We start from the raw sequence: 576,716 nt of genomic DNA, 5'->3' as shown, positions 1-576,716 counted from the left end.
CTTCCAAGTTTCCCCATGGGAATAAATAAACCTATATTTTTTATTCAAAATATATGCAAAACACTTGTCTATGCTTGTGCTTTAATTTATGTAGATTCATTTAATCCACTTGTGCATGAATCCAGTGTATGTTTGCTTGGAGATACCTAATAGACCTGGTGCCCATAGTAACATGAGGTTTGTTTGTGTCATCTGTTTAAGCAGCGATGAAGTGTTTCAGCTCTTTGGGCCCTGGTGAAACTTGTAAATGGTGCTGATGCAACAAAAGGAGACACAAGCAAAAAATATATAACATATTTGAGATTTGAGGGGAAGTGATAAGAGAAGAGAACAGGTATGAGGGGAGAAACAGAAAAGGGGAAGAAACGGAAGAGGAGAGAGATAGAAATTTGTGGAATAAGCTCACTATTAGTGATAACAAAAAAACCAACCAAACCTTTATGCCATCTTTTAATTTGTCAAAGATAACCAACTTCAAATGTCAAGTTTTGAGATTAATTAAGCAGTTTTGCTCCAAAAATCTAATATACTTAATTCATATAGACAAAGGGGAGTGGAAAATAGAGAATAGAAGAGATGAAGCGATGGCATGAAATAATGGCAGATGAAGTGGAGAGGAGGAGGCAGATGGGAATAAATGGGTCGCACAAAAGCCATTCCATCAACAGCCCTGAGTGGGAAGAAATGAAAATAGGAGAAATAGAGAAGGAGGATGAAATATATGTTTGGTTTGGGTCCACTCATAACTGGAATAGACTTGTTCTGCTGCAGCTGGGATAAGGAATGTACCCATCTAAGAGAAGGGTATTAAGGCTAAGGCCAATAAAAAGTGAAAGCACCACCAATGGGAGTTTTCTGGGATTGCCTGGAGTTTCCCTTTAGTTTTCTATAAGACACAGCATCAAAGCATTATCTCTATTTGCTTTGATAAGTAGAGTTACATTCAGAAGAGTGCACCTCCAGTTGAATCTAATAACATCCAGTAGCTATTTATAAGCAAACATACCAGCCAAATGAACAGGACATATATCATCACTACAAGACAAGTCAAACTAAAATGACACAAATCAATCTTGGAAAAAGAATGAGTTTGGCCCATGTCCCATCTGCTAACATGGAGGGGGCAGAGCCTACACTGCAGTCAGACACCAGGGGCGGTAGAGATGTTTTGGCTTCATTTTAGTGGAGCTGTTATGTTACGTCCATCTTGATGTTCAGTCCATGGTCCCCTCCTGTCAATGTCACTTACATGTGATTGGCCAACAAGCCTCCCCCTCTCTTCAGACAGTAGATCAGAGGTTATAATGGGAGAGGATGAAATCACTTTGACTGACCAAGCCTGTGTATTGAGGCACTTGGTGCGACAGTGATAAATGTCCCCAGTGAAACGCAGAGGCTAAGTGTGTAAACACACAGAGAGCAGGTCTGTTCCTATTATTTGGGCTGTCACTTTCGTTAGCCTCACTTTCTCACATCAATTAGAGGTGGTGTCTTCCTGAAAGTGAAAATCCCCAGCTCTTTCATTGTCATGTTTATTCCATTTTTGACTTTCTCTGTTACCTTTTTCTGCTGCTCCCGTTCTTCTCTTTTCTATTTGGACTAGGACGTCAGATAAATAGAAAATCATGTCAAATTACTTTATAGATATTTTTACATATTTAATTTTGTCTACCAAATAACCCATCGGACCTCGGAATTCCCTACATGCCACCAAAGATTCAGTTATGGATATGGAGACAAAATCAGTTCAAGACAAATCACGCTTCAAGTAAAATATAGAATAATCTTGCTCAGAGTGCACTGTCAGCCTTGTTCTCTGTTTTTCTCCCTTCTTTCCCATCATCCATTTCCGCTGTAAGTCTCTTATCCTGTCTTCTCCAACATCTTAGCGACATTCTCAGCTCCTCAGTGAAGCTTTGAGGTTTGTGTTGAGTCACCCTTTTCTCCCCACACACACACACACACACACACAAACGTACTTCAGTCTTAGTCAGGACACTAATAGACATAATACATTCCCTAGCCCCTTACCCTAACCTTGACCATTCAAAATAGATGCCTATCCCTAAAACAAAGTCGTAACCCCCAAACAGCCGATTGCAAAAGGGAGGACTGGTCGAAATATCATCCCTTTCCAAAAATGTCTTCTCTCTGTAGGGTCTATGCTTAATTTAGGTCCCCACAATGTGAGTAACCTGGACCACACACACATACGCACACTATATGCACACAATTGATGCACACAATTGATGCACGGCTGTGTTGATCTGTAACTGTGTACATTTGTGATGAAGGATGTGGTCTCTTGTAAGAGAAAATGATGTCATATACAGACTGACATCCCTCTGCCTGACAAACATAACTGAGGGTTCACTAGAGCCAATGCAAATGGTTGCTGCGTGCATTTCATCCAAAATGACTGTCTCACTGCTGAGTGACATTTTGAAAACACCATTCATCAATGTAAATCCAGAGTTTGTGAGGGTCTTATGCAGTTTTACACAGTCTGATTTTGACCTGCAAAGTTCCTGAATTGCAAAAGTGTGAACGTTGATGTTTTATCACTGTTCAGAACTCACAAGGACTTGTCTTTAACTGGGGGACTTGGTGTATGAATAGGAAACAGGGTTGCTTAAGGTTCACTTGGCTTCTGAAAGTCGAAATAAAAATGTCCAAAAAGAAGAGACTCGACAAAGGAAAAGAAAAACCATCAGGGGAGCGAGGCCATGGCCAGTGCTTTCTGAAAAGATAATAGAGGAGGAGGCAGAGGGCAATGAAGAGAGGAGGGCCTGAACAAAAACAGGAGTAAACTTGAAGAAAAATTGAGTGAAATACTGAAAATAAGAATGATAAATTAAAAAGAAAAAATAGTCAGAGACATAAAGGAAGAGACAGGCAGGGATTTCTTCAAGACCAAATTGTCCATAGGAAGAAAAAGTATTCAATAAATGAAACCACAATCAATCCAATAGAATAGTATATAAACGTGACTGTCAGCCCCAGAAAAATATATAGTATTATAATATATATATTATGTCACCTTTGACACTCACTCAAAGTGGATTTGCATGTGTGTGACTGTTATATCCCACTTTAATTTGTTGATGCTGGTGTGTACTAAGGTCCTTCCACAGCTCTCAGCAGCTCACTGTGAGAACATCAGTAATTATTTTGTTGGTTTTAATGATGTTTCTGCTGCTGCGTCTCTGCCACTGAGGAGGTAATTTAATTTGTTAGAATACTGTGAAAATTACCAGGCTGAGTTCTCCAAGATATTTATATACGTTTTGGCAATAACCAACACTTCTCATTCAATTAATTCTGCCACAGCAGTAGAAATAAAATTAGCAATTTCAAAATTGCATTCAGTAATTAAGTTGTCATATGAACTTGAATGAACACTGAAGCAATCTGGGATTATTGTAGTTTGGGGTATTCATTACCATTTGGTCCCTTTGGTTGGGTGGGTGGTGGGGTTGTTGGGTTGTTGGTTGGGGGGGTGGTTGCGTAAAAGGCAAGGGAATAACAAAACATGATTGAGTAGTAAGGTGTGATGCACAGTTACTAACGCCCTACACTATTTGGAATTCAACATCTCATTTGATTGTAATTTCTCCATTTTTGCTTCATCCCTCTCTTTCAGGGGTCCGATGGGTAGCCCCAAGACTGGCATGCAACAAGGAGGCCATGGAGGAGGAATGGTTGGAATGGGTGGAATGGGAGGAGGAGGAATAGGTGGAGGAGGAATGGGTGGAGGAGGAATGGGAGGAGGAGGAATGGGTAGAGGTGGAGGAATGGGTGGAGGAGGAATGGGTGGGGGAGGAGGAATGGGAGGTGGAGGAATGGTTGGAATGGGAGGAGGAGGAATGGGGGGTGGAGGAGGAATGGGCGGAGGAGGTATAGGGGGGATGAGAGGAGGAGGGATGGGGGGAATGGGTGGAGGAGGAATGGGAGGTGGAATGGGTGGAGGAGGAATGGTTGGAGGAGGTATAGGAGCAGGTATGGGTACTGGTGGAGGCATAGGGTCCAGAGGTGGCGAGCCCTACCGCCTGGCCACTCACGAGACTCCAACTTCCCCCCGACACATGCAGTCCAGCCAGGGGTCTGGTCATGGGATGGGTCACAGTCCTGCCGCGTCCGGTATGGGAGGCCATGGAGGTCAGAGTCCTGGTCAGCACGCATCCCGTCGAAACCTTCAGGTCGACTTCAGTGGCTCCAGGACTGGCCGGTCTCCATCGGTGTCTCCTGACCGCAGTGTGACGCCCACCTCACCTTACTCGGTGCCACAGATCGCACCTATGCCGAGCAGCAAACTGTGCCCAGTGTGCACCAGCACAGAGCTGTCCAACCCACCGGCTGTACCCAACTACAACACCTGCACCCAGTGTAAGGCCACCGTCTGTAACCAGTGTGGATTCAACCCCAACCCACACCTCACTGAGGTAAGTCAGGATTGACAAGGAGCTGAGTGTGTTCATCTACGTCTCTGTGTGTATTTGCCTCGTTTTTGTCTCATGTCTGTCTTTACTTTTCCACAGTAAATACATGCAACAGGGTAAAATTGCAATCAGTAATCTCATTGTGCTGATTTATAGTGAGAGACAAGCATTTGAATATGCATGTAAGCTAATCCAATGGGTGGACAGAGGTCAATGTCAGTTCATGTTTCAGTATTTGATGATAAACAACAGGAAAACTGAATAGTTGGAGTCTAGAAAAAAGGTTTTGTTGAAACAAACAGGATAAAGATTTTGTCTGGCCTATTGTGAGAGTGTGCGAGGGAGAGGAGAGAGATGTTTTGCTCGGGCATTTTTATTTTTTATGACTTGATACTGAATTGCATATATTTTCCTATGTCTTTTAATTTAAACAGGGAATCATTTATATAAAAGAAAATACATGAATGAGCAAAATAATGAAAGCATACAGGCTGTGCGTGTGTGTGTGTGTGAGAGACTTTGTACTGCAGTGTGTATTTGTGATAGACAGGAAGTGTAAAGACTCAGCAAGTGGCAGTAATTTCTTCCAGATGCACTGACAGAATTCCCATTAATATGCCAAGGCAAGACACACTGGTCTGGACTGTGTGTGTATGTGTGTATTAAAAAACAAAAGAACCTGGAATTCAAAGAGAGATGGAGAATAAAAGAGACTGAGGAGTGTAACTGTAAAGTTATTCAGAGTTGGATGGAGGGATGAGAAGGAGAGAGAAGGTTAAGAGACTCTCTGATTGAGAGGAGGTCGACACTCCCCTTTGTTGATGAGTTCAAACTATCAGTCGGGTGTCAGGGTCTGGTGACAAATGTCAAGTCCCGGCTTCCCTGTGCAGGCAGGAAAGACAGGTACACAACCACACGACACACAGAGGCACAAGATATACGAGTGATACATTAGCCATGCACACACTGATTCTCGCTCATGTCAGGTTCAGGGGCTTTTCTTTGGCAGGCGGCAGGATAAACACTTGGTTCTGGTAAACAAACAGCTGTGCCTGTGTTGTTGTGTCTCATTTTCATTTGCTCTTGTGGTGGAGAACATTGGCCGCAGTGTCATCCGTGTGTACCTGGTACAGTCGATGTGTACACACACACACACACACACACACACACACACACACACACACACACACACACACACACACACACACACACACACACACACACACACCAGTGTGCACAAGTCAGTGTGCAAGCAGTATAGTTTAAATTAAATAGACTAACATGGTGACGGACCAATAGTGCGTAAATATTAATTTAAAAAGTCAATGTTGTATTAAGACGGACTCAGCGGTGGATGAGTATAATTGTTGCGAGTACCTGCCTTTTGCTAATGTTGTGTTTGGAGTTTGACATCAGGCTAAAACACTTGTAGGGTTAATATCATACAAGTATCAGATCTTAATGAGCTACAACATGGTACCTTCTATAGCTTGATACTGTCAAAATAATCTGAATTTTACCATCAACATGGAACCGAAATATTGATTCTTATGACATTTGGTATTCACAGTATGACAGATTCTGTCTAAACTCATCATCTTTAAGATGCAGTTTTTTTATCTCTGCTCATGTTCCTGCACATGTGGTTGTGTCTGTGTGAGTGTGAGAGAGAGAGACAGTGAGGGAGAATCTACAGTGTTTAATAATGGTGGATAATGCTAATGATGAGGAGGGAGGACTTGATAAACCTCTGAGGCAATCACAAGTTCCGATATGTAGACACCCACACAAACACAGTGACCCCCAACTTGTGGCTTAATATAATTGATGCAAGAAGCTTTTACAATAAATTGTGATGTCGATTAAATGAATGAACCCACAGGAAAATGAAAAACATATAATGGACTGCAACAAATCAGCATAACATTTAATCACTGTAGTTAAAAAAAAGAAAAAATATTAATTCATTATTTTCCCAGAACAAACATTAAATCATAAAATTGGAGGTTTTGCTTTCAGACTCCTCCATCTTGTACAGATTTATAAGACGGTCCTGCAGTTGTTTGGTTTTGTATAAATTATGGATTAGCCGTTTTTTCCAATTAACATTTACTATCCTCTCAATTTCTGTCCTTGCTAATCAATGCTCTCTCAATCCTGGTTGCCTAATAAACAGTGCCTACCTGTAAACACTGTTCCCCTGGTGTATTCAGCTGACTATTATTATTATTATAAGTGTATTAGCTCAACAGCTGTAAAAGGAGTAAATCGCTCTACCATGTTACATATGTTTTTTTTACTCTACTAAGTTTGCTATAATATTGAAATAAACCTAAAAAGCTTGCACATTTTGGGGAATTTCTTTTAAATCTACCCAGACAATTTAATGGAAGCTTCCTTTGTGTTTACACTTGTGAATTCAAATATAGTAGAAATAAGAATATACATTGTTAGTGATGTTTTGCACTTTTTAAGATAATTTACACTAACACATAAATATGAAAACATTGCAATATCCTCTGAGCAAACGCCCTCAGTTGTGTGTGACAGAGCTCCAGCCTTGTTGTGTTAATAGTTAAATTGAACATTATCCCATATGATCACAGTTAATCAATGTTTTGTGTGCCCAGATAATTGAATAAGCAGCGGCAGGCTCTATATCCATTATACTGTGATCACATTCCATTTGCATCTGATAACAGTTAGCAGACTTAGCCAGACAGGATAAAGAGATTATTTTATATTAACAGGTCTGAGATGTTTATTAACGACACAGAGCACAGAGTTACATGAAGTCCTGGCATACTTCATGTTTAAATGATAATGACCTAAAGGAAAATTCTCTCTTGATGTCAAATGATGATAAAATTTCTCCAGCTTCTTTAAAGCTGACCACCTGGCGCCTTATAGAATCATAGAATAATATCTCAACTCAGCTTCCTCATTATTACTAAAACCCCTCCATCTTGGTTTTTTATTAACACGGACATATCTTGTTATAATCCTGACGCCTTTTTCATCAGATAACCTTAAGCAGGCTGAGGAGGGTGACACCAATTATCAGGCCAAAAAGTAGGATCAGAGACAGATTATAGTCGATGTGTTTGATTCAGGAAGGGTGGTATTTAGGTAACATGGCTTTCATGTTGTTAATTTAGCTGTGAGTGTGATTAGTGGAATGTCAGGCACTGAAATATACACATATTATTTATAGGTTTTGGCTCTCATGTTGAATTTGGACACCACAGTTGCCTGCATGCAACAGTGGCACTGGCAGCACGGTGGTGAGGTAGTCAGCGGTGTCAATGTATGAATCTTGGTTCAGCCATGATAGCTTTGTCTGCGTGAATTTTCCAAAGACGTGTAGATTTGGGTGAGGTTAATTGAAGACTCTAACCTGACCATTGATGTGAATGTGAGAGTGAGTGGTTGTTTGTCTCTATGATATGCTGCAATATCGCCCAATGTCAGCTGGGATTGGTTCCATCTCACCCTGCGAGCCTCAATAGAAAGGCTGTACAGATAATGGATGGATAGAGTTCCTGGGGTCTTAGGAAGCTTGGGAGCTAATGGTGAGATTGTACATTGGTGATGCTTGGAAACCTTATTTTAACACACAATTTCAGAAATGTGTTGCAAAGCCTCTAAACATCAGTGCGACAAATCAAATGGAGGTACGACTTTAATCCACAGATTTATATACATTCTTTTCCTGCAGACATTTTAACAAAGTAGGAAAAGGACAGGTGTTACTGAAATGGTTTGTTCAGATCAAGCATCCCAGTAAGAAATGACCGTATGCCAGCATAAACAATGCGACCCTGAGGCTGAAGCAGCAACATTTAATTCATCTGTGAAAAACTTTTTTCTCTTAGCCCTGTATTTTGACAAAAAAGGGAAAAGTGTTCCAAAATGTCTGATGTGAAAAAGGCTGATTCAAGTCGTTCAAAGTCAGTGCCTGTGGGATCTTTATCAACCTCTAAACAAGTAATTTTTACTGATAGAATATTCTTTAAACAAACCTTGTGAAATCTAGACAACCATTTGGCATATAGTCACTTGAAGGGTGTTTTGGCCGTGAACCAGATGGAAGCTTTTTTATTTGATGTGTTTTGTGGGTAAGATGTGTTGGTTTTGTCACTTTCACACCTTAAAAGGATAAGACCCTGAGTGTTACAGCTCTCATTAATATGGATGAGGGGTGCTGAAACTCCCACACACCATGTTTTTGCAATTCATTTATATGAGTTATTCATTCCTTAAAATAATACACCTGGGGAACGTGCCACAAAGTCTCAGTGTGGAAGTTCAATCTAAACGGTGGACGTGTTCCTGATGCTCCGCAGTTGAGATAAAACTTTGTTTTCCTAATTAACCATGGCCTTTAAATGTTTTGTGCATGGCAGTTGCTCAATAATACCACCCACTCTACACACTCACAGCTGGAATTTTAACCAGCAACCATTTTATCAAATTCCCTAATTTGCATTGCATTGTTAATCCACTGGGGTTTTTTGTTGAACAGATTTCTAAGCAGGGAGACAGACTTGAGGTCATTGGTTGATGTTGGGCTCATATTCTGTTTTGGTGGCAAAAGCTGTTAAGGCAAAGCTGGGTTGTTTAAAACATGAATGAATCCATATATTGATATCTACCTTTGTTACGGAGGCATTTAAGAAAGTGGAAGATAAACAGGTTAACTACATAACTAGATCACATGATTTCAGTTAATAGCAGAGCACTATTATCCTTTTACCTCTCTTTGTAAAATGTTATGTGACAACTTAATAACTGATATTACAACAAAGAAGTGTTCTGTGTTGCTTTTGTTGTTCTGGTTTTGGGCGAACTGCAGACATGATCGTGACAACACTATAGCACAAGTAAACAAATAAATGAATCACAGTGTGCACATGAGTGCAGCTGCAGGCTGTTATTGATGACTGTATTATTGATGCTATTTAGTTTTGTTGTTGTTCACACTTACTTGATCTTGGCCCACGTGTCTCTTATCCATTTGCCATCTAAGCCCTTTGACAGCATGTCTTCCTCCATAGCCTGTTTGTTGTTCAACAGACTGCGTACTAATTTTAGACTCAGCTTGCACAAAGAGCCATCACTGAAAATGTGTGTGTGAGGTGGATGAATTAGTTTCCATAGAAATCTGCAGATTGTGCTTCTCTGTTCCCTTCTCTCACATCTTAGTATCTGCCTACACTCCGTTTTCAGACTCTGGAAAATGTCTGCATGAGTGGGTCTGGAAATTTTTCCGGACTTTGCCTTTCACATATGATAAATGCAACAGGTAATTGTTCAGGTGAGACGTGTTGACAACATTCAAATGTCTGAACAATTCAAGCTAGGAGTGTTCTGGGTAGAGCACACAGGATGTGTAACATGGCGTAAAAATTCTGGTGTGGAAATCATGTACTTTTGTTTACAGCACATCACCACCAGCATTGGTTCTTGTCTTTTCAAATTCTTCTTCTGCGCCCTCTACATGTATGCTTCCTCTTTTTCATCCTGAGATATTTGTATTCTTTTTCATTGTTGTGGCCTTTGCATAGAAACATTATCAACATAAGGAAAACTCGAGAGAATGGCTGAAGTAACTTTGAGGTTTGTGTTCTCGCCTCCACCCCCACACTTGGTATAGGATTTCTTTATTTCTTACTAGATAAGATGAGTCTTGGAACACGAATATTTATCTCTTAGGTGTTTTTCTGTCATGTAATCATAATTTACTGTCTGCATCTAATACAATAGTACAAACCCACAACATAACCAGCACTTGCACCCACCTCAGTAAGTGTGTGGGTCTGTCCCATTCCTCATAGCACTGCTGCTGCTGGTGCTGATGATGACAATAATGATAATGCTGCTGATACAAGTAACAGGAATGACACTCTGGTAATTACCTCCTACATTTCTTTCTAATGACATGATATTTTTATCACCGGGACGGGAGTCTCGCCTCAGAGGATCGGAGCGAGTCGCTCATAAGGACTGAAAACAGTGACTGTTCTCTCTTTGATGATGGACATGACTGTGGTGGCCTAAATGAGAGGAGGTATTTTCATCATTGCAGATGGAGCATAATGATTATAATTCAGACGACACCTACAACTGAAATAAATATAGTGGCTGGTGAGAGAGTTCTTTATATAATGTTTCAGAACAAAGTTCTCATTATGTAAAAGTTTCTTAACTACACTGTGTTCAGTTTTTCAGTATTTAAACAAACCACAGTCTAGCCTTTATATAACCATGGCTAGGGTGGTGTGATGGTAAGCTCTGTCGCCTCACAGATTCTAGTTCAAATCTCGGTTCAGTTGGGGGTCTTGCCATTGATAGTGGCTCCAGTTTCAGTCTGCACCTCACAATCTGAACTGACGGAGAGTTTCCCATAAATAACAGTAATCCTGAGTTGTAGAAACACTTGCTCAGGTGAAATCATAGAGCAAAAAGGCTAATTTTATAAGTCATTACCGAGCTGCCAGTGAGAGTTTAAAGCGATTGCCTAAATCCTTACAAGCAATTCAGTTTCTAAGTGTGGAAAATAATCATGACTCTAACTCCGACTTTCAACTTTACTGAAATGTATGTAAAGCATTGCCCACACAGCGTTGCAAATTTCCTTTCCCCCTATTTTCCAAATTTGCTAGAGCAGAGACCTTTCTTTTCAGCCTCCATCCACTTTTCTTCTTGGCATTTAAGGTCTGCAGTTCTTTCTTTCTTTTTACTGTTCTACTGCAGCCTTTATCCACCTCTCTCCTTGCTTCCTCCCTATGTACATCTCCAGTCTCTCCCTCTCTCCTTCTCTGCGGTACTAGGAAGCAGTCCGTCACGCATGGCTGTCCTTGAGTGAGTGGCGAATCAAAAGCCCCAGCGTCGGCATAAACATCCACCAAGCAGCAGAAATCCTGTTTGAAAGTCTCCAGTTGCACTGACAGCTCAATGGATATGCACATAAACACACTCACGCTGGCATATGGATTCAACACACACACACACACACACACACACACACACACACGCACACACACACAGTACATTCATGAACAAATCTAGTTCAGTGGAGAAATGTGTGCATGTGTTTTCCCTGAGGGTTCGTTACCACAACTGCAATCTATATGTCCCTGTTGTGCACTGACAGAGAATGACTCGGTGACGAAGGTAGTTGCATTAATACAGGAATAGTTGAAAGTGATTAAATTGGTAAAATACCATCCCAGTGAAGTACCTTGGAGTTACTCCAGAAGCAATACATCCACATCCACCCTGAACATTCCACAACAGTGTTCTGCTCCTTTACCAGTATTTTTTTTAAAGGACCTGTTGTTTAAACTAGATCTTATTTACTACAGTTTATTGTACTTTGCTCTCTGTTGTAGTCCTCCACAGTGGCTGTTTTGACTGTCGGAGAAAAATCCAAGTCAGTTGATATAATTCACTGTTTCTGTAGCTGTGCTAGCTAGTTAGGTACATTAAGTTATCTAGCATTACAATTATGTTCCTGTCCAAAACTATCTAAATTTTCAATTTGGTGAATTGTTTGTAAAATACCTTGTGGGTAACCATATTTTATCATGAGTAAGCTTACTCAGCTAGTTGAAGCATGAGACTGTATATAAAGATAGATGACTTATCTCCTCTTCCTCCCACTACCCAAAAATGACGCCAAAATATCTCGGATACGAACTCTGCCATCTTGTGCCGATGATGTCATTTTGAGCCAGAGTCTGCGCAGTAGCGATCGGGGGATGGGGCTGTGGTGGCGAGCTCCCTCCAATACAACTGTCAGTCAAGATGTTTGACACTGATTTTATAACATTAAATAACTAACTAATAAAAACAAAACATAAAAAAATAAGCACTTGAACAAACATCAGTGTGATCTGAATCACAGCAGATCTACTGCTCACCTCAGAAAAGTGCATGAAGAAGTCAATGAAAAAAGTTTCATGACCTCCCAATAGACTGAATTAACAGGCTTTTCTGCCACAACAGTGACTGACAGAATCACAAATAAATGTAATGGATGAAGGTGTGAAATATTCTTTACACAGTTTGTAGGTCACGTTCATTTTTACAAGACTCTTCCTGACTGTGAGTGGCCCCAGTGGGAGTGACACCTCTAACCCTGTCTGTGTTACAACCCTGTTCTTCCCAATTAGTCTCACAGGAGCCCATTTTCTTACTCTCTTTTCTTTTTTCAATCACTACTCTGCACTTTTATTTCCCCTTTGTCCTCCTCTGTCCACTCTGTCCTCTCACCTGTCTTTCTTTCCTCTTCTTTTGTTTTTCTATTTTCTGGTTTCCTGTTATTCTTTCTTCAAGCTCATTTTTGCCCCTCTATTCGTCTCCTTAGTAGATTTACCACCTTGAAAGACAAACACAACAGTCACCACAGAAATCATGTCAGGCACAGTGAAGGTCACTGTATCTGTGTGTATATGCTGAGATACCAGGCAATTCGCCCATATGTGAAGCTCTGTGGGCGTGTCGCAACATCGAGGCGCAGAAATCTGCTGGGAGAGACTGTGATGGCAACAGCTTTACTGGGGCCACCAGGGCACATGTACTTGTACACAGAAACAAACATGTGTACAGCAACACAAAATCAAGAATGAAAAAATACTGGAAACATAATTGTTAAACTAAATCAGGACACATAAACTTAATAAGAAGAGCATCACCCTGCTGTGTCCTCTATGTGTCATTGATATTTTCTTTTTCTCTCATCATGGAGCTCAATCATAGCTGCCATGTTCGATTGTTTACTCCTGCGCAGCCATTCAATCTGTTGTCAAGGTATTATGAACCACAATTCCTGGAAATTATTATATTCTGTTCCAATTTTCAGGGGAGAAGAAGCTGCAGGCACAATTATATTTAAATCCAAACCTAAAAATGAGAGGCTGTATTTTTCCTCTCTCCATGTTCAAATTTTATTCATTAATGTTATGTTTACACACAAAAAATGCTGGTATCTGTGCAACACTATAATGGCTTTAGTATACAGGAGATCACAATCCTGCCCACAGATTCATTTTCATGAGATGCTGGTAGTTTGTCACCTAACAGCTTATTTCTACAACTCAGCAAGTAATCAACATCATCAACAAATCTGTGGTGGTTTCCAACAGTCCAGTAAATCCCATGCCTACTTTCAGTTATGTTTAAAAAAAAGATATGCTCCTTTTTATCAACTTTTGCCAATCATAACATCAATCGCTTAATTGCTGAAATTATTTTGTCTTGTTGAACAGATTTATCTCTCAGTTCCCTCCTGCACTGAAGCTTTTGTGTTGTCCCTGAGCTGTGAGTGGCTTTCGATCAAAGTGTCTGCCAAATGACTAAATGCGAAATACATTCATATTATCTACTGTTTTATTGTGCCACTGCTCCATGCTGAATCTCCTGCCACTTCCTTTGCTGCTCCACCACTGTCACGAATCAAAATGAAATCCCTTCAGTATACTTACAGGGGGTTATAATCTCTCTTCAATACCAATCACCACCACACATATGCAACAATCTGCTTTTAAATCCTGCAGTCATGTAAGAGCATTCTTACATGTGTTCCTCAGACCCTGCACTGCTGTGAGCTCACTGGTTGCATCACCGTAAGAGATAATGATGGCAGAAACGAGAAATGAATTCAACACCTCCTGCTGGAACCTGTTGATTGGAAAGTGACGCTTTTGAGAGAATAGCTGCCAAATGGCAGGATAGTGAGGCCAGTTTAGGATTATCTGCTAATTTAGCAGAGCATCATAGTGATAGCTGCCCAGTGTGTGTGTGTGTGTGTGTGTGTGCTGTCCTGCCTCTCTAACCTGGCACTGCTTAAAGCTGAGCCTTTTGGCAGAGGAAGCTGCTGAAGGTACAGAAATAGAGCAAGAATGTGTGCCAGGCCGATACATTTGGTCCATCCATTTCTGGGATTACAAGACACCCCTGATTTTACATCTTCTGGTATCACATATATACAACGTGGAAAAAATTAAATGATCACACAATATTATTATTATTTATTACTCAAACATATTGTGGTGTTGTGTGAGTGATTACGCCCCAAATTAGTGTGAGACACAACAAGGGATTTGAAATAATTGAGAATATACAGTATATATTATATAATAATAGAATATTTTGGTTTTAATAATGACACAATTTAATTTAACAAAATGTAACAACATACATCCTTTGTCCCTGTAGAATCAGTAGGATGATATTATTTATCTTTAATGTAGCTGCAAAACAAACTTGCCAGTTGTGTTTATTGTGAAGCACTAGTTCCCTGTACACAATCAACACAAGTGAAACCAGGGTCTCTGCAGTTGTAGGAGAGGTTTTTGTCCCTTCATAGACAATTTGTTTCTCTTTCTTACTGGCTGATTTTCCACATCTTGTATTCATGCCTTTGTGAGGAATCAATTTGTAATTTCAGTGTTTGTCGTCGTAATGATTGTTCAGATATCTTTCCATGCACACATACTGTTCTCAGATACAGGGGCGGATCAGGGGGTTTCTCTCTGGTCTTTTTTGAGGAGGGCTTTTCTCCCTGTGTTGTACCTCCTTTAACTCCTTCTACTCACCTTACCTTTAATATATCCCCTCATGTCTTCTTATTACCCCCTCCTCCCTCTTTTTCCTACCTCTTATCTCTCTGCCCTTTCTCTCTCTCTCTCTCCTTATCACTCCACCTCTGCTTTCCTCTCTCATTCTCCGAGGTGTGCACTAGAAATGGGGAAGGAAAGGAAGTTATCTTTTTCTGTATATGGGGAAGATCAAGACTATTCTGGCAAAGTAGGGTGGGGATAGGGGGAGGAAGAAGGGGAGAGAACTGGAGGGATGAGGACTCTCTCTCCGTATGCATAAACCATGAGAGCAGAGGCTCCAGCCGGGTGAGGGAGGGAGAGAGCGAGAGAGAGAGAGAGAGAACATACACCTGGACCCACATATTCACACATCTGCACACACACACTTAGCTTTTGTCAGCTCACACATGCACATGCACGCACGCACGCACGCACGCACGCACGCACGCACGCACGCACACACACACACACACACACACACACACGTCATTAGAGCAGTTGCAAGCCAAGGAGTTGAAGAGCAGGAATTTATAATGATTTGCTTTAAATGATTAATGTGTTTTGCTAGCACTCTCAGATACCTGCAGACAGGCAGAACAAACCTACTTTAACAGAGACTAACTGAACAAAAACAAATTTGGAGAAAAGATAGATGTGGCCTTGTTGGACTACATGCATTCTACTATGTTATCGTTTGTAAATGGCATTTACAAACTATAATAATCTCTCTAACATGGTGATGGATACATTTAGCTTTTAAGGTCAAGGCGGAAGTTTCTCTTTGCTGCTTAACTTCACTGGTGACAAAGTGCCTTTATTTTCATTGCACATTTCATTGAGATTTTTATTAGACCATGCAGATTAATCTCTTTTTCATTGTCTATAATGGAAGAAGCCTCTTGCGAAGCAGTAAGCGTCTGTGACGGGAAATAACCCAACAGTAAAAGTTAACAAGCGATAGGCTTGTTTACTCACCATTTAATGTGAAATGCATGACGTGCATGTCCGCAATGACCTCACCTTGTTCCCTCCTTGATTTTGTTGTCACCAAGATTAAACAACAAAATATATCATTTGTTGATGTTCTTACAACTTGACATTGAAGCATTTTCTGATCTGGTGTTTCTATTGACAGGATATGTTTTCTGTGTCTTCCAACAATCACTGACTGCGTTTAGATGGACAGCACAGCAATAATCCAATTTTCACCAGATTCACCAAATAGTCTGAATAAGAGGCTGACATGTTAACATCATTTTGAGATTACCTAACCTGAATAAGGTCACAGTCTGAATAAGCAATAATTTAATAAAGACATCATGTCATCATCAAGTTGACACGTATATGTATATGTCGCATCGACATATGACAGTTACAAACTGCTTGATTACATATACCCTGGGAGTCAAGATGGAAACAAAAGTTACAGTTTTTGCAAAATTGGAAAGAAATCACCCAAAATAGTGTATGATAGGAGGGGTTATTAAACAATTTCAGATTGTGGTTTTAAAACTGACCGTCAGACGTAAGGACGTAGTGGACGAAATTAGGTGAGTAATAATGACATGTGAATGGAAAAATAAGTGAAATATTCTATTAGCAACTCATGTAAAAATCATAATCAAAATAATTTTGAAGAGGTCAATAGTCAGGATGGTGGTGTCCATGTAAACGTCACTGTTGAGAAATACATTTCTTGTATGGTGTGATGCTGTTAGGACAGATAAATGTTAGGGGTAAAATTATAGCTTTTATAAAACACTTAAAAAAAAGCTTTTGTTGCTGTTGCATGATACCTGAGAAAGTTGCAACTGTTTTGCTGAAGCTGAAGATGAAACATTGAAAAAATAAATAAATTCTGTAGTAATTTCTGCTTCAGGTGAGACAATATCTCTGTAGTCTGATAAAGGAACATTAGGGGACAGTCTTTGTCACGGTTTAATATCTCTGTGGTAAAGGTTACAGATTAATTGTAGTCATGCTTTTAGAAAACAACAGTGTCGACTGTTGGTAAAAAGAAGAAGAAGTGTTCTCCTGTGCTGAGGTGCAGTATTTTTCCCTGTCAAACATGGCTCTTCATTCGTCAACGGAGGTACAAGTCTTTGTCACTAGAACCTAAACATATGTCATCTTTTGGGTAATTGCCTGAAACAGGTGCTGGTGTTATTTGTCTCGGGAGGACAGCCACGTTGAGTCAGTCCATCAAGTACGTGTCGGTTGAGAGAAGTTGTTTAAGGACACAGCTGTGGCTCTCGCATACGTCCGCTCTGTTCTGTGTCACTGATGTTTTACACATATATTTGCGCATGTTCACAAATTTTGATCGTCATCCCTGCCCGAAACACATATACACAGACACCACTGACGTCCACTCTTATCACACAGGCACACACACACCGAAGGGGAGCAGAGAGGGAGGGAGAGCGGTGGTGGATGGAAACGGAGAGACTGGCCGTAGGATGTTTTTAAAAAGCTGACTGGGTGCTGTCCCTGCGTGATAAGGCTGTCTGAAGTGGAGGTGATGCGGCTCATTCACACTCCCATACCTCTGCTAACAGGTCGGCACTGTGTGGCTGTCTGGCTGGCTTCCTGGGTGGATAGATGACTTATCAGTTTCGTTCTCACCCTTTTGGTGCAATGTCGTCAATATCATGTCTGTCTCGCGGGGGTTGTTCAAGTCATTACAGGAATCTAATCAAAGCAGAAAATTAAAATGTTAAATCAATTAATCAAACTCTGTTAGCTGCTCATTCCTTCCCTCTGAGGAGAGTGTGGAAGAACAAAGCGTGTCTAATTCATCACATTTCTTTTCATTTCCACTCCAACCAACCTCCATTGGGGAGATATGCATGGCTACGGTGGTGGTGTATGCCTCATGTGCATCCTCCAGATTGTGCTGGCTGTTCACGCCATAAACTGTAAAGATGGATAATGCGTCTCCACTTCCTCCCCCTATCCAGATATTAAGCCATCTTTTACATTTGGTATCAGAGATTGTGTAGTAGCGACTGGGGATGGAGATGGAGCCGTGATATCGAGGTCCTGATGAACAATTGCAAATCAGTCTCAGGTGTCAATCATGAAGTTTGACTGTGTTTATCCTGTGTTTAACTGTGTATTTTATGATTTGTAAATAACATTTTAGTTTGGTTCACCATCCATTCACTAGCATGGGGAGTTGGAATTTATGACCTATATTGCGGGCGATCAAGATTCTTTGACATCACTTTTTAGGAGCAGTGATGTTGTCCATCTCTATGGTTCACACAGAGACATGTCAAACAGACTAGGGTGCAACCTGTGTGTTACGTTTTGTGGGGAGCGGGTAATGGAGCTGGTGGACCCAAAAAGGCAGAACAAAAGGTTTCAACTGAAAGTGTCCTTTAATTCTTGAGGCAGGGTATAAATCCAAAAAACAACAAAGAACTCAAAAATGCTCTTAGGCAAAAACAGGGGAGACACAAGGAAACACTAGAGACTTAGTGGAAACAAGTGGTGAAACAACACAGGGACATGGAACAGCATCTCATATCAACAAACTGACAAAGACACAGGGAAGCCCAAAGACTTAAATACACACTGAACTAATGAGAAACTAGAGACAGGTGGCACAGGACAAACAGGTGAGCCTGACAAGGGCAGGAGGTCCAGGGGGAAAACACACAAGGAGCAGAGACTACAAAATAAAACAGGAAACAGATGAACACAGAGGAACACAGAGAGGAACACTGAGAGGGACACAGGAGAGGGACACAGGGGAGGGACACTGAGAGGGACACAGGGAGCAAAACTTGAATGAATCCAAAGTAAGAAAACACAATCCATACTTGAAATTGAAACTCTCTTTTATAAAAGAGGACCAAAAACACAGGAGACATCACAAGCTTTTCAGGGGGAGTAGTATAGATCCTCTGTCCGCAAACAGTCAACAAGTGAAAACAATTTATTATTATTCACTAAAACAAAAATATGTGACCATTGTGTATTATCACTCCTTATTTGTAGATAGTTACTTAGAAAGTCAAAGATCATGGATATCTGATCCATCTTGACCTTCTAACATCTCTATGTTTGGAGATACATTAAAAAATGTGTGTTAGAGGTGATTATTCAACAAAAGCTTTGTAGAGCTGGTCACCTTTCTCTGAAAATATAACAACAACTGAGAGAGCACAAGTTACTTTGTGGCATGGAAATTGTTATTGATAGATATAAATGTATATGTAAAAAGCAAATTGACCTCTATGCTCATAGTTTGACATTTGAGAAAGTTACCTTTACTGAAATAGAGTGAAATGTGGTTGAATGCTCCAGATAGAGAGCTTGTAAACTGGTTCAAAGGCATTGGTTGGTCTTAATTTGTTTTAATACAAAAATGTGTTGTCTTTCACAAGCATTTTCTTCTTGATATTGATATAAATGATTGTGTTGCCATAGTTCTTTAAGCCTTGCAGAATTAAACATGTATATGACAGGCAAGTATTATACTGTTCACAGGCACACTCACATGCAGGGATGTTATCCTTTGTGTACTCTATGTACTGCCAACAAACCAGAAACATGACTTTCTTCGCCATCTCATAAAAAATGCATCCATGCTGCTTCTCCCTTCTTCAACTACCGTTTATTTTGCCAGCTCCCCTTTTTCCCTTCCTTTATCTGTGTTTCATCTTTTCCTTGTTGATTTCTTTTCAATCTAATCCCCCTCCCTTCTTCTCCTACTTAACATCCTACTTTGCTCACTCTTTCTATTTTGCGTTTATCTATTCCAAAGTTCTCTCTTTCTTCCCTCCGTCCCTTGCAATGCCCCATGGGATTGTTTTTCAGTCTGTCTCAAATCTACTATTGATTTACCAGCACAGCCTCGACCCAGATCTTTAATCACAAGTTGTACGCATGCACGCTCACAAACCTATCTATCTATCTATCTATCTATCTATCTATCTATCTATCTATCTATCTATCTATCTATCTATCTATCTATCTATCTCTGCATTAAAGTGGACACGCTCACAGTTCACCCAGAGGCTGTGATCATACTGGATGGGACCCGAAGTGCTGAGGCAGATTTTAATTAAGAAACGTGCAAGTGGTCAATACAATCGACCACTCTGGGTTATTCAGTGACGGGTGGCATTGGATGAATGGCATAGGTGGTGTGTGTATGTGTGTGCAGGACGGAGTGAGTATAGATAACAGGGAAAATAGACTGAGTGATGTTTGTTTCTGTTTGAGACTGTGGCAACAGACTATGGACTGAGATGGCACGATAAGAGCAGGATTTATAAAATTGGAATTTTTGTTAGTGTGTGTGTGGGTGGGTGTTGATGTGCAGCCGTAGAAGTGAGGGCTGTGTGTTTTATGACTTTCTCCTCCTGGCTTGCTGATGGTAATCACACTGAGATGTAGACAGTTGTGTCTGTGGGTGTCTGTGTACGCGTATGTGTTGTCCATTCGTCAGGACCGAGCAGAGAATGAACTGTCAGCTGCAGCGCTATACGGTCTTAAATGGATGAGGAGTCTTTCTCTTGGTCATCAGATGTTACATTTAAAGGTTTTTGTCTCTTCTTGTTCCAATGGGCAGGTCCTGGTTGTGATGGTTAGGGTAAGAAGCTAGGAAATACATTATGGCAAAGTGTGCCATTAGTATAGTGAAACAACTTTGTGTGTGCATGTAAAAGTGTACGTGAGAGTGCATGTGTGCATGCGTGTTTCTATAATTAGATGTAGAATGTCAGGGCTACATCATGGGAATATTTCCTGGAACGTCCTCTCTCTGTGCGGAATATTGATCAGTACATTAGCCTGCTGCCATGATGGCGAGTGACCAGACAAACTGCAGTCAGTCTGCATAAGAGCTTCCACTCAGAGACTACAAGTAAAGATAGATGAGGGACATGCAATGAACACATCAGGCCCTGCAAATCTTCTAATGTTACATTTCACATGTCGATCTTTCTCATACACAGTGTAACATTCCCTGTCAAAGCAAATTGAGTGTTTTAGTTGTATTAAGTTACTTTAATGTAGTAACTCTTCATGCACGTGTCCCATACTGTCAGCATATACTCAGTTAACACTATATACTGCACAATCTGCAGCTGCTGCGTTTTTCACATCCTGTTAATGCTGGCGTGCAGTCATACATTAACACATGGTCCTGTGTGAACTGCTCCATAGCACTATTGAATGATTGATTAGGGGCAAACAAAACATTACACCAATACCTCCCAACAAATTAATCGGGCTGGCATAAACATAATGCCAGGCTGAATGAAAGTCAATGTGTTTATCAGGCTTTGCCACTTATTATCCTGCCTGTGTGTCCTCTACATTTGAAAATAATGTAAAATCACTTAAAATTTAAATTGTCCCATGCTGGCATGCAGGGATGTGAGTGAGATGTCAATCAAAGAGTCAGTCTGTTCACACCCCCAGAAGTCCAAGTCCAGGCAACGTCTAATCACCTGAAATAAGTCAAAAAGCTTGTGGGTTGACCTTCGGTGTCTCATAGCTGTAACATAACAAACAAGCTGTTCTCATATTAGCATTATATGTTAAACACACACACACACACACACACACATTTTATATTTACATTAAATTACCCCCTAGATACATACGACTCAACCTAAAAAGCACTTGTTCTCTCTTCTCTTGTTCTGTTAGTCTCCATCACTCATTAATCTTACCTCCACCCTTGCCCTGCATTTCTAAACACCCCCACTGTTGTGTTTGTTCTCCCTCCCTTCCTCCACTCCTGCCCTGAAATGCTGCACACCATGTGTTGATGGACAGGTCTATTAAAAGCTGTGTGCATTGTCCCTACCTGGACGTGCTGAGCCTATGGATTCTGCAGCAGCATGTGAGGCTGTTAAATGCACCGCATGCAGTCATTAGTGTGTGTGTCTGTGTGTATGTTGATGTGTGTGTGCAATCAGGTTCAGTGACACTGAGTGTGCAGACCATAACACTAAACCACAAGCAGCAGGCTTCATTTACTTTACATTACATGTGACATTTCCAGCCACTCTTGGCCAATTACAGCTCATGGAAAATTAATCTAAGCTCACTTTCATGTCATAAAGTCACCTGCAACCACATTTTACATTACTCACTAATGACAAGGAATAATTCTGCTTATTATGACTGATGCAAATGTTTGTTAAGATTTAACATTTTCTAAGTCTATTCTCTCTACAGTATCTGGGATGGAGATGTTCAATTGAAAAAATGATGCAATAAGAGAAGAAAACAAGCACAATGGGATTCAATCCTGCAAAATCTCAGTATCTGCCTTACTAACTAAAATATTTATTGTTATCTACAATTCCACCAAAGATAATACTGATTATTTTCTCTTGGGCTTTGTTGTATACTCAGTATTTCAAAATATAACATATATGCTATAGTTAATCAAACATCACGTAATAGATGCTATTTAATAAAGGTGCAATAACATCACCTGCAGTTCAAAGTACACCGTAAAATATGATTTTGCAGTGCTAATTTTACAAGGCTTTGCTAAGTTCGTCAAATGAAAGGACTAAGTCTACATGTATGTCATTAAATCTGCTGAGGTGCCCTTGAACGAGGTATTAATCATCCAAATGCTCATGGAGCCGCCAGCAGTACAGGACTGTGCCTAGTCACAATGGAATGTTTCTGGGTTGTTTGTGGCTATGCAGTATTAGGGACTAGAAACACTGCCACGAACACTGCACCACTCCACGAAACTACATGTCCCAAATATAGAGGCATTTTCAAAATAAAATAGTCAGAGTGTTATTGGGAGGGAAGTAGTTTGAAGTTATTTTATCTGTGTTGAGTTAATTGAAAAGGTGAAATGTCTGCTGATGTTTCTGCAGACGATGCTGTGAATCGCACCTCGAGGTTTCTTCACAAAACAGCATCGACACCTGCTCAGTGTTCGAGATCTGTGACGTTTTTTCATGTTGACAGCTGGCTGCCGTGTGTCTGTGTGTGTGTGTATGACTCGGTATGTATCCATGTAACACTTTACGTGCAACAGCCACAGATACTAGCTTATATCTATCATTGAGGCCCAAAGTGTCAGACCTCCTTTTTTTCGTTGCCTGATGAGAACGATGGCTTCTTTAAAAAAATAAGTGAGTGTGTGTCAGGTGTTTACAGAGAGTGTGTATGAGTGAGTGAGATAAAGCCATCAATCAAAAGAGAGTATATATGGATTAGGGTATGAACAATTTTTATAATGTATTATACACCTTACAATCATATTGGACGACATCAGAGGATGGCGACAAATTTAGTTTCTTAATATTATTTCAACTTTTTCTTTTTTATTAAAATTGAGAGGTTTTGTAAGTGCAGTTTACTGGGTATTTTAACTTTCATCTCAACTCTGCCGGCAGTGTGTAAATGGTCTGTGTGATAAGAAAAAAGCACAGCATGTAGCACTGTATGAATGTGAGTGTGAATGGGCTAATGTGGCTTGTCCTCTAAAGTGCTTTGTCGTTAAGACTAGAAAAGTGTGATCCAAATCTAGTTCCCTGGTAGTGTTGTCAATCATGTTGTTACTTTTAAACCCTTATAACAACTTTCTTTATCATTAGTGAATACAAATTAGTAGAACAGGAGAAAAACCCTTACAGATTTCTTCATCTGTGCTGTTTTAGCTCTGTGATTGAACCTTCATCCTCTAATACTCCTCTCATCTCCTAATTCTGTCTCCAAGCTAATTAATGACAAATGATATCAGAGTTTAAGTGAACTCCACTCGATGAAACGTCCATTTGCACTAAACCAGTGCTGCATGATATGGGCTAATTATCATAAAAAGAGTTGACTGATTTCAGTTGGCATACAGTTTTATCCATTTCTTTATTTCACTCTGCTAATCTGTAATGCCACTTGAAGAAAGAGGGCATTGATTAAAACAATAGGCAGTTATTTAAATCTCTGTTATTTGCTTTCTGCGTCTGGCTGCTCTTCTGATGCCTTCAAGACAGACGAATTGTTTTATGCTTTCAGGTTGAATTTGCTTCCCCCCAAAAAATAGAACAGGTGCTTAGCATGCGGGTTAAAAAACTTAGAAAGTGTCCTGCCCACAGTGCTGCACCAAAGATGGAAAAACAAGACGCTGTAGATAAGATAAGATAGATAAATTTTATACCTGAATATTCTGAAAATGTATCTTCACATTGTTTCTTGTAACTGTACACTAAGTTTACACTGAGTTACAAGCAGAGGTTGTATGAGTAGCTACAGTATGTTTTCATTATTAAACTTAAAATTGGCAAGTTTCAACCATTCTGCTCAATGTCAAATCTTAATTTACTGATGATGAAACACATTCAAACATTTTAATAGTGTAATGTGATACCAGCTGCAACATCTGTTTCAAATGTATTTCACATTCTGAGTTTCAACATCTGTTCAGTTGTTGAACACCTGGAAAATGGTGAAATTGAATACAAAACCAAGCTTCTTCTTAGTGTGTGTGTGCGTGATAGAGACAAGATAGTGACAGAATTCAGCCTCTTGAATAACCCAACCTTTAGCCTTCACCTTTATAATTATGTTTAAAAATGAATGTCCCTAAAAATAGAAAAATTAAATAGTTTAGAGCTGCAACTGTTATCAATTGATTATGGTTGACCAAAAATACTATTTAGGTCTCGTGTCAAGCAAAAATGCATCAAGATTTTGGATTTTTTGGTGTACATGCATATTAAACATTTTATTTATATAGACTTAAAAAACTTGCTACCAAAGAGATCATTATAAAACACATTTTGTTGTTTTAATTATTGTTAAATCTAATAATTCCAGTGAAGATATATGTTTTTGCAAGTGTCTCTTTCCATTTAAGCTATCAGCCATGAGTCTGTGATGTATATTGAAAGAGTTTTAAAGCCTGAAATACAATTATACAAGAACAGGCAGAATATTTACTTTTACATTTCCTCCTGCTTGTGTGTGCAGAGTCAGGAGATTGTCTGGGCTCTTCTTCCTCCTTTCAGAGAGCCATTTATTTTTTGTGATAACTTACATAGGCCTGAAAATTGCCTGAGCCTTTCCGACATGCAAAACTGACTGGGAGAAACGTGAAAGGTCCACAGACGGGAGCAAATGGGCTATGACTTGAGGAGATGCCTGTACTCTAACGATTTGAGGCACATAAGACACCTATCAGAGCTGTCCTGTGACAGCCTTATCAGTGTGTGTCATAGCCAAAGTTTCGTCACTAGGGCCAGGACTCTTCAGTGGGCCGGAGGGGCAGTTTTGGAGGGTCAGATGACGGCTACTGGTCATAAACAAAGTTGGATGATGTCTGTCTGCATTTTGTTTCGGGCTGCAGGCTAATGTTTTATTAGAGACGACAGGGGTGTCCTGTCATCACTGACCTCCATCTGCAAATAGATGTACTGTAATTGTAGGTTTTCACTGTTTCACTGTATGGAAGAAATTAATGCTTTGGAGGACAAAATAATAAGAGTACAAATTCGTAATGTTAAATTAATAAGTTTACACTTGCAGTTGACTGCACACCATGTCTTTCATGGTGTAGTTATTGCATAAACTGTTAGATTTATTTTCAGTAGCTTCAAGCTGCCTAATGTCCAACAATGTCTTTGAAAAGACATTTTTAAAGGTATGGTAAAATTCTGTCAAAGATTATAAATCTTTATAATTATAAGCCCTGATTGTGCTTTACATTTACTCTATACACACTTTATGACTTTTCTGAGGGCCACATAGACACAGGATCTTTTTCTCTTTTTTTCATGCTACACTCACACTACTTCATTTTTGTTTTATTAATGCATCAACTCTGCAATGGGTTTGCCTGGAGCAGCTAAAAGCAAACGGAGACCGCAGTTGCCGGACTACTTTTAGTTTGAAAACTCTGGGGCCGCGTCTAGACTGGCAGAAACGGAAATGTTTGGAAATAATGAAGTAGTCACTCACAACAGATTGCTGATTGGGTCTTTTCATTCATGTAGCCTTCACTGATTTGTCAGGCTCCTATCCCACGACCCTCTTCCAAAAAGAAGGACAACAACGGGCACCAGTCTTGGCAACCTGTGTAGAACACAACATGGATTATCAATTACAAACATTGCAGAACCTGTTGTCTTCACGCTCAGCTGCTGTGCAGTTAAATTCTGCATTTTACATTGATGCAATTGTTTTCACACATAAGAGGCGAGCTATTATTCAAGCAATTTGCGACAATCCCAGTGTCAAGCGAGACGCACATGCCTTCCTCTTCACACTGGCATGTGCAGACCCAATAGTTGAGTCGTCATGTGATACATGTTTTCAACTGATCTGGAGCCCAAATGCTTGTGTGGACAGAGATTGTTGCAAATTTTGTTTTCAGTTGAAAAAGTAGTATTATGGATGTAGCCTCAGAGAACTTTATTTATTGAGGGCTAGGTATGCTAAAGTAGCCTCGAAGCGATGAGGAGCCTACTGAGATCTAGTAAGGTCTTTTTCTAACTCCACACTCACTTTTCTAAATGTTCAAACCTGCACTTTTAAGACCTATGTTGATTTAAATTGATCCGACTTTCTTCGACATCCTGTCCATTCTCTTTTTGCACTAATACTCCCCAAACCCATTAAGGTGACATTGATGTGTAACATAAGTGGAAAAAAACGGCACAAATCATGCTAATGACAAAAATCCAGCGAAGGTTCTCTGCATAGTGTGACCTACTTTTTCATTGCCATCAATTTTCTAATTTAAATGTCCTTTGCTTCCATCTTCTATGCTGAACAACTGTATGGTACTGATACAAACAATATGATAATTCATTATCAACTTAGTCAAACTAGTCAAACCTGCCTATAAGGGCTGTAACACAACCCATATCAACAACCTTGGTCATTTTGTATTATAGGTAGACAATGACTAGAAATAGGGAGATGATAGTGGTTAAGATCAAGGGTTAGAAAACTCTACCCAATGCTCATTTAGCCTCAGCTGATTATGTATGTTTTTGCTGATGCCCAAGTACTGTGAATCCCACTATTTTTATCTGAACAAATATAAAAGAAGCATATAAACTGTTGGGATGGGGTCAAGCAATTGGTATGATTTTGGTGACTTTCTCAAACATAGTGTGTCTACGATAAAAAGCAAGACCAGCTGCAAGACTATATAGCACTGACTTAAGTAAAATGTTTTTGAACATTCGTTGAAACAACCCTTTAACCCCACAGACCATCCTCACCTGTTAGTAACCATACTCCCATGAAAGGATTCACTGGTTTGAACCACAGTGAAGCAGAAGTGAATATTCTGCTGCTGTGCCGTTGATTAAGCTTGACATGATGAGAGCTGAAGAGCTGCCTGGATTAAAAAACTGCTGACTTCTTTCCTGCCGCTGTTCGCTCTCTCTCTGTCTCCTCTTTACTCGTTCCCATCTCTCCATCCCTTGCTCTATCCGTCATTTCTTCAAGTTTCCCTCATGATGCTGGTTATAGAGGGAGCAAGTAAGACGTGCAGGGACTCATTAAAATCAGGTCCCTCTCTTTCTCTTTCTCCCTATCTACCTCTCCTCATCATCATCAGATGTAATTATGGCAGGACAACGTAGGAGGAGCCTGCACAGCAAAATTATACCTTCAAATATCTTTCCACCTCAGCCATTCAGGAAACAAGCCTACATTTTCAACCCTGATCAGAGAGAGAACAGAAAAATGAAAAATTATGAAAGATGGGATGGGAAAGAGGGCGAGGATAGGCAGGGAGGAGACAGCTACAAAGAGAATATGTTAAGGAGGAAAAGGATGTTGTGAGGCTGTAGCAGTGAGCTGTAGCCGCTGAGTTAACAGAACATGGGATCAGTGATGCTGTCAGGCTAGAAAATGCTAGACAGCAAAGCAGGCTGGGAAAGCTCAGTGGGAGGAACTGCTTAGTTAGACTGTGTGACTGATGCACGCTTATGTTACCCCTGTGCTTTCCACATCTTCCATTAAATTCAAGGGGCAAACTTGTCCCAGAGCACCTTGCCAAAAAAATTGAAGAGGGTGGGAGGGGGGTTAGTGGATTGCTGGATTCAGGACAGCTGCGCATTGCATTGTGGGAAGGAGAGGGATGGGAAGAAACGCTTGAAACGTGCAGCGATTTACTAGCTTGCTACAGAGGAGCTAACATAGCACTCTTAATGGCAGCTGGGACGCAGCAGTGGATGCAAAGCTACAGTAGGGCAGACAAGACGAGAGCAGGCTGACACAGCTCGGAGAGAAGCTGTGGGATTTTGTTTTGCAGCCGGGAGAAATTAGAGAGCAAAGCAAGGTCTGGGCACAAGGGAGTATCAGCTCTCATCTGGAGGAAGAAGAGAAGGAAAGAGGAAGACAGGAGGAGAGGAATAGGAGGAGGTGTGATGTTTTATGTTTATTTTCAGATGCTGAAGGGTGTTGTCTCTTCATTTCATTTCTCTTTGATCGTCTTGTGCCTTGCTTGTGCCAGCAGTTGATTCCTGTATTTTATGTGTGTATATCTTGTGTGTGCCCATGTGGATTTATGTGTTTGTGTGTATCTGAAGGATGTAATGCTTTTCATTCAGGTTGCGGTTTCGGCTCGACAATCACTCAGTGCTGCAGTCAATTTGTGGTTGATTTACCACTCTCCTCCTCTATTTCTGGTTGATTACTACTATTCTCTCTGCACTTCTGTTTTCCACGGCAAGAAAGATGGACCATGTTTGATGTGTCACCATCCAAATGTGTTGTCTCTCATGCATAATCTCCAACTTTTAACTTTGATGAATGAATACAGAGTTTATGTGGTCTGGATGATTAGAGACACTGGTTTATACTCTCTGAGTCAGCAGTGATACTCAAAGTAATCAATAGCAATCAGCTTTAAAAGGGGAACTGGGTGACTTATAGACAATGTTTTATATTAATACTGACCTCTGTTGTTACTGACGTTAATTTACTCTCTTTATTTTGCTCATTTACCTCCTTTCATTTTTCTCCTCTGATGCTCTTTTATTATCTGGTAATAACCACCGTTCAAACCTGCAGAGCCTCCACTGGAGATCCCAAAGACACTTGATATGTGCAAGGAATCTGGAATATTTAGAATTCAGCTAGTTGGTACGGTCAAAAAACTGTCAAATGGTTTCTTCAATATGCCATAAACTGTGTAACTTCGACTGTTGGAACAATATCATACAGAATGTATAAGTGACATTGTCATGCAGACAAGACAAAAATTCCAGTTGAGAGAAAGGAATTTTTAGTTGGTTAAAATAACATCAGAACTGTCTGTTTTTTGTCTACAGGTCCAGGAGTGGTTGTGTCTGAACTGTCAGATGCAGAGAGCTCTTGGCATTGATATGACCACGCCTCGCTCTAAGAGCCAACAGCAGATTCACTCTCCGTCCCACCAAGCCAAACCCATTGTCCAGCCTCAGCAGCCCGCACCTCAGCCAACACAGCCGGCAGCAGCAGCACAGCCCAAACCTCTGGCACAGAGTCAGCCCACCCAGCGACAGCAGCAGCAGCAACAGCAGCAGCATCCTCAGTCTCAGCCCTACAGCCAGACTCAGGCCTATTCCCAGTCACAGCCATACTCCCAGTCCCAGCAGTATCCCCAGTCTCAATCGCAGACTTACCCATCATCCCAGCCAGGGCCGCAGACTCAGCCTCACGTCTCCCCAGGCTTACAGAGACACTCAGGCCCTGGCGGCCCCCAGAATCAGACAGGGCCCTCACAGCAGGGTATGAGGTCTGACCCCTACTCCCACAGAGGTCCTGGAGCTCCAGGGGCTGTTGGAGGTCCTACAGGAGGCCCCAATCAGCCTGGGGGTCCAAGGATTCCCCACCCTGGTGCTGTGCCCCTGCCTGGTTTGACAAAAGCACCCTCCCAGCCAGATTTGGGTCGTGGTTCTCCAATGCATCAACCAATGGCTCGACACCACGACCAGACCAGAAGTGCCGGCTCCTCGCCGGCCCACAGACCTCAAAGTCAGGCACCCCCTCCTGCCCAGGACGGCCTGACCAAACTTTTTGGCTTTGGAGCATCGCTGCTCAATCAGGCGAGTACCCTGATCAACGTTGACCCTCTGCCCACCGCCTCCACCCAGCCAAGCCCTGCACGAGGCAAGGTGGTGTTCAGCAATGCAACTCCTGAAAACAGGCAGCAGCAACAACAAGGGACAGCTGGCACAAAAGCATTCGGGATGGGGGGCCCTCATGCTCCAACTCAAATGGGTGGCCCTCATGCTCCAACTCAAATGGGAGGCTCTCATGCTCCAACTCAAATGGGAGGCCCTCATCCACCTAGCCAAATGGGGGCTGCTCATGCACCCAGCCAAATGGGGGGTCCTCATGCCCCGAGCCAAATGGGGGGTCCTCATGCACCGAGCCAAATGGGGGGTCCTCATGCACTGAGCCAAATTGGAGGTCCTCGTGCCCCAAGCCAAATGGGAGGTCCTCAAATGGGTGGACCACATGGGCCAACTCAGAAGCAACAACAGCAGACCATGCCCTATCAACAAGGAATGGCGCAACAGCAGTCACCCGCCCATCATCAAAAGGGGCAGCAGGGACAACCACAAGGACTACATCAGCAAACACCCACTCATCTTCAGAAAGCTCAGCAGAAGCAGGAGCCTGTCGCAGCCCCTGTGCCAGCTCCAGAACCTGTGAAGCCGAAAGTGAACTGTCCTCTTTGCAAAACAGAGCTGAACATTGGCAGCTCTGACCCACCCAACTACAACACCTGTACACAGTGTCAAAGCCAAGTGTGTAACCTGTGTGGCTTCAACCCTACACCACATCTGGTGGAGGTAAGAGGAATGATGCACATACATATAATACAGTACACATGTATACAAGTGCAAAATACACATGAAGCATGTCAGTTAGCAAAGGTGTTTCACAGCATGTTGTAGTAAAGACTTGTAATCAGGCGCGCACACACACACACACACACACACACACACACACACACACACACACACACACACACACACACACACACACACACACACACACACACACACACGGCAGCTTGGATCATGTGTGAAGGACCAGCCAAAATGTCCTCACTTTCCAAAAATGTCTATTCTTAAAATGGTTCTCACTGAGATATGAGTACAGGAGCACACACATCCAGACTCATCTCTTCTCACACAGTCAATACTATTCAGCACAAATAGAAAATTCTATTCATTCCACTGTCCACGATGCAGTTAGGCCCGAACCTCTCATCTTTCTCTTTCCTCTGAGAAATCCACTCTCTTTCCTCCATCTTTACTCTTTCATTATCATCATCAGTGTTTCTAAGCCTATGTTTAATTTCTGATTGCCTCTTTATTTCTTTTTTACCAACTCATTTTTTTCTTTCTGTCTCTATGATAGCTATAAGTTTGTTTTTTTCACTCTCAAGATCTCCCTCTAACAATGTCTCTCATTTTCTCTAAACTTCTGTCTATAAATCTGGCTTTTATTCACAACTTCTTACTTCTGCCATTAGCACTTCTATTGCTCTATTGAACTCCTCGCTTTCTTGTGATTTTGTCTGTGGGCATTATGCTATATAGGTAAGTAACTGAGTTTGCTTTGGTCCTTTTGGTAATTGAAATTTTTCTCAAAATCATTTTTAACCAGTTTGATCTCATCAACAGATATATTCATATATTTTAAAAGAAAACTAACAAGGCTTAAAGAGAGAGAAAAAGTAAAGTTAAACACTAAAATTGAGTCAGACTGCTAATGGCCTGTGAACAAGTTGGGAATAAAGTTACTAAAAATACCAAAAATTATAAATACAAATTCGATAAATGCATTAAGTCATGTCATTCATGTCAAATATTTTTTTAATGCTTGGTTAGTAAGACAGTAGAGATTTAAGAACACACATGAAAGATGGAGGGCTGCAAATGGAATGAGTGAGAAAGAGAGATCGGTAGGTTTTAAGGGGGTGGGGGGTTATTAAAGAGTAGATGCTTAAGACAGGGTACCAGACGGAGGGAAGAGAGATAGACAAATAAAGATAAAGAATAGAGACATAGCAAGAGAGGGAGAGAATCGATGAATAACAAGCTTCCCGTTGGTAAGAGAGAAAACAACAGAAATGCAAAGAAAGGAAGAAATGAGGAAAGAAGTATGTAGGAATGAAGCTAGGAAAAGGACATAAGGAGTGAAGGCCAAAAGACAGGAGGCCAGGAAAAAAAGATATATAAGAGTGCAGAGAAGTAGATGACTGTGCAAGGAAAAGAGGCAGTCATTGAGGAAATTAAAAAGGAAGAAAGGGGGGAAGGAAAGGAAGTAAAGAAGTAGCAGTAGTAAATCAAAAGGAAAAAGAATAGAGGGAAGAAACTGATGACAAAAAAGACTGAAAGAAGCAAGGATGTGTGTAAGTCAGTCATGCAAATTGAGGATGACTCGTGTTGTATTTACTTTGAGCAAGCGTGATGCCTTCAGGGTCTCTGGGGAGTACGATAGTTCAGAGTGCTCTACTGTAATGTTCTGATAATGCCACAATACAGACCTAGAGATAATAAAAGACAGCGTTATATAACTACTACTACCAGTGTCTAAGGACAGTGGTAAATATACTCATACACACAGAAGAGAGAAAGAATGTTATTTAGACCGTGAGAAATTGACACCATTAAAACCATCACACACATTCAGATCAAAAGGAGTGTGTATGTGTGTGTGTGTATGTGTATGTGTGTGTGTTTGTGATATGGGTGAAGTCCTGCAGTTTCTCTTTGATCAAGCGAATGAAACAGAATGAGAACATAGACAGAAGGTAGAGAGGAGAGGATAAATATTGTATTACATTATTATTGTTAAATTAAGGAATAAAAAATGAATATCATGAACACCAGATTAAATCATTTCTTTCAGTAAATACTGTAAAATACTTTTTTTTTTTTACTTCTTTCAACCAGACTCCAGTGGTCAAGCCAGAAAATAAATGTTTAGGACTGAAATGGAGAGATGTATTTGAGAAAGATGTTTAATGAGAACTCTTCAGTAGATATTTAAAAAAGGGAGTGGGAATAGAAATGCAAAATGAGGTTAAGAAAGAAAAAAAAACTCTTATAAAGCGTTGAAGAGGAACCTAATGAAGTAAAGATGATGAGACATTCAGAGAAAAACAGAAATTATAGTAAAAAGTAAAAATTTACTGTCAGATTGAGAGAGTGAAGGAGCAGCGGGAGAAGTTAGAAAAAGAACTGGATAGAGGCAGTGGGAGAAACCAGACATGGAGCTGAATCACGTGCAGCCTCCAGTCCAGAGGGAAGAACCGCTAACACACACACACAGTAAGACAGTAAGTAGAACAGTAGGGAAAAGAAGGGGGGAAATGACGCTAGCGAAGCAAAGAGGGGAGAAGGAGAGATGACGTCAAAGAACCAAAGGGATCACAGAAGGTTTTTGCTGAGGTGTTTTTTCAACAAACTAAATCCGAATGAAAATATTTGTGTGTGCAGTACTTTTATCATACTTCATAGCACTTTTTATACAGAGCTGTAAATATCCAAGTTTCATTGAGTCCTCAGAAAGTTATACTTCCACCCAATTACTTTGCTTATTGTATATGCAGGCTTTTCAGTGTTTTATCATTGACGAGAACTGCAGGTGTGAATGCAGATACCCATAGATATCCAGATTATAAACATTTAGATACAAATCAAATGTCAAAATGGCCAACATAGTGAACACATAGGGTTTTTTGTCAGAGTCGACTACTTTCACCATTTCTTCTTACAGGTCACTCTCTTGTGTCTTTACTGAAAAATGCATGTGTCTGACAGTGTGGTGCAGATGAGCTTTAGTGTTTGAAAAAAGACAAGAACGCTGTGTGATAGAGACACATGGAGGGTAGGACTGGCTTGGTTTATCTATAATTCAGCCAAGGTTTTTTATATATAGCCAGAGAGATGAAATATGTAAGAAGTGGGCAGTGTCTGGTGGAACAGAAAAGTAAAAAGTCACACAGTTTATCCTTCCCCCGCTTGCCTCCCTGCTTCTTTACCTAATTCCTGCTTCCATCTTATTATTCCACCCTAGTTTTTTGCTGTCCACTTTCAATGTTTGCAACTTTAAGAGACAGAGAAAAACAATGCAATGATATTTATCCAAATAAACCAAATAGAGCTTTAAATGGGACTTAATATCCAGTGTTGGATTGGCTGAGGTATGCTTTGTGTATATGTTTCAAATGTGTCCATGTATCTTTATGCAACCGTCTGATCTCAACATGGAAACATATGACACAGAATAAGTCAGTGTCTGGTGATGAGAACAAGCTCCACATGAATGACTGAATGATCACACACGCACAGTGGACGTGGTGTTAGTGAATGAGTGAATGAGGCCATTTCTCTGTCCGGTCTGTCATTCAGGATTTCACAGCTGTCATCACTGCTGTCGCAACAATTATCAGGATTGTTACAGCCAGTCCACCTGGATGTGTGTCAACATGTGTGTGGAGGTATATGTGAAACTTTTGGTTTCTATTCTGACCAGGTTTGTTTTTTTGTGTGAGGTAGCTGTGGACCAGAGAGCTACTATTTATCGTTATGCATGTGTCAAAAATAAAATTCCACCAAATTTGACATGACACACACACACACACACACACACACACACACACACACACACACACACACACACACACACAAAATCAACAAATAGCCTTATCTGTTGTTGGGTATCATCACCTTGCCTTGTGGTGTAGAAACCAAAATTTTGATTTAACAGTGACAGCTCTAAGACTCACTGTGTCATCTGACTGATACATGTGCTTGACCAATTTCATGTCACTCTCAGTTCTGCCATGATGTTTTCAGCATCAGATAATTAGCTAATTAAAACTAATGTCACAAATATGGACACTTGAACAACAACAAGAACTAAAAAAACAGAAACCATCTTTGAGAAACATTTATTCAATATATACTTTGATTTTTTGATATTACTGTAATGGTTAATGACCTATACTGCAGCCAGCCACCGGGGGAAATCAAGATATGTAAGCTTCACATTTGGGGAGCCGTCATGTTGGCCAGGTTCTCAAACATCCAGAGCAGATTATCATTAATATGGATATTGCTATGCATTTTATATAAGACAATGATTTGCTGCTATAGTAACCATTTTTTTCCAATGTCCTCACACTCACTCAGGCTCATGCAGACACATCACTCTGCCGCAGGCAAATGCCACAACGGCCAAATGGTTAACACTGGTAATTTAATGAGTTTCTCTGTGTGACTTTGATTATGAGTGTATGCAAGTGTGAGTGATTTCCACAGAGCTGATTGGTCATTTCAAAGGTTGCTCTTAGCACTGTAGGGGTCATCAGGGCTAACAGAGTGGCTTTAGTTATTGTATCTTTGATGAAGCACGTTCATTATTATCATCTATTCCTCATCTGTCCCTTTACCTTTTTCTGTCTTCTTATTTCTCTCAGTTATCTTCACTCCTCATTTGTCACTCCTCTTCCAACTCGGGGGGGAAATAACAATCTTTAAATTGATGTGCAGAGAGCAGACACCCAGAGAGGCACAAGGTAATGGAGCGAGGAAACAGCCAGAAGAAAATTCCAACAAAACACACAAGCTGCATAATGTTCCATAAAGTGTTTGACATTTAGTCAACACCAGACAAATAAATGCTACAAACTAACAGCAGCTGTGATGACCCAGTCTGATTTAGATTTACATGTTCAGAGACAGAGTTCATGCACACACCCACGTGCACACACAAACATGCAGACAGGGCAGGAATCAGCAATGCACATGTAAAAACATCACTTGCACTCTATACTTATGCACATACACGCTCGCACACACACAATGAATACACACCAGGCTTACAAACACATACGGCAACCAGATTATATGCATTATGTTCACACATGTACATCACTACGCTTACAATAAGGTGATGTCACCTAATGGGTATAATTACAGTGAGCATTACACACACTGTATCTTTATAAATGCTCATAAACATACACACTGGTTGACCGCACATCTAAAAATAGTACATACAGAAAGGAGCAGATGTTGTCTCCTGCTGGGTTCAAATATACGTTGAATCTGTTTTGCACTTGCAGTTTTAAACATGTGAAGATTATTGTTAAACTCTCAATCTGCAAAAGTTATCAAACCACTGATCCATGGGAAACACGTTCTCTGTCAAACTTGTGCAGCTGGTCCAATACGCTAAGTATAAAGAACCAGAGTTCTGGCCTTTAAGGAGCCACACTAGTTTACAACAAGCTAAAAGCATGAAAGGGACTAAAAGGGAGAGTTGACTTAGGGCTAGAAAAAAGGAGAGATGAGAAGGAAAAGGCAGCTAAGGGAAGGTAATAAGGATGGAGTGAGTCATGCTTCTCTATTTAGAAAAGAGCTGGAACAGAAATAGAGGATGAGAGCAGCAGCAGGAACGACTGGGCTTCTAATGGACGAACAGTTCGCTCCTACACTTGAGGATATCTCACAACAATTAATAATACAACAGCTCGCCATCCTCTCCGCTCCTCCTTCTTCTTCTCTCCTTGCCGCTGTCCAGCCGCTACTTCCATCTGTTCCTTTCATCTTGTCCTCTCTGCCTCCTTTATTCATCGTCTCCCATCCACATTTTATCAGGTGGGATTCATAGCAACATTCTGATTACTGTTCTGCTTTGAGTGTAAATAAAGCATTTTAAATCTCTTCTTCATTTTATTCTCTCTACATTCTTTATTACATTCCTTCCCTTGTCCTCTTTTGTTCTCACATCTGCAAGAAACAAACTTTTCCACCTTCAGCCTCTTTCTCTCTTTACTTATTCAGTAGACCTAACTCCACTCACTTTTTTAAGAATTCATACAAAATGCATTAAGAAACCTGCAAGGCAACTAACTTCTTCTGTTTTCTGTGTTGTTGGCCTTTTTTTCACAGACTTATGAGTTTAGTCACTGAAATATGATAACCATGAAAAACAGAACCACTAAATAGGATGCATTGGAGGGCGTTGAACCTGTGAAGGTTTTATTGTAATGTATTCATAAATTAATATTATTTATCCATTTGCAAAGAGTGTCACTTTGTTTTAACTTAAGCTTGGTGACACCTTGTCAGAGACCAAGCAGTCAAATGGACAAATGAGCAGGGGACTACTTTTCAAAAGATGGGATTTATTTCACCCAAAAATGTCAAAATACAACAGATTGTAAATGAAGTAGAAAACTGGGCCCATTAGAAGAGCTGAACCAAACAGAACTCTCCTCAAAAATACTGTTCACAAAATGATGCAGCACTCTGTCTTGTCTATTTACTGGGTCTCTGTATTTAAACTAGCTCCACCCTCGGCCACATCTTTTGGCCAAAATCCGGGCGGACTGGTGTAGCAGACACAGGCTTTTGGAGGCAGCATTTGAACACTTGTGTCACAGTGGCATGACTAAGATGTACCATTTTGAAAGCTCCTTCAAATTGGGCAGACAGATGGGTTCTTTTATGCCTGACAAAGCAATGCTCCATCGGGTGGATCCTGCCTTCCCCAACCAATCCCTGGATTTATTGCAGTTCATTGACATTGATTGTTTTTCAAAGAGATAATGCCGCCAGCAAGCGACAATGCTGTAGCATCATACCTAAACTAAAACTACACAATCTAAAAAAACCAAGGGGCATTAAAACTTTCTTGTCTTGTTAAACTACAGCTCTGTTGCTAGGCACCACCAAACAGATCATGGAAAGCCTCTGTAGACCAGACTGTCTCAGTTCGGTTGGGTCTTCACAGTCTACGCAGCCCAGGAGATGTTCTTGGCAGGATAGCTAGACTGCATCTGGATGTGTGGACGCAAAAGGAAGGAGACAGCCCCTGAATTGAGACACAGTGTCTCAAATACAAACCAAAATTAATTTCTGCAACTAATAAGGACAAAACAGTGAAAACCAAATGTGCGTGACTCATTAAAAATACAATGTAGTATATTTATTTGTGTTTGTTGTCCATGTTTTAACATTTATTTCAAATATGTGCCTGTGGATACGGCCATCACACACCTCAATGACACAACAGCATTGTCCAGCAGCTAGTTAACATGGCCAGCATTGTTAGCATTGCTGTGCGGTGTAGTGTGTAGCCCATTGATTGACTGTATAAACAAGGTGTAGCTGTAGTGTTCCTGTTTTCCTGCACTGTAGTGGACAGGTGTAGTGTAGTGGACATGTTGGAGGTTTGTTTCGAGTGTTTCATGGTGTTAAAGATGTCACAGTGTGGAAAAAGGTTGAGAATGATCGTGTCCATCCAGGTTTCATTTTAACATCACTGCATCAACGGATTTACAGAGAGGGAATCACAACATAAATGCACGACTGGACTATGTACCATAACAAAAAGTATGAGAGTGACTTCATTCCTGGCTCAGCATACCATCCCTCCACATATATTTACATAGGAAATAGTTCTTGGCTGTTATATTGAGGATTTAAATAATGTATATTGCTTTTAAACATCTCAAATAGGCAGTTTTTATAATTTATCTGAAACCGTTTGCAGCCTCTTCACCATTTGTCCCTTTTCACCCGCCCATTTCCTTCCAAAGTTTAGTCCAGTGTTTTTTTTTCCCCTCTAGAGTGACGTCAGTACCCAGCGTGCGTGATAACTAGTCGTCACAGTCGGTTCTTTAAATACCTGCAGATGATGTTTACTGAGGCGGTGTGCTTGGATTAGTCAGGCGGGAGCAGCAAGAGTCAATTTGAGATGTTTTTGTTTTTCACAAACTCAACAACCTTTAAGTCACTTAGATATTTTTCTGTTCTTTTTTTGTCATTGCTGAAATATGTGCAGAAAAAAGACTGTACAGGTGTAAGATGAATCTTCAGCCCTGATTGTGCTGTACTCTCCTGGGCTGATGGCACGTTGGGTCGTCTGCGGTCACTTCATTTATGCACCCTCATGAATCTCCTCTCTCTTTCAAGCACACCCACTCTCCAGTCTTTGTATCTGAAGGACTTGTGTGTTTTCCTCTTCAACTTACCTTCCACTGGTTCTCCCCCTGTCATCTGTCTCCACCTCCATTCTGTCCACCTCTAGTGTCAACCCTCACTCTCAACTGTTCACTCAGTCCTTCCTCCTGTCTGTCCAAGCTGTTGTTTTACCCTAATCTTCTCCTGTCCTGCAGGTCAACGCTGCATTTTTCTCCATACACTGCATCTTTCCCTTTCTTCTTCTACCCTCATCCATCTGTCCACTTTTCCCCATTTGCTCTGTCTCCACCCCTCCATCTGACGTCTTTCCCTCTCCACTTTTCATTCGCTCACCTTCACGCTCTCTGTCACCTGCTTCTCACAGTCATCTTTCACTCTATTTTTTTTGGTCCCGCTGTCTTGGGCAGTTTCAGTGAACATAAAAATCTGATTTCTCTATAAAACACACACAAACACAAACACAGTCATATAATCTCACACACACATCTCAGGTTTTACCCCCTGTGAACACAGGAGTCCTTGATCAGAGGCTGAGAGGAAGTGAGTGAAAGTATTTCCAAACTGAGAGACTAAAGACATATTTTGGTGACTAAGATGAAAGTGAAGGACAGGGCAGGCTGTTTCTTTTCACATTTCCTTTTTTCCTTTTACAATTTACTCAATTAACAAACTACAAATCATGGACAGTAAACCAACTCTACCCACCTCACCATCTTTTTTGTTTGTGGATTTATTCTGTGCCACTTCGGTCCTGTATAGAGAATCTATCTTAAATATAATTCAAAGACTGGTCAGACTGCTAGATTGTTTTTTTTCCATTCATTTGTAAACAATGTGTTTGTTGCAATATGTTATTATTGCCACAATCTTAAGTGCCTGCAAATAAGTCTTTAGTACAAACAATTGTAAGGGCCTTGTTTGTCATATAAGATAAATGTTTAACTCTTTTCGTCAAACTTTAGACAGATGAGACTTTGAGTGAGACTTTGTGTAAATATTAAAGGGTTAATAGATTTCAATATACCAAAAACAAAGACAAGAATAGACTTAAAGGAATAAGATACAAAAAACACTTTAAAATTGGTGGCAATGAGAGGTGTACCCTTGATTTATAGCTAATGTGTTGCAGCAAGACCTGAGTCCAGCTGTATTGACTTACTTCATCAGAGTTACATTTACATGCCCTCTTCTATTCCACAGAGCATAGAGTGTAACTCATATAGAAAGATAACTGTGTAGGTGAAGTGGATGAGAAGGAGGACAGTGAGTTCATTTGCTCTTTAAAACCACAGAGGAGCGACCAGAGATGCTCGCAAAGAAACATCCTGTTCTAAAATGTGTGTTGCTGAAAAATTCAGCAGTGCAGGTGAGGACATTCTCTATAAATACTTCTAGATATAAATGTACCCCAACAAAATAATCCTTCATTGCCAGCAATCATTTTGTTGTCTGATTCTTCTTTTCTGAAGAGTGGAAATTTCATTTTGGCTAAAACATATGTTGTGTTTTAGTTGCAGTCTGTGAAACTTATGTCTGTGTTGTACCCAAGTGGCAACCCACTGTAGCTTCACTCATTGGTTTATGAACTGCAATTTCATAGTTTGGCATTTAAGCCAGCACCTGTGAACTGCACCCATTCGGCGGTAGCAGCTGTCAATCGCATTGGTATTCACGCTCCAATCAATACTGTGATGTATCGTCAATTTTACTCTAAAATTAACATCATGCTGTGTTGAAACAGAGTTCCAACTAGCAAACAGGACAATAATGTGCTTAAGAAAACATGAGGTTGTTTTCTTATACAGTAGACTTCTATAGAAACAGACTTCTTTTCGTAACTAGTTGCCCTCTGTTGGTCATTCAAGATACTACACATTTCTACATACATTTGTATATACAGTAAATCTGCACATTTCAGATGGGTTACTGCGCCCCCTGCAGTCAACAGTGGTGTTATTTTGAGATGATGCTCTATGAGTGGAGGAATGGTCCGCCACAATGGTGACATTTAGGAATAGGATTACTTCTTCACAAGAGAAATGTGAGCAGTAATAATGTCTTGAGGTCAGTAATGCACGAATGTGAAGATGTGTTTGAAATAAAGTTATAAAGTGCAGAGGAGGAGACAGCGAGAATCAGAGCTATGGTGCAGAAACAGCAGATCTCGAGGGAGGTAAGAAGAGATTTTTGCGTGCAGTACCTTAAAGTTTTGTATTTTTCTTGCCCTACTTTCCCTACTCTCTCTACCACACTGCCTTTAAATGGGTCAGTGAGGAGAGCTGTTCCCTCCCCTGGGCTACACACTGATTAACAGCACCCCTCACACACTCAAAAACAGACTCCCACAGAACCACAACGTGTGATTTTGAGTTAAAGGTCCAAAAAGTGCAGGGAGGATGCAGCTGAAGAGAAAATGGGAATTCCCCCAACAGACCAAACGAGTGAAAGAACAAGCTACTGGCAACCACTCTCTAAAAATAAAAGTCTATAGTTGAGCGGTGATGGAGATTTAAAAATGTATTTTGATATTTCATGAAGTATTGGTATGGGGATAATTAGTACATCACAAGCCGCACATTTGATCAAGCCTGAACATCCTGAGCCACAGTAGCAGAGCAGAAGAAGAAATATCCCTCTCTAGGGTTTCACACGTGCATAACATTACTACTGACAGGCAAGAAGAAACAAAATGGAGGACTCTGGAGGAGGTGTCTGCATCCTATAGGTCGAGAGCTGTGATAGTCAATGAGGCAGATTTCTCTGTGAGGATCAGAGCTGTTTTTATGTAAACTATATTCAGCTGGTGAGTCAGAATGGAATCAGCACACGTCAAAACCCAATGCATAATGGACAACCTGAGCAGTGTTCAGATTCAGAATCTCAGTATCAGCTTTGCCAAGTGCTAGTGATGGAAAACAAGATGAGCAGTTTTACCATGGAGGCGCCCGAGGCCACGGATGAGATAAGGAAGAAAAATACTATTTCTGAAGCTGAATCAGCTGCTGAGAGTTAATGAAGGATTCTCTTTGAGCAATATGCCGAGTACAGAGGCTTGGTCTTTTGAGTCATTATGGATGACTGGAGTACTATATCTTAAAGTGACACAGAGCTTGTTATCACCAGAGGTTGCAGCAGAGCCTGAGTGGAGGGTTTGCTGTGAGAAATATGTGGGACTCATACTTTATATTCTCAATTGAGTGGCTGCTTTATGATTACCAATGCAACATAAACCAGGGTACATGCTTGGCTCATGTGCCAATTAGCACAGGTAGTTGAGACACTCACAGTGGAAGGAGAGAACTAGTCTGTAAAATTAAAGTGGGTAAAACTAAAGCAAAATTCCTCAGAAAAAGGAGGATTTCAGATATAGTGCTTGATTTTCTCTTCTTTTGAGGAGTTAAACATGATCCTGTTGCCTGTTTACATTTTTTCCATGACACAAAGGCAGAATATCTGGATTCCCAGGATATTTGAACACAGCATTAATGTTACTAAGGAACATACAAGCTCTGACAGCAGGAAACCTGGAAGCTGCTGTAGCTTAGACTGTGTGAATATATGGGCTGTAGTCTGCCCCCACAAACATTTGTTTCTGTCCACGATTCGGATGTTTCATATCAAAGACAAACACGTTGATCTGCTTTTCTTTTACGTGTTATCTCTCTCACACACACTGGTTTTAATTCTGCAAAATGAGTGACTCATGAGCCCAAATCCGCATCAATGTGTGTCTGTTTTTGTGATCATACAGTAACACACGTACTACTAAAGGAAACCCAACACACACACACACACACCCATACAGTCATGACTCACATCGATTATTCAGTGAAAGGGGTGAATGACTCAGACTCGCTCATCTCATCTGTCTTTTTTATCTTTCTTTTCTTGTTTCCTTTCATGGTGCCATCACTCGGTTTTGTCCAGTCGATGCCCACAATGTGTGTGTGTGTGTGTGTGTGTGTGTCTGTGTGTGTGTGTGTGTGTCTGTGAGAATGGGATGTGTAGGTGTGTTGTGGGGTCGTGACAGACAGAAAGAACATTGATTTGCAAATTTTTCAGTCCCTCGCTCCTGTACTTCACTCTCCACTTAGCTGTGTTCACAAGTTTTGTTGTTTTCCATTTCATTTCATGTGTTTTATCCAAGCAAATAAAATTAAGAAATATCACAATATTAGACTCACAAAATGAAACGCATCACCACCGCACAGAATCCAGAGTAATGAGAAAGATTAACTGTCACTGAATCCAAAATCAGTCAGTTCTACAGACGTCCTGTTTCCAGTCTTACTTTCTATCCTTATCAAACATGTCTTCTAATGCAGCAGCAGACAGTGGCTTTAGCTGTAAGAACAGATGTCAAATGGTACTATTACAACTGTATTCATATAATGACACATTATGCACCTCAAGTGAAGACATGAGAACAGTTTCAAGTCTGTAAGTACTTATTGAACAATGTTAAATTACTTTTAAATGCTATGAGAGCGTGTTACCACAAGTTATGGAGCCATTTGTCACAAGATGGGTTGAGATCAAGGAGCTGGAGGCGCTGAATGATTAAATGGATCCTCCACAGGTTACTGTTGGGAAATTGTTCCTATCATTTTAGAACTCCCTCATGATGTACTACTGAAATGTAATCTAATATGAAAATCAGACAAAATTACTGCTGGCCGACAGTACAATGTTAATCCTGACACACACACACACACACAAATACATATATTCACAGTAGAATTAATATCTGTAATATTTCAGGAAAACAACAAAATAAACCCACTCCAGTTTTCATGTAACTCATATAAATCACTGACATCTTCTTTTGTAAATTATTCCTCCATCAGTCCGCTGTCGTGTCATGTGAGTTCACATAATGAAAAGTGAAGTTTAAACCCCTAATAACACCAGTATTTTGAATAAACTCCCTCTGACGGTCTGACAATGTCCTCTGTGGTTGCCTTGACGAATGTTGGAGCTCCATCTGCCAATCAGCTGTCAGATCCTGATCCTGCATGTGCCCATCTCACACACACACACACACACACACACACACACACACACACACACACACACACACACACACACACACACACACACACACACACACACACACACACACACACACACACACACACACACACACACACACACACTTAGCTGCAACGTTTACACCAGTTCGTTTTGAAAGAGCAATGGCCTATAGGGAAAATCAGTCAGTCAATCAGGAAAGACTTTGGCTTTTATAGCGCAGACCCCACTGCTGTAGTGAATAAAAACGAAAGAGTGACGATGGGCTGTCCTTTTGAACGTCTCTCTGAAATAAACTGAGCCATGAGCCCCGGCTCCTTTCAAAGAGCTGTAACGCCTTTCACTAAATTAAAGGCTATGCCCAGCCAGATCCATTTACTGTATTTTCCTCCAGCTCCCTTGTGCTGCTCACTGAATGGATGATTCCCAAGCAGGTCATACCATTCTGTTGGTGCTCATGGGGTGTTTTTTTTTTTTTCTGCTCTTGCCTCCAAGACTAAAGCTTGATGTGTTTCTGCTCCATTATCTCCTCCATTCATCCTTCCTCTCTCTTTCCTTCCTTCCAGCTGTTCTCTTCTACTCTTAAACTTTCTCTCCTTTTACAAAAAACAAACACTAAAGATTAGTTAAACAATGAATAGAAAAAGATTAAAACATCTATTTACATACAGCTGTTCAAGAAAGCTAATAGAGCACATTTTCAAAATGTCAGACTTCGTGGGAAGTACGTTCCCATCCTACGGTTAACTCTGACTTTTCAACGTTGAAGTCGATGCAACAAATGATAAAAGAAAAGCTTGGATATAACATTTATTACAGTAAATCCACATTCACAGCACAAACATCAGTGTTGGAAACTTCTCTGTACACATACACCTCTTATACACCAAGAGTAGACAGGTTATTTTAAACGTGGGGGGAAAGGCGATTGACTCCTTTCCCTTTGGCAGTAGAGGAGTTTGCCTTCGTTTTTTTGTCCCCATGTTCTATGTCACGAACAAACCACAAACTGAGGTGCTCTCTCACCTCGCTGTCTTGCCAAATTAGCGCATTCACACGGGTGTCATGTTTCCAACACTGCAGATCAGAGCTGGAGCCGATTAAAACCTGTGTCTGCTGCAGAATCACTTGACCTGAGAATGTCGATGTATCCGCTCCCATTGCAGACAAATACCATGAGAAGAATTTGACAGGTAGTTTCAAATTAATGACAGAGGACAGTTGTAATTAAGAATAGATTGCATACAGTTAAAGAAGAAAAGATGTATTAAAAAACATATCAGTGTTTGTTTGTTTCCAGAAGAAAAAAAGGTAAGAAGAGTAGGTAAGAAAGGTAAGAAGCAAATCGAGAGTTGTTTCACAAGTAGCCATCACAGCCCTGTTTGTTCTCACTGCATCATATTTCAAACACTGCTCAGGGAAAAAACACTCACACATGCTCAGATAAATGATGTGCCTGTGTAATTTAGGCGTGGGCTGTTGAATTAGCTCTGTCACTAGCATGTTGTTCATCTGCTCAGCTCAGCAGGAGACATAATGACTAATGGCGATGTGAAAAGACCTCTGTGAGTGTTTTCGTGTATGTATCCCCATGTATGCACGCCATGTCTCATCTCGCAATAATAGCTCTCGCAAAAACAGAGAGCGAAAGAGAGCAGGGTTTCAAGGCAAAAAGAGAGAGAGAGAGGGAGAGAGAGAGAGAGAAGCCAGTTAGCACACATGCAAAGTACATACACTTTCTAGCATACACAAACACACACACGCCTACACATGGTGACAAATAATGGTCCTCACGAATGCCATGAGAGAATGAGCCAGAAACACATGGAGAAGGGAAAAGAGAGAGAAAGTGATGGATGGCTAAGGAAGGGTGATTGGAGCGAGTATAAAGGCTAGGATTGGACCATACCATGATGCAGGCAGGGGGGTAGAGATTTTGTGTGTGTGTGTGTAACTAGAAAAATCCAGCTGCAACCAGAAGCTCAGTGGTTTGTATTCCACTGTTGCTCTCTCCCGCTCTACAGTATCCATCTCTCCCTCTGCCTCCTCTTATCCTGGATGTCACTCTCTCCCTCCTCTTCCTCTTTCTCTCACTGTATCACTTTTATTGAGATTTTCGATACTCTTCCCTGCTCTCTCTGACACACTAAGTAGTATCACATTACTCTGTGTAGTATGCTCTATTATGTGAGACTACAGTGAAGCAGAAGCACAGCTCTTTCACATCAGCAGGAGCTGTTTGTCCCCCTGCTGGTGAGTTGTGGTAATTGCACTTGGATATTGCCTCTGTCCAAGGTGCTGATTTCAGCTGTTTTGTTGCAGCTGCCAGGATTGATATCTGGTGTCATGATCCTAATGGATTCATTTAATGAGATGCCTTATTTTGAGTTGTGGAGTAAATTACCATCCGTAATAATCCATATATGTACGTCCTGTCATCATCACCTACGTGGCCTGTGTCTATACACTAGACAGCGATTGGTTTGTAGACAGACTTGCGTGTTGTCAATCTTTTTTCCACTTTTGTTTCTACTTCTATTGTTTAATTCTGTCTCAACTACCTGCAATTGATCAGGGAGTCTGAACTATCCCAAACAGAAAATTCCAAAGGTCCAGACCAAACATAGTAGGTGCTTCAAAACCCCTTACACCACCACTACCTTGTCTTCTTCCAACAAAGCACCATCTCAGTCACAATCAGAGCCTTGTTTATTTAGTTTGCTAACTGCTGGCCAAATAACAATTGGAGAAATACGGCTACATGGTCTATTATTAGTTTGTTAATGAGACCCTAAGTGAATTTTTCTGTGAATTAGACAGGATGACAGTAATGGTGAAATTAAAGGGATCAGGTGAAGCTGCAGAAAGAGGAGAAAAAGATAGTAGAAGTAAAAGTGTGTCTGGTCACAATAGTGTCAGCTCCACTTCTCTCCTTGTCCACATGCACTTTCCTCCATTTCATTATATTAAAAATGTCACTAACCAGGGGCTGATATAATATATAATATATATGTCAAATAATAAGACTCTGGATGTAAGCAGGGATGAACAGGGATGTGTAACCCTATTATACGTTTTATGGGGTAATTTAACTGTTATTTATTTCACTGTCTACATTACTTACTAATTTTCTGCAGTGATAAGTGTATACAACCAATGCTATTGTATTTTAATGAAGATAGATTTCTAATCAAACATAGGAGAGCATGGAAATAAAGCAGCAGGGTGACAGACAGAGTTTTATGGCAAACAGAAAATGAGGGAAAGAGAAGAGCAGGTATACTATCTCTGTAGCTCCCTTGGGAGAGGAGGAGGGTAAATTGATGTAGCCTCCCTAGCAAACACACATACTGTACATACGAACACACAAATACACACACTCCTGTGCGCGCAAGTATAAAACAATTAGAAACCCCCCCTGGAGCACTCTGGGGAATCAAATTACAGCCAGGGCTTCTCTTGGTCCAGCTGGAGTAGATTCTGCCCTGAAATTGACCAATCAGCTCTCTCAGGTACTAATCAATACAATTTTATGTACTAAGGTGTGTGTGTGTGTGTGTGTGTGTGTGTGTGTGTGTGTGTGTGTGTGTGTGTTGAAAGTGTTGAAAGGCAGTAAATTTCTCATTGGGTTTAGCTTTAACTCTAAATTGTCCCAAGGGAAGTGGAGAAGTAGCAGTGTAGTGTAATGCAGTGCGTGTGTGTGTGTGTGTGTGTATAGTGTTTGTGCAGTGGCATGTGACTGTATGTTCTCAATTACAGTAAAACACAGGGGCATGCGATCTTCCACCAGCTGCTGTGCAGTGTTTTTACAGCGATCCATTTCCTCTCTGTTGTTGTTTTGGCCAGTGAAGCCTCATGGTCACTGCAGCGCTGCAGATTATGGAACTAATTCTTTTCCACTGATTGACTCAGTCTGAACTGCCAGTATATGATTTGTGTGTTTGTGTCCTTTTACTTCTATCTTTGTGAGGACCGGTTATAGACCTTTAGAGACAGGACTTCTGATTTCACATCTTCAAATAGCTGTTTGGTTTGACTGTTAAAATTTGACGTGTTTAGGTTCAGTTTTTTGGGATCCTGGGTTACATTAATAACTGTCGTCAATCAGTCACAGCACACTGCTTCTTTTTGTGGCCACAAGATCATACAACTTAGCGATGTAGAATCTGAGCACAGTCTGAAATGTTTCCCATTAATTATCTAGACTGTGGTGACCAGCCATATTCTGATTTGTCCTGCCACAGTTTTTATAATGAACCAAAAAATAGTTTTACACTTCTCATAATAATATAAAAGAGATTGGGTGCTCACTCGCGCTTTCGACAATAACATCAGACCTCATTGTTTCGGCTTTAAGAGGCATATTGTTCATAATAATTTCATCCACCCATCCCCTACCTTTTCCCATACATCCCCCATTTCTGTTTTAAGGCAATTATAGAAAGCCTGGCTTCTGTTAACTTATTTTTTCACCAGATAATAGAGAATCACAATAACATGGAAACAAATAATAAATTATCAATGTGCAAATAATGATTGTCAGGGAAATTTACACCTACTACATTATCATTTGAAAATGCATTAACTTTGCTGTGGATACACCTGACGTCCACACTACTCTGGAGCCACTAAAAAGAAGAAGTTGGAAAATGCTGCTGACCCCGGTTTAATTGGAAAACTTTGGGGCTGTGTTTTAGTTTGGAGGGGAAGAAACTGAGAAACATTACATCGATCCTCACAACCGCTTGCTGATTGGGCCAGCAGAGACTTCCAGTAGTTGTGCTCAACCAAGCTAAACACATCCTGGAGCAGTAGAACACAATATGTCTCCAAATAGCTGAAGGAAATATGCTAAAATCATGCTCAGACTCCATGTTTGTTTTTCTTCACTGTGTAATTTCAGATGGTCACTGCCTCCCTGTATTCTTCCGTGTGTCCCTTTCCATTTTCTCTCTATCGATTGTCCTGTTGGGGGTCATGTGTGGATTAATGGATATGGTCATTGATCTGTGAACAGCCGCTTCTCCTCTACTTAAGTAATTTAGATCAAGGCAAAAAAACGAATAGGCTAAATGTAAGAGAAACACACCTTTACACAAAGGAGCTTCGTCAATAAAATCTTTCCATAAACCTTGATTTGCTGAAAATAGATCATTGGAATCGATTAGAATAACTATCTATCTATATTGTTGTCAGTGTTACCAAGACTACAAAAATCAGATTACAGTTGACATATACAAGAATTTTCATTTTAAGACTCCCTCCACCATTTCTCTCTATCCCTTCATCTTCCCTTCTTCTTCCAACGCTGGCTGCCCTCTCACCAGTGGGACATCAGATTCTGATCTAGTCCTCTCTGTCCTATTCGATGAACAAATGATGGGGGAAGAGCATCCTCACTGACACCTAATCAATGCCAATCTGAGCTGCAGTGACAGGCATCATGTCATCTCTGCCCAGAGATGACAAATAATCAGCATGTAGTGGCTGTGTTGTCCCTGCAGCTATACTGATGATATTCCAACAACCAGGCATAGTGTGCGCGCGCGCACACACACACACTTAACAATGTGAATTAATCACATACAAAACATATCTGGTGAGCAAAGGTATTTAAAATTAAGAAATCCAAAACAATGAACCAAAATGTATAAAGTATATTTATCAAAATAGCATTAATATGACTATAATATTACCACATATATTACCATCATTAGCCAACAATCATGTTTTTGTTTTTTCTGTCTGCAGCTTCTCTACCTAACCTTTACTCTATATACAACTTATATTTACTTGATGTCTCCTCTCTCACATTTTATACGTATTTATTTACTTTATTTTTAAAATATTCATATATGAACACAATAAAAAACGACTATACCTATTTTTTAAACACTATACCTTTTAAAAGTTAAACGATAGTGACACATTTTTATAGGAGCATTTAAAAGGAAAAACTTTTTTTTTTAAGTCCACATCCCTTTCAGCTGATCATGATGGAGGCCAATCATATATATGGAAAATGATATCTTTAGAGATTTAAAACTTTACTGTTGATGGAAACATTGTTAGGGACAGGACCAGAGGAGTTGAGGTTGAGAGGCAAGAAGCAATTCAAGAGGAACTAAATGTAAATGAGGAGGAAAAGAAAAGAGGAGAAAATAGAAAACAGCTGCAGCAGTGTGATTCATCTGGAGCCCTCGTCTTTCAGAGCAGGTGGATAATTCCCCTGCACAGTGTGAACACGTTCCTACAGGGAGATCTGGTTGGACGAGAGGGTAAAGGTCTCTGCTTTGTGAGTGTGTACCCTCTGTGTGCAAGACTCTGTGTTCACTGGTGTCTGAATACAGCAACATATTTATATGGAGGCATCTCTTTTTAGGTCAGGTACGTATCTATATGCGCTAGTGATGGAGGTGTGTGTTCTTTGTGCTGTATTTTATTGGGGGCATTGGGTCAAATGCTGCACAAACGTCACCCTGCAGCTACACACACACACACACACACACACACACACACACACACACACACACACACACACACACACACACACACACACACACACACACACACACACACACACACACACACACACACACACACACACACACACACACACACTGCTGGATTGTGGTCTTTTAGGTGGATTAGCAGGCTTTAATGACGACTGAGGCCAGGAAAGTCCTGCAACTCAGCATCTGATTAAACACGAACACTGTTATGATCTTGTGCTGTACACAGATCTGTAGTGAGCTCTTTGCTAAAATCTCTAAGACATAATCTTATAGCTAAGCATGTGGCTAAAAACAAATGAGCAGCCTTCCACATGTCACCCACCACTTTAACCAATAACAGGGGTTGCTGCAATATGGATGAGGCTTCTCCTGTTGAAGTGCTCATGAGCAAAACACTGGAGCTCATAAATGGCAGAGTGCAGGCTGACCTAGATATTGTGTGGCTGCACAGTATGCAAAAAAGTGTGTGATTTTTATAGAGTGTGACTCAGCACACTGTAAGTCAGGGTCAACACAGACACACAAACACACACATGCATAAAGCCACATGTATTGGGGGGGAATCAGAGGAGCTGGGGGTGGAGGGGGTGAGTCACACTTTGAAGGACAGATGACACTGACCTTAGCAAACAATATGTGTGTGTGTGTGTGTGTGTGTGTGTGTGTGTTTGTGTGTGTGTGTGTGTGTGTGTGTGGACCTCTGCAATTTTTGTGGAAAAACCAACAGACAGGTGGAAACATTGTAAGAGGTAACAAATTGATTATAGCATTTACAGTTTGTGTACGTTCTTCCAAGTTGGATTTTGGTTTTCATGAATGCATGGATATTTTATGGTTTATTAGCTCACATGAAGTCTCACCAAAACCCTTTTGTACCTCAGTTCGTATGAAACTGCATCTGAAACATCCTCAGAGCTCTCTTTCAAGTGGCTGCTTTTTGAAAGAGAGCGTTTGAATTGCCAAGATGTCAGGTACTATTGCATCAGTAAAGCAAACATTTATTTTTGAAACTTCTTAGTTGCCGATGGTGAGGAGGAGCTGTAAAGCAAATTAGTCACAACTGATTTGGGAGAGTCATTATTTTGTTCTCATGCTTCAATTCATCATGTGGGGTTAAATTTGTGTGAGTCCACACCAGAAATGATCCACAGCTTCTGATTTTAGGCCAGTGTGTGTGTGGCTGTGCCTGAGGAGCTTTGAGAGGGTTGAAAACAAAAACACACGTCACAGGTACAGTTTATGTTTTTTTTCTTTTTTTGTTGTGTTCTCAGCAGCAGCAGCAGTCATGTCTGACCCTGTCACCTCTCTGCGAGCTTCACTCTCAGAGTTGCTCTTTCAAAAGACGGAGCTTGTGTTTTCGTCTAAATGTCAACACGACGTCAGCTCTGTTCTGGGGAGGCAGTGATGCTCTTTACAAACAAACACGTGCACACTCACGCACACACACAAACACAAGCAGGCAAGACTGTGCACACACATCCCAGCACCCAGGCACCAGGACACAACATACACACACTGAATGGAAATGCACACACACACACAGAAATCCTAGCCGCAAAACATTTCTCCGCCAGTTTCATGAGGCAGAACTAATTCACTGTACATTTTTGGAATCCGCCTCTCTGTTCTCTCCTCCTCCTCCTCCTCCTCTCCTCTCTTCCCTCATCCTCCTCTCATCTCTCTTTCTAATTCACTAATATCCTTATCGTCTGCCTCTGCCTCTCTCTTTCACTCTGACATTTTGCATGTGCCTCTGCTGGCTCTCTGATTACTTCTTGTTCCCTAGTTCTCTCCTTTTCTCTTTAAATAATATATTCTATGAAGAATTTTCATCATGATTTGCAGAAAACATAGACACATTTCCCAAGAATTTTAACACAGGGTATATTTACAGAGAAGCGCACAAGCCAACCACTATGGGTTTTGTTGCTGCTCAGGTTCAGTATAATTTGAAGCAGAAATGGCTGCCATAAATGTGTGATATAGCAGAAAGCTCAGTATACCAGACCTTAAACTGAGGCACAGAATCTATCTTGCACGAGACACTGTTCTGTTGCATGGGAAGGGAAAATCCAATCATCAGAAACTACATTCTGCTTTCTTTCTGTCCTCCTACATTTTTCCTGTCACCTCATATCTCTTCGTATTTAATTTAATCCTTTCTTTCTTTCAATCCTGTTCTGTGCCTTTTACCCACTTTACTATCCGTTATACCCAGTTTCCTCCTTCACATGTAAGAGTTAGTGATTTTTAACAGCAGGCCAACCTGGCACCGAAATTAAATAAACAGACCAGCCACGGAAATGATGAAACCATAGAGTGTAAATAAAGAAATAAAGATGCAGACAGCATGACTACTCCCCTAAAGTGAAGCCAAAGCATCTTGATCTCCTCCTAGTGGCTGGATGTAGCACAGATCATAAACCCTGCTTCTTAGAAAGTCTCATTATAGGTTTAATGCGGTTCAAATTATTTTCAGTTTGTTTTTAATTATTTATTTGTTGTTTTAAAAGTGGAGTGAAATGTCATGATTGACAGCTCAGACTGGCTCTTGACGTCAGGCTCCATCTGGTCGGGCTACATCCCTGATTGCTACTGTGCAGACTCTGGCTCCAATAGTGCAAGATGGCAGCATCTCTATGATATTTTGGCTTCATTTTGCATTGAGATTAGTGGAGACATATCTTCTGTTATTAGTCTGATCTAGAAAGATATTTGGGTTGTGTTTAAAAAGGGAAAATGGCAGTTACATGGCAACACTCTAGTAGCTGCGTACACAGAGCTATAGCCAAGTGACTAGTATTATGTACTCAGATTAAATAAATATAGAGCCAACATGTTGTGGTGGATAACTGGAAGAAAACCTCTTCTCTCCTCTCGTCACCCACTCCTTGGCCAAACTTTTCTTTACCCTACCCTCCTCCCTAGCATCTGTCTGATCACGTCTTTTTTTCTTTACCCCGCGGGATGAGCGAGCTCCATACCACCACCGCCACCCCACCCACCCATAATGCTCCTGTCCAAGTGAGCGCTGCCTCCTGCACTTCAAAGTACACACTTCAGCACTTCAAAGGCTGCAGTCTCTCTCATCCTGAAACCAAGGCCAGATAAATTAAATCCTAATACTACCCAGCACCCCTCCCTCCACCACTGAGAATGAGGTTCAAAACTGTGTGCACACACAGCGAGACAAGAACTTCAACATGATAAACTTTTGTGTCCCGAAAGACATAATTTGTGTTGCAGCTCTACAGATGAAAACAAGAAAATGGGAGTAAGAAGTCTAAGAATAGAAGTGCAGAAGTCACATTATGAAGCACGAGCACAGCAAGCACGTTTTCAAACTTAGCTAATAGAAGGTTTTTAAAAAGCATATCATTTATATTTAAGTTTGTCAACAGCAAAGAAACAGTGTTTGGATATAGTAACTAAAATGTTCAATTTCTTTTTATTGAATATCAAAGAAAACAACTATGCAAATGTTATTTTAATGTTGCGTTCCAGACAAGGCCTATTTCTGCAGTGGAAGTAAATATGGTCTTAAATGCTTGAATGTCATAGCTTATTTGTTAGCAAACAACTACCCACTTCATTGATAAGAGGCAGAGCAACATTTACAGCCATTTTGCATGATTTCCATCAACAAGCCATTGTGCTGCATGGGCCTATAGCACACAATGGATTTATCAGAGTGTTTTCACTGGAAACAGCTGCCTGCTGCTGTCAGAAACATGGCTGATGATGCATGAGACTGAACTGGAACACAGTTACTGTGCTGTAAAAACAAGACAACAGGCTGAAAGAGGATTAAAAAGCTCTGTAATTCTGCACGCTTGGTGATGACTCCCAGCAACACCATTCTTTGCAAGGCACAGTACTTTCATTCACTGATAAATCAAATAGTAAATTGATTTCAATTAAGTTCTAGTGAATTATTTATGTTTAAATCTGGTTATTTTGTATGAGGGACAAAAAATGACATAAGTAGAAATAGATAAAATAAATGCAGGAATAAATAAATAAATGGTGATTTAAAAAAAGTAAATATATATATACTTTTTATATATATGTGTTTAGCTGCTTGCGAGCCTCGTTCATAATTCTGCAGGAATCAAAATCCTAACACACACACACACACACATACACACGCGCACACACACACACTTGCACAAAGATGGTACTCTCTCTCTTTGTGTGTGTGTGTGTGTGTGTGTGTGTGTGTGTGTCTGTGAGAGAGAGAGAGAAGGCCTGTTTAAAGATATGTGGGTCAGATTCTAAACAAACCTTGGCTTCCTTTGTTCATTTTCTTTTTCCATCCAGTCAGGTCACTGGTTCAAATCCCAGGTTTGTTGTGGCAGAAAAACTCTTTTATCAGTGTTGCAAATTCATATGACATAAGATTATACTTCTACCCTACTTATCTCTCTGCATATAAACAAGTCCTGACCCTTCAGCATTAAACATAGCATCAGTGGCAGCAGTCCCTCTGTGTCCTAGCCATTCTTCTCCTTCCTTCAGACAAGAGTCATAATTCTTGTGGCTCTAGAAGTCTTTTCAGGTAAATGCTCACACGGGTCGTTTCAGGCCTGTGACCAAATGACAATTGCTGTCGTTTTATTGTGAGACAAGTCTCTTCAAACTTAACTTCCTGTTAAAGTAAAGGTCTTCAGGCAGTCATCATTTAAGATCAGATTAATCCCACACCAACCAAATGCATATGTCTTTGCTAAGACATCTAAGAATCAACTTTCTGAATCCACTTCATTTAGTCTCCTTCAACTTGTCAGACCAAATGATACTTTTTTCTGAATAACGTTATAGATAGTTTTGGGTGCAAGGCAACTTTGATTAAGGCAACTTAAATTAGCTTTAACTGTTTAAATTATTGCCATGTATCTGTGTTCCCTGGGTCTTATGTGAATTATTCTGTTAACCGTGCTGTTGTATTTTGTTGGAGCTAGAAGGTGGATACATGGCTCAAGCAGACAAAAATCTGGAAGTGATGTTCAGGTGGGGTCAGGTGGGGTCACGTTGGCTGGGGTATCTACTTGATTCTTTATGCTGCATGTGCTTGTAATTGGTGAAAACAGAATGCCTGGTGATTCAGGTGAAGTCTCAGATAGTTTTCTCTCTGGCTCATTCAGGTTTTGGATGAAGGATAAAGCTAGGATAAGCGATATAGATAATGGTGCAATGGAGACCCTAATAATAAGCATTGCTAAGGAACACAGAACCCTTTTAATGAGCTCAACAGCACGACATATTACGTGAACATCTGTTACAGGTTCTCAATTTGTTGGAGAACATACAATCCTGGCAACCTAGGAGTCATACGTCATTATGTTCCATATAAATAGATGAGAGGTGCCCCCTGGTCTGAAGGGTTAATCAAATTATAACAGTCATGATCGGTCACACTTTTGGTCGGAATCCATCGTCCTGGCAGCGATGAAATGACAACATATGCTAATAAGTTCCTCCCACACACGGTATCAGCTGAGGAAGGAGCTGGGCAGATAAAGCTCATCTGGGTTTTACATCGGCACGGTGAAGAGAGAAAGACAGAAAGTAGTGGAAGAGGTATAATGTGGGCAATAAAACAAAATGTATATACATTAGCACAAACACACATATAAAACCTTATGCCCACTTCTCTGCCTCTCACAACTAGTAAATTTCCCCATTGTGGGATAAATAAAGTATATCTAATCTGAACTATAGAGTTACATAATTACACAGGATCCACTGTGATGATAGAATAAAAAGATGTATGTTTTTAGTTACAAAACGCAGCATAAAGAAACTGATTATCCTCTTGTCAATAGACTCTACTCTCCATCCATACTTGCTGTCCACTCCTCCACTTCCTCCTCTCTATTTCTATCATTTGTTCTCCCCTCTACCTCCACTTCTAATTTATCTCTTGCCTTTTCTCTCCTTCACTGGTTTTCACACCTATAATTCATCCCCTCCTATCTTTCCTCCCCCAGCATCTACCCTCCTCCTCCTCTATACTTCCCCAGCCCTCTAATTTATTCCTCTATTTCCTTCCCCCTTCTTCTTTTTCTCCTCCTCCACCTTTAATTCATACCTTCCATCCTCTCCCCAACTCCCTCTCCTGCTTGTGTCACTCTCTTCTAAACTCTTATCTCTTGCTTTTATGGCTTTTCATCCTCCATTTTCTTTCGCTCTCCTTCTGTTGTTCTCTCCCTCCCTGCCTTTCTTGCTTCTTACAGTGCGAAGGGAGTGTTGGATAAAATCCTCCACTGTTAATCCGGCCAGTGTGTGTCTATGTGTGCACATATGTGTATGCTTATGTACAGATCCCTCCAATGTAACTGCCTCCTCACAATAACATCCCTGGTGTGTGATCCCATAGGACACGTGTGTGTGTGTGTGTGTGTGTGTGTGTGTGTGTGTGTGTGATGTACAAGTTTGCATGCACAAGCCAGGATTAATACTCCAAAACTGTTTAATTAGCGCTGGCGTTAAGAGTATGTAATTAACAAAGCCTTATAACAGAGTTTAATAGAACAAACATGTATAATGTTGTTTATTCAGAGATTTATCTAATTTCAGTTTGGTAGATTTTAAATGAGTTCCCTGTACTGTGTTGGCCTCACAACAGAAAGTCTAAAAGACATCTTACTAGTTTCAATCAAACAATGCTCAGTAACTGACTTTGCTGTTGGCAAAATTTTGTTTAATAGTAAATGGAAACATATTTAAACATACTGCAACTGATTCATATATACTACATCAAACAAGAGTGTGTGTGTAAGGGCTCGTGTGAAATAACTAATCTGATCCTCTGCTTTAGTTAAGGTACAGCATTGGAACAACTCCATTTACAATATATAAATCCCACCTCCTCCATGTTAGTGGGTGGGACATGGACCAAACTAAAAAGGCCAGGTACACATCAAGTAATTTTTTCTCAAAGATAGTTTCTGTCATTTTGGGTAGTGCTCATCATGTGGACTGACACCACATTGCTACTCTGGCTCATTTTTTCTGAATTACTGAATATTATCTTTTACAGTTATATAATTTGAATCATAACCTCAAGCAACTCAAAGGCACTCGAAATATAATTAGAGGTCCCAAGAAACCTCTTAAAGCTTAATCTAGTGACTTCATTGGTCAGATAAATTTAGTTCAGTTCATGTCAGTTTACTTTATTTTCAGTCCACAAAACATATCAAACAAAGGATTTTCAACCAAAAAATAAGTAAATGTTTATTATTAGGCATTTACTTACTCCATGAGTAATTCACACAAACATATGATGGAAAATTCTGATAAATATTTGTCTTTTCTTACATCTACTGTAACTTCAGTGCAGTATTTGCAATACACAAATACAGTATTTCTCATATTGATGGATACTGGACAGGGAGTGAAGAAGAAGAAGAGAAGGATGAGTTTTTTAAGGAAAGGTGAAAGAGGAAGAAGAAAGTAATCAAAGAAAAATCTAAACATTTCTCAGTGGACTAAAGTAAAGAGAAGAAATAAAACTGTTCAGAGGAGACAGATCTCTGGAGGCAGGGATTAAGATGGAGATATAGAACAAGAGTAAGTTGTTCTGAAAATAGGAGGAGGAGGACGTGTTGATGTGGGAGGGCTCCAGTGAAATATGTTCTTTGTTGTCACATAAAAGTGTGACTCGTCACATACTGATGTAAGCTGTGCAGCGAGTGGTGAAACCTGCCTCAGAACAGACATGGTGTCACTGGGTTCAAGAGTGTTAAATAATTAGACAGTCAGGGAATCAGGAGGTATCCATCGAAGGAGGGCAGAAGATTGTTCTGACATGTTCAAATGAATAATAGAATATACAAAAAAATTGAAAAGTTTTATAGTAATTGAATTGTAATTGAAAGACAAAAGGGGTGAAGTTTTGGAAGTTATTCCTTTGTGTTTTATTACACGCTGTTACAGGAGACAGTTGCTGCTGTGTAGGAAACACCAGTTAACATTACACATACTTTCATGTGTGTGTCCTCCTGTACTTTGACTGTTGGCTATATCTCAGAGAATGTGCACAGCTCAGCAGATGCTGCAGCTACATTTAGAGTGAATTGATAGGTCTAATCAACCATCAATCATAAACTGTCTGTGCCCTTATTGGCATCAATGTTTGGCCAGGGGTTGCTGCTGTATTGCTGCAGGAAATGTTCATATAAAGTTCACTGTCAGTCTGTGATTGCGGATGATCGTCATCATAATGCAGTAGGCAGAGGCAGGACGTAATGTATGAATTCTGCTGAGGAGATCACGTGATTTTGTTTCCAGGACATCGATAAACAGCGTTGGCTGTTATCACCACAAATATTTCTCACATTTTTTTTTGCGTCTGTCATGTGTTAAAATCGTAATCAACAACTAAATCAATCTCTGGTGCTTTCACCACCACCATCATCATTGTCGTCTCTCTGTTGTCCACTTCAAACGGCTGCCACCTCTCCCCACATTTCCTCCTTATTCCACTCTCTCTCTCTCTCTCTATCTTATAACTAGGGGCTAAGTTGAATTGCTGTGCATGTGCATGCACTTGTGCATGGTTGGTGTCACTCACTTTCTCCTCTTCTTATTCTTTCTCCATCTGCATGTCATTTTATTCTGGTTTGCCTTAAGCTGCACAGGCCTCCTCCATTTTGCATTGATGTGAACCGTGTGTCTACGTGTGTGTGTGTCTGTAAGTATGAGTGTATGTGTGCACTGCAGTAGAGTGCAGCCTGAAGCAGCAGCCAGTGCCAGGGAAGGGTGCGCTCGAGCAGAACAATGGCACTCTGGGTAAAAATAGCCCTCTCTCTGTTGGGGGGAGAGAAAAGGAGACGGACCAGGGAGAGAGAGAAGAGAGCTAAGAGGAAAGGGAAGATGTTTAGCGATCATGTAGTGAAGAGATAAAAGAGAGAGGAACTGCAGGAGCTAATGTGTGAAAAGTAAAGAAAATGGATGAGAATGAAACCGAGAAGAGAAGTATTCTACTCCATATCTTCAATGAAGGGAGGCAGTATTTACACAATAGTATTTGATTATGTTAAGTATGTTAATAATTAATGAAAAAATTACATTAATGAGAATATTTTTCTGAAATAAATATTCATGAATAAATAAATATGGCAAGTTTGTGTACAATTGCGTGTAAAATACACAAATTGCAATAAAACCATGTTTTTCCGTTATGCATCAGATAAAGGGAAAGAAGGCAACACCAAATCCCCTTAAGACGATGCATTTTTCCTCTGGGCCAATTTGTGACAAGTACATAACACTCATTGATGAGTAATAGTGAGGCCTCCCTGCGGCTGAGGGGTAACATGGGGGTTGAGCACAGAGATGAGTTATTTCTATACTTCTGTCAGGAATCCAATCCAGTACTAGAAGAGATATGATGCGCAGTAGATCCGTATGAATTAAAGACAGATCCATTACTTTTCCTTTTATTGAACAGAAAAGAAAGGAAGCCTGTAAAAAGGGAGAAGGTAGGAAATGTAAAGGAAATACAGGGGGCAGGACGGTGACCAAAATACAATCCCCCAACAGATTTCAAAAGGACTTTTAGAAAGAAAGAGGAGAAAGGGGAGAGAGTCTGAAGGCATAACATGCTTCAGAGTCACAGCCGCGGAAGAAAAGAAAACAGCAGCGCTTCTCAAAGAGAGTTAGTACTGATGGAGCATTTTAGTGAGCGTTATTGACAGGAGGAGAAAGGCTCAGATTGTTGGTGCTATGTAGGTTAAGTGGTGCAGCGATGGAGCACTCTGCAAGACAACACACACACACACACGTTATGTGATATGTCTGACTTTAGGGTCTAAAACTGATTCAACAGTCTCAGACACTACTGTACAGTTGGCTGCTCACACACACACAAACACACTTTAATGTGTGTCTTTTTCACTTTTTGAAAAATCAGTCAGTTAATACTAATAGTTGCTCTCTGAGTTATTCACTTACTGGTTTCAGCTTCTTTTTCTCTCATACCCTTCATGCTCAGACAGCTGAACACAGCCTGATGAAGTCTGGTCGGGTTCTCCGATTGCTTAAGTGTTTTGACACTTGCACTATTCATTTCTTCCACTTTTGAAAATGCTCCTCTGCATTTTGGATGCTGGAATCTTTTCAGTGGAAGAAAGACATTTTGAAGAATGTGTGGGTTTGACAATTGCTTTAAAGAGAGTAGCAGAAAAATGGCCCTGAGATTGTTCACATTTTCAGAGCAACTCAAGATGACTAAATTGTGATCCTCAGGGAGAGCTGGGTTGGGAGAGCCAGATAGATCCATTGTCTCTGCTCAACTTCTTTTGGCTCTATGTGTTTTGCTGTTGCCTACCAGATTTGCGACAACAAAAACAAAAGCTCAGAGAGGTTGAGCTTTTTGGAGCTGCTGGACACATGATCAAGGCTTTAGCAGAACAAACAAACAAACTAGCAACAGTTTCTGCCAAATATCTGTCTAACCTTTGCTGGCAGTAAAAAGGCAATGAGAGATCATCTGTAGATCGACTGTAATACTGAGTGATGGATGTTTTTTTTTGGTGTGAGAAAAATAAAATTTAGGGCTTTGCTAGTTTTCAATTTTTTTTTATCTTCTTCCGTTTTTGTTGACCTACTAATAACTCAATGTATCAAAGGTTGTCATGGTTTTAAACTTTGTGGTCTGTAATTAACACTACAGTAGTGTCCACTACTCGAACCTGAAAAGCATTAGTCACTTACATTAGTCGATGGGACGGAGGGAGATGGAGTCTTTTGTTTGGCACCTAATCAGAGATAAACTCTCAAAAGGGATTCTGATAAAGAGAAAGCTGGAGCGAGATAAAGTGAGGAGAGATAAAAAGAAGAGAAAAAGACAAAATGAGAAATAGTGTAAGGAAGAGGCTTGCTGAGTTTGTTGCAAAGAGAGAAAACAGAAAGGATTCAATGAGTGGGTGGAAAAGAGCAGAGATGGAAGATAAGTGTCGAGGAGGAAGGGGCTGCGTCTATCAATAATTCATGACATGAGTTATACAGCTGCTCTCCAGCCCCAAACAACAGCTACTGCCCTGGTAGAGACAGAAATAATAAACATGTGGTGAGGAGATACTGGAGGGAGAAAGAACCTTTAAAATTATGTAAATTGGATAAACAAAGTAGCAGTTGATTCTCAATGGATTCTTATAATTAAGCATGAATATAAGTAAATGTAAATGTATAACCCTCTACTGCATCAACTTTCATGCTCCGCCCCAAAGACTGTGGAAAGATTGACAACCAGCTACACTTCTATCTATCCAGAAATTAAGCTAAAATATATAGCCCGCCATCCTGCGTATTTGGAGCCAGAGTCTGCATAGTATAGTGATTGGGGGAGGAGCCCAGGTTGCAAAGTCCTGCTGATGCACATGCTCAACAAATCGAGAGCCATTCTCAACTGGTGTCAACTAAAGTTTATATAGCATTAAATAGATAATTAATACCAAAATTACCAGAAAAATGTATCTGGCGAGTACTTTGACTTTTTAGTTTGGTGCATGTCCCATCCACAAACATGGATGAGTCATGATTCAGAGTCTATACTGCAGACACCCCAACATTAACTAAGAGGCTTTGGCTTTTTGGGAGATGTCATGTGATCCATCTTTATATACAGCCTTCAGTAGGCATCCAGAGAAATGGTAGGGATTGGTAAGAGATTGAATATATGAAAACTATGAATAAACAACTATTTGCTGAGAGTTCACAAACAAAAACATAAAAAAAAAGTGATGAGTCAATACTATGCTTGTGCATAGTGTGTGGCAGGATATTTTATGTGTGTGTGCAGTTTTTGTCAATCTGCCTCACAGTGTGAGTTGAGTTGATGTGATGAAAATAGCATGCAGGACTTGCAGCCTTCAGAGTGACATGGCCATTTAGAAGTGTGCGTAAGCCAACTTCATAATGTTTCTGCCATGTCTGGAAATAAGATTTGCTGGGTGTATGCAGCATGTGTGTGTTTGTCTCTTTAGCTCTGTAATTGGAATTGACACAATTAATGTTAAGAATTTGAAATTGTGTTAAAGGGTCAATCTTATTTAACCCGAGAAGTTGAACTGAACACATCATTCATAAGTGTGACCCCGGAAGAGAAGTTGAACAGCAGAGAGGATGAAATGCCTTTTTGCACACACGCGCACACACACACACACGCGCAGTAATAACAGAGTTTTTAAAAAGGCTTTTTATAAACCAATCAGTATTACATTCCAAAGCTCAATCTGATAGCACCTTTAATAAAATCAGGTCTTGTGACGTCAAATAACTTTTATTGACCATATTATAGTTATGATTTAATAACAAAGTATTACCATGGGGTGATTGTCATTAACTACTGTTTTTTGTTCTCACTCTGTTTCAGAAAAAGGAGTGGTTATGTCTCAACTGTCAGACCCAGCGGCTGATGTCTGGAGGCAGTCTTGACGATCCTCCCCTACCCGTTTCTCATCCGTCTCCAAAGCACCAGCCAATGGGCTCGCCCCGTCACCAGGTGCCAGCCAGCCAGCAGAGCCCACTCCACAAACCTATCAATCAGCAGGGGCTCAAGACAGGCCAGGCCCAGAAATCGCAGACAGGAACTAGCATTGGCGGACCGTTCGCACCCACTGCCGCCAAACAACCGACCGACACCAAGACCACGATGCCAGCTGTGGCACCGGTACCAACGAAGGACACCCAGCAACAACCTAAAGCCACAGAGACAAAGCCCAAGTCAGAGTCTGAGAACCAAACTCTCAAAGAGAACAAAACCTCCCAGAAGAAAGGAGAGCAGATTGCACCAATCAAGGAAATAAAGAAGTCCAGGCATTATGATGTAAGTCAGATTTTTAAATAACATTAGTCCAGTGTTTGTATGTTGAACTATCGTGAGAAACCAAAAGGTGATGCTAATGATAAAATGGTTTGACCAGTGTCACTTGTGAAAGGTGAACCAAACAAATAATGTACTAACCGAGGCACTAATGTTGTGACGGCTGTTCAGATTTTTTTCAACTGCTCTTTGAACAAAGGGAGCCTAGTCTTACTTGTCTAAGAGCCATTCTTGTGAACAGTGTGCCCAAATTTCATCCACTGCCAGCCCTAAATTAGTAAAACCATGACAGTGACACTACTCCCCTTTACGTAAACAGTAGGAACATTCAAGAAGGGCAAAGGGTAGGGAGACTTCTCACCCTTCATGCACTATATTGGTATCAGAGTAAGCTCTTGCCCAATAATAATGTCCTATTGTTTCTCTCAGGATTGTTTATTGTATGCGAAGCCATTTTAAATAATCAGCAAGTGGTTGTGATCACTTTTAAACCCACTTTTATATGTTAGTGGATTTTTTTGAGAAATTTAACTTGTCTTAAGGTTATGTGTCAGTGTGGAGTGGTTGCCTGCTATAAGGAAACTTTAAAGGAAACACTTAGAGGCACAATTTAAGTGCTGCAACATTTTTACTACCTCTAAACCATAGTGTCACAGTCAGGCTTATGGACGAAACATTGCTATTGTTGTGTGAATATTTTACTTTGACAGAATCTATCCAGGTTGCGTGACTATGCATAGCTGTTTCCACATGGCTCTGCTTCACATTCATGCAGTTTTTCCATCACTTAGATGAGTTTAAGCCAAAACTGTAATCTTGACATCAGGGCAATCAAACAGGTAGGGTGTAATACATTTCCCAGTCCATGGTTCAATTGATTCCTCTTTTATTTTTTTTAATGCAACTTGTTAATTCCCCCACCCTGCTGACTTGAATGTGCCCAGGGGCTCTGCAATCTCAGGGTTAACATCCTTCTTCCTGAGCTAATTAAACTAGCCTAACTAGCCAGATTTAATCAGGGATCCGATTACTTGATCATCGGGCCCAAATAATTACACAGCTGGAAGACAATAGGTGTAGCCTAATGTGTGACAATATACAGAAATCCTCAATACCTAACCACATCCCAACTCCTCTGATCCTACAGACTCACATAATAGCATGGTTGAGTTGTTTGTGTACATGTTGCTCCATAGTGCCGTGTTTTCACGGAAATTGTGTGAAACAAAGGAAGCAAAAAGTGCCCCAGTGGCCTAATGGATAAGGCACTGGCCTCCTAAGCCAGGGATTGTGGGTTCAAGTCCCATCTGGGGTGTCTGACAGCAGAGTGCAGCGAGATCGCACTGGGCCCAGATCCCAGAGTTTGATAGAGTGAAACTATCCTCTGCTATCCCACTTTTAATAGGACATTATTGTCTGTAGATGTTTCACAAAGACTAACTAAAGCTGCTTAATATAGTACCTCCTTAAGTTGACATACAGCGTCATCTGATACATGACATTTCCCAGTTACCCATATTGACTAAGTTAGTTATTTGCAAAACTAGTGGAAAAAAGACAACAGAGAGCAGGATGATGTCATGGCTTTTCATGTTGAACTGCTAGTAACTGTCAACTCTGCTAACAGATGTAATGCACTGGCTACTGTGAAATACCTATTGAAATACACCTTGTTAATTTACTGCACACACAATGTAAGGAGGAAAAAACCTGGAGTAATAGAAAATGATATCTTTATTATGTAATTCATACAGCCAAAGCTTTGAACACAGGGACAATCGATCACAGTCTGAGTCCCATACTCCCTCCCCTGCAGTGCCTCTGCATGGGCAGAAAACTAGTGTAAGGGCCCTGCCAATCTAATTCACACCACAAGAGAGTTACACACTGTTAAGACACGGCAACTTAATACAGCAATGCAACTCACACAGAAACTACACCCCCTCAGCGCACAACACACAATATTGCACCACAATAAACAATGCACTAGTGCTATCCGGGCACATGCAACAGTACCTGAGGATCTAATCAAGGTCCCTCAGCTTGTTTTCCCCAGCCCCAGTACTAGGCTTTAAGCAGGCTCTTAAAATCAATAACATGTAATGTTACACACAAGATGTGACACACATTATTTCCAAAAGAATGAGTCGATTAAAACCACTTAACTCTCCCGGGGTTTGAGACCCTCCTCCGGGGTCTGAGCTTTGGCGCTGGTCCGGCTTCAGTCAAAGTCTGTTGTGGGGAACACCGCTGGTCCAGTGCAGCGAAGCATCTCCAATTGTGCTGCAGGAGAGCCTCTTCCTACCGGCTGGAGAGTTGACAAAAGCACTCCAACTTTCCCCACTACCTCTGTCTCACCTCTACCTGACGCCAGAACCTCACCCTACAACCCGCTGTCTATCTTCACCGCTGGCAGTCCTAAACAGCATGCAAACTGCACCTGCCCTCAGATAAAGCGTGCCACACGACCGCTTACTCGGTTAGGGTTCAGCCCTGCAGCGTTCACTGAGCTCTGCTCTCCACCAAAGCTGCGTGTCCACTCACTGTGCTCTTTTCAACTTGCTCTCTGAAACCTCCTCCAACCACAGGTGCAATCACTTACCCTCATCTCAGGTGCAATCACTCGCTCTCCTCTCGTCCCCTCTCCCCATACACAGTGACATTCACTACACTATCAATATCTGTAAAGATTGAAGACTTTTCGTCTGCAACCCAAAAGGCCTATGGGAGGTTTCAAGCTTTTCACCTCTGTCAGTCATCTACTTACAATTCAGTCCTGAGTTCTCTTCCCCCAGACACCTCAATACCCAACCACACCCCCCCAACTCCTGTGACCCCAAAGGCTAACATAATAGCAGGGTTGAGTTGCTTGTGTACATGTTGCTCCATAGTGTCGTGTTGTCAGGGAAATTGTGTGAAACAAAGAAAGCAAAAAGTGCCCCAGTGGCCTAATGGATAAGGCACTGGCCTCCTAAGCCAGGGATTGTGGGTTCAAGTCCCATCTGGGGTGTCTGTCAGCAGAAGGGGGGGTCCTATAACCCACAGGTTGATAGATTGAAACTATCCTCTGCTGTCCAACTTTTGATAGGAGGTTATTGTCTATAAGCAGAAGCTACAGCAGCTTAATTCAGTACCTCCTTAAGTTGGTAGACAATGAACAACATGGAACACATACAGCATCTTCTGATACATGATTTCTCCCAATTACCTATGTTGACTGAGTTAGTTAAATCCACAGGCATTTTCAAAAGTGGAGGAAAGAACAAGCTGATGTCAACTCTGCTAATAAACTCAGCAAAAAAAGAAACATCCCTTTTTCAGGACTGTGTATTTCAACAATAATGTTGTAAAAACCCAAATAACTTTACAGATCTTCATTGTAAAGGGTTCAAACAATGTTTTCCATGCATGTTCAATTAACCATAATCAATTAATTAACATGCACCTGTGGAATGGTCGTTAAGACCTTAACAGCTTACAGAGAGTAGGGATTTAAGGTCACAGTTCTAAAAACGCAGGACACTAAAGAGACTTGTCTACCGACTGTGAAAAACACCCAGGGAAAGATGCCCAGGGTCCCTGCTCATCTGCGTGAACGTGCATTAGGCATGCTGCAGGGAGGCATGAGGACTGCTGATTTGGCCAGGGCAATAAATTGCCATGTCCGCACTGTGAGACGTCTAAGACAGCGCTACAGGGAGACAGGAAGGACAGCTGATCATCCTCGCAGTGGAAGACCACGTGTAACAACACCTGCACAGGATCGGTACATCCGAATATCACACCTGCGTGACAGGTACAGGATGGCCACAACAACTGCACGAGTCACACCAGGAACACACAATCCCTCCATCAGTGCTCAGACTGTCCGCAATAGGCTGAGAGAGGCTGGACTGAGGGCTTGTAGGCCTGTTGTAAGGCAGGTCCTTACCAGACATCACCAGCAACAACACCGCCTATGGGCACAAACCCACCTTAGCTGGACCAGACAGGAGTGGCAAAAAATTGCTCTTCACTGATGAGTCACAGTTTTGTCTCACCAGGGGTGATGGACGGATTCGTGTTTATTGTCGAAGGAATGAGCGTTACACCGAGGCCTGTAACCTGGAGCGGGATCAATTTGGAGGTGGGGGGTCCGTCATGGTCCGGGGCGGTATATCACATCACCATCGGACTGAGCTTGTTGTCATTGCAGGCAATCTCAATGCCTTGCGGTACAGGGAAGACATCCTCCTCCCTCATCCTCCACCCTTTATGCATGCTCATCCGGACATGATCCTCCAGCAGGACAATGCCACCAGCCATACTGCTCGTTCTGTGCGTGAGTTTCTGCATGACAGCAATGTCAGTGTTCTGCCATGGCCAGCGAAGAACCCGGATCTCAATCCCATTGAGCACGTCTGGGACCTGTTGGATTGCAGGGTGAGGGCTAGGGCCATTCCCCCCAGAAATGTCCAGGAACTTGCAAGTGCCTCGGTGGAAGAGTGGGGTAACATCTCACAGCAAGAACTGACAAATCTTGTCCAGTCCATGAGGAGGAGATGCACTGCAGTACTTCAAGCAGCTGGTGGCCACACCAGATACTGACTGGTACTTTTGATTTTGAGCCTCCCTTCATTCAGGGACACATTATTCTATTTCTGTTAGTCACATGTCTGTGAAACATTTTTAGTTTATGTCTTAAGGTGTTGAGTCTTTTAGTGTTCATACAAATATTTACACACATTAAGTTTACTGAAAGTAAAAACAGTTGAAAGTCAGAGGACGTTTCTTTTTTTGCTGAGTATAGATGTAATGCACTGGCTACTGTATAATACCTATCAATATCTGTTAAGATCTTCAGTTGTGTCTACTGCAGTTTAACAACTGTACATAGTTGACAGACTTTTCGTCTGCAGCCCAACAACCGTACATAGGAAACTGATCTAGGTTGTGTTTCTTGAAGACTTTTTTCATCTGCAACCCAAAAGGCCTCTTTAGTTCTAACTGACTATGGGAGACTCACATAATAGCATGGTTGAGTTGTTTGTGTACATGTTGCTCCATAGTGCCGTGTTTTCACCGAAATTGTGTGAAACAAAGGAAGCAAAAAGTGCCCCAGTGGCCTAATGGATAAGGCACTGGCCTCCTAAGCCAGGGATTGTGGGTTCGAGTCCCATCTGGGGTGTCTGACAGCAGAGCGGCACAGCTGAAGAGTGCTGGGCTCAGAACCCAGAGCTTGATAGACTGAACCAATCATCTGCTACCCTACTTTTAATAGGAAATTATTGTACAGCTTAATACAGTACCTCCTTAAGTTGGTAGATAATGAACAGCATGGAACACATACATGACACATACAGTCATCTGATACATGACATTTCCCAATTAGTCAATTTAATCCACAGCATTTGCAAAAGTGGTGGAAAGACAACAACAGAGAGAAGGCTGATGTCATCACTGTCAACTCTGCTAATAGATGTAATGCACTATCTGTGAAGATCTTCAGTGGTATCTACTGCACTTTAACAATTGTGAATAGTTCACAGACTTTTCGTCTGCAACCCAACAGACGTTGGGTAATTTTGTTTGGGTTTGTGTTGTCTGACCCTTGAGAAGCTGATCAACCAGCTATTGTCAAATTCAATCACATCGATGTTATTTTCAAGGATTTGAAAGTTGTGTTTATACAATGTTAAAAGACAAATGAACAATTGTGGTCATGCAATTGTGATTACAGCGTATATTACATATTTGTTTTGTTTTTTCTCACAGATAATCCCAGTATTAATGCTATTTTTCTAAAGACAAAAAACAAGGAGTAAATTCAACAAAATCATTCTTTTAACAATTAAATATTTTTTCTGAATTTCCCTTTTTTGGTAAAGAATGTAATTTCTGTGTTCATTCACATTCATATATTAAATCTCTTTTGTTTGAACCACTGTACATAGGAAACTGGATTCGCTTGTGTTTCTTGAAGACTTTTTGTCTGCAACCCAAAAGGCTTGTGGGAGGTTTCAAGCTTTTCATTCTGTCAGTCCTCTACTTACAATTCAGTCCTGAGTTCTCTGCCCAGACACCTCAATACCCAACCACACCCCCCCCAACTCCTGTGACCCTAAAGACTCACATTATAGCAGGGTTGAGTTGCTTGTGTACATGTCGCTCCATAGTGCCGTGTTTTCAGCGAAATTGTGTGAAACAAATGGAGCAAAAAGTGCCCCAGTGGCCTAATGGATAAGGCACTGGCCTCCTAAGCCAGGGATTGTGGGTTTGAGTCCCATCTGGGGTGTTTGACGGCAGAGTGGCGCAGTGGAAGGGTGCTGGGCTGATAACCCAGAGCTCGATAGACTGAACAGATCCTCTGCTATCCCACTTTTAATAGGAGATTATTGTACAGCTTAATACAGTACCTCCTTAAGTTGGTAGATAATGAACAGCATGGAACACATTCATGACACATACAGTCATCTGATACATGACATTTCCCAATTAGTCAATTTAATCCACAGCAACCCAACAACTGTACATAGGAAACTGGACTTGGTTGTGTTTCTTGAAGACTCTATATTCACAACCCTAAAAGGCCTCTTTAGTTCTAACTGACTATGGGAGGTTTCAAGCTTTTCACCTCTGTCAGTCATCTACTTACAATTCAGTCCTGAGTTCTCTACCCAGACACCTCAATACCCACCACACCCCCCTGTGACCCCAAAGGCTAACATAATAGCAGGGTTGAGTTGCTTGTGTACATGTTGCTCCATAGTGCCGTGTTTTCAGCAAAATTGTGTGAAACAAAGGAAGCAAAAAGTGCCCCAGTGGCCTAATGGATAAGGCACTGGCCTCCTAAGCCAGGGATTGTGGGTTCAAGTCCCATCTGGGGTGTCTGACAGCAGAAGTGGGGGTCCCATAACCCACAGGTTGATAGATTGACACTATCCTCTGCTGTCCAACTTTTAAGAGGAGGTTATTGTCTGTAAACAGAAACTACAGCAGCTTAATTCAGTACCTCAACATGAAACACATACAGGGTCATCTGTTACATGATTTCTCCCAATTACCCATGTTGACTGAATTATTTAAATCCACAGGCATTTGCAAAAGTGGAGGAAAGAACAAGCTGATGTCATAACTGTCAACTCTGATAACAGATGTAATGCACTGGCTACTGTAAAATACCTATTAATATTTGTAAAGATTCTCAGTTATCCAGATCGTGGTATCCAGTTGAACAACTGTACGTAGTTGGCAGACTTTTCGTCTGCAGCCCAACAACCGTACATAGGAAAATGGACTTGGTTGTGTTTCTTGAAGACTTTTTTCGTCTGCAACCCAAAAGGCCTCTTTAGTTCTAACTGACTATTGGAGGTTTCAAGCTTTTCACCTCTGTCAGTCATCTACCTACAATTCAATCCTAAATTCTCTACCCAGACACCTCAATACCCAATCACACCCCAACTCCTGTGACCCTAAAGACTCATATAATAGCAGGGTCATTCCAATGCTTACAGGTGATAACAGCCATTCAGACCTTGACTCAGGGGAAAAAATGATCAGCGAGCCTGTTTAACCCAACGATTCTCCACATAAAGAGGTAGAATACCTGAAACCTCCCAGTTAGAACTGAAAAAGCCTTTTGGATTAGAGGCAGAACATCTCGAAACATAAGCAGATCGAGTTGTTTGTGTACATGTTGCTCCATAGTGCCATGGCCAATGAATAAGCCACTGGCCTCTTAAACAAGGGTTTGTTGGCTCGACTCTGACAGCAGAGTAGTGCAGCGGAAGAATGCAGGGCCTATAACCCAGAGATCTATAGACTAACTGACTATGGGCGGTTTCAGGTATTAAAAGGTTAAAAGATCAAAACTCTGCTTTTATTATCCTACCAGAAGGCGGTGGGCTGTTAAGATATTGCAAAGAGGCTCTACAGCTTTTGTTTTTTACAGTACCTCCTTAAGTTGGAAGATACTGGACATCTCAGCTATAAGCATTTTCCAGTACCAAAGTGGGTAATTTTGTTTGGGTTTGTGTTGTGACCAGTTGGGTCATTAGATTTCCTCCTGTCTTCCTAAAGCCCATGATTTACTTTACTTCATCAAGTTGAAACTAAATTCTATATACAAATCACTGGGCACTTTACATAACACACTGAGATGATGCCTGATTATTTAGAATTTAAAGCTGAACCACTTACTTTCTCCTTTAGCACTGTTGTCCATGGCTGTTTGGAAAGCAGGTCATTGATTCCTTCCTTACAGAATGCTGAGACTGAAAGTGGCAGCAAGGCATTCATGGATTACCTTGGGGTGAAAGAGAGAAAGAAACAAACACAGAGGGAGAATCAGTGGAATAGTGCCTTCTCTTAGTTATGCCTGCTGAAATATGATCGGCATGCCATGAATATGCAAACCACTGAGCCCTCAGCTGAAGTAATACTGCTGCAGACCTTTTCGAAGGCTACGCAGACCTCCTTTCGGGGGCTGCTTGGAATTTTTAGTACAGAGAGCTCAAAAAAAAGTCTCATCTCAAGTATTGTAGCCGTCATAGAGTTTCTAGAAAACATTTACATAATTCCTATATATTTTGTATTTTTCCTCCTACCCCTTTCCTTACCAGGTTAGTCCCTTTGAGTTTATGATTTGGCATGTTATCAACCAACATCCAAGATTGAGCCATTGATGAATGAGTTTTGTGTAGTTTTTCCAGTCATACTAATTCCATGAATTTACTTTGGGCTCATCTTTAAAAAATCTTATTTTCAATCCATATTAAAAAAACAAATTTTAACAACCTCTTTCCATCAATGGCTCAAAAACTGTGGAAAATAAAAGCCTATTTCTTGTAAGCTATGTAGCTTTGATTAATGTTTAATTATATAATTTGTCATCATGGTGCCATTTATTTTATTTTTTAAGATTTACTTTAATAATCGAATAAAGAAAACCATACTTTGAATCTTTTATAATTGCCTAGTACTTAATCTTTTCTCTATAACTTGCCTTAACTTGACATAACTTCTCCATAACTACATTGTAATTAAATCAAAGTATGTATTTATGGCTTTGTTCAAGGGGCAGACGTAGCTGCTAGTCATGATAAAGGATATATAATACTATTTATTCAGTTTTGGAAATAGGAAGGGCGACTCTGCATTTTGTAATTTTGTGCAATATATCTAATTGTTCAGTCTTTATTCTCTGTAACTCACATTTATTGTGTACTCTGTGAATTCAGTGTTGTCACTTTGTCTTTGTTCAGTTTAACTACTAAACATTCAGTTTTGGCCCACATATCCAATGAGCTCATGAATAACAGATGGAAAAACTTATAACTTAAATTATGAGTAATTTCTTTGATGGGAATTTAGGGTTCATATGATTCAAATCAGATGTTACTGCTCAGTAGTCAAGTTAATATCTTGGTAGAATTCCCTAAAGAGAGATTTTCAAATAATATAGCAAGAATTGTTTTTATTGACCTCCACATCTTAAAAAAAGAGGCCAATTTGAATGTGTTCTTGTTTAAAATGAAGTATATTCATAGCACCTGGGAGCAGATGTTCCAAAAATAATGAATAATTCACATTAATCATGTGCCATTAAAAAACAATTTGATTATCAAATATGCATTAACCTCTTGCTTCAACAATATTCACTGTAGTTCTTTAGATTTTTCAACAAAACCTTTGCTGTCATTGCTAAAGCTTATCTTCAGTTTTAATTTTTTTATGGCACAAGTGATGATGAGATATATCACTGATACTCTTTTTCCTACGTAATTTTTAAAGTAAATTTTTTTTGAACAAATGCATTAAAGAAAAATGGTTTCCAAGGATCCAAATACAGTATATGTGGGCTTAAACTGTATGCACACTAATGTACTTGTTCAGCAGTTTATTCAACACATTCTCACATTTTGCATAAACTGACCATATCTTCCCTAAAGCTGATGTTTTTTTTCTGTTGCTTCTTCTCTCTTTAGGATACAAAAAGCAACAGTACCCAGGACTTGTCACGCAGCCCCCAGAGCCTCAGTGACACTGGCTACTCCTCTGATGGCATCTCCAGCTCCCACAGTGAAATTACAGGTCTAATCCAAGAAGAGGAGATGAAGCTCAGCGAAAGGGGAATCAGTGTGCGGGGCTCACCGCCAAGTCCCTCTGAAATTACCAAGCTAGAGAGTTCCATGAGGCCATTGCTGGAGAAGAGTCTCTCTGAAGAGAAGGCAGACAGAAGGGGAAGAAAGCACAGAGACAGAGATTTGGATGACAGAGGAAAGCAGCGCCCACGCTCCCTGTCGATCCCACCAGATGCATATGACTCTGACGAGGAGTTAAAGGACATAATGGAGGAAGAAGAAGATGGAGGAGACTGGGAGAGTAAACGGAAGGAAGGAAAGGAGGAGAAGAGGGAGAAGAAAAAGAAGGAAAAAGAGGCTGAACCCACAGAAATGACTGATGAGGAGTTCATGCGGAGACAAATAATGGAGATGAGTGCTGATGAAGAAAATGAGGAAGAGGAAGAGATGGAGGAAGAGGAGGATGAGGAGGATGAAGGATATGGCTACCAGAAACCCAAGAAAGGCCACCACAAGCACATCATCTCTGACTCAGGGAAAGAGAAGAGACGCCTTCAGCACCACTCCAGCAGTTTTGAGGAAGAAACTAAGAGCTCTACTGATGTTTATAAAGGCTCAGTGGAGGAGGGTGAGGAAGATGTGATGGCATCACAAGGAGGCCTAAGGCGCTTTAAAACCATTGAACTCAATAACACCAATAGCTACAGCAGAGACATGGACCTGAGCAGTGAAAATGATCTGAGTCTTGATCGGGAACCAGAGCTAGAGATGGAGAGCCTTACTGGATCTCCTGAAGAGCGTTCTCGTGGTGACTACTCATCCACCCTGCCACCCACTTCATCCTCATATGGCTCTGGCCAGTCTCCTACTTCCATCTCATCAATGGAGGAGGACAGTGACAGTAGCCCCAGTCGGAGACAAAGACTAGAAGAGGCTAAGCAGCAAAGGAAAGCACGCCACCGCTCCCATGGCCCTCTCCTTCCCACTATTGAAGATTCTTCAGAAGAGGATGAACTGAGAGAGGAGGAAGAACTTCTTAGAGAGCAGGAGAAGATGAGGGAGGTAGAACAACAGAGAATAAGGAGCACAGCACGAAAGACCAAGAGGGATAAGGAGGAGCTGAGGGCTCAGAGGCGCAGAGAGAGGTCCAAGACACCACCTAGCAATCTCTCACCCATTGAAGATGCTTCTCCAACAGAAGAACTGAGACAAGCTGCAGAAATGGAGGAGCTCCATCGCTCCTCTGCTTCTGAGTATTCCCCTCAGAGTTTGGACTCAGAGGCTGAAGGATATGAGTCCAAACTTTACAAATCAGGCAGTGAGTACAACCTCCCCACCTTTATGTCTCTCTACTCACCAATAGAGAAATCATCATCAACAACAACTACCATGGCACCATCCTCAACTTCCAAACCACTAAAGAGTGCTGAAGAAGTTTATGAGGAGATGATGAGAAAGGCAGAGATGCTTCAAAAACAACAGAAACAACAACAGCAACAGCAGCAACAACATGGTCGGCATGGGCAGTACTATGAGGAGGATATAAATGGACAAGGTTTTGATGATGAGTATGAATATGAACAAGAACAAACAGGATATGACAATGAAGCAGCAGAGACAGAAACAGATATTTATGAGGAGATCCGGCAAACATCGCAGAATATCACCAAGATGCAGCAGGCCACTGATGAGCAAGTAGAGACTGAAATTGAGAGCTCCTACCCAGACAAACAACTCCTAGACACAGGCTCAGCCTTTGCTAAGCTGCTTGAGCAGAGCAATGCTCTATTGACCCCAGGCACCAGCCCAACCCAGATTTCAGCTCCTGTCTCCTTTGCTGAAAGTGGAGGACGAATCCCAGATGTTCGAGTAACACAGCACTTTTCTGCAAAAGATGGACACAAAGATAGGATCAAAACCCAAGCAGGAAAGAATGGAATAACCCCCGCAGTGGCTGCCACAACTATTGCAGCTTATGGAGTTTATGCCAGAGATGCAGTAACTATTTCGCAGACTAGTTCAAGCCAGACTATGACATCTACTCAGTCTGGAATATATGGTCGACACACTGGAGGTCCTGCCACATCCTCAGCTACAGTTTCAAGCGTATGCAGCAAAATTGCAGAGATTACCCAAGCCTACAGTCAAAGAGAGGTGATCACAAGGAGGGTAGGGGAGACAAGGGGTGTCCAGGTGCGAGACAGCTCAACATCCTCCACTGAGAGAATTATTGAACCACGATCTCCCAAGTATACAACTTATTACAGAAGCACCAGTCCCCCTCTGTCTCCCTCACCACCAACACAGAGTCCCACTCGGTCACCTTCCAGAAGAGCTACAGCTGAGTTTTCCACACAGACATTCAGTTCAGAAATGCGAATGGATTCAGCTGGATCTGGGCCAACATCTCCAGTGATGGCTCAGGGCACCCAAACATCACATCGATCAGTTTCACCACGGCTGTATCGACAGCAGTCTTCCCAAGATGCCCCATATTCTCCACCTCCAAGCCCTGCTAGACCAATGACAGTCAACACTGCTACTTCTCCTCTGTCTTCACCCACTCGATTTAGCCGCCAATCAACATTTGACACTTACTCCCCATCTGGCAGCCCCCCAGACACGCCACCTTACCAACAGTCTCCCACACGCAGCTTCTACCGAACACAAAGAGTGGAGAAGGTAAATGTGGGAACAAGTATGGTCACCACAACCAGCACTTACACCAGAGGATCAGTGTCAATGGATAACATCTCTCTCTGTCGAATATCTACTGTCCCCGGCACTTCTAGAGTAGAGCAGGGCCATATGATACAAGGTGGAAGTGTTGTGGACCTCAGAACAGCCACCAAACCGGCCCCTATTATCATGACTGACCAAGGAATGGATCTTACCTCATTAGCCACTGAATGCAGGAAATACCATGGTGGATCAGAGGGTAGCAGACATTCATCAATTGTCCAGCCCCTGATAATGAACCTGAACACCCAGGAGACCACCACACCAACCACTGTGAGTGTCACTGTGGCTGCTTCAATGTTCATGATCCAGCCTAAACAGCCAGCAGTCTATGGTGACCCACATCAAAATCGAGTGGATCTGGGCCAGGGCATGGGTCCAGCTGTGTGTCTTTCACAGAGCAAACCACAAATTTCACCTCCAACTGACCCATCAATACCAAAAATTGATGCTAAACTGGAAGACCTCAGTATCCAACAGAGAGAGCTACAACTACAACAAGAGAAGCTCCAGAAGCAACAAGAGCTCCTTGAGCAGCAGTTGCATCAGCACCATCAGATGCAACAGCAGCAGCAACAAGCATCGGCTTTAGCCAGGTACAACATTACTGGCCAGATCTCACCATTGCTTAAAAAAGACATACTAGTCAGCCAGACAAGCACAACCTCAGCTGTGGTCAGTGCTGTATCACCAGCCATTAATCCTGAACTGTATGGCACTGGTCCCATTGAGCTGAAAGGGAAGCCCAGTCCTCCTGGTATGATGTCAGGTGGTAAATCACCACATAGCATGGTAGTTCAGATGGATGGAGGACCAGAGCAGGTCAGGGCAGTAACTCAGCTAGTGCAAATAGAAGAAGGACAGGATGCGCTGGAGCAGACTGGTGGCCAAATTAAACCTGACAACCAACCAGCTTGCTGTGATGTTGTTTACCGACTTCCATTTGGTGGAAGCTGTGTTGGTGTTTCTGAGAAAGAGGGCATAAGGCCTCCATCTGCCCCACCTCTCACCTATGAGTCTGACCAAGAAAGACAACCTGTAAGGTATGATGAGTATCCAATGGATGGACGTAAAGCTTACACATTACCTTTCCCTGGTAAGCTCCAGCCTTCAATGTCTGATACAAATCTAGCTGAAGCTGGGCTACAGTCTTACCACCCCAAACTAGACCCACAGCTCCAAAGCACAGGAGAACTTGCCATGGATTTAACTGCCATGAAACACGGTTATGGAGGGTATATAGGGATGCAGTATGGCTCCTACACAGATTTACGTCATGGAGGAGACATAACAGCCCAAACACTGCCTATAAGGAGATATAACTCATTGTCTAACATTAGTTCAGACTATGGTTACTCTGCTCGTGACATTGCTAACTTCCAAGAAGCAAACTTGGCTCAGTACAGTGCTACCACTGCCAGGGAGATTAGCCGGATGTGTGCAGCACTCAATTCCATTGATCGGTATGGAAGCAACCCAGACTTGATGCAGTTTGGCACTTTGGGTAGAGGAACTGGGCCTGGGTCCTCCAGACTTGTAGCAGGTCTTGGCTTGAGACAAAATCTGCTATTTGGACTTGATGGAAAGCCAATATCCCACAGTCAAGCACTAACCAACCTTATCAATGCCAGGCAGGCCAGTCTCAGAGCCATGTACCCTGCTGCTATTAGGTCTTCTGACGGTATGATCTACTCCACCATTCAAACCCCCATTGCTTCTACACTTCCAATTACAACCCAACCTGCATCTGTTCTTCACCCACTTCTGCGCGGGGTCTACAGGCCATACCCCTCTGCCAATATGACACCTGTGCCCCTATCTAGTCTTAGCAGACTCCCTATGAGCCCAAGAATTCCTGTATCTGGACAAGCTCTAGTCCGTTACCCAGCACCAGGTCTTCTCCAAACAACATCAGCCACTGCCACTACTGATGCTGCTGCAACAACCTCAGCACCAGTAGGTGCCCCAGTGTCTGTTTCTATGACAATTAGTAGCTCTACAGTCCAGGATGAACCAGTTTACCTTGGTAAAGGTGCAACAGTGACCTCTTCATCAGCAGAAATCACTTCAATAGGAGGAACAGTTGTAATACCAACACAACCACAGCAGCAGCAGCAGCCAATGAACCTGTCACAGGCACACCTAAACAGTCAGCAGCAGCAACAACAACAACAACAACAACAACAACAAGTAACAACTGCTCAGCAGCAGCAACCTCCTCCTCCAGCAGCCCATGCCTATCCTCCCTCAGGTCCTTCACACACCAACGGCTACACTCAACCTCCAGTAGGCCCCTCTGCCCCTTCTGGTGGTTTACCAATTCCAGGGGGTCTTCCTCCCTTTCCTCCACCAGGTGCCATACATAAGGAGGGTGAAACAGAGGCAGAGAGGCTGCATAGGCAGCAGGAGCAGCTCCTGCAGATGGAGAGGGAGCGCGTAGAGCTGGAGAAACTCCGGCAACTGCGCTTGCAGGAGGAGCTGGAACGGGAAAGGATTGAGCTAAAGCTGCACAGGGAGAAGGAGCAGATGCTGGTGCAGAGAGAGTTACAGGATCTGCAGTCCATCAAGGAACAGGTAGAGGGAGAAACAGGCCAAATCAAAAGTTTGAAGTTGGTGTCTTGTTGTTTTGTGGTTGTTTTATTTTGCATTGTTACATGTGGCACTGTTTTTCTGTTAATGTCGTAGTATTACTTGTCTTGTATTTAGTTTTTCATCATTTTATGTAAATTAAAATTGCTTTGTTTATTGTTCCAGTACATACTTGAAAACAAATGCTTTGTACAGTATATAATATATGCACGTCTTTCAATGCATGTCTACAAGCAGTTCCTCAAAAAAATACATGTAAGGAAGTGTAACAGTTTTATTGGAGGCTTTTTGCCAGTTAAACTATTGAATATCTCCTTAGAGGATTATGTCATGAGAGAAAATGCTAATGACTTTTTGGTTTTAATACATTTGCATCCAGCCTGCATTACAAGTATAATTCTACTATTTGCATGCTATGTTGTGTATTTCAATGGACGTTTCCTGTTATAAAAGTGTGCATGAACATGCCTGTAGTATTTATGTGTGATAGAAACTCATGATGCTCAGATTTAGTTTGTAAAGTGGTTTCATGTTACATTTGTTGGTATGATTTATTTGCAAAAAGAAAATTGATCACACTATGTTGTAAACACTTAATCTATATTAAGTTAAGATTTTAATTTAATGCTAAACTGAGCTCCTAATAGATTCATGCAGACGTTGTAACAGATGACAGAAGGGCTAACATGACAATTGTCTTCTTTTTTGATAGAACAAGCAGTTGAAAATCTTTCAAGTTAACTCTGTTAAACAGGTGTGGAAGCCTTTCTTAATGAGAATGAACTAGAGATGGAATGTCTAATGTGCATCTCATAACAGTATAGGCCAAACCCCCCTACCTCCTTACTTGCACCAGCCTGTCATTTAAGCAACACAGAAAATGCATTCAATATTTTTGAATGAGCATTATATGACTGGCAACCGCAATTACCGGTACATGCTGCTCTTCATATTATGTTGCGCTTCCATTCTTGATTTTTGCAATATATAAGACTTCAACTAACTTGGAACCATTTTCAAAACTAATCCATCAGAAGAAGGATAACTTCATGTCACATTCAGTTTCAGGAGTCTTGCAATTGAGTTTGCATTTTTGAAATCTGATCATCTTGCATCCAACCAGATGTCCACAGGTCAACAACTTTGTCTTCACTGTCTCTTTTCTTTCTTTTTTTCCTCATCATTTCTTTCTTCTTTCTTGATCTTCTCCTCTCTTGCTGGTTACTTCTCAATCCTCTCTTGTACCATTCTTCTCCATGCTCTTCTGTCTTGCGCTTTCGCTCTCTGTTTTTGCCCATGTATGCTTCTTCCTTTTCCTCTTTCCTCCAACACTTCTTTAGGTTCTGCAGCAGCAGCAACAAGAACGTGAGAAACAACTTGTTCTCCAAAGAGTGCAGCTGGCTCAGCAGAAGTCCCAGCTTGACCAGATTCAGTCATTACAACATCAGCTCCAGCAACAGCTCGAAGAGCAAAAGAGACAGAAAACTGCTGCTGTAGCTCAGGGCATACAGGTGAGCAGAGTAAAAGACTGGCTTTTACACTAAGTACTGTTACGTCCTTTAGCATTGATGTTGAAGCGTTCAGCTCTCAGGCAGCAGCGGCACATAATGTTAGGGTACAGGAAGTGTGAAAATACAGTAGATGCTACAAGGAGCTCACAGTAATGCTATTTGCCTCCACTACACCTTCTGTACCTACACCCGTGTGACCCCTTCGCATGCCTTTATCATGGTAGAATTTTCCTTTGTGACACTTTTTCAGCAGCATACTATCTAAAGCAAAACCAATGTCAGTCGGTGTGTTCGTTAGATCACCAGCACATATTCTGAAAACTCATGAATGAGCTAGCAAATAAAATTTGGTGCCTGTAAAATCATTCATGCCTAATCTATCAAATTGAATGCACAAAATAATTATTTGTGTACCTCCTCAAAACCTTTTTCAGCTATTGACTGAACTGCAGTTTGACTCTAAATAGGCCACAGGTATATTAATATACGTTCATAATTTATGTCTATGTCGACCTGCTTTAAACCTAAATAAGACATGGAGATCTCACTTTATAATATTGGACCATTAACTAAATTGGCTTTTTATTGATATGATATTTGTCTGCACTGTTGTTTTATGTTGGTACTAAAATGTATTAAATGGTTGATAGGTGATATAAGGTGCAATCATAGCTTTTCAGTCTCAAATGAATCTGTAAAGGTTGAGTGGGTGAAAACACCTGACAACCTTAAAACTACCCCCCTTTTTTTCTAAAGCTGGACGTAAATGGACAGCCCCTGCACCCCTACAATGACTCTCAGATAGGCTCCCGGTCCCTCCCCAACTCCTCATCAGAGATGTGTCTGAGGAGCCAGGAGGAGCACATGGAGACCAGGAGTAACATGAGGAAGCACAGCTCCATGACCAGGCTGAGCAGGGACAGCCTGGATGGTGATGGCGTGGTCTTCTATGGCTCCCCCCGCAGGATTGTGGACAGCTGTGTGCAGACAGATGATGAGGATGGAGAGGAGAGGTAAAGATGTGTGTACTATTGAGGGTAGTGAGAGAGTGTTTCCAGCATATAAGTGAATGGGTGTGTGTGTAAGTGAACGTGTGTGGGTATTATTGTTATGATAACATGCAATTACTCATTATGTTTTTATTTTAGGTGATTGCATTTATACCTACAGTGTTCAGTATTAGCAAATACCTAAATAAATATTTCTACTTAGTATATAATTTGTCTGTGAAAAGTTTAAGCAGCACTATGTGGCATAATTGCTTAATTTATACTTTTTATCCTCTTCTCTTCTCTCCATTACTAGGTACATGATGCGTCATCGCACCAGGAGGCGCGGTCGCAGTGTTGACTGCTCCGTCCAGACAGACGATGACGAGGATAAAGCTGAGACGGAACACCCGGTCCGCCGAAGACGTTCCCGTTTCTCCCGGCACTCAGAGTCCAATGCTGCTGGCAGTAGCACTGCTGCCTCAAACAGCACATCCAGTACAACCGACACACCCAAGATGGTGTCCTCTAGCATCGCTGTCCAGACCATCAGGGAAATGTCTTGCCAGACAGAAGTGGAGCACCTAGGGAGAGTCTCCCCAGCGATCCATGTGACAGTACCAGACCCAAATAAAGTAGAGATTGTGCACTACATCTCTGGACCTGAGCGAACCCAAAAAGGACAGTCTCTAGCATGCCAAACTGACCCAGAAGCCCAGTCCCAAGGTGTTGTAGCTCCACAGCTCAGTGTACCAACCACAGTCAGTCCATATTCTTCCTCTACCAGTACAGGAACACAACAATCCAGTTCTGTGGACCTTCTGACCCAGCAGCGCCAGCAGCAGCACATTGCAGCAAACGCAGCCAAGTTTGAGCGACGTCGCCCTGACCCACTTGACATCAACTACCAGCCTCACAACCACCTCCACAACGAATCCATCTCCAGCATCATCCGGCAGCAGCAGACAGCCCCCAAATCTCCACAAGTCCTCTACTCTCCTGTGTCCCCGGTGTCCCCTCACCGCCTGCTGGAGACTTCTCTCTCCAGTGAGCGGCTGAACAAGGCCCATGTCACACCACAGCAGAAGTCCTACACAGCCGAATCTCCCCAGCGCCACCCATCTGTGCCCCGACCCATCAAGAGCACCCAAAGGTCCATGTCAGACCCTAAGCCCCTCAGCCCCACCACAGACGAACACACCAAGGTCAGGCTGAACCTGTATCAACAACAAGCACTCCAGAGCCAGGTAAAGTCACTCAAGCCGTGCTGATATTAGCTCACATTGAAAGGTAAAATTAGAAAAATAGATGCTATTAAGGTGTTTTCAGAGCAAAAGTTTAGAAGATAGTTAAACAGTGGAGCTAGGCTTTCATAAGGAAGAAAATTATATGAAACATAATGCATGTTATCAGCTTCATTTATCAGCTAGTCTGTTTTTTGTTGTATCGGCTGTTTGCTGCCAAGAAACACAACCCACACGTATCTTAAACCTTTCACAAAGAAACACAAAGTGCAATCCAAATGTTTTGCCAGTTTCAGACAGTCACAGTTGACATTTTATCCACCCAGCGTCCATGTTGTTTGAATAGCTGATGCACCTCTCACTTCCCTTGGTTGGTCTCAAAATGAGTTGGGGTCTGGGGAACTGTCAGCTGTCTTGAGGCAGTGTATAATGATTGCACTGTTGGCCAACAAACTCTCAGTCTAAAGTCAGTGGTGCAGTATTTCACTGGCACATTATCAAGATAGTAATATGCAGGTGCATATTACTATTGCACCTACTGTCTGCTTTTTACACACACAGATGCCCTCCTTGTGCCTTTTAACTTTGCACATGACCAGATCCATTTCCTCTTCAGGGAAGCGTACTATTTTACTACCTGGCAAATCTGCCCTTAGAATAGCACTGTCAAGGTGCAAACGAACCTGGCTTTTAAAGGGAATGTGCGATGACATTATGATATATTACAAATTACACTCAAAACCCATCTATGATTAATTAAGAAACGACGTACATGTCTTGCTGCACCCATTTTTTCCTCCATGAAACTCGCAAAGTTTGATTTGGACACCTTAAAATGCACTTTACATCATTTGCTTAGATTGTGGTCTGGTAAATCATCTAGAAGCTGTCTTCAGAGTAAAATTGCAGGCCTTAATGATTTGTTAAAATGTCTGTATCTGATAAGTTTGGTAGATTTGTGATACTGTGTCTATTATTTTAACCCTTACTAAAACCGAAAAAAAACAGTAAAAAACTCTAAAAACTCATCATCACAATTACAACTGATATTGAGCACATTTGTCATGTGCTTTGGAGTTTTGAGGGAACCGAGGCATCTCTCCAAATACAGATCAGGTTGGATGTTTTGCTTTCTTTACATATCTTCTATCCAGAGCGGTAACTCATCTTCAGGTCTCAAAATCACACATGTACATTCGATATTAGAAATATATGAAACACAAATATTGAAATTCTGAGTAATAAGATGTACATTTGACAGAGGGGGCTCAGCTTACATTCACACAGTCATTGTATTTGCTCTAGACAATAGCAGGAGTCACTTTTATGTTGTTCAGTGGAGTCAAAATTTGCCAAAGGCATAAATACCGAACAGCTTCTATGTGACTATGATTGAAACAATTCCTTTCATTGCACATTTCCTTTGTTTTTTTATTTTTCGGGGTTGATGAATGCTTTACTTGAATCCTATGATGACTGATTCCCTTTGTTATGGAATTTAAATTTTTTATGATTTTGTTTTCTTAGTCATTTAGTGCAAACACTGTTGAAGTACACCCCATTCCAATTTGAAAGAAATGCAATCCAACAAGCTAAAACAAGAGCTCTGTTGAAAAACAAATACAAAGTAGAATCTACTATTAAGCTTTGAGTCTAAATTGTAGAAATGTCTCTCCCACAAAATAACTACATTTCATAACTGAACTAGGTAGACAGCGAATGTTTCTGCCTGTTAATGTTACTTGCTGTAGCTTCAGGATGGTTCAGTCTGATGCTCTCTCAGGTTTTTAATTTGCCTAATTAATGTCCCCTTAATTGTGTTCTGGTCGTTAAAACATTACTTATTTTGGATTAAGGCACAAGAAACAAAACTGAAGTGACTCTATGATTTAAAAATTTATTCAGTGTCATTAATTGGTCCAAACAATAAATCTTTAAAAGGACAACTGTATGATTTATTCTTATCACAGGAAACATGGCAGGATGGTAAATTGCTTTCAAGGTCAGGAGTAGAAGAAGATAATTCCAATTAATCTCCTAAAAAATGTCATTATTGTTTAAAGAAATTAATACATTATAATTCTTATCATTTTATCTGACCCTTAGTGCAAAACTGAGGTTAAAAAGCACATTGCACAAGGCAGCTAATTATTACTTTAAAAATGTTATAATCAAGTGTAAAAAATGTTAAAGTGAGTATTTAAATGTGGCAAAGCATATTCACTTGATTGGAATCATTATATAGAGCAAACACCATCAATATTAGAAATCTGTGTCTATAATAAAACAAATGAAGAGACCATTCAAGTTAAACCGAGTGTGAAAAGTCTTTCCAATAAGAATGTTTTATAAATAGATTTAAAAGGTGCTATTGACTCACGACAGCCTCATTTCCTCCAGTGTGCAACACTTTTGTTCTCTGCAGTCAGTTCTGTCAAAAAACACTATTCTGTAATTAACCAGATTTTTTAAAGACAAGGGTTCCCAGTGCTTGTAGGATGAATTGCCAATGCATGGAATTTGAGTCACCCAAATGATTATTGTCATGGTAAACCTTCTCTCATCAATATTGAGTCATAGCAGTTATATGAATGCTGTGATAAATAGCCCCTTTGATAGTATAGATTCTACAGTATTTTCTCCTCTAAAGCTGTGAAGCATCAGGGGTATGTTTTCACTACCCACATGCTCGGATTATATGATTAATAAGTTCCTTAGGGGATTTTTTTTAACATGTCACCGCCTCCACACACACACAGAATAAAATGATAAACAACACACATTGTGCGATCTATTTACAAATTCCAAATGCTGCAACATTGGTAGAGGAATGAAAGTTATGGTATTTAGACATTAAAAAAAGAGGAAATCTCATTCATTCTGATGTACATGTCAGCGCTTGGCTGGATTCAAGAGTATTGAACCAAACTGGCCTTCATAGATAGGCATTCGCATACACACTCATATTCCATTAGAAAAAGACAAGAAAATGAATTAACATAAATTCAACAAGAGTCAGAGTCAACCACCTCTCCGTATCAGTACATATGGGTTGAGGTCAAGCACTAAACTCAGACTATCCATGTACCAGCTATATACTGTATTTGCCATAAGTTCATGCCTACAACCTCCAACCGAAAAGAAATTAATTCCTTGACATATGTCATGGCATTTTAGTTCCTTCATTTGTTTGGCTAAACTATTCTATTTATATAAATGTCACACATCACAATTGTTATGTTTTTCAATGACAAATGGTAACTACTTTGCATCCTTCTAATCATAAATCGAATTTACTGAATATATAAAACAGTTTTCATTGTAAGTTAATTTGTTTAAATAATATATTAACTACTTCATATTATGGGACCAAGAGCCATGTTTAAAAAACTGAGTAAGAAAATACACATTATTTAAAAGTACAATAAAATAAAAAGAATTCTAAATAATTTAAATATTTTAGATAAACTAAATGCATTAAAGGGATAGTTCACCCAGAAATGAAAATTCACTCATTATCGACTTACCACTACACCGATGGAGCAGCCAATTCCAATACAATTGAAGAAATTAGTCACCTATCTTCAGATCTTCAAAAACATAACATGCCTTCCTACTGCTCATGTGGTGTCAGCCATATTCAACTTTAAACTAGATAATTTACACCATTTCTGATGGACCTTTAGACTTAAAACATAGTGTAAATGACCTCGTTTCGAATTGAACATCAATGTTGGGACACTCGGATGACACCACACAAGCAATATGTAGGCATGTCATGTTTTTCTTCACTAATGGGGCAGGTCATTAATGTCTTCAATTGTATTGGATTTGGCTACAACCCATGAAACTCCAAAAGTGTTTTGTGGACTCAAACACTTCACCCACCCCTCCATTGGCATAGGGGTGAGTAGATACTGAGAGAATTGACCTTTTTGGGTGAACTATCCCTTTAGCTGCACCACAGCTGTCACTAATTTTAACATTTTTGAATATTCTAACACAAATTCCACCTTTGTTTCCTGTCGTCCTTGTCTCTATGTCTATGTGTGTCTTATTTGTCTCCCTTGTATATCCCTGTCATTGCATCCTGTCTTTGTCTCTTATGTTTCTTGACCTTTTCCTCTTTTTGAGTTTTCCTCTCTCCTCTTCCTCCTGTTCTGTTCATCTCATCGTCCTCACTGCTATCCATTTCATGATTCTCCCTCTCTAATATTTTCATTTCTTTACCCCTTTTATTTCCTCTTTTACCTTATACATTGCCTGTATCCCTCTTCATGCCTTTCTGCTCTATTTTCCTTCCTCCCCTCCTGTTCCTCTCTATATTCCCTATGCTTTGTTCCCTTTTTCTCTTTTCATATTTCATTCTCTTTAATCATGTCCTTCTACCCTCCAATGATGCCTGTCCATATATCTTATCTCTCTGCACCTTTCCTCACCCTACCCTCTATCATTTTCCCATCTCTCATCCCTCTCCATTCAACTTGTTCACTGCCATCACATTATCACTCTTATGTTCTTCGGTTTTACCTCTCCAATCCTTTTCTTTCCATGCTTCTTTGTCTGCTCTCCCATTGCTCCCTTCCTGTCTCTCTCTCTCTCTCTCTCTCCAGCTGGCAGCCCTACAGCAGAGCTCACTACTCCGAAAGGTCAAGCGAACCCTGCCCAGTCCTCCTCCGGAGGAGACTACTGCAGCCGCTCATCTGCCCATGATGACACCCGCCCTTCAACAGGTCTACCTGCCCTCCGTGCCCAGCCTCAAGCCCAGCTCCCGGTCTGGTCTGGCAGCTAAAGCCAGCCTCCTCAAAGACCTCACCCACGAGCTGAAGGCCGTGGAACAAGAGTCAACCAAGCTGAGAAAGCAGCAAGCTGAACTGGAGGAAGAAGAGAAGGAGATTGATGCTAAACTGAGATACCTTGAGCTGGGGATCCACCATAGGAAAGAGACACTGGTCAAAGAGAGGGAGAGGAGAGATATTGCTTATCTTAGGTGTATGGGGGACACAAGGGACTATATGTCTGATAGTGAGTTGAATAACCTACGTTTAGCAGCTGCAGCTGCATCACATGAGTCCAATGGACTACTGACAACAAGGCCAAGCACTGCTCCACTCAGCCAGTTCACCAGCGATCTGAACACAGCAGCCCAGTACCCACCCACCTCATCCTTCCTCTCCTGTCAGTACCCCCAGAGCCAACCTGCAGTACCATCTGCACAACCAAGTGTGCCATACCAGCCCTCAACATTCAGCCAGCCTCCCTATCCAACAGTGTCCCAGTCCCAGGCACTGCCACAGCCCACACCCCTCCAGAGCCACATTCCCCCTCTAGGACCTTCATACCAATCTCAAACCTCCTATTCTTCCCACACCTATCCCCAAACTCAGCCCCCTTACCCCCAGACAGACATGGGGATACCAGCTGCACCTCAGCCACAGCCTGGGCAGACAGGTTTTGGGCCTGCACCACCTGGTCAGCCTCCATACCCCACCCACAGCTCACCTTATCCCAGCGCTGTGTCCTACCCCAGCCAGACCACCCCATACCCTGGTCAGCCCCAAGTGGATATCCTGACAGTCCATCCTGGAAGACCCAGGCAGACTTCACTTGCCGATTTGGAGCATAAGATGCCCACCAACTACGAGACGATCAGCAACCCCACGGTCGTGGTCACCACTACGGCCCAGGATGCAACCTATTCTAGTGCAGCCCCCTCTTATGGTCAGTACACTGGAACAACAACCATGGCCAGCTCCTATGGGCCCTATGGTTCAGCACCAGTGTCCAGCAGCTACGGTGGGTACTCTACCATGCCACCTAGCACTTATGGGCAATATACTTCAACATCAGCTAGTTCATATGGCCAGTACACCACAACCACTGCTAATACTTATGGCTACACTACCACCACAGCCAGTTCATATGGACAGTACACTTCTACAGTTTCCAATGCTTATGGGCACTCTGTAGATAGTCCCTCAACCTACAGCACAGCAGAGGGGATGTACGGGGCTCCTGGCTTAGAACAAAACATTCCAAGAAACTACATGATGATTGATGATGTTAGCGAGCTGACGGCAAAAGATGGGCTGGGCACGACGACAGTGGACATGATTCATCATGGCGGAAGTGGGCGTTATCCGGGCGACATCCACAGCCACAGCAGCACCATTGGCAGCACGACGCGTGGGGGAACTAGCAGCTCCTCGTACGGCAGGGCACCCGAGGAGGAAGCAACGATGCAGGAAGAGCTGTACGACCACCACGGCAGGGGTAAGAGCAGCTACAGGCACGGACCTCTAGGGGGCAGCAGCAGCAGCGTGAGCGCTAGCATGGGTGGGGGATCGCCCTATTACTATGACTACGACTACAAACATGGCAGCATCCGCTCCGGGGTACAGAAACCGTCACCATCCTCTAGAAGCCTTCTGGCTCCTGCTGTCATGTCCTCCAAGCGCAGCAAGCACAGAAAGCTGGGAAGTATGGAGCAAAAAATCTCCAAGTTTTCCCCCATTGAGGAGGCGCGGGATGTGGAGGCAGACCTGGCCTCCTATTCCTCAACAACAGGTGGGGCTTACCCCTCTTCCCACATTCGAGGGCGCCAGCTGATCGAGGATTACGGCTTTAAGAAGAATGCTTATGAGGCCGGCAGTGGCACCAGTCATGGTAGTCGGTACTATGGTTCTATGGCGGAGGAGGACGATCGGATTTACTACACCTCCACTGGCCGATCCCGTTCCACCGGCTATGGCATGGACAAGATCTCAGCCAGGGACTACTCTGGGTATCGCAGCCGATCCTATGAGAGGGACGATCGCTCCTACCGATCCAGCTACAGCCAGGGGCGCCAACCAACCCGGCAGTACTCTGAAGAGGAGAGTCCACTCAGTCCCCTGGGGAGGTTCATGAGTTCTGGTCGATCATCAAGCTTAGGTCCCGACCCGTACGACAGTCGCAGCAGTAGATATCATTACTATTATGGTCAATATGGTTCCAGCCACTCGCTGCCAGATGTACAAGACCACATACGGGACCTGCCTCGGACACATGTCTACAAATCGGATGATACGTACATTATAGACGATTATCATTGCGCTGTGTCAGACAGCGAAGGTAATTGTGGGAGCTGAATGCCCACGCAGTCTCACTACCTACTGCCCCCACCGTTTATCTAAACGTCCCCCACCCACCCAGAGGCTAGGCTTAGTAAAGAGAAAGAAAGAAAAAGAGAGACAGAGATAGCCGTTGCATGCTGATGTGTTCTTCTTCCTGAGTCACTTGGATCTCTCTTATCAGTGGACTGCTGTCTGTCTGTCTGCCTGCCTGTCCTATACTTCCGCCTGTTCGTCCAGTCGTCTGTCTGTCCAATACTCGCATGGTTCTTCGACGTGGTCGTTTTCTTCATTCGCTACACTCTGATTCACTTGAAAGGTCTTCTTTGCACGACACAGATGCATTGTGTTTTCTTTACAGGGTTTTGTATTAGTTATGTCTATGATATTTATATTTTCTTTACATGTGTTTTCATTTATGCATTCTTTGTGTACACTGCAAAACAGTCCCTCACAATCAATAGCATGTTTGAGTTTTGTTTGCAAAGTGGGACAGTATTATTGCCTCACTATAATAATTCAAACATACTCATACCACCAAAAATATATAAGAAAAGGAAGATTGTTATGTTGCAGGGCAGTTGTGTGTTTGTGCAGCATATGATGAAATTGAAGCATTTTCAGCACAAACAGCTGCTACAGGGACAGTTTTGCAGTGTTTGTTTTATCCTGTTTATATTGTCTTGTAATGTGTGAAGGCAATGTGAAGTGTATTCTGCATGGATGTCAGTTTTTTATTTTTATTTTCTGCCTTTCTTTCTGTGTCTTCTCTCTCCTATTCTTTTCTTTTGCATGCGGTTGGTCTTCTTCTTCCTGCCTCCTTCCTTCTCACAGTCTGCATGCCGCTGTCTCCAAACGACATGGAGATTGACTGTGATCTGCTCTCGGTTTCCAAAGCCTACCATCTGGGACAGGAAGAAACCGACTGGTTTGAGAAGCCACGCTCCAGTTCTCGACACTACGGCAGCAGCCACTCGTCTGGGAGAAGCCGGCACAATGTCAAACACACCTACCATGATTATGATGAGCCTCCCGAGGAGGACCTGTGGCCCCAGGATGAGTATGGCCACGGCGGGCGACAGTCTACATCTCGTGACCACCGCCACCATGGCAGTTCAAGTCGACACTCCTCCTCATCACGTCATTCAGATGAGCCAAGGGCTTCAAGGTCATCTAAGGGGCACCCCAAAGACCCGTCAATGAGACATGACCCTTCAGGACGATCGTCATCTACAGGAAGGCGTGGCGAGTCAAGGTCCGGGGGGTACCACTCTTCAGACTACTCGCGGGATCCCTCTGGACACCATCACGGCCAACGGTCCTCCAGACAGGGAGACCCACACAGATCCTCACGCAGCAAGTCCCAGCCGCCAGTGGACATGCAGGGCCAACCACAAGGTTCATATATGGCACCTTCACACCTGACATACAGTAGCATTATGTTAGGATTAATTTAAATTTCAGTGTAGACATGACTTAAATTCAATTTTAAGTCAATCTCAAAACATTCTTTAATACAGAAAGATATTATGCAACTAATTGTTTGCTGATTGATTGACTGATTATTATTATATACTATAATGTCATTTTGGTGTTTAGAAGAAGTAAAAGATTCATTCCCCTCGAAATCATTTGCTCACTCAGTTTTATGAACAGTATTGGATCTCATTCAAATTCTTCCAAGAGTAGGTGGTCTGGCATCGGTCCAGAATGAGGATTGGGGCCAAACTGTGTTCATTTAAAACAAATTACATCTGTGACCTGGCATATAACAGACATATTTCTAATTTACATTTCTCTTCTAATAAACCGTTTGTTAGTTATGAAACGACAATTCTAAAAATTTATCCCACAGACTTACACTGTGTTTTCTCATGGTAAGGTCTCAAATTTAACTGCAGCGATAATAAGTTGTGATCCTTGAATAAGATCCCTGTTAATTCCTTATTTAGGTCTGAGGCAGAAATACTTAATATCGCTTTCTGTTCAGACCGAGTTTGACGCTCTTTTACAATCAGTTGTCCCCTCAGGGATCAACAGTTTTTAATTAACTATACCAAGCGTAACTTTTCAAAGGAAATGTTTTCTCCCGGGGCAACACTGTGGCTGTGTTTTTGGGATTGAGCTCATTAAATCGCTGGTTTGATCTTTGCCTGTGACATTTGTTGCATGTCATTCTGTTTTTCAGTCTTACTTCTCCTATCAATGCTATTGTACATAATCTAACAAAATGTAAATGTCGTCAAAATTACAAGAAACTAGTTGTGTGCATCATCTACTTTTTGTAATAATACACTCTAGTACAATGAGTGGAAATGTTTTCATTAAGTGTAAAACATTCTATTTTCCCCTCCTCCACTCAGGCTCCTCCAGGTCTGGCAGCAGCTCTGCCCGGGCTCAGGGCCCTGCAGGCGGACCTTCGGGATCAGGGCGACAGGGCGGTCCTGGCTCCCAGACAGATGGGGGACCAGGACAGAGGGCCCAGCTCCAACAACAAGCCCAGACATCAGCGGCCAGGCCAGGGCAGCCCGGTTCCGCAGCAACCACCGGCCCTCTGCAACAGACCCCAACACAGGGTCAAGGCATGGGCATGGGGCAGGGCCAGGTCAAGCCAGGGCAGATGGGTCCAGCAGGTGGACCCATGGGGCAGGCCAGGCAGACGGGTCCAGCAGGAACCACGCCAGTTACCATGGTGAGTATATAGAGGGAAGTCTTTTCAGCAGTTTCTCCTGTTTGATGTAATAAAAAGATGTATAAAAAGAAGTGAAGAAGATGTATGATAATCATGCAAGTGATGAAGTTGTTTTTTATAAAATATAACTATTGGCATAGCTTAATGCAGTTTACTAGCATATCTGCAAATATTGAGCTGCAATTAGTAAAGTGTTATCCTGAAGATCTTATGTGCCACATATGACAGTTACAGTACTCTCACACACACCTATTCATCTCTATGGAGGCTAAGAGAAGGCTTTTTATGTTTGGTTTATTTATTTTTTGTTTATAAAACCTTGCTTTCTAATCTTGAGATAACAAAATAAGTATGTCATGATAGTCAAATTATAATATTTTGTTATCTTGATGTAAAAATATCAATCATCAATCATCTTGTCTTAGAAAACCAAGGTTTCAGCCATCTTTACCCTCAGCACTCCTTCAATGATCCTAAATATATAGGAGCCGGTCCATCGCCTCCCAGTTCAGTTGGTTGATTTGAATTCTGCTCTGCCACTGTCGGCTCTGCAGCTCTTATCTAACACAGTGATTAACACAGAGGCAGCTGATAACTCAATGTATCTTATTCACCGTCTGCTTGACAACTCAAGAAACTGGCTCCCAAAATTTCTCCCTGCAAAAATCTATTCCATCCTGCATTTACTCCATAATCATTAATCCATGGAAATATTTTTTGCTATTTCAATCTAAACATTCATGCAGTTTCAATGATTCTCTTGCTGAATTCATTCTGGCTCCAGAAAACATGACTGCTTTGCCAATGAAGTTCACACAAAGCCGCTGTCACCATGTCAATTATGAATATCCCAAAAATTATTCATAATATGCTTCCACTGCTGAAAGGCATCAGTGATTTCCATATAGCTGCATTGTTGCTCTATCAGTGGGAAAGCAAATTGAAATAATTATTATGGTCTGATATCAATTTATGGAGAAACTTGAAATTATGCTGAAAGCTCGGCTGTGGAGCGGCCCAGACGGGAAGCCATAAACACTAAATGCAATTTATCACATGATTATCATTCAGTCTGCAAACTCATTCACTTACACCCTTGTGTTGGGTCCATTGTGAAATTAAAAGCATTGATTAAGTGGCTGTAAATAATGAAATGCTGCATATGCTGTACTGTGCATCATAATGCATCACTGCTGTTTTCCTGCAGCTAAACTACAGTCAGTAGGAAACAAATAAAGAATTATACTGTATGTGATTAATTGGCAGCAGTCCATCGTCTGTCAAGTAAGGCTTCTTTTTAGGACAGTAGTGACGCACAGAGCTTTACAGAAAACAGAAGACAAGTAAAAACATAGGACTGAGCGAAATGGGCCATATTTCCTGTGTCGGTGGAAATAACTGTTGTACTGATGGGTATCAGAAAAGGTCTGGTTTCTTTTCTAAAGCTTTTCTCTGTTAGTGCCGCAGCCACTGTAGTTTAGTCTCAAATGTTTATAGATCTCATATTAAGTGTGTGCTGCACTTGTTTAATGGACCATTTGATGAACTAACTGGCTGACAGTTTTTGGGACAATATAACAGTAGTGATGAAAGAAAGAAAGAAAGAAAGAAAGAGACCAGAGTAGCAGCATCAAAAACAAAACTAAAAAATGTATATACATACTGTATATGCACCAGAACATTTCTTGATTTCATATGATATATATATTTTTAACAACTTTAAGGCAACAGAGAGAGAATCTGATTAATTCTTAATTCACACAACCTCAGAGATGATACGACCAACTTCAAGAAAATGTTACACTACAGGGGCACTTCAGTGGTCAATCTGGGTTCAGCTGGGGCAAGTGCCCCCTGGCCTTGTCCCTGGATCCACCCCTGCTTCAGCAGCTGTAAGGATGTGTCTCTTTAATCTCTTTAATTTCTTTAATTACTGTAAAAACAGGGTAAACAGTATGATGTTTGTGTAAATGCTGAGCACACAAACACATGTACAACTTTTTATGTTCCTGCTGTTTCATTCAATACTTTCTCTGTATCTCTCTCGCTCTCCCTCTCTCTGCAGGCAAAGATCGACACGCCTCCGGCAACAGCTATTGGAGCAAAGGCAGCGCCCGTCATGGCTTCAAAAGCAGCCCAGCCCCCACTCACAGGCATAGGTACAGTACATTCATTACACACACACACACACACACGCACACGCACACGCACACACACACACACACACACACACACACACACACCATTCCCACGTCTTGCCAGCTGCAGCCCAGTCTGTATTATGTAACCAGTGTGTGCTGTCTCATCTAATCTGAGATTAATCTGCAGATTATCCCACAGTGGAAAACACACAGGAAGGGTTTCACTTCATGGCACCCACTCAGCCTGAATGTCACTTGGTCAGTTAGTTAAATTAGTATCTAGTGATTTAATTCATTTATTGAGTCGGCAAGAAGTCAGCTAGTATTTAGATAGGTGGAGAAGCACAAAGACACTTATTCATTTCAACTGGTCACATGTAATATAATATATGTGGTTAATATTTGCTGGATTCTTTCCTTATTAACTGGATATCTATAGTTTTGGAGCCTTTAGACAAAATAAGCAGTTGAAGAAATTGTGTTTGGTGTTTTTCCTTCTTTTCTGACATTTCAATGACATTTCTATTTCATTTCAAGTACTTTTGAGATTATTTGATAATGAAGATAATTGATTCCAGCCCTAGATCTCTCCACGAATTGAAGTGTTTTTATTAGCTTAGCTACTTTGTAGTTGGTGATTATGGGGTGGGTTATTGGAGGTTGAGCTGGAGGGGCACATAAACTGTATCAAGCTAAATGAAATATTAATAGCATTAATATGCAGGGACAGTGTGCTGAATTTTAGGATTTTATGAATATAATCTGAGGTTTTGCAGAATTGATCATATATCAGTTTATTTTGGCGAGTGGGTAGCACAGTGAGAAACATCACAAGGTGCTCAGTCCTGCAGTGAAATCCCTTAGTCAGTTGTTAAGGTCAGGCTCATTGGTTGTAAGTAGTCCATCTGCCACTAAGGACTTAAAGTTAGTATGTTTTTTACTTGTACAGCAAAAGAGCAGGAGCCCATATGAGTCTTATGTCAGAAGGTTACAACAGAACATCTGTGCACACAATGTGGCAACTAAGCAAAGGAACCTCAGGAAGATCTAAGAGGAGGGGCCCTTGTGAGTAAATACTTAAATACTGGAACAGGCAGACGCAACTGACAAGACCTTGTTACTACTTCCCACATTGTTTTATTTACAAGCAGTTTTTGGAAAGGATACATGAGCACTTGATACGACAGATGTCTTCATAGAAACTCTATGCCAGTTAGTGACACCATCATAGATACTGACCCCCCCCCTCTTCCCTTCTCTATGTCTCTGTCTAGGCTCCAAGGCAGCTCCTAGACCAGGAGGTATTGGCAGTGCAGCAGCAGGTCAGCCTGGCATGGAGGGAGACAGCATGTTGTCCAAGATCCTGCCAGGAGGAGCCGCTGAGCAGGCTGGCAAACTGGGAGACGGTACAACAAACTCTAAATACTCTCAAAATACTCTAAACAGCTGGTTTGGTCTTGATAGAATTAAAGAGCTCAGTGTTGTTGAACAGGCAGCAACTATTGTAATAAATCATCATCATGTTATTTGTATAATATTAGTTGTTAATTGTACATCTCTAACTATATATTTACCTTATGTCAGTACTTAATAATAACCCATTGATGGACAATTGAATTAGCTTACAAGGCACAGATCTAGGAGCCACACAGCTCATGGACCTTTGTTTGTAGTATTTTGTGTAGGAAACTTAATCAAATGACCAGAAAGAGATGAAAAATGACCACATAGACACACAATCTGGGCCAATGACTCGAGTCCCAGATTCCCAGTTCAACTACCAGCTGAGTCATTCCCCTACTCTCTCTCAACCGATGTCCAGTCTCTCATTCACAATACTGTTGATATAAAGGCTTGAAATGCTAAAAACAAACACAATTACTTGTCTGGACGCTGTCAGTGTCACACTTCAAGTCCTCAGAGCTACTGTAATAACTGAATTTGAGCTTCTGTTCTCTAAAGATCCTGTAACGTTATGTTTTGCATCATAGAGTACAACTCATTAAAATATAGTACTAACATACCACTCCACTCATCTATGCAACAGCTTATATTGATTTGTGGGTTGTTGTTTTTTCTGTTATTGTTGAGAAGTTTACTCACTTGACATCTTTGTAGATGATAAAACCTCAACAAACTTCTTGAGTTTAATTAAAGGTTTGAAGGAATGAATGAGAAACTACAAAGGGACTCAAATGACTACTGTAAGATGCAAACCAACTAACTGAGAGAGGAGAGTGATGCTACACAGAGACACAAAGCAGCTACAAAGAGATGCAAATGGAGATGCACAACTACAAAGAATTTAAAAATGATTTCCGTGCACATGTGATAGTTATGAAACCAAATGTATTAATAGTGCCTCTTATGTGACTATCAGCCTGCAAACATGACACATCCTACAATTTAATTTAAGCAGTATAAATTCAACTCAACATGAAAACACAGAGTTTTTCTACACTCCTCTTCCATCTGATCACCTTTTCTTGTCCCCTTTCCTCCAGCTATCTCCGGTTTTGGCAAGAAGTTCACCTCTCTCTTCTGAGGTGCCAACATTAAGGTATGTAACCTATTCTCTTTGTGTGTGATGTGTGCTCATTATTCTTAAACTTAATGTAGAGTGATTGCATTGATCTCTTGAATAAAAGTCCTAATAGAGTTAAAGAGATGTACTCGCAGCATGACTGTACGTCTGAAAAGACACAAAGGCAAAGACCACCTATAGAGGCAGCCATCAGCATCACAGCAGGAGTATTTTGGTCTGTGTTTCTTGTACAGAGAGAATCTGGAAACATGTTGCCTTCACCTCAGAGAACAAGTGCATCTCAAACCTAAGGTATAACAATAAATCTGAGATGCTGCTAGTTCAAAGTATACCAGGACACAGATAGATTGGCAGATAGCTGTAGCGTGTTGTCGGCAGCAGTGTGTGGGAAGCTCAAAGTGGTAAAACACAGAACAGGCAGTGTTCAGAAAGCAGTGTGTCTGTGTGTCTGTGTGTTTTCTTCTCTTTGTTTCACGTGCATGAGAAGAATTTAACAGCAATTACAACATATTCCTACTATGATACACAATGGAATAAGATGTGTGTTCACATCTCACTGCTGAACACACACTGCAATGATGTCAAGTTGAGGGTAAATAAAGTAAGATGTTCATGCTGCCAGAGCTGCGGACTTGACATTGTTGATTGCATTTTGATGTGATTTGCTTGAGACTGAATTACTCAAATATAAAATCATGAAAGTCTCTAAAAACAATGTGCAAAACAAGTCTTCATTCATGTTTGATTGATTCTTGTTGTTCTGGGTTTGTTCCCTCATGGTAGATGCACTTATTGTAAGTCGCTTTGGATAAAAGTGTCACTTAAATGAAATGTAATGTAATGTTGTCAGCTCTGTTTGTCTGTACAGTGACACAGAGTCAGGGCTTTACTGAAATACTACTAAGCATTTAGTGTGTAAGCAAGCAAATGAACAAACTGCAGCTCCTAATGGGGGTATCATTAGTTATGGAGGTAATAATGCTGCGTTCCATTAAACCTCGGAGCTCAGAGTTACCGACCCCCAAAAAGAAAGTCGGCACTGAAACACCCCCTCAACTGGGAATTTCAACTGAGAAGGTCAGAGTAAACCTCACCACCCTCTATTTCGAAATCCAAGATGGCCACTCTGTGTATCAACTGTATTAAAAGTTGTTGTTAGTACATTTTATCAGCACTTCTGTCATTAAATGTGTCATACACACAGTCCAATTACTGCCTGTGGATGTTATACTATTGTTTTAGTTTGCGTGAAATGCAGCATAATGCGTTATTGTGAACTGGTTTTGCTAACAATAACTAGCTGGGATACATAAACATTGTTCCTGTGCAACTGGAATGCTATAAACTCAGGTTATTCAGGTGGGAAGTCATTCCGAGGGCCAAGCTCTGAGGTATGGAATATGCCATTAGTCATAATTACAAGTTTTGAGAAATTATAATGAAAAGGAAATGAAAGGATGATCACCAGGGGGATCACAGTTCATCCTGAATGGAATGATGCCAAATGTTTTGTAGCAAACCATCCAAAACCACTCAACTGCTATTTAATCCGACCATGAGAGAAAATCAGGGAATCACCGATGAGGATTCATTCTGTGGGCACGATGAATGTGTGGAATAGAATTCAAGTCAGTGCATCGAATAGTTATTTTGTGAAGTTATGTTGACCTGCTGGTGGCACTAAAAGAGAAGTAAAAGGCTTACCACAGTTGTTAGTTGTCAGGATGTTTCCACAAAGGTCCATGGAAACCCATCTGAAGGTTGTTGAGATACTTCAGGTACCACCTCTAGAGCCCGGCAGGTAACGTGTCTAAAAATACATAAAGAGAGTGACAGGGCTGGATGTTCAATTGACTCAGGACAATACTGTACTTAATACATCCTGGAGTGTTACTGTGAATAAAAGTGACAACACTATGTAGTGTTGTTGCAGAAAACAAACTGACTGAATTCTCTCATTTATTCTCAGGACTATGTAAATGTCAACTGATGAAGTCATGAGGCCTCGTACCAGAAAAACCTGTGACGTTCCCCCTGCTTTTGTTTTACTAAAAGAGAGATAGAGAGAGACATGGAGGAGAGAGGGGTGTTGGGGGAACAGAGAGGAGAGCTGAGAAAACTGGTGAGTTTACGATTTTAACCTATAAACCTACAAACCATCAGTCTCAGTGGGTCCAGGTTTATGTGGATGGTCCACTGCCTGTAGGTCAGATCACTGAACTTAACTTGCAACAGAAACTTTCACCCACTGTGATATCAGACAGAAGTTGACATGAGGCCACCATGTTTGTTTAGCTTTCAGACATTATTGTATCATTACTCATGGTTATCGTATCAGAAATCTATTTGACCAATATATTATAGTATAATTTGAAGTATTGGTATGTATCACGGTATGAGGCTAAGTCATACCAGTATACTTTAAATTCCATTTATATCATCCATTTCTAATGTGATATGACCACAGAGAACAGATTAATGGTGAGTAGTAGTGACCCTCATCAACTCATTGAGGAAAGCGTTTTTTAAATAGCTCATTAAAATAATGGTAAAGATATCCATATTAATTCATGCAGTGCTCTGTGATTACGCACCATATCCAGCTGCCCCATCGGGACACAGTGGAGTCTATGTCTACTCCAATAATGTCAGACTAGCCGAGGATGGATGTCTCCATTAAGAAAAACATGTTGTCTGAGATGCTGCTGCTTCCTTTTTCAGCCAACACGGACTGGGATCCTCCAGATACTTCATGTCTCAGGCCTGAGCAGAGGCTGACAGAGAGAATCCGCTGCTCTCTCTGACGGGCCAGACAGTAAGTTACTTTTAAATCTGCCTCACTCATCCACATCTCTTTACCCGTTAAAAATCATGCTGTCTAACTTCCCCATGCACATTTTTAAGAATCTGGTTTGTGGATTGTGTTTATCTCATAGACTGTAAATAAAGATGGATGACGCATCATTTCCTCCCACTGTACAGACTTAAAGAGAACATTTTCTGATGCAGGTGCTGTCATCTTAAGCTGGTGATGTCATTCAGTCACCATGGTGAAGCTGCAATATTGAGGTTGATACACGCATGTGACCAACAGTTAGTCTCAACTGTCAATCATGATGTTTTTACAACATAAAAAAACGAAATAAAACCAAAGTTACTATGTAAAGATTAACACGAACAAACAAAAACCACCTGTCAGAAAATGTTTTAAACTTTGACTTAGTTTGGTCCATTCTTCATCTGCTAATATAGGGAGGAGGCTGGGTTATGACCTATACTGCACCAGGAGGCCTTCCAGACTCTTTGTTTGTTTGTTGTTTGTTGTCTTCACTGAGTTTCACTGAGTTTTGAGTCCATCTCTAAATACGATCTATGGTTCACCTGATAGTTATGATTTCATGCTTTGATTCATCACAAGTAAAAGTTAGAAGAATTCAACTTCGGTAAAGTTTGTGATGCTAAGTGAAGCAGATATAGAAAGTTAAAGAAATAACTTTTAACTTTCTATTTCTTTAGATGTATTTGTATTTATTATCATTTATTTATTCAGTATTTTATGGTTGAAAATGTAGACCCACAATAATGACTACTGCTGACGTTATCTAATATTTTATATGAAAGTAGAGAATCAGAAGACTAATCTTATCTTCAGGGGAAAAACTATTTTACTTTACTCATCACCTCAGGACATTTTGACATCTGTAATGCTCCATCTCGGTATCTCTGGTTTTTTAATGTGGAGTCAGGTTGCCTGTGTGGTGTGTTTCTGCGGTGCTGTCCAGAGCCGGTTCTCTTTCTGCCTCTGTGTTTTTTGCAGCTGTTGTATTTGTGGCCTGCTCTTGAAAATCCCCGGCATCTGGGTTGTGTGAGTTTAAAAGGCAGCATTAGCTCGGCCAGAATGAAATCAGCAGAAAAAAAACGTTTTTGCCAATTCAAATTAGCTGATAATTCTGTAATTCTGAGGAGACAGAATTGAACAGTGACGTCGACTCATTTCATGGCATGTGGCTCTGAATAGGGTGCAGATGTGTGAGCCGGGGCAATGACACAAGGAAATTCTCTCACATGCTTCTTCTATTCGCATTTGACAATATCTCTTTGCCGCTGTGCCGTGGGCATTGCTCCTTTAATGCACTATGGGGGGGATGAACAGGCTCTAATGCTGCAGTTCAGAGTGTGCACGGTGTTTCATGTGTGCCATAAGAGACAACATGCTGAGTGTGAACAGTGTGTGTTTGTGTGCAGCCATGCGCTGACTAACTGCCTCATGTGACTGCTGCAGAGAGGTTCTCTCTCTTCTCCCACACTCTGGTCCTGCTGTCAAACATCTCTGGTTTTTTTCTCTTCTTCTTTCGCTCTCGCTTTCTCACTTTCCTGCTGTCTCCCCTCACACTCCTCCCTGTCAAGCATCTCCCTTTCTCATTCACTTGCTCTCTCTGCATGTCTTGTTTTTGTTTTTTTCCAGCTGTAACTGTAACAACCCCTGTTTTGTTCTGTCTCTTCCAGTCCTGCTTTAGCACTACCTACTACAAATCTCTTGCAGTCTCAACTCTGTCGTCCTTTCAGGGGCGGTTTGTACACCATGTGGACAAACAAATTGTGTGCACACCCCATTAGTGATGGTCGAACATTTCATTCCACCAAGGCAGTTCGAGGGCCGCTTAGGAGCCAGTGTTTAATCTCGAACCAGATATTTGTTTGGACAGTCAATGACCTGGCACCAACATCTACGTTAGGGGCTGGACGCGGGATTATCGCTCACAGTCAGCCTGCCAGCTCAGCCCAAAGGTGTTGAATGGGGCTGAGCTCTGGGCTGTTTGCTGAGAAGTCACATTCTTTAACATCAATTCTTTGCATGTTAACACAGGAGAGGGCCTTCACACAAACTGTTCCCCACACTGCATTAAAACAGGAAACACATGCAGGGCCTCATCTAAACCCAGAGTAACAACCCCACACATAAAGTTTTATGATAATGTGTTTTTCCCACACTCTCCTTCGCCTATCGATCTGTTTCTTGTCTAAATATGTTTATTTCCATACATCCTTGCGTGTGTGTGTGTGTGTGTGTGTTCACTAAAACAAACGTTTGCTGCTGCGTGACGTATTTACTGTAAATATTAAGTATATTCAAAGCAGCTAATGTGGGTCAGGTGCAGCGAGAAAAGAAAACCAGAAAAGTAGATGCATGTCTCCATTGGGCAAACATGTTACTGTCTATCAGGAAACAGGAGTGCATGCTGGTTAAGTATGCCTTGAAATTTGAATAAATCAGTGTCACTAGCAAAGCACCCCCACACCATCACACCTCCTCCTCCATGCTTCAAGGTGGGAACCATACACAGAGATCATCCGCTCACCTTTTCTGCGTCTTACAAAGACATGGCGGGTGGAAAGATGTAATGAACTTATCCTCGGCAGCAGAGGTAACTCGTGGTCTTCCTGTCCTGGGGCGGTCCTCATGAGAGCCAGTTTCATCATAGCGTTTGATGGTTTTTGATGGACTGCACTTGAGGATACATTCAAAGTTCTTGAAATTTGTCTTAAAGTAATGATGGACTGTCGTTTCTGTTGACATATTTGAGTGGTTCTAGCCATAATATGGATTAGAACTGTAGTCAAACAGGCCTATTCACAGTGTAGAACTGTGCACCTGCCTCTGCACAACACAACTGAGGGTCTCAAACATCAAGAAGGCAAGAAATTCCACAAATGAACTCTTGACAAGGCCCACCTGTTAACTGAAAACCATTCCAGGTGACTACCTCATGAAGCTGATTGATGCCAAGAGTGTGCAAAGCTGTTATCAAAGCAAAAGGTGGTTTACCACATTATTCCATATGTGTTCCTTTATAGTTTTGATGTCTTCAATATTAATCTGCAATGTAGACAAAAAGAATAATAAAGAAAAACCATTGAATGAGAGGGTGTGTCCAAACTTTTGACTGGTGCTGTACATATTGAAGAAAACCTAGAATTCAAACTAATACCACAATGATTATAGACCAAAGCTTCAAAAGTCTGATATCTTATTAGTCCAATGCTGAATCAACAGCATGTCTATGGTCAATATTTTTTTCTTGTATGATTATTTATTGCCTATACAGATCCTCTAGGCACAAAAAGGGTTTTTATTATTTCTATGCTTGTATTTGCTTGCATTTTAATGACAGAATATTATAATATAAATGTAAATTGTTAAAAAACATTGTAGAGTCACTGGACACTATGAATGCCGCTGGGTGTTACTGCAGAGTCTATATAGACACTCTACATCCAGTCTATCTGCCCTGTTAGCCTGAAGCAGGGAGGAGGTGAGTGACCCAACATATCAATGAAAAGAGGTCGTACAGGTTGCAGAAGTACAGTCAATCGTTGTTGACTCATGCAAGAAGATTGAACGCTACATGTCCGCCTCCGCCTCGGAGCTGTGAAGCAAATGTGAGGCGGCAGGTCATAGCAGAGACTTTGTCCCTGTGTTATTTAACATGCCATTATGCTGACAGGTGCTGTGTCAGCTGACAGTGGTCAGGAATATCTACGGCCTCATTCTCCTGCTTCCAGCTGGCTCGTGCTGGAACTGTAAAAAAAACCATGTGAACCAAACCACCTTATAAGAACAAACATTTGGCCTGACTATGATTCATTTTAGGATCCATTTTGTGAATCTCTGCCACAGGATTTTCAGTTTTCTCCTCAGGAAAAGCTTTTTTCATTGTGACGTCTGCTTCCACCGTCAGGATTATTCTTTGCACTGAGACGTAGGAAGATCTGAGGGCAGAATTTTCCTGTCATGAATAAATGAAATACATTGACCAGATGCTGACGCACAGAGACGTGCTACATGGATCATGGCGACCAGCATGATGTGGAGTTTCCAAACACAGACAAATGATGAAGGTCTATTATTTCAAAACAGATCTTTGTCCACTCTCCTCTTGACAATGTCCTTTGTTCAGCAAAAAGCTTTCACTGCACGTACATGCTGTGCAGTGATGGTAAATACAACTATTACATCCTACTGAACAATTCAGTTATGTAGCTCTTTTTAAAATGAACCATGGTTCAAATAAAATGAGTAAAAACCGATCAACGCAGAAATAACTCCCTGTCTATTTAAGAGAGAAATAAAAAGAAAACAAATGTTCTTCTTCGCTAATATTTCAATTATTTTGGCAGGAGCAAAGGTTCAGTGTCTCTAATGCCCAGACGGTGTATATCACCTTTGTAGCATATATAGCTACTTCTATCTGTTGATCTGGAGGACTGGGAGCCTGTCGGAGTGCATTTCCGGGGCTGAACCACCATCTAGTGGCCAGCTTTATTTTTACATCATCACAACTCCATCACCTTCATGTAAACAGAGCGGCTTCTTGTTCAGTTTTGTAATTAGAAGATTTACAAATTTTACAGAATTTTAAAGTTTTGAAAGTTGGTAAAATAAAAGTTCACCAGCTTCCTTAATAACTTGATTAACTCATATTGAGTCTTGTCAAACAAACATATACTTAAACATCATTTAAACATGCAAGTTCAGTTTACTTTAATACTAATCATACTAATGTCATTTCAAGTGTATTCATATTTTCCAATACATTTTCTAACAATGCAAGATTGCCAATTACCTTAAATTCGACACCACAAGTGTTTCCTGGAGCAAGAATTTTGGTAGAGTTCATCTTGTGAGATTGTGTCTGTTTATCAGAAGGACAGATGGATGAACTTAGAGCTTACAGACATGAGTTAAATTAATGTTGACAAAATTCACAATTTGTCAAAACAATGGATAACTGTAACTGTCATATTAACTTTTGAAAACATATTCATTTGAGTTTAATATCCAAAACCTGTCATGATAAGTGGTGTCGAAGAGAAGAAATGTGTTTACGTTATCGGGCTTTCATGTTTTACAGTGTGGAGGGTGAACCGAATAAACCTTTCAGGCAGGGCTTCTATTGTTGAATGAGCACAAACATGCAGAGATCATATCAAATTAGTTTTTGTTAAATATTTTTCACTTAATTGCCCTTTTTTGTTTTTTGCAGATCATTCCAAGATCCAATGTCCATCCTCAGAAGGGCAACCCTCAGTCATCCAGCAGCCCCCCCCCCCCCCCCCCCCAGCCAAAGACACCACAGCGGAGCCCCTCTAACCCTCCTGCAGCGGCTGGACACATCTGCGCCTTTTTACTTAAAGAGAGAAACCAGTGGCCACACATTGGCAGCAAAATCCAAAGAAGCTGGTTTTCCTTTTTGCTGCTCTATCTCCAGACAAGAAGAGGGATCTGTACTTACATCAGTGGAGACCCACGCAGAACCACTTGAGTCCAAGCACCTACTTCTACATGGATTTAGCTCCGCAGTTACAATGAAGGAAGTTAGATGGGCGATCCTATTCTGCTACAATATACGACTCCACCGTTTAAGAGCTGCTTTTTTCTGCTAACAGCAAACAGGAAATGGCAGCTTTGCAGGCGCGATGGCACGTTAGGATCCATTGATTCACAGTCCTGTGCTCAAACGAGGAATAACAGCAACCAACAAGCCTCTCTCCTCTTTTCTATCTCATCTCAAAGAAAAAAGTCAAAGAATAAAAAGTGTGGGAATGGAATAAAAAAATCCTGCAGGTTTTTCTGGTACTAAAGACCTCACCTTTCGAGAAGGAAGCTGAGTAAATGGAAATGTCACATTGAATGAATTGGACAGCGATAACGATGTAGCCGACACAGAGAGCGAGCGTGTCGGCGTGCGTTTCTTCTCACAGTTCGCTCTGTTTCTATTTACATTCCAGATTGGAACTGTGAAAACCTTTCGCTCCCCCCTCTTCCTCACCTCCCTGCGTTTTCTTGAATGCTGATTCTTCTTCTTCCTTTGTAAACGCCGCCCAACAACCCTCAACCTGCCATGTCTTTAAAAAGAAGTGTATAGTGGATTTACAAAAAAAAGAAAATATGTAGGAATTTGGAATGCATGGAACTTTATATCTAAGACCTTACACTGTTCATCATTACTTAACCGAGGCCATAAAGACACGGGGGAAAGGAATCCGAGCTAGACGACGTAAATAATAACGACGAGGAGAGATTACTGAAGCAATGGGAACATGGCCACAGGAAAAAGAAGAGCCTTTCGTTTTGTTGTTGTTGTTTTTTTCTTCATTCTGATGGAGTGAAGCCGTACGTGGTCGGGTTGTTTTTCAGCCATTACAAAGCCATTAAAACCACATTTACCTGCAGCGCTTGTGGCGACGGGGTTTCTCCAACTGCTCCACAACATGTGGCTCTCAGACATCTCTCGTGTTGTCAACATTTGTTCTCTTTATTCATTCTCATTTAGTTTTCTTATCGGCCGGTTGTTTATGTTGCAGGTTACCAATATCGCCTTAATCATTTCTAAAGTTTTATTTTGAATTAAGTCTTTTTTTATCACATCCTGTAAACACATATTTTCATCATACTATTTATTTTTTATGTAGTAGTGTCAGCTGGAACACTGACCACAGTGAGATTAATTTATACTTTTTAAATGAACTTGTTTTTGATAGTTGTTTGTGATATTATTTTTGATTTATTTATGTTTTATAATGTTTTGTTTGCTTCATAGAGCCCCCCTGTCTATTTCCTGACTCTTATTTATGATCAATAATTATAAAAGCAATAGAGTAAGAGGTGGGAAAGTGAAGAGCACAATCTTGTGTCATTTAAGAGTCGCTGGAACAGAAATGTGTTGCCTCCGTCTGTCTAATTCACCACAGATGTACCACTCAAGTTTGACTTTCAGCATATGACAACACGTACGCCAACATTGTACTAATACTGCTGTACTAATACATCAGAGAGCAGGAGCTTGTCTATAACCCACGAGTTTGGAACCGCCCACATCTTCTCCTCCAACCAACAGTGAGACACTGATGTTGTCCATCAGCCAGTTGGATTGGATAAGATGTTTGTTCTGGAGCCTAATCTGAACGCACTGCAGGGCAGCAGAGAGGCACTGAAAAGCAGACCAGTCACACACCCCGGCAGAACTGGACTCGACATCGTCACGTGACGGGGGTTTGGGTTTTTACGTGATATGACCCCCAGTATGGACGTTTATCAGGAGTCTGCAAAAAAAGCCCCACCAAGCTCCTTGCACATCAGAGTGTATCAGCATGTGTGTGTTCAGTCTGTCAATTGTGCACAGCGCACGGGAAAGCACACTCAATAATGGTGTCAAAAAAAAAAGAAAATGAAAAAAAAGTAAGCACTCATGTGACTGAGGAACCAAAAAACAACACACTTGGTTGTGTCACAAAGTCACTCGCCTTTTTTTAACTTTTCATTTTCTATCGTGGTGGCGTCCAGACCTGAAACCCAACCCCAGAAAACCTCTCTCTCAGACTGTCAGTTGTCATGGAAACTTCTCAGGTCAGTGTTCTCCCTGCTGTCGATCCTGCAGTGCATTGTGGGATCTGCGGTTCAGTACTCAAAAACGTACTCTCTGCCGGGCCAATCGTTGCAAGGCCTTCAGCAAAACCAACGAACCAACCGACTTCTGCTGTATATTGTCTGTGTGAACGCTCGCTGGGAACCTTCGCATGCCACCCGGCGCAGAAAACCTCAAAGTCACCTCGATATTGTTCTGTTCCTACTGTTTGTATGTATGTGTGTGGGGGTCTGTGTGTGTGTTATTTAACCACCATCATCCGATGTGGAAAAGAAAAGAAAACAAGACAAACACAAGCTCAAACACAACAAATATGGTGGGCAGAAGAGGCGACCTCTCATCTCCAGTCGTTCTATGCAATCGATCATATTTGGAAAAACAGAAGCATGAGGAGGGCGAAGGAAAGTTTAACACACGAATGGAAAAAAAGTCCCACAAATCATTGTTTATAACACCAGAGTTATTTTGGCTCGTAGATGAAAATAGGGAGATTCTGTGAATTTGTTTGTGTGTAACATAAGTCACCTGTAAATTAGGAAATAATAAGAGAGGTCAATGTGTTGTGTTTACCTGGCATGTTCAGGGTCCCCTCTCCTTTTCAAGTGGGTGTGTCAATGACCAAAATGGCCTCTCACTAAAGGTGAGTTCATGACAGTTTGGAAACCAGAGTTTTACGGTCTGAAAACTCACTTTGTTATTCCCCTTGAAAATGATCCGTCGTACAAAAGGTGCAATATAATATGCAGTTGCCACATTTACTGTTTTTATATCTGATTCGTTGTGCAGAAAAAAATTGTTCACAGGAGCAGTTGGTCATTTGTTTAAAGCAGAAAAGTACTCACACAGAAATTTGTTCAAAGAATTATATAGATTAAAATATAAATATATGAATATTTAATATATATAAAAACAGATTTGAATATATTCCCTGATATGGTTGGTGTCTGCTCAGAGAAAAGCTCCACTTTTTTTCATCCCACGGCCCAGAATTCATAGTAGTCATTTTTTTCAAAGAAAGAAGATAATACAAATATATAGATAATGATAATACACACATATATATATATATATATATATATATTATATTTGACTAAAAGTACTACTGTATGATGCATGTGAAGCAGTTTATGAGGCATTCCTAATCACAGTGAACTGATGTGAGAGTGAGTTTGTGTTTGAGTGTTTAAAGGTGCACTGCCACGACACGCTAACAGATTTATTAAGTACATTGTGTAAAGTTAAAGTTCTGTACCTCATAAAATTTAAATCTTTTCTTCGTTTGGTAGCAGCACACTATGAAAAGGGAATTATAAAGAAGTTATTTATGAAAATTCAGATTCAAATAAAGGTTTATGCAGTATGAAAACATCCCATAATTCCTCTAAAATAATTTTATTTGAGCACAGCTTAACAAGCCAGCGGAACAGTGTCAAAGAGGTTTAGTATATGAATATATTTTTTGTGAAACATTTATCAGATGATTTTATCTATGTGAGAATTTATTTTATCATACTGAGAGGGAGATTGAAGGCAGCTGGGATTTCAGAGAGATTTAGGTTTGAAATCTATAGACCTATAGAGGAAGTGAGTATTTATACAGATGTTATCTAGAGCTGGATTCATGCATGACCAAAATAATCAGATTGTTAAAAATAAGAAGCTGAGATTATGTTTTTAAGTCTTGATTAACAGAAACGTGTTAGTTTTACCTCTGAAACTCGGATTGGTAGATGTAAAAATGTATTTTCTGGTTTTTGTTTCCCAGAGGAAATGCTAGTGTGCTCTCAATTCACTGGTTATTTCTATGCTTAAAATTATACCAATAATAATAATAACTGTCTTCAATAAGAATACAGATCATGATGTTTGCTCGCATTAACCTTGTTTCAGAGCCTCTGTAGAGTTACGTTCAGGTGCAGCATTAAGAGTCTGATTATTCTGGTTCTGTTTAGTTTGGGTGGTGCCTCTACAGTCTACTGTTAGGTTGCGCATGACGTGAACGTGGCCCTATCAACATCACTGCACAGGTACACACTGCCACCAGATGAGTACTGACTTCACCACGGTGGATTTAAAATAGACATTTTCGACATTTTCAAAGTAGAACCAATAGAATGAGCGAGAGTTTAAAGTTGCCCAAACGAATAACCAACTTCCTCGATTGTTTGTAAAAACTAAAATGTTTCATAAAATGTTCCTCAATCACTTTTGCCTCAGGAAAGCACACCACTAAATGCAGCATTGCAAAGAGGACGTTTAAAAGACAAGAGAAAATAATGGTTGGGATTTACGCTGGAGGAATAACTTGGATTTTCAACACTTTGCGGCACAGTTGTGATCTTCCTCTGGCTGCTGTGAAACAAGAGACTCTTAAGGTTTGGATGACACAGCCAGGAACACATGAATAATAAGATCTGTGTCAAAGCGTGTTCAAAATGTCACTTTTGAATTTTCACTCCAGTGTAAATGCAGCCGCTGAAGGTGATTTAAATATGCATAGCAGCAAGGGCTTTTATACAACAATACTGGTCAGTGAAGAAAGCCATCCTGTTACTGCCCTCAAGCCAGTCGTGGTCTCTGTCTATACTGTGCAAGGTGTCTGTCTATACCCAGGAAAACAACGCCACAAGAGTTAAAAAGCAACGTCTTTGTCGACTGATTTAAATACGGCTCAGAATGCTTTTGGACAAATCCAGATTGTGTGTGTGTTCGCAACCAAATAGCAAACAGAGCTTGTGCAGTACGGGGTTTAATAACAGTCACTGTGCTCTCGCTGTTACAGACAAGTCAACATATAGCAGGACGGGAGAAAGATTTTAAAAGTGAAATATAAATGTATATTTATATATACATACAATTATACATAAATATATAAAAAGTGAGTGTTTTATAGGTAAGAGGTTGTTTAAAAAAAGAGCAAGAATGCTGACACAAACAAAACCATGAGAGAAAAGCCACCAGGCCCATCCCTCACTGTAAAACCATCAGGGAGCGTTTATTTCATCTTTCACCTGTAACCAATCATCAGAGTAAGAATTACAAGTGCATGAGCTGGACACCTCCCTCCTCCCCGCTCGCCCTCCCCCACTCACACCTTAACCGTCCAAAACCTTCTCTCTGACCTCCCACCTCACGGGCTGCCGTCTTTTTTTCCAGTGTAAATACCAGACGAGAGCCGACCGCGAGTCTGCTCCAACAAAGAAATTAACGCGTAAATGCCATGAGGGACATGTTCCGAGCAACATGTTTAAATCTCAATACACGCCAACACACTGCAACAGACACACACACATGCACAGGGACACGAGAGAGCGCGAGGCCTTTGCACACCACACGCCGACTCAAGCTGGAGCGTATGCAAGCCTGAAACCTCCCGGCCCGAATATGTGCTTTTTGTGTATAAAAAAAGATCACAAAAACCTACATAACAAACAAGAGCAGTTGTCGATTTGATTAATAAATTACAAAAATCGCATTGTGTACGTATGTGGCTGGCTCGTGCGGACTGTTTAAAACTCATTAAATAAAGTTGTATTCGGATATTAAAAAAAAAAAAAACATTGGTCTGTGTAGAGTTTCTATACATGTTGTGTTTGTAAAATGAGATGATATCAAAAACAAAAAAAAAGGGGAAATATTCTGGCTTCCATGTAATTTTTGGGGGTTGGACAGATAATTTTATGGGGAAAGAGTGATTGGGCAATGGAGATGTGTGATAAAAAAAAACTAACCCAAGTGAATGATGAAAAGGGTGAAAATATAAAAGAGAAGAAGCTCGAGAGCCTGACAATGACTACAAAGTGTTCCATTCACTGTTGTAAGTGCAATGAGCTAAATTTCCTGTTTCCCCATTGTAAAACCTTGTGTATGTTTCCGTGTATTCCTCCTGTAAATGGGTGTAGTAGACCTGGTGCATCATGCCATGTAATGTGATGAATGACAAATTATGACCTTACAATACATTTCAATCAGGAAAAATAATAAAAGAAAAATACAGAAAAAAAAACAAGTGGTTGTGTAAGCTCTTATTGCAGATCACATGATGATCACATGACTTTTAGTTTTGACAACTATTGAACTGCAGTGGAAAACAATCATGTTCTCACTTGTAGATACAATCTGTATTCTGTAATTATGTATGTGTGTATAAACATGCATGTGCGTGTATATGTGTGTGTGTATGATCTCTTAAAGTTCTGCTTTCCTTTCTCATTTCATAACTGGGATCTTTTAATATGCTAATATGACCCCGCCCCTGATCCCTGTCTCCCCTGCCTCACAGCACCTCCTGTGTGTTGAGGAGCTTTTCCAGCTACTGAGTCCCACCCACAAGTTAACAGGATTGGTTACTTAGGTTTGTGACATCACAAACTCAGGCTGTTTGAATCCATGTTTTATAGAGTAGTGTTTGTTTATTGCAGTGTTAAGGTGGAAATTCTTATTTAGATCAAAATGCCATTTATCATATCAAGGGGAAATGTTTAAATGTTTAGAAAGTTGATTTTCACCAGAGGGGGACTTAAACTTTTCATCCTGCACCATCATATGGTATGAATGCTAACACAGTACAACACGGAGGTGAGCGTCTGTTAAATATCAGCTTGCCGGTGCCGTCACAGAACTCTGTACTGTGTCGCTGGTGCAACCTAAAGTCTTAATTTCAGCACATTAGTCTTTAAGAACATCACTTTCAGCTCTGATCTCTTGTCCATGAATTTAATATGAAGTCTACAGGAGTCCAGTGGGATGAAAGACTCGGTTTAGACTGTTATTGTATTAATATATTTTCAATATTCATAAAAAAAAGAAAAAAGAATGAAACATGGTCAAAAACTGAAATTAGGATTTTATTAGTCGACATTTCCCCTGTTCATTAATCTAGCAAGTTGTCCACAGTATGGATACGCCCCCTTACAGTCCCACACCTCAAAATAAAACATCTGGTGGAATGTTCTCACCAAATAAAACTGCTTAAATACTATAAAAATAAATCAAATGCACTAAATAATATGCCATTTTGCTTGTGATTACCTCTGTGCAACACTTACATTGAAAACCACGTCATACAGTCCAAGAGGAGGATCAAAGTCAACAGGAGACATTTTCATAGACAGAAGCAACTCAAAGCAACATAAAAACTAGACCTAATGACTGAGCTTTAGTTTAGTGACCGGTGGAGTCTGAATCAGCACTGACCAATGGAACAGCTTCGTGTCATTTAACCAGTGGCAGTTAGATTACAGTCAAAACTACTGTTTGACAAAGACTCTTGTTCCTGTTGCATTTGACCAGTGCTGATTTCACTGAGTAGTGTTTGTAGAATGGACTTTCAATGACACACAAAAGAAATCATCAATGAAATAATTTGATTGTGGATTTTTACTGTGAATGTAGGAGTGTCCACCAGTCTGGCTACATTCAAACAGCACTGGCTCGTATATCTGACAGATGTTACCTCCACAGTCAAATGTACAAGTGTTACATTGGTAAATGTCCTAATGGCCTGACTACACACTGTGCTCCTCTATATAACAAATCAGTTTTGTGTTTAAGTGAAAGAGAAAAAAAAAAACATTAGAACCATTGGGATTAGCAACATAGGCAAAGGAAGAACAAAAAAGTCTGACGACAAAGATTTTTTCATAAAACCTCAAATATCAAAATACACATGAAAAAGAATAAGAAGAGAAGTGTAAACAAAAAAAGTCCAGGCACATGGAAACATGGACGTGACAAAGAAATGCAAAGTTAACTTGACCCAAGATGTGATGGAAGGAAGAGTCAAGTAGTTCAAGACGCTGTAATCATCTTATTATCTGATATATGATATATTAAGATTAACCAAGGATTGGGCGAGGCTGTCTGTCTGTCTGTCTGTCTGTCTGTCTGTGTGTGTGTCTGTGTGTGTGTGTGTGTGTGTGTGTGTGTGTGTGTGTGAGAGTGTGAGTGTGTGAGTGTGTGAGTGTGTGTGTGTGTGTGTGGGGGGGGACAGATCAGACCCATTGTTCACTTTAAGCTGCATCAGTTGCATAGAGCTGAGTTGAGAAATACATGTATATATGCATAACATCTGGTATTTAAATCACAGGGGACAAAATGCACGACAATAGCGAGAAATTTTCAAAAATAAATATCTCTGAAGATCTCATTGGGCGTCTTGGTTGGTCAGCTGATACAGGGCAGGTAGGAGAGAGGAATTAAATTCACATCATTAGATGTGGGTCACATTCTCAATCCTGTGAGATGATCATTTAAAAAACCAAAGCTATAAACTATTTGTTTCACCAGGCCAGCAGGTTATGTAAAGAATGTGTGTATTAGGTGAGTTAACAGTAGTGAAGCAGGGTTTTACATGAACAGATTCTGCTTTAACGAGAGTATTTATTATTCATGATTTGACCTGTAAATGTTATCTGAAGCTAAGGATCAGGTGTCTCCAATAACAATGTCACACTGACAGGAATGTTTGAAAACTTTTTGTTTGTCAAGTTTATATAAGTTCAGAATAAATATTAAATCAACCTCGATATTTGATTAAAATGAAAGTCATCAAGATGAAGCAACACAGCAGCTTAAATCCAAATATTGGCTGGGAGCAACATGGAGTCATGATGGTGTATCGTGTTTCTGGTGTTTAATGAGTTTTATGAGACACTGCACACAGGATGACTTTCTGTACATTGAGCTAAATATCCATTCTGCCCAGGCATGTTGTGTCCCTGTTGACTGTCCATTTTTTGTTCCAACATTCGCTGGAGGAGCCGTAGTTTCTATTCTGGTCCTGTTCAAGCTGCACATTCCACCAGGCTGTCGAGGAAACATCCATTCTCTGATCGCCATCTTGGTTTATTTCAGACATAAACCTTAAGTAGAAGGTTAACGGGAAAATGAGTGGTTACAAGAATGTTATAGGGATATAATGCATGGACAATAATAACCTCATGCTTGACCAATTTAACAAATAGAGTTTCTGTATAAGTCATTTATACATGTCATTTATATATTTAGAATTTTTGAGTGTTTGAGTCTTTAAAAGTTTCCACAAAAAAAAGGAAAAGCATCCTCAAAATCCATCTTCAGTCTAAAGAGCATTCACATCCCTGATTTCTCCGTTGACTGAGCGTCCATCCTTGTCCATTAATCCATCACTGTGGTTATTCTGCCTCACTTCATGTTACTGTTACTCATTAATGACACGTTACTAAAGGGTTTCTCAGAGGATTGTGACTCTGCCGCTGGGATTAGTCGGGAGTAAAAACTGGTTTTCTGCTCCATGCGTTGTTGGGGGGCAGAGAGGGAAAAGTTTGCTGGTCGTTGGGCAACAATAGAAACAATCTGTGGTGAAGTTAATGAAAAAAGAAAAACACCTGAAGACTCAGCAGACGTCGAGCAGGCCACAGTTTGACAGAAGTGAAGGCATTAGACTTCCAATTGGTGTCATGACGATGATGAAGGCAGTGAGATGAAGAGTAAAGGTTGGTTTGAGAAATCTTAACACTTCTATCCAACAGGCAGATGATTGCAGGTTAGTGAGGAAGAAGATGAAGGCTCTCAGTAGATGTTGGGCAGGCCTTGGTAGTTCCTACTGAAGTAGCCACCAGAATAGATCCAGTCCTGGCAGGCGGTGTACGGGTTGGTGCCCAACTGGAACCATCTGAAAGATAAACACACACAGATTAAATGTCTGCAGGGATTTACCAAGACTTTTATTTAACATTCATCTTATTGTTATTATTGCTATTAGCTTTTATCTAAAGCTTTATTCTGTTTTGTATTGTTTTCTCTTCTGTAATCACTCCAGCTACTTTGTGTTTTTCTATCTTTGTTTTTGGTTGCACCTCTTAAATGGATACATACAAATGTAATTTATTAAAAGTTGCTGATAAGTAAATTGTGTTACAATAGCTACATATTGATAGAACAGTGTTGAGTTTTTCTCATGACAAATAAACAGGAAAGCAAAAATGTTCATTCATTCATATTTCTAAAAGGTGCAGCAGCATTGCTTTCAGAGAGCATGCAAGGTCAGTTAACGTATCCCGTTTAAATAAAGGTTAATGAAGAATCATCACTTTGAAGAGACTGTCTCTTCAGCCCATGAAAACACAGTAAAAGCTTGAGCTAATCCTAAAATTACATTTCAGTTGTTCTCTGCTTATTCTTGCCTTCATCATATTCTTTTTCACATCAAACACTGACACTGTTCTCCAATGATGAAGGTTTGTATTGTTACATTAAACAACAGTGTCTGGGTGTTTCTGTAAGATGATTATTTCAATCGTACATTCGATCCTATTTTAATGAACACTGGCGAGCATAGCGTGCAAGCATATGTTCCTTACTGTGTAGACCACTCCTCTTCATTCTTGGCTCTCTCCTTCCTGGCGGATCTTTGTTTCTCCTCCAGTCTCTCCTTCTCATTACTCGCTTCATCTGTACAAACACAACCAGTCACAACCTCTCACGATCGGACCACGTAGTTTGTGGGTCAAGTAAAAGAGACACGCTAGAATATATTTATATTGTTACGGCTGTATGTGTTTCCTGTCCTGTGTCCCTGTTTTTCTCTTGTCTCTCTAGCTCCACCCTGATTAAACCAGTCATCAATGAGGTGCACCTCACCAGTGGATTGAGGTTCTTTAAAAACTCCTGTGTCAGGATCAGAAGGGAGGCTTCCAGTCTGGGGACTGCTGGGCCTCAGTCTGGGATTTTAACATTGTGTGTATTGTGTTTTTAGATGATAATAAATCCCGGGGTTCTGCTGTTTTAAAGTCAGTGGTGGTTAGTGATTTTACATGTTGTTCGCCACATAACCACATAACCGTGGGGCGTAACAATGTATATATACACACACACAAAGGTTAATTATGTTAAAGTTTATATAAAAAGGCTGTGACACTGACATCCAACAGGTGGCAGCATTGTCTTGTTATTTTTTTCTGGCTGTCTCATTGGCGTAACTTTGATACAGCAACAACACTGGAGCATTAAATTCACACTGTACTTGAACTTATGTTCATTTGTTGAAGAGAAAATCAGGTTTCTGCAGACCACAGCTGGCTGATCAAATTACCCATGTTGCCATTCTCCATAGCTCTGATGTCAGGCCTGAAGCGGCAGTCGGTGGTGGCCAAGACGGCCTCCATGCCAGGATCCAGCTCATTTAGGGACATCGCAAAGTTGGTGAAATTGTACATCTGGGGCAATAAGAGAAGGGTGATGAGTTTGTGATTATAAATGTGTATTCTGGTCATTCAGGCACATTTATCTCGTATTGATTAAATCAAAATCAAGTATTAACTTTACACAGTTAAGCAAATGTATTGACAACAACAGCTTATCAGTTAGGGAAGAAACTGAAGATTTTGTAATGACAGTTACCAATATTATTGCAGTATAGTTAACACATGCTTTAAAAGGTCAAACCTTAAGTTAAATTAATTAATAATGAGAAATATAAAAGATTTGCATCATATAAAATCATATTAAATGCAAAACTCTACTATTGAATTCCCCCTGACAGCAAAGTAGACAAACTGCTGCAAGTCTAGACTACAACGACAAATATAAACAATGATGTCAAATAATTACACTGGAAAATCCAACAGAAGGAAATAAACAGCTGTGTTTTCTCTAACATTTCTGTTTCCCTTTTTTCATTTTAACTCATTGTGAGTTTCTACTGCATTTTGTTGTCATTCACAGTGGAGTTACAGATTCTCAGATGACACACAAAGAAGTGGCGCTGGAGTGGAGGAGACATGTCAACAACTCAACCCTAAACGCCTGAAAGTCAAGTCAAAATACCATTGTTTGTTAAAAGCAGAGAGTATGGTGACAGTGGATTCTAACAGTTGTCAACTATGGCCAGAGCACTAGCAGCTCTTCTGCTGTTACAGCCCCTCCTGGAGGGCATCAATGAAATCGCCATGGTTATTAAACACTGAAGGACAGTATATCGTGAAACCATTTCATCCCTAGTTTCAGTCAGTGTGTGCTTGTGTGTGTTTATATTTCTACCGTGGCAGAGTGTGCTGGTCTGGAGTCTATCCTCCACAGCAGAGTGCTTCCCGGTACGACACACACCGTCTCCTGGACTTCTGGCATGTCATCTGCGTCATCGTTCTCCACTCCCTCCTGCGCCTCCTGGAGATAATGTACTTCATTGTAAACTGATATAATGTGATGAAACAGCAAAGTTCAGGGGCAAATGTTCAGAACACATCATTCTTTCTGTTTATCCATATACAGTTATCAGGCTATCAGGACAGCGACGCACTTTTTACAATGTTTCATTACAAATAACCAAGCAGACTAAAAGCTGGACAACTAATGGCATGAACAGTGACCTACACAAGTCTGCTGCTTCATCTGGATATGACCACACAGAACGCTATGGACATCAACAAGGAATTCAGAGAAAAAGAAAACAAATACATGGAACTAACATCAATATTGTCTTTTAATTTGTTTATATAACAACAGACACAGAAATTCAAATCTTAAGACAATAATAAATAAAGTAAACCGTTTTAGGTTAAAGTGACAAAAAGTGTAAATCCACACGTTTGGACTAGTTCTCACATTTTTCAACTTCTTGTTGTCTCCTTTCTTTTCTGACTTCTTGTGGGTCTCGTAGGCCTGAGGGTCGACACTCCACATGCACTCGGTCCACTTCCCATAGATGACACAGTGCTTCTTTTTACTGGACATAGAAGAGGATAGAGAAGATGTGAAGAAAAAAAAGAGATACAGTGAGGAAACATGAAGAGGAAAAGAGCAGGAAAAAGAAAACAATTTAGAAAATAGAGGAAGCAGTATGGGAAAGAAGAATAAAGGAGGGGAGAACAAGGAGAAGCAAGACAGATGAAACAATTAGAGAAGAAAATGAAGATGAGAAAATGTGCCCAAGCCGATGGACATAATAAGGGCAAGGAAGAGTATGACAACTTTTTGAAACTTAATACTGTTGAAATTCTTTTTGAAACTTTAGTTGATGTACCTCTTGTCCTGGATGTATCCCTCCACTTTGTGCAGCTCTTTGCCAAACATCCCACATGGCTTGAAATTCAGTACACACTTGTCTCCAGTGCTGCGGAAGATAACGGGAGAGGAGAAGAAATAGTTAATGTCTGTTACTGAGCTTTTCTGACTTATGATGATCACAATAACTGAAAACAAGATTCACTATCGTACTATTATTTTCACAATTACACTCACGATTACATATTATAACCTATTGAAAGCAAAAATGCACTCAACTCCGAATGTGACTAATCAGTGTGAAATTATTCTTTGTGCCAATTACCAGAACTAAAACTTACAGACATCATGCATGTATCATTTACATACCGGTGGTTGACTATTTCCACTGTGCCATACTGTTCTAACCAAAGTTTGCCGAGGACGACGTTGTGTACACAGCAGTGAGGATTACTCCATGTGTATGCTTCGTTGTGCCTGAGAGAAAGAAGCAGACGAGAGGAATGGTGGGAAATGTAACAATAGTAACTAAAGAAAACAAAACAAAGGTAAGAAAAGAGCCTCTCTTTCAGACTCACTTGAGTAGCTCTAGTGTGATAGTCCCTTTAGGCTCTGCCTCAACACTCTTGCCCCAGAATTTCAGTTTAGGGTAGATGGAGCCATGGAAGACAAAGTCCCCAGCCAGACTCTCTGCATGGAAGGCACTGACTGGAGGATGATGGGATACCTGCTCCGATACCAGCCGGAAACCCTGCTCCTCTCTGGACAGGATAAATGTGATGTTTAAACCAGAGACCTTTAAAAACTCAAAAAAAAATTTGAAAAAACACTTAAATTGGGCATGTGACCATACCTGGTGAGTTCATATGTCTCTCCCAGCAGAGGGTTAAAGGGTTTTCCAGTTCTGTCCCACTGTGACGCAACTGCTGACACAGCAAAAGCAGCTACTGCCTGAAGATAAACAATTACAGACCTTGTTAGTCTCTAGTGTGTGTGTCTGACATGGGCGACCTTTGAGGACAAATTCCAGACTTAAAGGGATAGTTCACCAAAAATGAAATTTCACTCATTATCTACTCACCACAATGCCGATTGAGGGGTGGGTGAAGTGTTTGAGTCCACGAAACACTTCTGGAGTCTCAGGGGTAAACAGTGTTGTAGTCAAATCCAATACAATTAAAGTAAATGGAAACCCTTCTTCATATGTAAAAAAAAAAGAAAAAAGACACAACATGCAATCCTTCTCAGAGGCACGTTCACGCTCTCGTGGACACAGGAAAATCAAACACACTCTAGTCCCAAGGGCACAGGCCGGGTGGACATTCGCATTGCTACGTCCGCTAGCATTGCCTCTTCCGGTAGTGGACTTTATGGTTAAAGCACGGTGTAAATGGCTTTGTTTCAAGTCGAATCTGAATGTGCCGGCTTGCAGACACTTTGACGACACAACACGAGCAGTATGGAGGCATGTTGTGTTTTTTTTCTGTTGCTTTATTACGTCTGATGAAGAGGTCACCTCGGTTGCAACACTGAGACAAAAGTGTTTTGTGGACTCAAACCCTTCACCAACCCCTCCATCGGCAAAGTGGTGAGTAGATAATGAGTGCATTTTCATTTTTCGGTGAACTATCCCTTTAAACCAGCCAATTGAGGACACCTTGTCAGATTGGGAAATAGTAGATTTTTGAATAAGTGGTAATGGAGGTAAAGAGCTGGGGAATGTATGAAGAGTGTGTGTGAGTGTGTGTGAGTGTGTGTGAGTGTGTGTGAGTGTGTGTGCGTGTGTGTGCGTGTGTGTGCGTGTGTGTGCGTGAGTGTGCGTGAGTGTGCGTGAGTGTGCGTGAGTGTCTGTGAGTGTGCGTGAGTGTGTGTGAGTGTGTGTGAGACGTCTGACCTGCATGCGCTCTATGGAGTCGGACAGCGAGCAGGCTCTGTTGATGAGGTAAGTGTGTTCCATGTATTCTGTGATTCTCTGTAGGAAGCTCAGAGGCTCGTTGAACACAATGGGCATCGTGATCTTGGACAGTTCCTGTGAAATGTACAGCAAAGTGTTTTAGAATAAGTTGTTAGAATTATTTTTTCTTGTCCTGCTGAATCTGGCCAATGCAAGAGAGATCTACTGCTGTCATAAACAGGACAGTGTGATAATACTATCTACAAACGGATAATTAAAAAACTGCTGACCAATTCATTTTGACATTTAACAGCTCAAAAGAAAAAGTCCATTTGTTTTATGCATGTATCGCATAATTCCAAAATGTTTATTTTTCAGCATTACATAGAGGGTCTATGTAATGCTGCAGGGTGCAGCTAAAGAAAAACCTGTTCAAATTGTTTTACTCCACTTACAAAATCCCCAAATCACACTGAGCTCAACACATGACAATAATATTCATTAGCCATGATCTAATAGATTTGTGAAAAAAGTTTCCCTGTCAAGGATACTTATTACTATTAAATCATCATGTGAAGAAAAGCAGCATTTGATCTGCTGGCCTTTACCAGTCCAATGCATTTTCTCAGGATACTCCAGATGCTAATAGTGTTTCTTGAAAACATTGGTGCAGGTAACGACGTTCTGAAATGAAAGAAAGAAAGAATGACTGGACATGAATGAAGCGCAAGCACCGCTTCCCCAATATTTGACAGTTAGTACTTGGTGTTTTCTACAATCAGATTTGACATCTAATGATGAACTAATGACCTAAAAGTAATAGCCACAAAAATCAACAACTTTCTTTCAGTGAAAACACATGGTATTGTTTTCATCTGAAAAACAAATGCCATTCCATTGCTTCATGTCTGCTGTCAGTGTCGGTGTAATGGATCAGTACAAACAGTATCTGATCAAGTATAAGGATCGGAATGAAAACCACAAAAGCTACATCTAGATTAGGAAGAAATGGTAAATGCTTGAATCAGGAAGAGGAAAACAGTTCCACCCAAGTCTGACATGTTGTTTTGATGATTGTGAGCAGATCTGTCCACAAAAACAAAAGCCAGATCTCTTTTTCACTGCTGCAATGAAATTAAAGTAATTTGGCAGCAAAAAGCCAAATCTTTTTGGCATGAGTCAACAAAGTCAGGCCCTCACTTAGACATGAAAATAACTCCTACCTTATTCTCTTTCTCGATAACTTTTAAAGACATATTATTATAATGATTTTAGCACAACCAGGTCACAATACCTAAAAACACAAACAACCTTCCTTTTTTTGCATAATGGGCCTTTTTATGTGCTACTGTAAAAGAGCTTTCCTCTAAACCTTATTATGCAACCACAACTTCAGTGAATACTTAACATGCCTTTGATATGCAGTTGTTATGGTGATACAGTGAGCTCAAGTTTTCCTTCTGCAGCCATGTTTTCATCTTATTTTTCATGTTAACAGTGCAGAGTACAGTTCAGATGTGTGCCAAAACTTCTGTACATGTAAATGAAAGATCAAATACAGAGTTATCAAGCTATCAAGCTATCAAGCTAGCAGCCTTCAAGCCTTGTCAGTAAATCTTATGACCCAGCCCAGTACTGGTTTTAGCAGGAGGCATCAAATAATCTCTGGACAAGACATGAAGCAACTACGAACACAAATATTCACACAGTGCAGGTGTAAGCGGTGCAGGAATGCAGCAGTACCTGTGTTTCTTAATGCCATTCTCCTGTGGCACAGATCCATTGTTCTTCTGACTGCTGCTGTCAGACACCAGTGCATCTTTGAAACTGGCCTCTGACACCCCTTCATATGACTCATCCGAATCCAGGCCTATGGGAGATCAAATGTGACATGAGATTACACCAGCTCACTCATCACTGTATTAAAAAGTAACAGCTAATTGTTAGAAAAAAAGAGTCTTCTGGTGAAATACAGACACATGGAGTTGGGCGATCTTGCTGGCAGTTGATTTTGTGTCACTTATTTGTTTTGTGTTCCACATTGGACAGTCACAGACAATGATTAGCATTTGCGTACTGCTTTTTATCAGGAAATTATTGCATGGGTTTGACTGGCAAATTATGTTGATTGCCTGAATGAAAAGGTTTTACATTGAACAGTTAACCTCTTCACTGACACAACAGAGGGTGTCTTTAACAACTCTTTAAACTTTCTAATTCATGGTCATGAGTCCCAAGATACGACACATACATACATTCTCTTATAACAGTTATATGAAACCATGGCATCTTTTTTTCATCTTTTTCACTTGGAATGGCTCTAAGTTTAAAGTAATATGAAGGGTAACAAGATACACAGTGTGTGACGTTTGAATACTTATTTGTGTTGATACCAGTCTACTTTTCATTTGATGACAATAAACCTGTATTAATGGGCCTGACAACAACAGCAAACCTGCATGTGACTGAGTAGGATTCAGAAGTAATTCTGGGAGGACACGCTGGTGTTGATCCATGCCTGGGTGATATTCAGAATTTGAAAGTGGCAGGTGAGCACTTAGTGTCCTGCAGGTTGGTGAACTCAAGGTGGGGCCTTAACAACAGCTTAAAAGAGACCAAATGGATTGTTATCGTTCAGCAAACACACCTTCTCAGCTGTCAGTACTATGTCAAAAGGTGCCAGGTGTGTATTCTTACGATATAAGGTCAGTCATATTACAATAGTTTGTAGGACATGGTCAGAAATTTTGGCAGAAATAGAATTTTATATTCATATTTATGTTTTCATTAGTGTATGATCACCTGAAATTTACCATTGCTGTGTTTTTATGAGTTTTGACTGAGCCCTGCATATCCTCTTCCACAGAGTGCACCATGTTTCTATAGAAACCCAGGGCAAACAAACCCAACACTGGCTCTGCATTGGGCCTTTTGTGTTTTTATGTGACCTGAAGGCATCATAGGTTCACCTACCAGCTGAAAAGTGGGGGAGATTAAGGGGATTCAGTTGGTTGATGTCTGCAATTTCACCACTAGCTGCCACTAAATCCTTCACTGGTTTTTGATGTAAGAAGAGAATATCAGATGAGATGAGAAATTTGCTCTGGCAAGCTGGATGCCACCTGATGCTGATCAGAGCTGACCCTGTGCATGCTTACTAATGAATAATATATATGACTTGGTCTGCATCTGTCTCAGATTAGTAAAGTGAACAGAATAACGACGCAAAGACAAACTCATCCACACACACTTCAACTATTTGTTCACATGGAAAAAAACACAGCCAAAGAAATAATAATAGAGACACAATAGTGACTGAACATTATAAGTGTTGCTCTCTTTTGACACAGAGCTCCACCCTGCTCTGCCCTGCCCTTCAACCCTGGAACAAATACTAATATTTAAGCTCTTAAATGAACACAATAGGGCAGGTAAGTGTAATCTCTGTGTTTGAGAAACCTGTTCATCACCATAGAAATTCATCTTCTACATCCTCTTTATTTCTCAGAGGAGGAAACATCTTCAGGATGTTTCAGGAAGTTCCAAAAGCCACATATGGATACCACACTCTCAAGACAATTTATTAAAAATCAGTCCTGTTCAAAGTTTGTCTAATTACTCTACATCCCCAACCTTTTAGACTCTTCATGCCTAATGAAACATGAGCATACATGGCATCCAATGGGTGCAGACTTAAAATTTATAAATAAAAAACATTTGGGGGATTGAGTAAATTTTAAAAAGGGAAATAAAACAAAGTATTTTCACTGCAATTTAGGTGTGAATATAACCATGAACTCACACAACTCAGGGTGATGTTGACACTGCTGTAATGACCTGAGCTCTAAATTATTGAAGTAATAATGAGACTATACGGGTAAGGTTTCATCAGACGGTATTATGCTTCCTCAGTATGATGGAGGCAAAACAGTCCATTAATTAGAAATGACAAGCAGTAAAAACACAGGCACAAGCCCTGATAGAAAAATGAGTCCAAATATAAGATACTGTCAAGAATCCAACTTATGGACATAAAACATCAAGAAATGGTGTTAAAATCCGTAGTGAGGAGATTTCTGGCATCATGTGGAGCATTTTGGTGGACAAACAGCATTGCTGATTAATGTACTGAAATAACAAGTAGATTAATTGTTGTTAATATTTATTTTCAGTCATAAATATTATGAGCAAACACTTGATTTTTAAGATTGTTGGTCAAACAAAAAAAGGAATTTGATTACATTGACTTGGGCATCTTTTTACAAACTAAACTATAATTGACAAGCTTAATAGAAAACGAAATAATCATCAATTACTTTGTGTTCAGTACCTATCCATTTTTTAACTAGCTCTAAAACCGCTATTCCCAAAATACTAAATGTATCATGTAATCAAAATGTAAATTTAAGAAAATAGATGTATTTGGACTGACATGAAAACACACACACACTCTCCCACTGAGTACCAACCTGTGACGGCGTCGTAGAACTCATCCTCATTGCTCATCTTCTAGAGTCAAAGCTGACCAGTCGTTTAAGAAAGATTGCTCAACTTCTAGCACATGTTCCTTTTGGTGGCGAACCTTCTCAGTTCCACCAGAGGGACACCTGTTGGTGGAGGTCCCTCTTAGATGTCACCACAGCAACAGCACGATATCCAGAGTTCAATATCCAGAGAAGGTCCCAAACAGTCTGATGATGATTATGGTGGACAGTTGAACCACAGAGGGGATGTTAGTGCAAATCAGTTCCTTAGTTAACTTCAGAGTTCAATTTGGATTTTTGTTCGGTGCGTGAATCAAATCAGCAACCTGTAGAGAAAACAAAACAACACATGAGGCTTGAGCTCAAACATTAAGGGTTCTACAAAACCACAGCATTGACAGAAGCTAAAGTCAGGACTGACAATAAAACTCAGAGAAAACATCATCATTTGACCAATAATATGAGTTAAATATGATTGTGAGTTATGAGTGTTATTCTATATTCTGACATTAAATCCTCAAACTTTAATTTATTACAGAAACACTTTGAGGAATTTATGTGCCAATGCTTAATTGAAATGTCTTTAAAGATAAAACATTACTACGAGTTAATTTTGTATGTCTTTGTTGTAAACATCTAGATACTGGCACCTTTATGAAGCAGCAGTTTTCAGATGATACAAAATGCTGAGGCTCATTCCAGGCCATCTAGGCTACAAGCTGAAAATCTGCTTCGTCTGTCTGAGCAACAAGCTTGTCTGTCATGGCCCACTGAGTGCAAACAGAGAGTTTTCTAGTCCAGTAGCTAAATAATTAGGGCACCACTGTCACAGGCATTCTGGGTCTTTGTTGCCTTCTGTTTGGTACATTGGCTTTTCAAAGTTTTAAACTCGTCACCCTGAATCACCTCTGATTCATCAATTCCTAAAATAGCAAGTTCAAATTTCAACATACCTATATTTGTTTTTTTAAAAGCTCAATCAACATAATGAAAAATCATTCTGAAATTCAACAAGATCACTGATTTGAAAATGTTTTAAGTTCAATGAACATGAATTAACTTTTAAGCCTCGACAGGTGAAGAAAACAGAATTGACTATCTTGCTTCCAGCTGTGATATTAACAAGTTAATGGGTCATCATTAAAACTCAAACAGCTTTTGGAAATTTACATTAAACTGTGTTGGTTGCAGATCATATTATTCACTGCTATGAGACGCTTTACTTACAGTATTATTTGGCTCAGTAACAGAGACCACTTCACCACACTCAAACAATACATTACATGATGATGCATAATGTATGCAAGCTCCTCTCACCACTGTATTTCTGCAGGCCTGACCTTAGTAGCACTACAAAGAGGCATGTAACATTTTCATCACAGTGACAAAGCCCACATGTAATTATATGAAAAAATGACTTGCACGGTGAATCATCATTTGTGGCAGAAGCTCTCAGCATGAGGCTGGACACTGTTACACAGCAGGGGTTTGCTCCCTTTCTCCCACACAGCAAGTCTAAATACAGTTTCCATCTTGAGTAACTCTGCACACCCACAATTTATGACAGAGACAAGAATTAACTTGATTTACGAATCAAGCGTGTGTCCTTATTACATATATGAAAACTTCATTCCCATTCTCAATTGTCTCCCTACCTATCACAGCTTCTGTTAGGCAGTAAGTTGCTTTACATACTGAGCATTGCATGTATATTCATGCAAATCTAAGATATGGAGAGATACCATGAATCAAATACTTGAACGTTAATATTTTGACTTAAATGTCACTGAACATCTTTAGAGTCTATATCTATTTACCATGATTCCATATCAACCATTAAATATTCGTGTCCCCATTTTCAAAATGTTTTTAGTCCTTATGAACAGTAGCTGGTTTATGGGCAATTCACAGAGTAAACTCTTTAAAAAAAACAAAAACAATGATTTACTAATTTCTAAGGTTGCACATATATTTTTTACCGGCAGTTTGAATAAATGCAGAAGACACAATTAACTAACATGCTCAATTCTGAAAATGAGGTTAAATATCTCTGGTTCCTTTCCCTCATTCTGTCTTTTTCCTAAGCACAGGTAGGGTTTTACCTTTGCCAGAGATACTGTAGGTAACACCTTCAGCACACAAATGTACTTTGTCCACAGCATCCACAAGCTGTTATTTAACAGTTAATTCAATATTCAACTCACATTTTTTCCCATCTATCTATAATTAAGTGCTTTACATAGACAAATAAAATAATAGTTAAACAATACATTTCTGAATATGTCACAAGCTCTTATACCAACCCATTTAAACAGTGATCACACAGAGTGAAGAGATCCCATTCAAAACGGGAGTCTAATGCTTATCAGGAAAGAATATCCAGCAGAGGGATCTGCACGACAAAGCTTGATATTTCCTGTAGCCTCATAATCACATAAACCAGGGCACTCCAAACAATTCATAACATTCAGAAGTGAATTTTTAAATCCAGATGGGAGGAAATGACAATTCAGAATTTTAAGCACAAAATTGGTCTCTGTAGCGGCCCGGGTTCGATTCCAGCTTGCAGCCCTTTGCTGCGTGTCGTCCCCCGCTCTGTCTCTACTTTCACCACTAACACTCTGTCCTGTCTAATAAAGCCCAAATATATAAAGAATACATATTAAAAAGATAATAGAATTAAATTGGTCTCCTTAGTCTGAGAATAAAAACACAGTGTTTCCGAACTACTAATTGCTCCCTCATAGTGTGTCTGTTGCTTGTGAGCCAAAACATGACCAAGCAATAACTGCAATTACCATTATCACGCATATCTGTGCTTCAGGACTCGATGTTACACCAATGTTCTGTGAACAATTCAATAATTTACATAAAACCAGAGGTCACTGCAACAAATACTCACTTACACAACTTGTAAATATATAACAAAGGTCCCTGACTTTAACACTGTTGTATCATATCAGGGAAGGTAAAAAAAAAAAAAAAAAAGGTGGGTCAAGGCAGAGCTATTTTATTTGTGCTTAGTTAATCATGAAAATCTTTAGGTGTTTTTTAGGTCATCGTGCAGCAGATAGTGAGATTACATTTGACTCAATTGCATCTTCTGAACAGATATGGCAGGAAGGTGTGCTGATTGCTATTCACATAGGACAATATAATATTTCGGTTGAACATTGCATCTAGGAAACAACATCAGCAGCTCTGTGTGACAGGAAGCAAGGAATGCCTACCTTAATGTCTGTGAACACAGGAAACATGGCTGAAAATCTGATTTGCATGGCCTATTACAGGCTCACCATTTTACTAATCTCTTAGGCCACACTTTACAATCGTGTTACTGTAGAACTGTAGGAGCCAAGAATAATAATGATTTACTAAACTTTCTATGTCATTTAACATCTGATACAGGCAGCATGAGCATCTGTCTAGCTGCATTCTCACAGTGAAAAGCTTTACTGAGGGGGTAAAAAGACTGAGACATTAATACTATTATTCCATTATTCATTTGATTGAATGAACACACATACTCCTTACACTGATTATTGTATGTCATCAAAAAGACAAGAAATGTGGCCTTACATGTCCTCCAGTGCAGCTCTCGTACAACCAGAAGGTATGACCCTTAATACACACAACTATGAAAGTCATATCAAGCCTCAAATAAAATGAATTTATACTGTGAAATACATTTCCCTGTAGGGAAGTCTGCCTCCGTTGTAAAGCAGCACCTATGACTGGTATAAAATCTCGCAACATAAGGCTTCCGGCAGCTATCAGCTAAAACCAAGTCCTGGAATCACCAGAAAATGTTGTATTAAACAGCATGATGCATCAAGCTACCCAGAAAGTCCCAACAGCACTGATTCAAACTCCACACTCATGTCTTCCACTGCTCTTAGTTTACAAGCCATTAAAAGGGGACCCATTGTTCAAGAGCACACAGGAGATTCCTTAGATTATGTGATGCCACAGTATGAGAGCCCCTGGTTTAACTTCATCCCCCTTTAGGTTGTCGCTGACGTTTCTAATGTTAAATAGAATCTTCTTCTTTGTGTGTCTGAAGTTGCGGAGGCACTGTTTGAAAGAAAAATGAACTATAAGAATCAGTACAGAATCTGTGTTTAGGGTTAAGAACTGAATTAGGGAGTACAGAATGAAACAGCCTTTGGAACATTAATCCAATGGTTTGTGAGATTTTTTTAACCTGTATTTTGCACAGGTACTTTTACCCCCAGTTTCCATTTTGTGCAAACGGCAAATATTGAGGGAGGGTGTTTATTCCCATAAACTTAAGGAGCAGAGCAGACCTACACTAAAGCTGCAGGGATTCAGTAGTTAAACTGAACCCAGAGCCTTGTCAGAGTATTAATATTTGTCACAAAATCACATTATTAGGAGCAAGAGGGAAAAAATGGGGATTAACTGAAACACAATTGGAATGACCAAAGCTGGCAAAGGTGGTGTTTTTTCAATGCCTCATTAAGAAATAGATTCCATCAAAACCTGCCCATGCCCTAGGTGAGTCCAGGATGGAGCAGTTACAGACAGACACACAAAAACACACACTGCTCTCCAGTTATGGTAGAAGGAAAAGTAGAAGGCTGCAGTCCTGATAATTACATTAAGTTGTTACCCTATTAAATTGAAATGTTTCTTCTCTTATGAATCTTAGAGGAATGTTTATTTGCATTCCTCTCTTAAAGTTAAACCAAACCCTTCTCCATGATGTATTACACACATTAGTATTTGTACAAACTTAAAACTGTTTCGCACTGTTTGAATTGAGAGAGAGAGAGAGAGAGAGAGAGAGAGAGAGAGAGACTTCTGATTGGCTGCAGGCTCTCAGATCATATTGCTCTCTCTCTCTCAGACGCCTGTGAGCTGTTACGTAGCCATGACATAGATGGCACCATAAACACACCACAGACACACTCCTCCAAATGATAGCTTATGGCAAATCACCCCAATCTATCACTTTATATTCCATAAGAGACATGCATATACATGTTTGTGGCATGTCAGCTGTAAAGATAAAGAAGATGAGAGTAAGAAAGAAAGGGTGACTGCATGCACTAGTGATATTGATACTATAACTAAACACACTATACTAAACACACTATACACTATAACTAAATTTTATAGAGCTAATCTACTCTACTCTTTTTTCACCAGAAATATTAAGGGCACGACTCATCAACTGAAGCTGTGATACTACAAAAAAGGTTCAGCAAAGAACAAAAGATACCTAAAATGATGTTGCTGCTTTTATAAAATATATTTTATCTTCATAAACTACAATGAAATAACACATTTTGAATAAAATTGGTAACCAATAGTTAAGATCAGTTTGCAAAATACAAAATAATAATTTTCCATTTTTTTCAAACCTTGCAAAAGAGAAAGAGAATTTCTTTTTAGATAGCTGACAATGATATGACAAGAATCAACACAAAACCAAAGTCAACTTTAACACACAGAACATGATTGATTTTTTTTTTTTTAATGAAATTTGTACATTTTAACAAATTTAAATAACTTCCAAATATTTAATCAGCAATAATAAATGCCTCCAAACTACCAAACTCTTACGGATCTCACTTTTTCATTCTGCTTCCTGAAAACAGGTTATACTAAACCAATTCTAATTGTCTTTCAGTCAAAACCTCAAAGACAAACCTGCCGATTTGAGTGTTCCATTCATAAGTCCAGTGTAGAGAGGTCTCTCTGCGCAGTCCTCTGAGGGCTGACAAAAACATCCAAAGCCACAGGGACACAGAAAGAGAGCACACGACACAGACAGAGAGAGACAAGAAGGAAATTAAGAGACAAGAACTGTTGCCATGTAAGACGGCGCATACACACGCATGCACATGTAGGCATGCACACACAAACACACACACCTCTTTCTTTCTCAGACACACCTATCTCGATCGGAGGCACACCTCTGCAGACTGTGAAAGACATACCACACGTCAATTTCACAGACAAACTGGAGGAAGCCGTGAAACAGACCAGCCTTTGATGTTACTAACAATGAACAACTTTAGAGTTAAGTGGGAAAACAATGTCATTTTCATTGCTTTAAACAAATGTAGAACTGGTAGAGTTCAGAAACCAGCTAGTGTCTCTTAAATTAGTGTCTCATGAATTCCTGCCTGGCCAGAACAACGGATCCTTTTCAACAGCAGGACTTATTTCAGGGGCCCCGTAACCTTTTAAAAGTGAAAAACCTTTTGTGCCTTTTGAATAAGGATGTAACCGTTTCCAGTTTCACAATAAACCATGGCAAAATACCCAAAACTTAATATTACCATTTCAACTCTTTTCTTAAAAAACAAGTTGGATTACAGTGCTTTGGAAAATTCAAATTAAATACTGTCCAGCTTTCACCAAAGTGAGAAACACAGGCACAACATGCAACATTGGTTAGATTGACATTAATGGAAAGATGGTGGAAAACATGGACGAGGCACACTCTTCTAACAGGACTAAGTCTTGGTGTGGTTATATTTTGGTTTCAGAGAGCTGAGGGAAACTAAATCAAAGCCGGACATATCACCATTAATTTCTATATATATATATATATATATATATATATATATATATAAAATATCCATCAATGGATTCAAAATGTATTAAAATAATATATAAAGTAAATTTAGCTCTACCTCTTTTCATGAGTTGCTCCTTTAAAACAGCATCACATCACTGTATATACTTAATCTGTAATAGGACACAGCATTACTGCCTGAAGGTATGGAAATAGAAGTACAGTACATATCACAAGTTCATTACCAAGGGAGGGTTTAAATGTCAAAAGCCCACAATTGACTTTTTATTAGAGATGTATGAAATCAAATTCACTTGACCTCCATCACAAGACTAACCTTGTACATCCATTGACTGCTGCGATCTGGAAAAAATAAGTGCTAAGATCTGCAACGTCTATTCTGGTCTGCAGTCAGAGAGACGACTTGCACCAGTGGCTACATTAACAATTGGTCAGCAAACAGAGGTACACCCAATCAAATCACAAACTGGTTGATAAATGAAGAAATTACACAACTCTCCTTATAAGAAGCACAAAAGGGTTTCAAGTTGAATTACTCGACAAAGGTTGAAAACTATGCACCATAATTGATGATTCGTTAATTGAGCAGAAAATCTAATTTTGCCTCTCTTCATCGAGTCTTGAAAAGAGACAGAATAGGAGGCAAAAAACAAGGGGCACAATTGAGATCGCACAAATATTTTCACCATTCATCAGTGAAAGAGCGACTCATGCAACATTACTTCTGTCAGCATTGGACAAGGACATCAGCCAAATCAAAGATAACACTGTCTCAGCCAAACACACAAAGACAAATTATAGTAACAGTTCAGCATCACTTGGCTCTGCCCTGCCCAGAAATCTAAGACTTATGACTATCAGCAGTAACCACTTCAGGGATTTCACCATCTCTGTGCTCAAAACTGACTTAACAAGAATCGTCATCAGATATAAATAAAAGAAAAAGACCAAGTTGCCCAAGTTAAATCTATGAATTGATTATGTATTTCTATATTTTTACAATTTCTATTTTTTCAAAGCTAAATCCATGCAGAGAGAATAATCCTTAAGACTTCATTTGCTTTGTGTTCCTGCTTATCTCTGACTGAAGTGATGATGAGCCTTTCCTCCTGCAGGAGCACAGCGAGCGCAAACCAACTGGGAATAAAAGTTTGTCTCGTTCGGGACAAGGATGCTGAGCAGCACAGTCTCACACATAACTGCTATTCAGTGTTGTGTGAGTCAGCATGTTCCTACCTGCTAGGATGATTCTTCACACAGTTTTATATATAGAAACCCGGCAAAGCATGTTGCCTCGAAACTTCTTTAATACATGTCCACCCTGCAACACAAACACCGGGACACTCCTGACTAAATGCATATCAACCACAAGCACACAAACACAAAGGAGCAAGTTCATCAACATTGTTTGTTACTAGTTCAGCTGTGAAAATCTGGTTTAGCTGGATGTTTGCAACTGTGTTGTGTTGTGGTTTGTTCTTCTGAGGATGACTAGTGTGTAAAAATATATTTAGGACTTTTTGGGGGAGTTTACCTGCTAACTGGGTTCAGCAGATAATCAAGACATCATACCTTTATTTTAAAATGATATGTATCAAACTGTTTTCACATTAAAAACATATTGTAGGTCTTTAGGCAGTGCAACTTGCCAAATGACAAAAAAGTGCTACTGAAAAGGACAATGCTGAGCCTTTCCTCAGCTCACTGACTGACCAGTGTTTGCTAATCTGCAAGTAAACGCGACTGGAACAACACAAATGGGAGAGAAATCAAGATCCACTTCTTGAAGTCTCAGTGTGGTCCTACCATAGTCCTGACCCGGAAGCTGCTTTCAGACATGCACTGAACTCCAGATAGTATACTAACGTTCTCAGGAGGCCCTGTATGTGAGAACACAAATGTCCGACTGAGTTGCTCCAGAGTCTTTTCTGCCACCTCCCTAGCAAAAACTCTGGATAATGTCGAGTGACATTGGAATCCAGCAGGAGATTCTCCACCAGTGAGTGGATGTGTTGATGACGTTGCTAACATGTGACCGATGCAAAACTGAATAAAAAAATAAAAAGAATACAAATATCTCAGGAGGAGCAATACACGAATAAGAGACACTGGTGAATATGTCAACTTGGAGAGAACAAGATTTGACAGCTTATGGTGATGTGGGCCGATGCTGTAAATGAAAATGTGATCTCTACAGCAGAATTAATACGTTACATCCTGTCTCTGCCTGCTACACCACCACTCACCTCAATAACACAGAGGTTTCTGTGAACGCATTCGACCAGAGAATCTCCTGCTGCGTTGTTCAATTGGGAAGGACAAACTCTGGAGAAAGTCCAGACCCCATTTTGTGGACATTTTCTGTGGTAAACTTTGTTGTAAAGGAAGAGCCCTTGACATGCAGACATGCACTCCCCTCACATAAACCCCCCTTTAGTGGGGAGCAGACAGGAGTTACACAGAATTATGCCGACCAACTATGAACTTTTATCCGCATTAAACAAAACACACAAGCAGGACTCAATCTATATCAGGCTCCAGAGCTGCCCGGGATAATTCAAACATTTTCTTTAGAGAATCGTGTTTTGGAATTAGCACAGCATTTTATCATACACTTATGACCACTCAATCTGACAAATACCAACAGGAAAACATCAATATTTTCATGACTTACTTTTTATCACCAATACTGACCAGAAATGAGGGCATTCTGATGTAATGGTGCATCTGTAGGAGGCTTGTTCTCAGTGTGTCCCTATTGACCAACTGCTAGCGGCCATGAGGTAATAAAAGCAGAACACAATGTCTGTGCATCAGACAGGCTCATGATTGGCTACCTGCTCTCTATTATAAATAATACATACAGTATTGTTTCTCTGTTGCCTGGATGGTTGCCTAGACTAGCTCAAACTTTGCCTTATCCCCACGTGGCAACCAACACACAGCAGATACGAGGCTCGCATAGAGATAGTCAGTGACAAAAAGTGAGTGACAAACCTATTAGCATCATTTTAATTAGATGCTTCACGACTGTGCAGTATAGACAAGATAGTAGCAAGACCCATTTAAGGTGGTACTGATTCTTCCTTATTGTAGAAATTGCATGAGGAAAAATTAGGTTTACATGTGTTACATTTCCTTGAGTGTGTCTGTGCTTCCACTACTGTGACATTCATCTCAGTTGTGTTGAAACCTGGCTTTTAGGATACGCCTTGCAAAATCTCTTTCCTGTTCCCTAAAATCTAACCACAGAACTCAAAATATATACATTGCATAATTGAAACACACCAATCTACCACTGCATGAAAACCCAGTCGGTTTGTGGCTGACTGGAGTGAACATTAAGGTCTTCCACCAAGTGGGTGATTAAAGCACCTTAGGGAGGAAGAGATGCAACAAAGTGACGTCGCACATGATGTCTCTCGTGTAATTGAGAAATACAATCTGTATATTCCTTTAATAGCCTGTTTTATAACATCAAACTATAATTTGAAATACTACTTGTAATATATTTCGGAATGGAAAAAATGAACTGTCTCATTATTCTTCAAATCTTGAAATTATGTTTTGTATGAGATATAAAATAGCTTTGATCAAACAATATTTAAAGCAAATACAGCATCCTGTACATTATAGAATCAAGGTCTGCACTTTTTTAAATGCTTTATAATTGCTGAGAACATTTAGCTCATACAATATCTAAAATAATGACAAATTAATAAGAAAAACAACCAAAAGTTGCCAAAAAATTTCTTAAAATTAAGAAAACAAGTAAATTGTCTGATCAGTCAATCCAATGTTTGGATAAGAACTGATTTGATGTGATCTGATCTGTGATTTATTTCATAATGTTGAAAGAATATAAAACATTAAGTGTTAAGGTAAATTGTTAAATCCTGAATCCTTAAAGAGGATTAATTGTCTATGTCAGTTCCGAAGACATGTCTCAATAACTTGTCTGCATTGCTGTCTATTAATATTTGAATGATCCTAAGTGGCAGTCAAAACATTTTCAAAACACTAAACAAGATAATAGTCGGTGTCTAAACAGACCCTCGACCTTAGTGTAAGCACTTTATTCAGGCATCATCAGCATGAGGGGTCAGGAGTGCACTGTCAGCCTACATCTGTCAGGAGAACCCAATAACCAATTATTTGACTTTGTCAGTGTAACACCTCCAGGTCACGAAACCTTGAAAAGACAACGCTTTGCTTAGTCCCTTCTGTGAACTGGGTGTAGATGAGGATGGAGGCAAACAGCCAGAAGAACATTTCCCTTGTTTGCCTAAGCAGTTTTACGCAATAGGAGGTGACTGACCTCCACCCTGCTCCACGAAGTTTCACACACTTCTCTCCTTACTTATGTGTGTTTTTCTTTTTTGCTCTTTAGTCGTCTCCCTTTCATTTCTCACATTTGTAGTCAGAGTAGTAATAACAGTCGTACCGCTGTCATACCAGGCAACTTGTGGGGATCGCTCACTTATTCACTGGAAAAAGCCTCAAGATGAACGGTAGTAAAAGACGAATATATCACTCTAATGTGGAGCTGTGTGGTGTCACTGACTCTCCGCTAAACTTAGCTAAGTGCCAAAGACAAGGCTAACGTCCACTGTGTGATGGCTAACGTTAGCGCGCACAATCTAGCTTAGCAACTTATAACTCGAGTCCCCTCAGCTTCAGTCTACACGAGAGGAGGAGGCTGAATAGAACCAAGCAGGAGGTGTTTGTCCGGACACACCGAGCCGACAGGGCTAACTGGCAGCGGGGAGCTCTTTGACAGCTGGCATCAACGTTAACGGGCGGGCTACAGAAAAAGGTGGCTAACCAGCACAGCTAACAACCTTGTTAGTTTAAAAAGAACAGCAAAGCAACACCTGCTGGTGGAGAAAGCACAAGAGGGGCGCGCGGACAGAGCAGTAGAAGGAGCCTGGTCCTACCTGAGCGGGGTGTCTGCTGCCTGGACGTTTAAACGTCAACAGACGTGGGCAGGGATCCACTGGGCAGCTTTGGACTGACACAGAGGCGGAAGTGGCTGGTAGAGGGGGCGTGATGAAGGACATGGTCTGCAGCCAATCAGGTGTCACACAGGGAACTCCTGACCAATAACAATAGAGGTTGTAAAGTATGGCTAATGTCAACTAACATGCAGAACTGCCTTTGTTTTTGACTTTGTTGTTTTAAATTATGCTCCACATCTTTTAAACCAATTTATAATAAATCACACCCTTTTTTTATTGTCATTATTAATTGCTTCTTTTATTAAGATATATATATAATCATATAGATCAGTTCTATTTATTTGCCCTCTCTTGTATTTCAAAACTTTTGTTTGTGCCCCAGGTACAAATATAAACTCAGATGGATTTTGTAACATACCTGTAAAGTATCCACTAAAAACCACGCCCTGATGGTTTCGATGTCCAGACGTCGCCTCATTATCTCCTTAAGAAGATTAACTGAACATGATAAGAATGACTGGAATTCATGTCTGTGCCCCGGAGGGCTATGTTTATGTATCACGAAGAATCAGCCATTTATTCTAATTATGTAGTTAGTTAGTAAGGAAATTCACATGCTGGACAGTAACTTAGAGACAGAAAATGTAACAGTTTTCAGCATCACTGCTCTTATTTGGCCTTTTGATAGTTGGTGTTCATTCATGCGACATCAACTAGACTGGAGTGTATTATCTCTCTAATCAATAATGTAGCCTGTGAGTCATTGATATGTGTGACACACCTCACTGCTTGCTCAGGGAGGAGAACAGGCATGACAAAGAATGAGGAATACGGTCTACATCGACAGTGAGCCATCACCAATACATTCTTAGTCTTCTATGTGTATGTCCTTGTGTTTGTGGGTTACTAACTTAGGACTGTGTGTATTGGTTTGTCATGTTTAAGATCCCTGCATGAATACATTTTAATTTGATTACATTTTGACACAAAATAACAGCTTTGGCTTATAATCTTTTTTATAGAACTTTGGATAGGTCTCTCCTGAGAAAATGTATTAGACCCACAAGAAGTGACCAGTTTCTGTTTTCAAAAAATGTAAGAGTAAAGTGTGGTTACATGGTGGAAAGTCAGAGTCATTTCATTTGAGTCTCTGCATGTAAGTCCTGCAATATGCTGGCGACCTGTTCAGGGTGTACCCCTCCTGTCGCTTATGTAATGTCAGCTGGGATTGGCTCTAACCCCAGGACCCTCAAAGCAAAAGCAGTATAGACAATAGATGGATGGAAGAAAACGAATGTGGTAATTATGCACAAATGACAGGATTAATTTTGGCTAAGGGGAAAAGAGAAAGAACAATTTACAGAAAACACAAAAGTCATCCACAGTTTTACAGTTGATCCCAAAGAAGCAAAATAAGAGCACAGCGATACAGAACAAACACTTTAGCTTCCTGCCATTTAAATGTAAACCACACAGGAAAGTATAATCTCCAGTAATGACTTGCTATCTCTGTAGGCTGTGTCAAACAGACACGTTGTGTGCTTCATTTTCCCACCATTACATAACAGCTGGGATGGTGTGATGAGAAGAGAGAACAGGGGGAACGATGAGAGAGAGGTGAAGAGGAGGGGAGAACAGACAGAGAACAGAGGAGCAGAAGATAAAATGGGCTCTATTCATTCTCACAGTGGGACACAGAGTGCTGTTTATACAACCACACACACACACACACACACACACACACACACACGCACACAGCCACGGACTGTACATACATATGCTCACAGCAGCATGCATAATACTCAAACATGCAAACTAAGAATGTGTTAATAGTGCTGCTGTACTTCTGAAAAGTTTGGGCTCAACAATGCTGCTATTGTGTGTTCACGAACTCTTTTCTGAGTAAAAAAGAAATATAACTGACACGTCTCGTTCTTGTTCTCGTATTTTTGATGCTTCAAAATTTCTAAAATTAATAAAACTGAAAAAATAAAATACTTCTACATGGAATCAATTCAAAAGGAGAATCATCAGTGGAAGTTGGCTGAACACATGAACTTCCCTTTACCATCAACATTAAATCTCTGCACAGAAATCATTTGAATAGATCACTTCACTAACCCAGGCTAGCGGTTTGATCGTTGTCATACAAATACAAACAGCAGGTCTTCTTCTTCCTTGTTTGTTGTCGTTCTTTATTTCACTTTGTTGCTTATTGGAGGCTCCACTACTCACCACTAGATGGAAGCAAAATATAGATAATCTTTGTCATTTATTTATTTTATTTAATCTTTATTTAATCGGATGCAAAATAGATTTAGCAACTACTTTATGGCTAATGTGCAGATAATGTAGTGACTGTAAGGTTTCTGTTACAGTCCTTGTTGTTGAAGGGGAGGTATTCACAACTAGAAAATTAATAAAACCTAACAAGAGTTGATTATTAAAGGCAACACAACAAGGACTTAATCAAAACAATTACAAGAATCATGCAAAACATCAGATAAGACAATTTTTGAATCAGTAACGGAAATGTAAAACAGCAGCTGTGGGATGAATTGGAGCTGATTCATTTAATAAAAGGTGCATAATAAACCCAGGTCTGCCAACATTAGTACGAGTGGAGGGGATAACTGAGGTGATGCAGTTACTGGATCGAGTTGTGACTAGTTTTAAATGAAAGACGAGAGGTGAAGCAGATTGGAAGTTTCATCAGTAGAGTTTTAGATATGAATAACATGGGATGAATGTTCATCCACTCAAGTGACACAGAGAATGATGATGGTTGAGTCTCTTTGCCATGTGAAGCTGAAACTGCTGAAGCTGCTTCCCGTGCATTGGTTTGAAAATGAAGCTGTCCCCATGTTAGCAGGTTCCCTTTGTAAGTTCATGAGGTTTTTATTACTTTTTAACATTATAAAAAGAGTGAATCCTATTGGAGGTTTTGTTTACCCAGGTGGTTGCAGGTGCTTTACCCACAACGCCACATATTGGCTGAGTGTGTGAATGTGAATATTGTCCTTTAAATGACTCTGACTACCCCTTTTATTTGATTTATCTTCTACCTTTAGTTTGCTGATCGTATTCATCGTAATCATTTGAGTCTACCATATTTTTTTTTTTATAGTCCCAAAGCTGCTTATTTATATTAATCATCTAAGCTACCTCCAATTTCAATGTATCGTCATTAAACCATTTACAAACTAAATACTTACTTCTATTATTTCATCATTCTTTAATAATCATAAATCAAATTTGAATATCAGTATTATATGAATGTATTTACTTACACATAGGTGTTTTTGTCGTTTGTCATAAACTCTCCAGATGTGTTTGTACTTGTCTTTGACGAAGAGAGGGGAAACTCTGACACCTGCTGGACAGACAATGCAGTTTCTCTTGTGTGCGTGCGTGCGTGCGTGCGTGTGTGTGTGTGTGTGTGTGTGTGTGTGTGTGTGCGTGTGTGTGTGTGTGTGTGTGTGTGTGTGTGTGTGTGTGTGTGCATTTGGTCTCAAGGGAAGAGCATTAGTTCCTCCTTCTGCATCTAGTTTTAAATACTGGAGACTCATTGACTATATCCTGTGATTGTACCTGTGTGTGTGTGTGTGTGTGTCTGTGTGTGTGTGTGTGTGTGTCTGTGTGTGTGTGTGTGTGTGTCTGTGTGTGTGTGTGTGTGTGTGTCTTTGCCTCTATTATAAAACTTTGACCTCGTGAGGACATTTTCTAACTAATGATGAAAGCATGAGTACATTTCTATTATCATTGTAACGTCTAATAATGAATCAATTTTATCTACTTGTATTTATCCTGAATGCTGAAGCATTTTGCGCTCCATACAGCATTCACATTTTCATAGATATGACTACCTATGAAATAAATATTTCATGTAATGCAGAGAAATGTTGTGATTGCATCAACAGCTTTTGGACGACAGCAGAGGTCTATAAATTAGTTTTCTCACAGTCATCACAGTGTTTGCTGGTTGTGGGAACTGTTGGGTTTCTCTGTGAGGTATCGACGATGCAATGTGCTTTGAGATAACGTAAGTTGTGATTTGGTGCTGTGCAAATTAAAATCGAATTGAATTTCAATAAATTTAGGGTCGGCCATTGATGGGTTTGATTTTATTTATGTGATTTGTTGATGGCAAGAATAATACAGAATATCAAGCCTCCCTTTTATGAAACAGCTTTTAAAGTGATCAAAAATAATTAAATGAAAATGTGCCATGTCTTATGGAGGATTCTTATGTATTCTGCTGACCTTCAGTTTTTTGCCATGCTCCCTTCATCTTACACCACCAGTCGATTCTTAGAGAAACGGCAGTTGTGCAGATACAGAAAAATACAGCTGAGTCTTCAGTGGCTGCTGTGAGATAACATTGACCCATTTTAGTTTTGCTTTACACACTGATCTGTATCTTCAACCTCTGCGCCTCCTGAGTCTCAGTCTGCTGAAGCCATAATGTCCTGTGCTCCTACACTTTATTTAAACCATCATTAGTTTAGAAGAAACTTTGCTTTGGGATTTATTTCAAAAAATTCTTCCAAGTGAAATAATCTGTATCCCCTCTGTTAGGAGAAGAGCATCCATCTTTGAGCAGGGTTAGGTTGTCAGGCAGAGGTCTATAGAGGAGATGTGGATGGGTTAAGACAAAGCGAGGGATGGGTCAGGGGTTAAACGAAAGTCTGTCTGCCTCCTGTAAATTCCACATCCAAGCTGGCTGAATAAATGGGAATCAAATAGCCCTTCTGTTAAATCTATACCTTAGTTTAGCTCCTGCAGGGATTTGAGTTCAGTTAAATTGCCTACACAGGAAAATCTATGGAATTAACTGAGAAGTTGAGAAACAAGTCGATCTATATGTGTTGAAATATTAATGTGCTCTGATTGAGTTTTTCTCTCTCAGTTTGATGGGTAGACACTGGAGATGCAGTTCAGAATTTAATTGTTCGAGGAGGATCTACAATAGACTTTCTGTCCCAGGACCCATCGCATGAATTGATTGATTGAAATTGATTTTAAAGCCATATATTGCACATACTGGTAAACAGTAAACAGTACCTCCATTTAAAAACCTTCTCAAGGTCAAAACATCCTTGGGCAGTCAGTGGCCGCAGCAGACCTGCATGTCTCTCCCCAACTCTCACCTTCACTTTCTCTATCGAAACAAAAATAACAAAAATATATCATTTAAAATCAAATCATCTGTTCAAATGAAAGAAAAAGGCAGACTATGACCCTTCGTCCTCTGATGTGTTCTTTAAGTCAAAACAAAAAGAGTTCAAACTGGAAAATTATTTTGTAATTTTACTCCTCTGGGTGTGTTTTTTCTTTCCTTCTTTCTTTGGAGTACATTTTCTTCTGTATTTTCTGTAAATTTCATTCTGTTCAACTTCACCTTATTTCTTTTTTCATTCCTCCCCACCCAGATTTACAAAGCACGTCCATTCTGTTGCCTCTTGGAGCCATATGGACACCTCACAGAACATGATAATCAAATACAGATTTTGCTAAGTGTGCATTAAAACAGCTTTACAGAGAACAGGGCATTAACTGCTGCCTAATTACTTTCTCTGTATAATTCCAACTTTCATAGTGTGTGTTCACCAAATGCTGAATCTCAACAAAATACCATCTGTCCAGTCTCTTTAATGGGTCAGGACTCTTCTCCAATATCCCCACAGATAATAAGCACTTTCACAGTCAGAGCCATTTAAGGAACATCTTTTCATTCTCATTTGTTGGGCCAAATATATGTCATGGTCAACATTTCTCTGCAGTTGTGGACATGGCAGAAAGTCAAAGTGACTGTAGCTAAATGGTCATTAATAATGAAGTGAAGTCTTTGTGGACTACACCATGAAATAAAGGTAAACAAAGGAGCTCTTACTCAAAAAGAAATCAATTCAAATCTCAGGGACTAATAATCATGTGGGAGGTTTCTCATTTCCAACTGAATTATATAATTACATCAGTTTGCACTCCTCATTCATTAGTGTATAGATTTAGGGACTATGTTGAAAAGGACATTTTGACAAAAGTGATCTCCTGAGGGTAAATTGGCATTAAACATAAATACATAAGTAGTGTGTTTGTACTTGGAAAGATCAGGGTGGAAGATTGTGTTTGTCAAGTGTTTAAAACCAAAGGCTGGAGTTCACTATCATCTACGACCTGTATTGTTTTTATGATCACAATTTTTCCTAAACCTCAGGAGAATAGAAGGTGGCAAATCAGAAAATGCTAATATTGAAAATGAATATTTGTAACAAATTAACTATTTTATTGTTAAGGACTTTTCAAACATACCATAATCTACTCATTATTTCTGTCTTCTTACACTGTCTTCAGAGGAGAGGATAGAGAAAAAAGAGGACAATAACCATTTATCCCAAGTGTAATATGCAAAAACAAACTATAATACCTCTCCATATCAAATTCCCTTCATTATTTCTGTCACTGTCCTTACCTCTACTTCATCTCCTAAAACCTACATGTTCAACATTTTATATAAGGAAGTCAAAAAGAGACAAAAAGAGGAAAAGAAACCATATTAAATTTCAACAAACATTTATTTGTGAATTCTATGACAAACAGGAGGCATTTATAATATTGTGTTTTGCAAGCTACATTGGTTGCAAAAAAGAAGAAAAAAAAATCCCCCCCAACCCGTTTAAAAATCCACTTGGATCGAAAGTTCTCATTGAACGTCTTCAACATGTCCTGCCATATTTCATCCGTTTCTTAATGCACCTATGTACAGAGGAAATGCTTTAGTGTGGTGTGTAAAATCAGAGAGCTACATACTTCCACAGCGACCTGCTGTTGATATTCAGCTTTTCTCAACGAAACAAAAAGGACAGAGAGTAGAAGCCCCTCCTCTCTTCTCACGTGGTGATGCAGGGGGACACATTTCCTTACTGTGTATTTCATAGCTTTCACTGCATTCTCATTTTACTAAAGAGTGAAGCATTTTCTTTAAAAAGGACAAGAGTACGTTATATAAAGCGAATATACAGGCTGTCTCTAGGTAATAGTTTAGCTAACATTTTGAACAGTAAGGAATTCATGTACATATGAACGGTGATGGAAACATGTTAAAAAGGCTGGAGAGGTTCATGTCACAGACACAAGGGAATAAAGAGACGCTTGTAAGAGCTCATCTGTCATTGGCTGGTGATGCTGAGTGACCTGTTCATCTGTCTGCGGTGACTTTATAATCTGAGGGGGAGGAGCAAGCGTGACACCTGGCAGGCAGGTGGAAAAGCTGGAAAGGCGGAGACACGACTGACCAATGACATCAGAGACGGAAAGAGTCTCATGCTCACTGCGCCATTTTAGATTCTTATAGAAAATGTGTCCAGGTTTCAGTAGATCTGAGATACAATACAAATCAAACATTGAGGAAAACATACGAAACACATTACTGTTTAAAGTCATAAATCCCAATAATTTGATGTTCAAATCAGTTAAAAACTTGGAACTTCATTCTGTATTTTTTTGTGTCCTCCATATAAGACAATGGCAGTTTTTGTCCCACAACCTGGAAATGTGCTGGAATCGTCTTTCGTCTCATATCTTCATATTCACATCATAACAAAATAAGATGAAGCTTGACTCAATATTTAAAAAAACAAGTCGATAGTGGTCAAATTTGAACCTATTCTGAGGTCTGGTCACACAGAAGTGAAGCAAAACTAGTCTCTTAGGCAAACTGTACTTTTGAGATCCCATAGTCACTTGCAACACAGATTATCTGTCACAATGAGAATAGTAGAACAACCTCCAACTGTTTATGTAAACACAAAACAGTCTGCACCTACTACAAGACCACAAATAGAGACAGTCTTGTTTTAGTTCATCTGTTTGGCATTGTGTCATACAGAAGAGTAAAGGCACTAAGTGACCTTCTAATTAACTGGACGAAATGACAATAAGACCAAAGCTCTGGTATATACAGGCAACAGATGGTCAGATGATTCATCGTATTTACAATTTACATGAGTCTGTGTTGTTCAATGACGCATCTCCGGGTATATTCATAAGTGTACGAGGTAGAACAGAATCTGGTTAACTTCATCTACGTCAGTGAGGTGGAATCATCAGACACTTACTTTACATTAAATCATTAAATATAAAATATCAAATGTTTTTTGTCCTCAAACTGTGGACTATTAAAATGTCAAAAACACAATTTACTTTATTAGAGCACATGATGCCAAAGTGTCTGCACGTAAAAAGTTTGTAAAGTACAATTAGTTTCTGGTTTATGCTTTTCTTTTAAGGTTGAATTAATTTAAAATGTAAAGTAAATATTTTGAGCCCAAGATGTTTGGTTTTATCGTGACAGATTCTGTTGTAAATTTAGCAGTATTATTTTGTAGAATTTGCAGAAGTGTTGTCAAACTTAATATTAGGGTATGATAAAGGTTCCTTTGTGGTTTCTGATGACTGATTCCGGTGTGTGGTGGCAGAGACTGTGGGACGACTGAGTCATCAGTGGACTGTGGTCACTGCAGACTGAACTGGTGCCAGACTGGAGTTAACTGCACTGTTAACTGTAGGATCCTTTTAGCAAAGATGTCAGCAGCAGTAATGGAGGCCCCCAGCTAAAGGGCCACAGTGAATGGAAAATAAATTAAGTAGTTTCTTCATTTCTCACTCCAAAAGTCACAAGTAATGTGTCTGAACTATTCTGAGCAGAGAAAATAACATGTTGGCGAGCTACTGAGTTCTGTGTTTTGGTAATGTGCAGCAAAATAGCATTATGTTAGCAAACTTCTTGGCTTAGGTTTCTCGTTGGCTAATTTTGCATCTTTTCATTGTGCTGATCAAATGAAAATGGTCATGGATAAACTATTCGGTTTGATAAACTGTGCCAGACCTCTGGATTCAGAACATCACTGTAAACCTTTTGTCTTTTTAAATATGCTTCCATATGAAGCTGTGTGAAACAAAGGCTAACTGCTAACCAGGCCAGCATCAACAAGAGGCCGAATATTTTGCCATGATTGCAAAATGAGAATTCTTGAAGCTGTTCTTTGCTGACGATATAGCTACATTGAAACAAACAACAAAACTACCGGTGGTAGTTGCATATTTAAAAAAACATAGATCCTGATGGAAAATCATTTGTTTGAAGGAGAGAAAACACGTTCTGTTGGTCGCTGTAGCTGCCCAGCTGAGGGAACCAGCCAACTTGTTAGCAATCCTATATTCTTCAGATCAAATGAGCTGTATTTAAGCTGAAACTCGAGACTAGAAACATAATTTACCATGTCTTTGTATCCTTGAAACACACATCGACAGAATCATCTACTTTCAGCATTTCCGCACTTTCTATTGTTGATGTCAAATACACGTTATGTGCTCAACATCAACAGATGTGGTTTTTAATTGTGTGACACTACGACAAAGTGATGACAGATGGAAATATCATGGAAAGTAGAGTAGTGAATGTGGACGCAACTGTATTAGCTGTGCTTTTTAAGGGACATACGAAAACATTTGAATGAGGTTACATTATTCCTGGGGTCTCAGGTTTCTTGGCAAAAACTACCTGTTGTACAAATGTGGTCAGGAATAAGACAAAACTATTCCTGTGGCATTCAGGCCAGCAGCTCCTGGAGCAGAGACTGGTTTCATACAGTTGGTTGTGAACCAGCAGTGAGGGCTGGACCGGAGACAGACAGTAGCTTTTAGACTGTGGCTTTTCCTCAGTGTGTTATTTTAGATACATGCACTGTTACGGTAATGCCCTATTTTAATTTGCTGAGTCATCAAAGGGTGCACAGAGACACTTGATTGCTGCTCCGACACAAACTGTGGAGGAGACACATTGAAATAGATGAAAGGATTGATTGGTGGATGCCTTGTTAAAAGCAGCGAGCCCACAGCAGACTTTATACTGAGTAGCACCATGAGAACTCAATAGAAAGAATAGTAACAACTGGCTAATAATCCGTAAAAACATCTGTATAAAAAACTAAGGAACCAAAAATAATTTACCTTCCAGAATTACAATAACCCTTGGTATACAACAAAAACCTCACATACCCTTCTATACCTGTAAACCATTTTGTCCTTCCTCCACTGTGGTGCAGTGCTTAAATGTAGCTTTAGTACATGTGCGCAGTTATGCTATAAAAACAATCTTACCCATTTAAAGAAAAAAAGGCCTGCTGTGTTTTTATCATATGGAGTCCAGTTTTGGTGTGAGCTAACAGGCAGTCTGACAGGCACTTTGATTATTGGTAGATTGATTAGAAAAAGAATCGCAAAAAAAATGATGGGAGAAAATACCTTTATAAAAATGCTCTTAGTTTACTGTATTTTTTGTACACAAATAATAAGTGTGCAGACACCCTACTGACTTATGGAGACACAATTTCAATTTAGTAAAACAACTTGTTTGACTAAAGTTTGAAAAGATAAATAAGTAAATTAAGAATTTAGTACAACAATTACTTAAAACTGTCAGTCCTCCGTGTGAATGCAGTGGGACATTCACGGCTCTAAGCATCTTTTGATGCTGTTACATATTCAGACAGGAGCTCCACCATCTGTGTAGCACTAAAAAACAATGACAGTTGTGTGCCGGAGAAGAGAGAAAAGACGAAGTAAAGGACCTGGGAATGATGTAGTGGTACAAGAGGAAGCTGAGAACGGGTAAATACAAATGTGGATGTTTTCCGTTAAAAAAGGAATGCATTGACTTTAACATCTCCTTTCTGCTTGATGGTGGACACAAGTTTAAACACACTCAGAATCTGTGTTTGTTTCCTCACATCTGATCCTATGAAGCACAAAGGATAGAGATGTATTGATAAAGCAGGTCAGTATCATTATTTCTTTATCATTATGTGACACAGATTCCAAAAGTCACAATATCATGATTCAGTGGAGACGAACAGGATCTTCTCTGCTTTTCACACAGAATTGAGATGAATGGGATACATTTGTTGTGTTGGTCTGGGTTTTGGTAGCATGTAGAAAAACCAGTACAAGAGGGAAACATCTGCAGATAGGCTTTGAGGTTATCATTGCAATCGATGAGGAATGGTTCCCAAACAGTGCTGCAGGACTGTACACCACATGTCTTTGTCAGATGGTGGGTGAATCTTGACATCAGTGAGGAAACATCTCAAAAATATGAACCAGACAGGCACTTCTTCCACCTGCTGCACATACAGACTCTGGAGGGTAACAATGCCACAAAGTGTCCCTGTCTAAACGAGCCGGGAGGGATTTTTGTTGTTGCTACTGAACAACAATAGTAGGAGGTCCAGTCTGAGATGAGCTTTATGGTCACATTTGTAAAGTTGACATGTCCGGACATCCATTAATGGAGTCCAAGTCTGGTCATGGTGGAATACTAAGTCTGACAGTGCTGCCGAGTTTTTCCTTTTGCGAGCTTACAAGAGGCAACTGAATCAATTGTATCATCAGGACGAGTTGTAGAAGACACTCCCAGGGATTTTATTGTGCTAATCAATCTAATTGGTACCACTGCGTTTCCCGAGCACAGCAGGCGTGCACGTGACGTGGTTCTCAGAGGGATCATCAGATTTCCTCCACATTACATCTCAGACTGATGCTTGCAGAGTTGCTAACGAGACATAAAATATGTTTTCAGCTGTGACAAATGTCTCCTCTTCTGTTTTATGTATATATATATATATATATATATATTCCCATAGCAACACATTGGAACTGCACCCTATCCTTCTGCTCTAACATGGCGTCATCATTGTGGAGGGGCGGTGGTGAGAGTAGGTCCAGTCCTGACATCATAGTTTAACGTGTTAGACTCTCATCAGTTGAGAGTAGATTGTGTTGAATTAATAGTGTAAGATGATGTGTGTGTCTATGTTTTGTGTCCTGCTGGTACTTTTGTGTTGTTCTGAACTGTTCGCTTCAGTCCTAGTTATCCTTGTCCAATGTTACCTAGGTTATGTGTATGTATACATGTGTGTGGTCTGCATGGGTGTGTGTGTGTGTGGCAGTGGGTTTGTGGGGCAGTCTGTGGCAGCTGTGTATGTTGTGTCTGGCAGTGTGCCTGTGTGGCAGGTTGTAGGTGTGTATGTACATTTGGTGAAGTTGTGTGTTTTTATGGCAGTGGTGTTCAGTGTTTGTGAAGAATCAGTATTGTTTTGTGTGTGTGTCTTCCTGTGTGTTGCGTGTCTTTGCATGTGGCAGCTGAAGTGGCGTCACTCGCTGCAGGCGTCCTTCTTCTCCTCTGTTGCCACCGGAGACTCTTGTGGGCGGTGCTTGCACTGCCCCAGCGAATGGCGAGCTGTTGCTCTGGAAGGTCGGGCAAAGCAGGACGACTGGGCGGCGCAGTCACAGGGTGCCTCCTGGGAAAGAAAGGGTGTTGTTCAACAAGGCGTGGAAAATATTTATACTGTGTTTGAAACTTTCTTTAAGTATTTTAAGAATTAGTGTAATGACTAACAAGGTTATGACGAGGATGAAACCAGCAACCGGTTTCACCAGTTACACCAAAAATATGCAGATAGCTTCTCCGTGCAGTCTCTGCCAGTTGTTCTCATTGGAATTTATATTTTTTAGATCTTTGATATTTGATTGGTACACTGGGGTTAAAAATATAAGCAGGCTTAATAATAATAAAAACGAAAATTAGCTGAGAACTGTGGGTAAATGGCAGATTAGTGCAGTTTCTCTGTGCTGGTTTGTTTTGTACAGGAACACATGAAGGAATTTCTTTTGCCTCACAACACTGTAACCACAGTCTGCCTGCAGCCAAGAGTGTTACCTCAATATTAACTGGGTTGGTCAGAACATGCTCCTGCGTAACTTAAAAAATAAATATGTGAATGTTGGTAGAATTATTCAAAACTTGTGATTAGTCCAGTCTTTGCAGGTTTCAATTAGTTTTTTCTTCCAGTCTGCAGCTTGAGTTTGTGTAATCCATCACAGTGTGTAATCCATCACAGTGAACACTAAATCTTCACTATTAAGATAATGCAGTGACTGATCTGCAAACAGTTTCACAGTGATGCATTTGTTCATTTAATCAGTGCTAGTTTCAAAAGTTTGCTCAGAACTTTTCTAATAGTTCTGAAGAAGGAACGTTTGCAATTTGCAAACGTGAAGTTAAAAGTTTTAAAAGTTAAGATTTAAACTACCAAGAATCTTACCTCTGTCCCTGCAACTGCAGCCGCGGCATTGCTCGTTGTTTCCTTCCCTCCTCCCATGATATTGACCATCTCTTCCCCGGTCGTTTGTCTCATAAACCTCTTATTAACTATCCGGGTGACACTGTCATTACCGAGAACTCCGACCCCAGCTGAAACGCACTCTGGCTTGGGCTCATCGATGGTGCCAAAACCCCCATGGACACCCAGACCTCTGAGACTGCCCAGGGGCGCTTTCTCCACAAGCAGGTTGACTCCTCCCTGGTCATGGCTGCTGCAGACATTCCTGAAGAACTCCTGGACCAGGCCACCGCAACGCTGGGAGCTGGGGTCAGATCCAGAGGCTGCCCCTCCAGAGGGTTTTCCTGCAGCAGGAGACAGTCGTGCTGGACTGGCACACTGGCTGGTACCTAATGGTAAACAGGGATCAGAAATGGGCTATTGTTATGTTCTCAATTAACTGTGATTTTCAGTGTGACTCAGTGTTCACAGAAATAATTCAATAAATGAGGAATGGTCCCCAATCAGTCCTGCATGTCTTTATCAGATGGTGGGGAAACCTTGAAGAAATATTTAAAAAAAATATGAAACAGGCACTTTTTCCATCTGCTGCACAAACAGACTCTGGAGGGTAAAATAAGGTTTAGTACGTGGCTACAATGCCACACATGACTTCAAATCATGATTATTTCAAACTTTCACCTAGATTATGATTAATGAATGAATGCACGATTATTTTATGCCACCCCCCCAACCCCCACGCATGAGACTCAGCACCAGTCAACAAGCGACTCTGCAACTCTGCTCTAATCACTCACATGTAGAACTGATCTTTATAAAAACCTGCTGGTTTCATGTTTATGTTCCTGGATAAATGGGGCGTCTAAATGTTTGTTTTCGATCCGTTTGCCCAGCCCTACTTTGGCCTATTTCTTACTGACTGTAAACAAGGGTCAGATCAGTATCTTACCTCCGTCTCCCCTCCACAGCGACTCTGTGCTTCCAGAGTGTTCCACCACACTGAAGAGGCTGGAGAGGCCATCGGTGAGGCCGTTGAGGACGGGGCTGTCCCTGGTGGTTGTGGAGCGAGCCCAGGCTGAGCCTCCGCCTCCACTCAAGGGTCTCTGCTGGAGGCTCCACAGGCTGCGGTCCCTGGAGGAGGAAGTCACATCCAGCCTGGATGTGGAGCCTAAGACACAACAGTTGGATATCTCAGTATTAATTTTAAAAAAAAGATGGTACATGGTGAGAATTCATGTAGCAGACAAGCGGAGCCATGATACCATGAGGGCTTGATAAAAAAACAAACATCTAATTACCAGAGGAGACTCTGCGTTGTAGTTTGGGTGATCCGTACTTGGGCGAACAGCACGGCCTCTCGATGCGGCTGTGAACTTTATCTAGTGATGTTGATATCTGCCGGGTTCTGGCTGACACCAACGAGGATGTAGCCGTTGATGAGGGTCGAGGAGACCAGGCTTTGGAGTGTAAGCTCGCCCCTCTGCTGCTAGGAAGGATGTCGGTTTGAAGCCCAATACTGACGTACTGGGCAGAGGTTTGCGTGGACCTGGTGGAAATGCCGATCGTCTGGTGGAAAGAGGAATGTGAAGTTTAGTGCCTCAGGGGAGAGAGGATTCTGAAGGATTTTACTTGAAACCGGCAGGGATTAAAGCTGTAAGTAGTTTGTATTCTGCACAAATCTTCTTAACAAGTTATATGATAGTCCTGATCGTTTTATTCACCGAGTGTAGTCCCATTATATTAGTTCCAGTAAAAAGATTCAGGAATTTGGATTAAAAAATAGACTTATTTGAAAGGATGAAGAATTCAAATAACATGTATTAAGATTTCATTATTATTACACACCATCTGTTCTACTGGCAAAAACATCCGTTTTTTATTTTAAATAAAGCTAGATTATCAACAGAGCAAATACTGGGCCCTCTTTTGTTCATGAAAATTATCAAAGACCAACAGTTGTGGAAGGAGAAATCACACCTGACTTCCAGGTTCCTTGCTGGATTTCCTCTCCAGAGACGAGGAGCGTATGGCCTGACGGACACAGTTGGTCATCTCCTTCATGTCATCACTTAGGTTAGCTGAAATCTCCCCAATTTCCAGGCCATGGAAAGCTGAAGAGGATGTGATCCCATCGACCACACTGTGACCAGGGCTGCCAATGCCGTTGTTGATGACGCTGGGAATCGACCCGGCGACACAGCCGCTCCTGCTCTCCAGCAGCTCCCTGTGCTGCTTGGACAGCGAGCTCAGCCACTGCTCGTACGAGGATGAAAAGGAGGAGGATGACGGCTGTTGTTGCTGAACCTCAAGAGTTTCCACAGCAGGTACGACACCATCCCAGCCACACGGCTGAAGGGACGAGCTCCCATTCTGCGTCCGCTGAGGCCCCTGGTTATTTCTCCGCTGCTCTATGCGTCGCACAGCAGGAGGGCTGTAGTAGATCCGGATGCCGGTGCGGTCTGGAGCAGTGTAGCTTCTCTGGACGCACTCCAGATCCAGCTCTGATCCAACCAGACTGCTGCAGGAGCCGCTGGGACCATCCCAGGTTTTACAGGTGTCCCCGACTTCTGGAGTCTAATACGTGAGAAAACAAGATAATTACTAAGAATGTTTCTACCATCCTCATTAACACCATCTAGAAATAAATCCAGCTTGTGTCTCACTAGTTCCTCAACAATCAATTATATTATACAGCAAGACAGATGACAGTTAAGTGCAATCATAAACTTATCACATACATTTTAAACCAGTAAATGTAAAGCAATGTGTATAACCTCATTGGTCAAGTAGGTCCAGTTCTTCCTGGGGAGGTCACCTAGCTCTGGGCCAATCAAAAGATGCGGAGCATGAAACTGGGTTTTCTCCTCTCGGTTGGCTGCTCCATTGACTTCTGGTCCGTCCAGCTCAGATGTGGATTTAGTCCTTTTCATTTAAACCACAATGAGAGGATCGATGAGAAAACATGTTGCCAATCAAATAACTTTGATTAACTTTGAAAATAAATGTTCAAAACTTTCCATTCAAGTATTAACTTTAAACTAAATACACTTAAGGTGATGCTTTTCAACTGTTACCTCAGCGATCCTGTTCCGTTGGCAATGACCACGTCTGCAGAGGAGTCACCACCTGATGACTTTGACTGTGGGCGACAGAAGAAGGACCAGATTGTCAGATAAAACCAAAAATCCCTGAATCTACCTTTTATAGCTTATTAGCATTAAAACGAGCTGCTCCATCTGCACAAACAGCTCCTGTCGCATTTTTCATTTCTACAATTTCAACACCACATTCCTGTCTGTGCAATCTATTTCCTCTGGAGCGCTTTTCTGACAGGAGGAAGTGGAGAATCTCTAATTTATCTGTGGTGCGCGCACACACACACACATGGTGATGCTGAGTCGGTTTCACACTTGAGGGGTGATCTGACACACTGAGGCCACTTCCTCTCAGAGAAAAAAGAAAGAATGAGCGAGTTAAGAAGGAGGGCAAAGGACAGAACTCTGTAGATAATGTGCTCAGTTGAGCAGAAACACAATGATTAACTTTCATTTTCAACTGCAACTCACTAAAACTTACAAATGGTTTGTTCTTGTCTTCTTTCAGTCAATGTTCCTTATTATTAGTAGTAAACATTTATGAAACCTAAACCTGAATTATGTATTTCAGAATTTAATGAAGTAATGGACATCCTATAGTTAATGGGAATTAAAGCATTGCCCTCCATAATTACTAAAACCCTATAATTTATGTTTGATAACAAAATCATTACTTGGATAATATCAACAATATTTAACAGCAAAATATAGCAATTTTTCAGGTATATTTTTTAAAACCTGATTAAAAACACTGTATTGGAAATTTAAAAAAAATCGAAAAAGAACGACATAAATTCCTTCCAATCAAGTTGAACTGTTTTGTTCAAAAAAGCAGTTCTGCCATGAAGTCACCCCTTTACAATGATAATACTGTTATTATATTATACATTATCAAAACTGTGAGAATACAATTATATATGTCTGACTTTTATTTATAGACATTTGGGTCCAAATGTCAATTGAAACTGAATGTTGTTTTGGACCCCACTGTATACGTGGATGGCACAATATTAAAACTCATCTGAATATACTGCATTACGCTTCTACACCATGAATACCTGTATTTTTATTACCATCTCTGAAACAGTGTCTGCTATAATTTATCACCATCTGCTGGTTAACCAAACAAAAACATCCCATTTCTACTTGATTCTACTGGATAGCCTTAAAAAATGATAAATAAACATCAGAATAGCGACTCTGACCCCAAGCAACCCTTAAACTATCTGGCCTGGAGAGGGCACTATAATCAAACATTACAGGAAGGGTTTGAGAGGCCCAACAGTTTAATTTACTGTAAGTGGAGTAGATACAAGACAGGATTCATTGGTGACAGAGGATGACACAGACAGACTGACATGGAGACAAGAGTGAATAGAAATATGACAAGCTCCTGCCAAGTTTCCGATACAGGACTCAGCCACTTCTTAGAAGAAGTGAGATGGGATCGCACTCAACAGACAGAGCAGGGAGACGGAGGAGAGAGGAAGGAGTGATTGGCAAAGGAAAGAGGTTAAAAAAGGGACGGCAGACACTGAAAACCTCAAAAGAAGCAGTCACAGACGTCAGAGGAGACACACTGACCCACCAGCTGTGAGTGTCTGGCTCTTCATTTCTTTGTGTGTGTTTATGGAAACCACCCTAAACTAAAGAGCACTTTAAACACTGATGCAATCCCACTACATCCCTCCTCCCTGACATGTTGCAGCAGCTTGGCGGTGACAGGCAGCAGTGTGTAATCAGCAGTTCAGACTGACCATGTTTTCCTGGTGAGCTCATCGTAACATTAAAACGGTGCAACCACGGAGGGGAAACAAGCAGAGGGACGGCTTCTCCTCACTTACACATTATAGCATTAACGTCTGTTACAAAAGTAACCTAAGATAAAAACACAGGAGCCGCTCGCATGAACTTTTGGGTCTCTTTTCCAGTGTTGACTGAGTGAAGTCTTGACTACACAGAAATGTGCAGCCACATAAAACCTCCAAACTAAACATGGTTGGTTGATTCAGTGTCCTTCCCTCAGAATGAAAGGGTAAGTTGTTTCTATTCTTGAGCTGCAATTCTGCTAAACAATCTTCCCCTGTATATAAAAGATTTAGAAAATGGGATGTGATACTTTGTCTAAGTTTGAAAAACTCAGTGTTTTGCTCTCAAGCTGTGTGGAGACTAAAAACAGAACTGCACTGAAAATTCATTTATTTTCTCACAGTGGACGAAGCCTACAGTGCCAGTTGTTAACACCCCCCTCTTAAACTGTTTTCTACTGAAATAAATAGTCTTTATTGTAGATATTCAAGTATTTCTAATTTGATTATATAATTCAACTGTAAAAACAGAACAGTCTTTTTTATTTGACTGAGGTTTGTTACTCTTGTGGTGTGTGTGTGTGTGTGTTTACATTTCCTGTTACATGGTGATCTACCAGTAGACATGCATATAAAGTATTTGTGCTTCACTGGATGATGCTGATTTATGTTTCGATAAAAATGGGTCTTCGTTCTCAAACTGAAATGAATGAATGAAGAAGCTGCATTTTTCACTGCTCTGCTGATGTCAGTCTGAACTCATTATGAAAAAGCTTTGAATCTCTAACCTTGACAATATATAACTTTTTATTACATTTCAGAGAAACCTGTGAAATCATCAGCTGAGAGTAAATCTGCTGGTTGAAGTGAAGGTGATGCATATCTGATCCACTGAATTGATAGAGCTCCTTATCTCATACATACACCCTCTCAGGTTGCATCCATCAAGCAACACGCATGCACACACACACACACACACACACACACACTCGTACCTTCCCCTGCTGAGCAGTGGCCTCCCTCAGTCTCTGCTCCCACTGAGCTCTCTCCTGGCTGAACCTCTCCAGCAGCTCCAGCTTCTCTCTGCCCCAGTTCCTCTCTCCGATCTGAAGCTGATTGGTCCACAGCAGGGAGAGACAAGAGGAGGGGGAGGAGGTCAACACCAGAGGTGGAAGAGAAAAGATGGATGCAGATGCACACCACAAAATGATGATGATAAAATAAACTTTATTTTTTGCTTTATAACTTGAAATTGAGCAAATTAATAAACAAGTTGCTGCAGAGTCAGTAGACTGTAAATTAAATATCCAAACCTTTCCAATGCTGCATATAAAAAAGTCACTGCTTTTGGCAGCTTGGTGCACATCCACGGCATTCACCTGTTTAGTTAGATCCATCACAGCTGCATAGGACTCAGCCAGCAGGTGCTGGTGTTCTTCACGCTCCCTCTTCAGTGCCACCTTCAGGTCTGGAGGATCCATTGAATCACTGGAGGACAGAGCAGCTGTGGATTTACCTGCTTTGGTCTCAAGCTAGAAGAGGGAAGACAGAGAGATCACGGTCATTATCCACATAACAGTAATTCCTGCACACTGACTCCAAATCCAAATCATTTTGAGTAAAAATATAAGTTACAAAATGAAAACAAGCCACTTTATACTACAACTTGTAATATACCAATCAAACTTGTGTAGTGCAAGAAAAATAACAAACATTTTGAGTTAATACAAATTAGATTTGAATTTGAAAACATATAAACATAACTCCTGATGAGAGCGTTAGGGCTGGGCAATAAAGCAATGTCAATAATGAGCACGATATAATTTGAATTTATAGGAATATAATTCTACTCCTCTGCTTGAGTCTTTGTAAATATGACACACCGCTCAAAGCCCCTTTCTCCAGATCTCTCTTGCTCTCTTTATCATGTCCTCATTTGCCTGCTGCTTTTGTCTTTGCTGCAGTGTATTATAACATGTATCACTTTTTAATCTCTCTTTTTCTCTAAAGATCCTTCCTCTCCTATCTCTGCCCATCCTTCACACTCTCTCTCTCTGCAGTGTTCTCACCCTCTATTTCAGGCTCTCTCGCCCCTTTTCTCACTCTCCATAAATCTGGCCTCTTGTCACAAAGCTTCTAGGTGGGATTGCTTGAAATTTTTATGAGCAGCTCTGCTTTCACTTTTCCTCTGTCTGAGGCTCATAGTTCACACACAGCCGGCACTGCAGGGACCATCAATTTGACAAACAAGCGCACACAGGCACATACACACACCACACCCCAGACCCATCAATCCTCTGTCTGCCTCTCTCAGTCTGGCTCTGTGGGCACTGAAATTCATAGAAGGCACTAATGGACCTGTGGCAGCCAATCACAGCCCGACAAACGCACACTTAGCCCGGCCCTTGTCTCCTATGGCAACAGAGTGTTTCTGGTTAATGATAAACGTGGCTTAATGAGCCCCACGTTTTAATGAGGTTTATTGCTGAGGCGTTAAGAGGCAAGCGATTTTATTGGCTGAGCGGTGTTTATTGGTGGATGAGAGACGTCTGGTTCACGACTCACTACTCGCCATTTTGCAAGTTCAATTACATCTATCTGGTTTTCCTGGAATCATCAGGAGACTTCAGGTCCTGCTTAGTAAATGATGTTTCTTATGAAAAAAATACATACAATACAAAATCAGGTCTTGATGAAATGTTTGTCTGCAGTAGCAACTGCTTATACATCAATATGTTATGTGTAACCTAAACCAGCCATTAGCTGCTAATCCAGGCCAAACAGCAACCACATAACTCCACTTCCGAACCCTGTAAAGTTGCCATGGATACCTTGATATAATCTAAGATATCATTACTCTGTGGCAGATCAGAAAAAACTTCAACAAGTCGTTTTCTGGAAAGTGACACTGGTAAATTTGGGAAAACAGTGCAGAAAGTGTATTATTACCAGTGAGGGAATATTGAGTTGCACATTCATTTGATTTACACTCTGATGCCTCAGTTGCCTGTTAAACTTCATCCTGGAGCCTCCAGCTGCTTGCTCTGTATCATCACAGAGACGGCAGGTGTTCGTAACATGTCTGACACTCACAATATCAATGACTGATTACAGGGGGAGCCAGTGCTCTCCTGCATACTTTCAGGGATCTGGATATTGTTTCTTCTTCAGTGACCGTATTTGTTTATCAGGCTGAACGGCGAAGATAATTTCCTGTCGAGCTGTTTGACAGGTAGGACACTGTTTGAAACGGAGCTGACCTGTTCAGCAAAGTAGCAGCTGGAGGAATCGCTGCACTGCCAGGAACGCTTTGGCACTGATGTGGTTGTCTGGTTAGGCAATGTCTACACACACACACACACACACACACACACACACACACACACACACACACACACACACACATACCACTAGGGTAAACTGATGGCACATTTTACAGTGTGCATTGTTGGCAGAGGAGAGATTGGTTCCAGCTGTGGCATCTAGGCCAGGGTAACACACACACACACACACACACACACACACACACACACACACACACACACACACACACACACACACACACACACACACACACTTGGGTAGGCCAAGTAAAGAGAATAATGGAATTTAAGTGTTGCAGAGATGTGTGAGTTTGAGTTTGATGAAATTAGTAAAGAAGTGTAATACACTCAAATAAAATAAAACATAAATCTCATATTTGTTCGTGTTGGTCGTCCAGCGTGCTGACACAGCTCTACATGATGAATTGGCTTTGGCCAAAGTGAATCACAGCCTGGCCATTCCATCTTTGATTACAATGGTGTGACTGTAAATGTATTCTCATAGAAACCTGCAGCCAAATCACATTTAGGAAAAGGGGGGTGTTTTATGTTTGTAATGCTGCTCATCTCCTATTGGCTGTTGAGTGAACTGCCAAACCAATCAGAAGATAAATGATCTCACGCCAGAATCTCTCTTATTATAATGATTAATGACTCCGTCTGTGTGTGTGTGTGTGTGTGTAGTCTTGTGTTTTGACTTATTGTACTTTATTGTTTTTTGTTGTACTATGACCACATGTCGGTGCTGCAAGGCATTGTGGTCAATTTTCTGGTATTGTTGATGATTGTTGAGCTGTGTTTGATATTTGTGTGTGAATTCTTCTTCTTCTTATAGTTTGGAATAAGGCTTATGGGCTCCATGGCTTTGTAGTTGCATTGTATCCATGTGGTTTTACAGGTTTACATTCATAACCTAGACAAAAAGAATAATAAATACAAACTGTGTTAATGCTGCTTGTGCTGTTTATTTTGAGGACAAAGTTTTGACCTTTTCATTTCCTATCTGTCCATATGCTCCTGAGAACAAGGTTCATCTGCACAGATTTTAAACTTTATGAAAAGGTTACATCATCTAAAAGACATTGTTGATATTCATTTGTCATATGATGCTAGATAGAGGAAGAATATGTGCTCAGAGACATGAGATAAGAAGACATGAAAAAAAATGTAATTGCCAGATTTTACCAGGCCTCTATCTCATCCTTTTTCTCTCTCTTTCTTTTATATCTCAATTACCAGGCGGTAACAAATGGGCTGTGTTCTATCTCAGAGGCCATTAATTAGCACTTTGCTGCTGTTATGAGAGAGACAGAGAGACAGTGAGGGAAGAGAAGAGGAGAGAGCATTAAAACCATTACGCAACGCCTGTAGACAAGACAGATGGAAAGACAGACAGAGGATGAAATGGTTGGATGTACAAATAACTCACTTGACAGACTGAGATGTACAAATTGAGCAAATGGGGGTCATCATTTTTAAAAAAGTACTTGTCAAAATGAACACTGGCCACTTCAGAGCAGCTTCTTCTTCAGTCTGTTGCCCAAAATGTGAAGCATTAACTCTCAAATTACATGCAAGCATAATTCCACTGGATTCATTTATTTTAAAACTAATTTTCATGCATAGGGCTGCCTTGAAAACGTGATGCCGTCCACATCACCTTTCACAGGTACAAGCACCAAGTCAGTTCAAGGAAAGAAAAAAGACCTGTCACCACATGCAGAGAGCATCTAACGAATCATTGTTCACCGACATCAGGCTTAAAGTGTGTTTAACAAAATAATAACCTAACAATAAATATATTTCAGGCAATAAAGGTTGATAAGTTAAAATATATTTTGTATTATTGTACTTGTTGGCCATGGGTCTAGCAACCACAGCCCGGGGTTAACATTACAGAAACAACAGGAAAGCAGCTCCACCAAATCTTCCTCTCCACTACCTGTGTGATGAGGCTCTGCAGTTCTGTCCTCTCCACTTCCCATGATGCCTTGGCCTTTGCGAACTGCTGGGTGAGTTCCTGGGAGCCTTGCATCTCCTGTCGCAGCTCACCACTCAGATCCTGCAACGCCACCCTCAGGTCTGCCAAAGTACTGCTCACGGCACTTGACTACAGGTAAACAACAGGAAATGCATGTGAGAGTGTGTGAGTATGTGTGTGTGTGTGTGTGTGTGTGTGTGTGTGTGTGTGTGTCACTCTGCCTACCTTGATAGTTGGGCTGAGAGGATGTTCGTCAGCAGCAGATCTTTTGTCAGTCTGGTGGGCGGGACTTGTGAGGTTGTCCTCCTCCAACAGCAGGTAGAGATCTTTCAGGCTGTTCATCTAAACAACCAATCAAAGAGCAGGATCACCTGTCAATCCTTCACCTTTAACATTTACATATAACAGTGTTTTGTATGCATGGACAACAATTGTTTTAATACATCATGTACATTTTTCCCATTTACATTTAAATTAAATCACTTTTACCAGAGACAACTGTGGCCTGTGTGAGAATTTAAACCATTAGAACATATGACCATTTGTCAACTATAAATAAGTAAAGCCAGATGCCACTGTCCTGTCCATTCCCTCATACCTCCAAGATGTCTTTCCATTCTGTGTCCTTCTTGCAGCCCAGCCGCCACTGTTTGAGGAAGCAGCGTAGTTTGAGGCTGAGCAGTAGCAGGGCCTGTTTGAGATGCTGAGACTCCTGGACCAGCAGCGTCCTCTCCTGGCTCCATAGCTTCTGCTGCAGCCGAGCCTGGAGACCCAAACTCTGCAGCTGGAAGTCCCGACGGAGCAGAGCCTTCTGGTGCTCCTCCTGGAGCTGAGAGAGGGAGAAACGAACAATCAGCGAGGCCATGAGCCGAAAGGGTTCATTTGTTGAATGTCTCTTCACCTCTAATGCAAATCAATCACAAATCTATCAAACAGGAGGTTTAGTGTGTGCAATCTTAATTACCCATGTTTAATGGACAATTGATTGTCTCAGGATTTAAACTTATGTTCATGAAAGAAGGAAAGTTAAATAAATAACCTCCCAGGAGCCCATTCCCTCACTAAACTAAATTATTTTTGTATTTCAATGTGAATTCTTCTGTGCACTTCTGTATAAAGTGATTGTATACCTCTTTTACACTAAAATTAACGTCTGTACAATGCTAAACCTTGTGAACCTGCAAGAAAAGGCAATTGGCTCCTTTCCGATTGCCAGTAGAGCAGCTTGCCATTCTGTTTTCCGCCCTGGTGCGTCATTTTCAATCTCACAAATGTGCTGAAAACAGAGGCACTCTTGATGTCTGCCAAATTTGCGGGTTCACTGTGATGTCCCGCTTCCAACACTGTCGATCAGAGCTGATTAAATGCTGTGTCTACTGCAAAGTCATTTGACCTGGGAGAGAATGCTAATTGTCTCTGTTCCCATCGCAGACAAAAGCCATGTGTTAGTGGGTTTTTTGACCAGTGGAAAAGAGGCTTACGTGTGAGTTGGAGATCATTTTAAAGTTTAGTTTATCCATGTGTGTGTCTCGAGTTCTTGATGCTGAACACAAACCTGTGTGAATTTGAGAACAGTTTCTATCTGAGTCGGTTTCTCCTTCTCTAGCTCCTCCTGAGCTCCCTCAGCGGACTCCTCTGCTTCAGACAGGGCCTGGAGGTCACTGGACTCGGAGGGCTGGAGGAGAAATAAGGAACATGAGGTAATGTGTAAGTATGTGTGTGTAAGGGGGGATAAGGAGGAGGGGAAAGAATGCTAGAAAAGTGAGAGAGCAGTACATAAGGAAACATGTGTGGGTAGGAAGAAAACAAAGAAGGAGGCCGAGAAGTAAATAGGCGAGAGATGAATGAGAAAAAGAATGGAAGCAGTAATGGGAGGTGAAATAGCGAGGGCTGAGAGAGTTAGAAAGAAATGAAAAAAGGAAAACAGTCAAGTGCAAGAAGCAAATAACATGACAGTTTTGTGCTACAACACACTTTACATCACACCTCACTACTGTACGTCCGCTCCCACAAACCTGGTCTCACGCACTCTGCCATGCCTCATTTGGCTGCTGAGTGAGTGCGATCCATCGACGAACCACCGCACCATTAATGTCCACTTTCACTCTCCACTGGGCTCAGCCTCTCTAACCTCCACCCCGGCTGCACACAGCTTCCACACTACTCCCACCTCTGTTCCAAAGTGAATGTGAATAACATGGAGGCTGCCCATGGATACTGAGCAACTAGAGATTTTGAACACACTCCAATAACTCCATTGCCCCCTGGTAGTTGGCTGCCTCCTCCATGTTAGTGGATGGGGTATGGGCCACAATGAAAAGTGATAGTAACCTGAGATAAATATTTCTCAGCAATTGTTTCTGTCATTGTAGGTAGTTCTTATCAAGCTGATGTTTCTTCAAGTGCAATTTTTTTTCTGTACATTATGTTTTAATATTTGATCAGACGAAAATCATCCCTGATTGCTGCTGTGTAGACTCTAGCTCCTACAATAACAACTCTACCACTGAGTATTGCAGCGTATATTTAGCAGTACGATGAACAGTGAGTTCGTGTATACACTGGTGTCTCCTGTGTCACTGCTCTGCTACAGACAACTACCTGCATCAATAATATCAAACTACTTGTTATCTCTCCCACATTCTATTTTCGTCACCTCCCATTCACCCTCTCATTTGTGGATAAAGATGTAGACACACAAAGCCCTGGTTACCATGGAGACACACCAGTAAAATGTCAACCAAACAAAGATCTCTTCTTCCTGTCAGTCCCACAGCTGACAATGAAGTCACTGTTTTGTTAGTTAACAGCAACTGTGTTGCTGAGTTTGCTACAGCTGTACCACATCCCTGACGGCAAGCTACAGATTGTGTTTCTTGTGTACAAATGTGTGTGTAAGTGAGCCCTTATTGACCTTTGCAAGGCTGCCAGATGTGTGTTTGCTTCAGAACAAGTGATGTGATGGATATAAGAGGCCTGTTTTCAGAGTTATAATTAGAGTTTGTATCAGTACTTTGTTAAAGGTCCAGTGTGTAAGATTTAGGTGAAAGGGATCTATTGGCTGAAATTGAATGTAAAATAATTCTTGTGATGTTTTCACTAGTGTGTTGCATCAACAGTTCTTAGATAAATTGTTGTTTTCTTTACCCTAGAATGGGTCTTATATTGAAATACTTCATATTTACATCAAGGTGGTCATGTCTATGGAGGCTGCCATTAAAACCAGGAGAGAGACTATAGCAGTATCTCCATTCAGGGTCTGTAACCTTCAGAGGATGCATTTAAGGACCAATTGCGTCAGAGCAGCCCGAATAGGCTGTCCCATTTTGAAGGCTCCTTCAAATGCACCTAACAAGTGCATCCTTCTATCCCCGAGACACAAAGGCCCCAATGGGTGGACCAACCTATCCCAGGATTCAGTGCACTTCAATGACAAACTTGCAAGTGACAAGATGTCCAACGCTGAGTATCACTCAACTGAACAGCTAACGAGGCACATGTTACAAAAACAAGGGGCATTAAAAGTTTCTCATCGGGTCCAACTGCAGCTCTGTTGCTAGGCAACAGCAATAAGGACAAGATGAGCTGGTGACACAGATCACAGAAATCCTCTCTAGACCAGACCGTCTCATTTCCTTCCTTTGGCCCATGAAGGCTGCCTCCTTTGTGTGCTGGGTACACTGCGTGGCCCCTGAATTGGGACACAGCTAATGAGACAGGATTTAGGACCTATGACTGATGATCTGTGCCTAAGTCACATGATGACTGATAAAGTTGAAAACTTTGAAAAAGCTGGTAAATGGACCTTGAGTTATGGTATTTTTGTCTGGATGCAGAGTTGAGATGTCCAACATCACTAAGACTAACCTATATGGTTGGAGCAGTGGTAGCCAACACGATGTCCACTAGCACCCGGTCGCCCCAAGGCAGCCAATGAGTTTCCTGCATGGTAATTCTAAATTTAGCATGACCGCTCTGAGACTTTACGCCACATGTCCAGGGCTTTATAACAGCGACAAGCTGTTGGCCAAATAGCTGACTGTTCATTGAAGTTCAGCTAGTTACTTTTATAAGCCTTGTTGTGGTCTTAATTTATAATTCCCTTTTGAATCTGTATTGTCTGCTACATATGCACATGTGAAGAGACACACACAGAGCGATCAGAGCAGAAATGCTGCAGTGTCACAGTGGACCATGTGAGGGGATGTTAAGAAAACAACGCCCATTAGTTTTCATGCAGGAGCAAAAGGCCAATTGAGAAAGACATACAACCGCTTCTCCAAGTAGAAAAGTGAGTCTGCTGGAGACACGTTTTACACAACAACAGCACGCTGGTTACGTTAATAGTTAATATTCTGAGATATTATACCAAACAAGTTGTGCTTCATATTATTCTCCACCCTTCAGGTAACTCAGTCTCAAGAATGTTGGTTAATAGTATTAATTTGACCAATTGTTTATGTAAATGGTCTCAATGGTCTGTATTTATAGAGCTTTTCTAGTCTTGATGACCAGTTTACAGTAAAACATTTTGCAGTTCCGTATCTTGCCCACAGACATCTCGGCATGCAGATTGGGAAGACTGGGAACGATCTGCCGACCTTGTGGTTGGAGACCGACCGCTCTACCCCTCAGCCACAGCCACCTGATATTGTAAAATATTCCTCAACCTTTACTTAGTTACTTTCCTTAGTTACTTCCTCATTCTAGACTGTGACCAGCCAAATCCATATTGTCAATGTCTGTCTTGTGTATGTATACATGTGTGTATGTATGTGAAAAATGTTGACGTGAACCTTCAGGCTCATGGTTCTGCCTCCAGATTTTTGTTAGCTGTAAGCACTGAGAGAGACTGGGGCTGAAACTCCCTCTTGTGTGTCTCGATGAGAGTGATTTGATAGTTTTAATGTGACTTACCAGTTCATCATCGGTCTCCTTCTCTTCCTGCTCCAGCTGGCTGATTTCCTGCTTTTGTGCCTCGTTAATCTCTGATTGGCTGTTTTCTCCAGTTTGACCTTTAACGTCTGTCTCTGATTGGCCCCTGTAATCAGGCTGCTGCATGCATGCATGGGCAAGTTAATGAAGAAAAAAAAAACACACAAACACAAAAAACAGAGGGAAGAGGGAGAGATGGGGGAGGAAGAGAAGTTGTGGAACAAAGAAAATGGAGAAAATGATGGAAAACAAAGACAAACAAACAAACACAATAAGAAAAAACAATACAACCACGATGATGTGTACATCCATGTGTCGACGTTCAGGAAAATTAAAAATTAAAGACATAACAGACATGATTTATGGCACTCACAAGACAAAGAAAAGGATGTAGAGGAAGAAAAGCTTGGTCAGAGAGGAGAAGGAGAGAGTGGAGAAAAGAAAGAAGAGGAGGATGGAGGGTAGAATGAATGGCTGAGGAGAGGAAAAGAGAGATGGGAAGAGTGGAACAAAGAGGGAGAGATGAGGGCAACAGCGATGGGAGAGAGGGAGGGGAAGGAAGAGAGATAAGACGAACAAAGGCAAGAGAAGGAGTACGGTGGTTAAGATGAAATGTCCAGGGAGAGTAGAGTAGCAACGGAGGAAGAATCAGGGAATAAGAGGAAGAGAGGAGAAGCAGTGAGGGAGGTGGTGGAGATGAGGAGGCGTTGGGAGTAGGATAAAGGAGGTTTAAAATCGAGGGGAAAAGTGAGATGAAAGTGACATGCAGAAACCGACGATTATGGTGCCCGTGCAGAGGGAAGGAGGGAAGGAGGGAGAGGAAGGAGAAGGAGGAGAGATCGGAGGGGTGTTGGGTCTCAGAAGTGGCCTCTAATGGAGTCTAAACTTTGTAATTTACTCAGTCAAAACTATGTATAATCACAGCTTTCTCCAAACAGGTAAATTAGATTGGATCAGAATAGGAAACACAGATTTAATATGAAAAAAGTTTCACTTGTTGTAAAGTCAAAACACAAAATACCAAAAATATCAAATTTGGTTTATTCATTCTACTTTTTTTAACAAAAAAGTCCTGGATCTTTAAGTACTGTAGAAAAATAAGCCAGTCCTGTAAATTTAAAGCTTTGGCAGATTCAAATATTATATATTATACATTTTATTTGTGGACCATTATAAACTTGCAAATACAGTAGATGCTTAGAGTAATTCATAAATCATTGACAATTAACTATAGCATGATACTATAACATAGCAATGAACTATTTCAGAGTTAAGCTCAAAGCTTGCTTTCTTGTGTGAAGCCTTCAGAAGTTTGAATCAATTATAATACCACTTGAGATTTTTGGCAGGTAAACAATGGATATGGAAAACTTGGACTATTTGCTTTTGCTTTCAGACTCTATTGAAGGTAATATTTTTATATTCTCATAGGGTTTTTTGGGGTTTCTACCAGTCTGGATTCAGGAATGATTAAAAGGTACGGTTGGAAAGTCCTCTTCACATCCCGGTACCATCATGTCATTCTCATGATTGGATGGTATACCTGTCTGTCACTAACTGACCCGTCTGACTGCGTGCACCCTGTCCATTGTCTGGAAAAATTGACTTCCATCAGCTGTCAGGAAACGGGCGTTCATGTGTTTTAACGGCAAAGCTTTGACAAAAGAGTCGTGGGGACGAATCGATTGCTAGCTTTAACAGTAGCCTTAAAATAAGGACAGGTCAGTTATTACCTTTATCAATTTTATGCTAAGATTTTAATCAAAAAATAAAACCAAAGTAGCGTCACCCTTTGTGTATTGTTCATTATTTGTTAGGTGACTACTGCAACAGAATCCAGCACAATGAATCTTAATAGAGATCAATGCGATAAGTCATGATATGATGATTTCAACTGAAAATAGTTGTGATCAATATTGCTCATCTCAGCCTGGGTGCTGAATTGATTTTTATCATCCACTGGTGAGAATACATATAAATGGTGCTTTATGGGCTCTCAGTAACCTCACTATGTCCATGCACCAAACAGGCTCCATTTGAGGCCTAAAGCTAGAACTCAATATCAAGTCAGGAGGAAATTCCAAGAGCATGCAAAGGACATGAATGGTGTTGTGTTAAGAGGTTCACACAGGCAGCTCAAACCTTCAACAGCTTAGGTCCAAACACTTGAGAGATGAAAAGCTTTTGTTTTCTTACAAACAGATCGTAAACAATTGATATTTCAGCTGAATTCAGCCAGAACGATGCCTGATCATCTCACTTCACCTCATTTAATCTTGTGGTTTTTTGTCTGTTACTTCAGGGCATTGGTGGCGGTGCAACAGATTTGAGCGTGCTGTGTGAATCCACTCTTCACTGTGAGAAGAAGCTAAAGCAGCATGTTTAAATGGCACTGGGAGTGTTAGTCAGCCAAAGTAATGGTTAGTGGACCAAACACAAATCTATAGAATAGCAAAAGAAACTAGTGAAAACAGAAAATAGAGCTCAACAAAATAAAAAGCTTAAAAAAAGACTGACGGTAAATGAAAGAGGTGTGAAGGAGTGAAGAAGAGGAGTGTGATGTCTTGTCTTTTTACCTTCTCCTCAGGAGTATTAATTCTATCCAGGTCATCCCCAGAGCAAACGAGGGAGGCCAGGGGAGGGGCTCCTTCCACCTGAGGGTCCCGCCCACTTGCTGAGGGTTTACCCAGGCTGTCGACCCGCTCCACAAAGGCTTGTAGCTGGTTGTGCAGAGCCTGGAGCCTGCTGGTCAGAGCGCCAACCAGAGGCCGGTCCGCCAGGTCAGACAGCTCAGAAATCTGGTGAACGAAGATAAGACAGAAATGATCAAACAGCCACAGTCATTATTGGCTCAATGAGGGAATGCTGTCGGACGATAAATGTTGTTGCTGAAGATGCAGTTTGCTCTTTGGTTTTGAACAAATAAAAAAAAAGAAAAGATCAACCATGCTTTTGTTGAAATTAAGTGAATATTTTCATGGACTGAACTATGGATAATCTCCTGAAATGAACCAAAGGAGCTGCATGTGAGAACGCAAATGTCTGAGTCAGTTGCTGTGGACATTCTCTGGAGATTCTACTTCCAGACCCTCATAAATTCTATGAATAACGTCTGAGAGAGCCAGTGTGAGAAAATAGCAGGAGATTATCTGGAGGATTCACTGCAAAAAAAGAATAGAAATATCTCAGGTGATAAGGGCGAACGCTAGTGTTGATGTGTTATAAACAAAAACAAGTGCTTTCTGCAGCCTAATTTATATGTATTGTCCTTCCTCTTGAATGCTGCACCCCCCCCCTCCCCTGAACACTGGAGATTTTCAGTTGCTTTGAACGCATCTGACCAGAAAATCTCCAGATGTGTTGCTCATATGTAAACCTCTGCACCCAATAGTGAGGACATCCTCTGGAGCTCATGGCTGAAAATAGCTTTGGACTCACTCATTCTTTAGAAGACTTTGGGGATCTGTTATTCAGCACTGACAGATAATCTAAACAATTTATTCTGGTGCAGCAAGGACAGATACTCATATTATACTTTATTATACTGAGAGCACAAGTAGTTGATCTGATACTAATAATGATCAGATAAAACCAAAAGAATGACACGTCCAGTTCTTTCTGCAGAGAAACGTTAAGGAAGTAAAGGACAAATTTGGTTGATTTATTGAGCTTATGAATTAATCTAAAAGTCATATATCTATGTCCCATAATACTCGCAGCTATTATAGCAGCAGCTGCTGTCATCGTATAGTCATTAATGAAATGTAGCATTAAATCTATTGTTGACATCTATCACTGTAGAGGAAATACAGATAATTACAAACAATTCCTTGCAAACTCATTAGTCAGCAGGGAGTAGTCTGCATCTCGAGGGTACAGTGGACTGAGGCTGAAAAATATAAAACCCAATTATTTTACATTGCCAGTGGTTCCGTTCAAGCGGATTTTACTGCAGTTTTTAATGAATACACTAAAATGTTTAATTAGGGGGCCCACATCTTTGGGCTTCCAAAAGATTTCATGAAAAATACGATTAAATTCAATGGCCACAAGTGTTTGAAACTGAAACGGTTTCATTAGATAGCATTGCGGGGAATCTGCACACCAAACAGAGGACATGTACCTGACTGTGAGGCTGAGGTTTCTCGAGGTCACACGGCTCCGCTGCATCGTTGCTGCAGACCTTGTGGTAGATGGATGGCGAGGAGGAGAGGCAGTTGGACTCAGGGGAGGTCAGGAGCTGTATCGCCGTGGAAACTAAGCGAGCCTGGTCCCTCATGGCCAGCAAAGCATCGTGGTCCTTCTGCCCCAGGCACCCGGGAAGCGAGGCCGTCGCGTCAGCGCTGTCCTCGAACTTCTTTTTCCGCTCCTTGAGCTCAAGGGCGTCATTCTCGCCCCCTACTGGCTCTTTGCGGTGGGGCGGGCTGATGGGAAAACACAGAGAGCACTTAAACGACTCTCACTGAAGACTCCCACACTGTAAAACCACAACTTCATCCAGCAACATTGTTAAGGAAATGGACACATTATAAATGTGTTACTACCTGGTGGGGAGGCACTCAGCTGAGTCTCCGGCCTCTGCGTCAGTCTCCAGAGCCAGTCGTAACGAAGACGAGGAGGATGAGGAGGAAGGAGCATTGTAGGAGGCCAGATCACAGCGCTGCAGGTTGGAGAGAAGCACTCGGTTTTCGTACTGTAGCTTCTTCACCTTCCCGCTCAACTCTCCAATCTGAAGCCTCGCCAGACTGAGCTCCTCCTCCTGAGCAGGGGCGTCCGTGCTGATGAACACCGCCCCTTCCTGTATGGTGTGAACCGGGCTGTCGTTGAGCAGCCCGTCCGCCAGCGACGTCAGCGAGTTAGACGACAGCGTGGACATCAGCGGCGGGAGTTCGGATTTGTAGCGGTTGATCTCGTTCATCAGGAGCTTGTTCTGTTCCTCCATCTCGATCAAAGACCTCCTCAGCAGCTCCGCCTCCTCCTCCACAAACTGGAGGTGTCTCTGGAGCTCCATGACGTTTTCAGATGCAGCCCCTCCTCCGAGCACCATGGTTCCTCCAGAGAGACCAAGACCCACACCTAGACCACAGCTGACACCAGAGAGTTCTTGAGGTCCATCTAGGAGAAAACCCACAGCATAAGGAATAAATTGTAACACAGAGTATAAGGATTGTACTGTTTATTTGGTACACACAGATAAAACTAATGTAGTCTGCAACAAACCCTCATTCCCAAGAGTCATGATGTTTCCATTAAACTGAGGTGTTAATTAAACTTCATGATCATTTTAAACAAGTCTACTGCTCAGACTCTGCATTCAAATTTTGTCAAAAGTGCTAGATGGCGGAACATGTATCTGGGATATGTTAGCATGGTTTTGTACAAAGGGAGGGGGCGGAGATGCGTTGTCAATCTTGATATACAGTCTATGATTCAAACTGGTCATATATGAGTCTCCCATGAAAATAATAGTCAAATCAGAGAAAAAAGCCAGTATCATCCACATTTAACAATAACATCCTCATTTAAATTAGCTGGCACTATCCATTAATTCAAAATCTCTTGCATCTCCACAGAGCTGACTAATGACAGAAAGGTAGAACTGTCAGATGAGACGAGTTTCTAAAACTACCTTGAGGCCCCTTCATGTCATCCATCTCTGCTCGGAGCCCCCGGTTCTCCACCTCCAGCTCCACGATGCGTCGACTCAGCAGGTTGGCCTCCTCCTCCACCAGCCTCAGGTGGACTCTTACCTCTGCCTCACGGGTGTGGGGGGAGTCAGCAACCTGGGGGGGTGTCAAATAAAAGAGACATGAGGTGAGTGGAACATTTTCCTTCTTCTTCTCCCACGTCTTCACTCACACACTTTTAATCAGCATTTGACTTTTATGACTGCTATGATGAATCATCATCATCAACTGCTTCTACCCAACTACTCAGCTCATGTTTGGGAAGAGCAAACTGTCATATTAATTTTTAGCATTACCAGTCTTGGCTATTGACGACTGCTGATCAATAACATGTACGACTGAAAGCAGTTTCTACTAGTTGAAATATTTGTTGATGTTTAGTTTTCAGCATTAGTCACTGAAATGGTTCAAAAGTAAGTCTGATTTGATGAGCACAACTCTCATTAAATCTAATTGGAGTGTTTTGGCTGTTTGTTAAACAATACAAATGCTCCTCATAACGTTTTACCAGGCATTTTTGGTAGTGGGGGGAATGTGAAGGGGTTGGGTTTAAAGAGCTACAATGTTCTGATAGACTTAAGAAAACATTACATTACTAAATTATTCATCCACCCATCCATCCAATTATCAATCCATCCATTCATCCATCTACCCATCCATCAATCATACCATTTGCTGGTGAGAGGCGGGTACACAGGTCTCCAGTCTATCACAGGGTTGAGACATTGAGACAAATAACCATTTACACTCATACTCACAATTTGGAGTCACCAATTAACCTTCATGTGAATGGACTGTGGTTTGAGTTGTACATGTGTACGTAGGTAACTGGACTTGCTTGCGTTTCCCTGAACCAGTCCTGGACCTAGAACCCTGTAACTGTGAAGTGAAGGGGCCGCCTGTTCCCTCACCACTTATTTGTCTGTGCTAATTTGCACATGAATCTTTATGTTACATTGACACAGTAAGATCTGAATTACTTCTTCCTCTAATATAAAATAGCTCAACAGTAAAAAGTCCAGATCTTTCTCTGCTCCTCATCCACCCCTCACCTCTTCCACGGTCAGCGAGGCGTCCACGTCTCCGTACAGCGACCTGTACTTTGCCAGCTCCTCCTTCATGGCCTCGCTGTCCTTCACCAGCTTGGTCAACTTCTTGCACATCAGGGCTGATTCCTCTTTGGCAAAGTGGAGCTGACACTTAAGGTCTGAACTGTCCTCCTGCAGTGACGGGACAGAGAGAGCGCTGATGGGACATTGATACAAGAACTACTGTACCACAGAGAGGCTGAGGTACTGAGGTGTCATGGAAATGTCTGTAACTCCTGTTTAAAGGATTGGTCAGTTAATCAACAAGAATTTCAAAATCTGATTTGACATATGACCTTTCATTACTTTTCATTACATGAGAAAGTCATTATGTTTTGAGAACAAAGTCATAATCTTAGGCTATGTGTAATTTTACAGCAGGAAAATCAGACGATCAGCCTTTTAAATTGAGGAATATGAAGCATCTAAGTGTAGGTCTAACAAATAATATAACAGTTAATATTTATTATCACATTATCATAAATATCAGGAGTTTGAAACGATTCTGTAATAACCTGAGTCTATTCTGAAGAAAGACCCACACGGTCTGGGAGGAAATTGCCTGTTTTGTGGAGGAGGAAATGTTTGGTAGTGGGCAATATAATGTTGGTCACATCTGCATGGTATTCAAAGAGGTTTCACAGTTTTACAATGAGACTGCTTGGTCCAAGACTTTAGATTAAGACAGAGTAGAACTCCGGCGAGAGTTCTCCTTGCTTAATCATAAAAAAAAAGGATATATATTCTCTTAATAGTACAACTATTTTTCGCAGAACCCGGAATGTCATCAGACTAATTTGGAATCTCAGCATGGTCAAACAGGGAGCTGACGATGTTTTGTTCTGGTGTATTCTCTAAATCACAGTGATGTTTTGACATCATCCCTGGTAATTACAAGACATAAAAAAACTCTTTGCTTGCGGTCAGTTGAAAACGAGCCACAACTCCAAACAGTACTGCAACTCAACAGGGAAGAATTGGCTTTTTATTCTATTTAAAATCGCCTGGAACTTAAAAGAAAAAATGACAAAGACCTAATTGAATAACTTGTGGCTTTCAGCAACCAAATGGTGAGGTCAGAGTCATGTTGTTTTACACATTATTGAAAACAAAGAGAGAGAAACTTCAGCAAAGTCAGTCATTTGTGCTTTGCCCCAGAAGTTATATTTATATTGCATATTTCTATATTTAGCAGCTAAATAGCATGTTATTCTTCCAGGAGTTGGTCGTGGAGACTAAATAAGAGATACAACAAGATTGATACTGGGCTTGAATTCAACAGCAGCTCTTTGCTATTAGTTTAGCTGAAACAACGTGGATCATACATGGTATTAAATCATAGCTGTGTTTCTGTCAGGGTGTTGTTATGTTTTCATGTCCCACTGATTCAGCTGTAAACTCAACCATTAAGGAGGAAACAAGGAGTGTTGTAAAGTTTTTTATTTTAAGAAAGTGAAGACTAATGGTATTCATGTGTGTATGTGCATTTCTCACTGAAACACATCCCAAACTCAGCTATAACTACTGCTGAGCTGAGGTGACCCCGTGCACCCACTCCTCAGAAGCTCGATCTGTGTTTGTTTCATGGGCTGTGGAGTATTTCCAAGCACATTAAGAGAAGCTAGGCTAAACGCATTTACAACCATTTATGGTATGTGGCTCAGGGAGGAAGAGGAGGGCTGGTGTGAGAAGCTGCAGGGAGAGGGTAGTGAGAAAATTAACCTTCGCTGAAAACAGCTTCTGTGGAGAATTGTTTCAAATCCATACCTCTGTGAACATGGTCGTTCTTTAAAACCTGAGCCCATGTACTTCAAACTCCATTTTTTACAAAGGCGAAAGAGTTTATCACTATTGTTTAAGGTTTTTTGTATCTTGACAACTAAAGAAGAGATGGGGAGTTTGAAAAAGCGAAGCTGAGGAAAAAGTTGTTCACTTTTTTTGTTAGAATAGAAACAGAAAGAACATGTCTAGATATAGAGTGGGATTGTTGGGACCTGATCTTTAATCCAAAAGAAATAAAATAACCCGGGACACATGACTAACACAGGACCAGATGAAGGCCAGACAAGAGGAAGGGATGAAGTGAAAATGAGATGGAACAGGAACTGCTGATTTATCTGCTTCAAACTCCACACAGCTTGTTTGGACAGATAGAGTGAGAGTGTCATCCCCCAGAGGAAATAGGTCAGAGACAACAGATCGAGACACAAACAGCAGAGTCAAGAGCTGAGAGGCAACAAACACGCACTAGAGGGATCAAACATGCAACATTTTACATGACAGTTTTGGTCGGTGGCACCAGCAAAGTTTGACACCTTAATTCTGTTTACAATTTGTGATTAAAGGAGGAAATTTAAGAATAAAACAACTGATTTTAGGAGGATGTGAAAAAAGAGGTGTTAATCAAGTGTCTGTGTAGTTTAATTAGAGAGTCACACCACAGGAGCAGCAGGGTTGCACCAGTGTTAACATATACGTCAATAATGTTTTCATCCTGCTGCCTGCCCCACATAAATGTTTTCCCACAATGAAAAACAAAAGATTTCATTCATTGTTTAGTTTCTATTTAATCTGATTCTCTTTATTGAATCCAGATCATATCGAAGCATGATTCTAATTCTTTATAGCCCCTAATAAATTGCATGGCATCAAACTGCATCAAAAGCAAAAGCTATCTTTTCGTTCAGCAGATTTATGTGTAAACCATACTCCATAAACAGACATGAATTATTGGTCATAAATGCTGAGCTACCTCGTGATATCTCTCGGCTAAAAGATTGAAAAAAATATGTATATTGCCACGAATAAATGAGATGCTAACTGTTTGATATTTCATATTTGACTGCATATTTTAGTGCTGTGCCTCATTTTTAATACCACGCTGTAGGAAATGCTTTATCGTATTAGATGAAGGTTCTATACAGAATATAATGAGCTGCTTAATGTTGAAACGTTTGAGGAAATAATAGCAGCTACTGCAGTCACCTGTCTGAAGAGATGCCTCGGGCAACGCTCACTGAATATCTGACATTAATTTTTATCTACACTTTATTTGTATTATTTGTTTCAGCTGAGTGAATCTGCTGGTATGACTGTGAAGAAAGGATCCTGAAAAACTGGTTTACTGTTTTATATATCTAAATAACCTTTGGCAGAAAAGAAATGAACAGTGGATTTAACGCTAATTGACACAGAGACACCTTGGTATTGACTATAATATTGATGTCACCTGTTTTCTCACGCTCTTTATCCTTTCTCTTCCACTGTCCACTCCTTCAATCTTACACATCTTCTCTTATTAAAAATATCATTTTCTATGTTTCTCTCCCAGTCCTCTGTCTAGCCAAAGGCTGTGGGTGGTCATGGTTACTGTCAAGAAAAGAACATGACACTTTTCAAGAGAAACAGACACATGATAATTTTTTGTTAAAGTAAAGGACAAGCCAGTGTGTCTAGATTTCAAGGACACAAAAAAAAGCAAATTTTCTGTGTTTTACAGACAAACGCAGGTAAACCTGATGAGTTGCAAGGACAGATGTGATAGACTTTAGGGGGGGGGCTGGAGTGTCACAGTCGTGATGGGGAGGAGAACTTTGTCCAAAGTAAGGACAATATTGGACTTTCCGTCACACCCTCTCCATAATGTCTTGATTAGCCTCTGCAGCTCGTTCAGTGGCAGACTCATCCACCCACGCTGCTCTACAGAACGCCACAGGAAATCATTCCTGCCTGTGGCTGTCAAATTGTGTAATGACAACTGTAATTTATAAAGCTTAATACTGTATACTATGTGTACTTTAACTTACATTCATGTACAAATGGAAATATATACATACCCAGTTTTTATTTCTGTGTATATCTTTTATTTCATTTTAGTCTTACTTTATTTTTATATTACTATGTTTATACCTGCTTTTGCTCTTTCACCTCTTTCTCAGGAGCTCGGTGACATTTGAATTTCCCTACAGGGATTAATAAAGTACTTCTGATCTGATCTGATCTGAATTAAGTTTACCCTCTTCAGTGGAGGTTGGTGCCCAACAAGCAGCTTTCACAAGACCTCACTCTGACAGAGACAATGTAATACATGCAAGTTTGTGGTGAGTGAAAAGATCAAACCTCATTGTGAAGGAGCCTTGTTACGTCTGCAGAGCTACAAGAACCAGACAAAGTGAGTTGTTTTTCTCTGAGAAATCTGACAGGGCAGATTTATGATACACCACCTCAAGATATTGAAAAAACACTGAAGGGCATCACAAGAACTTAAAAGTGTTTCTTTCTGGTGTGGCGTGGGATCACTGCAGAGTTTGATACAAGAGAGGAATTACTGTCTTTGCAGCCTTCTCTAGGGAGTGCCACTGGAGTTGCTCCAGCCAATTCTCTTCATCTTTTCTGTTTTGCTCTCTTCTCCTTCTGTCCATCACATCCTGCAGGTGTTTCAACTCAACACACAGTTACTCATCCTATCACTATGTAGCCCTTTATTTTTGTGTGGTGGTGGTGGTGTGTGTGTGTTGTTGCTGAAAAAGCCCTCTGTATATCTTAGTGATTCGCTGGACTGTGTGTGAGCTGTGTGTGAGCTGTGTGTGTGTGTGTGTGTGTGTGTGTGTGTGTGTGTGTTACCTGTGGACCGAGCTTCTTGTCAGGTTTGTTGTTGGGTCGCGCTCCTCTTTTCTTCTGGGAGTTCTGCAACAAACACACAAACAGTCTCATTAGTGGACAGGACATGACAGCACATTGACAATGAACTGCCCTCAATGAGATGGACAAGGAGTTCAGTCTGGAAAAAAACCGAGCGAGTGAGGAGATTACTTAAAAATAAAACCGATGATACTTTTCAATTAATTATTTTACTGATTAACAATTGAATAAGTTTGCAAGTGCAATGTATTTTTAAAGTGTGTAAAGTAGTATATCTTTGACCACACATTTGAAACAACTTCTAAAATGAATAAGCAGGCATTAAATAGCCTTCACCAGACAGTTATTCATCTCATTTATGATTTCACCTTCATCGCTCATCTGTCAGGCTGAACTCCCAGCCACTGCTCAGACGTACAATAGAATCAACTGAGTTTTTTAAATCTTTTTCTTTATGACTATCCATCTGTCAAGCCAGTCAGCATTTTGAACTTTCAAAAACTTGCATTAAAGGTGTAACCAAAAACTGCAGCTACTCCAGGACGCACGGGATTGTTGACAGTTGCGTTTTTTGGTTGAAACAGTTTCTTGAATGGTAGCAATGACTTTTAGATCATCGAAGTTCTGACACCACCAGACACTCTATGAGCTGAGCTAGTTGTCTCTTAACTAGCTTAACTACACTTAAACACTATAAAAAAATGCAACTGGTATATCCAATCCCTTCCCATCTTCCCCCTCGTCAAAGGTACGCCCCCCCAACTTGCTCGCCTACTTCCTCTCTGCTTCCGTAGTGTATGCTGACATGTAGGTTGGCAGGTACGCCGACCAACCATTTCATTCTTTTTTATTTATTGATGCAAATGATACATGAAGAGGATTTCGAGAGATACAATAAAAAGTGTGTCAGAGACAATATACCAACCCTACATTAAGGCACATTTCAATTTCAGACTATTTAAATCATGAGGCTGTCACTTATAGCCAAAGTGAGTAACTGCATTATTTTATTCAGCAGTGTTTGTGTATCTGAGAAAAAAACACAAACACTGCTGAATAAAATAAAGCAGTTACTGACTTTGGCTATAAGTGACAGCCTCATGATTTAAATAGTGTGTTGTGTCAATCATTCTGATGCAAACCTGAAAACCTCTATCACACATCTGTGGTTGTATTAATGCTATTTTTTTAATCTAAACCTCAACCACACTTAGTAGAAACAATGAAATGTCAGATTGGCAGAGAATAAAATGTGACCTTCCATCCTCCACTGAAACTCCAAGTTGTGAACCAAGTTCTATAAACAAGGACAGAGTTACAACACACACAAACACACGCAGCCACGTGCACGCACACAAACATCTAGGATATTGTCTGACACGGTTCCTCTCTCTCTTGTGCTGAGATGACCCAGATGCCATTGCTATGGCGATGGTGATCATTCCCGTGGTGATTTTAATTACCACATCGACACTGATAAGAGTGTGGAACTACAGCTGTGAGGTGAAGAGAAAGAGAACGAGAGGAAGGCTTAAAGGGAAATATGAAAACAAAGACAGAGGTGAGGTAGGGACAAAAAGAGACAAACAAAAGCGTGGATCATGGACATAACATAGGAGCTAATGATGAACAACTAATCCACGCACATCATCCTCTGCTCATCCAAGTGTCTGCCAAGTGCATTGGACTCTCATAAATCATCATCGTTCCTTCTCTTTAGAGCCAAGACCAATCTCTCTCTCTCTCACACACACACACACACAGAGTTACGCTGCAGTGCAAGTATAGCGAAGCTCATCTGGCTCAGTCCGTTTCCATGGAAACAAGCTACTCTCTCTGCAAAGAACCACCAGCAAAAAAGAAAGAAATGGAGGGAGGAAAGAGGGCAGAGAAATATATAAATAAATAATACTTGGGTCCTTTTTTCTAACATTGTCTTCCCAAAATATAAAGTGCAAGTTTGAAGTTCAGACTGTTCAATCACTGCAGCGTTCAAACACTGAGGGTAACACATTCTCTAGCGTCCAGGTGGAGTTGCAGTGCAGCATCAACTGGAAGAGTATTTGCTTATCTGTGTGATTTTTCCTTTCCACAACTCTGTCACTCTTTTTACCCCCACCTCCTACCCCTCTCTCTCATCTCTTTCATCCCCTCTGCCCTCCCTTTTCCTCCTCCCTCACCCTTTCATCCCTTCATCACTCTTTGGGATATTTCCTGACCTTTTAATTTTTCATCTCCCGCTGTCCTTCTCCTCCTCCTTGTCCCTCCCTTCTCTCCTCCCTCCATCTCTCGGTCTCCTAGTTTTTTAGGGGGCAAACAGTCTATAAATGGATGTAAACTGACTGATGAATAAGCCTTGAAACAGATTTCAGACCTAGTGGATGAGGCTTTTAACTGAGCAGTGTTGAGCTGCAGAGAAGGGCTTGGACAGAAAATGATGGAAATTAATTTGTGCTAGACTCTTGAGAGGGAGCTCATGACGCTGAATATCACACCGAGCATCACTTGTGTGAGTAACTGCTGAATTACCAGCAACAAATACTGATGTAGAAACTAGAGCCCGACCAATGGAAGCTGATGCCAATAGATGTAAAAAACATCAGATACCGACATATCTGCTGATACATATATTTAATACCATGATTCCAGAGATGTACCTGAATAAGTATAAATATAAAGCAAATACTTTAGATACAACAAAACATGCTACTTTTGAAAGTACTTAAAATTAAAGATAAAAATTGGAGTTTGTATATTTGTGCATGTTAGCAAACATTAAGACCAATACCAATATGTCATTTGAGACATGCCCTGACTGTGACATTACTCACTGTAAAATACAAAATAGCAGCATCTGACAAGTACATACCTGAGCAGCCTGAGCCACAAAATGCTGACTCACAATGTTGCCTAAGCCTGAAATGTGTCAGAGTTCCCACCAATTACAAGTTGCATCAGCTCGGAAACCGCCTGAACTATCATTTTACAGTCAACTGGGGAACCAGTGCCTTGAGCAGAATATATGATGATGCCAAAGTTTAAATTGGTGAATACTGTTCATTTCTAAAAATGTTTTTCAACATATCAAGTGTCGTGGTGCCTTTTTAACCTTCTAATGCTCTTACTTTGAAAGGATGAAATATTATGAGAAGCACCTGACACTGACACCAACAAACAATAAAATGTGTCACTTTGTTGAACAGTGTCTGTGGGTCACTTCAATTTCTAAGAGGCTACTTTATCACCTCCATCAAGGAGGTTATGTTTCTGTCTGCGTTTGATTATGCAAAAACGAAGGGACGGATTACCATTAAACAGAATCATATAACACAATTATATAAAAGCAATATGAACACACACACACACACACACACACTCACACACACACACACACACACACACACACACTCACACACACACAGGGCCTGCACCTTATGTTTCTGAGTCCACATGTCTACAGTTACACGCAGATGAGATGGCAGGTTGACTTCCATGTTATCTGATAACATATTTAACAGCTCCTGGCTGTGCTTTGCAGCAGCTGCATTGAAGCTTTTTTTTTCAGGCAACATTTCACTGACAAAAACCACACTGTTGATTCCACACAGGAGAAGTGCTGATGGGAGGGGACATGGAGAGGTTTGAGAAAACACTGGGAGAAAGGATGAAAAGACAAATGGAGAAGTAGATAGATTTTTAAAGACAGTAATGCACCACAGGTAGTCCTTTGTCCGACTGCGCTGGTGGATGGACGGAAACTGATCCGGACAGGAGAGGGAATGAGGGATACTGACGGTAACTGACAGCGAAAAAAAGAAAGAGAGATTACAATTGTGATGGTAGAGTGAGGAAAAAAAACGATGAGTGAAAGAAAGTGAAAGATGTTGTCATTCCTGCATCATGGATGAGGAGGCACAGCGGTGAGAACTGTCCTCCTCCCCGTCCAATCTGATCTGCTGCCCAACCAGCCGTGACAGCAGGGCGGGATCAAACACACTGACAGACCTGCTCAAACACCCCGAGGAGAGTCAGCACAGTCTGGAAGAGCACAGTGAAAAATGCTGAAACTAAACTAACTGATGTTGAAACTCTGGATAAGACCTATGTGAGGTTATGATTAGGGGTGAGACAAAATATCTATAGAGCAATATATCATTGTCCTGACTTGAGAAATATGCTAATATGCTGTCACCAATATCGATATTTATTTATTATTCGTTTTTATAGTTCTATATTTCTGTGAATTGAATTGTGACAGTTTGGATCTTTGTCAATTTATGGTTATTTTGCATTGGAATGATGACACATTAGGTTACAATGTGTTTGTTAAAGATTAAAGAGGCACTGAGATAATACTTTATGCACTTTATTGTACATTGTTTCATCTCATCAAAAAACAAAACAAATCCCTTACAGACTGACTCAGCAGCAGAGCATTAAATATATTGAAATAAAATCCAAAATGCAATGTCATGAAGTTTATTCAAATGGAAGAACATTGACACAGGGGAATAAAAATAGTATGTACAGCCTTATCAGACGGAAAAGAAGAGCTGCAAATGCACCTACAAAAAAAATTCAAAGCTGCTGAACTAAGATGTGAGTCCTGCTGTCTGGGTGACACAAGCATCACCTGTTTTTTTACAGTGTGCTGATGTGGTTTCCAAACAGACATGGTTTTAACAGCCTCCTCAGGTTACGGCCTGTCACACAGGTTAAATGACAAAAGATGGGATTGCTCTCTGACAATGGGAGAGGAAGCAGCTGAGAGATCCGATTTGCTTTTAGTGCAGAGACTCACCTCAACAGACTTTAACTCCTGAGAGCCACACGGCAAAGAAGAGAGGACCAGGGTGTTCACATGGATCATAAGGGTACATGTCCATTTAACTGGTGTTTTTCTTTTATTGTTCTCTTTTCCTGCTGTGCAGAAGTCTGTGGTGCTTTCTACAAACGGCCTTAATGCTTATTACAGCAACAATAGCTAATATACCTAACTGAGCAGCAGCATCAAAATATTTTAGGGTAATGGTGTAGGCGTACCCCTGGAAGGTGATGGCTCATGTACAGAAAACAAAGAATCCTCTTCTTATGACAAGTCAGCATTCGGCTAATCTGACTGACTGAGGCTACATAGGCAAACAGTGTTTTCAGACTAAAACGATCTCTGCCCACACAAGCATTTTGGCTCTGTATCAGTTTTAATCCCTGTCCATACTCACAGGCCTGAAAATGCAGATCAAGTGATCATTCACCTACAATAGGCATGTGCACGTGCCAGTGTCAACGGGATGTTGTTGTATGACATGAGTCAGCAACACTTGTGATTGATTATCCGTGTTGTGTTCTACACTTATAGCCAAGGGTACGCTGGTTGTTTTCTTCTGGAAGAGGGTCATGTGATAGGAGCCTGACGAATCAGCAAAGGTTACATCATGACCAAAAAGACCCAATCAGAAAGCGCTTGTGAGTGTCTACGTTATGGTTTCCAAACACCTCTCCGTTTCAGCCTGTCCAGACTAACACGCAGACCGGGAGTTTTCAAACTAAAAGGGATCATTTCCAAGCTTCTTCGTTATAGTGGCTCTGAGACTTCAGAGTGGTGTGACTGAAACAACACGAGCCCACAGCATTTGTCTGAAAAAATGTAGACACTAAGAGCTGACTGAGTGAATACCAAACAGGAAGGGATAGCAGTGACTCTGTTACACCAAGGTCAAAACCAGCATCATCTTTACACACCGCAGTCGTGGGCGACATAGCGCTGTAAAGCCTTAAGCACATCTAGTAGAAGATCGTACCCATTCAACACAGCTTGTGGGCGTCATTCCTCCTTCGATGAATGATCGAAATGATTATGAAGCCAGTATTTTAAAGGTTCAGTGTGCAGGATTTAGTGGCATCTAGTGGTGGGTTTGTAAATTGCCACCAACAGAGCACCCTAATGTACAATTTTGAATCTCTACGTGATCAGAAAGGCAAAAGTTTCCCCAGATGCAGTAACATAGTTTACTGTATTTGTTTAACTACATCCATGTGTTTTGGACACAGCTCTGATCTTTGGCCTTGACACCACTGTGTATTTCCACTCTTTGTTACACACATCATTTTAAGCTGCAGGTTTATTGTGAAAAGCCAAAAAAGAAACCACTGTCGCTGGTGATGTTACAGTTTCATTTCTCAACTACTGGCTTCCTTGTCTGTTAGTGGCACAAGAAAACTCCTCCCCGCTGCAAAGTCACAAAGAAATTAGATCAGATATGCTAGAATACTGAGGGAAGGTGTGTGTTTGTGTGTGTGCAGAAAGAGAGTGTGGGTTTCTGGAATGGAAATTGATTTATTTGAAGTGCATACAGCAACACACACACACACACACACACACACACACACACACACACACACACACAATGGTAGGTGAGGGGCCAGTCTCAGCCTGAAAGAACAGGACACTCTGGGTGTGTCTATGGAGGGGAACAGAGGAGTGACTGTGGGGACTGAGGGAGATAATTAAACAGCACCAGGCCCCAGCTAAGCAACAAATCAGAGTAAGCTTTAACAAATATTTAATTCAGCTCATTAATGAGGACAGGAAACCTATGCATGCTGTTTTTTAATCTCTCTGGGTTTATTTTAAAATGTAGCTAAATGAATGGAAAGAATATCCTGCCGTTAGGCAAGGTAAAGCAATCCAATCAAATTCACACAAAAACACAAATAATGGACTTTTGTTACAGTGTGAGTCGACATCTAACATCATATTTATTCTTAGTCACACTTGATAACAGCTTTTACTGAATTCCTTGGATGCAAATGCAGCATTAAGCAGCTCTGGCTCCAGTCGGAGGAAAGCAGCTCAGAGTACAACGGAGAAGAGCAGATAAGCACATCTCCTGTCTGCTCAGCCCATTAATATACACTCACGCTGTTTCTTCACACTCTGCAGTCTTGTACTTTAACACACATGTTGTGAAAACATTTCAACAGCCCCACTGGTGCTGAATTAGGAAATAAACAGCTCATTTACTGACAGAGCTTCAAGCATGAAGCATCTTTGTGTGCTGCAATGTTGCCGATAAGTTTTAAATGAATTCAATTTATCTTTTCCAGTTGCTCATAAAGCTCTGTACTAATCATTTCCCATGTTTTAGCCTCAGAATAGATTTATTTTTTCCAAAACCATCAAACTGTTTGACCAGAAATACAGATGAACTCCAAAGGTCCATGAAGTTAAACAAGCTGTTCATTAAATGTGTGAATATCAGTGTCATTCCAGTGCATGCAGTCATAAAAACTACCTTATTCAGAAAACGGGTCAAGGAAAAACCTGAAAGGATTATGTAGAACACTGAAGCATTTTCCCTCCTGAGTTTAGAAATTAGCTGATGTCAGCTTGAACTTTCTAGTCAAATGCACCGGCCTCTCTGCTCGTGTCCTCAGGGAGAGATGAACAGGGTGACAGGAAGGAGACAGAAATGAAGAGATAACAGCGGAGCGTGTTCGCAGGTGACGTAGGCGGACAGGTCCAACATTGCCCGAAAGGGTTTGTGACATTATTCTAGGAGCTATGGAAAGGCAGTTTGAAGCGGATACAGTACATGAAGAGATGGAGAATTACTTGAGTGAAAAATATTAATCTGTTTCTCTTCATTTGCTCTGGTTGTCAGGGAGATGAAAACAGGACCCCTCAGACTGTGGCTGAAACAAATCAGGTGTTGTTGTTTTTGATTTCTCCCCTGGTGCCTACAGCCAAGGAAGTGGAACAATACAAACTATCCCACACTGCGGCTCAGACTGACTCAGAAGGAAAACCATCTTGTCTGTATCGATTATGTTCGGTTTGGATCAATACTCTCTTGTAACCAAGTACAGTACTTCCAGTGTCGTTTCATGTTGGTGCTATGAGGTATTTTTGAGCTACATACATTTAACTATTATGATTTTTTTTAGATTTGATCTTATCTATTATTATTCCCGATTACTGGTAAGTAATGTCTTGCCTTTAATATTTAAAATGCCTTATTAAAAATGTATTTTGTGATTTGGCAAATAAATTTTAATTAAATACAATTTCAAGAAATCAACCTTAAACGCAGTGTGCTGATGTAAGAATTTGTATTGATCAATCTGCCGCAGGCTGGATGAAAATGTGCAGATGATCCTGCAGTGATTCAGCCACCGTTTCCCAGTAAATCACCTGAAGCTATAACCTGATGTTCTACCTGCAGCGAATGTGTTTCAGTCCTGCTGCTGCTGTCTGACACAAAGAGCTAATTCTGTTTGAAGGTTTGTGTCACAAACATTATCTGAGCCCGGCATGTTTTCATCATGTCTGTTTCTGTGTTTTCAGCTGTACAAAATGAATGCTGGCACGATGTAACACAACAGTGATTCAGCTCGCACCCGTTTGCTTGTGCAGCTAAAGCTAAGAGAGTGAATGGTCAATTACCATATCATTAGCATATCATTAGCACATCATCAAAGCTGCGCATGACTGATTGGAGAAGGATATGATTCTCTACATGTGAAGAAGCTATGCTATCCCTCTTTGCCCTATCTCCATGTTTTCTAACTCCTCTCCATCAGCACAACAACAGGCTTTAACGAAACAAAAACAGTCTCCTCCTCCTCTTCTGTTTACTTTGGCTCTTCACACACACATGCACAAACACACACTGCAAACACACAAAGAGAGACGACAATCAACAATGGAAGGAGGAGAGGAGAGGAGAGGAGAGGAGAGGAGGAACATGTGAAGATGGAAGGAGGGACCAGAGGAGGGAGGATTTCCAGTTCTTTGTTAGCAGACCACTGTTCACTTCCAGCCACTTCAGAATAGGCTTGTGTGTATATCCACTAGTGTTAGTCTGTGTGTGTGTGTGTGTGTGTGTGTGCATGCTTCTCCAGACACTCTTGCTTATTAAGGCAGTGTGTTAGTAGGTGACCTAGCACAAATGAGCACCCCCTCAAGTACAACCTGAATGGTGTGTATTGATCTGAATTATTCATGGTGAGTGTGTGGTTAATTTATTCATAAAATGTAGTGTGTGTGTCTGTGTGTGTGGCAGACATCAAACCTCTCGTCCTTCCTCCCCCCAGTCCTTCCTCCCCCCAGTCCTTCCTCTGGGTCCTTATTGTCCCTAAATGTTTATTAAAGGGCTAATTATTATAATAATAATAATAACACAATTTAATTTAACACAAGGTCCTCAAACTTAAAAAGAGGAAACCTTTGTGTCTTGAACGTATAAATTACTATGAGAGTTAAAAATACATTTTTCATTAAACTGGCTGATTAGTTAAAGAAAGAGAAAAATTTGCTTCTGCAAGTTTGATTGCAGCAGTTTAAAAAAACTCAACAGAAATATGTTTCTTCTACCAAAAGTGCAGTGAGAAGTGAAGAAATTAAAGAGAAATACCTGGTCACACCTGAACCTTGGAAAATCAAGGTTTGTAGGCTCTATATAACGGCAGCACTGCTCAACAAAAGGACTAAATGTTACATTTAATAATTTTGTTAGCTGTTGTTAAAGTCATGTATATACACAATTTTATTTTGGTTTTGAGGCATTTATTAATTGACTTGTGTTTCCCACTAACAAAAACCTAATAGGAGAAATAGCATTATGAAATTTGACATGGGAATAAAAAAAAGGGGGGAGATGAGGTTGGACAAATTGAAAATAGGGTTTCATGGAACGAGAAGGAGCTGCTCATAATCTGGAGAATTTAATATTTGGTTGTCTGACCTGCACCAATCTGAGCAGCAGCATCCAGTTACACCCCCTCCTGACCCTCCCAACTAAACGCCTCTACAGCTGTAGAATAATACGTTGCCGTAGCGACGGCTTTTGCAGCCTGTCGCCAAGGCACCCTGTTGGCAACACATTAATGAAATGACAGAAGGAGGAAGAAGAGGAAGGAAGGGAGGGAGGGGAAATAAAAGGGGGGGACGTGGGGTACGGTGAATGATAAGAGGGTCTGAGATGGAGAGGGGGAGAGAGAGATGGACGGAGATTAGAGGATGAGGAGGAGCGGAAGGAAGGTGGTTGGACTGTGTGAGAAGCGAATCAAGAACAAAGAAACTAATGCAGACTCTTAAATCGCTGTCGACACGAGGCAGCCTCACGTCTGAAAACACAAATCATGACTCATGAAAACCGCTCATACAGCTCTCATCCTCCACTTTACCTGCTGTTATTCAGAAAGCTCTTTGTTAATGAGACTGAAACGAAACAATTAGCAAACCACCATTGAGAAGAAGGGGCTGAAATCACATCACAAAGCTTAATTTATTTAAATAAAATATCTCAATATGAAAACTATTCACGGTGGACTGTAAGAGGCTCTATTATAAGTATTATAGTAGCTTCCTTTAAATTATGATTTTAACTTATTCTAGTTTTTATTATTGTTTAGGAGGTCATGCTCAAATTCCTGTTTAGTGTTTTTATTGTTTTATCTACATTGAGTTTTTCTTAGTTTTAAAATAAATGATTATGTGTTTGAATGTGTGTTTTTTTGGGTGAAGCACTATTATATTATTATAAAGAAAAATCAATCTATTGTAATAAATCTTAATTAAAACTGAAGGATTAAATGACATGATTAGGTTTGACATTTCTTGCTAAAAATGCACCTCTGCAGTTTATGTTCTAACAGTGCAACAACTAACACAACAGAGGGGAAATAACACAAAATTGTGAGGTTCTTATTTCAGCCGTTGTGTTCCAGCTCTTCTGTGTAATCTCCTGCACAAGAAAACCATAATATCATTCTGCATATATTAGAAAATAATAGTATGTATACATTTTCAAAGCAGTGTGAGTCTGTCCAGAACATGATGTATTATTTAATATCTCTGTGTGTGTTGTAAACATGGAAAAACTCCTCTAACCCGCGGGGCTGCTCCATATTATCATTTCTGGATGTGAGGATGATTCATGGGTTTGAGTCTCATTATGTTTTCCCAGAGACTAGGATGGAAATTACTTCCAAAATATGTTTTTTCTTCCCTGGAAGCAAGAATAAAAGCTTTGTGGTTTAGTTTTTGTGCTGAATAATGTTAGTTGTAGTGTTTTTGCAGAATATTATGTTTTTGCTTTCCAGTTTGATCTTTGGTGTATAAAATGTCATTACTTCGTCATTTGATGTTTGTGTGAATTCTTAGCATGTGAATTTGTGCTGAATTTATAGTTTTTTAATATACCTTGTATCCCTGCCTTTACTGCTCAGTCCCTGATGGACTCCCTCCTGGCTGATATATCATGAAAATGGAATGAATGGTCAACCTGAAAACAAAATGCCTCCTGCCATACACTGCTCCATTGGTCTAACTAAATGATGATGGTATAATAAGTGTCATGATTGGTGGTTGCTATGCTGCTGTTATGTTGCATGACCTGACACCACCAGTGGCACTGACGTCCATGTGAGAAAAGATCATTTGTGGGTCCATGAGTCAAGCAATCTTTTAGTATCTAATATAAGATGAAAATTATTATGAGTAACACCCTGGCCACAGATGCATGAGCAGTGTGACGCTGAATGTCTTGCTTTTCATTTCAGCTCCCCTGTTATCAGGTTAGAGCAGCCACTCTGCCTGTGCCCCTTGTGAGCTGTGCTACTCTTCGAGAGAATCGGGGCAACTCCTATTTTCTCCACTTTCTGCATGTGGTTCACAGCAAAATACACACTGACATCGTACACCACAGTTTCAATGTTTATCTGTTGAATATGGCATAGACATAAATATCTGAAAACTATCCTGTACCTGTTTCAAAGTAAAAGCACTCTAGTCTTAGATAGATAGATAGATAGATAGATAGATAGATAGATAGATAGATAGATAGATAGATAGATAGATAGATAGATAGATAGATAGATAGAAAGTCTGTAATTTGGAATTCATCAGCCTGACTTCTCAGAATCCCTTGTCCCCTTTCCCTAAACCTTCTGACCAAATGCTTTCTCATCAAGTCTCAATTACGTTGGCCTGACATTGGATCTAAACTTCACTCAGAGCGAGTCCACAACATCTCATCCATCTAATTCCCACCCTCACTATCGATCCCAACCGCAGTGTAATGACACAGCCGACCCTGCTGCCTTCTTACCGGCAACCTGCTGCTGATAAAGGTTCAAAGCTGCATGTGGAATTAAGCTGTGACTGTAGGCTGCAATTCCTTTAAGATTAGAGACTACGGAGAAATCAGGTCCTTTGAAGGAGCAGAAAAAGAAGAACACTACCACTACTAAGTAAGCAAAAGTAAAATAAGCCATATCCTCATATTATGACTTCATTCTTGAAACCTCAAAACTTTTACCCTTTAATTGGCCCTAAGCACCTTGAATCTACCTTTGTGTATGAAATGTGCTTTATAAATAAAATTGCCTTGCCTCTGCTAATACTAACACTAAGGTCATTGTTGTTAAAATGCTGGTATTAATTAGAGGTGAGCGTGCAGCTTAAACCTAACATTTTCTTTCCTTGTACAAGTTTACTTGTGTTGGAGTTGGATTAGTGTACTTACATTCGTTTACATTTGTGTCCAGTGATTGTGATCAGCAGTGATTAAATGAAGAGTAATCAAAGCTGTATCAGATTCAGACGTCTTCAAGCCAAAGTTGCTGTGAATAGTATTTTTTCTATGCTATACATGCTATGTTAATGTATTTATTTGTCATATTATCAGGTTAAACAAGGTTCTGTTGCACTCCCTCCCTCTTTTCCCACTTGCAGGCACCTGACCTGCCAGCAACCATTCTCAACAGAGTCACAGAGAGACACCATATGTGTCTGAATACACACACACACACACACACACACACACACACAACAGATGGAGTGTGTGTGTGTGTGTGTGTGTGTGTGTGTGTGTGTGTGTGTGTGTGTGTGTGTGAGAGAGACTGAGAGAAACAGAGGGTGTCCAAGCCAACCACAACACAGCGACCACCCTGCTATCATCCTATAAATAGAGAGCATCATCTGTGGTATCACCTCCCTGCTCTCTTGCACGATCTCACTATACACAAGTTGCTTTGATTGAGGTGAAACCTTAAATCATCCCACAGTTCAAAATCCCCAGGATCAGGATTAGTCAGAGGGAAGCAACCACCAACCAGGCAGTTAGGGAAGTTCATATTAAAAACCGAAGAGAACAGATTTATTTGTATTTTCTGCTGCTGCTGGTGGTGAAGGTGATAAAACTTAAATCAGCAAGAAATAAACATACCAGAGCTTTTAACTCACTTTATGTAGCAATGAGATTATATGTTCTTCTTTCTCATTTATCAAAAACTAATTCTGCTTGGCATTTCCATGTTCTTTTTATTACTGCACCCTGGGGGTTTTAAGGCAAAGACACTAACTTGTATTAACACATGAAAAAAATTTTTTTTTTAAATATTCATATAAAGAAAACATAAAGCAAAGGAGGGGTATCAAACAAGTGACATAGACAAAATCACAAACATTCACACATATGCTGTGTTACTCATCGTCGACTTGTTCCATATTTCCATATGACCTGCATATGGTGAGTGGTTTCTTGATGAGCATTTTAATTAGTCTGGATCTTGTGTTATGTGGTTTCACACCAGGAAAATACAAACAAGTCAGCAGTGATTGTTAGCAGAATATCACAGAGGGTGTATGTGTGTGTGTCAGATAGAGAGAGAGTGAAGTGGAGCGTGTTTGACAGGTTGACTCGGTTTTCCAGTAATTGGCAACGTGAACTACATCAAATATGCCAAGTGTGTGTGTGTGTGTGAGGAATAAATGATATCTGCAAATACATTAATATAACAACACAAATGATTCTCTATAATAAGTGTCAAAGTGTCTGTGTGTGTGGCAGCATAGCATTAATTCAGTATCTAAAAAAATATCCTTCCATCCATTATTAAAACTCCTTTTGAGGGACACGGGGAGCTCGAGCCAATCCTGACATAGAGCAAGAGCTGGGGTATACCACAGACAGGTCGGCTTTAGAAACATGATACATAATCATGATAATAATAATAATATCGGGCTACATAACAGTGGGTCCTTTGTACATAATTTCCAGTAGAGAACCACATTAAAGTCCACGTTCCACTTTGATAAGTGGACTATGTGTCCTTTGTGCTTTGAATAATAACAGGCGGTCTGATCTCACTGACAGGAGAACAAAGCTCAACTCTGATGGACATGTCAGGGCTCTGGTGACCTTTAGGTGTGTCTGACACTTCAAACACACCGACAATCTGCTCAAACACCAGCACCACACACGCTTACAGGTGGAAAGATAACCACTTAACATAAGTGACATTAGTATTACCAAAAAGACCACCTACTGCATTTTTATGGCTTATTGTGTTATTATTGAATTTTATTAATTTTGAAAGGGCTTTTTGATAAGTCTGCATTCTTGTTGAGCGTTAGATGAGAGGATTGATAGCACTCTCACAGCTGTGTCTCAGTTAGCTTAGCATAAAGTCTACACCGTTAAAACAGGATCCTTTAGGGAGCCTTTAGAGGTTCTTCAATTTTAAACTGTGAGAAACCTTCAAGACAAGGTTCTTACAAGAACCAGCAATTTAACTCACTTTTTAAGGAAACTTTCAAAGCTCTGCATTGTTATTAAATGTCATGAAATTAATGACGATGTCTTAATAATCAAATCAAAAACACGAGTGGAAACTGAGCAAAACAAATATCCTCCACATGGGACAGTTTGACCTGATTTGACCCAGTTTCAGGCTGTGGCCTGATTACGGACACCGATGCTAATGCAGCCACACAACCACACACAAGTAAATGCAGCCATGCACTCGTATATTAGCTTTGAGTTACGGGATGAGCCTAATGTGCTTTTAACAGGCTGGTTTATCGACCCGCTGCCTGGCTGAAGTTATTAAGGGAGGAGAGGGCTGAGAACACACATCATCCCTGATCAAAGATAAACAACTATAATGAACAAGAAGATCAAGCCATGCTCTTGTGTTTTTATTGTGTGGCTGATGGCGTCTGAAAACCAGATTTTCTCCATGGGACAACAAAGAAATTACAAGAGGAGGAGGAGGAGACATGAGAGGAGAGAAAAGGAAAGAATGAAGGTATAAAGGACAGACTAGGAGAAACCATGGAGGAGGAGATTAATCTTTAAAAATAAAACAACTCAACCTGAGAGACCACAGGGGTCATTCTGTGTCAGATCGTACCATCAAATATATTAATGCTATTTTTTCATGCAGATTTGGTCACATTAGAAATCCATGGAACTGACATTTCCATGCATTTCAAATTGCAATTAAGGGAGATATGTCCATTCAAAGTCAGAGTCCTCCATAAAAAGTTCAGCCCACTTCTCATTTTATCAAGATCTGAGATGTATGAAATGTCAGCACATCAGCATATAGGGATATTAACAGTGTGGTTCTTCTAACTCTGGAGGATAAGTATGTTTGACCAGGACCTCCTGTAATAATGAGGTGAGAGAGACAGCCGGATTTTTTTTCTAGCTATAAGTGAACACAGGTTCAATCTTGCAGCAGTGATAACACTACAAACCTCCACTCACTTGTTATATTCAAAGGCCAGGGGTCTCCCTGTGTCTCTTTTGCAATAAATTACTCTGGAGAAGCCTCTGGCGCAGATATAGACCCTCGAAAGGAAAACACACACACTCCCACACTCTATAGACCACTTCTCTCTGCTCCACTGCTCTGACCAAATCAGTGTTGGGACCAACTAGGAGGCAGCCATTAATTTTTGACCTCAGTTTGACAGAGTAACAGGAACTTGCTTGAGCACGCCCTCTGGGAAGTGAAGGGGGAATCACCAGCCTGCTACGAGCACATACAGATAACAGGGAAGGAAAGCAACACAGAAAGCTTGTAAACCCTGACTCCAGCCGAACAGGCAGCCAGCTGTCATTCTGACATCCTATTCTGTTAAAATAATAATAATAATAATAAATCAATAAACCCCTATTGGCTTGTGACGATATGAACGTATCTGGATTGGGCGATTCACCACAGCAAAATAATTTTTTCCTCCTCTAATGCTTGAGCCACATCATGACATCCATTTTTTAAAGCAAATGAAAATAATAATTTAAAACTTTTGAGTTTTCTTCTTTTTTTTTATATTCATGTCCTATTTTCCTGAGACACACTTTTGTTGCTTGTATGTTGAGCAGATGTAAATCCCCAATGACGCAGACGTTACCTTTGGTGGGTTTGATAGTAGAGTGATTTTTTTTCCTAGTTGTGATCACACATGGTTCAAGTCCAGGCACGCTTTGTTTTCATGGGAAATGTTTAATAATTGTTTGCTAATTACTATACAGTTTATTCTAAAGTTATTATAAAGAAGCCTTTTTTGGAAGAACTTCACCTTTCGGGACACTCATAATTACTCTGAGATAATTAATAGTTTTGAGACTTAATAATGAATTAACTCATCCTCGATTTTCCAATACGTTTCAGCCTGTTTTTGTGTGCACACAGCTGCCTCCTCGGACTCTCAGCATCTTACACAGTAATTGAATTTTTCTGCAGGGGAGTCAGAACATGTGCAGGTTAATGATCTGTATCAGGTTAGATATTGACCATTTAACCAGTGATGCTCCGGCCTTGTGCACTGCTGTGATGTCCTAATTCCCTCCAATACCTTCTCTAACCGCTAACCTCTATGACTTTGCACTGAGAGTGCAGAACATTTGAGCGAACGGTGGCTGAATGCTGGTTTCCATGAAGGACAGATGTACTGTCCTGCAGCTGGAGAGGACAAACATTCAGTGAAGAAAAGACCTTGACCAAAGGACACATTCAAAGGATTCTTTTTTACATTAAAAGCTGCTGCAGGCACTTTCACATGCTGACAAACTGAATGTCTTTGAGAGGAAACAGTTTGAAACTCTTTTTGAAGTTCAGGCCACAAATCTTATGCAGTGGCATCAGTAAAGTGCCTCTCAATGAGATCCTGTTTGCCAAGCAGTCCTGCTTTAGTCTGGACTTAAAAGAAGCAGATGGTGTAACATTGGCCAACATTTCCTCTCAGTTTTCAGTCAAGTTTCCATGTAATCTATATTTACTATATTTCAGGCAGTTAGTGGTTGCTAAGCTTTTAAAAATATATATCACTAACTTTTAATTAACTAGAGTTAGTGTCATTATATTATTACTTTAAAGTCTTGAGTCAATATTAAATTGTCAGTTCCTTCTTCAGAACATAAAAATAACCAAATTCACATTCAACATTTTGTTGTTGTTTCTCTTCTGGTTTGGATTTTCTTACAGCTAAATTTGCATTTTTGTGGATAAAAAGCAGCTCGGTGAACAGCTCAAAGAGACACTGACATGACACTGCTGTGTAGGGACAAGATGAAAAGAAGGGAATCTTTTGAGTTCAGAACTCAATGTGCCTATTGAATCAAAGACTGTATATAAAGATGGATGACACGTCTTCAATTCACCCTACCATCCAGAAATTAGGCTTTAATATGCCACATATGAATGTCGCCATCTTGTGCAATTAGAGCCAAGAGTCTGTTCAGCAGCGACAGAGTAATCGTGCCTCGGTATCAAGCTGCGATCGCTACACGCGCTCGTCCAATCACTTGGCCGTCAATCACTTCTATAGCATCGAATATCTAATCAAAACGTGCAAACTTGAACAAACATCAGTGAAATAAGAACAATGGAAAAAGACAGAAACCATCTATGAGGAAAATGTATTCGATGTGTACGTTAACTGATATGGAGGAGGCGGGGTTTATGACCTTTTCTGCAGCCAGGGTCATGTGATGTATCTTTATGTCTCGAATGTCTTGAACTCATTGAGAAGACTGATGCGGTGATTCCATCTGTAGAAACCACAAGCCATCTAATGTTTAAAGAAGCTTTCCTATATTTAGTTTTGGAAGGTTTGATAAAATGTTATCAATGTGGCTCAATGAGAGAGGCCAAGTCCTTGTATCAAAAATATCAAAGTCTCTTTACCTGTGAATAGATTCTTTTATCAGCTAAAGCCTACAGTGTGGTTGTGGTCTCATGAAGCTGTGCTCTCTATAACCAGTGTCCTCTGCCTTCGTACAAAAGGACAGAGATAAATCTCTCTTACTGTAGGATTACAGCGTCATCCAGTCCACTGAGCGTGTCCGTCCCCACCTCACGCCCCTCTCTCTTCCTTCTTATCCCATCACATCTCACTTTATTTTCTTTCTGTCTTCATTCTACTTTACCCAGTGTCTCACAATTTTGTTTAATTCAGTTCAAATATTGGCACAAGGAGAGAGAGATCAATTCTGGGAAAGCATTTAAGTGCCTCAGCTGATTCAACATAATAGGTTTAAATGGAAATGGAATTAAAGCTGCTGGAAGCATCAATGTCGCAGATTTATTACTGTGATAAGAAAAGATGTCAATTCTCTGTCACATATCAAATGGTACTGTTAGAGTGTTTCGTGTTTCAAATCATGTAATGTCTCATTTACAATACATTTGGTTCATTTGAGAAACTGATTGTCTGGGTCTCAGATCAGTCAATTAATACATAAGTATGTTTTTTCCCCATTTCTAGTTTTAAAAAGTTCTGAATTATTTACCCATAGACTGTATATAGAGATGGATGCCATGAAAGCTCCCCATAAGTGAAGCCAAATCACCCTGACCCCTCCCTGGTGGAGGGCTTCGGTATAGGTCATAAACCTTGCCTCATCCATGTCAGAAGATGGGACGTGGACTATACGAAAAATCAAAGTTGATGTGAAAATATTTTTCTCAAAGATGGTTTCTGTCATGTAAGGTAGTTTCTCTGTCCTCACTTCCCCTCCTGTCCTCCACAGTTGTTTTTACAGGCACCCTTGAAGACAGTTTTCTCTTTGGGTGGTCTGACAATGAGTCCTTCCACCACTACCACCACCACAGACATCACATTATAGTTCTTCTCTTTCAGTCAGCCAGTGTGTGATTACATTAGAGCCTCTCTTCTCTGCTCAGTCAAGCTCCAGATACCCACAGCTCCATTCGGACCCAATAAACACGACTGAGTTATTCTCACTTCCGTGCTAAAGTGCATTTTCACCACCTCTGACAGCAACTCCAGAAGGATTGGTTTCAGGAAACAGATAAAACTGCTTTCAATTCATACACCTTTGACATGGTGACATGGCGCCATGCTAAAAGGATGCGAGAAAGTATTTTCCTTAAGGAAACCTTTCATCATGTAGGAGTCAGTTGAGTGACAGTGAAAAGTGTGTAATGTAACACAGCATTATTATGTTGTTAAAAAGAAAAACTCACAAGATCAGTTTGAGTCTTCATATATATGGATTATCTGGGCTACTCTGACACCATTCGTGAACTAAACACCATAGATAAGTTTTTTCAGCAGCAGTACTCAAGCACAATTAAAGTACGATTAAAATACTTCAAACTCTACGAAGACGTTTTAGATGATGATAAAGGTCACTTGATTCAATCAGTATCGAAGGAGGCTCTTCACACACGTAAACACAATTCAATTTAAACTCATATTTTAAACCAAACATGGCAAATAAAAAAGTCTTGAACCTGATCCAAAGAGAAAAGATTGTCACAACCGCTCAGCATCTTTTACATAACCTGCACATCAGAGTGATCAGAAAGAGAGAGAGCAGGGCCGAGAGGTAATGTGCTTTTGTTCCTGTCTATTCATCCCAGTTACATCATTCAACAGATAGGAAAACAGGCGCAGACTAAATATAGAGAATATAAACGCTGTTTTGAATTGAGAAAATAAGGGGTTGAGGCTGCTTTCAGGTTAAACTGTTTGCATGAGCACTTAATACCCTATGATCAGGTCTGTATTTAATAAGGGAGGGATCACTTATAATAATAATATTAAAAGACTAAAAAAGTTCAGCATGTTGCAGAGGAAATCAATATTTCCTATTTAAAAATAAGATCATTTCCATGTTTTGTTTTTACTGTTTTGGCAGCTGAGCAGCAGAAATTATATTAAGCAGATGTGTCTGTGACACAGTAACCCGGTTAAATATGGCAGTAGGCCAAGAACGTTTTTGCTAAATCAGATTTTAAGGTCAACTAGATTTCTGGTTGTGACTTTTATGTGGGATGACCATGAGGCAGATTATTCTTGTGATTGATTTAAGGATATAACTTTCGGCACACAGGAGAATTTGTAATAAATAAAGAAAGCAAGACGAAATGTGCCTCCTTTTCTTGTTGTTCATTACAGAGTTATCTAAGATTCTTGAAGATTGCAACTAGTCAGGTGAAAAGCTTTGGACAACAAAGACAGACAGAGACAAACGAGACTATGAGCAGTCTGTGGCTGAAGCCTGCACAGACTGTGAAACTGTGGTTCGAATTTTTTTATGATATCTGGTTAAAAGATAACATGAAGAAGAAACTAGCAGATAGTGAAAGAAGAAAAGATTGAAAGAGAGAAAGAGGACAGACAGCATGAGGGACGTTGACGTTGCCCCCACCGCTCTGTCAAAACACCACAGAGCACTGATCCATCCTAATGAGCGCTGCACAATGGAAGTATGGGACTGTGAATTATGCAACACAGGCTCACAACTATGAAACAGCCACAATGAAATGCTATGAACAAGCACGTTAGGAGATCATCACCGTCGTCATGTAACTCTTCCTTTCACAACAGGCCTGAGGCACCAGCTGGAGTTTCCCACTGCTGATAACATGAAAGAGCTCAGAGAGGTCTTTGGAGCCAGAGAGGCTGTTGGGTAATCACGTGATTTAATGCACTACATTAATAGTGCACATTTACAGCACTGTTGAATCCATCTGACTATTATTCCATCCTAATTAGAATATGCACTTTTTTACAGTTAGACACATTTTGAATGGACAATTTCTTGAAAAGTATTTTTTAAATGATTTTGCTTACTTACTTCTGGGTAGAAATAGTTTCAATCCAAAAATTAAAAAACTAAGAAACTGGTAGGATAATCTATTCTCAAACATTCCTGTGATCACACAATCAATAAACTGAAACTTAATATTTAAGACCAAACTCAATCAAAAACTTGTCAACATGCTAAAATGTTAAAAAGCATTTAAATATATAAGAAACGATCATTAATTTTCATCAACCATAAAAAAAACATTTCTTCAATCAATCAGTTTGTAAGTGGGAAGAATGAGATCTGGTAAAATACCTGCATTTCTACATTAAACAGCACAGAGCTTGACTCTATGTCTCCGCCAGGCTTACTGCTGTGGAACATCACAGTAGCAGCGTAGCCACAGCAACACAACGACACAGGCAATGTAGCCATGGCAACCGTGGTGCAGCCAGACTATAGCATCCGCTGGAGGTGCCAGCTACTCATTTTCCACGTCTCCACTTCCACATCACAACAAGAGCCGGCAGCGCGGTGATGATGTCAGACGGCCTCACTCTGGGTCCAGGGAGGGGGCGATGGAAAGGAGGAAAAGGCAGGAGGAGGAGTAGAAAAAGAGGGTGGGAGAAGAGAGATGAGGAGAGAGAAGAGGTGGGAAAAGGGGCAGGGAGAATGTGAGGGATATTTGGAACAGAAAAGAGAAACACACACATACACTCTTGTGATCCTACCTACATGTGTGTTTTACAAATGACCTGCTGCTTCAGCCCACGTTAATCTCCTCACTGTGGTTTCCTGCAGTCGAGTGTTCCCACTGCAGAGCAACATCAATACACAGCAGAGCTTGCATTCATCATCCATTGGCTGTAAAGCTCCACATCCATCACGCCGTCGTTAGCATGTAAACCTCTCATCCACTGACGATACACACTCACACTCAAAGTTGGACTGCTAAAGACTAATCTTACAAAAGTTGAATGAAACGATGCTCCTTACTTATCGTTCATTACTCACGTCACTGCATTTACCAGCTGACAATCAAACAGTGTGGGTGGGACTGTGAAGCCAGTTGCTCCCTGGATTCCATCCAATTGAGTTTGCATCTCAGGCAACATTCATACAACTGTGTTTTAAACTGAAAACACAGTTTCTCTGTCCACACAAGCATCTTGGCTCTGAATCAGTTTGAATCCCCATCCATACTAATGAGCCTGAAAACGCATATCCTTAACCTGACCACTCACGTACACTGAGGATGCGTGTGCTGGTGTAAACAGGTAGAAATTTGGTTGTTACAGACAGAGAGGGCTGGCTATTAACAAGTTTGCTCCACCAGCTCATCTCCTACACATGGAAACATTGTAAAATACAGAATTTAACTCCAAATGGTCAGTAATGCTTGTAATTGATTATCCGTGTTGTGTCCTACACTGGTAGCCGAGACCAGTGCCGGTTGTTTTCCTCCAGAAGGAGATCATGAGATAGGAGCCTGACGAATCAGCGAATACGTGAGTGTCTACGTCATTGTTTCCAAACATCTCAGTTGCTGCCTGTCAAGACTCAAATGCATCCCTGACGTTTTAAACAACAATAAGACCAGCAGTGTTTCCAAACTTCTTTTTTAGTTTTAGCATCTCTAAAACTCCAGATTAGTTTGGACCGATCAAATGATCAAGTGGATTTTTCAACAGTAAAATGTCCGATCTTAGCTAAGGGTTCCATTTAAACATTTTTGTTTATTTCTTAAGTTCATACGTTTCTAAAGGTATTTCACACAACCAGGAGTTGAATTTTTCCCCTCATTTAAATCCTCCTGAAAGGCATATTCAAGGTTTTCAAACCAGTGAAATTAGATCGGAGAGGTTGGGAAACATTAGGGTTCTGCACACTGCTCATGTCCACAGTTTATTACCTCACATCTGTAATATAGTTAGCACTGCCAGCATCGCGAGGGAAAACAAACAACCTGCCACATCCAGTTTACTCCATCCATCATCCACACAGCATTAAAATGTCTGCATCGTAAATCAATGCAATATCTGCACTTTGTCTGGTTTAAATTCAGAGAGTTCAGCAGCATGGAAATAAAAACCAGTCGCCAGAAATAAAATGACCTGCTGCACCTTTCAACCAGAAAATTGAGAATACCAACTCATATCTGAGTCTGATACTGTTTAAGACAGATTCAAATGCCTTTATTGATTTGGTCCTGGGCGAGCTCTGTCCGCCTCCAGCCTCCTCGCTTTTCTGCTCGACACTGAGAAACCATCAGCAGAGCAACTGCAGACGGGCCCTTAACACCGATCTGAGAGGATTCATACACGTGACGCTGAATGAATGGGCTCAAATCGATCACTGCACATAAATATCTCAAGAGAATAATCATCTGCCTGCGTTTTCGAGTGATGAAAACGTGAATGAGAGCAGACAGAATGCAAGTGAACTTTACTGGTTTTAAAGTGTAACTTCATCCCCAAGTCTGAGCCCAACTCCACCACTAAAAACTGGGCAGAGAACTGAAGGGGCAAGGCAGGCGGGGCTGGATGTCAGTGCACCTGTCAATGAAGTCCTCGGGCCATTAAGAAATAGAGAGCAAAACAGAATTACGAAGCACCAATGCCACAGAGGGATCTTTAAATATGAAGGGCTTTTCCCCTCCAGAATCCCCTGAAGTGGGCATTAGTGTGGTGGAGGGTTGGAATGATTCATTTGATTGATTTGATTTTCAAATTTGAAATAGCAGTTTTACTCCTCTCCCACATCCGTACAGTAGGTGACGTTGGTTTGTACACGGGGAGTGGGCGGTTAGGGATATAAGCTGCCTCCGGATCAGCCAATAGCTAAATTCCATTGCTACACAGTAGAGGGCACGCACTATGAATATATACCATGCTAAATGTCAAATTCACTTTGCCCCGAAAGGTCAAGATTTGGACCAAAATCAATAAACGACAAAAAAAGTAATTTTTACTCTTCATCATTTGTCATGCAACCAGGACAGTCACTCAGTCATCCAGTCAGTGTGTGTTATTTTGGAGACACTTTGGCCTTTTCACTTTGTGCTACAACAAAACACAAAACAGCCATGACAGTGTGACAGTGACTCTTGAAACTGTGACATGTCAAAATGTGTCCTGTGAAAAAAAAAGTGCGTGAAAAATACTGGTTCTTTCTGCAACTACTGTCTTTTTTTAGTTCAAGTTGAATTAACATGGAACATTTAATGAAATGCCTATTGAGCCACAGCTCTTCACGAGATACAGACAGAGCCAGCAAAGAACACAGACCTCACTCCTACTGTGTAATGCAGATTCCCACTGACATCACTGACATTTCATTCATTTATAATTCATGAGCTGGGAGCTGCTCTGCATTACAGACTGAAGCAACACACACACACACTTATAGATATATAGATCCATATTTGATCCCCTGCAGTTGCATAATGCCCTTTTCTCTTCTTTGTGTGTTCTAATGTGTGTGTGTGTGTGTGTGTGTGTGTGTGTGTGTGTGTGTGTGTGTGTCCCATCAGAGGAAACTTTTCAGTTTGTCCCCAACAGGTGAGATAGTCTACTCTCCAGCGTTTAACAGCTGTGAAGCTTTTAAATCTGTGTGTGAGGGCGAAAACATCCATCTGCTCTAAGACGTCCCTCCCTCCACCTGCTGGGTCATTTTTCTCCATTCGCTCACCCACTGCTTTCCCCCTATCCTGCACTGACATACCGTTATACTGGATTCACACATATACATGTATGTAGGAGGCTTACACTGAAAAGCACTGCTCATTCAAAACAGGGACACCTTCAATCCACCTGCTGCAGAAACGATTATATTTGACATTTTCTAATGAATCACAGTAGCTCATACTAATGTTCTTAAAGACTGCATGATTATCGGGCTACGGATCATTCTACTTGACCCAAAGCACAACTTTAGTTCCAGTAAATTCTCATGTAGACAAATTTCCCCAAATAAATGTAGTTAAATGTAAAAATATGAAGACATGCAGTTCTCTTAATGACATGACATTTCAGAAAAAATAGGTTTGCATCCGTCAAGAATGAACTTCAAAGACTGATTTTGTGATAACGTATTAGCACTCGCGTAAAGTGTTCTGCAGTCAAAGGTGAGCATTTATCTGGCATTTTAAATCAGCTGAGAAGTTCAGGTCAGAAAACTGCTTTTTATGACTGTTTCTTTTTTCTCTGCTTATCACTGAGCAGAAAATCCCCAACTGAAAACACATCTTTCCATTCACCTCTACCATGACCTCCCCATTCTTCAAACATTTATAAAAAATGCAAAAGATTCTTTGGTTGCACCTCCTCAAAAGTGAAGATTTGCTTCTTTCTGTGTGCAAACACATGATCCTGGGTTCTGTACTATGTCTCAATGAATCCACTTTAAATGTCAGACACAGTGAGCGATGTGCTGTTCTCCTGCTGGATCTCCTCCCTGCAGCAGAGTTTCTATCCCTCTCTCAACTCTTCTATTTACCCATCCTCCCTCCCCCTTCCTTTCTTTCTGCCCCCTGATCCCCAGGTCCTGCCCTTCCCTCTCATGTCTTAACAGTGTTATTACTCCCCAGTCACCTCCCAGTGTCTCCATCAGTGACACCAGCACTCTGCTCTTCAGTACGGAGGACATCTCAGACAGACTCATGTTGCCTCTGCTGAGGCATGAAATTACCTCCTCACCCCCTCCGGCGCCTGTAGAAGATGTTTCACTGTTGTTGTGAGGCAGAGACAAACACAACGCTAATGATCTGTGTGTAAAAGCACCATCATGGTGAAGAGGCGTCCTGTACGCTCCGTTCTTCCACTGAGCTAGAGAGAGTAGAGAGGTTCACAGATTTAATGGGAGGGAGATGATGTGAGATGTTAGTCTGAATACAGCAGAGTGCTGCAGTAAACAGTGTGACACTGTTATAAACACAGGGCACAGAGGTCAGAGTGGTGGATGTGAATACAAAGTGTGTGACTTCTACCTGCAGTTAATACTGGTTCATTTTGATGGCGATGTTTCTGTGTCTTTAACCACAAACTGTGAGCTGATTAAGCCATTAAAACTCAAGCACAAGGACAGAACAAGACTTTACAAGCTACCACAGTTCAGCATCAATAATAATAATAATAATTCATAATCTTTCTTATCATTATAGATAGTTTCTGTTTGGGAAGCAATGAATTTAAAATTCTAAGTTTCCTTTTTACTGTCACAATATAAAATGTCTTCATTCCTCAGGCAGTGTACTGGGATTGGCCTTTCACTGCTCACTCTCTCTGTGTAAGTGTGTGTGTGTGTGTGTGTTTGTGTGTGTGTGTGTCAGTGTGTGTACGTGTGTATCCTCTGTCTGTCCCACTGGTACCTGTGAAGCTCCCTTCGACTCACAAACGCTGCTGGCAAAATTCCCTTTGTCCTCCCTCTCTTTTCCTTCTATCTTTCATTTCTCTCCTGACATTTTTTACATCTTCTATTCTTTTTTTCACTCCTCTATCTCTCATACATTAACGTCACTTTTTCCTCTTTGCCAATTTCTTTTTGGAATAGCCTTCCCTTCATTATCTTTCCAGTCTTATGTTCATCACAATTTATTTTTCTTTAAACTAAATTATTCTTCACTATAAATATATATATATATATATATACTGTATGTTTATGTACAAATGCCTCTCAAATTCTAAATCTAATCTCAACTTCTTGTTTTCTTCCTCCACTTTAGCCGAGCTTATCCTCCGTCTAGATTTTATCTCCTTCCTCCCAGTGACCCCTGTTCTCTCACTCTGGTAGTCATCATCACTACTCTCTCTTTATTGTTCACCAATATTCACTGCTTCCCGCTCCTTCTTCCTCTCAAACCACAAAACATAAAGAACTTTTGTTCATCTCTGTGTTGTCTCTGATACACACAACCTCCTGTCTCTGGTGTGGAGTGATGGTGGTGGTGGTGGTGGAGGAGTGGAGAGTTCTGTGGCTGATTTCTCTCTCCGTTCATCTAAGACCATCTTCTCTCTAATCAATCACTGTGACCCAGATAAAGCTGGGTTTAAACCCAGGCTGCTTTGAAGCTCTGACCCATTTAACTCGTGTCCCTGCAGAAAACGTACAGCTTTCACTGCGTCCTGTCGATCTTCAGATGGGCCGCGGGGAAATAACACAAGTGTCGTGACCTGCGTGTTGCAGAACAGTAGATATGGGAGGAAAAAAGGGGACTGGCCAGTGAATGATTGCTGTGCTGCTGTTTGTCTGAATTAAATCACTGAGATAAGATGAAATAAGTTATAACTCATCTCATCGGCTCAGAGTCTAATACAGTGTCTGGGGACTCGGTAGCATTTGGGGCAAGAATCTGGTACTGCATCTCTTCAGAGGCAGAGCAACATTTCCACAATACCTGTCCATGTTTCAGGTCATTGTTTCCAAAGGGTGAAGCTTAAATCTCTTTATCTCTTTTTCTTTGATCAATCGCATTTTTTAAAGTGTAGCCTGCTCTTCTTCAGCTTTTCCAACCTGAGCTTTAAATGTGTCAGTCATTTTTCAAGCAAAACACTGAATGTTTGCTGGCTTCAACTTCTCAAATGAGAGGATTTGGAATTCATTTTCAGCTACAGTCCATGATGTCATCTCCAACACTATATAAACTGGATTCAAGACATTTTTAAGCTTTAAATCTGAATGATGAAAGTTAAATAGCCTAAACCTATCCTGACATTAACAATATATAGAATTACAAGCCAAGATATTAGGTGACAGTACCATAATAAATAAAGGGAGTGAAAACCTAGCTAAAAGAGCCAAAGGCTTAAAGGATTAATCAGGGCCTTAAATATGAACTGGTGGTTTTACCCTTTAATTGTCACAATAACTTTACAGCTCAACTGACCTTCCATTAACCCTGAATGCCTCTCACTCTCTCTTTCACTTTCCTCTACTCTGATGTGCTGAAGGACGTCATACTTGCATGACACACAATACACTCAACAGTGTGCATGTGTGCAAAGTTTGCACACATGCAACAATAATTAAAAATAAAAGGTCAATATAGCCTGAACAAGAGCAAACTGCAAGCTAACGCCCTGTCTTTGCTTTGGCACACACACACACACACACACACACACACACACACACACACACCAAACACAGTCTCCAGCTACCCTTTCCTCACATCCCTCAACTCAGTCCAAACAATGGGCAGCACTTCCTGAAAGTCAGAAATAACAGGGAACAGTTTCCTTCAGCAGCGACTGCTGTAATAAGAAGACAGACAGACAGACACACAAAGGATGCCTGAGCTAAATTTCATTTTCTCATTCACTATTCTCTTAATAGGTGTTTACTCGATAGTGAGCTATATATTCAAATTTGGAACACTCATATACCACAGACATTTGGTTCACATTTTGGTGGAATTGTAATTTGAAACAGAAAATGGTAGGACAGGAAGTAGAGAACAACACATAATACTGAATGTATAAGAAGAACTGAATGTGGACTAATCTGACACTTACACAGAGAAACATCACTCAGAGCTGGTATTGTTTTCTTCTTGTCACGTTGAGATCAAAATAAAGGCAGGGTTCGAAGACTGGTGGGGTCCGACCCATGAGTACTAAGCACTCAAACAATGTAGTAATGGTAACTGATTACTTATATAATAATGTAGTAATAATTACTGATTACTTTTATAGTGATAGTGATAGTAAGTTAAGTTTTGTCCCTGTGGGATATTTGCCTTGGACATCACAGTGTCTGCAGTATAAACACAATTATCCACATTTATCCCTCACACATGAATTTACATAGATAAAATGTAGGTATAGTACAATATAAAATCGTGTTTAGTGGAAAATGTACACATATTTCAGCTCGGTGGTGTCAAGGGCTTTGATGGACAGGGGGACAATGTTTAAAACGATGGTGCCTGCAGAGGGGCAACAATCTCCTTAATGTTGACCATATCATCTCCGTGTGCACGTACAGTGCTGCACAGAAAGTCAAGTGTGTTGTTCACAGCCGCTTAACAGCAAGATTGAAAGAGGGAGAAAGAACGTTAAAGTGTCAATTTTATATACGTATATGTGCCCAAGTCGACAGAGTGACCTTATCACAGAGAGAGAGAGAGAAAGAGGGGGACTTCTTGAATGACCTTCAAGAGAAACAAGAGATTTAAACACATGCTGAGAGGAAAGAGAGAGGGAGAGAGCGAGAAAAGGGAGGGGGAGAGAGAAAGAGGGGGGGAGAGAGAGAGAGAGAGAGAGAGAATCTCCCAGTCAGAGGGAAGAGCACAGCCGGTGAAAGAAAAAGGACAGAATGACAGAAAGCATACGTGAATAACATGCTGCATTTTTCTCTTCAGCCTGCAGTCACTCTGGATTTTTATTCCAATTAAACCCTTTTTTCCTCATCTGCTCTAGCCCTCCTACCAAGACCCCACATGGTACAGTCCCCCTCTTCACTATCTCTCTTTTCTCTCTCTCTACCTCTCTTGGTCCTACACTGCATAACTCACCTCTTTCTCTTTCCAGTCTCTCCCTTCTTTGTTCCCCTTTGTTTAATCTCTTTGTTTTCATCCTGCATTTACCTTCCTCCTCCTCGGTGGAATTATTCTAATTCAACCAACCGACCAACCATCCCTTGTTCAGTATTTCTCCATTTCACCCCCTCCATCTGTCTACCTTTGCCTCTTTTTAACCATCTCGCCATTGCTCCTTTGTGTTTAGTCACCTTGAGGCAGTGAGGCCACAGCTGGAGGAAAAGCTTCTCTGGTCAACTTCTGCTGCTGATCAATGAACAAAGCCACAGCAGCTCCAGCTGGAAACACAGCAGGAGAAAACAAAGGATCTTCTGCTTGACACAGTTCGAGCAGCGAAAAGCGATGGTGTGATTCTTTTTCCCTAATGTGACAATCACAGTGATTTGAAGAAAAGTGAAGGATGTGGTTTATTCCACCGCTGATAAAGTGGATCTCACTGTGTTCTGTTGTCCTTCATAGAGAAGGATTATCACGATGATTATCAGGCTTTGTCTGACTGAAGAATAGAAAAAGAAAAATACCTGTCTGCAAAACATCATGAAGATTTTATTCATCAACCTCCTGTTCTGTTCTCTCTCACACTATCACAGAAATAAATCGTTCCCTATAGTCCTCACCTTCACATGACAAAACACCTGGGAAAGATACACCCTATCCATCCTCCCCTCATAAACCTCCAGAGACCCTGTTCCTGTATTTCCCTCCATCTATATCCCTAACCTATATCCTTCAGTAACTCTAATCCGCTCCTGCCTTCATCAAATCTGACCTTGTCTCCTTCAAAGGTCAAACAGCTGTAACGTAGCAATGGCTGTAGAGAGGGATGGGAGGATGGAAGCAGAGGTGTAGAGAAGGAGGAGGGGAGAGAGACAAAAATGGAGAGGTATGAGTGGGAGAGGGAGTTCAGGCTTTGGCATGGAGGAGGGAGAAAGGGGGAGGACAGGAGAAGGGAGCTGGAGGAGGAGGAGACGATGGACAGGGGGAGAGATATTGCAAGAGAGGAGGGAGAGATGGGATAAAGGGAAAAAAAATCCCCACATCAGCATTCCTCTTCGTCTCTATGGGGGAGAAGCGGGAGAGAAGAGAGGGAGGGGGGAAAGAATGAAAGGTGATAATAAATGGGCAGAATCAGACGGAGGGAACGAGGGAGGGGAGGAGAATGGGGAGGTGGTGTTAGTCTGTCAGGGAGGAATGGGAGAAAAAGGACAGAAAACATGAAGGGGAGGGAACGTCTCTTCTCCTTATTCAAAGTAATTGTGCTGATTGTTTCTTGACTCGCGACGTTGGTAAACAATAGAGGCATGTGTGTGTGTGGGTCTGAGAGTGTGATAAATATAGATACAGAACACCCCCGTATGGCTCCAGAGATAACACTGCACACATGCCAAACAAACAACAATAGTACTATACTAGTACTATCCAAATAACAGGAATTGTTTAGATCCCATTAGCCACTCTATTGCAAAAGGGGCTACTCTTCCTGGGGTCCCTGCAAATTTTCTATACAGTACTTCAATAACAGAGAAATGTTAACACACATCAATATTATAAAAGACTCGCAACATATATTGTAATGACTACGACACACAACAACAAACACTAAATAAAACCCTCTCTAACAAATGATTCATCAATTTAAATAAAGAAACCTCCCCATCACGTCTTCAAGATCAACAAAATGTGTTTTGTTGTGCTCTGCACTATTTCTCGTATGAACAAATACAGTCTTATTTTCTAAAATTTCAAACCTTGAGGATAAAGGTCAAATGTGTCACAACACACATTTATAAATGACGTGATGTTAAAGCGGTGCAGAGGAAGTTATGTTTTTGTTTCTCAATGAATATCTTATGTAATCTTTCTGAATATAAAACTGTTTTTGAGATTGGTCTGTCTCCAGTCCCCAGTAAAACATGAGAGCCTGCAGCAGCACAGTTAAGGCTTTAGCCAGTGCACAGCATAGCTCTGCTTTTTAAAGAACATCGATATCAGTACAGACTGGAGGCTGCAGCCACCACCGCACAATCAATAATTCACAAACCTCCTTTATACGTGTGAATCACCAAAGGCTTCATTGTCTGTGTGGTTAAAGGTCTTTGTGTCCAGTCTGTTGATCGGCTTCACACTCACTTTAACTGTCCGTGTGTCTTTTAGTAGTTTGATCTCTGTCTATATTCAGTTTCTCATTCATTCTCTCATACTTGAATTCTCCTGTTTATACTGTATTATTATCAAAAGGTAGGAACACAGATGAGTGAGACATTCCTGTGTGGAGGGGCAGACACACAAACACAGCTCCCTGAATCATATCAGCTATGTGAAGAATTCCCCTCTCTGCAGGTTTAGCGTAACTCAACACAACAGACCCAAACACAGCTTATGAAACCATGTTACTCAGACTATCAGCAAACACACTCAGCGTGGAAGTCATCCGGTCCCTCAACGGGCTAAATACATCTACTCATAGAGGTCACATTTGTACACACACGCAGTACTTTTTACTTCAATGCATCTGGTTTGTTGGCGGAGTGGAAATTCTTAGAAGTTGTTCGGACAATAGGTAACTTGAGGTTGGAGTTAGTTTGGATTGATGCAGAATCATAAGTACAACAAAAGAGGAATAGTGTTAAAAATATCTTGTTCCTTTGATTCAAAGTCCAAACAACCCTGTATATGTAGAAACACGGAGAGAGGCCAACTGCATGTTCCATGGAGCTTCTGTTGTTGAAACATCAAAACACCAAGCTTAACATTCTGTTGCTGCTAACAGCAAGCAAACTCCAATAAAGATACAGAAAACCAAAACCTAGACAACATTGCACTTTGAATATGCCTCTTTGACTGTTTGGTAGCTTTTAGCATCCATGTTAGAGGGTATAACACTTCCACAACAACACAGACGCAAAACATATGATACAATCAACTATAGAAATATGATAATATGAATAAACAGAGCATTTCTTCAGTATTAAAAATCCTTTTAGCACTTTCACATAAGTTAGGAGTTAACTCTCATTAAAAAGATTCTTGGCAATGAGTATGATATAAGAAAATAAAGACAACATAGTTAAAGGAGTATTTGAATTTTCTGATAGTATCAACAATCTCATTCGTTTCACTTCCCAAAGCTCATGACCACAGGTTATGGTTGGAATGAAACATTGAATGGTGAATTCATCAAGATAGTCAGGTGCAAGAACTATGTCATTGTGAAGTAGCACCTGCCAAACACCCATTTCACACCCACTGATTAACAAGAAAGGCAACAAAGCAATTTTCTTTCACCTCTCCACTCATCCACTTTGCTTAGGCAAAGCAGCTGCCTGTCTACTGCTGTAAAGTCAGCATCCCAGTCAGCCACAGCCATCAATCTGTCTATTATCTATCCGGCTTGTCCTGTGAGGATTGCAGGGACCAGTACACAACCACAAACGGCAAACTTGCAGTTGTACCGAGGGGAAAACACAGTCGGGTCAGGCTGGAGAAGACAGACCAAGATCCCCTACCAGATACCCAGCCATCCATCCAAGCCTGACCCACAACAGGGGCCAAGGCCTGGGCCACAGCCATGACAATCAGACATAAGGGAAAAACTATAATGAGCAGAAGCAAGAGAGAGAAAGAGATAGAGAAGGGGAAGGATGGAAAGACCTCAATTTCCGCTTTTTTCTCAGGCTTGACTGCTGAGACAGCGGCCTTCAGGACACAGTGGCGAGGTCATTTTCACTTTGTTCAGAGCGAAGATCAATTTGTTCTTTATTTATTTCATTTCCAGAAAGAGCGCAACGCCAACTCTTTTTTGTTTATTTTCACTTCAGCTGGCACTCACATCAAGTTTGAGTCTTTCATTGCAGTGCTTCTGACTGCTTCCTGGCTATGCTTCCTGGAACACAAAAATGTCCCTGGAGTGGCAGCAGAGAGGCAGAAACAAAGTCAACATGAGATGAGGACAGAGAAGGGCTCTCTGGAGGCTCCCACACAAAGTGAGCACATAAACACTGTTTTCTTCAAAGGGCCAAAGGGACAGCGGCTCTAAACAGGGATCTGGCTGGACCTCTGTGGTAAGCGGAAATTTCCACTTAGCTCAAAACTAGACACTATACAACTTAACTTGTATAAGTCATCTGCTTCAACAAGACGGGTTTACTAAAGAGCCTCCACAGTGGATGACCTCTGGGGGTTAGAAGACACAAGTAAACGCTGACGAACAGCATTTTCACAGGCCAGAGTTTGGATAATTTAATCCTACCTTGTCTATCTCCTGCTGCAGGACCTGTTTGGCGACCTCCAGATCCTGCAGTCGGACCCTCAGCTCCTCGTTCTCCTTATCCAGACGACTCCTCTTCTTCTCCACGCTGTCCAACTGACTGTGGAGACAGATGGACACATCCTTGGCCACCTGAGAGGATTAACAAGGGAGGAATGGAGGAAAAGGAGTTAAGTTCAATGTCTGTAACAAAACATTTTCCTCCAAAATCAGTTCTCTGAATAACAACGGGCAGTTTTCTAAAGATCATAAAGCTTGTGAATGTCCTGCAAAAAGGTTTATAGATTATCTATTGCCAGAGTAAACGTTCAGAATATTAGAGATGTGAATATTATCATTAATGCCATTGATGAAGGAGCATGGAGATTCTCAGGTGGCTCCTAGAGGAAGATTACAGAGACAGTTCTACAATTTGTCATGTTAATAAAGTTTGCACAAGCCGGTGCTTTTGTTTTGCTTTGCTTTTTTTCCGGTGGTTTTGTATTTTTCTCAGCGGTGACACCAGAGGGGAAACGCACTGAGTGTGCATGCCTCAAACACGAGGGAGGTTAAAATGGTCACGGTAACACACAGACATTTAAAAAAAGCGTTTGAATTACATCATCACGATCGATGAATCGTTACACCCGTATTAGAGGCAGTGGAAGTTTTCTTTATCAGTTTATCAAGGTTGAAGACCATTTGAAGAGAAAATAAATGTGAAAAAGACAAACATTTCCATTAAAAAAGTGATTTACATCATATTGTTTACATCTCTTTCCAAACTTCATGCATGTTTTAGAATTCAGGTTTTATGAAAATCTTGAAAAACAACTGTATTGACTGTGTTCTTGTGTTTTCATGATCCCCTTTGTTCATTCCTAGGAAAGCAGTTTTGGCACACTCTTCCAAGTCAGCAATGCCCTTCTACACTTTTTATTTCAGCTTCACATTACTAACAAAATCCAAAACTAGGAGTGGCCCAGTATTTTCTACTGTGCAAGTATCATTTATATTCTAAATGATGTATGTGCATGACTCAGATTTTCTAAAACTAAAAACACAAGCTTGTGCTATGAGTAAATCTTGTAGTAAGCAGTCCTTAATTCACCAGCGATGACAACAGTAGCCTTTAAACAGTCATCGTGGCATATTGCTGCTCGGGAGATTTCTCTTCATGCTGCTGATCTCTGTTCAGGTGAAACAGAATCCGGGCTCGGTTTCAAATCACTTCGAGGCATCAGAATCCTGCCAGAGCACACGGCACCAGTTAAAAGCCGTTTGTTTCAGCTGAGTCTGTGAAGTGAGTCAGTGTCTGTATCAGGAGCAGCTTTCTGCATGTGCACCTCAGTGTGCATGGGACTGATATTCTTTATCTAATAAAGCCAAGAAGATAATTAATAGCACTCTGGCTGATCTTTCATACATAATGTGATCTAAGGAAAGCCTGATTATTCCTCCTAACACCCCACCCCCACCCCACCCCGAGGGCATTCATTCATTAAAAGTTTTCAATGTCAGAAGTCAAACAAAAGTCACACCTCTGATGACTGATATGAATACTGCAGCAAAAAAAGAAACATTGTCTCATATGTTGTTAAAATGCTCGAAAAGGCTATTTTTTAAAAATGTTTCACTATTTATAATAAGTATTATTATCTACTATCTATTATCTAAAAAAAAATTAAAACTTGAATTTTCTTCCAGATCTATCTATCTATCTATCTATCTATTGCTTTTTGCTACATTATAGGAGCTGTGTTTCCGAGCAGAACCAATGGTCCATGAAGAAAGTGGTTGTGCCACATAAACATAGTTCTGCAATGTTCTGTGAATCCAGGTTTAATGTCTTGATGGCAAATCATTTAAACCATTCCAACCAGTTTTCTGCCGTGTTTTGGTTAAACCAAATATTAAACCAGGGTGATTATCTTTGTAACTTGTGTTGTTCTGGACAGTGGACATATATATCTACAGACTTTAAGGCACAAGGCAGCAATGAAAAGGGCATAAAACCTAATATTCAGAGCCATAATCTTTGGTCCCTGGTACTGTTGCTGTTTATGCTGCTTCACAACCAGCATCAATTGTTCCTTTTCCGTGATGTGAGCCTCTTTTTTATGTCATATACAGTTTACATCTAGATTTAAATTAAGGCTGAAAGACACCCAAAAAATATCTTTTAATATTGTTTTTAAGAAAACATAAATACTGGATTTGATGCAGTAATCAAAATAAACAATTTTAGGGCTGTACCTAAAATCAGCATTATTTTCTAGCTACAAGCTAAACCCTGTAATTTCCAGCACTTTTTACATCACAAATGACTGGAATTATTATCATACTAATGGAAGATTAATTTTCTGTCAATTGACTTAACAATTTATCAGCAATTTACATCATTGATCATTTCAGCTACAGTACATACAATTTATTGGAATAACGTTTTTTAAAGTAATCAATTAAACTGTGTGTTAATGAAAAAACATCTGCACCGACAGAAACAGAAACTGAACCATCTGAAAACAAACAAAAAAAGAACTGGACAGATGTTCAGCAGCTGTATCACACACGATCTGAGCCTTTTCGTTGTTAGAAAAGATAAAGTACAGATTAAAGAGCTCATTTGCTGTAATAGAACAATCTATTTTCACTTAAAACTGATTGCTTTGGCTGAATTGAAATTAAAAAACATGGGTTTTTGTTCTAATTAGATGAGATGAAAGAAACTTTAATGATTCTAAATGGATATAGTTGCTTTTGGAGAAAAACACTTGTGTTAAATCACTCTGTAGCTCATAAAGGTACTAGACCCTGTTAACCTCTACTGATTTAATCTAGTGGGAGGGCAGAGATGTCATCTGATGATTTCAGTCTTGATATTGTTAGATTTTACTGTAATGTTAACAATTAGTGAATGTGGGCTTTATTATTCACAATAATATTGGTCAAACTGTATTATTCGTTAACACACATTATATATTGTAATTTGTTTACAATAAACTATTCTCTTATGTTAATGTTTATGTTATTCCTAACAGTATATGGAGCAAACTGAATAGTAACGGCAGCTCTGGCATAATCACCATAATTAACACTTTTACAACTTATAATTACATGTGACTGGTCGTTGTAATTCTGTGTATTTATTGTGTGCCAGTGTTTGTGTGTGTATTTGAACGATTGCCACTGTGCAGCTGCGTCCCACAATGCCTCTCTGTCCTTCCCTTTCTCATTCTTTTCAATCGCTCTCTCAGCTCCACCACGCTCCAATTCATGTTTTAGCATGTATGTGTGTGTGTGTGTGTTTCCTCTTCACTATCTGTACACCTCCTGTGCTTCTCTCCGTCAGATCCTCTCTTGTTCCTGAACCGTTCCCCTTGTACTTATTTCTGTGACAGTCCTCCATCTCTTTCTCCATTTGTTGGTCTTTCTGCTCATCCTCTTTTCATTTCTTCTTTGTTTCATCTAACAGCCACTCTCTTCCCACTCATACTCTAATCAATGTAAGTATGCACCTCATTGTTTTGGTAACAATCCTCTGAATACTATGTTGTTTTGATACCTTCTGTCATTAGCAGTCCAAGCTCATTACAAAGCTTTTCTATTTGCTGATATAAACCCTAATATAAACAATTCCATAATATATATGCTAGAATATAGAAATGTTGAAAGTGCAGGCAAGCAGCATTGAGAAAATAAACGAATTATAAACTATGTTCCTTTTGATATCAATGAATCTGTATATAATCTGCTGATATTTTCAATGTCATTGGCACAGGGTCCTCAAAACACAAAAATTGTTGGTCCTTGTTTTTCATAAATATAAAAAAAAATTCTTAAATCAACATATTTTCTTCAATCTATTTCTTTGCTGAATCACAGCAGCTAGCAAACAAAACCCAATGAAACAATGCAAAATTGGCAGCATGTACAGTTTTGCACACCAGTGATTGGTTAGGACAAAAGAAAACAACTTCTTGATCTTGACTGCTGCATGTGTTTCAATGAAATGAGACCGTGCACATTTGCTGCATTCTCTGCACACGTGTATTGTACAACTCTCTAATGCAGTGCACATGCCTAAACCTAAATTTTGACTGCGGCCTCTACACTAAACTGACAGCTGTGTGTTGTGGTTCATGTGGGATTAAACATGTGATATGACGTACATTTTATCCACAGAGTTGTCAACCCTCCCACCCAAAATTTTGGATTTCCAGATGATCTCTGTGAGAAAGGATGCAGAAAAAAGGCAAACATTTTTGAGACATTTGTGCACAACAATTTTCTCCCTCAGCCTCAAGCAGATCACAATCAGGACACATCAGCCTGTGGTCACCAAAGAGCAGTGCACAGCCTTAATGTGTCCACTGAAAGCACCCAGAGCTTTATGTGGATTGAATCGGACGGAAACTGTGATGGATTAACACTGTGCGATCAATTTTGATCGCTGCATCAATACTGTAGAAAGAAAACAGCTTTCGTTAATGGTGTTTTCACCATGGCTGGTTTATGGGCTTCTGTTTCTCCTCATTTATCTTCCTCTTCTCCTCATTCTCCCTCTTTTCATCCCCCTCAACTCTATAATGTTCTCCTCTTCAGCCATTAAGTCCTATTAAACGCTGTATTGTTCCTCTATGTTGAAGGGAAACGTGAAGGAATTTGACACCATTGAAGCTATGCTGTTTTACCCAGCAACAGATCTATAGGATGTAATTAAGATTCAGTCAGTGTGCTGGGTGAGAGTGTGTGTGTGTGTGTATGTAGCTGCTTTCAGATATGCACTGGATTCCACACTTGCTCTGTATTTTCTCTAGAGTGTGAACGCAAATATCCGAGTGAGAAGCTCCGCAGTTTCTACAGACTTTCTTCACCTTGCCAGGAGAAGTGTGAACAGAGGGGAGCCCGCTGGATTCACCAAGAGCAAGTGGGGGGGGGGGGGGGGGGGGGGGAGATTGATGACACTACTAACACACAACAGACACAAAAAAAAGGAAACAAATATCTCCTTGTGAAAAAGCGGCGTCAGAAACAGATGAAGATGTCAACAGAGTTTGTGATGAGAAAAACGGACGACAGTGTTTTAAAAAAAATCACGTGATCTCCGCAGCGGAGTTAATATGTTACTTCCTGCCTCTGTCTGCTGCATCCGGTTGCTCCACCCCTCGCTTACGGAGGATTTGATGCTGTTTGGAACATGTCTGTGTAGGAAACCTCCCAATGTGTTGTGCATGTGTGAGAGACAGACTCTGGGAAAACTCTGAAGCCAATTCTCCAGATCTTACCCAGAGGTAAGGTCTGAAAATGGCCTGTGTGTGTATTTGATAAAGAGAGTTTATATGAGTGAGACAGAGGGAGTCCCTTTACACACACACACACACACACACACACACACACACACACACACAGAGGCCACAGGGCAAACAGCAATATCATTCAACAAGTGGCAGTTAGTCATCAAAAGGATCTTTTCCATTTGCACTCTGTGTGGTTGTGTGTTTGACTGCATTTAACAAACAGAGTCTTGTTCCTCCTGTTATTCAGTCTGTCTGAACTTCAGCTGAACACACACACACACACACACACACACAGCTGTTTTTTGTGTTCACATAACGGTCATCCCTCTAACGACTTCTCTTCTTGAAGATTTTATCAGAGAGATTTAACATGCAGCCAGTGTGTGTGTGTCTGTGTGTGTGTGTGTGTGTGTGTGTGTGTGTGTCTGTCTTTAAAACTTACTTTGAGGCATATTCATCAAACGTTTGAATGTTTTTATCAGATTATACTGGTCACTCTTTTCATGCAGTTTATATTCCCAGTGACAATTCAGAGTAGTTGCTGCTCTTTCTATCTCTCCATTCATTTAAATAGAACCTTGGTCGTGTTAGCTGGAAATAAGTACCAGGGAGCTTTGCCAACGTGGCTGCCAAGTGGCCGGACTTGCCAGTGTGAACTTCAGTTCCTGTAGTTGCACAAAATATGTGCTGTCTGAAAGTTGAAAGAGTTCCTCCATTAACAACTCAAGTAGCAACAGCAAATAATCTTGTGCATTGAGGAGCAGGCTTCCAAGCTCTGCGGTATTATGTATATTTGAAAGATTGGAGTCGAGCGTTAGCTTCAACCTCTAGCCCAGTTTATGCCACATGTCTTGGTGGCTAACTTGCAAGCTTAACAACCTGAGCCCCTTTTCCACTGTTCAAAATAACAGCAACACCCACTAACAACAGGCTTTTTTCCTCAATGGTAAAGGATAAAATTGCTATTCATTTACCCACGTGTAAGAAACCTGCTTATACCAGCTAATTGTGGTCTAAGAGATGTATTCAAAGACCAATGGTGAGATCTCTTTAATGGAGGCTAGCAGTTTTCTCCTTGCTTCCAGTCTTTGTGACAAGTTGGGCTTAACACATCCTGAACCAATCTCTCTACTGAATGCACAGAGATGCAACAGAATTATGTCAATATCTAAAACTAGGAAAGAAGCATAATTCCGAAAGAGCATTCCTTCAATATGAACTAATCCAATAATCTATGTCTTATAATATATCCTCTAGATTTAACTCTTTCCTGTTTAGGGGCAGTGGGTGGCAACAGTACGAGCCTGCACAGGGACAACTCCAGTCTTGCCCCGGAGCAATGACAGAAGTTCTCCTAACACCCACTAAAACATTCATGTCTTTTAGTGTGGGAGGAAACATGGCAACCTGAGAAGGGCTTCAGTCAGTTCTGCTGGGGTGTGAAAGCAGCGAATTCTTGCTGAGAGGCGAGAATACCAAACACAGAGCCACATAGCTTGATATTAACTTATTATTACTGCAACCACTTCAAAGGCACCGCAGCAGACGAGGGTTTCGTCGTTTTAAAATCCAATTTGCGGCTGAAAGCATTTCTAGTGATGTCGCCATAATATTATTTTCTAATTTATCAAGAACATTTAGATTTTTATTGTTGCAACCACAATCTTATTAATGGGTGCTCTTTCACTTTGCTTTTTGTCTATCTTAAAGTTTTTCAGCCTCCTGCAGTGGCTTAAGCCATTCTCTCATCGAGCTAAATAAAAAACGGAACCATTTAAACTCCTGCAAAATCTGACAGAAACACTCATTCAATCCGTAGTTTTATTTTCCTCAGTACTCAAAAGTGGTTCTGTTTCTTTGGGGGGGGTTTGCATCTGAGGTCTAACGAGCCTCAACCTTGGAGGAGACTATTTATTTTTTTGATGAGCTATGAAATGTGCTTACAAAGATTGTTTCTGCAGAATCATTGACCGCCTACTGTTTAGCTGAACCCCTCAGTTTATCATAAAGCAGATAATCTGCAGAATCAGCCCGTAGCTGCACAGAGAGATAATAAGCGTCTTTGAAATTATTTCACAGTAACATCGAAGATTCTCGAACAGCTGACGAACCTGCGTCAACTGCTGCTCTGTCTGCATCTGGTTTCATTTCAAATCCAACTGTTTCTGTAACGGCACATTCTTTTTGATCAATAGTTAATGAATAAAAAAGTCATAACTCACAAGATAAAGAAACATTTCTTTCTGTAGAAGTGGTGAAGTATTTGTATCTTTTATCCAGACTCCAATACATCATAATTTTGCTATGCTTGTTTTGCATGTAAAGAGCAATGTACAGAGTAACTCTGTGCATCCAATAATGCAGTGGACTGAATAAAGTATAAGCATTTTAAATGTCCATAGTTATTTTCTGCCTTTCTAATGTAACAGCCTCCATGATTCTGAATACCAGAGGGTGTTAAACTCCTGGAAACCATCATCTCCTGCGCATGCAAAGCAGAAAGTCATGGTAATAAGCTGAAGGGATCATTTGATTAGATAAACAGACAAAACAACTTAATCTATAGATAATAGAGTCAAACACAGCTTTGGTTCTCTACTTATTTCTCTCTCATTGTGTATATCCTGTGAAAGCCTCATGTGGCATCAGTTCACCACTCTGTATGAGTGCTGTCACTGTTCCATAACAAGAAACTACTTGGCCGCCCTGTAACCTGTAAATAAACAACCAGGTAAAATGGTCAAAAGAGAGAACATCTGCTCAGATAGTCCTGGTGTTGTTGATGGTTGTTAACGCCGTCAACTTTTTGACATTAGTTCAACATTCTGGCCTCTCGACACCCATTTAGTGGACGTTACATCACAAGTAATCTGCTTCGTGTCTATATATAAAGCCATTATGTGTGAAAGAGAGAGAGAGCCACTGGCGTGACAGCTGTTCCAGTACAGGCTGTGATCCATCTATCTTTGGATAGAGGGAGGGAGGGAGAGAGAGAGGGAGAGACGGAGGGAGGTAAGTGACAGCGGTGATGGAATGTGATGAATTCCCACAATCCTTGGCATGTTGTTCGGCAGTTGGGAAAGTGTGATCTCACCGCCACTATCACCAAACATTGTTCCATCCATCCATCTATTCATACATACACACATCTATCAAGTGTGTGTATATATATATATATATCGACACTCTCAAAGTTTGCTTAATTACAGCTTTTCTTGGGAGTGAGAGATAGTCAATCAATCAATCAAATGTATTTATATAGCACAGTATCACAACAAACTGTTGTCTCAGGGTGCTGCAAAAAAAGTCCAAGATCTTAAAAAAGTCAAAATCCAACTTTTTCCATAGTGTATCTTGTTAATTCAGAAAAACAGAGCAGATTTTCTCTTAGGAATGCAATACGCCTACGTAATGTGTTGGTAGTCAAAGTGTGTTTTACTGCACTAACCTTCAAAACCATCTAAGAGTTATGTTCGCAAAAATAACAATGTAATTCTATTTGAGAAAATAATGACAGGAGTCATTCATACTTGTGGCAAATGTAGTAACAATGACTAAAAATGGGGGGACCCTCTGCCAGAGCTTGCAGAGAAAATGCACCCCCCCCCCCCCCCCCCCACACACACACACACACACACACACACACACACACACAAAGAAAAACGGAAACCACAGTTCCTACTATCAGCAGGGATGTACAGTGTGATACTTGCATGGAGTCAGTACTTCCAACAGTGTGCTTGACACGTGGTGCATGAGTGGGGGCTGGGATGTGTGTGTATGAAGTGTGTATTAAAAGAGGCTACCATACAGTACAACTACACACACACACAGTACATAACATATGGAGATCAGACTGAGAACTGGCCCCGCTCAGATCAGATGAATGTACCGGATACTGCTCTCATCAAATGATTATATGTGTGTGTGTGTGTGTGTGTGTGTGTGTGTGTGTGTGTGTGTTTTAAATGTTAAGACCTGAGGTTACACATGGAGTATTATCTCAGCATTATCTCAGTTTGGTCTTGACAGCACTATCCATTATGTGTCCCAATGATTTAAAGTATATATAATGTTTACATTACTAAAAGCAGTGTGTACATGACACATGTAGTATAAATATTATACATAGCATTGTGAAGCTGTCAGCAGTGGTCAGTGGTCTCCCCTTATATGGGCAACCAGGGACCAGAATGAAACACTATTCCATTCTGTGCTACTCTATGTTAAACACCTCCCAACTAACTCTGTGCTGAATCAATCTTTTCAACTTACACCTGACAGCAAACAGCATCATTTCCAAGAGGTTTGAACATGTCAGATCACGTCACTCAAATTACAATCAAACATTTTTCCCACTTGATTTTCCCACAGATGGTTTCGGTTTATGTCCTGAGAATTTGTGACCTTCTACTGAAAATCTCACCACATCACAAAAAAGAATATATGTAAGAACAACAACAAGCTCACTCAATAAGCTCACTCAATAAGTTAACTCAATAAGTTAACTGAGCATGCTCATAATTCTATTCTCTGGTAATGATCATCAAGGTAGACTGGCTCAGCATGCTTGTTTGAGCATTAGTCATTTTTGTGTTCTCATCTGGACAGAGATCTTTTTTAAAACAGAGGATGATATCCGTTCAAAAAATATGATCTCCAGTAGTATAGACAAGGCATCAATCAAAGAGAGCAACATGACTTATTAATAAAAAGAAACATTACATGTTTTTCCAAATCATACTTGTTCCAGTTATTAGGATATTTACCTGACCCCATATTTACACAATAATGAAAGATGAGATCAGGATGGAAAGACCGTGTAATGAACAGAAGTGTTTCTAGTCAGTCCCTTAAGGCAAACACAATACTGCTGTGCTGATATCATGAGAATGATCCTAACAACTAGTTCCTGTGTGTGTGTGTGTGTCCAGATGTCTTTAGCCTGTGGGAATGAGAGCAGTGTGTGAGTGGGACAGGAAATGATGTCAGGAATTCTCATGGACATTCTGCTGGATATACACCCCCTGACCTCCCATAAACACACACACACACACACACACACACACACACACACACACACACACACACACTCACACACACACTCACACACTCACTCACACTCACTCACACTCACTCACACTCACACTCACACCAGGTCACCCCACAAGATTTCTAAAACAACACCAAGAAGAGCATGTGATGTATGAAAGGAGAGGTTTTTGTCACTAAATATTTGCCGGACAAACACAGAAAGACACAATCTTTTCTGTCTCACTATTTTCCTTCAGGTTCCATTCTGTCTTTTCTTTTTCTGTCTATACTGTCTATACACACTTATATACACAAGAAGAGTGAGGCAGAAAGACAGGAGATCAGACACCCGTCAGCACTAACGCGTGTGCGTTTGCTGATTTGTGTGTATTTGCATGTGAGTGAGTCATTAAATCAGAGCCTTAAAGCATCAACAGTGGTTAAGCCTGTTACTGTTGTAAAGCTGCTCAGTGGAGAGAAGCTCAGCAAGACAAGGTCAAGTTGGACTCACGCTGGGCATGTCCTACAGCGACACGTCCAACACTAGGTTCAAGGTTTCTTTATTAGTAACTGAAGGTAAATTAGTTAAGTAAATATAAATGTTCCCTCCTTACTCTCCAGTTGACATCTGCTAACTTTACACGTTCACAAGAAACACCACCATAACAACTACGGGTTACGCAGATAGCACGCAAAAAATGATTTGAGTTGTCTTTAGATATTTTAATAAAGAATTGTTATGTATTATATATTTAACAGCTGTTACACAAGTATTAGTACTTGAGTTTACAGACTGCTGCTCAACTGCTAATCTGCATTGCCTTTTTTAACTGCTGTTATAGTGATTTTCCAGTAGAGCTGAATCAGTGTTGAGTCAGAGGCAGGAGTGAGTGTCTGTTTTAATAAGGCTAAATAATAAGCTACCAGAATAAACACAAGAGTGACAGAGGGAGGCTGGCAAAAGAGAAGCTTAGTGTAAGCTTAATCTGCACGCGCGCGAGCGCGCACACACACGCACGCACACACACGCACACACACACACACACACACACACACACACACACACACACACACACACACACACACACACACACACACACAGCATGGTGTAACTTGAACTGCCATCTGAGTGTTTGACCCTGTCTGTGAGAAGGCACAATAAGCCATGTGTTGAGGGAGGCAGAGAGGTTCAGGTCTCTCTCTCAGTGTATATTTTTTCAGTTTCCTGTTTTAATGATCTCTCTGTGCTAATGTGGCTAACAGATGCTGACTTAACTCAATTTTTCCTCAAGCTGTCTTCTTGTTTTCTCTGTTATCTCTGACCTCGCTCCTCAACTCTTTGTCCCAATGCTACTTACTGGCTAATTTGGATTTAAATTCAATTCAGACCTCCATTCAAATCAACTCCATTAAATTCAGCTAATCCTTCTTGAATACTTCCTCCTCCCCACTCCTCTGTTGTATTTGGTTCGTTCTTATTTCCATTTCTGTCCTGTTTTCTGTTATCCTCCCCACCTCATCCACCCACACTGATTGGCTTCTTTTGAATTTTCAAACAGTGGCCACACCCACTTTTTTCCTTTCAGTCTCAACACACACGTTCTCTCTAGACACAGGATGTACGCTCATCCTTTTCCCTCCCTCCTTCCGTCCTTCCATCCTTTCTCCCCTTCCTTCCAAAACAACCAGATGGTGAGACAGCGGCCGAGAGAGACAGACAGCGACAGCAGGCGGAGAGCCCTCAGAGAGTGACATCACGGCCTCTCTCTCGCACACACTCTTTCTCTGAGAGGGTATAAAGGACTCATTGTATCCTCCATCACATGGAAAATGTTGGAGGAGCTCAGTGAATTTGACGGAGTGCATCCACAGTCCAGGGTCAGTGTGACAAAAAACTAAAAAGAAACACACAGAACTTTACCCTGAACTCAGTGTGTTCGTGCATAAATGGTCTTTATCAAGGATTCCCGAGGGGACTGGAATGACTTGTGTGTTTATATACACTGTGAGAAACATTGAGAGTGTGTGATTGTATAAGTGTATTTGCTGTATCTGAGTAAACGTGAAGGAATGAAGGAGTGATCCTCAAGTGATGTGGCGTTCAGTGTTTCTAACTTACTCTGATAATTAGACCATATATACCTTATCTTTTAAAGAGGGAAATTCTTTCAACAAATTATAGGAAGCCTGACCTCTCCACTGTCTCATGACTCCAACGTGGTGGAGAAAATGGGTCATGTCAAGAGACAAAACACCATCCAAAACAGAAACAAAAGAAAGAGCGATGGTCCATTTTAAGGTCCTTAAATCTTGGAAAAGAGGAGTTTTGTTTTTCTCTGCTGTGTCTTAAGTCCGGTCACATCCCCAACAACCCATTACATTGGTTTTACTGTTAACTGTCTTTCCAATGTCTAGCTATATAGTCATTAACTATCTACCTTGCTAGCTTGACCATTAGCAATATAACAAGGCAATAAGTCACCAGAGAGAAACAAAAATTCAGGGTTCATTGGTTTCAGATAGGATGAAGAGTATGTCTTTATCATCAACATAAAATAAAAATGTCATATCTCTTCTAGAAAGATAAAGAACAAATATCTACATTTAAACATTCCTTGACAAAAAAGATTTGTATTTCTCAGAGCTGCTTTTGTCGGCTGATAATCATCTACATATTTCACACAGAGGACACTTACTTTGACGTCTTGTTCCAGTGTTCGTATCAGTTCTCCATCCACTTGCCCTGTTTGGGCCACGCGGAGAGAGCGCCGCTCTGCTTTCCTGAGCCGGTACTGCAGGATGCGGCAGGTCTTATTTGCCTGAAAAACAAAACATGGAGAGAGTTGCTGACGTTATCTGCCATCTGTCTAAACTAACTTTGTTACTTTGCTTCATTTTATTGTTTGCCTTGCAGCAGCCATTAATATAGGACAGAACACACATTAAGCAGCACTAGCTTTTTATTCCAGCCTATGTGTTAAATAAAAAACCAAAACTCTTCCATTAAAGTCATTTTGAAGATTCAGAGTGTACCAGACTTTGTGTAGCACCTCCTGCTCAAAGATGTTATGATGATTGAGTAGAAACCATCTCACCTGCCTGTTTAAATTTTTTGCATGTAGCCTCTTTCCTTTTTATAGATTTAAACATCTGAATCAAGAAAGAAGATTCAAGACAGATTCAACAAAGGATTGTGCTCTCATGTAGTCAGGCTCTCACACGTACCTGCTCCAGCTGTTGACGTAGCTCCTGCAGTTGATAGACGTCTTCTTCCATGTACATGTCCCTCATCTCCAGCATCTCGGACCTCAACTCCTCCATCTCATCCTGGACACAGAAAGAAAAAGACAATGTATTAGTTCATCTGTCATTTTTACGTGAAACATTGAGTCAGGAACTCCTCCAATATCAAACTGTAGAGAGAGAGAGAGAGAGAGAGCTTTTGCGTGTTAGAAATTGTAACTCAAAGTGTTGACTGCATATATTCAAGTCCGGCAAAAAAGGATCTTTAAATGTTTGATAGAGGTCGTTGTCACTCGTTAATGCATCCCATCAATCACTGCACACTGTCATTAACCATCTACCACATCTTCAGAATAACCATTACAACAATTAGTGTCCTCTTAAAATTACATGCTATGTGATATTTTCTCAAGTCAGATACAAAAGGTCATCAGAAATGGAGATCTACAAGCTGTAAGGAGCAGAGTGGTACCTCAGAGTAATAGGATACGACACTGTATTGATTCATCTTTCTCTCTCCCACCCAAGAGGTAGTGCAAAGGAGGTCAAAGGTCAGCGTCAGATGATTAGATTAGATTAGATTACCTCAGAGGAAGATAACAGCCCCTGCAGGGAAATTCAGTCCTACAAGCATTAAGAGGAAAGGAAATTCCTTTAGTGAGGGTGGCATTAAAATACTCAAAAACAAGCCAAGCGATAATGCATAATGTACAGGAGAGTTTTTATCTACCTCTATTATACATATGGAGATAAATTATTAACTTTAGCTTGGCGGCATGAATTTTCTCATCCCTCTGGATCCTATTAGGTGCAGCTCTTTCATTCACGCGTAGGTCCGCTATGAAATTAACATTACTCCAAGAGAAGTTTGGGACACTGGGCTTTATGTTACACAATGGAATGCTTCCACCCGCGTGTTGGTCAAAATCTATGTGCATGTGTAGTTTAAGAAGTACAAGCGGCTGTAGTGGTAGTGCTCTCATAATTTACTACAGTAGAAAATGTGGGTCAGCCTCTGCAGTCACTATGGACGACGACAACAACAAGGCTCTGTGTGTGTGTGTGTGTATGTGTGTGTGAGTGAGTGAGTAGGAGTACTAGGAAAGTGAGACAGGGTACAACAATGGGTTAGGGTGTGTCCTTGTCTCCACCACCTTCAGAATAAACAGCTTGTGTATAAGTATACTTCATAAACATGGTGGTGATAGAGGTGAGTTGTGGGTTTAGCATGCAAAGTGTGTGTGTGTGTGTGTGTGTGTGTGTGTGTGTGTGTGTGTGTGTGTGTGTGTGTGTGTGTGAGTGTGTGTGGGTGTGTGTGTTGATTAAGCTAAAAAAAGACTGCAGCATCGTATGCAAATGGTGGGAAGAAGGAAGAAGGAAAGAAAGAAAGAAAGGAATTGTAGACGATGGAAAAACATGACATCAGAGAGATGTGAATGTGAGGACACAGAACCAGGGAATCACAAGTTAACGTGGCGAGAGGCAGAAAGGCGCTCCACTGACCCGCTTTTCACAGCTATCTAAAGAAGAACAGGAAAGATTCTACCATGTGATCAAGCAGCCAGTCAGGAGATGGAATCAAGCAGATGTCAGATTTTAGTGAGCCAGATGAGATAATGTTTGAAATGAGAGCTCTCGCACATCTGCTGCAGTAACAGTCCACGGCAGAGTGGGTGAGTTACTAACATTTTTTTATTTTTACATCATGTTTTTAAAGCTATGAGGCCAAATCATATACAGTCAGATCCCTGCACTAGGCCTACTATCAACATGACTGTGCATTTTGCTGTATAAAGAAATATGTCTTTTTCAATGTGTTCTGTTTATAATGAGTGAAAGAATAATAAAGAAAAATGCTGTTAATGTTTTAGAGGTAATAAACGTATCCCTGTTCAGACCTGGTATGAATATCCCTCCAGGGAGATCTGATCACACGTGGACAGCTCTAAACTCGGATAATTTCAGGTCTGAACAGGCTCAAGGAAACAAAAACTTGCCAGATGTGTTCATAGTTATGATCAGCCCATTAGAAACATGTTTGATGATGATGATTTCATTGTTGGTCACTTGCAGAACAGGATGTGGCAGTGCTCCTGCAGCTTTTTTAGCCACAGCCTGTATAATTTGATGGTAAAATCAAGTTTTATATAGTATCTCATATATAATTAATTTATCTTCCCCAATCTTATATTTTTGATATTTAGCATTTCAGTTAAGGACAAACACCCATGAGGTCATGATTATAAGGCATTTTGTAAGGTAAGCTTATTAAATGTTTTCTGTATCATCATAATGGAGGTTGTTGTATTGTAAACTGTTAAATTGTTCAACCAAAGAACTCATCTGAGTATGAAAGTAAAGTAGTGGCCGAGCAAAAAACATCACCTATCTATACAGACGGCACAGATGCTTAACTGTGATCTGAAATTGTAGTCACAGGACAGACATTCCAGACAAATCGAGTCCTGAAAGACGCATGAGCCTCTGTCTGGTTTAGCTCTAATATCAGCTCTGTAGTAAAGGCCTACATGTTGGTAACTGCAGACCCTCATCATAATTTGATCATCTTCTCAATTTCATGCTGGGTGAAAGCTGCTTCAACGTGTGTGTGATTGGCAGGAGTGACCAATGTGTTTGACAAAATACAAATTGTATGTCACCTAATGATAAGTACAGCCGAAGTTAAACTACAAGTTTGGTTCAAAAGAACCCAGAACTTTTAGCCAAGAATCTTTTTCAATAAACTAAAAGGTTCCTGGCATCAAAAACGTCTGGGGACCATTGTTCACCAGCGTTCCTACTGCATAAACCTCGGGAGCAAATTAACCACTACTGGTGTCCAATTAGCCTCTTGACATATAAACAACTAGCAACTACAACAAGCTGCTCCACAATAGTCCACCGGGACTATACAACAATAATGATGCTATATAAACCAAGCACCGCTGCAACATCGGTAAACATCGAGGAGATTCAGATATTGATGCTGTTGTGTTTTATTGCCTAGCAACACTGGATAAGAGAGGAGCGCTAGTAACAGAATTAGAAAAACTGTGAATGCAGCTACAGGTTTTTAAAAATGGTGGCGGATATAGAATGCTGGAATTCTCAACCAATCAGGTATGTTTATCACTGCAAGCCACACCTAAAGCTACTTTTTTTTTACTTTTTAAAGTATTACACCCCAGCAGAGACTTTTTGAAGGTAAAGAATATTTCCCTGGAACTTAATTAATACCCATGTTCCTACGGCAGACACACAAGCACTTGTAAAGGTTCCTAGTTCCGGGGTAAAGTTCCTGCAGTTAAAACGAGGCTGACTACTTTAGGAAGGTAAGTGCGAGAGAGGGCAGTTACTGAAAGTATAGTCGGTAGGACAGTATGATTGTTAACCCCATATTATCTCTACTGGCTCCAACAGATCTTGACAGAAACATTACATACTGTGATGAGATCTAGTCATTTTAATGAGGTTTCAACAGCTGCACCAGCAAAGAGTCAACACATCAAAATGCAATGCATGAGCCTATAGTGGAAGATGGAAAAGCCAAGAGGATTACAGCTTGCACAGAAAGACAAACACGGTGGATGCGCACAGGGTTAGAAACAAAGAGATGGAATTGGAAAGTGAGAATTACATCGTGCATCTGTAGGAAATCTGAGGGAGAGATTGAGAGAGTCTGGCATCTCGGCAGCCTGTTGTTTTGATCTTCTGATAACTAACCAGGTGTTCCTCACAGCTGCAACAACACACACAACCAGACTCACTCACTTCACTGCAGGGCCTCCCATGAGGCTTTGGGGTGGTCTAATAAGCACTGCAGCACTGATGCATGCTGTCCTACAGTATAGTCAGTCAACAGCACTGGCCCGCCACACACATACACACAAGTCCATCTACTCCGCCTGAAAACACAAGAAAGGAGCAGCTCTGTCCATCACTGAAGACAGGTATGAGGACATAAGGTTTTTGTTCTACTTATAAAGAGTTCAGTTTTTAGCTAACAAGGAAAGACAACCATCAATGAAGTCCGATTTTAGGGGGCCACCGAATGCAATAAGGATTAGGGATCCCAATGACTTATTTATCATCGAATAATCTGCTCATTATTTTCTTATTCAAACAATCGTTGTTTTTAAACACCCGAAAACACTGATAACAACCACCATCACAGTTTCCTACAGCACAGTACTGAATCACCAAATGTCTTATTTTGTCAGCTTAATCACTTCATTTGAAAATGAGTCATTGAAACAAAGTTCATTCTCACACTTAAAGGTACAGTGTGTAGAATTTAGTGACATCTAGAGGTGAGCTTTCATGTTGCAGCTGAATACTCCTCATCTCACCCTCCCCTTCCAAACATGAAATGGAACCTGTGGTGAACTTCAGTTGTCATGAAAACTCAAAAGGTTTTAGTTTGTCCAGTCTGGACGACAGTAAAAAACATGGCGGCCCCCACAGAGAGGACCCCCCCCTCCATGTAAAATATAACATTTTTAAATATAAAGAGCCCATTCTATGGTTAAGAAAACTACAATTCATACAATTGAGATGAAACACACAAGTGAAAACATCACTAGGATTATTTTATATTCAATTTCTGCCAAAAATCCCTTTCACCTAAATCTTACAAATTAAACTCAAAGAGTCTGAAACATCAAATCTTTGGCATTTTTACTTGAAAGGGAAACAATAGCAGTAGTATAATTAGCAGTAAATTCTCCAACACTGTTGCAGAGCCCCCTGAGAAAAGAGCTGGTGGTCCCGCTGCGAAGACAAGTGCCGTTAATAAATCAGCTTCCCCAATCAATCTCTGACAATTATTGGCTTGTCTGGTCACTGCCAGTTAGTGCTTAGGTACATGCTAATGTTATTGATCACCCTTCTAATCAATCACTCTCAAGGCAGAATGGATCTGCTCGAGTGGTGGACTCACGTATATTACATGTCACCACCTACAGACATGAGGACGCTGAGAAAAAAATGCCTTTAGTATCAAAGTCTGCTGACAGACCATACCTTCAGTTACTGTTAACAAATAAACAGGGATCGAAAGTTCAGAATCCATGTTTTACTGAGTATTGTACTCATCCAGACAATCACATGACACTGCAGGCAGCATGGTGAATTAGCAGCATGGCAGAATGAGACACATTTCACTGCATTCTCCAGACTGACCACCCCTCAGGCTGCTGAGTGAGGTCACATCCTCTGCTCCATCATGTGAGCAGGTGGAAAACAAGAACAGGGCCAATCATGTTGGAGAGCCACTGTCTGTCCAGAGCTGCTCCATCCACGATATAAACTGTTTACAGTGTGTCTGCTGACAGCCATAAAGCGTGGCCTGTCTGTGGCTGCAGGGCTGCATCTTTGTGCTGCTGGGGCTGCAGACTCACTATTCATAATATTTTCCTTGTAGTGAGTAGTATTGGATGGGATCCAAAGGATTCTCTACACATGGGAGATAAGACAGAGTGAAGTAGTACATACAAATAACTGGATCACAAAGCGCAGCACCAAGATAGTGACACCTGACCCCATAGAAAACAATGCATATCTAATGCTTTGGGAAACACTGGAAAACCACTTGCATGGAATCCTTGGTTGACACTTGACTTACTTTGAGGTAATCGTTCTCCGACCTCAGCTCCTCTATCTCCCTCACAAACTCCTCCTGCATGCCGTCCATGAACTCCTCTGTCAGGTCAGAGAAAGCCAGGGACGTGCTCGCTGGCACCCTGCTGTCAAACGAGGTGACCGAGCGCTCCTCGCCGGGGGATATGCTCCCTTCCCCGGTCTCCACGCCAAGGGTGAGCCGGTCCTTGTCGTCCCTCTCCCCCGCTGAGCAGGTGGTCTTATTGGCGGCGGCATGCTGTCCAACTCTATCCGACAACGCGCCATTCCGTAGCGGCCTGTCTCCGTCCGGCCCGCCGCCCCGGCTGCTCCTCGACTCGGCGTCGCTGCTCACTGCGTCCGCGGAGAGCTTGTTTTCCTCGGAGGCGCAGTCCGAGAGCTCGGAGCTGCTGTCGGTCGGGGAGAGCTTCCCCGGGGCGCAGCCGGAGTCCTTGGATAAATCGTCGGATCCTATGCTGGCGTCCGACACCTTCCTCCGCCCCCCGGTGCTTTTGGTCGCCTTGGACGCCGAGCTCTTGGACAACGCGGCGGCGGAGAAGGAGGATTTTCCGGGCGTTTTGCCGCCACCACTCTTCTCCGCTCTGCCGTCCTTCCCTGCGAGACTCCCCACGGGGCTGCGCCTGGAAATGCGGCTCCCCAGGTGGATGGCTCCGGGCTTAACGCTCAGGGTAGGTGCCCCAATCCCGCCGCGGATCTTCGTGAGCGACCACCCGGGTACATCCTTCGGTCTGGCCGGCGACGGAGCCCGGTTTATCTTCTTCTTCTTACCACCGGAAGGCTGAGCGGACGGCACGGCAGGGAGCTCCGTGGTCTCCTCCCGGGGATTCTGCTCCCCCGGCACCGCGTGTGGCGTGTGCCCGCTGTCGCAGCCCTCCGTCCCGCCTCCGCTTTCCATCTTCTGCCGGAGATGGAGTCTCCGTTCCTTGGGCGAGGCGAAGAAGAGGTGAGTCGGGGTGTTATGGACATCAACCTCCTTTGTTTTTGTCATTCATTCCGGTTAGGCCGAAACAAGAAAAGCAGAAATGAAACCTCCTGCTTCAGGGGGAGAAGAGGGGAGGCAGAAGTTGTGGAGCGGAGGAGTGTGAGTAAACAACCGCAGAGCAACACAAAGGGAGGAGATCCTCTTCTGCAGCCACAGCCTGAGCCCCCGGAGCGCAACAGGACCAGGAAGCAGCAGGAGTCCAGTAAAACCACAACGTGTTGTCCTGTTGTCCAGCGTGTGACTCTGGTAGATGTGTTAATAATCCCGCTTTGTTCCGAGGTGTCCTCCTCTCCGCGCTTCACTGTCTCGGGGACGTTCACCGGCCGGTTCCTGCTCATGGAGCTGAGACTGAGGACAGAGGGAGAGTGGGGGTAAGGGTTGTCTCGCTGTCTCTCTCTCTCTCTCTCTCTCTCTCCGCCCAGATAACGGGATGCAGCTCTGGAGCAGAGAGAGAGAGAGAGAGTCGTTTCTGCAGCTCTCTATCGCCACCACTGCACGACAATAAGAAAAACACGAGGAGCAGGCAAATCAAATAAGATGTAAGGATGTTAAAGGAGCAACATACACAGTGGCTTCATGTTAAATGATTAAATTAAACACTATGTATTTTATGTAGTTCAGGGTATGAAAAGCAACAGTGTGAGGCTGTCAGTACCACACCATACAGCCCCCCCCCCACATTACTATGTTTACTGGTTGTGCTAATGGATCCCTCTGCACCCTGTCAGCATGTATTATTTATGTTTATTTGTATAGATAGACATTTACAGCATCTGTAGGCATCACAGCATCTCTAGTTCTTCTAATCTACCACCAAAGTCCTCAGCAGGGCTTTTCTACAAGTTTACAACCTTTTTTTCTTTTCTTTTAAAGGTTTCGTTTCCATTTCTTCCTTGACATTGTGTTCAGTACAACTTCATGTATGTGAAATCCAGTTATATGCCTTGACAAACCAGTGTAGTTTCAGTCTACAGACATAAAATCCCCAGATACTTGAGGTCAACATGACCTTGACCTTTGACCACCAAAATCCAATCAGTCCGTCTTTGAGTCCAACTGAACGCTTGAACCAAATTTGAAGAAATGCCCTTAAGGTGATCCTGAGATGTTGTGTTCACAAGAGCAAAGACTTGTTTTGTTAGCTAACAGTGACCGTAACCTTTGACCACCAAAATCCAATCAGTTCATCCTTGTGTCAAACAAAATGTTTGTACCAAACTTGAATCAATTATCTCAAAGTGATCTTATCATTTTCATCAGGACAAAGGATGGACGTACGTTGTACATGGATGGAAGAGAATCCCGAAAATCTAATGGCATTGGTTGCCAGTCCAGAGTTATTAAAGAAATCGCAGGCTTATACTCTATATATGAGATTGGTAATCAGTACAAACAACAATTACAAGTAACCCAAGCAAAAAAACAAAAACATATTATTACATTTCCAGAGCGATCATCCATATAGCAAAAGTGAATATTTAATTTGATTTGGCAAATTTCTCTGGCAAATTTGGCACATTTTCCCTGATTTAACACAACAGTTGAGTCTTTTCTGTCTTTGCTGTGAAACACTCCATCGGGACACTTGTAGGAAGGAATGAAGTTCTCTATAAAGAAAAAAAACATCTGGAAACATATTTACTTTGTCTGAAGCACTTTGAAATTAAATTAAAATAAGCCGGGTACCACTAAATGATGGAGTGCAGAATTCGAACGGACCAAAAAAATGTAAATGCCCCACACAAATAACTAAGTGAATAAAATAATGTCTAATTGTTATAATTCACAATGAAACAGTATTTCATCAGAATCTAATATCCAACTTGTTTTCTGAATTTGTATCCAGAACATCTGTATGCAGACAAAAACAAAGCCATTCTATCCTGTCATGATTAATTCACCTTCATCTGCACATGGTAACTGGGCAGTGGGTCTCATGTTTCATCTATGTCTCTGTCACACACAGAGCGTGATCAGATATCAGCTAAAAAGAGAAGAAAACCCCTGATTCCTCAGACAGCAGGTTAATACATTCGACACAGTCAAACCATTTGATTCCTTGTTATAATAAACGCGTGTTCTGCTGTTCTCAAACACAAAAGTCACAATTAGCCGCAGCCACTAAGTTATTCTGGATGTATATAAAATGGTGATGTCATTGTATGCGATACTGAGACATGTCATTTTCATCCCTTCATAATCCAAAATCTGTAATTGAAGCTCTGTATCTTATGTCATCTTTGAAATCTCCTGTTGTCTTTTGTCTTCTACACTCTTACATTCATTCGTTACAGCCTCTTCATCGTGCTATTACTCTGCCACCTTTCATCCAGACAAAGAGTTAACGGGTTATCATTAAATCATAAGTAGCTTTTAATATCCTTGAATGATCTTTTACAAATGCAAGAGCAGGCTGAAGCTTTTGTCCACAGATATCTATTGTCTGATGCATAGGTCTAATTTCAAAAAAGACTTTGTGTGCACCATTTGTGCAGTAATGTTGAGTTGCATGCTGGTTAAGCGAGAATGAACAAATTCTAATTTTATAGAGTTTGTGTTTTGTGGACTCAAACACTTCACCCACCCCTCCATCGGCATAGTGGTGAGTAGATGATGAGTGCATTTTCATTTTTTCAGTGAACTATCCTTTAAGCTCTTCCAAATTTGGGTACTTCTGTTTAAAACAACGAAAAACAAAGATGGCGCTGGATAAAATGTGAAACTCAAGGCTTTAACACACCAGCTCACAAAGCAATGGATGACATCCCGGCCGGTTGCCTCTTGGCTGAAGCTGATACTTAACGATAAATGTAAGTACTGGACAAATTGAAATTCAGACTAGATGGTGGCGCTGGATGAGAAATTAATGGATCACAAAAGAGACTTCAACTGAACCACATGTGGGCATGAATGCCAAGAGACAAGATATTCTCTAAAACTGCAGATTTTGACCTCACGACGGCACTAGAGGGAAAGTCAGGGGGTCAATGAAGTCAGTAGCTTTATCATCTGGGCACAGTGAATGTCTGTATGCAATTTAAAGGCAATGCATTCAGCAGCTGTCAAGACTTTAAATATGGAAATTAATTCCTGATCATATACTGTCACAGAATGTTCTGTAATTTCATTCCCTTCAGCTGAAAATGTCTTGGTCATTACAGAGCATGTACACTAGTAAAATGTGTTTCTGCTGCATTTTCTATATGTGACAGGAAGGTTATGTCATCTCCATTAACAGATGATTTGTTTCATTATTAAAGCTAAAACGTAGAGTGGGTCCTCATTCCCTATACTCCCACGTAACTCATCTCTAATAATAACCATATTCAAGTTTCCTCAACAGCATGCGCCCTCGCTTACGCTCGACAATGTTCCTTTATAAGTTCCAACGTTAATGCTGCAGCATTTCTATTGTCAGATCCTGACCTTTTCATGGCTGTTTGTAAAACTGTGACCATCGTCGGATTAAAGTCTTCTCACACGGTCAATGCAAGATGTCGATTCACTCCGTGGTGGCAGAATCACACTCTGTGAATGATTTATGAGCAGAAACTCTAGAACAGCAAACACAGAATTAGAGCAGTTAGAAAAGATTTTATCATTCAGGGATCTGCACATTTCTAATGTCACAGAGGGATTGCCATAATTACACTTGCTCTAATAACAGGACTGTTGTATCAATAATAGGTAACAATTAGAAAATAAGATATTTTGTGCACTTCCGCTCTTGACCAGCCGCCATGTAACACTGCAAGGTTTCACTGTTTATTTCAAGCTTTTTACTAGAAAGTGTTTTATTGTCCTGAAAGGTAATTTTAAACACACTAGAGCCACTCAAAATAAATAACATTTTTTCAAAGTGAATGATTTAATCAGAATAATAAATTCCCTAAAATAAAACCCATGTCCCTGGTTGGTATTTCACTCTAAACTGTTCAAACAGAAATATATTATGTATTATCCCAAAAAATCCCATTCCCTTGACCTTTGCTCACTTCTTTGGAAAATTTTATAAAATCATCCAGCAGTGACCCTACACTTATAGAGAGATACTCCCCATGTGCAGGAGGGACCATGCATTTAAAAGCATGGAGTCTTTAAATCATTCATGGCCAATGATCCTGCAGGGGCAGCCACAGAATTACATCCAGTAGACAGTACATCTTCATTCATGTCAATGCTCACAGTGTGTTTCATCCAAGCCACATATTAGGTATACTCCACAACTCAAATCGTTCTGTTATCACCACTAATATAATTTAACTAATAACAAGCTGGGTGAGGTTTTTACATGTGTTGTTTTAAATTCAAGAGCCTCAAAGCTGTTTTATGTGGAAAATCCTTTTGTGCAGGGGATGTGACGTATTCTATACATCTGGTTTCTTTTTGACAATAAAAAAAGAATAAGAGGCTTTGTGCGGCAACCATACAAGCAGCTCGGCTGAACTGTGACAGAATCAAACTGACAAATTATAAACCTGACTGCTGCCGACAGTAACCCTGAGAATGACAACACCGGGACCTCGGTGACCACCTCTCCATACCCGCCTCTGAAATAACACAGCAGACAGTTTGATTTGCTATAATAAGAAAAGTACAGGATTTTAACTATGATGCCTCTGTTCCATTCATGTGTCACATTGAGCCATGACTGTGACGATGATTGAGCAATCACCACACCAACCCCCTCAAACTTAAACAGCTAAATGGAACTCAGCCATTAATAATGTCATTATTTGCGTCTTTGTTTTTTCCACTGTGGCAAATGTAAATATCTGATGAGGAAAAGGCCCATTTATGCAGAAGTATTCCAGCAGCCAGACCATTTTTGTTGCTGTTGCAGCACATTGGAATCTTCAATTACACACTTAACAAGGATCCTATTCATGTCCTACTACAATTTATCGTAGTACAATGGATCCTTGAATCATTAATGAACAGGCCATCCATTGTGGCAAGTGCTTCACCAACAGCACCAACAATGTTGGCCCTCACAAAGCTGTGCACCAAGTGGCCTCATAAAAACCCTTGTGGAATAAAACAAATTGAAATGATATTTAGGTTTGAGTTGGGTTTGGTCAGGTCGGCTGGGATATCTACTCGATATCTTACACTTCACAAGCCTGTATTAGGGGAAATCATCGGGTTCGGGTCAGGCCCAGTTTGCTTTGAGGCTCAGATGGGCTGCGACAGAAAATTGCGAAACAAAATGCATAAACCTCGCCCTCCTCCATGTAAGCAGATGGGATATGGGCCGAACTAAAAAGTCAGTTTGGTTTCGATTAGATTTTTGATTCTATAAATGTGGTGATTGACAGCTAAGACTGACTTGTGATAAGTTGGTCATGTGTATTGGTGGGACCATGATACCGTGGCTCCATCTGCTGATCACGACTACACAGACTCTGGCTCATCGGCACGAGTTGTTAGCATTGTACAGTGTACAGGATATGTTGGCTTTGTTTCTGGATAGTGGGAGGAAACAAAGATGTGTTGTTCATCTTTGTACACAGTGTATGATGCTTACATGTGCAGAATACATAATAATATTCCAATAAGCATATAGAGGGACTGGGAGACCCCCAGACTGTATCATGGATTTGATATATAGCACAAACAAACAATATGCTAAAGAAAATGTGTTGGGGTTTTTGTCACAGAAATATGTAATTAATCTATCCATGCTGACCTGTATGAGAGCTTTCAGGACTGATTTCTTAATTGTGGTGAAGTTCTTCATTGATGACAGTCATTGAAACAATCAGTTGTCCAAGCTCTCATCAGGAATGTGAGTGTAAATGAGGTGAGGAAGCCCCCACCACGACACACACCAGGCCTCAATGGAGGACTGGAGGGAGGAAACCCAGTGGACCAACCAGCATATTCTCCTTAACAGTGAGCATATTTGACTAATTATCTGTGAATAAAAAACACCCTGATGTGCTTTTCATTGCTGTCCAGTCTGGATAATAGAGAGCATGGTTTTCAGTCTGCTTTGCTGAGAGGAAAGAAGACAATAATAGAAACATGCTGTGCTTGCAAGTTATCCTTAGTCCAGTAATTGGGAAGGCGGCGGTGTGCGTTGGTGAATGTGAAGGCGAGCTGCAGCCGCAGTGCCACTTGTATGGAGCCAGAGACATTCCTTTATATCTGCTCTCCTTTAATGTTGCAGTGTGTTTTGCACTTTTTGTAGAAACATCCTCGGCTTGAAATTAGATTTCCTACCATCTGTCATGAAATTAAATTCGCAAAACATGTCTCCTCTGGTCGAAACGGGGGATGCTAAGCAGATGATAGAATACTGTGATAAGACAACAGGCAACGGCATCATAGCATTCCCAGCCTATTCACTTTTTGTTTACACTATTTGTTTCAGCATCATGAGAAATCCTCTGTTTCTTAAAGGTAGTTCAACTTTTTTGGGAAAAAGTTTGCAGTCCTGACATTAAATTAAGTTCAACAGTTTCCTGTGGTACAGCTTTATCTTAAGTGCACAGACCCGAGAATAGAATTGATCTTCTAATCTAATTTAATATGTCCCAAAACACAGAAATCTCCCTGAGGTGTTTCTTTGGTTCCTCTTTAAATCCCTCGCACAGTCATTTTTGTAGCATCCAAAACAAAACCCTTCATCTCTGCTGCATTCATTATCACTGCATATTATTCATCATGTTTTATCACGATGCAGTTGGAGGGGACTGAAGCTCTGTGGGTTTTCTCTCAGGAATTGAAACCGGGCGTTCTGCATCAGTGTTGTCATCCTCAACTGATTTGTCTCCTGGAAGTAAAATGAGTCTCATGTGGCCTTCTTCATCTGGAATAACAAGTTTTTCTCCCAAACTCTCCCTGCTGGTTAAAGTAGATGGCCTATATATAATGATACCAAATCCCAGACCTGCTGCTGACACTGCTGGAGCTCGCCTGAAGCTTCCTCAACAGTCTGTGAGTGTGTGAGTGTGTGTGTGTGTGTGCGTGTGTGCATGTGTGTGTGTGTGAAACAGAATAATAGTATAATGATTAATTGGTATTCAGCAGTTTTACTTGCAGATCTCATCACAACTGAAATAACATATTGTACTGTGAGGAAGATTAAATTGTCTCTTAACGACAACACAGTAGACTATCAGGGGATGGACCCGTGGGTTAGGGTTACACACACACACTCGACCAATTGCGAGTGAGTCTCAGCTGTCAACATTTTACCTCATTTTTATAGCATCAATTAACTAATAAAGTCAACGCTTGAGGACATGTCATACTTAAAATGACAGAAAACATCTTTTAGGACAAAATTTATTCAACGTGTGTGTGTGACTTTTTAAGGTTGATCCATGTCACACCCACTAACATGGAGGAGGTGGGATTTATGACCTTTACTGCAGCCAGCCACCAGTGGGCGATCGAGACGCTTTGGCCTCACTTTTGGTTGCCGTCAGTCCCTGGACCACAGTCACTCGACCACATGTGGGAACAAAGTCTATCTATCTTCTGGCTCCATCTAGTGGTGAAAAGAATAACGAGGGCGGGTGAGGAAGAAAAGTTTGCTGTTTGTATTGTATGGTGATGATAAAACCACTGGCTTGATTACAACTGATTTTATGATGACAAGCAATTTTCCAAAACTAATAGGAAGTTAACTATAGAAGTGAAATGTGTAAAGCTTGATGTTGAGAGCTGTGGTGTCATACAAGTCAATAGGGAGGCACAATTAAAGCAGGAGCTATGAGGGGTCCTTCCTCAGAACAGAAAGGAATTCATGAATGTTCTCCCATTTGACGCAACAGTTAAAGAATTTGAGATCTGATTATTTCAACACTTTACTCAATCAGGTTTTGAAGCTCAGAAACTCTATATTAACAAACTTGTTTTAGGTATTACAAGCATATTTATTTAGAGATGAGGAACCACACAACATGTTGGTTATTTAAAGATAAACCACAGGGACAGAGGGGGGGTTGGTTATTTGACCATTAATACAACACAATTAGAATACGTAAAAAATAGGTACATATCTAGTCATTATCGATTTAGTGGGACACTTTACAGTCCTCCCAAATATAGATGTCAATATTAAACATAAGTCTTTAATGAAATAACTACAATGACTGTACATAAAGAGAGACAACAAGACGTCTCGATCGCCACCTGGAGACTTTCTGCAGTATCGGGCCATTACTCCCACCTCCTCCATGTTGGTAGATGGGACATGGACCAAACTAAAAAATAAAAGTGCACATTAAACATTTTTTTTCTCAAAGATGGGTTCTTCCAATTTAGGCACTTCTTATAACACTGATGTTAATTCAAGTGTTCATGTTGCCAGTGAGTTTGGTTTGAATTAGTTATTTGATGCTATAAAATCATCTACTCGTGATTGGTGGGACGTCAATACACACGCTCGACCAATCACAAGTGGAGGAGCGCTAATATCTGGGAGATTTTGGCTTCATTCAAGTAAACTGATCACATTATAGATAAGAAATTCACATTTTAACAGAAGACACATTTGTCTTGATTTATCATCTTCTGTTAGCACAAGAGTTACAGTAATCATTTCTGTTTTGTTGGTTGCGTCTCCTCTCTGTGACAGATACAAAGAGCACGTTCTTACTTATTAAATACCGAATGACCAGGCTGTTGCTAAATGAGCTGGTAAGAAAGAAAAAACATACAATTTTAAACTTTAATTAACAAACATAAAGCATTTTATTACAACCAACAAGAGGATTAACAGACTACTGAAGACCAACTGATACATCTTGACAATGGTGGATATTTTGTTTACTAATTTGTAAAAGAAAATCTTCAAGAAAAAAAAGATTCGTTTTTATAAATCCATGTAAAACAATAACTTTATAGTCTAGTCCTCTATATAACATGAAGAATGTATATTACATGTATATAACATTGTACCAACAAAATTATAGTACCTTTTTACACTTAACGTGGACAAAACAAATGAATAAGTCAAGCAAGCAAACAGTAACCTTCTTGTGTTTGTCTACATAATTCAAGGTGATGTGATGATACTGTGTCACTCAATCAAAGGAACATTTGGAAAACATTCAAGACATGAAATAATAGTCTGTATCATGTTTGCTACATATAGCTACTGGCTAAATAAGACTGCTAAATAATTCTTGTTTTTTGTACAGAAGAACATTTTAAACCACAGCCTGACAGATTTCATGTGACCAAATTACAGTTTACTTTCTTCTCCATGAAAAACCTTGAGGTCCTGATAAAAAGGCATTGTCATTACAGAAGGACACTATATTGCATGAGCAAATCAGCATTCAGGGGGAAAACGTGGGCAGATATGTATAAAAAGGCAAAGATATTTCATTTTAGAGACATGCATCTCTATTCACAGTTTTCATCAATCAAGACTAAGGTATTTAACCTGCCTCCTGCAGTCAAAGGTCATGTAGGCAGGAGAGGACATGTGGCCACAGTGATTTAGTTTTCTGTTCGCAAGGCTGTTGCAGCAGCAGTATTTGTCTGATTAAAATAAGACTACCAGTAGTTGAGAACAGCATGCGATGAGTGTCAGAGGTGTATGCGAATAGACCTGTCCCACAGCAGTTGCACTAAAGCCAAGTTTGTAATATTTTACCTAATTTCAAAGACCTGTTTAACTATAAATATCTCAAGTGCAAAAAAGGCCGATCAAGCCTTACTTCAGCAGAAGACAAGGTGAACCTTTTCTGTGCGACAGTAAATAAACACCAAGTGCTTCACATCGTCCCTCCCTCTATTTACAGGGGGTGATCTTGTCCAGTCCAGGCCAGGCTGTGATATAGTAGCGTGGCAAAGTGCCTTCCATGAGCCTCTCCATCCACAACCCCAGGCGGTCCAGTTTGTGGTGGATATGCAGGGTGGATATGCTGCGGGATCTGTTGGATTTGCGCGGCGGGTGGTCATCACGGGAACTGGACCTCGATCTCGAAGCACCGCCTTCATCCTCAGATGACTTACTGTCGAGGTCTTCACCGGTGTAGACTGGTTTAAACAGGCAAAGGTACTTTTTGTGGCCGTTGAGCGCCAGCACATAGCCGGTGTAGTCCATCTTGTGGTGTCCACCGTCGTCCTCATCCGCGTCCATCTGCATGGCGTTGTGGGCGTATTCCAACAGCATGTTCATCCACTCGCTGTGCTTGTCAATATTGAGGAAGGAGAAATGCAGCGTCAGGCTCCTAGGAGAGAGTTGAGAGAACGAATGTGATAAAGTATCTGCAGTTGAACAAAAAATATTAATCTATCTAATAATTCCACTAACATCAAACATCTGTCTGACTGCCTCACATATCTCCAGCATCATTCCTTTTATCAGCTTCACACTGGGCGTGTATTTATTGTGCGTATGTTTTGTTAAGGGCTCAAGAAAGTGTTGAACTTGAGCAACTCAAATATCAATAAAATCTGAATAAACAGGCAATCATCAATGTAAGTAACAATGATGATAAGCTTTATTTCTACAGGACTTTTGAAAACACAGATGCTTTACAAGTTAAAAATGAGAAAATAAAGGCAATCAATAAGAAACAGATAAAAGAAACTAAAACAGACAGATCTCCTCAGGAAGCTTGTTCCAAAGAGTGGGAGCTGACAGAAAAGGTCAGATCACCTGGTCCTCAAACAGGACTGTGGAATGGCTCTTGGGGCTTTCACTGAGGACCTCAGGTTACAGAAGGGCACATATGGTGTCAAAAGATATGCAATTTATCTAATTCCAATCCCAGAACAGGCCTTAGAAGTCAGCAATTCAATCTTTAATTTATTCTAAAATCTACAGGAAGCCAATGAAAAGAAGCTAAAATTGGAGTAGTACAGTACAAGTGACACTGATACTCTAGTGCGGTCTCCTTCATAGTGAGTCAAGCTTCACTAAACTTAGAATAAACAGGTGAACAGCTCTTTGTGCAGCAGTGGGGGTGCAGCATCAGGGTTCTGTGGACAGAGTTCATCAGCCAGTCTTTACTTGCTCAATTATTGCAGGTCATGTTTACAATTTCAGAAAGAAAAGCTACAACCAGCATTAACCACAAGCCTAACAAACCTCCCATTCCAAACACGCATGTTTAGAATGGGCCCTGCACGAGTCTGTTCACAGAAAAGAAAGTTGAGCTCACCCGGTGAAGGAGTAGACCTCTTTGGCAAACTTGCTGAGAAGGATATTCTTGGAGGCGTCGGTGAGCACCAGCACGATGTTCATGTGTCCTGGTCTCAGCTTCACCAGGTTGCTCATGTAAGTGATGTCTGTCAGCTCCGTCACCTCCACAAAATTCTTCTTAGGGGGCCGACTAAAATCAACAGCAAAAATAACAAACTTAAAAACCCTGCAACCTAAATAAAAGTGTGAAAATCCTAAATGTATTCTTGCCTTGAAGTGGCAGTCTCTGGTGACCCATTTTCTGCTTTTGTTCCATCTTTTGCCTTCGGTTTGGTCTGTTTATCTTCACTGGAGTCACTGAAAATACACACACAAAACAGTTCTTCCTGAGGGGCATGCGTGGGCGTAGCAGGGTAAAATTAATAGCATAATTTGCTTGCTTTGTCTTGAATCCCAGGAGAAGATGATGTTCCTGTACTTACAGTTCTGGAAGTCCAGTGAAACTTGTGTGGTGCATGAACAAACCTGAAGGCCTGGATGACCACAGTTCCAAACAAGATGAACAAGGCAGAGAAGATGAGGGACAGGAGAGGCATCATCTCACGCCTGCAAGTCATCACAGATGTCAACGCACACTTTTATCTATATAATATATGTGGATTTATTTCTGTTCTTCCATAACATTTAAATACTGATGTAGTGCCATGGGACATTTTTTAATATCATATTGGCCTTGTTGAGCTTCATGAAACTCTGTGTAGAAGATGAGTATACACTGTGCAACTTTAGAAATGTCATTGCTGACATGTCAGCAATTCATTGAACTGTTTGACAGGGGGTCAGGAGCATCTGATCACTCAGAATCGGGTTTTATTGCCCAGCAGGTTTACACATACAAGGAATTTGCTGTGGTGTATTTGTGCAAGTATAAATAGCAAAAATATAAAAATAGCAAACAAAATAAAAGTTACAGTGTGTAGAATTGTGTGATATCTAGTGTTGAAATTGCATGTTGCAGCTGAACACCCCTCACCTCACCCTCCCCGTCCAATCATGAAAAAGAACCTGTGGTAACTTCAGTTGTCATAAAAACTCAAAAGGTGTTTAGTTTGTCCAGTCTGACCTAATGCAAAAAACATGGCGGCCTCCATAGAGAGGACCCCCTCAATGTAAATATTAAGTATTTGAATATAAAGGGCCTTTTCTGGGGTAAAGAAAACTACAATTCATACAATTTAGATGAAATGAACTAGTGAAAACATCATGAAGATTATTCTACATTAAATGTCTGCCATTAGTTCCCTTCCACCTAAATTTTATACACTGGACCTTTAAATACAACAGAATACCACAAGGGAGGGATTGTGAAATATGTTGTCAGTAAACACTAGAGACTGGACTGTGCAAAGTATGGTTAGCCCGTTATTTGCCACGGGAAGTTCAAAGCCACACACACCACCCTGACAAAATGACATACGACAAGCAGAAATTTAGTCAGACTCTAAAATAAGTCAGGCAACTCAGACATTTGGTCAAAAACTGTCTCTACTGGCACAGTGTATGTCCACCTTAAAAAGATTTCTACCCACCAGTTGTTATGCAGAATGTCATCGATGACCTCAGACAGGTAATCGTAAGATGCGTAGATCCATCGGATTACAAACATCTATAGAGTGAGAGAATAACATTTAGTAACGGCACTGGTGGAGGCTGATATTTGGCAAACAGAGCTTGCTGCACAGTCAAGCATCGTTCAGACTCAAAGAGAACGTACAGAGGCAAACTCGTTGTTGAGCTCAGGCAGTATGGCGTCGTGGATGAGGATGGACGGGTCCTTCTGAAGTCGCTCAAGCTCTTCCAAAAGACACTTCTTATCTTCTTCACTGCCGTTCCAGGCGGTCACGGGCTTAAAGTAGGCCTTCCCCGCAGCATTACGCCTCTCCAGGATCACCACCTGCACACACACCAACACACACAAACAAACCTTTAAGATACAACACATGACATTTCAAAGTCACGCTATGAACAGTGAATGGTTCACAGCTGTTCTGTGTCCTGCCCTGTGAGGAATAACCCTTCAAATCATCCCTCAAAGCTGAGCACTAATGCTTTATTCTGCTGCATGTTGAAGCAACACTATGTAACTCTTACTGAGCAACAGCGCCCTCTGCAGCCACACGTGGTGATTAATTCTGTTGTAACTAATACACCAAAGTCTTTTTAGAATTCCAGATATTTAGAATTTCCTCACTTAATATGGGAGCTAAACGCTGTTTTTTAATCAGTTCTAAGTCTTTTTATCTGATCCGCAATTCGGCAATACTCTTAGACTTACTGGGCTTGATTCTGGAAAGTGAAGTTGCGACACAGTTCTCACAGATCGTCCCCACTAATCAAGTTACATAGAGCAAGAACAGATGTTCAGGGTGAGTCGTGGGAATGAAAGCACCACCAATCTCCCTATTCGAAATCAGTGAACCATCAAATTCACTTTGGAGCAGCTATTTTAAGGTTAAAAGTTGCATGGTGTTGCTTTAAATATTATACTTTTTATATTCTAAACTTTCAAATATAGATTTACAGTGAAACTGATGTTTTTACATGTGTGGGTATACCTGCGGTGGTGACTGTGCACTGTCCTTGTTCTGCATTAGGATTTCACACAGTGGCTGTTGTAGCTGCTGGTACACGTATGCAAACCTCACAACTTCCTTAGTGTTGGTCGAGGCAAATAAGAGGAACGCCTGGTTCCCGAAAGTAAAGGTCTCTTCATCACGTGTGATCAGCAGGACACAGTATCTGAGGAGAGGACAGATAAAGGTAAAGACAAACTGCATAGCTTGAAATCACTAAAATGACATGTAGGAATTACGACAAAAAATAAATTACTCTGGTTTAATTAATTTTACACCAAAATTAGCAGGTGTAAGCAGCTATTTTAAATGCAGGTAAACCCATTGTGGCGACTGACTTCTTTCATATGATCAGTAGAGGAGTTTGCCTTTCTGTTTTTTTTCTCCAGTGCATCAGGTTCGAAGTCAGGAATGAACCGAAGAGTGTGTAATGCTCTGTCACTGACTGTCGAGCCAATTTAGCATGTTCACCCGGGTGTCTCATTTCCACCACTGCCGATCAAAGCCTGAGCTGACTGAATGTTTGTGTCAAGCCGATTGAGTCCATTCCCATTGAAGACAAAAGCTAGAAGTTAGTGGGGTTTTTAGGATTTAGGATAGGGCTTTAGGACGTTGAAGAATAAATGTTACGTTCTCTTACTTCCTGCGTCTGTGGAACTGTTTGACAGGACAGAGCTCATTGAACAGCTTCTGATTGACCAGCCTTGGCGCGAGGAGGAATTTGTTGTTGGACATGAACTCGTCAATAATTTGCTTTTTCATTCCTTTGGCCTGCGGAGAGAAATATACAAAATACACATAAAACAGAGTGAGGTGGCATTTTGTTGAAAACAAGTAAAAGTATTTAACAGTACAAATGACTAAATGATCGAAGCAAAAGAAAGGTGGAGCTACTTTACTTCTTCAGGCTACATGTTGCTGTGATTTACCTGTATAATGTCAGCAGGCTTCTCAGTGCTCTCCTTGAAGACCAGCATGGTTGGAGCGTAAGTGTTGATGTTGAACTGCTTCTGCAGATTGGCAGTCTCTGAAAGGCCCTGGTCCACATAACCAAACTGCAAGTAGTCCTTATAAGCAAAAGCTGTCAGCTGCGGAGATAAATTACCAACATGATGGTTTCAGTAAAGCAGTAACTAAGTCAGTGGCACCTGAGGTACATTTCACGTAAAAAAAAAAGAAAACTGCAAGACAAGAGCCTACTTTGTATAGTAAAGGAACTGCAGGCACTTGGTCAAACAGAAGCACGTGAGGCTTGTTGAGTTGGTGCCAGCTGTTCAAGAACTGCAGGTCGTTCTTGTCAGTGACCTGAAATATAAAAAAAGAAACGTGTTTAATTAATTTTGATATGTAATATCAAAGAGAATATAACCCTCTGTATAGACTGCAAATAAAGCAGTCTCCTCCATTCTGTGATATGCAGATAGTGGAAAATGTTAATAACAATCATAGAATGTGTAGAAAGAGGGACGATGCATCTCCACTTTCTCCCTGTACCCAGAAATTAAGCCACAATATCCCAGATAGCCAGAGTCTACGTAGGAGCAATCAGGGGATGGAGTCGCAGTATTCAGGTCTTGCCAATCAATGCACTAAGACAATCTCAGCTGTCAATCAGTTGTTATAGCATCAAATCACTTATTCTAACCAAACTAACTGAAAATTATCACTCGGTCATACATCAGTGAGATACAAACTTCCTGAAAGCACAGAAATCACCTTTGAGAAAAATGTATTTGACATCAACTCTGACTTTTTTGTTTGGTCCATGTCCCATCGGTTAACATAGCAGAGAGGTTTACGATTTATACTGCAGCCAGCCACTAGGGGGCAATGGAGACAATTTGGCTTCACTTTTAGAGAGCAGTCATGTCAACCATCTGTATATAAAGTCTATGGTTCATCTGTAACGATCATTTTGATCAGTGTGCACTTTGACAGTTTTAAATACGACGACTATGGAGCAACAGTCATCATATGCAAAGGTTAGAAGAATTAAACTTTGATAAACTTTGTAATGCTGAGTGAAGCAGAAAGATAGCAAAGTGATTATCATTATCATGGCTGATAATGAAGGCCTGCAATAATGACTATTGGCAATTTTATACAACCAGTCTTGTCACATCAAACACCAACACTGACAAAATGAAAAGTGATCGTTCATCTTACCCTCAGTGAAGAAAAAAAAACTATTTTACCCGTTCAACAAGTCTCTGAGGAAGAAGGTCCTCTACAAACTGCCTCAGATGCTCCTTTGCAACAGCGTAATGGAAAAACGTAACTTTTCCATTGATGACTCCGAGTATTGACGGGGTGCGATGAGCACCGAGGTGATTGGCCAACCGCCTTTCATAGCCAACATCCACCACACCGATTCCAACACCTGCAAAGACAGCATATCGACAAACGAGCGCAATGTCAAAAGAGCGCAGGGCTGCTGGGTAATTTTTGCACATTGTATGTTTATTGCAAACCTAGAGTCTCCATCTCCTGCACCACCTCTTTCCACACCGGCTCGATGTGGATGCAGCTGAAGCACCAGTCAGAGGTGATCTTTATCAGGTACGGTCTCTTGTAGCTGTCGGGTACCACGTCGTTGATGTACTGGTTAAAGTTCAGCGTGTACTTGCTGTCGGCAAAGTCTCTGTGGTTCTTGCTGTTGAAGGGGAAGTTGAAGAAGGACTCGTCAAAGTAAAAGTTGTCATGGCGATGGCTGTAGCGACCGCTGCCATATGGCTGGGTGTCATCGGTCTGCCCGTAACGGTCATAATTTGCCCGTTTTTCTTCGCTGGATAAGATCTAAATGTTGGGCACAAAAAACATGGATATGAAACAACATCCTGGAGTCAAACTGTGGCTGTGTCTCAATTCAAGGGCTGCATTCTTAGAAGGATGCAGTCTATTCGGCCCACAAAGACCATAGATGTAGACTGCGAGAGCCAAACCAAAATGAGATGTCTGGTCTACTGAGGCTTTCATTAGCTCGTCCTGTCCTTGTTGCTGCTGCAAAGCGACAGAGCTTAACTAGGACATGAAGAGAAAACTTCTGTTCAGTTGAGTCAAAGCACGATACTCAAGCGTTGGTTGTCTGGTTGGTACCTCTTTGAAAAATGGTTCGGCACTGAAGTGCAATGACTCCTTGGATAGGTTGGGCCGGAAGGATCCACCCGTTGCAGCCTTCGTTTCTCCGGATGGAAGAACACATTTTTGCAGGAGCCTTCGAAATGGGATTGTCTCGCCGCACCGCTGTCTGTTCTCAGATGCAGCCTCCGCAGGATGCAGCCCTCTCGTTGAGGCACAGCTTGTGTGTTACTATCTTTTATCATAGCAAACATGCACATACAGTCGACAGATCGCTTTTTAAAACTGTGACTAACCTCATAAGATTTAGTAATCTTGATGAACATGTCCTCAGCACCTGGGTTTTTGTTCTTGTCAGGATGCCTTGAGAGGGAGACGTTTAGATTAAACTCTGAGAGTGGTTTAATGAGAACAGGTGAGCCTCCTGTGAATATATATATAGTTACCATTCTTTAGCCAGACGCTTGTAAACCTTCTTGATCTCAGCCTGGCTCGCAGTGCGGGTCACTCCCAGGATTTTGTAGGGGTCCATCTCAGGGGTGGCCCCTGTCAGCAGCAGCACTGACAGGAGCAGCAGCACAGCCAGCAGCAGAGACATCTTTGACCCCGGCATCACAGATTACCTGTAACACGTGAGAAGATGTGTCACCGTCACAAACACACGACACAGAAACCACCATGTTCACCGTCTGTCAAGCAAAATGATGCCAGATCACGAAGACGAGACTAGCTGAAGATGCTGAGATTTTAAGGGGTAGCATGCTAACCAGAAGCTAGGCAGGCTAAGTGATACCAGCCAGCTAGCTGCAGACATCACGACATGTTACTGAGGCATTAGTATTATTATTATCCCCCGAGGGTAAATACGCCCCCGCCGTTTTCTGCCTTTTCTCCATCGGGGCTAGTTGCCTTGCTTCACCGTTGTTGTCTCAACAATGCAACAGCTTCGTATTCACAGTCACCTCAGCGATCAGCCGCTGCTTCGCCACATATTTGGTGAAGGTTCGATCCCCGGTTGTTAATAACGCTGATGTGACGGTGGACAACGACAGGGTGTGTTCGTTCCGCCCGACCACCACAACCTGCTGCTGCAGCTGCGGAGCTCGAGCGAGGAGGAGGAGGCGCCACAGCCTCCTCACTCATTCTGGGGAAAGTCAGTGTTTCTGGCTTCAGTCGTGTGTTTTCGGTTTGACGATCGTCGAGCCGCGTTTGGTTCAGTGTGAGTAAATATGTGCAGGTTACTCGTGTGGCAGTTCGGTGTAGTGTCTAAAATCAAACGCACCCTTTTTTATTTTGCTCTCCTTAATTTTGGTGCGTTCACGTGCTCCTCGAAGGGTCGCTGTTATGATTTGGATGTGTTCATTTAATTCTCCAGCCCCCTCCACAATATATTAACTCTCCCCTCCAAACTGAGACCTGTCCTCAACAACACTTACTGCAGAACCATCAAATCACCAAACAGCTCCTCAATCCTGGTTTGTGTATATTTGTATTTAACTGTGTTTTAAGCATCCTATTCTATTTCTATTTCTATTACCACTTACAATGTCTAGATCACTTACAATGTACAATATTATTTATATCATCATGGATACACTTACTAATACTAACATAGTATTTATATCATGGTCACTTTACATTACAATACTTTTTATATCATGCCACTCTTTTATCCTCAGTACTTTTTTGCACATTGTCTGTTTGCAGGTTGATTGTTTTCTTTTTTATTGTGTAGGTTACAGATACTTCTGTCTGTTTTTTTGTGTTTTTGCCTTTTCCACTTTAATTTCTGTAGTGTGTTCATACGTGTATAAATACATTTAAAATATTCACGTTCATCATACTGGACATCTGTATTGGCTAAAAAGTATATGGTTAGCTGCTTGGGAGAGATAGACAGATGCAACAGTTTGTAAGGGACAAGAGACTAAGAAGAGCTACTGTTTAAACCTCATTGTAAAAATATATCTAGTGTTTTATCAGTGATGACATTGTCAACTCATGTTTTCGTCGTTCCAACTTGAGATGACGTTCATGTTTATATATTTAATCATTCACTAGGTATTTATTTAGTTATTTAATGTGCAAAACAAACAGAATATGGAAACAATCAGCCATGAATAGATTTTTACAATTCAAAATAAACATAATTGATTTCGAAATCAAATTATATTAAACATCGGTCAAATAACAAATTAATAATAATTAAATACAGTCGAGGATTTGTTTTTCCGATTATTCCCAACAACACGCGAATCGCACAGTCGGTCAGTGGACCAATCACACGCAGCAATGATGTAAACAAGGAAGTAGCGAAAGCAACCGAGCACAGGAAGAGAAACAACATCTAACATTTGTACACGAATAACACACACACACATATATATATATACATATGAAATATATATATATATGTGTGTGTGTATTTAACTTGACTAAAGAATTCGGTGAACGCCTTTACTCTAAGACACTGACTGACTCCGCTGCAGTCCCTCTATCGGCTGTGGCAGCTGGTCGGTTTCCATTCACTCAGGTGCTGTGTTGTTGTTGTTGTTGTCGTCGGATTCAGGATGGAAGAAAAACACAAGAAGATCCTTCAGCGCAACAGGGTCAGTCTGGTGAGTGTGCTGGACCCATCCACGCTGTACGATGGCCTTCTTCAAAGAGGAGTTTTCACGCAAGACATGATCGATGAGATTAAGGTAGTGTAAATGAATATATGTGTTTATGTTCATTTACGCCAACGTGTTTAAAAGGTTTACAGTTAAGTCCTTTTCATATTTATGTTTACACGTTGTTTATTTACTGATTGACACATTTGAACATTTCATAAGAACAGGAGGAATGACGTGTTCAATCTACCTCTGAACCTCTTTCACATTCACCTTAGTCTGAGGCCCTTCTGGATTCTTATTGGTTAGTCGAGTCACCCGAGAGGGAGAAGCGGGAAGTGTGTGTTGGTGATGACCTGTGTGGAGAAGAGTGAAGTCCGGCACAGGAAGTGATCCGTCTCCATCCTGTTGTTCCTTTACATTAAGAGTGATCCAAGTAGAAAGAAAACAACAAGGTGTTTCTGTCCACAGAGGAGCTGCTGCTCACTGGACGCGTTTTTCAGCAGGTTCAGAAATACTCGGGTCAGCCCGACTGACACCAACAATCCTGTCACAGTCGCTGCAGGACTTTCTGCATCGCTCTGCTGCCATATTGCTTGGCTGATTGGATAATGACATGAATAAGTGGGTGTGCAGGTGTTCCTAATAAAGTGCTCAGTGAGTGTAGAGAATACAGGTATACAGAATACAACTAAATGCACAAAGACATTGATGGCAACTAGCAGAAAAAAATATATTGCGATATGTCATTGAAAGTAAAACAATTAAACAGCATTTTACTCTTTACATACTATCATGATATATTGTCTGACTGTTTTTGTTACATGTTAAGCCCATATTCACAAATCATAGTTTGCCTCATAGAGCTTAACAAGGTGTGACATCCTCTGCGCTTCACCCTCAGCAAGAATGAAAAAAATCTGCTTTTTGATCCTTCGATGTCGGCTCTTCCTATCATTGTGAAGCAGAATTCACCAAGCGTTGGATTGTTCACCCACTAATAGGGAACGTGAGCTGGGTTTAGACCGTCGTGAGACAGGTTAGTTTTACCCTACTGATGATGTGTCGCAACAAGGAACAAAAGTAGAAGCCTCAGAGAGTCCCAAGTGAGGGATCCCTCTCCCTGGACTCTCTGGGAGTAGCACAGCACATCAACAAAACAATAATATTTACGACATTCATGGTTTAAAGTATTTATACAAAATACAATGTCTGACAGATCGCGGGAGCAATAATGACATTTGTAAGGATAGCAGTATTGCCACTAGAAGTAGTTCTGTGTGAGAAGATATACTGTATATCTAAGCAATCTAGTTATAATCATTATCCACTATCAGCTGCCACCAAGATGTGGCTGAAGCCGTGATCCTGGATCTACGACTATATAGCACAAGGACTCTGGGGAAGAAGACAAGTCAGAAACATGTATTTATGAGATATTAAGAGCACATACCCCTGCCAAGGTTGATTTCCCACTTTATCACCACATTGCATAGGTGATAACTCAAAACTTGATAATTTAATACAGTGCTGCCACTGACACAGTGTTCTTCTTCCAGAGCTCTGGGACCAGACGTGACCAGGCCAGGCAGTTAGTCCGGGACTTAGAGACCCGCGGGAGTCAAGCCTTTCCATTATTCCTGCAGTGTCTTCAGGAGACGGGTCAGCAGAGTCTGTCAGAGCTCCTGCAGAATGGAGTCCCACCAGTTCATGTACAACCTGCTACACCCACTGAGGTTGTCCGTCCTGTGATCCAACCTCTCCCAATCAGTAAGTGAACCTGCTCTCACAGTATTCATGTCATGGCTACAGTGAGCATTAGGGAGGAAGATTTAATTTTCCATTTGGTACTCCTACAATAAATTTAAAATGTAAATAAGTCAAATAAGTTACTTTTAAGAATATATCTAATTACCATAATTAGCACATAGGACTGCGTCATTGTGGTCATTGTGGTCATTAATATCGGGACTTTGTGAGAAAGTGTTGAAAACGTTCCATGAGAAGGAGAAACCACACACGCTTTGAAAGAGGAACAGTGACAGGTCACATGTCCGTCAGTCGCTCCTCTAACTGGAACTGATTGACCAGAAGAGTTTACTTTACTCTCAACATTTCAACTTTATTCTTGACATTTCTATTTTATTTCTGTCATTCCGACTTCTTTTGCATAATACAAAAAATACCTTCCTCTTTTCTTGACTTTTGGACTTTTTTCTCGGCATTTACACTTTATTCTTGTAATGCAAAAGGAAAAAAAGTTCTTCCTACTAATTTTTTCCCCTTGAGTGGCTTTAAGCTTGTCTGATTACAGTAACTCCAGTAACACTTGCATTCCCTCATGTTGCTCATACGTGTTTTCTTTGTTAAGCCCCCCCAATGGATGTTGATAAGCAGAGAAAAGACGATGTCCCTGTCAATCCTTTACCTCGACCAAGTACCACTCCCAGTCCGTGTAAGATTTGATATGTATTTACATAACACATTGTTAACAATCTGAGTTCCTTCATGTTTAACACGTGTCAATGCTCATGTCACAGCACCTGAAAGGGAGAGTATAAGACCAAGGCCACTGGGCAGAACACGACGGGACAGTATTCAGGTAAGCAGCAACAGAAAAACAACCACTGAATCTGGAGAAACTTCCCTTTTCCTGTTAGATAGAGATAGAACTTTATTGAAATTAAAACATTTTACACCCATGCCAGAGCTACAAAATGGACGCCAGCCCATGTGGACACTGCCTCATCATAAACAACGTGGAGTTCAGCCCTCAGAGCGGGCAGACCAATCGTAGAGGCTCCAACGTCGACTGCGGCAAGCTGGAGAGAAGATTCAGGAAGCTCAACTTCATTGTGGAAGTCAAGACCAACATGAAACAAAGAGTGAGAATTATTTTCCTGTGCCTCTGTGTATGAAACTACAAGAGAAACATTGGGGTTGTGTTTGTGTCGCTAACAGTCCTCTTCACATTTCAGCAAATCAAGCATGAGCTGTCAACTTTGTCCAAAAAGGACCACTCAAGCTTTGACTGCTGTGTGGTTATCATGCTGTCCCATGGGACTGAGGTAAGACCTGTGTAGTGTTTTACCACCAGAGTAATCTATGTTGATTATAATAAAGAGCAATTTATGATAAAAGTTGTTGCATCACCTTCAGATTACTCTAGAAACAGCCGGCATGTGATTTGTTGGGGGACCAGGTGGGAAGTTATCCTTGTGTGAAGCTGGACATCCTATATTCAGAGCTGGTAACTAAATTCCTATGGAATTGAAAACGGAGGACAGTGCTCTTTACTCTCCCCCCTCTCTCCAACTCAGCAGCAGTTCCGGGAGAAATCCTACCCTTGTCGGTATCCGTTAAAACATCCATAATGATTTTATTGACTTCCACAGTTAGGCAGGATTCAGCCTCAACTCGGTAGATACCACTTTCGATGTACACGTTCACACAAATAGAGTATTCGACTGCAGCGATGTAGTCCCCCACACCCCGAGTCAGCTCCAAAAGTGAATCATCTGGAGATACCATCCAAAGTAATATTCACACCAAGTTTGGGACCTGATGTGTGCTCATACTTATACTTCTAGGTGAGTCACAACCGCTTCCCTGGTGCTGTGTATGGTGTGGACGGAGAGTATGTCCCAGTTCAACATATCACAAACTACCTCAACGGCAAGCATTGCCCTTCTTTACAAGGCAAACCCAAACTGTTCTTCATCCAGGCGTGTGGAGGAGGTAGCTAACACTCAATAAACTGTTGAAGGAATCAGTCATAAGTCATGTGTAAGATGTATTGTCATAATTAGAGTATGAACATGCTCTTTGAAAATGCTTTTGTCTATGAGGTGAAAAAGACATGGGCTATGAGGTGTCCCCCGACGAATTTGAGCCACACGTCGGTGGAGCAGATGACCAGACAGACGCCATTCCAATGTCGTCCAGCAGCGACTCCCTGAGCATGTCTGATGAACCAGATGCCAGAGTCACTCTGCCCACACCATGTGACATCCTGGTGTCCTACTCAACGTTTCCTGGTGTGTCTTTGTCTCAATTTGTGTCAGAGATACAGATACACTTTTTATTTTCTATGTATGTCCTCCCTAATGCCATTTTGACCATGTGACATTCAAAGGTTACGTTTCTTGGAGAGACCCCGAGGCAGGATCGTGGTATGTTGAGACAATGGACCGTGTTCTAGAGGAAAATGCTGCTACTGATGACCTGGTTACAATGTTGATGATGGTGAGCTCCTCTTGGTTCTGCAAAATCAACTACAGCTCAACATAAACACAACTGATTGGTAACTGTTGCTTATTTCCAGGTGAACCACGAAGTCTCTCAAAACTCTGCAAAAGGGCTCTACAAGCAAATGCCTGGTTCCTTTAACTTCCTCCGAAAACTTCTCTACTTTCAAACCCAAACATAGACCAAGAAAAGTTTCAGCTGGACACACTTCTAATAAGTCTCAGATTCAGCTTCAACGTCTATTTCAGTGTCATAAATCGTGACTGGAATGTTTTTAGATTATGTCTCAGCAGAGTTGTCAGATGTATGAATTTGATAAATTGTGCTTTTACTGAAATGCCTTAGTGTGTATTTGATTTTATTGATTGGCAACTTTTCTAAATGAAACTGTCAGGCATAGGTGTGATCTTGGGAAGAAAATATTTCTGTACTACGAAAAAGTTTTTATTTTACATCTGTGACGTATTGACACATAACAGCCGTCAGTTTGTTAAGAGCAGTCATTCAACATGATGATCGGTTTGTGCTCTGTCTCTTTTATACGAATCTTGTTAACAAATTGGATTGTGTGTCTTTTGTAATTCTTTTGTAATGTTCTGAAAATACAGGCTGAAAATGACCCTGCTGTGGAAGTGTTTGATATTCTTTGATTGTTGTGTTGCTCATTTATACACATATTTTTTTCGACAGCTGCATTTTCCATAATCCAACGCACACTGAGCTACAGATACATATAATGTAGCACATACAGCTGATCAGGGGCAGAATGAGTCATCTGACATTTTCACCAGCATACCTCTTGTCTGAGTCTGGTCATTTACACAAACAGTGAGCACAGAAACAAAAGTAGGAAACAATCTGAGTAAGACGAGACAGTGTGTAAGATTAAGGTCAAAGGGATCTAATGGCAGAAAATGAATATAAAATAATCCTAGTGATGTTTCATTACTGTGTAATGGTCTAAATTGTATGAATTGCTGTTTTCTTTACCCTAGAATGAACCATTTATATTCAGATACTTTATAATTACATCAGGAGCGGGTCCTCTCTACGGAGGCTGCTATGTTTTTTACAGTCGTCCAAACTGGACAAACGAAACACCTTTTGAGTTTTATGACAACTGACGACTACCACAGGTTCTCTTTTGTGTTTGGAAGGGGAGGGTGAGGTGAGGGGTATTCAGCTGTAACATGAAACTTCACCACTTAATGTCACTAAAGTCTACACACCGGACCTTTAAAACAACAGTCCGTTGCTGGTGTTGTCATTCTGAATGGGCACAATGGTTCATTCTACTCTCAGGTTCTCAGGTAGAGTGTTCCAGCAGCTTGGTGCATAAAAGCTCTCATTGACTCATTTATCCCAAAGGTTACATGTTTAACGCTGATTTAAGACTTCCTTATGGCCTGAGTTTATAAAAAACACACAAAGCAGTATCATCATATTCTCTCATATTAAAGTCTGTTTTTAAATGTATACATTGGTGACAGGGGATTGGCCGAATAAGGCAACAGATGGTAAGGGATGGAAAGTTACAAGTACAAAGAAGCACTATAGATGTGTTTCAAATCAGACTCTCACAGATGTTGCTGCAGTAAATGAAAAACCTCAAGGTAAAAATAACATAAGTCTCATACATTACTTTCAACTAATCTATTATTCCGTTTAAATTGTTATATTGAAATCTTTGGTGATAATTTGTTTAATAAAGTAATTGAACCTGATGTTTTACAGTATCAGGGATTAGTTATTGAATCTTTACTTTATATGTTTATTTTATTATTTATTATTATTATGGTGTTCTCATAACGTGGCCGTGAAATTCCCAATCGGACTAGTTCTATTGAAAACAGTCAGTCTCTGTGAAGTCCCCCTGCATTGACTGTCAGTCTCTGCTATTTATAAATACTCCAGGAAGTCAAGAGAGAATAAAGAGGTGCTGCAGAGTATTGCCGGAACATCTCCATTAACTGAATGTTTATTTCCTCATACCTAGAACTAGAGCATGTTGTTGGAAATTAGAGAAATCTGTTTATTCGCAGAGATATTTCTTCTGTTCCTCTGAACAGTGAGAATCTGATTAATTCCTATAAACAGTTTATTAAATAGTCACAAAAAGACATCTAACTCCATAAAATAAGACTCTGCAGTCTGCGTAAATCTCAAAGAGAAGGGCACTCCTTCAATGAACAAAGCCTCAGAAATAGGATGCCTGTATAGGGAAGTACTGCAGAGACATCAATGACTTCCTTTCTTGTCTGGCTGGAAAAAACATCTCCAACCAGAAAGATGAGTCCAGGCATCATCTTGAAAATGGGCAGTTGCATAAGGTCAAGCAAGTATTATGCACGTAGTGGCAGAACCAGTTCTCCACCAAGCACAATAAATACAGGTGAGACTGTCCCAGCCACCATCATCACTTGGACGGGATCTTCTGAAACCATGCTCCACTTCAGACTCAGCACCACACTGTGTGAGTACACACCTGACAGAGAAATAGAAGAAGAAGAATGTGGGGTTTGTTTCTGCTGTTTATTAAGAGGCTTGGAACGTTATTATTTCTGAGAGGAGTCGTTTCTCCTGAAGGAACTTTTGATCCACACAAAAAACCCTGATGGAGTGTTACAATATATTTCATACTTTCTGAAATAATCAACATTTTGTCAAAAAGTTTTCCCATTGAAATGAATGAATGAATTTTCTTTTACAACTAAACCTTTTTTGACTTTATAATGGTGGTCTATGGTGACGGGTTATGGAGGTTATTGGTAACTAGCCTGCTACCAGTTGGTTGTAAGCTGACTTCCCTTATTGACCTACTGCTGAAGAAAATGTTTTTCATCCATGTGCTTGCTGTTGCACCAGGGTTGTTAATGTGTTTTTGGCACAAATGATTAGTGTGTTCCATTTTTCCTCTTATTTATCTCGGAGTAGATTGTCTTTTTAAAAAATAAATCCAAACCTAATAATCTTTGAGATTTGAAGTAAATCACTTTGTAATTCACACTTATGTTTTTTTTCTGAGACATTTTGACACTTTGTTTCTTTTCCAGTGCTGGCAACAATATATTTGCTCCAGACAACAGGTAAACACATGAGAGAATGTGCTATGTGCTAATGTATGAATTTATTTTCTTTATGTGCCTTGGACACATTTCAATTTGTACTTTCATATCTGTTTTTCAATAGTCTCCACAGAGACTGTCATCACCTGTGACAATGGCGGCGATGTCCAATACTTGAGCTGTGGTATGAATTTTCTATATCCTAGTTTCCACAATGAATATTACACTTAATCTTGGAGGCCGCAATAAACTGACTCAGCTAGTGTCCAGGCATTGAAACAATGTGGATGGTGCACATTAACAATGGCCATTTATCTGCAAAGTTACTCAATGTCTATCACGAATGTCACAACCCTAATTTTTTTTTTCAATGCAAACGTCATCATAATAAAACATCTTATAACCTCATAAAATTATGACTTTTAAATTTTCTGCATGTTTGAACAATGTTTGAGAAACAATTTGGATTAATAGTTTATAGGTGACTATGTTTAAAAAAAGCTGAGAGGGTCTGTCTGTGTACAATAAGCATAAACTGATCTCTTTATAAGAACTCTCTGAATTCCTCCCCTGGTGTGTTAACAGATTTAGGAGTGATCCATGTGAAGGCAGCCCTGTACGGACGTTCAAACAAGAAGACCTGCAGTGAGGGCAGACCTCCGCAACAACTTGCAAATACAAATTGTTCTCAAAAGGGCGCTCTGAATGTCATCAAGGAGAGGTACATTTAAAACAACTAAATTAAACAGTTTTTCCCATGATGCAAAAATATATTTACATGTTCATCCTTATAAAGGACGAAGCACATCTGCTTCGGAATATAATAGTGTAACCAAGTGCTTTTATAAGAGTTGATAAACAGAGAGGTACTGTAGGAATGAGCAAAGTGAACAATTCCATTATGCGAATACGTACTCATGGTGGAAAGGCCCTTAAGCACCATACAGGCTGAAATAATGATGTGTATCGACTGCTTAGGGCGGGTCACAGGGGAGTTATGGTGGGAGACTACTTACACTTAAGCCCACAAAAGGAGTGAGTGAGTAATGATATGAATGTTGACGCACAATTTAAATGGTTCTGCTCATTGTGGTGGAGAATCTGAAGTCATCAATCTTCCAGGAAGTCAAGAGAGAATAAAGAGGTGCTGCAGAGTATTGCAGCAACATCTCCATTAACTGAATGTTTATTTCCTCATACCTAGAACTAGAGCATGTTGTTGCAAAATAAGAGAAATCTGTTTATTCGCAGAGATATTTCTTCTGTTCCTCTGAACAGTGAGAATCTGATTAATTCCTATAAACAGTTTATTAAATAGTCACAAAAAGACATCTAACTCCATAAGATAAGACTCTGCAGTCTGCATACATCTCAAAGAGAAGGGCACTCCTTCAATGAAGAAAGCCTCAGAAATAGGATGCCTGTATGGGGAAAGACTGCAGAGACATCAATGAGTTCCTTTCTTGTCTGGCTGGAAAAAACATCTCCAACCAGAAAGATGAGTCCAGGCATCATCTTGAAAATGGGCAGTTGCATAAGGTCAAGCAAGTATTATGCACGTAGTGGCAGAACCAGTTCTCCACCAAGCACAATAAATACAGGTGAGACTGTCCCAGCCACCAATTGATGCCCTTTGGGTTGTTAAAAAGGTGTGTTTGGGCTCATTGCCTACTGGCACCATTATCTCTTGATGAAATGCTTCATCACCAAAGCGCAGTGAATCCTGGGTAGGTTGGGCAGAGAAGGATCCACCTGCCTGAGTGGTATCTGTCATCTCACACCCTCCTGTGCTTTTGCTTTGTGCTGAAAACATGCTCTTCTCCTAAAGGTGTGATGGCAAGAAGACATGTGAGATAAAACCAAACCGTGCCTCTGATCCCTGCCAAGGAATCTACAAATATCTGGAGACCAACTACACCTGCGACCCAGCAAGTCAGTCTCACATCTGCATGAGAACCTATCAAAGCTGTAAATACGTTTGGGAGTGTGATGTCTAATGGGATTTGTGTTGCTTTAACAGTTCACATTGTTGCATGTGAGGGGTCTACGGCACAATTGTTCTGTGGTAAGACTAAAACCGGTTTTCTATTTTGCATTAATTATGGTCCATGGATGAGCTTTTTCTTTACTACTTTCTTTTTTGTCAGATCCAGGGCAGGTTATATTTGTGATTGGAGCTGACTACGGACGCCGTGACCAGACTACCTGCTCCTATATGCGGCCTGCATCTCAGCTTAGACGTGTTGACTGCTTCGGCTCCACTAAGAAAGTTGCTGACAGGTACAGTTGTTCAGCTTTCACTAAATAGAATATAATAATTTGCAGATGGAGAGACTTTTACAACAGATATGAAAATTCATCACCTCCAAAACACATCTGTTCCTCTGCATCCACAGCTGTAACGGGAAAAACAGCTGTTCTGTCTTTGCAAGAAACAAAGTGCTTGGAGACCCCTGTGGAGGCATTTACAAGTACCTGGAGGTGGCTTACCGGTGTGAATGTAAGTAGCTGTGTCTAGAGAGACTATAATACAACTGTGTGGTGAGGAAAAAAAAGTGGTTCAATAGCTGAATGATTGTTCTTCATTTAATATTTTTTTTCTTTTGCAGATCCTGTGGTCACTCCTCAGTAGTAAACTGTAAAAAAATTACATCATCACAATAAACATATGCTGAATAAAATAAATGTGCCACCGTCTGAGTATACTACAATACCAACATGGTTGTAAGAGGTTATTGCAATACATTTAATTTAGCACTTTGATCAACTCTGGTTGTTAATTGTGCTTTATAAATAAATTTGACACGAACAGGACATAAAGCCCTGAACAAGAAAAAATCTGAACTAGTCTTTTAAGTGGGATGCAAAACAAGTATTCATATTAGTAGGCAGGTTTACATGTAGACACTTTAATATGCTTAAAATGCCCACTAATAAAGAAATAAATGTCTTTAGAAATGTAGAACAGAAGACTATTCGATCAGAAGCACACAAATCTGCTGCTCAGGAAGCGATGCAGTTTATGACTGTTTGGAAGAAGTGTGTGGTTACAATGGAAGGGACAAAACTAAAATCACGCTCCGTATACAGCACATAGCTCCTCCAAGGACAAACAATCCTAAATCTGCACCAAAGATTTAATGGATCCAGCTGTTTGTGCCTAATCCTGTTGACAAAACACATTTGAAATATTGTATAATGAGTGAAAACAGAAGAAGAGTTTATTAAGCCTCATACAGACATGAACTGCTGCTGCTTAGAGGGAAAATACCAGGTGTTGATAAACAGCTTTACAAATCCTTTAGTAATGTGAATATCAATGCTCGGTATACAGTAAGTTGTTGTCAGTTTGTCAATAATACAAAAATAAGAGTATTCAGACAATGTCTGAACTAATCAAGCTTTATGTTAGAGGCAAAAGGACTTTGTCTGTAATTATAATGCATGTGGTTCAAAAAGCTGTACATTAATCATACATGTTTAAATTCAAGAGGTGATGCTTCCAGGATTTCCTGAGCTCCCTGAAGTTAAAGCATGTAGGGTGAATTCAGGTAATCTGGGATATTGGGTAGTGTGGGACATCTAAACTTCAATCTGATTATTATTACTTTTACTAAAAGTTAGCATGGAAATAACATGACTTCATGGGGGTGGTGTTACAGACAGGGGAGGGTTAAATGTCAATTATAAGCCCCAATCAGCAAATTACTGAATGAATAATTTTTTTTTTTCAAGCTGTAGAATGAATTTTAATTGATTTGATAAAAAATGTGATACAGCTTTAACAGAATGTTTTTAATTATTGTAAAGTTTATTTATTTAGGCTTGGGAAAATTGACTTTTATATTTTAATATAAATTAATGATATTTCTAGGAAGACATATGTTCAGCTTTTTTATAATGCTTTTTAAAATGTCATTTTCCAAGATCATCAAATTCAGGCAGCTAACACTAATAGCACCAATAGCTGTGTTACGTCTCCTTTGAGTATGATATCACCATTCTTTCTTCTGGTGTGGTTAGAAAACAATTGCAATCAAAGTTGTCAAAAAACAAAAAACAAATTCACCCTACATTTTTTTCATGTTGTAAATGTGCCTCTGTGTGTAATCAGATTTGTGAATGTGAAAAAGAATCTCTTACATGTGTACATGGATCTACACATTTGTACTTTGAATGTGTGTAAACAGATTTCCAAATGTGTAGTAAAAAAAAAAACTTCAAATCTGTTTTTAAAATCTGTGTGTGTATAATCGAATTTGGAAATATGTACAAAAACCGTGGGTGTGCGCTATTGGATTTGTACACAAATAAATATATGCAAATACAAATTAAGGATCCATGTGTTTAATCAGATTGGAAAATGTGTAAAGAAAATATCCTGAAATATGTATCCAGATTTGCAAGTGTATTTATATCTGTAAATCTGATCTGTGAAAACATAAACAGAGATTAATGGCTACCGCAGCTTAGTGGTATTAAGGCTTTAGCTGCTGAAAAGACAAATGTCGACACGTCTTTTGCGGATTGCTGCGCATTTGCGGCTCTGCCACAGCAGATGTGTAGCAAATTTCGCGTGTAAAAAAACATATTGAGCAGAAACTGATGACTTGTCAGTATTTTCAGCTCTTGAGGCAAAATACTAAGCCATTAATCTCTCTATATTTTTACAGATATTAATACACTTGCAAATCTGAATACTTATTTGAATATATTTTCTTTACACATTTTCAAACGATGACACACAAACAAATTCTGAATATGTATTTGCAGATATTTATTTACAAATGTACAAATCCAATAACACACATGGATTCTGAATAAATATTTTCAAATTTTCCTTTGTATAGATTTGCAAATCCGATTACACTCACACACATTTTAAATACAGACATCGCAGGTTATCAACAGCACGACTACCAGACGACGGTCAAATTGCTGATGTCGTTGAAGGAGAGGTCAGTCTTCGACGGGTAGACGACCTTCAGGTTCCCGTCTTGGTCGACGGTTCGGACCTGCTGGACGATCAGTTCGCTGGAGGCCTTGTCGCTGGCCTCCGCCGGCTCGGTGGGGCCTTCCCCTTCCACGTCTGACCCCGCCTCCTCCCGATGATCTGCTGTGAACTTGTTTAACTCTGCCATTTTCTGAGATGAAACAGAAAACAGTCTTTAAACGCCCGTGTGAGGTTTGGGTTTTCTTGCCTCTATAAGACTGTAACACTAATTTTCTCCGTGTTCTGGATACATTGCATTTGATTTCATTGCATTTCTGAGATCTAGGTCCAAAATAGTGAACAGTGTGAATGAATTAGTATGGACATGTATATCTAGTTATATTGATTGGAATGAATTTAGTTTTTTCTGTGCACCCCCATGTCAATTAAGCATTTAGGACAAAAATGCTTTGTAGTGTGAGCAGTACTGCAGAACTCTAACACTGTGTATTCTGCTTATAAGGTTGCGTATGTGGGGAACTCACTTCTTCTCATCAGTTCACTCTAAATCTTTTCTCTTTATACTTGTCAGTGTGGGAAGGCAATGAAACTATACTCAGCACATAAATAGAGGAATATCAGTGTCATTAGAGAAACTGCAACACATCCACTAATGAGCTTTTAGATGACATCTGCTCTTGCTCTAACTGCAGCAGAGTATCAACATCTTAGGGTAAGTCCTGCTTTTCATAAGCTTCTTTCCATTTCCTTAAAATGATGCACGAAGCCCTGTTCAGACAGGTAATAACATCCGTCATGAGAAATCCAATCACAAGTGGACAGCATTAAGTTCGTCTGTGTCTCCTGCTCTATATGAAAATGAAGAATGTGGCCACATGTGTCCCATTCCGCCCCCACAATGTGGTCTGAGTGATCAGATCTCAAGACGACAAACACATTTTCTTCTGGAAGCTGCAATGAAAACCAAAATTTCCTCTTGTGGTTTCTTTACTGAACACCAGACGTTCCTCTAGCACCACCCTCTGTCAAAAGACTACACTGCAAATCTGATGAGCTCAGATTCACTTCCACACTTTGTACCGATGTTGCCTTTGTCCAAGTTGTACCAAGGTGTTTATGTCAAACTCAGTCTTTAATGAGGAGAGGAAGGAGAGAGAGAGCGAGAGAGTAAAGGAGAAGCTTACTACGATCAGAGCGTCCATAATGTCTTTACAGGTCTGAAGGCTGGTTGAACTTGTCACTTCCAAAAACAACTCTTTGGTAGTCTTCTTGATCTGTAAAGTACAATCACATGATCCTGTTATTCATTTTATTATATCATGAAAAGACACTGACAGGTTTGGGGCAACACTAAAAATATGTGGCACATAAGGCAAGCATATACATGCATATGTATGTATATAATAAAATATTGTCAGTTTTCCCTCTGTATGAACGTATTAAACTTGAAACCCTCTTTAAGGGGGAGGCCCTCTTATGATAGACAGGAAGAAAACACACACACACACCTTGGTGTTCTCACTGTTGGTAATAGGTGGGAATGAGATGACGTGTCCCTCTGCGTCAACTAGGCAGGGATAGAATGGTTTTCCTTGCAAAAGCTGCAGGTATCTGTAAAAAAAAGACATAGCTGACAGACTGGCTGACAGAGACAAGAGCATAAAAAGAAATACTCCCCAGCTCTGGCAGGCCTGGAAGCCGTCACACACAGTTAAGATTCATTGATTTGGCAGGTTTCAAGCCGTTTTCAGACATGTCCTGAGGAGGACTTCTGGAGAATTGGGTCTGGACAGAATCCGCAGTTTGCTTATCACAGTGGGAGGTCTCTGCTCAGTCGTGCAGCAGGCAGAGGCAGGATGTAACATATTAATTCCACTGCAGAGATCACGTGATTTTGTTTATGGCACGTTGACACCGGCATCAGCTCTTATCACCACAAAGTGTCTTCTACGTGTGTGACACTGCTTTTTCACCCAGAGATAATTGTTTCCTTTTTTTTTTGCGTCTGTTGCGTGTTAGAAGCGTCACCAACTCCCCCACTTGATCTCAGAGAATCCAGCAGTGGATCCCCTGGCGTGTCCGCACATCGACTCCTCCAGGACGTTCTGTGGACTTTATACGAGGGATCCAAGTAGAGAAAGTCTCCAACATCTCCAGAGGCTCTCACTCCAACATTTGCGTTCACATAAACACGTCCTCCGCATAAACTACCGAGGATCTCTGAAGTTCAGTGCATGTCTGAAAGTAGCTTTAGTGTTTAAAGCACTGAAGTGAAGATGATTTCATGAGTCATGTCAAATATCACTGGCAACTACTTTAATACCACTGACAGATCAATAATGTTAAATAGGTTTCTATTAAATACATAGTGATTAGATATACCTGCAGAATAAATATGCTTGATTAATAAGCTTGTGATTCCTTACAGTGCGTTTAGGTTATTGGGTTTATAACTACTGCTGAGAAACATTGTGTGTCATACTGTCGGTTGTACTTACTTGTGGAGGCCAGTTACATTCTGTCGTTTCTTCTGCTTCCTCAGTTCCTCTGCTTCGAGGTGAAGGTGTCTCATCAGCTCGACCGCCGTCATCTCCTTCCGGCCCAGTGATACAATCTAACAGACATTATCTTCTTGAGTGACAATCACAATGCACCACGCTGCAACTTAAACACAGGAACCAGCAGACATTTCTTTCTGTCACTAAAATTCTTTGTTTATTTGATTTGATTTCTCGAAACTGGATTGAACACTTAAAATAATGAACTAGTATTTCTGCATCTGCGTACCTTTAGCTGGGTGGGGGGTTTGACGTCATATGTCAGTGGACCTTTGAGAAGCTGCACATCATGAGTTGCAATGGTTGCCGTGGTCCGTTTACCACACAAATCGTCGTGAAGCTTTGTCTAGAAAAACAACAGGGAAGTCTTTTTGGTTTACGTTATTGTCAACATGGTCTGCTCTCCCACTGTGTGAAGGTCTTGACCTTACCTGAGCCACGAGGAACCGTTTGAGAGAATTCCCAGACTTTAGGTTCATGCCTCGGACCACGCAGCACACCAAGTAGGGCCGAACATCCTTAACTTCCGCCATCACTTTAACCGTCAGTGCTGTGGGCGCGTCCGAAACATGGAGAACCCTCACCACCATCTTGTTCAGTTCTTCCACCTCATCAGGTTCCTCTGCCACCTTTTCCTTTTTCTTCCTCTGCTGCTGCTGCTTTTTCTTTTTATCTGCGTTGCGTCCGCCCTCCGCATCACCTGCATCCTCTCCCTGTCTCCCTTTTCCTCTGAGGTAGTCGAGGATCGACTTGGTCTGGCAACCATTGACCATCTTTTCAAGGCGTTTGTCGTTCAGCTTGTTGCCTTTGAAGTTGATCTCCTTCAGCTTGGGGCAGTCGCTCAGATCAAACGGGATTTCCTTCAGCTTGTTTCCAGAGAGATCCAGAACCTGGGAAGACAGGCAAGAAGAGGGCAAGACCTAAGTACCAACCGCACATTGGGTTTAGCACCATGTGAGGATAAACAACAGCAGACCAGAGAATATTTCTTTTAAGCGTGCCTGGATACATTACTTTCCAGCAGGGGTGTGTCAAAGGAACTTTGGGGGGCCCAGGCAAAAAAATTAGGGGGGCCCTATACAATTGTTGCTGTTAACAAAGGTAAGCTAGGGCTTTCGCTTTTTTCCAAAAATCAAGGTCGAACGGTATCTGACTTACTTTACTGATAGGTCAAGAGGGCATGCAATGGGTCAAGCTGATGGTGAGCACCCTCTGCTGGATCACACGGCAAACTATTTCAGACGGTCTGATGCACTTCAGGATGGTATATTTTGAATTTGGTCATTACAGTTTCAGGGCTGTACAGTACGATGTACTTTTCGCACATCCTTTCCAGTTTGCACTGAATTAATGTATCACTGTATCACCCTGTGATACAGTTAAATGTGTGTGCGTGTGTGATGCCAGGGTTTGTGTACTTGCTTGTGTCTGCATCGATGACACATTGCTATTCTACTTGGTAGCTTTAGTGTCTAATGTGAGTAAAACCATGTCTCCACCTGCGTAGACTCAATACATCAAACACCAACAAGGTGGTTCTCCCTGAAAGGGCCAGTAGGTGGTATGCACAATCAGACATTCCCATGTTTGTTTTCAATTCTCGTATTAGTGATTTTAACCAGTATTAATAATCACCCCTCCCAGGTTTGAATAAATGCTGAGATTTAGAATAAAAAGTGACAGCCCTACAGGGGCCTCCTCTCAGATTGGGGCCCAATGTAACACCCTGCATTGCCTGCCCTGCTTTCCAGTCACTGGTGTGGGCTTACCCACCAAACTGTGTTTAAAGATCTTACAGTTTATGGAATACATTGTATATTACCACATGTAAATCATCGTCAGCTACAATTAAAGCTATTCAACAAAACCAGAGACAGCTCCTCTTGGATTCGGCGTCACACTGATGCACCCAGGAAAGAGTGGGGATGTGATCTTTGGCCCACCTTCAGAGCAGACAGCTTGTGGACATCTCCGCTCAGCTCCTCGATGGAGTTGTCGGAGGCCACCAGGGAGCTGAGGAGGTCCAGCCGCTCCGAGTAGAGGTCCGCGGGGAAGCGGGTGATGCGGTTCTTGGAGACGTTGATGGTGGAGAGCTTGGTGCAGCGGCTCAGGCCGGCGGGCAGGACCTCCAGGCTGTTGCAGCTCACGTTGAGGGTGTTCAGCTCGCTCAGCTGGGTGATGCCCTCCGGTAGAACCTGCAGGTTGTTGACCGACAGGTCCAGGACCTTCAGGGACCCGAGGAGGCCGATGGCATCCGGGCAGGAGGCGAGTTTGTTCCTGCACAGGATGAGGCTCTGTAGGTGGGTCAGCCTCCGGATCTCCTCGTGGATCTCTGTCAGACTCGGACACTGGCTCACCTCCAGGTAGTTGAGCAGGGTGAGGGAGTAGATGGACGAGGTGAGTCCGCCATGAGAGGAAATCCTCGTGTCCACACCGGGACCCTGTAAAACCAGCTCACGCCTCTTCTCTGTCGCAGCTTTCTGTATCTCTGGCCAGGTCTCCATGTCATCCATGCTGCCTCACTCCAGTGACTCTGGTGAACACTGAGGGCTACGAGACTTCCGCTTTCCATTTTCAAAATAAAAAACGATCCCTTCAGTAAGTGTGATGAGAATGACTATCACCCGGAGAATCCTTTAATTACAGCATTATTGGCTTTTGAAAGTCCCTTTGTAACTTTACTTTTAGTATGTTTTTAGTATGAAAGGAAAATTATACATTAAATTGTTTATTTACAAATGTGCATGTTCAAATTTTCATGTAGATAAATAAATATTAGAAAAACGTTATGTTAGAATTATATTCAACATAAATATAGAGAGAAAAGAGAAGAAAAAGGGCTGAACAGTTTCTTATTGCTAATTGAAAGGTTTATTGTACATTTGATAACAGTTTTGATACTTTTTACTTGTTTGTTAAATTCATATAGAAATCCTGTGGAATCATAGTATTGTTTGTCGTTCTCCCCTTATGGTGTGAAATGTACCATGCAGAGTCAATGAGTTTAGAATGAAGTCAATGACACAAACAACACAAACAGTAAACTAAAGGGATTTGAGAGCACCGTTATACGTTTTACCTTTATTTTGGTAACCAGTTTTTTTACTTCCTGTGCTATCATCGCCTGATTGGTAGTTAAGGTGTCGCTGACACAGAGGAACAGGAAGTAGTGGTGAAAACGTATAAAACAACGTGTCCTGAGAGTTGATCTCTATCACCACGGAGGTAAAGTGCAGCTACAAGCAAAGGTAACCAGAGGTGTGAGTGACTCCAAGAAAAATAAGCAATTATGTCCAAAACCACCAATAAAACTACATCACCCACAACCCCCCGCGACAGGTGAAACACCCTCCACTGCGCGTGTCCGCAGGAGTTGTTGTCAGCGGTGGTTATGGAGATGAGACGGGACCACGAGCTGACAACTGCTCGGTGATGTCCGCGGACAGATTTCTGTCAAACACACGCAAGGACGCGTCTCTCTAGTCCAAAGTGTTGATCGACAACAGGTAGGACGAGGTGTGTGCGAGCTGTCAGGACGTGCACTGGATTTACATCGGTTCAGAACAGCTGATAAAGACAGCTGCTGTAAGACTAGCTGTGTTAGCAGCAGTGAAGTGTTAGTAGCTGTTAGCTAATGTCCGCTCATGTAAACAAGGATGGAAACTATGTTTTAGTGAAGGAGCTGGTGTTTGTCACCTTTGTGGACAGTTTATATTCTCTACAGAGAACCATACACCACACTGTCCTGTTCACTGAACATATTCTCTGTCTTATGTGCATTTTGATGGTAAACTAACAAATAAATGACATACATTCACTACACTAATAATAATGACTAACGTTAATAATAACAATGATAATAATAAACTCTATTTTTATAGCACCTTTGTAAAGTGCTTTACAAGTTCAAGCTGAAACATTTAAATCAAACTATAAGAAACAATAAAAAGGAATTTGAAGATCAGGCAACATTACAGTACAGATGCAGAAATAAAAAATGGTAAAGATGAGTCAAGAGTAAAAGCAAGATAAAATATTAAACTAGTTGATGATGACACAAAGTGGAAAGAGGACACCTACATGAATGAGTCTCAAAGAGAGATTATAAAAGAGGATAAGGAGTTTGCCAGACGGATCTCCTCAGGGAGAGTGTTCCACAGAGTGGGAGCTCTGACAGAAAAGACCCGGTCACCTCTGGTCCTCAGCCAGGACTGTGGAATAGTGAGCAGGGCCCTCTCTGAGGATCCTCAGGTCAAGACCAGGGACATAAGGCCTCAAAAGATCAGAATTGCAATCATCCAAATGAGAGGAAATAAAGACGTGAATCTGGTTTCTTCTGGATAAAAGCATGCCATCTTCCTGAGCTTACAGTCATTGGTTATTTGATCAGAATCAGTAGGGGTTCAATCAGTTGGTTTAAACTGACTCTGTATTCTGCAGACGTCCATGAAAATATGGACGTTCCCAGCACCTTAAAAAGAGGAGACCTGCATCTCAGCATCATCTTTGTGTTCATCGCTGTGACTAATTGAATTTCTTTGCATCTTCAGAAATTTAATATAAGATATGAAAATAAAAACATTTCTTGTTTGTTGCTTCAGAGGGATGCCCAGGAAAATAGGATTCATTGTGGTCAACTCATCAAGTCATGAGGACAACTTCACTGCCAAGGAGCTCATGGTCCACGCTCCCACAGCCACTGGCTGGAGATCCAGCAGGTAAATACAGCGCTTCACTTTCAAAAGCAGGTTACACTCATTCATGGCAACTTTATGTCTTTGTAATCTTTTCTTAGATTACTCCTGAATAAAGAAAATGACTAAACTCAACTTTATGTGAATCAAATATTCTGCAGGCTGTGTTCTTACCCTCAACACGTCACCCTCCAGCTGGTGGAGAGAAGTCGGGTGAGGAAGCTGCAGCTTCTCGCCCACCAGTACCTGATCCCAGCTAAGGTGGAGTTCCACATTGGAGACTCCCTCCCTAAAACCAGCTCTCCAGGGTTCCCACGGCAGCTTCGCAGACTTGGGTGGGTCAGCAGACTGAGTCCTGCTCAGTTTTCTCTTGTTTCCTCCATTGCATTTTTTAACTAGAAGTGTGAGGCTAGATGTGGAGGGGATTGGAATTTTGCTGTTGTTGTAGTTCAAATGATCAAATGACCTGTGTAGTCTGCTGTCTCTTTCTGGAAACGACTTTAAATGATGAAAAATAATGTAGTGCTTTAGTTTTGTACCACAGCAGATGAGTTGAACTGAGAGCAACACTTCACTCTCACCACAGGTATGTGCCTCTGTCAGACAATGAGAAGACAGGCTTCATAGCTCGGGAGCTGAAGTCAGTCTACGTAGATGCGGTTGGAACTTTCCTGAGAATAACCTTTCATAAGAACCACGTCAACAGTAACAATCAACACAACCAGGTACTATGATAAACTGTGGCAATGAACCTACACCACAGTCACTGCCTGTAACTTAAGCTTGGTACGGAAGATGGATGCAAACTATGAACAGCTCTGATTATTGTGGGTCGTGAAAAATAAACGTGTTTTCACTGCTTTATTAGATGCTCATGAGAATGAATTACCTGAAACCATATTGCCACACTTCACAAGTTGTATTTGCAGCAGTGCTGAAATAATGAGTCATAATCATTCATTAGAAAACTAATTCATATTTTGTATTCACCATAAGGCTGGTTTTAATCTGTTTTCTCACCACTGTAAACAATTCCCATGAATAGACCTACAGTAAAACAACATTACATTACATTATAACATCAGTATGTCCCACAGCCTACATTGTCTGTTCCGAGTCCCATTTGTTCATGCTTAAGATTTAAATATTTAAAAACAGGTCACAAATATATTGAGTAATGTTTAAACCAGACTCAATATATTCCCTGAAACAGTTTAAATTAAACTACTGTGCCCTTATTCATTGTAATTTAGGATCACTGCAATGATGTGGCTCCGTGTTTTTAATAGTTTTGACTAACAACTAAGGTTTATAGCAAAGATGATTATGTTTTTGACAATACTTGTGAGATGGATCAGTTCATTGATGATTTTGATCTTTTCATCGGATTTGTTGATAGTGACAAAAACCATGAGAACCATTTTCAGTGAAATGACTCCACCGTGAACCTCCCAGTACTCACCCATTAATCACACACATTGATTTTGGATTTTCTCTCTGTTTTCTTCAACCACCCCACCAACATCTTGTTTATGATTTCAGGTTGCTTTGGTTGCCATTAATGTGCTGGGAGATTCTTTGGATGGCAATGCTTTTGACACAATTGTAAGTGAGCACAAACACTACTCTCCTCACCTGTCAACCACCACTGAATGCACATCTGCACAAAGGCAGTAGGTGGTGCTGTTGCATTGGGATTTTTGTGAAACCTTGCTTTTTCATCTGTCACTCAGAAACTGCTGGATTGAAGTTTCATCATCCTTTCACTGACACCACAGAACGTGTCAAATGTGCACTTTTCTTTAGGTTATTTTTCATAAAACCTGTTTTTCTGCTCTGGTGCATTTTCTTTCACAATCATACTGCTGGGGAGGGACAAACTTGTTTGAATACTTTCCCACTTTTTTGTCAATATAATTGACAACCCATTGCAATACCCCTTAATTATGTGAAATGTGAAATTCGTTAGAGAGTTGTTGACTCAGTGTAAGTGTAGATTAGATAGCACCATAGAGAGAATGTATTGATCACGTTATATTCTTTAGATGTCTTTGGAGAGACCTATATAAAGTAAGTGTAAACATATGTACACTATATGAATACATGTTTACCTGAATGGTGTGTGTGTGTGTTTGTGTGTGTGTGTGTGTGTGTGTGTGTGTGTGTGTGTGTGTGTGTGTGTGTGTGTGTGTGTGTGTGTATATGTGTCAGGAATGTGGTAATGAGACAGAAAGGGACGGCAGTATGTAATCACACAGGAGGCCTTTAGTTAGCCAGTGTAATCAGATAGTTCTGCAGACGGACAGCTCCTGGAGGAGAGAGAGCACCTTAAAACAGACAGACACACACATGCACACACTTATACACACAGAAATAGAGATACAGGAAGACAGGGACACACACTCACAGATTCCAGTGAACAAGCTGTGCTTTGTTGCCCCACGAATCCGACTCTGAGCACCTCCACCGGTGCTCTTGCGTGGAGGTTCCGCTCCATCTCCTATATCTGCGTCATGGGTGGATACAGAGAGCGTAAATATTTTCTGCATTAAAGGTTCAGTTCGTAGAATTCAGTGACATCTAGTGGTGAAGTTTCATTTTGCAGCTGAACACCCCTCACCTCACCCTCCCCCTCCCCCTCCCCCTCCCCCTCCAAACATGAAAGAGAACCTGTGGTAGCCTTCAGTTGTCATAAAAACTCAAAAGGTTTTTAGTCTGGATGACTATAAAACATGGTGGCCTCCGTAGAGAGGACCAGCTCCTAAATTAAAGTAAAGTAAATCTATCGGTCTTTGGGAATTCTTCAGCCTTAAAAAATATGATAGTTGATGGAAAGCAGAGGCATTCTAGTTGACACAAGAGTGTGACATGGCAGAGTAATAAGCCCAATGTTTTGACTTGGCGACGTAGGAAAAAGCCCAAGTGTCTATGTAATGCTTGACAGTGTGGCAGTGGACCAGCATACACATTATCTAAATGGAATGCAGCCATCACTGATTGTATTGTTTTCACCAGTGCTTTTGATCAAAACTCCATCTAGTGAAATGCTCAAACCTCGACTGTCATAAGAGTCTCTTTCTTCCCCCCCCCCCCCCCCCCCCCCCCCCCCCTTCTCCAGCTATCATTCAAGAAGTGATTCACTGACCATTTAACAAACCTGCTGGCTGAAAGTTACTTGAAAGATTAGATTCGATTAGATTCGAACTTTATTGTCATTGCACATTTCACAAGTACAAAGCAACGAAATGCAAGGTTAACACACAGTTAAAGCGAATATTATATTACCCCATAGCTACGCACTTTTTTTCAACATTAAAACCTTTGAGAGGTGGCTCATCACATGTTTACACTCTGGTGTACTGGCCAATGGGAATGCAGGGAAAAATCCTGTTGGGCCTCTTCATTGGTTGTTATGTTTACCGACCCATAGCTACCCTCTGTGTGCCTCTCATTTGGCATGCTCATGAGATCGCACTGTGTGCATGTTCCAGGAAATGACTCATAACCAAGACAATGCACATTAACAGTGTAGACTAATTCACTAAGTAGTGTATCAACATGTGGTTAGCCCACATGGACATAACCTGAGCCCCACTCCTCCTTCAGTCAGTAGTTTAAACCTTTTATTCGCTTGCTTTTTCTCCTCTATATTTCAGTTTGTAATTCCAGGAAGGATAAATACACACTGTAAGATAGGATTCCTTTACCAGCTTGCTCCAAGATTACAGTACCAGTACCATATACAATAGAATAAAACAATAAAGTATTAAAGAATCTAAGGGAAAATACAATATCAAATACATACAGAGTGACTGCTGAATCTTTGCCTAATAGGAAGTAGTCATGACAATGATAATAGCCCTAATATGTATTTCAGTGTAGTAAGTAATTGCTATGAATGTAATACGATGCTAAACATGGTAATATTGCACATGAATAGTAATAGTGCACATGAAAAAAAGGTAACATTGCACACAAGTTTATAGTATTGCTTTTGTTTCTACTTATTACTTAATGATTGGGTTTTGACTGAGTGAATATAGTTGGCTTACTGCCACCATAAGGTCCAGGGATATTTTTGGTGAAGTCTTTCCAGCTGATACTCATATATGCAAAAGCGTTATGATCAGTTTTAGGTGAAGGTAAAGTTAATTGTCATCTTAAAATAAATGGGATTAGACATCAGTGGCCAGGTCTATTAGAGCACAGCATTACAAGAGTACTGTATATGTGCACGTGTGAGTAATTTGTCCATCTGTTTACCCCCAGCCAAGCAGAGAGCAGCTGATCGAACACTACCTCAATTCTACTCAGCAGGAAGCTGCCTTGGAGACAACCTTCATGGGGTGAGGCCAGGCCATTGAACCCTGGTTTCTTTGTCTTGTGACAATAACATTGTTCAACAAAGCCATTTAGTGTGGAAGCCAACCAAGCCATTCAAGGTCACTTGCATTCGAAGACAATGCAGGTGGCCGCCCGTGCAAAGAGGAAAACACATTTCGAAATAAGCTTTTTTGGCTTTAATGTATCAACCCCCTTGGGACGCTTCACCTCAGGGTCTCTCTCCCTGGGGGGTCAGTCCATGTTTTTCTCCTTTGATCAGGAATTGCACAACAAAAGCCCATTCGAATGATAAGGACATTTATTTGACGCTGGCATTTTCTAAAATGAATTTATCCACTAAGTCAGCGACTCTGTTTTCAACATTCAACATGTTTTACCATAAACACAACAGAACAGTGTCCTTTTTGCTTAATGCTTTTAATCTTTAATGTTTTTCTATATCTTTGAGTTCAGTCTCACAACCAGCAAATATGAGTCATTCTCCCCCTTTGACGACCTGGCCTTCGAAATGTACCAGGACCCCGAAGTTGCTCAACTCATCCGTCTCATGGACCAACAGAAGCAGGACATGGTGCAGCAGGAGAAATACGAGCAGGCCAAATATCTGAGACAGGCCATCGCTGACCTGCAAAAGGTACCGTAGCTGCTGGGCGACTCTGACACCAAATATTTACTTACATGCCTGAGCAAAATACCCCAGGAAGGATGTGTTCTTACTCCAGTGACGGTATTTCACCGTCTTTGTGCATTTCTAATGGACCGAAAAAATCTTCAACAGATAAAAAAGTACTTCACATTTCTCACTTGTGCACAAATTAAACAAACAAGATACGACCTGTTAATGAATGAGCTTGAGAAGTTTAATTTTTAACATTTGACAAAGTGAAGGTAGTTCCCTCCCAGCTCTACGGCTCCCTGCTGTCCAAATGAAGAGCTGCAGCCATTGAGTTGATCCAGCTATTTGAACAGCAGCATTTTAAGGACAGGGTGGTGGTATTTATCTACGGCAGTTACATTGTATTGTTAATGGGGTTTAGAGAATGTGTCTGTTTGAGGACAAACAAGTACACGCCAAACACACACACACACACACACACACACACACACACACACACACAGACACACACACACACATTACATTGAATTATATATTGATTTCCTGGAGACTTAAACCCTAGTTACTATTTGCCTCACCCTAACTCTTACCCTAATCTAACCTAACCTTGACCTAAATCTTAATGTTAACCCCAAAACTAGTTTTCTAAATAACATTTAATGATTTACGTTATGGAGACTTGCTTTTTGTCCCTATAAAGAAGACAAGTCCACATAATGTTACTCTGAAAACAGATTTAGGTCTACACAATTTTTACAGATAAAAAAGGTACTTCACATTTCTCACTTTGCTCGAATTAAACAAACAAAATACGACCTGTCAATGAATGAGCTTGAGAACTTTAATTTCAACATTTGGCAAAGTGAAGGTAGTTCCCTCCCAGCTCTGCAGCTCCCTGCTGTCCAAATGAAGAGCTGCAGCCATTGAGTTGATCAAGCTATTTGAAAACAGCAGCATTTTAAGGTCAAGGCGTTAATATTTATTGAGCCAAAACCAGATGATGATATCAGGTCCTGATATCGTCATCTGGTTTTTCTCTTGCAAATCTTAACTTTGTTAATCTTATTTTCTTTCTCCTTTTCTAAAATCATCCTGTTTAATTTCACCTCTGTTTGTAACAGTAGTTGTTAAACATTGTTCAGATTCCTGTTACCAACCCTCTTTGTATACCGTGTTTCCATGGTGATCATGAATTCTTAATAAGCTCGACAGCTGACGGTCCTTGGGTAGCGTCTTTCCCACACCCAACTACTGGCCTTTCTGTAACCAGATAACACACACACACCAGCACCTTGTTAGCATGGCATATTAGCATTGTAGACAAAGCAGTTGCCAAGGTGGTCATGCTGAAAATCCCTTGTCATCGCCCCCTCAGGATATCAGGGGATGGTTCATAGTGATGATACGTGATATCTCCAAACAAAGAGAGGTGACAGGACAGAGGGCCAGGTATTGGTCAGCTGTGTTTCTTCCACCTCATTCAGTCCACCCTCATCGAGTAGGGATTCAGAAATCAGAGAGGGATCCTTGCTGGAAATCCAGCTGCCATGGACGTTGCCCCAACAGTTCTGTGCAGAAGAGAGGAATCACAAGGCACTGCAGCTGAGACTGTGTCGCTTGGCACCTGGTTAGCAACTTAATTCAGCTAAATGGAATTTCCTCACAAAGAAATTACGAGTTTGAGTTACTGGAAGTTACTGTCAAATTTCCACTCAGTAAAGCTCGATGATTCACCATGTGGCACACTCACTTTTATTTCCCTCCAGGGATAAATGATTGTGTGTGAAACAGAAATGCCCATGTCATGTTCAAGTCGTTGCCAGAAAGCAGCTCCTCTGTGATTTAAAGGTTAAATCTGGTTTATTTCATCTTGAATTATCTTGGATATTATACTGGTACAATAACATTGTGATCACCAAAGAAGTTGGTGAGATTTGAGAACAAGGTGACAACAGTACACTGAAGTCAAAGGTGGAAAACTGTGAGGGTTCAGACAATCAGGTCGTGAACAAGCTCTCGATTTAGCCTGAATATCTAAGTGACTTTATTTTAAAGCAAAATAAAGGCTGAAAATGAGTACACCTTAAATAATTATCTCTCATTGAATAGGAAAACTATGCAGGACTACAGACAGTATAAAAGGTCTAAAAAGAACCAGATGAGGACCTGTAAAAAGTGATTAATGGTAACAACTCAGCGTGTGAGTAGTGTTGTTACTTTACCTCTTGTTTCTCTCTAAAATACATACAATCCTTAAACTTGAGACAGCACTGTGGGACGAACCTCATTTACATTGACATCGAGTTTGACTCCAAGCTCAGAAAAAGAGGATGGAAAAAGCAAAAACAATAACATTGGTGCATACTAATAAACAGTTTCACAACCTACCTGAATAAAAGCAATTTAAGAAAACTAGTTAAAAACACAGTTATATGAGACATTACAGTTGAAATAATGTGGCTCAAAAATGACAAAAATTCCGTTATGTAAAAGAATTACAACTGGAATGTTTAACATCAAATTCTTTTCTTTACCTGAGTCGGCACACAAGATTATCAATGTGAGATTTGAGTTTAAGTTTACTATCAATTCAGATGCCGAAAACATTTGTATACTGCAATTCTCCCAATCATAAAAATGTTTGAGGTTTACATTTCTAAATAATTGTAGTTTATAGATCTGGCTCTAAGATCATGTATTTTGTTTTGTCTGCATTCTATAATTGTCTTAAATCTTTAAGAGCAGCTTCCTGAATGTTAGATGTTTTTGTTATTTCTTTATTAATTTTCAACTTTTTCAACTTTTTCAACTAAAAAAGACAATCAACACTTTTGAAAGAAAAGGAGAGGAGAGAACAGAACAGTCAAAAAAACTGACAAGACAAATATGGTCATTATACATTTATACACATATTTTCTGTATGGAAGCAAAGCAAAGTTCAGTAGCCCGAGCAGGCAGTCAGAGTTTCATAAAGGCTTCCATTGCTCTTAGAAAGACAACACCCTTATTTTTGCATAGGAGGTCTGTGCTGTTTCCTGTTCAGTAGGATGCATTTCTTTGCTATGCATGATATTATAGAAAACCTTTTGTAGCTGGAGGGTCTATTGTTCTGATGCTTGAGGGCCTGTCTGATTGTCTGACTGCTCGTGTCTCTTACGCCATTAGACTTTTTCTCAGCAATATCCCCTTGGAAAAAAATCAAATATGATATGAAAGGGTATAATCTTAAAACAAAACACATTCTGTTAAAACTGTTAAAACCAAGCAGGCTAATGAACAGTGTTAATACTGTATTTTTCTAATTGTAAAAATAATAGTTCTCAATGCAGTTGATCTATGAGCAGGAGCTCTACTCACTCCTCCAAGATATTTAGAGAAAATAAACATACAGTGAAAGCCTATAGGGTCACTGCAGAGCTGCATTAACCTTTACATGTCCTGGGCTCTTCCAGGTGGGGGAGCGCTTGGCTCGATATGATGTGGAGAAGCAATGTGCCATAGATAAGGAAGACTATGACCTGGCCAAGAAGAAGAAGGAGCTGATGGAGGAGTACAGGAGGAGTGTCTATCAGCAGCTGGAGGAATACAACCTGTTGGACAAGACAATGGTCCGTTACCAGCTGGTGAAATGGGATGAATCTTTTGGATTATGTATAATGTGCAGTTCAATGCAGGTCTGATTGTGAGGTTTTCTGCCTAAATGAGCTGTTCTGTCCACTCTTTCACCAGATCGCAATGGCAATGGATCCACCCTCTCTTCACGATCCTCCCTCTCTGCTGCCTTCTCCAGGTCACTCTTCAGTCCCGGCCAAGCCCCTTGTGTCCACAGACACATTTAAGAAGGAGAAAAAAGCGAATACACCTCAGAAACAGCAGTCAGCCACAAAGGCTGCTGTCCTCAAAACAAGCTGCCAACATGACAACCCCAGCACCCCCTCTGCTATACCCAAGTTAGATGTAAGTGTAAATCTCTACGCTGCATTTAAACATATCCAACACCAGAAGACACGTAAAACACTTGTCCATGGTCGGTGTTGCAAACCCCGTCTTTGCCAACGAATGATCCAGTTGTTGACAGCTGGACTTGTAGCTTGATCTGCTTGAATGAACTTGTTTATAGTGAGTTATAATCTAACCCACTGTAGCAGTTTGGGAACACGTGTCCAGCGTTAAGCCTCTGTAGTGTTGGAACACAGCATACAGGGATATTGTGACCAGAGGGGCCTTTTATGCGTTACTCACCACCTATTTAGACCGGCCCTACCACAGGTTTAGGTTTCACTATTTAATTAAAGTGCAACAGTCGGCTGACTCCGGCGGCTGACAACCTGGCGTCATAGCAGGGCTTTGAGCCTTCCACGAGGCAACAGGGTGCCAGTTGGCCCGGGGGCACAGGAGACAGTGCTGGCTGGATAGAACTTGGTATTGCATAGAGGGGAGTCTACATTAATTTTAATCACGATGTTGCACAATTGGCCTGTTCGCTGATCTCATGCTAGTGAGAGTTAGTGAAAAGATCAGGGATAAAGGTGATGAATTTTTCAAAAGGATGGACAGGCTTGAAAGTGTAGATCAGTTTTCTCTGAGCTTTCTGGCTTCCTCCCAAAGTGCAAGGTCATGTAGACTGGGATTAGGTTAATTTGAGACTCTTAATTGTTTGTTTCTATATATTGACCCTGTGATATATTGGCGATCTGTCCAAAGCGTAGCCCACCTCTCGCCCAGTCAGCTGGGATTGGCTCCAGTTCCCCCAGCGAACCTCAAAAGGATAAGAGGAGTAGATAATGAATGGATGAATGGAAAAGTAAAGTTTACATGATCATATGCATAAAACTTATATTCCAAGCTTCAAATACTAATGGTGTTGTCTTGTTATGACAGTCGACCAGTTCGCCTTATGATGAGAGGCCACTGCCAACCCATCAGAGGAAAGAGCAGCCAGTGGAGACCATCCGGAGTCCCGCGGAGCAGCAACCCCCCGAACCTCACACTCAAAGGAGCCCACTGAACTCTGAGATGAGCGCAGAGCTTGAGCCCCAGAGAGAGGCTGGCCTTTCAATAGATGTTTATGGAGAAAGTGTGGTAAGAAAAAGAAAGGGGGGAAAACATGGCAAGTTATGCCACCTCAGGTTTTCCTCTGAGGTTCTGTAAGTTGAATTAGCTCTTCTGTGTCCATGTCTTTATTCTTCTCTATCTCTTTCTAAAAAAGCAATTTTCTGTGCACTGACTATTTCATGCACCTGTAATCTTGTGGCACTTGTCAGGTGGATGGTGGAACTCTGTGCCAAGGTATTTATTTTTAAAAGCATAGCCTGCCAGTGGTTTTATCAGAGGTTCTTTGCTGAAAACAGTTCCCTGCAGCTGCTGGAAACTGTGTTGCTGAGAGTGGAATTTGTGGCCGTAAAACCGAAGCAATCAACTAACAAAAGGATGAATGTCGTGCAGAGCTGAGGGGACCTGCAGAGTCAGATGATCATCCTATCTTTGCCACACTGCACACGAGTCATTTGTTATATTGATAATATTTAAAATGCAGATCTCTATCTGTAAAAGGCCGGTCAACAGGATAACAGCTGTGAAAACTGCTTTGTAAGAACGTAGATAAATACTGCATGATTAAAATGATCAGAGTGCTTCGAGGTAAGTAATACAGGCGTAAATTATGTAAAGTTGAGGTGAATTAAAACTAAATTTACAGGACTAGGTAGCAGCAGATGGATAAAAACTGTAGTGTATGAATAAATATATATGCAGCAGATAAATATATACACAAATTATGTTAACAGTTAAGGTGAAGGAACTGTGATATCTTTTGTCCTCCATTTTCTTCCAGGTGGCTTTGGCATATTCCAAAAGCTGGCTCCACAGAGAAAATGCTCTGCTGGCTGTGCACAAGAGGCTTTTGGAGGTATCACCCACCACCCCCAAGGAGGAGCTGAGAAAGATGATAAGAGCTGCAGTCTTCCTGGCGAAGAAGGCCCTCCAGGATAAAGTATCATCGGTGAATCATTCTTTAAAGATAATTGTGAAAGCTGTGAAAGCTCCAGTTAATTATTAATTATTAAGTGCTTTTTTGTTGATATTCAGAGTTTTGGAACAATTTAGGGCGAAGACAGGAAGACATACACCCAAAATAGGGAAAACCAAACAAACCCTGACAAAAACAAAATAAACAAAACACAACATGGAGGCCGAAAAGGAACAAGTGACAGTGTATCTTCAAGGGTCATCATAGATATTATCAGAAACAGCCAACTAACAGTGACTGTACCTTGAGCTTTCCGACCATGCTAGACAAGACAGACCCCTCAGAAGGACCTGGGCACCGTCATCCCTAATGTAGTCCCAGAAGGGGTTCCAGATAATGAAAAACTTGAATTGTTTGTCCCTCAGTGAGAAGCTTAAGTTCCGTAACTTTTCAGATCAAATGGGAAATTTGGGTGCCAATGTCCAGTATCTAAGGATCTAATCTGATATCCCTGCTGGTGCCAAACAATATCACCTTAATTGGCTTCAGTGAGTAGGGGACAAGGTTCCCTGCTGTGAACTCTCAGGATGCAGAAAACAGGTCCGAGTGGCAGTGTTTAAGAAAAATAACATAAATTTCCTGAAATACCAGAAATCATGTATAAGCGAACAATCAATAATATAGTGAAAATATGAACCCTCAACAATTCTCCACTTACTACATATTTTGAAAGCAAAGGCTTATCCCTAACTCCTATCAAGGAGCAGTGGATATATTTGCTTGGCCACTATCAACATTCTCCATAAATCATGTTCTCTGGATTCCTGTTACAGAACAGAACTAACATTCAAGTTTTTAAAATATAAGCACACAATCACACATGCAAACGCGTAACAATGTTCCCCCTGTACCATGTGCAAGCCCAGCTCCCTCTCCCAGAGCTGGCTTCCTTAAACAAACAGTTTTGACAAGGATGGCCTTGTAACCTCCCTGGAAGTCATCTGCAGCTTGTATGAAATGGGTAGTGCCGCAATAATTCTCCTGATTTATTTCCTTTGCCACACCGATAAATAGAATGATCCAGTAAGTAGTTAACTGTTTTGTGTCTTCACAAAAGTGCTTCAGTTCTAGTTCATGTTTAACACAACTCTTCTCTGGCTTCTTCAGGCTGCATGTCACACAGTTACATCCTGGGTCCAAATGTAGTCCAGGGTGTTTTATTTCTTTGCACTTCTGAATTTACCCAGTAAACTGAAATGTATACATACACTGATAATATGCTGGTAATAGAAACAAGTTATCGTCCACTGTCAGGTTTAAATGTCTCATTAGCTTGTAACTAAGTCAAAAAACCTGCTCCAACAGGTTCCATTGTCCATCAGCATTCTCCAACCAACTTGAATTGAACATTGCTTAGTCCTGCTAGCTGACACCACCCTGGTGCAAGCTGTTTCTTAGAAAGTCTTCTAAGTTTTGAGTTATATGTCCACTGCCTGTCTCTTCAGGTTCTCCAGGCCTCCTTCAAGCTGCTGCGGCTAATACTGAGCCAGCTGATCCCAGGTCTGGGCTTAGGCCAGTCTGAGGTGATCTACTGCATTGAGCAGACCTGGCCCAACCTGCTGGCCAGAACTGGAGACTCTGCCAGCCGCCTCCGGGCCATGGTCACTGCCTTCATACAGGTAGTGTAACAATCTGGAATTGAATTGTTTATTTGGCACCATGTTCAGTTCAGTTAATGCTAAGCTTCATGTCAGTCTGACCTCTGCCTCTGACGGTTGGGAAAGCAATTGATGTTTCCATCCATCCTCTCTTGTATTCATGAAGCTGATAATGTTAAGAAGTCTTTTTTTCTGTTTTACAGCTTAGTGGAGGCCCCTGATGTATTTGGTCATGGTCTAATTTCTTGAATCTGAAACAGAAATTTGTGTTAGTGAATTGTTGATATTAATTTCTACTTAATAAAACACATACATACCATACAGTGTTTACAAAATTTAACTGAGTGAGACAATGGTGCATGGACACGTCCTTCTCTGAAAGTTCCATTCCCCATTCATTTCGTACATGGAAAGAAGGATAATGTAAAAATAATAATACGACCCTATGACTGCACTGATGCATATACCTTCACTTCTGGTCCAGAAAATTTAAAAATGATGTACTATCTTTGTTAATATTGTTATTAAGCTAACATTTAGCTACCCTTAAAGAACACAGTTTCCCCCATGGGCACAGTATTTTAGTCATTAGAGATTTTATCTTAAAAGTGGATAATAAACACTGGAGAATAATGTGAAAGGATGTCCCTCACCTGAGGCTGAGTTCCTGTTCTGAGCCATTCCACAAACAACCACAAAAGTCAGCAAACTTCAGTAAAGTGGTTATATAAGTGACATCAGGATGAATAATATTGACAGAGGATACAAACACTTGAAAGTGGAGCAAAGCAGTTGACACAATGGAAGTGTTATTATTATTATTAGGAGAAATACATTATTTGGCTGAACATGTATGAATTCTGTATTTCTACTGAGCATCTAAACACAGATTATGGCCATGGTTTTATGGACGAGGTTTGATGGTGTTTAGAAATTATTTTATTGTGATTATCGGAAACAATCTGTCCTCCCTCCCCCATTCTCTTGAATGGTATATTTAAGGAATTTTTTGAGGGAAAAAAATCAAATTGATCAAATATTCATTAGGACTCAAGGTCAACATAATCTCACAACACACATTATTGGCTGTAACACAAAAATGTACACAGGTGTAGTTGTATAAAATGATTCTTTTTACTTAAAAGGTTAGCTTAGATGATATGTGGAATTATTACATTATGCAATGTTGGCTGCTATTCAGTGCTCTAAGATAGTGACTGTATCTTTTGCAACTTAACCGGTTGGTTGAGGCCGGTTTTATTTTAGGTTAGTTGTTGAACAGGATTGTTACATGCAAATAAAAATGTTCCCACACTGTTTAAATAACCGTGTTGTTTTGTTTATTTAAAAAAGTGACTTTCGCTTACGTTGTTCCTCGGAACATGAAATGGTTTATGGACTCCTCACTGCCTGCATTGTGCTTTAGTGTAGCTTCACAGACTACTGTCCCTCCCGTTTGGCTTTACAACATGATGTGCCCCTGGCTTAAAACAAGCTCCGTGTTGTTGCCATGACTGCTGCCTTGTAGCTTGGTGATAGTCATTTGTGCACTTTCCTGTGCGTGTGTGTCTTTGTCTGTGTGCAGAGCTTGCACTGTAAGTGCTGTAAGTGTCTAACTGTGTAAATATGTATTTGAGTTGAGTTAAATGTAAATTTCTAACTCTCTTTGCTCAGCCTTTTGGAATCTGCACTGACCTCAATTAGAGCAACGATTGAAACACTGAACGTCTCATTTTATTTCAAGAACAAATGTTTCATGTGTGTGTGACACCAATTCTAGATATTCTTTGTATTACATTGTATGTACTGTAGGTTGGTGGGTAGTTTATTGTTGGTCCATCTGTGGAGGTGATATGTTTTGCTCTGCGTTTTCTTGTTTTTTTCCCCTGTCCCTGTGCAGGGACTACAAAGTGTCTTCTCTCTTCGTTTAAGCCATATCGATCTATGTATTTTTGCCATTTATAATGTTTTTCTGAATTATATTCTATAAAAGTACTTATATGTATACTCAGTAATGGAAGAAAAGAGAACTGTCCTCCCGTTCTTTTCGATCTCATTCTGTTTCAATCCAGGGGTCATTATGCTCTAAAGAGGATGGCATCCCTTCTCATCCCCTCATACAATCCGCTGAATGATACACTGGATGGTGTAAAGTGTGTGGTGTGCCACTCACCTGATGAAAGTACAATATCCAGCAACTAAGGGAGCTTTCTTCTGTCATACTTTTATTGTGGTCTCCATCATAACTTGTCTCTCTGCCAGATGTTTGTGTTGAAAGACAAATCATTGTGTGTAGTACAATTATACGGATATATTTCGTCTGTTATCATTTAATTCAATGATGCGTTTTTGCAGTCAATTTTAAAGTCAGCATCCTCTCTCTCTCGTGTCCCTCTTTTAGGAGATTGCGGTTTTGAAGGATGTACGGGCCCTGCAGGTAATCCCCACTGACCTAGTGAAGGCCATCAAATTCAAATCCCCCCCTCGTATTGCTCAGAGTCGGGTGGAGCTGCTCGAGAAGCTACTCGCTGAACTGGGCACAGAGAAATCTGGCTTCACCCTGGACAACGTCATGACGGTAAAAAAAATCTAAATGCATGAATCCATTCTTTTAGTATAGATGTTGGCATCAAATCATCATTAGTTAAAATAATTTTGATTCTTTGATATTCAAGGAAATGATCAATAATACAATGATCTTTTATACTTGTTAGCTCAATATTGCAGTCTACATAACTCAAGAGCTGCATAGGTTTTTATTTTATATTTCTTTTTTTTTTAGCTTGAGATAATTACTAATTAGATAATTGTTCCATTAAAAATCCATGAAAGTCATCTGCTTTTTCTTAGACTGTTGGGGTCACATTGTCTAAGTTTGGCCTTTGAGGCATTTCTAACACACCAGAAATAAACATGCTGAACATTTTAGGTAATTCTATGGCTCTAAAATCTCAAAAATAAACAAAAATCTTCCATTCTAGGGACCAAAGGGTCACAATTAACAAGGTGTCCACTAAAGCTTTAAAATAAATTTTTTGGGCGTGTCATCTCCCTTCGTCACAATGTTTCCAATATGGAAATAACAAAGTTGAATTAGATGCAAACAGTATAACGGCTGTAAGTAGATAATTAGGTAGGTAGGTAGGAAGGTGGGTACTTTACTGATCCCGAAGGAAATTAAAATATCCAGCAGCTTAAAATACACATACAGGGCAAGAAAAGCACTTAAGAGTGGCCCGAGTAAAAGTAAGCGGGTGTGGAAATACTAAACTAAAATGAAGGAAAACGTAACCTGAAACCAAATCATGCTGTGCATTGAATAACGGAGGTAAAAGTATAGTTAAAAGTATGTGTCTGTGTCTATGTATTATTTCAGTTCAGCAGCAGGCAACCATCAAGTTGATTTTCCATTACATTTGTCTTGGTAATGATGATGTGAGTAACTGAAAGAAGAGCGATCCCCTGCTGACACACTGTGACCAACAGGCTGTCAGGATAAGCTCTAGTTAGCTGAGTCAATGTTGTCACCATTGGCATCCAGTCCATGCCCATTTCCCTTCTCCTCTGGTTCCCAGCAGTGATCTAATATTTACATGCAAACTATCCAACTGTTGACATGCTGGGCAGGACAACAATCAGCCCTGTCCCTCGTGCTCGGCTTTACAACCGGCCCTCCGCCCATCCCCCGCCATTCAGTGCTCCTCCTTACTCTGCGTGGCTTTTGTCAGTGAGAGCAAATTGTTAGGTTTGTCCTCTGGGTTTCTCTACCTTCTGAAGCCAAACCACACAGGTGACACTGGGAGTCCTGTTTGTGCATGCTTGCTCTGCACCCCTCCTCCCCTCCTTTTGTGTTGGCTGCCTCCCATGTTTGCTTGGGAAACATAGAGTCTCGATGGAGATGTGACAGGGTGGCTGCACTCTATTCAGCAGCTCACCTTCTCCCGTGTCCCGACTATTCCTGAAACATTTTGATGAGAAACATGTAAGAAACACCTGGTTTAAAGTGAAACTCAGCTCCAGTGGGGACAACTTGTAAAATATACTCCCTGACCATTTTATCAGGAACCCCCACACATCTGCTTATTCATGCATTAAAGGTACAGTGTGTAGAATTTAGTGGTATCTAGTGGTGAAATTTGCATGTTGCAGCTGAACACCCCCCACCTAACCCTCCCCTTCCAAACATGAAAGAGAACCTGTGGCAGCCTTCAGTTGTCATAAAACTCAATAGGTGTTAAGTTTGTCCAGACGGCCTCCTTAGAGAGGACCCCCTTGATGTAAATATCAAGTATTTAAATATAAAGGGCCTGTTCTAAGGTAAAGAAAACAACCAACTACAAAAGTAGCGTGATTTTTGGTATCAGGTGGAGTTTGTGAAACTGCTGATCTCCACGGATTTAAATGCACAACAGTTTCTAGAGTTTATCTCAGAATGGTGACATCACAAAAAAACATCCAGTGAGCAGCGGTTCTGAGTACGGAAATGCTTTGTTGATGAGAGAGGTCAGAGGAGCATGGCCAGACTGGCTGGAGTTGAGAGCTGTGGTGAGGGTCGATAGGCTACAACAGTAGAGGACCACATCATGTTCCACTCCTGTCGGCCAATAACAGCAATCTGAGGCTGTGGCATACACAGGCTCAACAACTCTGGACACCTGGAGACTGGAGTCACGTAGCCTGGTCTGAAGAGTCTGCTGAGGTTGCAGATTTTAGTTTGGCATCAGCAGCATAAATCCATGGACTCATCCTGCTATGTGTCAACAGTCTAGGCTGGTGGTGATGGTGGTGGTGTAAAGGTGTTGAGAAAGGTTTTCCTGGCACTTTGGGAGCCTTAATACTAACAAATCATTGTAGAAATGTCACAGAAATGATGTAATAAAGTCATGCCAACATGGACCAGACTCAAAAACGAATGATTCCAACATCTTGTGAAGACCATGACCTGAAGAATTGAGGCTGTTCTTCATTCTCTAAGCACTCAGGCTTTATCAGCCACTCGAGTGAGAAAGATCAAGGATCTAAAACATTATTAGAACCTTGGGGATATTTGTCCACAGTGTGATGGCTGAGAATGGCAATACAAAGTGCCTGAAGTTAAACTGTCAGGCAAACTTGAACCTAATCTGATCCACATGCAGGTTTATCAGGTATCTCTTAAAGATAAAGCAGGGACCTCTTTTATAAAAGAGAGTTTTCATTTCTATTATGGACAATGTTTTGTTATGTTTGGAATTGTGTTTTAAGTTTTGCTCCCTGTGTCCCACTCTGTTCCTTTGTGTGTCCCACTCTGTGTCACTCTCAGTGTCCCACTCTGTGTCACTCTCTTTGTCACTCTCTGTGTCTCTTTGTCACTCTCTGTGTTTCTGTGTCCCTCTCCTGTGTTCCTCTGTGCTTCACCCTGTGTCCCTCTCAGTGTTCCTCCGTGTTCATCTGTTTCCTGTTTTATTTTGTAGTCTCTGCTCCTTGTGTGTTTCCCCCCTGGACTTCCTGCCCTCATCAGGCTCACCTGTTTGTCCTGTGCCATGTTTTACCAGTTTAAATGTGTGTGTCAGTATGTGCCATTGAAGGTTAAAGCTAAACATTAAGGGAAATGTGAACCAGTGTAAGTTTCTACCCTTTTAGCTCATGACTAGCCCCTTTGACTGCTTCATAGTTTTAACCCTGCTATGGCTCAAGCATTTTTCCTTTTTTCCCTCTGCTGTTACCTGGGTGATCTGCTCTGAGGCAGGGACCCACAGTGAAACAAAAGGGGACAATTGAATTTCTTGTAATTAAAATGAAAAGTGCTCTGCAAAGAATAGAGAATAATAGAAAGCTGTCCCTGCGACTGCGAAGTGAGGGATGGGTTGCCTTTGTACACACTTCACCTCTGGATGTCAATGCCTTCCACTTGTGAGATTCCCATTGTGTTGTGACAATCTTCACAGCGATTATGTGGGATGATGGGCCCTTTTTATATCCTGATGTGCGCTAGCCCTAAAGGTCTTCCTCAGTTGTGTTGCTGTTTGACATGTGGAACCAGTATGCAGATATACACATATATAAAATATTCTTGTGTACCCATCATTATAGTTAAAACTAGGCAAGTTTATTGATATGACAGCCTTGTAAGACAATTTAAACTGCTGTTCACAAGGGTAAGAATCCCATTAAAACATCTGTTAACAAAATAAAGATGAGTTAAAAGCAGGTAAAACGACACAGCTTGATTGCAGTAATAGTCTACCGACAAGTTGCCTGAAACAGTAAAAGAGGAAGACTGTAGAAAACTAATCATAGATACAGGTAAATATACTGCTATTTAGTAAACAGTGACACTACCCATTTATATATACATATATAGCACATACTGTTTTTATTCTCATATTCGTATACCATATCTGCCTACATGCTTATAACAGTCCATATTTGCATATATACAGTGGCAGCTGGTGATAAAATGTATTGGGGGGTTGGGTGGGCGCAGTGCTGGGGATGACAAACAAACTGAAGCCACACTCAACAAAAACACACAATATGTTAGTCCCATAGCCTTCATTGAGCTACTGAGCAATTCTAAGCCTGTCGCAAAAATGTATTCTCATTGTGTCTAAGTGACTGTGGGAACTTACTATAATTGTGGTGGTTTTGGTGTTTTAATTGACATGTCAGGGCAAGTACGGAATAGAGTGCTGTTATACCGCCAATGTGTCTGTCTGGATATGTGCACAATAACGCGGTCTAGGGGGCAAACTGTCTTGCCTTTCCCTCCCTCGGATTTGCACAAGCCATCATCAGGAAAAGAAACAATAGTCAGCGCAGTCTTATAACCTTGACAGACCAAACACGATGAGCTAAGTGACGTGCGAACAGTTTAATTTATGTGTTGAAACCATAAGTCCCTGTCTATCCATGACGGGGCCCAAGTAGCACCGTACGGGTCAAAGTGTCCTGAATAACTTCTCTTGTGTCTAGTCAAGTGTGTGTGTCTGGTGTAATTTTGTCCTGTAGGGAAAGAGGAGTTCATTAGATCATCTGAGACTTCAACAGGGATACGTCTTAGCAGAATAATGGGCAAAACAACTATCAAGGAAATCACAAATATCATGTAAAGTGAGACCCTGATGCCACAAAGCCCTGGATATCGAAACGCCATGGACGTGGTCTGTCCATGGTTTCAGTTGTCAGGCGGATTTCTTCCTGCTATTGGAGTTGGGTGAGAGCAGTGTAACGGCGTACATTCTGTTGTGGCAGAATGCTCATGTGCTAATCACACGGCTCTCTCGGTGATTTTCAACCTGTGGGAGTATCAGTGTGTGTCATTTCAGCTGGAGGCGTAGGCTGTTCAGATGGAGCCAGTACATGTTTGCAGTGGTTAGCGTGGATCCAGGTGGCTCTCTCAGCAATTTTCACTGCAGTGTGGGTTGTGAGCAGCACCTGGTAGGGGCCTTGCCACCTGCGTGAGCGCCAGTTCTTTCTCCGAAAGTCTTTGACCACCACGAAGTCGCCTGGATGGAGGTTGTGAAGTGGTTCAGTCGCTGGATGAGGAAGGGAAGATGTCACCTGTTTCCTAATGTCTGAAAGAGCATCAGTCAGGTTAGAACAATAGGACAACATATCATGATCACACAAGTCTGTGGATGGAAGTGGAGAGGGTGAAGGACCCACACCAATGTGGGGAGGAGTTGCAAAAAGAATCTCATAAGGTGAAAGGTTAGACTGGTTTGTTTTCTCATCCTCATATACATCAGCACCAGAGGCAGGACCTTTGTGCATGTTAGACCTGTGTCTTCACAGCACTTTGCAAGCTTAGTTTTGAGTGTGCCATTCTCTCGTTCCACCGCTCCACCACTGGCTGGATGATACGCACAATTCCCCATCGTGGAATGATGTCTCGTAACAGTGCTTTGTCGACTACACTTGCAGTTTGTTTTGAGGCAGGAAAGGTTTCAAACCATTTTGACCGCATGTCGACCATCACTAAGCAGTGAGATTTACCTTCTGATGGTGATAGCTCTATGAAGTCCATCATCAGATGTTCAAAAGGCTGAGTTGGTGGCGGGTGTGCCGCTTGGCTGGTTACAGCCACTGGTCTGCAGATGTTGTGTGTGGCACAGATAACACATGCATGTTTTTGAGCATAGGTGGAGAAACCTTTTGTAAACCAATGTTCCATGATCATAGCTAACATCCCCCTTTTGACACATAGTCTTTACCATGAGTCAACCTAGCATTATGAGGGAAGAAATGTTTAGGCAAACAGGGTTTGTTGTCAGGACCATACCACACACCAGTTCGAAACGTAGCACCGGAAGCCTTCCACAGGGAAATCTCAGGAGGAGTGGCAGTGGATTGAACTGCAGAAAGTGTGGAGGACATGTCATATGTGAGTGCAACAGCCTGTGTACTTGAAGGAGGAAGTGGTAGGTGGCTGCAGCTTTAGCCGCAGCATCAGTTGTGGCATATCCTCTAGACACCACATCTATAGCACGTGTGTGTGCGCAGCACATTTGCATACAGCAACAGCTCGAGGGAGCAGAATGGCTGACAGGAGATAACATGACCCAGAAAAGTGACAGTTTGTTGAACAAACTGCAGTTTACTGAGGCTGACTTTATGGGCCCAGATGTGTCAGCAAAGCGATCGTATCTGTTTCACACTGCTCCTGTGTGGGACTGGCAATGAGTAGATCATCAACATACTACAAGAGAGCTGAACCTGGAATGAGGAGGAGAGGTTCAAGACTGTTCCTGAGAGCCTGATTATATAATGATGGAGACTCACAGTAGCCTTGACAAAGGCGTGTGAATGTGTAGGCCTTGTTTTCAAAGTTAAAAGCAAACCAGGACTGGCTGTCCTTGTGAACAGGAACGCTAAAAAAGCATTGGATAAATCTACAACTGAAAACCACTCTGCATCAGGCGGAATTTGGGAAAGCAACGTGTACGGGTTGGGAACAATAGGTGATTGAGCAATTACAGCATCATTCACAGCCTTCAAATCCTGCACAAATCACCACTCAGTAGGTTGACCTTTATCTCTGATTTTATTAACTGGAAACAGTGGAGTACGGACAGGCGAATCAGGTCAGGGGATAATTACACCAGCCTGCAACAGAGATTCAAAAACAGGGCGTATCCCATCAACAGCTTCCTGTCTGATTGGGTAATTAACTGGGTAAAGGTTTCTGATGAGACACACATCCTTTGCCCACAGCGTTTCTGGCAGGTCTGCAAGCAGAGGAGAAACATCTGAGGGGTTTGACAACATGATGTGAGAATGGAGATAGTCATCAACCACATACAATGATCGTGTGGCAGGAAAACACTGATCTGGAGAAAATTTGAAACTGAAAGCATTGTTAACTGCCAGTCACTGACTGTCTGAGATGATCTGACAAATGGTCCAAGGTCCCTCCGCTGGTCACGTGATTTGGAGAGCGAGATGTGAGGGCTGGAATTCGGAATGCAGAACAGTGACTTCTGTTGGTCAGTGAGTGAGACAGCAGCTGCACTCCTGGAACCAGACCAGAAGATGTTAGACACAACCAGAGAGTCCTCAGGAGAGGAGAAAAACACAGTTTCATAAGAATGATCGGATGCATCTGTCACATGTGAAGTACAATGCAATGCCTCTTTGTGCATAAACTCAGAAGAAGAAGTGACAAGAGAGTGTGACATGGAAAGCAGATCAGTAGAAACATTCATCGGGAGATGCCACTGAACAGCGGCTCATGTGTGGTCTGTGACATGAGGAAAGGAGGTGAGGAGGAATCATGTGTAACCCTCACGCCTTCATGGGAGGATACCAGATTGAGACCTAGCAAAATCATCAAATCTCTTCCCAGGAGGTTGATGGGACAACAGGGAGAAAATAAAAACTCATGATTGAAACTTATTTGATGTGTGTCCAACTGAGCAGCGCATTGGAGAGATAAAATAAAGCGAACACTCATTTCAGGAAGTGTGGGCAAATCAGACATCCTAACCACAGAATAACCTGGACCAGAGTCAACCATAAAAAATTAAGTTTGTGACCATTAACACACAGTTCAAGTTGAGGCATTTTCTTGAAAGCATCGCTATTGTATTTAACATAAGATCCAACAGGTTCGGATGTGGAGGCTCTTGCAGCACCGTCCACTCGCTGCTGGGGGCAGTCTACTGCCCAGTGTCCCTTCTGCCTGCAGATGTAAGACTCATCTCTGGCAACTGGGGCCTTTCGATAGTACCCACGTCCACGTCCCCTCCCTTCTCTTGCTGGAGCCGTGAAGTTGTCTCTGCTGGTGCCGCCACCATGGTTAAAGATCAGTTGGACCTAATTTTTTCATCAGGAGTCGTCTGATTTCAGGCATCGTTGGCATGAATTAATGGCAAAATACCTCAAACTGGGTGGCAAAAGCTGTGCCTAAGTTACGTGGATCAGGGAGATGAGTCAGTGCTTCAGTCATGTCAGTGTCAGTCCATGGACGGTAGACAAGGGCTGGGCCTGTTGGTCCCATGATGTTGATTATAGGGGTGGAGAAAACATCTCCTTGCTGTTGATTGTGACGAGTATGGCCCGCAATGGGCAAGAAGGAAAGTCTCCGCAAATCCGTTTCTTTCTATGGCAAAACAGGAAAATGCCCCCAACTGGACCACCAGTTGTATTGGGTAGTGATAATAACAGGTTAGATCAACATTAGTACTGACAATAATCAAGAGACAGTGACTAATCCCCTTTTAGCAAATAAAACCATAAATGTGTTATTTCCTATATCTGTTTGATTTTCTTTTTGAGATATCATCTAAACAGTCACGAAAAAAATCAGAATTTCAACATCTTACCAAATATAAGATGACCAAAGAGAGGTCTTTGGATCCCTGTGAAGAAGGTCCGGAACCCCATCATCAAGAAAGGACATGAACTCTGAGGTTACATCTGCCAAGTGCATAGCAACAGTCATGGCATTGGATAGTTAAGGGTCAAAATGTAAAAGGTGTCGGTCTAGTTTCGAATCGTCCGTCTGCACATACGCCAGACAGTTCCTCTTATGCAAGCACAATTGTGTTTCTATATGAGTTATTGTTGAACACAGCACACGAGTATTGATCTGACATAGGAAAGAGTTCAAGCAAAGTTCATATGCAAGTTTTCCATTACAAGCGGGAGAGGCCCCAGTGTAAGCTCGTCCTCAATCTCTAGCTGGCTGCTAAATCTGTAAATCGGACCAAGCTGCTTTATCATAATTTTTTATTTTGAAAGGATGTTTTTGTAAAGAAATTACAGGATTTGCCATACTTCCCCTTGAAGTAGCTATACAGTATGTGTGCAGGTCAGTGATAGCGGATCATTTCGTCATTGATTTGTAATTTTGTAATTACAGTCCTGCAACTGACATAGTAAAAGAGGTGGACATTGATCTTTTCTTGTGTATAAACCTTATATAAATCTTTATATACAGTCTATGGTATAAACACTACGTATTTGATCAAACAGTTAATTGTAGACATACTATTGCACTTAAGCAAACACTCCTCGTGGAGCTTAATGCTGATTCAAGATACTTTAACTGAACCCACTGAGCACGTTCAGATAAAACCGTTAGATTGAAACATTTCCATTACAATGAACCCATTGAGTGCTGGATCTAAAATCATACCAAAATCAAAGAAACTTGCGTGACATTTATCACAGCAACTCATAATGTTACTCAGTACTATGTATGGCCCCTACGTGTATGCGCACCTGCCAACGTCTGGGCATGCTCCTGATGATTTGGCAGATGGTTTTGATTGATTTAATTTATTATCCCCAAGGGGCAATTTATTTAACAGCCAGCAATAAATAAAGGACAGTAGACAACATGAAAAAACTATTTACATAGAGCTATTTAAAAGGCCAATTGCAGTAGAGACAAATGAGTTGTTAAGTCTTTTGGTCCTGCATCTTGGCAGAGAATATCTGTGGCCAGAGGGAAACAACATGAACTCTTTACACAGTGGGTGACTAGCATCAGACAGGACTGAGCGAGACTTTGTAGAGGCTGGGCAGGTCAGTCAAGGTTAACTGCAATCTTGCTTGGCAGCGTCTGATGCACGGATACATAATGTCCCATAGGTGCTTAATTGGATTTAGGTCAGGGGAATGAGAGGGCCAGTCAATGGCATCAATGCCTTTGTCATCAAGGAACTGCCTGCGCACTCTGGCCACATGAGGCTGGACATTGTCCTGCACCAGGAGGAACCCGGGGCCCACTGCACCAGCGTAAGGTCTTGCAATCTCTCTGAGGATTTCATCCCAGTACCTAACAACGATCAAGGTGCCATTTGCTATGACATGGAGGTCTGTGCAACCCTCCAAGGATATGCCTCGTCAGACCATCACTGACCCAACACCAAACTGGTCATGCTGGATGATATTATAGGCAGCATTCACCACAGCTTCTCCAGACTCTTTCACGCCTGTCGCATGTACTCCTGTTGTGAACCTGCTCCCATCTGTGAAGAGAATGGGGCGCCATTGGCGGACCTGCCAATTCTGGTATTCTCTGGCAAATGCCAATCAAGCTGCATGGTGCTGGGCTGTGAGCACAGGTTTGTTCAGAAAACATGCACACCTGTAGCCTGCTGGAGGTCATTTTGTAGGGCTCTGGCAGTGTTCCCCAGGTCTCTTGGTATCTCCTCCATGCTCTTTAGATTGTGCTGGGAGAAACAGCAAACCTTCTTGTGACCGCACGTATGAATTTGCCTTCCTGGAGGAGCTGGACTACCTGTGCAACCTGATCTGGCTGCAGATACTGCCTTGTGCTACCAGAAGGGACAAGGATGCTAGCAGAACACAAAACTAGAGAAGAAAAGGGTCAGGAGGGACAAAGAGAGAGCAGCTGTCTGTGGCTAGCAAATGCAAAACCATTCCCTTTTTGGGGGTTGTCTTGGTATTGCTTGAGTGATATCCCTGACTTGCTGTTATACTGTGATGATTAAGTGTTCCTTTAATTGTTTTAGGCAATGTATAGCAGTGTATCTTAAGTGAAATGTGTATATTACGTACATATTCCCTGTAGTTTATTTTTATTTTATTTTTATACTTTACTGTGTTCCTTTTTTCTTACATTCTGACTGCTGCTGTAGCTGAGTGAATTTCCTTGGCAAGGGATCAATCAAGTTTATGTTTTGAAAGTGACTAAAATCACATATTTTTTTGTTGTCTCTGTTTAATAGCTCAGACCAGAGGGGATATTGCATTGAATTACAGTCAATCTTGGCTTAATGTTCACATGTTTCAGTTCTGTGCAGTGTTGTTGAAGCACACTGCACCAGCAGTTCGAGAGGTGACGCAGCGCATCGTCTTATCCATGTACCAGCAGCACAGGAGTGCCATTCTCAGCTACCTTCCACCCAGCGATGATCCTGAACGCAACGAATTTCTCTACAAAACCCTCTTTGATGGGTTTGCCAAAATTGATGGAAAGCTGGTAAGATTTATTTTTTCAAATGAAATGAATCTTTTATTGATACTCAACATGTGCCTCACTTGAAGAGGGGATATTATAATATATCTCAAATTTACTGGGAGCCAATGAAATGAAGCTAAAATCTGAATAATGTGCTCTCTTTTAGCAGATTTGCAGAGGAGTCTAGCCACTGCGTTTTGGACGAGCTGTAATTTATGTAGACTCTGCTCTGGCAGGTGATGAGTGAATTGCAATAATCCAAACGAGAAAATAAATGAAAGCATGAATGACAATCTCTAAGTTTTTCTGGATCTTCCTGAACTGCAAAAAACATGACTGGAATAACTATGTTGCTTATTGAAGGTGAGGTCATTATCAGAAAGGTTTATTTTACAGTATAGATGGTGCAGCATTTTTTCAAAACTACCAAGGGACAAACACATTTTTCACATTTTCAACACAAAGGTTCTTGGTTCAAATCCCAGTTTGCATATTCCCCTGTGTCTCCATACATTTTCTCCGGGTACCCTGGCTTCCTCCCACAGTCCAAAGACATGCAGACTGGGATCAATTTATGTGAGAGTGGATGGTTATTGGTCTCTGTATTTTGGCCTTGTGATAGGCTGATGACCTGTCCAGGGTGTACCTAGCCTCTCACCCAATTTCAGCTGGAATTGGCTCCAGCTCCCCCATGACCCTTAACGGATGAGTGGTATAGATAATGGATGGATGGAAGGGTTGGATTTGTTGCTGTATACTCGTGTCATCACAATGCAAGCAGTAATGAAGACAGCCTGTGGTCCAAAGCTGGCATTGTGCAATTTTGTTTTCCATGTGACTGAGCTTAATTTCTCGTGGTGTTATTAGAGACCTTGTGTTCCCGTTACGTAGTGAAAGCTGTTGCCATCACAACAACACCGGATCACTGCAGCTCCGAGAGTCCACAGAGATTTACGCTGTGCAGCTTTAAAAGCAAATGACAACAATGAATTGAAAGCTGGTGTGATCTGCGCCGAAATGGTAGAGATAGAGTGATGGTTGTCATAAAGTCATAGTAAAATGATTCTGACTAAGCAGCTGATGGTCACTTTTCCTTTCAGACGTTGAAGAAGGGAGGTGGTCAGCAGGAGGGGCAAAAGGAAAAGGAGGAGATCCACTCTCTTCAGGAGCAGCTGGCTGCCTTGAAAGAGATCACAGTAGGTGGAGTTGCCATCATACTGCCATTACATCACCTCTCGTAATGGCTGCTAATTTGTATTTATTGCTCCACACAGACCCGAGTCTTGGGAGTTCCACCATTTCTCAAAAACGTCTTTGTCTGAAGTCACTGTTTAAAGTTTTTTAGAGTTTTCCTTTTGTGACAGCATCTCTGTTTGGAGCTTTGTTCCCATAACGTCTCTGTTTGCTTGTGAAGGAGAGAGGCAATGAAGGGACCAAAGGACAAAAGGCCAAGAAGGAAATCCCTAGAGTTGAGAAAGAGTCCCAAAAAGCTGCCAAAGCAAGTATGTGTACATTTAAATGAAATAAAATAAAGTAGGCAGAAGCACTAATACTTTATATATATACTGTACACCATACTGTCTGGATTGTGTTAAAGCACAAAGGGATATTGTTTCAATAGAGCAATGTGATACAAGCACATTAGCCTTTAATTGTCACCTGTTCAGATGAAAGTCACACTGTTGCAGGTCCTTGTCACAAAATAATTTTCCATTTACAAAAACAGACAAGAAACCTCGCAGCATCTGCTTCTGTTGTCAACTCACCAAGCCACAGAATGCTCCAAGATTTTGTTCATGCATGTTAATACCAGACACAATTAAATCGTAGGCATGGGTTGAGCTGTGCCTTTTTCTTTTTCCAGCTGCCAGTAAAGTGCAACAGAACAAGATAACAGACCAATCAGAAGTCCAACAATCTACTAACTATCTGGACAAGTAAGTAACACAATGGAGACTTTAAAAATATATGGTTCTCTGGGCTTTAGCATATTATCCCAGTCAAATTTTAGTGTTTACATTGTAATTTTCGCATTGTCTGCTCGTTCTCCAGTGTTATTTTAATTGAGATCTGATTCGATGTGATCTGTTTCAGCTTGTGTATATTCTGTGGTAAAAAGGACAAGTCATTCACAGAAGATGGATTGGACCTTCATTACTGGAAACACTGTCCTATGCTGCAACGCTGCAGTGAATGTAGACAGGTAGACTTACATTTGCAGAAGGTTTATCACGTTTTGTAATCCTCTTGAACAAAATGGGTTTAACCACCACCACCTCAGTAATAAAGCATGAAGACATTGTGTGTATCTCTGCTGTGCGTTCACAGGTAGTGGAGATAGCCAGCCTCATAGAGCACCTACTGGGTGAATGTGAAAGCAATTCCAAGTTCAGCCAATGTCCGCGCTGCTCTGAGGCCGTGGCTTCTGAAGATTTAACTCGACACGTCCAGGGTCCTTCCTGCAACCGTGAGTTCTGTCATTGTTTTATCAGTGTGAAGGATTTAGTTGGTCTAATGGTGAGCTTGCAGATTGCAACCAACTGACTACCCCTGCCCGCACCCGTTCCTTTCCAAGCTATTATGAAAACCATATGGTGGCCTTCAGGTAACATAAGAACGCGAAAGGTCGTCTCTCGAGCCACTGTTTGGTTTGTCTGTTCTGGGTTACTGTAGAAACATGGCGGTGCAACATAGCAGCCTCCTTGGAAGAGTACCCTTGACGAAGATATAAAGCGCTCATTCTAAATTTGTGAAAATACTAGGATTCTTAACAATAAAAAGGACGCACTTAAGAATTGCAGTTTAGTCTTCATTCAGGTCAAGTGTCCGAGTAAGACATGTCCATGTGACAGATGTGACAGCCACAATGCAAAATTTCATGTCCCCGAAGCTGTAGCAAATGGAATTTAGCCATAATTTTTTTTTATTATTTACACACACACACAAAAACACGATGAAACAACAGAAGATATGCTCTACATTCATTCAAGTACTTTTCCAAGGTGTTGGTTTCAGCAGAGTTTGGGTAAAATGCTAAAACCTGTTACCACTATTTAGTGTCTGAAAGGTGAGGTCAGCTTCTCTTCCAGCATCTGCTGTTTGTTTTTAATCAGAGAAATGGCCATTTAATGTTGATGTTCCCACTAACCTGAGGGTGAAGCTCACTTCATCAGTGCTATTTGTTTTGAGAACCAGCTGCTTTGAATATTTTTACAATACAAGGTTTACACTACATCAGCCATATGTTTCCATAAATAATTAACAGCTGCAATGAGCCTTTTGTTTTACCAAAACTTCAAGTCTGTCTCCGCTCTCTTGATAAGTTTGATTATTAGTATTTAGAAATGTGAATTGTAAGTCTAGATAGATAGTTTACCATTCTCCCATTTAAACTGTGGGTGGTATGGTTTCATCATTATCTCTAGAGTCTTAAGGGGACCTTTGCTGTAATTGTATAATGAGCTGCTTAAAGGTTTCATGTTTCTGTTTCAGCTCCCATCTCCGGTAAAGGCTCCAACCACTGTCCTTTGTGTCACAGCAACTTCATGCCTGGGGAGGAGGTAAGACGTATAGGACACATATAGGAGATCCAGATGTAACAGTTTTGTCAACATCATCTGAGTTACTGTTGTGTAACTATGGCTGGATTTCGGAAAATAAGGGTTCCCTCAACTTAACTCTAAACTGATGGTATGCTACATAAGCAACTAGAAGGGCACTCAGTAGAGCACATACAGTACCTCCACCAAGGCACAACAGTCCCTTTGTGAAACCACATTTAAATTCACTATATCCAGTTGTTTATGTGGATCTGCACCACATTTGTTTGTCTGAGAAATCAAGGAAAATGAAGAAAAATGTCCTATATCTAGCTATTTGAAAGAAAGTTAAAATTTGCAGATTTGCTGCCTGATCCTGACACCAAAATGGTTTTCCTTGGGTCATGCCCTATCCGTCCACAATATTTCAAATTGGTTGGGTTGTTTTTGTGTAATCCTGCTAACTATCAAACAAGCCAACAAACAACAACATGATCTCCATGGCGGAGGTAAAAAAATTTTTTTTTTAGTATAATCAACTTTGAGGTACAGGTATGTGAAACTGCTTTTTATTTAGTGGTTGTTCTGTTTTGTGTGAGAAAGGTTTAGTTGCTTCCCAGGTAATAAAATAGTCAAATTAATGAGAAAAAAAAAAGCTGGATGTGCTCAAGGTGAAGTTCGATAAAAGGTTTCACTGACTTTGTGATTGAATTTCACTCAGTGTGCTTTTCTATTTCCCCTCTTTTATATCAACACAGGCACTAGAAAGCCTCTAATATGAGGCCTGAGCAGCAAACAGGTGTTGAGGTAAAACACCACCATTGTTGGCCTTTTAAAGACTTCAAAAGAGGGAGAAGCCTTTCTTCTTACTGGGCTGTTTCATTTGTCTCACGATCAAGTAGATGCCATCGCATTCTCCACATTCCTATAGAACTCAGCAGCGTGGCTCCGGAAGTTAAAAATCCCATTCATTTACTGAAGAGATTTTCACTATCAGTCATAATATTGTAACCACTATATACATAAATAAAAGATACAAACTGCAATGTATTGCAACACTTTATCAATTACAAGGTTAGATTCAACAAGACGAACACTGGAAGGTGTATGGAAAGGGATCATTCGCAATGGTTTCTGGGAGGTGTAGTTCCTTCACTCTCGAAATAATTATGACCACAGTCCGGCACCTTTGCCTTTTTTCTGTCTTCCAATATTTTTTTTGCTCTGAATCAAATTTTTTATGGTCTCGCCTGTCGACCTGGTTTCATGTTAAAAATCTTTTTGATACGGAAAATTAATGGGAATTTTACTTCTGGAACCAGAGCCGATTTAAAAGTAAGCGGTCTCTGTTACCCTCTGTTTGTTTAAACTGAGGAATAAAGATAATAATATTCCAATTTTCTTTTGACACAAATAATAAACACTGGACAAAAACAAATCACTCTCTTGTTGTCAAAGGTTCTTTTATTTCCAGCAGTAGAAGCAGTTTTCCTCAGACCTGTAACAGGTCAGACAAGGTTGCAGATAAAGATTTTCTGCTGTTGGTCGTTTTATTCTTCAACAGGTTGAACTTATGAATGAGGAAATGCCATCATGGTGGGTAACCCCAAAATGTCACTTTCATGTTTTATATTATACATGTATACATACAATCTAACCACAGAGACAATCGTTTATTCTTGTCCTGCATACTTTACCCATGCTCATATTTCAGCTCTCCTGAGGCCGCTCATCCATCACTAATCCTTTGTGTCTGTCCACTTTTGTGTGACTGAGAATTGTAAAATGGATGTGGACTGCACCGCTAAAAGATGTAACAACCGTGTCTCCTCTCATTTGTCTTTTCCTCTGTGTCTGTCATTGCGGAGTCTAATGAATCATGCAACTCATCTTTAGAGGAGCTACTCTTCCTACTGGTACCTCAGATTGGAACTTTATTGTTGCTTGATAGGCTGTGTGTTGCCTCTGATGTTGAGGGTGTAAGTAAGTGTGCTGGTAAAGTTTGATAATGTCAGTCCTGTTTTCTGATTTGCCGGATTTGAAAGAAAACAACTTGATAGAAGAAAAGATAGTAGTCACAAAGTAACAATCATTCTCTCAAGCTAAGTTCAGACTACACGTCTTTCAAGGTCGTGAAGTAGCTCTAACACTCTGTATATTTTGCTTGTGAGAAATCTATTCGCAGTAGTTGAGCCTCTTGAGTTCGCACATAACAATTGGCGACTGAATCAGGTAGTGTGAACCTGGTATACATGTTTGACTTGCAAACAGTTCATGAGAAGAAGTATTAATTCAAGTGGTGACAGCAGACCTCTTGGAAAAACATACAAATGCAGAAGGATGACAAGAAGTAGGGGCCTATCTTTACCAGCAGACATTCTGACGTACAGCAGTAACAGAGAAGGTGCACCTGACTTACACAAGACTGAATCTAACCGGGTTCAAGCACAAGATAATTATCTCTTGTGAGACACTGCCACTGTGCTAATCATAGACATACAAAGGAAATCATTGATAATTAAACATTTAGTGGTTTCCTTTTCAGCCACTTACCCCTGATGTGTACATGTACATGTACATGTCAGAGATTAAGAGAGCAAGAAATACTGTAAATTATACTTCATCTGCGCTCTCATTCAGAAACAGAATCACAACATGCAGTCTGTCACCTCACACATCCTTAAAAGTTTAGTGATGAAGAAGAAACTAACGGAAAAGTCACACTCTCGCTGCCAGAGCTCCGAGCGCAGACCCAATGAAAGACAGCAGTGTTAGTGGGAGGGAGGGCGGCCATTCGGGCATTGACTGGGCCTACAGTCACCCGTGGTCGTCCCAGTCGAGAGGGTACCGGCGTGAGCACGGACTCACTGAGCTACTTTTGTCTCTGTTCCAGGCCTGGAAGGCTCACCTCATGGGCAGGGAGGGCTGTAAACAAAACTCACGCAGGACTGCGGTGTCCCAGAGAACCCAGCCAGCACAAGGTAAAGCATTCATACGCCCCCCGCTCACACCTACATCCCCAATGCTGAGTGCGAGAGCTATAGAAAGTGCCTATGCTTGTTGGTGAAATTTTGTGTCGCTGCTTTTCCACTATGGCTTCCTGCCTCACAGCAGAGGAGGAGTTGTACAATGATGGTGCCAGATTAAGTGGGCGTTCGTGTTTCCATTTTTAGTGATATTTCACAGAATGTTAATAACTTTCTCAACAAAATATCACAGTAACTGTTCAAAATGATCACATATATACAAAATACTCGGAAACCAATGCTGACAACGTTTAAGTCATAATTCTAAGATTTTATGATATGACACGATTGACTGTTTTCAGGAACAGTGTATTCACGTTATGTAATTACCTCTGTATATAGCAGCTTTCATTGTAACTGGAAGACTCTTGTCTTTATAATATAATCCGTCTGCTGAAGTGCACAGATAGCTATGCATACACACGTGCTAGCAGGAGACAAAAGCTGTTCCATGTGCACTTCAGCTGTCTCAGATAAGAAGGCTTGGCCTGATGAATCCTGGCAGTACATAGTGTGATTGTCTGACTGTCTTAATCAGACATAGGCAGAGTACTGCCCCCGGGCACACCAACCACTATGACAGCGTTGCAGCCAAATCCAATACAATGGAAGAAACTGGTTACCACTTCTTCAAACATAAAACAACAACAACAAAACATGAAATGCCTCCAGATGTTTGGATGACGCCAGAGGAGCAGTGTGGAACACAACGCTGTTTAACCCCTGTGTTTTGTGGACTCCAACACTACACCCACAACTCTATGAGCATAGTGGTGATTAGATAACGAGTGAATCTTTTCTGTGAAATATCCCTTTAAGGATCATAACTGTGAGTGAATGTGACAATAGGCACATCACAGATGGGGATACTTAAACAGAAACTATCAAAATCTGAATTAACCATCATCTCTCCGGAGCTTCACTTAAATGCTACTGCTAACATATTAGATACTAAAGGTTTGGTACTCAAATGGGCCACTTGCAACATTTCAACAGTTACAGTTAGAGGAGGGTTGGATTAAGGTTGACTGAGTCATCAAGTCCAAAAAACTCAATAACTGTGGCCATGTAAGCCCTTACATTTTATTGTGATGACCAGGTGCACACAGTGATATAAATGTGAGCTTGCTTTGACATTTTTCACTTTGGTCATGGTTCAAGTGTTTTACCACCCTTCTCAACGGCCAGTTTCTCTCTCTTCTTATCCTTAAGGGCACATTTTCATTCAACCTTCCTCTTTCCTTTTCTTGGCTGGTTTTACACTCACCACCACTTTACAAACGACTTTTGTTGTCAGACAAAATGTGGCTACGAGCCTGAAAGATGACCAGTGAGATGACTTCGTTGCAGGATGCGATAAAACCGTATTTCTGTCTGGATGGGGAATAGAGTGGGTCTGTTGTGTTTCTAAAGGGACAATGGCTCTGCAGTGAAGGTGTTTACTTATCGGTATTTCCCCCAGGAATGGTTAACTAAAGGATGATCCACATAGAAGGGAAAATTATGTCTGAAAGGTTAATAATTATTCAATAAGATTTAATTAAATTGATAAATCTTTGCAAATAATAAATAAAAATCATACTTGAATATAAATGGAGTATTGAACAAAGAATCCTGATCTGTTTACTGTTCCGTCTGTGATTCTGACGGTTTCCTGATTCTACTCACAGGCTGACAGAACCCACTCATTATCTTACTGTACTGCATATTTCAGTGAGCTCTGTGATAGAGTGACTGACCTCACAGTACATGATCTCTGAGTGTGCTGCTGCAATCTCCTCATGTCGTGAAAGCTGCATGTTTATAGTCACAGCACAGATAATTCAGACTGTTTTGTTCGATGGTGAACAGTGTGTCAGGACACAGGGGTTCTTCAGTGTTCTTGTAAAGGTTTAATGGATGTGTGTGTGTGTGTGTGTGTGTGTGTACAGGCAGGGCTGTCGGTGGAGCCAAGCTGAAGCAGTCCTGGTCGGTCGGGGCCAGAGGCAGACCTATTGGCAGAGGCAGTCGGATCCCAGCCCTGGCTTCTCTGGCCAGAGGACATTCGCAAGGGAAGCAGTGAAGCTGGTTCCACAACAGCACCTCTGGGGACATCCCAGCATCTCCACCCCACTTCCATGCTGTTCTGTTCCCATGTTCCTGAAGCACTTTGAGAAAAGATATAGAATGGATTTCAAATGTATTCACTGACATATGCAATAAGATTTTAAAGGCCAAGCCAGGCTTTTGTTTGAAGCCATCAATATGCTTTAACTTTTTAAGTCTACCAAAAAAAGGAGTACATCTGTTTTATCAGCTAATGTTCAGACTGGCATTACAACATGGTATTGCTTTCACTTATTTAGACACATGTACTCTTTCTAAATTCTCATCTTGTATTAGTCAGTGACAGAGAATCCACACAGAGAAGACATGACTGGAAACTTTCATCGTCAAATCTGTCGTGTTTAGTAAATGTGCTGACATCACTGTACCACCATGTCCCCCTGTAACAGTATGTGGGTGTGTAGTTACCAAAACACGACCAGTAGCATCTCCTCATTACACCAGTCTGTTTGGTAAATATTCACCTCTTTCAAGCTCCACACCCTCATTTCACAGAACAGGCTTCTGCTTATAAACACGTTGTCTCCGAGCTGAGATCATCTCATTGACGCCACCGTGACTTCATCAGGGTTACTTTCTCAGTCTCAAGACGGAGACACCCAAGACATTTGTTTTCACCAGCTTGCAAACCATCATGTTTTCCTATTTACAGCTGGATACAGGCAGTTAAATGTTGTTTTGAATGTGAACTTTTTATTGCATGGTAAACAAGGTACTTATCATCAATAGTGGTGTCTGAGCATGTTGGTCAAAAATCTCCAGTCCAATCCAGGATTTAAAGAAAACTAAAATTTATGTTCATGATCACTGTTGTACAATCTTTCCCAAGCTTTTAAGTTGGTTATTCAGTGATGATGTCATCAATCATTGAATCTCAGCCACAGACGATGACGCTGTCTGATGCGTAGAATCGCTCCTCTGCTTGTTGAAGGGTTAGTGAGAGGAGAGGAGGAACGAGGTTCAGTTACAAGCACGAGACTGAGACATTCTAGCAGACAGTGCTTTGGTCCTAAAGCCATTGTAGACGTGGTGTAGCTTTACCGTCAACTTAACATTTTCATATCTGTTTACATTTTTCTTTTTGAGTCATTTCATCCAGGAACAAAGCAGCACTTTGCCAAAGGGACGGTTCTTAAAAGCAGTTTAGATGTAATCTATTCTTCCTCATAATGCCTGTACTGGCAATCCTGAGAAGATGGCAGGTTTCTGTGCTTTACTACTATTTACTAGTGAGACACAGAGTAGACCTTTGCAACATTTTTAAAAAGATGGAGATAAATGTCAGATTTAAAGCAGCATGTATATACACAGAACTGTGATCATGTTGATTGTAATGTGTCTGTGGTTCATCAACAGTTCACGCAGAAATAACAAACGTCTGTGGGTCTCTGAACTAACGGAAACATCCTTTAAAAATAGTTTGAGGGAAGGTCAGATTTTTTCATACATGATACGAGAATGTAAAATTCTTTGTTAATGTTCATTATAGCATCAACTGTTGTATTACTTCACAAACAACTCAAATATTCTAATATAGCTGATAGTATATATTTGGTCTCTAATTTGCCAATCAATTATATTGGCTCTAACGTGCTTCTGTATTATAGTCTGTTGCAACAGTGGATACTGATAATGTTTTCTGAATACATTTAGGAATTAAATGACTATTTTTCTGCAAATGTGAGTGTATTTGTTTAAATAAAGCATCATAAAGCTGCACTGCAGATGTGATTTCACACGACTGAAGGTTTCTGTCACTATTTCTACCAAAGTGTTAAAATGATTTGAGATGAAGCTCTGTCAGCCATTAGAAATCTGGAAACACCCTCTGATACACAAAGAATATACAAACACCCTCTTGTTGAAGTAATATCCACTCGTCTGAGGTGATGTCATTTCCCGGTGATATGTTGTTCTCCAGCTGTTGGCCACTAATCACACACTCATTCATTCTGTATTTATACATTTGACAGAGAGATTTATTTACACTATCATATAGAAATCCACAGTTTTACAGACCAGTTTCTTTGGGGTTTTCTTTTGGCCTGAAAATCAAACGCAAGTGAATCAACACTTGACAAATAACAGGTGACATAAAACAATATATTAAGTTAAATTCAGATCATTTCGATTTTTTACAATTTCAATACCCTGCAAGATAATCACTCAGCTAAGAATGCGCTTGTTTGAACCATTGTGAGTCCCAGTAGTTCATGTTACACATCCTGAAATCTCAATATAACAATAAACTCAAGTGTTTCTCTTGAGTCAGGACTTTCTGTGAGGACACTGGATGTCAGGTTTAAGACACTGGAGCCAGGAGACTCCACTTTGAGATGGCACAGAGAATCAGAAACCTGCCTGTACTGTTCGGACACTGTGTGGTAGTGGTTTCACAACATGGAAAATCCCAGTAGCAAGACATGGAGTGGTAGAGAGGAAATCCATCCTGCACCACCACTCTATTCATTTTATACTGATGCAGTTGTTTGCCTGGTGACAACCCCCAATTCCATTCATTGAAATGTGAAAGGATCATCATGTGTGAAGACCACATGATGCAACATATATGGAACAAATTCAGTTCAGCTTTGGTCATTGTCTATGCTTGATTTAACCTGACAATCATACGGAGGTCCTTTGCGCGCACACCAGGTCCTCATTGTGCACCACGCTCCACATCTTGAGCAGATCCACTGCGCTCAGTTTGTGCACCACTATGAGGTTTTTGTAAAAGCAGGGCTCGGTGTTCATGGGGCTCACCCTGCGCCGGGTGATGCCGAAGGTCCTGAAGCCCGGGTGCATCTGCGGCGCCAAGCGGAGCTTCTGCAGGCACATGCCCAAAAACACATCATCGATGGGGTACAACTCCTGGCTCTCCGAGACCACGAAGAGCCTCCTGGCCAGCGCGGAGGACATCAGGAACCCCCCGCCGCCCACATAAGGCGGGTACGGCTTGTCGTACAGCTCTTTGGGGATGTAGTACTTGCTCTGCCTGTTCCGGATGGGGATCGCCTTGGAGATGGTGTCCCCGACGAACAGGTCGGCTTCTTTGCGCTCATCCACCCTGAAGGCGATCAGCTCCAGCAGGTTGTGCGTGTTCACAAAGACATCATCATCCCCCTTGAATATGAACTGGACGTCGGAGCAGTAGATTCCGAACCATTTGAGGAAGTTGACCTCCTTCAGGGTCAGGTTGAAGAAGGTGTCCATGAAATCCCACTGCAGGATGTCCCCGTAGATCCGGTCCTCGTACTCGATCAGTTTCTGGAGATTCTTGGTGTCCTTGCCGGTCGTCGGACTCCCCAAAAGAAACAAAGTTTTGATTCTCTTCCCGTCGATGGTGTGCTCCCCTCCCCAGGTTTTACGCACGGCCTCTCGCCGGTCGTGCTGCTCGATTACAGACTTGACCACCATGAGGAGGTGCACGTCTCCGTCCGCGCATTTCTCCGGATGGTTGATGAGCATGGGGAAGTACCTGCAGTGTCTGTGCAGCACAAACTGGTGGAATCTAGAGTCCAGGCGCCGGAACCAGTCCTGGTTCTTCACGGACGCGTTCTCGCTGCAGTTGAGAACCTGCGCGTCCCAGGACGCAGGGGTCCCGTTTGAAACCCGCGGCGCGTCCAGCTCCTTGTGGAGCACCGGGGAGTCCGAGCTCCCCACAGCCCGTTTCACGTCTCCCTTCTTGAATGAGAAGCAACCGGGTCCGCACCAATCTGCGTCCCTTGTGTGTTTAACCCCCAGTCCGTCCTTCTCCGCCAGCTTCAGCCTGTGGATCATCAGAAAAGACGCAAAGACCAGAGAGAGGCTCAGCAGCGGCTTCAGCAGACCGAGTCGCTTCCTCCGGAAAAGGTGATCCATGGCTGTCAGCGCTGCGCCCCGCAGAGACCTTCACAAGCTGGACCCGTCATAGTGTTTCTCAGCAGCGTGTCCGAGGGTAGTCCACCACCGCCGCTGTCCCTTCTCAGGTGGACACCGCAGGCTAGGTGAGAGCGCTGACAGTGGAGTGGCCCCGGGGCCCCTGCTGCACATGTCCCCGCTCCGTAAAGTCACACATCACCTCTCCTCCTGGTGCGTGTTTCTGTTTGACTGACTGAAGAGAGCTGCAGGACAGACCCACGTCTTTCTCACTCCCCCCCACTGCCACATATCTCCTCCCCCATCATCAGTACACTCATCTGCATTTAGCATAGACCTTTCTTTCTGTCTTCTTTCTTTATTTCTTTAAAACAATACAAAAACTATATATGTCTTTCTTTCTTAAAAAACGATACAAATTATGTATGCCCTTTCTTTCTTTCTTTCTTTCTTTCTTTCTTTAAACAACACAATAAAAACTATAGTATTCTTTAATTCTTTCTTTCTTTCTCACAATATCAGCCTAGGCCAAAGATAATATAATAGATATGATAATAATCATAGTCTATTAGGCTACAAATACAATTCAATACAAATGAAACAATGATACAATGAAATAATTCACATTTATTAGAACTTTCTAATACTACCACTACTATAGACAAAATCCAATACAACACAAAGCATGATACATATTGCCATTCACCAAAACTAGTGAATAAGAGCACATGTCTTCACGCTTCAACATTTTGGAAAACAAGTTATATTCATTTTCAGATGAAAAAAATGTAACTGTCTATTTTTTAAATGTATATATTTATGGAATATATAGAATTTGACCGAAGAATAGAATCAATCAATAACTAATAATCATAGATATTTGCTGTGATTTCATGAGATGAAACCATCATTAGGAACTACAGGAACACATATCCTAAAAGAATAGGGCCGTACACAAAGGGAACGTATGTTGGTGTTATTTAGAAAATGAACAATTGTAACTGCTCATATGATTAACCATGGGGTGTATGTTCGGACCCATTGTTAGATCACTGATCACTTGGTTCCATATTCTGCCCCCAGGTCACACAGGTCACCCACACAACAACTTCTTTCAAGCTTTAGTCTCCTGTTCAGTCCAACTGTCTAATCCCAAATTAAACCTAATTTAAACTGCTTCCTTTTTAACCGTACTTTGATTTCACCCTGATTATGTCTTATGATTCTGTTAATATCATTATTTGATTTCCAGTTCATCTTCTTATTATCTCTTTTATAGATTTAGATGATATCACTGCACTCCATATCCTTTCTTTTAATCTCTACTTTGCTCTAATTATAAAGCACTTTGGATCAGCCCCTTTTGTTTTTAACATTCTATAGAAATAAATCTGACTTGAGTGGACTGCAGTGTTGGAACAGGCCTTCTACCACCAGTTTGTAAACCATATACGATTCTCAAATTACTATATATTTGAACTAGTAGTGTTGTTTTTTCTCAGCCGTATTTGTAAATAGCCTGTTTATATGTAACAGGACAATGTCAAACATGTTGTTCATATGGGCGGCATTGTAAAAGGCACTCAGCGCCATCTTGTGGATATTTCTTGTAATTACATTTGGCTATCGCCCTCTTGCTCAACTGTTCTGTCAACTCACACAACTTAGTTAAACCTAAACCACAAATTTACATCGATCTAACCATGGACCTGTCAATCGCTGCGTGTGACTGGAGCAACAGAACAAGTCATCAGAGAAAATGAAAAAGATGAGTGCCCCTTAAAATACTGTTATAATGTTGGTTGGTAACAGTTGTTAGTGGATATTGTCACTGTTATAATGTTGGTTGGTAACAGTTGTTAGTGGATATTGTTTGTCACTGTTATAATGTTGGTTGGTAACAGTTGTTAGTGATATTGTTTGTCACTGTTATAATAGTGAATGAGTGGTGAGTGGTATCCTAATTCCTAGGGGAGATAACTACCCCCTGTGGCTTCTTGTTTGGAGGAAACCCTTCATATTAAGTGTTAGGGCCTTTTTTTTAATCTCCAGTCCATGGTCAGGACAAAGGGAGAGGACCTGGGACAGGGCCCACAGCAGAGTTTAAGGTGGAGGAGTGTGAACACTTTGACCCTGAACTGAACCTCAGCAGCAGGAAACACGACACACAGCGAGGCGGCTCCACACACACACACACACACACACACACACACACACACACACACACACACACACACACACACACACACACACACACATTTAGAGGTAGCTGCGCCACACAGCCGTGTAGCGTTAGCTAAACACAGCTGCTAGTTTACGCTAATACCGATCGAGGAGCTGGACCCTTTCATATCGAGTCGGTAGACGAACAGAAGGAAAACACTGGCGGACGATGCACGAGGTGAGTGTTAAGCCGAGCTAACTGAGACGCTGCTAATAAATGAGTTGCTGTTAGCTTGTTGCTATCTCGTTCGCTTCTTAGCTTGTCTTTAGTTGACGTGTGAGTTGATTATCGGACAGTTTAGCTAGCTCCATTGAGATAACAGCTTTGAGTCGTTGTGTCCACTCACACAGTTGGAGGCTAATTGTCGCTCCACGTGACTCCTGCTTATTTATGCTTCATATGCCTCTCAGCGCCATGACGTAGGTGACGAGACTTTGTAGGGAATTCGGTTTTTAAACGCTCAGCCACCGTGCGGGACACATGGCATTCTCTAAATAAATTAAGTGCTAACTATATTTTGTTAACTTCAATTCGGCTGAACACGAGAACGCCTGAGAGGGTTAAATGAAACGTACGAAGGGACTGAAGCCCAGTGTTTAATGGAGGTTCTGAGTCATGGCTGATGAGTAAAAATGCCAACTTTGTGGTAGGAGTTTGGTCAGCAGATTGTAAGGGCGTTGTTGGAAGAGGAAAAAATCATGGATGGGATTAAATGCATTATTGTTGTTGTCTCATTATTATTACTAATAATAATAATCATATATTCAGTGTGTCCGTTTAAAGTTTCTGTCCAAGGCAATGAATGGAAGCAGTTGTTTCTGGTTGACAGGTTCATGTATGTGGATGATATGACCAACAATTATAACAAGATACAAATGTTCAGATCAGCCCACATTGAGAATTATCACGATCGATGTCACATTATTATTTCTGTTAAGTTTAAAGACCAATTGTTGCTCCTGAGTGTTTGAAACTCAAGACATTCTACAAATCTGAGGTAGATCAACAATGAGTGAATCCTCCTCACTGTGTCACAAGATGTATAGTCATTATATCGATATAGATTTTTTAGAACAAGATGGTGAATATCCCTTGATGTGAAGTTGCCAAACACCAGCAGATATCAGGGATCACCTGCAGATATTAGTGACCAGCAGCGTTTGTCAGGGACATATCTTCTGTTGTGCTCCTTAGTGTCATCGGGTGTTTTGGTCTTTTAATCACAAGACCCTTCTGCTAATGAAGGCCCACCACAGCCTGAAAACAACATTTCAAACACATTGGAAACATTTAAAAAAATAACACTTGATTATGTTACTGACAGGGAAACCTGACCATGAAGAACACTCCTTGATGTTGGAATTGTATGTGTGAAGGTTTGCATGCGAACGTCCATGTGTTCAGTCATGCTCCACAGCATGTCGCTCACTGGGCCACCATGACTTCAGGCAGCAATGAATCACTGCTTCATCTTTATCCGATATTTCTCTTCTCCAAAAGTGAAGATTTATACGTCCCTTCACTTCTTCGACGTATTTTCCTGGGAACATCTTAGCTGACTAAAGCCATGCGTGACATCACTAATATGCTAAACTCAAACTACATGACAATGATTACCTGAGGCAGCCACTTTAGGTATGTGTTTGCCAGAGTTGGTACACAGCAGTAAAATTTTTCCAACATGTTGATGCTCTTAAAGCTGGATCACAGAACCAGAATGAGCAGTAAATGGCAGTTAACGCTCTCTTTAACAGGCCTGTGTGGAAAGTGATATCAGTCCATCGAAATGCCTCCCTTCATTATATACAGTTGTTTTCATGAAGTGGTTGATGTGAGCATTGCTTCTTTGGATTAAAACAAACCACATTATGTTGCTTTGCAGATGCCGGGTCAACATGGCAGCTTGAAGTCCAGAAAGAGGAAGAGCAGCTCTGAGGTCAAAAGCTCCAGAAAGGTTTGTGTCACATAGTTACAGGTGTACAGGAGCGAACAGCCTTTACAAAGAGCAAGTGAAGACAGCAGTCATGTGCTGCGGATTCTAAGTCAGCATATCTCGAGTTAAATTATGTCTGTATAATAAAAATCTGATGTCTTTTCCTGAACGGGATCGTTCTAACTTGCTTTACTTAGCAACTGCATTTGAGAGGAGGGGCTCTATGTGAGAACACTTGTCCAAGTCAGTCGCTCAGGAAAGTTTTTCCAGAACTTTACCGTCCAGCGCCCTTGTAAAATTAAAACATTCGCCATGAGCCAGTGGACGTGTTTATGTTTCCAACATGAGATGGACACAAAACTAATAAAACAAACAAAAAGAATACAAATATTCAGGATGAAAAGAGGAGCCATACATGAAAAAGATGTATATGAAGGTGTCAACTTAGAAAGACAAGGAGATTCAGCACATGTAAGCAGCAGAATTAATACATCATATCCTGCCTCCTGCATGCTTTACTTGCTTTACTCAGGCCTTAACATTCAGGACATTTTCCTGTTGACATGAAGACGTTTGACCCAGAAGACCTCCTGCTCCGTTCTTCATATGTGAAGGACATTTTCCAGAGTTCATGTCTGAAAATGTCTAGAGTAAAGTACATGGCCTCATCCTATTGCTGGTTTTCATCTTTATGTCACAGGTATCTGCTGCCAGGAGATATATGAAAAGCTCAAAGACACACTCAGCAACAGCGAGCAGTTCATCAGTCAGTGGTGACAGCAAAGCAGCCGCCACTCTGAGTAGTCACTCTCGCATCAGCTGTGAGTGCCACCAGGCCACTAGCAGGAGGAGATGCTCAGCGTCACCAGAGCTCGAGGGACCTGAAGGCAAAGAGAACGAAATGAGGACGGGGCTGGCTTTGGACAGCTGCAGACTGAACAGCACCCAGGAGAAACAGGAGCATGAGGAGATGCATTATGAAGAAACCAGCAAAGACGTCTTCCCAGATGACGACAGCAACCAGATTCTGCCTGTAGAGCAGTTCTTTGGAAACCTGGATATTGTACAGGTGAGGCATTTGTTTACCTCAGTGACTGGGACAACCTGCAGCTGAAATGGAATGTTGCTCGAAATCAGTTTAAGTAGAAGCCTTTCCCACTGACGAGCTGTGTAGAAGTGGCTGTGTCAAAGATACCAACGAGCACTGAGGTCTGTTTTAAATCTTCCACAGTTTGATTCGCTGACATTCAGATATTAGTTAATGCTCAGTCAGATGACGAGATCTGTGTGATATGACCAAAAGCTCCAGAACCAGTGTATAAGATGACCTTGAGATTGTTTTGTCTGTTGCATTAACACTTTACGGCACATTTTAACAAGCAATGTAAATGTCAAGATGATCTGAAATCACCTTTCAAAAAAAACACTACATGTTATCTAACCAATAATCCATTGAATAATTCCAGAAATCTCTGTCTGTCTATTTGTCTTAATGTGGAACACATATCTCGAGGACCATTCATCTTATCGCCAACTGTTTACTACATTCATGCTGTCAATTTTTATAGATTTTTTTATTTGAAATATATGTTTGAAATGTTCATTTTATTCATAACAAGGATTTTAATGTGGACTATTTCCTCTCCATTAAATCTAGTTTGATTTGTGTTTCGTAAATGATGCTGAATTAACTCCAAACTTGACTCTTTTCTACAGGACTTTCCTGAAGGATCGTCAGCCACTTCTGCCTCTGTCCAGAGGAAGCACAGGAGACGACATTACTACGCACGAGAGGACAGTGATGAAGAGGAGGTGGACCTCATCAGTACGCAGCAAGATGACACAGGAAGCATTTAGTGATGAGTAACAGCCCTGCTGAATGAAGCGATGTCTGACGAGGGACATTAAACCTCTCAGCACTTAAGAAAAAGACACCAAATGACACTAAATGTGGGAGGATTCATCCCCAGCCTGCCTCTGTCACCGTGCTGAAGTGATGCGCAACAGCTCAAAAAGTCACAGAACCAGTAATGACTCCAAAAGTTTCAAAGCACTAATGGTAAATTTGGAAATGTCCGTCCACACGCACAAGAAATGCCAAGTTTTTCTAACCAGAACATTTGGGCCGATTCCTGAACATTGAATTAACAGCACAACAAAACAGTAGCACTTATTAATAAATTGGTGCTCACACAACCCCTGGTTCAGTCGTATGGGGACTTTATCTGGAGGATGTGTTGACATCACTTTATTTATATAAATCTGTCCGCACACTGTCATTTAAGATGATGTTTTTGTTTGAGTTTATCTTTGAGAAACAAAATATTGCGCTGAATTTAAAAAAAACGAATTTCTTCACAAATCTTAAAATGACAAGGTTTAAAATAAAAAATGCAGATGTTACATTCTGCTAAAAGCAGCACAAGGAAAGAGTTCAGACTGTATGTATGTGATGAGGAAAGAAGGAACACGCAAAAGTACAGTTTCAAAATTATATCATTTAATATCATAAATTCACTTTTGACGTTGAAGTCAGTACTTTTCTGCAGAAAGCTCATTATTCACCAAGTGTCTCATGATCCTCCTTAATTCATCATGTGCTCAGTTATTTGTGGCAGCTTATTAACACAATGCACCCGTCTGTATAAATGCATATCAATGCAGCTAATTTAAACTGACATCGTTTCTGTTTGGTTCATATTTGCAAAAATAACAATTACATATGAAATGTTTAAAAAAATATGATTTTAAATGTTTGAGGTTTCTGATACAAAAGTTGTCAGTTTTGTATCATTACTGAAACTGCACCTTGAAACTGCCATGTAGTCCTTTAAATTAGAGGTTTATAGTAAATGCAAGAGTTGTCTGTTATAAATTTTGTATATAGCTGATTGTTCTGACTGCCCAAGAAAATGTATATATATTTTTACAGCCCTATTTATGCAAAATGCTTTTCATATTCTTCTATGCAACCTTTTTGACTTAGCGAATGCCTTGTACAGTAGAGTGTGGATACCCCAATGGGTTCTGACAAAACCTTTGAAATGATGTTTGGGTTTTTGGTTGGTTCACGTCGGGCTGTCTTGATTTTTTTAACATCGGGCTCGGGTCAGGTTCAGACAAAACAGGGTCAAGACAGAATATCAGCACTCTACTGTACAGTGAGCTGTCATTGTAATCAGTTCATGCATTGTGCCAACACAAAGATCAAATAAATGTTTTTCATGATTTCAAATGAAGTGTAATTATTGCTCACGTCTAACTAACCTCTGTTAGTCTGTGTTAAAGCTCTGCAGGGTGCACTGGTTCAGAAAGAAGATGATCATGATAGTGAGGTAAAAAAGGTAAAGTCACCTTGTTGTTGATGTGATCCTGCTACATGGACCTAAGAGAATTATTCACAGCACTCATCACAGCTCATCAACATAAATTATAAACAACTTTTTCAGTGTATTTTAAGTTAACGGCCTCTTCTTGCCTTTGGCTCTCAGATTTCTCTTGTCTGTGTTCCTGGCGGCTCTATAAATCTTCTTGGCGTCACACAGCAGGTTGTGAGCTCCTTTCTTGTGGCACACGATGTGAACCAGCTTCAGGTTTTCCCTGGTGAACAGCAGGTGGTAGAAGTAGGTCAGGTTGACGTCGGCGGTCTTGTGATTTTGGAGAGCTTCCAGCAGAGAGGGAATGATCGTCCTCTTCTTCTCTATCCTGGGCAACGGACGAAGGAGGAATGGTAAGTTTGTCCATAAACCAGCCGACATAATGAGAGGAAGCAGCGATTCTGTGCCTGACGACAGGTCATTAACTATCATGGCTGGTTTATGTGTTATTAGAACAGTGATTAGTTTAAACATTAAGTCATTGTGCACATCATGAAATTCACATTATAAAAGCACATTGTGATAACTAAAATCCATTGCCCATACAAATATAACACTTTAAAACATTAAAGATTGTGCATTAAATTCTGTTCTGTATGAAATGTCAGCTGAGCAATGAAAAAGAGAAATTAGTTTCTGTTTTACACTAGTTGAGGAAAATCTTGGCTATCAGTGTATTTTTTAGACTTTAACACATAAAACAATATATTGTGTGTGCATAATGTGACTGAACTATAAATAGATGTTTGCAGCTCAAAATTCACTCCACAGAAATGTGATCGAGTTGGCACAGACTGACTGTTAACCGACAGGTAGAAAAAAAGTCTGAAATCCTAAATGTTCTTAACGCACGAAGCTTAAGTTGCCCTTTTGACTCAGCGCAAAGTGTCCAACCTGTGGTCCAGATTCCACGTGCTGAATATGATCCTGCTCTCTCGGCTGCCGTAGGGATTGATGGAGTGGAGAGACTGACACACGTCCTGGTCAAATGAGCCCTGAGGACGTAACAGAGCGCAGGACATGTAGATATCAGTCCCACACTAAAAGACATATTTTAAGCTAAATAAGCAGGCAACACCACATTTCCACCGTAGCACTGCTGCAAACAGACGCCAAACTAACAATTTGTGATGTCACAAACTTAAGGAACCAATCCTGTCGTGCTGTGATGGTGCGGAGACGAGTTACATTCAAGCCATTTTAAGGCCATGAGGATAATTTCTTTCCTGACAAACATTTTGAATATGTAATTTTTGAGGGAGGAGTTTCCGGGGGGGGTCTAAATCTACAGGAGTGGGAATTTAAAAGATCTTTCAAAATCATTTGGCAGTTTGGTCACATGTTGTTGTTCACTGCATGTTCATCCAGGTCTGGTAAACGTGTGTTTTTATTCCTCTCTTACCTGGCAGGTAAACCACCCCTCCTGAGTGCAGAGGCGATCTGGCTCCTTTCCAGTCCTGTCAAAGTAACAGCCGTTGTATTTCCCTTCTTTCAGCTTTTCTGCCAGACATGTGGATGCTTTCAAGAACTCCGCCCTGTCTTTGGCCTTCTGAATGGTTTTGGTGGCATCATCCACCTAAGGACAGAGACCAAAACAAGCTGTCAGACGTTACGTCAGACCACTGAGGAGGATTCATTGTTCGTGGTCCTACCTCCTTCATGTAACCTCGTATCCTGCTTTCACAGTTAAATTTCATGTAGGCAGACTTTGTCTTGAATCGAGTGTCGACACCTGAAAATCAAACCCAACTCATCAACAAGCTCAAGTGCAGATACATTTGTTGGAAGTGTGTTTCTGTTTGATTGGAGAATTTGTGCAGCACATGCTCATTTATATTTCCCCATGGTTTCATTAGTTGCATCACCTTCCTTCACATTGTACTAACTCAAATATACATGATAAATAACTTTAAGAATAATGTTACCAACACCTCACAGCTGTGAGTCCTACTTGTGATAATATTTGAGTCCTGTCCAAATCTTTTTAGTCGTCACTCAATCCAAGAATTCTTTTTAATATGAGAAGGGTTTTAATGAGACTTTGTGAAGGTTTCAAGTTATCAAATTTCACGTTGGAAGTTAATTCTTTTAAAATCCTACAGTATGTATCACTGTGTTTTTAAGTCACCATTTGATTCAAGAGGGTCTGTATCCAGTAGCCATCCTGGCATTTGTTGGAATATTTCAGCACTGCAATACGACATGAATCATGGACGATTAAAAGCTCCAGAGCAGTAACTGGTCACTGAATACTGTCGTAAACCTCCAGACTCTACTGGCAGACTGACAAGATCAGATAATAACTGGAAGTCGAACGGTGTCATGAAATAAGTTAACAAAGGAAAATAACGACTATCAGGCTTCTTTTTTTTTTTTACTTTATCAGACTTATCTGGACTGTTGACATTTTGTTAAAGTAGCTTAGATACTCCTGCTAGAGGAGATATTATATCTCAATGGGACCTTCCACATTAAATAAAAGATAAATAAAAATACAATAATTAAATGCTTAATAACATTTCTGCACTTCCTCATTTCCCTGATAATATTCTGTTTAGTTTTCATAAGCCTTTATTCAACCTGGCGGGTGCATGTGATTACAGCTGTAAACAGCTTCTTAGTTCTCAAGAGCTAATCTCCAAAGCTGTTGGGTGCAATGTCCAATACACACAAGCGCCTGAGATTTTAGATTTTTATTATTTCTTAGAGCCTTTTGTAATATAGCAAAAAAAAGCTTGTCTTAAATTTGGCAGTCAAAAACATTGGTCTCTTGTGTGTGAGTGTCTACATCTTTTTTTTTATCTTCCTTTCTAATTTTGCACAGTATAGATAGAACTACACAAGGCAACAAATCTAATCCGTTAATTTGTTTTCTCTAAATCTTTTGACAACGTTGTCGTTTGTTCAGAATCTGCTGGTTAAAGTCGATTTGAACAAACGAGTGTTCTTGTTATTAAAACTGAGCGAGTACTGTTGCTGCCGTATCTGAGCGGCAGGGATCACTCACCTTTGAACCACTCTTCATCCTCCTCTCTGCTCTCCAGCTCAGATCTGTCCTTCAGGTTCTGCAGCAGGTCGGTCAGGATTTTACGTCTCTTGGGAGACTGCTCGTCAGACAGGAGGACCTTTGCTGCTTCGATGAGTCCATCTGCGTGTCGGTCTGAGTTCAGTAAATGGCCGATGTCACACACAACTGAAATTAAAAAACCCGGAGGTTATAAGGTCCACAGTTTGTCTGGTCAGGACAACACAGTTTGGGGTTGAAGCATTCGTCTTGATTTTTATGAATTTTCGTAAGGTGTCTTGACAGTGTTGTGATGTTTCACCTACCCCCGCTCCACGTCTGCCCTTTGGAAAGAAGAACAAGTTCAGTGTGGTCAGGGAGAGTCAGGAAAAACTCCTCCGTCACTTTGGTCCCATCAGAATACAAACAAACGTGAGCACCAACCAGTGGCACCTGGAACGTGGAAGAAATTAGAATCAAATAATAACAATGAGTGAGGGTATTTCATGTTACCTCACAGACATATGTTAAGTGTCCTTGGGTCTCTTGAAAGGCGCTATATAAATGCAAGCTGTACTTTACATAATGTGCAGACAATCTGGATGCATGTGAGGACAGTGATGATCTGCATAGCTTGTCTTTGTTAGATTAAATGTTGCCTGTGATGCAGTCTCCTTTGATTAAATGGATATCTTTATCTTACGGACCATATTGGATAAACTCACTATGAAACGTCCTCTTCTAGGAACAGTGAGTTCATTCAGCATGTGCTGGTGGACAGATGATTATTGCTGGGCCATATGACCGAACATTAGGTTTTTTTCCTTTTAAGTTTAAAGACTGATTTCTGTGAAGGTTGTGGTTTTAAAAGGGAGGGAACGTTGACCTGGTGAGGCTTCTTGTGTGTGTGTGTGTGTATGTATATATATGTGTGTGTGTATATGTATGTATGTATGTGTGTGTGTGTATATGTATGTATGTCTGTGTGTGTGTGTATAAAAGTATGTATGTCTCTCTCTCTCTGTGTGTGTGTGTATAAAAGTATGTATATATGTCTCTCTGTGTGTGTATATAAAAGTATGTATGTCTCTCTGTGTGTGTGTGTATATAAAAGTATTTATGTCTGTGTGTGTGTGTGTGTATGTCTCTCTCTCTCTGTGTGTGTGTGTGTGTGTATATAAAAGTATGTATGTCTCTCTCTCTCTGTGTGTGTATGTGTGTATATATAAAAGTATTTATGTCTGTGTGTGTGTGTGTGTGTGTGTGTATAAAAGTATGTATGTCTCTCTCTCTCTGTGTGTGTGTGTGTGTGTGTGTGTGTGTGTGTGTGTGTGTTCCCTCTCTGTTGTTTCCTGCTCTCCTCTCTTTGACCTGCTCTCGTGCTGCTGTAACGTTCAGGTTCCCTCCTGTGTGTGAGTAAAGCTGGGTGTCATCATGTATGCAGAGCACTAAGATGCATTACGATGCTGACCCTGAACTGGACCAACACAAACCAGGCCTGTGTGTTTGTCCTGCAGCTGAAACTCCACCAGAGAAACACACATGCTCCAGCACTGCGAACACGCTGAGTCACTGAGTGGACACGAAACGAAACAACAGTGTTTCCTGTTGTTTGGAATGTCTCTCCTTATCTCACCGAGCAGACACAGGACCGGGCGGTGCGGGTGTTAAAAACAAACGAACTCACCTGTAATGTCTTGCAGGCCTTTTTCATTAGCTCCTTCAGATCTTTGGCTGCAACTCCATACTTTGTGTTTAAACTACAACTCCGTATTTTCACCGGCTTACTTTTCCTGAACAACCCAAACATGTCCCCCGGTCAGTGTTTGTACCTACCGCTCCCTCTTCCTCTTCCTCCTCACGCGGAACACATGCGGCGGTCGTGTGCTACTGCCCTCTAGTGGCTGTCTCCTCTGTTGGCTTGTGTTTCTTTCAGTGTGGATGCTGATGGAGACACAGAATGTGTTTTTACACAGCTACAACTTTCTGCAGCATGATTACATTATGTCGAAACACAACATATTATTTCTGGTCAAAGCTATAAGAGAAAATCCATGCTTCACCATTACTATTTGTGGTTTACAGTTTTTTTCCAGCTATGAGTTTCATGTATGTTGAATCCATCTGTGAAATACTTGTTTAATAGTTATTAAATTGTTTACTGACAAGCTTGAGTTGTTAAGAATGGACAGTTTCACATTTACATTGCAGCCTGTGCTTGTTTTTGTTGTTGTTGTTGAAGCTACAGAGCGGAGAGCACACTCGTCTTCGACTCTGCTCATATTCCCATCCACGGTCTTTGAGTAGCTAACTGAACATATTGTTTCTGTCGCCACCATGAGAAAGGAGATGGTCAGTGACGTTTTGCTGAAAGTCACCCCAGACTGCACCAGTGAACATCCAGGGCTTGGACATTGAGAGATGTGGGGGGTTGTAGGTACCCGAGTGTTCACCTGTACATGAGAGGCCAGACTCCATCATCTGCTGAGGAGACTGAGGACTGGGCAGGGCACTGTTAAGGGCTTTTCATGACACTGTGGTGGCTTCCGTAGTGTTTACATCAGGGTACTGTATCTTGGGAGTGTGGATGCACTGAGAGGGACAAAAAAGACTGAACTAACTGGTTAGCAGAGCCAGCTCGTTTCTGGACTGCCCTTTGGATTTCACTGAGGAAGTGGTTGAGAGGAGGACGTGGGCGAAGTTGAACTCCATCATGGACAACACCTCTCACCTCCTACACAGCACTGTGGAGACCCTCAGCAGCTCTGTCAGCAGCAGCCTGCTGCACCCAGAGTGTAAGAAGGAACACTTCCACAGGTCCTTTATTCCCACAGCAGTCAGACTCTGAACTACTGAATCCACAACATTAAATGAATACTGGCAGTTTTTTTCAACCAATGCATGTGTGGCCTGTGAAAGCCAAATGAAATAGACTAATGGGACTGATTGCAAACACAATCATTTATAGTACTATTTATATTATAGTTAATAGTTCTGTCTCAGGCCCTGAAATAAAACTGTATGTGTATAGTTAAAAGATGAGGCTGAGAGCAGGGGAATCAGAGGATGACTCCTGTGAATGTTCCAATAGGATGATGTAGTGTTTCCTCTGAGACTCTTCTTGTTTCACAACATCGAGGTCATAAATACACCACTGACAAATATAAAGTTTATGTTTTCCTCCTGTAAGTTCTGATCGTGTACCGGTTTTGTTTCGTCTTATTTATGAAGGAGCGTCACTGAGGAGGCAACGTGAACATTACCATAGCAACTGATGCAGCACGATAGGATGTACCAAATGAAAGGATAAGAGGGTCAAAGACGACCTTTGTGAAATACTGTTCACGTGTTTTTTTTACAAGGTAAATTCATTCTTCGGATGATTAAATATCTCACATACTCAAATGATACGTTTCCTATTATGTATTACTCTCAAACACTCAGGTGAAACTACGGATTTCCTCGAGTAACCCCTCTGCACGGAATAGTAGCGTCTGATTTCAATATGGCGCCCGCTGGTTTGAAAATCTAGACGCTTGACAAAGATAATATTCTCTGGAACCACTCGACAGGACCATGTTCGACTCGCGTCTTTAACCAGCCAGAGAGAATGGTCCAGACAGAAGACACGTCCACCATGGAGGAGGGCTGGAGAGAAGTGTTCGAGAGGAGCCGGCTGGTTCCCCCACCCAGCCACACGGTCCGCCTGGCTGCGGAGAGCCACCTCGCCCAGTCCCACGGCTTCCAGCTCAGCCTCAGCCGGCTCACTGCAGCTCAGCCCCCGCAGGTGACAGCTCTCACACACCGCTGAATGCTCGCTAGTGCCCCGGGGAGTGTAACAGTTCTGCGGGAATTCAGTGATGGTTAAACACGCAAACATTTGGTGCAGGTCTGAAGTTGTCACGTAGTTAAGATCTCGCCCAGATAGTTCGTGATTCGTCACTGTGAATGAAGAGGTCAGGCAGAAGTCCGTCTGAAGAGTGTTTACATTTTAAATGACTCTACATTCTATCAAACGTTGACTTGACTCGTGCAGAGTGTGAGCATGTTAGATGTCCTCTTTTAAAGGTTCAGCGTGTAGACTTTAGTGACATCTACTGGTGAAGTTGCATGTTGCAGCTGATTACCCCCTCACCTCACCCAAACATGAAATCAGAATCAGAAATACTTAATTGATCCCAGGAGGAAATTGTGTTTGTTACAATTGCTCCATGCAAGAGTAGAAATAAGCAAATAAAGATTTAAAAATACATATAAAATAAAATCTGAAGAAAGATAACCTGTGGTGGCCTTCAGCTGTCATAAGAACTCAAAAGGTGTTTAGTTTGTCCAGTCTGGGTTACTGGAAAAAAACATGGTGGCCTCCGTAGAGAGGACCATCGCCTGATGTAAATATAAAGTATTTGAATATAAAGTATTTAAATATAAAAGGCCCATTCTAGGGTAAAGAAAACAACAATTTGTTTGATTTAGATTAAACACACTAGTGAACATCACTCCAATTTTTTATATTAAATTTCTTCCAATAGATCCTTTTCACCATTACACTAAATCTTACAGACTGATACTTTAAATTCTGTTGAGAGATCATCCTTCACAGTTACTCCAAACATGTGCGACACCCACTGATACCTGTCTCTAAATAAACTCAAAATAACTTGGACGTTACAGAAAGAGGTAATAGATGTATTGTATGTATGCATAAAATGTATGTCGTGTATTGGATGTCAAAAGATCTTGACATAAACTAAAATCAGGATATTTGTTGGGAGGTTGGTAATGTTAAGGCTTTTGGGACTGGTATTAACCTGTGACTTTGATCTATTATTGTTATTAAGTTGATTTCACGCACCATAGATACAAAATACATCAATGAAAGAAACCAGTAATGGCTTACATGAAAACCAGAAGGGCACTTAGTAGAGCACATACCTCCGCCAAGGCCCAATATACAAATTAAATCAAGCTGCACCACATTTTGCAGATGTGATACCAGTTCCTTTAATGTGGAAAATATTTTCCTGGATCTGCCCTCTGATCCAGATTCCCATCAAAGTTTTACTGAATTCGTCCCTCACCCCATCCTCCCACCAAGATCCGTGGTACTCCAAGGAGTTGTTTTTGTGTAATCTTGCATACACTCACACAAACAAACTAATGGACAGGGGTGAAAACATATCCTCCTTGAAGGAGTTAAAGACTACATTCAAAACATACATAATTAGCAATGCAGGTTCTAATATTCTCTATATTGATATCTTCCCCTTTTAGTCACCAGAGATGCCAGAGGTGGAAGAAGACCTGACCTACCAGCTGCGGGTGACCCTGTTTGATGAAAATCACCAGCACTTCTTTGGGAAAACATGGAAGAGTCCGACCCAGAAGATGAAAAATGGCAAGATCTCCTTCAATGAGGTAGCCTTACTATGACAGGCATTCCACTGAAACAAGGCTATTTATTTTAAATGGCACACTGCTTTAATTTACAGCATTCTTTATGTAGACTTTGTATGAAACTCCTCTAATGCTGATTTTAAGCAGTGAGACTTTAAATAGTAGCAATAACAAAGTTCAACAAAATGAAAGTTGAGAAATATAACCCTAACCACCTGGACTTTGCGGATCGGCGGATACCGAGTACAGACCAGATATAATGTACCTTAGACATTGCTGTTTTACTTGTGGAACTTTCTGAGTGAACTATTGCCAAATTGCTGACAATTGCTAGCTCTTGCTAACGCTACACTACTGGAAAACACCTCCTTCACCACTCTGAAAACAGTACTTGCTAGTGGCAGTATAGCACATCTGCAGTTTTGTTGCAGCAAAGAAGAATAAAGTATACCAGATGTGATATCAGATTGAATACAGTAGATTCGTGCTTGTACTTGATCCAACATTTTAAGCAGTATTTTCGATAAAGGGATCAGTGTGATAAAATCCAAAGGTATTATTTATTTCAAGTTTAATAATCAAACTCCCCCTCTCTCCTTCACCTGGGCTGTTCTCCTTCAACAGTATGTTTTGATTAGATTTAGTTGACCGTGATCTGTCATCATAAGCAAACAGCCCCACGGGGGCAATGCAATAATGGCAAAATTCCTCTATTATGATATATGTAACTTCATTCAGTAGTATCAGGGGGATTCAGGTTCAGGAGGATTACAATAGATAAAACAGCCATAAAGGAGTCCTGCTCACTGATTTGCAACACTGCCCACAATGAAACTAATATGTTCCAGTATATTAAGCGGAGAGCTGTCATGGTGCAAATTGTATAGAAAAACCTCTCACAGTGGCAAATTTAAAAAACACATCAATGGGAAAACAGAGTTTGACACAACCGGGAAATTACATTCTGCAAAGGTTCACAGAGGCCAGAATCAAATCAAAGTTGCAGTTTGTGATGATTATCACAGCTGAGTCACCACAATTCTCCAAAACTCCTCAGACTTTGAAAGAAAACAATACGTTCATGTCATTCATGATCGCTCATCAGAAGAAACTAATAGTACAAAAACAGATTTCATAAAGGCCCTACAAACCCACAAGTTTCACTTACTTGACCCAATCAGACCTCTGCTCGGGTTAGAGGTAGATGGAGTAATGTGCCTGGGCTATGTGATGTTACTTGAAAGATGTAACTGCTGGAACCCTAACAGGTGCAACAAAACTAACAGGAGGGTCAGACAAACCTCATTCAAACTGTCTGTGTACGCTCAGTCCCAGTTGCACAGTCAGACCAACAGCCGCCTGCAAAATTTCTACCCGTGGTTTGGCCAAAAGTAAACATGCACTTGGAGTTGGTAGCATGGCCCCTGGGGAATTAGACTGTGCTTTTTCAAACATTTCTATCATCAACTTCTTTCACTGTCCTTGCACTCACCATAGCCAAACAGCATCCTTACTTCTCTGGAGGTTTCCCTGGTTTTATTTTGCGTACCAAAGTCCATACAGTTTGAACTCTGCATGACTGAAAGTGACTGTGTCTGCCTTGGTTCTGTATATAAATGAAACGGCAGTATGATTTGGTCTGATTGAAATACTACATCAACATTAGCTGGTGTACGCAGGTTTTTTAAAAGCGGGTAAACCCTGTAAAAAAGTTACCAGCAGAGGAGTTTGCCTCTCTGTTTCTTTCTCTGATGTGTAATGTTCAATGTGATGAACGCCCTGAAAACTGAGATGCTCTCTCCTCGCTGTCTAGCCAAATTAGTTAGCGTTCACCTGGGTGTCACGTTTCCCTCCCTGCCGATCTGAGCTGGAGCTGATTCAAACTCTTGTCTACTGCAGAATCATTTAACTAGTAGTCGATGCCCATTGCATCAATTCCCACTGCAGACAAATTCCATATGTCAGCAGGTGTAAGAGCGTTTTTTGATCATTGGAAAAAGAGGCTTTAGATGTGGTGTTGCAGCTCAAATAAATGGAAGCATGGCTTGGCCAAGGTTGTCGATCCATTAATATGTCATTTTGTAACTGTGAACTTGGCTTTCCATTTCTGTACGTTTTGAACCAGATAAAACCATGGCAGCATCTTGCTCATGCATTTTTTGACCAGTCATGATACACAGTGTCACAGTGTCCAGACCCTAACCCAGAGTATCTTCTATTTTATCTCAGCTTTCTCAGATTTCACATGCTTACTGAACACATATAATTGATAAGCTGTCATTTTTTTCTTAATATTGTTATTGAAAAGATGGCACAGCGGATACATATGAAAGACATTTTAACAGAGAGAATCATCGTTAAGGCCTCCGGAAACAATGATGGTGCAATCAGAGGTACAGCAAGTCTCACTGGGTCCATTGAAAAATATGCCATAGTTTCTACGTTTACTTGTTTTTTTGTAATTGATTTTTAACCAACCAGCATGAAGTTGGTATGGGAATCTAACATTTAATGGGTTCCATTCTTATAATTCAGCCTCTCTTAATGTGTTCACAGTTGTTAGTCATCAGCATGTTACAAGTGGACAATAACAAACAGCTTGTTGTCGCCTCTGTCGCTGCCATTCTTGCAGGTTTTAAACTTTAACAGTCAACAGGTTCAGAAGCCCTGTTAAGAACCAGTGGCAGCTTGTTTGCAGCAGATGCACAAAACCTGTGAGAAGCCCAGTGAATCTGAAATGGACCATTTGGTTTAACTGCATCCATCAATCACCTCAGACTTCACAACTGAGTCGTGTGGAGCCCTCAGCCACAGCCACATTCTGCTTTGAACTAAGCTACACTGCAGCTCACTGAGGCAGAGTCTGGCATCCCAACCAAAACATTATCATTCATCCATTTTACAAGACATGCTGCCTTCAACTTTATTGTAGGTTGAGCTCAGTGTGTGCTGCTGGTACTGGTCAGTCTCAGTAACATTTAATGCTGCGCTAAAGACTTTGAGAATCAGGCTGCTTAGCTTTTGGACACAGTGTATGACAGTTTAAATTTTTTAATTAGATTTAATTTTCATTATGATTTGATTAGATCGAGTCAGTAGAGGGGCAGCACAGCGATGCAGTGGTTAGCTCTGTCACTCTACAGCAAGAAGGTTCTCAGTTCAGACCCCTTTGACTTTCTGTGTGGGATTTGTGCTGCTTTTCTCCACTTCTTCTTCCTCCCACAATCCAAAAACTTGCAGATTGGTTAACTGGGGACTGTAAATTGAATGTATAAGTGTGAATGTGAAGGATTGTTTGTCTATGTATATAGATATATATATTATATAATGACTGTATGGAGAAAAAAAGAAATGGGACAGGTACTCACATTTTATGACATGTGGCTGCTCCATCTTCATTTTCAAGTGATATAAACTGTGTTAGGCAGACTAAGTTTTTCAATGTTCACATTCGCTTTTAATATTATAAAGTAACTACTACCGCTCTAACATGATCAACCAGGAAACTCCAACTTAAAAGGACAGAAAATTGACAGATAACTATTTAGGTATTTGATTAATAATCACTTAAATGAGTAAATTAGCTTTTGCTTTTGGACTGTCGATCAGCTTAAACTGTTTGAAGACAGCACATTACCCTAATTTGTGACAGGCATCATCCATAATTCGTTTATAGCAAAAATGTTCATCGATCAATTGAAAAAGCAACTGACGAATATGTAAGAAGATAATCTTCAGTAGCAGCAGTAAATGCGTCTTTGTAGAAAGTTGTATTCTGACAAAAATCACAGTGGAGTTAAACTGCTTATTGTGAGCTGTGTTATTGTTTGTGTTTGACCTGTGCTCAGGATTGCATTGCTGAGAGCAGTGTTTGTTGGCTACATTAAAATGAAACACAGGAAACCATTAGGACGTCGGTTGTTTATGGTTTGCAGGAAGATTTGGTGCAATTATGTCCTCACTGATATTTCTTGTAATTTCACACCCTTTCTTGCAAGTGGTTATATCATGAACATTTCTGCTACGGCTGAGCTTCCCTGAACATACAACAGTAAAGACTTACTTGTTGCTTGACTTGGGATTTGAATTGTAATATTCTTCATTGAGTTAGTGTGGATGAAGTTGCCCTGCAGTAACATTCAAATGTGGTGTTCGCAAAATCTTCATTCTCACTTTACTTTACTTTTTTATCTACTTCCCTAGCTTTCCCGACCATTGTTCTTTGATTCTTTTCTCCTCTGTAATCATCATTAAACAACGGGAACAAAGATTTTTTTGATGTCCAAATATGTGATGTACTCTTTGAAATATGTGCTTTGATGATGAAATTTCATATTACTTCTGGAAAATCAAAAGAGAATGTCGCAACAACAGGTCTTGTGTCACAGAAGACAAATATACAACACTGATATTGAAATGTGCCAGAAGTCAGATTATCCTCATTGTATCCATTCATCTTGAAAGGATTTCTTTTGTTTAGTGAAGCACCCTCTGGTCTTGTGTGTCTCTCCTGACTTGTTTCTTGTACAGTTAGTAAAGCTGAAGTTCAAACAGCTTCACTGTGGGGTCCAGAGCTTTTCTAGTCAGATATGAGATCTAACAGGGTAAACCTGTGGCACAACACTGCACACACATCACATCTTTTCTGCATTGTTTTTTCTGTAAAGTAAAAGTTTTCATTTTGGCAAACAATTGCAGATACCAATATGACTGAGAAATGTAAACGTGTACACAAAACCTCTTTTCAATTAGGCAAAATATGCCAAAGCTCTCAGATATTGTATGTTGTCTAAACACAAGCATGCACATTAGAAGTTTGCTTTAATAAAACACTCACATATTAAACTGACAGAGCTTTTATTGGTTTCAGGAATTGTCTGGTCAGAGAATTAGACCAAAAAGTTATGAGCCTGATCAGATATTCACCAGGCCATAATGAAGTTTTGGAAAATGCACTGGACACGTGATAAATGGTGCTGTACTGTATTAATCAACTAGTAAGCCCCTGTGGTCCTGAGGAAACAAGGGCACAAAGTCAATTAAGGTTGCAGCCACAAGGTAAACTGATGTGTTACCAGGTCTCTTTTCTCTGAATTAGAGGTGGATTTCATTCTGGAGGGTAGAAAATAAAATAAGCAAGAACTTTCTGCCCTTTAGTCCAGATAATTATCTTCATTTGCCAGCTGTCCTTCATTCAGGCTCAGGTTTTTGTGATAATCAAAAGCCAGAGGTTGAAATCAAATAGAAACAAACAGAAAGGCAGTCCTTTGGCAGCATGGTCTTGGCATCAATTTGCTCAGGATCAACACTTCAGGAGGCATTCCTGCCATTACATGACTTTTAACATCGATCCTCCAGTGGACAGATGCAGTCTCAGTTGTGAACTACAAAATGATTCCCAGTGTGGTCTTATGACTTGAAAACCCATCAGCCAGCATCGAGTTTACCAAGTCTTCCAAATCCTTTTGCTATTTTTGAGCAAATAAGGGGGAACAGCTGGATGCCTGTGTTCTCTCTCAATCAAACATCTGAAGTTCTGTGCACATGGTGGGTGGAGGCCAGTCACCCACTGCTTTATGATCGCATCAGAGCCCTGCCGAACCGTCCTCTGTAGCTTCCAATGTCAGACGATGCCTGATCTGCTCACAGTGTCAGCTGTTGTACAAGGTGTTTTGAGAAAACTCTTTTTTAATGGGAAGAATAGCCTGAGCTGTGGCTGGCTGTTAAATGCAGAGTGTTGCATAAGTCTTTTTTACAGCGACACCAATGAGTCACAGCTATGGCACATCCTGATTTCCAGTTCTGTCACCATCTGCTTTCTCTCCTTTTCCTCCACTTGATGTTATTTTGATCGAACAATCTCTCAGAGTGTATGGCTGTACTTTGATCTGCCATTATAGTCATAGCCTGTATTCAAACCCACTTGGTTTCCCAATAAGCATCCAAATCCCATTATCCATCCAGGGTAATAATATAAACCACATCATATCCTATCAGGATGATAAAGTGGGCCTGGCCCTCTCTGTGTCGTGCTGTGAGAGCTGCACCAGCTTTTTTTATTGGATTTGGCCCGATGCACTCGCATTTATGCTGGTGTTTATGAGTTGCAAATTGCTGTTTGATATCCAAATAATGTGTGTGTGTGTGGGGGGGTTGGGGGGGAAGGTGTGTGTGTTAATATCTGGTGTGCAGTAATTAAAGAGAGAAAGAGAGAGTGCATGTCGAATGTGTTTTCTCGCTTTGTGTCTGTGTTCTCTCTCTTCCCGGCGTGGCAAAAACGCGAGACGTCTTGACAATGTCAATGTCTGTTGCATTCTGTGACTGGCGCTTTACTCTGTTGTTTATGACTCGTCAAGTCTGACTTTCTAAACTTTTATTTTGAAAGTAGGGCACGCTGTATTATGACAATTTGATGTGTTTGTCAATGCTTCAGTGGTTGTCTTGTCTATTTGAAAGCTGCTTTTATGTATGGAATGCTGCAACCCAATAGTGACAAATCCACAGTGAAAATTTAGGCCTTTAGTTTTCTTTTTGTTTGATGCACAAAGAGAAATTTGGAGTATTGTAAATTCCCTTTGACTGGTTTCTGATACTGTTGTAATACTAGGCCAGTTTGTCATACCATAGGCTTTATACTTCAAGCAGTCAGTCTACAGCCTGTTGACTAATGTCAATTATTTGATCCTGGTACAAATTCCTTTAGGTCTTAAATCACCCAGACCACACATACTCTTTCTCATCCGTTTCTCTCTATTCTCACATGTTGTCTCTGACTGTTTGTTCCAATATTTACCTCGGACTAACCCTCTTTGCTTCATTCGCTCTCAGTGAAAGCTATAAGCAGCAGAGGGCAATGTTGTGCTGCTCACAGTGCAGATGGAGGAGTTGAGAGACTGGAGGGGGCAGAGAGAAATATGCATCCTTCTGCATTGTCTCTCACTGTGATCACTCCATTTGAACTCGCTGCCTTCGCATGGAGCCAGTGGTTTCTTCTCATATGTGCAACATTATCAGGCCGACAGCTGGGCTTTGGAGAAAAGGCCAAATTTTGTTCCTGTCCACGCAACCTCTGTTTTTTATAGGTCTCCAAATGCTGTTTGGTATGACGTAGGTAGCATTACATGAAATAAAGTGGGAGCAACATGTAGACATGAATGTTTTATCTTTATTTCCCTAACCCTAACCCCATCCTTACTCTTACATGCACCCTTTAACCTTAACCTAAATTAAAGCACCTCCTAGGAGTGGTAATAGATCCCCACAATGTGATATCCACTCCACACCACACACACACACACACACACACCCTTATTACATGACTTCAAAGCAGTGAAAAGCAGAGGACGACTGTGCTTCGCCGATGGGAAAACATTTGAACATCAGTCGTGTGATTCCTCTGCTTTTGTTTCTTGAATAGTTGTTCTCTAAAGAGCACACTGGTTTCAAAGTAAAGAATCCCATATGGCTCGGAGTAATGAATGACAGTACTCAAATCCTTTAAAGGTTCTCCTTAAAGTGCAGAATAGTTTGCCAAATTTGAGCAGTCAGTACTGTAACGAAGCCACGGTTTAAGTCTTCACCCCTCCCATTTTATTCTTTGCTCTCTCAAGGAGACACATGCTCCAGAAAGGCTGGCTCAGCTGAAGAAAAACTCCTCTTTGGAGTCTGGTATATTTGCTGTGCTGTGCTGTGTTGTGTTTTGCAGTCTACCACGTATGAGTGCACGCGTGATTCACATTCATTCAAGCGTGCCCATTCAGCTGTCACATAGGAGGAAGCTCTGCCCTTTTCTTCAGTGTTTAGGGAAAAGGTGAAATTTCGTAACTCTCTTGTCAACTCTTTATTTCACTCCACGGGAAAAGAGTAAACAATTGGGAAACAGATTTTGGTCCTCCCTGTAGGTTTGTAGGTGTTCTGTGCTAAAATACAAGCACACATTTGTGATGGAGGGAGCGAAGTGACTCAACCTGTAACCTTTAGTGAAGCTCATTTGTGAGTGATGCTGCTTCTTGCCCTGTTAATTATTGACAGCAGAGTTTGATGTGTTGAAAATGAAATGGAATTAAAGTCATCAGTCTCGGGGCTGTATAGTGCTGATAACATGCCAATGAATAGACACAGACAGAGAGACAGACACACAGACAGATATGGAAGTTTTAAAACTACACCATATGACATATCATTTCAAAGACATTTATCGACAAAAAAATGATGTTTCTTTAGTATTTGCTGTTTTTTTTAATCCCACAGTTTAACCAATTCACTGTTACTACCACGTCCACACAATGTAAACAGAGCAACTGTGTTAAAAAAGTTAACTTAATATTAGGCAAACTGTAAAAAAAACTACAAATGAATGATCGGATGGTGTTCAAGATTGGATAGAGGTATACTGACTTGACTGGAGCTGTATTTAATTTCTGACAAATCAGCAACTGGCACTAATTATATTCTAATTATTTCTATTAAAAATCACATTAGAAAATAAATAAATAATAAAATAAATTCAAGGTTATAAGTGTCTTTGTTCAACCTATTATAAAGGTTTTCTTTTATAATTCCCTACATGCACATTCTCGTCTGTTCCTTGAATATAGAAAGAAAAACAGAGTAATGTACTTTTGTGCTTGAGTGCTCTGTAGAATAGGTAGTAGACTGTCAAACTCACAGCATAAACACATGCGCAACACCACAGAGATTATTGAAGGCCATCTGTGTTGCCTCACTGTGAACATGTGCTCAGACTCAGATTAATTTGAAGATTTATGCATCAAACCTGGTTTAGAAATGTTTGTTGGAAGACTGTAAATATGTCTTTAAAGTGTCGAAGCATAATGCTTTAAAACTCTTTGTATGAAACAGCTCATGGAAGAGTTAATATGAATGGAAAGGTGTGTTATGGGAATCACAGTGTGTACCATGCACAGCTGTATTTGCTGTATTGGCCTTATTTAGTTTTTCATAACTGTGTGATTGGCTGTGTAGATAGTCCAGTCAGTCAAACCACAATCAACATTCAGCTTCTTCCAGCATTTCATTAGAATGTGCATTTGGATCTTTGTGGTGTAGATTTGATATTTGTCCTTATTTCTCGGTCATTCATTCATATTTACAACTTTGTAAAATAGGAACACTAGTGTTGTTATCAGTGTAAGACCTTCAAGATGTAGAGTGGGAAATATTCTCCATTTTTGTCAAGTAGTTTAACCCCTGTCCATCTGGTTTGTTTATTTGATTTTCACAAGAATAACGCAAAAACTACATAATGGATTTCCATGAAACTTGGCAGAAGGACAGGAGATGGGTCAAGAAAGAACTGATTACATTTTAGCTTCTATCCAGCCAAAAAAGCATTCAGGAAGGGTGTTTATTGACATTTGCATCAATGTCTCTGAAAATAATTCCTGCATCTTGATGGAAATGATCAGCCACATTTAGGGGACTGATATCTATGAATGTGTGAAATTTGGTGTGGTTTGATTGAAATTACGGAGATTGTTGGGCCTTGGCATGCTTGATATCCATCCACAGACAGCTGACAATTGCATGTTCTTCACATAAGTCTTGAGTTGGTCTTGTAAATGTACTGCCACAGACCTCAATTGTTGTCTAGAAACAATTAAAAACCTTGCGTCACATGTTCCTTCCTTACCTTGAACATGTATGCTGTATTTCTTTTTTGGTCAATCCAGCATTAACATTTTCTGCTGCTGTAAATGTTAACCAACTATGTATTAATCCATGTAATATATCTATTTGAAAACCATGTACTACTAGTTCCCAGCTGAAATGACACAGCCTTAAAAAATAAAACTATATTTCCATGACCTGTTTCTAAAGAAACTTTTTCAGAGGAAATAAATGATCTTGTAGCTGCGTGACACAGACAGCAAAGAAAAGTCAAAGCATCGGGACAAAGGCAATGTTGCTTTCGATCTTTAGATCAAAGTGGAATAGGAAATATACAGAATGACACCAACCTATCCTTTACCATATTAAATAGTGCTCTGTTTTAATACATTTATTCTCACTGACACAAAGTGGCCCAAAAGAGTCTCGTAAACCCACTTTGAACTCCTCCACACATAAATGGGCAGCAGTAAAACATGAACCTAAATTGAGTCTTGTTATGTTCTGTCTCACAGTCTCTATTTTCTTTTACAAGGTTTGGCACTTCCTACATTAAATGTTGCAAGCCTTTGAAACCTGCCTTTGTGAAACACCATATGATTGATGGACAAAGGAGCTGCTATGGCAGCATAGACAGGCCTTCAGCTTACCTTGGTGCCTAATTCCTTCTCCTAACTGGCACGACACATGCACTAAGAGATATACTCTTCAATTATACATGGGCATGGCAGCGCAGTCCACACCGCGGCCATGCCAGCGCAGTCCACACCGCGGCCATGCCAGAGATCTGATCAATATTTCAGCTCCAAGGAGACCAAACATCTAGCGGAGCAGCTGCTGCTTAACAGCTTTACACACTGGAGTGGTACACCTTGTAATACACAGGCATATACAGAAGGTGTGTGTTTGTGTGTGTGTGTGTGTGTGTGTGTGTGTGTGTGTGTGTGTGCATGCAAGATCGAGGGAATTCACGGGCCACAGGAGCTACTGCTGAGGTGACAGTAGGGAGAGATGAGAGCCTTGAGGAGGTTTTAGATGTGTGAGGTATGTGTTGACTTGATTCTTACTTGACTCTTCCTCCTCCATCCCCACATATCTCATCTCATCACTCCCTCTTCCCTACACACACGCACGCATGCACGCGCGCACGCACACGCACACGCACACACACACACACACACACACACACGCCCTATACTACTAGTATCAGCTCTTCCTGGGCTAGGTACTTGGTGTGTTTGTGTTCGTGAGGGAATGCAGGTGTGGTGGGACACTGAGACAGACAGAAAGAAAGATATATTCTATCTGTCTTGCTCTTTGTTGTTCCAGGCTTTGACATGTCAATTGCAACTTTACCTTCTTGAATCTGGCAGTGCTCCTCCAATCCTTTCATGGTTGTATATTCCCTGCATTCCTCCCATATTGTGATGCATCTCTAACATTCACAGTCAGTGCCTACAATTTGTCTGTGAGGCATTTCAGAAAGGATTTACAAAATGTCAGGAGAGCAAAACCTGGGTGACAAACTAAGACTTCACCCAACAAGCGCTGAGGTCTGCCGATGGAAAGGCAGAGGATGTTGTAGAATGCAAAATCTTTGGATTTTGTTGAAGTCAGGGACAAGGCAATGAATACCAGAGGCACTGAAGCTAAAATCGAGGGATGGGGACTTGGGGAAAAGGTTATGGTGAGTTGTGCTGATTAGGAGGTTTTCTTTTTGTGCAGGCATGTATTATGGAAACAGTAAACAGTGCTGCTGCTGACTGTAGGTTTGAACTGTTAATGTAACTATTAACTTTGAGGAAAACATCAGAGTTAGTGCATCATTCTTCCATCTTGTTAATTTCTCATCTGCTTCACACCAGCCTTGTGTGATCCAGAGCATACAGCCAGTCAACACTCTGTTTCCAGGGGTTGGTTTTCAGCTTCATCTTTTATCTCCAAGTCAGCTTGCAGCCGTAATCCATCTTTGTCTTCCCCGCATTGTGTCCAGACAGAAAAGAGTTTCTTTCACTTAATCACAATGTGTTTCCAGTTAAGCATAATTTAGATTCAAATATACAAAACTAATTCTTCATATTAATCAATAAGGAAAAGGACACCTTTTTCCTGCTTGACCTTGGTGCTTATAGTTTGACATTGGCAGAAATTATGCATGAGACAAAGGGACAGAGTGTCCTACTATTTACATTTTGGGAGAGAAAATGAGAGCAAAAGACTCACCAGGAAACTGCACGTTGCTGTTTGGCATCAATGTGTAACTGATGCTGCTACATGCAGCAAAATAGTCTGCCATGGTATTAGTAGATCCAGAGATTCATTGAGCCACATGATTGACTTCCGACTTCATTCAGTCAGAATCAGTGGTAATTAGAGAGTAGAGGAATTTAGTGCTGCATGTTATACAAATGGGCATGCACCTGGAAGTCTGAACAGTGAAAGAAAATTTGGATTGTTTTAATTTTCATGATGTGATTGGGAGAAGCTTTTATTTACATGCTCAACAACCCTATTCCCTTCCCCCTATCGCCTCTATTAACAATTATTATGATTTCAATAACGTCTTTCTGTAACTGTGTAAAACAGTTTCATCTGTAAAGATGCTGTCATGACTGGACTGGACAGCAGCATTCCCCCACAGATCCACGCACTTGATCCAAAGCCACCCTGTGGCTTTCTCTGCAGCTTTAGTAGCTGATCTGATGGCCCTCCTCTTTGCCTGCCCAGTGATGCCCTGCAGGATAAATGCTTGGCAGAGTGAATGACCTGCAAAGCTTCTGAAACCTGCAGCCCACCTTCACCTTCACCTTCCAGGTTTGCCAGCAGGTTTGCCGGCCTTGCCTCTGACACTCATCCACAAGCTGCTGTTATTTGGCACGCCTCCTCCTTGGCCTCGTCCATATGTTTTTCCCAGGTCAATGTGCGTTCCAGCATGATCAGCTGCTTTGTGTATTCTGACATCATGTCTGGCAGCGTCCGTAATGGTGTTATCTGGACTGCGAACTTAAGCCGCTTGCCCAGGTCCACTTCCATTCTCCTGACATTTGCAGTGGTGAGGAGGCCAGCCATTGCCTCAGTTTGAATGTAAGGTTTGTCTCTAGCTCTTAGAAAGGCGATGTTGTTTGTCTGGTGGGGGCCCTTGGTGTTATAGATGGCCGTGGCTACACTGTCAGCAGTTGCCTTAAGGACCTTGTCACAGCGCCAACGATAGTGCCCAAACCCCTTCATATAAAGCTGCGCCACACACGTAGAAAACACAGACAAAAATGTCAAGAGAGTTGGTGATAAGAGCCGACACCAATGTCACTCTGCTGTAAACAAAATCACGTAATCTCCATAGTGGAATTAATACATTACTTCCTGCCTGTACCTGCTGCACCACCCCTCACCTGAATGCTGCAGAAAACATGTTGCTGCTGTAGACTGGGGCTGGGAAATTAACTGAAAATGTATTGAAACCGACATTTACAACCTCTAACCGACTTAATCTTGCTCATGTTCGTTAATTGAGTGCATTCCTGACCTGTCACGCTCTAGATCTGATGTGTGTGGGGGGGCATAAACTGATCGTGATATTGATTTGAAGTCATATCGCCCAGCCCTACTGTGAACACATCTGTCTTGTGTGAAAGGAAAAACTGCAGAGAAAGTCTGGACCCAATTCTCCTGAGTTCCTCTGCAGGACATGTCTGAAAACAGCTTTAGAGTGCTGCCCATGTTTTATGGTGACATTTTTCTAAAGCAATTTCTTGGACACATGGGGGCATTTTGGTTGTTACCAGAAAAATATTGAGGCTCAGTAGTAATTGCGCAGACCAAGCATCCCCAGCTACAATGAAAGTCAAAGGTGGTTCATTTGTGAAAAGCTTCACTGGACATTTGAAATTGTCTGTTGTCTTAAATGGCCTCAGATTGAGCTTTTTGAAAAATGGGACTTACTGCTCTGTGAATGTCGTTGCCGGATAAAAATCACATCACTTTCACCCTCATTCCTTGGAGGGATACCACATAATTGGGCTGTTTCTGCAGTAATTGCTGCAGTCATCTCATCTTTGTCTGATAGATCAGTTTTCCCTCTACCTGTTCTTCTGTTTCCATCCCTCTCTGGTTTGTCTTTATGACAAACTATATCAAGCCACTTTTTTATTTTAAATTGAGCCACATTGCACACCCCAAGGGACATAGCATCCACTTCCTCTGTGGCTCGAGGGTATATTGAAGTGATGGCAGTTAATTTAACATTTCTTAATGTCATTCACAGGAAGATTGTTACTTTGGTCCACTGACTTCCACTTTTGCTGAGTTGATCTTTTCATATTTATTACCCCTTTCCATTTTTTTCAGCAATTCTCAGAGGTGTGGAACAAGGCCGAGATTGGGGTTGGGCTAGGTCCAAATTGTATTTAGACTAACTGGGATTTATTTTTTGAATCGGTTTCAATGAATTGGGTCTGATTATCCTCCAGACTTATTCAGACTGCCTTTGACTGTCCAGGGGTCTTTTCATATCAGGGCTCTCTTGGGTCGATTTTCTATAGCTTCATGCTGGGTCTGAATATTTGGACCTGTGAGGACCTCTTGGAAGTCTTTTTCAACTGTCACACACACACATGCATACTCAATCCTATCTGCACCAGCTGCTATCCACTGGCCACAAGAGAGCCTGAATCCTCCATTCCTGTCCTTTTCTCTGCCTCTATCATCTGCGCTGACATGTCTCATCTCTTCTATGCTGGTGACAGTCATAGAGTTTCACACCGAGAGGATCTGTGATGCTGATACCCGCTGATTCTGTGACTGTCAAATGACTTATCTCTCTCTCCTCCACCCCAAAGGCATTTGGTGATGCTGCCAAAAAAATAGTATGAAAGTATTACAGCCAAGAATCTTCCTTCATCCTTATGACTCCATGAGATCAGCTGTTGCCTTGAGTTTTTGGAGTGATTAAGGTTGTATATAGAAATGTATGTTTTATACCATATACAACAAACGGTAGTTATACAGTAGGAGCTCAGTTACAGAATGTATTTTATTCATAAATTGATTGTGTATTCATATGCTTTTCTCTATGCTGACAGCTTTTATTTATTTATCTTTGACAGCTACAGGTACATGTATAACACATGGACTGTAAAAATGGATGACATGACAACTCCTCAGTAGTGAAGCCAATTTGTCTCGTTTGCCACCTGGTTTCTGGTCATAAACCTGGCCTCCTCCATATTAATGGATGGGACATGGACCAAACTAAAAAGTGTCAAATGTTTTTCTTCTCCAAGTTGGATTCTGTCATAAAGGTAAATCTTATCAAACTGATGTATGTTCAAGTGTGTGTATTGGCTGGATCTTGCTCCTGCGGCTCCATCTCAAGAGCGCTACTGCGCAGACTCTGGCACAACATGGCAGCATTTGTATAAGCAATATTTTAGCTTCATTTCTGAATAGTGAGAGGAAGTGGAGACGTGTCCATCTTTATATACAGTATATGGTATAACATTTGAATAACCAAAAGAATCACCCAGGCATTCATGCATTTCTATTATCTATGTCCCTGACATCTTTTCTTCCAGCTTCCCAGCCAAGAGCATTTGCAAGATGGAAATGCAGTGTTCGCTTTTCTTTTGGGAAGCCTCCAGGGGCCTAACAACAGGGCCCTGTCAATTACACTCCTGGTTCTCTGGATCTCTCTATGCATAACCAATGTTCATTTACAGCATCTTTGTTTTGTGCAATGCCTGTGATTCCCCCTTCAGTGCTTGCCCAGTTGCCCACATGTTGAGTATTTGAATAACCACCTCTAGAGGGCAAGAAGAATTAGCTTCAGCTTTTACACTCTGATAGATCTACGAGAGGCTCATAATTGTGTGTTTAGCACCAGCTGCCAGTAATGGAACTCTATGAATCCATCACACAATTCTTTGTTGATATTTTCCAAAAGGAAGTTCCATGTATACATTAGAAATCATTGGTTGTTCTGTGGTAAAGTTTTTGTTATCATCTTTGAATAAGGGATCACAGCAAAATCCGAAAAGCTGTAGACAACGACAGTGACTTCAAGCTATATGCCTCTGTGATGATGTTTAAATGTCCCACTGCTACCATGGTGGGAGCAAGAGATCATGACGTGTTGAATTGGGGCATATTTTGAGCTTTTCTGTGCCAATTTAGGTACATTTCTGTGCTGAATATTGGAGTGAGAGGAATTAATCTCCATGATTACTTTAAATCATTATTTTCTCAAAATGTCTTCATTGCAACACTTGCTAGGTTATCTAAAACTAACCAAAACTCGGCGTTAAACATTCACTCAATTCATTGTTTTATTTGTGGTACCACCTCCCCTATCAGTATGCAATGAAGATTAGTAAATGTACTATACTATAGATATTCCAGTGGGAAAAAACAGCAGCAGAAATGGTATTACTTATCTCAGTGATGAGCTGTTAGTAGCTCTTGTATTTATACCTTCTATATGGGATTATATTGAATCACATTTTCTGTGTTATAGCCTACACATAATGATACATAAAGTAAAACTAAATGGAATCTAACCAAGCCTGAAGAAAGACATGATACAGGAGATGCTGCTGTAGATTATTTCCCAGTGCCCTGTGTTTTATTTCATACAAACAAATGTTTAAAATCCTCAACATTGCTTTGAATTTGGGGGTTGGAGTATTTTTTTGGTATAGTTATTTCTTTGAAAAAGGGTAAAGCATTGATTTAGAGCTATAACCCAATATTAGAATTGATAGTGCAATAAAGTAATTCTAAAAGTTCATTTAGGGGGGCTCCACTGGCTTAGGGGAAAAGATATAGATCATTAAACACAATGCTCCAGGCTAGAATTTGGCACCATCATGCTTTTGTCCTGCTGCAAAGAAGCATCCAAAAAACACATCAGCTAGGAAATCTAAAAGTTGGAAAAAGGTGCTCTGATGACAGAAACATGATGCAGCTATACCATCATGTAATATGCTTTCAAATCAGCTCATTATATAAAATGCTGAAGTAAAAATTTTTTTTCTTAACACTATTTTATTTATGACAATATTATCAGCTTGTCTATTCAAAATATATTTATAATTAGTTGTGGCTGATCTGAAATCTGAATTATTGCACATCGAGGAAAGGAGATACATATTTAGTCCATGGGTACAGTGTGTGTGTGTCTTTGCAGTAGATTGGACCAGAATCAATTTGGAGGTGTATCAAAGCTGTGAGGCAGATGAAAAAGGAATTCTACCTTTGAATTGGAAATCCATCATGAACAATGTCCACATTTGAATTGCTCTCAGACTAGGGAATACATCTTTGACCACAATAGAACCTCTACATTATTATGGGGGAAGAAAATTTGGGCGAACATAATGGAAAATATATAGAAAATATGGACCCACCCCTCCCTCTTATGCTTGAGATAGGTTCGAGAGAAGTTCAGTCAAAGAGGAGGCTTTGATTTAGGAGTTTAGGTTGGATGGTTATAAATAAATAAATGAAGTGAGTGAAAGTAAAGTTTTCAGTCTATGAATACTGAATGACATGCATCTTGGGATCGGGGATACTTACTTTCTCAGCTCAGCCAGTGTTTGGTGCTACTAGAATATTTGTCTGAGTTCTAGCTCAGCAAACACGCAGTACTTGCTCAGTGCCAGAGAAATTGTGAATGAGCTTTTATTAAGAAATTGAGCCAGATGTCAGATTAGGACAGATGAATTGTGTCAAGATTTCATAAACAGATTACACTGAAAGCGCAGTGATGAAAATGTCCCTGCAAATTCAGAGCCTCTGTGTTCGACTCTCAGACATTGTTATTCATCTCATTCTGTCTCATTGGTCCATGTTGACAAAGCCTTGAACAAAAAATGTGTTACTGCTGAATCATGTTCAGCAGGATACTTTCATCCCAGCAGACAAACCAGTTTGTGAGCCATAGTGTTTTGTGAATCCTTGTCAGTGAGGTTAAGTACAATGGACATATAAAAACAAGCAAGCAGACAAATAAATAAATCAAACTGTGAAACTTGACAGCCATCTTTGCCTCCCACGTTTTCTATTTGTATTCAGCAGTGTTTGTATTTGGAGAAGTAGTCGTTCAAACTCACCATGCCCAGAGATAAAAGACTGATGTGGCCAACATAGGAATGCCTCACAGGTTTTGAATTTGAATATATGGCTCTGTTTTGGCTGATAGCTCGTTCTCAAGACGAGCAGGCCAAGCCGAGAGAAATTGGCTCTGTATTTCAAGGTAGCTCATGTCAACTTATGTAATATTTTTCCTAGTCGACTCTGTCATGTTCTGTTTTATGTTTTTTTTTTAAAAATAACAGGCTTTACTGTGCTCAGGGACCAATGGATCACAAAGAATCCATGAATTTGTAGGTCAGCCCTTTGTGCATGTAAATCTGTGTGGCTCTGCTGTAGGTAGGGTATTATTTTCAATTTGAATGGCAGATCAGAGTCTGTAAACAATAGAACCTACCTGGCACGGACTACAAACAAGCTCCCAAAAGGCTCGACTGTCTACCTCTGAACTCAAAAAAACCCCGGTGAGGTCAGACCTCCCACGTAATCCTCAGCGGGGGGTCATACCCACCTCTTTGTGTTTGATTTTTGATGTCACATCCTCACCGATCAGGTATTCTTCTCAACCCCAGATGTTTGGCTCATTCTTTAGAGAGATCAAATGTAGCATAGCAACCAGATGAAACAGCTTGTTTTGCTTTCTTTCTAAGTTAGGTACGATACCCAACAAGGTGAATGCTTCCTGTGCCTAATGATAGGAAATTTGCCTTCATCTTGTTCATCTGAAGTCATTTCTTTTTGGTAGACAGACATTTTATTTTGGGAAGTGTGCTGTTGTAGTGGTTCTGAGGAGTCTTTCTTGACAAAGAAATATGCTCATTGAAATTGTAAATTGAGTTACAACAACAACCTGTTTATCGGGCCATGCTGATCACATTCATGCTTGTTGCCATTTTCCTATCACTCTTTTCCAGGGGTGCAGCTTTATAGGATAATATCCACTCTTAATCCCACCTAAATTGGTTGATTGCTGCTTCTTTATCTTAAATGGATGGTTAAACACTTAAGAGTCACGCATATGTACAATATACTGTAACTCTTACTATATGATATGGCCATCATGAGAGTTACCTGTCGTATTTTTACCCCCGCCATTACCAATACCCTTGTCTGTTTGTTTGACTGTCAGTTGGATTAGACAAAAAGTGCTCAATCGATTAGCACCAAATGTGGTAGAGGATTGGGGCATGGGCCAGGAAAGAACCTGATCAATTTTGGTCAATCGGCATAGTGGCGAGTAGACTCGTTCACTTGGGCTCAAAGATGAACCAATTAACTTTTGGAGCCTGAAGCTCAAAGGCCAAGGCAACAGTGACCTTATGCTCCTGTAAATATGATTCACAAGGACTCTCTGTTGGAAATTTAATGGCATCTGGCTCAATTCACATGACCTGATTAGACTTCAGTGGTCCAAGTTCACTCTGACCTCTCAAACACATCTTTTGCCTTGTGAATGTAATATCTCAGAATCATTTCGATGAAATTCTTTCAAATTTGGCACATATTCACTTGGACTCACTGATTTACTGATTAGATTTCAGTTCCCATTTTGACTCAGAGATTAAGTGGTTACATTTCAGTGGTAAAGTTCATAGTGACCTTATATGGATCTGTAAAAAAAAAAAAAGTAGCAAATGGAATCTGTACTGGTTGTTGGAGGCATACAACCACAATGATGTTATTGTAGTTCATTGTAAGAGCAAGACAGATAGATGTCATATTATTTTTCCTCAGTGGAGGTATGCACTCTGCAGAGCACCAATATTGTCTTTTCTTTGATATGTTTATATATATTTATAGATTCAATTTCAAGCTGCCATGGATTTAGACCTTAGGAATCTTGTGTTTCTCACTGCAGAGACTGTAGATCTCATTGAATGGCACCAACTGCATTCTGAAATTTGTGGGTTTTTTTTCTTCATGCCATGTTTATGTCTCCCCAGGTCATATACTTCCATACCTCTCTGCGGTTGCCCAGCACAGTGGTGGTTTTGGAGCTGGTGTCTTTGTCACCCAGACCAGACAGTTCCCAGCAGGCCCTGGGCAGAGGCTTCACTGTACTGGAGCTTTTTACCAACAGGCCAGAGGCTCAGGCTGCTGATGGCAACAGAAGGTGATTAGTCCATTCCTAATTACACCAATTAGGGATTAATGATGTTTTGCATGAGGAGATGGGTGTAGACAGGTGTATTTTTAGTGTAAGGATTCCGCTTTAGATATCATCTAGGGACTGCCGTCTTATTTAGCCTTATACACTGTAGTTTAATCACAACTGGCACACCTGAAAGTCATTATAAGTGCCCATCACATTAGTATATGTGTGTGGAAATACTTTCGTATGTGAGGATTGTGATAAAACCAGAGAATACCTTGATGTCAGTATCAGGATTTAGAGTGGATTTTGGGTAAGAAATACTAGTTTTAAACAAAATTACATTGTATTCATCAGAACAGTAGACACACATTTTTGTTGTCTGGAGAGATATTCATGCATTAATTCAGTCATTCACATTGATTCCACTTCATCTTAGGCTGAATCTACACCATGGATCACCAAGAATCCTGCTACATCCCCAACTGCAGGACACAACTGACTGTAAGGACCCTTCTAATACACAATATTCTTGAAATATTTATTAGGTCCAGTTGTTCTTTTGTTTCTGAAGCAATGCAACAGGAAAGCTCAGAGGGCCACAATACATGTGGGGGTTAGTGATGTTTGTTCCTGACCAGTGAGGCTATGGTTGTTTTCAGAGGTGATAACCTTGACAACCACAAACATCTGTAACAACACTGTTGGCACACAAGGTCTATTTGTGTTTTTTGCCTTGTTATAGCAAGTTGAGCTGTTCCCAAATGCAATATCTCACTAGAGACTCAGCAACACTTCATAAAGCCTGAAGGGATTATGTCATCAGATGTCACCTTTAGAGACAGTAATCCATGAAGCTGGACGTGTGCTGTGTCAGTTTAGCTTTGCAGACAGAGCAACTGAATATAAAACTAATCAACAATCACTCAAAGCCTAATAACGAAGTACAAAATATAAAGAACAATTAAAATTCAAAGCACTGCAGGAACAGCAAAATGAGAGTTTTGATAGTTGTCTTGTAAGCTTTGTCTTAAAGGTACAGTGTGTAGAATTTAATGATATCTAGTTTTGAAATTGCATGTTGCATCTGAATACGCTTCACCTCACCCTCCCCTTCCAAACATTACAGAGAACCTGTGGTAGATTTCAGTTGTCATAAAAACTCCAAAGGTGTTTAGTTTGTTCAGTCTGGAGTACTGTAAAAAAGATGGCGGCCTCCGTAGAGAGGACCCCCTGGATGTAAATATAAAGTATTGTGCCGTGGAGAAGTGATGATAGGGCTTTTGGTTTTTGTAGTTTACATTTGAACTAGATTAGCTTTGTTGCCTTAGCTGGGGTCTTTCTGCTTGGAGTTTGCATGTTCTCCCTGTGTGTGTGTTTGTGTGTGTGTGAGCCTTCTCCCACAGTCCAAAGACTCACAGTTTTGGATTCGAAACACTGGATACTCTTGACTGTAGCTAGGAATGTTAGTGTGAAAGATGACTGTATGTTGGCCCTGTGATTCACAGGCGACCTATTGCTTATCAACCAATGTCAGTTGGGTCTTTGGCTCCAGCTCCCCCTGCAAACCACAAAGGATAAGCGGTATAGATAATGGATGGATGCTTTTTTTTCTTCAAAGAGACTATGTGCAAGTTTAGTTCCAACCCCTCATAGCGATTTTAAGATTGTGCCCAACAATTCAAATTACACATTGTAGGCAAAGAAGATAGCTATTACTCATGATTGATCAATTAAATGAAACTGTGTACCTCTGTGTTGAAGGCTGTGTGAGAGTTTTTTGGGGGGGGTCACATCCATTGGTTGGAATATTTCTGAGTATTAGACAAACATCAGTTCAGAATTTTAGAACAAATCCTCTTGAATTATTTAGTTTGCTACTGAAGCTCTTGGTTGGTCTGGATCTGTTCTTGCTTGGCCTAAAACCAAGGCTATGAATTACAGAACACTGTTGTATGAATAACACCGTGCCCAGCGAGAGCAAGAGTTCCTGTCTTGGCTATCATGTCACATGAATATTAGAAAACTTTCTCTCAAACGGACCGTTATGCTTGCTGAATTATTAACTACATGCCTGTTGTTTAGCGGAACATTGCCTTTCTGTTTGAAAAGCCATATATCTGTCACTCTTGCTGTTGCGCCTTTTCATTTCTTTCTATCACTTTTATTCTCATCCACTGTGACAGGGACACAGTCCTCATAAATGCTGCTTGATGTGAAACATTTTGAGTGTGAATTTGTGATGTGGAACAAGTATCTCTAGCTTTTCTGTGCCACAGTGAAATAAGTACACTTCCCTACAGTGGTCATTCATGTCTGATTGTGTTTAGAAATTATAATGAGAAAACATGCCCTGGAGCCTGGAGGCTGACTTTTAAAAAAAAAGTCTTCATTCATTACAAATTTCATATTATTCAGTTTCCCTACTTTGTTTTTGAAAACGTTGTGGCTCCTGATAAGAATAATATCTTCATTATTTCTTGATGTGTTGCTAATGTAGTTGGGGTTAAAAGTTGAATTGAATAAAAGGAAGTGAATTTAAACTATAAATAGCTGTATTTTAACATGCTAACCATAATAAAGAGATAGCAAACATCACACACCATCCTCATTACAATGGACTGTGCTTCCCAATACTCATATAATAAGCTGGCTTCAAGGCTCAATTATGCTGCTTTTATATGCAAAAAGAGATAAGTCCGTTTCAAACAATGTCGTATTCAAACATGAACTCCATGACATATGAAGAATGCAGCAGGAGATTCTTCAAGTCAGATGTGCTCACAATCTCCAGAGCGTTCAGAGGAGGGATGACTCCTGGGTAGAGCATGGAGGTGACATGACATGATGAATAAATTCTGCTTTGAGATCGTGTTTTTTGTTCACAGCACATCAACACCTGAGTTGACCATCACAGCCAAAAGCTTTTCAATCACATGGTTTTATTTTTGCGTCTGTTGCATGTCAGGAACACACCCACTCACTCGCTGTGAATCTTCCAGACCATAACCTCTCTCAAACATTTGGGTTCTCATACATAATTTCAAGAGATTATCCAGAGTCCAGTGCATGTCTGAAAGCAGTTGAGAGATTCAGACAATTTACATGGTGGTGTTGGCGGAGGTTGAGATGATGTACTTTTTAAGAAGGAAGTAAAAGTGGCCACCTTTTTTAAAGACAGAGATCAAACTTACCAACTCACAGAGTCTCTCCAAAACATTTCACCAATGTTGAAATTTCACTTTTGAAAGCTACACTGCCCTCCATGATTTCTGCTGCTCTGTTTCATCTGATTTATCTGTGTCCCTCAGCTTTCAGAAGATGTGCACAAATATGGATGAAATGAACGCTGTTCAGACAGAAGGCTCTGTCTGTTTCTGTGTGTATCAAACGAAAAGCATTAATGAGCTAAAAACGGACACAGACTGCAAAAACATGTGCTTTTGTTTATTCAACTCTGGGTGTCTTGTGAAAAATGGATATGTATCAACATGCATGGTTTTGCGCTTATAAAAATTAGATTTGCATGAGCTCATCATGACATAAATAGATAATACATTATACTTTACATAGACATTTGAAGCCATGCTAACCCTCGCAGTCATTGAAGATATAAATGTGCCTTTTAGTTGCACTCACATTGACACATTTGCTGACAAGGGATAACAGTAAAATGATCTTTTAAAAAAAACTATATAACCACATATTGTCCAAGACTATAAACATTCAACTATATAGATTTCTTCCCACATTATCCTCTGAAGATTCAAATGGTAAATGTGTGTATTTATACAGTGCTTTTCTAGTCTTAATGACCACTTTGCAGTACAGTATTTTGCCATGGACACATGGACCCATTCACACACACATTCATATAGTGCATTTACAGTATGTGCAGCACTTTTTCTATGAGAAAGCAATTTAGGGTTCAGTATCAGCCCAAGTACACTTTGGTATGGGGAATGGGGAAGACTGAGATTTTGTAGTGGACAACCCGCTCTACTCCCTAAGCCACAGCTGCCTTTAAGGTTCAGTGTGTAGAATTTAGTGACCTAATGGTGAAGTTGCATGTTGCAGCAGAATACCCCTCACCTCACCCTCCCCTTCCAAACATGAAAGAGAACCTGTGGTAGCCTTTAGTTGTCATAAAAAAATCAAAAGGTTTAGTTGTTCCAGTTTGGACTGATGTAAAAAAACATGGTGGCCTCTGTAGAGAGGACCAGCTCCCGATGTAAATATAAAGTATTTTAATATACTGGGCCCATTTTAGAGTAAAGAAAACAACAATTTGTACAATTTATTTGATTAAACACTTGTGAAAACACCACTAGGATTATTTTATATTGAATTTCTGCCCATAGATCCATTTCACCTTGATCTTATACACCGGACCTTTCAGCAATTTATATTTTAACCTCCATCACAACTGAAAACTTCATGTGATGCTAACTGAGCATCAGATGACAATAACATTATAGCTTCAGACTAACACAAAGAACACACAATGAACCACATGACATCAACTAGTTATATGTGATCACCTGCACTGTGAGGCTATGGATGGCATTGTCCAAAAAGTTTCTGAGGTGCTCGAGACATGCGAGTACCAGGGTGACCAATATGTGGCTTTATTTGGTCACAGTGCCATCAGATGGCCCATGTGAACAGGCCTGTTTTAAAATCTGCAATAGTAAACTGACAAATGAAGCACATGGGATCTAATAACCGAAAAGCCTTTGGCTCTAAAGATTACTAACATAACCTGACCGCCTTCAGCTGCCAATCAACAAGAAAGGGCAGCAGGCCTTATCTGAAACCCAGTGAACACGACTAGCTTTCTGCCACCGCTCTGCTCTTTCCCTGCTCTTGTCATGTAATAGTGCTCTGAGCATGTCTTTGGTTTAGGTTCATTTAAGTTGACATAGACAACAGACAGAAGCTAAATCTAATGCCTCAGGGTGAAGGTTATCACTCAGGACCCTTCACAAGAAAAAAAAAAGTTGCATCCAGATCTCTACACAGCCTTTCCCTTCTTTTGTGTCTTCCCTCGGTTTGGTTCATGTTATGTTTTATTACCCACCTGTTGATACAGGCAGGTTCTAAAAAGAACAGCAATGCTCTGCTTGTAGATATTTTGCGAGAAAAGCCAGCTATAGTATGAGCTTGTTTCCGTCCCTTGTGTCTCTGATGCCTGAGAGCTTGTATTGCTTCTAACTACCGTACGTCTTTACCACTGTGTGGTCTGGCCACATACTGTATGAATCTTTGCAGCAAGTGCAAACAAACCATGGTTCTGTCATGTACACAATGGAGCTTATGTTCCACTACAAGGCCAGCAATTGTACTCTGTGCCCAGGTAGGTCAGTATTGTGTCCTCAGTTTGCAGTGTGCTCTTTGTCTTTACACTCTGCTGAGAATTCCTTGCATCACAACATGCTGCAAAAGCTAATAAAAGGGAAAGAGGGTCAAAGGGGGGACTTCATGCTTTGCTGCCACATGGAAAGTAGTTTTATGCTACATTTTCACATGGAAAATATGTTCGCAAGGTCCCTCTCATAGTGGAAATAGACAGATAAATGGAAAGTGTGTGTGTGGCTTAAAATAAATGAATGATCTTTACCTTTGTTGGTGGGAGTTGTAGTTCAAATGTCAGTTAATTTAAGTTGTGCTTTCACTGAATTTATATCTTATTGCAACATTTCTAACTCTGTTTCAAAGGGGCATAATATAATATTGCACCACATATAAGGTTCACAGTTTCTTGAAGATTTGGGGGGGGGGGGGGGGGGGGGGGTTCAGTTAAATGCTCTGGAAAACATGAGCCTGTCTTTTCATTGAAAGTCTTGTGTTAGGGTTAGGGTTTGTTGTGCCAACTACTTGAGACTCATTTGTCCATTATCCCAACATTGCATATTTTTGTGTTCTTTTGTGTTCACTTGGATTTAAAGATGAATGTATTCGATTTTTATGATCGAAGGTCAATGTCACTGTGACACTACATCCATCTTGTTCTGGTGAATGTGATAACGCAGGAGCATGTGGAGAGAATTACATCTGGCACAAACCTCTTCTTGGACATGGATGTATGATAAACTGAATTGAATTTGCTGCTCAAAGGTGAAGGTCCCTTTGACCTCACAAAGCCAAAGGGAGGCCAGTTTGGGGCTGTAACCCAAACATTCATATGCTACAGTATATGATCCGAATACACTTAACACCCGGGTAGCTTTTTTTCTTGTTTAGACAGTAATCATGTTGAGTAAAATTCTTTACTCGAAAGGTCTAGGGTCATACACAGGTGGAGAGTCAGCACACAGGAAGAGATCTGGCAGAGAACAAAGGGATTCAGGGTTGATACAGGGCCGCATATAAACAGGTTCAGGGGCAGGTGAGTGGGTAGAGAACAGGTGTGGATGATCAAGGGGCCAGGAAACATATGTGACATAAGAGGTAAGTTAGAGCAAAATAAATAATGGACTGAAAAAATGACTAGATGTCACTGTTCTATTGCCTATCCAGGGTCTCTGCTGCCACTGGCAGACACACACACACACACACACACACACATATATATGCACGTCCTAAAGTCAGGGTCAAGAGGCAGGAAACGGTGAAAGGAGGGAAGAAGGAGAGATAGGAGAGGAAGTTGCCTTGGGGCTTTTGAAAGTCTTAAAAGAATATGAGAGGAGAGAACAAGTGCGAAGGGAAGCAGGAGGCTCTTTGGCGTGAGCTAAGCTTCTCCTCAACCAACTGGGAGGAAAAGAGAGACGGAATAGAGAGAAGACTAAATGGAATGAGTAGGATGGAGGGCTCCTCTGTGGTACTCTTAGCATGATGACAGAACAAACAGATGGTAAATTGTGTTGACATTAACATATCTTAATTTGATTCAACACCATGTTGCATTAATATATTCTTTATGCCTGTGCGGGGGCCAGGGTGGATGTTTCTGGCACATGTTCACCTACCCTCAAGGTGCATAGAGAAGAGTCAAGCAACACTTGCAGCATTCGGAACAATTTTACTGTTAGAGTGACACGTTTCCGCTTGTGGCCTTTATGTGGGTCATCCCTGTGTGGGGGACAGAAAGGCAGTATACCATGAAGCTTTTTATCTCTAATATGCCCACTCTGTAGCAGGTAATGATGTTTTTGATTGGTTTTCCTTATATATCTGTCTGTAATGCATCCCACCATGTAAATGTTTGTTTTCACCACCTACACCAAGCTTTATTGCTGTTTGGGTGAACTTCAAACTTCCAACAAACATAGTGAAGTTAAACAATTTATTTCCCCTTGTGGCTTCTCAACATTATGCTCATATCGAGCCAGGATAAACTGCTTTATGACTGCATCATCAATTCCTTTTAAAACTATCTGCTCCGGTATTGCTATTACTGACTGATACAGCACAATCATGTTTCTCACTATGATTTTTTTTAATTTTCTGGTAACATTTCAATCTACAATAACAGTTTATTTGAAATAGACTTAGATTTATGAAATAATTTCTGGATCAGCTTATAGTGCTAAACAAACAAGGAAGAGACTGACATTAGCGGAAAGATTTATTTCATCACAGACAATATCAGTGTATTAAGCTATGACTAAGAACTATACTGTTATATTTGCCTTATAATAACATCACTCAAAATAGTTTCATTGGTGAGATCTCAGAATATGGTGTCAGAAGAAGTTAGATGAGGCTGGAAAATGTGTGAAAATGCTTATCAGACTTTTTCAGACTCCAACTTTACAGTTTTCAAATTGTCTGCTACAAAAGTCTGTCAACCAGTCCATTTCACAGTGATTTACAATGTAACAGACTAAAGCATCACATTCACTACTTCAAGATGCTGGAAGAAAGGAATGTTTGGCCTGTTCTTTTCTTTCACTACATTTCTTTCAATTCACCCGAATCACCAAATATCACATTTCTATGTTAGCCTTACTCTCTTGGTTTCACAGTTAGTTTCAGGGAAATTATATGCATAAGCTCTTGATTGCTTAATACCACAGGGGAGCTTAGCTTTGTTTCACCTGTTAACATTTGAACTTCAAAGGGCCCCAAATCGACAAATACAAACTGAATAATTCACCCAGTTATTGGAGACAAGCCAGTGCAGCACGGAACAGATGAACTTTATATTTCATGAGGAAACTTAGAATTTCAAAAACACTGCAGACTTGAACAGAGAAATTTAGAAAACTGAAAAATGCCATTATGAATTCATCACATTGAGTAAAACTAAGCTGTTGGGGTAATAGACCGTATATAAAGATGGACAAAGGGAAGCCACATTCTCTTGATTTTCTCCGCTATGTTAATGGATGGGGCATGGACCAAACTAAATCATCAGAGTACACGTCAAATACATTTTTCTTAGGGATGGTCGTTCTTATCACACTACCAACACTTGATCTTGCTAATGCTACAGTAGCTGTCTAAACTATCTGGCCAACTGTGTCTTTGACTGCTGACAGGATTCACTGGTAGAGTTGCAGTGGCGGGGGCTGCGAGTGGTAGCCTACTATTGCTTTTGTTGTTAATTTCATCTGATGTGATTGTTTAAGTGGTTTTTATTTCAGCTGACACACACCACATCGTGCTACTTCGTGTAGAACAGTAGCTGCAAAGAACGACGTAGCCTCTCTGCATACCAAAGCAAAAATCTGGTTTGATTGTTTCTATGATGCTGAAAGTGCACAACTAAATCACTTTACATTCAAACTGAAGTGAGAAAATGACAATGAAATCAACCATAGTGCCGCTAGATGCAAAGGCCGCTTTTGCTTTGTACCAAATATAGAAATAAACAAATCTTGCAAGTCACCATCCTTCAGTCTTACCTAACTTGGCAGTAGAACCCTCTATCAATCATCTCATCTTTTATTTTGTTGTCCCAGGACCACAGCTTCTTTTTGTCTGATGCTCAGCCATTTTTTTTCCTCCTCCATTTCTTTGGTTCATCTCTTGCCAACTGACTCTGAGGTACCACGCCACTGCTGTAAGGACATTTTGGGGTAGTTTTCTAATCTATGCACAACATCTGACTGAAACCCAAGCTTGATGCATAATGAATAACTAGAAATAAATGATGAAAAAGTTGCAGACACCTGGGCACCATCTGTGTTCAGAAAGTTCTGCTTGATTTTTTCTCTCCTTTTCTCCCCCTTCATACCCATCCTCCTTTCTTATGTGTTTCATGGTACGAAACGCTTTTTCGTTGGAAGCTGCTGTCACTGCTGAAATTGTTTGTAGAACAGAATGGAAGCTGAGCTGCAACCTCAGAGATTTCCCCCAAACCATTTTCCCTTTTTGACTTAAAGATGTAAGCAATTTTTTGTAGTAAGTTAAAGGGTTTGGCTGGGATGAGTCATGGACTTGGTGGGGGAGGAGCATACAGCGAAGTACTCCATCATCTTTTTCCATTCTCATTCCCTATCAAGATAAACACACTGTCTCTGCCCTGAAATTGGATGAAAGCTTTTCTAAAATAGAAATGGACATGTTACCCATTCTTGCTGTGAACTGATTGACTTTTCCTAATTTAATTTGTTTTTTTTGAAAAAGAGGAGCTGTATTAACTCTCCGTCAAGTCCCCGACATACAATTTATTTGTAGTAGATTTATCATAAAATCTATTTTCAGTCATCCAGCTGAACCCATGCTGATCAAATTACCATTTATATACTTTGATTTTCTTGGTAAACGATTGTAAATAATATATCTTTAATCTCTGAGTATATTTGTAAAGGATTTCTTTTTGTTCATGTCTTAAATCATTTTATTGGCAGAAATTGGATATAAAATAATCTTAGTGATGTTTTCACTGGTGTGTCTCATCTAAATTGTATGAATTGTTGTTTTTTTTACCATAGAATGGGCCATTTATATTTAAATACTTTATATTTACATGGAGGGATGGTCCTCTTTGTGGAGGGTGCCATGTTTTTTACTGTCATCCAAACCGGATAAACTAAAACCTTATGAGTTTTCATGACAACTGAAGTTCACCAGCTTCTCTTTCATATTGGGAAGGGGAGGGTGAGATGAGGAGTATTCAGCTGCAACATGAAACTTCACCTCTAGATAACACAAAATTCTACACACTGAACCTTTAAGATACCACTAGATCATATCTGAGTATGTATTTGTTTTTCTTCCTTGCTAGAAAGGAAGGTTTTCAGGACAAGAACAGAATTATTGATCTTTAAAAGCTACTACATAACAGTTTAGTGAAGAAGAAATCTGCATCTGTTAGGAGTATATTTAGCAGTTTTTTTCTAGAATGTGGAATGTGGGGTAGTTTTTCTTAGAACAGCATTTTGCGTGTGGGGAGTAATTGTGTTTTCTGCTGTACATCAATACCCAGATATACTCCATTGAATATGGATGTACATGGTATTATCTTTGTTAATATGATATTGGACACATACGTGTATTTTAAGTTAATATAATTTGACATTAATATTAATTAATATTTGATAATCCAAAAACATCATATTTATATGAGACAGAAGTCATAATTTTGTATTATTTTGTTTCTTTAAGTTGATTGCAGCTTAACCTAACATTGGTTTGCCAAGTCAATCCCAGCTAACTTTAGGTGAAAGGCGGGGTACACCCTGTCACAAGGATGTCGCCACCATATAACACACATTCACACTGTTGTTCAATTTATAGTCTGGGAGGAAGCTTGAGTGCCCTGAGAAAACCTACCCAGACAAAGGGAAAACACAAAGACTCCAGCCGACCTGGAATTTTAATCAGGAACCTTCTTTCTGCGAGGGGAGAGTGCTGCCCCCTAGTGTTTGAAGAATTTGAAGTAGTCCAGGCTCCAACAGTGTCTCATATGTAACACAGATCATGAAATGAAAAAGATGACCAGCCTCTGTAGTGACTCTTATCAGTAACTGTGTAGATAATCTTTTTTATATCATATTTTATTTGCACATTTGAACATTTCCATCAAATGTGTCTATGGTCTGTAGAGTGCAACTGTATTTTGTCTCTGAATATTAAATATTTGCAGACCCACTGGTGTGCAGACATTTTAGTCTTTTCAGATGTTACCTATCACACATCAGGGAGGCGCCTGATCAGTCCCAAATCCATTCTGCAGCACAATAATGACCCCAAACACACAGCCAGGGTCATAATGAACGATGCTAAGCCATAAGAAGAACAAGGAGTCCTGCAACAGATGGTGTGGCCCCCACAGAGCCCACATCTCAAAGTCATGGAGTCAGTGTGGGATTACATGAAGGGACAGAAACAACTGAGACAGATTAAAGCCACAGAAGAGCTGAGGCAAACTCCCAAAGATACTTGAAACAACCAAGTACCTTAAAAAAACTGTGCACTGAGAATTGGTGCTGTTTTGAAGGCAAAGAATGTTCAAAACAACAATTGATTGATTTAGCACAATGTATGAAGTGAACAGTTACAAAAACATTCCAAACTTTGACTGCTTCACCTATAATTCAGAAACTTTTTGCACAGTACTAAATGCATCTTTCTGCAACTTAATAAGTGAAAGTATATTAGTGAAACTATCCCTTGCTTTCACTAATTAGGTTGGAATTAAGTTGAAATTTCCAGTCATCAATCTTTGCAGAAAACACTGCCTAGACGACACACATTATGTTTGACCATCTGTCAAAACTGTTAACGACTGTCACTACAAATAACAAAACATTAAAATGTGTTTTCTGATTCACAGCTGTTATAGATAACTTTCCATGTTGACTTTCTAAATATATGAATAAGCTACCAAAGCTGAAATGTTTCAGATGAGGACACGTCTGTCTCCTTCTGTAAGCTCTCCAATTGTAAAAAGTAGGTTTTAATGATTCCTCTAGCTCTTATGAGGGTTACATTGTACTCTACTCCATCTCTCTGTCCCTTGTTGGGAGGCTGCATTTGAAGACTGCCCGCGATTCATTACACTTCGGTGACAGTTTTTCAATGAGATTATGGAGTCAGTAAGATGAGATGTCCAATCCTCCTTGAGTCAGGCTTCAACTCAACCAAACTTCTAACGGTAAAAATGATAAAAACAACAAGGGGCATTAAAACTTTCTGATCATGGCTAACTACAGCTCTGTTGCTAGGTGACAGCGGTTAGGGTAGGACAAGCCGATGACGCAGATCACAGAAATCACCTCTAGATCACTCTGTCTCATTTTGGTTTAGTTTACGCGGCCCATGAAGGAGGCCGTCTCTGATTCGGGACAGTGCTTGTACAGTATGTAATCATTTTGTAGTAAAACTGTTTTTGCAATGCTTTCTCCATGTTAGTTGTTAGTATGTATAATTCTGGGTACTCAGATACAAAAAATAAATTCCAGTACGTTCTCACAAAACTGCTGTAGGTGTGTGTGTTTGTTAGAGTACAGCCGTTATCTTTATACCGCTGTTTACGGTTATAATTATTGCACCCAGCACTTAACTGCTGTCAGACATCCCCTCAATTTCACTATCTATAATGACCTGTCTTCAGATTGTCCACTGTCAGCTTGTTGAAACACCCTATGGGAGTGAATGGAGCTCCTGTATTGATTGTCAATGATGCCATTAAAGGATGGAATCATTAACCCTGTCAGACTGAAAGATTGTGATGCTGTTCAGGCTTGAAAGAAACCAACGTGTGCAGAGCATCAAACATCACGTTGCTCAGCCTCCAAATGGTCGGTGCTTTGTGTTAATGGTAGGAATTGTGGGTTGTCACTGGATGACCTGCTTGAAAGATGCAAATGTCTACCTCATTGCACCTGCCTCGTATGTGGTGCAGCGCTCCTCCGATGGAACATGTTTTTCAAGCTGAATGTTCGTCATTTCTGTTGAGCCTTGGAAAATGACTTTCGCAGTGTAATGGAACATTGCACCTAGGTCAAAAACAGGCGAATGAAATATTGAAAAATGGAAGTTGGCACGTTAGGCGTCATGTTGTCAGGTGACTCAGTGCGTCTCTGGAAATATGAGACCGAGGAGATGGATGACAGTTCTTTAGCCGGGTAGGGATTGATGGTGGCGTGGAATATCAGATCCAACCCATTTGTGTTCAAAATGCAAATTAAATATTTGATGTCATATGTTATATGTTATGTGTCTTTTTTTGCAGACCGCAGTCTCCTGAAGACTATTGATGGCACACATTTGGACTGTGTGGTAAAAAAACATCCTGCATTGGTTTCCATGATGCACCTCCTTCCAGAGAATGTCCTTGTATCTGGAGATGAGAACATTCCTGGGCTCGCAGCTTCTCCTACAGGTACAGTTCACATCACTGGGAAAGCGTTGGTTTAAAGATTAAACGATAAAAAAAGATTTCAGCCTCAGTTGGCAACAGTAAAGGACTGTCAGGGGTTGGGGGGGCATTCCATCACATTGGGCAAGAGGCTGGGTACATCCTGCACAGGTGCAGTTCAAGCTCTCTTTACTTATTTGAAAATGGTCATTATATAATAAAAACAGAAAACTATGTAAGAAGTCATTGTTAGTTTATTTCGCTGCAGGTCGATAAAATTATCCGGTGTTTATGAATTCAACCTATTTGCCGTCTGATTGGGTGGTTGTCCTTATATTCTGATTAAGATGATTTTAAACACATTTGCTTTATATGACTAGTATCAAATATGCTGACGTCATGCATGAGAAATAGAATGGCCAAGACCAATGAGCTAAATGGTTGAAAATGGTGTGTCAAAATGTTTGTTTTGTCATGATTGAAAATATAAATCCATGTCAGTCAGGTTTGAATAACTTCAGGTGAGCCATAGCTCACCTTTAATGCTCCATCACCTACAGCTCTCTCTGAAGTCTTTTTTTGTAAAAAAAAAGCAACATACTGTACAATACACAACACCATTCAGGACATTTTGATTTGAAAACAGTGCTCAAAGTTTGGTTTAGATTACATACAATTAAAATGATCACAGCAAAAGTATATTTAAAGACAAGTTTCTAAAAAAATATTTAAACATTAGAGGGAATTTTACATTGAAAACAAGGTTCTTTATTTCACCCTAAGTTCGATCAAAAGTTACATTGCAATTAAATCAGAAAGTTAAAGAATTTTTCTTTTATGGTCAAATATTTAAATATTCTGGCAATTAATGACAATTTCTATTGAATAAATATTTCAAGATTCACAGTTACTTGAACCAAATGTTTTCAGCCACCTCCGCTCACTTTAGAAATCGACAGACACCTTTACAGAATACTTAAATAGAAAAGTGAACCAACTCACACCTTTATTAAGAAACTGGAAGTGGGCTTTTCACAAACTTGGTTCTATCAGAAGTTGAGAAGTCTGCAGTACTTAGGAAGTAAGTTTCTAAGGGGGAATGTAATGAAGTCTGACAGTGCAGAGCTATAATCATTGGGAGTCAGTGGGTGGTATGGTAGCTGGCTAATCCTCTTCATGTTCTGGGGTGTGAGCAGCGGAGACCTAAGCTGCCTTTTAAGACCACAGCCACCGTCTTGATATTCATGCTGCATTCTGCGCTCCACAGCAGAGCTCTGCAATGAAACGCTTGATGGCTACATTACTCTTGAAGAGATTATAATCACACTGGCTATTTTCGCTTTGTTGTTTCTAAAAGGGGTTACTATGGACTTTCCCACTTCACCCACTGACTGAGATGTTTTCTTTAGACTGTTCTTATTCAGTTTACCCCAGGTAGCCAAATGGAAACATCTTTTATTGGATTGTTTTACACAAGCGCTAATATCAGTGTGTAAGGAAAAGATATTCCATCAAACAAAGAGGTGGCAGGAGCGCTACTGCTGTCCCTCAAACCACTGGTGCTCATGGAAGGGAATACATGTCAAAACATTTGAGGAAAACTTATGACCAAAAATATTAAGGGTTATTATTTGCAGTCACTCCAGGTGCACAGAGTAAAAACATGCAGTAGTTTACCTGGTCTCTATGGGCATTGCAAAATAAATATAATATAAAAAACAGAAAAGACAAGGTCCTCCCACATTTTCTTTTCTGGGCCTCTAAGGGCATGACACAATGAACAAAATGGAGAAAGTCCCCTGCTGGTCGTCATGAATGCCATTGTTTTTAAGGATGGTGCAGAAAGAGGAGTGATGAAGGCAGAATCCACGATAAACAACAAACATTTAAAATGCAGCAGTTAGGTTACTCTGTACTATTCTCCTCATTGAGACCAGAGTAACTGGTCCTCTAGGGACATGGATCCAATATTCCTCTCTTTGTTTAAAGATGAAGGTGTGAAGATAACCTTGGTCATCCTTTGAGCTCCGTAGGTCCAAAAAGTGAATGACTTGTAGGTCATATTCCAAGCTCAATTTAAGATTTTCATTGAAGCTGTGTATATAAGCATGGAAATGTAGTAGCTCTATTTCTGAGCCTGAAAAGAACAAAATGATATCACTGTATCTGCCCCACCACACCATTCTTTCTTTAAATGGGTTATAGTCAGAAAAAATGTGTTGTTCCTCCCATAGTCCCCAAAACAGGTTTGCATAATTAGAGGCATCTGTAGTGACTGCAAATAATTACTCTTTGTCTGTGTGTGTCAGTACACCTTGATGAAAGCATAAGCCGATATGTGTTAGTGTATTTTAAAGCTTCAAGCCTTTTGAAATAAAGGCCTTTTACAATTTTCAAACCACTTTGAGTGCCTGGACCTGGATTCTTCATGTCATTATTTTTGGACATAAATTTTCCTCAAATTCTTTGACAGTATTCCAGTAAATTGTCACATATCAGTGGCACTGGGCTTTGCTGCCAAAAAAGGGGTGCATTTGATCAGGGATATCTCCAGAAAGGAGCATGAAATACAGCAATAAATGATGCTGGACAGAAATTGGAAATTTACATCCTCCCTACCACACACTCACCCCTCATATTCTTTCACTCTCCACTGCCTGCGCTGCATCAGCTGAAGCTGTTGTAAACTAGCAGTTCAAACGAGTACACCTCTGAGCGGCCATCTGGCTGTCAGTGAAGGTGGGAGATCTAAGTTTCCATCACAAGTGAGTCACTAGCACCTCTGCAGCTGGTGCTAATATTAAACCAAGACTTACAATTCTAATTACACTTCTATAAATAATGAACCGCTGCGAGATGTGTTAATGTGTTAAGTAGGCATTAACATGGTTAGAACGTGTCTGAAGGAACAATCAGAGCTCTCTGCTCAGGACCACAAGCCATTATAATTGTATATAATTTAATCACTGAGCTTTTTGTTAAGATGACAAATGTGTTTCCGACCATTTCCTCACCTATAGAGCTTTTCTTTTTGGGTGAATTCCCACTTCTAAATATAAAGTTTCTTCATCAAATATTCCAAGTTCAGCAGCAGAGATAATTTACTTTCACCCTCATTGCTCTCCAGACATGTACAGCAACTGTCAGGACAACCCACCATCACATTTTATTTGGTAAAGCTTTTAGTGGCTCTACTCAGTCAATAACCTGCTGTTGGAAAATCGCAGTGATGTTAAATGATGATGATAATTTACATTAGGCTTAAGAGGAATCAAGGAGTCTACAGTTAATGCTAATTCCAAAGAAAACCAAACCTTAGTAGATAAACCAAACTTTGGGACAAATGGATAAATATTTGCTCAGAAGTAGTAAAAGTTAAGAGATCAGCAACTGCATTAGATTCATTGTTTAATTTACACTACAACTATTGTATTATGATTATTATTGTGAAATGTACAATAAGTACTGTTGACTGTGCAATCTCCTGATTATACTCACGACCATCTGTCCAATAGTTGTAAGATATTTCATTCTGGGCCGAAGTGATGAACAGACACATTGACATTGGCCGCCACGCAGACAACTGCTACAACTAACAACAACTGTAGGGGATAAGGGTCGAACATAAATTCTACAGGCATATACAACATTTGAAGTGGAGTATCTCTGGAGTCCAGATTGAGGCGGACATATCAAGTAAAACTGCCATGAAACAGCCAGAGCTCTGGAAACTGAAGCTCTGGCACAGGTTTCTAGAACTTTATGGGATGCCATTATACATTTTCTGGGGATGATGGAAAATGTCAGGGAATTTTACAAATGGGTCACACAGAGGAATACAAAAAATATATGTCTTGTTTCACATATTTATGTAACTTTTCAGTTGTGTTTCCTCCACAGAAACTCCAACACCACAGGCTTTTACTGAGCTGTAAACAAAATTAGAAAACCAGAGGGAGCGGAATCCCAATTTGGCCCAGAAGTGGTTATATTATATATTATTATTATTATTATTATTATTATTATTATTATTACTATATAATTGTGTAAATGCCATGGCATGCTGATAGTCTGATTTCATGTTCACACTATCATCAGGAGATGCTCTGCTGAGGCCTCAGCTGCTCAAGATGCTGCCCTTCACCCTGAACAGACTGACCATCTCCCTCCAGCCGTCCCTAGAGAAGTTTGAGAGCCAGCTGCTGCAGCTGATCAATGCTGACTGCCACAACACAGTAAGACCAGGCCTCCGAAACACACACAGCCTGTTTACTTCATGCACGTAATGATTAGTAACAGAGACTGAAACAGAGTTTCTTCTTCATCACACACACAGACAGAGTTTTGTCCTTCTGTAGCTGTTAGGACACTCATTGACATAATGCATTCCCTAGCTCCTAGAAGCCTCTGCACATCAACAGCGAAGTGAATAAACAGGACTACATTGCAAATATTTGGGAAGGGGATTATGACTTTTCACATTAAAAGTGACAAGATTTAGTGAATTCATTATAAAGATTAATAAAAGCCTCAGACAAAGATTGATTGAATCAACATCAAGAATTGATGACCAGGTGCTAACTTACTTTAAGTTAATGATAAATTAATTAAGGTCCTGACAGTTTGAAGAATCACTGCAACATTTGGAAAAAGGTCATAGAGCTCTCATTTTGGTTGGTTAGATGTGTCCATGTCAGAAGCAAAACCTTGGAAAAATGGACCTTGGTCAGAAAATGCAATGCTCTGCAAAACTCCATTGCTGATGTGAAAGCTTGCACTGATTGGATACAGGTTCAAAAAACGCTTCAACCCTAAAACCCTCAAACAGCTCATTGAAGGAACAAACCCTAACCAAAAGTGGCACTCAAACACACACACACACACACACACACACACACACACACACACACACACACACACACACACACACACACACACACACACACACACACATCCTTCTGTGGTCCATCAGTTGACTACACTCCTCTAAATACAAATGGCCACAGTGACCTTAACACTTGGGCCAGATTATTCTCTGGAGCCCAATGATTTCCTTCATCTTACTGTCCGTCCCTTTAGGGATGTTAGCACAAGCCCTTTAACAGCTGCCACCACAATGCAAGAACCCTCCATCTCCAACAAACTAAATGGAGCTTATCTGTTCTCTTCTCATTTTCTTGTCTGCAGATATCCACATGGTTAACTGTAAATAACAGGTTCCACTATGGACTACCAATTACTTTTATAGTGACTTTACACAGGGCCTATCTTTTCAGTTTGGTCTAAGAGAGATGTGTCTTTGGTGAGGATGATAATTGATATGACAATGCTTTCACTCCGTATCTCTTTCTCATTATGCTTTGACACTGTTGGGCTGGATCTGCAAGCCCAAACCCAGATAACAGTTTGTTAAATGGAGAAAGTGATGGTTACTGTTGTCTCTTCCTTATGAATTTCTTCTGTGTTCCTTAAGTAAACATTTGTCTTATGGAAGTTCTTATGTTGATGTTTTGATGGATGAGTGAATAATCTGGTTTACAACTATAAGGAGTTGGAAAATCAAATGAAAACATAATTATTTCATATTTTTCTTAATATTTATTGGATTCTTGCAAAATGCTATCTTAAAAAAGTGAATTTTAAACTAAATTTTATTAAAAAAAAAGAAAAAGATTTCTGCCCTTTATAGTGCCCACTGCTGTATTTAAAAATAGAGATTGTCACCTGAGAACATTGACAACAATTAAATAGGTCACTCTTTCACTCCAAAATATATGAAAATATACACTGTATTTACTACAAATGGGAAAGAGGGGACAAAGCAAAATTTAACCAAAGGACCTCAATGAAAAAAAAATATTCCGCAACATTTGAAAGGCAGATGCATGAGAAAAGACATATGACATGATTGGAACTTACAGGATTTGCACAATATTTGCAGAGCACAAACTCCGGCACCACCTCTAAGGACAATGACCAGTAAAACCTGTAGTCTAGTTTTACCAGGTTTTGCATTTTGGCAAGTAGTCATAGCGCTTCAGACCCACCTTGAGCCGACCTCAGATCCGACTGGGAGGGGGCTGTCCTCTCATGGATCTGACTTTGCAGCCTTTCCAGAATTTGACCCCAGAACTGCAGAAGGGAGCCACCTCTCGAGGTCGCCACAGTCCTATTTAAGATAAGTTATATACAGTAAAAGGGAGGCTGTATCCTCCCTGTTTTTTCAAGCTGTGCTGCAGGAATACAGTGAGTCTCTGAAGCAATAGAAGAATCTCTGGAAGTGCCCAGCGCAGATTATGTAGCCGAAAAAGGGGGAAGGAGAGAGATGGATGAATGCATTAATCAATAAATGGACACGCAAGAAAAATTCTAATTCAATAGGCAGTTTGCCTTTAAATCTGCTCACTCCTGAAAGAATAAACCCCACTGTTAATGGCTCTGTTTGGGCAGTGACCTTTAAAAGTCTCAAGGGGCAGATAGCAGAGGGAAGGACTTCATTTTTATGCAATTATAGGACATTTTATTTATATGACTTTTATTATTGTTATTTCACCAAGCTTTCCATTTTGTCAAACAGCTGAAGCCCTTGTCAGTGATTCTAAGTAAAGTGAAACAGATAAATGTTATCAAATAGAATTTATAAACATAAGATATATGTGAAATATAACAAAAGACCATTTTTATCATATCTAGAATTTTATTTAAATATAATAAAATATCTGCAACAGGAAAGTCAGAGTCAGTCCAAAATTAACATTTTGATGCATCTGCCAATAGCTGCTTAGCTGAAAATAATCTCTGGCCAAAATATTTTTTAACCGGCCAACTGTAATGTAATTAAACAAATGTTATGTTGACTTATTTTCAATCAATTGACAATTTTAAAGGTAGGTTCAACTACAGTAATGTCCAATGCTGTTGTACATAGCACCCTAGAAATAAATGTAAAATCTAAATTAATAAATACCCTGAAATTTAACAGTTGAAAAGGAATTAAGACCAGAATCCTCTATGTATCTTCTGAATTCACAGGATCAGTTTTAACACTTCAATAGACATGCTTTAATACATAACAGCAGTTGGTTACACACGCATCCCTTTACCTAATTAAATACAAACAATGGGGTAGGCTACAAGTTAGCTTACCCACTCCACTCACGATGAGGCAAGTGACATGTTAGCGTGAATAATTGTCTCATTTGGGCGTTCACAGTTTTTTTTCTTCTCATTTGTGAAAAGAACTTTGAAGCTCTTCAAAACCAGCCCAAGTTACGCGGATAAGTTAAATGTTCCAGACTTTTATAACTTCAGCGGTATGATGACATCGTCAAGTCTGTGGAAGGTGTTAATATATGCAGAAGCCAGCTTGATTGCAGCTTTTAATTAAAGTGTGTGTGTATTTCTGGTGTATGCAGTGTGTGTGCTAGAGGGAGTGAGAGACAGATAGAGAAAGAAAAAGTGTGTGTGTGTGTGTGTGTGTGTGTGTGTGTGTGTGTGTGTGTGTGTGTGTGTGTGTGTGACCTTTAAAAGTGTGACTCCAGCTGGATTGTCATCAAGCTGTCTCTGAAGTGATGCTGACACCTCACCCGCCAACTCAGTTTTACCATTGTGTGACTGTGTGTGTGTGCATGTATGTGTGTGTAAAGTTACAGGGTTACAGGGTAAATGTGAATGGTGGTTGGGTTAAGTTGAGGGTCAGGCATGATTTAGTCATGGTTAAGGTGAGGCATAAGGTTTCGGTTAGGCTATCCATATGGATGGAAATCGGATATCTGCTCAAAGTGTGTGTGTCTTTGTTTATGATTCCCCCCTATAGCGTGTCTTTGCCTGAATTGGTATTGAGGCGGTAATGCAGTGACTAAGATGAGGAGGAATGAGGAAGTGGATCAATGTACAGTCGATGATGAGACGAATCTTAGCTAGCTGCTGGTCTGATATTCAGTCTTCACATAATCTCCCTTTAAGTATTTCTATTTTTAGTCCAACAAACGATCACAGAACGTGGCTTCTTCTTCCAGTCCACTTTCCCTTATATTATGTATCCAGTGCCCTAGTTGATGTGCTTTTCATGTGAAATACTGGTGGAGTTACCTTTCATAGCTTCATGAGGAACTTTAATGAGCACCAGGCTAATTTCAACCATGTTTTGACCACCCGAAACACACTCTGACCCCCGGGGTAAAATTTAACACAAGTCAGTTTAAGGGTTTCCTCAACGTGCCTGCTTTCCTCAAGTTTGAGTGAAGCCAGAGGCTGCTTCACCTGAAGTGACCTGTAACAGACATTCATCTATGCATGACCAAATTAATCTAATATTCTTGAAAAGAGGGCTGAGATCTTGTCAAAAATTATATAACATCGTGCCTTGTGATCAAAAGACAGGGGAGAACAGAAGAAGATGAAGAGGAGGAGAGGAGCAGGCGAGGACCGTTGCCACGCCGCAGGCAGAACAAAATGCCTTAGGCTGATTTAATGAATGGAGAAAGACTCTGGAAACAAAGCTGCGGGAAGTTTTCATTTGTCCTAAAAGAAGAAAACTGGGACTGCCCCAGTGGACATGGCACTACAAAGTAGACAAAGGAGGTTGAACATTTCCAAAATAGTCGGCATCTCGAACGTTGTTCTCCAAGGACGCTGAGTTTGGCAGCACCTTTAAATGTGCCGACCCAGAGCCTTCTCCTTATCATAATTAGGCCTGTAACTGCTGTAACTGCTGCCGTGCAAAGGAACAGGGTTTAAAGCACTTGGCTCACATCAAATATTCATGAAATGCAGGTCTTGGTGATGACTGACGATCCAGTGATTAGATGAAATAGACTGCGACTGGTTATATACTCCATAAGTCAGACGAGACAGAAAATGCACAGTGGTTGAATGAGAAAAGATAAATTCAACAACTTTAAAAGTCTTAAGACACTTTTTATCTGTTTTTATCATAAGGTAAACTTTATCGATTTCTTGCAGGGAAATTGAGGTGCCAGAATCAAGTGTCATTTATTGATTGCAAACCCTCAGGCCTGCATCATGGACTGTCAGTGCACTTGTTATGTGCTATACATCTAACACCCACTTTTTAACACGAGTAACATTGACAGAATGTAATAGTTTTTCACGATTAAAGCCTTGCTTGAATGGGAATCATTTTCTGGGGACCTAGTATTTGGAGATATCGTAAATATGATCTATGTAGGTACAGAACTAACCTAGTCCTTATAATTCAGTGTCAATCGTCACAATCTTACCAAGTGACATTAATGCTAATTACGGTGTTTAACTTACTAACTCTGTTAGATTGATTCATTAAAGTCTCACTCCAGCAGTTTAGTCCACCGTCTTAAATTGTCTCTGTTTCTCAAAATTACATATCAAAATGTTTGTTATGAAAAATGTCCCCCTTAAAATCTAACTCTACTCCTTCCTTCCTCATTTTGTGACTGGGATTTATGAATATGCTAATATTGCCCGGCTCCTGCTCCACGTCTCCCCAAACTCACAGTGCCACCTGCAGTTGAGGAGCCTTATCCAGCTACGAGTCCCACGCACAAGATGACAGGATTGGTTACCGATACGTCTTTTACACAAAAATTAGCAGACGAATGCGGTTTATTAAAACACGTGTGAACACACTGAAAAAAGGCTCATTTTCATTCCCAGTTGAGGAGTGTGCCTCTTTTTTCACCCGATGCGTCGAGCTTAACGTCACTGCAACTGAGAAGCTCTCTCACCTCTCTCTGTCTGCCATATTCACTTGGGTGTCACGTTTCCACCCCTGCCGGTTGGAGCTGAAACCAATTAACACCCGTGCCTACTGTAGAGTGGTTTAACCAGGGAGCCAATTGTTGCAGGTGTTAGTGGGTTTTTCGACCAGTAGAAAATAGGCTTTAGGTTCATGCCATCACAAACTCTGGCTGTTAGAATCACTTTTATTCAAACTGGCATTTACTCTTCTGTTAGGAAATACTCTACCATGTTGTTGACTGCTTATCAAGGGTACAAGGTTTTGCTCAAAATACGTCTTTTATCATATAAAAGGCACAAGGTGGACATGTTGACATGTTTAAGAACTTGATTTTTACCAGGGGTAGACTTTAAACTCCTGACACTCAATTGAACAAAGCACAAAAGCAAGTAAAACATATAAAAACACTGCATGACCCCCTTGACTACCAAATAACAAACAGGCATGTTCTGACCAAACAATAACCTAATCATCATCTATATCAACTATATCAAAGCTGATCTCTGATCTCATGTTTGATATAGTGCTGTGAGTTTCTGAGAAACTCATTATGAAAGATGAGCACAGCTAAGATTGATTTTGTTTCCGACTCAGTATTTGTATATCTCCATTTGCAACTTCCTTTTTTATTTTCTTCTCTTCTCTTTTCTCCTCTTTTAAAGGATACAGCTGATGTTATTTGGCTTTGTGTATTATCATCAAAATCACATAAAAGACCAGAGAGGGGAGACAGAAAGTCCTCTCACATTGTCCTTTCATAGAAATTGTTGATAATAACAGAATGGAATTACACCAGCCTTATCCTGTACGCTTATGCTATTGCATGTCTGTTGGTTTTCATCTCTGAACTAGACCCAGCTCTAAGAGTTTCTTCCAAGTTGAACCAACAACATATGACGTTCTTGAATGTGCAGTGGATGGGGTTACACTTATAGGAAGGGGAATAGGAAGGCAGCAGTATGAGTGTGTTTGACTTCATATTTTTGGGTTTGTGAATTATGGGAGTGTTTCAGCAGTAGGGCAGCAGTGATTTATCGGTGGAAGCGCTGTGCCAGTTAAAATCTGTTAAGGAGTAAGGGAGTGGGAGGATGAGAGTGGCATGCAAATGATGCTGCTAGTGTTTCTTGCCATGGATGACTCACCCTCAATATGGGGGATTTAACATCCACTGTGTGGGTAGCAGCGTGCACACACTCACACACGCATGAAGATTTGCAGATGTACAAAAATCAGGATGTAGATGCCTGAAAAATCTCAGGAAATGGATTCAGACCATTTTATCCTGAGTATGATCATTGTCAAAGACAGTCAAACATGATTGTTATGTTTCTTCTTACTATAACACAAGTTTTTGGTGTAGCTCTGTGTCCTGACTGTTGACAGAAAGCTAATAGTCAGCCAGCGTCTTCTCCATCACTATAGTTTCTGTATCACCTATCTCTCACATTGATGTGATGGACACAGAAACTCAGAGAAGCATTTTTCTTTGTGTTTGCTGCTCTTTAAAGCCAAGTGGAAAATCAATGCCTGAGTTGTGTAACACTAGGTAATTAGCTTATTTGAACTCATGTGGGACATAATTTCACCTGCTTTTTCTTTTTCGCACTCTTGCTCTTTCTCTCTCAGACACTCACAGAAACCAAGTCGTAACCCTCAAACAACCCCTTAAAAGTGTTTAAAAAGGTGAGGACTGTCCAAAATGTCCTCACTTTGCCAAAAGGTCCTCAGTCTGTAGGTTGTAGGCTCAAAATGGTGACAGTTGCCATTTGTAGAGTTATTATTACCATTTTACAACAGCCTACACACTCATTTTATAATTTAACAACATAACAAACAAGACTTACTAAACAATAGCTAATAGTTTATCATTATTCACCATTTGGAAAAAGAAATCTACTTTGTTAAAACTATGAAACACCGAACCCAGGTGTTAACTTTTTTATATCTGTTTCCGTTTTTTCAAGGACTAAATACCTAATAGTTAACGACAATAAAAATCTTGTGGGCAACAGCAATTTCATTACCATGACATCTCTGCTGGCCAACCACAAATGGCTCTTTCAGTTTAACGCTCATGTTTTTCTGAAATGTCCTTGACTTCCTCATTGTTTGTGTTTCATGCAACACTGAAGGTGTGAAAATAGAGTTCCATTCAAATATGTTCTCCTTTCCAACATTATTATGGCAGCAGTGAATGTGTCTTGAATTGATACTGTAACCAATTGACTTTATCTCATAACATTTTACTGAATGTTATTTAGCTCTGGTTGATGTAAGTTTCAAGTCAGATCGATTTTACTTGTAGTTTTTTTCTGTTTATAATTGTTGCCCGTGTTTGTCCCCAGCAAAACTGTGAAAATTAAACACTAATATTTAAACAAATAAATCAAATCTGCTTGGAGGTTCCTATAGTTTATTGCGAGATTAGTTTTCTAATAACTTAAAGTGCACTTTTGTTTGTTATAGATCACTTCATAGTTTCTTGCACACAGGGTTTGTTTGCTCTCACACACAAATAAGCATCTACATGCGGCTTGGCAAACAGATGAAACAGATAATCAAATATAATATGAGATAATGTGGATAATCAGAAATGAGAGGGAACATCATCAGTCATTCTGTCAAGATAAAAAAAGAAAAGATGTAATTAGGATGGTGTGAATTATTTTGGTGATAATATATTTCAGCCGAACTCTGCCTTGGCAGCTCAGTCAGCTCCTCTTTCACATGAACATGACAACTTGTTCCTCTCACTGTGTTATTCATGTTCAGCTAAAAATGTGCAATTGAATTTGCTTTTACTCCACCCTCCTCTGAGTTCTTCTTTCCTCCAAAGAATTAGTAGAGCATCAATTAGCTTTACGCCATCTAAAGCCATATCTTTGTTCACTCATGACGACAAACACAATAAATATTAAAACTGTTTGCTTTAAAGTAAGGGGTAAATTGAGATGTTGCAGACTTTGGTTCTGGGAAATTAAAGTAATCCTTCTCCGTGATGTGGCACTGCTTCCTCCTGTTTCCTCTTCCTCCCTCTGGACAAAAATAAAGCAAAAATATCCCAGAGTCGCAATCAAGGGAAGGAGCAGGGGTATCAAGGTCCTGCCAATACATGCACTCAACCAATTACTATAGCATCAAATAAACTCAATAAAACCAAACTTACTGGAAAAATAAACATTAAGACATACATCAGTGTGATAAGAACTAACTAAAATGACAGATGATAAAAAAGAATTGATGTGTACTTTGACTTCTTAATTTGGTTCATGTCCTGACTTCTAACATAGAAGAGGCAGGGTCTTGACCTATACTGCAGCCAGACTGCAGTAGGTGAGCAAGATGATTTGGCTTCTTATTTGGGGAGTTGTCATACCATCTATCTTTATATACAGCCTATATGAGAAAAATTGGACACCACTGCTTTTGTTCTACTGTTGGGATGTCCCAGTTAAAGCGAGATATGCCACAAATAACATGGTGCAAAGACAACAAAGCAATTAGGGAGTGATTTTATGCACAATATAAGGTCATCAGTAAGTAAACTCTAATGGCTGAATAGCATTTCACACACTTTAAAGGTTCAGTGTGTAAGATTTAGGTGAAAGGGATCTATGGGGATATATTTTTGTTTTCTTTACCCTAGAAAAGGCCCTTTATATTTAAATACTTTATTTTTACATCAGGAGCGGGTCTGTTCTACGGAGGCTGCCATGTTTTTTATAGTAGTCCAAACTCTACAAACTAAACACCTTTTGAGTTTTTATGACCACTGAAGCTGCCACAGGGTCTATTTCATGTGGAGGGTGAGATGAGGGGTGTTCAGCTGCAACATGCATTTTTACCACTAGATGTCACTAAATTCTTCACACTTAACCTTTAAACACACTCACCTTTCTGATGACAGGGCACTGGCCTGACATTTGCTTCCGTCACTTTCTGTGTGTGTCTGTCTGAAATTGTGTGTTGTTATCCCCTTACTCAAACTATTATGGAGCCTTCCACCACTAATAGCTGCGGCTTTGACTGCAGTGCCTCTGAACAGCTACTTCATAAAGCTTCTGTCTTCCCATGTGGTTAGATGAGTCATCGTATAAAGTTTTTCTTTGGGAGCAAACCTGCTCTTTCAATCTTTGTGGTAACTAAATGCTGATGGAGAGGTTTCTCCGACTTTGAACTGAATTGGAAGAAACGTATTGTGGAGACTTTATGGCATGAGAATGGTCAATGATCAACTGTTGCAATTATTATTGTCTGTATTTGTTTGTTTAGCTGGATTATTTGAAGGCTGCCTAATCGACTTTTTGAAAGAAAGACATTTTGTGTAGGGGTGGAGCCTCACCCAAGGACAAATCTATTACACTGTGGTGCGGATCTGGATCAGGGAGTGTATCCAGGATTTTTTTTTTTTCTTGCTTCAAGATATCGAGATTGGGCCTCTTAAAACATTATTTCTCAAAGGATTCTTCATGGATCAGGCATGTTTATGGGGACTGATATTTATGAGTGTGTGCAGTTTTTTACAGATCCAATTAAAAATCCAGATCTAGTGAATATAAATGTGGTTTCACGAGGGAACTGTTGGCCTTGGCGGAGGTATGCACTCTAATGAGTTCAGCTGATCTTGTCATATTGTTCTGATAAAAAAATGAAAGGTCTAGACCATACTATGTGTACAATATGTAAGAAAATACTAGACAGTTTTTATCTCATTTTCCCCTCAAACCAAGGCAACATATTTAAATGGTTTTAAAAACTTAAAATATGGTAGCCACTGTTTCTTGTGAAATTGAATAAAATATTTTAATAAAGTTTTTAGACGACCATTTGGACTTCTAGCCTTTTTGTTCATCATTTCCACTAAACCTTGTCACTGTTCCTGTCCTGACAGTGAATATAGGGTCAATGCCTATTTGTTGTCTTGAGCTTCATATGAGAGAGTTTGCTCTTGTCCTTCGAGCACAAAGAAATAACCATCAGAAACTAATTTATCCTTTTCTAAAAATCTACGCTCATTTTTCTCAAACTTGCACAATGAGGCAGCTGCTGCCTGCTTTCCATTTCTCTCCCAACTGCTATTATTTCCAAATTTGCTCTAAATGACTTTCTTACTATTTCCAGCAGTTCCATTATATTTAAATGACAGTGTCCCCAACTAAATAAATGTTGCTTACTAATATTTTATCTTCATGACTCTGTTTCCCACCACCTCCCCTGTGGTTGGACTGGTAAATCAAATCTTTTTGTTGTATATTTGACAATGTTACTCAATTCAGGAAATAGTCTCCCACCTCTGTACCTTGTCATTTTATTGTGGATATTATATTATATTGGATATTTTTGGATTTATTTTGGAAAAAAAGGGAGAAAAAAAACCCTCATGAATAAAAAAAAGACCCATGTCTGATTTAATACCATTCATGTTGAATGGAGTCAAATACAAACTACAAAATATTATGTGCTACAGCCCTCCACAGAAATGTATTCCCTTTATTTTCATTAGGATTTTTTATTTTCCAAGATAAGATATGTTTTCCCACCAGATCTATCTTTGACTTGCTGGTGAGCATTTTATCCCAGACACAGATTTCAAAGGAATCTTGTCATTTTTCCTAGAGATTGCGTACACATGGGAATTGTGGGTTGTACTGTTTAAGAACATTTATGTTGAGCCCTAGAGGCCGTGTTGGTGTAAACTCAGCTTTGGCTTGCTCGTCATGCACTAATGCATGCATTGGATGTATAATAATTAATGGATAATGTTGTTGCACTGGCTTCGATACAAACATATATATATCTTCATTTTTTCCCAGTTTATTTTTCCTCCAACAGGAAATGGATGGTTAAGCACAATGTTTTGTTTCCCTTTCAAGATGCCCACGCAAGGGTAACTTGTCTAATTGAGAGACAAAATAACCCCCACTAACAACTCTTCTCCTACAATGTTCTGCTTTTGTTTACTGTGTTAACAAAGCTGTAAAACAAACCGCCTCCAAAAGCATGCAAATTAGTTTCATTCTGCCTCCCTCTTCCTTTTCCTGTAATGATACAAACAACATTTAGGCATATTAGCTTCCAAGAAATCCCTCTTTTTTTAACCTCGGTGTCAAGTGTACAATATGCTTTTGGGGCCATGGTGATGGCTTACACTGCTGATGCCTGGTTTAGTGATTTTAGAAGCAATATAATGGCGAAACATGACAAATGTGACAGAAGAGCAGGAGAAAACAAGCTTATTTGTGTGTAGAAAGAGAGAAAGACACACCCTTGTGTCACCGGTGCGCTCATCACTCAGAGAAGTCCCTCTTCAATGACTCTGGAAATGGAGTATAATTTAACTTGGGGGCCATTTCATTGTTCCCTTTAAGCTTCTTAGCTCTAAAATATTCATATTTCAGGCGAGGGAGGAAGAAATCTGTGACGGCAGCAGACAGAGGCGGGGGGGGGAGAAGAAAGGATAGTGAGCGGGAGAGGTGGAGAAAAAGAGAAACTGACAGAGTGAGAAAAAGGAGCAATGAAATAAATGAAAGGGAAACTCAGAGGACGGGAGTGAGGAGAGGGATGCAGAGAACAGAGTGCAGCACTTTAACTGATGTTCTCCTATAAACAACTTTCTCCCTGTCTTTCTTTTATTTTCCTTCTGAAACACTTCATAGCAGACCTGTCCAACATCAGACAAAGCCACTTCTCTGTCATCTTCCTGCTGCGGAAAGGAAAAAGGAGAGTAGACAGATTGTGGAGGACACAGTCGTAATTATAATCGAGATGTCGTTGGAAGCAGTTATTTACAGATATCCTGTCGTGCTTGTGCTGCTACGCTCTGAAAGGGATAACTTTTGTGGATATAGGTCAATTAAAGACAATGTAATGATGTGCCAAGAAAACTGCACATAGCTCATGTATACCAGTTGTATTTAATGCATTTAGCCCAAAAATAATTTTAAATATGATAAAGTAAAGTAAAATAACTTAATTAATCTCAAAGGAATTGTCTGTGTCCAAGATACTTGGCATGCAATCTAAAATGAATGTGTACATACAGCTATGTGTAAAAGAAGGAAAAAAAGAAGGAAAAAACAAAGGTCAATTATAGATTACTTAATCAGTTTCACTTTAAAAACTTCTTAGTAGCCATCCAAGTTACACATGATATGATTTTAGGTGCAGGAATCTGATGTATAATGGAAATTGAACTGCACAAAGGGTGCATCACACCACAAGAAATCATCACATCAAACCCAGTAATACTTGATTTGAGATAAATGGTTGAGATTGGCCCGAGTAACTGGTCTGAATGGGGGTGTGGCCATGACCCACAGCGTTGCCAGATGGGAGAGCATCGTATCAGTGGGGCGATTGTATTTTGGGTAAAATTATTGCACCTCATTTCCAAGAAAACAATAATGATACATAAGCAAATATAGTATATAAATAGAAAATATCAATTGTTTATAGATAAATAATACTTTCATTAAACACATAGCAAAAGTTTGGATGAACAAGTATTGGCTGGAAAGACAGATGCATGATCCATATCCACATATATCACAAGTGTTACACAGACGTTTGATCAATAGCCCATTTTACTATACTCGTTAAGTAATTCTTGCACAGTATTGAAATTTTGGTATTATTAATCGTACAGAGGTCGAAATGTTTTCACAAACTTAAGAATTATCATACATCTGGCAGTGCTGATGACCCATATGTATGAGTGCGTTAACACAAGCTCACTGATTGGTCAGGTTTCCGGAGAGACCTGTAAGAATTAAATTTAATGAACGCATGATAACAAGAGAACTCAGTCACACAATGTACTCATTTAACTGTAATATTTTAATATGAATAAAACACATCTTTGTGTATAATTTCTAAATATTCTTCTTTTATATAGGACAGATCCAGGTTTCTTTTTTATTTTCTCATTCGCAACACCTCTCCATCTCAAGTGTGTGTTGCTAGTTTTTCAATGTATGTTTGTTTTTCACCATTTTCTCTGGTGATTACTAATTATGCCACTTGTCACGATGCATGCATTGCGCATGTGGTTGAGTCCCCGCATTTAAACGTTTGATGTGCGCTCCTCTGTGAGGGTCTTAGTCTTAAGACTTTAGTCTTGGCACTCGCTGGGCAAATGATAATTGAATGGAGCCTCAGCCTACATGTGATCCAGCTGGAAGACGGTTACGTAACACTCCCAAAGCCAAATGAGAGCTGACACGATTCAAAACAAACTATACATAGAGCGCTGCATTAGTGAGTCACCGTGTCCTCTTAAAAGGTAAATAAAAAGTAAACTTAAACAAAAGAGATTGTAAAAACAAAATACAGCAGGTGATGAAACAAGAGGTTTACTGGTTTTAACCTCTGAGGGGAAAGACGAAGCGTTTGGGGCTATGACGAGATCCCTAATCTTCCATCCACATCACTAAAGATAAATATGATAGATTTCTGAGCACATATCTGCCATTGCCTGTAAATGAGAGAATGAGCAACGATAACAAGAGGAGGATAAACAAGGAGACAGATAGAGGGATGGAGTCAGTCAGTACAGAGATGTAACATGAGGAGAGCAGCAGGGTATGTGGGCTGTACAATAACCAGGCAGGCTGGGCTGCTGCTACTGCTGTTTTTAAAAAAGAGCTGAATTGATATGCTAATGTGATTGAGAAGGTGTGGGTGGATATGGAGAAGGTTTTCAGCGGCGAGAGGAGGGTGACAAGAAAAGAGAGAGCGAAAGAAAAGGAGAGTGGGAGTGAGACATGTGACGGAGAGAGGGAAGTGAGCGAAGTCAAACAATGGGAAGAAGTGGGACGAGAGGCGAGCTGAGCGTGGCTCTGCACAGGGGGGAAAGAGAGTTTACAGTCAATCATTGAACAGTATTCAGTCAGCTGCGCATTAGCAGCAGCAGCTCTGGTGTGGCAGCACAGTGTCTACCCGCCACTGTTGACACCATGATTTGTTTATGTAAACATTAGTGAACTAGCTCATGCAATACATTTAAAAAAAGAAAAGAATCATATCGTCCCTATAACAAGATGTGGTCATGTCATTTAAGTGTAATTCCATTACAAGCTATTTGTACTGTTGTATTTCAGTACAACATTGAGAACCAGGAGCACAGAGACATTGCTAACCGCCAACAGGGCAAGACACACAGTCAGAGGATTTTAAAGAGGACAACATACCACAGTTAGATTGTCTCAACCTTTTGAATAATAAAGTAAAACCAAAAGTGAAACTGTCAAAAATTGGTAATAATCAATTACCCAATTACAAATCTTACCCACACGTTAGTCGCTGAGCCTGTTGGCTGTCGTCTGACAACGAATTAGCGTCTGGGGGCAAAGATCAATATTTCGGGACATAGACAGCAGATCAGGGTCAAGACTTATTGTTTGATTGCCACATATTAGTTCACAGTCATCTTTAGATAAATTATTATTTTATAATATATATATATATATATAATATAATTATATTTGAGACATTGGACACATTAAAGGAATTCACTTCTGTCATTATTTATAATATAGTTCTTGATTCAGATCATGATGAGCTGAACCAAATATACATCTTTCATCATCCTCATCATTTCATGATATTTTGAATTATGATGCAATAATTGTCAGACATTTGAGAATCTTAAGATGTCTGATTTGCTTTTAAGATATATATAATAAAGATTATTAAATATATATTTCTGTAAGTATCTGCACTAGAAAACAAAGTGTGTGGACACCAGTTTTAAAACCATACAGTGAGAAGGAAAGTTATATGTCCGATGGTGGAAATAGATTTTCGAAATGAAAGTGGAATATGTATGCCAGATGTATAGAAGTGGTTGAACTAGTATTGTATTGTTTGTTAATAACACCTGTCTTCTTTTCAATGATACTCAGAAACACCCTGGACCGGAAGGGACACAGAGAGCAGTTGTCATCCAGGAAAGGAGGCTCCACGTCGGTGTCCACAACGGCTGGTGTTTCCTCGACAAGCCCCAAGTGGTGGTGCTGGAGCCCCTGGCCTCAGGAGCCAGAGGTCGAGCAGACAGCGCCTCCAAGCAAAGCACCCTGGACAGGTGAGCAGAGAAAACACATGTATATGTCTGCAGTGGAGCTGTTACTCTAGGTTACATGAGATGGTGGAGCATAATTCTGTTAAACAAAATCCCCAGATGTGCAAAAATATTTTCAGCTGTGCTTATTTTTAAAGATATTTCATCAGCCTCTCCAGGCGCAGGTACTTCTGAGGATAGACATGCAGAAGGGCAGAAAAGTTTATGTAATAAAGTCAGCAAAACCTATTTTTTTTAAAGCTAGGTTGCAATGAATGTGCTATTCCATATTTCTGGAAAAAGTGAAACATGTACCATTGTATCTTTACTTATTATAACCCATGTGTTTCATAGTTTCCTCCTGCTATATATTTGGTGTCTGTTTTCCTCAACACATCATAGTCAGTGATGGGCAGTTATTTTATCATGTGGGAGGACAGGAAACATTCTGTCCAGGTTTGCTGGATGAGGCAGCGCTCCACCACGCTGCCACAAGGCTGGATGTTTCTCCAATTCGGATGTATCAGCTCAACCCCTTCCTGCACAGCTGCTTCCACACAGGGCAGTTAAAAGTCTGATAAATATGCAGATGTTGTGGAGTCATGTGCTCCAGTTTTCACAGATACATCAACCATGTTTCAGATGAGGGGTGTTCATTCCTCCAGTGACGTTCAGGGACTTGCAGAGTCTATGCAAATGAGCAGTGTACCCTTTCTGAAGGCAGTCTGCTGTTAACATGCCGGGTTCAACTTGAGCTTGAATCCTTTCAGAAATGTTATTGCTCCTTTTCTCCACACGTGCTGTCAATCTCCTCTGTCATCTAGGAAGGCACTGATCTGAGTTTCCTCCACCAAAGCCATTCTAAACTCGGGTTACTAGTTGATAACGAGTAGCAATCTGATATATTTTTCAATATTTAAAACCCTCTACGTGTGGGAGTGGTTCAAACCATCTTTTTCTGCTTGAGGTAATGTGAGGCTGTACACTTACATTCTTATTTCATAATGTGGCTCTATCCTACCAATACAAAAAAAGGACAAATACAAGTAAAGTGACATTTTTATCCAATTTGTAGTTCACTGCATAGATCAAAGGTTATTAAATTCCATCAAGTGAAACAGAAATCTATAAAGTCGCAGACAGCCAAATAGCTGGTTACCACACAATAATATTTAAAATTGTATCTCTCAGGAACAAGTACATTATGTTCATATTTCGTTTGTGACTTTGTTAGTTTTCCACTGACCTTGCTCAAATAATAAAAGCTGTATACCTGATAAGGCCTTTCATGTCCGAACCCAACCACCACCTCATAAATTACATCCTATCCCATACCATACGCACTTCCACTGTAATAAAACAGCCTCGCAATACACTCCAGTGCATCTTAGTGCTTCATAGAGGAGATATCACTCCTCCACAACTGCTCCATGTGATATTGGGTGAGAATTTCATTCTTGCATTGCCATGCATCAGTGATCCTAGATCTAATTTTATTACAGGGATGAGATTCTTTCAGTGAAGTGAATCTACTTTCAATGAATCAGACTGTTCTGTGCAGAATTACAGTGTGAAGACGTGCCCCTTTATTTTGTTCAATTTAAAGTATCCACAAATGTATCTGCGGGTGGTTCTCTAGAGTTTTACTAATTGTAAAAGAATGTCAAACCTTATTTTTTTGTAATGTATTCTTCTCTTGGAATACCACCTGTCAAAATACCCTTATTGCACCGTGTTAACTCACTGTCACAGCAAGACGTTTCCTGGTTAGAATTCCAGTTCATCCATGTGTGTCTTTCTGTGGGGAGTTTGCATATTCTCCCTGTGTCTGCAGAGATGTTCTCCACCTTCCTCCCACAGTCCAGTGACATGCAGACTGGGTTTAGGTTAATTGGAGAAGCTGAAGTGACCGTTGGTGTGAATGACAGAGTGAATGGTTGTTTGTCTCTGTATGTTGGCACTGCAGTATGTCCAGGGTTTACCCTGCTTCCCGCCAAATATCAACTGGGATGGGCTCCAGCATCCCACCACGACCCTCAAAGGATGAGCAGTATACAGTAGATACTGAATGGATGGAAATGTTGTGAGCGAGCAAACGTCTGACCGTGCTGTGAGCGGCTTGAGTAAACTTCCAGTATTTTAATGAATGACTTGTCAGGGTGCATCAGTGAGCCTTTGAGCAGAACAGCTTTGGGTAAAAATAATGTTTAGCGTCTGTTTCAGTGACATCGTGCTGGTGTGTAAATCCTCTAACACGAGCATATTTCTCCCGGTCGCTGATGGGAAGAGGTACATCACAAGAGAGCATTCTAGCAAGCTGTCATGCTGTAATGTAGATGATATTTACACATTCGGTTGAGCTTCAGAATGATATAGTGGAAAGTTTGAGATTTGGGGAAGCTCATTAGCAGCTGTAAGAAAATACAATTAGAATTAGCATTTTAAAATGCTGCCCATATTTTTGATACTTTACTGTGATTTAAACCAGTCTTGCCTGAGTGATGAGCTCCCTGAGGTGTGACAGTAGCTAAGATACCAAATAGGTTGAAAGCATAATGGTGTGTACACACACGTTTGTCGGGTGACTGAGGCTCAGGAGGTAGAGTGGGTCGTCCACTAATCATAAGCGCGATGATTCGATTCGCGCCTCCTCCAGTTTGCATGTCGAAGTGTCCTTGGGCAGAACACTGAATGCCAAATTGGCCAGATTGTGTGAATGGGATGTGTGGGTGTCAGACAAAGCAAATGCTTTATAATTGTGGGTCAATGTGAATTGCAATGTAAAGAGTTAGACGTTAAGTCTATTTACTATTTACATGCGGTCAAAAGCCATCAATGGCAGAAACACAGGATGTTTTTTATGATAATCCAAACTTCCTCCTCAATGTAAGTAAAACCTGTTTTACACCAAAATTATCAGGTACAAACAGGTATTTTATTTGTAGGTAAAGTTGCTAAAAAAACAGAAATTGACTCCTTTCCTGTTGCCAATAAAAGACTGTTCCTGTCTTTTTTCCCTGGATTGTCATGATCAACGTCACAAACACACAGACATCTGAGGTGCTTTCTCACCTCGCTGTCTTGCCAATAAAATATTCCGTATAACTCAACAGATGACTCACAGACAGTGAAAGATGATCCTCTTCTGAATCAGAATGTATTGTGTTTGCTGCTTCAAATGAGGCACTAGCTGATGTCCTGATTATGTGGATGATTAAGTCTTACTTGAATGTTAAAGTGTGCTCCAAAATGCAAATGCATATTCAACACAATCACATACAAACCAACAATCAGTGCTCAATTATTGTATTATATGAATAACAATAATTATCACTATCATCATGCTAATATTGCCAAATGTCAAACTGTACGTTCTGCACTTCATTGTTTACTTACATAAGATGGTGCTTGTCTAAAAGTGGTTTGGTTTCTGATCCAGTGCAGGAAGCAATTAAGTTGTTTAGTTTTTTTTTTTGATGCTACACAGAGAGTTGACATTCTGTCCTGCTTGTGTTATGCCTGGTGCTTTCAGACACCAGAGAAAGAGAGAAGAAAAATGAAAGAAATGAAAAAATCTGAAGTGCTCGCCTGTTCCACTCCCCAGAGAATCCATGAAGCGGAAAAAAAAAGCGCTCAGGCCTACCTCATGACACGCCAGCGGTCCGCAGTATGCTCCCGCCTATGGTGTATGCAAACTGTGAATGACGAATACCCAGAGTGCTGTTCCACGGCTCACACAGGAGGCCAGTGCTTGCCAGGGAACATTTAGTGAACAAGTGTAAATCCTCCAACACATTGATTTTCTTTTCCTTTTAGTAAAAAAATTAAAACTGTATGAAAAGACAAAGATCCTTGGCATTATAGTGACACATTTTCATTGTTTAAATATTAATATCTTTAAAAGAGACACAATGTGGTGTTCTAGCTTTTCAGTTCTCTAGTGTGTATATAGGTTTTTTTGTCTATGTAAAGGATCTGTAGACTACAAAAGCCCACAGCTCACAGTAAAGGGAAACGTTCTCCACTACTGAAAACACCTGAAGCTCCTGAAACGTCCGATCTCAGCCAAGTTTTGCTACAGTTTCTGGGTCCAACATGTTTGCTTCTACATTTGGTGGGTGTGTCAGAGGCTTTGCACAATCGAGTGTATATAAAACCAGCCATATTAAAAAGACAGTGTACACAATGGATTCTAAAGTTCTCTACAAATGTGGCAGGCGCTGCTTGGTTTCAGATGAACAAAGGAGAGACTGTAACATCAAGCGTGTTTTGAAGTATTAAACACTGAGATAATGTGATGTGTTTTCTGAACATTTGAGAATTTAAACCTTTTCTAGTAATTACCCAAATTAAAATTCTGGAACTGAACATGGACATGTATGTCCTCTTTAAGGCAGACAAGTCATGCCAACAATATCTACATTTGTCCCATCATAGCTCCTTTTCTTTTGTCTGTCTTATAACACACCCTTCACTCTGTCATTACATGTTTGTGTCTTCACCCTCTCCTCAGCACTGCACCGTCACCCCCCCCTCAGATTCTGGGCCTTCGCAGCAACCTGGAGCTCCAGATGACCAATCATCCGGCCTTGGCAATTGTCTTCCAGCTTGAGCATGTCTTCTCTGCTCCGATTGGGCGTGAGACTATGGTAAGAGGGATTCACAAAAACGCCTACAGTACCTAATATTATCCCTCACTCAGGTCCTCGTTGTAAAGTTTAAAACTCAAACTGGTCTTTAAAGGGAAACACACATTCACTCGGCTAAAGTAAGGAACCAGGTGAGAACAAAGAAAATCATGACGATTTAACCCAAACTCACTGTTTCTTATCCCACCTGTTTATCCACATATTCGTCATGTGGAGGTTCATTGACGCCTTATTGTGAGCATCTTTAATCAAAAATAGATTTTTATTGGAGCCTGTTGTCTTAACTGACAGCAGTCTCGGCCAATTGCTGTTGCTGTTTGTCTCACACCACCTTTTTTGTGCAATTAAGGATTTGCTGGCTCCAGCGACTAAGTGGCAATGAGTGAGATGTTTAACTCTTGGGTCTAAAGATCTTTACACTCCTTCTTTCTTGTGTTTGATTTTTAACTTCTTTTTCTGATCATAACAACAACTTTAAGGCTGCAAATAAAGCCGACACCCTATCTAGCATTCGCAGCAGGACCTGTCATAGACATCCTAAACTTTATGCACAACTGGGCCTGGTTGAGCTACCGACTCTGTAACTCTTCTCTTTCTCTAAATTGCATTACCCACAATCCCCCACTCTTCTTTCAAATGAGGAGAAAAAAAAGATGAAAAAAAGAAAGAAAGAAGAAGACAGCTGAAACCCCATTAATTCAAACTGGCTTTTGTCTCACTCACAATATAGTGTTTGAAAACATACATTTTTATTGTCCTTCTGTTGCCTATATTTATTTTTTATCACTACTTTTACAGCGTTAATATAATTATGTAAAGCATTTTGCGGCTTTGCTCTGGGAAAGGTGCTACACTAAAGAAAATTTACTGACTTCATTACTTAAGATCTTTATCACAGGATGATGTTAAATCCATCATTCCCTTTAAAGAATGAGCTGCAATTAAATTTGAAGATTTACTGAACAAGCATTGAAACTCCCACAAATTTGCTCTCAGTGTGAATTTTAGTAATGCGAAATATTCACAAGCAGATATTTCACACTTTTGCTTTGTTTAGTTGTCGTGTCCCTGGTGTGTAAAGGTCTTAAGGTTAGAAGATGCCTGACGTTGTACAAGAGTCCCCTGAGGCAAATTTGTGGTTGTGGAGTATTTAAATAACTTGACCTGACTCTATACAATCACTTCTGTCAGTGCTGGCGAGGCATCTTTGTCAGGACTGTTTAGATTGTTCTCACTGTAAAAGCTTTCTGCTATTATTTTTCCATTCAGAGTGAGTCATTAGTATTATAAAACTAACATATACCTACTCTCCAGAGGAAGACTTCAGAAAAAAAGTCAATAAAAAAAGACAATATATGTTTAAAATGTATCGTTTTTAAAATCTTTCAAATGTCAGTATGTGTTAGAAGCCTCTGCATTAGCCTCAAACAATCCAATACATAACCAGTCAGAGATTGACTCGGACTTCAGTGTCAGAGCTGAAAATATGTTTATATCAATATCTGATGTTGAGGAGAATAATCCACTTTTAACAACATAGGTCAAGCTTCTCATACACGTCTGTGTTTAATATTGTGTACAGCCCTTGATTCTGATTGGTTGATCCAATATCCTCAAATTAGCTTGAATCAAAAATGTAAAACATTTTTTTCCAGTGCCATGTTTTAAAATAAGTAACATATTTGTTGTAGAACATATCAACATTCTGTGAAGCTCATAGCTTAGAGTTTTGTGTGACGGTGTCCAGTGAATGGTTTTTCAGAGACATGTCAGAAGAGTTTACAGTCATGCTAATGTGATTGTTTAATCTCAATTTGTGCTTCCTCTGTCTATCTGAATCAAATAGACCGGCAGTGAGCACCTGTTGTACGCTGACACAGTCAACACATCCGCAGGGGGAACAATTTCTCAATTCAAGCCGCACCACTTAACAAGCGCTCATGGCGTCGAATTCCACAGAAAGACTGTGGTAATCATGTGCCTGGGTTCTTCAACACTTAATGCATGCAAAGGCTGGGCTCTCATTGTGGTGCTGCGTGTTGTCCTTTACACAAGCAGGGGGCACAGGATCACCAATTAAAAGCAGCAGAAAAACAAGCAGCCACTCGGTCATCGGAGCACCACGGTACATTTGCATTAACGTAGAAATTTGTTATTTTCTTAGTCTGTTGAAAATGGATGTTACCTCACCGCAGACAGCCTGATCTGAATAATCACCAAAGACTGTAATTTCCACAACTGAGGAGCAGAGATTTCTGTTATCTGTTGATGGGAATGCACACAATTATACCTCTCTTACACCGAAATTTGCAGGTATACGCAGGTTTTTTAGAAGCAGCTAATCATGCTTAAGAAGTGGCAATTGACTCTTTTCCCATTGCCAGCAGAGGAGTTTGCCTAATGCCTGTGGTTTTTTCCTCCATCATGTTCAACTTAACAAACATGCAGAAAACTGAGGCGCTCTCACCTTGCTGCATTGTCAAATTAGCTCTCCTGGGTGGCATGTTTACATCACAGCTGATCGGAGCCGATTCAAAGCTTTGTTTACTGCAGAGTCATTTAACTCAGTGAATGGCAATCATATCCATTGCCATCGTAGACAAAAGCCAGGTACAATATTGTGTACCACATTTCCAATACAAATGTACATACTGTTTAAAGTGGTTTCTTTTCAAGTTGGAAGAAAGCAGCTGGTGGGCTGGTGGGGAAGTTATAATGCTGTATTATCTTGCACTAGAGATGAATAAACATGCTACATAAAGTTGTGTGCGTATTTATTCTCCACAGAGGATGAATGCATTCTGTTTTGGACACTTTATGAGCTTTTCTATTACACCTATGCTACCCCAGCCCAAAATGTTAACCTCGCACACAAGATCTCTCTGAATCTGTTAGACAGATTTCACTGGGAACATTCGTGCCCCTGACGGGATTGTTGCCTTTATTGAAAAAAGTTCATCCAAGTTGAGAAATTCTAATAAACCTGTAAGAGCCATCAAACTGGTGTCTGTCATCCCAGAATAGCAAAGCAAAAAAAACTGTTGTGTGGGTGACAAAAAAGATCTGGTACCTCACTCGACTTCACCACCTTCTCTGCCATGAATGTTTGATGAGGTGACAGATATTTAGCAGGTAGAGAGTAATTCCTGTCTGTGTGTGGGAGAGCAGATTGGGTGTTTGTGTGCTGCTGATGTGCACATATGTTATTTTGTGAGTGTTAACCCTCTCTTGGGTGTTGACTGATACGTCTTTCATAGACGTATTGAAGACGTATTGAAGACGGCAGCAGTCGTTACACCCTAAATCTCACCCAGCCACCCACTGCATCTCGCAGAAGGCTCCCTAATCAGCCAACTGCTACCATCAGTCTTACACCACCAAGACGTACATGTGTACATATCTGTGTTCATATCTGTGTACATGTCTGTGTACATGTCTGTGTACATGTCTGTGTACATGTCTGTGCACATGTCTGCGTTTATGTCTGTGTACATGTCTGTGTTCATGTCTGTGTTTATGTCTGTGTTCATGTCTGTGTTCATGTCTGTGTTCATGTCTGTGCTCATGTCTGTCCACATGTCTGTGTTCATGTCTGTGCTCATGTCTGTCCACATGTCTGTGTTTATGTCTGTGTACATGTCTGTGTTCATGTCTGTACACATGTTTGTGTTCATGTCTGTGCACATGTCTGTGTTTATGTCTGTGTACATGTCTGTGCACATGTCTGTGTTCATGTCTGTGCACATGTCTGTGCACATGTCTGTGTACATGTCTGTGCACATGTCTGTGTACATGTCTGTGCTCATGTCTGTGTTCATGTCTGTGCACATGTCTGGACACTATGTCACAGCTTTCAGACATGTCATGCTTCCGAGGTGTTCTAGCTGGTTTGAACTAAGATGTGTGGCTTTAGGTCAGGCAGCTGTCAACAGCATATGACACCACTTGACACCACCTGTGAACTATAACCGTGGAGGTTCCTATCTGATCCCTGTCAAACATTTCAGGCCGTTGTAGAGCTCTGCCGAAAATCATTGATGTTTATATCACTCATAACTAAGTTATATTCATTCTAGAAATGCACCAGAGGCTTTGGCCTGTAGGACTTTGGTCTATTTTCTAACACTATTTAGTCAAAGAAAAAAAAACACATCAATATTTTAAATATAACTACTCATTGCAGTATTAAGTTTTAAAATAACAAGCCATTGACTCCAAGTGGGAAAAACTGTTTTACAAAAGAAATAAAGATACATAAGAGTTTACTGCTGAGTAAAGAAAAACAAGTGGAATTACACCATAAATCACAATTACAAAGATATACAGTATATACACAGATAAAAGTAGAAGAGGGGAATAAACAATACACTGAAAAAAATCTGTACATTTAAATTAGAGAGCTATATACAGTGCAGTTTCCTGGGCCAGTGCACATAAAAGTGGATAAATGCAATGTGTCACAGCCCAGGTTTAGAAGGATACCACAGCGCAACTCTGAGACAATGGTAATAGTTCAAAAATGCTTACCTTTATTTTGGCTCTGCTGGCAGAAGAAGGCAAGGGCAAACGGCAGGTGAAGTCAGGGCACAGGCAGATAAACAAGTCAAAAGGATCAGGCAAAGAGGCAAAATCCAGAAAAAAGAAGTCAATAAAGGCTGGAAAGGTGTGAAAAGTACAATCTGGCAAAACAAATACGAAGAGCAGGTCGGAAGGCAAGAGTTACTGCAGGTCAGGAGGGCGAGGCAGGGTCTGAAACTGTAATTTAGTTGTATAGCAAAGGCTGGCAGGAAGTGAATGACTACATACATTTAAGCAATGTACAGAATGTGTAAAATTTTAATCAATAATGATGTTTATTTAGCAAAGTGACAGATTGCAAAAGACTTGTTTATTTACAGATAAAGACAAACGCACTGAAATGTTTTTTTAATTAAATAGAAAAATACCATCAAAACGTTACATTCCCTGAAGAAAACTTGCAACTTGCATATTTGCTAATATTTAGTGGAGTAAAAGTGAAAGGTACCCAAAAAGTACTAAGTACAAATATATATATAAAAATGTCCTTGGGTAGAGTAGCAGAGTAAATGTACTTTGTTTCACTGTCTTGAGTGTTTCAGGTTTCTGGATTTTTTAGTGTGTGGTCTTAAAAGCTGAAGGTGAAGATGCTAAAGGACGTTAAGTTGTACTTGAATATATACATTATTCACCTAAATGCGATATGAAAAAAGATATAATGAAAAACATTATATATTATAGAATTTAAGGATAATAGCAAGTACAGATTTGTATAGGCATGATAAATTGTGATGAAATGACATAAAAGTACAAAAGATTTATTTAAAGAGAATATATTATGTCATTCTGCAGAATAACCTTGGATTTAATAATAATAATGATACAAATGTTGCAGAGGAGCAGCAAACAAATGCCCAGAACACTTATTGTGTATTCTTATTGTGTTTGTGGAGTCAGCCAAGAGTGGGCCATTGAGACCCCTGTAGAATGGAGCGTACTAAACCCCTTTTCAATTTTTTTTTCTATCACGTCCCACGTTGCTCTGCCTCTGACTGCGTGCATCGCCACTAGATGGTGCTGTGTAGTGCAACTTGAGGAGAGCGTCTTGTGCTACACCTCCTCTGTGCTTGGATGGGTTCAGTCTGCCTGCTCTGTTGTTCTTTCCTCTGATTAAATAGAATTATGTCTTTTGATGTATTCTGAGGGGGCTAAGGTGGATGAAAAGAGTGAAACAATTTTGTCGAGATCTCTCTCAAAACACTCAAGTGCAACACAGAGGCAATCCCTCGATGCTCTGAGGCTGCCCACGTCTCCTCCTCACCATGTGGAAAAGCTTGACTGCTCCTCGTCGTAAGACAAAGAACTAGGATGGCCTCCTTTTACAAAATTCCATTGTTTTCGTTGCCTTCAGTTATGGAGAATGAAAAGCACACAGTGTCGTCATTTGTGCTCTTTGGTATTATTTGATTTTTAGTTATGATTGGGTCCCTCTCATTTGCACTGTCTCTCTCTCTGAGCCTTTGATCGGACTTTATTCATGCTCCTTAGCAGAAGTCGGACAGTTGGAGATAACAGTTTAAATGAAGGGGGCATGGGAGAGGAGAGGAACTGGGAATTTGTCTGATAGGATGTTCTCAGCTGGGGTCGGGGTTCAACGAACTTAAAATAATCAACTTTTCTTGTAGACAAATGTAGACAAATGTGCTCTGTCAAATGTGCTCTGTCTACTTCCTGTCCTTTCCTCTCCTTGTCTATTTTGCAGTTTCATTCTCTTTCATTCTCTCAGTCTCTTTTCCCTTCCTCATCAAGGGCTCCATTGCATTACCCAGCATCCCTCTCAGTGCTGCACACAAGGGAAGTCTATCGTTGCGTGTTCGATGCAGCCATGTTTCCACATCACTCCTACTGAGAAAGATTTGAAGAATAGAAGGATAATGAAGCCGAAGCAGCTGTGGAAGGAAAAGAAAGGCAGGGTGAACGAATCTTCCAGAGCTGCAATTAGTTTGTCAGCTCACTGGGTAATTATGACGCCCCAAAATATTAAGAATATCTCACTCTATTGTTACTTTACTACTCACATATGTACTGTATTGATTTGTGGTATAACATGCGGAATTATTATCATTATTATTATGATTTTTAAAGTATTTAAAGTGAGCTACCCGTGACACAACTTGAATTATTTCCTCTTTTGTGGTTCCTTCTTTTGCCCAGATTTTAAGACATTGTCCTCTGAGATTTCTGCCTCCTCATCAAAACAATGGAATCCTAGAAAAATGAAATTTTTTTCTACTCACAGCGATGATGACATTTAAAAGCTCAACGGCAACATCCTTTCTAAGAATCACTGTCTGCATTCTTGAAAGTCCACAGAAAACTGTCAGTGGATTTCATACAGAGTGTGTCTTTAGTCGGAAGGAGTTTCATTCATCGGTTTTCTTTTTGTGAATTCTGTTTTGTTGTGAGCGCTCTAAACATAAGTCACCTTTATGATGATTAATGTAAGCTGCTCATGATGGTTTACATGTGATCACTTCACCAACGCTTCTGTCAAAAGCCCCTGTGGCATTGTTGGGCCTGGCTGTATGATGCATGGTGAGGCCATTGAGTGCATCTCTTCAACCATTTACCATCAAAGTGTAAAACAGGAGTCTGCTCAGTTCCACATTAACTGAGATTGATAAAACAAATAATGAGCACAACTTTATACGTCTGGCAAAAAACAAATCTATGCATATTTCTATCTTAGACAGAGTTTTAGCCTTGAGCCTTCAGTGATGCATCTGGTCCCATGAGTCAGTGAAGAGCCAAAGAAAGATAAAGGCCATTCACATCAAATACCAGAGACAGTCCTCTATCAGTTTTATTCCCACCCATACACAACCATATGTTATCATGTCAAGGTCAATATGAGTAGATACTTAAATTAACAGAGGAAACATGTTTTTGTTGTATTTTTAATGAACTGTTCATACAATCATTTTTTTCTGTTTTTATCAACAGTGCCATCATGAGCCCTGTCACAGGCTCCTCATCTAGGAAACAAAGTTATTGATATGAATACTTCTAAAATATTTGGACCTTTTTAATTGCTCCTCTCTCGACCTACTCATGGATTTGAGTAAGGGAAAAAAACCCAGTATCCATCATGGCCTATCATCCATTCAGTTATCCACTGAGGACACCTTCCACAGTACATAATTTACTCACTTGAGAATACTTGGGTCACTGACAGCTGATGTGAGGCGACGATGACTCTCCTAATTGTGATGTGTCAGTGCCAATTTAGCCCCGCTGTAACTTGATCTGAGACATCTCCGCCCCAGCCGTGCTTGCCAATCCCTGCCTCTCCTCAACCAGCGCCTGGCACTGCTCATCAATTGAGCAATGTAATACAGTCGCACGCGGCTTAATGCAAGACGATGGAGCTTATTGTTGCCTCCCTTCTTCTGCTGAGAAGCAGTAGCTCATCGCTAATGGAGGGGGTCTGGGGAAAATCAAGGCAGGAGGCACTGCTGGCTCATATGATGTTTTCTTTTTTGCCAGCAAACAATTTGTCAGGAGGCGTGACAGCTGCAGTCATCCAAAACACTGACACGGCAAATGAGTGACTTCTCGTAGGTCGCATCCTTCAGAAGGACGGAGGCAGAGCAGATAGATGAAAAGACAGAGGGGAAGAGACGGACATGTTAGGAGGAAATACTTGATAGCAACCTCACACTGACCACTCTTATGATTCTGAGAGACTGTCAGACACGCAGCACATTCTCGAAACAGTAATTGGCTGCTCTCTCCTGAGTTGTTACACAACAGCAAACTTGTGTTGCCGAAAAGGATGTTGACAGTTCTGATATGTGTCATGTAGTGAAATGGGTTGGGCTGGGCCAGTGCGCTACCAGTAATGAATATGTCACCCGCATCATATTTTCATGTTGTGTCACCTTTGACCCTGACTGGGCTCGGGGAGTGGCACAGTCGATTACTGAGCGTCTGAGGAATTGTAGCCATTATTGCATGACCTTTAAACATACTTAAAGCTTTGCCCTTTTCTAAGCTCTCATATGGATATATGCAGACATATGACTACGTTTGGCAGCAAGCCCATTTCTGAAAGCTCGAAGAACAATGGACATATGTGAAAAACAAGTCATGAGATTTTGGATTTCACCTTCAGAACAGAACATTCGCAAAAACCTGTCAAAAAAGCAGAATGGTGAGCAACAGGAGTTTAAGCCAAAACAATAATCCCGAACCTTTTTTGTGTTCATGCTAGAAACATGTGGTTATGTTTTATTCTTGGCTGTCTATCCCACTCTTGTGAACATTATATCTCAAGAGTACTTTACACCCATGTTAACAGATCCGACCTGCCACACCGACTGCAGGTCACCCTCAGTTCAGCCACACTGCTCTTTCCAGGTAGAGCCTATTTTTTCCACTTTCTGCGGTTCACAGCAGAAAAGACAGAGAAAATGATCTTTCAGCACAGTTTCAATGACTATCTGTCGAATATGTCTCGAACATAAATGTTTGCAACACTTCCTGTAGCTTACATGTTTCAAAACAAAAGCACTCCAGCTTTTCTCTTTATTGAACTCTTTATTTGGACTCAATGAAAGTTTGGTGGTCAAAGGTCAAGGGTACTGTAACCTCGCACAGAACATTTTTTTGCTCAATCTTATTTTAAGAACGCATCATGAGGATTTTTTAAAATTTGGCACAAATGTTAATTTAGACTCAAAGATTAACTGATTCTACTCGGAAGGTTCATCATCATGGTGGCCTCACAAAATATGGCTTTGGCCTCTTGAACATAATATCTCAGGTCTGCCTTTGGGATATTCCTTCAAAATATGACCAGCAGTCACTGACTCAAAGATTAATTGACTGTATTTCAGTGGCCAAAGGTCATGGTGACCTCAGGAGTCTGACGAAAAAATGTGCGTAGACTGAAACTGCACCGGTTGGGGGAGGCATACAACCACAGGGCAGGTATTTTAGTCATTCATTCATTGACATGTGTCCACAACTGACTGTCTGCTGGGCCCTGCCCCCTGAGGAACTGTTTTAGAAGGTGGGAGACAAAAGCAGGATTCTCTTTTCTACCCAGCCACAGTCAAATTTGCTGACTGAAATGACAACTTACATTAACAGATCCTATCAGCTAGCATGCTCATCAAGCTTATATTAGTTTGATCAAGCTATCAAAGTAAATGGATCTTATCTGATGCATTAAATGGCTACGTACATGATATTGTATTAAAATGCTGAGGTTCAAGCTACTATGTCTGAGGCACAAAAGTCAGCATCCTCCCCCACTAATAGTCCATCTGACAGACCTGAAAAGAAAGGAACGGTGTGTTATTGCATTGTTATTGTAGGACGGCGCTAGTTTGTTCCTACTTTAAGATCATTCGTCACACTAGCATTAACTAGAGTAAAGCCTTTTAAAATGAGAACAAGCCAATGTGTTTCTTAGATTGAAATTTCCAAATAAATACTGCATCCATGTTGTTTATCAATGGCTTAGTGAAGCTCCTCAGAATCCTACACAGGCATGGAGTGTGAGACAAGCTTTTACAGTAGTTGAGATATATAACAAGTATCATTCTCTAAATGATGTGTTTATTACCTGCTCTGACTCAGATGTCACTGCCGGGGGGATGGAGGATAAACAGTATGTGTTGCAGAAAGCAGTGACATGGGTAGCCGCTGGGTTTATTAAAGGTGTTGGTGTACGGCTTCTCCTCTGTGCCAAAGAGACTCTTGTTTGGATTTTAATTGGCTCAGTGGCAGGTACATGCCATATAGATTGTTGTGTGTTTTCCCTGTGACTTCCCTTAAGTGGCTGGTTCTGTGTGGCTCAGTGGACATTGTGTGTGTTTGTGTGCGCAAACGTGTGCAGCTGTTGTGGGCCTCTGCAGGCTTTAATGATGTTTGCTGAATGAAAAGCATCTTGTGACACTCTTCACCATCTCATTAAAATCCCCTCTTTAAAGTGACACCACTCCTGAAACTCACCAACGCCCCCCTTGATTTCTATGTTTCCTCGACATTACATGACAAGCTCAAAGAAATCAGTTCTATCGCTTGTTTGTTTCGGATTTGAAATGTCATACAAATGTTAATTAAATGTTAATCAAACATCTTAAGCGCAGTAATGTCATCAGGATTTAGAAGTGATATATTTAGCTGATTTGATTTGATTTGTGGCCTATTCTGGAGGTCATTCCTCCCTGGAGGCCCTTCTTCTTTTCTTGCAACAAGAAGAGAAGTTGAGGATAAGGCAAGGGAGGCAACATGCCGCAGAGACAATATTTCGCCTGCCTAATTAAAATGAATGTCAGCTCTCCCCCCACTGAGATGTGCATCAATCTCCCCTTACGATAAGCCCAGAGTGAGTCTTGCCCTGTCACTGGCTGCCAGCAGTGCCATCCTTCTCCAGACGAATGCATTGGCCTGGCGGCTATAGGGAGGCAGTGGCGATGATGTTTGCACATCTAATGGTTGCTATGTGGATGACCACCTCAGACTGAGACTTCAATCAATGCAAAGTAGCTGCAGCTCAGAGTTGAATGATTTTCATTTTGAGCTATTTGAGAAGAAAGGCAGCTGTAGAAAACTAGTTTTAGTTGCCTACTGTTGCACATACAACTACTAATTTGTGATTTGGGAGTAAAAACGGTTTTAAGTTTCAGTCTATATCCTGTAGTGACAGTGCTTTTTTCATGCTAGGGCATTTAACTGAAACATTGTTATTCTGCCTTTGCCCAAAGTCATTAGAGTTTGTCTGTTGTAAAGCTGAGGTCCTTTCTGCCCTCCAGCATTCACTATATTGCATTAACTGATTTAACAGAAGGCAATAAACATGGACATTACATTTAGACATTTTATATCCCATTTACGTATTTCTTTATGAATTGATTTTGACAAATGTGTAGTACTTTCATTGATCACTTCAGTGATCTTTCTTCTTGTTTGTAGTATGTGAAGCTGGTTGGGTAAAACATGCTCTGGTATGGAGATGGTGCTCCCTGTATTGGCAAAATGTCAAATCATATGCACGTGCAGACAAGATATATACATGCACACTCTACATTTTACAGAGCTTTGATGTAAAATCATCGCTCCCATCGACGGTGAAACTATCAGCACAAGATCAATTTGACAACGTTAGGAGGATGAGTTATTATGTTGACACACTTTGTTGACAGGTTTTTTATGGAAAAGTTGTTGCTCTAAGACTATGACATGTTCCTAATGTCATTTACTGTCTGCGATTTGAAAGTCGTTTTTCATCTTTCACATTATCATTATCCTCAAATTCATCTTCAGGTGATTTTAATTTTCTCCTGAGGAGGAACGTATGATCTGTTGCTCTGATGGGCGGATTAATAATCATCTCAGGAACTTCATGTTACTGCTTAAATGCACCCCTATTGTTTCAAATTGGAAAATTACTGTTGCTGTTTCTCACACTGGATTTCAACAAGTTCTATGTCTTCATTTAATTTGCGACAACTTTCTCTGCACTGTAAAAGACAAAGAGGACAACGATTGCTGTAATGCTGATTAAAATGAGAGCAGATTATAAGGTGGATAAATGAGGTCAAAAGTATAATGATGTAATCATGAAAATGGTCATGGTTGTCATATTATATTACATATTCAAGATCTTAGTTTGATGTGTTAGCATGCTAACCTTTTTTAAACTGCTACACCAAGGAGAGTCCAGGCTGATGGGGATGTCTTCAGTTTGATGGGTATTTGGTAATAACCAAGAGTATTGAGCAGAATTACATTTTGACCCTTTAATGGCTCTAGAGGAAATGTTAAGTGGTCCCCAAAGTTATTACAATTCCTCCTGAGCGGAACAGATATCTGTATGGAATTTCATGGCCTTTTACTGTGTAACTAAAATGCCAGCCGGCTGATTGCACAAGACGAAAAGTCAGGGGGTCACCAAAGAGAGAAGGATCAGCTAGTGGTCTGTGAACCTTTGTTGAAGATTTCACTGCGATTCTTCCAATATTTGCTGAGATATTCCCATCTGGACGATCTGAACAGGAGTTTTTCCTGCCAGCCCCCTTGTAAAAGCTCTGGATAATGTGTGAATTAGCCCATGTGAGAACACAGCTGGAGATTCTCGGAGGATTCACCCCGGGCGAGTGGGCATGATGATGACATTTCTAAGAAAAATACAAATAGAACACAAATATCTCAAGATGAAGAAGTAGAGCCATATACGTAGAAGATGTCGAAGGAGCTTTTGCTGATAAGACCAGACACTGGTGTCGATGTGTGGTTAGCATCCCGCCTCTCTGCTGCACCATCCCTCACCTCCAGTGATAGGGGTAGGGTTAGTGTTAGTGCCTGAGTGGAGAGGCATTCTTCATATGTGAAAGGCAAACTCAGACATTCTCCAGAGTTCAGGTCTGAAAATGCATCAATAGATGCTAACATTGGTAAAATGAAAATAAAAGAATTGGTAACAACCGTATTCAGTATAAAATGGGCTAGGTGTTACTTTAGCTTCCTTAAAACCAGCCAAATAACAAATATGCCCGTAGTTCTAAATCATTTCACTACATTATATTACAGTACAACTTCTTTAAAAAGTGTTCCACAATAAATTAAAATGAAATGAAATGAAATAATTCGTTCATTAGGGGTGCAGTTTCATTCTTTATTATTGTATTAATGATATGTTTTTTCCAGTAGAGCAATTAATCCTGAAACTTGAAAGTAAGATCTGAACCCGGGCACGATTCTTTCAAAGCCTTATCTAGCATTGGTGAGCTAGAGAGCGCAGTGGCCTGCTGGGTACATGCGGACTACAGATGAATGAAAATGTGAGTGGTTTACTGCTCTTAAGTTAATGATCTCTGTGCATGTTCACTCACTTCCTCTAGGGCTTCTCAATGTGGGCATAAGTAGCAGGAGCTGTGGGCCGGTGCCTGTCACAGGGTCTTAGCTAAAATAATGACATGAACAGCCCGACAGACTGCAGCAATAGTAATAACTGTCAGACTCTGTCTCCCATCAGTGCTCACATCCTCCTAATTTAGGATTAATTCCTGCTGTATTCCAGAAAGCCCTGAGTCACTGAATGTCTTGACATTTTCTTTAAACTTCAAATTCTCCAAAACTATACCCCTGCAAACTGCTTTATTCCAGCTTTTCACAAATGTTGCTTTTTTTGTGTTTGGACCAAACAGGACAAATTGGGATATTTTTCTACAATTTGTGTTATTTTATGTATAAGAAAAAGTGTTTCATACTTTATTACCCATCTAATGACTGCTGGTGAATGGGACTGGTTGTGTCTCTGCTCCCAGTTCCTCTTTGATGTGCAAAACTCTTTCTGTCACTTTTTGATAATTTTCCCCTCATATGTTCCCCTCCTCTTCTCAGTTTAACTCAAAATACTTTTCTAGGTAACAGACATGAGATGTTGAAAACATACAAACACATTTGTCTAAAAATGCTGCAGCGTTACATTCTACACTTCCTAACAAGGTTGATAGATTCCCCCATTAAGGAAAGGCTTTGCCACTTGGAGCATTTATGTGTGCAGTGACATCTCCTGTTATTGTTTTCAGTGCCACTCTATGAAAAGTGTTGCTTCCTTGTTTTTGCCTCAAGCTACTGTTTCTATTTTCTATCCCTGGTGCATTATTGAAACAAGTGCTTGGCTGCTCTCAGAGTTAAAGTTAATGGCTCTTATTTTAAATATAGCCTTTAATGCTCAATCAACAGAGAGATCACACTTTGCCAGAACTGATCATTCTGCCTCTTCTGCAAAATTACTGGCGCAAATTCCTGAATAATCTCATGTTTCCTGCCCAAAACAGTGTAAGTGCATGTACAGCCTTCTTTTTGACTGAAGATATCGCCAGATATATCCAAAGAAGGGCTTGGGAAATGGCAGCCATGCAAGTTGAAGCAACGCTATTTCACTTTTGCTATTTTACCTTGAAACACCTAATTTAGAATAAGCTTGATTGTACACTGACTATGAAAAGGTACAGTGGTGTTACTTTCACTCCCACTCCTCAACCTTAACTTCTGTTCTTGCTCTTTGTAACTTTGGTGAGTGTACACAACATCCTGTGAGAAGTGTGCAACTTACTGGTAGTTGCAGCACAAATTGCCAAAATCAGGCATAGCAAGGTCAAGATACCGAACTATTCAAGATGCCAAACTGTAGATCAGTTAAAAAGTCTAAGACGTCATTAAAGACCAGAGTTTATGTCCAATATTCAGCAAAGAAACTTTTAAAATATCAAGAAATCTAAACAGAGATTGGTGTATTTGTTTAGCAGCTCTTCTGGTTCAGGAAGCAGGGGATCATGGGTTATATCTACTGTTCAGTTTTGTTCCAGTTCAGTGACTGGGACTACACATCCAGAGCTCTGGTCAAGAGATTGATAGACCTTTTTTTTCTCTACATTAGTCACCACATGTGGCTGCAGAGGGCGCTGTTGCTCAGTAAAAGGTACATAGTGTTGCTTTAAAATATTAGTTGGTTCATATCTTCTAATTTATATTATACAAAAATAAATGTTGACACAATAAGCGGTGCCACAGTAAAAACTTCTAAAAGCAATATTAATCCAAATGGATAATTCCTCAAATGTTTCCTGCCCAAACAGTGCAAGTGAAGTCAGACTTTATACCCACTGTAATGTAATATCATGGATCTGATGTCTCCCTGCTGTCACCAGCAGACGTTGCAATTGATTAAGACTCACTGAGTTACTGTGTTGACCAGAGTGAGTCGATGCGTCTGACCCTCGAGGCAACCTTCCTGTCACTGGAGGCCTTTAACGCATGCATACATCAGCTAACCACCTCCTACAGCACCCGTTCCGTACCACAATGCCATCAAACCACCTACACCCCCGCTGTGATGACACATTGATCTCCGCCATCATATAATCAAGTCACTGCACATTATATTTCTTAAGCTCATGTGTGCCTCTAAACATTGCAGACTGTTTATGTACAAGGATTATATGCACAATGTGAATTTTCTGACTGGCTTTGAATGAAAAATATTATCCCTGTTTGTTTACTCGTACCACAACTAAAGAGTCTCTTTGAGATTCCTTCCTATCCCTTCAATCCTATTGTTTGCCAACCCAAGCTGTCAGTTCTTTATGCAGTTCATATGTAGATCACACCGTTTCAAAGTACTTAAAAAAAACAGTTCACCGTTCTCAGGATAGTGATTCATGTGCCTAACAGCTTTGCGTCTCAAAGAGAATTCTGATTTTGCTGTGCGTTTTTTCAGCGCCATTGTTGTGATCGCAGAATTTAAGCGTTTAGAAATTGCCTTGAAGGATTCTCCATTTTTACCCGTTAATAAGTTATTATTTGAATGATCTCAGTCGTTGATGTTCATGTCTGTGAAAACATGTAATTGCAGTGAAGCATGTGTAGTCTTGATTCTACAGTGCAGTTACTCTTGCCTTTTGGAACATTCTCCCCTCTTCCTATGACTGAAAGACTGAGAGCGTGTGATAAGCATTGAGCATTGGACAGATAAAAGCTTTTTCCAAGCTTGCTAGCATCCCCATAGAAAAGGCTCCTGACTGGTCCCTTGTCTCTCTCACAGCTCAGCCATCATTCCTGCTACCAAATTACTACTGTGACTGAATATATTCGTTGAATAAAATGAAAAGCAAGCGATGGGTCATGTGCTAGACATTCATTTTGCTCTTTCCCTTGTGTCCTGTGGGAGCGCACACATGTTAGGGACAGAAGGGCCTGGAATAAAACACATTTAAAAAGAGAGACTCACATTAGATAAATAACCTCACAGTTTTTACTGACCTACTCCCTGTGCCATTCAATGATCCTTCTCTAGTTGGTTCATTTTTACAAAATCATCACTTTGAAAACAGTCTTGTTTGATTTAGTGTTTCATTTAAAGCATCTTATTAATTCAGCCCCATGAGATGGAAAAACAGGCATTGCCTCAAGGGGAAATATACTGCTCTCTGTTTTATGGCTGCCATATATTTCTGGAGTTACAACTCAAAGAAATAGCTGTTAATAATCTGTGCTACTTGGGGATAAAATTATAGTCTGAAACAAACTCCCTCTTGAGAGGAATGGAATATTGATCTGCATCTGGGAGCACTTGAAATGTTTGAAACTTTGGAGAGGTCTTCTCAGATGTACATAATAGACATTTAATGGTAGGACTGAGTTCCCAATGCTTATGTGTCAGACATGGTTTCTGTATATGACTAATAATTATGTATAGATTCTCTGTTTGCAGACGGGGCCACCACCATTGTAGTCTCTGAAACTTGGTCGGATATGTCCAGATATGTAAATGAGAACCATGCAACTTTAAAATAGCAGCTTTAATTTGATGGTACACTAACTCCGAATAGGAAGATTGGTGCCGCTTTCTATGGGAATCATACACGGAGCTTGGTCAACAGATTGATAGACTCTTTTCTCTCTACATTAATCACTACATGTGGCTGCAGAGTGTACTGTTGCTGAGTAAAAGTTACATGGTGTTGCTTTAAAATATTTGGAGGTTCATATCTGTGCTTGTATATGATTCAGAAGGGAATATTCTGATTTGGCTGCTGCAAAACCGGGAGCTGTCATGTACTCAACCTTTGCAACTGCGCCACTCTCACAGTCCCTGCTGCAGTTTACTATTGTGAACTATTAGTGTTCAGAATGGCAGCTCCATTAATGTATCTGAACACTTGACTTTGGGCTTTGTTAGTTAAGTACCTGGATGACAAGGTCATTTTGCATAATGCATAACAGCTTGACATTTTGAAGCCGCCCTCACCAGAAAAACAAAGACAGAGTTGGGTGTTTGTTGAAAGGCCTGAAATGATCTAAGTTTTTTTGTTTACCTGACAAGTAGCTCTTGTGAATAATAACTCTTGTCTCACTGGAATAATGGAGGAAGTTGTGTGATAGTCAAGGCCACAGATGGATGAATGGCTGATGGTTTAGGTTTAAAAGTCAATGTTTGTTTCTCTTAACAACGGCCATTATCTTTCCCTAATCTTAACCAAGGATGATTTAGAATCCAATGCATTATCATTCACTATCTCTTTAGCCAATGTCTTTGTCACTCAACTTAACTGAACCTTGAACATATGAGGGGCAAATCAGAAAACGGTCCTGTGAATCATGGTTTTTGGATTTGCTTATTTCAAAAAGACAAGGACAACAAACCTGTCCTGAAAGTTTGCCCTTCACATATAAAGAACATTGTCCAGGTTAGACGCATTCACAAAAACAGAACATTCGGGTGAGAGATGGGGCCTGGTTGCAGCATGCAGGAGTCATAAGACATGCTGGATAAATTCTGCTGCAGAGAGCACATTGGTTTTGTACAGCACATTAACACCAGCATCGGTTCAGACAATTTCATACTCACGTACACTGATTTAGAGAGAAGTGGCTATTCCTCTCACAGTCTACTTTTTTATTTTGTGTGACTTCTGACGGGTATTCTCCATTGGCTGCCATTCAAAGCATACAAATCTTCTATTCTTGTATGCTGTGAATATATAAGAGCTACCACTGAATCTGTCAAACCAGATCCAGAGACCAGCTTTCAACTACATCTTACAGTCTTTCTCAGTGAATGGTGTTTCTTCAGTTGTCATGGAGACAACTCAGCTGTCTATACATGCCTGATTGTCCCATGATTATTGGATATCATTGATGCAGAGGAGAGGCCTCTGTTCAGAGATGATCCAAGGCGGCTGTGAATGTCCTTCTCTGACTTCCCACTGACCTGGTTTTTCGTCAGGTGATCACAGACGTTCAGCGTCCTGTCCAGGGTCCTGTCTGTTTCCTCAATCGACCTCCCGACAGTTGTTGCACTCAATGTTAAATATGACTCCAGTTTTCATTCTCCTGGGGGAGCAACGACTACAGCACTGCATTTGAACCACTGTACATCACTATAAGCTGTCCATCTGTGGCTATATAGAGCTGCGGTGGTTGCAGGAAAGAGAGTAAATGAATCGATAAAGGAAAGCTATATAATTGTCAACCTGAATAGTCCTTATGGACCTTACTGAAAATCAGTTTTTGGCCAAAGGATGATTGATACTATTCAGTGCAGTAAGAATAATGGGGTTTGAGGACAGTGACAGCTGGTTTGGGGTTTCTTGTCTGGGAGAAATAGGCCCGACTCCACTTGACTGGATGTGCTGCTGTCTCATACCCAGCCTGTAAAACACTGCACTTGAATCTTAATATATGCAGTGAACAAACTTGGGAGAGAGAACCAGAACATTTCGATTATTATTATTTCCAGTTGTGACAATCCCCTTCAGAAGCAGTTCAGAATGGTTAGATAATGAAACGCTGGCATTTCAATGTGTAAAGAAGTCGAATCATTGACACCGTGTTTTCTGGACATTTTCTGGGGCTCAATGCTGTGGCACTGATACTGCAGGCAGCTCCTGTTTTCTGTAATAACACGCATTGGGCTTTGCATGACATTTAACATAAAGAGGACACCTTTATGAATAATGACCTATAATATTGGATTATGGTATTATGTGAAAAACATTTGCTCAGGGGAGTTGTATGCATACTTTATCTTGAAACAATGTGGACGAGCAGGCTCCTTGTGTATTCAGTGCCATCGTAGCTATGATTGATTACAATTGTCGGAGGCTGACCGGCTTATTAATCGATGCAGCAAAAGCTGTGGGTCCCCTGTGGAGGATTTAAAGCAAAAGGCTTTTTAAGTGTTGCTGGGATGGCTGAAGTGGAGGCACAGTGAAACAGATTATAAATCATGTTCAAATACTGTAAAACTGCTTCTAAACTATATGTGTGACCTAGAATTTAGGTCACTAATGTTGTGACTGTGTAGAATTGCCAGTAAACCTGCAATTGCACTGCGGCACAACAGTTTCAAAGCTTTGTGGTTAATGTGACTTTTAAAATTTGCTTTTTAAATTATCCCAAAGCTTTATTGAGTGCCTTAATGATTTATGAGATTAACAGTGCTATAATTGATCATTTAAGTCTGCACACCAGTGACCAATAATTTCTCTCCAATTCAACCTTAACTGTTTGTAAATGTCCGACTTAATCCTAGAAATGCAATAAACTACTAATCTACATTTTTAAGGGCATATTTTTCATGAGGCTGCAAACTGTTGCTGTGCCATGCTGTCGTCAGCACCCACACTGTTTCCAGATGAAGGGGGTGATATGGAAAAAGATAATTGCTGAAAGGAAAATCTTCTAAATTTACTGTATCTTTTGCATATACTCACTCTGTTGGTTTGAAAGAGCAAGCTACGTTTGTAGTTTGCTCTTTCGTAGACGGTGACAATATATAACATCACATACATAGAAACCTTTCATCCAATTCTGTTACATATTCCACCAATGACCCATCTTCTTTTTCATCATGTTCCAACAAGATGGTGAGAAACCTGGAGCCACTGACCCAACACAGGACACCTGCTACCTAACATGGAGAGTCAGAGCTATCACTGCTGTTCTGTTGTTCAGACGCAATAAAGTCAAAGTCATAATCAAATGAACATGTAACCGATCAGATACAGTGTTTGTATCCATGTGACTGATGAGTAACCCAAAGAAAGAAACATTGAGAATAACACAAATTAAATTGCAAAAGCTTCTGATAGTTAATTTTGTGAATAAAGAAATGGAACCATGAATTGGCTAATGGAATGATATTTTAATTGTATTTTAATTTGACTTTATTGATGCACAAACTCTTATTCTTTCATTTAATTCATGATCTTATTAACTGTTTACAAATGAAAATCTCTAATTATTCCACTGGGACACTTAAGGACCCACAATCTGAAACAAACTTTTCTATCGTTGATGTGTAACACCTTCCCATAGTAGCTGTAGTTTGTCTTATTATTTGTTGCAAATTTGCCTTCGGTGAAAATATTTTTCTGTCCATGCAACTGCTAAATTCTATTTTTGACCGCTGTCATGGGGATATTAGAGCGGAAATGCCGGACAGGATCTGAGAGCAGAAAACAAGATTTATCTGTTAGACTACGTTCAGTGGTTTAAATCGAGGATGTTGCTATGTATGAAAACACTAATAATGATGTTAGCGTCTGATTGTCTACTCTTGTGTCTTTTTCTGTCACTCAGCTGTCTGCCACTGCCTCATCCCGAGCGGCCTTCTTGCAGTGCCTTCGTTGGGGGATTTTTTTCCCCTTCCAGAAGCCGGCTGACTGGAGGGGGGAAGAGATACAGCTTGTTCTGCAAGGAGGTGCAAAGTCAAACCCTTACGGAGTCATGGTCTACAGCACAGAGATGCCTGCCAAGACTCAGAGCTCTGTGCCACTCTCAGCTCCAGGCACAGCTCAGGTAACACAATAGCATGGAAAGAATACGTTTATTTTCTCAAAACCTTTCAGAACTTGCACATGTCACATTTATTTTCTGAATAGACTTTTGGCATTATGTGGTTTTTATTTCAAGCCACTGCTTTCAGTACCTGTGCATGGACAAATGATACTTTCCTTCAAAGCTCCCTCCTGTGAAACTTCTTTGAAGTGTGCGTCACACATGCAGACAAATAATTGTTTGCAAGTCACATCTATTTATTTACAGCATCAAATATAATAAAGGGTGCAAAAGTCGTCATCTTGCGATGACTTAACTTTTTGCACCTAAGCTGTGATTTTTCACACTGCTCAGATAGAAATGACATGTCACTGCTACATCTCTGTCTTGTGTTTGTCTCATCAAATCCAATTGTGTCCCTCTCTCCAGAACATTAACCTTTCATTCCCTGGCTGTTTTTTTATGTGTCTGATATGTTTGAATTGTGTCTCGCAGGTGAAAGATACCTTAACTTTTCGGCTGTCGTCTGGTCTGGAAAAGAAGGCATCCAGCCCGAAGGCATCTCTTAGGTCTAGGCAGGAAGACGTGTCACATGAGAGGAGATTACCCTCATCACCCTCACAAGGTAAATTAGAAAGCCTAAGCTATTTACAGAGTTGCTTTTCTTTTACATATGAAGAATACAGAGATTGTCCACTTCAGATGTGTTCACAACAGGAACATTTTCAGAACATTCAGGTAGGTGCCCGGGTAGTGCATACAGGAGGACGGACATTATTATTAAACAGTACATTGACAACGGCATCGGCTCGTATCGCCAGAATCTCTCTAATATCATTGTCTATTCAAGTTGACATCTTCAAGCGCGTCTTCTACGTGTATAACATCACTTTTTCATCCTGAGATATTTGTTTGGTTCTTGTGATATTCCGTCTGTTGCGTTTTAGAAACATCATCAACGAGCCCACTTCCACGCTCATGGAAAATCCTCTGGAGTATCTACTGATGTGTTTATTCTGGAGAATATCTAATGCAACTGAATCTGTGATTTACACATATAGTCCATTAGGATTATTTCTGGAGAATATCCAGAGTTCAGTGTATGTTTGAAAGCAGCTCAAAAAGGACATGAGAGACTGTTTACTACCTGCATCCGAACATTTGTTTACTGGAGCAGGAAATGTCTGGGCTGTTTCGGGTAACTGATTTGTGGGTGTACCTCGAGTGTGTGGCAGCACTCTGGTGTAATCAGCCAGAGTTCTAAGCAGCAAGCATCAAACCACCGTGTCCTCTGCATATAATGTTGCCTCCACCTCTGCAGTGTTATCTCAATGGCACCACCTGCTCTCGGCATGATTAGCTCGCCCTGTGATTGGGGTCTAAGGGGAAATAAGGGATAAACTCAAAGTGCTAGAAGAGACATTGGCTGTCCATTAGGGCATCTTGATCTTGAACAAGCTTGACGTGATGCCATCATGCTACTGTCTGCTCGAAGAGAGGAACTTTAGCCTGAAAAGAATGCATCCATTATTTACATAAAATGTACTTTTGAATGTAAATAGTAAAAGAGATACTTTCAGTTTTTAATTTTAGTTTGTGATAGGAAGTATCTGTCTTGGATATTATTCAGTATCTCTATCAAAGTAAAGTCAGAATGTCAATCCTGATGGATGTCTACAAAGAGCAGTTTAGGTCCCAATCTTCTTTTTTGTCTCCCAAATAATTTTGGTTGTGTTTACAGTCTGTGTTTTCTTCTGACTGCTGTAGAATGAGGTGCTTCTTTTCAAATTCCTCCAGATCTCCACAAAATCAGAGATGTGACAACCCAAGAGTTGTTGGCGTTGTTTTGGAGAAATAAAGCATAGTTCTTATTATTGTAGAACAGCATCAAACAGCAGCTTATATTACACATATATTGGTTGTTCAGTGCAGTGATTAGCAATGTGAATAAAAAAATGTGTTCTCCTTATATTTCTGCCAAATTTTGAAGCTTTTTTATTCAGTCGTTCCCAGTTGAGCATGACCGTTTCATGACATCCTAGCAAAAATAACTCCTGAACCTGCAGCTTTAAAGAAGCCTCGCTCTGAGACAAAGTTCTGATTAGATGTTTCACATCCCACTCACACTCAAAGGTAAATGATGTGCTGCTTCTCTTTTTGGAACCCACACTGCTTATTTGCTCTGGCTCTCAGCAAAATGATTAAAAGTGCTGTTAACACCACACACAGCCACAACTGGAGTGGACCCTGGTTGCATCCTCTATGATTTTCCTCCTAACGATGCTGAGAACTTATCTTTGTGTGGATCAGGGCCTACTTCACGGGGGTCTGGAGAAGGCCTTTTGCAAAGTCTGTTAATGATATTTTAATCAGCGCTCGAGTGTCCTCTGAGGATCGCCCGCGAAGCCCAAATGATTTGGGCCAGTGTTCAGAGGAGGATGATGTCATGAATCTATGTCATTCTTTGATTTCTGAATCGCATCTTAGACTTTGTTTTTCTGAGATTGTAACTCTGTGTGTGTGTGTGTGTGTGTGGGGGGGGGGGGGGGCACATTGATATGCCTGCAAATGTTCTATTTTCCATTGCAGATAGCATATTAATAAAGTTGGCCAGTCAGAATTATGTAATTCATGTTTTTGCTGCATGCATATTCATTACCGTGGGAAGAGCTCACTGCATTTCACAACCTTTGAGTCAGTCATTTGTTAAAAAGCAACAAGACACGTTACCATTCCTGCATTCTCAGAGTGAACCTCTTAAGTTATTCATGATGGACATCAATGCATCTTACACTTAAACTGGTGGAATTCTCCCCAGGTCCATGCATTTTCATTAATCATTAATTAACTACATAATCCCCTGCTGTTTACGTGACCATCACAGATCACTCTCTGTTTCTAATGATAAGCTGAGAGGCTGAAAGTACGGAGCTTGCTTTTTTGACACAGATGCTCATTAATGAATTTTGATGATGCATCATTTTTACATATTTAAATGTATCATCCCTCAGTCTTGTGCATGTATAGGTGCTCGTTTCCACCTCTTATACATCTGTTAGTTTGCTCATCTGTCGAGAAGGCCTCTCATCGATCACGGATAAACAGCCGATTGCACGTCAGTACAGGTAATGAGGTGTAACATATTTTCCATCAGCTGAAGACGTAAAGCCGCGAGAATGTAAAAGCCCTAAAATCAAAATTGCTGTCAGGGGAGTAGTGGGGGTGTCTGCCAGAGCACATTTGTGCCACAGAGCCAGCCAGCACGGCACTGTGTCCACCCTGTGTACATGTAGTCGGAACAGATGGGAGCTACAGTAAGACACCCCGGGCAACTGAAGCAATTTCCAAAAGGCCAGTCGAGCCCAGCACAGAGAGCGAGAAAGAGTGGGAGACGAGGACAAAGAGATACTGGAAAGTCTTTCATTTCAGTATTTCCATGGCTACCACCCAAAAACTCAGGAAGCATTGTTGGATTTAAAACTCAGTGAGACATCAAGATCCAACGTGGCCTCCTGATCTGTGGGAAATTGGATAGATTTGTTCGTCATTTTAAATAAGTTTTGGTGTCCCAGTGAAGCTTTTTTATTATTCAATGCACGTAGTTACAGTAACTTTATAGCTTTGTATATATCATCTGATTTAAAATCCAATCATCAGGGAAGCAATAAGAAAAGATGACAATTTACTATCAACTTCCATTCCTCCTCTCAAACTAATATTCCATCAAATATGTGACGTGAACAGAATAAAATCAACAGTGCTGACAGGAGCTGTGTGGAAGGTCCATGAGGAGGAGATGATGATGTTGTTAACAGAGCTTGTTAAACATTGAACTGGAGTTGTTTGTACATAGTCAAGTGACATGCAGATGAAGACCTCAACAATAAACCACACAAAGGAGTTTGACTTTACTGGCTCAACAAGATGGATCCACTGTTTGTACTTTGTCTTTATAATTTGTCTTGTTTGTGTTTTTCAGGTCAAAAACTCATTGCAACAGCTTCTTCTCCAGAATCTCCTCAAGGCCCAAGGGTAAGACACATTGTCACCTACTCGACGCAATTAAACCCTAAGCCCAAAAGCAGCTAGTGCTCTTTCAAGCTCCATTCAACTCTACATCAGCATTTTAGATGCCTTTTGTTTTCATACTAAAAGCGAGGGTTGGCAAAAGCTAACAAGAGCAACTAACAACTGCTAGATGCCGACGTTTCCGTGATTCGCTTGCAAACATCTGGTTAGCGTCTATGCTTGTGAAGGCCATTGATACATTTATTGATGGCTGTCTGGTGTGTAAAGGTCCAGTGTGTAAGATTTAGGTGAAAGGGATCTATTGGCAGAAATTGAATATAATATAATCCCTTCCTGTTACATCATCTAAATTGTACAAATTGTTTTCTTTACCCTAGAATGGGCCTTTTATATTAAAATACTTTATATTTACATTGGGAGGGGGTCCTCTCTACGGAGGCCACCATGTTTTTTTCAGTAGTCTAGACTGGACAAACTAAACCTTTTGAGTTTTTACGACAATTGAAGCTACCACAGCTCCTCCTTCATGTTTGGAAGGGGAAGGTGAGGTGAAGGGTATTAGGCTGCAACATGCAACTTCACCACTAGATGTCACTAAATTCTACACACTGAACCTTGAAAGGATTTCAACAAATAAGATAAAACATGCTTTAGAAACAACTTAACAACCTTTAATGAGCCTTTAATAACCATGAGTGGGTTCACTCAGGGTCATCGCTCAGCTCCATCTTCCATGTGTGTCACTGAACCGATCCATAGTCAATCACCTGTTCTAATCAGCTGTCGTTCAAAGCTGAGCTGATGGATTTTTCTCTTCTGGCCACTTGGCAGCACTATGGCTGACGAACAGTTGTCCATATACACAATTCATGTTTCTGTAAATTCCATATTCACCTTCTCTGACTCCTCTTTTTAAGCTTGGCAGCAGCCTACAGCGTTATATATGTTTTTTTGGTCTTTTTGCTGAAAATAGCTGCCTTCTACATCTGTAAACAAGGCTGATATTTCAGTTCATCTATACATCTACATTTAGAGTCTTTCTGTATATGCAGAAATACACTGCATAGTAATCAGTATTCAAATAGGCCTCGGGGTCTGTATGCTTATATAACGTGAAACTTCAAATGTCTCACATCTCGTTCCTGTGAAAACAAAAATTTAGCTGATATATAGATGATTAAGAGAAAGATATGTTTTTCTAAATGGGATATATTTATTTTGTACTTTTTTTACATGTAACATTAATTTTTTTACACTATTTTGATCTACTTTTTTGTACTTGTATGAAATGCAGAAGGCTATTTGTTTTGGAAGCATAATTTGTTAGAAATATGCAGTGTTTTTGTTTGTCAGGAGCATTCATGGGGTCAGGGAGTTTCACGTAAATGCTGATCACTTCTTCAAACATAAAAAAACAACAGGAAAAACATATAATGCCTCCATACTGCTCCTGTGGTGTCATCCAAGTGTCCACAGGCCCTGCCACTCAATTTCAAGACATTTACACCATGTTTTTAGCCTAAATGTCCTCTGATAACTTCCTAGCCCAGAGCCGCGTTTGCACACACATACAGCACAAGCACTCGCCTGTCGACGAGATCAGTTCTTTATGTTGCTCATGTTCTCTAGACAAAAAAAAAAATCTGGACAAATCATTTGTGCTGTTGTTTGAAAATAAAGATCACAGCACAGCCTGTAAGTTTAAAAGAAAACAATATATATATTATCCGTCCCAGATCCCTGAACATTTATGTGATTAGGAGGCATGAATGTAAGGAGGCATGCTTATACGTATATTTTAGTATATTTAACTTTAAGGAGATTCCAGCTGGATTGGGTCTCTGAAAATATTCTGCAGCTGAAAATGTCTGCTGCTGGCTTGGTGAAGGGAAGATGAAAATGTGTGGGTGTGCGTCTGCTGCAAATGTTATTCCTGGTGAAAGACAACAAAATGTCTGTGTATGTCAATCACGGAACACGTAAAAGGGAGAAGTAATTCAGATGATGATAATCACTCCTATTTGCATCACATCAGATTAAATGTCACTTTAGCATCAGTTATTGCTAATGTGACAGAGGCTTCCCACAGGGAGCTGATATAATACTGTTCAAATCCTCCGCTTTTTCATACATTTTACTCCAACATCATCCATCCATCACATCGATGTGGGAGAGGATGACTATCTCATATCCTATTCTTAGTAAAATACAATCATCCAGTGTCTGAAACACCAACTGTGTGTGTTGCTGTGTGTCTCTGTCCTGGCTGAGCGAAACTACAGGGCGCTACCATCTTCCCTCAGCCTCAGTGGAGGTGAAGTTGTGATGGATACCGCTCTTGCTCAGGATGAGGGCACACACACACACACACACACACAAACAAACACACATTCACACATGCAAACATAGTAGCATGGAGTCACTGAGCGGAGGAGGAGACAGATCAGTTCGGTTGCAGTGTGAGCTCCCTGGGCCAAAAAGAGCCGCGGCCTATATCGTCAACTCATTTTAAATTGAACCAACAGGGGCTGGGAGCTGTGGGAGCGCTGCACCCATGAACTCCACAAATCGACCCTCGTTTTGATTAAGGAGCGAGGGCAGTGGAAGCGGGCAATTGGGCAGCTCCCAGTGGCTAACAAGAGACCACTGTTGTTCATACTGGGCAGCTCTTAGGGGAAGAGATTAGAGGACGGCGGTGCTGAATTGGATATAACACTCTGCATGTACACGCATGAGTTTTTATCACCTTGTAATTCCCTAAACAGCTGCTCTACCAGACAGGATACATTCATATAAACAAGCAAACATGACAAATGGGAGTTTTCAGTTACATTTCCATTTTCACTCTGCAAATTAGTAGATGCTTGTATCCTATTTCCAAGGGTCAAAGTTCATGTGCATTTTCCCTAAAGAAGCAATTACTCTACACACAACATGAGGCTTAAAACACTGCCAATTTAATGAGCTGTTTCTAAAGGGGTTTTTTTTCTGCAAAAACAGTGATCACTGTAGCCAAATGTGGCAATTACAGCATAAGAGCACTTTGAATATGAAATCATCATCATGGAAACTTGAATTATTATTATTATTCTGTTTGCACAGTATAGATTCTATTGTGAAGTTTGCAAGCATAATCTAACAGGGGCCAGAAGTTAAGCTCTCAGACATAATGGTTAACGTCTGAGGAACCCTTTTTTGACTCAACAATTTTTCATGGGTTCTTTGTAATTCATTAACAACCATTCTTATTCAAAGAACCCTCTTTAGTTCTACTTAGCACTTTTATTTGCGTTGACTGGTCATATTATTTAGGCAGGTATAAAAACTGGGCAAATGTACGTTTTATATCCACAATAAATATGTGTGTAGAGCAGCATCATTAGTTATTTGGCTACTTGGTGTGCACAACATAGATATCTGAAGACCATCCAAGCCTGTGCATAAAGAAGTGGAACAGAAAACACTGTGTGAAGCCATGCCACTGCTGTTGGCAGCCACCCTTCAAACCACCACAACTCAAGTGTTGCTTCAAAATTCACAAATGAAGTCTCTGTGTTTCTCCCTGTCTCTGTCTCCCCGTTCACACATACTGCCACCAAAATATTCTTGTTTCAATGCTAAAATGATTTTTCCTGTTCAACAAAATTTTTCATCTCCTCTCTTCAACATGGCTGTCAAATGCTGATTAATCAATGACATCCTTCTCTGAAATCTCTCTGTAAACAAGCCGTATGCTCCGGCTCTGTCTGTAGGCATTGTTGGATCCGACAACTTTGTCTTGCTCGCATAAATTATTGATCCTTGACACTCAGTTTGCCGCGGTGCGGAATGCTAAGGATCCTGCACTATTTATAGCCGGCATTTTGGAGCACAGCTGAGTTTGTTTACCCCTGTTGATGATGATTTCTCGCATGGAGCCGCGGTCGTGTTTCAGGGTCGTGCTCATGTTCTGTTGACCCAGGTGGTCTTGTAGTCCGCGGGCCGGAGGTGAAGCCATGTTTTATTTAGCTGCTGGCAGAGGTCTGGCAGCTGGTACTGGCTCAGTCAGACATAATATCTGCAGCTCTTTTTCACACAGTAGTTCATTTCCTCAGATCCGGGGTTTTTAAACTTTTTATGACAATGTTAGCACTCCAGCCTTTAGTGCTGTGTGCAAATCATTATGCCAAAAAATAAGAATGTGATTTATTTAAATGTGATTTTTAAATTGTCATGCTCAGGATATGATATGTAAGAATTCCTACCTGATATATTTTGTAGACTTACATTATATAAAATGTTTCCTGCAGTGTTCAAACCCAGAGAAAATATGTTTTTGTAATTGTGGGAATCAAATGCATGTTGCGTGCTTTTATTGATTAACTCTTTGTTGTGTTGTATTTTTGCTGGTCATGAATGTCTCTTGTTTTCAGTTCTCTGTTGAAAAGAGATAAAATAAAAGATTACTCGAATAAATTAAGATTTATTAAATAGAATGAAAATTAAGAAAATCCTAACATCATCAAACTAGGTATTTTGTTATTGATTTGAGTGAGAGTGCTCTAATGGCTGAGGTTACATATTGTACATTTAATAACTGCTGACATAAAGTATTGATGTGAGCTATGAAAAAGAGATTTATTTAAATTGCATGAATTGATTTATCTGTAATTGCCAGGCTTCTGCTGGTGTAGTTGATATCAGCCTTTCAGGTTACAGCTCTACCACTTCCACTACCATAGTGACTATCAGGGGATAAGTCCTTTGTTACATCAGTGTGGGCACTTTGTCGTCTAGTTTTGTCAAATCATTTTTTTTTTTTTTTCATTTTTGTTCACAAATAGACAAGACGAAGAACAGATACAAACAGCATGACTATTCAACGCAAAGACAGTACGCCTGAGGTCGCAGACAAAATATATACAGTCAAATATAATTAGTTACTTGCTTGAAGTACACCACATCAATCAGTCCTTCATCAACATAAAGCAGAGCCTGAAACCAAATGTCTATTATTGATATATTCTTTTATAAGTGCCCTTGGCCTTTCTAAATCACTGTCTCTGTAATGCTCCTGCAGGGCTGAGGCTGTGCTATCCATTATTCTTAGTTCTATGAAGTCCTTCAGCCGTTTATTTAAACAAAAACAGTTTCCTCACTTATTAAGTATGGTTCTTTTTACAGATAGGAATGCCAACATTATCAAATGATACTACAAATCTTAAACCATCCTTTTTATTTCCCAGCAGCCATAATTCTGGGAATACTGATACATCTTCATTTATTATAGAACTCAGCATATTTTTAAATCCTTCCAATAATGTCCTTACTTCTGTGCAATGCCATAACATATATATCAGTGGTTTCTTTTTAACACAACCATGTCAACATCTTTATATGTTCGTTTTAAAATCCTCAACTATGTAAGTTTGTATCTAAAACATTTTGAGAGATAATTTGTGCATCTTATTATGGTGTCCCATTGTTCATTTACACTGACACACTTATCACTCATCCTTACTCGCATCCAACTGTCATTCTTCACACTTTGACTTGGTACGCCCCCTTTCTCATGCATCTCTTATATTTTCCTCTTTTATGTGCTTGACTCCTCCAGCCCTGATTCTTAATATTTCATTCCAATAATCCCTACATTCCCCCCCACTTTCTTTCTTTCTTTGAGACACGTGATGGAGCTTGACTCTATGCCAAATTTTCAAACTGACATCAAAACAAACCTCAAAAACAGAGAGGAAAAAAAACGTAGTTGGGCGCGCGCACACACACACACACACACACACACACACACACACACACACACACACACACACACACACACATGAAGGTCCCATGAAGCCAGAATGTGAACAGATGATCTGCTTGCCTGTCAGGGCAAACAGGCTGAGTTAAGAACATTGGCAGCCACAGCAATGCCACAGCTAATTGCCTCACTCTACGAATGTTCTTCGTGTGTGTGTGTGTGTGTGTGTGTGTGTGTGTGTGTGTGTGTGTGTGTGTGTGTGTGTGTGTGTGTGTGTGTGCGTGTGTGTGTGCGCGTGTGCGTGTGTGTGAATCTAAGGTTCTCTCATGTAGAGAGAGTCTGGTGTCTTTCACACCCTCTGGATGCAGAACAGGGTGACTCAATGTGACATCGTGTGTGTGTGTGTGTGTGTGTGTGTGTGTGTGTGTGTGTGTAAAATGTGATAAGGATTAGCCATACTTGTGAGGACATTGTGACTAATCCTATCGGCCAAGACAGTTCATTTTAGGGTGGTGCCTTCACCTCACTCATAAGGTAAATGGCTGTGGAATGCCCAAATGAGGATGGCTGCACTGATTGTGGCCGTGTGTTATGAAGTCAGACACTCAAATCTGTTCCTTAACGTTCAGTTGTCTCAGCTGTTCAAGAAACATATCGGTGTTCGATTGTTTAAAAAATCATCAAACACAGCAGCTAATAAGACCTAATGTATGTATGTATGTTTACAGTCCAGCCAAACAAGCTCACGATGTTTAAATAAAGAAGTTAGCAAATAATTTGCCTTTTTCTTTAATGTCATGAGTAACCACACCTCTGATTTTTTGCTGCACTCATGTTTGAGTAGTTTTCAACACCTTACTGAGAATTTGATGCAGTTCTTAACAACTCAAGGTTTCTGCTCCTTCTTTTTCCATTAGTCTCTGCAAGATTTCAAACTCTGAAAAGACTGTTGTCCTATCTAGACAACTTCTGAAGAGGGACTGGGGGGTAGCTGGGGGGTAATGATTCTTTGGTGAAGCGCAGTTACCCTCTAAACACTTAATATGGAGCACCAACAGTAGGATGTATTACGTATTTCCATTAGCAAAGCAGTAACTGTATGACATACATCTACCACTAACACTGAAAACTACTTTATTGTACATGAAATTACTGAATGTAGATTTATATAATGGTTTCTTAAGAAAAAAATAGTACCATAAAAATTGGGTTTGATTTAGCTGGAATAATCTCAAACTCTGTAAATAACTTTAGAGCATATGAGACAAAACTGTGGTACCCTGCAGACACCTAGCAAAAGAGAGTCCACACAAGAAAGTGAAAGAAGTTGTTAAACCTATTAGGGTCTCAAACTATAGTACCTTCTTCCTTTAACATGTGTAACATTTGTTAGTTACAAGTTGCAAATAAGTGACCACTTTCAGAGGAAGGAAGGATGCAAATGTTCATGCTCTGAGTCTATGGAACATATCTGCGCTGTTAGCTGGGTATCCTTGCTACAACTTTCCCTTAATAGAGTTTAACAGTGTGGTTCCGAAAGTAAATATCCCATTCATTTTCTGAACAGAGATTTAGATTATCAGCCATAAAATTGAAACCACCCAAGGTTGATTTACCACAATGTCATATGCTCCTGTATAGAAGCCACAAGTCTGTATGATAGCAACTGAGTTTTAAGAAAAAATATTTTTATTCCCGTAGCTGATGTGAAGTATTACACTACGGACAATCCTTACATGTAATAGTGACGTCTCTGTTTGGTGGAGTTTGCTGTTACCATGGAAATATTTCACATGTTCATGGGATGTGCCTGTTTTCCTTGTTCTAATATTGCTCTGAATCAAAATGTTTTATGGTCATGATTCCTCTTGTGGCTGTTTGGCCTGGTTCCATTACATCACAGCATTACAGACAAATACTGTGGAGCCAAACGTTCTTTCTGAGGAAGGGACATGTCAGCAATTTTACTTATGAGACAGCTATAATTATTATATTTGATGAAATCTTGCAGTCAAAAACAATGGAGTGGAGTTTTCTTTTTAAATATTTCAAACAGTGTACACATCATATATCTCTCATGAAGATTCACAAAAAGCTGATAAGGAATAAAAATGATGCTGATTCTTAAATTTGAGCTTCAAGGTTTTAAGATCATCATGATTCGTCTGTAGCCAGGCTTATAGTAAACAAGATAAATTTTATTGGTTCATATCATAAGGATGGGGTAAACGGATATATCAGTTTGATCCATTATTTGCTCAAATGGAATGAATGTAAATCAATGCAATGTCCTCCCAAGCATGGTAGAACCAGTGAGTGTATGCCTGTCCAACAGATCAATAGATGAGTGAACATCTGGTCTTTCACTGCTCAGTATAGTTCAATGCAGTATCATCATTTATTCCTGAGAACCATTTGTTTTGACAAGAGCAGAATCAATAACAGTTACAAACAGACTATTAGATGAGTCCAACTGAAAGACACAATCAGATTATAAAGGAATATTTGCCACAGGTTTAGTCCTACAGTATTGTTTTTTTACAGTGTAGCTTTGTTATGTAACAAAAAAACTCTGCTTGGCCAAATTTAGAATAATCAAACTAATGTTCTGTTGCTGATTGATCTCACATCTAACACAGAACCAGGCATTCCTGGTTAAAACAAAAAACTGCAGAGAAAGTTTTATGCCTCCTGTTTATTTGTGATACTTAATACAAGAGCAGAAGAGTTGCATTGCAAGTTATTGGCTTAAATTATTTATTGCCCTGCAGCAGAAAAAGATTTCCTACAAAATAGATTTCTGGTTTTACTGGGGGAACTTTCTCAAGTGGAAGTGAGTTCTCTTAAGAACTTCGTCCACATTTTTCACACTCTAATGAGATAAAATGTAGTTTTGTCGATGAAAAGTCAAGGGAACATTTGGTTAGCCATTTTCACTCTTCCTGGGCTTCCTCTCCTTGGGGATGAGGTGAAGGGCTCACAGGAAGCTCAGCTCTGTGCTGAGAGCCAATAGATGTGGTTTGGGCATCTGACCAAGATGCCTCCTCGATGCGACCCCATGGACATCCATCTGGGAAGAAACCTTGCAGCACACCCATCGAATAATATATCATATAGAGTTTGGAATGCTTCTTGACCCTCCTTCACTTACTGTGTTACCTCTGCTTATCAAAACTTGATAAATGGTAGAAAACATGGAAGATTACAAGAATTTATGGAAACATTCATTTTTTTTTAAATTACTTTTAAGAATTCTAGTCATTAGGCAGACACATGGAAAAATTGCTGCTTTAGCTTGGAGACGTTATATACTATATCAGCTATAGCGAATCACAGTAACTGTCAAGTCAGTTTCACATTGTAAAGGCAAAGCTGCTGAAATGACTGATGCTGTCATTTTTCTTGGAAGAGAGTCTCAAAAGTCTTGTCACTGTCAGTACAGCTTTCCTTTCAAGCTGGACGGACCTTAACCTTGTTTACTGTACTGTTTAATTGAAGGAGCTAAGATGCTCAGCTGTTTTTACATTATATTTCACTGCTAATAAAATGTGAAGATCAGTAGCAATTGATATTACTGTTGCCTCGGTTGAACCCTAACCCTAAGACGACGATAAAGAACAACAGCAGCAGCAACTCTCAAATCAGAGCAACATTTTCTTTTGTTAGCAGTCAAAAGTCTACGGGGGGGATGACAGTGTTGAAAGATGGTGGGTGGAGAAGCGGGCAGAGCGACAGGGGCTTCTGAGTGCCAAGGCAGTGTAATGGTCTGTTGCTGTCATTTGAGACAGCACATATGTCTTTCTGGTGTAAAGTATATTCCTGAGCCCTGTTGTTCATAATCATAATAATAACAGCAAGTCATTTGTATTGTTTCTTCGCAGCTCTCACTGTCTCAGCTGGCAGCTACATCACGCTACCCGACCATCAGCCACTCCAGCTCGGCGTTGCCGTGGCAACAGTCGTTTCCTTCTCTGCTCCATCCTTCCCCGTTGGCATCAGCCCACCAGCTGTCACATGTCGTAAGATTTCCACCCCCGTATGCTCACGCACACACACACACACACGCTCACGCACACACACACACACACACACGCACGCACACACGCTCACGCACACACACACACACACACACACACACACACACACACACACACACACACACACACAAGAGTCATAGATGAATATTCACACAGGGTAGACATTCAAATTCATCCATCCATTATATGCCAATACCATTTACAGTATTTCTTTGGGGGTGAGCTGGAGCCATTCCATGCTGTTATTGGATGATAGGCAGGGGACACTCTGAACAGTTCACCAATCTGTTACAGGACACAACATACAGAGACAAACATCCACACGTAGTTAATTATTCTGCATATGTTTGGATGGTGTGAGGAATCTGGAGTACCCAGAAAACACAGGCAGACAGAGGGGTAACATGCAAAGTCCTCACAGATCATTGTGTGGACGGATCAGGTTCAAAACCAGAACCACTGCACCACTGTGTCGCTCCACATTCAAATAAAACATCACAGATACATTGTACAAAATCCTTGACTCATTCTCTCTCAGACACACACACACACACACACACACACACAGACACACACACGCACACACACGCAGACACACACACCCACACACACACACACCTCTAAACTAATCTCCGGCACACAATCTCTTTTCATCTTTATAATCAAACGAAACACTATTCTTTGAATAAACTTTTTAAATCTTTTTACAAATGGGACTTCAGTTTTATTACAGTATCGAATATCCTGCATAACCTTGTGTTTTGCCTTTTGGGAAAATATGTTCCTGCATATGTACCCACTCCCCATCATTATTAATGATGTATCCTTTATCTTCCACATTTATTTCTTCCACTTTTTTGTGTACCAACCCCAGTTTTGAAATGTTTTTTAATGTATATTAATTAATGTATTGGACCTTTTGTAGAACTTATCCACACCTAATCACACATAACGCTCCAAGGAAGTTAAAATGAATGTACACAACTTTAGCTAATGTATCTTTTATCTAATAGATCCCAATGAAGTATAAATGATAATGGGAATAATGTCTGAGAATACATCTGGCTGGCTCCGCTTGCTAACAAGCTTCATGCATCTGAACAAAGTTCTCTCATTGTTGCCAGGGGATAGCAGAAATGAGATAGTCAGCAATACTGTGCGGATTTTAATAACTCTGCTGAATAATTTCCTGAAATGATGTGAGGGTAACCGGTGCCCCCCCAGCTGTAGGTGTTTGCTGCTGGGAATCAGCAGACGGTCATTTTGCCTTTGAAAACCATCTTGTCTTTGCTAATTTACATCATGTTCACCCACAAAGATGCATATATTTGGGAAAATAATCTCACAGAATGGAGAGGAAATCTGATGTAATTCTTGGATTAACGCTGAATCTTTTGTCTGCTCATCAAAGTCAGTTTGCACCTTCTTAGATGATATACACGTGTGTCTTTGATGAAGAAAGCACAATCACATATTGCTTGTGTTTTAGCCGTGTATGAATTTGTGTGGCAGCCTGTAAAATGGCTTCAGTTCTGTCATAAGCTAAAGCCTTGGATGGTGCTGCAGACTGTTTTTCTTTCAGTGCAAGAGAAGTCTGTTGCCTTTTTTCATTCCACTTCTCAATGTCGACCCTTGTCCATCATACCTGCTGTGAGGTGTGAGTTCAATCATTACTCCAACTCTATGTGGCCACTGGGTTGTGCATCAAGAAAATGCAGTCGGAGACGGGAGTATATGCATTAACCGTTGCCATGGATACAACTAATGTAGAGGCCCTGACCCTGTAATCCCTCTGCGAGTATTAGAGGGTTTCAAAAGGGAATCCATATTGGTAATGTGTGATCAAGAACACACATGGTGTGATGAAAACTTAAAAGTTAAAACCTGAAATGGACTTAACATACTGTATTAGTTGTTGTTTGATATTCACAATGAGTTTTTGGTGAGATACATTGACTGTAATCACAGATTTTGTTTGTGTTGTCATGCTTTATGGTAATGAGTGCAGTGACCATTCTTAAAATACCAGTTTGGAATTGGCGGTTTGCTTGGCCTGTGTTAAATGTTGGAGGCAGCTTTGTTTCTTAAACTGTAAAAGTGACCTGTACTAAAGACCGACTGCCTGTCTCATTATGTCATAGCATCAACATTATGGTTGCTTAATCCCATCCACCACTGCTGCAGAGCGCTGGTCAACTGTTGGTCAAAAGTGTATTAATAATTATTAATGTACGAATTGTACCAAATAGAACACCACACTTTTGCAGTGAAGATCAATGGTTCTGGAGATATGAGCTCCACAGACAGATTGAGTGGATATTTTTGGTATTTTTTAGTAGTTTGATATTATGTGTCCATCTATCCAGCATTTTGTCCTGGGTCGTTGTGCTGGTAGCTGGCTTAGCAAAGTAAACCCAGATATCCTTCTCACTTCTACTATCTTTCTCAGGGGTATCCCAGGTTGTTCCCAGTCCAGAATATAATATATGATCCCAGTTAAACGTGCCTGGGATTCTTAAATCCTTATGCACCTTATCAGATTTCCAAATTACCTCAATTGGCACCAATCAGTGTGAAGCAGCGTTTTGTTTTCTGGAATTGTATACATGTCAGTATGAGTGAACACAGCCAGCCTGCCATGAAAATTAATGTTGCTTGTAACCACAATTGAATTGTTTTAGTTATTACTGAGAACTCATCACTAGGTAAGGACTGGAAAATAGGTCGAGCTTCTCTGTTGTTCTTATAACCCACTTCACTGTGATAGTTTGCTCCGCACACCATGGCAGAATGACTGCTTGAGGCCCCATGATGCATTGGGCATTTGGACAGCTCTTTGCACTCTGGACCAAACGAGTCCAGGAGCCTGGATGTTTGGGCATTTATATTCTGCCTTTAACTTAATTTTCTAGGAATTTAACCATCCTTACAGTTACTGTAATTCAGTATAAGTAGTTTTTCCCTTGTCCAGAAATTCACTGTCCCACTTATCCATGCTGTCATGGGTTTTTTAATTTGATTTGTATTATTGGCTTTTATTAATTCCCATTTGTTATCACAGTGTAGGTGCTGTGTCAGAGCTTTCCTGGCCAGTCCACCTGCTTTTCTGCCTCAGAACAGCTAAGACGGACTTTGTTCATATTCTAACTAGACAGCAGAGGCTTTAATGGGTTTCTCCCGTAATCCATATAGTTTAGGCTGTGAATCATATTGCAGAATTAATCCAGGAAGTGTGGATCAGGCTTACTGGAGATAACAACTGTTAGATGCACAACATATGACTGACTCGTTGTTGCAGAAAATCTGTTGGAATAATTTATCAGTTTGATATATATCTATAACATCCGGTAGAACATAGTGTATTTTAGTATTATTGTTTAAATTTAGAAATATTTGTCATATCCCTGACACAAGTGTAAATGAAATGAGAAATGGTTGTACACTGTGCAATGACAATAAAAAGGATTCTATACTTTTGAGGACAACAGAGGCTGATACACCTGAATATCTGGCTTCATGAAGTTTCAGTGAAAAACACAGTTTCAGTTAAGATACTGTAAGCGAGTTTCTGTGACATTCTCTTTGCATATATTGTGCCATTATATCACTTCACAGAATTTATTGTTGAAACTTGAATTTGTCCTTGTCCCTGACCTGAACATACCTGCCTATAAGAGGTAGTTATTCATATTCCATTGCACAGTGTAGGCCTGACAGCAGCAGGTTCAGGTACAGTATAAGGCCATTACTGTGAGCCTTTTAAAAGGGGTAAGACTTCTATAGCATGCATTGGTGTCCTCTTAAGGTATTATATCATAGGCTGTTTGATCAGAGGAGGAACATGGACATGAATGTTGTATCCATGCAGACGTGTGACTTTGGTCGAGGTTATTACCAGCATGTTTGATGGAGAGCTCAATAATGTACAGCCGTGCGTGTCCTCTGACCCATTCACATGTATCAAAGACCAGAAGAAAAAAATACTTCACTGGAAAATGACAATTAGCTTTTCTTAGCTAATTATCCGTGCTAATACCGCTTCTGCTATACATATGTGTCACATTGATCCAGGGACATTAACTGTTTTTCTTTTCCTGCATAGCTGATAAACTGAAGTAGAGAGCAAATGCAAAACATGAGAATGTCAGGGACTGAATTGCAGATTAAATGCAAGGCCTTCTCTAAATTAATACAAATAATAAGTTACTCAGCCTCATCACTTGGTGTTGTTAATACAGTCTACTGTTTGTTTTTATCTAAATTCAAATGAGAAATATGCTGTCCGTGGCACATTGTGTAAATTAGAAACGACCACAGTTGTTGTTATTATTCCTATCAGTATTAGTGGAAGGGACATTTATGTTTCACAACATACACATTAATAATAACAAAGTTAAAAAATGCTTTACAAAATAAAATAAAAAATTAAATTTCAAGCAATCATTGAAATGAAGAAAGAAAGAAAGAAAGAAAAAGAAGGACCGATACAAAATTAATCAAATAATATAATAAGGGTTACAAGAGAGCTATTGTATAATAATCAGACTGACTATGTTTATATGGACAGATATTCTGACTATTGACCAAATTCTAAAATAAGATGATATTTCGATCATGATGTTTACATGAGTTAGTAAATGAACATGTTACAGAACAGAGTCTGATTATGATGTCAGACACGAACAGGATGGTATAATGGCATGGGAAGATGTATACATCTATGTTATCAAGGTGGGAATACTCCACGTCTTAATTTTAATATTGGTTATTCCCAGTATAACCTTAAGAGGGGTAAGATAATCAGACATCTATGTTAACTTGGCAGTGTCTTATTGTCTTAATCAGGTTTTTCTATGATTATGTAATTATTTGGGTTTTTTTGTTGGGGAGACTTCCCTGGAAAAATCTACAAATTTCCTGAATCTGATGAGTGAAGTGCTACCAAAAGAAATACATAAAATGCAAAATATTCTTTGTATTTTCTTTCTTTAAATCAGGCTGTTAATATATTTGTCATTGTCAATAACTCTCTTATTTAACTTGATAGAGGCATTGGATGCACTGATTCTGTTAATGCCTCTTAATATGAAAGAGGATGGTGGGCAGTCTGCTAAGTGACCCCTGGTGGACATAAACAGCAGAATGGGAGTGTAGAGAACACAAATCACAGTGTCCTGCTTTGTTGTGAAAAAATAAAAATAAAATCTTTTTTTATGTGCATTTCATCATCAGCTGAATTTCTTTATTCTGTTTTCACATTATGTCTTCTCATTTGTCTTCCACGACTGATTGACTGATCGTTTTCTGCATCTCTATCATCCCATGTTGTTTTAGGCCTGCTCAGCTGTCAGCAACATTGCCCACCTGGAAATGGACCTTCAGCGTGAGGGAGATGTGTTAGCTTCAGCTCAGAGTGAAGGAGACCAACTTGAGGAGCTGCCTTTCGCCCCTTTCCACGCCCCTGTCATCACTCTGGGAATGAATGTGCCTGGGTGAGTCCTTCCTGTCTGTCTTCCAAGGTCAAGGTCGAAGGTCATGAACAAATCTGATCAGGTTAAAAAGCAAAACATTAATGTATTGTTGCAGAATATAAATAGTAAAATAAATTATGAAAATAAGAATAAAATGCCAAATGCTGTTGTTTATTTGTAACACATTACCTATAATTTGATTTTGCTCTACACATTTAAACATGCTGGATATTAATGACTTAAACATGTAGTCATGAATAATCATTACTCATGTTAATTTATTTGTATAAACGAAACTAAATCCAGTATCTGGGACCATTCTTCTCTCTGACATTGACGCTACAACCTCCCTCTGAACCTGTAGGAGAAAGGGAAACACCTCCCCATGTATGTTGGTGTTGGCATCAGCTGTGTAATTTGAATTGCAATAAAGAAGCCAGCTGTTGTGAAGCCTTAAGCACCGGCCAATATAATAGATAGATGATGCAATGGTTAACCTTGAAAATCCATCAGCTGAAAACTGACTTGGGTGGAACTGTTGGTCAGCAACGACATGGGAATCCAGCTCAATTTAGCCACCAGCCTTCAATATATGAGGCTTTCAAGTTGGCATTTTCCACTTTTTCTCCTAGTTGTATTCTCTGTGATCTTTACCCCACTGCATGTTCTGTTCTCATGAACCTCTCCATTACAGCATGGTGTGTTTGATTGGAGACATTCTTGAATAAAGCCACTTTAAAGAATCCTTTTAACTTGTAACTCTTATATCTGGTCCAGTATCTCGATGTGAACACTACTACAGTGCTTCATTACCACACTATTATGATAATGAAGCACTGTCGTGCCATAGAGGGATATCGATCTGCTCACTAATTGGCAGCATGTGTGCACAGGGTTGTACAGCAGTGTTGTCAGTAAGTTGGATAATTCCGCTCAAAGCCAATTTAAAGAAATCATTTTGTCAGCCTTTACATCCCACTTTAGATAATGGCCTTGGGATTGTTTGTCCGTGTAAAAATTCATTGTTAAATCCATCTGCAGGGGGCTAGGTTTTTTTGGATATGATTTATTGCAAAAGGATGCAATGAAACAAGCTCCCCCATTTACATGCAGCTAATAATAGAGATTAGAGAGGATATCATACTGGCAGAGGTAATGCAGCCAGGTCTGCTGAGGTGCATCACCACAGGGGAATGAACACCGTGCAAATAATGGGCACAGTAACTCGGAAACAAGGCATTGCATTTGTACAGAGTCTGTCAATAAGCAGCTGGCAACAAAACAGTTTCCCAGTCCCAGAGTTTGGATCCAGACGCAGTGCTGTTCAGTTCAGTGAGCTGAAACATCTCTGCCTCTTCACTCGGAGCCAAAACATCTTTTTGACTGTTTTCGGTGTGGAGTGACCCACTTCTCTGGGAAGAACAATGAAGTCTAAAGAAGTTTAATTGAAGTTGTTGTGCATATCTGATTGAGCCCCCTTTGAAACGATGGCTTGAATATTAATCCACTGGGGCTAAATTAAGCAATAACTCTGAGCGTTCAGGAAGAGAGGGAAAGCATGAAATTGACACAGCCGCAGAGGAAAACCCAATCAGCTCCCTTCTTTACCATTGTTGCCTTAATTAGCTTGATCGAGGCTTCATCGTTTCACAAATTTGACGCTGTGGGCTCGACTGTTTACCAACTGGACACAGGCAATTTCAATATAATTTTTCTGTGCATGCACTTTTGCCAGCCATCTGTGCACTGTGTTTATCACAGCGCAGTGTTGGGTGTCAGTGCTGAAAGTACAAGTTATGAATGTTACCATAGTTGCAGAAAAACAGGTGGCTGCTATGATTAGAGGTAAATGCCAATTATACTAGAAAATCCTGAGGGAACACTTTGGCAGCCGTTCTCTCTCCCCTGCATGTGTTCTTGTGCTGCTGCTGCTTGACAGATACTGCTGACATCCTCATGCTGCAGAATCATTGTTTCACTGCATTTTTGTGAAGTCCAGCCGGATATGGAAATTCAGGTTCAGTCTGACATGCAGGATGAAGTGAGTAAATTGAAGGGTTTCTAAAAACATACACATCCAAGATAAATTGTGCTAGGTCTCAAATGATAAAACAGCCAGGCATTCCACTTCCAAACATTCTTTCTGCCTCATTTACAACCGCAAATCACCCATGTGAGGCTGGTGCAGCAGACTAAACACATTACCTCCTGCTGCTGGTAAAGCATCAGCGGCAGCATTCACGGAAGTCTTTTCAGCTCAGCGAATCACTGATGTGCTCTAAGGAGTCAGGACTTTTACCTAAAATGTTGCCCTTCTTCTGCAGTTCCTCTTCAGTCAGCTCCAGGAGCTCCCTCGCCCACCTCTACTCCGCTGGCTTCCCTGAGATTGTGGACCATAGCGGGCAGGTGGCAGAAGTCCTGGACCCCACAGAGCCGGTGCCCTTCGACCCCCAGCACGAAGAGACGGACCTTCTACAAGGAAACCTGCTGGTGTTTCAGTTTCTGGCGTTTACCAGGTGAGCCCTGCAGCTGGGTCCCATGCGATCCAGTGTAATTAGTGACTGGTTGCAGCAGATTAAATTTGGCTTTTTTGCCACGACATATTACATCAAGTGTAACTGTAAATATAAACATTTGTATTTCCAGAAATGTTGCAGTTTTTGTGTTGTAAGTGAAAGAGAGCGGTCCTTGACTTACACCATCTTACTATTCACTTATTTACTCGCTTTTCATAGTGGCAAGAAAAAGTAAGTGAGGTTTAGCGAAACCTGGATTTATGATCAAAACACTTTAAATAGATAATCATCAGTCCACAGTCAGCCTTACTGAAAGTATGTAGTCGTTTGGCTGCTCTTCCTATTATTTGGCGTCCAGCTAAAATGATTACCAAGGCAGAATGATCAGTGGGCTGATAATCCTGCAGTTGAATTGTTTGGGTAGAACATGCAGCACTTTATGTGTATGGAGTAAAATGTAAAATGGAACTGCATACCTACATTCAAACATCATCCCAGAGGTGAAGTATGGTGGTGGGAGCATCAAGATTTGAGGCTGTTTGTAGCCTCTGGGTCTGGACAGCTCAACATCAAGGTAACTTGTAGGATAATGTCAGAGTGGCTCTCCACTGGCTGGAGCTCAGTAGGGGGTGATGGAAGAGAGCTGTCCACACCAGACATTCTATGTGACCTTCGGCCACAGGAAGAATTTGTTGGAGGCAATGCTGCCAAATAAGGATTTGACCAGTTTCACTTTTTAGACCAGCAATGTGAATGCACTTGTCATTTAGGCGAAGATCATTTCACATTTTACGATTAATTCAATCAGAAAAGCGGGCAATTCCACAGGGTTCAAGTTCGGTCTCCTCCCACTGTTTACAGAAATAGTTACATCATTCATGTATTGTGTTTGACCACCAAGGACATCACCTACCCATCCTACGTCTAGATTCTCTTGTTTTGTTTTTATACTGCAGGCATGGCTTTGAACTGTACAGCTTTGAACTGCTGGCAATATTTCAATGCACTTAAACTAGGCTTAAAGTACTGCGATTCATCCTCTACTCTCATGTCAAGTGTATACCCATAAACTCACACACACACACACACATGTATGCTCACAATTTAAGAATAACACATATTCACATTTCCCGTCAGGGGCTCATCACAAAAAGCCTGGAGCCAGCATCCCCTTTGTCAGGGGCTGACAGTGGAGGGGGGCTCCTGATGGATGGGCACAAAACATACCACTCTTTGTGTCCTTCTATCTTGTCATCAGCACTGTCAGCAGTTTGATAAACCCAATCCACATATGTCTTGTTCATCATAGACCCACCACCAAACTGCCATTTCCTGTGCACAGACTCAACTCTATTGATTTGTTCAGGACATGGGATGACGGGATAATAATGCTTCTCTCAGTGCCACAGCTAAATAGATAGATCAGTAAGAATTAATACATTTCAATTAAAGGGTAAATCTATTTCTTACCCCAGGCTGCTCGAAACTTCCGAGACTTGTTGATTTGAATTTCTAGAAACCACACCATTGTGTAAATTCAAATAGATTCAATCTCTTGTGCATGCTTCAGTAAGAATATTGCAGATACATCCAGGTCCTTTCTAAAGACATTTAGAAAATGCGTTGGGCTGCAAATATCTTAAAGTTTTATTGACAATTTATGTGATGATTATTTTTTGAGTGAGTACAATGTTAAGGTTTAAGTGAAAGATTTTGCAGAATCCAAGGTGACATCATTGAATTACTTGTTATCATTACATTGAGGTGTTTTAAGGTAACATTCATCAGACTCACAAAAGTGTTAATGTTCTCTGTGCACACCAAGTCTGGATTTCTCATATGCATTTTTTAAAATCTGTTATCCAAAAAGAATCGCCATGCACAGAAACCTTACATACAGAGTCCAATAGTTGTATTATTCTAATTGGGATGACATTTTGCAGCAAGAGATAAAATTGAGTTGAGCAGTGAGGATGAAAAGTAAACTACTGGGTCCATCCAATCCTTAGAGGTCGTTTTCAGGTCTATTACAGGATGTCAGGTGTCCAGTATGATATCCAGTTGATCCTGAACGGCACAAAGCAGGGCTAATGGAGAAAATGTTTATTTCATATTTCATTTAAACGAAGAAGAAAGAAAGAAAATACTGAGTTTGTGTGCAAAGACCTTAAAACTTACCTGAAGTGAACTTTTTAGTTTGACAGATGCCTCTACTATATTTGAGCCTCTTACAGGATAGTCCTGGTTGTGGATATGTTGACATCTCCAAAAAATATAAATCAGACGGAGGAAAGAGCATCTGTCAGACAGGTTGTTAAAACAAAATTTCAGATTTAATCTTCCCTCATAGTTTAGACTCTGACCTCCTGATTGAGCTATCAATGTTTTCATTTTTTCCCCACCTTGAGCAGCACATTGATTAGTAATGACGTGTCTCCTACTTCCAGCTTTCCCCAACATAGCATCACAATCTTGTTTATTCCAAACAGGCTGACAATTAAATTAAATCTTTGTTTCTATAGGCCAGTTTGAAGGATGTTTGGTAGTAAAAACCGAGTTATATTGTAAGATTATAACAACAAATATTGAAAGCCTCTGGGTAAGTTGCCACACTCCTGTATTCTCATTTGGAGACAATGAAACAACACAGATATTTTAATATCAGAAAGTATGGATTTTCACTTAAATGTTATGAAATCTTAATCTGATTCCCCGGTTCTTTTGTCAAGGCCACCTTCAGGCAACCTGAAACTAAACACTTGAGCATAGACTGGGAATCTATGTGGCTCTCTGCAGAGAGGGGTTAGGTTTGGCTCATAATTATGACAAACAGGTATGGCAGGCAGGGGCTTCAGCAGCAGCAGCAGCAGCAGCACTACTTAAGCAAGTGGAGCGCCCGTGGATAGGCCTCTCATCTGGGCGCCATAATTATCAATCTTGTCTGTTTACAGAATGAATATTGATGTCGAAACCTCTGTGAAGATGGGGCATGGGAGAATCTTTAATAGTGGAATATCGGAGCGTGTGATCGACTGGGAGGTCACATGTCGCACTTATAAGATCCAACTTTGAAATCTCCAGCTCTGACGGCCTGCTCGTGGTCATGAGGAGCCTCCCAGCATCCCCTGCCTGCTGATTACTTATATATTCATCAGACAGCAACAGAAAGAGGATCTTTCTGAAAGTCGCTCTTTAGTCAGTGTTTTCAGTGCCAGTATCAAGTGCTTTCAGGCTCACTGTGGCTTTTTGAGGGCCTTGTGTGTGTGTGTGTGTGTGTGTGTGTGTGTGTGTGTGAAATCACACACAGTAGGTGGTGTTTGTGTGAACAGGAGAACACAACACCAGCAGGTTCTCATCATCACAGACACATCTTATTCTCCATAGGAGTCATAGTAAACAAATAAAAATGTGAGAAAAAAAACATATGTATTTTCTTTTTGCACAAACAAATATGATTATTTTATCTACAGATTTAATAACAAGTTTTCATGCTGGTTTCGTTTTGAAGAAGGAGTCAAGCGATCCAGTTATAATCTGCATTGGTGCAGTGCGTACTTTTCACCTTTTCAATGAGCAGTACAAATTAAAGTGATTTTTTAGGGTGTGATTTACCCCTTTAATTTCTAATCCACATTTTGATTATAGGGTTTCACTTTTAAGTAGCTATAAAGCTGAATTACCAGCTCTGCAAGGACGTGAAAGAAATGCATATTTGATTTTTTACTTTCCTGGAAGTGTCTGCGGTAAATCATTATCTGAAAAGTGACTTACCCTCCCAGGTTTTAATGACATTTTCACACATTCATTTTCAAATGTGCATTTTGCTTCACTTGTCGCATAGATTTTGTCATAAAAAATCACAGTTAGGTTTTCATTGATAACATTCAGGACAGTAAATCAGTCACTTGTTCGTTCACTCACATGCTGTATTTCTGTATCATTTAGAAATGATTATTCTCTTTATTATATCATAATAGTCTGAATAATCATTTACCTCCATCTTTTTGGCAGGATACCAACGCCGGGTGTTGGTCCTGACTGGCCGGACAACATCCACTTCACATTCCAGTTCTATCGCTTCCCACCAGTCACATCACAGAAGCTCAAACTGCTGAACAGTGACAAGGTTCAACACAAACCTTGTGATCCACTTCCATGTGTCCTGGCCTCCATCAACAGAGATGGAACTGTCAACTCTGGTAAGCATCCACTGCTGCAAAACAATACTCTTCATTTCCTCTTTGAATTGGAGAGTTCGCCCTCCATCGCCCATATAAACATTTGTGGTGAATGAAACAATGAAACAGGTTCCGTGAACTTTTTAAAGATTTTTTCTTCTCTAATTTTAGCTTTTATCTGATAATCAAATAAGGGGAAGGGAAAAGAGATATTATCCAGAGGAGCTCTATGTGAGAAGGAAAATGTCTGAGTGGGAGGCTCCAGACTTTCTGTGGACTTTCTCTGGCCAGTGCACAGAATGCTAGTAGCAGCCAGTGTTAGAACACAGCAGGAGATCCTCCGGAGGATTCACTGCGAGTAAGTGGGTGTCATGATGACGTTGCTCACATGAAATGACATAATAAGTACAAAACTAAAAGTAAACAGATATGTCAGGTTGTAAAAGAGGTGCTATACATGTAGAAGAGACCAACAAGGACGTCAAGAGAGCTTTTGGTGATACAGGCCGACACGTTTATTGATGTATTGATGTGCTGTACAAAAAACAAAAACACATTTTATATGTTACGTCCTGCATCTGGCTGCCACTCCAGAGACTTCTTGAGAAAGTCATGCTATCATCTCATTGTTATGCATTTGAGAACATACATTGACAATGGAAGGTGCTGTTTGGTGCATTAATGTCCAGCTCAGTGAGAGCAAACATGGATTTTTCACACTACAAACAGTGTTAGACTCAGAGTCATGCATCAGTTACAGATTGTGGATAGAAGTTGGGCACTGATTTATATCGGTGCGCTTCAGGTTAACATCGTACAATCAGTTGCGACAAACTCCAGGCTTGTTCCATGATGCTCCATGATGTTCTGAGGCACTTCTCTTTCAATCAGACGAGCGGGTGCTGATTGATGTCAAGTCTGTTCATGTAGTAACTAATGAAATGGAAGAGATATTACAGTCTCTGACAGAGCGTGATATTGAACACACAAACAAGCCCCCCCCCCCCCTTGCTCCTACGCCTACTCATATTCTCCATTCCCAAGACACACACTCCAGTCTTCCTCCATCAATATTTCTCTGTCTGTCTCCACGTCTCTCTCACTCTATATCATCCAGGGGGCTCTTCCTCAAAGCCCTCCTACATTCACACAGATCTCTCCAAATATTCTGAGGATAAGACCCTCCCTGCTCTCCTGCTTACAACTGATGAACTTCTTATTGCAGGATTAAAGGATAGTTCACCCAAAAATGAAAATTCACTCAGTGTCTACTCACCACTATGCAGAAGGAGGGGTGGGTATAGTGTGTAAGTCCACAAAACACTTTTGGAGTTTCAGGGGTTAACAGTGTTGCAGCCAAATCCAATTAAATTAAAGTAAATGGAGACCGATTCCTCAAACATAAAAAAAAACAAAAAAGAACAAAAGGCCATCATGCTGCTCCTATAGTGTCATTCAAGTGTCCACCCACCCCTCCATAGGCATAGTGATGAGTATGTAATTAATGAATTGCATTTTTGGTGAAGTATCCCTTTAAACACTAATAAAGTATTAACTGCTTTTCTTATTATTTATGAAGGGATTCATTTCTGCTTCTTTCAAAACCTAATACGTCTGAATTAAATCATTCTACTCGATGAACCGCAAAAATACTGTTTACAAACAAAAAAGACCCACTCTGTGTGTAAATATGTTGCAGTTAATTGAGAGTTGATTCAGAGGAAACTGTTGTGACATTAAATCAGCTTTTTGTATATCACTACAAGCAGATATGAGAAAGGTTTATGAATATTTGGAAATGATTTAAATTTTTGTTGTCATTGCACCAGAAATTACAACTTTCATCAGTGCAATATATCAGATTATAAACAAAGACTGAACAAACATTTACACAAAAACAATCTGAGATTGTTTGTATCTGATTTTGTAGGAGAGATGGAAATTTGGCTTAATGTTATCTTTATATAATCAGAGTAATATGAAGATGATAAGATGAAAAGAAATCAAAAAGGGGAAAATTAATGAAAACAGGAAACTATTTTGCTTCTTATATCTGTGTAATTACTTTCTAAATTAGGAAAGACAACAGACAAAACACACAGAAAGAACTCTTGTGTTTAAACAAGTCTTATCGCTGCTGTATGACAACATTTAAAGGTGAATTTCGGTATTTTTCATCCTTGGCCCTTTGTTTATAAGTGTGGTTTTGTAAATGAATGGCACCAAAAGTCTTTAGAATCCGTCCAGTAGATCATCTCCACCCGCAGCCGTGACACAGCGGCTGTGGCTGAAATGTAATCTTATGAGGTAATTACAACAGTTTAACAAATGTCTACTCAAAGTGCTTTTTTTCACCATAATAAATTAACAGGCTCACATTGTTATTCTGGGTCTTTGCTAAGAGTCATTACACACGTCTGGCTCAAAGAGAACTCTCATTCTCAACCATGCAGCAGCTAGTTGTCCTTCCTCTGCTCATGCCTCTGACTTTGCCCAGTCAGTCTTTAATTTGTAGGAGCTCTTCATTCAACAAGTTGGCACAACAATCACAATCGAATGCTTCATCGACATTATCCACTTCAGAAAAGGTTTCATCCATAATAGTTCATGACCTAGTTCTCTCAGTAAAATGTTAGCTCCTCTCTCTCTCTTTCTCTTTCACTCACGTTTCCTGCAACAATTCTGCGAGTGAGACTTCTGGTTGAGCAAGACGTGTAATGTGGCCAAACTTTTAAACGTTTTTAAAAGTATCATTCATTAACACAACCTCATTTATACACAGGGCCCAGGTTGAAAAAAGTGAAACTATGTCTGCTGTTCTTAAGTAGATTTAGATTAATGATTTAGATTTTGCCATTTCACTCTAAAACTATTTATCTTAGGCCACCATCATGTTGGTTTTTGACCATATACCTGCAAAACCAATAACATTTCCATCAGCCTCATCTTGTTAAGTGCTAATTGGGATTGGGAAGCGTGCCAGTAGGCTCAACTAAGATTGTAAACATACTTGCTGAAAACCACCATGTTAGCACTGTCACTGTGAGCATGGTAGGATGCTGGTGCAGGATGCAGATCAGCATTTAACTCAAAGCACTGTTGTGCAAACATACACAAAACCATTACCACAGGCTTTAGGCCCTGTACATTCCAGGCATTAACATGTGTCTATCACAAGCGGACAGATAAAAACATTTGTTCACGCCTGTCATTAGGATGCGTCTCCAGTGACCGCTTGTGATTGGATCTCTCTTCCCTGCTCTATATGCAAATAAACATGTAGCTGTATCATTTGTTTGCAGAGACAACACAAGGTTGTTCTGAGGCAGTCTGCCATATGACAGACAGTCATGTCAGTGTGTGTGTGTGTGTGTGTGTGTGTGTGTGAGAGAGAGAGAGAGAGAGAGAGAGGGCAAGGCAAGGAGAGTCTCATGCCCACAGCTCTCCAATGGAATTAGATTTTACCCATTTGCAATATGAAAAATATGTTAAATAAATATGTGTTAGTTAAGTTAATGTTGATTTTGTTGATTCTGGCCATGTGTGTCCCAGACCACCTCTGAATTTAAATACGTCTTCAGTGCTTCATTTGATGCCATAGATTTTGTTTTTAAGAAAGACAACTCTCTGACATCACTCCTTGATCACTATGTGTTTTTGCAATGTAATGAGTCGTGAGTCTTCTCTTGTTGAAGGTTTTAGCTGTTTGCATCACATCAGTCTTAATATTTCATGCCGTGTTAAAATGTCATTATGTCTATAAGCTAAGGTGAGTAAAAAAGCACTGTGTTCGGACAGTGTGTTATTTTGATACATTCACTTAATCTATAGCACACAGTAACACAGAGACTACTATATTTTACAGACAATGACTTGGGGAGTTCATTTAATGTTCATTTAATTTCCCTTTTTTCCAATAACACTTTTGTAGTTATCTTACTCTCCCTAATTGGACAAATTAATGTTAATGTAAAACATTGAACAGTTTCTGTGGTTTAAGTGATCTATAAAGACAGGGAGGATTTGAGTATTGTCCAAGATCAATGATCTACTGACTGCTCTCTCATCATTTAGTGCATGTGTGTGTGTGTGTGTGTGTGTGTGTGAGGTTGAGAGACACAGACAAAGGTTGAGAGAGAATATAGAATCTGAGTTTGAGCTTCAAAGCGGCTGTAGTTTTTGAGCTTTGTGATTCTCTGTCCTGCTGGGTAGAAAATACCCAAGAAGTCCATTGAATTGTGAATCTTGCTCCAGGCTGTGGGTGGACAACCCTTTCATGTGTCTTCATGCACTCATTAGAATTAGTTTCTGTCTCACTATCAAGTCAGTTTTACAGCAACATTTGATCAGAATTTATGTCACAGTGCAGCTGCAAAAGAGGAACATCCAAGACCAGAACCATCTTCTTTCATGCATTCACTTCTGGTGCTGTGTCTCTTACACTAGCAGGAAACCACCTCTGTGCACAGGAAGTGAGATAAAAAACTTCAAAGGAAAATCCAAAAGTTACACTGACCTAATAAATGCCTAATCCAGAACATTTGTGTGCAGGATAATGTGTACATCTCTATCTACAACATTTATTTTCTGATACAGAGAGATAATCAGCTCCTTCAGTTCCTAAACCTGCTTTTTAACACTGTGCCATCAAACACTCAAGAACAGAGAAAGGAATGAGACAGTTTGCCAGCCTGCTGTTAACCTCATGCAAGTTAGCTCACGCAGCGATTTAAGTGTTTTGTCTCAACGATTGATTTCACTTATGCAACCAGTGTAACATTTTTACAATTATGTACAAGCAATTCAATGGTTTTAACCGTAGGTAATAACAATTACAAGAATTCATCAGTGACAAAAGGAATTTGCAATTTGCTTCCTGTGTAATAATATGTATGGTGAGGCTGCAACAAGAGAGAATTTGATCTCAAACCAGCAGCGGGTGAGAGATCTGAGTCTCTAATGGTTACAACAGATCAATTTGTGAACTGTGTCATTCTTGGCAATTATTTCCAAGGAATGAGAGTAACCCTGTCTGTGCCCTACGAAGCAAAGTGTCAAACCCACACAATCTACTCCCTGATTCAAACTCTTCTCTGGACTGTGTGGGCATGTACGCACTGTGCTTGATTGACATGTCTGTGACTTAACAGGGGTTAAGTACGGAGGGAGCCATGTTTTTAACAGTCATCCAAACTGGACACACGAAACACCTTTTGAGTTTTTATGACAACTGAAGCTACCACAGGTTCTATTTCATGTTTGGAAGCGGGGGGGTTCAGCTGCAACATGAGACTTCATATAACAAATTTCTGTTATAAAACTTAACAGGAATTCAACTTCTAAACTTAAATGATAAAGCAACTGAAATTATTTAAGTCATAACGCTGCAACTTTACATAAATTAATAATTTTTTTTACATCAAGGTACCCTGTACCCAGACGAATTGTTCTCCTTCCCCACTCCCTCACTGGCTTTCACTCACATTGCACACAATAAACACCAACACTAATCAGAGGACCAGGCCAGTATTTGAAGAGATGACTTTGTGTTTGTTTTATTCGCTCTACAATTTATGATCAGCTCTGAGTGTGAGCGATTAGAATAGAACACAGAACCCGTATCACTTGTTGAATGGTGCAGAGAAATGTGCTTCAATGAAGTGGCGCTGCCAAGGGGGGCCAGGTGGGGCCACCTTGGCACAGTACAGGCTGTAATCTCTTTTTCTAAACACTTCATGGCTTAGGTGCAGCACACAAGCCTGAATTGAGTAAATGTCAATAACTAAAAGACTATTGAGGCGGGGGAAACACCTTGAGGGAACACTTATGTCATCCATCCTAGCCTATGGTTGGTACTGTTAAACAGGAAGCAAATACTGGTCTATTATTGCAAAGTCTGTGTTGTGCATTTGCTGAAACCACTGCAGCTATGTGTGTCTCCTTTTATAATACACTTTACATTTCTTAACCTGATAAAGATATTGTCAATTTAAATATGTGGGCTGTTTGGTTAAGATGAAGGAAATGGAAATGAATTCATCTAAAATGTTGCAAATTATTACTTTTCAATGCTCCTGTAGAAAACTATCAACAGCATGCTGGTGTTATATCAAATCTGACAATGTGCATCTTATCCCAGTTACTGCAGTGAGAATAAAAAAAGTGGCCAATATGTGTTTTATTTTTCTCTTTTCAAACAAAAGAACAGTTGCTCACAGATATATTGGTAAATGTAACGGTTGTGTACTGTGATGCTCGGTCTCAGTCATCAGTCTCTACATCTCTCTGTTCAACTGTGCATCCTCATTATTTTCTTTGCCTGCAGGCTTCACAGGGTTGTTGTTGATGCCCAGCAGGATTTTCTGCCTGTCTGGCCTGCTGTGCACACATGTGGCAAGCCATCCAGGTTTTTTTTGTTTTTTTTCACGGACGGACACACACACACACACACACACACACACACACACACACACACACACACACACACACACACACACACACACACACACACACACACACACACACACACATACACAACCCTGTACAACCCTTAAGCCTGATCTCACAACCCTTTCCTACTTGTGAGCACAGACACACACACACAGCACCCTCTCTTTCTCTCTCCTGCTCTCCCTCTATGCTTTCTTTGCCACCCTTTCCACTGCACACAAGCCCAGAGCATGCTGGGAGAATTAATGGTCCGAGTGGAGAGAGTTGGCGGGTGGTTGAGTAGAGGGGAGGAAGAGGAGTCTGCCTCACTTAGGTTAAAGGAAGAAAAGTTATGAAGCGGCACAGAAATATGACTTTGGTCTCTACTTCCATCTAAAAGTCTGTAAAGGTCTTTTACTGAAAACCTTGCATGGTTGTCACTGTTTTCTGTGTTACACAAATTGGAGGTTCCCCAAGTCAGCATGTTGTTATTTTTTTCATTTCAGATATCTGATCAGATGTGGGTGGATTTCACCCAGCAGTCTGTGAAACCTTCACTGTAACCTAACTCAACTGTAACCTACACTTAAGAAGCTGCAACCCACACAGATACATTTTATTTTTGCTTCCACTGCAGAGTTTTAGTGTCTCCTGGTTGCTTCAGTGCTGTTCAGAGGCCTTTCTGCCTTGAAAAGAGGAAAACAAAACTTAACTTTACATAGATTCATTCTTAACTTGTTTACTACATTTAACTACATAATCAAAGCACAGAGGTTTGTTGGCCGGCTCTTCCGAGCTTTCAGGCAGACAACATCAGGCCTCTTCAGACCGAAACCACAAACCCACATTCACACTTTTACTGCACTCACACGGCAACATTAACACCCTGCTGCCGGTTGGGCGTGCCCACTCACCAGCTGAGTTGGATCACTGGTGGGGCCAGTTCGATTCGATTCAAGTTAGTGGATGAGTCATGATTTCAAGTCAGCACATTGCGGAGCCGTCATCAGACAATCACAGGGCACTCGTTCTACATTCTCAAATTGAATCTGGACTTTTACGTCAAACTGATTTAATTAAAATTTTAATGGCTGGTTCTGTGTGACCCTGCATGTGGCCTTAGAGGGGAGGAGAAAATAATGGTGAATATAGCTAAATATCTAAATGGGATTTTCAGCCACCTGTCCTCAGAATAACTTCAATCATCACGCTGTTTATATTATTCTTTCTGAAAGAGAAAACCCTTTTATACTTAGTGATGAAGAGAGACATTTAATCCTCTTAAAGGTCTGGAAGTGTTTCTTATGGATCTGTTGATTAAACTCGTGACTTTATCCTGCTGTTGGAATCACTCTCGAGATTTTCTGGCAGTGTGTTAGGAGCCATTATAATCTTGAATGTGCTCCTGGTTCTGTGAAATGGCCTCGTACTCCCTGGTTATTGTACTCCCATGTTGTGCAATCACCAAATTGCAGATGGCTTCTCTACCAGTATAGTTCTGTCCACAAGGTTTTACAGAAACCATGATTTTGTCCACATTCAGAACTATTTTGATGAAAGTAATGAGTCTTCCTCAGGGTTGTGTTTTCTTGTCTGTCTCAGGATACACACTTGTTAAGCTTTTGAAGCTGAGAATGAACTTGCCATTGCATCAATGTAGTTTATCAAACAAAAGGGTAAGAAGCAATATCCCTGCAAAGGTAACAAAGAAAAAAAAATCAGGTAGCTTTAAAACATGGATATAAGCAATAAAGGTTTTAAAATCTGTAAAGAAATGTTTTCAGTCAGTTATTTTGTGTTTTGATGCAAAACACTGAATGTACAAATGTTCCTTTATTAAAAACCCATAAACAGGATACCTTTAATTGTGCAGCTCCATTGACTATATTCTGACTATTGATCTTATTCTGAGTAAGTGATGATTTCGATTATGAGGCTGACTCCATTCATATTCCAGTTTGCAGTTTTCATGTGCGGTACTCCACATGTCTTACTTTGATTTTTGAATATTCTGGGTTTAGATAATCACAAAGTGATGTTCATGCTAGTGTCTTATTTAGACTATTGTACTAATCAGGTTAAAATCACAACTTTGGTGTCCATTTAAATGTGTATAATGTTTTATGCTTTACAATCTATTATTTGGACTGTAAAATTTTGGGTGTTTTGAATCTTATTATTGCTTTCATGTATAAAATACAATCCTTATTTTGATTTTCTTAAGTCTCCTCTCCTCTTATCCAGGCTCTCCAGGTCTGCAGGTGCAGTTCAGAGTAGATGATGGTTTCCTGAGGCCAGGAGAGAAGCGCTGGTTCCTTCGCTACTTGGCCCTTCACACCATGCACATCGACATCTGGGACAGCGAGTCACTGCTCCTCATAGGATCTACTGCCATCGAGCTTAAGGTAAAAGAGTCAGGTTGACTCAGGTCTCAAGTTCATCAAGGTGAAAGTGATAAGTGAATACAACATGAACATTCATCTGACGTTTGACATGAGTTTTCAGAGTTAAGCATTTAAATAAGAGAAACAAAACACACATTTGGGTTCACACAAGCATTGTCATCTCAACTCATGACGCACCGTTATCTCGAAGCGGCTGTCATGGCTTCATGCAGCATTTGCAGATTGTTTTATCATATTCTGTAGAGGGAGCCTGGCATTGCTACACTGCTACTGATAATAAAATGACAAATACAAACACAACTTTTGTATAAACCAGCTGTTCTCACAAACAGAACAGGAGACATTTCATGAAATCGTAATAAACTGTTTCTCTCTGTGTGTAACTCAGAGCAGAAATTGTCTCTTGTTATTTTTTGATGTAAGCAAACTGGGAGGCTATTAAACAACATAAGTCTGTTTAGGAAAAAAAGCACACCAGTCCTATTTACTGCTCCCTGTGTAGTTTGTAGATTTGACCAAAGCGTACTCAGCAACATTTCCTCCTATTTCAGCTTCAAAAGAAAAACAAACTGCAAATTAAAGGTTTTTTATGTTGATCTTTTCAGCTCAGCTATTTATTAATTGGACAGAAACAGTCATGCCAATCTTGATATGGAATTGATTTATCTCATAACTCTGTAAACTTTGTTAAGCATTTAATGAGAAGAATTAAGGAGTTTGTACTCAATGCATCCTATGTCTTATTCTCACGGCCTATTTTTCGTCCCCAGTATATGTTGCGTCAGGGTAAATCAGCAGTGCAGGCACTTCACGAGGTGGAGGTGCTGACCACTGATTATGTGGGAGATGACGCCCTGCTGATGAGTGCAAGTGTGGGCCAACACTCAGCCTCCAGCCCCATGACCATCCGCACCATTATCAGGGGCCACCTGCACATACGCACAGGCAACATTGGTGAGTAGAGAAAGAATTTCTGACTCTGGATGGAATTAGTGGAAAGTCCCAAGAGTTCTCCTCAGGGGCTGTGAGCAGCTACAGCAGAATACATTTCAGTCTTCGGAATAATTTAAAATTTTTGTAGACAGCTGAATCAACTAAACAACATCCGACAAAACGATGTCCTCTTATTAGCAGAGATGTTGGGATACCAAAATTCCCTTTCTGATACCCATTACGATACCTGGACTTTGCGTATGGGCTAATTACAAGTATCGATCTGATACCAGTGCATTTCAAATAACAGCTTATATAACATAATTTAACTGGTGTTTTCTACTTACCCTGTATGGAAGTAATGATTATTATCATTGGTCTATGGCCTGGCTCAAGTTAAACCCTTAGAAGAACAAGTACATACAGAGAATGATTAATGCCATTGAACTTCTTTTATTATCTAGTTTGACAGTCATGACTTAAAAACAACACAAATTAATAAATGTAGTGATTTTACGTCATTTAATAACTGTCAAATTTCATACATTTTATCTAGCTCTGGCTAATGCTACCATTAATCACTTCTCCTCCACCACTCTAAAAACACTACTTGCCAGTGGCAGTGCAGTGTAACTGCTGTTTCCAGGTGGCAAAGAAGTATTGCAGTTTTCTGTGTGTCTCTGTCTGCGTTGCCCAATTTGGCATTTTTTGCAGTTTTGTTGGGATTACTGATGCTTGTATCGGTACATCTCTTTACTATATATTTATAAGCTTTTTTAGTTCTTTGAAATACATCTCATGCTCATCAGCAGCAAATGAAACTTGCTCAAGTCTCATGACATGTCATTAGTTGATATTTTGTCACACATTGATCTCATGTTCGTTAATGGATATAATGACACTTATTGTTTTGATATTATTCACTTTAACACATCACAAGGGACCAGTGATGTGAGATGCTGTGTGGCTTTTGTACTTGCTTAAAATTGTAATTAAATATTTGGTAAGAATTTCTCTGACCAGCCAGACTACTACTCCCATTGGGAAACAGTAGAGGGTTTAGAGTGAATGCATTAGACGAGGGCTGCTGTCAAGAGCTGGGTAGTTCTTGTTCCCAAAACGTAAAGGTTTAATAAAGCTTTAAAAAGAAGCTCCAGTTTCAATATCACCTATATCGCCTCTGAAATATTTAGAGGAGTGTTTTATATTCAGGTCATATTCCATTTGGAGCCTCAGATTACAAAGTAATGTTGTCTGTTTACTCTTATTGAAGTGTAGAGTTGGGAAATGACATTGAATCCCCAGGGTGGCTGCTGCTGCTGGTGAAAGTTCCCATTTTCTGGAGATGTGCAGGCTTCCAAAGAAAACACAGCGCCAAAGCGAAATATCTTAATACAATAGTTCCACTCCATCTAGCAACTTTCCTTTCCTCTTCCCTTCTACTCATCCAATTTGGGCCTGGGTTCCCCCATGGCGTGATGGCTGCTGATGATCACTTCTTCACCATTAATCAACTGTTGAAATGATACCCCCCACTCATAAACAATGCATCACTCTCTGGGCCTCAGAAACTCTGCAGAGTGCCATTGTTAGGGCTAACTATGCCAGCACTTTCTCATTGCGCTTATCACTCGCAGCAGGTTGAGTGCACAGTGGGTTATTGGGTGTGCTGGGGATGGAAAGGGGAGGGTTTTGTCTGGCATGTAAATTCCAATCAAGGCTCAGATATCCATCCGGCAGCCTGGCCTACAGTCAGAATCAATTTGGGGAGGGAGGACTCGCAACCTCATTTCTTTGTTTCTGCCTCCATCTGTCTCAGCCTGTCTTACTTTCATACTTCTCTCTTCATTCTTTATCTCTGTCGTCCTGTTTTCTCACATTCATCCATTTACCTCTTACCTTTCCCTCCCACACTCTGTCTTCCACCCTCTGTTTTTTTGTTCCCTGCTCTCTCCACCTTTATGTCCACTGCGTTTCTCGTTTTTCATTGAGCCATAATTAATTAACACTCTCATTTGGTGGGTGGCATTGAGGATTTGACACACGCACACAAATGCTTACTGCGTGGTGGAGAATGCTGCATGAACACCGTGGCAGAAACTTAATGGGAAGGACAAACACAGACACGCACACTTACACACACACAAGCGTGTGTGGATAACAAATCACTCACACATGCCAAGAATGCGTGCAATCATGCATACACCCAGACTTATAGACAGGCAGGTGTAGCAGAGCATGGACAGGTTTTGTGAGGCAGGAAGGCAGAAATGAGAGGCGGGCAGGTATAGAGTATATCACCAATATCACATGAGAACCCTATAACTCCCATTTTTTGATTTTTGATTGAGTGATCTGGACGTCAAAGTTATATCAATGCAGTTGCAAGCCCATTGTGTCAGCAGTGTAAATGTGTTGTGTATAGTTTGATGCCAGAGTGGGAATGCAAATTAAGATTACCTTAATTTTTATGGAATATCATCATCATAAGTGATCACCTTTGAAGCTATAAAGCTACATGCATACATTATTCATGTAAGTCATTAAACAAACTGTACTGAAATAGTCAGTGCTTATTGCGCACATCAGTGTTTTAGTCTATCTATCCATCCATCCACCCACCTATCTATCTATCTATCTATCTATCTATCTATCTATCTATCTATCTATCTATCTATCTACCTACCCATCCATCCATCCATCCACCCACCTATCTATCTATCTATCTATCTATCTATCTATCTATCTATCTATCTATCTATCTATCTATCTATCTATCTATCTATCTATCTATCTATCTATCTATCTATCTATCTATCTACCTACCCATCCATCCATCCATCCATCCACCCACCTATCTATCTATCTATCCATCCATCCATCCACCCACCGACCCATCTATCTATCAATCGACCCATAGGGCTTCTCTAGCGTGGTATCACTGAGTGGTATCAAAAGTACACAGTGGCCAAGCAGAAAGACAAAGAACGTTTCTGTGTTGACACTGTGTAGATACAGCTCTTGGATGTCATCTGGAGAGGTGAAGGAATGCTGCTTGAAAATGGTTGATGACGCACGAGTGTGAGAGAAAAGACAGGAAGAGGTGCTAAAGCTTTTCTTCACTGACGATAACATTTCTTTTTGTTCCAGGGATTTTGTTGATTTAGATTATTGTGCTGATTTATTATTAGTCATGCATTGTTATGAGATAACGTTGGCTAGTTCACTGTGTGCCACAAATTCTTGAATTGTAGCCTATAATAAGATCAACTGCAGACGTCCACCTCATTTATAATATCTACTTTAAAAAAAAGCCTCTTTGTCTCCTGAACGGCTCCTTTTTTAATTCAAAATTCAAATTCAAAACTCTATGTTTACCTGCTGTTTTGATCCATTTAGCATATGATATATATAGAGAGAGAATTACTCCAGTGTAACTATCAGTACAGACTCATAACATTCACTCCTGTACTGCTTTGATTTTCTCTTCCCTAACAGAAATAGTGTTTACATTCACTAAATATTAACAGGCACTTTGATGTTGCATTTTTAAAAATCCCTGTTAAGCTACTCTGTGACTCACAGGGCATAATCCCTCCGGTTCCTGCTGCTTGGAACTTACTTGTGCAGAAAGTGTTGATTTTCACTGAGAGTAACTTTGCAGCACTTAGAACAACAGCACAACATCAGTGATTGAAATCAGAGGATGAAAAGTGTCTCTCAGTTCAATGTGATGACTCCATTCTTGTACTGATCACATGATTCTATATTATTGACCAGATAAGCCATGGTATTGCATAGTCCCCCAATAACAAAGAAAAGAAAAACCGAAAGTATGTATTAGTAATAAAGTCATGAGCCATACCATTATAATTCACAAGCAGTACAGTCCTGACTACATACCACTCTCTCCCCTTTCTAATTTTATGTGTTTTAGTCATGCACGCCATTAATCATGTCTTTACGCCGCTCCGTTGGAACTTAATCAGAATTAGGCTTTATTGGAAAAAGTGAGTGGCATACTGTCATTTCGAAATGAAAAAGAGTGAAACATCAAATTATATCCTTTTTAATTATCACAAGGTGGGATTGACGAGTAATTAATTAATGGTAATGGTATACACTGTCAGGCCTTTTCAATCATGCTGTGAAGCAGCTTTTATTATTAACGTCTTAATGGACTAAAGGAAGTTGCTTAATCAGAATAATATAGAGTTGTGAAATCATGGATGGAACATTCAGGGGTTTGGTATGAGGTGTTTAGAAGACGACGCATATCCCACAGAGAGCTGGAGCAGATGAGCGCTGTACAGTACGACAACCTCCTTCTCGTCCTTTGTTACTGAAACTCGACTGGTGGATTCAGAGGAAAACTATGATTGATTTCATCTGCTAAATCCACATGAGCTCTGAGGTGAGAATGAAGATGGAGGTGGGGAGAGAGACACATTCAAGGGAGATGCTAAATGTAGAAATGAGAAAACAATGAATAATCTGTGATATGAAACAGACGTGCAAATAACATAATGAAAAATAAATAATTTGAGATATTAAGCTGAGGCTGTAGAATTGGTTCAGAAACAGATGAATTTATATTTTTTTTCCAGAGAGAATTTAAATACTAGCAACATTTCCATGATGCACATATTGATAGTCATAAAAGATGCTTATCGTACCTGGAGGATAATTCTTTATTATTCTTATGACAGTGCTTACCTATTCACCCAGTGACACAAGTAGGTCAGGTCATGAGAGACTCTGATGTTCAGGTGGTCAGTCAGTCAGGCTCCCATTGGGCAATTTCCTTATAATACTGTTTCATATATTAATATATCTACATTAATAGATATTTTTGCAACTTGGGGGCAGCAGAACACCTGAAAACAAAATGTCTTACATATTCTCAGTTTATCAAGTTGTTTAAGCTAGTGTTCTCGTGTGACGCTGTCTATTCAAACATACATTCATTTGGAGGTGCACCTCCAGCCACCTGATAGTTTCCATTTTCCTTTTAGCTTGTTTTTGGTCTCAGTCAAAAATCTCCACCAGCTAGAAACTGTTCTCGTCCTCTCTGCTGTTGTGTTGTGTCTATCATATCTTTATCTCAGAAAACATTTAATTCCAATGATTTAAAACAACATCGATAAGGGCAGAGGTCGTAAATAAGGAAAATAAAACGATGAAGAAAAACTATAAAGCGTCATAGAGCTGAGGGGAACTTCAGAGTTTGTGACCACTTTTCATGACACAAAGTTGTTTGATCTATTGCTGATATAGATATAGGCTGGTAATAACCTTGAATTACTTAAATATCTCGAACTAGATCTAGTTTTGTTTCAGAAACAAGGCTACAGCAGCTTATATCATAGCTTTGCTGGCCCAACTCACACAAACTGCTACAAAAATGTAGTATTAACTACATTGCCAAAAACTGAGACAGTGAACACTTATCGGTAATAATTTCTAACAGCAGAAAGGCTCATGTGTGACAGAAGGGAAAGCTTATTGATATTAAATTGTTTTGCTGACTATCTTGTCTCCTTCCTCTCTCTCACTTTACAGGCCCTTTTTTTCTCTGTCCACACACACACACACACACACACACACACACACACACACACACACACACACACACACACTCACACTCAAACTCACACTCTCTCTCTCTCTCTCTGTCTCTCTCTCCCTCTTTTACACACACAATCAGAAAGCCTGTATCTGCTTCAGCACTGTAGAGAAGCCAGATTAGAACCATCTCCAGACCTCACAGTGCTCCTCATCTGCAGCAGCCTGATAAGCCCTGGAGAGACTCACTGTTGCAGCAAGAGACAGTATAGAGAATCCTGCCCAAAGCTGCTACAGGTGGAACAAAATATCATTGAAATTTACCTCACAATTAGTTTAGCTTGGTGACTTCCCCAAGGGGCATGTTTACCATAGTATGTCTCTCTCATTAAAAGCTCTTGCCGTTGGCGCATTAAGGCTCGACTTTATGAACCTTGCTTTTAGCCCCGAGGTGAGAGAGAATCAGCTTAGTCTGAAAGGTCAGTGGCCTGGAACAGGGAAGCAGAAGAAATCGAATATTGCAGACTACTTTGAAATCCCCTTGGTGCTTGCTCTCATTTGTTCTTGGGGCCAGTAAATCAGTGGTTTGTTGTGGCCTTAACCTCAAAAGCTGCCAGCCGAGCAAAGAGGGCGGGCAGGTGGGGTTGTGCCAAGCAGAGCTATTGTCATGCAACAAGAGGTAGTCAATAAATTTGATAGAGTTCGGCCCCTTGGCATTTTGTCCACAATTACTCTCCTCTGCATAGAAATGCTGGGCTGGGCTTTCTCTCTGCAACGCAAACCAGGAGTACTTCCTTCCATCTCTGCGATAAGTATCATCAGCTTTGTCTTCATAGCATACCAGTGTGACTCAGCATTTAGTGACGGATAATGTGACCAAGAGCAAGACATGCACGTCAACCTGGATTAGCACTGAAGTAGATGTTATCTGATGAGCCTCATAATTTTTCCAGTGATAGGCAATTAATTAAAATGATTGAATGATTACATCATAGGGTCATAATTGTGTTCGACATCAGTCCACTTGCTTTATTTTGGGCACGTAGCATAGGGTGTTTGCCTTATCGCGTCCCCGCAGACTTGTTGTACAATTCTATCCATCATCCAAGCATTTCTCAACACAAAAGAAAGAAGGCTGAAAAGCCCATAATGAGGTACTGGGAATGAGATCTCTATGGCTTTGTTATTGATTAGAGATGTTTATGTGACAGCACAAGTAATGTCTTCACAGTAATATTTGGGAAATATAACTCAAACAAATACATTCGGCTGAGCTGTGTGACCAAGAAAGGGTGATGGATGACGAGGGGAATGCATCGGGATGGCAGACACCTCACCCATTAATCTGCAGGACTGTGCTGTCTGTGTCTGTTTGCACGGCAACACCAGCTCCCCATTACTCATTTAGCCGACGCCCATTATCAGGTGGTTGATGAAGGAGTTTGCCTCTAAAAGATTTGGAGTGTACTTTTGGCTCTCCTTCTAAAACTCCTACGAGCTCACTGAGGTGTGAGTAAAGCCACTTAATTGCTACACTCACCATATTTCATGTAAAATCATCCTGAAGCGGGGATGCCAGAGCCTCTCAGAAAATGCTCACACTTCTTACTCTACAATTAAACACCTCAGTAGGGGTTTGTTGTGATCTTCCAAAGGCTGGAAAGTGATGGGAGCAATGGGAGCATTGTGTCACAGTGCACTGTAATTTGAGGAGCCGTAAACTTTAGTTTTAATTGCTTCTTCAGTCGACTGTTGTAAATTGTATCCAACAGATTTGGAGTGGGGACCTGAGTACACCTGTAAATTGCACAAAACACTTTTGACCTGGTATTTGAAAACGCTCTTGTGATGAAGCGGGCTGCTGTTGTGGTTGTGACTTTTTGATCAATTATCTGCCACACTTCCATTAGCAGCCACTCTGTGTGTTCAAAATTGTAAGCAAGCCTCTCACACAGCCACTGTATGGGCTCTACACAGGATGCATTACTGTTAGAAGAAAACCCTAATATCAACATATCCACCATCATTTACTGTCTTAGTACAATGCACCCTGGATGCTTAATTATTCACTTCCCCTTAAAAAGGTGGAAAACTGAGTATTTCAACAAATCAGGCTGAAGGTGGGTCTGGTTTTTAAGAGGCAGGTTTAGTTGACACAAAACATCTGTAATGACAGGCCTTATACTGTGATGTACAATTGAAGATGTATTAAAAAAATATTCTTTAAAAGTAGGATCTTTCATTATGTTACTTTTAGCCCCGAGGCCCTCTCCTCCAGAAATAATGGTAGCTGGTTGCAGGTATCTGCATCCCTGACACTGAGAGGTCAGCCAAACCTGACAGAGGCCAGCACTAACCATCCATCAGCATGACACTCATCACGTTGCCAGCTTTCTGTGTCCAGACCTCTTTGGCAATTTAAGACCACTAATTAACTGCTGTAGGCTTGTCTCCATGTATTGATCTTGCTTCAAGTGTTCTCAGTCAGGGTTTAGGGGCTGGACAGGCCTGGACTGTCTTCACTTTGGCACTGACTACAATGAAAATGTATAGTTTCACATGTGATTTCAAAGAGAACTTCAGCCTAAAAACTGATTTTACTTCTTGCTCCAGGATGTGGAGAACTCCCAAGTCTCTCGAGCTACACAGAAGTGGTGTAGAAAATATCAACATTTGAAAATGAGATAACTTTGGTTTAGAGTTTGGTTACTGGTTTAGATTGTTTGTCTGTTGGAAACAAAGTATGCAAAGAATCCAGTCATCTGAGGGGCCTCTCTATATGCTAACAAGGAATATGCAGTATCATCACCAAAGCACCTACAATCACACCCATGTAACCTCCAATTGTGGAGGTTCAGTCCTCCCAGATGTTGACCTGCAGTCCAGTACCTGCACAGAGTGATGTGGAACATTAAGATGCAAGATAAATGAAAACTTCTAAATTTTTTAACTTGTATTACCTATTGAATTGACAATTAGCTGCTGTTTGTGTGTGTTTGTGCTCTGTGCTTCAGGTCTGTTGACTTGGATTATTGGGGTAGAGGACGGGTCCCCAGTGTACTTCACAAGTTCAAAAAGGAAAGAAAAATAGATTGATGAAAAGCAGAGGCCAAACTTTGAAAATCACAAACAGCAACCATAGTCATATACAGTATTTTGTACTAAATGTTTGAAGAATAAATTTGGCTGATATTAAAATAGTTTTAAAATTGTAGAGAATAAACTGGTTTGCTTAGGTTAAGTTATTTATTTTTTCACAATCAGATTGTCAAAAAATGAATCTGTGACGTTTAATGATGTGGTTCTTGGTTGGTAAATATTTATTACAGGAAACAAATGGTACTCTTGAATAGCAAACACTTAATCGCTTCAAACTAAATTGTTTCCTGAGGAGTTGTTATCCACTGTTAGTCTAACACAATGATTTTCCATGTATTTTTAATTTCAATTTTCACTAAGAAATGAACAAATAACAAGCCTGCAAAAAAACTACTTAACAAATGGCATCTATAGAAAAAACTATAATCTTTGCCAGTAGGTGGCACAAGTGTTGCTGCAGCAGCTATTACTTCTGTGGCCTGTGGGTGTAGCAGGTCAGCTTGTACAGATCTAGACAGATGATAGCCAGACAGCTTTACTTCTAAGGAGAATCTGCAGCTTATTAGAAGAACATGTGGCTGAATGAGTTTAAGTTTATGACACTATGTTACTTTTACTGAGCAACAGCGCCCTCTTCAGACACACGTGATGATTAATTCTGTTGGGCTGTGATCAAGTGGTTCATGTGAGCAGTGGATACTCTTCGTGATCCTTCTTGCAACACAAAAACTGCGCCTGTAACAAATTTGAAGCTGCTATTTTTAGGTAAAACTGTTACACAGTGTTATTTTTAAAGCAACAGCGCACACACGGTGCTTGGCATATAAACATAATGAGATGTAAACTTGAAACTGTATCTGTCTTCTACAGGGTGTCCAGTAGATCCCACCAGGAGGAGGGAAGCGGACGTGATGCTGTCTTCTTCCTACATCATCACACCTCGCCAAGTCACCAGTGGCTTCAGAGGAGGGAGCCTGTCGTCCAGAAACATCCTCCAACTCAACGGCAAGCACTTGATTCCACAGCCCACTGAATCCTGTCTGTTTGTGGTCGAACATACCAATTGACTTCACTGTGCACACCAGGCTATTCTTCACTTGCCCTTCACTGTATTACTGAGCATGTGAGTGTGGGGGTATTCTACAGCATGGAGTAATTACTGTCCTCCATTTGGGCAGTGACCATGCTCCTTCTACGATCAACTCAACCAGATCCATTTCACATTCTGCCTCTTGGCTGCACCACTGAACTGCTCAATTTTCAGCCTAATTGAGCTTTCAGGAGCATCTTTGGTGGCTAGCCACAGTGCTGTTTGTGTTTTGTGTGTGTGTGTGTGTGTGTGTGTGTGTGTGTGTGTGTGTGTGTGTGTTTGCGTGCGTGCGTGTGTGTGTGTGTGCAGTTCAAGTAGAGGCACACACACACAAATGCTGGGAAAACCAATTTTTTCCTCAATTAGACAAGCTGTCACCAGTCAACTGGTGTGTATTCCAAAATGTGTCCTCAAATGTGTACTGGAACACACACACACACACACACACACACACACATACAGACACACTGATGGATCAGGTATGAAAATGTGGTGGAAAACCATCTTATAATTGCTTGTAATGATATAAATTACGTCTGACATGTCTGGAATTACATCAGTCTCTGAGGAGAACATATAGAACTGCTGTGTATCTTATATTTCACAAATAATTGTTCATATCACACTACAAACATTTCTCTGCATTCATTGTAGAAAAGTAATTAATGCATAGGCTGACTCCAAATGTGTTCCCTGAGCTAGAATAATTTTTTCACACCTTGTTTCTGTTCACCGTTTGCTTTCTACTTGTATCAGTGTCCCCACCACTACCTCAACCTCATCTCCTCCCCTTTACTGATTTTTTCTTTTGCACACTGAACTCTTTCCTCTCTCCTCTCTCCTCTCCATGCCAGTTAAGCATGTGTCTAACTGCTTCCAATGGAGTCCAGTCATCAACATTAAGCCATGATGCGGAACAGAGATGTTGCACTCTGTGTGTGTGTTTGTGAGACAGTCAGTCACAATCCTGTCCCTTTCTCTGCCTCATTGATAAGTCTACTAAGAAAACTATCCGGGGCTGTGTTACATACTTGTTGGTGTAAGATACTCAACGATCATGCAGTTAATATAACAATACCTGTTTTGATGAATATACACATTTTTCTACAAAGTCCATGCTCCGGGTTTATCTTCCCACATGCCGCTGCACATACTCCGTCACATGGCTGCAAACTTAGAGGAGGAGTGAAGCTGTTTTCAAATATCAGAAACGTGATTTGTGGGGGTTGCAAGTTTTTATATTTGAGGATTGTTGTTCAAAGTGCGGGATTACACAAATCGTCTTGTCAAAGTTTTTAAAGACTGCGCGTAAATTGCATGATCCAGTCGAAATGACGTTGGATTATTGGGTGACTAGTAGATGAATCAGTTGGTTTAATTTGGTACTTGCAGTGATAGCCATGGAGGTGAAAGATAATTTGGGAGGAGAGTTTTTCCTGCAGCAGGGCGTTTGTCCAGCTGTAGTGGTGCCAGTTGTTTGACTGGACTGTTGTCTGCATGTGTACAAGCTGTTGTTTCTTATGTTCCAACAGTACTTTAATCTGTCGGCCCCTCTCTCCCTTGGACATTTGGAGGGTTTTTAGAACATACGGTGGAAATGGCAACAAGAGTATATTCCACTCTGTTCAGTGAATGTATTCATGATTGCAGTCTGTCTCTCCTCTGCAGCGAGGAACTCCGCACAAGCACACAGACTGGAGATAGATGGGGATCGCGTGCCGTTGTACAGACACAGGATCAGACCTGACAGTGTCATGCCAGGGGAGCTCAAGCTAAACGAGCCCGACGGTGGGCGCCGCAAGTTGGACTGCATGGCCGCTGTGCATCAGCGAGAGGCGAAGGAAGGTGTAAAAGCAGCTAATGTCACGGTGAGGTCAATCTTTGCACTTGAGCCTAGGGGGTGAACCAAAAATAAATCCTTATCTGTAAAGCTGGGCCACAATAGTGTGTCTCTTTGTATCCTCTTCACTGCAATCAGAACACAGAGGAAGAGCATCATCTCCTGTCATGATGGAGCCTTCGTTGAGGTGTGGAGCGTCTCACAGACAGCCTGCCGGTGTTACACATCACAAAGCGATGTCCCCTTCAGCCCTCTGTGTTTTAGTGACTGTACAAGAAGGTGTTAATTGTTCTCCTACCTGAAGGCACATCTTGTACTTTCACCCATGGGTGCACATGCTAAATATGATTGTGGCTGTGGTGCATGTCTGTCTCAGACATTTTACACATTACATTTCCTAACAGCCAATACTACGGAGTGCTGCTTGCACAGAAAAAAATATTTTCAGACTTGCTTTGCATTTCAATTTGGATTGGACTTTTCTGGGCTGATAGCCATGACTTTATTTGGACCAGGTTTATCCTCAGAATAATTTCAGTGCACTAGACCTGCGGAATATTTTATTTTCTTACACACTTTGCTTTACCATCCTCATTCTGAAACTCAATTTGAGGTTTCATTTATTTTGTACGACAAGGACATACCAGCCAGAATCCCTGATATAATGCAGATTATTGTACTCTATAATATTAAAGGGACATGAGTCCACAAAAATGACACAGGATGGATGGATTCACATTTCATTGGACTACAAAGTTACATTTCTGATTGCAGACTTTCTTAAAATAAACAGCCACCCACCTTTACTGTCAATTATCTGCTGTCAAACTCTGTTGCACAAACTTAATGTGAACATTGAAGAAAATGTTATATATAATAATGAATCCTTTCCCAAATTGCTTTTTTCAGTGTTCCAGGGTTGATGGAAATATTGGATCTGTGGAATTTTGCTGAAAAATCTAATCTTTTGTAAAGGTTATTTCATGTTCACAGCATTTGACTGTGAAGGTCAAAGTGTTAGGATTGACTTCATGCAAAGCATTGATTCCAGCAACATGTGATCAGAATGTGGCCATGGATGAATCGATGTGAAGAAAGTTTTATTACATCCTTTTGATGGCTCTCAGAAATGTCATGGAGAAAATTATGGATTATTTGATTATTTCGAGAAACGCCACGGTTTATTTTCCTGGTTTTAAAAAAGCTGAGTTCTGAGAAAGATGATCTTAACACTTACACTGAGAGTGAGTGAGTACAGCTCAAATTTTATCTATAGTCTCTGTGATTTATAAAACTTTAACCAAACACTCTGCGCCATAAAGCCACAGCAACATCTTATCTTATCTTGTATAGTATATATAAATACGGCACTGTAGGTCCAGAGAGTCACTTGATAAACTGTGATGAATCTTAACCATAGACACTTTCCACATTTTGCAGAAGGATATGATATTGTGTTGCCTGGTGTTAAAGTGGAGCGTCGTTTTCAGCCTTTGCTGTTGTTTCTGGTTGTTAGGAGCAGACCTCGGAAGCCCACCTGGCCAGAGAACTTCTTCAGATGAAACTCAGCGAAGAGCGCAACAAGTCAGAGGGCATCGCCAGCATGCTGAGCCAGGCCATCACCACCCAGCACCTCCTCTATGCCGGCCTGGGCTCCGCTGAGTACATGGAGTTTGTCCTTAAAAATCCTTTTAATGTACCTCAGACTGTCACCATCCACAGCGATGACCCTGAGCTCAGGTAAGACTCTGAGAGCAGGTGGTGTCAGGCTGGCACCCCCACCCTTCACTGTTTGTTTAGTCTTGTTGTATTTTCCAGTGACATAGTGGAAATCCATTAAACCAATAATGTGTTAGTCATGTGTTTCATCGTTAAAGCTAGGTGAATTTTACAAGTTCATTAGTCTGTCCCCGAGCATAACACGCCAACTGTGCATGTGTTTCTTTACTGTTCGCATTTTCTATTATCAGACCGTAACAAGCCATGCCACCACTGTGAAACCGTGTTAGCACGTTCTGAATGTGTTTCCAAAGGTGATGGTGTAGCTCTGGAAATGGTTCTTGAAACCTATTTTCATCCTGCTTTAGGAAATGATGCTGCATCCTCACACTTGAGCCTCCCAAATGTGAGAGTTCTGGATTGGATATGTGATGGTTGGGCCCTGCATACCCGTTGAATCAAAAAGTTTCACCACCAGTCTTGGCATTGCCTATACTGTAAAACCTTGAGAATACAAAACACTTAATAGCAGTAGGCCATTATTAAACACTGTCTTCTCATCAGTCATCATCTATGGTCACTTGTATTTTGTCCATCAAAACCACTTACCCTTGCTGTAAATTAATTTACTATTAAACAACCTAAGATTTTCCCTCATATTACTTTCAGTAGTTTTTTACATGCATTAGATTAAAAGCAAACCTGATTTAATTACCTATACCAGTATTTTTTACTGCTGTTACGTGTGTGTCTCTAATGAAACAGGTGTGAAAGCAATAAGGGTTTTGCGACCATGGACAATTAAATGGAAATGAGCTGGTCATGTCTGAGGATACACTTATTATTTTGCTTATTAAACAATGATTAATTGATGCAGTTTTTCTCTGTAAGTGACACCTGCTGATTTTTTTCCTGAACTATTTGTGTTTCCTTGCAGTGTGTTGCTACAGTTAGTTTTAAGAAACTGCCAGTTTAGGGAAAAACCCTGTGCAAATAGTTAATGAAAGAACAAATGATGCAACACTTTACATCGTGTGTTTATTGCTCCTTACCCTTTTGAAAAGGTCAAACTGTGACAGTATACAGCTGCTGGCTATGAGCGGAGCTGAAGCTGCTCTGCTTGACTGTGGTGGATGAAGTAATGATTGTGAATATGGTTCATGTTGGGGCTTTGTGGATGTATGGACTGTGCTGTGGATTGTGCTCAGGATTTAAACTCACGGTGCCTCTGTGGAATTGAACATGACATATGATATCAATACTCCACAGAAGTTCAGGAATGCAGCCTGTATGACCATGTCAGTCTACTGCACATACAGGCCCTGCAGGTAGTTAGTGTGTTAAAGTTATTTCACTATACACTATTTCACATCCTGAAAAATAACAAGCAGAGCAAAGCCATTAGCACTGCTCTGTCATTGTTTGGTTGTGGTTACACTTTACTGTATAAAACCTAATTATATATCATTATTATGCTCAGCCTTTCCTCTGTGGATGCATTGCAACAAAACTTATTTCAGCAAATAAATTCCACCGTGACCTTCAGGGGCTTCATACTGTTTCAAACACTAGTTGATTGCACTTTTAAGAAGTTTACTGCTCAAGAAATCAGGGAGCAGCTCAGCTACACTATATTATAGAAATGTACCTTTAGCAGCATTAATAAAAATTACAAACATAAATTGAAGTAGAATTAGCCAGTTATATCCTCATCTTGCACTACAGCGTAAACTAACATCAGCAGCTACACAGACTGTGGCTGCTGTTAACAGTGGAACATCTCTCATATTGACAGTGAAGCTAAACTGTTTCATGAATATGATTAAAAAATCCCAGCACCCCTCCCCCAAAAAATGCCACCCACTCCATGAAGATGTTGGCCTGTGTGTGACTGTCTTTTATTCAGGTTGTGGGCGTCTGATTCACAGCTTGCTCACTGCTTTGATATGAAGCGTGTGTGTGTAGGTGTGTACTAATGTGTGTACCTTTTTCAGGTTTTGAAAATTGGATTTATTTGCTGCTTTGACACATCTTTTTCACATGTGGTGGACGAATTGTTTACTCTTTGAATTTTCCATTTTGCATGTGCATGTTGATGCTTAACATGCTGTCATTTTGTTCAGACTTCTGTGATTTCAATATAGTATATTAAGACAAATTCTCAGACTGTCTCGCCACACTTCTCTCTATATTTTTTTCACATACAAAGAAACTTCTTCAGTAACACATTTGTCCTTGACACAGATGCAGACGTAATGCTGGTGAGATGCTTCGTGCCCCCTTTAATCCGCACATAGCAGCCATTATGGCTGATATTTCCTGCTGGATCACCATTCTTGATATCCATGCCATGTTTGTTTGAGTTTGTTGTTAATTCCCCTGCACTAAGTCTTTTGTTATGGATTCTAGTCATGCCTGAGCTTTGGATTAACATATATCACGTTGATCAACAAAGGCTGGAGTGTGCTGTGGATGAATCATTATGGCATTAGCCCAGCCACCAGGCCTAACAGGTCTAATTGAGAGTCATCAATCCCTGCATCTGTCCTCTCGCCGGCTTAGTGCCCCGTTTGTTTATATATTTATTTCTTGATGGCGGCATGACACTTTACACCAAACCGTCTGCCACCTCTACCGTTGCCTGGAACTGAAGCCTGTGTTTCTGTGTGTGATCATCATCCATCATGCATCCACCTGCAGAAGTTCACCGATTTTGTTTTGTTTTGTTCACTCCTATTCTGAAGAATATTTTGTCCTTAAGATGAACTGATCTTCCATTGGATGACAATTATTTTTTTTAGAAATAGCAGCTTGAAGATCGATAGAGTAATATTACTGCAGTAATGTTTTTCAGTTACAGTCTTCAGCATTTAACAAGGGTGGGTATGTTAGAGACACAGAGGTTAAGAGGAAATCTCCTTGTTTTAGTACGAACAATCGCAAACAACTCTCAGTTTTGCCTAGAAACTTTTCAGAGAGAAGGGCTTTTTTTTAAATTCCAGAGAAATCCCTGAATCTGAACACTTGGTGTTCAGTCCCTCATATGTCTGTTGTTGTGATGTATAGAATTTATTAGCTGTGGTTTTTTGTTGTTGCTGTATTTGCCCAGTGTTTGAGGCAGACAAACACAAACAACAAATCTTGCCCCAGACCACTGTAATGCTGAACTGCATGGGTGAGTGCACGGAGGCTACTTTGCTGTTACTTCATTGTCGATATTTCAACCAATATTTGACAAGGAACTGTGAGATGTGGAGACATAAACAAGGCCTTGGGTTAGTTCTGTGTTGTGCAGAAACAAACAGAAGAGGAGTCTGACCCTCAAAGAGAGAGTTTGGGATGGTCGAGGCTTTGATGTGTGCTGCGGTTTAGTGCCCACGGGCTGCTCTTGACGTGGAGGAGACGTTTGCCACCTGTTGCCATCCATTTTCCATGGCTACCTTTTACACTTGGCCTCACAGAGCCCAGTGTGAGCTATGGCTGCTGGCGAGTGGAGAGATAGGAGGCTGTACAGCTCCTGTGCTACGGTCCTCACTGCGGCTTTCTCTCTTATCATTTTTCCCTCTCATTATCTCTTTTGCTACTCAAAACTCATTCATGTCTTCCTCTTTAAATCATTTTGTCGTTTATATTGTACCTTCTGTTCTTTACTTGTCCATGTCTGTTGCACATCCTCCCTTGCTCTATTTTCTTTCCTTAACAGTGAATCAACCCATGGTTCTTCATGGAGGCTCAGGTGAAATAACTGTACGCTGACAGCCTTTGTTGTCATAATAAGCCACAGGCAAAGTGTTTTATTCAAAATGCACAGGTGGGAATCTCCCAAAAAATTTAATGGAACTGAGTGTTGCATCTCTCCCTAATGTTAGCGAGGTGGGGCCCTTAAAAATTCATCAAGTCTCGCTGCCTTATTGAGAGAAATTCACCTCGCCATGCCGATGGGTTGGAACCTTTGAAGTTTAAAGCAGCCCCCTTTTTGTAGCAGTGCATGAAATTTTTTGCATTCAAAGGAAGCAGAGCAGGGGGAGTTGAGACCTCCCTCTGTTGAAACGTGTTATCTGTTCCTGCTGCTTTCTCCCTAAAAATCCATTTGCTAGGGTTTGTGGGAGGCTTTTACTTTCACTGACCTCTATACATCTTTCTGACAACTGCTTTCTTTGATTAAACAGACAGCATGATCGACCTTGGATTGAGCTCAATTTAAATGTTCATACTGCTCTGAACTTACAATTATTATTCTAAAATATTCCATTCTAACATTAGTATATACATATATATTACATATTTTAAACACCTTAACACCAATAAATGAACAGTTCAACATTTTGGGAAATAAGCCTATTAGCCTTCTTCCTCTGTGTGGAATGAGATCAGTAATATGATCATGTCATTTAAGCATTTAAGCTTGATTAGGCACACTCACCTTGCATTTCAAAATTCACCCAGTACAACTCATTTGTGCAGCAATAATTCAATACTGACATAATATTTTCTATGAAACTTCAAAGTGTTTTAATTCAGTTGATTTTACTGATTAGCAGAAGTTATCAGAAAAGATCCCCCTTCCCTGTTGTTAATTTGTTTTGCTCATGATCCTGTGAAAACCTGTTGATGTTGACAGTTCAAACATAGTTTTCTGTGGATATTCATGGTGCCTATAGGGTGATATTAATGTTCTTTATGACTGACTGACCACACCAACTTTACATTTCCTACTGTTTTTAAACATAATTTAAAAATACAAAAATAACTATCCTTGCTCTCCAGACGATGAACCAATTTTTAACACTGTTATTCCTGTACCACCAAACTGACTGAATGACTACTATTAATATGTAGCATAAGTAAATGTCCAAATTTCTGTGAAATGTTATAAACAAATTCATATACCTGAGATGAAGCAAATGTGTTTCTAATGACCCTGTAGCCTTTGCTGCAACATTAGGACATTTACATCTCTGTCTTTTTTTAGATAGCTGCTGTTCAGAAAAACAAACAAACACATCACCATGTTGTTTGTTTCAACACCATCTTATTAAAGGCTCTCATGAACATTGCAGTGTTCCACAGTGAGGCCTTTGATTTTTATTCTTGATGTTTAACACGTCCATGTCTGATCCTGGCTGGATCCCTTAAACATATAAGAGCCTGCTTTCATCTCACTCGTGTCCTTTTAATCTTTCCATTCAGTGTCATCACCAACACAGAGGAGTGGCGATACTTCAAAGCACTAACCCAAACTCCCACTCCGCTGGAGGAGAACATGTTCCACTGGGAGAAGGGTTCTCCGGGTCCGAGGGTTTACCTCCGGCCCAAAGAGAGCATCCATATTCCCCTGAAGTACCAGAGCTTCCTCTGTGATCACACCATGGCCCCTCAGGTACAGTGTTCAATGCTGATGGCATCTTTGGAATGGTAATTATTGCAGAAAGCATTGAAATAGATTATTTGGGCAGTGAGATTAGAAAAGTTAGTTTATAGAAACAGTCAACACATCTTTTTCCATCACCACAGATGAAAGATCAAAGTAGCCCCCCCTTACTGCTTCTCGATATCACAGTATTTCACAGGTCTTCTTATTGATTCTAGTTCAGGAAAATCTTTTACATTTGATTTGCTGTGTGGTCTGAAGGTTGCGTTTTTGGTGTGAGAATGCTGTGAGAATATGAATAAGAGATGAAGCAGAGATAAGAGTTGAAATTTTATTGATATGATGTGACGATTACTCAAGGATTATTCACCATATTTGATCTTATTTCAAGGGCCAGTCATACACATGTATAGTACAGGTAATCTGGTGCACGAAGGATATCTGAACTAAATGTCATTTTCACAGGTTCTGCCGTTATCTCCTGTGGAAGACTGGGGGGTTTTATAGCCTCTGGTTCTAATCTGCTGTTTGTGATCATTTACAGTTTCCCTGTTGGATGCACAGATGTTGCATTTTCTTTGCAGCCATTTGTTGTTGTTTAGTTGATGCTCGACTTTGATAAACATTCGGTTTCTTATCAAATCCTTACAGGGACCGAGCTTTTTACCTACAGGCAAAGGTTCTCAGATGGCCAAGAAGAATCAGTCCAACATTGTTGCTGCCAAAACTATCAAGGTACAGAGTGTGCTGCTTATATTTTGTGCAATATCTGTTCTCTGCTGGACTTTATCTCCATCTCAAGTCCTCTGACTCTTAATCCCTGATTTGTTTGTCCCAGGGCTGGAATAATAGCAGGCTACGGGTTTGCAGTGCAATCTGGGCGTACAGTGTGTCTCTTGGCCACGATAAGAGGTTTAATGTCATCAAATTTGTTAAGCATCTTGAGGTATATTGGTTGTTATACCCGTTTTACACCAAGGTTAGCGGATATACAAAAATATTTGAATCGAAGGTAAATCCAATAAGTAAAGCAGTTTGCCTCTTGAATTCTTTCCCTGGTGCATCATGGTCAATGTAACTAAAGTACCGACAACTGAGGCGCTCTCTCAGCTTGCTCTCTTACCAAATTAGCAAGTTCACCCAGGTGTCATGTTTTCATCACTGACCAACAGAGCAGCAGCCGATTAAAACGTGTCTACTGCAGAGTCATTTGACCCCTGGAGAAAATGCCGATTTAATCCATTCCCATTGCAGAGAAAAGCCAGATGTTATTGGGTGTTAGTGGGTTTTTTCATTCAACTAAAGTTTGCAGTATGAAGCTTTCGATTTGGGGTCTAGTCAGGTTAACCTTCTGCTGGATCCCAAAGTCTAGCAACAGCTCTCAGACAAGTCTCTGCAGAGTGGCAGTATGTCGCCCCCTCCCTCCTCTTCTCCTTTCCTCTCCCACACATTCACAGCTCTGACACAATGAACACTTTGAAGTCAACTATTTAAAAAGTTATACCAGCCAGACAAGATTGTCAAGCAAAATTATATGCTGCAAATCACTTTTATCTTACTCAACATTGTTTATCATCTCCGACGGGCAAATGTCAGGCTGGCGAATGTAATGAACCTAATTGGTGGACAGCTTGTCTGATAATCTATTTGAAATGAACTGTGCATATACAATATTACTCTTAAGTTGTTTCGCCCCTTTACCCACTTTTCAGGCATTTATAATATCTTAGAAGTTTAGAGGAAGGAGAAATAATGTGAATATGCTTGTTTAGATAAGACGTGCTCTACGTCTATATTTGATGTGCTTTGTTCTGCAGCCCCTCTGCTGTCACCAAAATTAACTTCTGTTCCACATTAATCCATTCAAATGACCTTTCAGTCCTCCCTTTCACGAATGTGAGCTTAAATATATGCTGACATTATCAGCATGTGGCTTCTTCTACTTTTAAAAACAAGATATCCAACTATGCTCACCAGTGCCACACAATAATCTTGTCGTTCGTGTCGATTACAGTACCCCGAAGCTATCCCATTGCACAGAATGATATCTGAAATATTTGCCAGTCTGCCAACAGTTTGTGTAAGTGTTTGTGTATGCCTACAGTTTGTGTGTATTAGTATGTCAGTGTCATCACTGCTGCCCCGAGCAAAAATCCTGTCAAGAGGTCAAAGAGGTCAGGTCTGGATCAAATCTGTGTCCCGCTAAATCTGACAAGCCCCAGCAGGAGAGCTGTCAGGATGCCAGCTTTGGCACCACTGTCAGTCAGCACACATCACCAGAGCCAGATATGGGCTTTTCTTGCAAGTCAGTGTGGGCCCACAAATCTGACACATCAATGACTTGGACAGCTGCCGTTTGGCAGGGATCAGCCTCTGTGTGTATAGTACACAGGGTCCACTTTGTTTCCCATGACTGGAATTTTGAATCTGTCACACTGGAGTAATGATTGTTCACTTCATCATTGAGAAAGTTTTTAATGTAAAAGAAATAATTGTTTGAACTGCTGGAATGGAATTTAATTGAGAGATGTTTCATTTGTAATGATACACAACCTGAAAAAAATATATGGACATCCGAACATAAAGACCATACAACCATTACCATGTGGCATTAATACGCTGCTATAACAGCCTCCGTGAGATTTGCTGGCTCAAAGTCGGTGTGTTTGCTTATTCCATAGCTGCTGAATAGGCTCAAAGTCACGACCCTGCAAATACCATTTAACTGCCTTGACACCAAATTGAAGAGAAAAACATTTTATTATATAAATCAGACTGTATTTAAAGTGCGCTTTTTGCAATGTGGGACTTCCATTGCCTTTATTTTAAACATCAGAACAATTTTGTTAAGCTCAAGAAAGGCAACAGAAAAGCGTGTCCTAATTATGGAATTATGAGGATGAGGGAAATCCAATATAACGTTAGGGCTCATCCATTAGGGACATGAACATGCACAGCAGCTCTCATGAGAATCAGTCCATGAAATTTCTAGTTAACGTGTCTCATCAAAGTGTTGGACAAAGGGAAATTCTGACATATCAGCGGTGTTAGGGGTAAGGACAGGAGGTCACCAAAATCATTACAGTCAAGTAATGCTCTTTTATATCTACTTTGATATATAGCCTGGCATCACACAATGTACAGATTTTCATCTCCAATTTAACAAGGAGGCAAATTATACCCTCTTCCAGCAATCCCATCCCACTCCAGACTCATTCACAGACGTGAAGTAGCCTAAAAGAATACCAGTAAAGGAACACGGAGGAAAAAAAGGAAAAGATGTTCACATCCAGGCTGATATGCCCGATAATTGAGGGTTTGGTCTAAGGCCTACACACAACAACGGTCTGAGGGATCCAATGTGGAGCCTGACTGTGACTGACTGTGACTGCCCAGGGTCATGAGTACCATGCAGCCAATCTTTGAATAATGATGAAAGGGGAGATTTCCACAAAAAAGAGAATTCTTCTGCAAGTGATTAGAGATGTGACGATGATGATGTTTCCTTGGCTTGTTGCATTAACTTCATCTGGAGGTCTACAACAATGGCTATGTGAGGGGATGGACAGATTTTAAATATTTGTAGATTGAATAAATGTGTTTGCCAGAACGTGTGGGTTAGATCACATGGGACTAGAGACAAAGTGGCTAAGTTTGGCCTTGCTATAATGAAGTCTGTGAAGTACCTTGAATTGTATAAGATGAAGTCTATAGCACAGCTTGAGGAGGAGTTGACAGATTTCAGGGCCTCATCCAAGAAGTCATCAGAGAAGGTAATCTGCAACTCATCCTCCATGGCTCTTATCTTATTATTCTAATCAGCTGGAGATAACAGACCGTAACGTCAGGAATGATGTGCTTTATGTAAGGTTGTGTGCCACTGGGAGTTGGAGTCTGAGGAAATTGGAGAGAGGGGATGTTAGCAAAATCACATAATTGAAAATAACTTTAAAAAGTCTGAGCTGTTTAGGTCCTGGCATCTTTTTCGAAGTAACATTCGTAATTGATTTATATCCTGTAATTCAGCTATGTGATCTATCAATCGTTATTTGGATTATAATTATTAAATGTTGTTATTATATCATACAGGTCTTCTGAGCAGAGCTTCCTGGTTGTCCCTCACACGAAAGTTGATTGTACATTTGAAGTCATGGCTGTGATACTCATCCTATAGACATAAGATCTGCGCTCTCTATTGACGCCTTAAAAAAGCAACTGAAAACAAATGTAATTAAACTGCCCTTTGTCTTGTCTTCTTTTTTAACAATTGTACTTATTTGAAGCACTTTGCTTTTGAAAGGTGCTAAACTAAATTGTTATTACTTTATATCAAGCCAGCAAACACTTGTTAGATGGTGCAGAGTATGATCGTACGTGAGAGGGTTAGCAATTCCGATGTGTTTGAATATGTCTGGGTATGTGTGTGTATACCAGATATCATATGTAATTAGTACATGTGTAGGAACACATTTGTGTGGATTTGCACAGATCCTAAGGGCAATTTTAATGCAGCCTACTTCAAAGTACATTCAGTGTGTCTGGAGGGGCTTCAGTAGGCAGATTGAAGCCAGTTTTTATATTCCACTGTACAGTTCCATCATCATTATACTCTGGGGATTTTTTTCTAAAAGAAACCATCTCAAAGACTGCATTTAAACAAAAAAGCTTCATATGTTATTTAGAGCTGAAGTGCCTCGGGAAGAAAACATTTCACGAAAGAGAATGGAGGAATTAGAGTGTTCTCTAAATGTCTAATAACACAGGACCGGTATTGTTTGAGGGTCACACACACACAAACGTGCAAACACATACACACACATACACAAATCACAATAATTACAACCTTGCTCCTCTTTCCATATAATTCCAATGCTTGAAAAAAAAAAAAAGAACTGTACTCAGTTTTATCCAAATTCATAGCTGAGACTCGGGGAAATTGCTGTTGCACAAACATTAATACATGCACTCTAATGCTCACTTCAGGTTTACCTTCAAATAAAGTGGTTAAGAGCAATGTTTCCCTGCCTGTGGAGTGAAACTGCCCAAGGGATCCACAGATAAATAAATACAAATATATGTTTCTGTCAGACAAATTTATTTTTTCTGACTTTTCTCTTACAAGTAAATATTGATTTTTCCTTCTCTCTTTTTTGATAATCTGGATAAAAATGGTTGGCTTGTCTACAACCTCTCTCATGTAGTGAGAACATTCTTGCTCTAGCCATGTTCCCAGAGATCAGTAATTACTTTGTTCAATGCCCTGTTATCATTAATGATAGAAATGAAAAAAAAACTACAGAGGTAAGAGCGGGTTGTAATGAACTGGTCTCTTTTAAGTAGCGTATAGCCCAGCTGTGAATGTTTTATTGGTTTGCTCCTCACTGCAGATTTTAACTGCCTCATAATGATAAAAATTCTCTTTGATTGCTCTGGATGTGATGTCTGACATCAAGCAGGGCAGTGGCGCGCTGCTGATACTGTCGACCGTCTCTCCACAGGTTACTTTCAAAGCAGACGACGGCAAACCGATGGCCATCTGCCAGGTGAATGTGGAGCCAACGCCCCACGTTGTCAACCAGACATACCGACTTTACCACCCTGAGCTCTGTTTCCTGAAGAAGGCCATCCGCCTGCCTCCCTGGCACGACCCCACAGGTGGTAACAGTTACCCCCAGTTATCCCCTGTCAGCCATTACTCCCCCGTCCCACAGCTCCCATCTTTGCTCCCCTGACTGTGTCTAGATTGGATAGATTCGTGTGATTCATTTTATTCATTTGCATATAATTGCATTTTTAGTGTTGCTTTCACTGACTTACTCACCAAAAGGCACGTAAACAAATGTGCACATACAGAAATACAATAACGTAAATACAACATGGTGGAGCAGATGGGAATGAATAATATATTCCTCTTTCATTTTATTGCTTTTTTACTAAAATATCAACATAAACTATCTTCCAATGTGATACATTTTCTATCACAAGAAAGGTTCATAATAACTGAGAGGCTTCTGGAAATAAAGCAGGAAATGAAAAGCAGGAAAAAGTGAAATGCATAAAATGATTAATATAAAGCACCTATGCATGTTTATGTGTGTATATTTATACGTGCATATAAAAAATTCATAATGTTTTCCATAAGATGAACAAGGTGCTTAAAAGGGATTCCATTAAAAAAAACTGTTCTGATCTACCATCGAGATCAAATCTTTTATTTCAGGATATATTGTTTTTCTTTTTCTCTGTTTTCTGGTGTATGTTGAACCAGTCCAAGACCCAGATGCCACAACCATTTCTGTTCGCTGCAGTGACCCTAACATCATCTGCCAGACGAGGATGCTGGTGAGAGAATATGTTTTCTTATACTACAAATGACCCTCACCTAATATTAGCAGGGAATTAATTGAACAGTTATCTTCAAGCACCATCTCCTGTTCTGGGTGAAAGCACTTTATTCTGTCTCTGCTGTCATGAATTCCAAACTGTTTTCATACACAAAAGGCTCGTCCCTACATCATACCACACACTTTTTTTGAAGTGCTAACATAGGGTTTCTTTTATTCCAGCTTCCTTTTTTTCTCTTTGCCCCTCCACTTTAACATTTTTCTGCCTTTCTACTCTGTTTCTGTCAAGGTGCCAGGGGAGCCTCAGGATGTGTACTTGAAAGTGCCAGGGAGTCCCAGTCCACACATAAAAATGTTCTTTGTGATGGTTTTCACGTATGTATTATTTATAGGCATGCTGTATACAGGGAACACACACACACACACACACACACACACACAAGCTAATGAAATTGTTCATGTGGGCTTGAATTAATGAAATAATCAGATGGAGGTTTTCTGGTCTGACTGCCTGAAGTTACTGAGCTCTTCCTCTAGTTTTCCAACCCCAGCAGGATTGTATTTGGGTTTGTTGATATGTAGGACCAGTGGTTGCCCCCTAGCAAATGCCACATATTTACTCTAGAGCTGATCTGCATTAGACTGGATGAGGAAAACAATTTGGGTTTTTTTGTGAGAGTAGTTGATTTTCTCAATGCCACTCAAAATAGTGGATGTCAAATTAAAGAGCTTCAGTTGTTCTCGCTTGAATATATGAGTTTGTCATAATGCAGATGTGTCAAAAGAAAAGATTCTTTGTGCAGTTCACATGTCGACAGCCAGGCTGAAAAGGTTTGAGGATAACAGAAACATCACAGTAGAGAAGTCGAGGACACTACAAGTCAAGATTGCTGTTTTCTGATCATGAAAACTTATCCCAGTGCCAAGGACTGGATAGTGTGATGGAGAATTAAGGCAAAATTGAAGAAAAAAGTTGCAACATTATGACAAAAAACTTTATTATAAATAAAAATGAAGACTATTTAAAGAAATGTATATAAGTGTTATTTTACATGGAGAATATCAGAAGATCAGCCTATTGCCTGTGTTTAAATGAGGAATGTGGAGCATCTCCTAAAGTTATACTTGTAAGTTTCGCAAGTAACGTAAAACTTGATCTTTTATCTCATCAGCACAACATTATCATAAGTAAGGACTTTGAACACCGACTTTGAGCCAGCAGAAATGTTATTTCAAATTTATTCCAAAGAAATAACCATTCAAACTTGAAGGAAGTTGCCTCTTAAATGTTTGATAGTGGGCGACTGTAAATCTATACATCTGTGTGATATTCAGAGGCTTAATAGTTCCGCCCATTTATGACAAGTTGCTCCGAAATTGAGTCAGTTCTTTGTTGGGTCATGACCCAACTAAATTTCTACAAAACAAAAACAATGTAATGAGTTTTTTTATGTTTTTTAGAAATCCTGCCAACAGACAATGAAAACATAAACTCATGATACACTCTATGTTTGTGAATCAGTTTGTGGTTGTTACACAGAAACCAACAATGTAAATTAGAATATTACAGGATTAGTTACAAGTTGTTTTAGGCTCATACATTTCTGCAGGGCTATGATGCTGAACTGTTCGTAGTTGATATTTAACTTCACTGGTGCAGAAGGCTCAGGGCAAAACCTTGTTTACTGACATGATAATCCAGCTTTGTTTCAAGAAAGCATTGTAAGAGCTTTTGAATAAAGTATTTCCTAAGCAACAATTCAAAAGAGTTTATTTGCTGCAACATGTAAAAGTGTCAATTTTAATCTAAAATTATCCAGAGCAGCAGCTTCAACCCAACAACACTGATCAGGGCTCCAGACTAACTTTTTACATTGGTTGAACATTGGTCCACCCAAAATGTTTCACAGTGATAATACATCTATTATTCCTTTTCTTGACAGTTCACATATATATTGGTCATTTCTTAAGTGCTGGGTATTGCCCCTGATTTTGATTCACAAGGTCTTAATTCAATTCGATTTCTGATTTGATTCAATATTAATTCAGTTGAGGATATTTCTTCGTGCAATACCAATTCCGCCTGGATCTGAAAGAAATTGTGAAACCATTTAAAACCACTGGTATAATATTGATGATATAGCATAATCATTCAAGTACACTGTTTAAAGGAGCAAGGAACCTAATTCTAAAGAATATTTATACTATGACATTTTAATGAGACTTAAAAACATTAAAATATCCTTAATAAAAATAAACACACATAACCAATACATCAATCTGACTCTGCTAAGAAAAATAGTGTGTGTGTGTGTGTGTGTGTGTGTGTGTGTGTTTGTGTGTGTGTGTGTGTGCGTGCGTGCGTGCGTGTGTGCGTGCGTGCGTGTGTGTCTGCTCACCACATTTTCAATGTCCTTAAAAATGTGTCTCCTGGAGTGAATGAAACAAACACAGAGTAAACTTTAGTACAGTTCAGGTCCTAATAACGTATGACTAGTGTTTGTGTTTCTTATTAAAGTGTAAGTGAGTTCAGGTCAGCGGGAGTGTGCAGGGAGGACACAGTCAGGAGTGTAGGACTGACAATGTTTTCTGCACTCAAAAACACTCATCACTTGAGGTCTTTCTCCAAATTCTTGTTGAGAGCTGTTGTCGCAGAATTAGTCTGAGTGTCTGACTACATCACTTCCTCAGAGTCAGAGTCCCTTCATCTTCAGCAGCAAGAAGAAGATGCTGCTGCTGATGATGAGGATGATGGTGATGATGATGGTGGTGTTTCTGCTCATTAGGACGTAGCGGTAGATCAGCCCTCCTTATCTCTCAACCTCCTGCTGCTCCTGCTGTGTCTCCAGGGGGTTTTAGCTTATCTGTTCCTGATGATGTTTTCTCTCTGTAGTGATAAGTGGATGGCGGCGCCCTCCCAGATCTGGCAGATTTTTGTACATTTCTTGGAGCGGGTGGATGTTAGCTGCGTGACTGGCCAGCGGACCTGTCAATCACTAGTGCTGAGGGGAAGACAGACTGTTCGCAAGGTCAAATGCTTCTCATCACACCCTAAGGAGATCCAGGTACCTGCTATCGCTATTCACTTATCTCTAAAGCCACTATTTGGATTGGATTGTATATAATATCAATACCAATATTTTTGCAGTAAACAATTTACTTCAAAATGTGTCTTATGTCATAGCTATAGAGCTAACAAGGAAGTACTTACAGTAAATGCGCACTTTACTGAATCACAAATTTAGCATGGATGTTGGACATGTAATTGTCCCCTGTGTGTAACTTGTGGCCCCTTATTCAAAAAACTCTTAGACCTGCTAGTAGCCAGGCTGAAATGATATTTACTACAGCTCAGTCAGGCAAGGTCTTGATGTAGTGCTGCAGGTCTCAAGTCTGTTTATCAGCCTGTCAGCTCTGATCTTGTGTTTGTCAAAACAGAAAACCGAAGTGAAGGCAGAAAATTAGTTTATGAGACAAATGGAGGGTATGAACTTTGAAGTACAGGAACATTGACGTGTTTCTGCTCCTTTGGACACCAGCTTCTCATTAATTGGTTGGGCATCATGCTGCTGCCAGTCTCAGTCGACTGGGTGTTGGAACATGTCTCCTTCTTCTGAGATTAAATCTGACTGTCCTTAGGTTCCTTCAGGTTTGGGTATTTTTTGCTGAAAACTTTGCACACCCTGCTGTTTTGGACTTTAGACCCAGGAAGAACTCTAGTCTAGGATTCATTCTCTGTTTGACTCTTAATAACTGACAGAGATTCATTCACAACACCAGAGTCTTCCTGGATCTAAAGTCTAAAACAGAACGAAGTTGTAATTTTGAAAAAATCGATTAAATGCAAATAAATATTGAATAAGTGCTGAACAAGTTAAACAATGTGAATAATTATTACTCTATGAATTTCATTAATAGCAATATAACAAAGGTCCAACATATACATTGATATATTGATTACACACTATGGATAGTGAGGAGGTATAACACATAATTCTACATCAAAACTGTAAGCTGTTTATTAAATGTTCATTCTCTGCTCATGAAGAATAGTTTAAAACTACAATTGTCACTCTGCGGCAAAAATTGGAAGTAATAATGTTAAAAAACAAATAAAAAAGAGGAAAGTATAGTTAAAATAGCTGCAATCATATGTTGAAGCTTTGTTCTTGACTCTTTTTTTTTTCGCATTAGCAATTTTCAAACTGCAAAACGATTTGATGCACATTGTTCTCTCAGCAGTGGGAAACAATGGAGCAGCAACAGCCTCTTTTGTAATAACTCCAGGTTAAGATTCAAGTCATTATCGAGAATGTTCAAATGTGGATTGACGGCATAATGGGTCTTTTCATGTCATTTCATTTCGTTTCATTAGGTTTCTCCCATTACTTCCTACAATCATGTCGGATCATGTTGGGACACAATTTGACACGACTCGAAAAAATGAGCAATGGCTGTGCGCTCCCTGAACATTAGAAAATATGTTTCAGGAGTGTCAGATAGCTCTGTATTTTTAATAGATCCTTTCTTATTCATAACAACATTCACGAGAGGAGAGATTCTGATAATGTTTCTCAGTCAGAGCCACAGTAAAAGGGCATTGCGTCACCTTGTACTCACTCATATTAAAAAAAACAAAGAAAGCCATGGACTGTCACATCCATCATGTCCCATACAGTACAACCCAAACGTGTCTTACTTGAAGAAGCGGCTGGAAAATAAAAAGATGTATTTTTAATAGATTTTACCGTATGCATCGGCAGCCTCTTTGATCTGACTCTCTGCAGGTTAGCTCACTGTGGAATGCTTCAGAGGAGTCTTATAAAACAGGATAAAGCTCACCGCCAGAGAATTGCTTTGCTTTTCTCGACAGATTAAAAAGGAGCTCCGCATTAAATCTCATCCTTCTGTCTCTCTGTCACTCTTCTGCCTCCGCTGGCTCTCATTTCATTGTCTATCTCCTACTTTTGCCTCTTTCACTGAACTTCATTTGCCCTTTCTCTCACCCACGTCCTACTGTAATCTGTACTCCCCTTTGCTTTCCTCTGACTCTGTTAAACACCTTTTCCCATTAATTCTGTTCTTTTCTTTACCTTTTTTATAAAATGTATCGCTTCTCTTCCATCCTGTTTAACTTTCCCTTTATTAATTGTCTCTTATGCATTCTCACAACACACCCGACATCCTAACACTCTACTGCCGAACCCAATCGACCTTTTACCTCCACCCCCCCACACCTTCTCTGTAGGTAGATCCAGAGGGTGTATTCGTTCTGCCTCCCTCAGCAGTGCAGGAGCTCCAGCTGAAGGTGCAGCTGTGGCGGGCCGGCAGCCGCTTCCTGTTTGTGAACGCTGTGGACGTGGACAACCAGCGGCTGATCACTGCCTGGCTGCTCTGTCTCAATGTCCATCAGCCTGTGCTGTCAAAGGTGGAGTATCTTTTTCTGGCTTTAACCGGTTAGTATAGCTGTCAATTACCCAGACTACATTCTGGGTAATGTAGTCACCAGGTTTTTGCAAAGAGGAATGTATGAAGTAAACAAAACAATATCTCTGGATCTGGTGCACTGAACATGATCAAAATGTTTAACAATGCATTGTGAATCCAACAATGTCATAGGAATACAAAGCCAGCAAACAACAGTGATATGATGAACATCATAAATGTGCATGTGTCACAAAGCCACTGGTGAGTCAGAGTCACAGTCGATTCCTTATTGAATCTGTGCTAGTGGTTTTTCTCAGCCGCACATTACCAACCTGTTTATGGTGAGTATCAGAGAAAGGCTAAGTACAGCTGATCCCAGGCCAGCTCTTAAAGCTGGTCTCCTCTATAACTGCTCTCTGCCTTTCTTAGTTAACTGACTGACAGATAGTTAAATGGATTCACACACAGTCTAAATTTTTATAATTTTGTTGTTATTAATCCAAATCAGAGAAATACATACATATATATATGGTATATGTGGATCTTCAAAATCGTATCCTGTGTGCAAATCATTCACTCACAATTTGTTTAAAGAGACTTCAAATTAAATTAAAAAGTCATTATTAAATACCAGCTGCTCTTTGGAACTAAAGCTGGACACACGCCTAAATTATTCATTGACCAACCAGACATGGCACTAACTGTCTGCCTGTTTGTGTGTCTGTGTCTGTGTGTGTGTGTGTGTGTGCGTGCGTGTGTTTGTGTTGTCATCCAGGCATTTGAAGTGAGTGTCCCGGTTGGTGGAGGGCGTGGCAGCTCCAAAAAAATCACCTACACCAACCCGTACACAAGCAGCCGCACGTTCCTGCTCCGCTCTGACCATCCAGACCTGCTCCAGTTCAAAGAAGATCAATTCCAGGTGAAATGAGCAGGAGGTCACGCAGCTCTCTTACTCTCCTCAGGAGTAAAATCAATACTTTGATTAACACCCAGACAAAAAAGAGAAACCCTCTTTTTGTTCTCTTTTGCATCAGTACATATGGTTTATGGGATTAAAGAGTTCCGCGATGTTACACCTCTGTTAGTAATGCAATTGACATGAGCTTTAATGGAAAGTGCTACTAACCTATAGTAAATCCATTCAAGAAAGAAATAATGGAAACAAAGAATTCTTGCAGTACTTCTACCAAACATAACAGTGAATTTAATAGAAACAATAAGTGAAATAATGCATTGTGACACCAGTAGTGTTCGCCTTGGAAACCTCATAAAGGTTGCAGCCTTCTTATGGGAAATAATGCATTTAGAGAATAATATTTTTTCACAAATTAAATTCTAAGTTCTTAAACATCAAAAACTACTCAAACTCCCTGCAAAGAGTTTTCAGTGAGCTCATAAAACACAAGCCTTTTGGCAGTAAAAATCTAAAACTTGTTGGAAATGTAGCCGCCACAGAGCAGGTTGTTCAGGTTCACTGAGCCTTCATGGAGAAAACACATTAGCAGATCAGCAGCAGTTCCAGTTCTCTGCCTGTGTATACAAACGATGCACTCAGACACAGTGCTGAGTGAAGATCACTGTGTTTGAGCAGCTCACTACACAATAACTCGCAATTATGCCCATCAAATGGGAAAAAAGAGACTTCATGTGTAAAATCTGCTTCAGTATATGGCAAATAAAAAATGTTGTTAGCAGGCCTGTGGAGACATTATTTAGAAACCTGTTTTTCATATAAGGCATATTTGTTCTGGCAGACAGCCGAAAAATACGGCCTCTGTGTGGACGAGGCTTAAAGGTCATGAAACACTTGTAAACATTCAAACTGTGACAGTTGTCATCGAGCTGTGATGCAGCCAGAACATTGCATCCACTGGGTGGCATCCAGACGAGTCACAGGTTTTATTACAGAATTATTCAACAATGTCACACACTGATATTTTAGCCGGGCATCAAAATCAGTGTCCGTGCACTCCAGGCTAAAATCAAGTTTCGGCTGTGTTGCAGCATCGTTACTTATGAATTATTGAAATGCTTCACAGACTGGCATTAGTAAACTTACAGTTAAAATCTATGCAGATTGTGGAAAACTCGACGGCATGAGAAGAACGACCCCCTCAGACTTCACCGCGATGAAATAATAAAAGACATCAGTGATTTCTGGCTTCATATTATGAGTATTCATTCGTCAGCTGAGACAAGTGAGTGACTTCCATGTTTGCTCTCGGAACGAAACAGGACGAATATAGAAAAGTCATTACAGCTGTTGTTTTTTTTGTTGCGGTGTCAACTCTTGGCTCTAATAGCTAATGCACTGGCACACACACACGAGGCACTGGAGTCACTGCCATCATTGCCTTTCATTTGCTGAGGTGTGATAAAACAGCACAACAAATGGGATGTCAGCATTTTAAATTAACAAATAAATGAATGAGATGCGGTGGGAGTGTATTTCCACATAAACTATTAAAGAGTCTCACTGCCGCTGTCCAGAAGACACTGCATCAATTACGCAGAAGGAGGTGGGAAGAGTGAAAAACAGCCCTTTGTTATTTTCCATCTTGTCAGCCAGGCTGCAGGTGTCTTATAAAGAATTCACTGTGCCTAGAGCATTAAGCAAATGTGGAAACACTTTTCTTTTTTTGACATAACTACCCCGCCATGATAAAACCAGCTGTCAGGAGGGGAAGCAAAGCAGAGATCAATACTGCGACGCTTTTGGGGAAGATTACAGAATAAATCCCCAAAATTGACCCATATATCCGTTGTTGGCTGTTACCGATAAATGCAGGAAGACAGTTCTGTACTGATTAAAATACTGTGAAAGTAAAATACAACCCGAATAAAGATCTTTCGACCTCTGACAGCAAAACAATGTCTTGTAGTCCTGCACTCTTCCCATGGAAAAAACAGCAATTTAGACTAAAACAGAGAGTGCATGTCAGGAGTTTTGAACAATTAAGAATGCAACTCATTTGAGGATTCCTCATTTAATTTAAGTTTCTGGTTTCAGAAAACTACCATTAACTCAGCCAGTGGAATAATCCACAGTGAGGAGGCTCAGTACCACTGTGTGGCTGAGCCTCTGCTCCACATGCAGGTCATTTATTAAATTTAAGAAAACAATAACACACTTTAGTATTTTAGTATTGTTGCTAGGTCATACAGTATTATTCCCAACTGGACCCCGACCTAAAGTTAATTTTTGAAAGGTTTTGATGAAAATGTCTGAAACAAATATTGTCCTAAAGACAAACAATGGATCACAAAGGAACAGGAAGGAACAATTCCTAATTGTAAAGTAAGATGTTGATTTCCCTCTTTACAAGAACCCAAAGCATCTAAACATCACGTTGAATCTTTTATTTTGAAGGTTTTCTGTGCAGCAGCAGGGTAATACATGAAATAAAACTGTGCTTTTTTCTGTGGTAAGTGTATTAAAATATATGTTAAGTTGTTGACCAACAGTCGCCTTATGAAACCAGATTTAAATTCACAAGATCCAGATTTTTATTACTTATTATTATCTGCACAACTGTGACTATTATTTAGTATATGAATTACAATAAATTCCTCATTTTCTTTTTAGTAAGAAATGTAATATTATTATTTCTTCTCTACTTCTGTTTGTTTGTGACAGCCATGACTGAAAGGGGAACAATTTATCTCTGAACTGTAAACTAGAGTGTGAACTAAAGTTTGAAACTTTCCAAAGATTGACATAACAAACCACGATAAATGATTTCAACTAGAGAAGATCATCATCATCATCAAGGTTATTGGAACTGTGTTGTGGATTTGGTCACATCTGTTTAATGTTTCTTACTCAAAAGAAAGAAAATTTGTGATCTCACCCACACAACGCAGATTGGTACAAAGACTATTTCCTGTGTTCAGGTCAGCGGAGGACAGAGTTACACCATCGGACTCAGATTTGCTCCCAGCCAGAGTCCTGGCTCAGTGAAGATTCATGTCTACGTCAACAACCTGGAGGAGAAGACGGAGGAGACGTTCGTTGTGAATGTCAACTACTCGTGAACTTTTCCACAGCGACATGATTGCTTCACCCAGCTTCCTGGAAATTTTCCCTGGTTTGTTTTAAATATATTTGAAATAAGTGTGAAATAAACACAAATGTGCTGTAAAATGTGATTTCATATTTGATCAGAATTCAGAATATTTTTATCACTTACTTTACTTTGTTTTGTCTAAAAGTTTGTTTGTATAAATAAAAAGTCATTTATATGAATGGATTTTTTTCTGCTGCTTTACTAAAATTAAGTCACAACTGTGAGTGTTTCCTAAAAGGCTTTGACCACACACCCAAACACAACATTTAGTTCAATGACAGCTACACTCAGGTGAAGTAGAAACTAACCTTGAAATGTCTTTTAGGCCGAAAAACAACAGATTTGGATGCAAGAGAGAAAGTAAAACATCAGTGTGGAGACTGAATCCCTGCAGCGACCCGTCCTTTCCAAAATGTCCTGCACACATCAGACAGTTCATCCCCTGACCGGCCATAGGTGGCGCTGAGGGGGGAAGTAATAACATTTTATCGACTTTAATTATCCAGCAAACCCACTTGAATGCCACTTGATGGTTGAGTTTTAATCTAATACGATGCCAGAGGTGCCCCTCCCACACTCACCGCCACCCCCTTCCCGTCCCCCCTCACCTCCCGAACAACTAATCCTCATCACTAGCATTATTAGAAACGGTGCCATAATGAGGTGTGATTTTCCAGCGATGCACACTTCTCCCCTGATCGCCCTCATTAACACCAGCACCTTTTCAAACCGTCCGTCCTCTCCTCCGTGCTCGCTGTGCCACGTCTGAGACACACACACACACAGAGAGAGAGAGACAGAGAGAAGGCCATGCAGATTGTGTTATGTAACACAGAGTTACACAATCCCCCTGCCGACCCGCCCACCCCCACACTCCCTCCCGCCGCACTCATTAGAATGAAGGCTGCAGAATAAGCCTCGGCGCAGCAGCTTTAGTTAATAAAAAAGAAGAGCGTAACCAAGCCCAGGTGCACTCCACGCTTTAGCTTCTCTAACAAGCAGGAGCCTCTGCGACTTGCTGTTTGTGTAAATGTGTTAATAGCTCACATTAAAGGTGTATTCACCTAATAATTGGCTCCATGTAGCCATTGATATTCTGGTTCCTTAGCTAAAAGAGGTGCTGGTCTTCATTTGGTTCACAGGTTGTCACAGCTGTAGTTCTTTCACTCTGAATCCCAGCCTGGCTGAGATCTTCCTGGGTGCAGTTTGTGAGTTCTCCCCACAGTCTAAAGACAGGCAGATTGGGTTCAGGTTGATTTGTGACATATTAATACATAAATGTTTGTCTATGTCAGCTCTGTACCCTGCCTCTCGCCATATGCCAGCGAGGATTGGCTCCAGCTCCCCCCTCAACCATCAAAAGATATGAATTATAGATGATGGCTGCAGTTATTGATGGATATGTATTTGAAAGGTTTATTGATCACTGTCATCGTGCCTCCTGCTCATACATGATGGTTAAAACCCACAGTCTTCATTCTAGTTAAAATACATTTTCTTTAGGTAATCTGAAAATTCAGCAAAGTGTCTTCCAAGGTTAAATGTTTTTCAGTACAAAATTTGAGTCCACACAGAATAAATAAATCTACCAACCATAAACTTAAACTAGCAGTTAGGTTAAGTAAGGCTAGTCACTCCATGACCCAGAAACAAATGATTCATTACCTCCGTTTCATGGCTGTCTGTCCGTTAGCAGGATTACTGCTGAAGCGATTCTCCTGAATCTTGGTGGTGGGGTATGGGCCAAAGAAGAGACCATTCACTTTTAGAGCAGATTGGATTTTAACTTTCTGTACTGTTGCTTTTTTGAACATTTTTGTGAATTTCTAATCAATAAATAATCAGGCACATTTAGGGAACTGATTACAATGAATGTTGGTAATTCGGTACAGCTTGATTGAAATGACCAGGACTGTTGGGTCTTGGTGTACGTCTGTGCTCCACTGAGTATTACATGCAACTTCACCACTAGATGTCACTAAATTCTACACTCTGTACCTTCAAGCATTCAGGTTCTTTTGTTTACTCTTGTCTCATCTGTGGCCGTAGGAATCCCAGCAACTTAATTGTTGTGAAAATGATTCTATTTTCATCCAATAGTTGTTAATTGACTTGAAAGTCGACCAACAGGCGTCCATTAACATCACCATAATTCAGTCTTTTTTCAGAAGCTGCTCTGTGGGTGTTGCTATGTAGCTGCCTAGCTATGTTGGAGGTTTGACGATTCTTAATTCTGTCCACCAAGATCAGACCTGAGAAGTGGGCAGTGACTTTTATCCATCTGAACTTTACTGTGTGTTTTTGCACAGAATGAGGTGGACTGAGGTTTTCTTATATTCCGGTGCGAAAAGTCTTTCTCATCAGTGTCCATCCTCTAAATGGGCAAAATAATTCACAGCACCTCTGTCATGTAGGGGAAGCTGCTTTCTGTTGCCGCTCCACTTTGTGATTCATGATATCAGCTGATGTTGTGTGTTTATGTAAAATAAAATCTTCCTTGTTGCGGTTTTAATACCTTGATCCCCGTCAGAGGGAGCGCCGCTCGGTGTGAGCTGCACAGTTGTTCTCTTGGAGAGGGGCAGAGCAACTCCAACACCTTATTAGCAGCGTCAGTCCAGTTGTTGTCTGTTCCTCCTGAAGGGGCACAGACACCCTGCGCATCAGCTTCAACTGTCTGCTCACCTTGTTAGTGCGGTCAGACGGCTCCTGTCTAACTGTCCCGGCAGAGAGGCCGCCTTGATGTTTTTCGGGGTGGAAGGGTTCCTGGTATTGCTCTGATTTTTTGGAGAAACCCACACCCACCCACAGGTGCACATCTGTGTGTTAGTATGTGTGTTTTTGTGCGTGTGTAGGTGCCCCAGCCTGAGCCATGTGAGTGGGCGCGCATCCGTGAGAGCACACAGCGATGCAGGTACCGGAGAGAGCTTTGAAACTGGAGGAACATGCAACCTAGCAACCAGCCCTCCTCCTCATGTACATCGCTGGCCTGGATCAGCGCTCACATGGCAAAGGGAAGAGAGTGAGGGGGTGTAATTGTGATCTACTTCAAGCACTTTACAAATGGAGAACAAACATTTCTACAGAGGAAATGACACCTGCTGTGACATCACTGATTGGGGTGTGGCTAGAACAGCGACAGGTTTGAAATACACTTACATAAGAATTAGGTAGAGCTGTCAGTTTTTATTAGAAAAAATGAACAATTGAATGTAGGGGGAAAGTTTGTATTTGCCCTGTGATGACGGGTTTGAATTCAAATTCTTCCAAATTCTTTGTACCATGAAACTGCCTCATAACCATAGACTGTATATAAAGAGCTCATAACAAAATCTGATCACTCACCTGGTGGCAGCAGCTGAGAAGGCACCACATACCAGCAGAGAACGTGACCTTTTCAATCTTGATTGACTGCGTGCGTGGTTCGAATATATTCAAATTTTATGTTTGAAAAACTGAAATATAACAGGAGGAGTAAAGATAAAGCAGCTGTTTGTTCTGGTCTCAATGAGGAGGGAGGGCGGCTGCATCAGATCAGATGTGAAGTGCCTGAAAGAGCCTTTAACAAACGGAACCTCAATTATCTAGTTACCAGTCTGAGCAGGACCCTCCCTCAGCCACGACCATCCAGTGCAAAGAGTATTTTTTTGGAGACAGCATCAATTTTTCTCTTATATCCATTTTGAAGTCACTTCTCAGTAGATGGCAGCCTTACACATACAGCTCATCTCAAGGCAGCTGAAAATGAAAAACAGTTGAAATGTGCAATTTGAAATGATAATCAGGCAAAGACACACGCTCTTTCTGTAATAATCTGATCAACAGCAAGAAGCACTTTGTTTCTTTGATTTAGGATTTACTTTAACTGTTTCAAACCTAATAATCTTTGTTTCTTACCATGTTCAAATCTACTTTTTCACAATGCTGCTGCTGACTGCTGAGAGTTCAGCACTTTGACAGGCTGTAATAATCTGAAATAATTCTTAAAATGATTTCACAATCAGCTGTTTCAAGGATGAGTGCACGTTCAAACAATATGTGAATATTAAAGTGTGTGTTTTGCATGCTGTAGTCATTCCATCACTTCAAACGAAAATATCCTTTCCTGCTTTCATTTTAATTGGTGGGGAATCGAATCAACAGACCCTGATCTGAGTGAAAGTTTTGTAGCGACTACAGAGGCTTTGTCAGTCTGAGTTAGAAAGACTAGTTGAATCAAAAGTTGTTGTTATTTTGTACAAACTCCCATTTCATTTTTCTCTGCACAGTCCCTCCTATAGTCAAGCTGCAGGGGTGCATGGAAAAGGGAAGGTGTCTATAACTCCAGATCTAATAAATCCAAACCACTGATGCTAGGTTTATTAAATTCAGAATGTTCATACTGCAAGGTCTGACGCTGAAACACAAAGCAGCCCTTTACTTTTACCTGAGCTCTCCGCTGATGCAGCTTTTGTTATGCCAATCTAATGGTCTCCGAGAAAGGTTTTAGGTCAGTGCAAGCGGGTTAACTGGGTCAATGGTTCATAACAGTCACAGCAATGAATGATGTCCGCAGCAGTGTAGTGTACATGATATGCAGGTATTTGCTACGTACTTCTCAACAATATAATAATAAATAGAGATTTCTAGAAGTAAAGATTGCAGGGCATCTTCCACTCACATGACTTCACATTGTGCACCATCCTTTATCTGTGTTAGAGAGCGTGGTGGCTGTTGCTCTGTGTGTATGAGGCTGGGAGGCCATCATGACAGTATATCCAGTCTTGTACTGGCCATCGGGCACACTCCCAGTGGGCCTCTGCATCATTGGGCTTGAGAATTTTGAAAACATCCATGAAGTTTTTACCAGCCACCATCTGTGTACGTGTCATTCGGGGTGCACATGCCAGTGAGCTACGTGCGTGTTCCAGCTGATAAGTCCTCAATTTGTTACCCACAAGTATTCCCACTACAATAAACAAGACTACATGACTGCATGCCCTGCAATTGATCTGTTCTGTGTCCTTGAACAGTTTGTCAACCCATCCTGCTCCTTCAACTGTAAATAAGCTCAGGTCAAGACAGGAAAGGGAGAGCAACTGCTGCTACTGCGTGCCAAGTAAATAAATTCCTCCTGTTTTCCTCAAGCCTGAAATTCCTGAGAAAACTTTCTCCCTCGGTTTTCTTTAGCTTGTGGGCAGCAATAATTCCTGTCACCATTAAAGGAGGGTTCCTGTGGGTTTATCGGATAATAAACCAAAGATATATTGAGGGCTGGTGCCCTCTTAAAGATTTTATGATAGAAGCAGTTACACAAAGTGAGTGATGATGCCAAATCCAGAATTGTGTGATCATATTTTCTAGTTTGCATCCATATTCTGTCCGCTGAGTTTTAAATATGCATGTGTATTTATACTTTTATGCATCTTGGAATGGGACCACCACAGTAGGTGTGTTTACATGGAGTTTATATTCTGAGTATAATCTTTTCAAAGACCTAACAGAATAAAAATGCTCTATATAAACAGTTCAATCAGAATAAACAGGACCAAGCTGGTTCAAATCTTCATAAATCGATTAAAAGAACATTTTCACAAGATTGAATCTGATTACCTTCTGGCTGCATTCAGTGTGCACCTGTCGTCCACTCCGACATAAATGTGTGGGGATCTAGATTTCTCCACTTCCCTAAAATGTTCCTTTTATCAATCGATTCTGTCAGCAACATTTATTTTGCACAGTAAGTTTTCAGTTTGTTTCCATATGCACAGACTAACACTGACGTATACACACACACAGGTTTGTGCAGCTATCCTTATCAGGACTTTGCATTGATTTCCATTCCTTGTAGAAAGCCTAACCAAAAGCTCAACCTTAACCTTCATCGTGACAATTTCATGCGTGACTTTAACCTTAACTTAACCACAATTCACATGTGACCACTAACCTTTACCAGGAGCTCAGAAATGATATTCTGCCTCTTTAGGATTGAGCTTTGGTCCCCATGAGGTGTACTGGTCCTGACAAGGTCAGTGCTCATGCTTGAAAAGGTCCTAAAGAGGAAACAAATACAAGTACACACACACCTGGGCCACCCTGTTTTGAATACATATACTCTACAGCACAAAAGGTCAAGTCAGTTATTTAAAGAAAATGTTAAAATTAGATAAGGAGTGCAGGACCTTTCTATCAAGGGACATTTTAAATTTTCTGCCATCCTTCAGGGGACGTAGTGAATTATTGAACACATACATCACGCTAACCTCTCTAACGCAATGGCTGGAGCTGCTTCTCTTTAGGCGATGATGTTACTCACCGCAGGTTTCCAGGTTTGGGTCAGACGGTCTGTGCTGGAGTCAGTTTTGTAAAGAAGTGCTCACAGCAGGAAGTCAAACCCAATAATAAGTTCAATCTTCATGTATCCAGTTAAATCTGGAGGGTTACATTAATCAGAGCATTGGTCAAACTGTGCAGAAGTGAAATACTGTATAGAGTGAATGACAGTCAACTGAAATGATGATAATAATGGATACAGAGGCTCAGCCACATGTTTCCTGTAGTCTGGTTATTAATGGTCACCTTTTCTATGTTCAGCTTGTCATGTTCTGTGTGTTTTTCTTTTTTTCTCTTTTTTTGGCCAGTTTCTCTCTCCTTTAAGTTTCTGTCTCTCTCATTTCTGTTATCGTTGTTTTCTTGGCATTCTGACTTTCCTCAGTGTCAGTGAAATCTAAATCTACACAAGCATTTTGGCTCCATATCCATTTTAATCCCCGTCCATACTAACACGCTTGAAAAGGCACATCATGTGACCTCTCACATACATTAGGCATGTGTGTGTCAGTGTAATTAGGGAGTTTTCTTCCATAAAACGCAGCCCTGGATTTTTCAAACTCAAACGGGGCCAACAGCGTTTCCAAACTTCTAAAATGTAGCTGCTCTAAAACTCTGAAGCAGTGTGGACAACAGGCAAATCTGTCGCAAATAAAATCAACCACAAATCAGTGCATGGACCCACCCTGAAACTTTGGTCAAGGACATCTCTACTTATCACCACATATGGACAGTTTCATACGAACCCATAACCCAATGCATAGCTTTGTTTTGCACTTGTGTCATTTTTTCTTTGTGCATGTTCTGCAATGGAAAATGGATGGAGGCAGGCTGGCTCAAAAGCAAACATAGAAGGCTCTGCCCCACTCACTCAAGAAGACAATGAGCTGAAGAGGAGTGAGCAACAGAGAGAGACCAGGTGGGACCAGTGGAGATGAGCCTGGATCAGGAGGTGGATCGGACAAAAAGAGAAGAAGGAGGAGAAGAGTCAAAAGAAACGGAGGAGGAGAAAAAGAGTCAGATAAAAGATGCAAGCAAACCTTTCAAAATAAAAGCTCTCTGATTCGGCTTAGCTTTACAGCAACAAAACGAACATTGTGCCTTTTCTTTGAAGACAAATAGCTTGAAAGGAAGTTATTCTATGAATGTTGTTGACATGACAGAGATCAGCACCCACTATATCTGAGAATGTCTGTGTCAGTCTGATATGGTGAAGATAGATATTATTGCTGGCAGGTTGTGGGCCGCCAGTATCCGACCTCTGCTGTAGGTTATCTTCTTCCACACTGATGTGGATACTTAGCGAAACAAAGTGTTTGCGCTGTGTTTGGGCTTCTCGTTTTACACAAGCGTTAGAAGTCACTATATGATTTTTACAAACGCCTTCCAAAGTACAGATTTTCAAAAATTCTAGGTTCAGTGTATTTGTTCAACGTGCCCACCATTGCTTTATGTAATAAACATGTGCTAGAACAACAACAACAACAATTTATATATTGGCTATATATGGTTTTTCTCTGTGTTTGGTTGACACTACCCGATCCAATTACATGTTTGTAGCCAAATTTAGCATCAATGAAAACATCACTGCTCCGCATCACTGAAATTCACAGGCATCTGCATCGCCCCATTTACTATATTATGGTATTACTGGGACTTCAGCGTTTTTGACTGTTATTCGACAGATTGTTGATGTAGACTTTATCGCCACCTACTGCTTGTGTGCTTATTTGAGGGCTTGTAGTCATGTTTTACGTATGACGTTTCGTAAAAATACTAAGATTTCTTTCAAAACTTACGGGAAAACATCTGCAGTAGTGTAGACAAGGCCTGAGTCTTGCCATTAGTCTTAATGAGTGTCAGAGTTGAACAAAGATAGCCGCTGAGGAAGACGAATGTGTGACCATTTATCACTTTTGTGTCACACAGTTGATTAAATGCTTGGATGCATGTAAAAACCAGGTGGTATAAAATCGAATCCCTGATGGTTGACCCCAAATCTTCAGTCAGAATGAAAAAAGAGTGTAAGCACAGCTTGTGTTGTGCACAGTCAGTCCTCCTGCTTCAGAAAAGGTAGAAAGAGAATTTCAGATTGTGGAGATCCAAGGTAAAATATGCTCTTATAGGAATATTGCCTCCAATGAGAAGTTTGGATCAAAGGTAACACTGAAACTTAAAATATTCTTTTATGATAACTGCACGGCCAAAATATTCAGTAATAGGCCTGAACTGATGTTTTTTTCAGCCTCAGAACTTTTGGATGATGTTCAATGTGAGAGTGCATATTTTTTTACATTTTTTTACTCAAAGATGGTGATGAAAAAGTGAATCAAAGACAGGGATACGCTGTGGAAGAGGAGCATTGATTCATGCACGCCATACTGCTTTGACAAATGGAGGGGGAGCATGTGTGTCTGATCATAAAAGAGGTAACATCACTGAAGCTGTGTCCAAGTGAGAAGGTGAGGAAGGAGACGTGTCTGTGATGATTTGTTGTAAAGTGAAGTCTTAATGGAAATTCTGCTTCTGTGGCCAAATCCAGTAATGACTGCTACAAATCTGCAGTAATGCTGACGGCTGCATGAACTTTGCAGTGGGAACTGTTTCCCAAACGTCTTGCCAAGTCGAGTAGAGTGTGTTAGCCAGAAGCACCAGCAGCCACGCCATTAGCTTAGCTTAATAGATTTTTCAGCACTTCTTTTAAATCAACTTCACACACACACACACACACACACACACACACACACACACACACACACTTCTCATTTTACTTCTGAAATAAAAGTGATGTGTTTATATTTGACATGTTTAAAAGTACAATAAGAGAAGAGTCATAAAGTCAGGAAGTTGTAAATGTCATGTATACTAAGGTGATATAAGTGAAGTCCAGGTAAGACTCATTGTATTTAAGAGGGAAAGGTGTGTTTTATTCATCAATATTACCTGGTGAAAGACTGTATATATTATTTTGTGTGCTTCTGTAGTTGTTTCCTCAAACAATGGCCAGGCCTTTATTTACCTTGACTGTAAAAAGTAAGGACTTTTATTATTGTTTTAGATGCAGGCTTTTATTTCTACTTTTCAAATAATTGGCCATATTTTAACAGGAAGACTTGTTTTAATCTACAGATGTCAACAAGTTAATGTTTGCAGGGACTTCATTTAAAGAAAACCCTTTTTTTTTATCACAAGCTTCATTTTGAACTTGACTTGCTCCCATTTGCCCTTTTTAGTTTCTTCATTACAGTTTATACAAACTCAATTGTTTCAATTTCAAATTAAAGGCCCTCCAGCATTTCAGTGGACAGAAACTCTTGAATTCTTAACAGGGCTTTTATTACATTAGCAGACATAAAAAAGCTGGATGGGATTAATGGACCACTTAGATAATATTTAGATGAGTAATATAAGTGTTGGATTTATTAATGTGGTAGATATCTACAATCTGACAGGCACAATATATTTATTCAGCCTGATTTGTGTCTGTACTGCACGTGTGTGGAAGGCTTCTGATAAGTGTGAAAGACCTGAAAACTGGTTTTTAAGTGAGAAAACAGGTCAGTGCATTCAGGTTCACATTGAGAATTATGACAACATGTGGGTCACTTCTTACCCTCAATAGTGATGCAGCAGAAGTGGGGGGAGGAAAAACTTGTTTCCAAACTTGCAATGGGGAACACTGCACCTTCCAAAGTTATACACAAAGTGTGTTTGTCTCACACAGTACTGTGGACTGACAGCAGTCATGTGACTGACTCTTTTACTAGTGATTAGACACTTGATCTGTCAGCAGAGCAGCCTCCTTACATGAACAAAACACAGCATGAATTTACCCAAAGTTCACAAGTGGACTCAAACTGATTTCATGCCTGTTTAAAGTCATTCACAATGCAAAAAAATTCAATTCAATTCAAAATATAAGCAAACATTTTACTTAAGTTAAAGAACAAATCAATTGACAAAAATGTACTCAAGTAAAAGTACAAGTACCACATTAACTTTTCAACTTGAGAAAAAGCAAGGTACTTGAAATATTTAGAACAAAATCCCTTTCCCTCATGCAACAATCTACTACATCATGACCGGAAAAGTACAGTAACAAACCAAATGTACCTCGGGTTAGTGTATCCCTCCACTGATAAGTACATAATATGCAGTGTACAACATGGAAGTGAACTGAGCCTGAGTGACTGTTTTATAACCACTTTACCATTTACAATATCTTTCATCAGGGAACAGGACGTCTGCCAGACCAGGCCATTACACTCTATTGTTTAATTCAGCAGCAGACAGATCAAGGAAGATGAACATATTTGAAAGGGTAAGTGAATGGAGAATTTATATGCACAAAGGCATCTTCATTTCCCATATACAGGCCGTTTTCAATTAGAGCAAACTGGAAGGTCAGGCAAATTGAATTACAAGCAGCAGTACATCGTGGAGGCTGATTGGCAAACCTCAGAGAAAACCGACTCACTGGGCTGTTCTGACTGAGTTTGCTTTGCTATTAAATTGAAATAAAATGGATTGATGCATTAAGGTGGAATTATTCAATCTGATGCAGATAGCAACTGCTTGAATGGTGGAGGAGATTTAAATAACTTAAGTGTTATGTTATGAATTTTAAATGGGAAATCATGTCCCATTTCCGAGGCTTAATCAAGTCTCTTTGAAAATCAGCCACTGCATTTCTGGTTTAATATAACAGTTAGCAGAGAGGGAGAGAGAGTGGGGCGAAATAATATGGAGTACTGATTGGGCATCATAGTGAACTTTCTGTCTGTCAGCAGAATGTCTCGCCATAATTAGGAAAAGCAGCTGAATGGGAGCAGGGAGCAAATCGTTCAAAGCCAACAGCGCTCCCCTTGTTTTTATATATGTCTTTTTGACTTCACACATTCTGACCTATCGGAGACCTCGAGTTTTAACTGCTGCATGTCAGCGTGAGCAGCCGCAGTGAGGCTGGGACGTACAGAAGAATTAGCAGACACATCAGAGACACTACAAAGCTACCTCTGCCTCGTCCTTTCACATTTACACATTGAATTTAAAGTCAAAGCGACGAGTATCACAGACGTGGATTATCTGGGGAATATCTGTCAGCACGTGTCTCCTCAGATTCCTCGTGGCTGAACACAACCACAACGTTCATTTTAATCTCATCAGATTAGGCTGAGAGACAAAAAAAACAAAAAAAACTGCAGTTATTAACCTATAGCTTCAATGCTAATTACAAAATGCAGTCCTATTGACCTAAATGCACGGATATAGACAGATTGTAAATATTCATGAGTGTGCTGCAGCTCCGTGGGAGATAAATCACCTGCGCCCACCTTCTCAAGTGAGGGGGTCAGAGCTCAGGAAATTTCTTACAGCGGAGCGGACGCAGTTCAGAACCTTCTCATAAAATCCAAAGTAGAATGGAAAGCTCTCACCTAACGTCAGACACTATTACCTCACGTCAGCAAGGAGCCATTAATGCAATAAAAATGAAAAATTAGGCCCTGGGTGATTTTCCAGCTTTTATACTGACTGAGTCATGTGGGAGCTTCATCTGCCAATAACAGTCAATGTTATCAATACACTTGTTAGATGAACAGGATTTCTATTTCTGCTTTTGTCTGAGAACATGTTTGGCAGATTAATCTACATCATATGTTGTGGTAGTTCTCATTCAACGTATTGCCCTCCTCTTTTTTCCCTCAGATGTCAGAAGGCAGTCCCCTTATGAAACCACATTTAAATCCACTAGATCCAGAATTTCATTGGGATCTGCACCACATTGCACACATCCCTAGATATCAATCCATTACATTTGTTGTCATTAAGATCCATGAATTGTTCCCTGAGAAATCAATGAAAAATACTGGGTGAAAAAAATCCTGGATTCGCCCCCTGATCCAGATTTACATTCAAACTGACTTCTTCCCTGATTCAAACTACATCTTTACACCATGTGTCATGATGTTAATCTGTCCAGTAGTTTTTCTGTAATGCTGTAGACAGACAGACAGACAGACAGACAAACACAGTTACAGCACAACCTCTTTGGTGGAGGCAATAACACACATACAGTTGAGCTTATGGAACAGACCTGGTTTGGTTGGGTTTAAGCACGAAAGGTTCATGAATGATCAGCTTTTGCGTTAAAATAAAAAACCTCATTTAGCTTTGAGGACCTCTGTAATAATAACCTCTAATGAATGGACAGAACGCTTCCTGCCGAGCAGTGAGCAGCAGACAGACAAAGTGAGCAGCCACCCTGTGAACAATGAGAACAACGTTTAGCTGCTATAATTAGCAAGAAAAGACACAATTATATCTCTCAGGAGTTAGTGGAGAACAAAACGCAGTGATGACGAGAGACTGGACATTCGTTAAGAGCCTGACACATCCTAGGGGAAACTCCCTGTTAGCCTGTTTTGTCCTTCTGCTGTTTGCTAATTATTAGGATTATTCGTCACTGTTTGTTGTGTGATGTGAATAAAGCTTCAAAACCTCATTTGCACCTGATGTCAGGTAAATTTTCACCTGTACCTGATTGCGGATGCTGCTACCTGTATCTGTATGTAGCTTCCCATTCACTCATCTCCCACACCTCAGCTCCATCTTCTATACTGCTGTCCACAAGAACCACCAAAAAGACTTTGTTTTTTGGAAAAGTTTCATTTTGAAACTAATCCCTCTTGTCTTTTGCGTGTGCTTAAAGAATCACATACCCGTGTTATTGCCTCAGCCATCCACGTGTCACATGTTCATGTTGGGCCTCCTGCCTGCCGCTCCATCCAGACCATCATCCAGCTGGATTCTGAGGATTACTGCAGGAACCTGAGACTTCACATTAATGGAACTTCTTAGAAACCTGGCACTAGGTTCTCCCTGCCTGTCCACTTTATTTTACAAAGTGCTTCGTTTTGGATTCATGCCACTAAAAAGACAAAAGCAGGACCTTCCACTGAATTTGTAAGGTGCTGTTAAGTAGACAAATAAAGTGAGACGTAGTGAGATCAACAACAATGACAGAGGTGCACAGTGTTTAAATTGGTATTGATTTTCTTTCATGTTTATTTTAATGTGAGTTTATATGCCAACAGGAAATTCAATTGCGAGCACAGGCCAGTCGAGGGCCATAACCAGCATGAATCCACCTCATGATTTTTCTCAGGGGAAAAATGATGTCTGTAATTTTGTATTTTTTGACAAATACTTCACAATAAAAATAGAAGTGGCTCAATCAGTGATTCTGGGGGCAAGTTAAAGTAATGTTTAGTTTACAGGTTCAAACACGATCAATCTTTAAAATGACTGAATACCTTTTTTCTAGATTTTTATTTTATTTTTAGAGCATAGCGTGACACTTTTCAGGATCAGGAAGTGGGACAGTTCATACCATTGAACCATGCAGCAATGATATCTACATGCTACAGGACAAAGAAAAGCATGCCTTGTGGAATATTACAGGCAATAGTCTAATGTGAATTAGTTTAGCATTGCTGACTGTGTTGTCATCAGCTGTCCCTCTCCATTTGTGTCCAGCTTTTTATGCTGCCCGGTGGACAAGCTGCCATTTCCTTCAAGCTGCGGACCCCTGCGTGACCTCACAGTCCTCCGTCTACGCCTCTCCCTGTCAGGCACCTCTCACACTTACAGCACGTTGATCTTGCACTTTGCTTTCTTAAATTAGGATGAAAGTCAGTGTTTGATCCTTTGGCACTGTAGACTTTGGTAGTACTCTGTGTTCCTTGAGGTCAGCCCATGTCTCCTTGCCCTCAGCCCACAGAGACTCTGTGTCCTGGCTCCGGGCAGAAGGCCAAGCATCACCATCCAGAGCCTCTCAGTAAGCCTCTAGAGCTCGGGGTCAGTGGAGGTTCATCCACCCTTCAGGCAGAAAATGATCCAATGTGTGTGGACAAGCTCACAGTTCATAAAACAGCAGGCATCACCACAATAAAATAAAAGAATCACTGGCTCTTAGAATGGACCAATGTCATTTTATGAATTAATCTTCATTCAGTTTTTGACATTATAAGTTGCGGTTTGATTGATTATGTTTATTACAGAAATTACGTTTTATGTAATATATTAACTGAGATACTTGTGATCAAATTAGCAGGAATCCATAAACATGTAAATAATGAGAATATAATTGAGAGCTTTAATGTTGCATGTTCTTAAAATGCTAATTCTGGGCCTTTTAGCTAATTTCAGGTAAACACATTAAATCCCAGTTTTCAAAGGGTCCTCCAGTGTTTTAGTGTCTCACACCCATTAGGTCAGATGCTCTCACAACAGACATTAAAAGAGCAGGGTTACAATCAAAGCAGCGGAAGCGGAGATACACTGACACCAGGATGGGTCATTGGAGCCTACAATTCCCATTATGCAACCATTAGCATCTTTTAGTTAGATTCTCCCTGACTGGTACATTCACACATCTATCAAACCCAACACCCTCAAGGCTTTCTGGTGAAAACTAGTGGTCTTGATTTAGCTGCCCCCACTGTGCCTGAAGGCTGAAGAGACAATAACTGGCCACTCCTGATGATCACGATACATTAGAGCCTCAACAGGAAATTTCACCTCTTTTATTGTGTGTCTTGGTCGTAGTTTTGTGAGTGATTCAGTAAATAACAATGATTAGTTATTTCTTGCTTGTCCTGGTTGTTCCGTGTCCTGCTATTGTGAAACAGATGAGGTTTAGTATCAGACATACATACCTGACTGTGTGACTATTATCACAGGATTATCTTATAGACAATTGTTGACTGTGGGCTTTTTACATGTATACATTTCACCATTCTTTATTAAAAAATAGCTTGTTAATGTTTTTCTCATAAGTTGCTGCTGCTGTTGTGTTTTAGCTGTTTTGTCTTTCTTGTCAGGGGACATTCATTCTGAGTGGAGCTGACTTCTTTAGACTGAACCCTCTTCGCAACTGAGCAAAGACTCTGCAATAGTAGGAATTGAATATTAAATTTAGATGGTAATGGTTTATGGACTGAATGAATTATTGATTGGTTTTTAATAACTGCTGAAATATAAGTTACTGTATATTTCCATAATTATCCATGCAGGTTTTAATAGAGCATCACATGATGGAAAGAGCTTTATTGGCTATTTTTTTTAAATCTCCATTAGTTTTTTTTTACATTTCATGTGTTTCCGCTAATTATTGCTGAGAATAACTTGTCAAAAGACAGTAAAACTTTTTAGAACAGCTTTTTTTCAACAATGCCGTCATAAGGTCTTACTAAGGTAAAAGTAAACTATTTTGCAATGCTACGACAGCAAACTAAGTCAATGCAGCATATCCATGGTTTTGGCTTTCTGTTTGTGCAGGTCATAGCATCTCCCTATCCAGCTCCACCAAAAATAGGCAGTTAATTAATGAGGCAGTAAATAGAAAACCCAAACACCATTCATTCAAATGTCCAGTCCCATCTACAGGAGTAACCTGGCTGTAACTTTGTGAGCACTTCAGCCAACGTCCTGTGCGTCACACTCCTGTCCGGCTGCACACGTGAGCGTCCAGGCTTTTAGAATAAGTGAGACGTGATTACAGGTTTGGGAGCTGCTGAGTTATTTTCAGATCGGCTCGTGTCTCCTCTATGACTCAGCTGCCTCCTGCAGCGGTGCTGTCCGTGGTGCTGAAAGTCCCCGTCACATGCAGCAGAGGAGCGTCTTCGAGAGCACAGCGTGTTGCCACTCTTACATACAGAGAGCGAGCAGACCTGATAAATACAGTCGCAACTACACATGCTCCCTCCCTGAGAGGGCTTCCACAACAATTGAATATTCAGTAGTCATACCTTGTGCCTGTTCTCCTCCTATGAACTGAGGTAATTTTAATGTCCCTCTGTAGTTGCTTGTACCTAGCAACAGAGAAAATAATCCCATCTGACTAACTCATATCTCTGTCTCATACCCTCCCCCATGGGTCTCCCTGAACATGAAATTTCACTTTTCTGCTTTACACAGAGCACTCATGTCTCTCCCTTGCTATTTAGGCTGGGATGTGTGCCATAAATAACACCAGGGACAGAGGAAACGGGCGGAGGGCATATTGCCGTACAGCTCAGAAATGACAAGTGTTATAAGTCATTAAATACTTTTGTGTAATTAATGCAGCATATGGTAAGACACCTGCCTCAGAGACTTACTGGTGTCACAGGCCTCCGACAAGGTTTTATACATTATCTCTTTGATTAAAACAAAGGAAAAATCAACTGGTTCAGTTCAACCAAATTAAAATGTCAATGTTTATCTCATGTTAGCCATTGCATCTGCAGTGTAATTGGCTAATTAGTGAACGCTCAAAGTTGTCAGAGCAAATTACATTTATTTTTGAACATTCAACATTACACTTGCTTTGTTCATCCATGTGAAATGGTTGTTTTGACATTCATGAGTGTTACATGTGTTACAGTTTTAATTAATGATAATGATTTGGGACCGAATGCCATATATTCTCAAATGGCGATGGCTTTTTAGAGCAGGATGGACGTTGACGAAGTGTTTAAACGTCTGAGTCATGCAGCCAAAGCTCTGAGTGACGCTGCAGGATTGAGTCTTTATTGATCCGAAATGTAAAGCAGGTTTACGGGAGGTTGTGATAAAAAACAAAGTACTAAATGGGTGCGATGCCAATTTTGATGCTTCCAGTCAGGACACTTGTGATAAAGTAGGTGGCTCTGATCCTAGAATGGTTAAAGCAGCAATTCTAAAGACAGCTGGCAGTGCATGGGGCCTACTTACTCCTCACAGACCAATACTAATAGTCCTGATAATGTAGGAGGCCGGGCTGGTGGATGGTGACTGAACATCATGGCTGTGGTTTGTGTTTGAACACTGGATCACAACAGTATTAGTAAGGTTCAGTTAATGTATTTGCATGACTTGTAAATTAACATTATTAATGATAGATATGTGTATTTCTCTCAGATATATTTTTCATGCAGAGCAGTCATTGTATTATATGGAATATATATAATACACCAAATTTGACAGTGCACTTTTCTGGGCCATTAACAATACACATGCCAAGTGTGAAACTGATGAGATGAACAGTTTGTGAGACAGACAGAAAGACAGACAGACAGACAGACAGACAGACAGACAGACAGACAGACAGACAGACAGAAGTGGAATAAGTAGGTCAAATGTAAGTCCCTGATTTGTTCTTGGGGCTCTGTCTAAGGAGCTTTGTTATTGTAGTTAGTAACAGGAGGAGCAGACAGAGGATGGAAGATTCTGCCCTTTTCCATCAACTTTTATTTAATGCTGGTTTCATGAGACTCTTCATCTCAACATACATGACAGATTCTGCGATGAAGAGGCAGTAAAAAGAAATACTGTACACAAGTCTGACCTTAGCAGTGGTGTTAGTTATAAACTCAAAATCCTTACACTTTTAGCTCTCACTTAAACTATTGGTTTCTTGAACATGTTGTCAAGCTTCCAGATGCTTCTGGCATTCAGACATTTGCAGTGAATCTGAAATGGACTGAAGATCTGTAACAGTCAGTGTGACATGACAACATGAAGTGTGAATTAAAAATGTTTTGCGGCCAAATCTGGGCCAAATACACATTAAGCTCAGAAAAACATTTTGGAGAGGTGCAGCCAAAAATAATCAAATCAGTGGTTGTTTAAACTACAATATTAAATCTATGTTAAGTGCAACTACATATATTATTCCAGATCATTTCTTCATGAGGTAAACATTAAAACATATTGTAAAATAACATAAACCAAAGGTTCGTATTGAGAAAAATTAGAGGCCAGTTTGAGTCTTCCTCTTCGCTGTAGTAATTTTATTCAATCAGTTCCATACAATCTTTTCTTTTTATTTCTCTCCTGAAGATACACCACATTCATCCAACTATCCAATCAAAACATCCCCATATTTCCTGTGCTGTGTGAATCAGAGGCACTGACACTTGAAAGAGCTTTGAGGTGTGTCCGAGGTGTTTCCTGATTGGCAGCCACACCTCTGAGCCAGAAGTGCCTGTAGCGTTATATATTATTGTTTCCATATCACAAAGAAGCAAATTGATAAAGATGATTTATTCATTTATTTATAAATAGCTATATATCCTGGTTCACACTCCATACCAACTGGTGGCGCTGTGGACCATATTCTTGTTTGCCAACCACTGTAAAATCCCAGTAAGGAAGACACCTGCACGCTGGAAGGACGTTAGAGACTCACCTGAGTTCACCTGCAGTCATGAGCACTTCGTTTGAAACCGCGTGTGGAGCCAGATGTTCATCAGGAGGCTGCTTCACCTCTGGAGGGATGATTGCTGGAGGATCAGACATGTGCAGTTAAAGCTTGGTCCACCTGACAGACTCCTGATCAGTGAGTACTCTGTTCATCATCTTTCACTGTGCTGTCCCTTTGCTGCTGCTTTCTTTGGTTTTGAGTTAAACCCTTGTTTGGACTTTCTGAGTTTGGAACTTGATTGTTTTTGCTGAATTGGGTTTGAGGGAAGACCTGCTGGTGAATGTGTCATTCCTGTGTACACTCTGTGTTTCTGCTTGTTGCAAATATCAACCAGTGATGTGTGATTTGAAAAGTTGTGTCTTTGCTTTAATTGCTGAGTGTTTGCTGTGTGTCACATGGTTGATATTTAGCAGGTTTGTTTGGTTTATTTGCTTTTATTTTGAGGAGTTTGATTTGACCTTTGGACAACAACAACTGTTGACTCGCTGTAATTATTTTGTCCACAAGTGACTCAAACAGCAACTAGAAATCTCATCCTATTTGCCTGAACCTACGAAACCCTGGATCGTAACCCTCTTTAACACTGGACCACCTGTGGTCATGTCCTCAGCACAGAGGAAGACTGTGGGATATCAGTTTGAAGGCTTCATAATTACACATGCAGCTTCCTGGATGTCTTCTTACAGAACCATAGTATGACCACAGAACAAATGTTAAGTAAATACCTCCCGCTGCTGGGACAGAAACCAAATATTTCATACTGGACATGATTTTTTTAGTCTTCATTCTGGAACCACTGTATGTCAGCCATCTTTTCTTCTGGAGAGCTCACCAGAGAGTGAAGCTGTTCAACGTGGCTCCTCCAGCGAGCAGCCAGATTGTCTTATTTCCTTGGTGCGTTTAAATACCTGTATGCATTATTCACCAGTTTAGACTTAAATTGTTTTGGGGTTTTTGTTGTTTTGTTTTTTCACAAAGCAGTTTGTTCTTTTCGATGTTTTGCTGCCTCCTTCAACTCAGTTTCCATTGTACTCTGGAGCTCCCCCTTGAGGTCTATTTGCGCAAGTGGTCACCAGCCTGGGTTGATCCAACCAAACATAAAAACTTGGGTCAGGGACAAGATGGAGTTAATGACAGTCAGATGTATTATGATACATGGAGATCATCTTCACCTGCTGATGAACACAACCATCCATCAGTTAACACATCAACCCCTAACAGTGACCAGCAGGGGTGCAACAGTTTTAGTCTTGGATCAAATAATTTTCATAATGATCATTTACAACTCTCATTATATTATATAAGAGATCTCTGAGTTAGTGTTTTGTTGTGTTGCTTCTTCTGAAGCGGTCTGGTGCGCAGTGCTCAGTTGGCTCCTCCCTCTTGCACCCTTGTGTGAATGTCCATGAATGTTTACCGTCCACACAGACGGTGAGACTTCATGGTTACAGATCAGTTTCATATATTGTAGTTTTCACATGAGAACTTCACCCTCTTGTATTTTTACATGCACAGTACTTGTGAACTGAACACAAGGTTGATCTGTTCAGTAGCGTATGAGCTGAACATCACTAGTGACCAGCGTCATGTTGAAGGTTCAATTCCCTTTCTCTCCAGGGTCCAAAGAGACCCTGCACCCCTGGCGTGCACTGTGACAGTGCTCTTCCATGACAGTTGAGGGGACTCATAACCTTAATCTTGTTTGTACCACAAAAGTGGGTCAGACTGACACATCCGATCTTTCTTGCCAATCCAGCACCCATAGGACAGAACCCTCAGTGCATCCATCTAAGCTGAAGGTGGTGACAGAATAACAGACAACGTGCTGAAAGAGTCTGATATTGAACTGGCTCTCCAATGCTTATAATTCCCAGGATGAAGAACTTTGATTCTATGTTCTATGTTGACTTAAGCAAGAGCATGAGATGCACAGTCTCAGGCTGAAGTTTTTACTTTGCTGGAACAGTAGTTACTGGCACGTGTCATTAGACCCAGACCCAGACAGTTGTGAAGAGAACTCAGAATTATACCAGGTTGTCTGTTTTGTGCACATGGACAACATGATCTCATAATCCTGGGAGGAACATTACTGAAATGTCTTCGGTGACCTGGGCAAACTTTAAAGACACTAGTTCCTTATTGATGTTGATATTATAAAAAAAACTTCAAACCTTTTATTGGTCAGGGCTAAAAAAAAGAAAATCTATGTTTTTGCCACCTGCATCCTAAATCTGTCTGAATTAATTAATTCAACCTCATAATTATAATGCTTAGCTGAGGTCTGGGTAGTGGAGAAATGGGAGAGCTGTCTGGAAGGCTGCCTCTTCCCTGTGGTGTCACCTGTTGTGACATAAAATGCTTCTCCCCTGTGGGATATTTAAAACTGTGAAACCCAGCTCTTGGCTAATCAGATGGACTCTCAGGGTCCTGAAATATTCTTTGTGATGGCTGAATACAAACAAGTTCACACTGCCAGGCCCCTCAAATAAGTCCCATGAAGACACCTGCCCTGCTCAGATTACTTTCTTTTCAACTATACTCACATCAATGTTATCAAAGATCAAAATATCAGGGACATTTTGGAAGAAACTGACAATTTAATCTCTCATCTGTACCAACTTCACATCACTGCCAGCTGTAGGACACAGCTTGTGGAGTTGATTTCCATCAAAGTCTCCTCTTTGGACATTGAGGGCTGACTTTATGTCGCTCTACTCTGTACCTGAGTGTATCAGGTATACAAATCTGAGAAACCTGTGGATAAACTACAATGAACCCTGGTCCATCAGGTTTCCTCAGAGGAGTGGAGTCTAGACGCCTTGCCTCTATTTCCTGATGTGATTTAACTTGACTGACTGACACATGGTCTATAGTCAACACTCCCTGTAAACACTGTCAAGAGTCATTGCTGTTTGTTTGACTATGGAAGATTTCACCTTTATTATCTGATTTTTTTGTTTTGTTTTCCACAGCAAACCCTGGAGTGAATTTTTGAGTTTGGTGTCTTGTCATTTGTACAGAACTGTGCTGAACTGAGTGTGGACTGCACTGTTGAAGTGTCAGTCATGTGCCCACTACTTGTCACAAGCAAACTATATTGTTGGGCTTGGTTTGCTCACACTGTTGACTTGTTGCTGTGAAATTCATGGACCCCCACGCACATTCCTATTTCTTGGTTTTGGCTTCGCTTGTGCCAAAAACAGCCGAGTGAAAATTGAACTCAACTGCTATCTGTTTACCTTCTTTTCTGCAGTGCTATGTTTTGTTTCCCACGTTTCATTGCTGATATTTGTGTCACCGATATTTTGTCATATCTTGTGGAGTTTGTCTTGACTTGTAAATTGTCCACTCACAATTATTTCGTCAGATATGATTCAGGCTGGCAGCGTTTAACAAGTGACTGTCAACTCGCAAAAATACTGTTGTACTGATATTGTCATTCTAACCATAGAAGCTTGTCATGGATATCACAGGCCTGTCATTGGTAGTGCCAGCTGTGAGTTCTGTTCACCTGTCAGACAAGCAGTTATTGACAAAGACCAGCAGAACATCACGTGTGCTCTAATCCCTTCAGCTTTCACAGACTTAGATCTACCAACCAAACATCCTTATCATAAATGTCTATTTTGAAATTACGTAGAAAGCCTCTGTGAACGGCTACAAAAGCTTCATCTATTGTGTGGAAACTATTAGCTGTGAAGTTGTAGGAGGAGGAGTGTTGAAGCAGTTCTGGATTATAGAGATGTCACTCACTGTCATGCTGCTGCCTCTGAGTGTTTGCATCCTGTTTACTATTCTTTTCTTGTGTTCATTAATGGAGATCTTAACAATGCCCAGCACTACATCTTTTTATGATGAGGTCAGTTGGCTTTTCCTGACTCATATGTAATAATTTTTGATAGTTTCTAATTCATAATTTCCATCTCATATCCCATCTTTACTACTATAAAGCATAATTAACTATTGTTGATGCTTTGGAAGTGCTGCTCTATAAGAAGGACTGCTTTATTTGTAAAATTCAAACTAAGCATTTTTCATTTGTAATCATTCAGCTTTCTAAGGTGCAGGTTTGTTTCATTGTCAGGTTCCTATCAACACAGAGAGAGAGTGAAGATAGAAAAGGGCAAATAAAGACATATTCCCCTTCACCTCAAACAGCAGAGTGTGCACTACCCTTCTAAAGAGGAAAGGGCAATTATTCTCAAATAGAAATGCATTTCTTCTCCAATACATGACAGATGGGTAGAGAGAATAGAAAAAATTAATATACGATCAAAGAAATAATTTAAATTGAAAAGATATGATAAAGATATTAATGCCTTTCACACAACATGGAGTCTTCTTCTCCACTGATGATGTTGATTGGACACAATTATCTAGAGAGAGAGCAAAGTTTACTTTTCTAAAAATCTTAGTCTACTATTTGTCACCTCTCCCACAGTCGACTGTGATATGAAATAATCAAATTAGTTCTTTACCTGGCAGCTTTGGCCAGATGGTGGCCTTGACTAACTTGGGTAATTGGTGCAATTTCAATCTTCTAAATCTAACAGGTATGTCTTCTGGAAACCTAATGAAAAGATGAATAAAACACAACCACACACTGTCTATTACAATAATATATATATATATATAATAATAACTTTATTTGTAAAGCACTTATCTACACGAGGTTACACAGTGCTTTACAAAATCCATGATTTTGTGAAGCACCAACATCTTAACATTTATACAGAAGCACAATGATTTCTTTTTTGTGTGTTGAATGCTAAAGTGCCAATTAGCATTCTATCACCTCCATACCACCATCAACAAGGTTATGTTTACCCATGTCTTTGTTCTTTGATTTAATTGTTTCATAATTTTTCTGCAAAAATACACACAAAGTACTGATATACAGTTAAGAGGAGATTTTTCTGAACTTTTCGTGGTAGTGGCTTTTTAATATTTCAAGATTTCTCAGGAAATGATGAGTGGATCTATGTCGTTTTGGTTTATTTGGCCTTTGCAGAGAGATGTGCTCCACTGGGTGCCATTTTAGTTTTTGGATTAAAAACTGCCATAAGGGCAAAGAAGCGTGTGTTAAAAATCTGCACTGAACCTCAGTGAGTTCCACATTTTTATGTCACTGATGTCATTTTTTCCGTTGATACATTCAAGTGTGTGACAGATAAAAAGGAGGAGGGGAAGTTTAAATTAAGTTGCTGATCTTGACAATTAAGTGTGATACCAATTCAATATATGCAGCTTTGCTCTGAAAGAACTCATCACTAGTTTTCATGAACACGATTGCTCTATGTTCCTTTTTCTTTTTTGATTTGATTGCATCTATCAGAAGGGACTTTTTGATCATTATGGACATCGGCAAACTACCTTTTTCATTCGAATTGTTCATATTGTTAAATACTAAGAAAACAGATTGTGTTTTTTTAATCAGTAAATCACTTTATACATCATATCCTACAGATATGCCTTGGCTGTTTTTCTCTTTTCTCACCAGGAGCTGCTGAGCAGATTTTCTCAGTATGGTGCTGACTCTGACATCGTGTTCAGAGGATATAGTGATAATTTTAGGACAATAAAGGCTGCAGCACACTAGAGGATAATCAGGTCAATGTGTGTCGGTGTGTGAGGGGTTTACAAAATAATCTTAATGCTACAGATTCAGTCGGAACCTCCCTGATCTCGAATTGTAAATGTCAAACATGTTCTTGTTTAGTTAGTGTGCAGCAGCCTTTAGATGTGAACATAAATTAATATTTCCAAAATGTTGTACTTCTAGAAAATATACAACAGTGGAAGTGTGTTCATTGTTATTTTTAGATGCTGTACATGAATGACTGTATGGGTAAACTGAGAAAAAAGTTATACACTTGCACATCATACATAAATTCACATGTGTGTCTATCTGCCAGACTTATTGAAAGTGACTGTATACTGCTCACCAGTAATAATGTAGCTAAAAAGAACTGTTCTTCAGCAGCTCTGGTCCAATGTGATCCTAATAATTTTTTATATTGTCCAAGTTCAATTGAATTGAACATGACATGCATGCCAGGCTTTATCTGCATGTTTACTGATTTTTATTTTTTCTAAAAAAAAAATTTCTTTCATGATCTGGATCTTGTAATGGCCTTTTTGAGATGAGATGGCTTTTTTTTAGAGTTATAAGATCTTCATTATCCTGAGAAAATGTGTCCATGTAAATGCTGTCTCCACACTCGGTCATCTAGGGGCCAAAATATAACTGAATTGAACTGATGCAGCTCTTACGTTACTATAACATTACTCAAATAACATCTTATCTAATACAGAAAATACAAAAGGAGATAAAAGGGAAACATTTCCACTCAGAGAAAAACACTAAATAAGAGGGTACTTTGAAAAAGAAGCAGCATGTGGGGATAATAAATGATGTATTCTTCTGTTTTGATCTTATTTTAATATAGATACGTTATAGTTTGGGTATAAAAAGAGAAATATTAGATATACATATTCATCTCTGTCTTTAAGATATATAGTTCATCTTCACAGAAAGTGATTGCTCCATCCTAAATTGAGAGAATAAATTAAAAGAGTTATTTGCTGTGAATGGTGCCATTAAATTTGCAGACGCATTGCAAGAAAAACAGCTAATTCAATCAAAAAATGTTCAATCTTTTTAGTGCATTTTGGAGGCAACTTTGTGATCCTTAACATGACTAATGTTGATCTGTAATGTCAAACAAACAGTTTTCTATATCTGACTATGTGTTACTGACATTGCAACAGTTGTGGTGCTTGGGGGAATGAGAGAAATCTGTGAAATACTTAACATGCTAAGAGGGGGTGACATCATTCTGTGGTTTCATGCAAAAACATGTTACACTTTGTATTTCCGTTGCTTTATTATTTAACAAACACAAATAACCACATAAACAAAATGGTAAAGTCAAGTTCCTATAAGATGGATGTAAGAAATTCTCTCCTCCACTCACAGTGTAACAGCTTATCATTTTAGTGGGATTTTGTTTATTTTGCGTTTTACCAGGGGTTGAGATAATCACAGGGAAAAATAGGAACTCTCAGGCTGCATATCTGAAAATTTGACTCAGATAGGTTAATCTTTTTCTTAAGTTCCTCAAAAGTCAACAGTGTAATCTTTTGTTAAGTCCCCACTCACTATAATCGGTTTATCTGCTAAGTGGGAAAGGAGTTCAAGGCCAGGTGGAAAAATCTGAATTCTGGGACAAAGGCCCTGTTTCAATAACCTTTAAACATCTGTTAGCCTGCATGGTATTTATACTATTAATGTACTATGCACTTGTGGACTTGTTCACAATATTGAAGAGAGTGATTTTAGAAAGACAATATGTTCATTTAAAGTAGCCATACCTTTCCATGTAAAGAGAAGTGGGACAATTCTTAAACTTTGATTGGACTTATTGTACTAATTTAAATTGTATTTGTCTGCAATTTACCACATGTGATTGATGCTTATAGTTGTATTATCAACATCACTAAAAATCACGTGAAGTGCAAAGCTGGCAAGGTTAAAGCGTCTAACCTAAGGAAGCAACGCAGCGACAGGAAAACCTTAGCATTCCTGCAGTCACTGTTGAACCATCCATGGATGAAGAAAAATTAACTGAGGCTTTGACACCTTCATTGCCATCTTCAGGTTATTAGTGGGATTAAGTTTTTATTGGTGGTAAATGTGCATTTTCAATGTCTTGGTTGAAATTGCCACCATTTTTATTATCAGCAGCCAACACTGAGCCACTGGCTGCCACAAAAAGGTCTTTTAGAAACCTTTGTATTAAACCACTTGTATGTCAATTGCTCTTTATAAACAGGGAAATATTGAAATATGCACAATATGCAATCACTGCACTAGGGACAGTTGGGGTTCTTGTTTTATGTTTTCATTGCAAAATGTAGTAGTAATTAAAGAGTGAACCCTGTGTACATTTCTTTTACGGAGGCTGTGTAGAGCAGTTGCACAGTGGGACATGGTGTCTGTACTGCACCATATCCAAGTGACCTAAAACATCCTGTGTACAGAAGCATGGCTCAACATAACATAATACAACATTAAAAAGCGGCTTAACGGAAAAATATTTTTCCATACATTAAAGAATATTCTGTATAATTATGTTTTCATTACAAGTGTATTTTCAGAATTATAAAGTGCTGAAGGGCTATCCATCCATCCTTTCAGTAATTTTAAATACTCTGAGGGTAGTGATTGTGACGACCAATTCATCGCAGCACATGACTGTGCAGAATATGATAGGAACACGATGTGGGCACCTGCTGGGCTCACATTTCCTGGAAAGTCCTTGGGGCTGTGCAGTTGCCCTGCAGTTGCAGTAGTTGATCTGTAACCACTGAATTAGATCACAGTGACTCCTCTGTGCTTCAAGGCAACAGTCACAGTGCACATCGGGGCTTCTTCTGATTCACTTGCAACAACTGTACTGATTCACCATATAATTTTCTTCAGCCTGTCATTAAGCCGCTCACTTTTACCCAGCAGGTGTGTCTGCAAATGTGTCACCCACCTTCTGTTGTTGGCCCAGGAGCCAGAAAAGCTGAGTTACTCCTAAAGCAAAAACAGCTGAAGCAGACATACAAAATATTTACCCCCATTTCCTCCAAGAAGATCTGCCGTGACAGACGTATGGTCTGTAAGCAAGTTCTCAAGCAAGTGCTTTTCGCTTTAGTCTACAGACTTAATCATACTGCAGCGATTACAGTCAGCAGAGAAGTTGGTTATACCACAGCCTGCTGTTGAAATGTCAGCCATATATTATGGGGGCACAAGTGCCTTTGTTATCAATCTTTTGTCACACCCTTTCTATAAGTCTATAACACCCTTACCCAATCTGAGGGTGGGATAGTTACTGCAGACGACAAAAGGGATCATTTAGGCAGAATGGTGACACACCACACAATGGTGACCAGGAAATGATTATGGTCATATAAAGAGTCAAGTGGATTCTGCCTTTTTGCTGAAATGACACCATGAGTCCTCTATCACCTCGCTGAAGAGGATGCCTGTTTGAACTCTGCTTGATAATGAAGCAAACTTAAATGCATGAAAGTAAACCATACAATGAACAGGAGGTACTCTGTACATACAGTAAATGCCTTTAAATGCGTACAACCTCAAGTTTCTCACAACAATAAAATGATAATCATTAGATCAAAATAAATGAGCCTATAGACTCTGTTGTTTGAAAGGGTCATTAACAGGTCGTTACCTAGGTCATTCATTCTAAACATGTAGTTGAGCAGGAAAATGTTTTATCCAACATGATGCATCATTTTTACTCCAGAAACATTGTAAAGTTATTGTGGTTATTCCAGTCTCTTAAAACAGTGCACCCACATTTAGAGGCATGCTTGCAAATACTGAATTGTTGCCTTCCTGAGTGAACTGATTGGGCTTAATGCAGTTTGTTTTTGATTTTGGATGATGGTAAAATGTGTGGGAAGTTTTATCACAGCAACATTGACTCTTTTCCTTTTAACCAGTGAAAAGTCCTTTTCCTTTCGAAATATTTCAAAGTGGAGTCAATGCAAAGTGTAACAGAGGGCACAGAGACCAGAATTAGCTCTGGATGGATGCTGATGTTAAAAATGTTTCAACTAATGTATTTCAATAATTCTGCTTTTGTCCAGTTATAATATTATCAGGCTATGGAAAAAAAGTGATTTAAAAAAAAAATAATAGGAAAACCAACAGAAAATAGTATTTTCTTCTTCTCTTGACAAGAAAACCTGATGCTCAACCAACCCCTCGATTAGTTATATACTGAGTGAAGCATTATGTGTTTCAAATGACTTGTATATTCCGGTAAGTGATTGGACCCAGTCCAGCATGGCAGGGTGGTAGACAGTGCATCGGGAAACCTGTGTTTTCACATGGAGGAGATTGGATTCCTGGTGTGAATAACATGTAAGGCAGGGGCTCATTTTGACAAAGCCATACAACTGAGCTCTTGGTGAGAATAAACAAGCACAGAGAAAAATTATTGATCTTTGTCATGCTCCAGTTCTCTGTCCGATTATATAACAGAATGGGACATTTCAAATGGAACTGCCAGTCACCTGGCACTGAGCTGTGACTGTTTAAATATTCATGTACCTTCTTGTAATGAGCAAGTTGAGTCAAATGTCAGTTTCACAGCGGAGGCACCTGCAATAAGAATCCAAATGGGAGAACACAAACAAACATGAAAAGGCAGGATTGTTATGTATGAGCTCCACAGACGGCTGATTCTGGCCCTCGTGGGATAGGAGTCCGAGGGACACAGTAACCAGAGGGAGCATGGATTCGAGTGAGACAAAAATTGTCATCATAAAATTCACTTCCAGATGTTGTGGAGATACGGTATCTGGTCTTCACTGTCTGCCTGTCAAAAAACAGGAGGTTTTATAATCTTCTGATGAGCTCCATTCTCAGGCTCTCCAGACAATTCTTTTTTTATTATGCGCCTTTTCAATCATCTCACTTATTGTGTCACAGAAACAAATGGAGCTCGACAAAAGTTCATCTTCCTTCCCTGTGAATGACAGAGCACTACCGAGGGCTTTTGGAGCTGCTCCATCACAGCTGGGAGAGCAGGTGGTGGGAAGGAGCCCTGGGGGAACTCCAGTGGAGCAGACCTGGCCTGTGGGCAGCCTCAGGTATTGCCTCTGTCTTGCAAAAATGACAGGAACAAAGCAATTTTACTTTCCCTCTGATAAGTCTGTACCGAGGTTAGACCAATATTCTAAACTTTGCTTTCTATGAAAATTTGACTGGATGGTCCAGATAGCAGATTTCAATTATGATATAACGCTATGATAAATATTGATTGTAACATGATTGGTCGAATGACATTCTCAGTGATGTATTGCAATTTTTGTCTTGTATTGCTCACCACACTGGCAGCAAATTACTAACTCCATTTAAATTTGGTAAAACGTATGTTCCCCATTTAATGCATTTTACTGTTGAGCCTTCATCTATGTTCAGCATCATGTTAGAATTTAAATTCTTTTCTCATGACCATATATTTTCAAAAACTACCCGGAGAAATTAAATTTCTATTGGCTGCATCTGTTTTTCAATGGGCGCTTGATTAGAGACTGTCAGTTTCCTATTTAAAATTCTCCAACATAGAATTTCTGTAGTATACACAAATTACATCCATCTGTTATCAAAATTCTGCATTTTTCATTCTGAAAGCTAAATGTGGTAAGCGTTTAGTTGAATACTGAGTTTAGTTGATTGCCAAAGTTTATCTTCAGTGTTACATGCAATGAAAATGTACCTCAATGTTAAAGTACTCTAATATGTAGTGACATTTTTTTAAGTAATCCTACCAGCACCATTCTTACTCTTACATGCATCACTACATTTCAGTCAATAGACTTGAAAAATACATCCACGCCCCATGTCTGTTTGTCAGGGCTCGTGTTTCACTGACAGCTCCTCCTCGGTAGTTACTTTACTCACAGATGAAGCTGAGAACGTCTTCTGTTTGGGAGGTTTTCACTGCTCTGACCACAGCCCTGACACTAATTGTATAGTTTTCAGTAAAGGCATAGTCTGGGCTCCCAGCTTGAGATAAAAGCAATTTTACTGTCATTCTTTTTGTCGGAAAACTGGTGTACTGAGAGATTAGAATAAAATAAGATAATCCTTTATTGATCCCCATGGGGAGATTTGGGTATTATAGCAGCCCAAGTTAAGAATCAATACAGGTAAAAAAAAAAAAATAGAATGAAATATAACTATATGGGAACAATGAGACAAAAAAACAAAATGACACAGAAAATCACGGCAGTGTACAAAAATTACATCCACTAATGATGTGCCTGAACTAGTCGTGGAAAACATCTCAAACTGTCATAGTGAGGATGATGATCAAAGTATTAGCAATCAATCAGTGTGATGTGAAATGTTGTGATATAATATTAAACAGTAACCCGTGCGAGAGTCGGATATAGACTGTGTGTATTTATATATGTATTATGTACATTACAACAGAATACTCTTATGATAACAATGATCTAAGGTGAATGCAGCAACCCAAAGTCTAAAAGCCTGGCTGAAGGTGAATGTAGACAAAGAGTGTGGTGATTGATGCATCCAGTCACATTACTGCTCAGCCTATTGCAGTGACTCATGACAACAACAGCTGAGCAAATGAAAAATCAGCTTCTCCATGTTGGCTGGTGCACAATGTAAACACACTTATTTACATTGTGCACCAGCACAATGCAAATTGATTATAAGAAAAAGTGTTGAAACATATGATGACAAGTTTGAGTTTTTTTGACAGCATCAATCCACTGCTATTTGTCATAATGTATGGTACATCACATTGTAATTAGTTATATCATCTCCAAATGTGATGTATATTAATGCTCGATATTTGATGCATTTCAAGAATAAAACAAAAAAGTTGGAAAGGAGGCCATGTGCACAGGATTAATGAGCTTCAGTCTCCCACATAAATGGTCAGAATACTGAGTAATAACCAGTCTGAAGTGTGCAGAGGAATGTGTTGTGTTTTTGTAGCAGCCCCATTTGCATGTGATTTAATAAAAATAAACACAGCAGACAGCAGTGCGAAATGGCCGTGCACTCTGACGTGGCACTTCTTAAATCAAAGGCAGCAGATTTATCAACATATCTGTCCTGCTGCCTTCAGACGACTGCAAACATTTAATGAACTGAAGGAGATGCTATTGCTTCTCTACAAAATAAAAGTATTAAGAAAACAGCAACAGACGCACGGAGACATTAGGACATGATCAAACTGAAAAAAGAGCAATCATATGATGGGCTACTTTGTTGTTTTCAGTTTTCATGCTGGGTGACGTTACAGAGAGAAATCTCTGGATTAACTGTGGGGATGGAGAGCAGGTGTTATAGAATGAGTTCAGATTGTCCTTCAGGGTTTATGTAAGCTTTTCTGTGTTTGTGTGGTCTCTTAACAGATTGTTTTAGTGATTTATTGATAATTTGGTTCTGTTTTTCTCACTGAGTAATGCTCTTGGCCACAGTCGTGCCATTAAAGGGATAGTTCACCCCAAAATGAAAATTCACTCTACTCACCACTGTGTTGACAGCGTAAAAGTCCAGAGGTGGCTAAGCTAGCGAAGTCGGCATGTCTGACTGTCCGTAAACGCACTTCATTGGAAAAAATATCAGAGGACATTTAGGCTCGAACACAGTGGTGAGTAGAGTGAAAATGACCTTGGATGACACCACACGGGCAATATGAAGGTGTGTTATGTTTTTTCTGTTTTATTACGTCTGAAGAATTGATCATCATTGACTTCAATTGTATTGAATTCTGCTCAAACAAAGTTTACCCCTGAGACTCCTAAAGTGTTCTGTGGACTCAAACACTTAACCCACCCCTCCATCAACATGGTGGTGAGTAGATAATGAGTGAATTTTCATTTCACGAATTATCTATTTAAGATTAGAGATATTGTTGGATAGAAGATGTTGGGGACCTATAACAACACAACCTTATTCAATAAATATGTCATTATCCTATTTTGTTATACTCAAATGATATATTTAAACTTATTTCGACCACATTACTTAATGGCAAAAAATCATTTAGGTCAAATTGACTGTATCTCTACCGTTAAAATTGAGTTTCTCATTAAAATAATTTATCCATTTCCTATCACCATTGTTAAACCTTGCCTGGGCTGGTTGTCGTATCAACATTCAACTGTTGCTACATTTTATTGGAAAGTCAAAAGACCCATGATCAAAATACCAACACTGCAAAAACAAGAACAATATCACAGATTTGATGCTTCAAAATGTTACCACTACTTCCTCTTGTTAGATTGATAGATAAATCAGTTCAATCTCACAGCTGCTGTAAAGTTAACAAAATGAATACTCACTGCCTCGTGGACAGAAAATCACATACTTAACCTCATACTGTCTCGTTGTACTCCCACTCCTGTCTGACATAACCCTTTGTTCAAAATCAATAAGAAACTCATCAGCCTCCCGCCATGGAAACCAGGGGGAGTAACCTGCCCGGAGCTGTCTTTGTGTTTGACCTTTGACCTTCGCACACAAACATACAGGTTACCTCACCATCGTCACTATAGCTACATACAGGTGAAAGAGACCCTTAAAGTAAAATCGATATCTTACATCAATAGCTCCAGTCCTGTGTTACAATTAAAACCTATGAACATTCACACCCAGGGAAATTACTATTACAGATTTCCACCCGCTTTTTACATCATGGCAATAATGTTTCAATACCAACAGACAAACCGACATCAGACCTGTATGTACACATGAATATAAAATCAATACAAAGTCATAAAAAGTCGTATACAGAGTATACATCACCACTCGCACAATTTAACCTATCACAGACAGAATCACTGGCACACACTCTCTCTAACACTTCCATGCATCCTGGTTTTTCTCCCCAGTTGGGCACATTCAGTTGGAGGCTATGTGAAAGCTCTCTGCAGAACTTTGTCATGTACGTAAAAAAACAAGCTGTCGACAGCAAATATTGCACAATGCTGGTTTACGGGTGTTTCTGCTTTAACTACACTAACCTCAGGGCCACACTGCCTGCGTGATTGGCGCGTTATGGCTGCACAGCAGATCTACTGCGTGTTGCATCTGTCAGTCGTTCACACGGGCAGCGTTTCTGCTGCGTGTCTGCAGCAACGTGAGGTTTCTGGTATGATCACTATAATTCCAGCTGTATACGCAACTAAATGTCAAGACTCTACGATGCGAAACAGTGCATCTTCTTGTCCTGCTTTAACAATAAAAAACATTTTAAAACAAATGAATGCAGTCAGTCAAGTTGTATGACTTATTTAACAGAAAGACACTGAATCTGTGTTGAAACATCATCTTCACTGTGAGGTACACAGAGACAGCAGGTGAGACCTAGGTTATCTAGAAGAGCCGCGCTGCTCATGCAGGCTGACGCTTTAATCTGATCTAATCTGGCCACTTGTAACCAGTGTGGCTCAGACAGTATGCTATGTTTTGATACTGATATAAATGAATCTACTTTTGGAGTGAGCTTTTCATTTTGGGCATCATTGCATCATTGTTGTAGATTTTCTCTAAGTGTTCAGTTTGCTCTTGTTGATAAAATCAACAGGCTGCTTGCAGATTGATGTTGCACCAGACAACAGATGTGGTTCTGCAACGGCTTCTCAAAAGTCTTACAATTCAATTTCCACCACAAAAACCAAAGACTCACTTTGTGCTGCCTCATTTCATTGAACCTCCTGTCTGTTTGTTCTTCTCCTGCACCTGTGCACAATGTGCCCTGCACTGTGCTCCACAGTACAACACAGATGGGCAAAATGAATTTCAAGGTCAAGGATTTGGAGCGCTGACTTTTGGAGCATTGGCACAGGTCTTTCCACCACCATGACAGCAATTTTAGGTGACTAATGCGGTGCCTTTTCTAAACCTGCCTCAGAATTATTCTTTGTCATTGATGAGTCTTCCTCAAACAGTTCAACAATATACTGCCACTTTTTATTGTATGTGTGCAGAGCTTTTTGTAAACAGTCTATGGTGCAGAGTGAAGTTAGAAAACTTTGTGTTCATCCTAGCTGGTTTATCTGCAATGAAGCGGTTGTCTTTGATCAGCCAGATTTTGTCAATATTCATTTTATAGTAATTTTTCATAAAATTAAACAGAACTGATGTTATTTTTTCCTACATTGCTATCGACTATTTCTGAGGTTTCCTGAGCAATCTTCACAATCTTCCGACCCAAGTCAACAACTTTTCAAAAATAAGTTACGTAAATTCAACTTGACATTGAGGTAACAAAACCAACTTTTCTACAGATGTAAGATAAATAAAATTACAAAAACAGTTATCCGATTAAAGTAGTAACCAGAATGTAGTATTAAGGTTTTGATTTGATTTGTAATAAAAACAATCATTCAGAATCTAAAGCCCCTACAAGGAACTTTGCTGTATGATTGAAACTGCAATGTGACATTATAATTTTTTACCATTCATACACATAACCCTGCTGTAAGTCGCTTGGTCTGAACTCACTGATGATCCGACCCAATCACAGATATTGAGAATAGTTTATAGAAAAGGCACATTTTCTCCCTGATTGTTTCCTTTGCAGTTGTAGCTCATAAAGAGGCAGCACTATTAAAATAGGGCTGATTTAAAACCAGGTAAAAGCTCCTTGTAGTACATTAACACTGAATTGCAGCAAACAAATCCTTGAAAACTGGCTTCGAACAGTTTTGAGCACGTTTCTCCTGGATTGCAGACCATATGTACATACTATACATACAGAGTAATAGATGTACATTGTTAGTAAATTGTAAATCTGTGGTTTTCCTCAGTATGTTTTTCCAGAAACACACATAGATTGTGTGTGTTAACTGATGTGACAGTTTCCTAAAAATAAATCTCCTCTCTCTGACCTTATTTCATTTTGAATCTATCTTTTCAACAATGGAGGAGAAAAAATAGGCCGATTATGAGCATGGCTGTATGAAGAGCTCTATTCCTGGCATGGCGCTTATCGTGTGAACATATGTTTGAAGAGGAGGTCGGCCCCTCAAGATCAAAGCTGGTCAGATATAAGAAGTTCATGTCAAGTATTTCACTGCTATTGTATAATTCTTGTTACCTATTTGCTTTTTGAAGGTCGTCTACATTATTTAGTCTTTAATACAATGGGCTCTGTTCCTTGTATGCAGTAAAGTGAGGTGAAATTCAGAGTGAAATATTCACCACCACCACCTTTTTTTCCTAGTGTCCTAAGTGTTTTTCTAGCTCAGCGTACAAGCAGGGAACATGGTGAGGATCATCCTTCGACAGTGCTGTTCACAGTAAAAGCTTCCTTCTCAAAACATTTCTTCCACATAACAAAGAAAATGAATTAGCTATGGAGCATTACATGAATTATAGTCTTTCACTGCAGTAAAACATGACTTTCTTCCACACTCACCCTTGTCATAATCAACTACAAAACATCAAGCACTGATGTTGGAAATGATGATAATTTTAAAATAATAATTTATCTTTGTCATCATGACAATACGATGAGTCTCCAGCAGTGTTCTGCGAATGTTACTTGAGGTGAGGATTAGAGACGTGTGATTAAACTTGTCATGCTGCACATTGGGTCTTATATATGATCTCTTTCGCCCCTGCTGGTGCTCTCATTTTCCAGTGGCACTACCATTACTGGCATAATTGCATTTTCAAATGGCTCAGAGATGCGCCCTTGTTGTAGAATCCATCAGCACACCACAACTCTCTGCCCCTGGGATGAGGATAGGGATTTCCAACAAGGCCTGGTATCACTCAGTGAAAGTGAATAAAACATGGACACTTTCCCTCCTCTTAGCCTGTTGCTTGTTGATTGTCTCAGTGAGACAGGGGATAAGACGGCTTTTTATAATGAAACATCACAACGTTTGGTGTTTTCTTCAGCGCTGCAAAGCAACTCAGTATAACTGACGTTTCCGTCATCTGTTTGTCACAGTAGGCACTAGAGGGCATTTGACTTAGAACCCAACAATACTGTTGTGTAATCAAAAATATTATTTCCTTCTTTGACTTTATACTTTGCTATCAGTTATGCGATGCTCAGACTGCCTTTTTCCATGTATCGTGAAGAGCTTTTCTCTGTTGTCTCATGCGGGTCCCTTGAGAAAACCGTTGCTTGCTTTCTTGTCTCAAGTTTTTTGCCAGCTCCTTCCCCCGGCTCTATATCATCTCTTGCGTAACGCTCACATGCCACCTGAGGGCAACGGTTCTCCCAGCGACAGGGGGAATCTCATACACAACCACTTTCCTTTTTATTTTGCATTAGGCTTGATATTTACAAAGGGTCTCAAACTTGAGACACAACCGTACAAACTTTATAAAAGGAGAGATGAGCTCTGGAATAATTCAAATGCTCAAACAATATACAAAACTCCAATAAGACAAAATATAATTCACAGGGCACATTAAACACTGCGTGCAGTATATAAAAGTGATCCTCTCTCACAATTACAGCACATTGAGGCAGTGAAAGAGTGAGGGTTGTCTGTGCGGTCTCCAAAACACACTATTTGTTACCTCAGGTAAAAGGAAGGCTGTTGGCTAACTGTTTATGAAGGGTTGACATGAAAAATTTGCTACATACTTCACATTATTACCTCCACCAAGAAGGTTATGTTTTCATCAATTGTTTTTGTTTGTCTGGTGCTTAGCAGGATTACATAACAACCAAAGGGTGGCAAGATCTGGTGTGGGTCACGGAAGAACTAAGTACATCTTGGAGAGGATCAGGGGGCAGGCTCCGGATTTTTTTTTCTCAATAACAGTTGCGCACCATTAGGTTTCAGCTCTGACTAGTACTGTAAATATGTTATTAATGATAGCAACAGCAATTCATCAAATTCATATAATAGTAATAATAATGATAATAATTATTGTGGTTGACTGAAGCGTGCAGCTCTGGAGTCAGAGATACCTGCAAAGAGAGAGAGAGACTATGGGAGGGAAAAAACACAAAGTTAGTGACATGTAGTAAAATAAATAAATGTGGGGGCAGAGAGACGGTGGTTCAGGAATCAGCTGATCCAGCCCTGACTATAGGCTTTATCAAAAAGGAACGTTTTAACTCTAGCTTTAAATGTAGAGATTGTGTCTGCCTCCTGAACCAAGAGTGGGATCTGGTTCTTCAGAATCTAGGAACCACAAGAGACCCTCTGTTTTGGGAGCAAAGTGATCTATTGGGATGATATGGTGTTATGAGCTCTTGGGGCTTGATTGTTAAGGGATTTGTATATCAGGAGTAGGATCTTGAATTCTATTCTTAATTTTACAGTTGGGTCATGGCAGAGGTATGCACTGTACTGAGTGCCATTCTAGTTCAGTGCTGTTTTTATTTCTCCATGCCTGCAACTGCCAATAGCAGAGTGCATTGTGTTTTCAGTTTGTCTGTTCATCCTTTCTTCCATATGTACGTCTGTCCCAACACCCTATCTTAAGATCACCGTGAAATCCTTTCACATTTGGCACAAACATTCTCTTGAATTTAAGGATTAACTCACTTGATTTTGTTAGCCAAAGGTCAAAAGTCACGGTCGCTTCACAAGATATATATTTATGTTTCTCTTGAACATGATATCTTATGAGCAAATCAAAGGAATGTCTTCAAATTTCATATTTTGGTGGTCAAAGTTCAAAAGGTCGAGGTCATGTGACCTAATGTTGTGTGGCAGAAACATTCAGAGGAAGTTCATGGTGGCCTCACAAAACATGTTTTTGGCCTCTTGAATGTGATATCTCAAGATCACTTTGACTCAAAGATCAACTGATTTAATTTCAGTCAAATGTATTTTTTTAAATCGGGAGATTAGTAAAGTTTTGCTTCTGAAGTCAACCCCAATAATAATCTGTACTTTAGAGCCCTGCAAGCAGCGAGGCTGACGCAGTAGCTCTAGTATCTTAACCGCTCAGTTGATCATCTGCTCCCGATGATATAGCTCAACTGCTACTCCATAAACTGCCTCGAAGAGTTGACATTCATTTACCTGACTGAATTACTTATAATAACTCTTTAAAATGTTCCTCTGGTGCCATCCTCAATATTGATTTATCCCCAGAGCTGCACTTTGTGTTGAGTGCTAATTAGCAGTGTTTGGTCCTGGTCCAACTCAGCCTGTTACAGTTACAGTAAATGTCACTTCATTCATATGTGCTGAAATAAAGTGGTGCGTTAAGGCATCATTCAGTCATCTGTGGATGTTCTCTAATGGTTTTAATTGAACATTATGTGCTAGAATATTGATTGATTCAACCGAATGTTGGTGCACAAAAAAATACAAACATATTGCTCAACAACTTGTGCTACTAGTGTGCTGGTTCTATTTTGAATAACCTTTATTGAGATTATGTTATGTGTTATTCCATACGTAACCTTATAAATAGTATTTTTTTATATTTGAACTCACTGATTAACTGATGTTTTACCATTTCCCATTATACTTCTTCAACTATGATATTACTGTGAAAGACAAAATGATGACTGGAAATCATTTTGCATGATAACAAGAACCGGGCTGCTGTTCACCACAGTGTCACCAGGTGCGTGCAACAAAAATCCATTTGCATGTAGAAATGTGAAGCAGCAGCGGAGTTTATCACAGCCGCATGGCAGCAGTGTCATGCAGACATGTCTCATAACACTGCGGTTATTTGTTGAGATGCCAGTTACCACAGAATAAAGTGAGAGCCCTATGATAAGAATGAAGACACACATTACACAACATTTACAGAAATGCCAACCTTGTTTTAGACAAACTGCTTTTTCCCAAACTTATTGTGAAGAGGAAATAAAGATGAAACAATAAAGAAAAAGAGCTTTAACTTAGAACGTGAACTTATACTGCTCAATTGCTCCACTGAGATTGAGTGGGAAAATGTGAATAAGGGATGTTTATGAATCCCCTCAGCTATTTGGTGGGTCTCTAGTCTTAAATTCACCATTGTAACGAGTCAAGTATTCGCACTTTGGCTGCTGCATGCAGCCATCCTCACCACTGGACTGGATAATTTAATTAACTGGGCTTCCTCTTGCCCACTCACACTGGTTGCATCAGGGAAGAGTGTCCGCTGCCTGGCAGTTCACTGTTTGCGGCTTCACTCATTGTTTAAAATCACAAATGCATGCAATGAATTAAGAAAGTCAAGGCCGAAAAACACATCACCATACTAAATTGCATTTACAGTTCCTGGCTCCTTGAAGTCCACCCCATTCTCCCATCCATACAGAATTAACCATACCAACAATTTACCCATGGCACTGTAATTTCTTTGTGCTGCCATGGGGGTTTAGTTAAAGACAGAGAGTGAAACTGCAACAGCAAGAGCTAAGGGGACTGAGTTTGAAGCTTTCCAGTCATTGAGCAATTCCATTCACTCAGGTGATTGTTTCATTTAAAAAAAAGTCTGCATAGGAATAAGTCCTGTAGGAAGTGTATACACTGAATATCTAATTAAAGTTCAGTACTGAGCTGAAACAATGGGAGTGGGATCAAGAGATGGTGTAGTTGCTATATAGTTTGCTAATGATGGAAAGAATCCATTGATTCGTGAGAAAATAAATAGTCTAAGTGTGTCCATATGGCCTCTTGGCTGTTAGGTAACTGAGTAGACACACACACACACACACACACACACACACACACACACACACACACACACACACACACACACACACACACACACACACAGACCACACAGACCACACACACATACTGTAGCACCGGTAGCTCCATCTGCCTTGCTGGGAGAACCCACTGCTCCAGGAACAGCTGCTCGCTGGTGTCCCCTGTGGCCCTCCGCCAACAGAGATGTGTGTCATCCCACGGCCACACAAACCCACCTAGCACGTTGAGCCGCACTGTGCACAAATGACTAAATAAATGAAATGAAGAAGTGCGTTCAACACTTGATCTAACTCCCAAGTGCACGGCAGCTACTGACTCTTAAAACATTTAATGAAGGAATGCTAAAAGAGAAGAGAGAGGAAGAGAACCGTTGAGAGGAGCTCGTGGTCAGGGGACAACAGAGCCACCTGTAAACACCATTTAAAAACAAAGGATGATGAGGAATTGAGCTGCTCGCATTACATCATGCCTCTCCCACTGAATAGTTGGGGCCCATACTGAGGATCTTATCAATCATAGAGATAGAGCTGCCAGCATATTGACTATGCACCATACAAACAATATCTTGGATGAGGTCTAAGTGCGATTGCCAATACAGGCCCCACTGTATATCATTCCTCTGCCAACGTCTCTAGGGAGCACATTGAATTATTGACAATGCATATATGTGTGAGTGCAGAGCCTTGTCACTTTGAAAGACAGAGAAAATTCCTCTGCTGACGGATTACAGCAGCAAACATCACGAAAGGTCACATTCGGTGTAACATACCAGAGGCGGAAACATTCTTTTAATGCGGGCTAATTTTACAAAGCTATGCAAAGTGTGTGGGAGACTATTTGGAGAATTATGCTAATAACAGTAATTCTGAGGTGATCTTATTATGAGCACTGGCCCAGACCCAAACATGAGTCATAAATTTGGCTCACTAATGTCTCTGTGCTATACGTACCAGTGACCACTGGCCTGATCTGCTCAAGCTAATTCAAAAGTCTTAATGCTGCTGTATGTAATTTATTTTTTTGTATTTTCTGAAAGTTGCTAAGCAACACCGTGAGTGGGGAAAGAGTAAAAAGAAATGGTTTGTTATGTGACAATGAAATCTCACAGATTTTCTATAATTCTGCCATGGATTTCAAGAGAGGACCGGAAGCTCAGTCGGTGAATTAATAATTTATTAAGAAAAAAAGACGAAACAAATCATTCTTACTGAGGCAGCAATCAGTGAAGGTTATCAGCGAAGAAACAAAAGTAGATTTTTAAATGAAAACAAACTAAAACATGAGGAAATGTCACAAATGAGGAAGCAGACAAACTGACAGAGACAAAGGGAAGCACAGAGACTTAAACACAAAGGAAGCAGGGATGATAGAACACAGGAGAAACACATTAGGATCAGATGCAGACAATCACAAGAGCGAAAACCAGGATAAAGGCAGGAAATAAAGACAGAGACACACAAGGAGCAAAACAGGAAACAGAACTGAGAAACAACACAATCCAGACAAGAAAAATGTACATAATCAAAAGTGTTCATGCAACAGAAAATCCAGATGTCTCAGTTTTAAAGAACTCAGAGTCATGACAAATTCTTATGTTAAGTCTGAGTCTGTTTGATACTTCAAGTGTGCGATAACTTTATCACCCTATTCTTTCATTCTTTGACACTTTAAATTGGAAGTATGAATTCACTTCCTCCAAGAGTTAGAAACCCCAATATTTTCTATAATAACACATGCATGCACACACTGTGGTTGCAGTTGCTTAACTTTGACACTTTGCGGAAGCATGATGTGGATCTCTGTTCTCCTTCTGGCTGACCTGTTTTGGTTGGGAGTCATGTGCACCACAAAGCATGGCATTCATTGCTTAATTTAGCAATCAGAGTGCAGTGAAAGACTCTCTGAAGAATTGTGGGCAGAGTGTGTCTAGTTTTCAAGATTAGATTGGAGCAGAATGCTTCACGCTAACTCTGGTCTTCCCATTTGGCCGTGTTATTCAAAGATCCAACTCAGGCTGTTGTTAAACAGCATCTTCTACCCACCGAGTGTGCATGAGGAGACTGGGTCCAAATTTGTATAATATGATACAGGAACATCTTGGCTGAATTAAGAGATGTTTTTGTCTTAACTCCACTATCTTTTGTCATCTGTAAACTGTTATGTCAGAGTTCTTATTGACCACAGAGAAATACTGAGACAAAGCTGTACATGGCAGCCGTGTTGTGTTGTGTTGATGGTTTTATTTTAATTATGCACATTTCCTAATAAATGTGCAGCTATTCAAATTACCTAAACTTCCTGTTCCCCCTGGCACTCTGGGTGTCTCTGTACGTGTTGGGTGATCCAGCCTTGTGTGTCATAAATCCATACTCATATGCTCTGACATTGTTCTACAAGAGAACTGTCTGATTTTCAACTTGTGCTCCGGTAGCTGAAGTGTTGTAATTTACATTTCTCCTGTACCCATTTCCTCTCAGCCGGCATTGTCAACTTTTGCTACAGTTAGCAATTCTCTGTATTTCCCAGAATGGCTTTTAACAGCCTCCAACAAAAGGAGGTGGAGAGAGCGACAGCAGCAGCGCATCGAGTCTAAGAATAAAAGGAGACAGATGCAGACAGAAAAATGCTACAGAGCTGAATGTCTATTCAACACCGACACAAAATGTTGAATCCAATACCTCTATATGTTTAATTTGTTTGAAGAAAACTATATCAAGCATTGTTTTAGCTTAGATATAAAATCAATAGAATGAAAAAACTGCACGGACTGCCAAAGATTAAGCCAAAATGTAATTAATGAAGCATCCATTTAAAAGCTTTAACATCATTCCCTTCCACTTTTCTGGGAAGCTTCCCTCAAGGTTCTTAAACTTTGTAAATTAGAGCATTGCCATGCTTGGGTTTTTGGAAAGAGCTGTCCAGTCTGTCTGGAAGGGGAAGCAAAGTAAGTAACATTGTGTGCTATTACACTAAGGTTTCTCTTAAGTGCAACACAAGGGTATTGTCCAAACCATGCCAAACATCCTGTGAACAAAAAGCATGTGGACACTCATATTTTTATATCAGGGGTTGGGAGCCACCTTTTGTGGTGCCACGAATGGCTTCGTTTCAAACTGTAGCTGTAATTCAAAACGCAAGAATGTCTAGTTAGGTGATATTTGTGTTGTTAAAATCACCAGTTAGAGAGAAAACTGTACATTTCTTGCCTTGTCCTTAGTAATACAGTGTTTTTTCAACCAGCAGGAATATGATATTTCTCGTCCTGTTGTGTCATTGATCTTCTCTGCCATGGTTCTTTGAGACAAATTGGCTCTTTGGAACAACCATCACTCAAAGCCTCCTTCATTAGCTCACTGTACACAAAACTTGCTTAAATAACACCTCTCTTTTCCATAGAAAGTTAACTTATCCGAGCATATTTGTCCCAGTAACCTCCCACAACCGAGACAAACTCACTTGTACTTTACTTCAACAAAAATAAACCTAAAATAGATTTTACTCTAGTTTTTTATTATGTTCGTAGGCTACAAAAAACCCATTTGCAGTTAGTTGCTTTGTTTGCATTTATGAATTGTTTTGTTAGCCACATCTTTAGGTGTATGGCCCAAATGCCATAGATACCCTACCGCTGATGTTCTACTTTTGCAGATATAGCACATTTTTACATGGTTATGTATTATTTGTGTCGCCATTTCAACAACATCAAAACATCTGAAAACATATAAAACATCACAGCAACACAAAGTATTTAGAAATGAAAAACTTGGTAATTGTTTCAAAGATGATGCCGACAAGAGCCGTGTCCCCTGCTGCAACCAATCACTGCATCTCACACTCTGCTGGATAGTGTCATGGGGTCATGAGGTTAATGATTTTGTGCTCTCTCAAATCAGATTTATTATCTGAGCATGGATTAATTTAACTCAGTATTGTGCGCTCTATTAAGGCACTACCAAGCTTTAATTAGAAGAATGTTAATTGCAGTGATTACCAGCCTCCTCTTGAGGCATAGGGAACAGGCGGGGCAGAAGAAATCGCCACCAACTTTTGGGAGTGACGCATACAAAGTGTGGTTATTTGAGAAGTCACACACTGCGAGAGTATGTGAAGCCTCTCTCTACTCATTTTTCCTCTGAGATGTGATTTCCTTAATCTCCTTGGATAGCCTGAACAAAATTACTGAGTGATTGCTGAAGTGTTATTCACATAGATACAGTTCTGTGTAGAAAATAGCAACAAATTCAATTATTCCTACTGAGGGAGTATTGTATGGGGGGCTGGAAGCAAGTACCACTACAATCTCACGAAAAAGACACAATGACAACCCAAACACACAGTCGGCTCTGTTGGCAGTGTAGTGTTTGTTTGTCTGTGACTCTGATATGCATAGGCAATCAGATAAAAGACTGGAAGGCTGCTTTTGGATTTGAGAGCAGAGCAGAGATATAGCATACACAAGCCCGCTAGCTTATCTCAAGCTCCACTAAATGTCTTTCTGTGGGCTGTTCCTATATGGTAATGCTTCTCTGCCTCGTCATTCTGCAGGTAAAAACACAAAACAGCAGCTGTGGTGCTGTTGTTAAGCTGGCCTGCATTTTCAGTTGGTATTATAATGCTATTCATAACGACATATAGTCCCAGTAAGGCAGAACCTGAATTTATCACATTGAGACTTTGTAAAAAAACTGTGTCTTCTTTCTAGTTATCTCACGAAAATTAAGCTTTTTATTGGGAAACCGTATGTAACAAACCTTGTTGCGCATAGCACCGATGGAGGCTTGAAGTGACAGAGCCATCGTGTGTTTCTTTGTTCTTGTGTGATAATTCAGTAGCAATAGTAAAAGTAGGGAAGCACGTGCACACTGTCTTTTTGGACAACTTTCTGGACGTTTCATAACACATCAAAATGCATCCGAGTCCACTGACAATGTTCAGAGTGTAATATCTGCAAACTGGAGAAACCTTTAAACCTAGAGGCTTACATTAATTACTACTACAATTAGGGGCGGGCGATCTTCTGAATGTCCTCAAAGCACTGTGGCTTGTTTTATGCGGGTTAAGTAAATTACCACATCTCGAGCATTGAGAACAAATTGTCACGTACATTTTTGTGCTTCTGTCTCTCCTTCGCCTCTTTCAGACATGGAAGGAAAAGAGCTCTGCTACCACGCACTCGCTGGCCCATTCAGATCACTCAAAGTGTGTGATGTACATACTGAAGTTGATATATGTTTTAGTATTTGGAGGGAACAGGAAAGAGCCTATGTATTGACTTTTTATTAATTAGTGCTTTCACTACCAAGTTAAATAAAACAAACAGCTGTTAAATGAAAATATTTGCATATAGGCCTGCACACTGTAGCCTAGTTCTGTAAAGCTCCAGCTATATAAAGACCTCTAACAGAAATGGAGCTTAATGTTATGAAATAATTTTCTTCGACCCTAGAGCACAGACAAACCACTGACCACCACACAGTTCTTAAAGGTTAAGGGATTTTATTGTCCGATCAAGGTGGGCACGAGGATAAGATAAGGAAGCGGAGAGCGTATGATTCGCTCGCAGAATCCAGTCAGCAAGGAGGGAAGGCAGGAGAACCGGAGAGTGAATCCTGGAGGCACAAGGAGAAAACACTGTGAGAAAAGCATAAATAAAGACATGGGGAATAATACTCTGAATGCACAATAACTGACGGAGAGAGAGCGAGACACAACCACTGTTGTGATTAAAGCAATCTGGCGATGACTGGGAGGAAGACCAGGGTGAATATACCGCCGGTAATGACTGAATGAGCTGCAGGTGTGGTGAGCTGATCCTGGCCGAGCCTCCGCAGAGTCATCTGGATGCACACACTTACGGAGGGGAGAGGAGACACAACAAAGAGAGCTAGGAAACGCAGGGAGACACAGAGGTGCTGTGACACTTAAAGCAACATCACAGTGCATTCAAAATGGAACCCTGAGAGAAAAAATTCACAATAACATCAACTAAAGAGCAGGTTTTGTGAATAATGTTTGTGATAATATTTGAAATAGTAAACTAAAAGTAGAGTAGTGTGTGAACCACAGAGGCAGAGGTCCGGGCTGTCAGCATGACAAACTGTTCTCCCAAAAATACAATCTTAGTTCTTTATGATGAATTAAACATGTGGTTACCACAGCTACAACTAGGTCAGGGACGGGGAACCTTTTTCCTTCCAAGGGCCATTTCAATTTGTATCACATCCTATGCTAAATTATTAAACCCATACATAAAACTAACTACTCTAATGTGATGGGTAGAAGTGCTTCGCTTTGATGAGGTGGCTGGTGTCAGATGGTTGTCGGTAATCGGTGATGCTATTCGTAGCTGATTTTCCAGGTTTGGAACCTAGTGTTTTCAAGGGTCATTTAAAAAAAGAGCATCTCAAGGTCCCCTTGATGTAAATAAAAGTATTTAAATATAAAGGGTATTTTCTGGGGTAAAGAAAACTACAATTCATACAATTTAGATGAAACGAACTAGTGAAAATCATGAGGATTATTCTACATTACATTTCTGCCAATAGATCCCTTTCACCTAAATCTTACACACTGGACCTTTAAGCCTTTATGTTGAATTGCATATTATGTTTAACTTCACATATTATATCATAATAACTAATTCTGTGTTTGTTTAACAGAGATAGTCGTGGTGTAGAAATGAGTCCTTATTATAAATCTACTAATGATATAGATTGTAGTACTACTTAAAGTGGTAGTAGGAAATATTTGGAGTAAAGTGGAATTATTACTGATACTATAAACATGTGTCTCCTTGTCTCTTCCCCCATATTTAACCATAATTGATTGTGGCCCTGTGAAGCCATCCATCTTCCACCAATGGGCTCAGTTGCCCTCAACCTCTGAGCTTGGTGCTTGTTCCTAAGCAGTTGATTGCTCTCATATGAGATATAACAAATCAATTGCGGACAGCGTTATGGTATATAATGCATAGCTGCAGTCTTATTTGTAGATTAAAAGCTGGTGTGCTTGGAATCCCTTGAGATTAATGCAGATGGATGTGTGTGGGTATTGGTGGTGAGGTTTCCTTGGTGGAATACATGTCAGTTACTCTTAATTGACAGGTTGCATGTTTATGTGCAGGTGTGTGTTCAGTTATCCTCCACATGTGCTGTCTTTTTGTATTTACTTTGTTTTTCTGTCCTTGTGAAAGCTATTTTTGTTTTTGAACTGATCATGTGAGGTCTCCTTCTCAAGTGGCTAGTTAAGGCTAAGGTTATGTGAGAAAGCATTTCTATGTTTGTTAAGTATGTTGTACAGAGGGTTATAGATGCAGCATTGTTGAGGTTGAATTAATATTTTTGGAATCTTTGTGCTATTGCACAAAATCAAATCAAGAATAAATATAAATGTTAAAAGTCAGTATCTTATTTTATCTAATCACCTGTGTCTTCCAAAAATTATGCCATTGTGATAATAGCTAAAATGGAGAAAAAATGAAGATATGATCTTGCAATTATAGTTTAAACCTACATCAATTGAAATATAGTTTATCTTTTACACTACCAGTCAAAGGTTTTAGAGCTCCTCAATTTTTCCAGATATTTGAAATTACAATTATTCCCTGTTTCTGAAACTACAACAGAACAAATAGTTATTTGTAGATTTTAAAAACAAGGTTTTCATGAAATCATGACATTATATTTCATTTTTACATGTCTTTTATTCCATTATCTAAATAAAAAACCTGATTACTAAAGCTAATAAAATCTCAAAACTGGACTACACTAAAATGCAGAAGTACAAAATATTCATGCTGACAATTAAATTCCTAGAGACTAATGTAACCCTGAATAGTGAAGCAGATGGTGCCACACACAATGTCCCCTCTGGGCCGAGTGGACGAGCTGGTGAGGCTGATCCACTGGGAGCCCTCACTCTGCTTCTGGTTTGTTTGTTTGTGTTGAAAGGGAGAATACAGGATTACAGTCTTGCATATTACAAGGTAATTATAAAAGTTGTCGTGAAGCAAAAGTCAAAGTCAGTCAAAATTAAAATATTTGATCCAGCCCATTGACTGATCTTTTGGTTTACCTATGGTTCAGTACTGGATTGATTTTATTATGTTGGTTTGTTTTAATAGGAAGGACTCACCCCACCCCCCAAAAAATCACAAAAATATGATTATAAACATAATACATAATATACCTGTTATTTTTACTTTACTATAGCCAAAAACATTGATGTAAACTGAGAAAAGAAGCTGCATATACCTACTCTGATAATGACCAGAGTAAAAGGAGTATAACTTTATTTATAAAGCACCATGGAGACACAGGGCATTTAAAAGTGCTGTGCAAAAGGGTGGAAATACAATAAAAGTAATACTTTAAGACATAAAAATTAGACATTAAAGGGCCAATAAAATAACATTTTTTTATTCAAAGTGCTTTACAGAGGCATAGAATAGTTAAAATCATTTAAAATAAAACAAGAGCACATTAAAATTTGAGGAAGTCATATATGTGTATTTTTTGATGCACAGCAGCAAAAAAGATAGTGTTTTAAACCTTGATTTCAATGAAAGGGCAGCTGAAGAATATACCAACTAAAAGCTGCAGCAATGTGCTTGCTTTTGATACTGGGAACCTGTAATCTTATCCCAAATGACCTGAGGGATCTGGATGCTTTGAAATGTACATCATGTGTTTGGGCCTGAGATCACTTACTGTTTTATAGACAAATGATATGATTTAAAAATGTTTCAACTGGTACAAAAGGAGCCAGTACATTGATGTATCCAGGGCTCTGGCTGTAGTGTCCAGGATGAGCTGCAGCTGTCTGTTTGAAAACAGGAAGGAAAACCAAAAGAAATGCAACATATACAGTTTGTAAAAAAAAACTATTGCAATTCTTCCACTTAAAATATAAGGACATCTTCTTTTAATATGAATGTGTAGGAATTCTCCATAAAATTATGTGTAAGTGATTCAATAGCATTCTAGTTATTGCTATAAAACATTTTCAAAAACTCTTATTTCATGGCTGAGTTCTTTTTATACATTAGCAAATTAGGCTAATGGGTAAACTGCCAACTAATGAAAGTAAAACGTGATTTCTCAAAAAGAGATTTTAAATATATTAAACTGATGGTATTGTCTTTACCCTAAAGTAAGGTAAGTTATTCACAGTTATTCATATTCACAGTATTTTCACACACTGCCACAGGATAATATTTAAAAGAAGTGTAACTGGTTTATAGATAAACATGCCCACAATTGCAGTGGTCTGTGGTAATTGTACCCACAGAATATGTTTTGCTCTCTATATCAGTACAGGTAAACCCTGTTAAGTGCCAATGTAGGAGTCAAACAGGGCAGTTCATGTTGCTTTCCCCTCTTTGTCCTGCACACAGTATCATATGGCTTTATTTTGCATGATGCTTTGAAGTTTTTAGCTGAGACAACCCACAAAGTGTCTGATTGCATCATCAAAGTTTAATGTTCTTGTTTCCTCTCTCCGACCCTGAGCTACAGACCCTTCAAAGATCTGAAACAACTTTTGTTTTGACTTCTGCTGTTTCTCTCAGCTAACGCAGAGAGAGAACCTGATGCGTGTTCTGTCAGCTTGTCTCTTGCTTACCTTCTGTGCGGCGTTCGCCTGGGATAGACCAAACAGTAATCTACAAAAGCACACTGTGGCGAACTGTCAGGGTTGAAGCTTGTCCTGCTGTCCTCCCCTCTGTATCAAAAAGCTTCGCTTCACTCTTTGATGTGCCGGCACCTCTGTGCTGCTGGGCATGATGCCCCCAGCTTTTCTTTGCATTCATCCCCCTGTCAGTCCAGCTGACATCAGTCAAGAGTCTGCATAAATGAATGCTCTCCAGTCTGCATGAAATGGTTTTGTCACTCAAAAAGAACACTCAGCACTCCAAACGTACGACTACAAAACAGAGGTCGGATGTTGATGTGGGTGTTTTGGAGACATGTATACTGGGTGACAAGTGAAAGTCCAGATGTTTCTTTTATGGAATGCTCTGTGCTAGGATGCCTCTTTCAGCGTGCACCCAACTCGACCTTTTGTTTCTTATTTTTACAGAGTTTATTTCCAGAAGATCTTAGTCTCCTACGAATCCTTACACACACCATTAAGAACCTGAACCTTAACATCTGCTTATTTAAGCAAGTATTCAACCAGGGAATTATGTAGAAGCAGTGCAATAAATACAATCTTGCAGATACAGGTCTGTAGTGTCAGTTTATGTGCATATCAGAATGTGGAGGAAATGTGATCTCTGGGGATTCGACTGTGACATGTTTGTTGGCCCCAAACAGGCTGGTTTATTTCTGAAACTGCTGATCTCCAGGGATTTTAATGCACAGCAGTCGCTAGAGTTTTTGCTCAGAATGGTGCAAAAAACCAGAAAGCTAATGTCTGGCAGTTCTGCGGATGGAAACACAACTCTTTACAACTGTAGTGAGAAGAAAAGTAACACATAACACAACAAATTTAGAGGTGAATAAGCTACAACCACATCAGGAACTACCCAGTTTAGTGAGATGTTCCTCTTAAAGTCCATCTGTCCATCCATCCATCCATCGTCGGAGGTAGCTGGCCAAGTAGGGTATCCCAGATGTCCCACTCCCTAAACAACGCTTTCCAGCTTTTCCTGGGGGAACCAGAGGCGTTCCCAGGCCAGATGAGATGTGTAGTCCCTCCAGCAGGATCTCCTCCTGGTTGGGAGTACCTGGTCAACCTCCAAAGGAAGGTGCAGAGGAGGCATCCTGACTACATAAACAAATCACCTCAATTGTCCACTTTCAACATGAAGGAGTAGCGGTTGAGGGTTGTGCATCTTCGCAAACAACAGCCCTTAAAAATTGTGCGGCTGTACTGTTTAGTGCTTTAAATGGTTAACACACAAGAAGTACTGGATCCTAAAATGCAATTTTATACCTGTCATGGATCCCTCACTGATTTAAAAGGTTTTTCTAACTCTGATTTTATAATAATGATTATACTAGTACATTTTATTTGTTATTTAAGGAATTTAACTCATTAGTTGCTCAGACTTGACTAATCTGACTTAACACTTTGCCCCTTTTAAAATACACATCCAACAACAAAAGCATATGTCTGGTCAGCTGTCTTTGCAGAGCAAAGTGGAAACTATATTGTAACTAATGTGAGTAATTTGCAGCTGTTGCCTTGCAATACTGAGTCTGCATGTTTCAGCCCAACCAAACACTGCAGCTGAGGCTTCATGCATAACAGCAGAAATATACACAGGCAGCCATCTCCATGTCCACACACATTCTCACAGCATTATATATATATATATATATATATATATATTATAAGACAAACAGTTTTCTGTTGCAATCATGAAATACACACTAAAAGATGCTGGATTAACAACCCAATCAGGGAAGTTTTCCACTAGTTTTTTTATCACAGCAAGATCATTTTCAACCCAGCACTGTCTCATAAACTGGGTTGAGTTAATTCCGCCACGACTTGGTTGAATATTCTTTCCAAATGCTCCATGCTTCCAAAGGGTCATATTAACTAGAATGTTGGGTTCAATCTACCCCTTAATAAGTTATTACTTTCATGCTACATTACAGTAAAATCTATCTAAACATTTTATTTTACTAGACCACATGTTTAGTCAACACTTAAATGTACTCACCTATCAAAAATACAAGAATTGGTAATGCAAATCATACATTGATGTAGAAAAACATTCAGTTAATAAAAGTAAGTAAATACTTAACTTGTGTATAACATTTTTTTTTCAAACATTTATAAAAAAAACTTAACTTTTATAAAAAAAACATTCATTCTGTTTAAAAATTCATAATGTGCAAATTCATAATTCCCTGGCAAGAAATAAAAAATATTTTTCCTATTTTCTACTTTACATAAAATGTGTAAGAACCCCCCTCACGTTCAAGGGACTATGAAGGACCATATTAATGAACACGTTCAAATAATATTCAGAAAAGGCATATTTTTCTAGTTAGCAACCACTACTCCATGACATTTTTAAAAAACTACTCATACTACCACTGGCTAATGTATCTCTCAAACAGAAAATCATGAACCTCTGACACCTTTTTGGTGTCAGAGGTAGGACTGTTAACATAGAAAAACCCAATTACACAATCAATGTATCAAGCAATTAAGTTGGTGGCCCAGCTTTAAGTTAAGCTTTCTTCCTGCATTTCTTCCAATCCCCGTGTGTGTGCGTCTGTCATCTGATTTCCAGTACCACTCTCCAAACTTCTTCATGAGGTGTGAAACCAAAATTCGGACAAGGCAACGCCTCTGCTTAACTGTGATCACACTATCCTCATGAAGGTTCACAGGAATCTGCCTGCCCTCGAGTGAGGCTGTGAGAATCTGGCAGATATCCTACGAAAAACAACAAGAAGAGACAACATAGCTGATACGGTTTTGTTACCGTTTAGTGTCGCAAAACAAAGTGAATCCCAAGTCGTAAAAGGTGGAACTTACAAATACTGGAACTAGATGTAGTACAGATGGTAGCATCTGAACAACTGGTGCTGTTTGTTCCTTGATAGAGGGTGGAAGTGTGGCAGTTGGTGGGACATCAGGGCTTGTATGGGAGCAGGCACAGCATTTCCAATTTATGCAGAAAAGCCAAGTTAATATAATATATTGAGCTTTTATACATACACATAAAAAAACAAGTATATATACTTGCATGTTATCCCATACCAGTAGTTTATCCTATCCCAGTACCCATTTAGAGAACAAAATAGTTTTCTTTTTTATTTAGCATAAATAACTTACTTAAACTAACTTAAATTAATAAATTAATAAACAAATAAGACAAACGATTTCAAGTAAGAGTGTAATGTCAGACAAGGCCTTCCTACTGATATACACCAGTGATCAGTGAACAGGTTTACAGGTGTCATATACACACACTTGGTGGTTAAGCTGATGTCGTCTAAAAGAAAATTTAGCGCAGGGAAATGCAAACATTGTCATATATACTCTCTATATGATTTGACTGAATGTGGTGGATGATGATCAAGCAGCTCTCTCACAGCAACAGCTTCCAAAACCTGAGTGAAGATCACACAGTCTGCAAGAAAATGCATCTCAATCACTTTTATTTCCCACTTCTGAACAACAAGCTTTATTTTTAGTGTGTGTATTGTTTGCTCCAGGACCAAAATGGCTTTCATGAGCCCAAACTGTGGCTCTTCATCTGAGTTATTGGACAGGAATAATGAGGAATACTGTCATGCCTGCTCTATAAAGGTGACCCAGGCCGGCATAAACAATTAGCTGAAAAGATGAATACCTGTAAGACCACTTTTGATCTCTTTAACTCCCTTCAAAGTTGGCCAGAAAGGTAGTGGACCCTGGACCAACTTCTGCAATGTGACTTAACATAGAGCCACACAGGAAATGATAGCATTGCATTATCTGATGCAGATATGCCTTAGTTTTGCAAATATTTCGGAAGTTACATTTGACATGACTGACCTGTTTGAAGAATCCATGTTTAGCCTCAAACTGCATTGCCCAGAAATGCACCATGTGCATAATTTTTGTAATCGCTTTTGCTTAAAAGAACACAAAGAGGTGTTTTGGCCGCAAATTTAGTTGAGGTAGAGCTCCAGGACGAGGGAGTTATGCTCTTTAATCATTTTACACAAGTGCAGTGTTGCTGCAACAGTAAGAGAAGTAGAGAAGATGAACTCCATGCACAACAGTAAGAGAAGGAGAATTTTCCATTCCTTGTTTTCCACAGGGATCACGTCACCTATCATTGTGGGTAGTAACTTATAGGCACCACATTTGAGCCCATCAAGGTTTCTTGAATCACTTTTACTCATCACATAGGTTTGTTACCCTTGTCACAAAAGCTATTATAAAAGCTTGTGTTTCTGTAATTAAGGTTGTGAGACGCTTCTACTCAATCAGCGAGTTCAACACTAGCTCAACATCATATGGCCCCACCCCTTCAAGCATCCATAATGGTGCTACATTGTCTGTTACATTATAAAAAGACAAGCTGTTCAGGACACTGTCTCTTTTCAGTCTCTCTAGGAGGGGTTGGCTGCATGCAAATTTGCCTTGTGACTATGAACATTCCATAATAGTGCAGGATATTCCAGTGTCTGCACCCTCAAGAGATCTATTTGCTTGCACCACTAATACACATAATTTTCAGTGAAGCATTCAGTGTAGCCCATAATGGCATTCAAGCCCAAATTGTCAAACACCTTCAAAGATGGGGGTATCAATAATAAGGCCATCCCTCTCAAGAAACCTGAACTCTTCCACCAGGGCCTAGCACCACATCAGGACCATAGCTCTTTGCATCGTCTGATTTGTACATTTCTTGTACACCTGCCACAAACTTGATGGCAGGTCTGGTAGTAGGCTCTTCAAGATGAAATATATAAATAACTTATTCGATCCAAGAGGACTGACAGTTTTACAGTTATCATTGTATTCTAAAAGTGGGATTGAAAACTCTTACAAAACTCCCCATCAAAGACATCCTGAAGGGCATCACCCTCTTTCTGCTGCCATTCTATCATGGACTGTAAAATACCAGGTATTTCAAGTATCTTGGCTAGAAGGTGCTGTAGCAGAATAGGCTAAAAGGAATCAGTAACTGCAATTTGTTGGACAGTGCCAGTGGCCCAGTTTCCTACATTTCTCAGCTGCATCCAAGAACTCCAGCCTGAGCTCTTCTACGTGTGGGCTTTGATAAAGAGCAAAAAGACTAAATAAAGAAATAGTCTTTGATTGTAGTCTACTCACAAAATCACCAATCGAACTAGAGGTTTAAGTTGTCACAAAAGTTATCTTTGTGTCAGGCAAAAATTTGATGCTGTTGATTTTAAGACTTGCCACTCTTCTTCCAATTTAGATTTTTAATAAACAAAAAAACAGCGTAACACAGACATGTTTATAGTTCAGCTCTGGAGGGTAAATATCTTGTTTAAATCCTGAAATATTTACCCATGTCAAACACGGGTCAAGACGCCAGCCTGACTGTTTGTCTAAAGCCACATCGCTTCGCACCAGATGCATCCACTGAAACTGAATTAGCTCTGTGTATTTATCTAGCTCACCTTGTGTTGTCATCCGGGAGGCTGTCATTTGTCTGATAAGAGCAAAAGGATTGTTTCCAGATATGAGTAAATGCCTCGTCTGTCTTCTTTAAATGCTTTTCTTGATTATTGGTCGGTATGAGGGCTTCACTTCACTACACTAATCAGAACAGCAATTACAGTGCATAGAGGGAAAATCTTTAAATTCATTGACAAAATAATTGCAGAAGAATTAGCAGATTATCTGCATATTAGCGACATTAGGGAGATATGTGTGTTTTTTACAAGTTATAGACACATAGGTGATGCTGTGTAGCAATACGTGGCTAGAGAGGTCAATAGTCGACTTACATGGATGCTGAAGGAAATGGCTCCTATGTATCTACATCAGTTATTAGCCTAGCTGCCCACCTAATTAAGTGGTGAGCAGGGTAATCAATCACAGGGCAAATTGGATTTGGATTGGATTTCTGTGGTCTCTTGCAGTGAAGTGCAAATTGTCCAAAGCTGGAGGTTTGACTTTGAATATGACATTCCATGTCTGCTCAGGCAGAAATTAGTCACTCTGCATGTAGGAGAACTGTGAGAGAAGAAGCAGTGTAATGACACACTGGGGCAGGTTTTTCAGCTAAAGACATGACATATATCTCCTGACATATATCACCACTAAGGTTGATGGTATGTATTGTTTGTAAAAGTATTATATATTTGCCTTTATGGTATTGTTAATACAACACTTTGGCGAGAAACAAAAATAGGAAGCTAAAACAAGAGGGATTAATGAGGCAGCATTACAGCTAACAGCTTCAGCACATATAATATAAAGAATGCAGTAATTACTGTATATATTGCTGGCTGTATAGAATAAATCTCAGTTAATGAGACCTCTGTGATTTTCCAACCACACAGCTGAGCAGAGAAAAACCTTTCACACTGTAGGCTGCTTTGATTTTGGGTTGGTTTCCTAATGAGAGTCAAAAACATTTTAATGATGGGAAAGGCTTTTGGAATGCTTTAAGAATACCCACACAAATGTGAAGTACATTCAGTGGAGCAAAATAAATCTGGAATTATTTATGCCTCAATTACCTGTGTTTCTCGAACAAATCGAGCCAGTGTCAGCAGGGATGAACACCACAAGGTTACAACTTCAGCTCCTGTTGAAGTTCACAAAATTCAGAGTAACCTGTAAAGTGTCCAGGCATGAAGCCTCCCTCCATCTGTTTTGATGTTGATATTACTGCTTAATGGATAATGCTCAGTCAGGCTGAACAAACAAGGCTATGTTTTGTTCTGCGTTTGTTTTTTGGTTGTTTTTTGCAAGAATACACAAAAACCACCCCACAAAACCTGGGGGAAGGATGTGGTATGGGTCAGGGAAGAACCCATGGAATTTTGGTGCAGATCAGGATGCAAATTCTGGAATTCTTTCCTTAACATTGCAAGATTGATTGATTGAATTTTGAATTTAAGTGGAGCCAAGGCGTATGCACACTTCTAAGTGTTAATGCAGCGTAGTATAAACTGCACCAACCCCTTCTAAACATTTTTGCTGTCACCAATTAGTATTGCATCCCTTTTACTGTTGGACTTGTGATAATTTAAGGCATTTAAAAGTACACACATTCATATTCCTTGCCTAGGCATGGGGCCTACATTACCCACAATGAAATTCAACTGCAACCTGGTTAAACAGCATTGAGCTACTAATCAACAGCAGAGTTGCCTAGCAGCTACAGAGTTCTGGTAAATTAACCTTTTTTCTCTTTTAAAACTTGTGGTGCTCAGTTTATAGAATTTCTACCATCTCCCTCTGGAGCCACAAATGGCTTCATGTATGTTTTTCCATATATGCAGTAGTGATCTCCTCTGCCTGACTTTGATATGTTAAATCATTGGAGTTCATCTTTTAAGTGTAGGGAACAATCATGGCCATTTGACAACAGGGCTCTCTCCCCCAAACCATTTACAAGTAATTTTGTACGTGATGCAACCTTTGAGTCCAGTTGTTTTTTTAATGATGTAAATAATAACTTTCTTTTCATAGAGAAACAGGACTGATAGACTCCCTTAAAGGGTTTCTGTACTACAAAGCACCTCAGATGCTGCAAATACAAAAACAATCTCCGCAGTTTGTTTGAGATTGAAATTGAAATACGAGGCGTATTATTGAGGAAACAGTACGTGGTAATGACTTTTTATATCTGCTCTCTCCATTTGCTCGAAATGAAGCAGATAGCATCTGACGTTGAGGACCAGAAACCACAGGCTGAGCAGGGAAAGTCAACATTTATATCACTTTATTTACATCCACGTGGAAACAATAACCTGCCAGTATGCACACACACACACACACACACACACACACACACACACACACACACACACACACAATCAGTTGTTTTGCGTACTGTTGAATACACACATGGAAATACAGACTTAACTCATCTCGTGTAGTGTGTCAGTCTTCATGCACCTCAGATGTCACTCAGCAGGATGCCCCCTCTACCTCCTGTCACTCAACATTCCCTAGCACCTCCCAGGGCTTCCCTTTTATCTTCCCTTCTCATTTGTGTTCATAATTTCAACAATTCTTATTTTTCACTGCTGGTGAAAATCCACTCATATCTTTAATACACATGCTGTTATGTTGCAGCCGAGAATGTCTGAAGTAATGATTAGTATATTGAATTCAGCTCAATTTATTTACCCCATATTATGGTATGATTGATGTGTGATAGAGAAAGTGCTGCACATAGATGCATTGTACGTATTAGTGTGTATGGGTGAATGGCAAAACCCTGTAAAGTGATCTGCGTGGTCATCAAGACTAGAAAAGCACAATTTAAATAAAGACCATTTACAATGGTAAAGATATATTTGTTTTTCCATTAATGGGAATTCTGCTCATGTATCCGTTAAACAAATTACTAAATTAGTTTATAGTGAACTGGTGATGAGTAAAACTATTACAATTTGTAGAGTTTGAATTTTGGATACAGTTTTGTTATGACTTATAGTAATGTTGAAAATAATATTTAATGAATATGCATTATTTTTTAATTTCTGGAGAAAAATTTCATGTTATAACTTTGCGGTACATTAAGAAAATTCAGTCAAATCCTGGGGTAATGATAATTTAAAAAAATATGTGAAGCATGAGCTTAAACTTCAGTAATTTGACATTTGCAGGAGTTGAAATGCTGATAATCTTTTGCTTTAATAGCAAATGAAATGAAAGTGAGACTGCATGAAAGCAACAGAATCCCTCTCTTGACTCAGCAGTAAAAAGTATGATCACTTGTGTACCAAGTAAACAGACTATTTTCCTCCAATTTGTTCTTAAAGTTAGAGGCTTTGAATCTTCAGCATGTGAAGAAAGTTCAGTGCAGCAGCAGCAGCAGCAGCAGCTGTAAAGTACAGTCACAGCTTGACCTGTCAAACAAACACAGTCCTCTGTCTCAAGGTTACATTAGAAGTTTGTAAACAGCTGCAAATCACTTTTATCTCTGTGTTCCTTAAAAAATTAAAACATCTGAAAAACCTTTTTAAGAAGTAATGAAAATGAGTGGGACCTAATAAGAGACTAATTTGTTAAATACTTTGAATTCTGCCATCAAACGGTGCCATTAAGTAGCCACTTGACATCACAAATATCACAGACATAGTGTTAATATACAGTTACTATTCCTGGTTTTTGTTCATATCATTTGATAATGAATGTAATGGAATTACTCCAAATATGAGGCATCTTGCCTGAATATCTAAGGTGGTGAACCTCTGACATCAAAACTCATTAAATAACTAAGGTGTTAAAACATCCCTACCCAATAAATTGTGTTGCAATGATGTTCAGCAGTCTTTTGTCATTTGTGTATTTTGGTCTCTTTATTCCTTGTTTTCTTTTTCTAAAGGAAGCTGAGATTTTTACATTTGTGTAATAGTTTTTTGACCTTGAAACTTTTCACAGCAATTTTTTTTTCTCTAGCTTTTTTTGGGGACTTTCTAAAGCTCCCATCCAAATTTCAGGCACTCATAAATACACAGAGGCAATTACAGTAGTGGTCAGTAGATACATTTTGTCATCTTGGCAATGCACAATAACTAAGTCAAAGTATTCTTTGGCAATTTTTGTACAACCTTTATGACATGAATCACACAATGCTGATGCTGATGCTGAGGCCTGTACACAACACAACCCTTCGTCTGACATTGGGCCCTCAGCACAGTCCACGTTAAGAAGAAACCACTCTAGTTTTAGCAGTAACATCACAAGTATTGCATTCTCCTGTTGGACTAAATAACAAAATAAGAAATAAGATTTTTTATCATTGCCTTTCGAATATAAAAAGAAGAATTTATGGAATCTTGTGGAATGAATTGGAATTGATTGGTGTAAAATAGATGAACTGATGTATTAGTGATTTGAAGGAATACAAGAAGTTTGGAATAGAAGAAAAAGACAGAGCCGGTGGATTCAAGGTAGGTCAGTGCAACAAGAAGAAAGCAATTGTTAGGTTTTAGGTTTTAGGTTTTAAAGCAAAGTATCTTTCTGAAATATAACAGAGGGTCACTGGGAGACCTCAAGCTTTGGAGAACAGGAAAGAAAAAAGGACCTAGTTCATCAACCTTTGCTTTCAGCTTTGTAATGCCTTTTAAAATGTATTTTTACAAGGTGATTTAAGAATGTTACAAACATCCTCCTTGTCTGTATCTCTCTGATATTTGTTGAACATCATGGACTAAAACCATTGAACACTGTTCAAGTAGCGTTTTGATGAAATATTCTTTTCAGCTTCAGAAGGTTGACAAGGATAAAATGTCGCATTCGACATCTTCGAGACATGCTTAAGTGCCGTGGCAGTGAGGACAACAGGCTTGTGCATCACGCTCAGTGAAACACAAAATTAATAGAATCTGGCAGCATTATCCCTGTATAACTCCTCTCACCCAATTCAGTTCCCAAACAAGAGATAACAAGATAATGGATGGCAGTGTCTCCTATATGAGCTGATGTGGGTTTTGTTTTCCATCTTCGGGCCTGGTATTTTTGTTGTCAGATGAGAAAGAGGATGAAGGTAGATGAAAAAGGCCAATTCCCAACAGGGGGTCTGAAGGAGGGAATAATTGTATCTACACAGACAAAAGCAGGAGAGATCATTCACTGAAGGAAAAGTTACCATTTTATGTGATGTGGTTGTTTTTCTGTTATTGACCAACGGGACAAGCTAATGTCAGGGTTTGGATATTTTTTTCCTGGAGGATATTTACACTTTCACCAGCGAGTGGCCATGACTAGGTCTGAGGTGATTAAACTAGGTCTTAGTAAAACAGACAACACTTTGGAGGCCTGTGTTGTTTCAGGCTGCTTTTTGCCTCAATCTGCATAGGCAATTGGGTTAATTAGGAAACCCACTTTACTGATGTGTTTCAAAGGATGAAATTAAAAATTAACAGAGAGCCCTTTCACGCCAGCAGGAAACCATGGTGGGTAAACAAGAGGAACACCCCGCCCTGGTTAGAAGCTCTTATAGAACGTATTCGGCTACTCCCACGACATAACAAGGAACAGAAGTACCACGGCACAGATGTCGTGATCAAAGTGGATTGTTTTTTCCGTCTGACGCTCTCCTTTTTAAACTACCTTCTTCAAACTTTTTAGTGGAAGTGAAGAGTCTAATAAAGACTGAAAGCAGTGCAGGTAGTAAAGCAGAGGTATAGAAGTACCCCAATGCACAAGGTTAAAGGTGAATTTGCAAGATATTTGATGGTACAATCAAGCATGTGGTTCAGAAGTACTGAAATTCTAGAAGACCTCCCATTACCAACCTTTCTCTGCTTTCAAATGATGTTTAGGGCATGTTAGTTTACACATTCATCACTCTGGTACAGGAAGAGGAAACCACAAAACTGGAGAAAATGTTTCAGGAAGACATACTTAAGCACCGATGTTGAGGGTTGGGTGCTAAGATTTTCGATCGGCCAACGTTTGTGTCGATGTGTTCGCCTGTGTGTTAGCGTGAGAGAGAGAGAGTAAGGGAGCGAGTGATCGGAGTCAGGAGGGGATGAATAAAATAATGAATATGCGCTGCCATGAAGAAAGATTTAACTCATATAAGAAAAGTATTGATCATTATGTGTGGTGAGCGCTGTTGATATTGTTGCAGTGGTTATGATATCAAAGGGATGGCTAAGAGCAGATTGAAGTGTAGAACTGAAGCAGTTATGTCCATTGACTTTCAAAAAGGACCACTTGATTTTATTGAGGGATATTATTGCTATGTTAATCTAATAAGCCCTACATGATTGCAGCTAATTGCTAAACTAATGGAATTATTGATCATGTTCACATCATCTAAAGGACCTTATAATGGAAAGTGTGCTTCTGAATTCTAATGACTTTGGTAGATAGGCACTTGGGATTTACCAGCTACAAGTGTGAATTAGAATAAATACTGAGAAGCAAATGAATAAATGCAATTCACACTTATATACAATGACAGCCAAATGTGTTAGAGAAAGTAAATATGATGGATTCTAAATTTGGAAAAATAACTATACTCAGTGAACTAAAAACCACACGTTTGATACATTACTTATGGCTGATGTGTGAGCAAACATGGTCTATAGTTATGTTTATGTTATGCATTATTCTACTGCACAGCGCAACATTAGAATCCTGTTGGAGTTTAAGTGAAGTTGCTTATGGTGACCTGACAAGCTTAAAGGTCCAGTGTGTAAGATTTAGGTTAAAGGGAACTATTGGCAGAAATTTAATGTAGAATAATCCTCATGATGTTTTCAGTAGTTTGTTTAATCCAAATTGTAACACAGGTTCTTTTTCATATTTAGAAGGGGAGGGTGAGGTGAAGGGTATTCAGTTGCAACATGCAATTTTAAGACTAGATATCAAAACATTTTACACACTCTACCTTTAAGTATATTTGTGTTGCTTTGGTCTCCACCGCCTCCTCAGAACTGAGGTAAAATAACCAAAGCATTGAGCTGAAACACTCTAAATGGCCCCTAAGAACAGTGCAATTGATCCCTTAAGCATTTCACACACTGAAGATGTGAAAATATTGTTCATCCATATCCTTAAGATGTTGAGTTAAAGCGAGTGTGCACTGAGAAGCTGTACTAGATTATAAGTGCAGCAGGCAAGAGTCGAAACTTAGTGTTCTACTTTCTGCATTCTACAAGTGTATTGAGTTCTGTGTAAATATCATCATCACATGGTGTAGTCTCTGTGTGGATGCCTCTGTACCTCTTATTAGTTCTTAGCCACACCACTACAAGAACATCAGTTGTGTATTCTCTTCTCCATGCAGACTAGAAAGTAGCATAAGTGTGTTCTGAGTTTCCGTCACAGTGTGTGAGGTCATCCTCGAGTATATAACTGAGTTCTTACTGGCTCAATACACAGAACGACTCACATACTTATGGGGAGTTGATAAGGCTGTTTATCAATACGCATTCTGCTGTTACATTGAGAGGGGCTGAGCCTTATTGCAATCTTGTTAAGGCTTTTATTCAGATGTGCTTTGTGTATCTTTGATATAAAAAAAAAACCTCCATACCCACTGCACTTCGAAGAACCTTCGGTCAGACCTGCTTTCATCGATGGAAAACAGTGATTCAAGTGAGCAAACATTACAAATGTTATATACAGTTGCCAATGCCTTAGTCTTAAAACATAAAAAGATAAAAGTTACTGTAGCAAAAGTTTTAATGCATTCCATTATTTGTGTTCGAGTGTTATCCAGTGTATGGAATATCCTGCTGACAATTGGGGGGTTGTATGGTCGGTGCAGTATTTCTAAAACAGATGAGACCTCCATGATTGGCCAAACAGTAAAAGTACACGACAATACCACATAATTAAGTTGATACACCATGGCAAAATTTCAAATGCTCCTGAAAGCAAAAAACAAAACTGCTCTGGAATTAATCTCTCACTTAACATTTTAAACTCATCTAGTCAGGGATGAAAAGTAAACTTTTTCATTTGGTTAAATATACGAATTTCAATTTTATACATCGGTTTTTGTATTCATTTAATTGGAAAGAATTTTCATGTAGTCAGTTATTTATCGTTATTTCTATTCCCTATTCATTATCATTTAGTTAATTCCTGGTGTCTGGACTGCACCATTTGTTCAGTCATTGACAGTGTGTGTGCTCCTATTTTGACATCAGGCCAAGAATTTTGCATTCTCCATTTTTTTATTTTCAGTTTTTCACATCACCCCTCTAACAGGTAACTTTAGTGGAGTGTGGGTGCAGCTTTTACCATCCAGGTATTATAACATGTTTCTTGGTTTTTAGTTTCAAGCTCTTCAACAATCTATGCATGCAGCTATCCTTGTAACTGACTGGTCCCTGACAGGAGTCAATAAAGTTGATCATATGAAAGGTCAAATGTCAAGGAACAAAGCCTCTTTTTTTTTTCAATCGAGATGTCTTCAATCCAGGATTCTTGTACCCATTCTCTTTCTGCAGTATTCCCTCTGTAGACCGTAATCTGACAGATTTAACCATTTGACTCACATTTAAAGCACCGGCTTCTATAAAAAGAAACAACATCTGTCAAACTTGTATATTGCACAACTTGTTGAGGGGCTCTTAGAAAAATCCAGGTGGTCATTCAACTTGTTAGCCTGATGAGGTTTTTATTTTAAGATTTTTTTGATCTAAATGTGGATGGCTAAATAATTAAGCATACACCCGTTTAGCTCTGGGTGCAGTTCACTTGAGACTTGTCCTCTCAATAATTCAGTTTGTTAAGGCTTTTATTAAAATCTCCATTAAATATTTATCTCACATTGGGGTCTCTCTCAACCTTCCCACTTTTATGATCACCACTGTGTGCAGTTACACTAACTGACAGCTTTTATCCACATGGAACGTTGGGTGCTGACAAGCCAATCATTTCAGTGAATTGTGTGTAATACTTCACAATCAGAATAATTGTTTGGATTAGATCAAAAACTATGCCATACTTTGAAGTGAGACTGAACTTGTCCATGCCTTAGAAATAATTTGAATAATACAGCGGTACATGAAATGAGATGAAGAGCAATATAGTGAAGAGTAAATTGACTGCAAAATGTGTAAATGAGTAAAAGTGCGGGGGGTTTTGAAGGGACTTGAGAGCAAAGCACCCAGCAGAAGGTGCTGCTGTGGATTTGAGGCTCGGCAGAGGATTGTCTGTCGCAGCACAAATGTTTCAGTTGCATCAGATGCTCAATGGAGCCTGGGAGTTTGTGTGGCCTCTCTAGGGAAATGGCCTAAATGGGATCACTTATACTCGCAAAGAGATGGTGGTGGGGGAGGGACCCAATGGGCTAGGGAAATCATTCAGGCTGTAATTTAAGTGTTGTGGTCATAATTTAAGGTGATGCTTTTATTTCGGCAAACTGCATGCTTATCCTTGATCATTCAAGGATAAGAACAAAAAGTATGATGAGAAACCACGATGTAATGACACTACACAAGGTGCACTACATTAATCAGTGGACCAACCATACTGTGTGGACCAGTCTAGAGTCAAAATAAATAACTTATGGGTTTTGTTGACATTTGTGATTATGGAAATTAGCTTCATCCGTTGCTGTAGACAGGAATGATTAATTTTAAAATAATATTTTTACATTTGCCAAGGAGGTTTTTTTTTTCTTTGCATTTGTTTGTTAGTTAGCATAATTATGCAAAAACTACTGGATGGATTACAACAAAACTTGGTTGCAGCATATGGTATGGGTCAGTTCAGTCAGGAACACTTTGTCATGATTTATTGCACAATGGGAATACAGTTATGATTGGCGCTGAAGGCTCAATTCTTTGGATGTTCCCTGGATTAGCCGAGCAGCATTCTAAGATAAAACAGGCAGAACCCCCTGGTGGGCGTAGCAGGCAAGGTACATTTGATCAAGTTGAGTATCGTTTACCGCAACCATGTTTGGACTAAAAGGTGCTAAAAGGTGCAGGCTGGGGTGGTGGACTGCATTGTAGCCACTGTATTGTAACAAATAGGACTAGCAACCTGTAACTACCTCCAATGTGTAGCTGAGAAAAATAATCTGGCTTTAGCTATAAGCGTTTTTGTAATTTAATTTGTGTTATGATACGGATAGTGAATTCCACAGTTGGGTCCAAAATGGTTCTGTTTTTTCTCTCCTCAATCCATCTGTCAGTGGGCCACCATACAGCTTTAAGGAAATTTAAAACTCAATCAACAACATATCCCTTTTAATACATAAGACAAAGTACATACAACAGAAAAATCAATATCAAACATTTTACCAGAGTTATAACATCCGTCTGACTCTAGTATTTCAGTGCCTGCTATACGGGAGAGGGTCATTTTATGTAGTGGGTGTATTACACTGGGTTTCTTCTCTGATTACAGAGTGAAGTCGATCATTTTCTCTTTGATAAAACACTGTATTGCTGCAGGTCTGGACTCAATCAGCTGTATGTTGTGTACAGCAGGGATTTTGTAAGTACATGATCCTGTGAGAGGACGACAACATGATAAGTGCTCAGAGGGGACTGGAAACACATGCAGTGGCCTGACAACACAAATCACCCACAGAGTCCCCTGACTGCTGTTGATGGTAATATATACACGTATTCCCTTATCAGGCTCTCCTCTGTCTATAGACCTGGAAATGAGCCAAGCAAGTGACTGTATACCCAGTCATAAGATGTTTTCAGACATGAACTATGGGTAAAATCCAGTGAATTGGCCACAGAGTTTACCCATAGTCTTCCTTTCACACATGCACAACAGCATCAAATGCTCTGTGTTTTTCTGGCGAGAGGTGGAGCAGCCGACTGCAGCAGACAGAGAAAGGGAGTGACGTAGTAACTTTTTCTTGTTTTTAGTTTTTTTCATTTTTGCATTTGTCATCAACCCTCGCAGTATATTCCTGGATTTATCCGGACTTTATACTAGGTGGCCATGTGGGTAAAGTGCGGAGCATCACATTCTGACATTTGCGTTCACACATGCACCTCTTCAGGAGAAAATAAAGAGTAACTGTCAGGCAAAATGTCAAAATGCAGCCATGCTTTCTTGGACTGGGTAAACTTTGGATTTTTGTAGTTTTTAACCAAGCCATCTGTGCAGTACGTGTAAACCACTGAATGCATCAGACGTCCTGCCAGCCACACTGGCCTCCTGCCGCTTCCTGAGTGACCCTGAACTCTGCCGATTACTCTCTTCTGATGCTCTGCGCATCACAAATGCATGAATGGGCAGGAGCCGTGCATGACATGCAGCATCACGTTGAGAAACATAAGCCAGGACAATTATCTCTGTATGACTTCTACTGCAAATAGGCCAATTACCATGCGGCCACCTGCACGTATGAGGTCCTGCAGGACCGCAGCACGCTCACCCCCCAACAACCTTTCATAAATTGCACTTTCCTGCGATTTTAGGTTCAGATTTACATTGAACGATTTGATACTATATTGAATAAATGAGATGGTCTGTAGCTTCGTCAGTAAAATCTGAGCAGTTAAAACAAAACTTGACAATGTATGACAGTAAAACATTCCACTGCTGAATAAATAAATATATGTGGCAGCTGCTGAATGCGAGACTTCACAGAGCGACTCCCCTGACACTGTCAAATGAAATCAAATTCTCTCTTCTGTCATATTGCTGCAGACAGCATTAACTGGGCTGCTACCCTGCTAATCGCTATTCAACACGAGCCTGTCATATTTTAACAAACCAATTTATTGGTCTGGCCCCGGCTGCAACCTGAGCAAGTCTTTGACCTCTGTTATGTCAAATGAGCCATCTGTTTCCCGTCATGGCGTACCATCCAGATCTGACCCTCAAATACTTCACTCATACAGTTACTGGTCTCCATCCTCGCCCCTGTGAAGAGCTTCTGAGCGCAGCAGCGTCTCACCTGGGAGCAGCTGGGAAGGGAGGCAGGGAGGAGGTATTGATCGTAATAAGCCTGTCAAATGACCTCTGGAGTATTTTTAGACCAGAGCCATTGCTGGGGCGGAAACAGACCATTTCATTGAATCGGGAATGAGCCGCTCATTTCTCTCGCTTAGACGACCCCCATCACGATGTTGAAGAGTATGCAAAACCCTCCCTTGAGGCTCGGATAATTATTCAGCCCCCTTTCGCTACATGTAGACTCCCCTCCTGCTCCTTATCCCCTGTGCCCTCTACAAGGAAACACCAGTGAGTGATTGAACTGTTTGCTGAGAACAATCCCACCATCTTTAACTTAAAAGCCACTCGTCATAAATCAAAGTAAACATTTCTCCTACCTGAATGATAAATGTAATTTAATATCTGTAAATTCCTATATGGAAGTGACATGTATAAAATAAAGGTTCAGACCATCATAAGATTGAATTAAGAAGCAAGTGTTAGGATTTACAAAGAAAGCGTTTGCCTCCATGCCCTTGACAGTCTGGTCACATATTATTCCATTACATTTGTGTAATTTCATCTCTAAAGAGAGGATAAGCACCTTTTTATGAATGTAAAATGGGTTTTTAGTGAGAGCATTCCATGACAAACACACTGAGCAATCTATCAATCTTTGGTCATCAGAGAAAAGTTAAGAAAAAGCTTGAAATTAAAAAAAAAACTCTGCACACAGACACAAAGCCGCTTTAGTTTCTCAGATACCCCAGGTAGAACAAAATACAACCTTGGTTTTCATCATTTATTAGACCTATGCCTAACAGCAGAAATAATTTGATTCTAACGAAACCTATACAGTCATCACAGTTGGTTCCTTTTTAGAACAAACATATTGTAGGTCTGTACCTCCCCCTCTGACAGTCCTCTACCGACGGGCTTGTTTCATTTTCCCTGACTTGTGATGTGGGCGTTAGAACATTTGTAAGCTCTGCATCTTTGCAGCTAAATCCTCCGGTTGAAAATAGGCTCACCTACCTTCCCTTCAGGGTTCATCCACTCTGCCAATCCCAGTATACATTCATTTCAGACATCAGACATCCAAACCATAACATTTATGCCATACCACAACATAATCATGGAGCTGCCACCACCTGTAGGCGAAGGCATTGGGGTTGAGGGCTGTCTGGGCAGGGCAGGAGGCAAGGGTGAGAACCAGGGTGTGCTGACTGGCATCACAAAGGCCCTGTCCCAATTCAGCCTAATACCACTTGGCCCTACCCCTTTATTTTGTGTGTGGTCATGAAGGGGTAGTATTTTGACATTTCTCTGTGTGCGGTTGGGGTAGTGGCCATCTAGCACTTCAAACTGTAGTGTATTGAGACCCCTTTGAAAAATGAAGGGGTAAACGTAAAGTCCTGAATGCTTTATAACGCACGAAGCGAATCAAGATGGTGACCGCTGCAGGGGAACGTGCTCATAAATGTGAGTATTAAACTCGTAAAATAACCATGAAAACATGTTTAAATCCAGAGGCTATAGCTTTTTAATCCAGCGGCAAATGCTAATGTTTTTTCCCACTCTTGTTATAATGTTTTTTGATGCGGGGAAGAAGTTTCTATTGACAGGACCAACATTACATTGAAATCACTGTTGTAAACATGCTGGCAGACTGTATATCAATCAATAGATGACTGTGTCCCGTCTGTCCTGCAGTTGTCAGATGTGTCACTATTATAAAGTTGGTTCAAAACGGTTGTTTGTCACTGTAACAATGTTGGTTGGTTGCAGATGATGTAGCGGGTGGTGTTCGGGGATACAAACAGTGAAGGGCACATCTCATCTAGTGGACTTTAACTACCACATACGTAGCAGCAGGTGGCAGAGAATCTGAAACTCCCATATCAAAGTCTAGTTATTTGCCGTTACAAGGACACAGACATTTTGTGGGCCTGTTGCCCTAACCTGAAAAAAGTGGTTGGTTTTTCCATTACTTTCTATAAGGTGATGTGTGTCTTTTCTCACTTTCTAGTAGGGTTGGGCAATTTGTCTTATTTTTTTGCTAATGTAACGGTCTTTCTTCTCGAGAATTCATTTAACTGTATAAATAAAGCTATGAACTGGCACTTATTGTATATTATTGTCAATTGTATATATTTCTTCATTTATGCAGTTCATCCTGACTCGCTCATCTCTGACTCGCAGACACACACATGGACACGGACTCAGCGGACATATCTGACCTGTAGCAATTTATTGATTTGTTTGTTTGATCACCACACAATGACTGATACTTTTCTTAGAATAAAATCTGTCATCATAGCTCCGCACATTCATTCTTTTATATAGCTTCTCCTAAATAAAAAGGTTTCTCTCTTCCTCTCTGTCTCTCACACGCTGACACGCAGACACACACAAACAAAGATCAGAGCAGCTCTCAGAGCAGGTAAGAAATATTTTACATATATGCACTTTGTCAGTTCAACGTCCGACTAAATCATCAATTTTAACATTTACTGCAAAAAATGCACAAGACAAATGCACACTTTGGTGGAGCCAGTATTATGGAGGTGATGCTGGCTATTTAACCTCTCAATGACTCCTGGAGAAGCCAGGAATTAGACTGGAGCAAGCTATAACTAGTTTGACAAAATTAATTATAGAAATATATTCTGTTGTGATGGCAGCAGTTTGTTGGAGCAGAAATTTTGATGCATATGTAGAAAACAAGTGTCTTCTTCAAAGTTAGTCAATGTTCTTTATTCTTCACTGCCGACATAAAACGCTTGTGCTATTGTGCTGTGATGACAGCCTCCCGCTGAGTCTCTGTAAATCAAAAGTCAAGCTCCAGAACCTCTGGTTATTTCAACTTCACCCCATGTATGTTGGAGGCTTAACAGAGGTATTTACAACTTAACAGTGTTGTTTGTTGATCGTTTGTCAACTCCCCACCACTTGCAATTTGTGTTCATGCAATCACTGCCAGAAGTGATTAGTCATGAATAATGCATTTCATTTTTAAACTTCAGCACTCAGGGTTTGATTTGCACAGTTACATTTTTCCCCTTATCTCCCTTCACTTATCCCTGATCCTCAGCCTCCACCTACTATCACCAGCAATTCTGCATGTGCTAAATAATTAAAATGGTGCACTAATCAAATGGAGTGGATGCCACAGTCAGTGTATGGAGTGTGTATTCACTCCGCTTTAACTGCTGTTCCGTTTTGCCTGTGAATGATATCTGAGAGGCAGCCTCCTCTCAGCTTCTCTGGAGCAGCCGGTAGGATGTGAGTTTGGCAGCCCAATGAGAGCGGAGAGCTTTGGAACAAACGGATTCCTCCTGGCAATCTCTGGCACTGCAATGCAAATTTTTTTCTTCCCCATGTTATCGAGCCACATGTGCTGAGAAGGGAAATGGGGGAGGATAGTGGGTGAGAGGCCATTGGGGGGAGGGTGCTCTGATGCTGAAACTGGTGCGTTTGGTGCTTGTGTCAATAAATCCTGCTTAAACTGCGTAATCATATTGTGTAACCTGAGAGATCAAGGAACATGGTGAAAGCCTCCTTCTCAGCAGAGTGCAGAGTGTACGTCTCCGGCCCACATCTTCAAAGCTCTTCCTTCATCTCCACGCTCTCCTTTTCCAAACCTGATGTGCAATGTCTAGAATTAAAAGAGTGCCTTTGGTTTGAAAGTTTCTCAATGCTAGATTTCAATTGAACCACACAGAAAAAAAACACTTATCATCACAACAAAGTGTTACTTATATCTCCTTGTTGCATAAATTGACACTAAATGAGAGTCTGTTTTCGCTCAGCACAGTTTTTCACAGCGTTGGACAACTGTATTTTGCACACTTGATAAATTAAACATGCGCTGGAGCTTTTATGCGGCACAGATCACATTCTTATCAGCATAATGCAACCCTCTGAATAATTTCCAAAGTATTATGTAGCATCCAAAGGAAGAGGAGACATTTGCGATGTGAGCAGATGTTTTGTTTGTATGATGTCTGTATCTGAGACCTCAGTGATGTTTGGACATTTGGCAAGTTGGCCATGTCTCTTGCCAATCTCTTTATGGAATACCGTATATACTCCTTGTAGGCATAAGCAGTGTTTTTCTTTTTTAAACAATTTACATCCCATAATAACTAATGGAATACCACAGATGCATGGAATTGACTCTATTTAAATGCCCAAGAAGCATAATGGCTGACAGCCAATAGAAATGTATATGGACTGCATACTCTTCAGGGCTCATTTATGTTTAAAAAGAACATGTGAAAGAACAAAATGAAACCCATTTGAAAAAGCGAGGAAGATGTTGGCACGGTTCCGCATAGTTACTATGCACAGCCCAGAACAATCAGTTTCCACTGTAGCCATATGGCTCACAGGATTATAAAACTCAATATGAAACCAATGAGCCATGGAGAGGCAAAAATTATTAGGGAAATCACTTCTGTATTGAATGCGGAGCCATTAAAGAGATTGTGTCAACTCTCTGCTCGTTGCTGGGGAAATGAAAGCTGAAATATTATGCATGGAGACATATGGCATATGATTGCTCACTGATCAATAATGCCATGCATGTGAGATATTGCAAATTCAATTCTCAGCCATTATGCAACCTTTCAGAATCCCAAACAAAATGTCCTCACAACATTTTTGATTGTGTGAGTGCATCGTGTGAATTACAGCCTTTTATTCATTTTAGCAGATGGACGCTGCATATTAGCCATTTTCTAATGTGAGCTGGTAAAAATAACAACCAGGAATGGTCGATAAGGGAAAAACATTCCCTGGGACAATGGGTCTTACAAGTTGACTGAACAGTAATTACATCTCCCGAGGATCCAGGAGAGGAAAGTTTTTCAAAAAGAGGAGGAAAGCTGGGGAGGCAGGAGAACTTCATGCTCTGCAGGCGTCCCCATGCTCTCCTCCCTCTCGAAACAAAATATAAATGCTAATATCTCATCAGCAAACAGATGGAGAACAACAGTGACACTTTGTATTGGTTCATTCATTCCTTATCTTTTTACTTTCTTACCGTGACACATGTTTTTGTTGAAATGTGAAATACAAGGATGTCCGGCCTTCTCTTTGAAAGAGGAATCCTTGGACGCATACTGTCTGGTTCATCAAGGTTTTAGAAAAGATCTCAGCTGATCTCAACTTTGTTAATCCAACCTTGGTTTGCCTTTGGCAATATAAGTGTAAGGACCTATTAAGTGTAATGCAAGGTGAGGCAAAGTTTAGCCTGATAACTGTCTATAGGACACAAGGAAACTGTTTCTCCGATGATTGTGGGATGGATGTAACACAAGGTTGACCAGCAATTCGGGGGAATGGACAGAATGTCATTGAAAAATTTTAACCTTAAACCAAATTCAAACCAGATTGTGGTTTAATTGTGATTGTGGGCCAAACACACACACACACACACACACATACACACACACACACACATATATATATATATAATTTAACTCATGGCTTTGGTTAGTAGCCCTGTGCCTTTGAGGAACCTTTTGCTCTATTTGCATTTAAATAGGAAAAGACTGACCAAAACATTCAGCTGACAGTGAGATGACTTCTGGTCAGTGTGTGTGATTTGCTATGATTTACTGCTTTTGAAATGTTTGATTTGTGTGCTTAATGACCACTGCTTCTCCTGGGTCTTATTATGATCGAATGTTGGATTGCATGATGAGACCCACTCCTTTTTCCCCTCTGTTTGTCAATGTTACATTAGCAGTGAAGAAACATATCATTTTTCCACCAAATGGACAATAAGTCTATTTTTTCTAGATCTTACACTGCCTGGCTGCTGAAGCGGAACACTTCATTTCATCAGCTGAACTGGTTGTCATTGTGGGAAATCAACCCTTTAAATTGTTTTGATTTAGACCGAAGACCTCTGTTGTCCCCCCCATCACTGTGGCCATTATCACTGACTTTGAAATGGTAATTAGGTCTAGTAAATGGATATTTACAGCAGTGATAAATGTGACATGAATACACTCATTACATTCAAGGCAGCCCTATATCGACTACATTTATTCAACATGACAATTACATTGATGAAGGCATGCTTGGATGCTTATTTGAAGCTGCATATTAGTTCAGTAATGTTCATGAGATGGGGTATGGAAATGATCTGTGTGGGTGTGTTGGGCGTTAGTTACATCGTTTTCAAACCACTTCCTGTTAGCTTCACATTTTACCAACACATAAAAACATTTCAATGATGGAGACTCAGACATTATGCCTTATGTATAGATTTTACTGATGAACAATAAAATCTAATCATAACTTGTCACTATTTTTTAAATTATACCTTAAGAGGCCTGACTCTATATGTAACTTTTGCAGAATAATTATTTTTAGTCAGCACATTGTCTTTTACAACTGAAAAACAAACAGTCTTCGAAATTTGCTGGGATTTTTCCCATCATTCCTAAATGTTTGAAGATCTAGTTTTGTGTCCTTGGGATTTCTGTTAGTCAGTACAAAAATCCCAGCCCCATAACCAGAGGGAACGTCTTTGGCAGTCATCTGACTTGTCTGTGAGCATAGTAAAATAATAATAATAATTGTGTCCTCTACTTATTGAAATTGATAGACCTTGATAGAAATATGGTTGATTTCCAATTTATTTCGGCAATAGGTTTAGATGGAACTCAAGGAGACTGATGAATACCTCCTGCAGCTGCACCTGTTGCTTTATGACCCTACAATATTATTGGGATTTTCTTGATAGTCATGTATTTTAGTGGAAACAACATTCATGATTCCCTTTGGACAGTTCCATATTATGTCAGAGAATCCACATAAAAACTGGATTCAAGTGGCATAGTTACAGTATAATCACAGCTGTTGAAAGCTGGATTTGAAATTGAGTTGGTTCAAGCTTGAGAAGCTGTCTTAATCCAGACCAACAGATCAATAGGCTTGCAGACAAATAGGAGACTGTACAAAACATCATAGGAAAATCATCTGCAAAGCTTGTGTGGCTCACATTTGTTAAAACAGAGGGTTTTATGGATGACAGGAAAGAGCAGTGTATGGTGGTAGTAGAAGTAGTAATAATACACCTGTACATGACATTGTACCCTTTGGCACAATGTTTTTTTTTTATTCTGAAGGGACACAAGAATAACCCTGAAAATACAATTGATTGTGTGTTTTGTTAGGCTCACTCAGAGAGGACGAGATGCCCTCTATTCTCATTTATTTTGATGAGAGTGCTTGACAGTGTTTGTTCTGGAAAACTAAACCATTGCTCCAAGAGGTATAAACTATTTAAGAAGCTCTGCCTTTTATGTTCAGCAATCATAACCTCTAGAATTTCAGCTTCTTCTTGATCGTGGCAGCAGCTGAGACTGCAAAAAAGAGAAACTGGTTGTGTGAGTAATTACAAAGACACAACAGGAGTAAGATGCAGGAGAGTAAGCGATCTCTGAACTATTTTGTCAGCTGAGTAGACTTGGCTTGGTGTGGATAAGGTGGTCTGAAGCTCTGAGTGCCATATGTACTACACCAGCCTGCAATGGAAAACAGAGTCATTATTATCTAATTAGGCAGACTAATGACTTGCCACAGAGCGCCATAAGGCCAAGACTGTCTCCTTCATGCCCGTCTGTTTTTCAGTAAAGGCTGCTCTCGTAGGGGGGCAAGTATCCTCAAAGTTATTTTCCCCTACAGTAGAGGGGAAGTATTGTAGAGAAGGGAAGTATTATTTATTGGAAAGCAAGTGGAAATAAAATTACTGGCAATAAAATTCTAAGTGTGGTCAGGTGCATTGGTGGCACCTGGTTATCTTGAGGGGGGAGGGGGAGAAATTGCATGACTGACTGACTGACACAGACCTGTTCTGAATTCAGTGTTGCAGTATCTTACTGATATTTTGGGTGCATTATTATACTAGAACGGAACCCAGTAGAGTGTATTCCCCCGCCAGGGCCCAACAGTTGCACCAAGCTGCACCAAATAGTACACACTCGTAAATGTCAGTCCTGTATGTCTGGCTTTCTTCATAAAGATATCAGCATTACTTGTTAAGAAATTCACAAAAATGTCAAAAAAAAAAAAGTTACAATCTTGAAGAAAGCGAAAAATTCCTAGATCAGCCAAAGTTAAGGGGTCCTTCGATGGGCCATACTCCAGCGTTCCACCAAGCTTGAATAAAACTGTTCAGCTTTTGTGTAATGGGAGAATGCAAATGTTTGAGTCAGAAGTTCTGGATCTCCTCCGGAATTTCTCCTTCCTGCCCACCAGTAAAAACTCATGTGAGAATAAAGCAGATTCTCTCCAGGATTCACCGTGAGCAACAGGAACGTTGTTGATGACGTTTTTGACACGTGAAGGATGCCAAACTGTCATCCGAATGCTCCGGAGATTTTTGTGTTGTTGTGAATGCATCTGTGAGGAGAATATCCTGCTGCGTTGTATATATGTGGAATGCAAACTCCAGATAAAGTCTGAACACAATTTTGCGGACATTCTGCAGATGTCTGAAAACAGCCAGACACAATGAAAACACAACCTCTTCAACAAAAGTGAATCATAATATGCACCTACATAAGCTTGTGCACTTTGACTCTGCACAAAAGCATGACCAAAGAACTTTGTTTCACTACCGGGCTAATCCTCTCTTATCAGTGTTTCCCATTAATTTACCTTAACTGGGACAATCTGTTAATCTTATTAGTCCTTCCACAGTTTCACATCAATATATTTTTTAAATTTTTCACTTTAGCTGTGCATGATCCCTTGATGGTCAGACAGACCTCAACAAGCAAGCAGGCAAACCTGAGCAAAACACCTGGCGTCTTTGTGCAAAAAGAACTGAGCGCTTATGCTCGTATCTTTTGTTCAATAAATATCTTTAATAGAGTATATGATCTCTTCCTTTATCTGCCACGCTCCTGCCGATCATAGGCTAATGCTATCATTCTTCATTAAATGTACAAGTCTCCTTGAAGAAGAAGACATTAAATCCCTATCAACTCCACTATGGCTTTTTGTGCTGCTGCCTGACTTCCGACCTCCAGAAAAATTAGAATATCCGCTCACAAATGAATAAATTATTAACATCTTGCTCCTATTACTGACAGAGGGCGCCGTAATTGACAGAGGGAGTGCCATTCAAGAGGGTGCTGGTGTTAAGGGAAATAAATGATAGCCTTATTCTGTTCATTGTATTACTACCTCACCCCCGGAGAACTGCTGAAAGTAGGGTAGCAGTTACAGATAAAAGGGAAAAGGACTTGGGAATACAATTCATTCACCACACAGCAGCTGTAACCATGATCAGCTGGGATCATATACTGAATGGACACTAGAGCTGTTCTATCCAAAAGTCAGTATTTATATTGCCGATCCTGTGCTTTCAAGTGTTATGTGTTGTGAGTAGATCCAAAGGTTAAAGTTGGGAGAAAAAAAGAAGACTCAGTTTAGTCAATGCACAGCATTAACCTGAAGATCTAATGGTCATCATATAATTTGTCTTTTCTTTTAAGGCTTTATTAGATTTGACAATCATCGACCTGTAAGAAAATAATGTTGAGACATCACAAAAAGTTTACTTAACCTTTATCTTTACTGCACATTTACACTTACCCATTGGAATCATTTGCTCTGACCCTGTTAACCCCATCCCATTTCAGAATGAACACTACATATTATCATGCACATGTCATGTGAATTTTCTCAATACTTTTAACATGCTTAGATGCATACATCAACCATTTCAATTCAGTTAACACCTTTTGTTTAATGCCCTCCTTTTTTAATATAAGAGTTGGACAATATAGTATATATTATTTTTCTATAAACCATTATATTTTCATTCATTTCATTACATTTTATAAGCACTAACTCTCCTTCCGCCCCTCTTGTGTCTTTATTCCCTGTTATTTTATTTTTTTTAGACTAGAATTTTACTAACAGATTACGGTTTCCATTATGAACATCTCACTGAGCGTGCTGTGATTTAACCCCAAGCCTAACTGGAGACAACCAATCATTAAACTGACATCTTTATAGGAATCAATAATAGCAACAATAAGAAGATTGGCTTAATTACAAGATTAGTGTATTAACTGGTCCCCCATGCCAAAGGTTGAGATGTTTCAACTTAGAGAAAATACACATGAAACTGTGCAATTATATCATATTGAATGCAGAGTTTATTTCACCAAACAAATAAATGGTTAATAATATATGAAAGAAAATGTATGTTTAGTATAAAGATACTGTCCTTTATCATGCAAATGAAAACAGTTGACTCTGAATTGTCTTTGACATCAGTTGGACCATGTTTTCATTTCTTAAAGGGTGTAGTTATGAAACACAATGAATTGTATGGAATTTAACTTGAGCTTTGAGTTTTTAGAATCATTCAGAGAATAAGTAAATAAATGAGTCCATGATAACAAGTGCCAAATTGTAAGTGCATCGTAATGCAGATATTTCCCAACAACATCTCGGCTCTCTGCCAGACGTAGACTTACATTGTGCCATCATCCTTCTTAGCTTGTACTTTAAGTCTGTTATGAACACCGGCCACAATGCATTCAGTCATTCTGTCATCTGCTGTTAATCTTCACTTAAGGCATGCAGAGCGGTAGACTACCTCTAGGTTCAAGTCTTGTGTGTTTATGGAATTTCCATTAATATAATGTCTTAAACTTCTGAGGTAATATCGATGTCAAAATAAAACAACAAGCTGATTCCTTCAGCATTTAATCAGCCCCTCCACGTTAAAATCTTCTTATCTGCAGATGCACTTTAGATTTAAGCAGCAACATAATTTAGCAGAGGATGGTGTTTTTCGAGGTGTGTTTTGTGTATTTTTAGATGACAGGGATGACCAACACCAACTAAATGTCACCAAGGATTAGGAAGAAAATGTCATAAAGAATTACTATGAATAATAATGAGGTCAGCACAAAGCTAATGGTGTGTGGAGAGGGGCGGGGTGAGTTAATGTCAACTTGTTTAAACATCCTACAAATAAATCCAGAAATCTCTGTCTTAGTTTCTTTCAATTTTCTCAACAACAGCTCCAGGTCAACTTCAAACTTATTGGCTGTGTTGCTGGGGAAGTGCAATGTTTACTGTTTTTATTTCAAACCACACTTGGTTTGTTTTTGAAGACACGAAACATAATTGCTGGTTAGACAAGTAGTTTAACATTATAAAAGGAATTTTGGACTGTTCAGCAATTAAGGACCTGACAGAAGAGATATTAAATCTGCTGTTCTTTTTTCCCATTGGTACCATATCACAGTATTTTGCCTGAAGCATACATTCTTACATATTTGCATGGCACATATATCTATTCTGACATGTTATCTCATGTATTTAAGCACATGGAATTCAGTACCAGTAAACTGAGGCTGATGTTACTTTACAGCCTTGATCCACTTATTTTCGTTGCTATATTTGATGAGGGCAGGACCTAGGGAAAAAAAGAAAACGTCTCTTCGATGCCACGGAAGTCACTTTACACTCAAAGCTGCTGACAGTTCTCATTGCAGGAGAAGTAAAAACAAAATGGATCCCTTCTGTCTTTATTTCTATAGTAACCATATCACAAAAGTGGAGCAAAACATAAAGGAGTGGAGCAACATTGATGAAGATTTAAATATAAATCAGCTAAACCTGAATGACAGTTACAAAATAATCATGCGACTTCTCGAGGTATAATCATTTAAACCGTGAAGTCTTGGATTCTGCCTCCAGGACAAAAGACTGCGTTAAAGTACCTCCTGTGTACGGGCTGGGACAATTGACTTGTGCAAAATTCATGATGGTCGCTGCGAATGCAAGCAGACAAGCAAATCACCATCAAAGTGATTTGTCAAGGGGGAGATCAGAAACGTGTGGGCCACTTTAAGAACCCATGAGAGTATGCATGATAGAACCAGCAGCTTTTGGTAGAGGGCTTCATCTTCTGCAGCTCCTGATAGCACAGCATGACTTAGGTCATGGTAGATTATTTAGAGTCATAAATGAAGAGAAAATTATAAAACAGCAGAGTTAAAACTCTATGAAGTTAAGTGTTGAAACATAGAAGCAGCATTGAGTTTCAGAAGTTAAAGTTCTAAGAAGATTGATCCCTCTTCAAAGGGTTATATTTAATTATTAATGCATTTTCATGTAAGACAGAATGTTAGTATTGAATCTGGTTTCAATTGGCTTTATGCTGTGGATTCATGCACTGTGTAGCAATCATCATATATTCTGTATGATGCATTGAGAAACCTTTATCTGTGAAGTTAAAACTACCAAATGTAGCGCAGTGAACCACACTAATATTTTCCTCAGAGATGGTAGATATATTAAATCTATTTACCTGAGATTAAAAGTAACATTACACCTACAGCTGATTTTAATATCTGTGACTTTGTTAATTCTAACATGTGAACAAACAGGTATAGTGGTGATTTCATACACATCTTGTTTTAGTATTTTAGAATGCTAATTAGCCCCCCAAAAACCCAAAAAACGAAAACAAATTTAAAATAAGAAAAGCTGGGGCTGTTGGGAATGATTTTTGTAGATATTTGGTCACAAAAAGGACGTCTTCTCTTTGCAATTGAGTAGAGGTCTTCATGAGTCCATCCCAGACAAAGGAACCAAGACACAAATGGATCTGAATTCACACTTTAGTGGGGCCTGGGTCAGGTCCCGTTCCATTACCTCTATTGGCCATGCTGCTATTTCAATCAGCAAGAGAGGAATAAAAGGAAACTTGGATGTTTTTTACAAACTTTCTTGAAAGATGGATTATATGCATCATGGCTAGGTACAGTGGAGAAGGCTGCTAGCATTTGCGTAAGACACAAAGTTTCGTACTTGACACATTGTTAAAGCAATCACATGAGAAAACGGTGGAGATCGGGTCTGAGTCTCCTGGCCGGTTTAGGGTCCAGTGTTTCTCAATTCTGCAGTCTCTTGACATCTAGGTGAAAAGACATCTAATTTTTATTAAAGCAATAAAAAAAAAAATCTACTATTCACAGTAATGCTTAGCTACCAACCTACCATATACATTGTTATATATGTCATTTATATATATTTGTGCTTCACCTTAAAGCTATACACTGTATTTACATAGTGCTTTGATAGTTTTGATGACCACTCAGCACATTAGAATGCAGTTTTTTTGTTGCTATTCACCCAATGGGGCAATTCGGGGTTCAGTATCTTTCCCATGCGGAATGGGGAAGACTGAATCCAAACCACACCTTCAGGTTAGAAGACCACTTCAGCCACCGAGGAAGTGTGGAGAAAGCCTCAGACTGTCTGACTATCTTTAGGTACCAGATGAAAAGGCCCACAAACACACTGCTAAATTAATTCAGCTCCCTTCCTGGTCCCAGTCAGCAGATCTTAACACTGGTGAACATTCATGGTTCAACTGAAGAACAGAAAGACCTGCCTCTGACAAAAGAAAACTTCCAACAAGCACTTAAAAGTCCAGTGTTTGAAAAAAAAAAAAAAAATCCCTTTCTAGGACTCAATAAATATTCCAAACTGTTCACCATAACTGCAGTACCATCTTTTAACATAGTCTCAAGCCAAGCCTCCCCCTGTGCAAAGGGAATAACAATAACCTGTATCAGAATTGTTCCCTAACATGCACTGTTGAACTGCAACTTCCGCACTGTTCCCTCAGTCTACCTCACACTGGGAATCAGCAAAGGAACGATTGGTCGAGATGAAGGGACCGAGCTGGGAGGACCACAGGGAGAATGAATATGCAGCTTTCAGCCTCCATGGGCCTCATTACAACAGAGCCCACAGACAAACAGTTTGGAGGATGGCATGTAGAAATCGCTACTTTCAGTCTGTTTCAGGGTTCCTTTGGATTTTTAAATGTCACTAATATTACCAATTTATTAGATCTTAACCTTGGGCATTGTTAAATCTACTCTGAAGTATACTGAAAATGTTATTGGTTAACTTTTCATCTGTCCAGAATTGTTTTCTTGTCAACTTCATATGATCAAAAATGTGCCTATTATCATGCAAGGTTTTTACACACCTAGGTACTGTCTCAAATAATTGCCTTCTTCAAAAATGAAAGATGGATTAATACTTTGAATCAATGACTGCATATCAAGATGGCGAGCGCGTCTCCACTTCCACCCACTGTACAAAAACGAAGCCAAAGCATCTCTGATTCACTCCTGTGCATTTGGAGTCATTTGGCTGTCCTGTCTGAATGGCGTGTTATAAAAATGCATAGTAACTCTGCATGAATGTGTTTGTGAATGCATCCTCACTGAAAAGTGGTGGATAAAACTGGATAAGAGCTACATAAATACACTACATTTACCATTTCAGTCCAATTGCAAGTCTCATCTAGGCCTGGGACGATAACAAATTTTGCTGGACGATATATTGTCACATGAATTATTGCCGATAAACGATATTATAGTGAACATGATAATATATCATAATAATGCACACCTTTTCAAAGACAATAACTTTTATTTCTCAGTGTTTTTTACCTTTTGCGATGTAGCGAACTTCACTTTCAATGAGCGCACACCATTTTGCGCTGTCCTGTTTATATTTACTTTGTCGACCAAACGCCTCAGTGAGTGTTGACTTTCGGGACGAAGGCTCTGCATCTCGAGCTGCACTTTGTTTCCCCAGCTGGGAACACTGGGTCGGGTGGTGATGCTTCAGGTGGGCATGCAACTTTGTTGTGTTGCCTTTTTTTGCTGCCACCACTTTTGAACTGGCTCGTCCGTGTTGATGGCCTTACCTTGCTCATTTGGTTTGGAGCCGAAACATTCCCACACCGGGGCTGTGGCATTTGTCTTTGCAATCATCTTTTCTCCTCGCGTTGCTCCGCACGAAGCTCACTTGCTGTACTCTGTGTGTAGCATGTGTAGCTAATGCTAGCGGCCCGCCTCCCTCCACAGAGACAAAGAGACTGGATGACTGACAAGAGGGTTCATTCCATTCATTCCGCAACAAACACCCCCAGGTGCTGAGACCGAGCACAGAGTGAACCCTCTTGTCATCCAGCCTGCTTGGAGGCGAGAGACGAGGAAAACAAACATGCATGCACATGGCGATATATCGAGGCTGGAAAAATTATCGAGTTTATTTTAATTTATCGTGCAATTAATTGATTTATTAATTATCGGCCCAGGCCTAGTCTCATCTGTCAATCATGATGTTTAAACCACTTTTTACAGCAAATAACTCAAATAACATCAACTTCAAATAAATCATTTTACCAAATATATTAAAAAAAATATGTTTGGAAAATAAATTATTTGACATGGCATTTTAGTTTGGCCCATGTCCCATCAAATAACATAGAGGGGATAGGTTTGCTGACCTATTACGTTGCATAGATTCATACACAGTCACAGATTTGAATTCATTTAATTCATTGTTATAATACACTCTTTTATCCCTAGAAAGTAGAAAAGTGGTCCTGCCAACTTGTTTAACACCAGATTTCAACCCATTCAGATAACAGTGTGTAAGGATGTAAAGATTTTACCTGATAACGCTAATGACAAACTACAAGCTCTGTGCCAGTGGGCTGTGGGAACCTCCTACAAATTGCTGATTATATAGAAACTAAACTGTTGGCCCATTTAGTGCTGGCAGACTAGTGTTACATTTATGTACGTCGCTAGTGAGGGGAAATGGTTGCTTGTAAAAAGCATGTGACACCAGAGGCTCGGGCTCAAAACCAGATACAACAAGAAGAAGCAGCGTTATGAGAGAGAGGCTTCTCACTCTTTCATTTCAATCAGACTTTTAAGTTGATACAGAAGTAGGACGGTAGCAGAGTGGTCAACCAAACACATTGTCTGTAACTCAAAGTTTGCACTTATGCACTTCTGCGTCCTTCCGTGTACAAGTCAAATGCATGTAATTGCATGTTCCTAGTTAATTTGTAAACTTAACTGGATGTTTGCATGTTTACCTGATTTCACCATGCTCAATATTTAAAATCTCAATAGCTTCTGTTTTGAGAAGTGCAGAACTTGAATCTAACAATGATAATATGAACAGAAACTATTTATGGATGCTGGAAATAAAAAATCTTTATCAGTAAACATTCGTTTTATCCAATGGGTAGTGAAATGAAAGAAGAAAAAAACATCATTTCCATATGAGAGACACAACACTGTCTGGCTCATGTCTGACTTTTAATAAAAGATTATTTCGGGAGTCAAAATTAAAGTCAGCAAACTAATATTGCAGTCCAACTCCAGCCCACACAGCTCTTACATTCAAAGAGCATGTTGAATTGCGGGTTCACATTATAATGACAGCAATAGACAAGACTACCTGAGCCTCAAGTGCCAAAATCTCCGTTTTTCTTTGCCTTTATTGAGCATAACAATGAGTGTCAGAAATCTCTTGAACTGGCTCACACAAGCTCTGCTGTCTAATTGCCTGATAATAAGCGTGTAATGAGTTTCTGATGCACAGACTGGATGTCTTGGGAATATGAAGTATCGTTCCACAGGAATTTAAGCGTGACAAATGAAGTGATTGTTTTTGTGTTTGGGGGCATCATAAACCACTGCGAGACTGCCTGCCAATTTAACCTCCATTTTGGGGCCCGTCAGCACAGTGGAGAATCACAGTATTTGGTCGCTGATATCCAGTTGGCTAAAAGGGCTGATTAAAATAACAAACAATAGATGATGCCATTTCATGTCTGTTTATAAACCTATTATAATAAGTCGCCTTTTGAGGTCTGAGCAGCTATTCGTTTGAAAAAATGATATAATTTTGGATTTAATTTAAGGCCTTCATATAATTTTTCTTTGTAGAGCCACAATAAAGCAGAAATAATTAAATGTCACCAATATTTAGTAATTAAACATAGTGTTATTGTACCATATTAATTCACTTTAGGGTCCAGATTATGTTGAATAAATACTCCTGCTCAGTGGATTTGCTTAAAAGACTTAGTAGTAGAGATGAATCTGTGCAACATTGCCGGTTGATTTAATTAGATAAAACCAAAAGAAAGAAATTACAGCTGGCAAGAAATCAGATGACAACACAGTCCTATCAGGATCCAATCAGCAGCTGGATGAGACTCAATTAGGATCGAAGCGAAGGAGAAAATCGGCTTACACCATCAAAGTCTGTGTATGATAACCTGCTGAGCGTGTAATTGAAAAGGTGAGACATGTCAACTCACCGAGACTGGACATCAGCCAAAGTCTGAAGCATATTTATTAGTTCTCAGCAGTAAAATAATAATATCATAACAGTATTTCTTCCCTGCACAGGTTGTACTTGTTTGCCGCCAGCATTCAGAGCGCCTGTAATAGTTTCACTGAAGTGTGCTGTGGTATGGGGTGATTCTGAGAGCTTCGAGGAAAGGCTGCATCCACACCCGGCATAAACCTTCCCCTGGATTAATACAATTTTAAAGTTGCCTGTTGACAACTAGAATAAATTTAATAAAAGACTAGTTCAGCTTTACTGTGGATTCAGAATTTTTAAACTACCCATTATCCTAGTGTAGTACTAGTAATGGAAGGTTACTTCTGTAACTGACAACATACTTGTTTTCCATAACAATGACCAATCCTGTAGTACAATATCCACTTGTACTTTTTATGGTTTTGTCAATCAGATCATGGACTGGTTTAATACAGACCAGGTTCATATTGACTGTAGTGACGATGGGCTATTTACAGTGGTAGTAAGATAGAGCCCAATGTGTTTAATTAAATTTAACCAAAGGTAAACTTGACCAAAGTGCTTTTGTTGCCTGAACCACAGACAAGGTGTGTGTCATCACACGTTGTCTTAGGCTGAGACGACTCATTTATTTACCTTTCTATAAGAGCTCATATAATGTCTACAGTGTAAACAGTGTGAAAAATAACAAGCTAGACTTTATGTTTATGACACACTGTAGCAGATAACTGGAATCAAAGGAAAGCTGAGTATGAATCCTAAACCTTTTCTGATCGACTGTCTATTCATGTTGCTCCATGAACAGATGTCAAATACATGTAAACCTTATGTTATTATTTCCAGCTGTGCTTTTAGGCTTCATCCACCTTAATACATTTTAGTCTTTTGTTTTTAGTATGCACAGAGATTACTTAAGATATGGATCAAAAAATGTATCTGAATGGAGATCGTTTTAGTTTTAAAACATGTTAGTATGGATGTGAGACTTATCTATGCTCAACTTTAAATACATATATAGACATGAACAGAGCCTTCTGTTCTGAGTGTGGGTTAATTTCATCCATATTTATGCACGTCTTTTGAAAGAGACGAAATGGAGCAGTACCACAGGAAGACATGGGGGGGGGGGGGGGCAATGACAGACATTTTTGAGGAGAGACTTAAAAAGTTAATCAGAAACAACATGATGTCTATGTGATGATACTTTTCCTGGACAAAGGGAATAAAAAATAGCTTCTGCCTCTGTCTTATCACGACCTCCTCTACTGCCCCCATGTCCACTGTGTTCCGTTCTAGTTGATGTATTGCTTTACATGCCAATGCAAAGGACACGTGGAGGTATATGGGGAGTTATGGTTACACTGTTTTAAATTAATACATCTCTTTTTGTATGTTAAGGCAGAAAAAGATAAGCTTTTGGTTCAGATGTTAGCACATGCTAAGCAAAGAAGGTTAAAACCTGAAGAAAAATATACAGATACTATAGAGATACCTGGTTCACTTGAAAACCTCATTCCGCTGCAGCGCGATTAAATTATGATAAATTCAGTTGTTTTTTTTTCTTGCATAACGCTGCTTTGAAATTCCTTCACATGATATTGGGGCTGTTATTAGTTTTAGGGCAGCTTCTCATGGAGACATATGAGACGCAGCTTGTGCCTTTGCTTAACGGTGACAGTTCTGTCCCAGTGACCTCTCCGCCCTAAAAGATGCTAATTAAGCCTTTAGTCACATTATCATTGTTATTCATGGCGGTAATCCTCTATATGTGCCTCTCATTTTCTTTGAAGCTCCAAATCCAAAGCTTGAGATTGATTTAAACCTCATCAGAGTTCTGCTCACACAGATCTCAATTAAATCAGTGTCAGTGAGGGATTCGAATCTGACACTTGGCTCTTCCTCCCCTCTTCCTGCCCCCTGCCAGCTGACAATGGGTGTTCTCTTTGTGCCACTTGAAAATGAAAGAAAGTCACTCCTGTTGTCCCCTTTGACAACAAGTCATAAACTCGTGCCGGACTTTGAGGCAGCAGTCATTTTTTTGGGAACGTGTTGATTCAGATAACATCAGTCATCTCTTTGATTTGATGGCTCATCCATCAGTGAGGCAGGGGGGCGTCACAGAAATCCACAGTGAGGTGATTAACATTCTAAGAGTGCGTCGCTCTTTGAATTTCAGCCAAGTGGTAGTCTGCAAGGTAGAAAGACCCTCCGTTGAATAGAGGAGTACTTCTGACATCTGGGGATGTATTAAGGAGCATTGTGTTGGATTTTTTTTTCCCCGTCTTGAATAAAAGCAAAACAAGTGGCCAGAGAGAGAACAGCAGATGTATCTTAGCGAGGAGTCCGGGGGAATATTGAAAGACAGCTGCAGTTGTCATCAGATCTCCCTTCTGGGGAAATGAAAAAGAAAGAGTTTACATAATTTCTTCTGACAGAAAGATGACTGACATGTCCATGGTTGTACTGCTAAAACTCAGGGCTCTTGAGATATGGCTGACCTACCAATAATACACTGTGCTTCAAAACATACATGCAAGCTTTATATGTATTTCTTCGTTTTGAAAAAACACAATTCTCATAACTACATTTCATCTTGGCCTCTGATTAACCACAGCTAATCTTACCTAGGCTTAGTCCTTTACAAATATCAGTGCTTTGGTATTTCGTGGTTTTATGGTTTATTCCAGTGCCTTTTCATTTCTTGCTTATTTTTTGATAGAACTCTAGATGCATTTAGTCCATAAATCTGTCACCTTTTTCCTCAAAGAAACAGTGAGTGTCCCAGAACACTCATTGCTTATTGGTGCAACAGCTAAAACAACAAATTTAACCAACTATCTAAAATAGTGATTATTTTCAGGGCTCAGCGACATTGTGTTACCCTTCAGTGCATGGGCACGTGCCCTGGAGCCACTGGATACCGGATGACGCAACGGCAACTAAGCATGATGTCACACCACAGATTAAATCTTGTGCAGGAGGGTCAGAAGAAAGTTGGTGCTTTAGGTCAATTATATTTCAGAGCAGTTTTGTGTGGTCATATGGGCTTTGTATGACACTTATGTAGACTCCTAGAAATGTTCACACTTGCTGTGCATGGTACGTACAGAGGACATTAAATGGCAGTAATTAAACAGAATTTTTATAGCGTGATCAGTTATTTCCTTGTGGTGTAAACAACCCGTGAATATGTGCATGTTCTTTTTCGTAAAAGGGGGACTACTGGCTGAACTGAGAACAATAACTGTGTTGTACCTTTGTAGGAACACTTAAGTCAAGTGTGGGCCTACAAGAAAATCTGAAGGCGCACACAGCTCTCTGTATTTCGACGTTTTCTGTGTATTTGCGTTTGGTCTGAACACTCCATTGGGGCACACAGAGGTTAGGTGTTACTATGTGTGAGTTGGTAGAGGTCTGTGGCGACATTGCGTCCAGGGCCAGTGGTCATGATAATTCATCAATCAACATTGTGTGATTCTAGCACATTAAGATTTAGATTCTTTTTAGCCTTTTTTTTTACTTTCAAGCCAGCAGTTTCAGGTTATTTAGAGCTAGTGGAGCTCAGAAACTGTGCTCGTGACTTCCTGATGAACTTTTACGGAGCTTTATTTTACTTTCCACTGGTAAATCTCTCAATTGATCTTCAGTCGTCAGTCTTAAATTAATCGTTAATGCTCTGGAGCGGCCTGAAAAATGTTTATCACTGTGATGACTTCATGGCAGGATTTGACACACTGTACGTCTTAGTCTGGTTTAAGATAAATGTTGTTTTGAAAGTATTGCAAGGCCGGGGAGTGAGCAATATATCAGTGAATTTGGATTTTTTTAAAACTTTCTAGTTCTAATATATAATTTGTCTGATCTCCGGTTCTCCCTTAGGCACAACACTGCAACTGCCAAAACCTATTATCATAAACTGGTTCAATGTACCAGAACTTCACATTAACATGATTATAAAAATTAAAAAAATCTATATTTTAATAATTTATTATAACTAAATTTACAAGACTTGCAGATCTTGTTTTGCCTCCAGGTAGAAGCCAGGTTTAAACATGTGACATATTAAAAGGCAGTTATGTTTGTTTCTTAAGCTGTGAGCAAACTTTGACCTCTTTCCGATTCTAGCGCTACATCCTGCAAAGACCACATTTCAATACTAAGCACACATGACCTTGTGTGTTACAATGGCTGTGATAACACAACCATGCTTGGAGGATAGATTACCACCATTTGACCCTGTGCGTATTTTTAGGAGGGTGTAGAATTCACATTGGCAGCACAACCAAATGCAGGCAACATTTTTATCAGGAAAAATTGACCTAATGTTAAAAACAGGGCATGCACAATAAGAGATGAAAATGATTTGATATAAACGAGAGTATATTTGGTACTTTTATCCCTTGCAATGTGATCAAGGTTGAAAGGGGATGTGGCTGTATAGTATAGGAAACCCCCTGGGATCTAGACACTGGCGGGATTGTGCAATACATACAGTTAGTCCGTCAAAATGTCACAGTCACAGGCAGGGACATCAGTCGGGTTCAGTGGTAGGTCCCCAGACCTTATTGATGAAGCCAGCGCCAGTTGGGAAAAAACTGCCTTGTGAGGTTTTGTTTCTGATTCTGATCGGAAGTGGCTCTAAGAGATGGACTCAATGATGACATTTAACATCATAATTTTCAATTTTTATTGCAGGCTGTGTGTCTGTCTATGAAATTTGGTGAGAGGTGGGGGATGACCGAATAAAGAACATATTACATTTTAGAGTGCATTCGGATTAACTGGCAGATACACGATTTATCTTTCCTCACTTTTTTTAACATGGTGAAAAAGTATGTTAGCCTGTTACATTTTGTATTATTAAAAAGCCAAGGAAGGCAAAACCAGGTGGCTTAATGTGATCCCTTTTTTTCTTCGCTCCGGGTCAAGAGAACAGAACTACAGGTGTTAAAATGACTGTAGAGGTTTTCAGCCTAACTGTGTCATAGGGATCAGTAAACGTGTTATCCTTGAGGAATAATACAGTCCCAGGATTGCGGTGCAGGTGTTTTTGCATGTAACATATGTTATATATGAGTGAGCCAGGTTAGCCAAATAATTCTGAATTTATTTAGCACAGTGGCCATTCCCTCTGGCCCAGTGGGAGTGGTTGTAACGAAGGAGAAGGGAAGAACAGGGCTAAGAGAAAGGAAATTCATTTTGTAGCACAGCGGCAATGTCATGACCATCACCGCTGGGAAAACAAATTGGGGCTGGAGGAAAAGAGGCAGGACAGGAAAGGACAGACAGCAGCAATAGAGAGGTGTGATGTAGAAACACAGCACTTTGGTGGGTGGGTGTGTTTTTTTAGGTGTAATTAGTTGGACAAGCTACTCAGAAGGCCTACCATCGATCCAGACGCAGGGGAGCCTGAACCCAGCCCTCCTGAGTTGTGAAAGTGAAGGATGGGCCCTGTGCAAAACCATATGGCTTCAGCCTGCCTAAAGTAGATCACTTACTCTAGATACATAATACTTATCCGTCAGCATCGAGTAGCAATTTCAGTTTCTTTTGTGAGCAAAAGGATTAGCAGCTTTATCTCCGCCGCTGGGAAACATCTTCAGGTCCCAATTGCAATGTATTGGCTCAGTGCTTACAACACTGGAGGTGATCTGAGCTAGAAATGGATTCTCTGATCATTCAACAGTTGAATAAAGCTTTTACTGTGAAATGCTGTTTTTGAGATCATGGCAGTAACACAGTGAAGCAAAACATTTGCGACAGATCTAGGAGCTGTTCGACATGAGTTTTTGGCCCCTGCACAGAACAAGGCAGATTAGAAATCTGAAATTTGATAGGCCGGAAGCAAATAATGGCCTGCAGCTTAGTCTGACATCCTGCTCCTCTGATCTTTCATCCCGTGCTCTCAGCCTGTTGCAAACTGCTGGAGCTACTGTCTTTGATGATGAAATGTCGCCTGCGTTTTCTCTTTGACATGCGTTACAAGCATTATTAACAGACATTATCATCATCATTGATGCACACAATTTGATGGCCAGCGAACTGAGAGATTTAACTTGAAGCTACTAAGGCTTTTGATGTGCCTTTGAAGCCAGGAAATCATTCAAGACAGAGCAAATGGTAGAAGAAATAGAAAACTTGCCTGGGAATAATTGTATTGTAGTGTACCATTAAGTTTATTCTCTATCTCAACACAGGAGACATTCCCTTTTCACTTTCATGCTTACCAATTAGGATATCAAACAAACACAACATAATAGCCGATTAGATTTTTTTTCCACTTACTATTAACACGGGGGATTTTCTATGATTACAGTCTGCTTACATTGCCTCTGGGCTACTTATTTTAGCGGGATTATGAAATGATCCTGTTATAATTGATAACAGTAACATGCCTTGGAAGTGATCATCCAATGTGAGGAGCTATCGGTGCTGCCGTGCCCACCTGCTGTCGCACTTGTCACTATCCTCCTGCAGTTATGCAAGAACACTGTGACACCATTGCTCTCTGTTCACCGTCTTTTCCACATTTTATACAATCTCATAAAAAATGTATTCAAGCACTTCTGCAATGTTGGATGCTCTGTTGCCCTGGCAACCAAATTCACCCACCAGTATTAAGTGCCTGAGGCCTGCAGCTCGTACGATATTGCTTCACTTCTTCCCTCTCCTACTCTTCTTTCATTTAGTGATATTGTTCTCTGTGCCTATATACAACAAACCACAGTGACATCACTGGTGGGGTTTTTATTTCATTAATAAGTCATACAGGTACAAATGGAAGTTTATACAAGTTTATTGGGATGGTGCATTATAACTGGGCAAAGGCAATATCAAGAGGCTTGCAATATATGGAAGATGTGCACATACTGTGCATTTTGCACCCATGGGGGATATAAAGGTTATATAATTTACAGGTGCAGCTGTAAGGTCACAGGTTTCAGTCCTTGAATGAAGTGAATAACATGTACAAGTTGGTCTAACAGTGAGCACAGAGGTGTTTTATAATGCACTTGATCACCCTCAGAACAGAATGGTTCATGAGGTGCTCCTGGAGCACATCATTCAGAGTAAGACTATGTTTTTCAGGGAGCTTGGAGGTGTGATTGTGTTGAGTTGCATGACTGTGAGGCAGAGTGTTAAAGGTTCAAATAAAAAAAAGAAACTGGAGGATGGTCCATCTTGTGTTATTGGTACTCTTGTTCACATCGACCCAGCATGCTCTTATGCCTTAATTAGGGACAGTATGTGACACTGGCAAATCCTCAGAGATGGAGAAAAAGGAAAAACAGACAGCAACACCTCGACTGCCCCCGCACACCACTCCAACCATCAGGACAACATGCATTTCATTTCACTTCAGAATATGAAATGGCCTCAAACGAGTTAAAAATACTGACAGAAGGATGGCTGAGGATGTTTTTTGGCTTTTAGAGGTTGCTGGGCCATAGGCGTGCCCCCGGAAAGCCCTGAAGTCAGATAGAGGACATATTTAGGATAAAACAGCCATGTGTTGCTGTTGTCACAAGGCATCAGATGCAGTCATTTGGCTCTGCACCACATGCCTGTGCACACTGCACAGCTCTTTGAAATAGGAATTAGCCTTACTCTGCATGGATGACGTTATCTTCTATCCAGACTCATTAAGCCTATTTATCAAAGTTTATCAAAATAGAAAGATTATATCACTAAACAGGGTTATTTTCTTAGCTAATATTTTTCAATATTGAACATGGCTTGCTTTTGTTTGAGCAGAATGAAGATCAATTTATATAAGTTTGAATCGTGAAACATTTGGACAATTTTTTATTTTCAAGGCTGTACTTTGCAGAAGTGTCTTACTTCGGTTAATATTCTTGTTTCAATGAGTTGTGACTGATGATAACACTCAAATAATTACTGGTAAAACATTTAATTTGGCTGTTCCTGGGTGTTTGAATTCCAAGCAAGTTATCAATGAACTTTATTATTTATAACCCGTGTATACAACGTGCATTAAAAACCCATATATTTTGCAATCTATACACTTCTTTCAGTGTTCTGATTCATTTACACATACAAAACAAGTTTAAAACATTTGAGGATCATTTCCTGTTGTGGGCAATGTAACATTTGTAACTTCCCTTTTTGAACTTTTGTCAAAATCATATTTGAACTGATACATTTTACCAATGATTCATTTATTATCATAATGAGTCACAACACATTGAAGCTAAATAGCTTTTTGAAACCTTTATTACTATAAGGGACTGGTCACAGGAGTGATGTCACTAATAAAGAAAATACATTGATACAGTGCTGTTGCTGCGGATAAAACAGTGAGTGAGAGTGAGTACGATACAAAGAACAGTGCCAGAATAAAATCAAGTCAAAGGTGGTGTAAAAAAAAAACTAATTTCACACTGTCAATTTACTGTATCACCTGTATGTATCTCAGATTCAGAGCTGTGATATCCACAATCCTTTTTTTTTTAATGATTAAAAGAGGCTTTATATATAAAGGTAAATATTATACAGTGTTAATCACCTCACACAGACCTGTCGGCTAATAAACCAGAGTGGTGAATACTTGTTTGTACTGAGATGGTTTGGCTCTGTCAGTCTGTGTAGAACTGGACTCAGTTCAGCACAAAGATTCAAGATGACAGATCTATAGAATCTATATCAGCTGATTAGTCATCATCATGGGATAAAAAATCTTCGTCTATATTTGTATATTTAGAGCCATCAGACCGATACTTCACTCATCCGTGGGAACCTTATCTCCACTCTGGGACAGTATTTCGAGACAGAACTTTGAAAATGAATAATTTTTCTTTAAGCTGCTGTAAGTGATCTCCAGTGCGCTCTGTGCGCTTGATGGCACAGTCACCTTCACTGATTTTACACACACACACTGTATGAAAACTAAAGTCAGACTTGATGATACACACAGTTTTAGTGGATATTATCAAAAACTATTAATGAATTAGCCATGCAACTGTGGTGTTTAATGACACTGCTCTCTATATATCTAGCAAATGCCCGGTTGTTTTACATGGCCTTGACGGATGTGACGCGTTGGAACCACAATTGTTCATCAGCCCTGAATGATAACTGGACAAGATAATACCCTGAAAAAAGAAGGTCTGGATCCAAATCGAAGTCCTTTACCAGGTGTTTTATTGTGTGCTTCACCATGTTTGAAAAGATGTAACACCGACAGTATTTCACTCCAGAGAGGAAGAATTGTTTTGTTTTGGATTGAGATGCTTTCCCACCATTATGCCATGGAATCGATAATCCCTACCTGCACAGCGTATCCTGCTCCCGGGTTGAAGGGATTATTTTCATGTCCTTTTTCTTATGTTTAGACACAAACTGTTATGGACTCAGGTAGAGGACAAGAGATAAGAAAAGGCTTTAAAATTGCTGGTTTGTTGTTTATCCCGTGCTATACAAAGCCAAATACATGATGTTTTATTCACTTTGACAAGGCAAAATTCATTGAGTTGAACCTTAACTCTGCTTGGTTTCACTCTCTCCAGTATTACTGGAACTGACATTTACTGTATGTCAGTGATCACTACTGCCACCAACCGTTTCAGCTGAGCAAAATAATCCAGTTTGTGGTATTTTGATTTGGTTTAAATCGACTTTAACCTGACATTCAGTGGGCTTATAAAATATTCAGTTGGACGTTGCATCCAGATGGTTACCTGATAACTCCAATCAGAGGTTTCTACTGGATTTGTGTTTGTTTCCTCTGCTCCAGCACTCTAACTTTACCCATCAACATAAACTGAAGGACAGTGGCTGAGATGTCTCACATAAGAACATTCATGGAAAACACAAGTGCAAAAGCCTCAGCCAGCAGCACATAGTGGCTGTTTACATAATAACACTCGCTACGAGGTGAGAGAGAGTCAGGGTGGAAATGTGTGTGGGCTTGAGTTTCTAGTCACATACTAAATGCTGTTAGTTTACTGTGATTTGGGGATTGGTGGTCAGAGGTGACAGCGGGCCACACTAAGTCTGGCTCTGGCTTGTTGGAAGGGAAGAGAATAAAAGGTTCATAGTATGAAAATCTATCGTGTGACTTTTAGAGGATTTATATCAAGCCTTATGACACCAGGGGTTGGTGTGCAGGACTTAACGCTGGCATATTGTGAACCATGATTCAAATCTCAGGCACATTTTCAGTATTATAAGGAGATGGTCACTTATATATCTACTGATGGTGATGTCAGTCGGCGGATGCACCTCTTTGATTGACACTGAGATATCTCAACAACTTGTTTTCAGCATGAATAATATTTAACACCAGTAGAAGGTGTCCATTTTTCATGTTCAGATAAAAATGTTGCAACAGCTCTTAAAAGGATTGCATTTGGGCTCATGTTTCCCAGAAGATCAGTTGTAATAACTTTGATGATCGCTGACTTTACCTCTAGTGTCATCAAAATGTCAATTGTCTCACTATTTTGTTTTATGACCAAATACCTGCAAAACTAATGACATTCCCATCAGGCTTAGCTTCACTCTATGTTTAGAGCTGTAGCACTACCCATGACGATTGTGTTTGGCTTAAAGCAGAGGATTTCTGAGTGGGAGTTGGGCCTCCCCAGGGGGTCTCCAGACAGTTTTTGTGGAGGCTTGGTGAATGGTGAAAGCAAATTGCTATTACATTTGTTATCGAAATAATTGGTTATAACTTTCTCTGAGTCAGAAACTAATAAATGCCTTTGGATATAAAGTATAACGGGTGGTCTGAAGTTACTTCAAACAGCATTTTCGCTCTCTCTGGTCAGTTGTCAGCAATCAAACTGATGGAATGGGGATGCCTTTTTCCAAGCTTTGTCAGAGGCAAGACTCACATGCTCAGGATTTCAAAGAAATTCAAACAATCCAGAGGGTTTTTCTCCCTTAGCAGAATGATAATTGATCCATCCAGACCATTCTCCAGCTCTCACAGTGCTCTAGAGAGATATAGGTCTACTAACAAAGAGAGAGAGCATCTGAATTCACTGGTGGTTTGTGGCTCTTTAAATGAACCAGAGTTAAAAGGTGATTGGTTATTTGACATGTGTTAAAGTAGAATAAACTTTTAGACTTGGGCATGCTTGTGCTTTATATATATATTTATATCCTTTTTCTTAGATTGATTTCCAACCCTCAAGACCTCTACTGGTGTAATTTAATTTCAGTATGATGCCCTATGTTACACTATTCTGTGGTTGTTCATTTGAAGTTTTGATATTCATATAAAGATATATATGTAGTTTATGGAGGAATTATGTGAGAAAATGCTTTTCCCCGGGCAGCAGCTACGGAGACAAAGCCTCAAAACAGCTTATCCTTTTTTCAAAGCTCAGACTCCAGGCAGCGGATTTCATCCCTGAACTTTGAGTAAGCAACTTTGCAGTTTACACACAGCCCTACTAAACCAATGCAACTAATACAACTACATGACTGACTGGGAACTTCAAACAGGAAGATAAAAGCAAGCAGGATTGGTGGAAGAATAGCATTAAAAAGATTTAAAAAATAACCGATCAGCTCTTTAGAGAACAAAACTCTGATAATGGAAAAAAATAAAATTGATTTCAAATGAACACTGGGAGAAATCAAATCTGTCAAGGTTGGATTGTGGACCTGGGTGGGCTGAGGTGGGGTAATGTCTGACGGCAATGACTGATTTGTTGTGACATCACAAAATCACCGAAGTCGTGACAGTTTGTTGTAGGGCTTAGTTTCTGAATACAGGCTATGGATATTTCTCCATGGATTGAGTACTTTAAATATTTCCCTTTTTTTATATCACACCTCAACCTACCCTGTAAATCAATTAAGACATGGAAATCTCACTAAGATATGGGATCTTTAAAACATCTTCTTGCAGAAACATGAGTCATGACACTAATGCATATTTGGTCACATTTTTGCACATGTTCTCTATCAATGACAAAATGTTGATTGTCTCCCACTGTCTTGGCCGTCGACCCCAAGCAGGCACCGTGAAGGGTCTGAAGATGGTTACCAGAAATCAGCTCCTATTTAAACAACATTTTACGTGACATAATATAGCCACAATTGTAACAAAACAAAAATATTAATAAAAGTTAAACTAAAACCACACGATTTCTATTAATATAATCAGCCATGTCTTTTCTTTGTCCCCAGAGGCACCCTAGGTTATTTGAACAGACTATTGACAGCATCAGTTGCAGCAGGTCAATTTACAACATCACAGGAAACATTCGTTTTGATCATAATTGGGACATACAGTTGGATACATTCTAAATGTGTGTCACTCTTTGTTGCAAAGACTTTTAATGTAATGTGGTGTGTGACAGTCCACAGATTACATATAATCTAATAACGATTATCCTTAAAAAACAGGTTTACCATCCTAGCCATTTGTGTAATGATGGATGCAGAAGCTACTAGGATGGTCAGCTGTGCCAAACCTCCAGGTCAGATCAGTCACAGACCTTCGTTCTTCATTCTAGGAATCAATTTACATAATGCTTAATTTCTCTACTACTTCAGAAAACAATGATAATATTTTGCTCCTCAACCATCCTCAGAACCCCCCCCCCCCCCCCCTCCTTTTTTGTTCAGAAGACATTAAAGACACAACACTACTGTTTAATCTAAATAAATTAGCCCCAGTTGGAGGCAGTAATAATGGAACACAATAAGCAATAAGCTCCTGTCCTGAAAGAAAATGAAAGCAGTAAATATCCGGTCTGCTCTGAGCACCACTCTTTTGGCATAGGGGGAAAGTTCTGGGCTCCCTCTGTCTCACAGTGAAAGCATTAAACCAATGTAATACTACTAATATGAGTTTGAGGAAAATACTGTCAGAGGACCACAGATTTCTTATCCCAATATATTTCATCCTATTTCTCTGCAACCTACACAGAGCTTTGTTTTGTCAGATGACAAGCATAATGGCATCCTCTTTTCCCCATGAGGCACGAAAACAGGAGACTGCATCTTGTTATCTCTGAACAACTCCACACCTTCTATCTTCTGTAATTATGTGTGCTATGCACAACTGCACCTTCCTTCTCCACATCTCATACAGTATGCTACAAAAAGACATTTTGGTTCTTTTCACACAATACTGGCCTATTGAGCTATTACAGCAATTAGTCCTGGCTGGGACATCTGCACTCTCATTTGTTCTTTTTGTCTGCTGCTATTTGCAAAGCAAAGTTTGAGATTGGAGGGCGTTGGAAAAAATATCAATAATGGAGAAACAGTCAAGTGCAAGTTTCACAACTTTGTGCAAGTCATTTTGAAGAATTCATTTTATGTCGATAAGCTTCCTAATAATAATAATTGTTGCAGTTTCTTTAAGTCATGATGGCACCCTGACTCAGTCAGACAGAGTAACCACTCCTTAACACTTCCAACATGTATAACATCTGAATGACACTGTATTATTAGGGAGGCTGAGGGGAGTTTTGTTTTGCTTTCTTAAGAACAACTCCCTGTAATGCACCAAGTATCAAAATGTTCCAGCAACATTAACTCTATCTCTGTTTATGAATAGATTTGTCATGACTGAACATCTGTGTAAGATAGACCTATATTTGAAAGCCTAAAAGCAGTTTCATTAACTGAGAGTAGACAAAGCCAGATATGATATGATATGATTTCTTTGTTTGAAAAGTGATAAAGTCACATTGGAGTTCTGCACTGGGGGTACCCGACTGGTAACCTGAGAAAAGTATTTTAACTAAAAAATATATATTTATATAAATGTATGCACACAGACACGGGTAAAAATGAACTAGATTTAAATTAGTTTTTTCTAGAGAAATTATATGATGTAGTATATCAGTTTAAATGAAGCCTAGACAGCTGCAGGATTTATTTTATTGTGAAAGCCTATGACACTACAACTACCCTTGACCCCTTCACTTCTGCTCAAATCACTGCCACTACCAGGTCACTAGGGACATCAAACTAGTCATTTCATCGAAATAAATCATGCAAAGGCAAAAATAGCAAGTGGTGAATACGTTCTCAGTGGCTCTACTGCTGGTGCAAAGGGCCAGGTAGTGTTAGCTTCTGATAGCTGCAGATAGAGATGTCGTTGCAGAGGAAACACAATTGCAGGAGCACAGGTGCTGCAACAATTCACAGATACTTTTCCAAGAACATAACTCAACCATGTGAGATGTGAGTGACTGTATCACGGGTAACAGGTTATGGACCCTTGCAGAACCTAAGATCCACTTTTTGCAGTTGTTGTTATACCATTTCCAGATCACGTGTCACCAGCAATGACTACGTCTCAGCTTCTGGGTACATCCAGACTGAATGAGGCAGTCAGGCGTCACTGACATGCCTCATGTAGTTTACAGTTTGCTTTCAGGGTTGTTGCTGTTAGTATTTATACTCCAAATAAGTTAGTAGGAGTCTAATAGCATAATCTATATTATCGTCTTGCTTTTGGGGAAAGATTCCTGTTTTCACATCTAGCAAAGCACAGAGCAACGCTGTTACTTTATCTGAGTCAAGTTATGACCTGTCTATTAGATATTCATATCTAGCACCAGTACAAAAATTAAGATCTTAATGTTGAAGACAGGGCTTTTCTTTAGATTAGCAACAACTTTAATTCAGAGAACATTGGAGGTCCTGGTACAATGCTTCAAATAACTAATGTGAAATATGGTATATTAAGGTTAGTAAATATGTTCAATAAATCCTATATGACACATTGTAGTTATTCAGTTTTCTAGTACATATTTTTGCGCATAAATTAGCCTATTCCTTTCTGGAATTTCTTGGGCTTCACCAGAAGCCCCTTGAGTAAAGTCACTTGCAAATTCAGCCTGTCTGAGTGAATTTCTGCAGTGACAGATGAAAGTTGATTATTCTTTTGGACGTTCAGAATTGAAATTATTGGAAGTGTTGAACTGACATGTATACATATGCTGTAGACAACAGCCAATTCATTCTGATTCCACAAATTTAATTTATGATGAGGAGCAACCGCAAGGCACCAGACCAGTGAGTGAGTGAGGGAGAGCATCCTAAGTATCAGGAGACAAATCAGACCGATGCATATGTGGTAATGGCCCAGTGAGTGAGAGCCACTGTTTGAAAGGGCTAGAGAAGGAGGAGGACTGATGCTCTGGTCAATGATGCTGTACTTTAAAAGGTACATTAGGTACATGAATATGAACCATGCCATACAAACCATACAACCATTTATTAAAGGTTTGATAATCCTGGAAAAGGTAACAAGGGCAGGCTACACTGTGATACATCCCACCCCCTCCAATAGACCCTCTCGTCAAAGCTGCGTGCACTACTAGAGGCTGATCTTTCCGTGACTCGCTCACTGACTTCTGGTTATCATTTCTGTTTCAGCAGTCATGTGTCTGGCTGGTCACGGGCAGTGAGAGTGTAGGCAGGGTGGGCCTGTTTTTCTGTATTTCTTCTCTCCACCCTTGTGTCATGTTTGACTGAAATCTGAGTTGCTCTCTCACTTCACTGTCACTTGCTTCTATCACTGCCGATCAGAACTGGAGCTGATTAAAACCTTGTACAAGGTCATTACAGCCAGAAGTAAAGTGTTTTCATTCCCATTGCAGGGAAAAGCCAAATGTTAGTGGATTATTTGACCCAGTGGAAAAAGGGCTTCAGGTGTACCAAAACAATCATCACATTCGGACCAAATAAAATGATTGGTCATCATAATTAGAGTCTTGAGAGGACCACCGACACCAGCCTTTTGTTAATTCATTGATGGCTAACTGGAAGTGAAGAGGATTTCAACAAATAAGATCAAATTTGTGTCAGAAACAACTGATCAGTTTTACCTTTTCATATTATAAATGCATGTAGCATCTGAAGGACAGTTATACAGTAACTCCTCAAAATGTCTGTGCGTGTCCAGTTTTCCATATTGTACAGAAATAAATGTTAAACTTGCTGTGATGAAAAGTGTACATGTTTTGCAGTGTGAGCCTATAATTGTGATTATGTGTCATTGTTTTCATGCTGCAGTCGGTTGTATGCACCATACACTAGATTTGGTGCAGCCTTCACTCACAGGACAATAGCTGCCTTATGCAATTAGTGGTTTATATCCTTCAGTCTTTGTTCCGTCTGTAAACAAGCAGACAGCACTAACAAAGAACTCAGACAGTGTCCTTGTATATAACGTTTAAAGTATCTCCTGTCTCAAAGTTGTCTATTGCAGAGACCAGACGCTTCTGTATTTAGTCGACTCAGACTCCCATCTCCTATGGCATTAAGAGGGCTTACAGCTAGACATGTCTGCCTGGCCTGATCTTACAAAAACATTACTCAGACTTGCTGCGGCCATGAAGTGTGATGTTGCTCTGCTGGAGTTTTTATGAATGTTTTACTCTCCTGGCTGGCTTAACGCAGGGCGAAACGCAATTATTCAGCATTGCTTGGTGCAGGTTTATTTAGCTTGGATGGTTACAGAGTGAGAAATGTTTGGACACGGCTCGTCTGCAGGGTTTGTGTACTCCCTGTTTCCCGGCAGCTGCGTGCTCCTGTTAAAACAGGAATTTGGAGGGTGCTGTTTCATCTAGCTACATGTCACCAGTTGATACACAATGTGCCTTGTAGGCCATTCTGCTCCCCTTCACGCTCAAGCACACACAAACAAACGCCTAATGCAAGCTCACAATATGCACAGTCACACGCAGTAAACACATGCATACGATTACACAGGTGAATTCTTTTGATTAGCATTTTACAGTTGTACATACATTTAGTGTCTGGCATCATAGAAAACAAATATATTTCCTTACTTTGGTGAAAAGAACTTTCTTTTTGAATACTTTATTATTTTCAAGGTATTCCACTGGTTTGCAAAAGTGATTTAAATCAGTGTTCATTTTTTATCCCACAGTAAACATGTATTTCTCTTGCCCAGACTGTGCAGAAAGGTCAACAGTGTACTTGTCATTGTACTGTTCAGTTAATGTGACCACATGCACAACTATAGTAATTCACAAATCAACTGAAAATACAAAGTTTCTGTCACAGCAGGGGTCTTAACATTATTGACCTTTGGATTCTAGCAGCTGCTGTGACTTTTAACAGGTACCTGATGGGGTTTGACTATAATAACACAGAGTTTTAACATGCTGTTAGTCAATATGGTGTAAATACAAAGGATGAGAGAGCAAGCAAAAATAGGAGATTTTGATAATGAAGTAGTAATATAATGAGAATGAAGTGATAATACAAGAATAAAGTTGTAATAGAGAAGAGTCTGGAATAAAGTCATAATTCAATGTATAAATGTAATATTAAAAGTATTGCAACGCCAAGTCTGTGTTGTTCAATACACACAGTTTCTTGCACAATGTTTTTGTTCAGTGGGTTTTTAAAATTAATCTTGTTAAAAACTGCTGAGTTTTCCACAGAAGTTTTTAACAAGATTAATTTCATTAATTCAGGCTCTGTGGGTTAACGCTGCCAAAATATTGATTACACTAGCTTTAAAAATTTGGCGAAAATAGATACAAAAACCCTATGACAGTAAGTGAGAAATACCATATGGCATGTGGACAGAGCATTGGACTGAAAGGAATATAAGCATTTATGAATATATTTCTTTTATCTGTGAACGATATACAGATATAAATAAAAATAAATTCACCAATAAAAGTTAATTGAGGATTCATTGAACAAAGGGAATTTCTGGATAATGCAATGCAATCTTTGATGGACAAAAACCGACCGGAGAACACACACACAGGCATGTGAGATAAGTAAACACGTTTCAACAACAGTTTATTTTTGTTCACTTTTCATGTGTACAACCAAGTGCAACAGCATGAATACCTTAGAAAGTGTGTGCTATTATGTGCATGTTTCAACACAAAATCGAAACAACAAAGAAAACACAAGAAAAGTGTATCTTTTGAACAGAGGTAAAGGAAACTATGATTATGGTTTCTGTGCTGGGCCTTCTAACTTTTCAGAACAGGAAGATAAAGACAGTGGCTTTTGACGTGGTCAGGTGATATGTTTTACAGAATTATTTCTTAAAAGCACACTGGACCTTTTATAAAAGAGGTTAAAGGTGCAGTGTGTAAGATTTAGGTGAAAGGGAACTATTGGCAGAAATATTATGTACAATAATCCTCATGATGTTTTCACTAGTTTGTTTCATCTAAATTGCATGAATTGTATTTTTTTGTTTAGCCCAGAAAAGGCCCTTTATATTAAAATACTTTATATTTACATTAAGGGGGTCCTCTCTACGGAGGCCGCCATGTTTTGGACAAACTAAACCTTTTGAGTTTTTATGACAACTGAAGGCTCCCACAGTTTCTTTTTCTTGTTTGGAAGGAGAGGGTGAGGTGAGGGGTGTTCAGCTGCAACATGAAACTTCATTCGTGTTAGTGTTGTTTTTAACTTTGACCTCTATCAATCAGAGAGAATATATATTTCAGACTTAAGCAGTTTAACAACATAATCTCAACTCAAGAGTTTTAATTGTGAGTTCCAAGCAAATATCTCTCGTACTTCAATTGTACATGGAATCATCACTGTATAGTCCAGAAAACTGTAATTTGTTACAGCTTTGGATGGCACAGACAAATATCAACAGACATCCTGACAATTTTGTTACCACTGCCAAGGAGGTTATGTTTTCACCCCTGTCTGTTTGTTGGTATGTTTTTGTTTGTTTGTGAGCAAGAATACCTTAAAACAACTGAGCAAATTAACACAAAACTTGGTGGAAAGATGTGACTCAGGCTAAGGAGAAATCTATCAAATTTTGAGCACGATCCAGAATTTTTTCCCCACTTCCTTTAACAGATTAAGATTGGAAGCAACATATGGGTTCTTATACATTTGAGATCGGGTTTGACGTCTGCATGCCTCTCCCCTTAAAGCCTGCTGAGTAGTTTGCATCTCATCCACGATGTCATCGTAAATCCTTTTCAAGACATGTGAATGATGAAATACATTGTGATTCGCTAAAAGTCTCATGGGACACACAAAATGCATTATGGGAGATGTAATTACATTTTTTTTCAGCGCTCTTAGCCTGAAGAAAAGTTATTAAAGTAGGGTTTCAGATACTGGCTGATGATCTAAGTGACAGGAGCAATATTGAAGCAGATTCACATCAGTTTTCATTGATGAAAACAACAATGACAATAACAATGAAGTAGCTTCGCACCCAGATGATGTATCTGCTAATCCGCTGACCAAAGCTCAGTAGGAGACATGCTTGAGGAGAAGGGGGGGAAAATTTTTCATCAGTATCAAGTCGCTTGTTGACAGTAAGGATGGATGCCCAGCAGCACGTAATTTCTGTCAATGAAACTGTAATGATAGAGGTCACCTATATTGTTTTTTTTTTCTGTTAGTGCACCAGCATTTAAGCCGCGAGCAAGGTTTGTGGTGTAGTTTGTCAGAGTTATTCTACTGTGAAGGCCTCTTTGATAAATCACACCTGAAGTGACTTCAAATGCCCACAGTGTACAGGTAACTGTAGGCAGTGGTTATACAGAAAAATAACCCCATGTCTGCTTCAGGCACTGAATATGTTTACTACAGTATGATGCCGCACATGTTGCCAACGCTTCTCTTTCTACTCCCTCCAGGTCTTTGAAACAGACATTAATGTTCACCTTGTGTGTAGACAGGAGTATTATTATTTTTACAAAATCAGAGAACATGTCTTAAACTAAGATATACTTTAAATTTAAAATGTCAAAAGAAAAATCATCACAGCTGATCAAGCAATATCTAACTTGAAACAGAAGTTGATTTGAAGCCACTGGAGAAAAGAGTCACGTAAAGGCCTACCTCATGGAAAGATGAGGGGAAAGAATCATTTCATATTATTATGCTTTACATGAAACTACTGACCACTATTCAGTGGTGTAACATCACCTTACGTCACGCAGCCCATCAGTGGAGATTTGACGACCATTGACAGAATCTTAATGCCCCCATTTGATTGTCACTGCAGCACTGTTGTAGCGCTGCCAATTTCACACATCTGTCAAGGATTTTGGTGATTTCAAAGCATTTCCTTTTGTAGATAGACTGCTTAAGGCTGTCAAGTCATTTTCTTCAACACAGTACAGATAATCCCTCTTCCAGCAACTCTATTCATAAAATCCACTGTGTCAGAATCACTCTGAAGCACCAATTCAGGTTTCTATGGGACTACAGTTCCAATCTGAAGTCGATGATGCTGGGAGCGTTTTAGAAACCAGGAGCTGTTAGTGTGATGCCAGGGTGTTTGTGATGGGGAGATGGTGGCTGCTATTGATCGAGTCTGCGTTCGGAGACAATAATCAGGGAGGCTGGTGTCAGGCACGCAGTGGATCTACCTTCAAGGAATTGATTGCTTTGAGCTGCCAGGCATCGGTATTCTTGTGCTGGTAGACAATGGCAGACCGACAGAACAGGGCACTCTGTCTTTGAGGGTCAGCAACAAGGGGGAGAGAATCGGTGGAGGATGTAGGAAGGATGAGGGTGGATAACGGAAAAGAGAGAGAGAAGGGAAAATGAAAAGAGACAAAGAAAAAAAGAGATGGAAGAAAGATGGGAATAAGCCCGGCAGTGCTGTCATCTTCAGATGTGACTTCTGACAGCTATCCTCAAAAGACTAAATGTTTCATTGGAAGACTGGGTATATACTGCTATGCACTCTGAATACACAGGTCTTTGGAGTTTTATTTGTACCTTAAAAAGAGGTAGAGGTAAAGACGGCTGCTGCACAACTCTTTTCAAGGGTCCTTGTGAGATTTTTTAATCTATAGGAAAAAGCCTGTTAAACCAGCTACGGTTCTGGCAGC

General features: G+C 40.3%; 13 protein-coding genes and 5 non-coding genes across 35 annotated transcripts in view; 12 read left to right on the top strand and 6 right to left on the bottom strand.

Moving 5' to 3' along the window:
• Positions 1 to 108,456, top strand: part of bsna (bassoon presynaptic cytomatrix protein a) — a 130,593-nt gene extending 22,137 nt beyond the window's left edge. The window contains exons 2-18 of one of the 5 annotated variants that reach the window (XM_069526211.1): positions 3,644 to 4,442; positions 29,329 to 30,837; positions 62,926 to 63,378; positions 73,341 to 78,749; positions 79,477 to 79,518; positions 80,105 to 80,275; positions 81,032 to 81,288; positions 81,581 to 82,511; positions 87,122 to 88,781; positions 90,518 to 91,018; positions 91,984 to 92,312; positions 94,378 to 94,471; positions 95,728 to 95,859; positions 96,958 to 97,013; positions 98,968 to 99,120; positions 99,720 to 99,813; positions 105,044 to 108,456. In XM_069526211.1, the coding sequence (XP_069382312.1) occupies positions 3,644 to 4,442; positions 29,329 to 30,837; positions 62,926 to 63,378; positions 73,341 to 78,749; positions 79,477 to 79,518; positions 80,105 to 80,275; positions 81,032 to 81,288; positions 81,581 to 82,511; positions 87,122 to 88,781; positions 90,518 to 91,018; positions 91,984 to 92,312; positions 94,378 to 94,471; positions 95,728 to 95,859; positions 96,958 to 96,998 (12,328 nt within the window). In that variant the 3' untranslated portion in view covers positions 96,999 to 97,013; positions 98,968 to 99,120; positions 99,720 to 99,813; positions 105,044 to 108,456. Of the gene's footprint in view, positions 1 to 3,643; positions 4,443 to 28,141; positions 28,418 to 29,328; positions 30,838 to 62,925; positions 63,379 to 73,340; positions 78,750 to 79,476; positions 79,519 to 80,104; positions 80,276 to 81,031; positions 81,289 to 81,580; positions 82,512 to 87,121; positions 89,622 to 90,454; positions 91,019 to 91,983; positions 92,313 to 94,377; positions 94,472 to 95,727; positions 95,860 to 96,957; positions 97,014 to 98,967; positions 99,121 to 99,719; positions 99,814 to 105,043 lie in introns of those variants that run through there. The other 4 variants (XM_069526209.1, XM_069526207.1, XM_069526212.1 and 1 more) reach the window with 4 other exon arrangements.
• trnar-ccu (transfer RNA arginine (anticodon CCU)) lies at positions 64,618 to 64,690 on the top strand. Its single transcript has one exon. It is a non-coding gene; the product is annotated as a tRNA-Arg (tRNA).
• trnar-ccu (transfer RNA arginine (anticodon CCU)) lies at positions 66,313 to 66,385 on the top strand. The gene has a single exon. It is a non-coding gene; the product is annotated as a tRNA-Arg (tRNA).
• Positions 66,667 to 68,166, top strand: LOC109630516 (uncharacterized). The gene is made up of 2 exons (XM_020088754.2): positions 66,667 to 67,379; positions 67,475 to 68,166. Exons 1-2 carry the CDS (start codon positions 66,942 to 66,944, stop codon positions 67,649 to 67,651), a joined length of 615 nt encoding a protein of 204 aa, XP_019944313.2. The 5' UTR covers positions 66,667 to 66,941; the 3' UTR covers positions 67,652 to 68,166.
• trnar-ccu (transfer RNA arginine (anticodon CCU)) lies at positions 68,470 to 68,542 on the top strand. Its single transcript has one exon. It is a non-coding gene; the product is annotated as a tRNA-Arg (tRNA).
• trnar-ccu (transfer RNA arginine (anticodon CCU)) lies at positions 69,577 to 69,649 on the top strand. The gene has a single exon. It is a non-coding gene; the product is annotated as a tRNA-Arg (tRNA).
• Positions 70,170 to 70,242, top strand: trnar-ccu (transfer RNA arginine (anticodon CCU)). Its single transcript has one exon. It is a non-coding gene; the product is annotated as a tRNA-Arg (tRNA).
• A 3,803-nt stretch (positions 108,457 to 112,259) lies between the features above and the next one.
• On the bottom strand, positions 112,260 to 136,431 carry LOC109630924 (oxysterol-binding protein-related protein 2-like). Of its 3 annotated transcripts, XM_069526214.1 has the most exons (15): positions 136,295 to 136,386; positions 132,594 to 132,678; positions 124,772 to 125,112; positions 122,046 to 122,172; positions 120,911 to 120,986; positions 120,303 to 120,437; positions 119,262 to 119,359; positions 118,987 to 119,169; positions 118,778 to 118,885; positions 118,428 to 118,517; positions 118,010 to 118,130; positions 117,446 to 117,571; positions 116,499 to 116,622; positions 115,768 to 115,858; positions 112,260 to 115,079 (listed from the first exon to the last, which is right to left on the bottom strand). In XM_069526214.1, the coding sequence occupies exons 3-15, from the start codon at positions 124,806 to 124,808 to the stop codon at positions 114,977 to 114,979; spliced, it is 1,419 nt and encodes a 472-aa protein (XP_069382315.1). In that variant the 5' UTR covers positions 124,809 to 125,112; positions 132,594 to 132,678; positions 136,295 to 136,386; the 3' UTR covers positions 112,260 to 114,976. The 3 variants fall into 3 exon arrangements, with proteins under 3 accessions (XP_069382315.1, XP_019945007.1, XP_069382314.1); XM_020089448.2 differs by lacking the exon at positions 132,594 to 132,678 and having other exon boundaries at positions 136,295 to 136,431; XM_069526213.1 differs by lacking the exons at positions 132,594 to 132,678; positions 136,295 to 136,386 and adding an exon at positions 130,463 to 130,535.
• Positions 136,432 to 146,627: 10,196 nt separating this feature from the next.
• mtcl2 (microtubule crosslinking factor 2) lies at positions 146,628 to 230,296 on the bottom strand. Of its 3 annotated transcripts, none has more exons than XM_020089521.2 (24): positions 228,892 to 230,296; positions 223,251 to 223,352; positions 222,722 to 222,844; positions 209,695 to 209,844; positions 176,037 to 176,099; positions 171,378 to 171,545; positions 170,268 to 170,421; positions 169,183 to 169,753; positions 168,762 to 169,062; positions 167,215 to 167,436; positions 164,621 to 164,758; positions 161,259 to 161,378; positions 160,302 to 160,532; positions 159,929 to 160,045; positions 159,665 to 159,832; positions 155,779 to 155,931; positions 155,395 to 155,511; positions 152,571 to 152,635; positions 152,271 to 152,418; positions 151,474 to 152,070; positions 150,795 to 151,062; positions 150,446 to 150,664; positions 149,479 to 149,885; positions 146,628 to 148,674 (listed from the first exon to the last, which is right to left on the bottom strand). In XM_020089521.2, the coding sequence occupies exons 1-24, from the start codon at positions 229,891 to 229,893 to the stop codon at positions 148,528 to 148,530; spliced, it is 5,751 nt and encodes a 1,916-aa protein (XP_019945080.2). In that variant the 5' UTR covers positions 229,894 to 230,296; the 3' UTR covers positions 146,628 to 148,527. The 3 variants fall into 3 exon arrangements, with proteins under 3 accessions (XP_019945080.2, XP_069382579.1, XP_069382581.1); XM_069526478.1 differs by having other exon boundaries at positions 164,621 to 164,755; XM_069526480.1 differs by lacking the exon at positions 164,621 to 164,758.
• Positions 230,297 to 238,556: 8,260 nt separating this feature from the next.
• On the bottom strand, positions 238,557 to 247,811 carry dnajc16 (DnaJ (Hsp40) homolog, subfamily C, member 16). Of its 2 annotated transcripts, none has more exons than XM_020089042.2 (15): positions 247,674 to 247,811; positions 247,158 to 247,334; positions 247,008 to 247,074; positions 246,105 to 246,429; positions 245,829 to 246,013; positions 244,834 to 244,938; positions 244,563 to 244,721; positions 244,274 to 244,404; positions 243,616 to 243,799; positions 242,775 to 242,954; positions 242,590 to 242,666; positions 241,526 to 241,606; positions 241,271 to 241,357; positions 241,020 to 241,190; positions 238,557 to 240,083 (listed from the first exon to the last, which is right to left on the bottom strand). In XM_020089042.2, exons 2-15 carry the CDS (start codon positions 247,322 to 247,324, stop codon positions 239,642 to 239,644), a joined length of 2,361 nt encoding a protein of 786 aa, XP_019944601.2. In that variant the 5' UTR covers positions 247,325 to 247,334; positions 247,674 to 247,811; the 3' UTR covers positions 238,557 to 239,641. The 2 variants fall into 2 exon arrangements, with proteins under 2 accessions (XP_019944601.2, XP_019944602.2); XM_020089043.2 differs by lacking the exon at positions 247,674 to 247,811 and adding an exon at positions 247,479 to 247,616.
• casp9 (caspase 9, apoptosis-related cysteine peptidase) lies at positions 243,696 to 254,190 on the top strand. Of its 3 annotated transcripts, none has more exons than XM_020089046.2 (11): positions 243,696 to 243,820; positions 249,281 to 249,413; positions 250,883 to 251,093; positions 251,695 to 251,778; positions 251,864 to 251,925; positions 252,032 to 252,208; positions 252,302 to 252,391; positions 252,914 to 253,061; positions 253,172 to 253,360; positions 253,459 to 253,568; positions 253,648 to 254,190. In XM_020089046.2, the coding sequence occupies exons 2-11, from the start codon at positions 249,282 to 249,284 to the stop codon at positions 253,750 to 253,752; spliced, it is 1,308 nt and encodes a 435-aa protein (XP_019944605.2). In that variant the 5' UTR covers positions 243,696 to 243,820; position 249,281; the 3' UTR covers positions 253,753 to 254,190. The 3 variants fall into 3 exon arrangements, with proteins under 3 accessions (XP_019944605.2, XP_019944606.2, XP_019944608.2); XM_020089047.2 differs by lacking the exon at positions 243,696 to 243,820 and adding an exon at positions 247,801 to 247,930; XM_020089049.2 differs by lacking the exon at positions 243,696 to 243,820 and adding an exon at positions 249,049 to 249,067.
• Positions 254,191 to 255,925: 1,735 nt separating this feature from the next.
• LOC109630726 (L-rhamnose-binding lectin SML-like) lies at positions 255,926 to 259,321 on the top strand. Its single transcript, XM_020089051.2, has 9 exons — positions 255,926 to 256,044; positions 256,625 to 256,657; positions 256,761 to 256,820; positions 257,222 to 257,357; positions 258,465 to 258,568; positions 258,657 to 258,701; positions 258,784 to 258,916; positions 259,033 to 259,136; positions 259,246 to 259,321. The coding sequence occupies exons 1-9, from the start codon at positions 256,014 to 256,016 to the stop codon at positions 259,266 to 259,268; spliced, it is 669 nt and encodes a 222-aa protein (XP_019944610.2). The 5' UTR covers positions 255,926 to 256,013; the 3' UTR covers positions 259,269 to 259,321.
• Positions 259,322 to 259,827: 506 nt separating this feature from the next.
• lrrc47 (leucine rich repeat containing 47) lies at positions 259,828 to 266,712 on the bottom strand. The gene is made up of 7 exons (XM_020089045.2): positions 266,092 to 266,712; positions 264,580 to 265,038; positions 264,378 to 264,494; positions 264,089 to 264,204; positions 263,099 to 263,201; positions 262,775 to 262,864; positions 259,828 to 261,780 (listed from the first exon to the last, which is right to left on the bottom strand). Exons 1-7 carry the CDS (start codon positions 266,659 to 266,661, stop codon positions 261,553 to 261,555), a joined length of 1,683 nt encoding a protein of 560 aa, XP_019944604.2. The 5' UTR covers positions 266,662 to 266,712; the 3' UTR covers positions 259,828 to 261,552.
• A 782-nt stretch (positions 266,713 to 267,494) lies between these two features.
• cep104 (centrosomal protein 104) lies at positions 267,495 to 305,254 on the top strand. 3 transcript variants are annotated; one of them, XM_020089039.2, is made up of 22 exons: positions 267,495 to 267,654; positions 268,750 to 268,866; positions 269,004 to 269,177; positions 269,429 to 269,567; positions 270,385 to 270,447; positions 273,112 to 273,188; positions 273,640 to 273,820; positions 277,255 to 277,410; positions 277,532 to 277,759; positions 278,684 to 278,884; positions 279,636 to 279,803; positions 281,276 to 281,449; positions 283,830 to 284,006; positions 294,675 to 294,863; positions 295,943 to 296,038; positions 296,257 to 296,344; positions 296,707 to 296,779; positions 296,937 to 297,045; positions 297,171 to 297,309; positions 298,335 to 298,402; positions 301,275 to 301,362; positions 303,339 to 305,254. In XM_020089039.2, the coding sequence occupies exons 2-22, from the start codon at positions 268,754 to 268,756 to the stop codon at positions 303,467 to 303,469; spliced, it is 2,832 nt and encodes a 943-aa protein (XP_019944598.1). In that variant the 5' UTR covers positions 267,495 to 267,654; positions 268,750 to 268,753; the 3' UTR covers positions 303,470 to 305,254. The 3 variants fall into 3 exon arrangements, with proteins under 3 accessions (XP_019944598.1, XP_019944599.1, XP_069382426.1); XM_020089040.2 differs by having other exon boundaries at positions 267,524 to 267,664; XM_069526325.1 differs by lacking the exons at positions 301,275 to 301,362; positions 303,339 to 305,254 and adding an exon at positions 299,140 to 299,287 and having other exon boundaries at positions 267,524 to 267,664.
• A 216-nt stretch (positions 305,255 to 305,470) lies between these two features.
• On the bottom strand, positions 305,471 to 307,601 carry b3gnt7l (UDP-GlcNAc:betaGal beta-1,3-N-acetylglucosaminyltransferase 7, like). The gene has a single exon (XM_020089050.2). It carries the CDS (start codon positions 307,372 to 307,374, stop codon positions 306,139 to 306,141), a length of 1,236 nt encoding a protein of 411 aa, XP_019944609.2. The 5' UTR covers positions 307,375 to 307,601; the 3' UTR covers positions 305,471 to 306,138.
• Positions 307,602 to 309,028: 1,427 nt separating this feature from the next.
• Positions 309,029 to 314,763, top strand: c6h1orf174 (chromosome 6 C1orf174 homolog). Its single transcript, XM_020089482.2, has 4 exons — positions 309,029 to 309,772; positions 311,478 to 311,549; positions 312,229 to 312,597; positions 313,245 to 314,763. The coding sequence occupies exons 1-4, from the start codon at positions 309,764 to 309,766 to the stop codon at positions 313,383 to 313,385; spliced, it is 591 nt and encodes a 196-aa protein (XP_019945041.1). The 5' UTR covers positions 309,029 to 309,763; the 3' UTR covers positions 313,386 to 314,763.
• dffb (DNA fragmentation factor, beta polypeptide (caspase-activated DNase)) lies at positions 314,007 to 319,784 on the bottom strand. 2 transcript variants are annotated; one of them, XM_069526327.1, is made up of 7 exons: positions 319,597 to 319,784; positions 318,236 to 318,362; positions 317,913 to 318,065; positions 316,558 to 316,637; positions 316,308 to 316,481; positions 315,800 to 315,900; positions 314,007 to 315,233 (listed from the first exon to the last, which is right to left on the bottom strand). In XM_069526327.1, the coding sequence occupies exons 1-7, from the start codon at positions 319,717 to 319,719 to the stop codon at positions 314,984 to 314,986; spliced, it is 1,008 nt and encodes a 335-aa protein (XP_069382428.1). In that variant the 5' UTR covers positions 319,720 to 319,784; the 3' UTR covers positions 314,007 to 314,983. The 2 variants fall into 2 exon arrangements, with proteins under 2 accessions (XP_069382428.1, XP_019945040.2); XM_020089481.2 differs by having other exon boundaries at positions 317,913 to 318,098; positions 319,597 to 319,771.
• A 1,302-nt stretch (positions 319,785 to 321,086) lies between these two features.
• Positions 321,087 to 472,119, top strand: nphp4 (nephronophthisis 4). Of its 4 annotated transcripts, XM_069527117.1 has the most exons (30): positions 321,087 to 321,271; positions 321,482 to 321,696; positions 323,181 to 323,324; positions 342,962 to 343,131; positions 343,550 to 343,614; positions 356,237 to 356,386; positions 360,461 to 360,597; positions 376,004 to 376,182; positions 380,672 to 380,807; positions 401,487 to 401,705; positions 402,180 to 402,309; positions 405,664 to 405,716; positions 415,335 to 415,472; positions 420,825 to 420,982; positions 423,286 to 423,477; positions 427,489 to 427,676; positions 436,329 to 436,489; positions 437,260 to 437,443; positions 446,957 to 447,091; positions 448,845 to 449,044; positions 450,533 to 450,756; positions 455,926 to 456,115; positions 456,758 to 456,841; positions 461,605 to 461,764; positions 462,375 to 462,448; positions 462,740 to 462,825; positions 465,344 to 465,515; positions 467,699 to 467,878; positions 468,653 to 468,796; positions 471,772 to 472,119. In XM_069527117.1, exons 2-30 carry the CDS (start codon positions 321,520 to 321,522, stop codon positions 471,910 to 471,912), a joined length of 4,371 nt encoding a protein of 1,456 aa, XP_069383218.1. In that variant the 5' UTR covers positions 321,087 to 321,271; positions 321,482 to 321,519; the 3' UTR covers positions 471,913 to 472,119. The 4 variants fall into 4 exon arrangements, with proteins under 4 accessions (XP_069383218.1, XP_069383220.1, XP_019944234.2 ...); XM_069527119.1 differs by lacking the exon at positions 321,087 to 321,271 and having other exon boundaries at positions 321,379 to 321,696; positions 450,539 to 450,756; XM_020088675.2 differs by lacking the exon at positions 321,087 to 321,271 and having other exon boundaries at positions 321,383 to 321,696; positions 461,605 to 461,761.
• Positions 472,120 to 576,716: the final 104,597 nt, after the last annotated feature.

This window comes from Paralichthys olivaceus, chromosome 6, assembly GCF_024713975.1.
Source record: "Paralichthys olivaceus isolate ysfri-2021 chromosome 6, ASM2471397v2, whole genome shotgun sequence".
Classification (NCBI taxonomy): Eukaryota; Metazoa; Chordata; class Actinopteri; order Pleuronectiformes; family Paralichthyidae; genus Paralichthys; species Paralichthys olivaceus.
Note: the sequence above shows the minus strand (reverse complement) of the source record. Positions and strands in the feature narration are given on the sequence as shown.

Excerpts from the sequence above, each read along its gene's own strand:
- LOC109630924 (XM_020089448.2), bottom strand. The coding sequence starts at position 124,808 with ATGAGCAATGAGGATGAGTTCTACGACGCCGTCACAG. Across the intron at positions 119,360-120,302 it reads ACTCCATAGAGCGCATGCAG|GCAGTAGCTGCTTTTGCTGT; the intron begins GTCAGACGTCTC and ends GTTTATCTTCAG. Across the intron at positions 116,623-117,445 it reads GACCAGCACACTCTGCCACG|ATGTACAATTTCACCAACTT; the intron begins GTAGAAATATAA and ends TTATTGCCCCAG.
- casp9 (XM_020089046.2), top strand. The coding sequence starts at position 249,282 with ATGGAAGAAAAACACAAGAAGATCCTTCAGCGCAACAGGGTCAGTCTG. Across the intron at positions 251,779-251,863 it reads AAGTACCACTCCCAGTCCGT|CACCTGAAAGGGAGAGTATA; the intron begins GTAAGATTTGAT and ends CTCATGTCACAG. Across the intron at positions 253,062-253,171 it reads CATCCAGGCGTGTGGAGGAG|GTGAAAAAGACATGGGCTAT; the intron begins GTAGCTAACACT and ends TTTGTCTATGAG.
- cep104 (XM_020089039.2), top strand. The coding sequence starts at position 268,754 with ATGCCCAGGAAAATAGGATTCATTGTGGTCAACTCATCAAGTCATGAG. Across the intron at positions 269,178-269,428 it reads CGGCAGCTTCGCAGACTTGG|GTATGTGCCTCTGTCAGACA; the intron begins GTGGGTCAGCAG and ends CTCTCACCACAG. Across the intron at positions 284,007-294,674 it reads CCCTGGACAACGTCATGACG|TTCTGTGCAGTGTTGTTGAA; the intron begins GTAAAAAAAATC and ends CACATGTTTCAG.
- b3gnt7l (XM_020089050.2), bottom strand. The coding sequence starts at position 307,374 with ATGGATCACCTTTTCCGGAGGAAGCGACTCGGTCTGCTGAAGCCGCTG.
- dnajc16 (XM_020089042.2), bottom strand. The coding sequence starts at position 247,324 with ATGCCGGGGTCAAAGATGTCTCTGCTGCTGGCTGTGCTGCTGCTCCTG. Across the intron at positions 246,430-247,007 it reads AGATTACTAAATCTTATGAG|ATCTTATCCAGCGAAGAAAA; the intron begins GTTAGTCACAGT and ends CCCAACATTTAG. Across the intron at positions 242,667-242,774 it reads TCAACAACGAGTTTGCCTCT|ATGTTTGTAATCCGATGGAT; the intron begins GTACGTTCTCTT and ends CTCACTCTATAG.
- LOC109630516 (XM_020088754.2), top strand. The coding sequence starts at position 66,942 with ATGCCCAGGGTCCCTGCTCATCTGCGTGAACGTGCATTAGGCATGCTG. Across the intron at positions 67,380-67,474 it reads CCAGACAGGAGTGGCAAAAA|GTAACCTGGAGCGGGATCAA; the intron begins ATTGCTCTTCAC and ends ACACCGAGGCCT.
- dffb (XM_020089481.2), bottom strand. The coding sequence starts at position 319,719 with ATGTTTGGGTTGTTCAGGAAAAGTAAGCCGGTGAAAATACGGAGTTGT. Across the intron at positions 316,482-316,557 it reads TACGAGGTTACATGAAGGAG|GTGGATGATGCCACCAAAAC; the intron begins GTAGGACCACGA and ends CTCTGTCCTTAG. Across the intron at positions 315,234-315,799 it reads ACGTGGAATCTGGACCACAG|GATAGAGAAGAAGAGGACGA; the intron begins GTTGGACACTTT and ends TCCGTTGCCCAG.
- lrrc47 (XM_020089045.2), bottom strand. The coding sequence starts at position 266,661 with ATGGATGACATGGAGACCTGGCCAGAGATACAGAAAGCTGCGACAGAG. Across the intron at positions 265,039-266,091 it reads ACAAGCTGTCTGCTCTGAAG|GTTCTGGATCTCTCTGGAAA; the intron begins GTGGGCCAAAGA and ends CTGTCTTCCCAG. Across the intron at positions 263,202-264,088 it reads AATGTAACTGGCCTCCACAA|ATACCTGCAGCTTTTGCAAG; the intron begins GTAAGTACAACC and ends TTTTTTTTACAG.
- nphp4 (XM_069527117.1), top strand. The coding sequence starts at position 321,520 with ATGGTCCAGACAGAAGACACGTCCACCATGGAGGAGGGCTGGAGAGAA. Across the intron at positions 323,325-342,961 it reads GCAAGATCTCCTTCAATGAG|GTCATATACTTCCATACCTC; the intron begins GTAGCCTTACTA and ends ATGTCTCCCCAG. Across the intron at positions 380,808-401,486 it reads CGATTGGGCGTGAGACTATG|CTGTCTGCCACTGCCTCATC; the intron begins GTAAGAGGGATT and ends TCTGTCACTCAG.
- LOC109630726 (XM_020089051.2), top strand. The coding sequence starts at position 256,014 with ATGCTCCACTTCAGACTCAGCACCACACTGT. Across the intron at positions 257,358-258,464 it reads CTGAATGTCATCAAGGAGAG|GTGTGATGGCAAGAAGACAT; the intron begins GTACATTTAAAA and ends CTTCTCCTAAAG. Across the intron at positions 258,917-259,032 it reads ACTAAGAAAGTTGCTGACAG|CTGTAACGGGAAAAACAGCT; the intron begins GTACAGTTGTTC and ends CTGCATCCACAG.
- mtcl2 (XM_020089521.2), bottom strand. The coding sequence starts at position 229,893 with ATGACAAAAACAAAGGAGGTTGATGTCCATAACACCCCGACTCACCTC. Across the intron at positions 176,100-209,694 it reads TGCAGCAGGAGATAGACAAG|AACTCCCAGAAGAAAAGAGG; the intron begins GTAGGATTAAAT and ends TGTTTGTTGCAG. Across the intron at positions 148,675-149,478 it reads CTGCAGTTGCAGGGACAGAG|GAGGCACCCTGTGACTGCGC; the intron begins GTAAGATTCTTG and ends TTTCTTTCCCAG.
- c6h1orf174 (XM_020089482.2), top strand. Across the intron at positions 311,550-312,228 it reads AGGTCAAAAGCTCCAGAAAG|GTATCTGCTGCCAGGAGATA; the intron begins GTTTGTGTCACA and ends TTTATGTCACAG. Across the intron at positions 312,598-313,244 it reads GAAACCTGGATATTGTACAG|GACTTTCCTGAAGGATCGTC; the intron begins GTGAGGCATTTG and ends TCTTTTCTACAG.